This window comes from Bos javanicus, chromosome 25 (assembly GCF_032452875.1).
Source record: "Bos javanicus breed banteng chromosome 25, ARS-OSU_banteng_1.0, whole genome shotgun sequence".
Lineage (NCBI taxonomy): Eukaryota > Metazoa > Chordata > Mammalia > Artiodactyla > Bovidae > Bos > Bos javanicus.
Genome location: NC_083892.1, coordinates 15,439,974 through 16,016,689, shown reverse-complemented (window position 1 = coordinate 16,016,689; position 576,716 = coordinate 15,439,974). Strand labels below are relative to the sequence as shown.

The window sequence follows — 576,716 nt, the reverse complement described above, 5'->3', positions numbered from 1 at the left end:
TGATAATTTTAGAAATTGCCAAATAGGATAAGTGGGTGGCTTCCTTCTTTTCCATAACAGTTTTCCTTTCATCATCAGCTTAAGTCTAAACTCTGGCATAAACTCTGCATGACACAGGCTGAAAGAAACAGGTTAAAAGAAATAGAAACAAACAGATAATTCAAAGGAAACAGAGAGGATTTTGCTGATTCCTACAAGTTAAATTTCTATCCAAAGATCATTTGCTTGTACCATACTCATAACTTTCCAGATTTTTGTTTACTTATGTATGAGAGAGAGGGGGGAAAAAAGGAACAACCAGCTCAGCTAGGCTGAATCTAGCGATTAGTTAAATTACTCAGACATCCATTATTGAGAAACCTCGATTCCACTTGGGTTTGTTTAGTGCTGCCTGGTAATAACTTTCTGCTTGACTGATGGCTACTAATTCTGATAGCAGTACACGAATGTCAATCACAAGTGGAAATAGACATGCAAACTCTGGTATCCATTAAGTCAGTCGCCATGATTGCATTCCCAAACGTGTGTTGATTCAAAATCTAGGCTAAAGAGATTTAGCTGCATTCTGGATGGGAAACATTTATGCTTTGAGCTTGCTGTTTGAGGCATGCAAAAGATAGGGGAGGAGGAAGGGAAGTGGAGGGGCCTCGGGAGATCAGGAGAGCTTCATGCCCTGCTGACAGGTGCAGAGAACAGACCCAACATCTGTGGAAGGAAAGCTGAGGACTTAGAAACAAAGTGGTAGGAAATTAAAGCACCAGAGATGGTTAAGATGCTCAGGGAAATAGGCTGGGAAACTGATTGTATTGGTCTCAGTCGGGAGCTGGCTGCATCTCAAAATAAAGAGAGGAGCCCACCAGTCTTCACTCTCTCCCTCTTCTCTGAGTCCATTGGTGCTGGTTTGGTCTTAAAGCATGGAAGGAGTCCTCATAGAGCCCAGCTACATGTCGTGTGGTGAAAATGAGCACTTAAAATGTAAACAGTTCTCCCAACCGCATGTGCTTCAGGCAAATGGGCTTGAAAGAATTACACGCACTGTTCTCATGGAGTGCCTGCTCTGTAGGGTACCTCTGGGACCGACTAGGCTGGGGTTTTCACTTTCTGTTTTTCCAGAGAAGCAAACTGAGATTTAGAGAGGACAAAGAATTTGGGTGACAGTCTAGTGTTATCAAGCAAATGGGTTCAAAACCTGGACCTGCCACTTGGCATATCACTGGGTGATTTGAGCATCTCTGTAAGCCCCTGCTTGTTTTTCTGTACATTAGGGATGAAGACAGGAATATTGATGCGATAGCATGTACTATTAGGACTTACTGGGAGAATTCATGTTGAATGCATTCTATTTATTTCATGTAGATTTACTGAGCATCTTCTATGTCCCAGATACTGTTCTAGGTGCAATATAACCTTGCTTTTTGCCCTTGGGTAGCGAACATAGCTAATAGGCTAGAGGGTGACTTTTCTCCAAAATCTACTGGGTGCCAAGGTCCCATGCTTATCTCTTAAACACGTTTCATTTGATCGGACAGCAACCCTGAGAGGCAGGTACTATTTTTATCTCCATTTTGTAGATGAGGAAACTGAGGTTTAATGAAAGGAATCATATAACATGCCCAAGGTCACATATATAGTGGGGGGAGGGGCTGAATTGGGATTCATTCAACCGACCCTTTCAATAAATATTTGTTGAGCACCTACCATTGTGTTAGAGGCAGGGAACGCAACAATGAACAAACAGAACAAGTCCTAATGGTGCTTATATTCTAGTTGAGGGCAACTAATTGCTCAATGATTTAGTTCTGACTGATGGCTTTTAGGAAGGAGATGTGTGAGGGCAAAGAGTGGGATCTGACCTGGTTTTAGGGGGTGACATTTAAGCTGAGATCTGAAGGGCAAGAAGATCCCTGAGCAAAATGGGGAAATGTAAAGAACATTGCAAGCTGGAGGCCATTTTCATGGTATAGTTGCTTCTCATGCTCAACCTCAGTCTATTAAAAAAACAGTACTGTATGTAAAGTATTAGATAACCAACAAGAACCTACTGTAGAGCCCAGGAAACTATACTCAGTATCTTGTAATAATCTATAATGGAAGAGACTGTAAAAAAGAATATATGTATAACTGAATCATTCTGCTGTATACCTGAAAGTAACACAACATTGTAAGTCAACTATATTTCAGTAAAATTAAAAAAAAAAATGGTGTTAGCTCCAACTGCAGTTGTGGGAGACTCCCGTTGCGTGTTTTCCCAGCTCGGTTGACAGCCCTGAGTCCTGGCAGATGAGTTGTCTCTGTAAGAGGGGTTGACATCATTCCCATAATGAATCTTTTCCCTGAGTGAAGGTTTGCGATTGGCCCTTGGCAAATTGCAAGACGAAAGCCAGTGTATGCGTGTGTGTCTTGTAGCTATAAAATGCCGTCTTCAATTGTATCTCTTAACCATCCCAATTCTAGCCCCTTTTCAGTGGGCAAGAAGTAAAGATGGCTGTTTTGAGTGACAGAGAATTTGAATAGCTCTTGGCAGTGAAACCTGAATGACCCCTCTACCTTCTTGACCACAAACGGAGGAACCCACAATGGAGGCATCAGGGCTGAGGAGCACCGAGTTGTCAAACCTGCCTGGGAGAGTGACAGGCTGCTTTGATGATTTCCCTTTGAGGAGGAGGAGAGGACAGGCAGTAAACTCAGACCCAGAGGACTTTGAATTAAAAACGAGAAGGATGTGAGAATTCTTCTCACATTTTTTCCCCATTTAATTCTACTTAAACATTTTGTGACTCTTGGCTCAGAACTAGAGACTCAGTAATTTAAAAGATCTCTCCTCCCCATCCTCCCAGCCCTCTAGGAGCTCTTAATCTAATGCAGGAATCAGCTGTGTTTAAACAAGCAACTTTAATATGAAGTAAACTGCTCAGTGTCCGCCACAGTGCCCACAATGGTACCTAAAAAGGTTTTGTTGAATGCTTGAGTGTCTGCCTCCATGAATGAATGAATGAATGAATGTGAAAAAGTACAGTGTGCAAAAGCAAAGTACGTTGTTGAAATCTGCACTGAGAATGGGGGTTGATGTCTATAGGATTTGACTGGATGAAGAAGAAGAGGAAAAGGAAAGATATATGGAGTCGTGGGAAAACCTTGATGTTCAGGTTCAGGGACCTGATGTTAAGTTTGACTGTGTCTCTACTTGCCTTAGAATATTGTGGTGGTCATATTGTATTCTGCAGTGCTGCTCAAACTTGAGTGTGGATTGGACCTGCCTGGAAAGTTTGTTGAAGCCCAGATTTGGGGACCCAGCCACAGTTTCTGACATAGTAGGTCTGGGGTGGAGCCTGTTTACTGTAAAAAAATACCCCTCTATCTAAACATCATGTTTTATTTGGGGAACTTAGTGAGGACTTAGAGCCTGGGAGGCACCCTCTCAGAAAGCTCTGAGGAGCTGTTCCAAAGAGGTGAGGGAGAAGCCAAGACATATAGGGGTTTTTGCGGAAAAAAAAATATATGTTAAACAGCACTGCTAATCACAAAAAATAGACATCTCAAGTTAATGATTTTAGCATTTTTCTATGTGTGGGAAGATGCAAGAATCTTAGCTCATTGAAATTATTCCTTAGATATGCATTTTATCTAGAGCCAGTATCCAAAGTATGTGTGTGCATGTGTGCAAGCTCAGTCATGTCCAACTTTTTGTGACTCCTTGGACAGTAGCCCACCAGGCTCATTTGTCCATGAGATTATCCAGCCAAGAATACTGGAGTGGGTTGCCATTTTCTCCTCCAGGGAATTTTCTCAACCCAAGGATCAAACCATGCCTCCTGCATCTCCTGCATTGGCAAGCAGATTCTTTACCACTGAGCCACCTAGGAAGCCACCATCCTAAGCATATGTTCCTGTTTTTCTACATTTTGGAATGGGGGGTTGGGAGGATGGAAGGGGGACAGCTGCAGTGGCTGATGGCTTGATGGCATTCCTTGTTTACTGGAATGGCAGGAGACATATTTTGTTTACGGGAGTAGCAGGCATTTTTTTGTCCACAGCACCTCCTCTTTGCCATAAATATGACCAAGACTTGGGAGGCATCTCTTGTCCAATTTGTCCTACAGCACTATGAATTCTCTTTCTTAGGTAAAGCCAAGAACTTGCCATTTCTAGGCATTTCCCATGTGATAATGATGATGCTGGTCCTGGGACCACACTTTAATAACCACAGGCAGAAGCCTTAGAATAAGAGCTCTGGATTCAAACCAGCCAAGTTTAGGATTGCCAGATGAGAAACAAGATGCTCAGTTAAATTTGAATTTCACATAAACAACAAATGGTTTTTGAATATACGCGTGTCTCATGTAAGAGACATTCTGTATTTTTATAGGCTACATCTGCAACCCTATTGGGTTTAACTCCCAGCATTTCGGCTCTGGAGCCTTGTTATTTAGGGAAAGTCGTTACGGGATTTGTGCTTCAGTATCTCCTTCTACAAAATGGGGAGGGTAAGGATGCCACCTGTCTCCTAGAACGCGTGGGATGATGAAATGATCATGTAAGGACTTACTGCAGAGCCATGCCTGTAGCAAGCCGTCAGTAAATGTCAGCTGTTATTATTCACCATTAACCTCAGGTGAGTAACTTTTTAAGGGAAAAAAAAATTGTGTAGAGAGTGCTTTGCGAAAGGATTCTATGATTCAGCCTTTTACATTTTAAATGAGAAAATATTTCTGTTCTTAGAAAAGGTCCTTTTAGCTGCCCCCGCCCAGTTCTGTGATAGTAGATTATAAAAAATGGATTGGCTGATTACATCTAGAAGCTCTCCTTCCAACAACTCCTACTCTGGCTCAGGGCAGGATTTGGCTGTTCTTTCTGTTGTGCATGAGTGGTAAATGTCTCAGGAGCTGGCAGAAGAGGGCTTCAGGGGCTCTGTGTCTATCCTGCCTCTGGGGGATAGACACAGTGCCTGGCAATGTGCTGCTTACTAGGGAGAGAGGGAAAGAGAGAGAGAGGAGAAATAGGAAGATGTGTTAAATGTAGATTAAATTTGAATGTGACTCAATCCCCTGGAATTAAACTTTTCCCCTCAGTTATTCCAAATTTATATCTATCTGGTTAAGAACAATGGTCTTAGCATCACCAAAAAGCAAAATTGGAAGTGGTCTTAGCTGTTACCCTCTCCTATGGCTTCCATGAAAAAGTGTGTATATGTATTATCCATATACATGTTAATCAAAAGCTATGAAAAGCCTGAGACACTGATTGCTCCTGTGCTGCATGGAATCCTGGTCCATTCTAGAAGCAGGAAAGCTGGTGAGCCTGAAAAGCCTGAAATGCTCATGGGTACAGTGAGTGATGCAGGGGGTGCAGTGTGGGACTAAAATGTCTGGAGATTTCATTGGTCTTTGGTAAAATAAAGTCAACTAGCTCAGCAGTAGTATTTTCCAACCTTCGGGTTGTAACCTGTAAGTTTGTTAGCTACTCAGTTATGTCTTAGAGAAGGAAATGGCAACCCACTCCAGTACTCTTGCCTGGAAAATTCCATGAACTGAGGAGCCTGGTAGGCTACAGTCCATGGGGTTGCAAAGAGTCGGACATGACTGAGCACTTTCTTTCTTTTCAGTTATGTCTGACTCTTTGTGACCCCATGGACTTTAGCCTTCCAGGCTCCTCTGTCCATGGGATTCTCCAGGCAAGAATACAGGAGTGGGTTGCCATGCTCTCCTCCAAGGGATTTTCCTGATCCAGGGATCAAACCCACATCTCTAATGTCTCCTGCATTGGCAGGCAAGGTTCTTTACCACTAGCACCCCCTGGGAAGCCCCTTGTTATATATACTTGCTAGCATTTCAGTTCAGTTCAGTTCAGTTGCTCAGTCGTGTCTGACTCTTTGCGGCCCCATGAATTGCAGCACGCCAGGCCTCTCTGTCCATCACCAACTCCCGGAGTTCACCCAGACTCACGTCCATCGAGTCAGTGATGCCATCCAGGAATCTCATCCTCTGTTGTCCCCTTCTCCTCCTGCCCCCAATCCCTCCCAGCATCAGAATCTTTTCCAGTGAGTCAACTCTTTGCATGAGGTGGCCAAAGTACTGGAGTTTCAGCTTTAGCATCATTCCTTCCAAAGAAATCCCAGGGCTGATCTCCTTCAGAATGGACTGGTTGGATCTTCTTGCAGACCAAGGGACTCTCATGAGTCTTCTCCAACACCACAGTTCAAAAGTATCAATTCTTCGATGCTCAGCCCTTCAGCGATCAGCTTTCTTCACAGTCCAACTCTCGCATCCATACATGACCACTGGAAAAACCATAGCCTTGACTAGATGGACCTTTGCTGGCAAAGTAATGTCTCTGCTATGCAATATGCTATCTAGGTTGGTCATGACTTTCCTTCCAAGGAGTAAGCATCTTTTAATTTCATGGCTGCAGTCACCATCTGCAGTGATTTTGGAGCCCGCAAAAATAAAGCCTGACACTGTTTCCACTGTTTCCCCATCTATTTCCCATGAAGTGATGGGACCAGATGCCATGATCTTCGTTTTTTGAATGTTGAGCTTTAAGCCAACTTTTTCACTCTCCACTTTCACTTTCATCAAGAGGCTTTTGAGTTCCTCTTCACTTTCTGCTATAAGGGTGGTGTCATCTACATATCTGAGGTTATTAATATTTCCCCTGGCAATCTTGATTCCAGCTTGTGCTTCTTCCAGCCCAGCATTTCTCATGATGTACTCTGCATATGAGTTAAATAAGCAGGGTGACAGTATACAATATCCTAGGGGCTGTGGCCAAGAGGAGTTACCCCACGTCCGAGGCCAGGGGCGGTGGCCAGGAGGAGCTACCCAATGCCTGAGGCCAAGGGCGGTGGCTGAGAGGTGCAACCCCACTTCCAAGGACCGGAGGCTGCGCGGGCACAGGAGGGCCTAGAGGAGCTATTCCACGTTCCAGGTCAGGAGGGGTGGCGGTGAGGAGATACCCCTCATCCAAGGTAAGGAGCAGCGGCTGCACTTTGCTGGAGCAGCCATGAAGAGATACTCCATGTCCAAGGTAAGAGAAACCCAAGTAAGATGGTAGGTGTTGCAAGAGGGCATCAGAAGGCAGACACACTGAAACCATAATCAAAGAAAACTAGTCAATCTAATCACACTAGGACCACAGCCTTGTCTAACTCAATGCAACTAAGCCATGCCCGTGGGGCAACCCAAGATGGGTGGGTCATGGTGGAGAGGTCTGATGGAATATGGTTCACTGGAGAAGGGAATGGCAAACCACATCAGTATTCTTGCCTTGAGAACTCCATGAACAGTATGAAAAGGCAAAATGATAGGATACTGAAAGAGGAACTCCCCAGGTCAGTAGGGGCCCAATATGCTACTGGAGATCAGCATAGAAATAACTCCAGAAAGAATGAAGGGATGGAGCCAAAGCAAGAACAATACCCAGTTGTGGATGTGACTGGTGATGGAAGCAAGGTCCGATGCTAGCATTTACTGAGCATTTCATATAGGCAGGCATGCTTCAAAGTACTTCCATTAATGAGCTCTTTTAACTCCTACAACATGTGGGAGATAAAATTATGTTCTCATCCCCATTTTCAGATAAGGAAATGGAACAGAACAATGTGAAGGGCTTCTCAAGTTTACACGGCTTGCAGAATTAGGATTCAAATCCAGAAATTCTGGTTCCAGATTCCTTGAGTCAGGACGTCACAGTTTCCAAAGTCTGTTTTTGATGGTAAAGTATACACAACATAAAACTTGCGCTTTCAACCACTGGTAAGTGTAAAACTCGGTGGCATCAGAGACATTCACGTACGCACCGGTGTCACCACTATAACTGTCCACAGGTTTGACTCCATCTTTCCGCCTCTCCTCCACCCGCCATGAACCTTTCATTCCTTTCCTGTCTCTATGAATTTACCTCTTGTATATAGATATTTCATATAAATGCAGTGATATAATGTGTGGTCTTTTGTGTCTGGCTTCTTTCACTTGCATGCCTGCTCAGTCGCTTCAGTTGTGTCTGACTCTGTGTGACCCAGTGGACTGTAGCCCACCAGGTTCCTCTGTCCAGGGATTCTCCAGGCAAGAAAACTGGAGAGGGTTGCCGTGCCCTCCTCCAGGGGATCTTCCTGACCCAGAGACTGAAACCGCATCTCTTACATCTCCTGCATTGGCAGGCAGGTTCTTTACCACTAGTGTCACCTGGTAAGAAGTCCCTTCTTTTACCTAGAGTATCTTTGTGCTTGTCTATGTTGCAGCATGTACTAGTATTTCATTCATTTCATGGCTGATTAAATTTCAGTGTATGATTGGACCACATTCTGTTTATCCATTTCTGTTGATGGACACTGAGGATGTTTCCACATTTGGACTCTTGTGAACTACGTGACTCAGGATCCCAAGTTTCTTCACACAGATGGTGGAGAAGGTCACTGAGAACAGAAAACTAAGACTGTTTTTGATTCAGATATTGAGCCCTGCCATCTCATGGATTATTATCTCATGTTGATCTTCATGACAACCTATGATGCTCGCCCACTTTTATACATATGAAGAAGAGATAAAGTGAGTCATCTGCACAGGGTCATACAGCCAATCAAAGCACATCCTCTGTCCCAGAGGAGAAAGTTGTGTTTATCTGATGCAGCAGAACTCTGAACACTGGCTGCTTGCTGGAGTGGGAGCTGAACTTCATTCCCATTTACACAAAATTTGTACTAAATTATGGTGGGGAAAATTCCCTCACTACTCATATTGCACTGATTCCAGGTGCTATATTTAAGGATTTGTGAAGAAGAATATTCTGACAGAATGTGGTCCACTGGAAAAGGGAATGGCAAACCACTTCAGTATTCTTGCCTTGAGAACCCCATGAACAGTATGAAAAGGCAAAATGATAGGATACTGAAAGAGGAACTCCCCAGGTCAGTAGGTGCCCAATATGCTACTGGAGATCGGTGGAGAAATAACTCCAGAAAGAATGAAGGGATGGAGCCAAAGCAAAAACAATACCCAGCTGTGGATGTGACTGGTAGAAGCAAGGTCCGATGCTGTAAAGAGCAATATTGCATAGGAACGTGAAATGTCAGGTCCATGAATCAAGGCAAATTGGAAGTGGTCGAACAAGAGATGGCAAGAGTGAATGTCGACATTCTAGGAATCAGCAAACTAAAATGGACTGGAATGGGTGAATTTAACTCAGATGACCATTATATCTACTACTGTGGGCAGGAACCCCTCAGAAGAAATGGAGTAGCCATCATGGTCATCAAAAGAGTTTGAAATGCAGTACTTGAATGCAATCTCAAAAATGACAGAATGATCTCTGTTCATTTCCAAGGCAAACCATTCAATATCACAGTAATCCAAGTCTATGCCTCAACCTGCAACGCTGAAGAAGCTGAAGTTGAACGGTTCCATGAAGACCTACAAGATCTTTTAGAACTAACACCAAAAAAAGATGTCCTTTTCATTATAGGGGACTGGAATGCAAAAGTGGGAAGTCAAGAAACACGTGGAGTAACAGGCAAATTTGGCCTTGGAATATGGAATGAAGCAGGGCAAAGAATAATAGAGTTTTGCCAAGAAAATGCACTGGTCATAACAAACACCCTCTTCCAACAACACAAGAGAAGACTCTACACATGGACATCACCAGATGGTCAACACTGAAATCAGATTGATTATATTCTTTGCAGCCAAAGATGGAGAAGCTCTATACAGTCAACAAAAACAAGACCAGGAGCTGACTGTGGCTCAGATCATGAACTCCTTATTGCCAAATTCAGACTTGAATTGAAGAAAGTAGGGAAAACCACTAGACCATTCAGGTATGACCTAAATCACACCCCTTATGATTATACAGTAGAAGTGAGAAATAGATTTAAGGGCCTAGATCTGATAGAGTGCCTGATGAACTATGGAATGAGGTTCGTGACATTGTACAGGAGACAGGGATCAAGATCACCCCCATGGAAAAGAAATGCAAAAAAGCAAAATGGCTGTCTGGGGAGGCCTTACAAATAGCTGTGAAAAGAAGAGAAGCAAAAAGCAAAGGAGAAAAGGAAAGAAATAAGCATCTGAATGCAGAGTTCCAAAGAATAGCAAGAAGAGACAAGAAAGCCTTCCTCAGCGATCTATGCAAAGAAATAGAGGAAAACAACAGAATGGGAAAGACTAGAGATCTCTTCAAGAAAATTAGAGATACCAAGGGAACATTTCATGCAAAGATGGGCTCGATAAAGGACAGAAATGGTATGGACCTAACAGAAGCAGAAGATATTAAGAAGAGGTGGCAAGAATACACAGAAGAACTGTACAAAAAAGATCTTCACGACCCAGATAATCACGATGGTGTGATCACTGACCTTGAGCCAGACATCCTGGAATGTGAAGTCAAGTGGGCCTTAGAAAGCATCACTACGAACAAAGCTAGTGGAGGTGATGGAATTCCAGTGGAGCTATTCCAAATCCTGAAAGATGATGCTGTGAAAGTGCTGCACTCAATATGCTAGCAAATTTGGAAAACTCAGCAGTGGCCACAGGACTGGAAAAGGTCAGTTTTCATTCCAATCCCAAAGAAAGGCAATGTCAAAGAATGCTCAAACTACCACACAATTGCACTCATCTCACATGCTAGTAAAGTAATGCTCAAAATTCTCCAAGCCAGGCTTTAGCAATACTTGAACCGTGAACTTCCAGTTGTTCAAGCTGGTTTTAGAAAAGGCAGAGGAACCAGAGACCAAATTTCCAACATCCGCTGGATCATGGAAAAAGCAAGAGAGTTCCAGAAAAACATCTATTTCTGCTTTATTGACTATGCCAAAGCCTCTGACTGTGTGGATCACAATAAACTGTGGGAAGTTCTGAAAGAGATGGGAATACCAAACCACCTGATCTGCCTCTTGAGAAATCTGTATGCAGGTCAGGAAGCAACAGTTAGAACTGGACATGAAACAACAGACTGGTTCCAAATAGGAAAAGGAGTACATCAAGGCTGTATATTGTCACCCTGCTTATTTAACTTCTATGCAGAGTACATCATGAGAAATGCTGGGCTGGAAGAAGCACAAGCTGGAATCAAGATTGCTGGGAGAAACATCAATAACCTCAGCTATGCAGATGACACCACCCTTATGGCAGAAAGTGAAGAGGAACTCAAAAGCCTCTTGATGAAAGTGAAAGAGGAGAGTGAAAAAGTTGGCTTAAAACTCAACATTCAGAAAACGAAGATCATGGCATCTGGTCCCGTCACTTCATGGGAAATAGATGGGGAAACAGTGGAAACAGTGTCAGGCTTTATTTTTTTGGGGCTCCAAAATCACTGCAGATGGTGACTGCAGCCATGAAATTAAAAGACGCTTACTCCTTGGAAGGAAAGTTATGACCAACCTAGATAGCATATTCAAAAGCAGAGACATTACTTTGCCAACAAAGGTCCATCTAGTCAAGGCTATGGTTTTTCCAGTGGTCATGTATGGATGCGAGAGTTGGACTGTGTAGAAAGCTGAGCACCGAAGAATTGATGCTTTTGAACTGTGGTGTTGGATAAGACTCTTGAGAGTCCCTTGGACTGCAAGGAGATCCAACCAGTCCATTCTGAAGGTGATCAGCCCCGGGATTTCTTTGGAAGGAATGATGCTAAAGCTGAAACTCCAGTACTTTGGCCACCTCATGTGAAGAGTTGACTCATTGGAAAAGATTCTGATGCTGGGAGGGATTGGGGACAGGAGGAGAAGGGGACAACAGAGGATGAGATTCCTGGATGGCATCACTGACTCGACGGATATGAGTCTTAGTGAACTCTGGGAGTTGGTGATGGACAGGGAGGCCTGGCATGCTGCAATTCATAGGGTAGCAAAGAGTCAGACACGAATGACTGAACTGAACTGAAGAAGAATATGGGAATAAAGAGTTTTCATTGTGCAAGAAGAAAGCTACTTTTTATCCCTAAACCTCAGTGTCATAATTCCCATTCCTTCTCTATTTGGTGAGGCTTCCTTCAATTTATTCATTCCTTCAGTGTGGCTGGAGGCCTACTATGTGCCAAACACTGCTCCAGGCATGGGATATGGCAATGTATAGGACAGATGGAGTCACTACCCCCAGGAACCACTGGGAGAGTCCAGGTAATGAACAAATGAGTCAACACAGGAGCATATCAGACACTGATAAGAGCAGACAGTTACACTTTGCTCTTTATTTATTTTGATTTTATTGTACTTTTAAAATTGAAGTATAGTTACTGTGTAACATTATATATTATAGATATAAAATGGAGTGATTCACAATTTTTAAAGGTTATCCTCCATTTATAGTTATTATTTGGCTTCTTTGGTGGCTCAGATGGTGAAGAATCTGCCAGTAATTCAGGAGACCTGGGTTTGATCCCTGGGTTGGGGAGATCCCCGGGAGAAAGGAATGGCAACCCACTGTCCATGGAAGAGCCTGGCAGGTACAGTCCATGGGGTTGCAAAGAGTTGGACAAAACTGAGGGACTAACTTATTGACTATGCCAAAGCCTTTGACTGTGTGGATCACAATAAATTGTGGAAAATTCTGAAAGAGATGGGAATACCAGACCACCTGACCTGCCTCTTGAGAAATCTGTATGCAGGTCAGGAAGCAACAGTTAGAACTGGACATGAAACAACAGACTGGTTCCAAATAGGGAAAGGAGTATGTCAAGGCTGTATGTTGTCACCCTGCTTATTTAACTTCTATGCAGAGTACATAATGAGAAATGCTGGGCTGGATGAAGCACAAGCTGGAATCAAGATTGCCGGGAGAAATATCAATAATCTCAGATATGCAGATGACACCACCCTTATGGCAGAAAATGAAGAAGAAATAAAGAACCTCTTGATGAAAGTGAAAGAGGAGAGTGAAAAAGTTGGCTTAAAGCTCAACATTCAGAAAACTAAGATCATGGCATCCAGTCCCATCACTTCGTGGCAAATAGACGGAGAAACAGTGTGAAACTTTATTTTTTGGGCTCCAAAATCACTGCAGATGGTGACTGAAGCCATGAAATTAAAAGACGCTTACTCTTTGGAAGAAGAGTTATGACCAACCTAGACAGCATATTAAAAAGCAGAGACATTACTGGGCAACAAAGGTCCATCTAGTCAAAACTATGGTGTTTTCAGTAGTCATGTATGGATGTGAGAGTTGGACTATAAAGAAAGCTGAGCAGTGAAGGATTGATGCTTTTGAACTGTGGTGTTGGATAAGACTCTTGAGAGTCCCTTGGACTGCAAGGAGATCCAACCAGTCCATCCTAAAGGAGATCAGTCCTGGGTGTTCATTGGAAGGACTGATGTTGAAGCTGAAACTTCAATACTTTGGCCACATGATGCGAAGAGCTGATTCATTTGAAAAGACCCTGATGTTGGGTATGATTGAAGGCAGGAGGAGAAGGGGGCGACAGAGGATGAGATGTTAGATGGCATCACCGACTAAATGGACATGAGTGTGGGTAAACTCTGGAAGTTGGTGATGGACAGGGAGGCCTGGCGTGTTGTGGTTCATGGGGTTGCAAAGAGTCAGACACGACTGAGCGACTGAACTGAACTGAACTGAGGGACTAACACTTTCACTTTTCATAGTTATTATAAAATATTGGCCATATTACCTGCTATACATTGTAGTTTATTTTATACCTAACCCTTTGTACCTCTTAATCCTCTACCCTGCTATTACCCCCACTTCCCTCTCCCCCCCTGTAACCACTAGTTCGTTCTCTATTTCTGTGTCTGTTCTTTATGTTACTGTCACTGGTTTGTTGTATTTTTTAGATTCCACATGTAAGTAATATCATGGAGCATTTGTCTTTCTGTGACTTATTTCACTTAGCATAATGTCCTTCAAGTCCAACCATGTTGCTGCAAATGGCAAAATTTTATTTTTTTTAATGGCTGAGAAGTGTCCCATGGTATATATACGACATCTTCTTTATCCACTCATCTTCTGATGCACACTTAGGCTGCTTCCATATCCTGATAGTTGTAAATAATGCTGTGAACATTGGGGTTCATGTATCTTTTTGAATTAGTGTTTTTGTTTTTCTCAAAATACGAGTGGAGTTGCTAGGTCACATGTACACCTTGCTTTTTAAACGTCTCTATAGAATTTAATGATAAAAATCTATCTGTAAAAGAGAGTACTGAGCTCTAAGGTTGGTGAGAAAGCCTAACTCCCTTAGCTTTCAAACTCACCATGTTTCCAGAAATGACAACGAACTTACTGAAAGGAATTGAAAATAGCATCTTCCTTGATCCTTGGGGTCCCTTTGGTGGGAGGAACAGAGCCTAAAGTGGACCTGTTCAAGCCCTGCTTTTCCCACTCACTTTTCTGGAGTGCTGCTGGTTTAGGAAAACACTTTCAGGGTTCGAGGTTATCTTCTAAATCAAGAATTAGCAGACTTTCTTTCTAAAGTGTCAGATAGTAAGTAGATTAGTCTTTGCAGGTCATACAGTCCCCGCTGCCATTATAATATGAAAGCAGCCAGTGGCCATACACAAATGCATGGACATGGCTGTGTTGTAATGAAATTTTATTTATAGGCCTTAAAATTAAATTTCACATAATTTTCATGTGTCAGAAAAATTGTTAAAAAAGCTTTTCCAATCATGTAAAAATGTAAAAACCATTCTTAGCTGGTGGGTGGAGAGCTGGCTTTGGCCCAGGGGCCATAGACCATTGATCCTGCTCTGTAGCATCCCTCTAAAGGATCCGCTAGCCTCTGAACATCCCTTGTTCTACTCGTCAACTGACTACATCTTAAGACTTAAGACTCCATCTTAAGTCCATTTTCAGAGAGGTGTTGTTTTTAGAAAATATTAGTCTTGTATTGAGTAGAAACATGCCTTCTTGTATCATTCATTCAACAAAAATTAAAAAAAAAAAAAGGAGGGAATTCCCTGGCGGTCCAGTAGTTAGGACTCCAGGCTTTCACTGCCAAGGGCTCATGTTTGATCCCTGATAGGGAAGTATGTTCCCACAAGCTGCACAGCATGGCCAAAAAAAAAAAAAATTGACTCAGTCTGATGGAAGTTTTAGAATATACATGAAGCTAGAGAGAATAGTAGAATGGATTTCCTCACGCCCATTCCCCATCTCCCAGCTGTGCAGTTATTAACATGTGTCCAACCTTGTTGCGTCTTCCAGCCTCACTTGCTCCACTGTCTTCTATGATCCTTCTAAAAAGATCCCAGAAATCACACCGCTTCATCAGCTAATCATTCAGTATACACCTCTGAGAGAAAAGGACTAAAAAATCTTACCAAGGTGCCATGATAAGAATTGAAAAATTAACCCATATTTCTTAATATCATTTATATCTGATAAGTGCCCAAGTTTCTCCTACTTGTTTTCCTTCTGGTTGATTTGTTTAAATCCAGATCAAAATAAAGCCCATGTCTTGCATTTGGTAAATCTCTTAAGTCTCCTTTTCAAAAAGCAGGCTTATTGAAGCATGCTGCTGCTGCTGCTAAGTCGCTTCGGTCGTGTCTGACTCTGTGGGACCCCAAAGACGGCAGCCCACCAGGCTCCCCCATCCCTGGGATTCTCCAGGCAAGAACACTGGAGCCGGTTACCATTTCCTTCTCCAATGCATGCAAGTGAAAAGTGAAAGTGAAGTCGCTCAGTCGTGTCCGACTTTTCATGACCCCATGGACTGCAGCCTACCAGGGTTCTCCGTCCATGGGATTTTCCAGGCAAGAGTACTGGAGAGGGGTGCCATTGCCTTCTCCGTATTGAAGCATGATTGGTACACAGTATACTACACATACTTAAAGTGTACAGTTTGATGAGCTTTGACGTATGTATGTAACCATGAAACCATCACCACAGTCTAGACTGTGAATGCTCCTCTCACCTTCTAAATTCTTTTGTTCCTCTTTCTAATCTCCCCTTGGCTTCTCCCCACCCCAGCCACCACCCTCCATTGAAGTGCAACTGCTAATTTGCTGTCTGTCGTCATAGATTAGTTTATATTATCTAGAGATTTATATAAATGGAACCATAGAGCATGTACACTTTTTTGTGCAGTTTCTCTCACACTCATGATTAGCTTGAGATTAATCCATGTTGTCGGGAGTATCAATAGTTTATTCCTCTGTTTTTGTTGACTAGCATTCTATTGGTTGAGGAGCACCATGATTTACTTACCCACTCACCTACTGATGAACATTTGAATTGTTTCCAGTATTTGTCTATTTCAAGTAAAGTTGTGAAAAGAATGAAAGACGAGCCACAGAGAGGGTGAGAAAATATTTGCAGAGTGTGTATTCAGCAAAGGACTTTACCACAGAAGTGAAAGTGAAAGTATTAGCCACTTAGTCGTGTCCCACTCTTTGCAACCCCATGAACTATAGCCCACCAGGCTTCTCTGACCATGGAATTCTCCAGGCCAGAATACTGGAGTGGAATGCCATTCCTTTCTCCAGGGGATCTTCCTGTCCCAGAGACTGAACGCAGATCTCTTGCATTACAGGCAGATTCTTTACCACCTGAGCCACGAGGGAAGTCCAAGATTGGCACTTTCTGGGCCCACAGAAAAGACCCTCACATTTGAATAATAAGAAAACAACCGAAGTAAAATAAATTTACACAGCCATTTCATCAAAGAAGATATACAAATGACAAACAAGCGCATGAAAAGATATTCAGTATTGTTATTTGGAGAAAATGCAAATTAAAACCAGAAATGAGGCATCTCTGCATATATATTAGAATGGCTAAAGTAAAAAGGTCTGACCTACCAAGTATGGGCAAGGATGGGGAAGAATTAGAACTCTCATATACTATCTGTGGGGATGTCAAATGGTATAGCTACATTTGAAAACATTGGGCTTTTTCTTAAAAAGTTAAATATATGCTGTTGTAGGCAGCATAGTTCCCTCCCCACATTCCACCAGACGACCTCATGCTAATTCCTGGAACCTGTCAGTTACCTTAGGTAGGAAAAGGAACTTTGCAGATATGCTTAAGAATCTTGAGATGGGGAGAATTATCCTGGATTATCTGGGAAGCCCAAAGGTCCTTATAAGAGAGAGGACGGTGGGTCAGAGAGAGAAATGTAAAGATGCTACAGTGTTGGCTTTGAAGAGGAGACAGGAATACAAGTAGCTTCTAGAAGCTGGAAAAAGCAAGAGAGTGGACTCTTTCCTAGGACCTACAAACTCAGATCTGCTGACACTTCAATGTTACTCCAGGAAAATTCATTCCATACTTCTGATCTCCAGAACTGTAAGATAATAACTTTGGATTGTTTTAAGCCACTAAGTGTGTGGTAATTTGTTACAACAGCCATGGCAAACTAATTCATACAAACTAACATATAATCTGGCCATTCCATTTCAGGTTATTTACCCAAGAGAAAAGAAAACATATGTACATTTGCATACACATGCTCTTAAGTTTTTTAAATCTGTGAGAGTTGCCTCTCCCGCTTTGGCTTCTGCCACTTATAACAAACATTTAGGGCCTACTGCTTCCCTGGTCCTACTCTTTAGGAATAAATGGTTAATAACACTTTTATCTTTCTTTATAGGGTACCTGATAGGTGTTTCCAGGCCTTGGAGTTCTCTCACTGGCTTCTGGTTTAAACAAATTCTGTTCTCTCTATCTCTTTTTCTCTCCCACTTTTTAAAAATTATAGTTGATTTACTATATTATATTAATTTCAGGTGCACAGCATAGCAGTTTAGTAATTTTATAGATTATACTCTATTAAAAGTTACTACTAAATAGTGCCTATGTTTGCCTGTGTGTGCTAAGTTGCTTCCGTCATGTCTGACTTTTTGCGACACTATGGACTGTAGCCCACCAGGCTCCTCTGTCCATGGGATTTCCCAGGCAAGAATACTGGAGTGGGTTGCCATGCCCTCCTGCAGGGGATCTTCCTGACCCAGGGATTGAACCCATGCCTCTTTCGTCTCCTGCATTGGCAGGCAGGTTCTTTACCACAAGCGCCATCTGGGAAGCCCACGCTTTAAAATAGATGAGCAGGGTTTCCCTGTTGCTTATCTGTTTTATACACAGTAGTTTGTAACTCGTGATCCCGTACACCTACTCCTCCCGCCACCTCCTCCTCCCCACTGGTAACCACTAGTTTGTTTTCTATATCTGTGGGTCTGTTTCTGTTTTGCTATATACATTTGTTTGTTTTATTTTATAGCTTCCATATGTAAGTGACATCATATGGTATTTGTCTTTCTCTGACTTATTTCACTAAGAGTAATAATCTCTAGGTCCACCCATGTTACTGCAGATAGCATTCTTTTTATGGCTGAGTAATATACCATTGTACCTACATCACATCTTCTTTATCCATTCATCAGTTGATGGGCACTTGGGTTGCTTCCACCCTTGACTCTTGTAATCAGTGCTGCTGTGGACATTGGCGTTTATTATCTTTAGATCCATTTTTCCACACAGTCTTCATCTGATTGTGTGGAAGCCTCTCATGAAGTGCTGTGACTCTGAGACTCGTACTCAGAACCCTGGGGTGGTTTCTTGGGGTGCTCAGGGTAATTCAGGATAGGATGTGTCGTGAACATCTGTTGTTTTCCTTTCTCAGGATCCCTCAGCTTCTTTGGTTAAAGATACCTCAGTTTTCATTTGGGGCACCATCCCCTCTCTCTTTCTAGATCATGTGGCTTTGTTGTGACTTGACTGACCTTACTCTTTGGTAACAGGGAAGCATGTGTCCCGGGCTTGTCCCTCACCTGGACAGAGGGACTGTTCAGGAATGGGCATTTGGCCTAAGCTGGTCCTAAGCTGGGTCACCATGGAAACACTTGAGCTGTCAAATCATTCGTCTACGGGTTTCTGGTAAACATGAAATCAAGGAAAAGGGAATCAGGTTATCTTCAAGGATGTTAACTCATGCCGGGAGGATGAGATGGCAGGGAATCAGTCTCGAGACACCGATGATGTGTTTCACACTTGAGGACATTTTTGAAGACATCTGGGAAGAGCCTGGCAATGTCAGTGGCTTCGTCCATGTATTTGATCAGTGCATAGAGGCACGTTGACCTCAGTGTATCACTTAGGTGGGCTACTGGTGATGGTTGGAATTGGCTTTCAGCTCTTCTTAGATTTCCAAGCTGTTTGATCATGATCCTACTTCTATCTTTTTTCTCCCTTGAAAGGAGGTCTTCCTGCCTAATTCAGACCACCGTCCAAGCCCTGCTCAACTTCTGTTTTTTCGCTGAGAGTCCTCTGACTCTTCCACCTTCTGTGGCTTCCTCAGTCTTCTAGCCAAACTACAGCTAAAGACAAAATTATGGCAAATGCTTATTTCTGACTATTCCTGATCTTTCTAACCACATTTCAGGAACTTTAAGGTCAGAAGTACCTCTTGTTTGTGTAGAGATCCTGGCAGTCCTTTCATAAATATTTACCATGTACTGAAGTTTACAGATAGACAAGGTCCCTGTCTTCACAGAGGTTGTGATACAGTGGCTGGAAAAAAATAATCAATAGGCAAATAAATAAGAATATATCATATAATGATGAAAATCAAACAAGGTAGTGGAATAACGAGTGATGCGAGGAGGGACCACACTATATATTGTGAAGATGGCTGCTTTGAAAAGGTGGCATTTGAATGGACACTTAACCAATAGATTTACTTCTCTCCTTTTTTTTTTTTTTTTGGTTTTAGCTTGGTGGTTTGTGGCAAAAACAGTGGCTAGTAGAATCTCTAACTTCCTTTCTTCCTGTGCTTTTGCCAAATTCCTTCTAAATATCCTGAGATGATCCAACAGAGTTTGGCAGACAGCCTGGAAGGGGGCCCCTCAAGACCACCGCATCTTGGTGTTTATGCCCTGGTGTAGTTCGCACCCCTTGAGTGTTGGCTGGACATACTGATTTTCTTCTGACAAACCAAGTGGCAGAAATGGTAGGCTGTCATTTCCAAGTTTGGTTTATACAATGACTGTAGCTTCCATCTTGGTCTCTCTCTCTCTCATCACTCACTCCAGGTGAAGCCAACTTCCCTCTTAGGGATCAGCTCTACGTTTGAGATCCACACAGCAAGGACTGTGGGCTGTGATCTGCTAAAATCCACCTGAATGACCTTGGACATGGATCCCCCAGAAGCTGACTCTTCAAGTGAAACTGCTGCCCTGGCAGACAGCTTGAGTCAGAAGTGCTCAGCCAGGATACTATTCAGGTTTCTGAGAAACAGAAACCATGAGGTGATAAATATCTGTTGTTTTAAGTCGTTAAGTTTTAGGTAGTTTGTGATGCGGTGATAGATAATAAATAGTCAAACAGGTGTGATCATCTATGGGTCAGTCTGAATTTGCCTCTCTCTACTGATGAGTGGGGCAGATACCATTGTATCCAGGCAAATATTCATTAGACTAAGTAGCCATTCTAAGGAACCCCTACAATGGCCTTTCAATCCTTTTCACACTGCATTTATAATTGTTTACTTAGGGTATTATTTATATTACTAGAATATAAGCTTCACAATAAACTTGAATGTTTTATTTCTTTTCTTATTCCCAGTACTTCATTATCATAGTTAACATGCTGAGAATTGAGAATGCTAACTTTTTTTACTTTTATGACAACCCTATGAGAAAAAGTATTATATCATCATTTTGTAGATGCAAAACCAAGACAGAAAATAGTTAAGTTGTCTAAATTGACAGCTACATGTAATTGGAGGAGGCAGGATTTGAACCCAGGCAGTGGGACAGAGGATGAGATGGCTGGATGGCATCACTGACTCGATGGACGTGAGTCTTAGTGAACTCTGGGAGTTGGTGATGGACAGGAATGCCTGGCGTGCTGCGATTCATGGGGTCGCAAAGAGTCGGACACGACTGAGCGACTGATCTGATCTGATCTGAGTGGGCTTCAGTGCGTGCGTGCTCAGGAGCTTCAGTCGTGTCCGACTCTTTGAGATGCTATGGATTGTAGCCCGCCAGGCTCCAATCTTCATGGGGATTCTCCAGGGATGAATACTGGAGTGAGTTGCCATGCCCTCCTTCAGGGGATCTTCTTGGCCCAGGGATCTAACTCGAGTCTCTTACATCTCCTGCATTGACTGGAGGGTTCTTTATCACTAGCACCACCTGGGAAGCCCCCATGGCTTCGGAATTCTTAACAAGCATTTGTGTTTACGTAAGGAAAGGAAACTGACCTGTGACTTCTGAGTACTGTCCCTGGGAGCTAGATACCTTTATTTATTTTTTTGTTGGTGTCCATAGCATTATTTATTGTCCATGTGCATGCATGCTAAGTCACTTCAGTTGTGTCCAACTCTGTGAACCTATGGACTATAACCTACCAGGCTTCTCTCTCCATAGGATTCTCCAGGGAAGAGTACTGGAGTGGGTTGCCATTTCCTCCTACAGGGGATCTTTCTGACCCAGGGATCAAACCCATGTCTCTTACGTCTCCAGCATTGAAAGGCAGGTTCTTTACTACCAGCTCTGTTGTCAACATCGTACTGTCCAATTTTGTTGGTTCATTAGTACTTATTCTAGAAGCATCCTATGCCCCTTTTCATCTTTCTGTTCATTTTGCTCAGCTCTTCACAGAAGTCTAGGCTTTCCTCTATCTTTCAGAGTTGTTTATATTTTAAAATACTCTCTTCACCAGGCATGTCAATATGTGAATTGCAAGCAAAGCCTCTCAGAGGCAAATTTTTGAACAATTATCACTTTAGGGTATCAGGTAACAGCAAACTTTTCTGTAAACAAGTCAGAAGTTCTCATAGCAAAAATCTTTAAGCTCATCGTTTTATTGAAGACTCTCAAGGGGCGTCTCTGGCTCTGGGTTGCCACACTGAGATATTTCAAACGCAGACTCTCACCACTTTGGTTGCGGAGGCCCAGACTTCAGAACAGATAATGTGGCTTCATGCCAGTTCTGTAGGAATGTGCCTGGAAAAGGATGATCACATTAAAAAAAAAAAAAAAAAAGAAATGGCATCCCCCACCCCCTACTGTGGCTTAATTTGGGTTGTGATGTAAAAGAGAAGCATAGAAGAAAACTTTCAATAAAAAAATTTGACTCACTCTCTATTATGTCATCTGGGCTGGGTTTGGCCTTGATGAATTCAGCACTCTAAAGGGTATGTCAACACAGTAAATTTTATGCCCTCAATAAAACTTGTGAGTGAGCTCAGTGAGAAATTCCAAGGTCTGGGAAGGCAATTAACGTTTGAAATATATATTGAGTTGTTTACAGGAACATTTTATGTGGCCACAGAGCTGTACCCCGGGATATCATGAGGGAAGAATTTCCCCAGGAAATGCAAGGTTGGCTTTTCGAATAACATTGACATGTCAGATTGCTCCCTGAATATAGAGGAATGTAACCACATCATGCCATTCTCCTTGTTTTTCATCCCAACTGGCCATAATCTCCTGGAGGGTGCTTGTTGTTAATGTCTTAGCAACTGAATTTGATGGGACCTTTTGTATCACTGCTGTAGTTCTGTATGTGTGGGGAGTGTTTTCTTAACTGACTTGAGTTCAAGCCATAGCCCTATCTCTTAGTCAGTGTGTGACCTTATATGAGTCATATTACCTCTCAGCTTCACTTTCTGCTGTGAGAATTAAATAAAACAGTATAATATACTCAGTTAATTATAAGATGCCCTGTTAATTATAACATGATTTATGATTTAGGAGATTACTATTCTTTGTGTAGGATCAACAAGCTCTTTCTGAGGATGGCATGCGGAATGAGGGAAGTTCTAAAAATAAAAGTTGTATGGATTAGTTGTGTCAATGCTGTGTGACAAACACCCTCAGAATCTCATTGGTTTACAAGAGTATTTTTAAATTATATATTATTTTATTTTATACATTTATGTATTTTTATATATTCATTTGGCCCATTGGTCTGTGGCTTGGCTGAGACAGCTCTGCTTTAGGATGCAAACTGAGTTTAGGTCTACTCTACATGGATGATGATGATGATAGCCGTGCAAGTGTTGTAGGAAGGCGGACCCCTTCCAGGGCCGGAAACTGGGCTCTTGTCTGACACTCGGAAATGAATTGTCCGAGGAGACACATGTGCTGACAAAGCAGGAGATTTTATTGGGAAAGGGCACCCGGGTGGAGAGCAGTAGGGCAAGGGAACCCAGGAGAACTGCTCTGCCATGTGGCTCGCAGTCTCAGGTTTTATGGTGATGGGATTAGTTTCTAGGTGGTCTTTGGCCAATCACTCTAATTCAGAGTCTTTCCTGGTGGTTCACTCATCGCTCAGCCAAGATAGATGTTAGCAAGAGGGATTCTGGGAAGTGGACGGACAAGCAGTGTCTCCTTTCAACCTTTCCCAAACTCTTCCTGTTGGTGGTGGCTTATTAGTTCTGTATTCCTTATCAGGATCTCCTGTCATAAAACAACTCATGCAAATGGTTACTATGGTGCCTGGCCAGGGTGGGCAGTTTCAATCAGTGTGCTTCCCCTAACACAAGAAGGGTGATCAGAAACACCAGATGCTTCTAAGTCCCAGGTCCTAAACTTGTACATATTTGCTTGCATTCCACTGGCCAAAGCTAGTCATATTACCAATCTACCTTCAATGCAACTGGGAAATATACTTCTTTGACAGTGACCCATTTCAAGAGAGAAGGGAGACTTGGGCAAATATAATATCATCTACCAATGGAGAAGTGGAAACAGTGAAAGATTTTTATTTTCTTGGGCTCCAAAATCACTGCTGATGGTGATTGCAGCCATGAAATTAAAAGACACTTGCTCCTTGGAAGAAAAGCTATGACAAACCTAGACAGCATTTTAAAAAGCAGAGATATCACTTTGCTGACCAATGTCCCATAGTCAAAGCTATGGTGTTTCCAGTAGTCATGTATGGATGTGAGAGTTGGACCATAAAGAAGGCTGAGCACTGAAGAATTGATGCTTTTGAATTGTGGTGCTGGAGAAGAATCTTGAGAGTCCCTTGCACAGCAAGGAGATCAAACCAGTCTGTCTTAAAGGAAATCAACACTGAATATTCACTGGCAGGACTGATGCTGAAGCTGAAGCGCCAATACTTTGGCCAGCTGAAGTAAAGAGCCAAGTCATTGGAAAAGACCCTGATGCTGGGAAATATTGAGGACAGGAGGAGAAAAGGGTGACAGAGGATGAGATGGTTGGATGGCATCACCGACTCAATGGACATGAGTTTGAGCAATCTCCAGGGGATAGCCTGGTGGGCTATCCATGGGGTTGCAATGAGTCAGACAGGACTTAGTGACTGCACAACAGCAACGAAGAAGAAAGAATCTGAGGTCATTAATATAAACAAAAGACACCTAAGAAACATTTTGGTTTCTCTCTTTTATGTTAAAGCCTCAAATAATTTGAATTGACCTTCTATTCTACAATCCAAATAAGGATTGGGTTCCTCCCTTTCCTTGTATTTGATGAAATTATAAATTCTGTTTCCATCAATGACTTATTTTTTCTTTCAGGAAATCATGTGCGTATTATTTAAGTTCTCTGAAAACTCTTTGGCTAACTGTGTGTGAAACGTCGATTTCATCAGTTGTCTTTAAATGTCATGACCAGTCAAGAGAGTGAAAGAGTTAAATGTTCACTCAGTTATTCGAATCAAGTGACACTACACTGTGCATGAGACTGGGCATCAGGACAAAATCCAAGGTTCAGGTTCCAGCTCTGCCACGGAATCTGGACAAGCCTGTGATGTTCTCTCAGGATAAGCTAGGAGAAAAGAAGTGGGGAAGCTCCAGGGCAGATCATTTTATGATGCTGACTGTTCTCAGTAATCTCTCCATGTAGAAGTCATTGTCTAAATAAGCATTCCTTTCCAACTGCAATCTAACCAACATTTTGCCTAAAAGTTGGCAGATGTGACTTGCCCCAGGGTGTGAACATCTTAAGGAGGATCTTCTAAATGTAGTGTTTAAAAAACCTATAACAATTATGCAGGGGTTTTTTAAAGTTCATATAACAATTTTGCTGCTTTTTGCTCATTAAATATTTCTGTATTTCTCATTGTTGATCCAGGAATTTCACTTCTGAGGAAATAATCAGAGATAAGGAAAGAGATTTATGTACCAAAATGTTCACTGGGATGCTTAAAAAAAAATTAAAGTGAAAAATTGGGCAGAACCTAAATGTGTAATACTAAGGGACTGATGGGGTAAATTATTGTAAATCTACTTAATGGACTATAATGCAGATGTTAAAGTAATGTTTTAAACAATTTTAATGACTTGAGAACATTCTCATGATATAATATTAGATGAAATATGTAAAATAAGAAAACCATAATATTGTATAACCATCAATTCTTCAAAAATGCACACAATAAGATTATAAGGAAAGTCAGAAAAATGTGAATAGTGGTTTCTCAAGATTGTGAGATTGTTAGCATTCTTCATTTGCTTCATTATATTTTCCCATGTTTTCTGGTTTGGGCAACACACATTACATCTTAATTTTTTTCCATTTTTATCAAAGTAATACATATACATGGTTAAAAAGCAAAAAAATCTTAAAAGGCCAAGAATGTAATAGATCAAGTCTAGCTTCTCGGAAATTACTGTTAAATCTTTTTCAGCTACTTCTTTGGATATTTCCTTCCATATGTTTATTTAATATGCTTCTCTTTCTATTACTGAAATAATGAGTTTTAGAAATTCCCTATTGGCTTCTGATTATGTTGGTTGAAGGTTTAGCTCTTTTCAGTAAACTTCACCACTTTCTCTTCCCACACTTCATTGTCTCAATTTACTATGTTTCAATTTAATTATATCAAAATACTTGGTTAAATCAATAATAATATTTTTGTCATCATATTGTTCTCGTTCAGTTGCTCAGTCACGTCCAACTCTTTGTGATTCCATGGACTGCAGCATGTCAAGTCTCCCTGTCCTTCACTGTCTCCCTGAGTTTGCCCTAACTCATGTCCACTGAGTCAATGATGCTGTCCAACCATCTCATCCTCTTTCCCCTCTCCTCCAGCCTTCAGTCTTTCCCAGCATCAGGGTCTTTTCCAATGACCACCTTTTACATCATGTGGTCAAAGTATTGGAACTTCAGCTTCAGCACCAGTCCTTTCAATGAATATTTAGGATTGGTTTTCTTTAGGATTGACTCATTTGATCTTCTTACCATCCAAGGGACTCTCAAGAGTCTTCTCCAGCACCATAATTCAAAAGCATCAATTCTTGGGTTCTCAACCTTCTTTATGGTCCAACTCTCACATCTGTACATGACTACTGGAAAAACCATGGCTTTGATTATAGGACATTTGTCAGCAAAGTGATGTCTCTGCTTTTTAATACGCTGTCTAGGTTTGTAATAGGTTTTCTTTCAAGGAACAAGTGTCTTTTAATTTCATGGCTACAGTCACCATCCACAGTGACTTTGGAGCCCGAGAAAATTAAGTCTGTCAGTGTTTCCATTTTCCCCCCATCTATTTGCAGGAAGCAATGGGACCAGATGCCATGATTTTGTTTTTTGAATGTTGAGTTTTAAGCCAGCTTTTTCCCTCTCCTCTTTTACCTTCATCAAGAGGCTCTTTAGTTCCTCTTCACTTTCTGCCATTAAGGAGGTGTCATCTGTGTATCTGAGGTTATTGATATATCTCCCAGAAACCTTGATTCCAGCTTGAGCTTCATCCAGCCCATTTGTCATGACTATGTAAATTTTGTTTATGACATATAAATTTAGTTTCCTCTGTATGTATTTCTCTTTAATTCTGAATTTCCCCACTACTCAGTTAATAGCAGTCAATGATTTTCCAAATATACAGACACAGTTGTCCACATTCTAAAGGTTCTGTCTTTTTTCCATGATGATCAGCATGTTGCTGATCACTCTCATTGGATGACTCACTCCTTAAGTCCATAGCTCAAGGTTTTGTGACTTACTATCCCTGGTCTGCCACGTTGGATTCCTCAGATCCTGTTTCTTCCTCTTCCTTTTTTTACTCTCTCCTTTTGGTGGAGTACATCCATCCAGTAGCTTCCCAAGAAAGAGTGCATTTTGGATCCATCTATGTCTAAAAACGTCTCTTGCAGAATTTTCTCTCAGACATTTGAAAAACTTTCCATCTTCTAGTACTCATTGTTGTTGTTTGGAAGTGATGAGTTTATAGGTCCCGAGTCATCAGGATGCAGGCTCAGTGGGACAGAGAGGAACAGAAGGACCCTGGGGCAAGAGTCTAGCTGGAAGGAAGATGATGACCTCACACAGAAGAACCATAGAAAGTCAGTGAATCGCAGAGGTCAGACTCCAGTGTCAAGGATGAAAGAAACAGGCAGAGACTGCTATGAAGCAGGAAAGGAATGTAGCTCAGAGAAGCCAGCTCAGGGATGCTCCACAGTTCCTGCAGCCTGGGTTCAGAGTTCAAACTGTCACAGAAGCAGAAACTTCTAGGTGGCCGGACAGCTGAGGTGAACTCTGATCTGAAGAGCAGCTCTGGGCTCAGGTTTTTGCTCTTTGCTGGACACGGGCCTGTCTTCTGCTGGTTGCTCCCAGAGGGAATTCAGAAGACTTTGGTGAAACTACTTCTGATGCAGACAGAGATAGGTAGAGCTCCTGGGAGCTAGGCAGAGGCTTGGAACTTGATCTTGATATTACAAAAGTACTCTACATCCCTCACTCTTTCCAGCAACCTTTCCCTGAATTCCATTTGGAGAAAAAAAAAAAAAAAAAATACCACTGGCTTTAAACACAAGGCTTCCAGCAACTTTCAGATCAGAGCCATCAGTGTCTGTAGGGAATAGTCAGCTCTGCAGGGTTGCTGATGGCAAGGGTTATACACACCCAGAAATCACCATTGTGATCTCCATTTAAACAGCACTGCCCTCAGAACCTGTCCGTCTGGCCTAATTCTCACAGTGACATACGGGGGAGACAAACTTATAAATAGGTTTGGGTCTGAGGTCACATGTGGTTTTCATGCTGAAAGTGATTTTGGTGGAAAGGAAACAGCTTAAAACCTCCTGATGTTCTTTATTGTCTTCAAACAGCCTAAACCAGACATGCAGGAAATACAAGCCCCCTTTTTAAAGCACTGACCTTCTTTCAAATTAGCTTCCCCAGAAGTTTAAACAAGGAATCAATGGGAAAAGAAAATGATTTGGGATCACCATTGAATGGTGGGCAGTTTTTCAAAGCGTTTTATTGTCTTGCAAGAGTGGATACGCTTGACTGGAGCTGGCAGCTGTCTGCCAGGGAGGATTTCAAGCTTGAGAACTAAGCACTTCTCTCTTTCTAGGGTTTTATCCACACTAATGTGTTGTTGTTGTTGTTGTTGTTTTCTTTTGCCACAGTCATTGCCACACTTTATAAGATGATGTGATGATATAGTTTTAAAAGCAGACTTGCAAATATGTTATTGGCCTACAGAAGAGACTTTTCATTAACTAGTTCCAGCTTCTTTTTAGGATAAACCCAGATACCAAGATAAATGAAGCAGCATTTCTTTGTTTCCTTAACGTGCTGCTCAGGTTTAATGAGAGACTTTACGAATACATTTTAATTTTATTGAGTCCTTGTTATGTGCTAAATTATTGAGAAGATTATCAAGGATTCCGAAGATGGTCTTAGATGCTAGAAACTTACGAGAGAGAGAATATAGCTAAAAGAAGAGTCTAGAAAATATTGCCATTAGTACTACTGCCACTGTCATTAATACTACTACTTTACTACTATGAGTACCAGTACCAGCATGACTGAGTTATTACTGCTGCTATTACTATTTTACTACTCTTACTACTGTTGCTGCTGCTATTGCTGTTACTACTATTGATACTATTATCACTACTACTTTACTATTATCACCACCACCACCATGATTACTATATTACTATTATTATTACTATTTTACCACTCTTACTACTGCTGCTGTTACTATTGCTACTACCACTACTATTCATACCACTATTACTACTGCTAGTATTACTACTTTACTACTACGAGTACTAGAAGCACCACCACCCTCATGACTACTATTATTGCTGCTATTACTATTGTATTACTTACTCCTGCAGCTATTATTGCTATTACTACCACTACTACTGATACTATCACTACTGTTATTCCTCCTCCTTCTCCTACTGTTGCAGGAAGGCAGACCCCTTCCAGGGCCCGAAACTGGGCTCTTGTCTAACACTTGGAAATGAATTGTCCGAGGAGACACATGTGTTGACAAAGCAAGAGATTTTATTGGGAAAGGGCACCCGGGTGGAGAGCAGTAGGGTAAGGGAACCCAGGAGAACTACTCTGCCGCGTGGCTCGCAGTCTCGGGTTTTATGGTGATAGGATTAGTTTCTGGGTGGTCTTTGGCCAATCATTCTAATTCAGAGTCTTTCCTGGTGGCGCATGCATTGCTCAGCCAAGATGGATGCTAGTGAGAGGGATTCTGGGAAGTGGACGGACACGCGGTGTTTCCTTTCAACCTTTCCCAAACTCTTCCGGTTGATGGTGGCTTATTAGTTCTGTATTCCTTATCAGGATCTCCTGTCATAAAACAACTCATGCAAATGGTTACTATGGTGCCTGGCCAGGGTGGGTGGTTTCAATCAGTGTGCTTCCCCTAACACTACTACTACTACAGCTACTGCTGCTACTACTACTACGACTACTAGCAACCGCCTTTTTATCTTCAGGACCTTCTATGTGCATACCACTGGATATATCCGATGAAACTTAATACTCACAAAAACCTACCAAGGTAAGGAATGTTGATTCCACCTTACATAGGAAGATCCTGAGGCTCAAAGAGATTAAGGTGAATTGTTCAAGATCACCCAGAGTGAGTGGCAAAACTGGGGTTTGAAGCCAGATCTCTTTGACTCTATTATTAGAGTCAAAGAGATCTGGCTTTATTAACCACGATGCTCTGCTGAAAACACACACACAATCAGTAACAGAAGAGTCTTCTGCTTGTTATTTGTATTCTCATGAAAGAAGACAGGAACAGTGTGAAATCCCACAAGGAGGTTCTTGGTTTAAGGTCCTGGCACAGGGAAACCTTGTTGGTTCAGAGCTCCCTAGCTGAGTCTCTCTCTTTCTTTCTCTCACACACACTCACACTCAGAAACGTGCATAGAGCATCTTTGATTGAGAACACAATTTCACTTAGTCGACCTATTTTATTTTAAAAAGAAAATGAGCTAATGCCTCAGATTTTGGAGAAGACTGACAAGTCTCCGTTTATCTTTCCACTCACTGTTCTCATGCTAAACCTCAAACTCAAGTGGACAATTTTTCTTCTTAATAGGCTTGGGGGAAGGAAACCTGGGGGCTCCCATCTGCTGTTCCCTTCCTCCTTCCCCATCCTGCTCTCAACATTTACACACACTACATTTACTGCCAAGCAGAGTCCATAAAGGGAGGTCTGTTAATTCCATTTGATAAACATGCTGATTGAGCACCTAGTAACAATGGCTAATACCTACTGTGCTCTTACTGTGACCCCTTTACACACCTAACCTATCCTTACCATAGTCTTAGAAGATCAGGACTCTGACAAAGGGAAGACAGTGAAAGCTCAGATGAACTTCTCCAAGGTCACTCAGCTCTAAGCAGTAGAATGATGACTTCACCATAGTGTGTGTGTGTGTGAGATTGTGTGCCCGCATCCATTCAGTCATGTGTGACTCTTTGTGACCCCATGGACGGTAGCCTGCCAGGTTCCTCTGTCCATGGAATTTTCCAGGCAAGATACTGGAGCAGATGGCCATTTCCTTCTTCAGGGGATCTTCCAGACCCAGGGATCAAACTCATGTCCCTTTTGTCTACTATATTGGCAGGTGGGTTCTTTATCAGCTGAGTCATCAGGGAACCCTTCACCATATTATGCAAAATAATTATATTTTGGTGGGAATAGTTTTGTGAATGTATGGGAAAGGATATACAGATAAATGAGGTTCAACTCCTCACTTTAAAGTTTCTTAAAACCTGATTATGATAGAAGATGGGGACCTAGGTAAATAAAAGCTTGATCAGAGGACAAGAGTGGGTGAGAAGTGGGGGAGGAATATGAAACTAGGCCACTGAGTCTGGGCTGAATATGAAAGTAACCAACTTCTAGGCCCCAACACATGGGTCTAAGACCCAACAGTGGGTCATAGTGTTGAGAGACCTCTGGGTTGAATCTGACCTGGGAGGTAGAGGCGGCAGGCTAGAGGGTTAACCGACTGATTGCATGGAAGCTGCTGCAGACAGAGTCTCAGGAGTCCATCTCCACACCGCACCCTAGGAGCTGTTTCTCTTCTGTGTGAAAGAAGTGTTTCCCATGCTCCACTAGTAAAGGAGAAGTTGCAGGCGACACTCTTTGTCCCAGTGCCAAGGCCTTGGGGTCTCAGCCCTGGGAAGAGGCAGTCCTTGGGAAGAAGGCATTCACAGGGGCCCAATGTGACACCTGTTCTGTGCTTGCCTTTTTCTAAAAACAAAACAAAACACTTAAAAGATGGTTTGGCAGATTTACTGTACAATGTAAGGCTGACACATAACATTCTTTTTTAAAGTAAATTATTATTATTATTTTACTCATGTATAGTTGATTTGCTGGGGCTTCCCAGGTATATATATATGTATATGTATATATATATATATGTATATGTATATATATGTATATGTATATATATGTATATGTCCTATACAGTAGGTCCTTGTTGGTTAACTATTTCTATATGATAATGTGTATGTGTTAATCCCAAACTCCTAACTTATCCCTACTCCTTTCCCCTTTCCCCTTTGGTAACTGTAAGTTTGTTTTCTATGTCTGTGGGCCTATTTCTGTTTTGTATAAAAGTTCATTTTTAAGACTTGACAATCTTGTTGCTGTTTTTCAGTCACTAAGTCATGTCCAACTCTTTGCGACTCCACGGACTGCAGCCTGATAGGCTTTTCTGTCCTTCATTATCTCCCAGAGTTTGCTCAAATTCATGTCCATTGAGTCAATGATGTTGTACTGTTCACTTAAAAATTTGCTAAGAAGGTAGATCTTATGTTCTATGGTTGTACTACCAAAGAAAAAAATGTTTAATTGAATAGATATCTAGAAATAAGAGATAGGAGGAAACTTTTGGAGGTGATAGATGTCTGTGCTCTTTTGAGGTTTGAGAAAGAGTTAATCCAGTCAAAAGGGAGAGTTGCATCTGGCCAAAGGAACAGAAAGGATAACTCTTGTCTCCCATTATTTCCCCTATTTAGGGAATGGCACCTTCCCCTTCCTCTCGTTTTTTCGCCTATCTCCAGTCCCCCACAACCACCTGCCCTGCCTTGTCTCTGCTTCAGGGCTCTTTGTGGGCATGGAATGCTGATTGCATCCATCAGAGTAGAAGATCCTATTTACTCAGGGGTGGGGACACTGTCTTTGAAACTCACACCTAAACTAAGTCAAATCAAGCTCTTTCTTGCAGCCTGATCACAAAAGGGCTGAGAGTTTAGGTCACTGAGTGTGAGGACATCTTACAGCCATGGAGAAGGGCTGAAAATCTGTGTGCTAGCTTCAGGCTTAGCTGGGAGGTGGGGGCTCCCAGCATATGCATCATCAGACTCAGCCTCATGGGAGCCCTGTGTGCAGGTCACCTGGCTGAGCCATTGATAACATGGGGCTGATGCTTTGACATTTATCTGCAAAGCTTCCATCTCTGGCTCCTCCGGGAACATTCTGGGGGTGGTGAAGCTCGTTGCTCGGCTGGCAGGGATTACTGTCCAGAGCACGTTAAAGTCTCACCTTGATTTTTAGTCGTCCGCCTGTTCTCAGCCTTATACCTTCACTTACTGTTTCTTCCTCTGAATGGTCATTATCTGCCACCTGTGAGTCTAAATTCAATGTAAACTTCAAGGTTTAGCTCCTCTACTACCTCCTATTTTTCTGACTAAAAACAAGTTAACAAGTACTACCCTCTTTAATGGCACCTCTTTTGTAACTTCCTACATTCTTTCCAGCTCCTTGACGGGTCTGTGGGTTTTTTGAGAATAGATTGTATGCATCTGATTGATCTATTTGTGTCCAGTGCCAGGTAGTAATTAATTAAGTAAGTAAATAAAGATTTCAGAGTGCCTCCTGTGTATCAGAGGCTGTGTTAGATTCTGGGACTACATTGCCATAATCCCTGTCATAAGAAATGTGTAGTCTAGTGGGAAAGACAGAATCAGACCAAGTGAAACTAACACTGGAAGTACTCAAGCCTTTGAAGCCGTTAATTAAGGGAGAGGGATAATGTTGGTGTAATGGAACAGGACCCTTCCTAGAACAGACCCCCCTCACGTCCTCTGCCTGCTTTTTGTCTGTACAAAAGCTTCAGTCAAAGCATAAATTTAATGAGGAAATGAGAAGATGTGAAAAGAAAGGAAAACAGTCAAGCAAGACAAAATAATAATAGTTTAACTATTAAACAAAGTCAAGGGCACTTTAGTTCCCTCTCAAGGGCTATAGATAATATTTTAAGCCATATCCCTGAACTGTTTTGCAGATACTGAAACCCACACCAGATGGAAAAAGTTAATTGCATGCTTCCCACAAGCACATAGACCTCAAACCAGTTACAGCCAGAAGGTTGATGATGCTGACTCCTGGTTACCTCACCACCAACCAATCAGAAGAACATCCATGAGCTGACCATGCCCTGCTCCTTGAACACTGTAAGACTCCTCACTCCTCCCTCCAGGGTAGATGCACAGTCTTAAGGGTATTATATTAGCCCACAGTGGCACCCTTTGCCTGGCAAAGCAATAAAGTTACTTATTTCTATTTCACCCAAACTCTCTTTTTGAGGTTTAATCTGGCTCTGGTTTACAGGGGCTGAATTTCAGCAACATTGGGAGGGTTGGTGAATGCTGAGGATGACGTGATGTTAGGGCTGAGGTCTTCGGGCAGAGTAGCCCTGCCCAGGTGGCCACAGAAGGTAGAGGAGAGAGTGTGCAAAGGTTCAGAGCAGCGGGATGTTAGTACAACATGTTGAAGGAAATGAAAATAGATAAAGACCAGTGTGGCCAGAATAGAGTGTGTTAGAGCCAGAGAGAGAAAGGGGAGGCTGGAGTAGACAGGGACTGGAATTTACGGGCTAGGTTAAGAGGTTGGTCTATATCCCGTGTGTTGGGAAAGACATTAGGAGCTCCTCCATTCAGGCAGGATGGATAATTTGGTCCTCCGCACAGGAAACCTGGCCCTTGTCATCTGACAAGAGTGTGTGCTGATAAAGTGGGTATCCTTCACAAGTAAGGGATCCCTCTGTAATATGAGGAGGATATGAGATAAACAGAAAATTCAATGATGATATCTTTCATCTATAGACTGCCTTGAGGGAGGGAAAGGACATGGAGTCTAGAATTGGAATATCTTCATTTCCATAAGCAAATGTAGAGGAACTTCAGCGGGTCAGGACATCTTCAGTGTTGTGCTCATTTTTATGATAATGAAGACAGTCTCAGCTGACTGGATCCTTAATGAGCACAGGGTGTTCTGTCTGGCAGAGAAGGGAACTCACTTGAGGGACCCTCTTATGGACTAATATCTCCAGACCAGCCATCCAGACATTTTATGAAGAATTTCTTGGTCTCACTTCTGATCTCAGATCAATGGGGCAAGAAGAGGCTGAGAGACAGAGTGGAACTGAGGGTGACCTTCCTGATTGCTGTTAGGTGACTATTAGTGTCACAGACACAGGAAAAGGAGATGTGGAGACTAAATGGGTTAATTCAATGTCTGACTTATTTGGTTTGTCTGAAGGACACTTGGTTGGACACCAGAAGGTAGTTGGAAATATGGCCCTGAACTTAAGAAAGCAGAAGATCAAGAAATGTGGAAGCAATGTCTTCTACTAGGCCTTCTTGTGTAAACTGTGCCCTTTCCCCTCTCGTCCACATTCTCCCAGCTCCACCCCTCAGACAGCTCCAAGCGACACTTGCAGGCATTGTCTTCCTATGATCCTGAAGAGAAAGTCAAGCAATCTAAACAAGGGTAATCCTAGCTGCTTCCACATGATGCTTTCCCCCTTCCCTGACTATGTCATCAAGTGAAGCAGTGAATGATTTTTTCACCAATAGGGTTCTGGTCTTCAATTCCAGTGTGTGTGTGTATGCGCGTGCGCGTGCCTCACATTAATAAGCAATTCTCAGACACCAGCTGGGTGTCTTACAATTTAAATCAATTCTGACACTATCTGTATCAGATCCTATAAAACTACTTCCCCCTCCCAGCCTGTGTCCCTCCTTCAGATGGCAGGCAGAAGCCCCAGATTTTCACCTGTGCTTCTGATCAACTGGTTCGAGATTGGGGCTTCCAATGACTCCCTTGTTGGGTTTGTTTAATTTTCTAAAGTGACTCACAGAACTCAGGAAAATATTTTACTTATTAGACCACCAACTAATTATGAAAGGTTATAACTCGGAAACAGCCAGATGGAAGAGATGCACGGGGCAAGGCGTGGAGAGAGGGCACAGACTCTCCCTGCCCTCTTCAGGAGTATCACCCTCCGTGTTCACCAGCCTGGAAGCTCTTTGAACCTGGTCCTTTTCACTTCTCATGGAGGCTTAATTACTTAGGCTCTGCTGAGTCACTGAAAACCTGGCTCCACAGGAAACCAGCCTCCATCTTCAGGTAGTTTCCACAAATGACCTAGTTAACATAATAAAAGACATCTTGATTACTCTATGTATTTATGTATGTGAAAGTCACCCAGTCGTGTCTGACTCTTTGTGACCCCATGGACTATACAGTCCACAGAATTCTCTAGGCTAGAATACTGGAGTGGGTAGCCTTTCCCTTCTCCAGGGAATCTTCCCAACCCAGGGATTGAACCCAGGGGTCTCCCACACTGCAGGTGTATTCTTCGCCAGCTGAGCCACAAGGGAAGCCCTTGATTACTCTGCTCTACCACATTTAGGATTTCAGGAGCTCTATGCTTAAAACCGGTTTCCCAGGTGGTGCTAGGGGTAAAGAACTTTCCTGCCAATGCAGGAGATGTAAAAGGTGCAGGTTCGATCCCCTGGAAAAGGGCCTGGCAACCCACTCCAGTATTCTTGTCTAGGGAATCTCACGGACAGAAGAGTCTGGCGGGCTATACAGTTCATGGGGTCACTAAGAGTTGGACACAACTGAAGTGATTTAGTGCTCATGTACCTGTCTGAAACAGAGATGAAGACCAAACACATGTGTTTCTTAGAAGAAATCACAATATCATGCTCCTTGATTCATTGTTGATTTCAGTTTTCATAACTTCTTAAAAGTTTCTGGTTGTTAACAGTTCATGAGACCTCCAACTGTTTCATGCATTCAATATTGTGTGCAAGTCACTGATGACCAAGACACAAAACCTTAACTTAGATCTTAAGGAGAGGGAGACACACAATTAAACTAATAGTAATAGACAAATAATCATTCACATTTGGATTTTTCATAAATATTATAACAAAGAAGTATGTCTCCCAGTCTGGAGGATATAGCCATCTGTTATGGACCTCCAGTGGCCTTGGCCTGCAGTGGCTTGAAGCACGGTTTCAGTTCCCAGCCAGCCATTGAAGTCTAGTTTACAGCGAGAAGGCTGAATCCTAGCCACTAGATCACCAGGGACTCATGATCAGTGACAAGGCCCTGGCCTGTCAGCTGTGTAGAAATGAATTTCCACATTGAGATGGAAAGTGAAGCGTTTAGGAGGAAAAGGAGTACATGTAGATTGACACATGGGTTCACTGAGAGAGAGGAGCACCCTTGTGGCAGTTTCAATCATATATATATATATATATATATATATATATATATATATATATGGCGTTTCTTCCAGGTTTCCTCTGACCAATCGATTTACTTTGCCTGGTTCTGAGTCCATGTTTGGTTTATCTGGGGCTCCTCCCTGGTGCGTGTGTGCATCTCTTAGCCAGGTGAATTCTAGCAGAGAGGCCTATGGGTAGTTGACATCACTTACTATGGGGTGGCACTCCTCCTGTTTTGACCTCCAAGGAGCTCGTCTGTGCATGTGTAGGTGGGGACATCTCCTTCACTTAAAGAAGGAGGAATACGTGGTCTTTTACCTCCTATCTGGGCAGAGCCCAGCCTCCTCCATTGTCCTGCTATTTTGGAGTTTCTGTCCACAGAGCAGAAACTGTTCAGCCTGGGGTCCATTTTTCTCCTGCCTCAGTCTCAGTGTCTGGGTGGGGAGTGATGCCATTTTCTGAGAAGGGAAACTCAGGAGGAAGATCAAGTTTGGGTAGGGCTTTGGGGAGGCGAATAAAACTCAAAGGCATATGAAGCTCACCTTGGACTGAGCACCGTTCTAAGCAGATTACAAACATTCACTTCCAGCAACCTCTGAAGGAAGGGCCATCATACCCCTACTTTACAGATGGAAGCCCAAGGCAAGGAGGATTGAGTGACTTTTCTAAGGCCACACAACTTGTGAATGGCAGAGCCAGGATTTCAAACCCAGACTGGCTGGCTCCAGAATCCACACTCTACCATTTCAGACAATTCGGACTCTCATCAAACTATTTAGACATGTTCAGCTGAAGATTCTGGTAGGGCAAGTGAGTAGCAATTTGTTAAATAATTTCTTTAACATGTAAACCAGTCTGAGTTGGAATCTCTGCTACTGTTGGCGAAAGCATCCTAACACATAGAGACGTGAATGATGATCTGAAATTGTAAAATTCAGGAGAGAGGCTGGATGTTCAGTCTGGTGATACCTTTAAGTTCTACTTCTGGCAGTGCATTGTTGGCTCTCCCCTCCTCTCTAGCATACATGCTCAGTCACCAGTCATGTCCGACTCTGCAACCCCATGGACTGTAGCCCACCTGGCTCTTCTGTCCATGGGATTTTCCCAGGCAAGAATATTGGAGTGGGTTGCCGTGCCCTCCACCAGGGGATCTTCCCAACCCAGAGATCGAACACACATCTGCGTCTCCTGCATTACAGGTGGATTCTTTACCACTGAGCCACCAGGTAAGCCCCCTCTGCTTTCTCAGGGGTCTCTAATCCTTATAGGATTTGCATGGACTATAATAATGTTCATGCAAATTATAATGTAATGTCTTCTGGGAGATAAGGACACATAATGGATATTTTTTCTTTTTAAAATTAAATCTGGAAAGAGTGTCTGCCTGCCATGAGGATAATAGTATCCACTCACAGGTTCTGCCTTCATGTTCCTACCTGTACAGATACACATAAGCCCTAAGACCCTCAAAAATGACCTTGTTGCATGTAAGCCAAGTTGGACATGGTGATGGCTGTGAAAACTGGCAAGTCTGAAGGGCTGAAAAAGCAAGTAGAGCAGAAACAGCTCTCTGAGAATCGAAGGCAGGGTGCTCAGGCTGCCTGCCTTGGGCATCTCACATCCCACTTGTCTTGTTGCAAACATTGCACCTCTACCTTGTTTGAGAATGACAAGCCTGATTAAAACCCTTTAAATGGCTCTTGTTGACAAGATTTGCTAAAGAACATTTTAATGACTAAACAAAATTATGGTGCAATTTCACTTGATTAAAGACAAAACCCAAACCTGTGCAATTTCCAGGGCATGATGTTAAGGCAGAAACTGAAAAACATCTTTAAAGAATTCAGAGCCTGGATTCCACAGGAGAGAAGCATGACAGGGGTGCGGATTTGCTTCTCTTTATCATGGCCTCCTGGGTGGCTTTTGTTTCCTTTGTCCTACTGGCTTTGCGTGTTCACAATTGTCTAGATAGCTTGAAGGTGACCAAGAAAACCAGATTCTATTTGCAAGTAGCATGCTATTTTGAGATGCTTTCTGAACTTCACTCAATGCCAGACTTGTGACATGTGTTTGTCACTTTCTCGTTGAAATTCCTGCCATGGTTCCAGTCTGAAACCTCATATTGTTACCAAATCAGGTCTAGCTGCTCTTCACTCAAAAATTAGTACTTGAGTGAGACAGATGTTGGTAAAAAGGAAAATTGCTTTTAATCAGAATGCCGACAATCTGGGGAGATGGTGGATTCAGTGTCACCCCAAAACCATCTCTGAAGATTCTGCTTAGCCAGAAAAGTTTTGTGTGTGTGTGTGTGTGTGTAATAAAGTTTTATTAAAGTATAAAGGAGATAGAGAAAGCTTCTGACATAGGCATCAGAAGGGGGCAGAAAGAGTACCCGTTTGCTAGTGTTAATAATGAGGTTATATAATCCAAAGAATGTCTGGAGGTTGTAAAGACCTCCTCCAACCTACTCCCATAATTTACATTTTAAGATAACACTGTCCTCAGGCAAGATACATCCTTGTAAAGACCAGGTATACTCCCATAATTAACATTTTAAAATAACAGAAGGTTGAATCCAAAGACTGTCCTTAGGCAGGATACATTATTGGTATATAATCCTAAGGAATGTGGAGAAAGAAAAAAAGTTTGTCCTTTTTTCCTCCTTGAGAATTCCAGACCCCTCTCTCCTTGGGGAAAAAGGGAAAAAATCAGTGTTAATCATTGAGATGGAAGGGGTCGGAGTCATCACATTTGTTGACATCTCCCACTGTGTGCAGGCTTGTGGAAAGGCTTGTCGACTTCTGTCATTTTTCTTTAGATGCTATGTTTTATTTTTGACTTTTTATTTTGTATTGGGGTATAGCTTATTAACACTGTTGTGATAGTTTCAAGTGAACAGGAAAGGGGCTCAGCCATACATATACATATACCCATTCTCTCCCAAACTCCACTTCCCTCCAGGCTGCCACATAACACTCAGCAGAGTCGCCTGTGCTATACTGTAGGTCCTTGTTGGTCACCCACTTTAAATATAGCAGTGTGTACATGTCCATTCCAAACTCCCTAATTATCTGTTCCCCCAAACCTCCCCCTCACTCCACAACCATAAGTTTGTTCTCTAAGTTACTGAGTCTCTTTCTGTTTTATAGTTTCATTTGTATAATTTCTTTTCAGATTCCCCATATAAGAGATGTCATATAATATTTTTCCTTCTCTATCTGACTTTGTTTTCTCAGTGTGACAATCTCTAGGTCCATACATGGTGCAAATGGCATTATTTCATTCTTTTTAGTGGCTGAGTAATATTCCATTGTATATATGTATCACATTTAGATGCTATTTTGTTCACAGTTTGGGACCTTTCTGAAGGGGAAGCTAAGGAAGAGATCTGGTCATCTGTTCATTAAATGATTCTCCATTTCTCCTTCTTTTATTTGTGGAAAGAACCAACAGATTAAGCAAGGTATTGTGAGGTTGATATTTCTCCTGGCAATCTTGATCCAGTTTGTGATTCATCCAGCCCAGCATTTCACAAATAAGCAGGGTGACAATACACAGCCTTGACATACTCCTTTCCCAGTTTGGAAGCAGTCCATTGTTTCGTGTCCAGTTCTAACTGTTGCTTCGTGTCCTACATACATATTTCTCAGGAGGCAGGTAATGTGGTCTGGTAATATTCTTAATCTCACTAAGAATATTCTGCAGTTTGTTGTGATCCACACGAAGTCTTTAGCATAGTCAACGAAGCAGAAGTAGATTTTTTTTGGGATTCCCTTGCTTTTTCTATGATCCAGCATATATTGGCAATTTGACCTCTGGTTCCTCTGCCTTTTCTAAATCCAGCTTATACAACTGGAAGTTATTGGTTAGCATATTGCAAAAGCCTAACTTGAAGGATTTTGAGCATAATCTTTCTGGCATGTGGAATGAGTGCAATTGTATGGTAATTTGAACATTCTTTGGCATTGTCTTTCTTTGGGGTTGGAATGAAAACTGACATTTTCCAGTCTTGTGGCCACTAAGTTTTCCACGTTTGCTGGCATAATGAGTGCAGCATTTTTATAGCCTCATCTTTTAGGATTTGAAATAGCTCATCTGGAATTCCATCACTTTCACTAGCTTAGTTCGTAGTGATACTTCCTAAGGCCCACTTGATTCTAGGATGTCTGGCTCTAGGTGACTGATCACATCATCAGGGTTATCTGGGCCATTAAGAACTTTTTTGTACATTTCTTCTGTGTATTCTTGCCACCTTTTCTTAATCTCTTCTTTTTCTGTTAGGTCCTTGCTGTTTTTGTTCTTTACTGTGCCTATCTTTGCATGAAATGTTCCCTTGATATATTCAATTTTCTTTAAGTGATCTCTAGTATTTTCCATTCTATTGTTTTCCTCTTATTTCTTTGCACTGTTCACTAAAGAAGTCTTTCTTATCTCTCCTTGCTATTCTCTGGAACTCTGCTTTCAGTTGGGTATCTCTTTCCCTTTATCCTTTGCCTTTTGCTTCTTTTCTCAGCTATTTGTAAGGCCTCCTCAGACAACCACTTTGCCTTTTGCATTTCTTTTTCCTGGGGATGGTTCTGGTCACCTCCTCCTATACAGTGTTACAAGCCCCCACCCAGTTCTTCAGGCACTCTGTTTACCAGATTTAGTTCCTTGAATCTATTTGTCACCTCCACTGTATAACCATAAGGGATTTGATTTAGGTCATATCTGAATGGCCTAGTGGTTTTTCCTACTGTCATCAATTTGAGCCTGAATTTTTTAGCAAAGTGCTGATGATCTGAGGAGAGTCAGCTCCTAGTCTTGTTTTTGATGACTGTATAGAGCTTCTCCCTTTGGATGCAAAGAATATAATTAATCTGATTTTGGTACTAACCATCTGGTGATGTCAATGTATAGAGTCGTCTCTTGTGTTGTTGAAAGAAAGTGTTTGCTATGACCAGTGCATTCTCTTGGCAAAACTCTGTTAGCCTTTGTACTGCTTCATTTTGTGCTCCAAGGCCAAACTTGACTGTTATTCTATGTATCTCTTGACTTCCTACTTACGCATTCTAGTCACCTATGATGAAACTATTCAATATTGGAAAAGGCGTACATCAAGGCTGTATATTGTCATTCCTGCTTATTTAACTTATATGCAGAGTACATCATGTTAAATGCCGGGCTGGATGAATCACAAGCTGGAATCAAGATTGCCAGGATAAATATCAGCAACCTTAGATATGCAGATGATAATATTTTAATGGCAGAAAGTGAAGAGTTACTAAAGAGCCTCTTCATGAAGGTGAAAAAGAAGGGTGAAAAAGCTGGCTTAAATCTCAACATTCAAAAAATGAAGATCATGGCATCCAGTCCTATCACTTCATGGCAAATAGATGAGGAAAAAGTGGAAACAGTGTCAGATTTCATTTTCTTGGGCTCCAAAATTCCTGTGGATGGTGACTCCAGCCATGAAATTAAAAGACACTTTCTCCTTGGAAAAATAGCTATGAAAAACCTAGACAAAGTGTTAAAAAGCAGACATCATTTTGCCAACAAAGGTCTGTCTAATTAAAGTTATAGTTTAAAAAAATAAAAAAGCTATAGTTTTTCTAGTAGTCATGTATGGATGTGAAAGTTGAACCATAAGGAAGGCTTAGCACCGAAGAATTGATACTTTCAAACTGTGGTGCTAGAGAAGATTCTTGAGAGTTCCTTGGACAGCAAGGAGATCAAACAAGTCAATCCTAAAGGAAATCAGTCCTGAATATTCATTGGAAGGACTGATGCTGAAGCTGAAGCTCCAAAACTTTGGCCACTTGATGAGAAGAACTGACTCATTGGAAAAGACCCAGATGCTAGGAAAGATTGAAGGCAGGAGAAGGGGGCAGCAGAGGATGAGATGGTTGGATGGCCTCACTGACTCGATGGACATGAGTTTGATCAAGCTCCAGGAGACAGTGAAGGTCAGAGAAGCCTGGCGGGCTGCAGTCTGTGGGGTTAGAAAGGGTTGGACAAAACTTAGCAACTGAACAACTCTGAGGTCAAAAGATTTGAAAGGTTTGTTAGGGCCAGAAATGAGTAGAACATGGGGCTGTCTAGTTTAAGGTTAATGACAAGACAACGAGGCCTCCTGCAGAGAGCTTTTTCCTTCCAAAAGCTGCTTATAATATCACCAATAGAACCAGTTGAGAAGATAAAGTGAGTTTATTGCTTATGGCTCTAATGAAGAACACCACCTTGCAAAGTGATAGCAATGTGCCTTCAGGGAAGGGAAAGTCACAATTTAATGGGAACTGGAGGTTTGATTTAAGACGGAATCTTTCAAAGAGGTGGCTTCGTTAGGATTGGTAAGGATCATGATGCAACACTTCAGGGTTGGTGAATATACAAAGGTGTGGATTTTGAGGAAAAGGATTAAAAATCTCTAGAGTCCATGTTTTCCACTGAAGAGCTGATGAATCTTTTTCTCAAGTTCTTGTAATGAATGTCAGATCATTTGCCTGGGCGGGAAACTCCCAGAAACAAAGAAAGTCATGCTAATGAACTCAGAAGAAAAAGCCAAAATCATGTTCATGTAGATAGGAAGTAGTTTTGGTTCCCAGAGTTTCAATCTGTGGGTAGATGATGTCCCTTCTCACTTTCCAAGGTTGAAATTCAGGATACTTAACCTGTTCTCAGGGTCCAATGTGATCCACCCTTTTCTAACCTTTTCAATCTCCATCACATCTGACGCTCGGCTTACACTATGCAGTTCAGCTCTACTGGCCTGCCACTAGTTCCTTGCTCTTCCTCACCTCAGGGCCTTTGCACATATTATATTCTCTGCCTGCAATACCCCTTTGCCTTGCATGTTTGGTCAGCTTCACCTTGTGGGGCTAAAATGTCACCTCTTCAGGGGAGCTCTGTCAATTCTGAGCCCAAGTTATGCTCCTTCTGTCCCCCATTTCCAACTTTTTTGACATTCCTTACAATTTGGAAATTGAAAATACATTTAATACACCTAACCTACCGAACATAATAGCTGAGCCTAGACTACCTGAAATGTATTCAGAACACTTACTACATTAGCCTACAGTTGGGCAAACTCATCTAACACAAAGGTTATTTTAAAACAAAGTGCTGAATATCTCATATAATTTTTTGAATACTGTTGTTTAGTTGTTAAGTTGCATCTGACCCTTTTGCAACTCTAGGGACTGTAGCCTGCCAGGATCCTCTGTCCATGGGATTCTCCAGGAAAGACTACTGGAGTGGGTTGCCATATCTTCCTCCAGGGGATTTCCCCAACCAGGGATCAAACCTGTGTCTCCTTCATTGGCAGATGGGTTCTTTACCCTCTGAGCCACCTGGAAAGTCCACTGAACACTGTTCAAAAGCAACATACCAGAATCTCTCTCTGGGTGCAGAATGGTTTTAGGTATGGATTGTTCACCCTTGGGATCTTGCAACTGACAGGAGCATATCCACAACTCATCTTCATAAGAGAGGATTGCATCATATATTGGTGGCCTGGGAAAAGATTAGAATTAAAAATTTGAAGTAGTTTTTACTGAAGGTGAACCATCACTTTTACACCATTGTAATACTGAAAAGTTCTAAGTTGAAGCATCACAACTTGGGGACCATCTGTACAGAGCAGGAGTTGATGAGGTCAGGAGTACAGGAGGTGGATTAGAGGGGTACCAAGGCCAAGACAGGGCTTCCCAGGTGGCTCAGTGGTAAAGAATCCACCTGGCAGTGTAGGAGATGCCAGAGACTTCGGCTCTATCCCTGGGTCAGGAAGATCCCCTGGAGAAGGAAATGGCAACCCACTCTACTATGCTTGCCTGGAAAATTCCACGGACAGAAGAGCCTGGCAGGCTGCAGTCCATGGGGTCACAAAGAGACACGGCTGAGTGAACGTGAGCATGAGAGGCAAAGAGAGAGAGAATAGGCACAGAGAGACCAAAAATCAGGATTTAAAGTGAGATTCCTTGATTTTTAAAGATAACCTAGTAATTTAAAGAAATATTAATAAATACTGCACAACCAAAAGCAGTGGTTCACTACTGGCAGTGATTTTGCCTCCCAGGGGATGATGGCAATGTCTCGAGACATTTGCGCTTTCACATCTGGGGAGAGGAGTATTAGGGGCATCTAGTAGATAGAAACCAAGGATGTGGCTAAAATCCTTCAGTGTGTGGGACAGCCCCCTAAAGAGAGCATCATCCAGTCCCCAATGCCAGTGATGCCCAATTTGGGAAACCCTGAACCAAGGAAAAGGAGACTTATGTCCACGGATGGGGTCTGTTGACATGGTCAGCAAATTTCTAAAAAGGAACAGGTGAGCCAGAAGCTCAAGGATGACCCTCTTCCCTTCAGGTCTTTCCATATGCCTTCCTGTTTCCTTTATGCTTCAGCAGAGGTGATTTTCCACCACTTGGTTAACACTCCTCATTAAGCAATTACCACCCACAGGCCCTCATTTTCACGTCTGTAATCACCCCAAGTACAAAAGATGCCCTGTTCACCAGAGGCAGATGGAGATCAGTCATTACAAGGCTATTAGACTAAACTCAGGTGTCTTCCTTAACTCATCTCCATGGGCCGTATACTTCAGCTTGGTAGGCACTGAAGCTGTCTCTTCAGCCCTTCAGTCCAATGACTTCCCAGCCTGGTTCTCTAATTACTGCTGGAAGAGCATAATTTCCAATTCTAACCCTTAATGTTTCCACTGATATTTTTTAGGCAGCAGCAAAATCCACTCTTTTGCATGCTGTATTCATAGCTGATTATATGAATCGCATTGCAATAAAATGAGAGGCAAGATAAATAATTTTGGATAGACCTTTGTTGTTAGGCAAGAGTATGTTTAGAGCAACTGCTTTTGGTTAGATAAATCAGACGTTGCAAACTCAAAGATGCCCAGGCAGGTCATGAGAAGGCAGGAAGCAAGTCATGAAAACAGAGACTGGTGGAACCAGAGGGGGTCACCCAGGTTAGAAGGAACACTTGTCCCTCATGTCCAGCCGATGCTGCAGAATGGCAGTTGGGTCCAGTGTGGCAAGATCTTTTGATGCTTCAACAGAACTAGAAATCAGAGTTTTTCTTTTTTTTTTTCTTTTTTCTTTTTTTTTTTTGAAATCAGAGTTTTTAAATGACTTTGTCTTAAGAGACTCTGTAGGATTTCTCTGAAACCATGTTGCCTAGATGTGGCTTGTGAGTTATCAGACGGTGATTGCTATTGAGATTCTTAGGAGCCATTTGCTTTCTGCATATAAGAGCAAATCAGAAAGTTATAAACGGGCCAGGTTAAGAAGGAGGGGCTGGTGGATTCTAGACTTGGAGGAAGAAATAGTTTTCCTACCCCTAAAGCAAAGCCTCATCAACCTCATCAGCATCATAATGGTCACTTGTGTGCTGGGCGTCCTACTAAGATAGGACCTTATCAGGGTGACCTCATTTATTTTTTAGCCCTTAATTTTATATTGAAGTATAGGCAGTTAACAATGTCGTGATGGTCTCAGGTAGGCAACAAAGGGACTCAGGCATACATGTACATGCGTCCATTCTCCCCCAAACTCACCTCATATCCAGGCTGCCGTATAACATCGAGACGAGTTGCATGTGTATGTAGTAGGTCCCTGTTGGTTATCCACTTTAAATATAGCAGTATGTACATGTCAATCCTCTCATTTGTTTTACTGCAGCCTAGGAAATATTACCTCCGATTTGAAGGTGAGAAGCCCAGGTCTCAAGAGAAGTAACTGCTCATGATCACGCGATAATAATGACTGCTCACGTGACAGTATTTGAGCCTGGGTCTATGTGAGCTTTTTATTCATTACTGTCTATTCGACCATAGATGTTTGGAATTGAGAATGAGGGTTTTTTAACTTCAGAAGGCATTTTTGTAGTTTTTGACCATATCCACTGCAGTCTATGGGGTCACAAAGAGTCAGACAAGACTGAGCGACTTCCACGCCCGTTCATTTCTGCAGGTAGGATGGAACAAAGTTAACTGGATGATCAAGTGAGAATTCTAGGTTCCTGGAACACAAGATGGCAACAAAGACAATGTTGACCAATTCCTCATTTTCCTGTGGTGGTGTGTTACTCGTTCAGTCGTGTCCAACTCTTGCGACCCCAAGACTGCAGCCTACCGGCTCCTCTGTTCATGGAATTCTCCAGGTAAGAATACTGGGGTGGGTAGCCATTCCCTTCTCGAGGGGATTGTCCTAACCCAGGGTCTCCTGCACTGTAGGCAGATTTTTATCAATCTGAGCCACCAGGGAAACCTTATCATTTTCCTGAGCAGCACTCTATATATGCCTGAAGGCAATTGGTGTATAAATACCTCAGTTCCCTCACCATTTTTAGGTACCTGTTTCTACACCATCACCCAGGCGTCCCTAGCAGGACTGGGCTTTGGGTGTCAGTAGGACTAACTTGTTTTTTGTGATGGCTTATTTCCCTTTCCAATCTCACTATTTCCTTGCTTTTATCTCTCAAACCAGCTATGCATATATGAATCTTGGTCTTGAGATCTGCTTCTGGGAGCACCCAAACTAAGACTCAGGAGCACCTCAAGTTCCTTTGTTTTTGCAAAACTCAGATTATATTTCCTTCTGTTGGAACTAGGCATGTCACCAAGCATTAGCTATTTGTATTTATTATATGAAGTCTTATGTGATCATAGGCTGGAAGATAACAGAATTTAGCATTAGTTTTAACTCAAACTTACTAGTAAAACAATCAAAAAAAATGGGAGGGGAGGGAAGATATAAATCAAAAGGATTTGGCCACAAAGAAGATTTTTGATTGCTGTGATCTCTGCCATGTTCCCATGGTTTTAAATGTGATTGATTGTCTACAGTGCATCATTTCCAGTGATAAGAGGCCCTTTTCTTTATTTTTCTGTTTAATTTTCTTTCTAGTGACTTTAAAGGAAGAACTCTTTGGCACTGAAAATTACTTTGGATTGTAACAAGAAAGATGCAGAACTTTTTTTCTATTTCTTTTAATGGTCATTCAGGGACACAGTGTAATTGAATTAAGACACTTCCAGGAGGTGAATTATAGGATAATAATTCAGGCCTTTCCATTTAATAGGAGCTGGCCTGTGGCCTTGAGTCCACTAGATCTGAAGGGGTGAATTACTGCTCCATAACTCACAAGGTCCCATTTAAAGAGACCCTGGTTAAAGAGAATTAACATCAAGAATCAAATCTGGCAAAGGCAACACAAGATCTAAGAGTAAGGAATGTGAGGAACATAGAAATGAATTTGCAAACTTGGCTTCTCACTTCAAAGAAGTCAGACATCAGAGAATAACATCAGGCCCTTGATAAAAATGAATGGCCTCTCAGCCCAGCAGAGTTCTGGATATTTTTTGCCAAAGCCCTGACACACACGTGTGAAAGTTTTGAGCACCCCGACTTTTCAGAACTGATAAAGTAACTAGCTTTATAATGGGCTTCCCAGGAGGCACTAGTGGTAAAGAATCTGCCTGCCAGTGCAGGAGACATAGGAGATGTGGATTTGATCTCTGGGTGAAGGACCCGTGGAGTAGGAAATGGCAACCCACTCTAGTATGCTAGCCTGGTAAATTCCATGGACAGAGTAGCCTGGCAGGCTCCATGGGGTCTCAAAGAGTCAGACCTGACTGAGTGACTAAGCACACACATTCAGTCTACAGGAGCATGAAGAGAAAGCAACTAACTGAGCTTTAAACCTAGCTAGGGCACAGGCCAGGTGTCCAGCAGGTATGTGCATCCTGAAGGCAGAATGGACAGCTACCTCCTAGGGTACCCGAGGCATCTCTTCCGGGAGTCACCATAAGCTCTCACTGATGCCTGAGATTTCTTCATTCACAATTCATTTGGGCTCAACATTTATACCTTTCTGTTTTCTCTTTTTTAAAAGCACTTGGCATTGTTCATAAATAAATGTGTGGCACTTAACTCACAGACAGATGTGAGCTCATATCTAAACTCCACAACTTACAGTCTGTCAAATCTTGGGGAAACTGCTTGCCCTCTCTCTCTTTCAAGCTTCTCATCTATAAAATGAGGCTTGTAACAATACCACCTTCTTAGGGCTGTCAGGAAGATTAGATAAAAGAACGAACATAATAATGCTTAGCAAAATGTCTGACATAGACATTCTGATACAGAATAAACATTATTGAAAAATATCCTTCAGAGAGCAATGTGCATGCCAAGAATCACTTAACTGTGTTCTCCTTTTAAAGTCTAGAATGTGAATATTGTTTCATATAAGAAAAAAAAAGGATCACTAATTCAGTAAAGTTCATAAATATTTTTTTCTGATATGATACTAATTGGAAGTTAGCCACCTCTAAGGTAAATCTAAGTTTTGGAAATTTCTAGAAACCTGGAGAAAAACCATCTCAACTCCAAAATTTCCATCCAGTTTAGGAGGTCAGTACCAGATGACAGAACCTGCGCCATCTTCACTCCCTCCAAGACCTCTTGCCTATCATTGGCCAACCGTCTGCTATCTGTCCCAAACTTTTACCTACAGATAAGAAGAAAAAGCTTATAATTCACTACAGTTCATTAAAATGAAAATAAAAATTTATTTTGCATCAAAATGAAAAATGACTCATTTATTATTAGCATATAAATAGCATTTTTAAATGTCACTCTGCCTCAAAATCACTTACATTTTCAGTGATCATAGCACACAAAATTAATTTTTGATAGCCTTTTGTGATTTGGCTGAAAATTCTTATTTCTTTTTGTGCTTTAAACAGCAAACTGTATCCACTGCTATTCATAGCAAATTTTAGATAATGAAGCAATTAAAAATACATGGATTTAAGATCTTATCTCATTTTTCCTTTGGCCTATTTCTGCTTCATTATTCATGAAGGGATATGTTTAATTCAGAGTTAGTAATTGCAGATATATCTGGTATAAATTGTGCCTCATATTCTTTACCCATTTCAATTTATTTTAGCAAATAGATCTCTATTTGAAAAAAAGTAGTTGAGAGCAGGGAGAGTATGATAAAAAGCAGAAAGCTATACATGTATGTGTGTGTGTGTTGATTGGCATGTCCAAACAAGATTTCAGAAATGTTAATAATCACATTACCTGAGGATTTACCAAGAGCCAAGAACTGTGCTGAACAATTACGTATGGCATTTCATTCAGTCCTAAGAGTAATCTTATCAGGGAGGTACCCTTAGTGATTCCATTTCTTAGATATGGAAACTGAGGCTCAGAGAGGCTATAGAACTGAGTAGGAGGTCATTAAAAATGACAGAGAAGCAAGATTAGGACCTAGTTTATCTGCCTCTACAGCTGGTGTGTCCAACCATCCATCACACAGTTTCCTGTGTCCTCGGGCTGCACAGTTCTGAACCACAGATAATTTGTTAGAAGCTTGAAATCATCTTGCTGCTCCATGTAGGAGCATTCTTACTCCATAAAGTTGCTGGTCTGAGGAGCTTGTCACTTATTTTGTTTTCATGAACCCTAAATATGTTTCAGGAATTTATCCTAGGGAAGTAATAGAAATGGTACATGTAGTTCTTGCAATGTAACTTGTTCCAGGGTTTTATGTACTAATAAAAAAAAGAAGAAAGAAAGAAAAGAAATGAAAAAAGGAGAGCAGAGGAGAAAATGAAACAAAATAAGAAAATAGTCTTAAAATGTTCAATTACAGTTTAAATAAACTCCAATGCATTTACTCAGTATTTTTTATTATTACTCTGGAGCCATTGACAATGACGATGAAAGTTTTAGGTTACTTAAATCCAAAAATGTTCATGGTATAAAAATAATAGGTTTATAAAATAATATGTATAATGCACTCCTTTTTAATGAAAACATTACATATGTATATATAAATGTGTGTGGGAGTAAGAGGAGAGAATCTAGACAGTACTGTCCAGTAGAAATATAATGTGTCACAGATGTAATTAAAAATTTTCTAATAGGCATATTAAAAACTAAAGCAAAAGGGTAGCATTAATTTTAATAATACTTTATTTATCCCCCAATACTCAAAATATTATTATTTCATTCTGTAACCAATCTAAAATTATTAATGTGATATTTTACATTTTTTTGTTAAGTGTTGTAATCAGGTATGCCTCTCATACTTACGTGTGTGTGTGCTGAGTCGCTTCACTTGTGTCCAGCCCTTTGCGACCCTATGGACTGTAGCCCACCAGACTCCTCTGTCCATGGGAGTCTCCGGGCAAGAGTACAGGAGTGGGTTGCCATGCCCTCCTCCAGGGGATCTTCTTGACCCAGGGATCAAACCTGCGTCTCCTGTGTCTCCTGAATTGCAGGCAGATTCTTTATGCACTGAGTCACTTGGGAAGCCCAAAGGAAAACTCACGTTGGCCAGGAATTGAACCCAAGTCAATTGCTTGGAAGGCAGCTATCCTCACCACCATACCACTAACGCAAAAAGTCAAAGCTGTGTCATTCAGTTGTGTCCAACTCTTTGTGACCCCATGGACTGTAGCCTGCTAGGCTTCTCTGTCTAGGCATAATGCTGGAGTGGGTTGCTATTCTCTTCTCCAGGGGAACCTTCCCAACCCAGGGATCGAATCCAGGTGTCCTGCATGGCAGGCAGATTCTTTAACATCTGAGCCACCAGCAAAACCCAATTGTAATGTGCTTCCTGGCTGTAGCCTTTCTTGCTGATTCAGGTCCCTCACGCTTTCACACCACATCGTCTGCTCTAACTGCTGAATCACAGCATCCTGGTCCCTCCCTCCACAGGACTGATCTCAGTTCCTTCTCAATCCACTGCAGATTCTTGCCCGAATCCTGAGTTCTCCTCTGCTGTAATGTGGCCCATGCCTTGCCTTCTCTGTAATGGCAAAATATCATCCTAAGTACTTAATTACTTTGTAAAGTGGCCATGTTGCCATTGCTTCTGGAAAGAAAACTTGAATTAAATGGAAAGTGTCTTCAAGGATTTTTTTTTTTTTTTACTCTAACACATTGCATTGATCCCTGCTATGTATTCCTCCATTCCAGACTCTAGGGATACATGAGAGAACAATTAGGCAAGAACATCACCAACTTTATGGAGCTTGAGTTTCCAGCATGAGAGACAGTAAAAAAAAAAAAAAACAAAAAAACATGCAAGCAAGTAATTATGCAATATGGCAGGTATTGTTGAGAGCTATGGAGGCAAATAAAGGAGGAAAGGGGAGACTGAGGTGTCGTTATGTTGGATGATTGGGAAGTTGCGTTTGACAAGGTAACACTAAGCAGTGACTTGACAGAAGTGACTGAGGGATTCATGAAGCTATGGGAGAGAAAACCATCCAGCAAGTGCAAAGGCCCTGAGGTAGGAGCAAACTTGGCCTGACTGAGGAAACACGAGCGGCCACAGTGGCTGGCATTGAAGCTTATTTTGCCAGGTTCAAGGTATGAAGTAGAGGTTGAGAGCCAGAAGTCCAATATACTTGAGCTATTTAACATACAATTTTAAGATGTTGGTGTTACGGTGCTAGAAACCCTCTTAATCACCCCAAAATGAGGACAAGGACAAATAAATTGGACAGCTTGAGAAACATCAGCAAAAGAGGCTGTTACTCTCTGGGTCCATGCTGTACAGACAGAATAGCCTTAAGAGAGAAAATGTGAACCATGGGAGAGAAGGAGAGGAGCAAGGACTTGGAGGCACAAGTAATCAAGAGGAACATAGACGCTGGAGAATTCACAAAAGTCTTGGGAGAATGTTAGGCTCACAGAACTTGGGATTGGAGCTCAGGTCAAATATATTCAAAACTCAAGGAAGGGGTCATGACCCTGTTTACATCTTGGTTGAATATATTTAGGACACAAAATACTTGGAGAATCATATAATCTTAATTTGGTTTGTTCTTAGGGATACACCCAATGATTTAAACCTGATTTTCAAATTGTTTTAAAAATTTTATTTATTTATGACTGCTCTGGGTCTTTATTGCTGTGCATGGACTTTCTCTAGTTGTGGTGAGTGGGGGATACTCTCTTGTTAGGGTGCACAGGCTTCTCATTGGGGTGGTCTCTCTTGTTGCAGAGCATGGGCTCTAGGTACATGGACTACAGTAGTTGTGGCGTGAGAGTTTAGTTGCCCCTAAGCATGTGAAACCTTCCAGATCCAGGGGTCAAACCCATGTCCCCTACACTGGCAGGCAGCATCTTAACCACTGAGCCACCAGGGAAGTCCTCAACAAAATTTTTAACATCTACATTTAATACTAAATAGATTAACAGGTGAAACACAAAAGGATTTCTCACGAGTGGGCTTTTTCAAAGAGTATGTTTCCTTGGCACACAGAAAATGTTATGTGGGGTGGAAAAAAGTCCCATTTATGAAAATCTTGTTTATGCCACAGTGATGCAGAATGAAGGGCTGTTGGCACTGCCATCCTGGCATGCAAATGACCATTTCTAGTAATTCTTTAGAGTGCATGTTTCCAGGCTGCAGAGAGCATTGTGTCCAAAAAATAGGTAGGATTCACTCTGCATGCCAACTGTTACCCTGCCAGAAAGCCATGCCATCTGGATGTCATCCTAATATACTCCCTCCTTCACCCAGAGTAAATCTCTGTCATGATGAGTAAGCACTATATCATAATCTCTGGGCTCCAGTCTTGTCTGATCACTGACTAGCTTGGGATGGTGGCCATAAATCCTGAGTCTCAGTTTCCCTGAATGGAAAGGGAAAATAATTATTAAAGTGAGGATACATTTGGTTGAGGATGAAGAAAGAGAAGGCTTAGCAGCGAACCTGACCAATGACAAACTCTGAATAAGGTTAGTATGAAATAAGTGAAAACATCTAGATGATCAACAGAGAGCTACCTGTATTTTGTTCTTTTTTCTTTCCACCCCTTTTGGAGAAAAATGACAAGGACTCACTTTCAAGAAATTACACTATGTTCAATGCCTTCCCATCAAGAGCAGGCAATGTTCCGTATCTGGCCATTGGTAAGTATCAAATGGGCTCGTGTCAGACAAGACATGGCTTTTAATCTCCCTTGATTTGCCATGTCACCTGTCAGCGACCTTGACTGTTGCAGAATTGCAGTTTACTGATAACTGTGTTTACCGCTTTTGAAGTCATGTCTGCCGAAAACCACATCTGGTTCACCGCCGCCTCAACAGACACAGGATGATGTAGAAAGGCTAATTCTGCGGTGTACACAATCCATGTCTGTTTTCCCAGAGGATTCCTGATGGAGTGAACTCATCAGAGGCAGTTCCTTGAAGGCTGGCAATCCCGCGGAGAGGCGAGGACAGGGTGGGACTTGAAATCCTCAGTGAACTACCAGGGGATTGTGACCTCAGACACAGGGATGAGAGAGGGTGCTGTTGCCCCAAGGAGGGTTGCAGTGCTTTTCAGAGTCCTTTCCCTTGGTCTAGCAGCCACCTTTGGTGTAGACCACGTTGAGATATCTCAAATGAAGGAACATTTCCCAGCCTAGTTGTCTCACTTGGAAAACATTAACACGAATACTGATGTTGGGAGAAAGCCTAGTGCCATAAGCGGGAGAGATGTTTTATACTTTATTAGGGGACTTTCCTGGTGGCTCAGACCGTAAAGAATCTGCCTGCAAAGCAGGACACCGGGGTTCAGTCCCTGGTTCAGGAACATTCCCTGGAGAAGGAAATGGCAACCCACTCCAGTACTTTTGCCTGGGAAATCCTATGGCCAAAGGAGCCTGGTGGGCTACAGTCCATATGGTCACAAAGAGTCACACATGTCTGAATGACTAATACTTTCATTCAGGGTATAAAAGCTATGGTTTTTCCTGTAGTCATGTACAGATGTGAGTAAGTAAGTAAGTAAGTGAAGTCGCTCAGTTGTCCAACTCTTTGTGACCCCGTGGACTGTAGCCTACCAGGCTTCTCCATCCATGGGATTCTCCAGGCAAGAATACAGGAGTGGGTTACCATTTCCTTCTCCAGGGGATCTTCCTGACCTAGGGATCGAACCCGGGTCTCCTGCATTGGAGGCAGACACTTTAACCTCTGAGCCACCAGGGAAGATGAGAGTTGGACCATAAAGAAGGCTTAGCACCAAAGAATTGATGCTTTCAAACCTTGGTGCTGGAGAAGACTCTGGAGAGTCCCTTGGACAGCTAGAAGATCAAACTAGTCAGTCCGAAAGAAAATCAACCCTGAGTACTCATTGGAAGGACTGACACTGAAGCAGAGGCCACCTGATGTGAAGAGCCAACTCAATAGAAAAGACCCTGATGCTGGGAAAGATTGAGGGCAGGAGGAGAAGGGGACGACACAGGACAAGATGGTTGGATAGCATTGCCGACTCAATAGACGTGAGTTTGAACACACTCCAGGATATAGTGAAGGACAGAGAAGCCTGGCATGCTGCAGTCCATGGGGTCCCAAAGAGTTGGACATGACTTAGCGACCGAACAACAACAAGGGAATGAATGATGGCATCTTTATTTAAAAGCCTAGTAAAAATATCAGCTACTGTTCACTGAATGTCTGCGATATGCCAGATGCTAGTCTTAGGTACTTTTCTTGCCTGGACACAGTTCTGTGAAGTAGCTATATGTGTTTTGATGTCCATTTTAAAGATGTGGAAATTAAAATTCAAAGAGGTATCGTAATTGACTCAACGATGGTCCGTCCTTTAGCACTTGAGTTGTTTTGTGTTTTTGATCACTTGCCTGTATCTCACTGATGTCAAGTATATGCCTAGTAGTTTAATTCCTGTCACAGGCTACGCATATGTTCACTTCTAGACCATTTTACAAAGTCATTATATCAATCCAAGGAGCAGAGCCCAATCTGAAAGTGAGCCTAGCTGATTTCTGCTCTAATACTTTTAGATACAGTGGTCTAGCCTAAAAAGTGCCAGGTGTAAATAATAGAAACTTTCTTATATATATATATTTTTTTATTAAATTCATTTATTTTAATTGGAGGCTAATTACTTTACAATATTGTATTGGTTTTGCCATACATCAACATGAATCTGCCACAAGTGTACACGTGTTACCAATCCTGAACCCTCATCCCACCTCCCTCCCCTTACCATCCCTCTGGGTCATCCCAGTGCACCAGCCCCAAGCATCCTGTATCCTGCATCGAACCTGGACTGGCGATTCATTTCTAATATGATATTATACATGTTTCAATGCCATTCTCCCAAATCATCCAACCCTCCTCCTCTCCCACAGAGTCCAAAAGACTGTTCTATACATCTGTGTCTCTTTTGCTGTCTCACATCCAGGGTTATCGTTACCATCTTTCTAAATTCCATAGACATGTGTTAGTATACTGTATTGGTGTTTTTCTTTCTGGCTTACTTCACTCGATATAATAGGCTCCAGTTTCATCCACCTCATTAGAACTGATTCAAATGTATTCTTTTTAATGGCTGAGTAATACTCCACTGTGTATACGTACCACAGCTTTCTTATCCATTCGTCTGCTGATGGACATCTAGGTTGCTTCCATGTCCTGGCTATTAGAAACAGTGCTGTGATGAACATTGTGGTACACGTGTCTCTTTCAATTCTGGTTTCCTCAGTGTGTATGCCCAGCAGTGGGATTGCTGTGTCATAAGGCAGTTCTATTTCCAGTTTTTTAAGAAATCTCCATACTGTTCTCCACAGTGGCTGTACTAGTTTGCATTCCCACCAACAGTGTAAGAGGGTTCCCTTTTCTCCACATCCTCTCCAGCATTTATTATTTGTAGACTTTTGGATCGCAGCCATTCTGACTGGCATGAAACGGTACCTCATTGTGGTTTTGATTTGCATTTCTCTGATAATGAGTGATGTTGAGTAACTTTTTATGTGTTTGTTAGCCATCTGTATGTCTTCTTTGGAGAAATGTCTATTTAGTTCTTTGGCCCATTTTTTGATTGGGTCGTTTATTTTTCTGGAATTGAGCTGCAGGGGTTGCTTGTACATTTTTGAGATTAGTTGTTTGTCAGTTGCTTCATTTGCTATTATTTTCGCCCATTCTGAAGGCTGTCTTTTCACCTTGCTTATAGTTTCCTTTGTTATGCAGAAGCTTTTAATTTTAATTAGGTCCCATTTGTTTATTTTTGCTTTTATTTCCAATATTCTGGGAGCTTTCCATGAACCTTTGCTCCTGGCAAGTAGAGAGTTTTATTTTATTTTATTTTATTTTTAAGTAGAGAGGTTTTAGTGTGGTGGTGCTTTGCTTTGTAAACATTTTAATTAACCTGTAACCATAACATACAAACGATGTGGATAAGTCTCAAGCGAAGAGCATGTTGAATTTTTTAAAATTTTATTTATTATTTATTGGAGGATAATTGCTTCACAATGTTGTGTTAGTTTCTCCTATATAACGAAGTGAAAAAGCTGTACAGTTCAGCCATTCAGTCGTGTCCGTCTCTTTGCCACCCTATTGACTGCAGCACGCCAGGCTTCCCTGTCCTTCACTATCTCCTGGAGCTTGCTCAAACTCGTGAGTCAGCTGTATGTATATGTGTATCTACTCCCTCTGGAGCCTCCTCCCCTACCTTCATCCCACCCTTCTAGGTCATCACAGAGCACCAGGCTGGGCTCCCTGTGTTATATAGCAGCTTCTTCAGTTCAGTTCAGTTCAGTTGCTCAGTCGTGTCCGACTCTTTGTGACCCCATGAATCCCAGCACGCCAGGCCTCCCTGTCCATCACCAACTCCCGGAGTTCACTCAGACTCATGTCCATCGAGTCAGTGATGCCATCCAGCCATCTCATCCTCTGTCGTCCCCTTTTCCTCCTGTCCCCCAATCCCTCCCAGCATCAGAGTCTTTTCCAATGAGTCAACTCTTCGCATGAGGTGGCCGAAGTACTGGAGTTTCAGCTTTAGCATCATTCCTTCCAAAGAAATCCCAGGGCTGATCTCCTTCAGAATGGACTGGTTGGATCTCCTTGCAGTCCAAGGGACTCTCAAGAGTCTTCTCCAACACCACAGCTCAAAAGCAGAGCAGCTTCTTACCAACTGTCTATTTTACACATGATAGTGTAATGAACGGACTTGTGGTTCATTGAATTTTTGCAAAGTGATGACGCCTATGAGACGACCTCCTGAACAAGGTACAGGATATACTAACCATCCTGTCAGCTTACCTCCAGCTTTATTCTTGTTCAGTATGGTCTTTATTGCCCCTTTGCATTTCCATATACACTTTGGAGTCATTGTCCACAACAAAAACTCCAGCTGGAATTTTGAATGAGATTGTATTAAATTGAAACATTAATTGAAAAATTTTTAGATTGGTGTTTTTTCTATCCTTAATACTCAGAAGAATTCACTGGTAAAGTTATTTGAGCCAGGAGTTGGGCTGTGTGTGTGGGGTGGGGGGCAGGAGAGATGGATTGTAATTGCAAATGCAATTTATTTATTAGCTGTGGAAGTATTCAGATTTTCTGATGTTTCTTATGTCCATTTTGCTAAACTGTTTTTAAAGAAAAATTCCCATTTCATCTAAATTTTCAAATCTGTTGGCTTATTACCTTTCTACAGTATATGAAGGGATTATTTTGTGTGATAGAAATGTTATATGTCTTGATTATGACATGTCAAATATTTACTTGGGGTTATATGCTTGTCAAGATTTATTTAACTGTACACCTAAGGTGAATACATTTTATTATTTCACTTACAATTTTGGAAAATTTTAAAAGTCCATTAAAGTCCATTAAAATTGTTGGTGGTAAAACAAGATACACTACAGGAAAACATGTACATTGATACAACTACTTGAGAAAACAATTGGAAATATTTAAAAAAATTGACAATGTAGGGACTTCTCTGGCATTCTAGTGGTTAAGACTCCATGCTCCCAATGCCGGGAGTCAGGGTCAGGGCGTGGGTTCAATCCCTAGTCAGGGAACTAATATGCCATATGACAGGCAGCCAAAAAAATAAATGAATAAAATAAAATTTAAAAATGAAAATGTGTATATGCTCTCACTTAGAAATTTCACATGCTTTAGCGAAATACTCCCATATACATTAGAAGAGATAGTGCAACATTTATTGCAGCTCTGTAAGACAAAAAGTGAAAAAAATGTTATTATCACTCAGAAGGTAAATGGTGATGAATATGCATAGTAGACTAGTATATCACTCTTAAATATAGTGATTTATAACTACATGGTTCAACCTAGATACATACCTTAAAGAAATGAGTGGGGAAAAAAAAGTTACAAAGGAACACGATAGTTAATGCCATTTATGTACATTTTAAAGACTGCTGTTCTTCCACTTTTTTCCCCACTGTGATAAAAACCTGAGCTGGGGACAGGGAAATCCAGAATAAAGATTTCCTTACAGGGAGGTGAGCCCGTGCCTCACTGTGTTCCATGGAATGTGAGCACTGTTATTCGGCAGCTTCCAGGAAACTTCCTGAAGTGTAGCTGCAAAGAGCCTTTAAACTTTTCTCCTCTCCAGTTTCTTCCTCTTCTACCCCTTGGCTCTCTGTGTTGCCTTCCTACCACTGTTATAACAAAGCAACCTAACCTAAGTAACTCTAAATGCTGCTAAGCCACTTCAGTCGTGTCCGACTCTGCGTGACCCCATAGACAGCAGCCCAACAGGCTCCGCTGTCCCTGGGATTCTCCAGGCAAGAATAGTGGAGTGGGTTGCCATTTCCTTCTCCAATGCAGGAAAGTGAAAAGTGAAAGTGAAGTCGCTCAGTCGTGTCTGACTCTTAGCAACCCCATGGACTGCATCCCACCAGGCTCCTCCATCCATGGAATTTTCCAGGCAAGAGTACTGGAGTGGGGTGCCATTGCATGACAGAGGTCTATTCTCTCCTGACTCTGGAGACTGGCATTCCTACCAGCATGTCTGTGCTCTCTTAGTGGTTCTGTGGGAGAATCTGTTCTGTGTCTTCTTCTAGCATCTAGTGATGCTGGAAATCCCTGGCATCCCTTGGCCTGCAGACACATCATTCCAATATCTGCCTCTGTCTTCACATGTGTATTTGTGTCTGAGTCTCCCCTTTTTCTTCAACAGGGACACTAGTCAGATTAGGGCCCATACTAATTCAGTATGAACCTCATCTTGACTTGATTGCATTTGCAAAACTCCATTTCCAAATAATCTCACATTTGCAGATACTGAGGCTTAGGACCTCACCATATCTTCTGGAGGACACAATTCAAACCATGGCATCTCCTCTTCTTCCTTCTCATTAGAATGTGGATATGATGGCAGGGGCTTGAACACCCATCTTGGACCAAGAAGTAAGTTTTAGAATTGAATTCGTGCATGGAGGCGCTATAAGATTAAAAAAAAAAAAAAAACTGAGTTCTTGAAATCTAAAGAAGCCACATCAGATCTCTTGCACTTTTACATGCAAGAGAAATAAATATTTATCTCTTAAAACTGCTCTTCCATTTACCTGGGGAGTTTCTTTTATTTGTAGCCAAAGCTAATCTTATACACATTCATAGGATAATTTATTGGAACAAAAGTGGAAACATACGAAGCACATGAACACAGACAAGCAAGAGGAATGGGGAATGCTGATCAGAGGGAACCTTGTCTTCCTTCATATGTCTTATTTCTTTTATTAAAAGATGATAAAGCAAATATAGCAAAAGTTTAATAGTTATAATAGAAGGTGGGCACTTTGTCACAAGTCAGGATGATGCTCATCTTTGAATTCTGAGGTTTTTAAATGTATCCCTCCCTCAAATCCCCTCAGAATTTGAAAGGAATCTCTCAAATTCCTTGTCCTCCTGTTGCTTGGGCTAACCTGGAATTCCCTGAACACACTGGCTGTGCTCTAGCCTCTTTGAAAGAGTGCTTCCCCTCACTGAAAACATGCTTCTCACCTTCCTTGCCTGGTTAACTCCTTCTGGGCATCTGTGGAACCTTTTAGAAAGCCAACAAAAATTATATTTCTATATATCAGATTTCAAAAGAAAAGCCCAGTGGTGACACATTTTTCATAATTGGAAGAGTCTTTTTTTTTTTGGCTGTACCACGTGACTTGTGGAGTTTTAGTTCCCCAACCAGGGATCGAACCAGAGCCCTCAGCAGTGAGAGCTTGGAGTCCTAACCATTGGACCGCCAGGGAATTCCTTCATTTTTATAATTTCTTAAACTATGAAAGTGATCCTTGCCCATTGTTAAAAAAAAAAAAAATCCTGAGACCAGTATGACTAAAGTACACAAAAGTAAAAAATTGAAACCTGACCTTCATCCATCTCTATGGTATCCCAGAGGCAAATCACCTGAGTCAAGATTTAAACGCTTTAAAACCATGTATACCTGTGGCGGATTCATTTTGATATATGGAAAAACCAGTACAATATTGTAAAGTTAAAAAATAAAAATAAATAAATAAAAAAATAAAACCAAGCTAGTAAGCGTTGCTGCTAAGTCGCTTCAGTCGTGTCCAACTCTGTGCGACCCCATAGATGGCAGCCCACCAGGCTCCCCCGTCCCTGGGATTCTCCAGGCAAGAACACTGGAGTGGGTTGCCATTTCCTTCTCCAATGCATGAAAGTGAAAAGTGAAAGTGAAGTCGCTCAGTCGTGTCCGACTCCTAGCGACCCCATGGACTGCAGCCCACCAAGCCCCTCCGTCCCTGGGATTTTCCAGGCAAGAGTACTGGAGTGGGTTGCCATTGCCTTCTCCGTATTAAGCATTAGGATAAACAATTTGAGACTATTTTAAGAATCTTATGGTAAGGAAGGAATTTCTTATGTGGAACAGAAGATGGAAACTTTAAATAACCAGACTAATTTTTCTGTGAGGAAAATAGCTTAAAAACATCTTACATGAATGAAAACCTGGAAAGATATTCGTAACATAATAGACCAGAATGTCAATGTCCTTAATATATAAAGAGATTTTTCAAATTAATGTGAAAGGAAAACACAAATAGGCAGTTTTGAAAGGCCAAAGTCAGTATAACTGATACATAAAGTTAAATAATAATACCCGCTGATGGAGAGAATGTGAGAGAAATTGGCACATTCATGCAGTTCTGGTGATATTAAAAATTAACAAAATCTTCTGAGAGAAACTCTGGCTGCATGTATCCAAAGCCTTCAAAAGATACGTGGTTTTGACTCAATAATTTCATGGAGAGGAATTCATTCTGAGAAAATAAAGGAAGATATGTGCAAAAAATTAGCTGCAAACACATTCATCACAAAGTTGCTTATAGTAGCAGAGAAAATTGTAAATAACCTAAGTTTCCAAATTTAGAGTCTTCATTAAACAAATTATGTTACAATCACTTAATAGGATAATATGAAATTATTAAAATGAATTCAGGTTTTATGAAGATGTTCAAAATATATTAAGTGAAAAATGAGCTAACTTTTAAAAATAGCATCTATTGCATGATTCAGCCTTTTAAAAAGGAGTTTGCATGTACGTATATCACACAGACAAGACTGGATCAGTGTGGGCATGTGTGGTTGTGTGTTTGTTTGAGGGGGTTACTTCAGAGTAGTGGGATTAGAGGTGAGGTTTCTTTTCTTTTCACTGACCTATATGTTCACAAGGAGGAAAAGTTAAAGCAGGTCTCAGCTGAAGCGTCCTGTCCTTAGGAAGTTCCCCTGCCCCCAGTCTTTGTAAGTCCCTGTCTGCCCCTTGCCTGCTGTCATGCTTTCTCATCTCACCAGATGAGTGGGCTGAACTGAGACCAGAATGTAGTCTGCGGTTCCACCCTAGGCTCTAATTTCCTTGAGGGAAAAAGGCAAGTCTTTCTCCATCATTGTAAACTCAACTTTTAGTTCTAAAACTGTTTAGTGAGTGGTGAATTAAGAATATCCTCTAATTTTGTCTTCTAAGTAACTTCCATATGCCAGGTTTTCACTGCTTCATTAATAGTTTCTAAAATTGAAAATAACAAAATTAAAATTATCTGATTAATTCCTTTACATTTTGATTATAGAGATGGAGAAACTGGTGTCAAGAGCCTTGAAGTGACTTAATAGCATCACATGGCAGGAAAGGGGCAGACCAGGACAGGACCCAGACCCACGCCTTCCTCCTCTCCCTTTCTACCGTAGCACCTTACTCAGTATGCCTCTTGGTTCTCTTTTGTTATCTGAAGAAGTCTAACCCACAGGGATTTTCAGAAGAGCATGAATGTCTCTGGGTTGGGCTGGACTGGGGCAATGAGAAAGGAAGAGATTTGGGTGGCAATGAGAAACAAGGTTCAAACTACATTTTATGATGTCCCATTCTGTCTCTGAGCCCTGAATCCAGTGTGTGTGTGTGTGTGTGTGTGTGTGTGTGTGTGTGTGTGTGCATGTGCATTTACTTTGTGGGGAAGAAGATGTAAGAAAACATTGTTTCAGACAGCATGACGAATTCAGCCTCCAAGGCCACCATCCTCCGAAATCAGCCCCAGCCTGTTGATTTCTCTTCTCTTACATGCCTTGATGCTCACCTTTCCAGCTCTAGAATTTCCTGGGTCATCACACCTCTATTTCCACACCACTTCATCTGAATAGCCACCATTGTCAATGAGTGATTCAGGCTCCCGGCTGGGGACCCCGGCGAGTCCATTTCTGGTAAAGAAACTGTCTTCACATAGAATGTCTCCTCCACACAGCCTCTGAGCAAAAAGCTGGCAAGGGAGTTGACTCAACCAAGTGGCTGATGCGTAGGGGCTTCCTATATGACACATATTTTCTCATTTCATCATCACAGCTCCAAGGGAGGAGGAGGAGCTGCCATCCCCATTTTATAGATGTGAACACTGAATTTCAGACAGGAGCACTGACAAGCCCAGGGTTATACTGCAGCAAGTAGCTGAAACTGATTTAGAGTTGAGTGTTCTGGTTCCGAGGAAGTGACATTTGGTTCCCCTTTCTGGCAGGTGCCATTCATTGCAAATTTCAGGGTGGCTGACTTTGAAAAATGTGACTCTAGTGTTTCCATGACACTTAAGAATGAGTAACTAGGGTTGACTCTGGCTCTCAGCCTTAGTCCACAAGTTTTGATGAGAAATTTGATAGTCATTCTTAGGGGACTCCTGCCCCCTCTTGGGGTTATACAAGTATCTTGGGACTTGTGAGGTGTTGGAAAAGTGAAATAAGGCTTGGTTTTGAGTTTCCTGGGGATGTAATTGTCAGTGGTGCTTCTTCAGCTGTGCCACGATGCCTTGGAGAGTTAGCCCTGGGCCATTTGTTCTTAGTGATGCAGAGATGCTCCTGAGAACATGTGTCTGTGGACCGCAGACTCAGCCACATATGTTCACTCTACAGTCTTGAGTCATTCATTACATTCATGAGCAGTCACCACCAGGCCTTCCATCCCTTATAGAATCCCCATTCCTAGTCTCACACTTAGGCCATCCCAGCGGTGGTTCACTCCTGCTCTGTTCAAATTCCACAGCCATTCTCTGGTGCTAGCGAGGGTGCCCAGGCCTCTAGGACCCAAAAGCCATGCTTTCCCTTTTAAGAGGCAGATACAATTTTTATCATCCTCTCTTAAGTTTTATTATTTTATGTTGAGGCATGGCATACATACAGTATACAGCTCAGTGGATTTATGCACGTGTGTATGCCTTCTGCAAACACCATCTGGATCTGGTTGTAGAACATTTTCATCATCTCAGTAAAATCCCTCATGACCTTTTCCAGCCAGTGCCCCCACCTTGGATGTAACTACCATCTGACCTTAATCATTATAGATTAGATTTCCTTGTTTTTGCTATTCATAAATTGGATCATTCAGTAGATACTTTTGTACCTAACTTCTTTTGGTCAACTTAATGTTTTTGAAAATCATCCATGTTATTATGTTTTTCTATATTCATACTTTGTAATTGATGATTAGTGTTATATGAACATGGGCTTCCCAGGTGGTATGGTGGTAAAGAATCCTCCTGCCAATGCAGGAGACACAAGAGACTTGGGTTCGATCCCTCGGTCATGAAGATCCCCTACAGTAGGAAATGACAACCTACTCCAGTATCCTTACCTGGAGAATCTCATGGACAGAGGAGCCTGGTGGGCTATAGTCCATGGGGTTGCAAAGAGTCTGACATGACTGAGTACTGCACAAATGCACATTATACGAATATACCTCAATTACTGATTTCCTTCTCAAAGATCCTTGCATTTTTCCAGTTTGGAACTACTATGAATTAAACTTCTATGAACATTCTTGTGCAAATTATTTTGTGGACATATGTACTAATTTATATTGAGTATAATTCCAGAATTTAAACTGCAAGGTCATTGGGTAGAAGTGTATTTAATTTTGTTAGAAACAGCCAAATTGTTTTCCAGAGTAACTGAAGTATTCTACATTCCCACCAGCAACATGTGAGGGTTCTGGCTGTTCCCCATCTTTGCCAATATTTCTATCATTCTTTTTTATTCTCTTCTAGCCTACAGGAAAACAGGACAGTTCATTTTTCCACCAGAGTTTTCTGCCACATTATAGTGACTGCTCCTACTGGTGACATATACCCCAAATGTTACAGTAACACATTTCATTTCTACTTGGGATTTCTCTAAATTGTCATCTATCACCCCTTGTACCCAATCCCAAACATTACTTACTTTAGGACTGCTTGGAGAAGTGGAAAGGAATACAAATCAAATAGCTATCTCACCAAAATTCGAAGTAAAATGCATAGTTGAAAAGTAGCTACAAAAAGGGGTTAATTTGGGGACAGTCTGATATAATGGAAAATCCCAGGATTCTGGACTCAGATGGTCCTGTCCTTTACTAACTGTATGGTCTTAGACAAATCAGTTAATATAATTGACTTGTATATTCATTGACTGTAAACTGCAGATAGTAAAAATTAAATTCATAAAAGAAGTAAAAGGGCATGTCACAGAATAGGTACTTTCTCTTGAATACATTTCACATTTTAGTTTGTATCAGGATGAGCTGAGTTGTGCTGTGGTAACAAGCAACCCCCAAACTCAGCAGCTCAGCACAGCAGAAGTTTAATTCTCACTCACACTCTAGGCCTAACACTGGCTGATGAGTTCTGTCATCAGTCACTCAGGAAACTACACAGTGAAGGTGCTACCTGGACACAGGGTTTTACAAATGATAGCATTGAGTGCTCATTAGGGTAAATTCAAGTTTTGAGTCATTTAATCAACCAATGTGTACTGAAGAAATTCTGTAATGACCCTTGCAAACACAGAAGCAGAAGATGCTATGCTTGCTTCCAGGAGCTCACAGTATAACAACAGTAACATTAATAGTAACAGTAGTCACAACAGCCAAGAGTTATTAAGCCTGACACTGTATTAGGAGCTTATTTTATGCAGCAGGTATTTTCCTAGTAACAAAACTCAGATTGGTAAAAGTGGAACTTTATTTTCCTCCAACTGAATTTAGTTTCACTCTCAAGCACTCATTTCCACTATGCACTGGAAAATTGAATTAGAGGAAATGAAATCCCTTGTGGCTTATAAGTCAGTCTGTTTTGGATACCACTCAGTTGACCCAAGTTTCTCTCTCAAATTCCCTTCTGTCCTTCTCACCGGGAATGCTTGTAGATCCTGGCGTGAAGTGAAGACTTGGTTTTGGGGTGTGCGGAATCATGGGGAGAAGTATCAACCTTTGCTCTCTCCACCTCATGCCCTTTGCTTGTACTGCTGCTGACCATGGTTCGACGTTATCCTCTAGTGTTGAAGTCAAAGCTTCCACAACCCACAACCGCCAACCGTGAGGATGTTGTTTGGTCTCTGGGTTCTCGCAGCCATTTCTGTGCCTTTCTCAGGAGATCGAGAGCTCTCAACTGCTTTCCCCACACCACACCGATGTGGTCAGGGTTTACAGGACTTCTGTCACCCCTAACCACCCAGACAGTCCCCTCAGCCTCTCCTACTCTATGGCTTGGGCGCCATGTTGGATAAGGATCTTCCATATAATCTTACAGACTCCTGGAGAATGAGATAGTGGCTACTCTGCTCTAGGAGTCCTCCAAACTCATCTATGGTTCCATTCATCATCCTAGATCATATTTATTCTGTTTATCAGCATATACAATCCTAGAAGTTTCAAATGACTTTCAAAAAAGTCTCCTCAAAAGATTCGTGCTTCAGCTGAAGATGGTAAACAATCAATACTGCTTTGTAATATGGATAATAACCATGTAAGTACAGGACTGAAATAAGAGCAAAGGCCTGAAGCTAGAATCAATATGAATTAGGATTCTGTGTCCATTCATCTTTAAGGCTAATCAGTTGTTGTGTTTGAACAGAAGACTTAGACCTTGATTAGAGCTGTCAGTGGTAAGGAGTCAATTAAAATATGTTTGGCTCCACTAGTGTGTTTGAATTTCAAATCATCTGAAATTCTGGTGTGGCCAAAATGGCAAGTTTTCTCATGTGCAAAAGGAGGGAGTTGGAAAAGATAGCCAGTCTCAAAGTTCCCTTCCAGCTATGACGGATTCTCTTTGATAAAAGGAAGATAAACAAAATCTTAACGCATTCCTTTTTGGCTTGTTATTTATTTTGTATCTGGGAGGAAAAACAGCCTGCATTTGATACTTAAGGAAAACATACATTGATAATTTACCTATCTGCAGTCATATACATTATAACTGTGAGGCCAAAAGACACGTCCCTTAACAAGCAAGTGAGAATTTATAAGCCTGCTCTCACTCACCTTACTACCATTATTTATCTTATATTAATGGCCTCTCTACCCAGTAGGCTGCTCTAAGTCTATTAACTTTTGGTTTTAATGGTCTTTTTGAATTTGGGGCAAGTTATTGGGCTCTCAGCTCATTTACAAGAGGTGTGGTGGTTTATTTTGAGCCTAATTTTTGCTTTTGCCTGGATTCAAGTTATCTAAGGAAGTCTTATGGGCCCATCAAGCATCTATGTGAATGAGCTAATTTTATGGTGGTGATAGAAATATAAGGGGCAATTGAGAAGGTGGTTTGTACACAGGATACTTCAGGAGAACAAAGTCATGATGACTGTGGCTTTGGGGACAGGCATTCTTGGTCCCAGTTCTTATACCTATGATACTGGTCCAGTTGCTTAAACTTTTGGGCTTTGGTTGCATATCCACAAAATGTGGACAATTACTACGAGCCATCATTTTGAAGGTTTGGCATTGCGTGCTTTCTGAAGTATGGCAGTGCGTGCTTGGGACTCAGCCTGCTGTCTTGCATAGAGATACGTGTTCAGTAAACCTTAGCTTCTATTTTTATGTCTGCCCCTTACCTAGGAGAAGGCAATGGCAACCCACTCCAGTACTCTTGCCTGGAAAATCCCATGGATGGAGCAGCCTGGTAGGCTACAGTCCATGGGGTCGTAAAGAGTCAGACACGACTGAGAGACTTCACTTTCTTTTTTCACTTTCACGCGTTGGAGAAAGAAATGGCAACCCACTCCAGTATTCTTGTCTGGAGAATCCAAGGGACAGAGGAGCTTGGTGGGCTGCTGTCTATGGGGTCGCACAGAGTCAGACACGACTGACGTGACTTAGCAGCAGCAGCAGCAGCAGCCCCTTACCTGGCCCCATTAACTTATTTCTGCATCTTCCATCATGGTTGGGCTGGGGATGGTGCTGTAGGGAGAAGCCAAAAGAGCCATTTTCACAAGGGACTGTGTGAAATGTGAATGTGGGTCCAGAAGTCCTGGATTTTACATTTGAAGTCAAAAATCATGGAAATATGGATTGTTATTCATGACCTCATTTGTCCCTCAAGTTGTTGAGGCAAAGGGAACTCTGAGTACATTTATATTTGTTTTCCTCTACCCATATGGGCTTCCCAGATGACTCAGTAATAAAGTATCTGCCTAGTGATGCAGGAGACATGAGTTTCATCCCTGGGCTGGGAAGATCTCCTGGAGGAGGAAATGGCAACTTACTCCAGTATTCTTGCCTGGAAAATCCCATGGACAGAGGAGTCTGGCGGGCTACAGTCCAAGGGGGTCACAAAGAGTTGGACGTGACTGAGCACAGCACCCACACACCCATACATTTGTCTTGGTGCTTTTCATATCAACAGAGCCACAAACTGCCTGGAAGTCACCGTTAAGAAAATAATTTCTCTATCACAGGACATCTGTGTATCAGGATTTTCCCCACACCCACCAACTCTCCAATTTTCCAGACACCAGCAGGGTCTCATCACTCATTTCTGACATGAGCTCCCCAGAGTTAGTGTGGATCCTACAGACTGGATCAGTACCACAGGACCGCCCACCTCCATCCCCCAATTTAGATGCCAATTGCAAGGCCCAGGTTGTCAACTATACTTCTGACCAACTGGCCATAAATTGGAGGTTCTCACACCCCACTCACAAAGCTCAGAGAAACACTTCATTTATGTTGACTGGTTTATTATAAAGAATATTACAGAGGATATAAAATGTATAGCCAGATGAAAAGGTACAGGGTGGGGATCTAGAAAGGTGCGGAGCACGGGAGCTTGTTCCTATGGAGTTGGGGTGTGCCACCCTCCGAACACGTGGCTGTGTTCACCAACTTGGAAGCTCTTCAAAACCCATTGTTTACGGATTTTCACAGAGGCTTCCTCACCTGACCATGACCTATCATTAACTCATCCTCCCTGGAGGATGGGGGAATGGGACACAGACCTTGTTCTTTCTGGTGACCCACCTCCATTCTGAAAGTATCCAGGAGCCCATCGAGAGTCACCTCATTAGAACAAAAGATGTTTTCTTCACCCAGGAAGTTCTGAGGGATTCAGGAGCTCCATATCAGGCTCTGGGGGAAGAGACCAAATATACATTTCTCACAGTATCACTCTCCTCTACACCTTCCTCCATGAGGACAGCAGTTAACGTTTGTGAGCAAGCTCTGTACGTGGGGCATAGAGCCATGTACTTTGACATGAAAATCTCACTGAACCCTCACAATAATCTTTCGAGAGTCCGTGTGCATGCTCAGTTGTGTCTGACTCTTTGCGACCCCATGGACTGTAGCCCACCAGTCTCCTCGGTCTGTTGGATTTTTCACGCAAGAATACTGGAGTGGGTTGCTATTTCCATCTGCAGAGGATCTTCCTGACCAGGGATCGAGCCTGCATCTCTTGTGTCTCTTGTGTCTCCTGCACTGACAGGCAGATTCTTTATCACTGTGCCACCTGGAAAGCCAATCTTTTGAGAGAGGCTATCACTTTATAGATGAAGGAATGGGAGGTTCAGGGAGGTGATGTCATTTACCCAAAGTCATGGAGCCAATACATGAGGGATCAGGGATTCTAATCTTGCCTGCCTAGGGCACCCAAACTTAACCTCCCCTTTGTCAACATAGTCCCACAGCCCTCAGAGCCTTCAGTCAGCAACCAGTCCTGTTCGATGAGTTGAACCCCTACGTGGGTGACTCTGCAATGTCAGTGCTCCACATGTTGTCTTTCCAAAGACTGGAGCTGCTTACATCACCCACACAAATGCATCCAGCCAAAACACCAGCGAAGTGCTGCCCTTTGGCTCCAAGTCCGTTCATTTCTCCCATTCTGCACAAAGTCTTCATGTGAGAGAGGATTTGCAAATGATGTCCATATACACCTGCTAACACTTGTCATTTTTAATCAAGACATCTTCTCCTGCTACCCAGCTTTGACACTCTGCTTACGCAGTCCTGTCTGGTATCCAGATAACAGCCATTTTCTCTGTTAGCCAATTATCCTTCACTGAATATTCCAGTGTGCTCGTGCCTGCAGAAAAAGTTTCTGGGGAAGGAGGCACTTTTCCTGGAGCCCAGACAGTAATGAATGGCCAGCATGATGCTGTGTGTTCACCTACACTGGGTAGAGTTTCCTCTCCTGCTGAAAGAAGGGATCTCATTCTGTGAATGCACTAATGATGTGTAATTATCATCACCGCAAGCCTTCTACACATCTGGGCCAATGACTCCAGCTTCCATGATGATTCTCATTTTTTTCCCCCAATTCTGTACTTGAATAGTTCTGTTGCTGCTTCTGGTAGTGGGAACAGTTGGCTTGCAGGTAAATTTAAATATCCTGGCTTGGTACACCTGGTTTATAACATGTGATGATAATAGCATCACCACACAAGTTTCAATCATATCTTTACTCACAGGAGGGAGATCCTCTTGGTTGAATATTTAATTCAGTTTTGTTAAGACTCAAAGTCATCTTAAAGCAGCCTTGCCTGACAGAAATACTAACGTCAGGAATTCATAAGCAATTGGACCCCAAGGTCAAGAGAAAGGAATGTGCAGTCAGATCCAGGCTTGCTTGTCACAGCAGAGTGGGGCTTGGGGAATTATTAAGCAGCTGCCAGAAAAAGCTAAGGAGATAACCTTCTTTCCATGCAAGTGATTTTTTTTCCTCAATGAGAAATGCTCTTTAGAGTCTACATGGAGTAGTTATCACTCATTTCATATGGAGGAGATATGCATCTAAGTCTTTAGACTGAAGTGTAAAAGAATACCACTCCTTATATTCCTTATTTTAATTCAGTTTCACCCCAAACCCTCAAACTTTAAGGTTGGTAAAAAAAAAAAATAATTTCAGTCAGTACTGAGCTTCCTCATCCTTAGAGTTCATTTAGTATTTGTTGAGTTGAATACTTATTTGTGGGCTTCCCAGGTGGCGCTAGTGGTAAAGAACCCAACTGCCAATGTAAGAGACAAAAGAGATGCAGGTTCCATCCCTGGGTTGGGAAGATCCCCTGCAGGAGGACATGGCAACTCACTCCAGTATTCTTGCCTGGAGAATCCCACGGACAGAGAAGCCTGGTAGGCTATAGTCCATAGGGTCGCACATAATTGGACATGACTGAAGTGACTTAGCATATTCGCACTCACTTATTTGTAGGAGACCAACTGCCTGAGAAGCATGTGGTCTGTGGACCTTCCACTTTATTTTAAGCCTGAAACCCAAGCTTCTACAGGGGCTTCTTATAGCCTGCCCTGATTTTCCAGGCACTGCTCCTACACAGGCCAAAACTTCTGCTCTTCAAGTGACCCTTTTTCTCCATCTTCACCCTCTTCCTATCCCTGACACCCTCTGGCCATTTGCTACTCCACTGAATCTGGTAAAGCTACCTCATCCCTTTCTTCACGTGAAACTTTAACAGAATATAGTAAATTTTACTGACTGTAAAGACTTTGCAGTCTGCTCAGCAAAGATCCCTGAGTTCAACTTGGGATGGAAAACCAAACACATACGCAGTGAAAAAGCTGCAGATTAATAATTCAAAAAATGTATCTGCCACAGGTAGATACAAACTCAAAACATCAGTATCCTCCTACACTTTCTCTTGCAGCAGTGAACATACAGGGCCCAGATTCTATGGTAATTGGAACAAGGATCACAGAACTGCATTCCGTTTTTTAATTGGGTCATTAGCACTTCTTCAACCATCTTATCTCATGGGTATCCACCCTGCCTTTTATGGTTGGGGTGTTTTTTTTTCCCTCCTCCTCTTAGATCTTAATTTTGCAAATAAGGGCTGAGAAGTGGCATTAAGATCAGTCTCATTATCACGTTTCAGTTTGGCCCTGTGTTCCTCTCTCCATCTTTATTAGCAGAGTCTGATTCTTTAAGTTCATTTGCATAATGCCTAACATCCTGGGTTTATTCAGGAGGCCCTTTGATGAAGGAATGAAGAAGATCCTCTCTACACCAAAGGGCTCTTCATTAAAATGCAGTGGAATGTAGCATCTAGGAACTGCAGACTCTGTAGGTAGCTGAACCCCCTGAATTGAGTTCTGATGAGCCACATCCTGGCTGTGTGACCCTCAGCAAGTTGCTTAACCACTTTGGGCCTCAGTTTCTCCATTTACAAAAATGACAGGTGTGTAGCCATAACTGCCCCCTAATAGCACACAGTTCATGACTTGCGAATTTGAAGAAACAAGAACTTTTCCAGAAATCCATGGAAAATAGTGCCTGGTATGTACTCTAAGGCATTTTTATCATCCTTAAAAAAATAATAATGTAAACATTTTGTTGAAGAGTGACATACATACAGAAAAGTGCCCAGTCATTAAGGTAAAACTCAATGAGTTTCCAAAAAGGATACACCTAAGGAAGCACCACCCAGATCACTAAACAAAGCATTGGGAGAATGCTTTACCTACAAGGGGTAACCACTATCCTTCTAAAAATTGCAAATTTGTTTTTTATGTCTTTGAATTCAATATAAATGTACTCATAGAAGATGCACTACTTTGATTTATTCGGCTAAATATTTTTATGAGTTAATTTCTCCTAGTTGTTAGAAATAATTCGTTTTGCATTGCTGTGTAGGTTCCATTTAGGGGATATGCAATGCTGTGTTTATCTGTGTAGTGTGCATTTGAGTTTTTTCTATTTTTTGGCAACAAAGAAAAGCCAAGCTATAGTTTATTCTTATGCATATTTTTTGCAGAATTTGCTTATAAGTGGATTTAAAAATACTTATTTATTTTATTTGGCTGTGCTGGGTCTTTGTTGTTGAGCAGACTTTAAAAATCATTTTGTATTGGGATATAGCCAATTAATAAATAATGTTGTGATAGTTTAAGGTGAATAGCCAAGGGACTCAGCCATACGTATACATGTATCCATTCTCCTTCAAACTCCCCTCCCATCCAAGCTGCCATACAACACTGAGCAGAGTTCCATGTGCTATACAATAGGCTCTTGTTGGTTATCCATTTTAAATATAGCCATGGGTACATGTCTATCCCAAACTCCCTAACTATCCCTTCCCCCAGTCCTTCCTCTGGCAACCATAAATTCATTCTCTAAATTTGTGAGTATGTTTCAGATTTGTAAGTTCACTTGTATCATTTCTTTTTAGATTCAACATATAAAGGATATCACACAATATTTCTTCTTCTCTGTCTGACTTTACTTCACTCAGTATGGCACTCTCTAGGTCCATCCATGTTGCTGCATATGGCATGATTTCATTCTTTTTAGTGGCTGAGTAAGAAAACTTATGACCAACCTAGATAGCATATTCAAAAGCAGAGACATTTCTTTGCCAACAAAGGTCCATCTAGTCAAGGCTATGGTTTTTCCAGTGGTCATGTATGGATGTGAGAGTTGGACTGTGAAGAAGGCTGAGCACCGAAGAATTGATGCTTTTGAACTGTGGTGTTGGAGAAGACTCTTGAGAGTCCCTTGGACTGCAAGGAGATCCAACCAGTCCATTCTGAAGGAGATCAGCCCTGGGATTTCTTTAGAAGGAATGATGCTAAAGCTGAAACTCCAGTACTTTGGCCACCTCATGCAAAGAGTTGAGTCATTGGAAAAGACTCTGATGCTGGGAGGGATTGGGGGCAGGAGGAGAAGGGGATGACAGAAGATGAGATGGCTGGGTGGCATCACTGACTCAATGGACCTGGGTTTGAGTGAACTTCGGGAGTTGGTGATGGACAGGGAGGCCTGGCCTGCTGTGATTTATGGGGTCACAAAGAGTCGGACACAATTGAGCAACTGAACTGAACTGAATAATTAGTGATGTTGAATATCTTTTTATGTGCCTATTAGCCATTTGTATGTTTTCTTTGGAAAAATGTCTATTTATGTCTTCTGAGCAGGCTCTTCTTTAGTTGCAGTGAGCAAGGGACTACTCTCTAGTTACAGTACATGGGCTTCTCATTGTGGTGGCTTCTCTTATTGCAGAGCACAGGCTCTAGAACATTCAGGTTTCAGCAGTTGTGACATGTGGACTCAGTAGTTGCGGCTCCCACGCTCTAGAGCCCAGGCTCAGTAGTTGTGGCACTCAGGCTTAGTTGCCCTGCAGCATATGGTATCTTCACAGACCAGGGATCAAACCTCTGCCTCCTGTGTTGGCAAGTGGATTCTTTACCACTGAGACTCCAGGGAAGTCCTATGTGCATTTTTATAGACCTATATTTCAGCATGAAATTGTTGAGACATATATGGCTATTTTAAATTTCAGCTGCTGCTACTGCTGCTGCTAAGTCGCTTCAGTCGTGTCTGACTCTGTGCAACCCCATAGACGGCAGCCCACCAGGCTCCCCCATCCCTGGGATTCTCTAGGCAAGAATACTGGAGTGGGTTGCCATTGCCAATCAAATAGTTTTCTGAAGTGGTTGTAACAATTTGCATTCCATTTCAATAACATAAGCAAGTTGCAGTAGCTCAATATCCTTCAGTTCAGTTCATTTCAGTTGCTCAATTGTGTCTGACTCTTTGCGACCCCATGGACTGCAGTGCACCAGGCCTCCCTGTCCATCATCAATTCCTGGAGTTCACTCAAACTCATGTCCATCGAGTCGCTGATGCCATCTAGCCATCTTATCCTCTGTTGTCCCCTTCTCCTCCTGCCCCCAATCCCTCCCAGCATCAAGGTCTTTTCCAATGAGTCAACTCTTCGCATGAGGTGGCCAAAGTACTGGAGTTTCAGCTTTAGCATCATTCCTTCCAAAGAAATCTGATCTCCTTCAGAATGGACTGGTTGGATCTCCTTGCAGTCCAAGGGACTCTCAAGAGTCTTCTCCAACACCACAGTTCAAAAGCATCAATTCTTCGGCGCTCAGCCTTCTTCACAGTCCAACTCTCACATCCATACATGACCACAGGAAAAACCATAGCCTTGACTAGATGGACCTTTGTTGGCAAAGAAATGTCTCTGCTTTTCAATATGCTATCTAGGTTGGTCATAGCTTTCCTTCCAAGGAGTAAGCATCTTTTAATTTCATGGCTGCAATCACCATTTGCAGTGATTTTGGAGGCCCCCCAAATAAAGTCTGACACTATTTCCCCATCTATTTCCCATGAACTGATGGGACCAGATGCCATGATCTTCGTTTTCTGAATGTTGAGTTTTAAGTCAACTTTTTCACTCTCCACTTTCAGTTTCATCAAGAGGGTTTTTGGTGGCTCAGATGGTAAAGCGTCTGCCTGCAATGCAGGAGACCCGGCTTTGATCCCTGGGTCAGGAAGATCTCCTGAAGAAGGAAATGGCAACCCACTCCAGTACTCTTGCCTGGAAAACTCCATGGATGGAGGAGCCTGGTAGGCTGTAGTCCATGGGGTTGCAAAGAGTCAGACACAACTGAGCAACTTCACTTCACTTTCTGCCATAAGGGTGGTGTCATCTGCATATCTGAGGTTATTGATATTTCTCCTGGCAATTTTGATTCCTGCTTGTGCTTCTTGCAGCCCAGCGTTTCTCATGTTGTACTCTGCATATAAGTTAAATGAACAGGGTGACAATATACAGCCTTGACGTACTCTTTATCCTATTTGGAACCAGTCTGTTGTTCCATGTCCAGTTCTAACTGTTGCTTCCTGACCTGCATATAGGTTTCTCAAGAGACAGGTCAGGTGGTCTGGTATTCCCATCTCTTTCAGAATTTCCCACAGTTTATTGTGATCCATGCAGTCAAAGGCTTTGGCATAGTCAATAAAGCAGAAATAGATGTTTTTCTGGAACTCTCTTGCTTTTTCCATGATCCAGTGGATGTTAGCAATTTGATCTCTGGTTCCTCTGCCTTTTCTAAATCCAGCTTGAACATATGGAAGTTCACGGTTCACGTATTGCTAAAGCCTGGCTTGGAGAATTTTGAGCATTACTTTACTAGTGTGTGAGATGAGTGCAATTGTGTGGTAGTTTGAGCATTCTTTGGCATTGCCGTTCTTTGGGATTGGAATGAAAACTGATCTTTTCCAGTCCTGTGGCCACTGCTGAGTTTTCCAAATTTGCTGGCATATTGAGTGCAGCACTTTCACAGCATCATCTTTCAGGATTTGAAGTAGCTCCACTGTAATTCCATCACCTCCACTAGCTTTGTTCGTAGTGATGCTTTCTAAGGCCCACTTGACTTCACATTCCAGGATGTCTGGCTCTAGGTCAGTGATCACACCATTGTGATTATCTGGGTTGTGAAGATCTTTTTTGTACAGTTTTTCTGTGTATTCTTGCCACCTCTTCTTAATATCTTCTGCTTCTGTTAGGTCCATACCGTTTCTGTCCTTTATCGAGCCCATCTTTGCATGAAATGTTCCCTTGGTATCTCTAATTTTCTTCAGGAGATCTCTAGTCTTTCCCATTCTGTTGTTTTCCTCTATTTCTTTGCATTGATCACTGAGGAAGGCTTTCTTATCTCTCCTTCCTATTCTTTGGAACTCTGCATTCAAATGGGAATATCTTTCCTTTTCTCCTTTGCTCTTCGCTTCTCTTCTTTTCACAGCTATTTGTAAGGCCTCCTCAGACAGCCATTTTGCTTTTTTGCATTTCTTTTCCATGGGGGTGATCTTGATCCCTGTCTCCTGTACAATGTCATGAACCTCCATCCATAGTTCATCACGTACTCTGTCTATCAGATCTAGGCCCTTAAATCTATTTCTCACTTCTACTGTATAATCATAAGGGGTTTGATTTAGGTCATACCTGAATGGTCTAGTGGTTTTCCCTACTTTCTTCAATTTCAGTCTGAATTTGGCAATAAGGAGTTCGTGATCTGAGCCACAGTCAGCCCCCAGTCTTGTTTTTGCTGACTGTATAGAGCTTCTCCATCTTTGGCTGCAAAGAATATAATCAATCTGATTTCGGTGTTGACCATCTGGTGATGTCCATGTGTAGAGTCTTCTCTTGTGTTGTTGGAAGAGGGTGTTTGCTATGGCCAGTGCGTTCTCTTGGCAAAACTCTATTAGCCTTTGCCCTTTCATTCTGTATTCCAAGGCCAAATTTGCCTGTTATTCCAGGTGTTTCTTGACTTCCTACTTTTGCATTCCAGTCCCCTATAATGAAAAGGACATTTTTTTGGGTGTTAGTTCTGAAAGGTCTTGTAGGTCTTCATAGAACTGTTCAACTTCAGCTTCTTCAGTGTTACTGGTTTGGGGCATAGGCTTGGATCACCGTGATATTGAATGGTTTGCCTTGGAAACAAACAGAGATCATTCTGTCATTTTTGAGATTGCATCCAAGTACTGCATTTCAAATTCTTTTGCTGACCATGATGGCTACTCCATTTCTTCTAAGAGATTTCTGCCCACAGTAGTAGATATAATGGTCATCTGAGTTAAATTCTCCCATTCCAGTCCATTTTAGTTCTCTGATTCCTAGAAAGTCAACATTCACTCTTGCCATCTCCTGTTTGACCACTTCCAATTTGCCTTGATTCGTGGGCCTGACATTCCAGGTTCTTATGCAATATTGCTCTTTACAGCATCGGACCTTGGTTCTATCACCAGTCGCATCCACAACTGGGTATTGTTCTTGCTTTGGCTCCATCCCTTCATTCTTTCTGGAGTTACTTCTCCACTGATCTTCAGTAGCACATTGGGCACCTACTGACCTGGGGAGTTCCTCTTTCAGTATCCTATCATTTTGCCTTTTCATACTGTTCATAGGGTTCTCAAGGCAAGAATACTGAAGTGGTTTGCCATTCCCTTCTCCAGTGGACCACATTCTGTCAGACCTCTCCACCATGACCCGTCTGTCTTGGGTGGCCCCACATGACATGGATTAGTTTCATTGAGTTAGACAAGGCTGCAGTCCTTGTGATCAGATTGGCTAGTTTTCTGTGATTATGGTTTCAGTGTGTCTGCCCTTTGATGCCCTCTCGAAGCACCTACCGTCTTACTTGGGTTTCTCTTACCTCCTCCTTACCAACTCTTAATATTGTCCATCTTTTTCATTGTAGCCAATTTGGTGGCTGTGTAGCTGTATGATATTGTATTTTATCTACCAAATATCTGATATTATATTTTATTTTTCAAATGCTTCTGTTTGAAATAATTTTAAACTTATAGGTAAGTTACAAAACTAGTACAAACTATGTATACTCTTCACTTGTTTTTATCAACTGTTAATTTTCCACATTTGCTTTATTGTTTTCTCTCTACATGTGCATATATACATATATATATATATATATATATATATATATGGTGTTTTTAAAACATTTTGTTTAATATATCATGCCCCATTTACCATGAAATGCTTTTTTGTTTTTGTCAAAAACCATCTTTTAAGTCACAGTACAGTAATCAAAATAAGGAAAAATTCAGTATTTACACAATATAATTATCTAATCTGTAGACTTTATTACACTTTCACCAAATGTTCCTAAGGTGCCCTTTAGAGCATATTTCTTCAGGCTCAGGATTCAATCCAGGATCATGCATTGCAGTTAGTTTTCATGACTCTGTCTTTACTCTGGAATGTTGCCTCAGTCTTTCTTTGTCTTTAGAATATTAGTATGTTTTGAAAAGTGTTAAGAATGTCCATAAAGTTTGGTCTATCAGCTGTCTCCTGATTAGATTCAGGTTATACATTTTTGCCAGATTATTACACAAGGGATATTGTGTCCTTCTCAGTAATCGTTCAGTAAGTGTATGGCATTGGTTTGTTCCATCACAGTTGGTATTAACTTTGATCACTTGATTAAAGGTTTCTCCATTATAGAATTACTTTTATGCCTTTGTAATTAATAAAGAATTTTAGGGTATATACTCTGAGGCTATGCAAGTATCCCTTACCTTATAAAACTTATACCCACTGCTTTTAGCATCTGTTGGTGATTTGTGCCTGAATCAGTTATTACAGTGACGGTTGCCAATGATAATTTTCAATTCGTTTATTCCTTCCTCATCAATTAGTTTACATTCTACAGAAAACACTTTCCCTTCTCCCAATTAATTAATGATCTTGTGAAAAAATAAGGTCATTAGTCTAACAAGAACAACACTGTGATACATGTTGGACTTGTGGACACAGCAAAAGAAGGCTAACCTAAAGAAACAACATTTGAGGCCTAAATTGGGGCTGAAAAAGGACTAGAAATAGTGAAGCAGTGGGAAGAGCAGGTCCAAAGGCTGGGAGTTGAAAGATAGCCTGAGGGGTAGTCAGCCTGCTTGGAGAGTCACAGATGGGAAGCTGTGGGTTGAGAAGCTGAAATGTAAGCCTGGATCAGTCATTGCTATGTGCTGGGCTTAGTTGCTCAGTTGTGTTCAACTCTCTGCCATGAACTGTAGCTCACCGGGCTCCTCTGTCCATGAAATTTCCCAGGCAAGAATACTGGAGAAGGTTGCCATTTTCTACTCCAGGGGCTCTTTCTGACTCAGGGATCGAACCCACTCCTCTCGCATTCCCTGCCTTGGCAGATAGATTCTCTACCACTAATGCCACCAGGGAAGCCTGGAGTAGTCATTAGATTGATCCAAATATTACACTGAATTTCCCTATTTAGAAGGCCTTTCTCACTATGTCTGCCCCTTCATGTCAGGCCTATGTACATTCAAATTCCCACCTCTTTCTTTTATCTATTGCTTTCCAACAAAGAGTCCCTAAATTTAGTGGTTTAAATCAATAATAGCTTATTATTTTTCGTGCCTCTATGAATTTGGAATTGAGACAAGGGTCAGCAGGGTGGTTCTTATACTCCATTGGTGTTGGTTGATGTCTTTCACTCAGATACCCTTTTGGCTGCCTAGGCCAGGATCAAAGGTTCAAGAAACTTCCCTCACATTTCTGGGTACTTCAGTTCTCCTTCACACGAATCTCTCTCTGTGTTATTTCTCATAATTCAGTAGTCCTGGTCAAGAACCTTGTATAATGGTGGCTGATTCCAAGACAAAAGTGGAAGCTGCCAGGCCTCATCGGAGAAGGCAATGGCACCCCACTCCATTACTCTTGCCTGGAAAATCCCATGGACGGAGGAGCCTGGTAGGCTGTAGTCCATGGGTTCGCTAAGAGTCAGGCATGACTGAGTGACTTCACTTCCACTTTTCACTTTCATGCATTGGAGAAGGAAATGGCAACCCACTCCAGTGTTCTTGCCTGGAGAATCCCAGGGATGGGGGAGCCTGGTGAGCTGTCGTCTCTGGGATCACACAGAGTCAGACACGACTGAAGCAACTTAGCAGCAGCAGCAGCAGCCAGGCCTCATAAGACTTAGTTCCATTTTCATTCTGTTGATAAGTCACTAAGGAATCTAGATTTCACTGGGAGTAGAAATGGGTTCCTGTCTTGGTGCTTAGAGCAGCGTGTAAAAACAAGCAGGGCAAGAATTGGTGGTGGCCATCTTTGAAGGCTATTTATCATGCCACCTCTTCCAGGAAGTATTTCCTGACTTTTCCAGACCAGCTTCCTATCACTATGTAACAACTATTGTTTTGGGCCTTAATGAGGCTTATATTATGCAATTTCCATACTTTTGCAGAAAGTACAAAATTTATACTCTTTAAAAGTATAAAATTTATGCTATTTCCAAGTTGTTTCAAGTATCAATATTTTAGCCTCCTTAATTCCCTGGAATATTAGTATACTCTAATTTACTTGAATATAGTAATTAGCAAATAAATTTGGGTAGGAATAATATCATACCATTATTGAATGATAACCATGTGTAGGCCTATGCTAGATATTTTATGTTAATTATCTACTATATCCTCTAAGGAATATTTAACAATCTCTATTTCTTAAGAGAGAGAGAGAAAAAAAAAAACAGGGTTCAGAAAGTAATCATAAATTCCTTAAGATTATCCAGCAAATTTGGGGCAGTGTTAGCATTGATTCCCAGGTCTGTGTGATTCTAGAATTGTGTTGCTATCTTCCTACATGTAAAGTATTGAGTAATCACTATGTGCTTGGGCCATTACTTAGTGCTGCTACTGCTGCTGCTAAGTCACTTCAGTCGTGTCTGACTCTGTGCGACCCCATAGACGGCAACCCACCAGGCTCCCCCATCCCTGGGATTCTCCAGGCAAGAACACTGGAGTGGGTTGCCATTTCCTTCTCCTATTTACTTAGTGCTAAGCATCCAGAATCTAAGTTTATGCCCCAACCAGTAACGCTGAAGAAGCTGAAGTTGAACGGTTCTATGAAGACCTACAAGACCTTTTAGAACTAACACCCAAAAAAGATGTCCTTTTCATTATAGGGGACTGGAATGCAAAAGTAGGAAGTCAAGAAAAACCTGGAGTAACAGGCAAATTTGGCCTTGGAATACGGAATGAAGCAGGGCAAAGACTAAGAGTTTTGCCAAGAGAACACACTGGCCATAGCAAACACCCTCTTGCAACAACACAAGAGAAGACTCTACACATGGACATCACCAGATGGTCAACACAGAAATCAGATTGATTATGTTCTTTGCAGCCAAAGATGGAAAAGCTCTATACAGTCAACAAAAACAAGACCAGGAGCTGACTGTGGCTCAGATCATGAACTCCTTATTACCAAATTCAGACTTGAATTGAAGAAAGTAGGGAAAACCACTAGACCATTCAGGTATGACCTAAATGATTATACAGTGGAAGTGAGAAATAGATTTAAGGGACTAGATCTGATAGATAGAGTGCCTGATGAACTATGGACTGAGGTTCGTGACATTGTACAGGACACAGGGATCAAGACCATCCCCATGGAAAAGAAATGCAAACATGCAAAATGGCTGTCTGGAGAGGCCTTACAAATAGCTGTGAAAGGAAGAGAAGTGAAAAGCAAAGGAGAAAAGGAAAGATATTCCCATTTGAATGCAGAGTTCCAAAGAATAGGAAGGAGAGATAACAAAGCCTTCCTCAGTGGTCAATGCAAAGAAATAGAGGAAAACAACAGAATGGGAAAGACTAGAGATCTCCTGAAGAAAATTAGAGATACCAAGGGAACATTTCATGCAAAGATGGGCTCAATAAAGGACAGAAATGGTATGGACCTAACAGAAGCAGAAGATATTAAGAAGAGGTGGCAAGAATACACAGAAGAACTGTACAAAAAAGATCTTCATGACCCAGATAATCACGATGGTGTGATCACTGACCTAGAGCCAGACATCCTGGAATGTGAAGTCAAGTGGGCCTTAGAAAGCATCACTACGAACAAAGCTAGTGGAGGTGATGGAATTCCAGTGGAGCTATTTCAAATCCTGAAAGATGATGCTGTGAAAGTGCTGCACTCAATATGCCAGCAAATTTGGAAAACTCAGCAGTGGCCACAGGACTGGAAAAGGTCAGTTTTCATTCCAATCCCAAAGAAAAGCAATGCCAAAGAATGCTCAAACTACCACACAATTGCACTCATCTCACACACTAGTAAAGTAATGCTCAAAATTCTCCAAGCCAGGCTTTAGCAATACGTGAACCGTGAACTTCCAGATGTTCAAGCTGGTTTTAGAAAAGGCAGAGGAACCAGAGATCAAATTGCCAACATCTGCTGAGTCATGGAAAAAGCAAGAGAGTTCCAGAAAAACATCTATTTCTGCTTTATTGACTATGCCAAAGCCTTTGACTGCATGGATCACAGTAAACTGTGGGAAATTCTGAAAGAGATGGGAATACCAGACCACCTGACCTGCCTCTTGAGAAATCTGTATGCAGGTCAGGAAGCAACAGTTAGAACTGGACATGGAACAACAGACTGGTTCCAAATAGGAAAAGGAGTACGTCAAGGCTGTATATTGTCACCCTGTTTATTTAACTTATATGCAGAGTACATCATGAGAAACGCTAGACTGGAAGAAACACAAGCTGGAATCAAGATTGCCGGGAGAAATATCAATAACCTCAGATATGCAGATGACACCACCCTTATAGCAGAAAGTGAAGAGGAACTAAAAAGCCTCTTGATGAAAGTGAAAGAGGAGAGTGAAAAAGTTGGCTTAAAGCTCAACATTCAGAAAATGAAGATCATGGCATCTGGTCCCATCACTTCATGGGAAATAGATGGGGAAACAGTGGAAACAGTGTCAGACTTTATTTTTTGGGGCTCCAAAATCACTGCAGATGGTGACTGCAGCCATGAAATTAAAAGATGCTTACTCCTTGGAAGGAAAGTTATGACCAACCTAGATAGCATATTGAAAAGCAGAGACATTATTTTGCCAACAAAGGTCCATCTAGTCAAGGCTGTGGTTTTCCTGTGGTCATGTATGGATGTGAGAGTTGGACTGTGAAGAAAGCTGAGCACTGAAGAATTGATGCTTTTGAACTGTGGTGTTGGAGAAGACTCTTGAGAGTACCTTGGACTGCAAGGAGATCCAATCTGTCCATTCTGAAGGAGGTCAGCCCTGGGATTTCTTTGGAAGGAATGATGCTAAAGCTGAAACTCCAATACTTTGGCCACCTCATGCAAAGAGTTGAGTCATTGGAAAAGACTCTGATGCTGGGAGGGATTGGGGGCAGGAGGAGAAGGGGACAACAGAGGATGAGATGGCTGGATGGCAATCACTGACTCGATGGACGTGAGTCTGAGTGAACTCCGGGAGTTGGTGATGGACAGGGAGGCCTGGAGTGCCTTGATTGATGGGGTCGTAAAGATTCAGACACGACTGAGTGACTGAACTGACTGAACTGAACTGAAGCATCCAGAAATGCAGATTCCTGCCCTTGGTCTAATAGAGAAGGACGATATGTAGACAAATAATGATCACTCCGTGTTTAAAGGACACCATGTCAAATGCTAGAGTCTAAGAATCTAAGACTCCAGACCTGGTATCATCAACTCTGCCAGAGACAGTGGGGGAGATGTGACTATGTCAGAGACATTTGAACTGTGAAAGGAAGTGAAATTCTTTCAGTCATGTCTTACTCTTTGCGACTCCATGGACTATAGAGTCCATGGAATTCTTTAGGCCAGCATACTGGAGCGGGTAGCCATTCCCTTATCCAGGGGTTCTTCCCAACCCAGGAATCGAACCAGGGTCTCCTGTATTGCAGGCAGATTCTTTACCAACTGAGCTATTAGGGAAGCCCACTTTGAACCATGAGTTTTTTGAATTGTGAACTTTTGAACAAGTTTTTTGAGCTGTGAGTTGAAGGACAAATAGGGACTCACAAGGAAGAGGAGAATAAGTGGGGAGACTGACTGGAGATGAAGCTGAAGAAGTAGATTGGGTTCAGATTACATCTGAATAATGAAGAAAGGAAAGGAAATCAACATTATTGAGTATCCATTATAAATGATCTGGAGAAGGAAATAGCAACCCACTCCAGTATTCTTGCCTGGAGAATCCCATGGACGGAGGAGCCTGGGGGCTACAGTCCACGGGGTCGCAAAGAGTTGGACACGACTAAGCGACTTCACTTTGACTATAAGTGATCACCTGTCTTGTCCCACTGAATCTTAAAATATTTCTGAAAAGGTTATTTTCTTTTCCCCATTCTTATAGATGGGAAATTGAAGTTCTGAGGGATCAATAAATTACCCAAGGTGACATTAAATAGTTTGGACTTTGTCTTCTAGGTACTAGGGAGTCAACACACATTTTCAAAGCCAGAGCATGACCTGAGCTGATGGAGATGTGAACGCTGGTGCCATATAGAAGTGATAAAGAGTGGGTAGAGGCTGGCAGTGTAGAGGCCAGATTTAGGAGGCTCTTCCCAGTACCAGCTGTGAATTGATGAGGCTCCTATTGAATTTGATGGCAACAGGAAGGAGAGGAGGGGCTGAGTATAAGCAGCATTATGACGTCTAATTAATGGGATCGAAGGGTTGATAGGACCCAGAAAGGAAGGAAGAATCAAGAATGATTATTCAAAACTTCCAGTTTCAATGCCATTCTCCCAAATCAAAAGACTGTTCTACACATCAGTGTCTCTTTTGCTGCCTTGTATACTGGGGTATAAATGAAACGAGTCGCCAGTCCAGGTTGGATGCACGATACTGGATGCTTGGGGCTGCTGCACTGGGACGATCCAGAGGGATGGTACAGGGAGGGAGGAGGGAGGAGGGTTCAGGATGGGGAACACGTGTATACCTGTGGCGGATTCATGTTGATATATGGCAAGACCAATACAATATTGTAAAGTTAAAAAAAAAACACAAAAGACTTCCAGTTTGAGAAATAGAGTCACAGATGTAGATAACAAAGTTATGGTTACCCGTGGGGAAAAGGTAGGGGGAGGAATAAATTGGGAGATTGGGACTGACATATACAGACTACTATATATAAAATAGATACCCACTAAGGACTTACTGTATAGCATAGAGGACTGTTCTCAATACTCTGTAATGACCTATATGGGAATAGAATCTACAAAAGAGTGGGCATATGTATATGTGTAACTGATTCACTTTGCTCTACAGCAGAAATTAACACAGCATTGTGAATCAATTACATTCCACTAAAAATTAAAAAAACAAAACAAAAATCTTCAGTTCGGAAGACTGTATGGTTGCTATTTTCATCAATGGAGACAGGAAGGCAATAGAGCCCAGCATTTAAGCAAACTCAGGGATTTGTATTCTGGTTCTGATCCTTATTTGCTTCATGACTTGATCTCTCTGAATCCCTCTTTTCCACACCCGAAAGTGGGAATAACAGTATTACCGATCTCATTAGCTGCATTAAAATAAGCTCACACACGAGCAGCACTTAGCACAGAGCTCAGCTCACAGTAGGCATTTAAAGAACATCAACTGTTCTTTGTTCATTCAGGGGAGATCTGTCACACAGTTTCCACTTTTCTAGGTTCTGGGAGTTCAGACTATAAATAAAATAGTCAAAGTTCTTTCATTCTTGGAGATGACATTCTTGAGAGCAACATGAGAACATATAAAAATACAAAAGCTAACTGCAGTGAATGTGAAATATATGGGGGGAAAAAAAAGCCAAAAGGGCTAAGAGATAAAACACAGCTGTCAGGGAAACTCTAGGTGGGAAATGGTTCTTAACAGTAGATGACTTGTTTCATCCCCTCCCCAGGGTACATTTGACAATAACTAGAGATATTTTTGGTAGTCATGACTTGGAGGGAGGTGCTAAGGGCATCTGGAGGGTCGAAGCCAGGAATATTGCTAAGCCTCCCACCACACACGAGACAGTCCCAACAGACAGAGACCCGGCCCCAGATGACAACAGAACTGAGACTGAGAAAGTCTGAGAAAGGGTCACGAGAGAAGATCTTTCCGAGGAGAGTGTGTTTGATCTGGGAGCTGAAGGATAAGCAGGAGGAACCAGTCTTGAAAATAGCTGACCCTAGAGTGCCCTGGTGGCTCAAATGGTAAAGAATCCACCTGCAATGCGGGAGACCTGGGTTGGATTCCTGGGTTGGGAAGATCCCCTGGAGAAGGGAACAGCTACCCACTCCAGTGTTCTGGACTGGAGAAATTCCGTGGACAGAGGAGATTGGCAGGCTACGGTCTATGGGGTCGCAAAGAGTTGAGTGACTTTCACTTTTAGAGCATTTTAGGCAGAGGAAACAACATCTGCATAGTCCATAGGAAGGAAAGGACTTCGTGCATTAGAGGATCAGAAAAGAGGCCAGGTGGCTGGTAAACTGTGATAAATGGGACATAATCTCTGTATTAGCAGAGATTAAAGAATAAGTTAGCTGCCAGATCACACAAGATCTTAAAGAGTTTGCCTTTTATTCTAAGAATAATGGGAAGCCACTGCACACGCTGCAAAACCTGTTCAGGTTTACATTTATGTTGTAAAAAGCTAACGCTGGCTCCGTGTGGATTGGAGGGGGGCAGGGCTAGGAGGCTGTGGCTGAAACTCATGCTCAAGATGGCGACACCAAGAATATTATCAGTGGGGTGGACAGAATGGAAGAGTAGAGACATATTCTGCAAGCGGAACAGCAAGCGCTTAAGAGACATTGGATCTTAGAGGTGAGGAGGAGGAGACAGAGAAGTCAAGGACTCCTGCTCAGTTTTTGCTTGAGGCACTGAGTGGGTGGGGGTGTGCTAACTGATTTGGAAAGATCAGAAAGCTCAGGCGGGGTGGTGGGAACTGGGGGCTCGTTTGGGGCTTACAGGTTTGAAATGCTGATTTTCTATCCAAGTGGAAAGGCAGGTCCACAGCTCAATACACAAGTTTAGAGCTACGGGGGGAGGTCAGGGCTGGAGCAGTACATTTCACCACCTTTATACATAATAACACGTTGGATGGTACTGTTCTGTCTTGCTGAAGTCTCCCTCCATATCATCCTGTGTGCAGATGTCTGAAGTCTCGGGGAGGCATTTCTCAGAATCACTGCCAAGCCCAACACTGTGATATTTTTAAAGTGTCACATCCTCCGTGCCCCTCTGAATCAAGTCACACTTTTAATTACGTTTCCACTTACAACCTCAAGTAAAGGAGAAAAATACCCTAAGGAATTGATCCCTGCAGGCAAAGCACTGGAATTTTCAGTGGCTACCCTTCTCTGCTTCTCTCTCTCTTTCTTTTTTTTGTTTTTGAATCTGCCAAGAACATTGTTAATTCTCAATTCCTGATTGGCTCTAGAAGTGAGGGCCTGGTGGTGGGGAACATTTAGGAAGCACTATTTTCAAGAAGTGGAGTCTTTACAGACAACACAATTTATTGACTGAAATGCAGCAGGAGAATTACTGGATTGGGGAAAATACTCTAAAGAATTGACTTGAGACCTGTGTCCTCGATTTGGTCTGACCATGTTTCAGGTATGTGATCTTGGTCAGGTGCTCAGCTTCTTGTTCTTTGTAAAAATGGGCAGTGATCATCACTAACTCATTCAAATTTTGTGAAAATTGGATGAGATGGTGTGTCTAAGGTCTGGAAAGTGTTATGCGTATTTTACAAAATCTACCACTTCTCACCACCTGCATAGACATCACCCTAGCCCACGCCCCATCATAGATCACCCCCATCACTTCAGTGGCGTCCTGACTCTCTCCCTGTTTCTCCCCCTGACCCCTCAGCCTATTCTTAACACACAACCAGAGTTCAGTTCAGTCAGTTCAGTCACTCAGGCATGGCCAACTCTGCGACACCACGGACTGCAGCATGCCAGGCTTCCCTGTCCATCATCAACTCCCAGGGCTTGCTCAAAATCATATCCATCGAGTCGGTGATGCCATCCAACCATCTCATCCTCTGTCATCCCCTTCTCCTCCTGTCTTTAATCTTTCCCAGCATCAGGGTCTTTTCCAATGAGTCAGTTGTTTGCATCAGGTGGCCAGAGTACTGGAGCTTCAACTTCAGCATCAGTCCTTCCAATGAATATTCAGGACTGATTTTCTTTAGGATTGACTAGTTTGACCTCCTTGCAATCTAAGGGACTCTCAAGAGTCTTCTCCAACACCACAGTTCAAAAGCATTACTTCTTCAGCGCTCAGCTTTCTTTACGGTCCAACTCTCACATCCATACCTGGCTACTGGAAAAACCATAGCTTTGACTAGACGGACCTTTGATGGCAAAGCAGTGTCTCTGCTTTTTAATATGCTGTCTAGGTTTATTATAGCTTTTCTTCCAAGGAACAAGCGTCTTTTAATTTAAAGGCTGCAGTCACCATCTGCAGTGATTTTGGAGCCCAAGAAAATAAAGTCTCTCACTGTTTCCATTGTTTCCCCATCTATTTGCCATGAAGTGATGGGACTGGATGCCATGATCTTTGTTTTTTGAAAATTGAATTTCAAGCCAGCTTTTTCACTCTCCTCTTTCACTTTCATCAAGAGGTTCTTCAGTTACTCTTCACTTTCTGCCATAAGGGTGGTGTTATCTGCATCTGAGGTGTCATCTGAGGTTGTTAATATTTCACATAGCCAGAGTGATGGTACAAAAATATGTCATACCACATCACTTCTCTGCTCCCAACTTTCCTATGGCTTCACATCCCACTCAAAGTGAAATCCCAAGTCCTCAGGGTTCCACTCCCCACTTTTCCTGCCTGATTCCATCACCTATTCACATGCCCCCCTCCCACTCAACCCACTTCATCACACAGCCCTCCTGATATTCCTGGACACACTGGCAGGATTCCACCCTGGGGCCTTTGCACTTGCTGTCTCCTCTGGCTGGAAAGCCCTTCTGTCAGGTAGCCACATGCTTCCTTCTCCATCCCTGTCAGATCTTGATGCAAACGCCTCCTTCTCAGGAAGGCTCTAACTGATAATCATCCCGATGCTGAATGCCCCTCCTCACTCCCCTCACCCCACATTTCTATATCTCCCTTTCATCCTTTAATCCACAGTCTCTTACACTGTCTTCATTTCTTATGTGTATTGTCTGTCTTCACCCTGTGGCAAGTAAGGTGAGTGAGAGTGGAGATTTTGGGGTGGATGGGTTCTGTTTTGTTAACTACAGTATTCCTCATACCTAGAATGAGGCCTGACACATAGAGATAGATCATTATTGCACAGTAGATATGTCTTGTTGGAAGAATGGACATATGAGGAAATGGAAATGTAGAATGTTAAAATAATTTCCCCAAAGTTATAGAGCAAGTGTGTGGCAGCAGAATTAGGAGCCTGGTAGTTTAACATGAGAGAAGATGTGTTTTCACTTGTGTGTGTGCTTAGTTGCTCAGTTGTGTCCAGCTCTTTGCAATCCCGTGGACTGTAGCCTGCCAGGCTCCTGTGTCTGCGGGGATTCTCCAGGCAAGGATACTGGAGTGGGTTGCCATGCCCTCTTCCAGGGGATCTTCCCAACCCAGGGATTGTACCCAGATCTCCCACATTGCAGATGGATTCTTTACCAACTGAGCCACCAGGGAAGCCCACATATTCATCTAGATTCCTTTATTTTGGCAGCTGAAAAGTTTAGGTGATAACATCTTGCTTGTCTTCCTCCCAGGTCAAGTGAGAAGCAAGAGAAATGTGTGTACCCATCTTAGTCCTTTTGAGTGAGTGAGTGAAAGTCGCTCAGTCATGTCTGGCTCTTTTTGACCCCATGGATTATGTAGTCCATGGAATTCTCCAGGCCAGAGTACTGGAATGGGTAGCCTTTCCCTTCTCCAGGGAATCTTCCCAACCCAGGGATTGAACCAGGTCTCCCACATTGCAGGCAGATTCTTTACCAGCTGAGCCACAAGGGAAGTCCAAGAATACTGGAGTGGGTAGCCTATACCTTCTCCAGGGTATCTTCCTGACCCAAGAATCAAACCGGGGTCTCCTGCATTGCAGGTGGATTCTTTACCAACTGAGCTATAAGGAAGTCATTTTGGGTCCTTTTGGGTCAGTGTAACAGGACTACAGACTGGGGGGCTTAAAAATGACAGGGATTCATATTTCACTGTTCTGGAGACTGGAAAGTGAAAACTGAACTCAGTATCAATGCACCTGGGCTTCCCAGGGGGCGCTAGTGGTAAAGAAGCCGCCTGCCAATGCAGGAGACATAAGAGACCTGAGTTCAGTCCCTGGGTCAGGAAGATCCTCTGGAGAAGGAAATGGCAATCCACTCCAGTATTCTTGCCTGGAGAATCCCATGGACAGAGGAGCCTGGTGGGCTACAGCCCATGGGGTCACACAGAGTCGTACCAACTAAAACGACTTAGTATGCATGCATCAAGGCACCTGGCAGATTCACTGTCTGCTGAGAGCTCACTTTCTGGTTCAAGGACAGCTGTTTTCTCTCTGTGTCCTCACATGGCAAGGGAGTTCTCTGGGGTCCCTTTTATAAGGGCACTAATCCCATTCATGAGGGCTCCACCCTCATGACCTCATCACCGCCCATAGGGCCCCATCTCCTAATATGACACTGGAAATTAGGCTTCAACATATGAATTTTGAGTGTATACATTCAACCTATAGTAGCCCCTTCCCCTCAAAAAGTGCAAACTCCCATCCAGACATATCCAGGAATCTAATGAGGCTGTGTGAGGTAGTACTGTTTAAGGACACCTTTGGTGCCTGGAGAGGCACCCCTTTGGCTCACCTGATTTCACATGTGGCCAGCTGTGTGCATACTCCAGGTTTCTCACCTCAGGTACAAACTGCAAGTTGTCTCTTCCCTCTCCCAGCCTCTGGCTTTTTATGACCAGGGAGCTCAGTGCATATGCAGAAGTTACCTGGCTGCATGCGGCAGGCAGTGTCCCTGGACACCTGCCCTCAACCAACGGGCATGGGGGGAGAAATGCCCCAGGTCCACACTTGCTGGAGTGAGGCTGAGCAACAGTCTCCATGTGTTCTCGGAAGGTCCTTGCAGGATTGTGTGCTGCTTGCTCACCGTGGTAGCAGCTCCACTGACACTCTGCTGCCCCTCCCTCCTTCTCCATCACACTCTCTCCTCTCTCTTCTCCTGGCCCCTAAGTCACCTCCCAGGCATATTTCCTGCGTCTGTGCCCATGTCTTAGGCTCTGCTTTCAGAGGGTGACTGCTAAGGGGAGCTCAGGAGCTGAAATCAGACAGAAAGTGTGTTGGTCGCTCAGTCGTGTCTGACTCTTTGCAATCCCATGGACTGTAGAACCGCGTTCAAATTCCAGCTCCACCCCTGTGCCCCTGTGTATCATTCTTAACTTCCTTGTGCTTCTCCAGTGAGTGGAGATACTAATGTGCACCCTGCCTGCTTGTTAGGAGGAGGAAGGCATCCATGTAATTGCCTATCTGAATGCTTGGCACAGCATAGGCTATTAAAAAATGGAAACTGTTATTATGATGTGACTGACATACTTTTATTACCCATCTTTGTCATTCAAGGCAAGAGATGAGAACAAGGAAAGGGCAGGAAGGGGGGCATGTCCTGAGTGGGGAGGATGAAGCACCCTTGAGTCCTCCCATTCTGAAGCTGCTGTGGTAGAGGGGAGTGTCCTGTTGCTTCCCCTGGAGACATAAGGTCTCATCAATCCTTCAATATCTACACGTCAGACATATTCCTCCAACCTGATGTGTTAATGTGCCTCATATTTATAGCTAACATTCACATGGCAGAAACTAGTGTAAGTTCTCAACATTGTAGTAAGTTCTTCATCCGTATATTACAGATGAGGAACATGAAGCCAAGAGAGGTTGATCAACCTTCCAAGGTTACACAGCTAGGAGGAAAGAGCAAAGCTGGATTTGGATCTAGCTGGTCTGTTATTAATATATTGTCTCTTTGCACAAGATCAGCAGAGCCTAAGAAGCAATTGGCTGCCATCCCAGCATACCAGGTAAAAAGAGACATCATCATTTCCTTATTTGGTGACCTAATAAAGGATGCGTTTAGAATGAAGCGGTGGTCCAGAAGCTCCAACCTCCTCTGTCTGCAAATTCTCACCCAAGATTTCTGCCTCTGCTCAAGACACTTCAACCTCCAATTTCTTCCCCTGGCCAGCTGAATCTCCCTGCAAATAATAAAGCTGTGATATTTCAGTTGAGGAGAAGATGGTAGTTTTGCAGAAACTGGATGGCAGGAACCATGGAGCTGAAACGATCAGGCTGTGATGGCTCCTGCTGTCAGGCAGGTGGAGAAAGAGCGTCAGATGGAAGAGACCCGCTTTCAGGAGCTCCTGTGCTCGCTTTTTGTCAACATTGACTTACATGATAGATTTGAAGTGGAAAACGGAAATCTGAAAATTATAGACAAAGAATGGCAGTTAGTTTAACGAAAGCAAAAAGATGGGATTAAAAAAAAAAACCCTAATGTTTTGCTAAGTAAGTCAGCACTGGGAACAATTTTACTAGGAAGTAAAAATAAACTCTAGTTTATAGGCATCATGGAATTTGTTATGTCTTTTTTATCCTGCGTGTTTATAGCTGTGTTAGGGCAAGAGCTGTACTGAGACCTGTTGGAGGCTCTGTGTGGGGATGAGGGATGTAGGATGTGGAGTCAGATGGCCTGAGTTCAAATCCTGACTCTTACCAGCTGTGCAGTCTTAAGCACATTTGGAATCCTCTCTAAACCTCAGTTTCTGCATCTTATAATTAGCCTTTTGCAGAGGATTATACTGAGGGGTGGGCTTCCCTGGTGGCTCAGATAGTAAATAATCTGCCTGCAAGGAGGGAGACCAGGATTTGATCCCTGGGTCGGGAAGATCCTCCGGAGAAGGAAATGGCAACCCACTCCAGTATTCTTGCCTGGGAAATGACACAGACAGAGGAGCCTGGTGGGCTATCGTCCATAGGATTGCAGAGAGTCAGACATGACTGAAGCAACTTAGCACGCACACATGAATACTGAGGGACAGACGAGGGGATTGTCTAATTAGCATTGTACCAGGCACATGGCTAATTCTCAGTAAGTCGTAACTATTATGATAACAGATTTATAAAATGGGTGAAATCTTATACCTGGTTTTAAAGATGTAGACACACAGAAGGAATGACTAGATCTGGTTCTCCGATGCAACCTTTAAAAATTGATGGCAAAATGAAGAAATGATTAACAACAATGATGAGAACCATCTCAGAAATAATTTGAACAGGAGATCATTGAATTTACTAATTGTTTTTCCTACTGAAGACTTCCATCCACTGTAGCATAATTGTTCACTGCATTTATCTTGACTTCAGACAAGACTTTAATTTCCACTTTATTTACTAACCTGGACAGCTACCTAATCATGAAATTTAGTTTTCTTGTCTGTAAATTGCGGGTAATTGTAGTACCAAACTCATGAGTTTTTTCTTTTTAATTAATTAATTTATTTTCATTGGAGGATAATTACTTTACAATACTGTGATGATTTTTGCCATACATCAAAACGAATCAGCCATGGGTGCACATGTGTGCCCCCATCTTAAAACCCCCCAAACTCATGAGGTTTTTCTGAGAATTAACTGAGAAAATGTATGAAAAGCACTTTGCACAACAACCAATAACTTTTATCAGTAATTATTTTAAACATGTATATTGCATATGTTCATAAATGCTTACTGCATACAAAACATTTTTTTTTAACCCAACAGAACCAGTTTTGCTAGTTCTTTTGAATATGTGGGTGATAGCAATCAAGAAGCTAACTCCAGTCAATTGTCAGTGTCTGTTTGGGTTACAATTATGTTGGGAAAGATTCTGAGGTCACATCTGGGCTCAGTGGGAGAGTGCCTTGATTGATTAGATATGTCTGCCACTGGCATGGAGATGGAGAGTGGTAATGCTTATTTAAATCACATATTGGTCTCATGGCATCTAGATTGTGGCCTCATACTCATTTGCACTGAGGAAAATTCTACTCTTTGAGGCTGTGATATTATTTTCTTTCAATATCTCTCAGAAAGAATAAAATTATTCCACCAACACTTTTTTGTTGTTGTTCAGTCACTCAGCCGTGTCCAACTCTCTGTGACCCCATGGACTGCTGCACACCAGGCTTCCCTGTCCTTCACCATCTCCCAGAGTCTGCTCAGACTCATGTCCATTGAGTAGGTGACGTCATCCAACCATCTCATCCTCTGTCGTCCCCTTCTCCTCCTGCCTTCAGTCTTTCCCGGCATCAGCGTCTTTTCTAATGAGTCAGGTTTTCGCATCAGGTGGCCAAAGTATTGGAGCTTCAGCTTCAGCATCAGTCCTTCCAATGAATATTCAAGATTGATCTCCAACACTTATTGAGTACCAATTCTGACAAAGCATATGGTAATTCAAAGCATATGGTAGACAGGGTTATAGAAGTGAATAAGACATCGTCCCTTGTACTTGAGGAGCTCAAGGTCTGCTTGAGGAGACACACGTGCAGATAAGAACCTTTGCTGGGGAGAAATGTGGTCCCATAAAGGAACTAATGAGTGGAGTCACTGTGATGAGTAAAGGATGGAACAGTTCATTCTGTGTGAAGCCAGTTGGGCCAGGAACAGGTGCTGGAATTGGGACTGAAATTAGGTCTTGAAGAGCACTTGAGAGTTGCCCTGGGATAAAGCAGGAGTGCATGGGAGTGTGCGTGCACAAAGCATATCTGGGAAAGATGCCTGCTGGTTGGGGCGGTGGCTGCGGCTGGAAAGGGGGTGAAGACCTCTTGGAAAGGGAGTTAGGGCCCCTTACAGAGCACCCCAGGCTCTGGCCAAGGGCAGCTTCTCCCTGTGTCATTACTTGATTGACTCCAGCAAGTAGAGCGGGTCCAATAAGTTCTTTTGGTGATTTTCTTCTTCCTCTCCACCTCTGATTTCCAATTTCACTTGAACCCTCTCTATCTTCTCATTTTTCCCTCCTCTTTCTCCAGCCTAACATCTCCATCTTTCTTTCTTCCTCTCTCCTTTCTCCTCTCTCACTTCTTTCTCTTTCCCGCTTTCATCTCCTCCAGATCACGTCTCTCTCTCAAGCACATCCAACTCTTCTCCATCTTCCTCCTCCCACCCTCCTCTCTCCCCCATCTCTGCTTCTTAACTCTCTCTACCCCCTCAGCTCTCTCCATCCATTTCTTCCCCAACACTCTTTTTCCATCCTGCTCCCCAGGCTTTCTCTCTCCCTCCATCACCTCCTCCTGTCCCATTTCTCTCCCTCTCATTCCTCCTTCCCAGTAGCTGTTTCTCACCACAACTCATGCTGTCTCTCTTGCTCTCTCTTTGTCTTGAGACGTGCGTTTGGATCTCTTTCTCCCTCTGACAAGTTCTTCTTTGGCTCTGTGTTGTATCATTTTCCTTAGCAGGTGGGATTCTCTGGCATTTCTAACTCTATTTTAAACACTTTGTAAAGCTTGATTTAAAGGAAAATCTGATTTCCACAGTCTGTGCACTGGTGCCTCAGGGGACTCTCAGTTTGATTATGTCCTGGAAAGTTTGTGACACAGCTCAGGCTCTGGGAACCCAGAGAAGGGTGGGTGTGTGGGCTGTCAGCTGCTTCCTGCCAGACCATGGAGGGCTTTAGGGGCCCAAGAGTCTCCAGGCTCCTCACAATAGAGTGCCAACCTTGTGTTTTCCCCAACTTTAATGTGCATATGAATCCCCCAGGATCTTGTTAAAACACAGTCTTTCTTTAAAAAAAATTATTTTTAATTGGAGGATAATTGCTTTACAATATTGTGTTGGTTTCTGCTATTTGCCAACATGAGTTGGCCATAGGTATACATATGTTCCCTCCCTCTTGAACCTCCTTCCCACCTCCCACCCCATCCCACCCTTCTACATTGTCACAGAGCGCTGAATGCAGATTCTGAATTGGCAGGACTGGGGCAGGACCTGGGATCTGCATTTCTCCCTAGCTCCCAGTGAATGCTGATGGTGGCCCACACTTGAAGTAACCAGGATGCAGTGCATGTGCCATTAGGAATGTTCCTTCTGCCACAAAATGCTTGAATTTTCACTTGGCAGCAACAGTTTCCCCTCTTCTCTGCTCCCACAGAGCCCACAGAGCTTTCTGTCATATTTCAAATGGGCAACTTCCCATGTTAGAGTCTAACAATCTTTGTCCTTGTGACCCTTTCATTAGACCAAATGCCACTCCAGGGCTTGCTGTGGAGAAATGAGTAAACAAAAAGAACATTCCAGGATATCAAGCACAGTAAGAGGATTGCAGGACATGCACACACAAATGCTCCCTTCCCCAGCTGGGCATTGCCTGCTGCTGTGAAAAGCAGTGGCTTTGCATCAATGGCTCATGATTCTGGCCTGGCCCATCAGGTGCTGCTCTGAGATCCCCAGAGACCCTGGACCAGCCTTGCATGCAGGAGATTTAACATTTTCTCTCTAGACTTCAGATGACCGAGGGATCTGTGTAGAGTCTTCCTTTTTTTTTTTTTTTAAATTGATCTCATCGTGCTCAATATTTCCACCCCTGGGATGCCTGGGACAGGAGTTCAAGAGATCCTGGTTTTACAGCCCTTTCCCAGTTAACTCAGTCTTGACCAACAGTCACAGTCAAAGCCCTCAGGGGGTGGTTTTCTCCTCTCTCCAGGGCTCTTTCTCCTCCACTTCTTGAAGGTGGTGTCTGACCTCATGGAGAGGTCAGGTGTTTCAAAGCCAAGGAGAAGTGGTCTCCATCCATGTGCTGTCCACTGTACTTTCTGGCCACACGGTGGGCTTCTGGTTCTTGTCTTGGCTCTGCATGTCCTGTGCTGGTGTCCACTGCAGGGTGACCATTGTGGTCATTAACTTGGTGTGTCAACTTGACTGAGCTAAATGACGCTCAGATAGCTAGTCAAAGATTATGTCTGGGTGTGTCTGTGAAGGTCTTCCTAGAAGTTAGCATTAAAAAAAAAATTATTGAAAAAAAATTTATTGAAGTATCAGTTCAGTTCAGTTCAGTCGCTCAGTCGTGTCTGACTCTTTGCCACCCCATGAACTGTAGCACACCAGGCTTCCCTGTCCATCAGCAGCTCCCGGAGTCCACCAAAACCCATGTCCATTGAGTCGGTGATGCCATCCAACTATCTCATCCTCTGTCATCCCCTTCTCCTCCTGCCCTCAATCCTTCCCAGCATCAGAGTCTTTTCAAATGAGTCAGCTCTTTGTATCAGGTGGCCAAAGTATTGGAGCTTCAACTTCAGCATCAGTCCTTCCAATGAATATTCAGGACTAATTTCCTTTAGGATGGACAGGTTGGATCTCCTTGCAGTCCAAGGGACTCTCAAGAGTCTTCTCCAACACCACAGTTCAAAAGCGTCAATTCTTCTGTGCTCAGCTTTCTTCTTCTTCTTTTTTTTTGACTTTTGCTTCACTTTATTTATTTATTTTTTTAATATAAATTTATTTATTTTAATTGGAGGCTAATTACTTTACAATATTGTATTGGTTTTGCCATACATCAACATGAAACCACCACGGGTGTACATGTTTTCCCCATCCTGAACCTCCCTCCCACCTCCCTCCTCATACCATCCCTCCGGGTCATGCTAGTGCACCAGCCCCAAGCATCCTGTATCCTGCATTGAACCTGGACTGGCGATTCATTTCATATATGATATTATACATGTTTCAATGCCATTATCCCAAATCATCACCCCCCTCCCTCTCTCACAGAGTCCAAAAGACTGTTTTATACATCTGTGTCTCTTTTGCTGTCTTGCACACAGGGTTATCATTACTATCTTTCTAAATTCCATATATATGCATTAGTATACTGTACTGGTGTTTTTCTTTCTGGCTTACTTCACTGTGTACAACAGGCTCCAGTTTCATCCACCTCATTAGAACTGATTCAAATGTATTCTTTTTAATGGCTGAGTAATACTCCATTGTGTATATGTACCACAACTTTCTTATCCATTCATCTGCTGATGGACATCTAGGTTGCTTCCATGTCCTGGCTATTATAAACAGTGCTGTGATGAACATTGGGGAACACCTGTCTCTTTCAATTCTGATTTCCTCAGTGTGTATGCCCAGCAGTGGGATTGCTGGGTCATAAGGCAGTTCTATTTCCAGCTTTTTAAGGAATCTCCATACTGTTCTCCATAGTGGCTGTACTAGTTTGCATTCCCACCAACAGTGTAAGAGGGTTCCCTTTTCTCCACATCCTCTCCAGCATTTATTGCTTGTAGACTTTTGGATAGCAGCCATTCTGACTGGCATGAAATGGTACCTCATTGTGGTTTTGATTTGCATTTCTCTGATAATAAGTGATGTTGAGCATCTTTTCATGTGTTTGTTAGCCATCTGTATGTCTTCTTTGGAGAAATGTCTATTTAGTTCTTTGGCCCATTTTTTGATTGGGTCGTTTATTTTTCTGGAATGGAGCTGCAGGAGTTGCTTGTATATTTTTGAGATTAGTTCTTTGTCACTTGCTAAACTTCAGCTTTCTTTATAGTCCAACTCTCACATCCATACAGTGGCTGACTTTATTTTGGGGGACTCCAAAATCACTGCAGATGGTGATTGCAGCCATGGAAGTAAAAGACGCTTACTCCTTGGAAGGAAAGTTATGACCAACCTAGACAGCATATTGAAAAGCAGAGACATTACTTTGTCAACAAAGGTCCATCTAGTCAAGGCTATGGTTTTTCCAGTGGTCATGTATGGATGTGAGATTTGGACTATAAAGAAAGCTGAGTGCAGAAGAATTGATGCTTTTGAACTGTGGTGTTGAAGTATACTTGATTTAAAATGTATTAATTTTCTTTTGTGGCCCATGGACTATGGTCAGCCAGGCTCCTCTGTGCATTGGATTAATTTCCCAGACAAGAATATTGAGTAGGTTGCCATTTCATTCTCCATGGGCTCTTCTCGACCCAGGAATCAAACCCACATCTCCTGCATTGGCAGGCAGATTCTTAACCACTGAGCCACCAGGGAAGCCCATATATATATATTCATATATATATATATACACATGTATGTATATTTTCATATCTTTTCCATTATGAAAAGAATATAAATATAAAAATATGTTTATATATTTTCATATTCTTTACCATTATGGTTGTCACAGGATATTGAATATAGCTCCTTGTGCTATAACAATTGTATATCCATCCCATATATAAGAGTTTGCTTCTGTTAATCCCAGACTCCTGATCCTTTCCTCCCCTTTCCTCCCCTCCTAACCCCTTGGCAATGACAAGCCTATTCTTCATATCTGTGAGTCTGTTTTTGCTTTGTAGATACGTTGATTTGTATTATATTTTAGATTCCACATATAAATGATATGGTATTTGTCTCTTTCTGATTTCACTTAGTATGATCATCTCTAGGTCTCTCCATGTTCCTGTAAGAAGCTAGCATTTGAATTGGTACACTGAATAAGGAGATCTATGCTCACCAGTACAAATGAGCATCACTCAATCTATTGAGAGCCTGAATAGAAAAAAAAAAAAAAAAAAGGCAGAGGAAGGAGAGAGATGCACTCTCTGTCCAAGCTGGGATGTCCAATTTCTTCTACGCTTGGACCTTGTTGCTCCTGGTTCTTGAGCCTTCAGACTTAGACCAAGACTTTCACCATCAACATTCCTGTTTCTCAGGCCTTTGGACTCAGATTGAAGTACACTACCAGCTTTCTTGGGCTTCAGCTTGCAAATAGCAGACTATGGGAGTTCTTAGCCTCCGTCATCACATGGGCCAATTCCTTTAATAAATCAATCTGTCGGTCTTTCTCCATATTGGAAAGAGAGACTATTGGCTCATGATGGGCAATGAGAGCCTCTTTAGTGAGTCAAATGCTGGACATTGCTCCTTACTTTTTGTGTTTCTGACATAACTATCCCAAGGCTTCCTTTCCAGGGCAGTGGGTGCTCTGATGGAAGAAAGAGGACACTGATATACACAATTTCAAAAATGATTGTAGTTTTATCTGGGGCTGTGCCTAGAACAGAGTAACTGATCCATAAACATGATCCCTTCTGATCAAGCTGGAGGATATGAGAGAAAGCTTCAGCATAAAGAAATTTTGATCGGATAAGATATCCATAGAAATGGCAGGAGGTGTTCTGAAGAACTGCCTCTTCTGTGGCAGGAAATGAGCTCTGTCTTAGAGACTGAAGCCTAGATCTTGAGAAAAGGACCTGAAACCATGACATCATGCAGATGTGGCCAAGCTGCTACGGGACTCCCGGGCAGCTGTTTCTCACCAGTGCATCCCCCCATCTCGCCTTTGTTTGACATTCAGCTGCTTATTTGGGAAAAGCCTCCTTTTTCTCATCATGGCTATAGCCAGCAGACAGCATTTGTCTGTCGTTGATAATCGGTCTTTAGACTCCTGTTTCTAATTTCTGCTTCCTAGGGGCAGAGCCAGCAGGCATCCCTCGTGGTTTCTCGACTCTCCAGCTGGCATTTCTGAAGGACACTCTGAGCCCACTTCCACTTCTGCTGCCTTCTGACCCTCCGCTAAGTTCATGGCTCATGAATGAATGAGCAGCAGTGTTTTCCTGACCATGTGGACTCCCCACTGTCACCGGGCACTCACCATCACCAGAGAGCAGGTGTTTCGAGAAGCCTGAACGAGCTGTGGGTGGTGAGACAGACGCTGGGCTTGGCTCTGGAAGCTTCAGCTCAGAACATTGAGCTGAACCATCTGAGGCTCCTCCAGGAAACAGGTTGTGCAAATCTCACAGCCCCCTCTCTGGGCTCATGCATATTCATTAGTAGAACAACTCCAGGCCAAAGATAATGATTCATGCAGGCAGCACCATTCTGAGCACTATTATCTGGGAGTGACAACTGAATTTCTAATTCAACATGTGTATTGGACAAATAGATCACAAGAACTTTAAAGTCAGAAGCATCCTTTGGAGTCATGCAACTTCTGTTGTAATGTGGCATAAAATGATAGAGGAAGAGATTGCCTCTCCGGTGGGCTGTGCATAGCTGTTCCCTTCAAAGCAGAGGAGAAATGAAAGGGGCTGAGATTTCAGACACTGCTTGAATCTCCAACAGAAGCTAATGATAATGGCTGATAAGGAGACAACTATGGCGACAGCAGAGAGCCAGCCACTGGCACGAGCTCACCATTGTTTTGAGTTATTCCGTGGGCATGAACAGAATCCTCCTTCTCTGGCTGGCAATAAGAATGGAGCAGAGACTGGTGGGGCTCATTGGCTGCTCAATAAGAATCAGAGGGCAATAAATGCAAAGCAAGACTGAAGAGGGAGTGGTAGAATCGATTTGAGCAGCATTTCAACAGCCAGCATGACACCATGAGAGCTACACTATCTGCCCGTCTGCAGAGATCGGCCACTTCCCGCTTGTCACAGCTGACAGTCAAGCATAAAATGGCTCCTGTCAAGGAGTGGCAGCTCTTTGAAGACTAAGTCTTAAACCATTCCTTAAAATTTTATATTCCAGTCCTCATGGCCACTCCACCCCCAAAGTCTTTTCTTTCTAAGTGATCGAATAAACTGACTGCCTATTCCCCTACCTACTGGGGGAGACCATGGAAAATTCAAAGTCTTCTAGAGCCTAGATAGCTACTCTTGTTTTTCTTCCCTTTTGAGCTAATAGTGATGCTTTAGAATATTTACTAAAAACCAGGTACTGTGATAAAGTACACACCTCTATGCCTTCCTTAAATTCTCACAACAATCAATGACAGAAGTGCTAATATCCCTAATTTACTGATGAGGAAACTGAGGCTTTGAGAGGCCAAGTGACTTGGCCCTTGATTCATGCAGCCCATGATTGGTGGGAGCAGGAGTGGAGACCACTCCCTTTACTATTAAATGATGTTGATCTAACGATGGGGAGGGGTGTCTTTTTAAGGATAAGCACACAAATCTTGAGCAAGTGGAACCCTGGTGAAGGATGTACTTGAGACCTGGACACTCTGGTCCCCTGGCCGCTTCCAGCTGCCTCTCACCTGTGGGATGAGGTGCATATGGAGGCCAAGAAGGTGTGCTGGTCTGAGACCTATATTCCCTGTATATCACGCTCTGGAGACAATCAGGCTTGCAGTCCCACAGCTCAAGATCAGTAGAAAAACTTTTGCTTCTCCAAGCTCTGATTAGGCCACCTGCTTCCAATAAACCAATCACCAAGGATCGAGGATGTGGTGGGCTCTGATTGGCCAGCCTGAGTCACATACTTCTGGTTGGAGTCAAGAATGAAGTCACCATCCCCTGAGTGATGTGGTCTGAGAGCAGGAGGAAGGTGTGACCTCTCTCAGGACAATGGGTGTATTGTACCCAGAAGAAGGAGAAAGAAACGATGATCAGACAAAACCAAAAAATGCCCACCATACTTGTCAAGCCTCATTGCCTCCTGTCTTCTCTGGGTTCTGAAGGTTATGGGGGAGGTGGATATTTGAGGAGAGACAGGGGGAATGAAGATAAGAGGGAAAGACAGAATGAGCTTACAGAGAGGTTTGCTCAGAAATGGAAACAGAACTAGAGAAGAACCAGAAAGATTTCCCTCAACTCCTCAAGAGAGAACACATAGGAAAAAAATGCTTTAAAAGTCCAGCCCTGATTCCCATATGCATCCTACATAGGTCAGTGCTCTTCCATTTTTGTGCTAAAAGTTCCTAGAGCTCTGGGAGGATTCCTTATGATCCTTTAGAATGAATTGGGGAGTAAGATTCAAGAGGAAGTTTAGTGGGTTGAGCTCAGACCCCTCCGGGCTTCACTTTTATTTCTCTTTTCAGTGCCTTTTGCATAAGATCTTATTTGGGAAAAAAATGGGCATTCCTCTCTGCTAAACACTGCTCTGCACTGAGATATTCTCAATAAGAACGACCTTTGGTTTACATCTCTCTCTCATGTGATCAGTGCAGTGCCAGGCATACAGTAGGCACTCAGTCATTACTAAGCTGTCAAATGGATGGTTGAATGGCCACAAGGGAAATTATGAGTGGAAAACCTTAAATTGTGGAAAGGAAACTCAGGGTTCTGGGAGCACCCATAGACTGATGATCTCTTCATGAGGGTGTAACCACAGACAGAGCCTTGCGTGGAAAGACAGGCGACTGCTCCCCTTTGACTTAGACACCGCTCTAACCACACAGATGAAATGTTTATGATGGGCCACTGCTTACAATAACATCACACTTTGTGATGTTACTTCTTAACTTGTTACTATTTGTCAGTTACTTCTTACTTCTCAAACTCAGGACCAAACTCCAGTTCCCTGGATGCCAGAAAAGTCTTATCTCCAAGAAGCCAGACATTACCCAATCTGGCTTAATTATTAGTTTGAGATCACAGTGGCTCTGTAGGTTATGGTGTCAGATAATCCCAGATGTGATCTGGATGAGAACTGGGGTCTGTTTCAAAGATTCCTTGGACCAGCTTCATTCTACTTTGAACCCCCAGTCCGCTATATCCAACACATGTATACTCACATGCACACACACACATACACAGAGATTTTTTATTAAAGACTATCTGTCACACACATTCACAAAAGCTCTAGAGAACCTGGCTTAGAAGTCATGGATTCAGAAGCGTAGCTGAAACTGCCCTACAGCCTTGGGCAAGGGGCTTACCCATCCAGACATTCTGGTCCAACTGCTGGCACCCAGCAAGTGATGCTGTTGCCAGAATCTCTGTCTTTCTTGCCTCTGGAAGCTAAGCATTCCTGCTGCCCTTCTTCCCAGAGTAGATCTCTGGGGGCAACCAGCTTCCCCTCAAAGTCTTGCACCGATTTGGCTGATTAGAGGAGTTTATTCCACATGCCTATGTCCTTGCTGCAAGAGCTCCTGGGAAAGAAAGTTTTAAGCTTCTACCACAAAGTGGAGAAGTCTCCCAACAAAGAGAAAGGGTATGCAAAGGAGCAGTGTGGTCAGAGTCACAAAGAGGTGGACACGACTGAGACTGAACAGCAACAAGATCTCCTGAGACAGCTGTTGGGCATTAGGTTCACTGCACTAGGGGTTCAATCCAAGGTTTCTTCTACTTCTCCCCTCTTCCCAGATTAACTTCACTTTCCACCCATATCCTCTACATTATTTAGCCCTCAAAGCATGTGTTATATTATTAGCTCTAAGCACCTAGCCCCTCAGGAAGTGCTTACTTCTCCTAAGAATGGAACCTGTGTTCTTAGCAGTGCAACATTTGTTTTCCCCTTTCCTGAAGAGCAGAGTGTTTCCGTTTTTGAAAAACACATGGCAGCAAGCAGGAAAAAAACCAAGAGAGAGAGTATGAGTTAAGCAATTCACATTATAACAGGTCAAGTCCAGCTCGTCGAAGAATCTAAATTGAAAGCAAATTGGTTTAAATTGAGACACGACAGTTTTCTGATGTTCAGACTTCTGGCAACATGGAATTCCTTTCCTGGAGGTCTCTGGGGAATTGACCAGCTCCACTAAGTTGGCTAGCATAATTGGGACATAGTTGGGTGTGGAGATAGAGAAATAGATCGAACAGCTTTCACATGTCCCTGCTAGTCTTGCTTGCATGCTGTTACTGTGCGGTACCAACCTATATGGGATGATGGTGCAAAGCTAGGCATTCTAGCGAGGCCAGGCATATGAATGTATGAGTGCCTGGTGGGGCAGGCAAGGTGCAGGGAGTGGGGGCCAAGTCAGTTGTAGCCAGGAACAAAAGTCTGATTCTTTATGTGGGTTAACCGCTGCAATTATCCCCTCTCCAACCCAAATAAGTTTTGTGGCTCCTAGAGAAATTGAAATTGCCAAAGAGTGAAGTTGGAGGTGCTTGAATATTTTCTCTGACTCTTACTTAAACATTGGCAACTTTCCTGAGACTATAAATATGATTGGGACTCAGCCATTTCTCTCTTTGTAGTCTATGAAAATTAACTTGGTCCGCAGGGGCTGCAATCACTGCCAAACCCCCCCAAGTGTGGGCTCTTCCTCCACACTGACAAAAATAACAGTTAATTAGGCTGCAACACCCATAGGAAAGTGAACTTGCACCACCAATCATGGGGGGGCATGCAAAATGTTGCCATGACAACAGGCATTTACTGGCTCTTCATTTTAATGTATCAAAGGCTAGGGATAATTTCCCAGTGAGAATACATGAGGGTAGATTTTTTTTTCCCTCCTCCTCATTCTTTCTGCCAGTCTTTTGCCAGTATGGGAGCAGTATTCCTGTGGCAACGGGTTTAAAAGGTAGAGAGGCCTTGTGAGAGCATTAAACACCAGGCAAGCTACTCCTGGAGATGCTGTCTGTCTTGGGAGGCCCAGGGAGGATGGTGCAGCATCCTTCTCAGTATCTAGGCTGGATGGAAAGAATTTGGAGGCAGGTGAAATGTGAACTGTGAATCTTTGCCCTCATTTCCAGGTGAACTTTCTGTTTTCATGAACTTTCCTTCCTTATTCCTCTCTCTTTCCCTCTCCCTTCCTTCACTCCCTCCCTTCCTTCCCTCTCTTTCTTCTTGTTTTGTTGTGTGCTTACTCTGTACCAGGCACTTACTAGGCATCATCTGATTTATTCTTCATGACTACACAGTAGTCATGTACATGAGGACACTGAGATTAAGAGGGGTTGAAGGCTCTAATTACATAATAATTTGCAGAACCTGGATTTGAATCAGGTCAGCTCTCACCACCAAGGCCTTCATCCACTCTATAAATAGAAGCAAATTTGTTTATTAGTTTTAATTTATTTGTTAACTGGAGAAAAATTCCTTTGAATTTGTTTATTATTATAATCATTGCCCTCACCACCATGTATTAGCTGGCTATTGCTGCATAACAAACATCTACAAAATCTTAATGGCACATGATTATAAATATTTCACTTCAGCATAGGGTGGCTCTGACCCTCATGTGTTTTTCCTGGGGTTTGGGCTGAAAGGGAGGCAGCTACCCAGGGAAAGCTCTTCTCATGGTGATGGTAGAGTCATAAAGAGTCTGCTCAACCACACAAGTTTATTTTAGATCCCTCCTGTGTCATGTCTGCTAATATCCCATTTACCAAAGCAAGGCATGTGGTTGAGCCGTAAGTCAGAGTAGGAAATACACCCCCTCTCTTTTGTGAAAGGAATTGCAAAGTTTTATGGCAAGGATGTGGATACAAAGAGGGATTAAGAACTGGGGCCCAAAAGGTTGTACAGTTATCATTATCATCATCCTCGTCATCATCACTTCTATGGACCAGGACTCTCTTTGATCTGGCTCAACGGTCAAGAGTTTGCCTGCAATGCGGGAGATCCGAGTTAGATCCCCGGGTTGGGAAGATGCCCTGGAGAAGGAAATAGCAACCCACTCCAGTATTCTTGCCTGAAGAATCCCATGGATGGGGTTGCCTGGCAGGCTGTAGTCTATGGGGTCTGAAAGAGTTGAACATGATTGAGCAACTAACGCTTTCATGTGTAAGTAATAAATGATTTCTTTACAAAGCTCTTTAAGAGCACCAGTCATTACTGGAGCAGCTAGTCATTTAAATGGATTAAGTTTTCCATTAAATATTTTTAGGTAGTCACAAACCTGGCATTTTGTGACTACTTGGAATCATGGGATGGAGTAGCAGGTGGGAGGGAGGCTCAATAGGGAGGTGACATTTTTATACCTATGGCTGATTCATGTTGATGTATGCCAGATAAAATATTTGAAGCAATTATCCTCCAATTAAAAATAAATGTTTAAAATTTAAAAAATAACCTCATATATTGGTTTATCACAATTTAAAAAAATATTGTGATTATAGCTCAATATAATGTTTCTTTTGAATTACTATGTAATTTACTTTATATATCTAAAAACCTAAATTTTCGGAGATGGAGTTCATAGACCTCACCTGGCAGCTAAAGATTTCTTCTGAAAAAGAGTATTTTTAAAATACTTAAATTAAGAGTATTTCTAAATACTCCTAACTCTTGGTCTTCATCATGTTTTCCCCTAGCACAACACATCAACTTGATTTGTAATCATAGCTCTACACATTGGTAGCAAGTTTTACAGTTGGTAAAGTCTCTTCCCCCATATTTACATTTCATCTGCATAGCCTCTGGCACCTGCAGATGACATACCCATGTCAGGGTTCTAATAGCCATTCCTCTGGTAAATGAGCCATTTACCAGAAATTGCAAGAATTTCAGTATCTGGACCTGATGAGTGAGGTGTGGTCAATTTTTCTTTGAGAAAAACTGAAAATATAAGAAAGTAGATTCATTTTTTAGAGAAATAAAATGGTATGGGGAGGGAGGAGGGAGGAGGGTTCAGTATGGGGAACACAGGTATACCTGTGGCAGATTCATTTTGATATATGGCAAAACCAATACAATATTGTAAAGTTAAATAAAATAAAATTTTAAAAAACCTATTTAAATTTTGTGTGTATGCTCCAAATATCTACATTTGTAAAGCTCAGAATGCTCAAAACACCTTACTTTTTCAGAAACAAATCAAGACAATGTTGAACTATGAACTATAAGGAAAATACAGGATTATTTCTAATAGGCTCAGCCAGGCACAAGATGCTCTTTAAAAGTCTGCTTAAATATATCCTTGCCATTTGTTTCTATATTACTGTAACCTGAGGAAAATATTTGGTTGTCTTTTGTCCAAAGAGTCTTACTAGCCATTCCATCTCCAGTATTTAGCATAATACCTGGTACACGTATAAGCTCAATAAATATTAACTGAACGCATGAACGATTGGGTGGGAATTTTTGGAAGTGCAAATCCCAATTCTGAAACAGCTCACGTGGCTCACAGAATCTACATTTGTGAGCTTTCTCTGTTTGTAGGTAATTCTACAGAGAGGTGGGGCAGATCTGCAGTAAACAGCAGATGAACAAGGCCATTCTTGTTGCAGTGACGCGTTGGTACCGAGCGATTATTTGTTTTCTCTAACACAATGTAAAAAGTGCTAATGGGATTAGCCTTTTGTGATGAATACTAATATGATATGAAAACAAATGCTAATATGCAATGTGAAATTGCTAACAAAGGAGAAAATTGCTAATAAAATTCAATGGACCTCAGTGACAAATGCTTCACATATCCCTCTGGTCGGGCCAAGACTGTCCTCTTAGCATGGGAATGGCGTAGACTGGGGGAAATCTTGGCATATGGGCTGCTTGCTGATGGCTGGGTTTCAGTTGGTTCCTCTGTGTGGGTGGGGCTGTGAGAGAAGGCACACTTCGAGCCTCACAAACATACCCACTTGGGGCACCAAGTATCCAGCAGGGAGGCCCCCAAAGGAAGCTAGAACATGGCCCTTTCCACTTCAGTGTCAGACCTTTAAACTTTCCCAGCATTCTCTCTCATCTGTGGTGCTGGCTGGCCTTTCTGCAACCTTGTGCAATTACAAGGCAGACCTGCAAATGGAAAAGCAGACACAGAGAGAAGTGACTGGCCTGTGGTCATACAGATAGCAGAGCTCGATGCTACTTCAGGGTCTTCCACTAGCTCCTCCATCTTCCCACCCCCACCTCTTCACTCTCCAACTCTTCCTCCTCCCTGGCTACTCCCCTCCCCTCCAGCTCCTCTCCTCTGCATCTCCTCTTTCCCCATCTCCTTCCCTTCCTACCAGAATCTGATCTTCTCTTTCTTCGCTTATGGCTTAAATAAACAACTTGGATTGGGGTAAATAAATCAGTCTGTGCCAACACAGGAAGTGACCAGGTTCTGAGACCAGTGATGGTAGCACAGGGTATTCACTCAAATGGGTGATGCAAAGTTCTCTTGGAAAGTGAAAACTTTAGATGAAAGCCTTCAGGCAAAGGTACCATGGAAAGAACCAGAGGAGAAGGCAGAGATAAAATCCTTAAACAAATTCTGATGACTTGGGTGCAAAATGTGATTCCCTTGAGGAGGGGAAGCTGAGGGACCACTCGTGGCCCGAGAGATCAGAGAAGGGAAGGATACTTTGGAAGAGAGGATCCTGTGGAAGATAGAAGAGAAGATCATGATTGTTTGGCTCTCAAATCCCCTGAGAATATTTTGGAAAGAAAGCTCATCATAGGAAAGACAAAAAGAGAAAGGTAGGCATCACAGCCATTCAGCAGAAGGTGAGATGCTTGCCGGGGTAAAAGAAATCTGAGAACAAGATAAAGTCCGCTGAGAAAGACAAAGCAGGAGGGAGATGGCAAGAGAACACTTCAGGAGAGAAGGGGCCACCTTGAGCAGTTAGAAAGGAGCAGCAGGAGGAGGCAGAGCACAGGGAGCATGAGGCTGGAGGGAAGTTGCACATCAGCTACTGGACCTTGAGACAGGAGCGTGGCATTAAGTGAGGTTGCCACTGGACACAGCTGCACACTCGGGGATCCTGTGGGAAGCCAGTAAATGAAGAGAAAGTGAAAGAGAGAGACCTGCTGTCTGACTCACAGGAAATCAGGGACATTGAAAGGAAAACCAGCTGAATCGTTGTCAGTGAACTCCAGCCCAAGTTCATCAAAGTAAGACAAGGGGGTGGGGTAGGAAAAGGGAAGGAGGGGAGGAGGGGAGACTGAGCAGGGGGGCCACCAAGAGGTGGGGAGCAGCTCCAAGAACCCTCTGGTTGGTTGGCTGAAGCAATGAATGAAGAGCGGCAGAGCGAAGTCATACGACAGTTGTTCCAGAGTATGATTTGACTAAATTCTGGGGACAGTGAAGAAGGGGAGGGAGGCATTTGGTGGGCAAGGGCTCCCTTCAGAGCAGTGCTGGGTCTAAGGAGATCTGTGAAGCCCAACCTGGGAGCCCGCTGAGCTCAAACAGGAGCCGCCCAGCAGCCATGTGCCTCCAAGGCTGTCAGAAGGCAGAGGATGGAAGGAGGTGCCGAGGGGCGGAGCAGAGAGCAGGGACAGGAAACAGATGGATCGTGGCTATGAAGGGGCTGCAAGCAGAGAAGAGGGCTTCTGATCACGCTCCTGGGGGAGAGTCACCCTCACCCTCAAGGCCCAGCACCCCAACATCATCACCATCAGAGGAACAGTTGTAGGGGGAACAAGGACAGATCTACAGTATAAAGATCTGCATGGACCTGCACAGATGATCTCAAGAGCCTGATGGAGACTGTGAAGCAGTCTTTTTAGTTGAGGAGGTGAAGACCCTGATGCTCCTTCCAGCTGCTGCATTGTGTGAAGCTTCTGCAGGAAAAACTGGATCCAGAACAGCTGGCCAAACTGCTACTGAGCCAGGTGGTCATCCTCCAAGAGGGAGTCAGGCCACATCCTTACTGAAGGTCACACCGTGGTTGGTGTGACCCCATGGTCCTCTACCCCAGAGCAGCTGCTTTGTGTCTAGGAACAGGATATCTGTGGACATGTGGTTGGTGGGTTGCATCTTGCGGGGGGTGATGCTGACTCAGAAGCCACTGTTCCCTGGGAAGGTGGAAATTGATCAGATCAATTAGATATTTATGGAACTGAAGACCCCCCAGTGAGAAAATCAAGGCTGGCTGCAAAAAGACCTCCTTGCAGTCCAGAAGGTGACCTCCACCAAGCACCCCTGTGACATCCTCCACTCTGACCCGGGCTTCCACCTGTGACCTGCTTCCCAGGGTGCAGGGTCAACTCAGAAGATTGCTTCAAGCCTAGTATTTCCATGAGATGCTCCCACCCCATCCCATTGGCTCCCTGATGTTCCCATATGGCCCCCCAATAGCAAGCAACAGAGTGAAGGTTGGCACCAGCCTGAAGTCCCCCTGAGAAAGGCTGGGGCTGCACATGGCTGGGTGACAGTCACCACAAACCAGGGGGCCTCAGCTGCAGGTCTCAGCTTCACCCTCAAGTTCTGAGGTTCAGCGTGGACCCCAGGCAGACCCTTGGGAGTACCAGCTGGCGAGGCCCAGACAAGACCAGAGGCTGATGCTGAAAACAGACCCAGATCCTGTCCTGAGTGAACACACCCGATGCCTGTCAGTGCTGCCGTGGGGTGGGATTATAGACTCTTGGGCTGCTGGCCTTGTTTGATTTCCCACCTTTCATTTTTATTTTATCTTGGCTTGTAAATCTGTCAATTAAATCTTGTTTTCCTTCTTGTGGATAAAACAACTCACTAGATGAATACTTCTATATCCTCCTTTTGCTCTCTCTCTTCCCTTCGTCCATACCATTTCTATCCGCCTTATCCATCAGCCTCCCCACCGCCTTTTCTTCCTCCACTTTCTAACCCTCTATTGTCTCTTTCTTTTCCATCTCCTTCCAGTCTTCTTCTCCTGCATCCTTGGTCTCTACTACTACTTGTATCCAAGAATCATTTGCACCAGCAAAATTGAAAGTGTAAATTGCTCAGTAGTGTCTGACTCTTTGCGACCCCATGGACTGTAGCCTACCAGGCTCCTCTGTCCCTGGGATTCTCCAGGCAAGAATACTGGCGTGGGTTGCTATTCCCCTCCTCCAGGGAATCTTCCCAACCCAGGGATCGAGCCCAGTTCTCCTGCATTGCAGGCAGATTCTTTACCATCTGAGCCACAAATAGCACCAGCAAAAATGAACATTTATCATGAAAACAGACTTTGGTTTGGGAGCAGCCCATTCTGAAGTCAAAGTTGGAGTGAAAACTTGGCTCAGGTGCTCATAAATGTTGTGAATATGCAGAAATTCTCTGAGCCTCAGATTTCAGATCCATCATGTGGATTTCCTCAAAGGGTGGCTGCGAATAGCCAAATTTTAATTTCAAGTATAACTGCAACTTGGACTGTATAGTTATGTGAACTGTAATTGCAACTCTTCAAAAGGGGACAAGTGTGAGGAAGAGGACTGGGAAGGAATGGCTAAGAATCACCGACCAGGGTGATTTTCTTTGTCTTCAAAATTTTCTTTAATAACATTATTTCATTGTGTTTCTATGGTTCTCTACCCTGTCAGATCCAATGCCCTTTTTTTATAGCTAATATTTTGTGACATCCCCTTAACTATCCTGAAATGAAATTCATAGGTTATATAACTCACACATAATTTCATAAAATTTAGTAGAATGTCCTACCTATATTATACAGGAGAGTAAGAGAAAGTAGTTTGTATAAAATAATTTGTATTTTAATATGTAACTGCTTGGTTGTGACGATAGAAGAGATGATGAAGACAGATTCTTGCATCTCTATCTAAAATCATCATGAATGGCATGCTGACAGAAGCCAACTGATACAGATGTATTTTACTGGGGACTCTCCTACTTTGAATGGCTTTGCCACCAGTAATGGGGGTTCCTGAAATAGTGAACAAATTTCTGGTAAAGTTCTGAATAAAACTAAGTAAGATTTACAATTTGGTCCACAGACATTTCAGTGTAAATTAAGACTGTGAAAAAATAACTTTGTGTTTCTAGGGAAAGCAGACCTTATAAATAAGTTTTTCAGTGATTGAGTGTCCAGAGGGACATTAGAAAGTCACTTGGGATGTGGGGCAATTCTGCAGGGCCTGAAGTGCTCCTCTCTGCAGCATAGACTCCACCCTGTCAATACCCATGGTGTCCCACCCCCACAATCAGGGCAGCTCAAAGCTTCCACTGGTAGCTCATCTGGTAAAGAATCCACCTACAATACAGGAGTCCCCAGTTTGAATCCTGGGCTGGGAAGATCCACTGGAGAAGGGATAGACTACCCACTCCAGTATTCTTGGGCTTCCCTGGTGGCTCAGCTGGTAAAGAATCTTCCTGCAATGAAGAAGACCTGGGTACAATCCCTGGGTTGGGAAGATCCCCTGGAGAAGGGAATAGCTACCCACTCCAGTATTCTGGCCTGGAGAATTCCATGGACTGTATAGTCCATGGGGTCACAAAGAGTCGGACACGAGTAAGTGACTTTCACTTCAAAGCTTCCACACACATTTCCAAAATGCGTCCTGGGAGGTAGAGTCTCCCATTCTGAGGCCACAGCTATGTTTTCATTAAAATAAACCGAAAATCAAATAATCCTGCTCTGCGAGGGCTTTGAGAGCCCCTGGGCTGGCATCACTCTCTCACTGAAGCTAAAAGCAACAAAAATAGTGGCCCAGATCCTGCATCTAGAAAATTGAAAATGAACTGACTTTTTATCATTTAACCTGACAAGTTCAGCACATTTATACTGTCACATTCCTGTCTGTCCTCAGAGTTGTTGAACAGAATCTTTCCATGGATCCATGTTATGGCTAATAGGATTTGTCTGAAACTAAGTGTTCAACCTCCTCTTGTTTCCTGAGACCATGGTGGATTCTCTCCTCTCCTCCCTGAGCCCAGCCTTCATTGTATTTCAGCGAAATAATTCCCTGCCAGATGGTGGGGGAAATGTAGCCCTTGGGAGGAATGATGATACTGTCACCAAAGGCTAGACTGGTGAGGACCAGTTTGGATTAAAGCCAGACCCTCCCAAGGTGAGACTAACAGTGGGATTTGCAACAGACAGTCCCATCTGGACAAAGCAGACTTCCAGGATGCTGGGACTCACAGACATGCATTGGTCTGTGCAATGGGCCTCTGGAAATCTCCTCTGACATCAGTGCTCTGTCTGCTTCAGAGTTGGGGGAATCTTACTAGGGCTTGGGATTTCAGAAGGAATAACTTTGGCTCATGTCAAGAATTGAAGATTCCTGGAAAAAAACTCTCTATTTATCCTGGCGGCTGAATCCTTCATTCTAAGACTTTTTATTTTTAAAAACAAAACACAAACCCCAAATGTAGTTGCTTATGCTAAGCCCCACATCACCAAACTGAGACTCAATTTAACCACTGTTTCAGCCCCCTCAGAAATGGAATCTTGACAGTCAGGAAGCACCTGCTCACACCGCTGAGGTCATCTGCTGACAGACCCCCACCAGCCCCTGAAGGAAAGTGGCCTTGCCATGAGCAACCCTAAGTCGTCTGGCATAAGTTCCTTGTTCTGTTTCCTTCTGCCTTTAAAAGTCTTTCATTCTGTATAGCTTCTCAGAGCTCGTTTCTAGGTGTTAGATGCTGCATAACTCAGGAATCATTGAATAAAGCCAAGAAAATGTTTAAAGCTTACTCTATGGGATTTTTTAAAAAACTTGTCTTGGGAGATTCTTTCAATTGCTTGTTTAAGACTTTTGACTATGTTCCTTATTTTTTAGAGTCTGAAAAGAAGCTACAGCCCTGCCCTGGACACTTCCCCTTCCTCACCTCCCTCCAAAGTATTGCCTTGTAACATTTCCCTAGGATAAGTTCCAACCAATTCAATCCAATCTTCATTATCTAAAGATTACTTCAAAGTAAAAATCCTAGATCTGGCAAAATGGGGATCGGTCTCTGTGTGTGTGTGTGAAATTCTGCCGGATTTCCTGTACTGTGTGATGTTACACGAATTCAAGTGCACATCTTTGAACCACAGCTTAGTTACTTGTGCAAATCATGTATCCTCTCTGAGGATGTTTTCTTTCATCTATGTTGTAGGGGTGGAAAAGTCATTTTCTTTATACCCTTCTAGGCTCTTGGCTGAGACCCCCTCAGTCAGAGATGTCCAACTCTTTACGACCCCATAGACTGTAGCCTGCCAGGCTCCTCTGTCCATGGGATTTTCCAGGCGAGAATACTGGAGTGGGTTATCATTGCCTTCTCCAACCCCATAATTAAAGACAGATTAGTAGAAGAAAAACAGACAGAAGTTTAATAAAATGAATAGCTTCCAGTGGCTCAGCTGGTGAAGAATCCACCTGCAATGCAGGAGACCTAGGTTTAATCTCTGGGTCGGGAAGACTCCCTGGAGAAGGGAATGGCTACCCACTCCAGTTTTCTTGCCTGGAGAATTCCATGGACAGAGGATCCTGGCAGGGTACGGTCCATAGGGTCGCAGCGTCAGACACGACTGAGTGACTAAGTGCACGCACATACCTTCTGCATACACGCGAGATACCCAGGAAAACTGAGTAACGCCCCAGATGGCTGAAGCCATTACCTTTAGTTCCACATCCAGCTAAAGACAAAAGGAAGATATTGGGATGTCAGTTACAGGAGGTTATCAGGCAGAGCATAGTAAACAAGGGTGTGGTTGATACACAGATTTAAGTCAAGCCTTCTCCACAGATAAGAGTTTCCTGTGATTTAGAACCATCCTGCTCTTCCTGGTACTAAGAGAAAGACACCCTTGCAGATGAATATTTCCCTCATAAATATAAATGTCTCTTACAAAAGGATGATTTCTACTCTGTTTTCAGAACTTTTCCTGCATCTGCTGTTTCTTAAAAATAATCAGCCTAACGTAATCTTTATGCTAAAGAGACATATTTTGGGGCAGTGAATCCTGTTCCCATTCATAATCTTACCCTTATGGGGCTGTTGTGAGGCTTGGCAAGTTTCAGATGTGCAGCAATCATTATAGTGCCTGGACCACGGGGGTCCCTCCTTAGATCACCCCACTAGCTTAGTGCTCAGTCTGTCTGTGGAGTCTCATCTCCACTCAACTCTTGGGCCCCACTGCAGCCTAGTCCCAAAGTCACTCCCATCAAAACTAAGGATTCTTCCCCTTCTCTGATGCACTGTGCATTTTAACCCATTGGTAAGTCCAGCGAGGTCTTCCCCAAAAACACACCTGAGTTCATTCCTCTTTCTTCATCTCTACCACCTGTATCTTCTTATAGGCTTCCAACTTCCATCACCTTGGCTGTGGCAGTGCCATCCTAAGTAATCCTTCTATTTGACCCGTGGTCTTTTATTTGTTTATTTTTAATTACTTTATTTTTATTTTTACAATATTGTATTGGTTTCTGCTGTACAACAAGGTAAATTAGCCATACCTATCCCCTCCCTCTTATGTCTCCCTCCCACCCCACAGTGGGGGAAAGAGAGGGTGAGAAAAACTGAACAAGTACCACTGACATATTATACCCCACCATGTGTAAAGCAGGTAGCTGGTGGGAAGCTGCTATGTAACACAGGGAACCCAGCCTGGCACTCTGTGATGACCCACGGTCTTTTAAAATCCATTCTCCTTGGGGCAGTTAGAATCGTCTTTTAAAATCCCGACTCACATCACCCCTTTGCTTAAAACTACCAACGGGCCCCCATACTACTTAGAATTAAAGATCTGGATGCAGCTGTTCGTGGCTCCCCATGATCAGACCCCTGCCCATCTCTCCAGTCTCATCTTCTTGCACCTTCCCTTCTGCTCATCATGGTTCTGCTGCGCTGTCCTCTCTGTTTCTCCAGAAAGTCAGACTCATTCCACCCTTCAGACTTCATAGTTCTGGTTCTTTCAGCCCAGGATGCCCTTTTCAGGATGCCTTATTTTCATTCTTCAGGTCGCAGCAGAATTGTCACCTCCTCAGAGAGGCTTTCCCTGACTACCTTGTCTAATGTAGCTTATCACTGTAGGATCACTAATAAGGTGATCATATAATTTATGGTCAAATCTAGAGGACTTATTTGCCTAGTGAAAGGGGCTCTATAACAATTAAACCAGGACAATAGTCCTGGTTTAGTCAAGTTGTGTGGTTACCCTTTTCCTTATTTACGCCTTCTCTATTGCATCACTGTGCTTTAAAATCTTCACTGTTGTTGTTCAGTCACTAAGTCGTGTCTGACTCTTAGCAACCCCATGGATGGCAGCATGCCAGGCTCCCTTGTCCTTCACTATCTCCTGGAATTGACTGAAATTCATGTCCAGTGAGTCTGTGATGCTATCTAACCACCTCATCCTCTGCTGCCCCCTTCTCCTTTTGCCTTCAGTCTTTCCCAGCGTCAGGGTCTTTTCCAATGAGTTGATTCTTCACATGAGGTAGCCAAAGTACTAGAGCTTCAGCTTTTGCATCAGTCCTTCCAATAAGCATTCAGGGTTGATTCACTTTAGGATTGACTGGTTTGATCTCCTTGCTGTCCATAGTACTTGTCAATGACTGATACTCTGTATTTACATATGTATTACCTCTCTGCCCTATTACAGTGTAAACTCCAAGACGATGGGGCTGCTGTCTCTCTGGTTCACTGTGGTACCCTCATCCTCTTGAAAACTAAACTATGTGTTTAGAACATAGGACATGAGTTTAAGTGAGCTCTGGGAGTTAGTAATGGACAGGGAGGCCTGGCATGCTGCGATTCATGCAGTCGCAAAGAGTCGGACACAACTGAGCAACTGAACTGAACTGAGATGCTCTGTGAATATGTGTGGAATAAAGTGTATTGAATGTAAGGCACTGTAATTGCTATGGGTTAGGTGGGTGGATGAGTTATCCTGGCTACACGTTTCTTGTTATTTAAAACAATGAATAACAAAACCTGCCTTCCTATGCTGACCAGGAATCATATTCATCACCATATCAGGAGATCCCAAGTAAAGCTAACTTAGGGTACACAGGCGCACCCAGAGATTACCTGGTTATTCTTTGTTACCCCTTGTTTGAATTAGATTTGATAAGTATGGATCAGGAAACAGTTTCAAGAGTGAGAAGTACTTATACTTGATGAGAAAAATGTCATTTTTGCAACACTTGGGGTCATAAAATGACTTTCCCTGCTTGTTGATTGGAAATCCCAGAAAAGCAATGCTAGAAATAACACAATGGGATCATTGAATTAATTAATGTGGATACCGATTGTATAAATTCTGGTTATTGTGGAGTGGGGATTGGATCTCATGTTAATTAATATTTAAGTCCTTTTGGAAGTGACACCCCTCCCGGATCCTTTGGTTCCTCCACAGCCCATCCCCCTTGAGAGGGGGTTTCTTTGGGGCCCCAAACAGAAATCCCCTTATCACAGGCAGTACAGATTGCAGGCTGGTCTTGGACTTGTATTATTTGCATTTCTATGAAGGAAGGGCCTGGTATTATGTAACTGTGTGTGGGTTCTGAGGGCCTCTAATGGGCCTCCCTTTGTACAGTCTCTTAGCAACCAATTGAAGTTTGTAAGCTGAAACAAAGAGACTTGAGTCCAGCGCTCCCTGAGCACATTCCTCTGAGTCTGGCCTGCCTCTAGGAGTGCTAGGTTGGGGGATATGCCCCCTGTCTTGTCAGCCAGAGCCCTGCAATCCTCATTCAATCATTGTTCCACCTGGGAAGGAGAAAGATTGCTTAGGGACCAGCTGTGTTCCGTTATCAGAAATTCAACTGAAGCCAGGAAAGTCTTTAGAAGAGTTGACCTGCAGTCATTCATTCTAAAATGCGGTAATACTGCCTGATAGTGTTAAAGAAAAATTCAACCAAGTAAATCCTGAAGGTCTAATTGGCTTTATTGAACAATTCATGAACTGGGCAGCATCCCATCCAGCAAGCAGAAAGGCGCTCTGAGGAGGTGTACAGAATGGAAGGCTTTTATGGGCAGAAGCGGGAAGGGACAAGGAACTGGCTGATTAACCTCATCTTTCTCTGGGGGATGGGAAGGGTCTGTGTGGCAGATTACCTCTTTGAAGCTATCCAGAAAGTTCCAAATTGACTGGCTAAGACTACATTCCTGGGAGAGGTTGAAAGAGTAATTAGGTTAGGTATGAAGCCCTGGTTTGGTGATGTGAGCTTAGTACAAGTGATTTCATTTGGGTCTGTTGTTCCTTTTTGACAAAAGTCAAGAGTGCTCTTTAGGTTTAGTAGGAATCTGTGCTCTGTCACTAATTAGCTGTATGTCCTTGGGCAAATTACATTTTTGGGCTTCAGTGTTTTCATTAGTCATACAAGAACAAAAATTATACCTTCCTCATTGGTTGGCTGAGAGCATCAAGGTACACTGTACCTTTCAGTTCAGTTCAGTCAATCAGTCGTGTCCGACTCTTTGCGACCCCATGAATCGAAGCACGCCAGGCCTCTCTGTCCATCATCAACTCCCGGAGTTCACTCAGACTCATGTCCATCGAGTCAGTGATGCCATCCAGCCATCATATCCTCTGACGTCCCCTTCTCCTCCTGCCCCCAATCCCTCCCAGCATCAGAGTCTTTTCCAATGACTCAACTCTTCCCATGAGGTGGCCAAAGTACTGGAGTTTCAGCCTTAGCATCATTCCTTCCAAAGAAATCCCAGGACTGAACTCCTTCAGAATGGACTGGTTGGATCTCCTTGCAGTCCAAGGGACTCTCAAGAGTCTTCTCCAACACCACAGTTCAAAAGCATCAATTCTTCTGTGCTCAGCTTTCTTCACAGTCCAACTCTCACATCCATACATGACCACTGGAAAAACCATAGCCTTGACTAGATGGACCTTTGTTGGCTAAGTAATGTCTCTACTTTTCAATATGCTATCTAGGTTGGTCATAACTTTTCTTCCAAGGAGTAAGCGTCTTTTAATTTCATGGCTGCAGTCACCATCATACCTTTAACAAATATTTATCCAGGGTTGCGTGCATGTGTGCTAAGTCACTTCAGTCACGTCTGACTCTTCGTGACCTCATGGACTATAGCCCACCAGGCTCCTCTGTCCATGGGATTCTCCAGGCAAGAATCCTGGAGTGGATTGCTGTGTCCTTCTCCAAATCCAGGGTTAGGTTTTTCTATTTGTTAGACACTATGCTTGGTGCTGAAGGCACCAAAGTAAATAAAATAGACAAAAATCCCTGCCTTCTTGAAGATTACATTCTAGTAGGAGGAGACAGGCAATAAAAATATAAAAGTCACATGTATATATATATATACATATATATATATATATGACATAAAAATATCACGGAAAATACTGGGAATGTGACAATTGAGCAGACCTGAAATAAAATCCAAGTAGGGGCCTTTATATGGTACACAGAGATTGTATATTCATTAATTCCTTAGTTTTGTTAGCCACTCATCCATTTGCCTCCCCATTCGTTCAGTAATTCAATGACTGATTCTCAATCATCCATCCATCTATTCACCCTTCAGAAAATGTCAGATGAAGGTTTGTATGCATCATGGATTTAATGCCCATCTTATTATCTGAGCTGAGGTTCATTCAGGAGGAATTAGGGAAGTGAAGGCTTGGGATGATTATTGATCAGAACATGGTATATTGAAGTTTTTCACAAAACGTAGGATAGAAAGAGCCTGCATGGTTTCTTTTTAAGCTAACATTTATTGAGAATATACTTTTTGCTGGGCTCTGTGATAAATGTTTATACGTGTTATCTTATTTAGCACTGGGAAGTCAATTTGTAGTTGCTACTTAATTTGTAGATGAGAGAACTGAGGCTTAGAGATCAATAGACGGCCTAAGGTCAGAGAGAGATTGGCAAAGTTAGTACTCAAACTTGGGGATGACTTCAAAATTCATGGGCTTAGCTATTTTACTGCAAGGACTCCTTTACTGATTCTGGGTCCATAAACGAGTCATAAGCTGATCTCCTTTGCCTTCATGTTCTCACTCATCAGATGGAAGATTCCATTCTTCCTCAAATCTCAAGGTTGGATGAAAGGACATATACGTACAGACAGGCACCAGGAATTACCAGCCAGAAAGGGTCCTGTGATTGATTCACTATGCTCCAGTTCCAACGAGACTGAAAGGGCTTCTATTACAAGACCTTTCATTTCTCAAGCCTCTGATGATGGTAAGGCAGCAATCTGCATGCAAGGTGACCTTGAACTGTACCTGCTTTCCAATTCCCACTGGAAGGGCCCTTTACATCTTAGCAGGCTACTAAGCCAGAAGAGGTATTTCACTCTGGTTTCCAGTAATTTGTTCTGCAGTGTGAACTTCTGGGTCTGCTTGTCCAATTTCATGAAAATTAGATTAATGAGTGTTAATTGGTGCTGACTTAGCTGGTTTAAAATGGATAGTGTCAAATGGAAGAGGACCATCCTGGTGTGATGGTTGGATCTGGGGCCTTCTGGGAATCAGGGTTCTGCATGATGCCAATGGCACAGGTTATTTGGGAAACCTCCTCCAGTTACTCTTATGGAAGACAGTGTCACCCCAGAGACCTTTGAAAGGAGGAAGGACACTTATTCCATTAGAACAAGGAGAAGATTTGCTTCAGAGACTGGTAGGCTTGGTCAAGATGTTCATTCATTCATTCATCAAATCTTTTCCAAGCATCTGCTGTGTGTCAGGCTCTGTTTAGGACTCTGGAGAACTACTGGTGAATAAAACAAAGTTTCTGTCCTCATGAAACTTATGTTCTGAGGTCAGTAAACAATTATCAAATGAATACATGATTTAACATCAAGCAGCATTTCCATCTGATGCTTCTATATTCTCCATTGTTGTTGTTGCTTAGTCATGAAGTTGTGTCCAACTCTTTTGTGACCCCATGGACTGCAGCCTGCCAGGCTCCTCTGTCCATGGAATTTCCTAGGCAATAGTATTGGTGTGGATTGCCATTTCCTTCTCCAGGAATTTCCTGACTCACGGATCAAATCTGTGTCTCCTGCACTGCAGATTCTTTACTGCTGAGCCACCTGGGAAGCCCAAGCCACCTGGGAAGCACTGCCCTGCATTCTCTACTAATATGAAAAAAGTTCATCTTTAAAAAAAGAAACAGCATGAGATATAAGTGATAGTGAAAGCTGCTCAATCGTGTCTAACTCTTCGCGATCCCATGGACTATACAGTCCATGGAATTCTCCAGGCCAGAATACTGGAGTGGGTAACCATTCCCTTCTCTAGGGGATCTTCCCGACCCATGGATCAAACCCAGGTCTTCCACATTGCAGGCAGATTCTTTACCAGCTGAGCTAGATATAAGTCACACACTATAGAACTCAACCATTCAGTGGGTTTAGTGTATTCACTCATGTGTAAAAATCCTCACCACAGTCCATTTTAGAACACTTCCATCACCTCAAAAAGAAATGGTAACCTTTAGGTATCACCATCTTCTAACCCAGCCCATACGTCCTAGGCAGCCCTGGGCAGCAACTAATATATTTCCTGTCTCCCTAGATTTGAATATTCTGGTCAGAAGAAAAAGTCATCTTTTGAGAGTGAGGGGGACATGGAAAGGTCTCTTATTATCTCCACCTCCTAAAGTGAGGCTTCTTGGACCTCTTCCTCTTAAAAAGTTTGCCTTGCAACTTTCTCCAGGATCCAAATTTCCATTGCTTTCATTCTGGGGGATGGTATGGGGTGCTGGCCTGACAGAGGAATGCCTCAGAGATATTGCAGGTTCAGCTCCAAGCTACTGCAATAAAGTGAATATTATAATAAATGAGTCATATAAACTTTTGGTTTCTCAGTGCATAAAAAGTTATGTTTATATTATCATGTAGTCTATTGGAGAAGGCAATGGCATCCTACTCTTGCCTGGCAAATCCCATGGACAGAGGAGCATGGTAGGCTGCAGTCCATGGGGTTGCTAGGAGTCGGACACGACTGAACGAATTCACTTTCGCTTTTCACTTTCATGCGTTGGAGAAGGAAATGGCAACCCACTCCAATGTTCTTGCCTGGAGAATCCCAGGGACAGGGGAGCCTGGTGGGCTGCCATCTATGGGGTCACAGAGCTGGACATGACTGAAGCGACTTAGCAGCAGAAGCAGCAGTAGTAGTCTATTAAGTGAGCAATAATAGCACTATGCTTAAAAAATAATGTGCATATCCTAATTAAAATATATTTTATTGCTAAAAATACCTAATATTATCTGAGCCTTCAGTGAGTTGTACTAGTAACATCAAAGATCACTGATCACAGGTCATCATCACAAATATAATAATAATGAAAAAGCTTGAAATATCATGAGAATTACCAAGATGTGACACAAAGACACGAAGTGAGCAAATGCTGTGGGAAAAATGGTTTGGTGGCCTTATTTGATGGACGGTTGCTTCAAACTTTCAATTTTAAAACTATTCAGTATCTGTGAAGTGCAATAAAGCGAAGCAGAATAAAATAAGGTATCAGTTCAGTTCAGTTGCTCAGTCGTGTGCGACTCTTTGCGACCCCATGAACTGCAGCCCGCCAGGCCTCCCTGTCCATCACCAACTCCCGGAGTTTACGCAAATTCATGTCTATTGAGTCCGTGATGCCATCTAACCATCTCACCCTCTGTCGTCCCCTTCTCCTCCTGCCTTCAATCTTTCCCAACATCAGGGTCTTTTCAAATGAGTCAGCTCTTTGCATCAGGTGGCCAAAATATTGGAGTTTCAGCTTCAACATCAGTCCTTCCAATGAACAACCAGGACTGATTTCCTTTAGGATTGCTTCTCGGCCTTTTGGTTAAGATCAAATGTAGTTAATACCTTAAACCTCACTTTTATCCTTATGTCTCTGATTTGAACAACGTGGGGCACTGGTATATACGTGTAAAGTCTCAAAATGGGAGATTTCTTCTTACTACATGAAGGGCTGACATAAGCATAGGGTGATAATGATAATTCCCAACATTTGGGGAAAAGTTTCACAGATTTAATCTAGAGGTTCTCAACCTTGACTGCACATTAGAATCACCAGGGAGCTTTACTGATTACTGATGCTTAGGTCCCATCTTCTGATTTAATTGGTCTAGAATGTGACCCGAGCAGCATTAAAAAACCCTCCCCAGGTAATTCCATTGTGTGGCCATTGTTGAGAGGCACTGAACTAACCTTATGTAAAAGCCTAACTAGTAGGTGAGGCAGATAAGATTATTCTCTTCTCCTTTTCTCTCTCCCACTTTCCATCTCTCTCTCTTTCTCCCTACCTCTGTTTTCTTTTCTTTCTCCCCTTCTTTTCCTTCCTTTCTTCCTTTCTTTGGGTTGGGAAGATCCCCTAGAAAAGGGAAAGGCTACCCACTCCTGTATTCTGGCCTGGAGAATTCCATGGACTCTATAACCCATAGGGCTGCAAAGAGTCGGATACGACTGAGCGACTTTCACTTCACTTTTCCTTTCTTTCTTGAAATTAAAAAGCTCTGTCACAAAGTCAAGTGACTAACTCAAAGTCACGCAACCGATTATCAGGAGGGTCAGAACTCAAACCCATGTTAGCCGTTTGTGCTTTTTCAATTTGCATCAGTGTTGCCTCCAGATGGCCAGTATTATGCCCATTACAAAGAAAGAGAAGCTGAGTGTGATGGTTGATTTTATTTCCACTTGACAGGGCCAAAGGGTCTTGGTTACACGATTAAACATTGTTCTGAGTGCATCTTGAATAAGATCAATATTTCAATTGAGTGAATAAAGCACTCACCCTAATGTGGGTGGACCTCATTCAATCAGTTGAAGGTCTGAGTAGAATAAAAAGACAGACCCTCCTGCCCGTATGGGGGAAAGCCTCCTGCTTGAATCCTTTGAGCTGGGATATTGGTCTTTTCCTTTCTTCAGTCCAGTACTGAGACATTAGCTCTTCTCGGGTTTCGAGTTACCAGCCTGTGGACCTGCAGCTGCACCATCGACTCTCCTGCTTCTCAGGCCTTTGGACATGGACTGCAACTTACATTATTAGTTCTCCTGGGTTTTCGGCTGGCTGACTGCTGATCTGCAGACTTAGCCTCTATAATCATGGGAACCAATTCCTTATAATAATAAATCTTATTTATAATAGTAAATCTTATATGCTAATAATAACTCCTATTGGAGAACACTGACACTGAGGGACAGAACAATTAGGTTTTTGGATAAAGATCTGACTTTGAGTTAGGGGGCAGTTAGTGAGGGTTCCATGTCCCTTACACCCCTGATGTTCCTTCCTCTTCTGTTGCCAGTCTTTGAAGCTAAGTTTGGGTCAATACCCATATTAGATGAACAAACCCTAGAGTCCTTGATGACAAGCTCAATGTCAGAATCTGTGGATGCAGGCCATGAATAGTCTAGGTCAGAAAATAAAAGTTGGTAGGAAGGACTATACTTTACTGGAACCAAACCAAGAACATCAGTGTTCTTACTTTGGACTGATTCTTGATCCTGGAGTTCATCCAAGTTCTCCTTTGGCCCCTTGCATTTTACCTGCCCACCATCCAGTCCCAGTGAAATCAGCAGATGGTCACGATGTGATCTAGGCATGCTGAAAAGATTACCGTGATGGTGAGGGAGATCCCAAAGGTTTTACAAAAAGAAAAAGAAAAAGCATTAGCTAAAGAATGGAGCCAAAGTGCTCAGATACCACTTGGCAGCCAGGGAGTGTGTTAAATCAGAACAACCAAGAGAGAAAAGTGCTTTGGAGTAATTGTTGTTGAAGCTGCTTCCAGAGCTCATTCCTCTTAGGAGAAAACTGTCTGTCTAGAATCGAGGAGAGTCTTACCTTTAGAGTTTTCTGTAGATGTGGAGTGTGAGGGCCTGAAAGACTGGTCTGCAAAGAGGCAGCGGGACAAGAGATAATAGAGCATTTATGGGAGGGTTGCCTGAAGGCAGTCAGAGGAAGAGAAGGAGGCCCCCACATGCCTGGATGCTGGTGGTTGTGTGGGAAGGTGGCTGATCAGGGATTTGGGGCTTTTGTGAATGGGAGCATCTGATATTAAATTCTAAATCATTTGAAATACTCTCAGGCAATTTCTTACCTGAAAGCTTTGGCAAATTCTTCTGTTTACATAGCCTGGCAGTAGTATTTTGGGGTAGTGATGGCTTGGGGTGTTTATTAGGGGGTGATATAGTGCATAGACAAGAAAATGTATGTCTGGTATTTTTGCTGTAAGCTTTTTAGCCACAAACACTTTTGCTGTGTAACTAATTGACCATAAGGCAATTTTGTTGTAAAAGAGAAAATAAGGAAATATAAAAGAAGGGCATTAAAAAGGACATAATGAAACATGAAAAATGAGTAAAAAAATTAAAAAGGCTTTATTGAAATGTATTTGAATCCATTTGAAATGTGTTTAGATTCATGGCAATACTGTGCAAATAACTGATTTATTTTGCCTCTTATATCTAAGCACTTGTCTTCCAAGTTTTTCATTCATAGAATTTTATACTTTTTTTTGGCTCGTTGATGTGTCTCCTCACTTGGCATCACACTTTTCTATTTTGATAAAATTCTTCATTAACAGGGGCATCAGCTTCCAAATTCTAGGATGCATATTTGCATCCAAGCTTTGAATCCTGTTGAGAAAGCTCTTTGTTCTTGGCAGATTGTCACATGTCCACTGATAGACGTTCCAAAGTTCTATGGAAGGTGTGGATTCAACTCTGCACCTTTAAATCACTGGAGGATTTGCAAAGGACATTATCATTTTCTAGCACAGCCTGTGCCCTGACTTTACATTCTCTCATTCACATGTCCAGTAAGTTTTATCATAGTATTTTCTATCAAGTCCATATACATAATTACGGTCCACTATTTTAAGAGCGCCACATCTACTCATCACTGCACAGACTCTTATGAGGGCTAAGATTGATGAAATGCAAAAATGGAAGTCCTATGTCAATGGAGAAATGAAACCAAAACTGTCAACCACTTAGAACCAAACTGTCAACTGGTTACCTTTCACAGCACGATTGCCTTATGGCCGATTAGGTGTGAGGCAAAAATGTTTTGCAGCAAAGATGTTTATGGCAAAGATGCTTACAGAAGAAGTACCTAGAACTGAAATAAAAAATCCACAGAATAGAGAAATGATTTGTCAAATGAACCAATTTAGTGGAATTAGAACCTAGGTGGTAGCTGAACTTGAGGGTCCCCAAGAATCTCCAAAGAGATTGGGGGCAATGCTGTGTTTCCCTTGTTCAGGACGTTTGAAAAATATCACTTGAATCTTTGAAGTCAAGGTGATACCATCTTATGAATAGAAGATGTCAAGTCTCAAATAGAGAACGATTGTTGTGACAGACAAAATGAAATGCCCCTAAAGAGATTATGGAAGTAGTAGCAGTCCTGATCATTTATTCTTTCATCACACACTGGGACATCATTTTGTGTGTCAAGCCCCTCAATGCATGCTGAAAATATAGACATCATCCCTTGCCCTCAAGGAGCTTTACCTTTTGGTTGTGAAGGCAAGAGGAGCTGACATTTTTTAAGCTCCTCCTATGCATAGACAGTGGGCTTTGTATTTCACATGCACTGTCTTTCTAAAATTCTCCCAACAGCTTTATGAGTAAGTAACTATTATCCCCATATAGATAGGTAAACTGAAGCTCAGAGATGTTAGGGACCTTGACCCAAATCTGACTCAACTAATCCATAATGAAACCTGTGTTTGGACACAGGATTACCTGACTCCAAATTGGGAGGAAGGGTCCTTATTTTGGTCAGGGGCACGGGAAAATTGGTAGGCATTCAGGCTCGATAGTGTGATTTGAAAAGTACTCCCCATATTTGTCCTGAGTCCTATCCAGTCTGCCATAATGCCCGTCAGTCTATCTGCTTTCAGTGCTTTTCACGGGGAACAATTGCTGTCCACCTCATCCCCATTTTTAGAATATTGACACCAATTCAGCAAGGCTCCATCACCTCATTAGGGATGAGTTTGCTAGCATGGGGGATCTGGGTCCCTGCTGCGGGGGCAGAGGAGAGACTGGGATCCCAGCAGGTCGATGTTACACAAACTTGGAGAAAATGTAGTTCTTCTTTGCCGGCACACAGACTCTGCTTTTTGATACAAGTAAGAATCATCCACCATAATTAGCAAAGGGCAGTTACTTGGGTCTTTTAAATGAGTCCTGTGCCCAGGCTCCAAGGAGAAAAGGAGAGATTCATCATATTGTCTCATGACTAATTAAGTGAGGATGAAATCTGAACCATCTATGTGATATTTATTTAAAATGATTTGCTCAAGACCTACCCAGAATCCTTCTCCTTGGGGAGATAGCTAGGAGCTGGGTGGAGACAATTTGGGCATTTGAAGAGCAGGAATGAACTGGACTGGCAAGCTGAGAATCCACCTGAGCCTGGAGTTTCTGTGGCCAGTGGATGGACATCTGATGTTTTTGTCCATTCAGCACATCCTTGGGGAAAATGCTCCTCTTCCATTCTGACCATGTGATTGGGATGGGGCTGCCAATCACGGTTTCTTGCCCAATCACCTGGCCACGGGGGTAGATACATGATCCAGACTCAGCCAATGATAGTGCCTTGTTTGCCTGGCCCCAGGGATTTGTTGGAACCACTTCCTTTGGCAATGAGAACAAAGGACATAGATGTTTTCTGCTGTGCTGCTTGAAGGCTAGGGAGTGACTTCTAAGGCCTCCTGTCTCTATCACATGGTGTGGCTGTCTGTAGAGGGGAACAGAATCAAACTGGGAGCAGCAGAAATGGAGCAAAAGGGGACAAAGAGTGTCAAGGTTCTAGTTCCCAGTCTTGAGTCTCCTGGAGAATCTCTCATCCTTGCCCTTTGCATTTTAACTGTTTCCTTCTGCAATTTCAGGAGCCAACAGTTTCCTCATCTGATTAACCTTGAGTTAGGCTACTGTTGGTTCCAAGTGAAAGAATTCTAACACAGATAGGAACATCAAAAATCATATTTTGAGAGCATTTTCTTGTAAGAAGCTGGGCAGCAGGCAGTTTCCCAGCAGACCAAATCAACTAAATATGGAGGCACGGGCTCAAGAGTCTTCAACACTTGACCTACCTCCTTTGGGTACCAATTCTAATTTTCCACTCTTTCGATTCCACCTTAGGTAAGGGGTGAATGATTCTGTCTGGTCTCATTCTCAGAGACTCAGCCTAGAACACAACTCTCAGCACCTGGCAGCCAGGCCTCCAGTCAGTTTTACCAAAGGCCCAGCTGCTTCCGTGAGAGGTGAGAGTTTTAAGGCCTGTTGGCTACATACCCCCTTGGAGCCATCAAAGGGACTGATGGAGTGGGAGAGAGGGAGACACTAAAAAGACTACTTCTGCTCCCACTTCAACTGGAGCAGCCCTCCAAGCACCCAGTTACTTTCACTTTATTCTATTGTTTTAAACTGAAATATTGAGTTGATGTATGTTAGTTTCAGGTGTACTACAGAGTGATTTGACATTTGCATACATTATGAAGTGACCACCATGCTAATTCTACTAACCATCTGTCCCTATCAAAAGTGGGTACATTACTGACCGCATTCCTAATGATCCAGGGCTTCCCTGGTGGCTGAGATGGTAAAGAATCTGCCTGCAATGTGGGAGACCTGGCTTCGATCCTTGGGTCAGAAAGATCGCCTGGAGAAGGGAAGGGCTACCCACTCCAGTATTCTTGCCTGGAAAATTCCATGGATAGAGGAGCCTGGTGGGCTATAGTCCATGGGATCACAGAGTCAGACACAACTGAGCAACCACTTTCACTTTCTTAAGTTGTATATTACATCCCTGTGACTTATTTACTATATAACTGGAGGGTTATATCTCTTAGTCCCCTCCACCTATTTCACCCACCCCCTACCCTCTTCCTTCCGGCAACCAGTGTTCTCCTCTGCCGGCCCCAATGTTCCCCCTTTTTTGGGGCACAGGGCACACAGGATTCTTGTTCCTGACCAGGGATGGAAGCTGTGTCCCCTGCAGTGGAAGCATGGAGTCCTAACTGCTGGACCCCAAGTCTTTGTATATAATGGATTTAATGCACAATTTTGGGGGGAAATGTAGTCTAGCTGTGTAGAGAAGAGGAAAGGAAAACAGGTTTGCTACACAACCGGCCAGTTGGCTATAGAAAACATTTGCCCCTTTAGATGGCAGTCTTCCTCACTGTCATCTATGTTGAGAGATGACAGCGGGCTTGATCAGGGAGTGTGTGCACACGTCAGGATTTCCCAGGAGAGGTGGTCTCAGCATGAGGGCGGTGCAGAGGAGAGGGGAGAACACAGCATGGCATGGAGATAGATGCAAGGTATCATTGAAAAGTCACACACCTACTGTTCCATAAAGACAGTATTTTTTTTTTAATTTTAAAATTCTTCATCTGAAAACACAGTATGACAGAAAGCATCTATATACACCTGCAGTGTTTTTGGTATGATACAGTATTCAATACATCCACTGTTTTCTGCAAAAGATTTTGCTTTGTCAGACAGAAACAAACTCCCCTAGACAAAAAAATACAGCTAAGGCACAATTTTGTTGTTATTTTTCTGCTAAATGAAAAGACAGAAAAGGTGCAAAAATGGGCGGGTAGTGCAATTGTTTCCGAGAATCACATTCTACCGTGAGGAAAAGCATTCGGATGATTGGAATTTGATTACTGGTCAATTTCAGATAGTTCAATATCTCTTAAAATACTCCTTTAAATAAATAGCAAAATATCTACATCTTTCAGTGTGTGCCATTTGAATTCACTCTTTTTTTTAAAACTTTATTTACAGAGTCTCTCTTTTTTTTAAAATCAATACATTACAAAATATTTCTGTACAGTTTTATGCATATTATGATCTATAACAAAATAGTTATTTTTAAAAACTATATCACCACATGTCTTTGAAAAACAATGAAAGGGACGGTAATAACTTATTGTGAGGCCTCTAAAAAAATACCCAAATGCTATTGACAATATAGTAATACCAAAAAAAGAGACAAAGGACGACAAAGACGATTGAGCTCAATTCCAGTGAATTTCCTATGAAAACCCTGGGGTTGTCTTTGGCCTCCATCAGCCCTGGAGCAACGGCAGGGAAAAAGAAGGGGCTCTGAAAGTAGGGAGAGTGTGATCCCTTTGAGAACATGACCATCCACTGGGAATATTAAATTCTATCACTTTCCAGGCAGGAAGGACGAAGAGATAAATTGAGAACCTCTGCTGATTTACCCTTGAATGAAGTACATAAAGTCACCAAGTCTTCGGGGGAGGGGGAGGATTGGAAAGCCCGTGTTGGCATCCTGCCGGTAATTAAACCAGCCTATTGACAGCGGCGTTATGCTCCAAGAGAGTGCTTCGGGAGTCGGCTGAGGTTTAGACGAGCACCCAAGCCTTCATTTTACCCATAGGAAAAATAGAAGGATATTTTTCTTCAAGACGACACATAGAAGCCATTTCTACCACATCTGCAAGCTACAGATTGGCAGCCCCTGGCTTAGGAGGTTGCTCCGAAAGCTTCAAGATGCTCTTTTCTCTTGGATGTTGGTAGAAATGGGAGAGACAGGGTGGTCAGCTTTCCAAAAATAATTTTAAGGCCACATTTAAAAACGGAGAAACCTAAGGCTTTTGAGGGCGGGGAGGTGGCGTGGAGAGAGGAGAGAAGGGAGCAAATGAGGAATGGAGAGGATGGAGTTAGGAACGGAGGTGGCAAGACGCAGAACCTGCTTTCCCGTGGGGCCTGTAGGCAGAGGTGGATGGAGTATTCCCAGCCAAGGGAAGGGGAAGAGAGAGGGCTTCCATCTCCCTGCCTGGGGCTTGGCAAGGACAGAACCAACGACAACGTGAGGGGTAGACACAGGTGGCATGCGGAAGCCCTCCTCAGTCTTAAGAGGGGTCTGTACAGTATCTTGTTTGCCAGATTAAAAAAAATACTACTACTTCTGAGAGAGAGACACAGACAGAGAGAGGGAGAGACGCAGAGAGAGAATTTGCATAGATTATACATTCAAGCTCCAGCAGATTTTGGACACCTTTATTCCTCTCCCTCCTCCCCCAAGGTAAACTTCTCAGCAGACACATGAGGTAGCGCCTGTGGTTGATCCATGGGCAAAGTAAGGTAGGTGAGGCGAAAAGCAGAGAGGACCTCCCGTGAGCACGGCTCCCAAAGATGCTTCTGGACACATGGCAAGGCGGCCGCTACAACCCAGGATCTGGAGCGAGCCGGGCTATTTGACACGCCAACTTCTCCCCACGAACAATCTCCTGGACATCTCCACTTGGTGTGATGGAATTCTGGAAGGTGGGGACTGGGCCAGTGTGGACCTCCTTGATGTCCAAGGGGCAGCTCTCGAGGTCAGCAAATCCTGTTTCATCTCTCCTTCAGTATAAACTGTCTTGAGATCAGGAGAGCTGAACAAGCCAGTTCTCATGGGACACTTCTCTGAGGGACCATTTCTTCGGGATGGGAACGACTAGTAAGAGGCCCTTGTTCCCTTCAGAGTTCCACATATGCTGTTATTTTTGCCCCTTCCCAATGCTGGCTTTTCCCCCTCCACCAGGACACCACCTAACCTCCTTTTAAACACCTCTCCATAGAGCGGGCAGCGCACAGGCTGAACTTGGACTGAACCCTTTGCCTACACTCTGGTAAAAACAAAACTTGCCAATGTTTGAAAATCAGATTTCCTATAAAAATATGGATTTTTGGCTTCTCTTACCAAATTAGATGATTTTGCTGCACCGTGCCTGTATTCTCACTCGCAACTTCAGACTGGAGCTGAGACGCAGCTGTATTTTTTGTCTGTGTCAGGCGCCCACTTGCTGACCACAGTCCTCGCCATTCCCTCTTGTCTGACACCAGCCGCTTCATTCGTCTGTGCTAGTGTCCTGGACTGCATAGCCGCGGGCGACCCCTGCCAGAGGGTGTGGCTTTGACCTGGCAGGCCTTTGCCAACAGCTGTTTCTAGTATATCCCCCTTGGGTGCTGCGGAGGGAGCTTGGGTCCTGCAACCCCAGTGAACTGGACTATGAAAGGGGTCTTTGCTCAGGCCCCCACACCCAGCTGCTACCGCTCTCCTCTCTTCGGGACTCTCTTGGCAAAGAGATCAAGGTTCCAGCCAGGATTCTCCTTGCACCTGCAAACTGGAGAACCAGAAGGAAGCACAGTCCCCCCAGTCCTGGCCTGTGCCCAAAGCAGCTGTCATTTCCTTTTTTCGGGGAATTGACTGAAACCTCAGCTCCACTGGCATTTTGAAAGTTCAACAATGGCAAATGAAGGCAGAGTGACTCCTGGTCAGATCAGAAGGGCCTTTTTCCAAAGGGAGGAGCACACACACTTCTTAGGATGTGAGGATCCTAGCAACTGCTCTGCCCTCCTTGGAGACAGACCGTTTTGCGCTGGGCCTGGGAAGCAGGGCTCAGAGTTGTCTGCCTCCTGGGTGTGGCTTCTGCCTGACCAATACATGGGTGAGTAGGAAACTGGACAAAGTATCACAGCTTATTGGATGCATCCTTCTCCCCCAAACCCACATCCCACCTCTCAAGCCCCCTAAAGTCCAGGGACCCGGTCAGAGACTCAGTCACGCTCTTCTAAATTCTAAAACAATTTCCAGGGGACCACATTCTCAGGTTTTGAAACCCTCAGGCAGCCGCAGCTCAAGGCTGCCTGACCAATGGCCTTGAACTAATAAATCATTCTCAGGTAGACAATAAAAATGAGTTAAACTATCTCCCCTGGGAAAACATCACCTTGGCTCAAATCATCCTGGGCTTTGCTTGAAATTCTCTCTTTTTCCCTTGAAGCAAAATGTAACATCTTCAAAGTGATTCTCTGGTTCAAGAACAGAAGATGTTGAGGAACATCCTGTGTGACTGCTCAGCTTCCCAATTTCCTGGTAGTCAGCAGGGAGTGAGGGGACAGGAGGGGACCATCGCCAGGGTAATAAGCCAGCTCTGCCGTTTCTCCATATCTTCCCAATAGAACAGGAGTCAGCAATGTCAGGGTGCAGGAGGGGCCTCGTTGAGGAGTCTGCAGGCTCATGCTGCGTGCAGGGATGTACCAGGGCAGGGCTCCCATAGCCACCACAAGTGACCATAAGCCACCATAAGTGACATACACAGTCCTAGAGGCCTGGCCAAGAGGAGCAAGGCTGGCTTCCTGGTCAGCTTCCACAGGCTCAAAGAGTCCTTGGACAGAAGCAGAGGCTTAGGGCAGAGAGAGGATGTGCCATGGGCCTCTGGGCTCCCAGTGAGCTTGTAGAATCACGTGGCAATCATGTGGGCTTTCTGAGAAAGCCATGCCAGGCCCCTGCCCTTGGGTTCTCCTGGCCTGTCTGGCCACCCCCACCACCCTTTTCCTAAAATAGATCTCTTCTGCTCCTGGGCATGCAAGGAGCTTGCTTTCCCTCTGTCCTCTGGTCACAGGGAGGCCCATGGTTAAACTGGCTGTGGGAGGGTGGTGATGGAGACGCATGGACGGCCCAAGCTCTGCAGCTGGATGATCTACCTCCACAAGTGGTAAGTCTGTTGCATCCCCGTGCTGGGGGCTGCTGGCGGGGACGGCTCAGGAATTCCAACACCCCCAGAGCTGGAGGGCTAACCGGGCAGTCCTCCACCCTGTGTGAAGAAAAGTGAGGCACCGATGTTCCCAAGGGCACCCCACTTTCAGCCCATGGACATTGCTGGTTGAAACATTTCCCTCATGGTGTCCAACTCCCTTGCTTTCCACTGAGGACATGGAGGATGGAAGGCAGACACAGAGAGGCAGACATAGGTAGATAGATAGATGGATACATAGAGAAAGCAGGAGGGAGGCAGACAGGAGGGGCTGGGGGAACTAGAAGGGCAGGAGGAGGGGGCCTTTTGTGAATAAAGGCAGCTTCAGTTAGTAAGATAACATAATTGACAAGCTGCAAAAACAGCACCTACTAATTAGTCATTGACTAAAACATATAAATAATAAATATCTAAAGTGTCCCTTCTCTGTATCCTCCATGGCCCACAGGACATCCTGCCTTGCAGGGGTGGGGTGGGGCGAGTAGGGGGGCGACAGCTGACAGTTCACTGGGAGCAATTGGCAGTACCTTCAAAGCCACACTGGAGAGAAACCCAACGAGCACCGGCTCTCCTGGGAAAGGACAGTGCACCCAGGGCTGGGACTTTTCCGAGGGAACCTTTAGGGGCGGGATCAGTGGAGGAGGGGGTTCTCAGGGAGGGATCGCTGGATGAGAGGGGCGACCCTCCAATGGGCACATGACAAGGAAACCCTTTGGGTTTCTAGTAACTCAAGCAATTTGAATAATCCTACTCTTTAGGTTTTAAACAACCAGATACTCAGAGCTTCCCACTTTCATATTGCATGTCAGGCGGGGCCAGGTGGCACCTCGGACAAGAAAGGCCATGAATTTAAAAACCGAATCTGAAATGCTTTTTCCTCGCCGTAAAGTCTGTTCCATGTGGTTTGGTTGCTCCCAGCAGCACCAAAGACACATTTCACAAAGTTCTGAGCGCCCGACTTCAGAAAGAAGGGCTCAGGCAGGTGAGGGGTATTGCTGTGCTGACCAGCTCAGGAGTTTTGCTCCCAGCGATCTCTATGAGGTTCATGGCCATGGTCCCTCAAAGTTCTCACTGTCAAAGACCATGGTCTTGGTCTCCTGGCCAATGAATGGCTGGGGGGCTTGATGCTAGCCTCAGACTCATGAGCATCACCCCGTTTCTGCCTCAAGAGTGGGTGGCCTGGAGCCCAGGATGTCTGGCAGTGACACTTTGGTTGGACTTTGGCCAAGTCACGTCACAAGGCTCTCCTGCTCATCTAGTTACCAAGGAGGATGGCTGAACCCAAGAAGGGTTGGTGGGAGGCTCAAAGCTGCCCCCTCAACCCCCTGCCAAGACTACTACCTCCCTGGGAATGAGCCCACGAATGTGACTTTCATGTTCTGTCACTTCAAGGCTGGCACAAGGGTTTCCTGGCCCAGAGGAGCAGGAAGATGAGCTGAAGGGCAGGGCTGGAGATCAAACCCACCCTCTGGGCATTGCTTTCCAAACTAGCTTCTGCAGAGCCCCTGGGTTCTGAAGAGGTACCTTAGGAGATGCCCTTGGCAAAGGGACTGCCCAGTGGGCTGAGCTTTGACATAGAACCTCACACTCTCAGCTTCCACCCAAGCAGCTTGGATTTCATCCGTAGCTTGAACCTCCACCTACGACTCGGTAAAACAAATACTTTGCTGCTCAAAAGAAAAGTTTGGGAATCACTTGTCTGGGTGGGTTGGGAGGGTCATGTCATTGAGGGGGAATACAAGGAACCTGTAGGACTCGAGGATCAACCAGAAGAGGTAAGACCACCACGGTGCTGGGACCAAGCCATTGCTGTCCCCAGTAGCCAGCATGCAGGGTGCATGTGGTTGGCAGAACCTGCTTTGGCGTCCAAACCTTCCTTCTTCAACATCCTATGGCCAGGAGAGCCCCTCTCACAAAAGGCAGCCCCAGGGGTGGGAGGTCAGGGTCTGGGTCCCACTGGCCATCTGGCTGCTTTCCCTTTGAGATCCGCTGGGGTCCCCACGTGCCCAGTGCTACCTGAGCCGGCCGTCGGGTTTGACTGCCCCCAGCTCCGACTTGGGGTCGGGGCTGAAGGAGCTCCAGGCTGTCTGGCTGCAGGTCTGCATGACTGGGCAGGCGCTGGGGCCTGTGGCACAGATGTCCATGGCAGTCCACATCCCGCCCACCAGCGAGTCCAGCCAGCGCTCCAGCGTGGCGCCGGCGGAGGCCGCGTTCCTCCGAGCCTGCTCCACCTGGGCGGGGTTGATGGGCAGGCTGAGGACAGGGTTCAGGCTCTGGAAGCTCTGCTCCATGTAGGCGCTGCGGAGGGGCCCGTTGTGCAGCCTCAACGCCTCTTCTGAAAGCCAAAGGGAAGAATGACATCAGTAGACTAGCCACGGAGCAGTCACCTACTACTGCGTGCCTGGCACCATGCTGGGCACTGCATAGCACTGTCCAGTTCATGGGACAATCTCATGAGGAAGTCCTTTTAGAAATCCCATTGCACAGGCAAAGAAATTGAGCCCACGAGGACATTCCTTCAAGAGGCGTGAACCCACTTTGTGTAGAGCATGGTCCATTCATTTATCCATTCAGCATGTATTTATGGAGCCCCTATTATAGTCCCTGATGGCTCAGATGGTAAAGTGCCTGCCTGCAATGCAGGAGGCCCGGGTTCAATTCCTGGGTCAGGATGATCCCCTGGAGAAGGAAATGGCAAACCACTCCAGTACTTATGCCTGGAAAATCCCATGGGAGGAGGAACCTGGTAGGCTACAGTCCATGGGGTCACAAAGAGTCAGACACAACTGAGCAATTTCGCTTTCCTTCTACTATAGTCCAGACAGTAATTCATTCAACACATATTTACTAAACATCTGCTACCTGCAAGGCATTCATTTATTCATTTATTTGATGCAGATACATTAAGTGCCAGGCTCTATTCTGTGGTAGAGCAAACCAGACAATGAAGGAAGAATGATGTCGATAAAGAAACAAACAAATAAATAAGGTCATTCCCCAAACTGATAAGTGTCATGAAAGGAATTAATGGGGTGTGTGGAGTCAGAGCAGGGGCTTGATAAACTAAGGCCCCTGGGCCAAATTTGGCCACCACCTGTTGTTGCAAATAAATTTTACTGGAACATGGCTATGCCCATTTGGACACATATTGTCTATGGCTGTTACCACAGCACAGCTGAGTAGTTGTGATAGAAATTGTACACGGCCCACAAAGCTGAAAAATTTACTATCTAGCCCTTTACAGTAAAAACTTGCTGATTCCTGGGTTAGAGAGTGACCAAGTGTTTATTTTAGATGGGATGGGCAGGGAAGACCTCTCCGAGGTGGTGACATCTGATCTGAGTGCTGATTCACAAGAAGGAAGAAGCTACACACAGATCCTAGAGAAGAGAACTCCACGTTTTGGGAACAGAAAGTATTCAGCCTCACGGAGCACCTTTCCCGAAATCATACAGGTAATGAGAGTTGGAGCCAGGGTTTGAACCAGGGTCTGTGGATTTCAAAGCCTTGACAGGAGTCCTACACTTGGCTGCTGAATGCCCACTGTGAGCTTTCTATAAGACAGGGATTTGTCTTTTGGTCCAAGGTGTAGTGCATGAATAGACCACAGCAGGGAGTCCTGGGGAGCCCAAAACTTGGACCAGAGTTGGGTAGGTGGGAGGTCCAACTGGCTTCTGAAACAGCTCTGCCTTGCTGAGCACAAGGGTCTTAGGCCAGAGCACGGGGACCACAGTAAGGCTGCCTGGTTTGAATCTCCACGTCCCACACACTAGGCATCTGACTTCTTCCTCATCAGTAAAAATGGGTAGAGAACTATTACCTGCCTCTATTACCTGCCTCGTAGCTTTGTTTGTGATGATTAAGTACGCTGACTCATGTGAGGTGCTTAAAATGCCGCCCAGCATATTCGAAGTATTCAGGAAAGTTTAGCTAGGACTATTATTATTGGCATTATTAGTACACAACAGACACACACACACACAACTACAGGGCTGGTTTTTATCATCCCCATTTTACGGATGAGGAAACAGAAGCAGCTATAGTTTAGATCTGGAGTTAAATCCAGGGCTGGCTGACTCCAGAGCCAAAGCATGTCATTCATACACTGTGTTAGTAAACACGGTAAACAAGCCCATACACCCACAGGACGTTAAAACAGCGCTTTTCATTTTTATTTTATTTTTCCATCTGGGGGCTAGTCTTTTGCAGAGTCGGTTCCCCGACTGCAAAATGGGGATACTTACCGTTCCAGCAATTAGACTCACAAGACTGGCACGAGGCTCGGGGAAAAGCCCATGTGCTTTGTAAAGTAACATATGAACAAGAGAGACACTGACTGTTTCCCAGGGCTTAAAGATGGGGAAGCAGAAAATATAGATATTTGGGCTGACAAAAAGAAGCTAGACATCTCTGTTTTGAGGAAGCTCCCACTCATGGCTTATTTCATTGCTAATTACAAGAATATATTTTAAAGAAAGACTAGATCACGATTCTGGTAGGTCATGTTTTACCAAATCAGGTTTTGCTATAGCCGAGCTCACTGAGATTAGAAGAAACCTCTTTCTAAGACAATGCAGCATTAAGATGACAATGCCTCCTCTTTACTTGAAAGTGGCTGTCACTCTTGGAGACAATCAGGACAACCTGGATAATCCGAAGGTTATTTTCTAATATGTGCGGTCCTGAGTGAGGAAGAAAGACAGTGTATATATGCCTGCACTTCAAAAACAATGAGAAACCTAGTTGAATTAAAAATATGCCTTACCCTGAGGAAACCATAATTGACAAAGACTCATGGACCCCAATGTTCATTGCAGCACAATTAACAATAAATGGCAACCCACTCCAGTACTCTTGCCTGGAGAATCCCATGGATGGAGGAGCCTGGTAGGCCACAGTCCACGGGGTTGCAAAGAATCGGACACGACTGAGCGACTTCACTTTCACTTGACTCACTTAAGACATGGAAGCAACCTAGACGTTCATCGACAGATGAATGGATAAAGAAGCTGTGGTATATATACACAATGGAATATTAGCCATAAAAAGGAACACATTTGAGTTAGTTCTAATGAGGTGGATGAACCTTGGAGCCAATCATACAGAGTGAAGTAAGTCAAAAGAGAAGAACAAATATCGTATATTAACACAAATATACGGAATCTAAAAACATGATCCTGATGAGCTTGTTTGCAGGGCAGCAGTAGAGGTGCAGACAGAGAACAGACTTCTGGGCACAGAGGGTGGGACGAATGGAGAGAGTAGCATGCACACACGCTACCATTTGTAAAACACAGAGCCAGTGGGGATCTGCCGTATGACTCCGGGAGCTCCAGCCAGGGCTCTGTGACAACCCAAAGGGGTGGGACAGCGTGGGAGGCGGGAGGGAGGCTCCAGAGGGAGGGGTCGCATGCATACTTATGGCTGATTCATGTTGCTGTATGGCAGAAACCCACACAGTATTGTAAAGCAGTTATCCTTCAATTCAAAGTACATTTTGAAAAAAGAAAGGCAAAAAAAAAAAAAAAATGCCTTGACATATCCCCTGAGAAAACCATAATTCGAAAGGATGCATGTGCCCAGTGTTTATTGCAGCAGTATTCACAATAGCCAGGACGTGGGAACAACCTAAATGTCTAATGACAGATGAACGGATAAAGAAGATGTGGTGTGTATATATATAGAGAGAGAACTCAGCTACAAAAAGAAAAAAAAGGGGGTCATTTGTAAAGATGTAGATGGACCTAGAGTCTGTTATACAGAGCGAAGGAAGTCAGAAAGAGAAAAACAAATACTGTATATTAATGCATATATGTGGAATCTAGAAAAAGGGTACAGATGAACCTATCTCCAGGACAGAAATAGAGATGCAGGCATAGAGAATGGACACGCAGACACCAGGAGGGTGGGAAAGATAAAGTGAAAGTGAAGTCGCTCAGTCCTGTCCGACTCCTCGACCCCAAGGACTATAGCCTACCATGCTCTTCCGTCCGTGGCATTTAAAGGTGGGACTAACTGGGAGATGATGATTGACATATATACATTACCATATGTAAAATAGATAGCTAGTGGGAACCTACTCTAAAGCACAGGGAGTTCAGGTTGGTCCTTTGTGATGACCTAGAGAGGTGGGATGTGGCGGTGGTGGGTGGGAGGGAGGTCCAAGAAGGAGGGGATACAGGTATACTTATAGCTGATTCACTTCACTGTACAGCAGAAACTAACACAACATTGAAAGCAATTATACTCTAGTAAAAAAAAAAAAAAAACACAACTATACAAGAAAGTCATTCCTTCAGTTCCCAATGCCCCAGGAAGCTGGGGGGCTGGACTCTGTGGTTAGGAGGCAGACAGGTGGGAGAAAGCAGGAAAGCAAGCATGTCCTGTCTTGCTGTATTTAGCAGAGGCTCTCTTTTTCAAGTTCATTAATAAGTCTGGCTCTCTCCCATTTCTCCCTGATACCCACCACAGGGTGGGCAGCTCCTGCCCCCATCTCAGCAGAGATTGCAAAGATGAGAAGCTGGAGATCGGGGAGACACCTGAACTGAGAAAAGGCAGGACTTGCAAAGTGGAAAGAGCAATTAACAAACATTTGAATACTGGGAATCAAATATTGTGGTTGGTGCAGAAAACCCTTATGAAAAATGAGGTTAATGTGGGAAATGCTATTACAGCATCAGCCCACGATGCTCGCCTCTCTAATTAAATTTCCCTCAATTCCACCTCATCAGATTTCTTGAGATTACCAGGGACGCATCAATAGCAAATTACTCTTGATGAATCATTTTACAAATTGCATTGCTCCCACCTTCTTGTTCCCTGTCACTGGAACATCATTAACAAATACAATTACCGACAACAGGGGGGCTGCTCCCAGTGGGATAAAATGACCCCTGGCTCACCCTGGGCATGGGTGGGAAGAGCTTGTTGTCTTTAGAAACTCCAGGAGAAAAAGAGGAAAAATCGGGACCCTGTGCGTGGCTTTGGGCCATTTTACTGAGGTAGGATGGATTCAGGGCCATTCTTGTTCTAGATGTATTGAAAGCTGAGAGGAGATGGTCACTTCCATGCCTCTCCTCTACATCTGGCTTTGGGAACCCTTAGTAGTGCTAAAAATGTGAGCCTCTTCAGGGTGACACTCGAGGACCCTAAGTGGGTGGGCTCTGGCCCAGCTAGTTCTGGAGGGACTGTCTTTTGCCTGTTTCATGGGGCAGAGGAGAAGCAGACGTCCCTCTCCTGAAAACATGAGGTCCAAATCTTTCCGCTTGTTAGCACAGAAACCTGGCAGAAATTGACAGACTTCACATTAATACTCCCTTTTTAGGACTCCAAGTGCCCTTCCCCATGTCTATGTCCCTCTCTCCTTGTGTCAGTAGCTAAATGACACCCAGCCCAGAACTCTCTTTAGCTAACAGAGACTATGAAGCGTTCGTTGCTTCTGGGTTTCTGATCTGTTAGATGGAGATGGACAATTTCAAACACCCAGAGACCTAGAAATCCTGTTTCTAGGAATCTGTGTTATGGAAGAATTTTCATGGGCATATACTGTTTTAGGTTCAAGAATCTTCTTTGTGGTGTTATCTGTAACAACAACAATAAAAGAAGGTATGTGTCCACTAAGGTGGGGGACAGACTGTGGATCCTAAACTCAAAGGAATACTAGGCAGCTGGTAGTTTTACATATATTGACTTGAAAGTGAAAAAAAGCAAGTTTCACTACAAAGTGGATCATTCCACTTTTCAAAAAATGATAATATCTTTGTGATTTATTTTGTATTTGAAAGTGAAAGCCACTCAGTCATGTCTGACTTTTTGTGACCCCATGGACTACACAGTCCATGGAATTCTCTAGGCCAGAATACTGGAGTGGGTAGTATTTCCCTTCTACAGGGGATCTTTCTGACTCAGGAACTGAACCAGGGTCTCCTGCATTGCAGGTGGATTCTTTCCTAGCTGAGCTACCAACACTGAGAAACGTCTAGAAGGATGCACACTGGACTCTTGGCAGTGGCCACTCCAGGGGGTGGAACTGAGCAGGGAGGAAGATGTTGTGAGGGCCTCCGTGCATGCTAAGTAGCTTCAGTTGTGTCCGACTCTGTGTGACCCCGTGGACTGTAGCCCACCAAGCTCCTCTGTCCATGGGATTCTCCAAGCAAGAATACTCGAGTGGGTTGCCATGCCCTCCTCCAGGGGATCTTCCCGACCCAGGGGTTGAACTCATGTCTCCTACACTACAGGTGAATTCTTTACTGCTGGGTCACTGGGGGATTAAGGAAGATGGTCTCCATGATAAAAGAAAGAGGAAAGGAGGGGAAATAGGAAAATAAAAGAAATATTTTTGGGAAAAAAAGAAAAAAGGCAGACACACTAGGAGTCTGATATCCCTCTCCCAGACCTACTCATCCTGAATTTCCTGTTAATAATTCCCATCATTTCTTCATAGCTTTCTACTGATACATGAGTATTGAAATAACATATTGTTGGCTTGGCCAGTTTTTGAACTTTAAATACATGCACTGTAATTATTATATTTACCACCCCCCAAAGTTATGTTCTAGACACTTGTCCAGATCAGCATGTGGAGTGTTCCTGCACTGGGTTCCCTGCTGCGTAGACTTTCGCTGTCAGAACAGACCACACTGATGGCCCATCAGATGTCAGACATCTGGATTGGTTCTGGTTTGCTGCTATTATGAACAACTCTGCTGTATTTCTGCACAAGCCTCTACCTCGGGTGGAATGTCTGTGTGGTATGTATCTATGTTCAACTTTACCAGCAAATGCTAAAGCATTTTCCAAACTCATTATGTGGCTCTCCCACCAGGACATACATCATTCTTCATTGTGTGTGAGCTCAGTTGTGCCTGACGCTTTGTGAGCCCCTCTGTCCTTGGAATTTTCCAGGCAAGAATATTGGAGTGGGTTGCCATTTACTCCTCCAGGGGATCTTCCTGACCCAAGGATCGAACCCGCATCTCTTGTGTCTCCTGCCTTGGCAGGTGGGTTCTTTACCAACTGCATCACCTGGGAAGCTGGTGGCTTTCAGGACATGCATAGATGGTTATCATTCTCCAACTTGACCATCAAATAATGTTGTCTCAACTTTAAACATGTCCTAACATAGTGGTTGTGAAGTGGAATCTCTTTTTGATTTGAATTTGCATTTCTCTCATTACTCATGAGGCTGAACACCTTTTTATATGTGTGCATATATATTTTCTCTCTCTTTTTTATTTCTTTTATATCCGAGATTGGTCCTTTCTCTAAAGGGCCAGATAGCAAATACTTTTGGCTCTGTGGGCAACCACTCAATAATGGCATTGTGGCCCCAAAGCAATCATAGTCAGCATGTAAATGAGTGTGACTGTGTTCCAATAAAACTTTATTTACAAAAACAGGGAGTGGGCTGGATTTGGCCTGTGGCTTATAGTTCACTCTGACTCAGGGAATTTCTGAATTTGAGTACTTTTTGTATATTCAGATGTGAGTACTTTTTTAAATGTGTGGCAAATATTTTCCTCTAGTATGTGATATGTCTCTTCACCCTGTGTATCATGTTTTTGATGAACAGAAACTCCTCTTTTAATTATTTTTATTTTAAACCGTGAACAAGATTTGCTGAAACTCAATATCAGCCTGGGTTTATTTCCCATCTGTTTCAAATATGATTAGGGCCTTCTGTAAGTCCAGCGGGACAACATCTAATAAATAGGTGTCTAATACAGACAGACGACATCACCTCTGTGTGCAGAGACAGGCAGAAAATTAGAAGGTTTGGTATGACAAATGAGCAGGAAAAATCCTGAGAGGCGAGTACTGCTCTCAAAGGCAGCCCACGTGCCCCACGTCTGAGCAGCATCGCCTGCCCAGGTGGAGGACCTGGGAGGTCCTTTGTATTGGAATACTTACCCCACAGACATACTGGAGGTACTCACCTGGTTTGATGGGCTGCCTGTTTGAGAAGGTCAGAGGTGCAACGAGGAATTTGGTTTCTGCAACTGGCACCCAGTGGTGGAGAATTTTCACCGTCCAGACCCCAGGCCTCAGGGGCAAGTTCAAAGGGGGCTTGTAGTGGGTGAACTCAGCAGTGGACTCAATCAGGATGTCATAGGTAGCTGCAATGATGTTGACGGGATCCACCCAGATGACAGTTACGGTCACGTTGGGGCCCTTCCCCCATTTCTGCATGCCTACCGGCTCGTCCATGGGCCCCAGGAGACCCCCAAAGTTGCGGAAGAGCCGCTCCTTGGCATCCCAGTCAGTGCCAACCTGAAACACAGGAGCGAATTTTGAAATCATTGGGCCTGAATGTGAGTGCTCCATCCCAGAAAGGCCTAGCATCCTGCTTTGGTTGTTGTTTAGGCACTAAGTTGAGTCCAGCTCTTTTGTGAACCTATGGACCATAGCCCATTAGGCTCCTCTGTCCATGGAATTTCCCAGGCAAGAATACTGGAGTGGGTTGCCATTTCCTCCTCCAGGGATCTTCCTGAACTAGGGATCAAACCCATGTTTCCTGCATTGGCATGTGGATTCTCTACCAGAGGGCCATGAGGGAAGCCCAGGATTCTGCTTACTGGGCTTCATTTACCCATTTTACAGATGAGGAAACTGAGGCTACAATTAAGTTACTTGCTCAGTAATTTAAGGCTGGACAGGCAGTTGGCAGGAGATCTGGGATTTGGATCTGGTCTGAAGGATTATGGGGCTATGGTCCATTTCCTTTGGGCCTCCTGTGTCTGGTTCATGGTGTGCATGAGGAATGAATGAATGCCCACTTGCAGGCCATCCCAAGGAAACATAACTCCTGCCACTCAACAAGTGCAGCTGATTTCCACTTTGGTCGTTGGCTTTCCAGATCACGTGCCTCTTTTTAGAGCAATCACTTTGAACAAGAGTGGAGCTCAGGATTTGGAGCTGCCCTGTCATAAGATAGGGAAAAGGAGGGTCCCTCAGCATCACCTATAATATGCAGGATTTCAGATGGCTTTCCAAGGAAGAGACAGTTTTGGCTTCCCCAAAGCATCCTGAGCTGGACCCTATGGGGAGTGATGGTTGTATGATCCATCCTTCCTGCCAGTCAGTGGGGTGTGTGTGTATGGCTCTGACCCCAGAAATCTGCTCTTGGCTTCCATCTTTCCCCTTTTGGGGACTCCAATTTATTCTCCACCCAGTATCCAGAACAACCTAGTGAAACGGCCTCTCACTGCTCAAATCCCTGTGACTGCGCCCCTGCTGAATTCTGGTGTCCAGCACTGCTTGGGACACAGTCAATGCTCCATCAATCACCTAGTGAATGCATGCATGAATAACTTGGCAAAAAAATGAACTAATGACATAGATCCCCGATACTGGGCTCTGTTACTATTTCAAGTCAGATGAAATCGGGGGTCTTTTCTCCCCCAGGAGGTTTAGTATAAGGTTCTGAAGACGCAGTGTGCGAGCACATGCAAGCAGGCGATGAGCACACTACAAGGCCTGTACTGCTTCTGTGGTCCTTCCACGAGCAGCATCTCTGGTGTGTTTGTTGGGGTTGGGGTGAGGAGGTGGTGCAGGTGTGAGTAAACATGTCTACACCTTGAGCAAACTTCACACGTGCAGTGCAAACACGAGCTGGTTTATGTTTTCATTGTTTCTGCCATGAGTTACTATACCCATCCCTAAGACACAGGGCTCCATGGCTAATATTTATCCAGAGTTTCTGGTGTTCCAGGCCTACTGCTAAGGGCATAGGTGCATTGATTCAGCTAACATTCCCACCTCCATCGAGAGAGCACCCTTGATCTTATTGTCACTTCACACAGGAGGAAATGCTCTGAGGTTCAGAGCAGTCAGATGACTTGCTCTGGTCAGTAAGAGGGACCCAGGAAGTCTGGACCCAGGGGCTGGGTTCTTATTTACTCTTCTGTGTATCGCCTCCTATTCACTCACCCACTCATTCATTCATTCATTCATTTATCCAACACAAATGTGTCGGGCAACTACCGCCTACCAGGGGTGGTTGTAATACACAATCACGGGCCCACAGCCTGCCTCAAGTTTCCACCTTTGAGCCAAGACTGACCTTGAGGAGCTGTCCTCAGGGCATCAGAGGGAGTCATGGATAGTAGCAGCTGATCTCTCAGAGGACGAGCAGGGACTGCTCCTCCTGAGGACCCTGGAGCCAGCACAGTGGCTGGAACACAGGAGGAGTGAGAACAACACTGTATATTGAGGGAATAAATGAACGAGCGAGCAAGATGCAAGCCAGGCCCCAACGTCACAGAAATTTTTCTAGAGATGTCCCATTCTGCGACTTCCCTCCATACAATCCTTTCCAGTTCCTTCTTGTTGTTCATTAGTCCAGTCTCTCCTCCTGTCCTGACCTGCAAAGTCTGGTCCTTTTTCACCCAACTCCAGCCTCATCTACATCCCTCTCTCCTCCTCCACTCCACCCTGTCCAGGCCACCCTGGAACACTCTCAGCACCTCTGCCAGAAGGGCTCTCTCACCCCCTGATCTTGTGTCTGTGCCTGGCTCTCACTCGGGCTGGGTCTTCTCTCCTTCCTCACTCTCCTCCTGGCCAGCTCATTATCCAGCTCTCAGCCCAGGTGTCACCACTTCTGGGAAGCCTGCCTTGCTTACAGGCATCCCTGACATTCTTGTCTAAGCTTATCTTTTTATTTATGTAGTTATTTAGTGCAGTATCACATTCTAATTGACATGCCTCTCTCCATGGCTCAAAACTCTCAACTGCATGAAGGTAGGGACCACATCTGGCTTGTTCACCAAAATATCACTAGTGTCTAAAACAATGCTCAGCACACGGTACTCACTCAAGCACACTCAATCTCTCTCTGTCAAACCATCCATCATCTATCTACGTCATGAATGATTAGGGGCTGAGCATATGGGCAAATAGATTAATGATCACAAAATTCCTTTGGGGTCCTACTTAACAGAGGGATTTATAACCAATTAGGGGACTATCCCCCAAAGAAATGGGGGTGAATAATTCTCTAAGTTTGAGTTTTATAACCAAGTAACCCAGGTGGAAGAGTTGTAGAGCAGCTGACAGTGGGAAACTTGAATTTGTCCTAGATCTAGGGACAGGAGAAGGAGGAAGGCAGCTGCCGTCTTCAGCACAAGGAGAGGTGGGGCTGCCCAAGAGGGGTCCCATTGCAATCACGTCTGTGGCTCAAGATCTCACCTGACCTCACTGTGGAAGTTCACTGCCATTCACCATCAAGTGATCAATTACTCAAATTTAAGTATGTATTGAGGATCAAGCTCAATATATTGCTCCCCAGCTTCAAGCCCACCATGACTTCTTTCCCACTGCACCTAAAATGCAATTCAAACTTCTTTCCAGGGCCTGTGAAACCCCTCATGATCTGTTCCCTGTCCTCCCGAGTCCTTCCTCCTGCTCATTGGCCATGCCAAGCTCCTTCCTGGGGCCTCAGGACCTTTGCACATGCTCTTCTTTTGGAAGATCCCAGAGTGTTCTAGGTCTCCCCACTGCTGACTCCTTTACAGGTTTCAACTCTGAAGTTATCTCATTAGAAATGCCTTCCTGAATGACTTGCTCCATCAACGTGTAACCCAGCAAGACCCTATGGGGCCTCCTCAGGACAGATCCCCCAGGTCCTTCACCTGCCTCTTGTCTGTAATAAAAACTTTACCCTCCAAGGCCTTCTTCAAATTCTAAACAATGAATTTAATCAGAGGTGTGAGAAAATGCAGAAAGAAAGGAAAACAAGTCAAGTGAGACAAAATAATAATAATTTAGCCATTAAATGAAGTCGAGGATCTTTTAGTTCCTCCTCAAGGACAATAGATAATATTCTGAGCCATAACCTTGAGCCTTTTTGCAGATACTGAAATCCCCAGCAGGTGGAAGAAGTTAACTGTATGCTGCCCACAAGCACAGAGAGCCTGGAACCATTGGAACCATAAGGTTGATGATGTTGACTCCCGATTACCTCACCACCAACCAATCAGAAGAACATCCACGAGCCGGTCATGCACCCCACAAGTGCCCTCCCTCACCCTGTTTGGACCTTTTGAACACTAGCTGCCTGGTCTCCTTGCTTGGCACCTGCAATAAACATAAACACCACACTTCTCCTTCACCACAACCCTATGTCAATAGACTAAGCTTTACTGAGTGCGGGCGAGTGGACCCAAGTTTGTTTTGGTAACAGAAAGCTGTCCCACCAGCCTGTCAAACCCTCAGAAAACATGGATGAAGTCTTATTTTCTTTATAATCCTTATCATTAACTGGAATACTTTGGTTCACTTATTTGCTCAATCACTGGCTGGCTGCCCTAGTAAACAGCAATCCCAAGACAACAAGGATCTGGTCTGTTCAGTTCACCACGGCCCCTCCCACCCTCACACATCACAGGCACTCGGGGACTGCCTGCTGACGGAAGGAGCATCCTTCCTCTATGCTATCAGCATGGGACTCCCAGGGATGGAGTGTGTGAACCAGGCCCTATGCAAAGCCCCAGGACTGTGTGACCCGATGGAGATTCTCAACAGCCCACAAAGTGGCCCTGTACTTCATTCCCTCCTTCTAGTCCAATTTTACACCATTTACCTTAAAACCAAGAAAAAAAATTCATGACACAAGTTTCAGGGCTCCCTGCACCCCACGCTGTTCATCTGCCAGAGATCTGGGTGGTTCCCACACCCAGGGTACCAGAGCTATATAGCACAAGCCCTAACTAATCACTAGTCATGGATTGGCCAACATCTGTCACTGCCAGAAGTGCCCAGTTACCCACCAGCAGGCTGATAAACAGGGAGAGCCCAGTGACCAGGCATCCATCTCCTTAATGGGACATTAATGTCTTCAATCGGCTGCTTGGGCCCCCAGCACAGAATCCAACTGGGGCAGCATCTAATTGCTCCTTGACACCAGTAATTTACAAAGTGGGCTCCCACGGAGCTCGGATCCAGCCAATCCATTTGGAGCCTTCATTGAAAATGGTGGCCTGGGGTTTCCCTGGTGGCCCAGTGGTTAAGAAGCTGCCTTGCAATGCAAGGGGCACCTGTTTGATACCTCGCCCTGGAAGATCCCACATTGCAATGGAGCAACGAAGCCCGTGAGCCTCCACTACTGAGCTGGTGCTCTAGAGCCCCTGTGCCTCAACTACTGAAGCCCATGTGCTCTAGAGCCCCTGCTCTGCAACAAGACAAGCCACCGCAATGAGAAGCCTGAACACTGCAACAAAAAGACCCGCTACCACTAAATAAATACATGAATCTTTTAAAAGAAAGGAAACCGTGACTTAATAAGAAATTTCTACCCCTGCCTGTGTGGTGCCCATCCAGTCAGGCCTAGGTTGCCCAGGCAGGGCCACAGGGGCTGGAAAATGTAAGCAGGTCAGATGCTTCCTCCCACCCCACTCCTGGCCCCCAAGATTCTCCATATTCTATGGTCAGACTCTTTACCCCTAACCCAGCAGCCAGATTCACTGGGAATGCTGAAGTCCGGGGATGGACCACCTCTTTAGGTACTTGCTGACATGCAGAAAGCAGAGATAAGGTGCTGGAGTTTCATGTGGGTAACACTCACTAAGCTTGGTCATGCCTCCCCTTCCCACCAGCATCACTACCCAAGCACAGACACTCACTCATTCAGAAATCCTATTTGCATCTACAAAGGCTGTGTCCTCTTCTGTGTGCTGAGGATACAGCAATGAGCAAGTGCTTTAGTCTCTGCTCTCTTGCAGACAATCACCAAGTGATCAGAGAAATCAACAAGGTCATTTGAGATGATAAACGCTAAGAAACATAAAATAGGGGTGTCCTGGATGAAAAATTGTGACAAAAGTGGGTTGGCATGGAAGGCTTCTCTGAAGGTGCACCATTTGATTTAAGATCAGAATGACCACAGGAAAAAGGTGAAAACCTGGAGGAAAGTATTCTGGGCAGGAGGATGTGGTGTGACAAGCTTGAGGCAGGAAAGAACTTGGAATATGGATAAAGATGCAAGAAGTGTGAGTGGGAAAAAGAGTGGGTCCTGGGTGAGACCAGAGAAGCAGACAGAGGCCAGATTATGTAGTGCCTTTCAGGTCTGAAGACGGTGTTGATGTTACAAGAGAGGTGCTAGATGAATCCATCTCCCAAGGCAGAAAAATAACTCAAAGCCGATGCAGTCCTGGGAGGTAGAAACTGCGTTCCACGGATCCATGCATCCATGCATCAGACCATCTGTCCATCTATTGACACCTCTGTCCAATCCTCTACGCATGCATACATCCAACACTCATCCATTCAATGACTGATCTGGTGATGACTCTGAGTTAAACCCTATTCTAAGAACTGGGGAGGCAAAAGCACAATTAAGCATAGGATTTGTGGCCTAAGTGACCTGGATTCAGTGTTGGGCTCTTCTGCTTCCTAGCTATGATCCAGAAAATGATTGACTCTCCATAGGCCTCAGTTCTCCAATCTGTAAGATGGGACTAATGCCACAACTTTATTAGGAAACTGGCTTGTTATTGGTTTATTACTAACACAGGATTAGAAGGAATCACTAATTAGGGTAAAAAATGAAAAGGAATAGAAGTTCTACTATAAAGAAATACCAAGGCTCCAGGTTGGTTGGTGCACTGATATGCACCACCCTGGACCTTCTCCAGGCACAGGGCGAGCTTATCTTTGGGGTCCTTCAAGGCACCTTCTCCTCCATTTCCAACTAAAAGTGTCAGAGCAGGAATAGAACCCAGCAATGGTGCGGCCAGAGGCAATGTTGTGAGAGAGTCTTTGGCCTCCTACCTCAGAAAACTGAAGTCTCCCAAAGTCGCTGGGTGGGCTGGCGATCTTGAAGACTTTCTTCGGCATCACCCATGTCTCCAGGGTCTCGAGTTTGCTCACGGCCAGGTTTGTAGCATGATGCTTAATCAGAAAGCCCTGGAAACGGTCAGCAAGGAAGTAGAGGTGGACAGAGGCTGGGTGGCCCATTGGATAGTACCTGAAAAACACGCACAGGCTCACGCGAGCTCACGGGTCAGGACTGGGTGTGAGTCGGTCACGATGGGGCTCCTCACCCATCATGCCGATTTTGTTCCTAAGATAACCCCCACTTCATACAAAGCTCACTGCATTCCTGAAGGCTGTTCCCGTGTTTCTAGGATCTCAATAACTATTAACAATAACTTTTCTGCTGATCATACATGTAAAACATACTGACTGTATGAAAGCACAATTATGAAAATAAAATGTCTACTTTGGATGCTTCTTCCATGTTGCTGTCCTTCAGTTGCTAACAACAGCTAACTAACAAGTTGTGTCCAACTCTGCGCGACCCCAGGGACTGCAGCATGCCAGGCTTCCCTGTCCTCCTCTACCTCCCAGAGTTTGCTCAAGTTCACGTCCATTGGGTCCATTGATGTTATCTAACTGTCTCATCCTCTGCTGCCCCATTGTCCTTTTGCCTTCAATCTTTCCCAGCATCAGGGATAGATGATGTCAATTCACAGATATATTCAGTGATCCTCCAGTGCTGGGTACTGAGAAGCGACAATGGTGTGCCAACAATGTCATCATGACATATTTCCTTTCAGTCTTATTTTCTATGCACATATTTACATAAATTCTCTATAGCTGGGATCATAATATACACACTGGCTCTATCCTGGTTTTGCTTCATTGTATTTCCTGATCATTATCATGTCTTTGAATAGTCTCTGAAAGCACGATTTTTTTGTGTGTGTATACATTATTCCAGTGTATGTAATACCGTGACATGGAACTATAATACCAAAATATGGTTTTATAAACAGGGAAAGTTCCCCATCATTGAGTGTTCAACTTGTTTCTAATTTTTTTTTGCTATTCTAAACAATGCTGCGGTAAGCATCCTTGAGCAAAAATGTTTTGGGAAACATCTTTCTCCCTCTCTAATCTCCAAGAGGCTCTTGATGTCTGCTGTGTAAGTTTATCAGAAAGGTTGTTCCGATTTACACTCTCACCGTCCTTTTCACCAATGCACTGGGTATGATGCTTAAAAAGTATTGCCAATCTGAGATAAATACATACATAGACAAATAGCATGTTTTAAGATGCAGGTCTTTGATCCACAAAGGGGCTGAAAGGGGCAGGGAAGCTAAACAGATGCCCAGAGGAGGAGGGGGGAGAACAGACAGAGAAGGAAGGACGAGCGTGGACAAGCCTAGGTCTCTGTCCTTCCCAGCTGTAAAATGAAAAGCTGCCGGCTTCTGCACTGTGTGAGGTGCAGGGCACTTACAGGATGCTTCTGGTTCCAGCATTCCACAAATCACTGTCCCGCTCACTGCCTTCCCTCTGGTCCTGCCCTGGAGTTTAAGTCTTTACCTCTGATTATAACAGGGAAGCTGCCTTCCTGTGTTATGCATCTCCTGAAATCACTGCCTTGTTATCAGGTGCCTCCGGGGCTCTGAGCAAAAAGACCTGCCCCGTCTTCAGACTGCTCACCGCACATTCCCGGCCCTCGCAGGTCCACTTGGGTCTGGACTTTGGAAGCAGAAAACCCTCCCTGTGCTGCAGAACTTGCTGCCATGATGGAATGTTCTACATCTGCACCATTCAGCCCAGTAACCCTAACCACTGCTGATGACAGAGCTCTTGACGTATGGCTGGTATGGTTGAGGGACCGCACTTTAAATTTGAGTTCATTTAAACTTAAATGTCTCCTTGTGGAGACAGCATAGATGGTGCTGTGAAAGTGTCCTGGGGTTGCCTGCATTGATGTCCCCAAATTGTCACTTCTTCTGTCTCTTTCCCACGTGACTTGGTGGGTTTCCTTGCACCAGTGAGGTGAGTCTATTTCCCCCTTCTCAAACCTGCTTGGCCAGCAGGAGATGAGGTATGGTGCCAGTTCTGAGTCCGGATCCCAGGTAGGCTTTCACATTTTCCATCCCCTCTCTTGCTCCTCTGTGATCACTGTGAGAGCACAGGTGGGCTAACACGTGGGAAGGTGAGATGTTTGGAGCAGAGCTGAGCCACCCCAGGTATCCCAGCCGAAGCCTTCCTAGACCCACCAACAACTCCCAGCCAAGGGCAACAGAGCCTCCCTTCTGACCTGCCCCTGGCTACAGAAGCGGAAGAGATGCCAGCAGAGCCTAGGAATACTGCTCAGCTCATGTGCAAGCTTGAAGGCTCTGTAAATGCTTATTGTTTCAAAACACCGACTTGGGGCTAGTTTGTTATGTGACATTATTACAATGGATAAATAATACACTGTCAGGGCTCGTTCTGGAAGGTGGGTGGACTAGTGAAAGTTGAAGAAAAGCAGGAGAAATTATTACCATGGAAGTCAAAAGAAGCAAGTGTTTCCAGAAGGGGGCAGTCGGTTGTATGGGATGCTGCTAAGGGGTCAGGTAAATAAGTGATGGTCAAGAAATCCAGGAGTTAACCTTGCATTGCCCCTGTTCCTTCTTCCAAGAAATCCTGTTTTCTCCACCTGAATCCATTCTCTACTGTCGTATGCATGGCCAGCATCCTGGTCCAAGCCACCATCATGTCTTATCTGGACTTTTGCTGGAGCTGCCTTACTTAACTTCCTCCTTCTTTTGTCTGCTGTAATGGATTCTCAGAGTAGCCATATCTGTCATCCCTTCCTTAAATACCACAAGGGGCTCTGCTTATGCTTGGATAAAACCCAACCTCCTTAGCTGGTCTACAAGGTCCTGCCTCTTTCTCTAGCCTCATTTTGTTTACCTTTGTCCCAATTCACCACCTTCTAGCCACGTGGACCTTATTTTGAAGTCTTGAACACCCTAAGCTCACTTCTAGCCCAGGGCCTTTGCACGGGACATTCTCTCTGCTGGGGATACTCTTTTCCTCTACTGATTGCATGGTGGGCTCTGTCTTATCTTTTTGGCTAAATGTTACCATCTCAGAGAGATCTTCCTTGACTGCTGACTCTTAAGTCACCAACTCACTGCTGTTACTTGAGCTTATCCTCACTGCAGAGCATTTATCTTTAGAGACTTTTGTTCTTGTTGCTGTGAGCTGGGGTACTGCTTGTCTTCACACTAGAATGGGAGGACCTTGAGCTTGGGGCCTGGTCTGTCTGGGTCATGGCTGAGTGCCCAGTGCCTAACACACAGCCTGCCACATGGTAGATGCTCAATCGATACTTAAGGTTTGAGTGAAGATTCTAGAAGGATATTCTCTTGAACCCTTTGCTTCTAAGATACATCTAGGGAACTGGAAACCAGAACTGAACACAAAGTCCCTTGGTACGGACTCTAGACTGTATATGGTAATTAAGTAACTAAAACTGAGAGGAGAGTTGTAACTAGATGCAATAGAAGATGCCAGATGCAACACAATAGAACCTAAACCATGCCTCTGGTGCATTTGCTTGGCCCAAAGGTGTTTTTATTTCTTATTTAAATGAGGTGGGCATTAAAAAATTTGGGAAGCTCACACAAAAATGTGGATTTCTAATTTGTCTGAAAAAATCAGGAGATGTGATTGGCAGCTCCAAGTGTACATTCCCACAGGGCAAGGATGTGCTGCAATTCAGCACCGGGACCCTGGGGGCCCCTGGTCCATAGGATCAGTCCATCCTTAGCTAAGGACACATGCTTCCCTCCTGGCCCTAGATCACATTTGAATTTGAGGACCTGTAATAAAACACTGACATCCTTATCTCTGAAAGGGACTCTCAAGCAAACTTTCATTTTCTTGTTCCCTCCATCTGCCATTTTGAAATTTTCTGCAATGAATAAATGTTATCTTCTAATGACAAAAAAAATCAATAAACATTTTTTTTTATAAAAGTGTATACTATAGACTAGAAAGCCACAATCTGCATGAAATGTCCAGAGAAAATGAGATTTTTGAAATAAAGTTTCTACTTTTTTCCCCAGATAGCTCTGGGGTAGGAATTTACTGTCTTTTGCCTTTTGGGATAAGGGTCCTTTGTCCTGATTTATTTTTAGGCTTGTATTAATAAATATATTGGCTTTGCCCACAGCAAGGCACAGGGGTTCCATTATAATAAAAAATGAAGTAGAAGCCAAAGGATTCCAGGCCTGAGGCAATGTGATGGCTTGCTTAATCCCAAAACAAATAGCAGAAGAAAACTTCAGCAATCATAAATCACTTGGAGGTGTCTTTCAAAATTTCATCTAAGATTATTTACCTTACAAATGCTATGAAACCTGGGATTAAAACTACTCTTGAAACGATATTTGCCTTCCAAGCATGAGGCCGTGTGTCATCTCCTGGGGCCATATACTGTGGCTCCTGGGACAGGGATTCTGCCCCTGGACTAGCAGGGAGGAAAAGACATTCACTGATGACCTTGATCCTCACTGATGACCTTGACCTGAGGCACTGCTGTTACTAGCAATGGGGGTGTTAAAGGAAAATCTGCTTTCAAATGAGGAAAGGTGAGGGGTGGGCTACTGGGGAAGCTCTTAGCCAGCTTCACAGAGGAAATGGCACCTGAGATGACCCTGGAAGCCTCAGAAAAGGTGGATTGAGTGGGGACAGTCAACAAAGGACAGCACAGAGGAACTGACAGACAGTTCATATGACCAGTGATGGAGCAAGTAGCTCACACAGCTGCATCTTAAGAATACTGGAAACTAAATATCAACAATGGCATAAGCATTTACTAAAGCACTTCAGATATAAAATACTGTTAAAATGGGGATAATGATAATAATAATACATGACTAATAAAGTAGTTTTAGAGGATTATCCCCTTTAAACCTAACAACACCTTATGCTGTAAGGCTTATTATTATTCCCATTTTACAGATGAGGAAACTGAGGCTTAGGGAGGTTCAAGACTTGTCCAAGGCCAATAGCTAGTAAGAGTGGAGTTCAAATGGCAGGTTCTGGGTTTCTAACCCATTCTGGTCTTCTTTTAAACTAAATCAGGACTTGCAGGTAGAGGAGAGAGAAGGCTGAGGAGAAAATTGTTGCAGGCATGTGGAAACCCAGCTGATCTGCATGGGGTCCCAGTCAGGAAAACCTTCCATGTTTTCAGAGTTTTGTAGAACAAAATAGTTCCTTTCCTGTCCCCCTTCCGTTCTTGAGAGGAAGGAAGAGCAGGGCAAGGAGGGACACGTAGAAGGCTCAGAGGAGAAAGACTGATGCTAATAATTTTTTCTTTGTTGGTTAAAGAGGAAGGTGAGAGGAGGAGGCAGAGGCAGAACAAGAAAGAGAAGGAGAGTTGATTGGAGGCACTTCTGGGAGTCCATCCTCAGAAAATAATCAGAAAGGAGAATGGAAAAAAAAAAGGCTTTCTGCAAAAAGATATTCATCAGAACAATGGCAACAGGAAAGGGCTGGATTAAGCAAACTCTGGAATTTCTACTCAATGGAATACCAGCGGCATTAAAAAGGGTCATTATCATTATGGAAAGCTGCAGAGGAGCAAGGAGAGGAGGGGCTAATATTACAATGCTGAGCGAAAGAAACAGGACACGTAATCCTTGCAATTATGAAATATCTGCAATGCATATTGCTGAAGAGGAAGAGAAGCAGCCCCAAATTAAAAGGGTTTGGTAGGCTTAGGGAAACGCAGGGGAAGTAGGGGTGATGTTGAATCCTTTCCCCACCTTCCCTCTTCTTTCCAAATATTCTAGAACATTCTTTCCTGAAGTATCAACTAGTACCCACCAGTGGTAGATGAGATGATTCTAAAGGTTGCTGCTACTGCTGCTGCTAAGTCGCTTCAGTCGTGTCCGACTCTGTGCGACCCCATAGACGGCAGCCCACTAGGCTCCCGTCCCTGGGATTCTCCAGGCAAGAACACTGGAGTGGCTTGCCATTTCCTTCTCCAATGCATGAAAGTGAAAAGTGAAAGTGAAGTCGCTCAGTCGTGTCCGACTCTTAGCGACCCCATGGACCGCAGCCTACCAGGCTCCTCCGTCCATGGGATTTTCCAGGCAAGAGTACTGGAGTGGGGTGCCATTGCCTTCTCCGTCTAAAGGTTACATGAACGTTTTAAATAATGGTTCTGCCTTCCATGATGTTACTGGTTATGTTCTCAGGTCTGACAAAGATAGTATGGTTGTGTTTTAGGAAGGAGTCAATTTTCAGAGACACATGAAATGTTTATGGGATTTGCTTCAATCAAACTGATCTGGGAGGAGGGGGAAGGTGGGTGAAGGCAGAGATGAAACTGCACTGGCTGGGAGTCGGTAATCACTAGAGCTGACGATGGGAGATGGGATTTCATTTTTCTCTCCATTTGGTATATATCTGACATTTTCTAAAACAAAAAATAAAACAAAAATGTTCGGTATTTTCATGATTACTTTCCATTTAAAACAAACAGAACTATCTAATATGGTGCATAAAGCTTTCTTCTAAAATATGTATATTTAGCCTAAAGAATGAGTCCACAGAAAGGTAGGACTTCCCTGGTGGTCCAGTGGTTAAGAGTCCATGCTCCCAATGCAGGGGGCTTGGGTTTGATTCCTGGTGGAACTAGATCCTGCGTGTGTGTGTGTGTGTGCGTGTGTGTGAGTTGCTCAGTTGTGTCCAACTCTTTGTGACCCCATGTACTGTACACCACCAGGCTCCTCTATCCATGGAATTCTCCAGGCAAGAATACTGGAGTGGGTAGCCATTCCCTTCTCCAGGGGATCTTCCCGACCCAGGGATGGAGTCTGCACTGAAGGCAGATTCTTTACTGTCTGAGCCACCAGGGAAGCCCAGATCCCACATGCCACAATTGAAAGATAATGCATGCCTGCAACTAACACCCGGTATAGCCAAATAATTTTTTTTTTTAAAGAATGAGTCCACAGAAAGGAAATAAGTAGGTAAATATTAGATCTGCTATTCTGAGAAGGTAAAAGGGTTATGAGGGCTTAGACAGGAAATGCTCTGAACGCTGGGAAGTCCGCGTGGCTGACTGTTCGGGAGAAGCGTGGGGTGCAGCCGCAGCCCCCGCAGAGGAGGGCTGTCCCTCGTCCCTGGTCACCCCGCCCCTCCCGGCTCACCTGCAGCTGCTCTCCCCGGGGGCGCGCAGCGACGCCTCGGCCCGACGGAGGCCCAGGCGGGAGAAGGAGTGGTACAAAGTCAGCGTGACGTCACTCAGGCTGTGGATCCCGTCGGGCTCGTCGTAGACGTTCTCCCAGTAGGAGCGGAGGCCTGGGGTGCCCGCGGGGTAGTTCCCATACAGGTAATAGTCCAGCTGCCCGATGATTTCCTGATTCACCACAGCTTCAAACTTGCGGGCAAAGAAGGTGGGCCGGGCTGTCTGCTGTGCTCGTGGGATAAAGAGAGCTGAGTCAACCAGTGGGATGGGGGAGGTGGGGATGGAGGAGGCGAGCTCTGCGGTCCCAGCCTGTCTGGATCCACATCACCATTCAGACACCTACTGCCCTCTCTGTTCTCAGTTTCCTCATCTGTCAAAAGGGTTTTAGGATTGAACGAGTTAATATTTGTAAAGCATTGAAAGCAATGAGGGACACAGAAGTCAGCTTCATTTAAATATCTGTGAAATAATTACATCTTAGATGGTTATAGTTGGGAGGGATCTCAGAAATCATTTAGCTGGAGGTCTAGGGCAAATACCGCCTACAGAAGTATTTTAGTTGTCCGGAAGAATGTTTTAAAATTGAATTAACTGGCAACATTTTATAAGTGGAAGAGTTCATGGAAACTTTTGGCTTCTCTTGAAAAAGAAATGATCTGGCAACGGTAGGACTACGTTCCTGCATCGTAACACATAGTTAAAACTGAATAGCGGCTGTCCCTTTAGATGGGAATGGGCCTTGTGGCTCACCACAACCCCTACCACTCCCTACTGTCTCCTGGGCATTATAATTGACTTACAGACTCAGAGGGAACACCCTGGATTTACTGATCAGAATCCCTGGAAGTTAGGCTTAGAAATCTGTACTCTTAACAGGCTTCAAAGGTGATTCGTTTGCTCACTAGGGTGTGAGGACAAGGCAAATGACATCTGAGCTGGCTGCAGATCAGTCACCTAAACAGCCTTAAAATATTCAGATTCTGGAGTCCTTCTCCAGACCGACTGAGTCAATCTCTCTGAAGATGAGGTTTAGGAATCTGTATAGAAAAAAAAAAAAGGCTCCCAGGTGATTATGCTACATGTTTGAGGGCTACTTATGTAAACAAAATTTTCAAAGGGGCTGAATGCGTAAGAGGGAAAGGGACTGATCTAAGGTCACACAGTAAGGTAATGCGAGAGCCAGGATTCAGATCCAGGGTCATGGGTTAGAGAAGTGAAGTACTGAGCATTTGTTATCTACCAGGTTTTAAACCATGGTCTGGGGCAAGATCAATAAACCTTTTCAGCAAAATGGCAGATAATAAATATTTCCAGCTTTGCAACTACTCAGCTCTGCTGTCAGAGTGTGAAAGCAGCCATAGACAAACTGGAAAATGAATGGGTCTGTGGCTGTGCTCCAGAAACAAGTCATTTACAAAAACAGGGAGCGGGCTGGAGCAGCCCAGGGGCTGTAGCTTGCTGACCTCTAGTCTAGGGCTATGGAAACAACTAAACCACAGACCCTTCCTTTGAGGGGCCTGTGATCTTGTGCAAATTTTGACCTTCATTTAAGTCTAGCATTGTTCTCACTTCAATGCATTAAGAGCAACAATAATGACAATAAAAACTGAGCATATACGATACGTAGAGCATTGCATTTTGTCATTATCTCTAATCCTCCCAATAACTCTGCAAAGCGGGTGCTATGATTCCTATTTTACAGATGAGGAAACTCAACTTAGAGAAGGGAAGGGATAATGTACAAACACACAGTCATAAGATTCAAACCCAGATGACTCTAAAACCCAAATTCTATTGACTATATCATCTTAGGATCACACTGCTAGTCAAGTGAATCTGAAGCCCCAATAACAAAAACTCTTGTTAATGTTTTGGAATATCCCATCTGCTCTCTGCTTCACAGACACCTGGGACACCCACCCCTACCCTTTCTCTGCAGTCGAGGGGTTAGCTCAGTTCCCTTATAGGAGCATTAAAAAGAGCCAGAACATGTGGGTTCAAATTCTCACTCTATGTCTCTCTAGCTATATATGTCTTTGGGGAAGTTATCCAGGGCCTCAGTTTTTCCAGTCCTTAAAATGGGTATAATAATAATATAGGTACTTAGCATAGAATCTGACACACAGTGTTAGCAGCTATTATGAGACTTATCACTATGCCTTTAAGTCTACTACAGGGACTTCTAAGTCTTCACTTTCTGGAGGCAGAGCACCAGAGTAAGTGGCAGGGCAGCCTCCTTTTTCCTCCTAAGAGTCTCTGATCATACCTGGAGCTCCTAAAAAGCACGTTTCTATGTTTATAGTTCTCATCCTTGGAGTTATTTCCGTAAGAACTCAGAGTTCCTTACAGGCAGCAGTTTCTTGAGTCTGGGCGTTGAGAAATATTCTTGATCTTTGTTTGCTGTGAATTGAAGAGCTGTGAGCATGTGACTCGGTCTCTATGTTAGCTCATCTTTATCAGGGGCCACAATGTCCCCAGGATGCTGGGGCTGGAATACAACTGCTGCTGCTCTGGAGTGGCCCAGGAGGGGCAGTGCACTCAAGAATTGCCCTATCTCCTTGCTCTAAATGATGAAGGTCCTTTGCAATGAGGGTGAAAGCTGATCCTCTACAAAAGAGGGAATTGTTCTGTTTCTTTTGTCCCGCTTTGAACAGGTCAAATATTCCCCTTGCCACCCCTTTCTGCTCAGCAGACCCTTTATGCACAGACAATGGAGCTAAAATGTCACCCAAGTTCACCCAACCTTAATTAACATGGGTTTGAGGAGGCCCCTGGGTAGCTTTCAGTCTTCCACCAAAAACAGGCCTAAAGAATACTCATTGCAGTAACTGCTTACATGGGTGAAAGGCGTTAGGTGGGAACCTTGAGGGAATATGAATGATGGAACAAAACCCGCTGTGTATTCTACATTCCACCAGGCATGGAATCAGGTTGGCAGCAGGGTCTGGTGGAAAAAGCTCAGGCCTGGACCTGGAAACACCCGTGTGGGACCTCGCACCCTACCACTCCACTACTGCATGTCCATGGACAAGTAAGTCCCCTCTTGTGCCTTGGTTTCCCCACCTGCACAATGGAGATGATTTCTACCCAGTGAAGACAACGCCTGCAGAGAACCTGGCACATAGCCTGGGACACAGAAGACCCCAACCCCATGCTTCTCAAACAGAACAGCCTCCCTGTTGCCTGGGGATCTTGTTAAAATGCAGATTCTGACTCAGCAGGCCTGGAGCAGCAGAGATTCTGCATCTCTAACAAGCTCCCTGGTGATGCTGATGCTGCTGTTCTACAGACCACACTCCGAGGAGCTGGGCTAAGAGGCTGGAAGCTCCATGGGGGCAGTTTCGGTCCTCTCGTGGTTCAGTTATGTGCCAGAGTGAGGCAGTAGGGACACTTTGGATTGGGTAATCAGCCTGGCATTCTTGTCCCTGCCCCCAACACCCTCCATCACTCCAAGTTAGCGGTTTGGGGAGCAGCATATCATCTCCACGTGGTAGCTCTAGTGACCTCAGAGTGGCCTGTGAATGTATGCTCTGGGCAGCTGAGGCTGGGCATGGGGAGGAGGAGAAGAGGAAGAATTCAGGGTGCTGGCCTGGAGGGAGCAGGAGGTGTGCTCACGTGGGATGGAAAGAGGTTGCCATCCTGAATAGGTCTGGGTCCAAGGCACCCTTGGGGCTCATGGGAAGCAGATGGACACTGGCCACCCTTCTGCCTCTCCTCTCCCCAGAGCATGAACTGCTGGGCCCTGCAGAGATACCTGCGATGGCAAGCAATTTTCTTCTTGTTACTCCTTTAAGTTCACAGAGCACGGTGGTTTGTAAACCTGGCTGCTCATCAGAACTTCCCTAAGTCTGCTACATTAAAAATAAAAATTCCTGAGCCTCACTGGAGATCAGAAGCTCTCGACTGGGGATGTGTTTGCCCCCGGTGGATATCTGGTGATATCTGAAGACATTCCTGGCTGTCATGTCTGCAGGGTGCTACTGGATCCCCATGGGGACATTAAATAGTGACATCCTGGTTGTCACAGTGGAGGGTGGGGTGCTTCTGGAATCTAGCGGGCGGAGGCCAGGGATGCTGCTTAAACATCCTACATCCCTCCACCCTAACACAGAATTATTCAGCCACGATGTTAAGAGTGCTGAGGTTGAGAAACTCTGCACTCTAACCAAGTTTGTACCCAGAAATGTATTTTAAACAAATATTTGGGGAGATTCTGATCAAAAGGCAGCATAGAGAAATGGATGCAAGTACGGCCTTTGAAAACAGATATGTTGGGCTGTGTGACCTTGCATAAAGTTTTTGATCTCTCTCTACCTCAGTTTCCCTATCTCTAAAATAATCTATCTCTGTGTCTATCTGTCTTCTGAGGCTGTTGTGGAGTAAATGAGTCGACACAGGCCAAGCGGTTAGATGGTCCCTTGCGTGGTGTTAGTGATCAGTAAGTGTTGGCTATTGTGGATGTTGTTATGGTTATCATCAACAGCTGGGGTGGGAGTGTGTGGGATGTGATGAGCTGCAGGGCTGTCTTGGACACCTGCAGATGCTGGCTGGAAGGCACAGGCAGGTGGGCTGGGTGGGCAGCTCACCTGGAAGCGGTGGAAATCCTGCGGCTTGAAGTCATTGGGGGAGCAGCCGCACCAGTCCACGATGTGCTTGTACTGGCACTTACAGCCCAGCTTGCGGTTCCAGTTGGTGATGCGCAGATTGTTGTCCACCATGGTGTCGCAGTGCGGGCTGTTCTCCAGGACCGTGTGGAAGAAGGACTGAGGGGGAGAGAAGGGCCTGGCTTGAGACCTCGCCCAGTCTTCTTCGACTGGGCTGGGGTGGGGGTCCTTCCCAGGGACCACCTGACCCTGAAGAGACTCTCTTGCAGACTCAGCTGTTCTCTCTGCAAATGGAATTAGTCCCATGCAGGCCTAGCCAGAGCACCCTGGAAGTTTTGCCCAGAGTGGCATTCTGCTTAGCAGTTACTGCTCTGTTTCTCTAAGATGTCTCTTCTCAGCAGCCTAGAAACTGATTTCAAGACATCTCTTATGACCCAGTACATCCGTTCAGCAGAGAGAAAAAGTCCCTTCAGGGCTTCCCTGGAAGCTCAGCTGGTATAGAATCCACCTGCAATGCAGGAGACCTGGTTCAATTTCTGGGTTGGGAAGATCCACTGGAGAAGGGATAGGCTACCTACTCCAGTATTCTTGGGCTTCCCTGGTGGCTCAGATGGTAATCTGCCTGCAATGCAGGAGACCTGGGTTCGATCCCTGGGTTGGGAAGATCCCCTGGAGGACGGCATGGCAACCAACTCTAGTATTCTTGCCTGGAGAATCCCCATGGACAGAGGGGCCTTGCGTCTACAGTCCGCAGGGTCGCAAAGAGTCAGACACAACTGAGTGACTAAGCACAGCACAAGGTATGTCAACACATGAGGACCAGAGGAAAACATTGGGACAATTTTCTAAAAAACCCTGGACCAAAGGACTCTTGATTTTACAAACAGCTAGACCTGAAACCAAAGGGATGCAGTCTGAGATATTTTGGAACAAAGACTGAAGCCCTGGAATTTCACTCCTGGGAGAGGGACGCCAGAATCATGGACGCCCTCCTGCCCCAGTCACAGGAGGAGGGACTACAACACAGGGAGGAAAGGTGGGGTGTGCTGGGGCTTCCCGCTGTCCATGGTGCTGAAACAGACACCATCATTTCCCCCTATTCCTGAGACTGTTGGCCAACCTCTCCTAGGAATCTGAGAAAAAGGCAATGTTGAGAGTGAAAAGAGAGACCAGAGCAGAGACATATGGTTGGAGCTGCTGAAAGAGAGAGATGGGGAGAGAAAGACACACACACACTGACTTCTATTTGGACACTGTTTTATAACAACCTCAGATACCAGGGTGATATGCTTTCCCCTGCTCTCTGCTTCCTAGGGGAAGCTATTGGGGAATACGTGTCCACCTGTTGCAAACTCATGGCACAGCCTTCAGATTTCTTCTAAGTTCATCCCTTAGAGGTGGTTTGGGAAAAGGGCAGGGCAGAAATGCTGGGATGGAGGAGGTGGGATCTAATAGAGACACTGGAATGTAAAGTGCCTGGGTGCTCTGTGGGGTAGAGGGTGGGGTGGGTGGGACAGAGAGAGCCAGCATTGGGATGCACACCTTGATTAAATCAAACAAAGTCCCAAACAGTCTCTTCTCAATGGCTGAGTGGATAAAATGAGGCTCTATCCACATCACTCAGCTGACCCTCTTGTGATGCTAAATGACATGTCTGTGAACCTGCATTTTAAGCTTGAATTGTCTAAAAGCCCAAACAGGCACATATTCTCCATCAAGCAGTGGGGTAGGTACCCGATTATCAATTGTCTTGTGTCCTTTTGTAATGATGCAGAAAAGATAATGGATGAGGAGGTTATTGGAATTGAGAGAGAAAGTGGGTTTTGCTGAAACATGATTAAAAGCTGATGACTTAACATGTATACAGAATAGCAAAACCTGACCCAGTGATGACAAGCCCATCATCCCTTAGGAGTTATGTCAGCAGTCAGCCCTACTCAGAGCTTGGCCCTGCCCCAGATGTTGGTGAGGGATGTGGAAACCATCAAATGAGATGCATTGTCTTGTTTGGCCTGGAAACACAGAACCTGAGTGGCCCTGAGATGTGGCACAGCCAGGAATGGTGGGCCATTCATGGGAGGTGTCACAGGCTTAATAGAAACAGCCAGCACTGGAGTTTTCTGGAGTTAGAGATTAGGGTGAAAGTGAACTAGAGGTCAGGGAACTAATCTAGAATCTGTCTGCCCAGGTCTGATAAGAAGGCTGCTGGCTGTTGTCAGGAGCAACACTGTAGCACTGAGTCCATACCCATTTCCAGATGGGGCTGGGGCTGTTTCAGAATAGCCTGCAATCTTACACACAGGACTTTCTGAAATGGACTGAATGTTTGCATCCCCGCAAAATTTATAGGTTGAAACCCTAACCCTCAAGTGATGGTGTCAGGAGGTAGGGCCTTTGGAAAGTGATTGTAATGAGGGTGGGATCCACACAAATGGGATTAGTGTCCTTCCCTCACCCCTTAGGCCATGTGAGAACACAATGAGAACTGTCAGTAGGCAGTCTGCAACCAAAAAGAGAGAAAGCACCTGACCACACTGGCACCTTGACCTACAACTTCTAGCCTCCAAAACTGTAAGAAGTACCTTCATTCCATTGTATCCTGTTTTGGCACTCTGAACTAAGATAGTTTCCCATCCTGAGGTCTGAAAAGTGGTGGCAGACTTCTGAGACCTTTTCAAATAGCTGCAAAAGCTAACAAGAAATAGTGGGTCCTAAGCATTTGGCCATAATGGCTGTCAATGCAGGAGGCAGAGCAAACCCAACAATAGCCCTGGTTTGGTGATCGCCAGAACTTCTGATGTGACTGATGGGGCCAAAACTACTGGAAAAGAGGAGCTGTCAAAAGTTGATATGGGTGTCTCTAAAGAAGCCAGCATATACAATTGTGCAGGTTATGCTCTGCACAACCCTGTGGGTACCATTGACATTGTAGGTATGAGAACTTTGTATTTTTTTCAATAGCAATTTTCTAAAAAATGGCAATAAAGTTGTTCTAACAAAATTAGTATATTGTGATGATTTTATGACTGATGGGAGCCAAGCATCTTGAGGAAGAACTACCTTTTTTTACTTTACACTTTTAAAGACACTGTATAGATTGCTGGTGGCAGCCTTGTGCATCTCCTCCATACAATGACCTCCCTCCGGACTGGACGGGACCAGGGGTCCTACGGTAAGAGTAAGGTTCCTGGTAGCTGGCACAGTTCCCCATCTTCCTCTGGATGTTTGGAGGACAATGCCATGTAGCTTCACCAAAAATTCAGCATCCACTTTGCTCCAAGGGCTAGAGCCAGCCCCTACCTTTCTCAGGGACTTTTCCCCAGATACTCACCTCGGCAGGAAGCAGAGTATAGGAGTAGAATTGCTTCATTTTGGTCACCAGATCGTCAGTGGAGAACGTCACATACTCTACAAACTTCCGGTTTAGCAGGAACCAGTCTGAGCCGCCATCTACAGCAATGCCCTCTGGGATCCGCCGGTCCCCCAGGCGCCACATGTGGGCATCACACTCCAGGAAGAGCCTGTCCAGGCCCTGTTTCCGGATGAACCTGGACAAGACAAAGTCATGCTTAGCCATGAAAGAGCTCAACCCAGAGTCCAAAAGAAATGGTCAAAACTACTGTCTCTCAGGGAAGGTCTTGGCCATAAAGCCATTTTTTGAGCACTACTACACGCTCAGTGCTGAGCTAGGGGGTCTGTGTGTAGTTTCTCATTTGACCTTCACAAGTGAGGCTGGTCTCTGTAACCCTATGAGGCAGGTACTATTATTATGCCCATTTTACAGATGAAGACACTGAGGCTTAGAGCGCTTAGGACATTTGCCTGCCCAGCACAGTTAGATGGCAACGATCATCTGCTACATCTGCTTCCACTTTAGAGGACTTCTGAAATCACCTTTTCATGCCACAGATGCATTGGAATTTGGTGAATACAGCTCTAGACCCTCATCTCAGAACAGTGCTTTTATTTTTAAAAATTAATTAATCAGTAAACTATATTTATTTACAATACAGTGTTAGTTTCAGGCATATAGCAAAGTGATTTAGTTTTATACACACACACACACACACACACATATATTTCAGATTCTTTTGATTTACAGGCTACTGAAAGATATTGAATATAGTTTCCTGTGCTATACAGTAAATCTTTGGTTTGTTGATCATCTGTTTTACTTATAACTATCTGTTAATCCTATACTCCTAAATTTATCCCATTGCAGAATAATGCTTTTAAATACAACAAAAATACACAGTTACAAAATATTTCCATAAATACCAAAGTGATGGCATAGTAATTCACATGATTCTTGATTCATACACTATATAGAGGATTGCAAAATATTTTTAAAAACACCAAATTTATGATAATTACATGTGTTTTCTTTTTAACACATTTAATAATAAGATCTTGTAGTAGGTCTAAACACTATTGTAATTTTGAAGAAGAGGTGAGCATAAATGATATTTAGACATGGATGCATCAACTATAATGTTATTTGGAACTTATCTGCAGTCCAGTGGTTAAGACTCTGAACTTACAATGCAAGGGTCACGAGTTCAATCACTTGTTGGGGACACGACAGGAAGAATGGACAAAAAAAGGAAATATATGATTCCAACAGCAACTGCTAATACTATAATGGTTTGTTATCCTATATTTAGCTGGATCTCAATTAGCATTTAGTGAAAATTAAGATCCTTTTCTTCCTGGGCTTCCCTGATGGTCCAGTGGTAAAGAATCTGCCTGCCAATAGAGGAAACACGGGTTCAATCCCTGATCTGGGAAGATCCCACATGTCATGGAGCAACTAAGACTCTGCACCACAACTACTGAGCTTGTGCTCTAGAGCCTGGGAGCCACAGCTACTGAGCCCACGAGCTGCAACTACTGACTCCTGGGCACTGCAAATTAGAGAGTAGCCCCCACTCACTGAAACTAGAGAAAAGCCCACGGAGCAACAAGGACCCAGCACAGTAAAAAAAAAAAAAAATAATAATTTTCTTCCTATTCAAAGTCACAGACCCCTAAATTCTATCCATGAACCTCAGATTAATAACTCCTCCTCTAGGACACACACACACACACACACAGACACGTGTGCACACACACAGGATTCTTCGAGGCAGACAAGGCAAATTCACCATTCCCTAATTTACAGACACAGAAATCAAAGGTCAAAGAGCTTGTAAGGTGCATAGGGCTGTTGGGAGGGTGGACAGAGCTAGGGCCAAGACTTCTGGCCCAAACTCTCAGTTCATTTTCACTTAGCATTAATTTCACACCTACTATGTGCCAGGCACGGGCTGGCCCTGGTGGAAGGCAAGGAGAAGCAAAGATGATCCCTGCTCCTCAGGAGCTGGTTGTCTCCTTGGGAGTTTATAATTTACAACTTTTCTGATCTTGTTGCTCTTTCAGATCATACAACATAAAATCAACCATTTAAAAGCATATAATTCAACAGCATTAGTTCATCTGCAATCGTCATCTTTACCTGGTTTCAAAATAGTTCATCACCCTTAAAGGAAACCCCCATCCTCATCAGCAGTTACTTCCTACTCTGCTTCCCTCCAGATCCTGGCCATCCATCTATGGATTTACCTAGTCTGGATATTTCATAGAGATGGAATCACACAAGGTGTGCCCTCTTCCAGCTATCATCGTGTTTTCAAGGTTCCTCCACATTGCAGCACATATTGGTACTTCATCTCCTTCTGTCTGTCTGCCTGGCATCCATTCCTTGCTTTTGTGGGAACCGCACCTTGATTTTATTTTGGACATTCACCCTCAACTCTCAGTTCACTTGGTTTGCCTCAGCCCCAGCACCAGGGGTGGGGACACGACTCGGCTTGATCAACCAGAGTATACCACGTGCTTGGCTGCCATAATTGCTTCAGGGATGGGAGAACAAGTCAAGCTGAGTCTGAGACTGGGTTCTGGATTTTTGCTGAAAAAAACTAGGAAGGAAGGCTTTTCTTGGGGATTTTTGTCTGGAAGAATGTAAGCTGAGGGTTGCAGGCAGCCATCTTGTCACCATGTGGATAGAGGTTGTCTGACCATGAAGGTATCACAAAAACAAAGAGAGAAAAGAGAGAGGGAGGAGGTGCTTCTGTGGCTGCTGCTGCTAAGTCACTTCAGTCATGTCCGACTCTGTGTGACCCCATAGACGGCAGCCCACCAGGCTCCCCGTCCCTGGGATTCTCCAGGCAAGAACACTGGAGTGGGTTGCCATTTCCTTCTCCAATGCATGAAAGTGAAAAGTGAAAGGGAAGTCGCTCAGCTGTGTCCGACTCTTCATGACCCCATGGACTGCAGCCCACCAGGCTCCTCCATCCATGGGATTTTCCAGGCAAGAGTACTGGAGTGGGGTGCCACTGCCTTCTCCAAGAGAGGAGATAGACACAGACAAAGCTTCAATGACTTTGCTTGAGACCCTGGATCTTGCTGTCCCTGACTCACCGCCAGACTTGTCAGTAATGTGCTTAAGGCATTTTGGAATAGGGTTCTATCATTTGCAATGGAAGAAGTCTGGACTAATACATTCCTTAACGATTTCACCTTTATCACTACTGTGATGGATGCAAATGTTCTTAGCCTCCAGGTAGAGTAGGTAGCCATGGCTGTGGCACATTAGGGCCACTTTTCCACTAGGCCGGGCTGCATCCCCCATTGCGTGTCTACAGGTTTTTGTGTCTCCATGACAGATCTCACCTCTGTCTTCACATTAGAGTTGCCTGTCTCCTCCAAGACAGATGCTGCACTAGAACTGACCCAAACTTCCTCATTTCTGCCTACCTTACAGGTACTGGAACACTGCAAGGCAGCTGTACAGTATAGTAGCTGGAGATGGTCCCACCCTCCTGGCCACTCTCAGTTCTAGAAAGAATCTCTCCCACTGAGCCTCCCACAAATCTGCCAGAGGGAACTGCCTGAAACCTCACTAATAAACCCACACCCATAGCACTTTCTTCTGCACAAATAGAGGACCTGCCCCCAGACACTTGTCACTCATTGAGCACAATGGTGTAATAGATTTAATTCTTAGGAAAACTTGATGCTAGTGTGATAAAAATGGTGATTACAATGATGCTGGTGGTGAAGAGACTTAATTCTGTTAAAATGTGCTTTGCATCTCATCACAACGTGACTCTACCAGTAACCAGCTGGGTGAGTTTGTAAAATAATGACCTTGACTAATGTCCCCCATGGGAAGCTGACAAAGTTGGGCTAGGTCTAGGTTGTAAAATTAAATGCCTACGGGGATCAGACAAATAATGTAAGTGTGTGAGGTAGGCTGAGTATTCAACAACAGTGTAGGTAGAATCAGCAAAGATGTAGAGAATGCATTTTCTAAAAGAATTTCAAATCCCTTAAAAAAAATTCTGATAAATAAGACATACCCCTAGGCTGAATCCAGCCCACAGACCACCAGTTGTAATAATGATGAGTTAGGTAGTCTCTAAGGTACTGTTTAGGCTGGATGATTCACAAGCTAGAATCAAGATTTCCAGGAGAAATATGAACAACCTCAGTTATGCAGATGATACCACCCTAATGGCATAAAATGAAGAGGAACTAAAGGGCTTCTTGTTGAAGGTGAAAGAAGAGAGTGAAAAAGCTGGCTTAAAATTCAACTTTCAATAAACCAAGATCATGGTATCTAGTCCCATCACTTTATGGCAAACAGATTGGGAAAAAGTGGAAACAGTGACAGATTTTCTTTTCTTGAGCTCCAAAATCATTGCTGACTCTTGCTCCTTGGACGGAAAGCTATAACAAACCTAGATAACATGTTGAAAAACAGAGACATCACTTGCTGACAAAGTTCCCTACAGTCAAAGCTATGGTTTTTCCAGTAGTCATCTACAGATGAGAGAGTTGTACCATAAGGAAAGCTGAGTGCTGAAGAATTAAAATAAAATAAAATAAAATAAAATAAAAATGCTTTCAAAATGTGGCACTGGAGAAGACTCTTGAGAGTCCCTTGGATAGCAAGGAGATCAATCCTAAAGGAAAAACAATCAATCCTAAAGGAAATCAACCCTGAATATTCATTGGAATGACTGATGCTGAAGCTCCAATACTTTGGCCACCTGATGCTGGAAAAGATCGAGGGCAATAGAAGAAGGGGGTGACAGAGGATAAGATGGTTTGATGGCATAACCGACTTGATGGACATGAGTTTGAGCAAGCCCCGGGAGTCGGTGATGGACAGGCAAGCCTGGCATGCTGCAGTTCACGGGATTGCAAAGAGTTGGACACAACTTAGCGACTCAACAACAACAAGGGACTTAGCTGTGACATTCTTAAGTCACTGTTATACCAAGGAAGAGGGTGTGGGGCAAGCACTAGATGGATGCATGGGATCCCAGAGGAGGCTGAGAACTTTTCTGAAGACACACAGGGCAGAAGCCAACCAGAAGACCCAGGTTTCCAATGTCCCTGGTCCTGACCTTTCCCTAACATTTTCTTTCCAAGTGTAAAATTCACTATCCTTAGCAAAGCCATGTTCTCTCTGGGGAGCGACCTGGTAAAAGGTTTTCAGTATACCCACAATGGCACTTACTGACACCAAACTTGGCTATAACTGATTCACTGAAGGAAGACACTGAGGGAGGGAAAAGAAAATCCTATCTCGACTCTGGCTGGTGCCAATTAGATGATAATGTCCGGTGGGTACACTTAACTGTGCTTAAACCTTTAAATTTTAGATACTTTATCAAAACTTTCATGGTAATCAAGACAACTGAGGGAGAGAGAGAGAAGAAATACAGGTGGGATGACATGCAAAATTTTTCTTTCCATGGACCAGCTTTTTAATTTCATGTTCCATTAGATTGGATAACAGCATCATCTTGCAATTTTAATGTGATGTCCCAGACTGCAATATCCAAATACAATATTTATGCAGTAATCTCCAAAATAAAATATTTACGGGGTTTGGGAGATTGACTGCTGTACTTACTGCCTTCAAAACCGATAAGCTGCAAAAGCATGTTCAGTTAATTATGAGTAAATAGAGATCACAGATTTCCCAGGTCTCAGAAAAGTTCCTGGGTTGAAAGGGGCTACCAGGAACTTAGGTCTGGACTGAGAGAAGATGGAAGAGGCCCAGAGTGTGGGAATCTATCAGGCAAAAACAATCAAGCTGTTTAGGCAGTGATTTTGCTGTTTACCCCCCCATGTGGATTTACCATAATTTGAAAAGATAAAGGCTGGAAACCAAAGTAAGTTTGTGAACATCTGGGTGAATCTTTCATCAATGTTGGCTCACCAGGAAAAGGCGCATGGCTCTCCCACCTGAGGGATGGAGGGAAGCTGTGCAGCAACAGGCCCATTACACAGAAGATGGCCAGTGATGCTGTCCCCTCTTTAGTTTTGCTTATGACCTAGTTACCTGGGAAACCTAGGGTCAACAGGAGATATCCTAGAAGAACAGACACGAAGAGGGTCTGGTACCAATGCTGTCTCTGCACTCACTGAGGTGTGGGGCTGATTTACCCTCTCTGAATGCCAGTTGCCTCACCTGTAGGATGAGCCCATGACACCTGTTCTGACAAGCTCCCAAAGCAGCTGCAAAAGTGTGATGCGTGATATTTACAAAATTCCTTGCAAAGTGTTTAGTAAGACTCAACCCAAACAATGGGCCGACCCAATCATCAGTTCCTTTTTTCATAGACATGACACCCCTCCCCAATCCTCCTTTGGTGTTTTATTTTTCTCCATAACACTTCACTTTCTAATACAATGCACAAGGTTTCTATTTCATTTATTGCCTTTTCTACTACTGGACATAAGGCCCAAGAGGGCAGAAATATTTGTCTTTTTTTTTCTGAACTTTTTATTTTCTTTGGGGGTATAGCTTATTAACCATGTTGTGAAGTTTCAGGTGAACAGTGAAGAGGTTCAGCCACACACATGCATGTGCTGGACATGTAACACTAAGCAGTGTGTACATTCTCCCCACGCCCTCATAGGACACGTAACACTAAGCAGTGTGTACATTCTCCCCAAGCTCCCCTCCCATAGGACACGTAACACTAAGCAGTGTGTACATGTCCATCCCACACGCCCTCACTATCCTTTCCACCCATTCTCCCCAAGCTCCCCCATAGGACACGTAACACTAAGCAGTGTGTACATGTCCATCCCACACGCCCTCACTATCCTTTCCACCCATTCCCATAGGACACGTAACACTAAGCAGTGTGTACATGTCCATCCCACACGCCCTCACTATCCTTTCCACCCATTCTCCCCCAAGCTCCCCTCCCATAGGACACGTAACACTAAGCAGTGTGTACATGTCCATCCCACACGCCCTCACTATCCTTTCCACCCATTCTCCCCCAAGCTCCCCTCCCATAGGACACGTAACACTAAGCAGTGTGTACATGTCCATCCCACACGCCCTCACTATCCTTTCCACCCATTCTCCCCCAAGCTCCCCTCCCATAGGGACACGTAACACTAAGCAGTGTGTACATGTCCATCCCCGCCCTCACTATCCTTTCCACCCATTCTCCCAAGCTCCTCCCATAGGACACGTAACACCAGTGTGTACATGTCCATCCCATTAGGACACGTAACACTAAGCAGTGTGTACATGTCCATCCCACACGCCCTCACTATCCTTTCCACCCATTCTCCCCAAGCTCCCCTCCCATAGGACACGTAACACTAAGCAGTGTGTACATGTCCATCCCACACGCCCTCACTATCCTTTCCACCCATTCTCCCCCAAGCTCCCCTCCCATAGGACACGTAACACTAAGCAGTGTGTCCATCTCATCTCCATAGGACACGTAACACTAAGCAGTGTGTACATGTCCATCCCACACGCCCTCACTATCCTTTCCCCATTTTTGTCTCTTTTTGATCACTGTGGTATCCCTAGTGCCTAGAACAGTGTCTAGCACAGTGCCTAGCATACAGCGTGTGCCCAATAAATATGTTGAGTGAATGAAAAAAGGGAAGAGTAACATCCATATCTGTCAGGCAGTCAGGACGTAGCTGCTGTTGGTTAATCAGGTATCAACATTTTCGAACACACATTTGACAGGTGAAGGAACTGAATCACAGGAAAGTTAAGTAATTTCTCCAAAGTCACATAGCGATCAGGTTAGGACTTGAATTCGGGTCTGAATGAATCCAGTGCCAATGCTTTACTACTTTCCCATTCTTCATCCCAAGTCGCTGGGGTCCCTCCAAAAGGACTCAAATGAAGGATCTGAGAACTTGTTCTTCCTCAAAGAGACAGAGCCCAGAAATTAGTGAACCAAGAGAAAATGGCTCATTGCTGGTTGGAAGAGGCTTCTTTCCAGACCTTACAAGGAACTTCTGTCTTCAGGCTACTTGAGGGCAAACATGGGATAGTTTGCATTTGATTTTATCTCCTGGGCTCTCAGGAATGGTTTGTCTTCCTGAGATTTGTCTATACTGCCACAATATGGGACAAAGTCATAGCTAAATGTGATTCTGCTGGGACGTCACAAGGACCAGGTGAGTATCAGAGTTAATCAGATGGAGGGTAGCGAGGGGTTCTGAATCTCCCCCAGGGGAGAAAAAGTTAGCTAAGAAAGTAATCTGTAGCCTTTGAAAATGGCCCCAGAAAGACAGACGCTAAAGAAATCTCTCAATTCAGTTAATTCCCTGGCTACAATCTCGGCATATTCATGAAGTGTGGAATTATTCCAGAACTGTCTTGTCGTATAATGAATTCTGAAAGGAAGAACTCTGCCCCTCAGATTTTACAGCATGTTTGAGCAAGAAGAAATCTCAGCAATTAGTTAATATAACTATCTATAGATAAAAATCCCCAACACACTGAGGCCCAGAGAGGATGTATGAGCCAAGGTCATCCAAAGTCACACAGCCTATAAAAATACTTCTTTTCTTTTCTTGTCCAGTGATATGTCACTGAACCCAGATTACTCTTTAGTATAAGTACAACCTAAGCATTTCAGTTTAAACACAAAATCATGAAGCAAAGCATGAAAACACAGTGTATGAAGTCAGCCAGCTAGTGAAGGGCCCACACAAAACAGCCATGGGACACAGGGGCCGAACTTGGGGCTCTGGAGCCAGAATATTTGGTACAAGTCCTGGATCTGCCATTAACCTTGGGCAACCTGAATACAAGACACCTCAGCTTCTTATGGGAAACAGTGATCATCATAATACCTGTATCACAGAGTTTAAATGCGATTATATTTTATATGGAGAGGGCTTAGTGTAGTACTCAGCATTTAGCAAGTGCTTGGTCCATCTAGTCAAAGCTATGGCTTTTCCAGCAGTCATGTATGGATGTGAGAGTTGGACTATAAAGAAAATTGAGCACTAAAGAATTGATGCTTCTGAACTGTGGTGTTGAAGAAGACTCTTGAGAGTCCCTTGGACTGCAAGAAGTTCAAACCAGTCAATCCTAAAGGAAATCAGTCCTGAATATTCATTGGAAGGACTGATGCTGAAGCTGAAGCTCCAATAATTTGGCCACCTGATGCAAAGAACCGACTCATTGGAAAAGACCCTGATGCTGGAAAAGCTTGAAGGAAGGTGGAGAAGGGGACGGGAGAGGATCAAATGGTTGGATGGCATCCCCAACTCAATGGGCATGAGCCTGAGTAAGCTCCAGTAGTTGGTGATGGACAAGGAAGCCTGGCATGCTGCAGTCCATGGGGTCGCAAAGAATTGGACACAACTGAATGAAGATACTTAACATTTTCCATCATCAAGCTGTAAAATTAAAACTTCAATCGCTCCTCTTCTGTATTCTAGGACTTTGTAGACAGGCATGTGTAGGGCACGTCAGGGCTAAGGAGAAACCCTTTATGTTCTGAAAAGCAATTTCATTTCAGCACCAAGGACAGAAACCCAGTGCCTCCACAGTGAGTCTCCTGTGATGCCCTTGGTTGTGGTGGCAGATGTGACAAGTTTCACATGCACCCTGATTCTGTCTGAGAACCACAAATATGAAACCCTCCCATCTTTCCAAGGCACAAGTCAGTGAGGATTCAGGTCATTAAGTTCCTAAATTTGCAGCTCCATAAGGGGTCCACTGGCCATTTCTCACATGCCAGTATGGGTTATGCCCTTTCCTGACCTGGGCTGGAGTCATCTGTCAGTCCCTACTCTGCAGTAGTTGGAAGACCAAAAGAGTCATTTGCTCATTCAGCAGCTCTCCAAGTCTATGTGCTGAGAATATGGTTGTAAAGGAGATGGACACGAGCCCTGTCCTTCTGTCTCTTCTAGAATGAGAGGTAAATCAGTAATATTTATCATTTATTGAGCACTTACTACTTTCTAAGTCCTATTCCTTGCACTTAAAGTATATTCTCTCATTTAGTCTTCATCACAATCCTATGAGAGCTCGTTTTACAAGAACAAAGATACAGAGAGGTTAAGTAATTTTCCCAAGGCTACACACCTGGTCAGTGGTAAGGGAGGGATTCAAACCTAGCAGTCAGGCTCTGGATTCCACACTCTTTACCACAAGGCTGTAAAACTGTTCTAATAAATAAGTAAGTAGTCATAAAGAGCTACAAAATACATGAACATATAATTAGACATTTGTGATAAGTGTTATACAGGAAAACAGAGTGCAGTGTCAGAAAATAAAGAGACAGGGACTTAATTAGTGAAGATTGTTGGGGAAGATTTTGCTGAGGAGGCGACCCTGACAAGAAGGATGAGAAGGAATCAGTCATCTGAAGAGTTGTGGGGAAGAGCTTTATAGGAGACAGAAATAGTGTGTGCAGGAGCCCGAATAAGTGAAGAGAAGCTAAAGTGGTGGGAGTGAGGGCTACAGGGAGAAGCTCAGCTTCACCACCTCACGTAAGAGGAGACCAGCCACAGGAGAGGCAGGTCTGACCTGACTGGTGGAAGGAGCATGTCCTCCATAAGAACATGTGGTTTGAACGTGGCAGGAAACTCCACGATGAACATACTCAGGGAATCAGTGTAGCACAGTGGCCCGGAGTCTAGACCCCAGAACCAGACCACCTGCGTTCAAGTCTGTTTCCCCATTCCCAAACTGTATGTTGTTTAATCTCTCTAGCCTCGATGTTCCCATGTAGAAAATGGGCATGATACTAACTGTACTTATATCATGGGATTGTTGTGAGAATTGAAAGAATTAATATCTATAAGGCATTTAGGACAGTATCTGCACACAGTAAACCCTATATTACATACACTCTGGGTGAAGAAAGTTGACTTGAGTTTCACATTCAGGAATGAAAGAAAAACCATTCTAAGCAGAAATGCAGACTCAGGGCCCAAGTCCTGGAACCAAGAACCCCAGGTTGGGTGACCCATGCTCTTTATAGTACTCAGGGCCTGAATCAGCTTGTGCCTCTGAGAGTCTAAAGGCCCACTGAGGACTAATTGATTTTCCCTATTTTAAATTTCACACAAATTTAAAAACAATATCTACTGCATTACATTCTAATTATGAAAGTAATGTAGGCCTCCCTAGGCATGGAACACAAAGATAAGGCAAAAAAGGAAATGAAAAAACATACTCTATCTCAGAGATGACAGTGCACAAACTTTTCTTCTAGTCTTTGGTCTAACTTCAACATGTATTGTTTCGAAAACAGAAAAGTTCTAAAGTTGACTTCAAAACTCATGAGGAGGCCCACAGAGCTGTGTACACAGCTTTGCGCGGGTGCCTGTGTGATGCTAAGCTTTATTTTGACATGGCTGCCATAACTGGATTAAACAAAGTGAACATGCAAACAGCGATAAACTCACCAGTTGGGTTTAAGGAAAGAGAGAGGGGAATGCAATCTGCTTTCCCCATTGGAGATGAGATATTAATTATCTCCTCCCATCAATCATGGTGCTACAAGACAGATGGGGAGAGAGTTCTCCTGATAAGCAAGCTGGCACCAACGGGCCTCCTGAAAGCAGATTTGCTTGGAGGAGGTTCCTGGCCAGGCTCTCGATGGATTTGCCAATTTTTGGTTAAACAGTTGCCTGTTTATACATCAAGGGAGCTTTGGGCCCGAAGATTAGTTCAATGTCAGAGAGAAGAGCTGGCGAATCTGCCTAGCTGCCATTCTGATGCCAGCGGGGCACCACCACGTCTAGCAGGTGGATCCCAGACCTGGGAACAGGAAGAAACTTGTTTATGCCACTTGTGACCTGAGAGCTGGGACCCTTCCTAGCTTCCTTCTGGTCTAGGCTTTTTACATTTGAAATACTAGATCTTTCTCTAAGAACTGTAAAAAGTGTTTCTAAAATGTTAATCATGTGGACACACACCATCTTCAAGGTTTTTCAGCCCTGTCCCCATCGCCACCACCATCATCACCACCGTCATCAACTTAATATGCACAACCTAACTATTCCAAGAGCTTATCCACATATCCCCTGCTTTAATTCTTGCAGCAGTTCTAGGAGGGTGGCATTATTATCATTCTTCCCATTTTGCAGATAAAGAATCTGAAGCACAAGTGATTGATTTAACTTACCCAGGGCCACACACCTGATGAGTGCTTAGCATGTGAACCCTGGCAGTCTGGTTCCAGAACCTGGATTCTTAACAGCTATGCTATAGGCTTTACGAACTCTGTATGGGACTGCCCTCAATATTTTTTTTTCTAAACCAACTTTAGATAGCTTCAACTGTTCTTTTTTTTTTTTTTTTTAACTTAATCTTATTCTAAGCATAATATCTGTGAAGTACTGGGTTAATTATATAAATTTTTGTTGATGCACATAAACTCAATACAAATTCTCCCATGACACTCCTTCATGAACTCCCCCAAATAATCTCACGTGTGGATCATGAACACAATTTAGGAGAGGCTGACTCTAGAAAGTAGGGGATGGGCTGATTTTCCTCCCTTGTTCATTTAAAAAATAATTCTGCTTAAAATCAGTAGAATTTTGCTCTTTCAGCTGCACACCCTAAGAACTCAAAGTAACAGGTCCTCTCAGATGTAGTCACTAAAATGCGGTGATAACAGTCAGACCAAACCAGGCTCCAATACCAGCTGTGTGGAACCTGGAGCAAGTTAAAGCAACTTTGCAAGCCTCAGTTGTACTCATCTCTGAAATGGGATAACACACTGAAAAGCACCTGGCTAGATGCTTCCTGTGGTCTGTGAGGCTACTCAGTCCTCCACAATCCCTACATCACTGGATCTTATGTGATCCAGACAATCCCCCCATGTCTGGATCTTATAAAGAGGAGGACATGAAGGCATGGAGAATCGAAGCCATTTGTCAGAGTGCCCTGGCTATCACAAGCTGAGCTGGCATTTTGACACAGGTGTCTGGACTCCAGGGCCCATGCTGTTACCAATACTCCACACTATGCCCCAAGACTGAGCCCTGGGATCCTGGTGACCTTAAATTATTTGGGCACTGACACCAACCAACGCCAGAAAGTCTCAGAAACTCTATTCTGGCTAAGGGAAATAAGTTTTTCTTTCCATCTCCCTGTAAGAGGTCCCATACTCTGAGATTTGATCAGTCTACCGAGATCTGGGGGAACTTCTCTGATGCTCTCTGAGCAGAAACCAGGAGTTCTGGGGATGTTTGCCAAGACCTGCTTATTCAGGGCACCTGCTTCTGCTAGCCCTGCAGAGATTATCTGGGAAAATGATAACTGCGCTGCATGTCTTTCAATATGTCTAGCCACTTGATTTTTGGAGGAATACAAGGAAATAGAGTGAACACTACACTCTCCTTCATTTAATTATAGGAACAGTCAGGACCAATTGGGCAGCTATTAAAATACTAGTTTGCCTTTATGCCATCTCTTAGCAGCGGGAGCTGGAAGTCCAAATTGACTGCTAAAGACGAGTTAGGGACAGAAGGTCAAAACTGCTATTAGAAACCACGTGGGATTAAAAACGGAGGCACCCTGTGGCCTATTTTGTATCTCACTGCTTGCTTCTGTCTCTCTCCATCTTCCCATCTTTTATACTCTCTGCCTCTGTCACATTGTCTTTGCAAGGGCTGGTCCTGAAGCATGGAACATCAGAATGCAAGGGCATTTGGAGATCATCTCATTCAACCACTGCATTTGTCCAACACAGTGAAGCCCAGAGAAGCAGAGTGGCTGCTCCGAAGCCACCCAGCATATTGGAAGAAAGCAGGACCCAAGCACAGATGGGCTGCATCATGCAGGCTTCTGAGTCTGGGCTCTGGGGACACATTCCTCTAGGCCTGAGTCCTAGCCCTGCCCTTGCTGTGTGAGCGTAAGCAAGTCACTTCACTTCTCTGAGTCTCAGTGTCCTCATCAGTAAAATGAGGCTAATATGTTGAGAAGGGTCACCATCTGAAGCCAGAAAATTAAACCCACACAAAGGGAAAGAGAACTAATGGAAGTTAAGTTAAAGGGTAAGGGTGGTCGAAAGGAACAAACTTCCAGTTATAAAATAAATACGGTCGAGGGCTGTAATGTATAACATGGTGACCACAGTTAATAATACCATATTGCATATTTGAAAGTTGCTATGATCTTAAAATTTCTTATCATGAGAAAAAACTAACTATACGTGGTGATGGATATTAACTAGACATATTGTGGTGGTGATTTTATAATATATGCATATATTGAATGCTATGGCTCAGACAATAAAGAATCTGCCTGCAATGCAGGAGACCCAGTTTTAATCCCTGGGTTGGGAAGCTCCCCTGGAGAAGGAAATGGCAACCCAGTTCAGTATTCTTGCCTGGAGAATTCCATGGACAGAGGAGCCTGGTGGGCTACAGTCCATGGGATCAGAAAGAGTTGGACACAACCGAGCAACGAACACATTCACTTTCATACCTGACACTAATATGTCAGTTATACCTCAATTAAAAAAAAATATTTCTGCTAGTGAACTACCTGACTACTTGATGTGCTATGTTTACTTTATTTTAACCCTCTCCAGACCAATAAGAAATAATTTTCAAAAGAACTAGCAGAGTCTGGGCTTGATGATATCATTTGAAATTCAGCAATGTCCAAAGTCAGATACTAGTGTTTTAGTTGAATCATCCAATAACTTCCTTTACCCTTTAATCAAGTTTAAGCTGAGTTTCTGTCATTTCCCACCAAAAAAAAAAAAAAGAGTTTTTCCTAACATACAATCAGTGCAGAACCAGAGCCAAACCTCGCCCAGGGTGCCCCTGTGGGTGACACAAGGGAAGATGTGCATGGCTAGGCTTGTTCCCACAGCAGGGAGCCCTCAGCTGCCAAAGAGGAGACAGTGGCGGCTGATGGCTCATTTTACTATTAAACCCTCAATTCATCTAAGTGAGTGAATCCTGGCTGAGGACTCATGCATGAGTGTTGGAACTTGTGAGCTCTTCCGTCCAGAGAGCCTTGGGTTTTAGGGTTTTAGAGGGAGGTGCAAGCGATATCTCCTGAGCCTGAGTCTTTACCCTGCTCTGTATCCTGCTGTGCCATTTGGGTAACACCTGTCAACTCCGGAGGCACATCAACTGGACAAGACGTACTCACAAAACCCAAAGGCACAACCCTGGCCTGTACATCGACTATTTATTTCTCCCGCCTGCAGTATTTCAGTCTGATGTTTATCATCAATGACACCACCACCACCATCACCATCATCACCACCACCATCACCACCACCACCATCACAGGGATTTATGATGTGCCAAATGCTTTATACACAGCATCTCATTCAATCCTTCCAATGATCTCATGAGTATAAGTCCATTAATATTTCCATTGTACAGATAAGGGAAGAGGCTCAGAGAGGTTAAGTCTCCAGTCCAATGCAACACAGCCAGGACACGGTAGATCAGGGCTTCAACCCAGGAGGTATGACTCCCAAAATTCACAATCTTAACCTCTGTGCCATACCTAGTTCTTAGCACAGTGCCTAGAAATAGCAGACAGAGAATAAATACTGAGTAGGCTAGAACAACAATACTAGGGTGGATGTGATTTAGACACAAGTTTATCAACTTAGAGTGGATTTTTTGTTCTCATGATGTAACTTTGCACAAACCATGTATTATAAATAATAAGGGTCTTCATTCTCTATCTAAGGGTGGGGAACCAAAATCTGGGCTAGTTCTGGTAACTTACCACCTCCATGGAATCTGAGTGACTATAAAAATAAAGCTGGATCCTGTGTGAAAAGGGGCCAGTGGAGTGATAGGCACTTAGCAGGAACACAATACACTATATGGCTATAGTGTATTACAGTGTATATCTTCTTTATCCACCCAGGTTTGTCCAGCCTAGTGGCCAAAACATGCTATACTAATCTGTGCTAATTTACAGAGCATCCTCAAGTCTGGGGGTTGCTATTAAATGTAAAGAATGCAGACTGTCAGTTGGACAAGATGGATCCGACAGACAGTTGGATGAAGTCAAAATCAAAATTAAGGAAAGTGATGCAACCCAAGGATTTGGGGATTACTTCTTAAAAACTTGGGAAATGGAGCCCACTGCTTGCCTCTGTCTCTCCCTGCTGTGGATATCTGGGCAAAGTGGATCACAGAGCCAGCCAGAATGACACCTCCAGCCTCAGCGGTGGAGAACACCAACAGCAGAGATGGGCAAACTGAAGGGCCAGTGGGACCAGGTAGGGGAGAAGGCAGCAAGAACTGCAGGGTCCTGTAGAACACAGGCTTTGTCTAAGACAATACAACCTTCATGAGAAAATTCAGGCACAGAGTAAGTGGACATTTAAGTGGATCTTTTAAGATGAGCTGGAAACATTGCTATTTTTTTTAAATGGGGCTATTAATCTTCAGATGAAGCACCTGAATTAAACAGAACAAAACCAGAACCAAGGCCAAACAGAACACATTAACATGCTAAAATTATCCTGTGAACTGTCAGATTAAGTTCTGAGTTCAACGCTAGAAAAATGTTCTAAGATGGCAGAGCTCTATGGTTGATTCATGTTGATGTATGTCAGAAACAAACATAACATTGTAATGCAATTATCCTCCAATTAAAAATAAATAAGCCTTTTAAAAAAGCTGGCAGAGTGATCCTGAGTGGGTTTGTAATGGTTTTTTCTTTCTAGATGGTGAAGTGGATCATATGATCTCTCCTACAGAGGGCGCTCAAGACTGTAGCCTTTCTAGCAGATCTTTGGCCACAGAGATTTAGACTCAACTCAAAGGGAAATCAACCCTGAATGTTCATTGGAAGGACTGGTGCTGAAGCTGACCCTCCAATACTTCTGCCACCTGATGCGAAGAACTGACTCATTGGAAAAGACCCTGATGCTGGAAGGACTGAAGGCAGGAGGAGAAGGGGACAACAAAGGATGAGATGGTTGGATGGCATCACCGACTCAATGGACATGAGTTTGAGTAAGCTCTGGGAGTTGGTGATGGACAGGGAGGCCTGGCGTGCTGCAGTCGATGGGGTCGCAAAGAGTAGGACATGCCTGAGCGACTGAACAACAACAACAACGAGGGGGTCTGTAGTGATGCTGTTTGCTTCCCTCAGTTTAAGTAAGAGAGGCACAAAGGATTCTGCTGCCTCAAATCCCTGCCCACAACTTAGACAGCAAGAGTGAGGCAATGGTGAAGGCACAGGGCGGGAAGTTGGTTTCCTTGACTCCAACTCCCTTCTGGTGTGAGACTTTCAATTTCCTGCTTGAAAGTAAATTCCATGAGAGTGAGGATTTTGTCTCATTCACCTCTAGAAGGGTGCCTGGCACACGTTTGGCCCCATGTGAATATTTGCTGAATGACTGGCAAACCGAATGTATGTTCATGGGACATCATGAACTTGAACTATGGGCCTCGGTCTTCCTCCCAATAAAATGAGTATAAAATGATTACCCTACTTTCCTCAGAGGACTGCCATGAGAACACAGGCTCATGGAAATGCTTATATGACATGATGAGACACATTTGCTGTTCTCTCTGTTTCTGGCTGGCAGGAGAGACCACTTCAGATTCTGCACAGGAAGGGCCAAGGCCCAGCCGTGCCATGCCTCTCTCCCGTCCTCAACTTATTTCTGGTTGCATCAAACCAGTCTAGAAGGAAGCCCCCAAATGATGACTCAGATTTCATTTCTCTTTTGCACAAGGGTAGAGGGAAGATATACTACCTTGCATTGTCCCGGCCATGCGACTTCAAGAAATTCATGTCTCGGTATCGGGAGAGAAATGCCACCAGCTGGTCATTTGTCCTGTGGAAGCAAACCAAGAGGAAAGTCAGAGCCTCCAGAGACCATGGACACTTGTGACTGGCTCCCTTCTTTGTCACAGCAACCACATCCCCTCCTTCATTTATACCTTGCAAGGTGCATGAGGCATCTTCTTTCATGTACCTCCATCACCAAGTTTACCAAAGTATGCTAAAATGGACTGTTTGTATGTTTGTGTCCTACACACTCCCATATGCTGTGAACTCCTTGAGAATTAGTGTAGTGTCTTACTTGTTTTGGAATCCCCAGGACCCAGCACTGGGATTGGCAAACAATAGGACATCAGTGAATATCTCGGTGGCAGATACAAAGTAACCTCAGGGCCTTTGCTCTCACTGTGCCTGGCTGTGGTTTTTCCAGTAGTCACGTATGGATGTGAGAGTTGGACTATAAAGAAAGCCGAGCACTGAAGAATTGATGCTTTTGAACTGTGGTGTTGGAGAAGACTCTTGAGAGTCCCTTGGACTGCAAGGAGATCCAACCAGTCCATCCTAAAGGAGATCAACCTTGATTATTCATTGGAAGGACTGATGCTGAAGCTGAAACTCCAATATTTTGGCCACCTGATTGGAAGAGCTGACTCACTGGAAAAGACTCTGATGCTGGGAAAGATTGAAGGCAGGAGGAGAAGGGGATGACAGAGGATGAGATGGTTGGATGGCATCACTGACCCAGTGGACATGTGTTTGAGTAAACACCAGGAGTTTACTGGTGATGGACAGGGAGGCCTGGCATGCTGCAGTCCATGCGGTTGCAAAGAGTCAGACACGACTGAGCGACTGAACTGAACTGAACTGAACTGTGCCTGGGAAATTCTGCCCCATATCTTTCTATGTCTGCTCTTGTCATCCAGATTTCTTTTCAAATGTCACCTCATGAAAAAGGCTGTTTTTAGGTCCCCAACCTAAAGCAGCACCCGCTCCCCTTCACTTAACATATCACTCTATTTACATATGATCTCATCACCATCTGAAAGGGCTAAATTTGCTTACATTAGGATGTAAGCTCCATGAGGACAGAACCTAATCAAACTCGCTCATCACTGGCACATAGTAGGAGGTACAGTAATCATAGTAGGAGGTACAGCAATGCTTGCTGGATGAGTGGATGACTAACGGTGAGATGAGTTTAAAGTGACGCCTTCAAATGCACTTTGAGAAACGAATGCATCGATGAATGAATGAATGCTAAATCCTCCCTAGCCCCTGGGCTACTGATTGAGAGAGCTTTAAGAGATATGAAGTGCAATACAAACAGGTGACATCGTTCCCAGCATTGTTATCCCAAATTTATCGCCATCAATCTCAGCACTAGCAGTGTAGTCACAGCTAATCAGCTTGTGCATACAGCTGTGACAGTATTTTAAAAGGCAGTCACACGGGTCTCCATCTGCCAGAAACGCAGTCGCCTCTTATGCTGAATAAACCCAAACAGGTAAATGGTGCTGAAGTGACAGCTCCTTTATCATCAGCTTCTCTGCTGGGGGTAGGGGGGGTTTACTTAGAAGGAAAGGGTTAACCATCCTTTCAAATTGGGAGAACAGGTGAAGGTGCATCTCTGGGAAGAGAAAGGAGGCTAGAACTTTGTGGGGAGTGGGGGGGGGGGGCAGATGGGTGCCTCAGAAAGCGATGCCTGCACTCTGGAAGCAGAAGGGGCTGGAGATAGATCTCAGCTCCATTCCCGACCCTGTTGTGTGTCCTAGGGTAAGTCATTCAACCTCTGAGTGACAGCCTTCACCTGGCTGCCCTGCACAAAGTAGATATACACGCTGATGGATAACTGGGTACATGAGGGCATACAGTAGGTGCACAATAAATGTAAGGTGCTCTGCTCTTGGCCTCTCACCAGCCTATAGGGGCCGCTCCCAGCCATCCCTCCCTCTCTTTTCCCTGCATCACCCGAAGTCGTGCCACGCCAAGCCCCTGCTCTCTGATTGGCCAACTCTTGTTGACCAACTCATAATTCCAGCGGAGCGGGGACAGAGCAGTTAGGAGATGCTGCAGCAGAACCCAGCACTGCCGACAGCCGGTCCTAGTGTGGAAATCAACCACTTCAAAACTGGCCGTTCTAGTGGCTGGCAAATGCCAGAAAAACCCCGCATGTCTGCAACAAGGTAAATCCACACGGGCACAAACGCAGACAGCTTATCCCTGCGGATATGCGTAAGGGTGCAGCCTGGGGACGCAGACAGAAAGCCAAGCCCACGTGTCCGCGCCCACGTGGAGCATCTCCGCAGGCGGGCAGGGTGAAGCCCAGGCGTGCCTCACGCCCAGTGATGGAGAGCGGTGGGCAAAGGGCTTCTTGAAGGTCCTGGAGAGGTGGAAACTAAACCAGCCTGGAAAGGAAATTAAGCAACCTCTCTTTCCAAATCACAGAGGCCTGTTCCAGCTCCATGGCTTAGAGGTGCCTCTTTACCAACCCCTTCGCCACTCTCTGCGACAGTTCATTATTGTCCTCCCGATGAATACAGGGACAAGTTAACCTCTGAATGGGTCCCTGGCAGCAGGAATAATAAACAGGGGCCTCTCAGCGGCCTCAGTGGGAGGATTGGAGGGGCCGGGCCGGGGCTCCCGCACCCCCTCTCGCGAAGCCTCAGGCCTCCCAGGGTCATCAGCTGCGGCTTCATTTGGCAGCCCCAGAAAGTGCCTTTCAGGGCCCCGAGCTGGGGCCATTTTCACATTTACCGCTTCACCGCGTCCCCATCTGACAGGGATGAATAGGCATTTAGCGAATTTACTTAGCAATGCTTCCACATGAAATCATCTCAAAAGATGACATCTTCGGGGAGGGAGGGCCGGTGGGGAGGGGGCTGCGGCTTCCAGGTCCAGAGCTTGTGGGTAAAGCCGATTTTCAAAGCACAGCGCTGGGTCCTGGCTTGGCTGGACATGAAGGTGACCCAGCCACCGCCCCCTCCTTGGGTGAAGAGCCTGCCCTGCATGCTAAATAAAACCCGTGGCCTGAGCCCTTCTGCAGGGACTAGGCTGGGGACCAGGTTTCCCTATTGTGGCTTTCAGAAGCCTGTTGATAATTGCCTACGTAATATTTAGTTCCCTCTGGATAATTAACAGCTTGGGATTGGCTGTCATTTTACCCAGTCTTTGGCTCTCTCCCCTTCACAAGCATTTCTCACTCCTCCTTTCTGGTGGAGTCATTTGCCAAGTGGTGTGTGCAGCTCATCAATGTGTGGCTGTCTCCTCCTCAATTTCTTTCCACCTTTTGGAAGACACGTCTCGCATTCATGGTGGGGACCCTGGGGCCCATCACTATAGCTTTTGGAGCTACTGGGACATCTTTATGGAAATATGTAAGTAAATATATATGACAAATAATTTTAATAAATACATTTGTTTTTAATGTAAACAAATCTATTGGAACCATCTAGAAACCTCACTTGAAAGGGTTAAATAAACACATGAATAGTAAAATAAGCTCCTGAAGCACCACCATTTATGGAATGTCCACCATGACCTGGGCCCCCAAGGCAGACTTTTGCTACAATTTATTACGTTTAATGGTCACAGAAGAATCTCTAAAATGTGTTCCATTCCCATTTATAGATGGGCAATTGAGGCTCAAAGAAAACACTCATTTACTGAACAGAGCAGAACTGGGATTAGAACCTGGTTCCAAATGCAAAGTTCCAGTTCTTTGCTACTAGATGGCATCTACACATGGATGGATGGATGAATGAATGAATTAGTGCATGAATGAGGGAATGAATCTCATCTCAGGCATAAGAGAAAACTCAAGTGTTCCAAAGCTTCCTCATTCAGAGCCTGGTCTTGGGACCAGCAGCGTCAGCCCACTGCTGTTAGACATGCCCTACCTCAGCTCCACCCAAGACCTACTGAGTTAAAACGTGCCTTTTAACAAGACTCCCAGGTGATGTGTGTGCCCTTTAAAGTTTAGGAAGCACTGCTTTTAAGCCGAGCATGAATATTGGTAGTTAATTCTCTTCCTCTTTCCTTCATCTTCTCCCCATGGCCTCTTCTTGAGAGCCCAGATTTCAGGCAAGTTACTTTCATCTCCATAAGCCTCAGGTGTTGGGAGTATTAAATAAAATAAAGTGTGTTAAGATGCATGCGGTAGCATCCAGCCCATATAAGCCTTTTGATAAAGGTTAACTGCTGTTTAATAGTATTATTACTGCCATCGTGAGCATCAGAAGCTTAAGACATTTTGAACTGGGGATAGCAGTAGAAGACCCAACCTGAATTGAACCTGGAAGGCTTTCTGAGCATCACACCCATGAATGTTCTGCAGAGCATGGTTTGGGAAATGCCCCCCAGGAGGGAACTTGTCTACAGTCTCCCAGCTGGTGGCAGAGTTAGAACTGGCTCCCAGAGGTCACCGCACTGGCCCCTGTGTCTGATGTGCATATGGTTCTGGGCGTGAGGACACACAGGAGGGAGGGGTATAGCTCTCAGGTCCACGGGCACCCAGCCCAGGCCCAGGCCAGCCTGTCTGCTGGCAGCGTGTGGCAGGGTGAAGAGGGTGGGCCTGCCCCGCCTCACTTAGAAGGAGCCCAACACCAAGCTAACTGCCCTCCTCCGGGTCCCTCCTACCCACCGCGCTGTGCCCGACACCACTCTCCTGATAACAGACGCTAAGGCCCTATCACCAGGTACTCATGGCTGCTGGTGAGGTTGACGGTGCTAAGGCCAAGCTCAGCGCAGAGCATCGTGAATGTCAGGACTCAGGATTTCAAACCACTGATGCTGCCAGGCATCCCCAGACCCCAGAAGGCACTGGATTTAGCCCTCCTGTTTGCAATGGGTGGGCCATTTGTGGAGCAGAAATGTGGTTGGGGGCAGCAGATGGGGGCCTGTGGAACAGCACAAGCTGAGGACTGAGGTGCCTTCAGTCTGAGCTCAGAATATATTACATTATTTCCCCAACTTCTTCCACGAGGGTATCATCTGTGCCGTTATTTGCTATGGCTGTTCAATTTAAATACCACCTTAGCATTACTGTATGCAACCGTATTCGTGGTAGTGGATGTACCTTTTTATTTTACTATTTAAAATATTTAACATGTATTTTATATTTTAAATTTATTTTAAATTTTAAATTGTGGCAAAACACATGTAACATAAGATTTGCCGTCTTAACCATTTTCAGTTTGTACAGCTTGGTTGTCTTAAGAACTTTCAAGCTGCTGTGCACACATCGCCACCATCCATCTCCAGAACTCTTTTCATCTTGCAGAACTGAAACTGAATCCATTAAACAACTCCCCACTTCCCCCTCTGCCCCTGGCCACCATCCTTCTTTCCGTCTCTGTGAATATTCAGAGTAGTCAGACTCTAAGACCTCACGTAAATGGGATCATACAGTGTTTATCTTTTTGTGACTGACTTCTTTCACACAGCACAGTGTCCTCAAGGTTCATCCATGTGGTTACATGGGTCAGAATCTCCATCCTTTATAAGGCTAAATAATATTCCATTCGGATGTATTATTTTTATGTTTTCTCCTAATATATGAAAAGCAATAATGATGCCTTGTCTGTATTCTTCCTAAAGCAACTGGGCCACCAAAGGCATATGGAGAGTGGTCATCTGTCCTGGGGTGCCCAGAACTGAGGGGGTGCCCAGGACACAGAATTTTTCATTTTAAAATCAGACAGTTCTGGGCAAATCAAGACAAGTTTGTGACCCCAGCCACATGGATCTGCCGAGGGCTGTGTGACCCTAGGAGAAATGTCATCTTCCATCCTTCTATGAGGAGCCCAAGAGTACAGAAAACCACGGTAGTGGGAAGGTTAATTGTAACCATTTCCTGTGCTTTTAAAATTATAACTATGAAACTTAGGCTACAGCAAGATAGAGAATGAAATAAGAGCAGAGGTAAAAATAGTATCTAACACTTGTGCTTAGTCACTCAGTCGTGTCCGACCCTTTTGCAATCCCATGGACTGTAGCCCGCCAGGCTCCTCTGTCCATGGGATTCTCTAAGGCAAGAATACTGCAGTGGGTTGCCATGCCCTCCTCCAGGATCTAACACTTGAGTGCTTACTGTGTGGATCAGATGCTGTTCTAAGCACTTTGCACCTATTAACCCACTTATGGCTCATGATGACCCTATGAAGTAGATGCTGTAGTGTTTACATGTATTTTTAATTACAGAGATGGGAACATGCACACACGTGACTTTTGATGTAATGATGTATCATTTTCTGTCTGATCAGGACACACAGGAAGACTTCATTCTCTCAGTGGCTGCACAGACGCCTATGGAACGGGCATGGCCAATCCCCTAGTGATGGACACTTAGGTTGCTTTCTCACCCACCTCCCCCCATACGGGTATTGCTCCTATGAACATCATCACACATTTATCTTTCCACTTGTGGGTAAGATTCTGTAGGATTAAATTCCCAGATGTGGAACTGTTCATGAGGGCATGGCTGGCGCTCACATCATTACATAGGACCCGAGCCAGCTGCCACCAGGATGTGGAGGAAGAAGGAAACTGTGAATGAGATAGAGCAGGGGAGGCTGGCCGGCTTCTTCAGCAGGCCGGCTGGGTTTCCCCAAGGTACCAACAACCAGTGCGACCCAAATGAACCTTTTGTCAAGTAGCAAGGGGTGGGGGTGGGGGTGGTGAGGGTGCAGAAAATCCCATGCCTGCTATTTTCAACTGGGCACCTTGAACAGTGCTTTTCAGGAGTCTGGCTAGAGTCATGAGGACAGCAGGCACTGGGTCTAATTCTGTTCTCTTCCTCCAGGACCTGACACACAGTAAGTACTCAACAGTTATTCACTAGCACGTTTAACAAGCACCCGAGGGGAGCACCAGCCATCGTGGCTCACAGATGCAGCTGCCGAGCCCAGCAGAGTGCCCGCCCCCCAGACAGGGCTTTGCCCACAGAGGCAGACAGCACGACGTCCACTTTGTGCCTTTGCCTGTTCTGTTCCCTCTGCCAGGAATGCTGTTCCCTATGTCTCTGATCTGCGGGAGATGCTGGGCAGTGAGAAAACACTTCATAACAATGCAGAAAACGTGCCTTTTGTTGTCTGCAATGTGCTAAGTGCTCCTCTTCCTCCTCCTTTCCACAGTAACCCTATCAAGTGGGTACTAGCTTATATGTGAAAGAAGTGGGACACACAGATTTAACAGTTTGGCCAAAGTCTTAAAAGAGGTGAAGCAGAGGTTCAGATCTCATCACCCAAGTTCAGAGGGCAGACTGTTTTCAATCCCATTTTCCTGTGGTAAATAGGCTGCAGAAACGTGCCCCATTTCTTTATAAAGAGCCAGGAAACCACAGCCACCTTCTGAAGCCCCCTACTTCATTCCAAGGGGACCTCTGTCATGCATACGTTGCACATCAGGAATTGGCACAGATAAAGCCTTCTGTCCAGGGTGTGGGCCTTTCTGAGGCTCTTATCTACAAGCTGAGCCCAGCCACTTTGATCCTTCTCACTGCACCCTATCTCAGGAATGGATATAGACCATTTTATCCATAAGGTTTTTGACCTGTGGTATTGGAGAAGACTCTTAAGAGTCCCTAGGACTGCCAGGAGATCCAACCAGTCCATCCTAAAGGAGATCAGTCCTGGGTGTTCATTGGAAGGACTGATGTTGAAGCTGGAACTCCAAGACTGGCCACCTGATGCAAAGAGCTGACTCATTTGAAAAGACCCTGATGCTGGGAGGGATTGAGGGCAGGAGAAGGGGATGACAGAGGATAAGATGGCTGGATGGCATCACCGACTCCATGCACATGAGTTTGGGTGGGCTCCGGGAGTTGGTGATGGACAGGGAGGCCTGGCGATTCATGGCGTCGCAGAGTCGGACATGACTGAGCGACTGAACTGAACTGATCCATAAGGCTTATTTCTTTGAGGATGGAGGAGAGATACTGCCATCACTTTCCTCGACTTTCCAGATGGTGCACGCTTGAACCTTCCTGAAGTCTTCTTGCCTGCTAGGAAATCTCTCAGGAAGGCTAGAACTCCAGAACAACTAGAGGAAAGGCCAAGTTCAGGGTTCTCTGAAGAGGCAAGAGAAAAGGCAGCTGGAGATAAGAGAAGGCAACCCCTGATTTGATTGCAGTGGATTTCCACTGCAAAAACATGAGTACTGGACTTCCCTGGGGGTACAGTGGATAAGAATCCTCTTGCCCCTGTAAGGGACATAGGTTCGATCCTTGGTCCGGGAAGATCCCACGTGCTGCAGAGCAACTAAGCCTGTGTGTTACAACTACTGAGCCCGTGCTTTAGAGCCCACAATCCAACGCTATGAAGCCAACACTGCTGTACCCAGACCCTGTGCCCCGCAACAAGAGAAGCCACCACAACAAGTAGCCCACACACCACAACTACAGAGGAGCCCCTGCTCTCGTAACTAGAGAAAGCCCGAGTGTAGTGACAAAGACCCAGTGCAAACAAAAATAAATAAATTTTAAAAATTAAAGAAAAAAATTTTAAAAAGACCCAAGGATACAGGGAAAGCTAGATGCTGGACTCTTTCTAGATCCCATGGGCATAATTATAGCCACAGTTGGGCACCTGAGGACAAGTGAACTGGATGAAATGCCGCCCCAGCTTCCAAACTCCTCTCTAATCCATCCTCGGGGAAGGAGTCGTAAGATGTAAAACATAAGCCTATTGCACCCCTTCTTCGACTTAATATCCTCCGTGGTGCTCCATCTCCTGCAGGACAGTGTCCCAGCTCCTCAGCGAGGCTGCAAAGTGGGTCATGGGCTGGCCCTGTCCTTTCAGTCTTCGGGATGACTTGAAGTTCTAGAATCGTTCAGTGCTCTTTCGTGACTCCAAGACTTTGCAAGTTCTGTTTGCTCTCCTGGGAAACACAATGCCCCACTTTGGCAGGTCAGATGCCAGACCCCTGGAACTGCAATGGGTCAGATGGCCACGGTCCCTGTCGTCTAGTAGGGACAGCAGGGGATGTCGACAAACGGAGATTCTTGGGATGGGGGAAGATACTAGGTGGACTAAATCACAAAGGCACCAGGGGACAACTCTTCTGTACACAGGCAGACGGCAAACTAGATAACCACCTGGACAATAAAACCCAATTGCCTTTAATTGGCTTTATCTTTGTTACTGGCGAAAACCATGCAGAATTAAAACATGCTCATTGCATTTGCAGGAACTGGCAAGCCATTTCTTAAACACTTTCACAGAACATTTCTAAGACACACATTTTTCATTTTAAGCACACATCAGCCATTCTAACAGGCAGTTTATCTGACATTCTATCAGTGGGAACTCTTAACACGTCAACTCTTTCTCCAGATGGCTGTAATGGAAAGGTAACTGACAAGAATCAGCACCTAGAGGCCAAGCCTGATCCAAGAACGCTGCTGGAATCACAAAGAAGTGAATAGCCATTCAGCCCTGTGTGTGTGTGAAGTCTATTTGATTGTATCTCAACTCTCTGAAATCTGGTTTTCCTCATATGCCACGAGACATCTCAAATGAGCAGAACATTTGCTTAACTAAATTCTGCATCCCTTTATAACGACTGATTGCAGCCAGTTATTTGATTTGGTTTTGAGGGGGACAAGACAAGGCCTCCTTGGGAGGACATCAAAAGATTGAATCTTAAAAATAAAGGTCATGTAAGTGGGAAAGCCAAAACTTGGCTTCAGTGAAATCTGTTTTTGGAAAAGCACTGGTAGAAATTTCTCTCTGATGGTTGGCACTTTCTTGCCATTGGATTTTAAGTAGGTTCCCTGAGTCTTAGTTTTCTAATCTGCAAAATGGGCATGACAATGGTCTCTGAGTTGCCTTTGTGTTGGGGGTATGATGCCCCTAGTGCCTGGCCCACCGGACTGTTCAATGAATGCAAGTTTTCAGAAGGAAGTCCCTATATCCTTGGCTTAGAAATGCTGGAGGAAAGATATTCCCACTCCTTATCAATCTTCCACCAAAATGTGACCTTTTAAATCTTACCTGCTTTTATTCCTATCAGTAATATAAGTGATGTATGTTCTGGTTCCTTGATAGTATGCTAGCTGAGGACATGAACCTCGTCTGATTCATCTCTATTTCATCAGTGTCTTGCACAGACCTGAAACAGGGCAGGTTCTAGCAGCCACATGCCTCTTTCTCTTTGGGTCCTCATGCCTGTTGCAGACTGGCCGATAAACCTGCTCCACACACGTGCTGCATTCCAGAATGAGGGCCCATCCACACTGTGCCTATGCTAGGGACACCCTTCTTACATCTTTGCCTGGTCAACTCATGCCTACTTTTGGAAGAATCAGCTCAGTGTCAGTTCAAGCGGCAAGGACTAGAGTATAAATTGAAGGGTTTGGTGGCGCAGTGGTAAAGAATCTGCCTGCCAATGCAGGAGATGCAGGTTGGATCCCTGGGTCAGGAAGATCCCTAGGAGTTGGAAATGGCAACCTACTCCAGTGTTCTTGCCAGGAGAATCCAATGGACAGAGGAGCCTGGTGGGCTACAGTCCATGGGGTTGCAAAGAGTCGGACATGACTGAACATGCAAGTATAAGATAAAGATAAGAGAGCATTAATTAGTATTAAACCAAATTAAGCTCAATTTGGACTTAGATCCCTGTGTATTGGTTGCTCAGTCGCGTCCAACATTTTGCAACCCCACGGACTATAGCCCACCAGGCTCCTCTGTCTGTGGGATTTTCCGGGCAAGAATACTACAGTGGATCGCCATTCCCTCTAGCTAGAGGATCTTCCCGACCCAGGGATCAAACCCTGGTCTCCTGCATTGTCGGCAGATTCTTTATCGTTTGAGCTCCAGGGAAGTCTAATTAAACTCTATTGGTAAGTTCAACTTTCCCTCTGTGTGTATGGCTAAGAACAGGTATTTTATACCATTTCACATTCTCCTGGGTGCAAATGATGGTCAATGACCTATGGTAGTAATTGATCCATTTCAGTTCAGTGGACAGGTGTCCCCAGAGCACCAACATGAACACATCAGGATTTGAAGTGGTTAAAATAATGCAGACAGACGTAGGGTTAAGCTCTGGTTACACCAGTTACAAGCTGTGTGGCCTTTGGCAGGTCATTTCATCTATTTCAAGCTCAGTTTCCTCATCTTTAAAACTGAGGATGACAACAATGGCTACATTGTACAGTGTATGTAAGTATATGTACAATGTATGTAATTATATACACAATGTATGTAATTATATACGTAATTATATACACAATGTATGTGATTGTACAACGCATGTCCATTGTTATACATAGGGTGGCCATGAAGAGTAAATGAAACCAGAGAGCATACACTGTTGCTTGCCACTGAACAATCCTGGATGATACAGAAACTGGTTTCAGAAGTGGGGTGATGACTGGTGGACAGGGGAAAGCAACAGGGATCCCTCGAGGCTGGGTAGCTTAGTCCCCAGAAGGCTAAAATGTTAGCTATCATTATTGTTGTTGTTGTTATTATTACTTCTCTAGGACTAAAGTCTGTTCTGCTGGGGGTGGAATACAAAAAGCATCTCCACCTCTCAGAATTTCAGGGCTCGGTCAGTTCAGATTTCAGCCCTGGGGTGAGACTTAGCTCAGAGAACAGACGACTGTCCCTGAGCACGTTGGCAGCCTGCCAGGCTCACTAGACTGTCTGTATTGGAACAAAGTCAGGATGCAACACAGAAGAGAAGCCACGTACTCCTCCATGGAAAGACAAATGCTGTGGTCACTCCTGCAAATTTTAAGCATAGATTCTTGGCTCATGAAAGATTCTGAAGGATCAGGAAATGCTGCACCCAGTGTATTCATTTTTTTTCTCTGCTCAAAGCAAAGTTTAATTTAAATAAGAAATATAATGCTAAGTAAAATCACAAAATATACTTAAATATCCTTACTGAATTTTACCAAAATATGCATTTCAAAGTTTATATCTGATGATTCTCCCATCTAAAAAAACCAACTCATTTCTGAGAAACTACTCTAATTTGTTTTCATTTAATCTTTTAAAAGGCTGGTTATGCGGAGCCTGTTATGTGCCACCTACCCAAGCAAATGGGTGACTTGTTCTGGTCAATGAACTACGCACGCATGCATTAATCATATCCTATCATATCACGCTCCTATAGGCCCACATTGAAAGACCATTGTTTAAGCAGTGAGCAGATGTGAATTCCACGCCCAGCACTATCTGTTCTGCTTCCATCCTTGAAGTTGATTTAAATAAACCTCTAATCCTCTAATGACTCTGCACCCACATCTTCAGACTCACGAACATGACCTGGCCCAAGAGTCATACACATCACTCCTACCCAGTGTATTCTTTACCCACAGACTTCCAAGGCTGTCTGCGTTATTTCAGGGGGCTGATGAGAATGTAAGAAAGAAATCAGGCTGTCTGAACAGAGGAGATAGGCTCTGTGTAGACATTTGGCAATTCTTGGAGACAGAAAACTTCGGAAATGTTTTAAAAGAGATGTCATCGTGTAGATCAGTGGTTCTCAAGCTGCATCTGGCTCAGCCCTGGGCTCTGCTGGGCCGGTGGGGCCTCACTCGAGGTTCTTCAGAGAGCTGTGTTGGGGTTTTGAGTGAAGTTTAGTTGAGAAAAGAAGATGTAGTAGCTTAAAAAGAAATGTTCAAACATCATTAAGGAACATAGCCAGTTCAGATTGCATTTGTCTTTTTGGTGGGAAGGAGGTGGGCGGATTAGAGGATCTGACTAAATCTCAGTAGTAGGACTGACTGGGCTCTGCCCTCACTGACCGTCAGACCTCGTGCAGATACAGTGCTCTGAGCTGCTCTCTTGTCTTCTGAACAACGGACTCACCATAGGACGTGTTTCCTAGAGTTGCTCTGAGAATAAACGGGCCGATGCATTTAGGCTAAGTGCTTAGCCTGGGTGCGCGGTACACAGGAGACACTTCATAAGCATTAGCTGAGTTATTACTGGGAATGTAATCACATTTCCTCTTTTCTTCCCTTGTTCTGTCTCTCCCTCCGTCCTTTCTTTCCTTTCTCCTTTTCCTTCAACATGTGCTGAACATTTCCTCTGTGCTCAGAACTGTGTTGAGTTCTAACTTTAGCCAGGAATTCAGCTTTTTCAAACCACTGGTATCACTTTGAGTTGTATGGTTCCATTTCAATGGGGATGACGTAAGCCCTGGTTTTATTTAACTATTTGTGAACTCATGCGTTCCACTTGTTGGATAAAACTTATTCATTTACAGCTACCCCTGACATGTTTACTAGGGGTTAATGCCTTAGTCCCACTTCCCTTTGGTTCTTATAGTGACCGATACAGTGTGACTTAAAAAAGTAATAGATCTGGGGCTGTTCCAAAGATCTGTTCACACATGGCTATGCTGGAAATGTCTAGCACAAGTTCATTGATCATTGATGAACTATTTTCAGTGCTAGGTTCTTGAATATTGAAATGGTTTGGATTATGGAAAAGGACCAAATTGTAAAACAGGAATGTGTGCTCCGTGAGAGGAGGTCTCGCGTCTATTTTGTTCACATCACTATATCCCCACTCATCCATTCAGCAGATATTGATGTTAGACCTGCTGTGTGTTGGGTACTGTTCTAGATGCTGGAGACACACAGCGATGGTTTGAGACCACATCCCTGTACAAACTGATCCCTGGTACCCAGGGTATCCACTGTATGTCCTGGATTAGCTTCCCTCTGTGCACCAGGAATGGTTCTAGTTATGTTCCAGCCTTGTAAGAATCAAGAACATAGTCACTCTGATCAACTTCTCTGTTCTGAGGTTCAGATCAGGAATCCCAGCTGAGAAAGGTTGGGCTGGCACAATGTCTAGCACATAAAAGTCACTTACTATACACGGGGTCAAAGGATGAATGAAATCCCTGAGGCTGTGCCAGGTCTCTGAAATGGAATTGCCAAGCTCATGAAGGCAGACACCTGGGCAGGTTTCCAGCTGAGATGAGTCCAGCTGAGTGGCAGCCTGATGCACCACGGTCCTGCAGGGACATCACTCTGTCGGGTGACTGGTTTAAAGCTTGCCTCTTTGCCTCCTTGCTGTGTGACCTTGTAAGTTACTTTACCTCTCTGCACCTCAGTTTCCTTGAATGACTTGGGCAAAGACTTCATGAGATCATCTGTGTGAAAGGCTCAGCCCAGTGCCTGGCACACAGTAGGTGTTTGGTTGTCTCAGAGCTCCTGTTGCTTATTCCCTCTGAAAGAGGGGAAGGATGGCTGGCTGGCTTTCCCAGGCACACCAGTTACAATCATCAGGGCTTTCCCCAGGGGGACCCATGGCCCTTGGGCTATTTACAAGACCCAAGAGTTCAAGAACAAAGTGGCAACAAAACTCTTTGTGGTTGGTTCCCAAAGAACTGAGGTTAGTTGAAAAAGGAAACCCAGATGCAGAAGCTGAAATCTGTCTTTTCTTACTTTATCTTCTTGCTGTTTCTTCCTTTTCTGTCTTAGTAATTGAACCACATATGTTAAAAGTCACAATAATACCCAGAAGAATTGAGAACAGGTGTTCAAACAAAACCTGTAGATGAATATTCATAGCATCACTAGTCACAGTAGGTAAAAAGAGAAAATAACTCAAATGTCCACTGATAGAAGAACGGGTAAAGCAAATGTGGTCTATCCACAAATGGAATATTACTCAGCCACAAAATAGAACAAGACATTGACACGCGCTCTGACATGGATGGACATTGTAATCATGAAGGTCAGTGAAAGAAACCAAACAAAAAAGATCATACACTGTACAAGTCCATTCACGTGAAATGTACAGACTAGGTAAATCTATAGACCGAGCAGACTGGCAACTGCCAGGACTGAGGAGAAGGGGAAATGGAGAGTGACTGCTTAGTGGGACACAGTCTTCTTTTGGGATGATTAAAATGTTTGCAACTGGGCAGTGATGGTGGCGGCAAGACACTGTGAATGTGCTAAACTCCACTATGGGTAAATCTTACGATAGATGCATTTTATGACAATAAAGAAGGACCAGTGAAAGCGCCAAACTTCACACTAAAAACCAAGTTGTTACAGCTACAATAAGAATTGTGCTTGGTATGTTATATTATAAATATTTAATATATACTACTCACTCGATCCTTGAACCACTCCAGAAGGTAGGCAGCAAGAGCTGTATTTTACAATGGAGCAAACTGAGCTTCAGAGAAGGCAATGGCACCCCACTCCAGTACTCTTGCCTGGAAAATCCCATGGACGGAGGAGCCTGGTAGGCTGCAGTCCATGGGGTCTCGAAGAGTCGGACACGACTGAGCAACTTCACTTTCACTTTTCACTTTCATGCATTGAAGAAGGAAATGGCAACCCACTCCAGTGTTCTTGTCTGGAGAATCCCAGGGACGGGAAGCCTGGTGGGCTGCCATCTATGGGGTCTAACAGAGTCGGACACAACTGAAGCGACTTAGCAGCAGCAGCAGCAAACTGAGCTTCTCAAAGCTTGAGTGTGTGTGTGTGTGTGTGTGTGTGTGTGTGTTCAGTCGTTCAGTTGTGTCCAACTCTTTTTTACCGCTTATACTGTAGCCTACCTTGCTCCTCTGTCCATGGGATTTTCCCGACAAGAATACTGAAATGGGCTGCCATTTTCTTCTCCAGGGGATCTTCCCAACCTGGGGATTGAACCTGTGACTCCTGCATTGCAGGCGACTTCTTTACTGCTGAGCTACCAGGTCTTCCCCAAACCTTGGGTAAACTTATCTAATAACAGTGATGATAATGATAATGAAGATGACAACTCTTGAGGATATAAATCCTGTGTTCTAGGTGACTGATATAGATTGACTCTTATTTTGTCCTCCCAACAACTGCATACAGTGGGTGCTGTTACCATCACATATGTTACAGATGAAGTACAGAGAGGTTAAATTATTCATGCAGGTTACACTGTCTTCATTTAACAGGAGAAGGAACTTGTAACTGGCCACCTGACCTCAGTCTCCAAGGGCTTCACCAAAGGAGGATACAGGGCTTGGTCACGGAAACTGGAGGGAAAGTGGCCAGCTGCAGTGTCTGCCTCCCAGCCCCCTCTCGTGGACGTGGGGACAGCTTAGATACCCGCCTTACGACATCAGGGGATCACACATGACATTCAGTCCTCTCCTGGCTGCAAGGGAGCTGGCATGTGGCTGGACGGGTGTGACATGCTGGCCTGCTGAGCCCCCAGGTGGGACTCCTCTGTACCCGTGCTGGCCACCCCCACCCCTAGTTAAGGGGAGAAGTGGCTAAGCCAACTTCAGGACTTACAAGAACCCACCACAGCTCATTCTTCTGACACTGACTCTCTGACACTGGGATGTTTTCTATTTTCAAGGTGGAGCGATCTGAAAATGCCCTTAGCCAAAATAAATAAGTAAAGATACAAACCTTCCCACTGGTCCTCAATCCAGGAAAAAAACCCAGAGATGCTTGTAATAATCATGGAAGTGAAAAACAAGCAATAAAGAATCAGTGATTCTTTCACCACTTGGGAATAAACGGCATCAGGCGCTGTGTCCAGTGGTGTTACATGTTACCACCCATTTGCTCCCTGATCTCTTACTTCAGCAAAGGACTTGCTGAGCTCCTGCTATGTGCCAGGCAATGCACCTGGACCTGAAGACACAACCTAGTTGAAACAGATGTTGTTTCTGCACTTCACAAAACTGTCAAACTAGTGGATTTACACTACTGTCATCCTATCATCACATTTACAGGCTGAGCACTTTCTCTGTGCCAGACAAGGCACTCCACGGTTCACAGCTTCATCTTCATGGCAGAGGCTGTGACTGTGATGTGAGGTAGGTGACCATGATGGTTCCCACTTGACAGATGAGGACAGGAAGGATAGGCAACTTGTCACAACCAGTAAATGGGACAGACTGGATTCAGAGTCAGCTGACTTCCCCAATGCACCCTCTAATCCTTCCATGGCCTCAGTCCCAGAACATTTCTGCCAAATAGAGACAAGGAAGAGGATTTTTGGGTCCAACTCCAGGTTACAGTGTCTCTCTAGGAAACCCAGTGGCTTGGAGACTAAGAAAACCATTGTGTGGTGGAAAAGCACAGCAGAGAGAAAAAATAACTGTAATGAAGCAACAGGGGGGACCAGCCTGATAGAAAGTAATTACTTGAGTTGTAATGTACATATCCACTAGCAGAAAAGTTAGCTACTGTATTTCCCCTCCTCCAGCAGTTTGGTATAGCTCTTGACTTTTATTATTCTTTCTTTTTTCCCCCACTGCCAAGCAATTGATTAGGAGCTAAAGCAATCTCAAACTACCGCACAATTGCACTCATCTCACATGCTAGTGAAGTAATGCTCAAAATTCTCCAAGCCAGGCTTCAGCAATATGTGAACCGTGAACTTCCTGATGTTCAAGCTGGTTTTAGAAAAGGCAGAGGAACCAGAGATCAAATTGCCAACATCCGCTGGATCATGGAAAAAGCAAGAGAGTTCCAGAAAAACATCGATTTCTGTTTTATTGACTATGCCAAAGCCTTTGACTGTGTGGATCACAATCAACTGTGGAAAATTCTGAAAGACATGGGAATACCAGACCACCTGATCTGCCTCTTGAGAAATTTGTATGGAGGTCAGGAAGCAACAATTAGAACTGGACATGGAACAACAGACTGTTTCCAAATAGGAAAAGGAGTGCATCAAGGCTGTATATTGTCACCCTGCTTATTTAACTTATATGCAGAGTACATCATGAGAAACGCTGGACTGGAAGAAACACAAGCTGGAATCAAGATTGCCGGGAGAAATATCAATAACCTCAGATATGCAGATGACACCACCCTTATGGCAGAAAGTGAAGAGGAACTAAAAAGCCTCTTGATGAAAGTGAAAGTGGAGAGTGAAAAAGTTGGCTTAAAGCTCAACATTCAGAAAATGAAGATCATGGCATCCGGTCCCATCACTTCGTGGGAAATAGATGGGGAAACAGTGGAAACAGAGTCAGACTTTATTTTTCTGGGCTCCAAAATCACTGCAGATGGTGACTGCAGCCATGAAGTTAAAAGACTTGGAAGGAAAGTTATGACCAACCTAGACAGCATATTCAAAAGCAGAGACACTGCTTTGCCAACAAAGGTGCGTCTAGTCAAGGCTATGGTTTTTCCTGTGGTCATGTATGGATGTGAGAGTTGGACTGTGAAGGAGGCTGAGCGCCGAAGAATTGATGCTTTTGAACTGTGGTGTTGGAGAAGACTCTTGAGAGTCCCTTGGACTGCAAGGAGATCCAACCAGTCCATTGTGAAGGAGATCAGCCCTGGGATTTCTTTGGAGGGAATGATGCTAAAGCTGAAACTCCAGTACTTTGGCCACCTCATGCGAAAAGTTGACTCATTGGAAAAGACTCTGATGCTGGGAGGGATTGGGGGCAGGAGAAGGGGACGACAGAGGATAAGATGGCTGGATGGCATCACTGACTTGATGGACGTGAGTCTGAGTGAACTCCGGGAGTTGGTGATGGACAGGGAGGCCTGGCATGCTGCGATTCATGGGGTCACAAAGAGTCGGACACAACTGAGCGACTGAACTGAACTGAACTGAAAGCAATCTCATCATGGCACTTTCCAATAAAAAACTTTTCACAGGTAACCTGTTGCTTTTAGTATAAACTAGGGGCTTCCCTAGTAGCTCGGGTGGTAAAGGATCTGCCTGCAATGAAGGAGACCCCAGTTCAATTCCTGGGCCAGGAAGAGCTGCTGGAGAAAGCATAAGCTACCCACTCCAGTATTCTTGGACTTCCCTGGCTCAGCTGGTAAAGAATCTGCCTGTAATGTGGGAGACCTGGGTTCGATCCCTGGGTTGGTAAGATCCCCTGGAGAAGGGAAAAGCTACCTACTCCAGTATTCTAGTCTGGAGAATTCCATGTATTGTATAGTTCGTGGGGTCACAAAGAGTCAGACAGAACTGAGCAACTTTCCCTTTCCCTTTCAGGGCTTCTTAATATGCCTTTTATGGTCCCAGAGCATCTAGGCCAGCCTGCTTCTCCAACCTTATTCTGTTGCTTTATCCCCTTACCACACCCTTTCCACCTAACACTCTCTTGACTTACTGCATGAACCACATTCCCTCATGCCTCAGGGCTTTTGTACATGCAGCCCTCTCTGCCTAAAACACTTGTCCCTTATTTTTTTTTTCACCCAGTTGGTTCCTTCTCTTCTTCTAACTCTCAGTCCAAGGACACTTCTCCAGGGGAGCTTTCCCTGAGTTCCTTGAAGAAAAAAGGCTGCATGTTGGTTTTCTGTATTACATACGTATGATCTTCTGGCCTAACAATGTCATAAGGATGTAATTATTAGATGGCTTAATCTATGAGGATAGGAATGTTAACTAACTTATTGGTGGCTGTAACTGCATATCCTTGCAAATTTCTGGCACATTCTACGTGACCACTAAGCATGTGCTGACTAGTCAGTCAACAGATTGACTATATGAATGGATCAATCATGAGGGATCCATATATGTGTGTGTATGTGTGTGTGTGTATGTATATATATGTGTGTGTGTGTGTATAACTGAAATAATTTTATTGTATACTTGAAACTAATACAATGTTGTAAATCAACTATACTTCAATAAAGAGTAAGGAACTAAAACTGATATTTCATTAGAAAGGATTTTGTGGTCATTGTATTGGTTGAAAATTTCTCTCTCTCTTCCCAAATCAACAATGCAACGTGTGGCAGTCTCATGGGACAAATTATAGACAGGGAGCCCAGCTACATCTAGGCAGAAGGATGATGGGTAACCAGACACACAAGATTAACCAGATTTACAGAAGGTATAACAGAACACGTGTCCAGACACTCTGGGAAATCTTCAAGAATTAGCTGGCATTAGGGCATTAGTCAGCAGTTTGCCTGATCAGCCAAGGAAAGATAAACGAGTCTTGTGCTTTGAGAGGGAGAAGGAAGCTGGGGTAAGTACTGAAATCAGAGAGTCTCAGGGCTCAACGACATTAACCTTTTTGATTCAGATTGAAGAAGGTGGCACAGGGTGAATTACAGTGCTAAGGGGCACCAGGCATTTCTGATGGGTTTATGCAGAGAAGGCTGAGTGATAAGAACATGCAGTCTGCTCTGGTTGATACATACTAGGGGGCCAGATAGACCTACAGTAATGCAAGCCTCTGTGAACAAACTGCCATGTCTCTGGCTGAGATGCATTTTACGGGTGAGATGCATTTTACATGTTGCTTCCTAGCTCAAGTAAAGCCAGGCAGGTTGAAGAAAAATAAAGTAAAAGGAGACTGTTGTTTTATGTCAAATTCAGCTACCCATGGCTGAGTTGGAGTCCAGGCCAGGCTGGAGGTTGACCAGAAGGCCTTGGGAATCTCACCCACACTTTCTCTATCCAGGGTCCTGAAAGCTGAAGCAAAAAGTCCATCAAAGCTGGCGCCTGGGTGACAGACGCCTCTGAGACAATGCAGGAAAGGTTGTGCCTGGGAAGATGTGTAGGTGCATGGGGAACTAAATTTGCAAAGGCTGAGACAGATCTGGTCAGGGCCATTATCTGAAATGTGGGAGATTCAGCAGAATGGTCTAGTGCAGGGATCTGTGAACTATGGCTCAACACATGTTTTTATAAATAAAGTTTTATTGGAATACCACCATGCTCATTTGTTTACATACTGCCTATGCCTGCCTTATTGCTATAGTGGCAGAACTGTGCTACTGTGATAGAGACCATCTGGCTTGCAAAACCTAACCTGAAATTAACAAATTTTTTATTTGCTATTTGGCCTTTTATAAAAAGGTTTTGTCAACTCCTACCATTATGCAGTTCTTCTTTTTTGGTCATACATACATTTTCCTGTCTACTGTTTTCCATATCTACCTTATCAAAGTATCTTTCTGGCCCACGCTTCTCCTTCCAATGCTGTAGTTTTCCTCAGACACATTTCCAACTCACACATTACCCATTTACTTATCTATTGTTTCTTTCTCTCATCAGCATGGGGGTGGGGCACACCAGCAATATTCTTTACTTACTGCTATATCCCAGAATCCAGAAAAGTGCCTGATGTGTGTAGCAGACGTACATGTGTGTGTGCTCAGTCACGAAGTTGTGTCTGACTCTTTGTGACCTCCACGGGAGGAAATGCCATTCCTTCCCAACCCAGAGGCTGAACCCGCATCTCTTGCATTGGCAGGTGGGTTCTTTACCACTGAGCCACCTGGGAAGCCCTGTAGAGTAGACACTCAATAAATATTTTTGAATGATTGAAGAGCCATTCACTCCTTGTATTCTGTTTTGCTAACATTTTCTTATTTAGATCAACTTTTTAAAAAAAGAAAACATCAACTTTGGAGATCTGGGGTACGTTACTTTTTCCTTATATGTACTATTACAGATAAATATTGCCATTTCAAAACCTTGTCTGCATAATACTCTAAACCATCTGTCTCACTGTGGCTCAGACTTAGGAAGCCCTGGCTTGTGGTCAAGGACAGGAAGGTCTACGTCTGAGCTCCATTTCTCAGTAGATGAGTGAGCTTGGAAGAGTCCTCATGACCCTTGTCTCTCAAATGGGGAGGATGAGGTCCTACCTCACCAGATGGCTGGTGAGACTGCAGGAGACCATCGAAGCACTTAGCACAGCACCCTGTGCATGCTCGGGGCAGGATGAATAGAGGCAGGGACACCTGGGGGGAGTGGGCATCACCCGGCAGGTCGATTCATGACAAGCAGCCATGGCTTGGTTTTGCAGTCATCCCTCTCAATGAAGCCAGTCTCGGACACTGCCCTGTTGCTGAATGGCTGCACCGAATCCAGCAAAGCAATTTGGATTAATGGGACCATTTAGCTGTAGGTGTCCAGAGAATGCATTGTTTAAAGTAACTTGTTAGAAACTTCCCCAGAGCGGCAAACTTTTAAACAAAGATTGACTCTGTAATCAAAAACTGCTTGGCCTTAAACCACATTCCCGCATCTCAAAGAGCACAATTACACTCAGAAAGGGGTGGCAATGTTTGTGCCCCTGGCTGGGCTTGCCAAGTAATGTTGACTGATGAACACAATTAAATTGCACCAAGGAGACACTTTCTCTGGAGGACACAGGAGACAGCCGGAGGCTCTTGGGGACACAATTTCCCATTCCTCCTCTACAAGGGAACAGGACACTGATGTGGGATCCCACTGAGGCCCTGTCCCAGGAAGGCTGGCTGGCACCACCCAATGGACGCTTCTTTCCCACTCTTCCCTTTCTAACTAAGCAGCATTACGGGCACTGGTTTAAGGCCAGAATGTGGGCTCCAGATGCTCAGCCTGGACCCGCTAGGGCTGCTTCACTTCAGATGGACAGGAGTAAGCAGAAGGCAGGGGACTTTGCTCTCGGCCTTGGCTTCTACTCTGTGACAATCCCCCAGGCTGTGAACCCATCTAGATGCCATAGCTGGCATCTGACAGCTTTTGACCCTGTCTGGGAGGCTTGTCGTGGCCACCAGGTTGGTCAGGGCATACTATTTGAGCCTGGGGATGGGATGGGAGAGGTGAGGTTGAAGAGGCGATCCATAGGTAGAACTTTGGAGGAAGTTCCCACCTTGAACCTTCAGGAGATTGCAGCCACAGTGACTCAAGAGTGTTACTTCAGCCCACTGCGGTTGAGAAGGCTGATCAACACCAAGACTCTTTTCAAAGAGCCGTGCAGCAGGGAGGGATGATGGGGCCCAGGGCCGCTCACCTTCCCGTGCATCCAGACATGGCTCAGCACCAGTGAAGAGCTCTCAGCTCTTGACTCTATAGAGAGCAGTTTGCCTCAAAGGTGTGTGGGTGCCTGCTCTCTTGTGAGTCACATTTCTATTTAGTACAATGGTACAGAAGCCACCAGGGTCTTCCCGGGTGGCTCAAACAGTAAAGAATCTACCTACAGTGCTGGAGACCTGGATTTGCTCTTTGGGCCAGGAAGATCCCCTAGAGAAGGAAATGGCAACCCACTCCAGTATTCTTGCCTGGAGAATTCCATGGACAGAGGAGCCTGGCGGGCTGTAGTCCATAGGGTCATAACAGAGTCAGACATGACTAAGTGACTAACACTGTGGAGTCATAAGTTATAGGAGAGAAGGAAGTGACCATGTTTTTGGTCCAGAATTAATAACTGCCCAGGAATTTTTGTTATATAATAATAACGAGACCCATTTTCTGGTCATGTGTAACAAATGCTCAGCTCTGCACCGGGCCCTGTGTTTTATTATCCCTGATTATAATGATCCTGGAGGAAAGTTCTGTGGGGAGAGGGCTCCGGCCTTGTTTCCATATCAGGCCCCCTTCTGCCCATCTCCTTCGGTTCACCCAAAGGGAAGAAGGATTGAAAGTGTGATTACTCAGTGCTGGGGCATGATTATTAGTGGGCTGGCTTACTGTCTGGTGAAAACGCCCAGCTGGATTCCACTATACATATATGTGTGTGTGTATATATATATAATTTTATTGATTGATTGGTTGATGGCTCTGCTGGGTCTTTGTTGTTGTGCTGGCTTTTCTCCAGTTGTGGTGAGTGGCGGCCACTCTCTAGTTGCAGTGCGAGGCTTCTCATCGCGGTGGCAACTCGTGTTGTGGCGTACGGGCTCTAGGGCGCTTGAACTTCAGTAGTTGCGGCATGTGGGCTCAGTACTTTCACTTCCCAAGCCTCTAGAGCACAGGTTCAGTGGTTGTGGCACACAGGCTTAGTTGCTCTGCAGCCTGTGGGATCTTCCTCAGTCAGGGATTGAACCCATGTCTCCTGCATTGGCAGGCGGATGCTTTACCACTCAGCCACCGGGGAAGCCCTCTACTACTTTTTTCTCATGTTTCTTGCTTCAAATCCAGGCTGCACCTGACCACTTGGGGCAAGAATCCATCATATTTTTTCTTGTCTCTTCCGTTCATGCAACTAGGCGGATGCAGGAAGCTAAGGGCTCCCTGGCTCCCTGACCACCTCTCTCTTCTCAATGCCATCACCACGGCTGAGCATCTTGGGCCCAACGTTTAGATGGTGGGAGGGATGGATGTGAGGATGCACGTGGATGCCAGGCCTGAGCCTCTGTGTCCACATGCAGCTGGGTATCAGCCTGCAGAGCTGGACCTCAGGCAGAGCTTGGATTCTCACCCGGCTGCTAGTAACATATCGTCTCCCTCTTACACGTGAGAAAATCGAGATTCAGGATGGTTGGATCCACCTGTCCTGGGATCGTGCAGCTAGTGGAAGATGCAGAAAAGATTCAAACCCAGGGCAGGATGACGTGGCATGATTGCTCATGTGCCCTTATGGAGAGAGCAATGGCTCAGAACACGCAGGCATCATTTCCATTCTGCAGTGGAACAACTGTGCACATTTGGAGGGACGGCAGCCATTCGGTCTTAATTACGCTGCTTGAGGCTAAGGTTTAAATGAGTGAGAATTCCATTAGCACCACAGTTTGGCAGTTTGGGGGAGGGGTTTGGAGAGTCTGAGATCCAAAGGGACAGGAGTATAAAGGAATTTGAAAGCAAGGCGTTCCCAGCTAAGGAAGGACAGCTGGTTCCTCCCTCCATGCTCAGAGCAAACACAACTGGTAAAGCCCAATCTTCCATCAGCCAGAGGGGAAAGCCCATCTGGAAATGGGACCACACTTACTGTCATGGTCGCATGGTAGGGTTGTGCTCTTGTGATTGGCTTTTTCCCTGGGTGGGGCGGGCCCAATGCCAGCCAGCCTCTGAGTGAGGCAGTTGGGCAGAGTAGAAAGACATTGCACTTGGGAGTCAGCTGCACCTGCCTTCAAACACAGGTTTGGCCCCTGCCAAGCTGTGTGACTTTGGTTGGGCAAGTCACTCACACCCACTCAGCCTCAGGGCCCTTCTCAGCCTCAGGGCCCTTCTCAATGCCAACCCTCTGAGGATGCTTTGAGAACCAAAGCAGAAAGTGATGACCTCTCAGCAGCTGGTAAATGCCGGTGGCTCTGGAGTCAGGTACTGATGTGCACCACGCCTCTCTTGGTTATTGGGCACTTCTGCCTCCTGGCTTCTCTTGCAGATGAAGAGGAAGAGGATTTAGAAGGGGGAGAATGAGGGGAACAGCTTCGGTCTAGACCTGCCAATGGGTGCAATACAATCTGCAGGTGAAGAACTCAGGTTTCTTCTTCCTCTAATGATGAAAGAAGCATGGATGTCAATCCCAGTTGTGAGACACAGAGTCAATTCCTTAACTTCTCTCAGCCTCAGTTTCCACATCTGTAAAATGGGATGCAGCCACAGCATCTACATTCTGGGGTTTCTGTGACTTTAGATAACATATGGAACTCATTTGGCCCAGGATCCTGAATACAGTAAATACAGCCGCCCCTCGGGATCTGCACCCCTGCAGATCTAGAACCCACTGCACGTGTACCAAAATCCCAGGATGCCCAAGTATCTTACAATCAGCCCTCCACATCTGTGGGTTCCAGATCCAACCGACCTGGATGTGAACTAAAGACCGACCGGACTCACGAAATTCTAGCTGATATCATCTACGGGAGTCTGGAGAATCTTGAAGGGCTTCCCCAAGCATCTCCTTTGAGAGTCCACTACTGACCATTTTCTGGGCTGGTCAGTGACTCAGATGGCAGCAAGTGGAAGGAAGGACATGAATGATGATGATGAATAATGAAGATAACAAAACACACAGAGTTTTCACCTAGCCACCCCAAGATTGGACCTTAACCCTGTCTGTTGGGCCCATGCTCATCCAAATCCCTGCTGTCATCAATAAAAGGGGTAGAAATTCCCCTCCTTTATCCCATTTGACTTATAAGACATGCTGTTTCACTAGAAAGCCCTTGAGAATAATCTCTACCTGTAGTTACGTGTGAGAGGGAAGCAGGGGAAGATAAGAGGCTCTGCAGGGCTTATCACCCACACTGTGGGCCACTTGGGCTCACATTCAAATTCCCAGGATACACTTGGATGTGCTCTAGCATCCCAGAGTGCACAGCATCCCTGCTCTTGGCCTCTGGTGGACAAAGCACATCAATGATGCTTTCCTGAGAAGCAAACATGCTCAATGCACTGTATAGGAAGATGCCCATGGCTGGAAATATCCTGTCTATGGACATGTAGACAGTTTCTGCCAAGAGGAAGAACTATGAGATCTGAGGAGCGAGGTATTAGGAAGAAAACACCTTACCAAATTCAATGCATGGTCAACGTGGGATGCATCAGACAATTAAACTGGCAGAGGCTGGAGATCATATTTGTCTCTGAACTGGCAGCATCCACTCTCTTATTTTGCTCAGAGAGCAGTGTAATTCTCCCAGTGGAAGCATTCCTGCCCCACGACAAGGTCCACCAGGACAGGAGTTTTCTTTTCATCATTGTGTTCACTACTCCAAGCTGAGCAACAAGGATCGTGCTGCTTAATACACTACTTGATTACATTTAAATTAAAATCAAACCAAATTTACAACTTGGTTCCTTGGTTCCATAAAGCACATTTCAAGCTCTCAATAGCCACATGTGTCTGGTGTCTGCTGAGCTAGACATCAGCACAGTGAGTTCTACTGGACAGTGTGGGCCTACAGCACTGCCTGGAATCCAGTAGGATCTCAGTAAGTATGTGACGGATGAAGGAAGGACTGAAGGGCTGGCCAAAGCCAGGGCACATGACTCAAGATAAAACCATCCACTTCCTTTCCCCAGCACTCAGCATTTTTCAGTAATGAAAGGAGAGAAAACAGCCAGCCAGCAAACAGACATTATGACTGAAAAGTATTTAAGCCACAGGGCATCCTCTGAGTGAGAAAAGTCATGTCATTCTTGCCTTGAGTTCTGCCACCTTCTGCACTGATTATGTGAACTCCCTACATTCTCCCAGGGATGTCCTTCCTTATCCACTTGAGCCAACACAGTGTTCCACCCCAACTTTCTGAGGAGTCGGTGCTTCTCATCTGTGCCCCATCAGAACTCCAGCCTCGCTCTGTCCAGGGGATGCTCTGGGTTGGTCCTCGCCTCCAGAAAGCTTGTAGAGCTGTCCAGCCAAAAATACAGCTCAGGAAACCCAGGACAGCCAGCAAGGGGAAAGCAAACTGTGTTTCTGGAGGCAGGAGTGAGCTCTGTCGGGCTAAAAAAATAACAGGGCCGAGGAAATGATTATTTTGCTATTAGATGAAAACACAACGGTTAACGGCATAATTACAGGCATGTTTTTCCAGCTGCCTTGTGACCAACAGATACACTCTTTCCAACTTGCACATTATCTGGGTGGAGCTTTCCCTGGATGGTGTCCACCGGGGCTTTGGGGTCTCAGGAAAGAGGGTGTGCATTTCTGAACATCCAAAGAATAAAAGCGGCTGGATGTTGAGAACGTGGTCAGTGGGAGAGATGGTTGAACCCAAAGATCTGGTGCTGGGCTCCCAAATATGACCTCCTATGAAGTACTGAGGCTAACATATTTTCCACCCAACACTCACCTTGCTATTGATTACTGTAATTAGGGGATGAATATCTGTGTCTCCCCCAAATCAATGATCTGCTATTCCCCTCTGCCATACCTCCACCCCCTCTTTTGCACAGTGGGCCTCACTTCAGGACTTGGTTTTAAACCTCACTGTTTAAAAGCACCTCATCTAGGTTGATAGAAGAGCCCCTGTTTGAGTTTCCTGAGCCATACAGCAAATTCCTGTTGGCTATCTGTTTTATATATGGTAATGTAAGTTTCCATGTTACTCTTTCGATACATCTTACCCTCTCCTCCCCTCTCTCCATGTCCATAGTCTGTTCTCTATGTCTAGAGGGGTGGGATGGGGTAGGAGATGGGAGGGAGGCTCCAAAGGGAGGGGATATATGTATACCTATGGCTGATTCATGTTGAGGTTTGATAGAAGACAACAAAATTCTGTAAAGCAATTATCCCTCAAAAAAAAAAATAATAAAGCACCTCATCTCCCTGACCATGCTCCTTAAAGTGGGGCCTCCTCCTTGTCTCCCATCATGGCACCCTGACATTATTTGATCAACATGCTCTCCATTTCTCTCATAGACTGTAAATGCCCTCAGTGAACGAGCAGATCCGTTCCTCTGCCGCATCTCCCACTCCCTAGCATTCAGCCTGGCTCAGCACCCAGCCAGGAAGTGAACTGCACACCTGTTTTAATCGATGATTATATTTTGTAAGCTGCTCCCAGAGAGGGTGGTGGCTTCTGGCCTTTCCCTATGGCCCTGGAGAGGCTGTAGCTCATTTCCAGAGTCTGGCTCAGACTATGTCTTCTTGGGGGACTCTGAAGATCCAGGTGTAAAGCAATGATGGTCTGACTTGGGCTGAGATGGAGGAATCACAGGTGAGAATGGACATGGGAACAGTGTCAGGGTGAGAATGAGAATATGCAGGCCCCCTTGGAACAGTGAGACGGAGGCCACACAGGTTTCCAGCTGCTGGTGAACAGGTGGTCCTATTCAGAGGATGGGGAATTGGAAGGGGGAGCTGATGTGGATTGGGAAGCAGTTCTAGAACAATCATTTGAGGGCCATGATCCTATAGGGAGACAATTTCCTGGAGCTAACCTCATGGGTCTACTGAGAGCTATGTCTGCTACTCAAAACTTCCAAGGGTTCCAGGGCCCTTGTTTTTGGGAATTTATGCTCCTTAAAAAGAATAAGAAACACCTTGCACTACTATCAAAAAGAAATATACGTGAGCAAGGAGATAGGGAAATCAGAACCCTGAGCACTGCTGGTGGTGTAAATTGGTAGTCGCTATGAAAAACAGTATGGAGGTTCCTCAAAAACTAAAAATAGAATTACCATATGATCAGTAATTCTACTTCTGGGCATAACTAAAAGAACGGAAAACAGGGAGATGATGAGATGTTCATTCACCCATGTTCTCAGCAGCATTATTTACCACAGCTATAAGGTAGAAGCCACCCAAGTGTCCATCAGTGATGGATGAGTGGACAAGCAAAACGTAGTCTCTCCAGACAAGGGAGATTTATTCTCTCCCAGAAACGAAGGGAATTGTGACACCTGCTATGACGTCAATGAACCTTGAGGGCATTCTGCTAAGTGAAATAAACCAGTCACAAAAAGAAAAATACTGTCTAATTCCACTTCCAGGAGGTCCCTAAAGTGGTGAAATTCATAGAAACAGAAAATAGAATGCTGGTTGCCAGGGCCTGGGGAAGGGGAGATGGGGAGTTGTTTAACGGGTATGGAGTTTCAGTTTTGAAAATGAAAAGAGTTCTGGAGCTTGGTGGTCTAATAGTGTGAATGTGCTTAACCACTTAAAAACGGTTAAGATGGTAGGTTTTAAGTTATGCACATTTTATCACAGTTAAAGCCAAAAGAACAAAGAGGAGTCTCTAGCACTTTCTTTCACAGTCCTTAGCTGTCCCCTCCTATCTCAAGGTCAGTCCTCTTCTAAAACTCTGGCCTCAGGCCCCGTTCTGGATCCTTTGTGCCAGATATGCTCCGCAGGTCTCCTGAGAACTAGGCTGTCTTGTGCAGATGGGGGGCCTGGGCCCTATACATGAACAGCTGCCTAGCTCTGTGCCTAAAAGGCTAAGACACTGCTTGGATTCAGGAAGCTCACGATGGCTTCTGAGACCCCTGCCTCTGGCTGAGGTTTGGGAGGAGGGTTCCCTGAATGTGGTTCTACACCAGCAACGGCAGCAGCAGCAATCACCTCCTTCCTCACAGGCCTCCCCCACCGGCCCAGTCCCCTCACCACTGTTATCTCACAGCAGCCAAAGTGATCTCTCCACATTGCAAATAACGCTGAAGCTTTGAAGTGTTAGTCGCTCAGTTGTGTCTGACTCTGCGAGCCCATGAACTGTAGCCTGTCAGGCTCCTCTGTCCATGGAATTCTCCAGGCAAGGATACTGGAATAGGTTGCCATTCCCTTCTCCAGGGGCTTCTCATTAAAACTGCATAGCTCCTGGGCTAAGGATTCAACCACCGGACAAGGGATCAGAAATCCCTACAGGACCTGGCTGGACCATCGTCCCTGGTGGTAAGGCATTCTGGCTGGTTGTGTTTCAGCCACATCAGCCTTCTTTTAACTCCTCAAGCCTGTCAGGGGTCCTCTGACACCTGGGCCTTTGCTTATGCCATCCCCTTACCTGGAACACACTGCTAGCTAAGCCCTACCCATCTCACACACCTCAGTTCACGTGCTGCCTCCTCAGAGAGGTCACCCCAACGTGCAGATGAGCTTCACTTGCTAAATGCTCTTTCATCTGCCCTTCCTTTCAGAATGCTTGCCTCACTTTGTGATCACATGTTCACTCGTGTGATCTTTCTGGTTAGTTTCCCACTCCCTCTATCAATAACGAGGGCTGTTGCACAGACAATGCCCGCTGGGTGCTAAGCATGGTCCGTACATTAATTCATTTCTCTCTCTAAGCAACCATATGCAGCGGTGTTGTTGTTGTACCCATTCTACAGATGAGGCAGCTGAGGCCCGGAGACATTAAGCGATATTCTCAAGTCCATGTTCACATAGCTAGTAAACAGAAGAGCTGGGATTCAAACCCAGGTGATTCAAACCACTAGGATGAGGGCAGAGACTGACCATATTTCTCTTTCCCTTTGAATAGCCAGTAGCCAGCATAGTGTCTGGCACATAGTAGGTGGTCAGTAAGTATCTGCTGCATGAATGAGTGAAGTCAGAGAAGCCCCATCTTCTGATCTTACCTGTGGGACCATTTTCAGCTGGCCTCTCAGGCAAGCCTGAGCTCTTTCCTCCCCAAGACACCCTTGGGTTGCTTTCAGAGGGGCTTGGATGGTGAAAGAAGGAAGGAGGGAAAAAGGGAAACTGAGACCTCTGTCCCTAAGCCTTCATCTTTCCATCTTCAACCCCAAATCTGTCTCAACCAGCCAGAATCACTGGAAACTTCTCTAATGGAACCAGGCGGAGGACTGCCAGGCTGAACGGGGAAGATCACCAGGCTTCTGTGGACGAGGGTGCACAGATCAGCACCCCTACCCTGACCCTGGCATCATCAGAGCTCAGGCAGTAAAAGCCCTAGTATCAATGCTGTGCAGAGGCCCACGTGATGGAGTTGCATCTTCTTAAACCAGATGAGGTCCTCACCTTAGGTTGTACAGCACAAGCCAAGCTGGCCAAGAGATGGAGCTTTCAAGGAGCTCTTAAGAATCCTGTTTCTTCCACCTGATGAGTGGGTAAACAAATTATGGCACAGCCACACAATGGAATAGTAGACAGCCATAAAAAGGATGAAGCACTGGCATAGGCTACAGTGTGGGTAAAGCATGAACATGTCATCCTAAGTGAAAGAAGCCAACCACAAAACATCACACACTGTATGATTCCATACATACGAAACATCCAAAGTAGGCAAATCCATAGAGACAGATTAGTGATTGACAGGGGCTCATGATGGGATGTGAATGGGGAGGGGCAGGGTTTCCTCTTGGGGTAATGAACGTGTTTTGCAACTAGAGAAAGGTTCTGGTTGCACAACACTGTGTGTGTGTGCTCAGTCATGTCCAGCTCTTTGTACCTCCATGGACTGTAGCCCTCCAGACTCCCCCCTCCATGGGATTTTCCAGGCAAGAACACTGAAATGGGTTGCCATTTCCTTCCCTAGGGGATCTTCCTGACCCAGGGATTGAACCTGCATCTCCCACATTGGCAAGAGGATTCTTTGTCATTAGCACCACGGGGAAAGCCCATGACATTGGGCATGTACTAAATGCCACTGGATAGAACCCTTCAAAATGGTTCATTTAGTGTTAAGGGAATTTAACCTCAATTTTTAAAAAAAGAAAAAAGAGACCACTGGCTGTATCCTTGTGGTCAAGTTCCTCAACATCTCTGTGCCTCAGTTTTTTCATCTGAAAAATGGCCTCCCCAAAGTGTGTGTGGAGGACCATGTCAGGACCATGGACAGCACTTAAAAAAAAAAAAAACCATGCCAGGGATGTCCTAGGTGCTATAAGTGCATTTTGCTGTGGTTATGATTTGCTATTCACAACAGGAATTCCTTGACCCACTCGAGAATCAGTGGCCTGACTAGAGGAATGAAAAGTAGGGGACTGACTACACACAGATGCACAGTCCTTTGGCAGATCCCAGGGTGACTAGACTCTGTGCCTGGGTATTATCAAGGGGTTAACTTCCCTGCAAAATTCACCAGAAGTTCTAATACTAACCTCTTTAAACATTCTTACACACCAGAAGCTATGGTTTAAGGGATGAGGATAAAACAGCACACACGTTAAAGGCCCTGGTAGAGGGCCTGACACACAGTAGGCACACAGGAAACATCTGCTGGATCTGGGCATTCGTCCTGCTTGATCAGTGCCATGGAGACACTGATCTTGGGGATGTTGCAGAGAAGCCCAGACACCTGCTTCCTGTCTGTTTGAGCTGGTCTTTCTGGCTGAGGAGCTGCAGAAAAGCTCTTGTGCTCCTGCCCTGAGTCCCTGGTGGTATCTCAAGAGAGAGGTTTGGGTCAATGGTTAAGGGTGGCTTAAATGTCCACATGGTGGGCCCCACTGGGTTAGACCTTGTTGCTGTGAATCCCTAAGAGGCAGAATTAGTAGATTCTGGGTTTTGCTTGATGCTTGCACACACACAATATGCATGCACACACACACACCACGGACAGAATGTGAGCCCTGGAGGGGCCATGGACACTTTCAGCCTTTGCGTCTGGTTTGCTCCAGGACACAGGGCCCAGTAACAGACGGTGTGGGGTCTGTTACCACTGGCCCAAACCTCGCAAACCAACTGCACAATGCTTTTGTGCACCATTCATCCCTGTCTGTGGTCCATCTGACTGAAGAATGCCAGTGCAGTTTCCAGCCTCACTCAGTAAACAGAGTATATTGAATAAAAGCATCATGTTCTTTGATGATTCCAAACCTAGCAGGGTTTCGATGGTTGGAAATATCCATTTTCATTCACACACTGGATGCATAAAAAGCTCCAACCAGAGCTTACGTGGGCCAGGCGGTCATGTCAGCAGTGAAGTGGGAAGGCCTAGATTCTTTAAACATAACTTCGGTTGCATATTCCAAACACAAGAACGTCTTTCTGTTCACAGACGAGTTGGTTCTGGCCTGATTCTCTTGAAACATTCAGTCTTTGAGTCTCACTTTGCATTTCCCACTTTTGAAAGGGATGTGAGTTCAAGAACTATTTTTCTCCTCTTTTCATGAGTGAAGGGAAAAAGGAAAGCAACTCAGTTGATGATGAAGTCCAGCCTGTGGGGCCAGCACTGTTATACAACTATGATAACTACTGCCTGCTTTTTGGGAGCACTTTCTGTGTCAGGCGCTGTGTTAAGGCCTTGACTTGCAATGTTTCCTCTAATCCTCCTAACTGCCCTATGAAATAGGTCCCAATACTGGGTCCCTTTTAGGTGCATACACTCAGATGCAGAAAGCTGAGGCAACATGTGCCAATTCAAATGGGCCATCGGTGGTGGCAGAATCTGCAGCCAGGCTGTCTGCATCCAGGGTCTCATGGAGGCTACTGGCCAGTAGAGACTAGTGAATCTGGCTGGCGGTTAGAGCCAGACAGCTCACCTGGACAGGCGATGTCAAATCACAGACAGCTCAGAGCAGCCAGGATGGGTGAACACTGCCTTTGGATATCCACCCAGGTTTTCAGAGTCTCATAGAAGCTTCTGACTTGGGCACTCCCGCCCCTTCGAGAAGGCTCCTAAGTTTGCTCATCCTTCCTGGGAGGGGAAAAGTCGTGGTTTTGGAAGCTACAGATGGAGTGGCAGATGGGAAGTGAAAGCCTATCAGAGTTGCCCAGGATAAAACCATTCATCTGCAAAATTCATATGTTTTTGTGTGGGGCGACTTCACGAAAACAACAGCAAGAGGAACCAGCAGTGCCTGACGCGTGAAGTGCCTCCAGCCATGATGCTGGCAACGCGAGTGGGTGGAAGAACTGGCAGCAGGGTGGACACGGAAATGAGGGCCGTGGGAGGTGGAGGAGAGACAGGTCGACAGGCACGGCTAGACAGCCGGAGCATCAAAACTAAAAACAGGATGACTCCCTTCTCCGAACCCCCAAATGGGTGGGGCACATGGTCTGAGAAAGGATTTCTGGACCTTTCTCAGAGATCAGGAGGCTCAGCCTTGGATCCAGCTTGAGGATTCAGAGCTGATAGGTACTGAGCTAAGTGCCCAAACTCTCTAGGTTCCATGACTACAATCTGATTTCACAGAAGTTGTGTTTACTTGCCAAGGGTCACCTGCGAGTGAGGTGGCAGAACTCAGAGTCTAGCCTTAAGCCATCATATGGGAGTCTGAGCACTCATCTTCTTGGATACTGAAATGCTAGGAATGCTGATCTCCTGGCCCAGCTGACCTGGCTAAGTGACTGCTGTTACAACTGCAACTTGCAAATCAACACAGGGCCTATAGGGGGCAGCGTTGAGGCTTGATACAATTCTGGGAAAGGTCATAGGCTGGCCCCCCTGCCTTTGAGAGGTCCTGGTCAAGTGTCACCTCCTGAATGAGGCTGACATGACTTCTGAGGCCTCCATGGGAGGTCTGGAGCCGGGGGAGTGGGAATCTTGACCTTTGAAGGGAGTGTCTGCCACGCCAGCAGCTGTACTCGGCATTCTGGGGTATTTCTGAACACACTGCTTCTTTGGAAGGGAGAGGGAGAAGGCTCCAGCTCACCCTCGCCTTGTACTTCCCTATACTCATCTCTCCTCCTCGTTTTGTTTATTAGGTTCCAGGCATGTTTAAATTTCTCAAAGGCAAGTAGTTCATCTCTGACCCAAGTCCAGGCTGTTCTCTCTCTCAGGAACTGGAGAGTTCTCAGCTGGAGGCAGTTTTGCTCCTCCAGAAACACAGCACCTGGAGATATTTGTGGTTGCCACAAGTGGTTGGAAACAGGAACCACTACTGGCATCTAATGGGTAGAGGCCAGGGGTGCTTCCAAATACCAGGAGTGAGCAGGGAAGCCTCATGGCAGAGAATGATCTAGCCCCAGGTCATATAGATGGGCTTCCCAGGTGGCACGAGTGGTAAAGAACCCACTTGCCAATGCAGGAGACAGAACAGATGTGGGATCGATCCCTGGGTTGGGAAGATCCCCTGGAGGAGGACATGGCAACCCACTGCAGTATTCTTGCCTGAAGAATCCCCATGGACCACAGAGGAGCTGGTGGGCTATAGTCCATAGTGTTACAGAACTGGACACCACTGAAGTGACTTAGCACTCATGCAATCATATTGACATTAAATTCCAAGACAGACTTTATCTTTTAGATATGTTTACTGAAATATTTGGGGCTTCCCAGGTGGCTCAGTGGTAAAGAACCCACCTGCCGATGCAGGAGTTGCAGGAGACGTGGGTTCGATCCCTGAGTTGGGAAGATTCCCTGGAGAAGGAAATGGCAACCCACTCCAGTATTCTTCCCTGAAGGGTCCAAAGGACAGAGGAGCCTGGCAGGCTATAGTCCATAGGGTCGCAAAGAGCTGGGCATCACTGACCAACTGAGCACACATGCACACACTGAAATATTTACAGATACAATTATATGACCTCTTAGAAATGCTTCACCAGGGCTGGTGGAAGAGGGTCAAGGTCTTTATTGGTATGGATACAGATGAATTGATTATAGTTGAAACTGGGTGATGCAGGCGTCATTTACTAGTCTTGTATTCTTGTGCATGTTTGAGAATTGCCTTGATAAAACACCTTTTATAAGACTCCTTCAGAGAAAGGAAGGCCCTTTCCTTCACCCCGTCCACTTCTCCTTTTTGGCCTTTCAATAAGCGAGATGGAAGACACAGTCAAGCAGAGAGCTGCTTTCTTGATAGGAAATATGGTTCACTTTGTTGCCTTTTTTCCTCCGTTTAAAGAGATCTCCAGGGGTTTTCTTTGCTTACACCTCTTTTAAAGAGTAGATCAATGTTTGTGCAAAGGGACAGAGTGGCATCTGAATTTCTCACCGCCCAGGGCTGCTGGTTGCTCCACCACCCACTCATAATTGTGGCTGAGTAGCCTACAGGCCCTGGGGAGACCTCAGGAGAAACTAGAGATCTGCAGTTTCAGTTGAAATCTACCAGCCGTAGAATGTGGGCAATCAATTCATGTGTTAAAATTGGATAGGAGCCAAACAAACCCACCCATGGGATTCCAACAGCCCAGAGACGCCTGTCTGATTCTGCCCAGGCTGTCACACCCCGCTCCCTTCTTCCACTTTGTCCTTTTCAGTTTAACACCTAAGTCAGACCTTGACCTTCCTCTGCTCCAAACACGGCGTGCGGTTCTCATCTTCCTTTGACTAATGGACAAATTCTAGACCCTCCGTGATCTCACCTCAGTTTTCTCTCTGGCTTCAGTTTCTTAGGACTTCACCCTCTCTTCCAGCCACACTGAGCCCTGCTGTTGCTGGAACACATCAGGCATCCTCAGGGCTCAGCACCTGCGCTGCTCTCTGCTGGACCATTTTCCCTGCCTGGGCAGCTCACTCCATCACCATCTTCCATTCTTCTCCGGAAGGATGTTCCTGGCCACTCTCATTACAATTCCACCTCCAACCTGCTCCTGCTGCTCTCTGCCTTATTTTTCTGATGTACCATTTTAAATACTTAGTTTGCATGTTGTCTGTTTCCCCCATTTGAATGGAAGTACCTCATGGCCAGGGGTTTCAGCCTTTGAAGTATGTTCTCAAAAAGAGCTGGGAAAACCATGTACTCAAGAAATCTCTGTTGAATGAATGAATGAGTGAATGCTCACATGATTCTCAAGCACAACGTGGCCCTCATGTAGAGAGACCTTACAGAGACAGTGAGTAAGCATCTCTGAGGCAGGAAGGCTTCTCCAGACAGGAGGCAGGCTGCTTCTGCCTCTGGCTTCCCAGATATGACAGGCGAAGCAGGACCTCAAAGCAGGCTGGCCAGGGCCGCCTTACCTGATGGGGTAGTCAGCTGCGCTGAGGTTGATGAAGAAGTCCCAGGGCCAGTCGGTCATCTCCAGGAGGTCCCGCATGCTCTGCAGGTATGTGGACAGGAGGCTGGCTCCCCCCCAGATGGTGGCCATCCTCCAGGGCGTGACACGGACGTTGCTGTACTGCCTGGCGAACTGAAGCACTTGGCGATGCAGGTAATTGGAGCGCTTTCACAGGAGAGGAAGGGTGACATTCAGCAGCGTGGAAAACACCCCAGCCCTGCCCCTTACCCCCTCTCTGTCCCTTCCCTTCTAGGTGACAGGGCTTCTGAACTTTGCCAAGTAACTGATTCAGACCTGGGGTGTCTTTCTGCATCGTTACACAAACTTCATTATTTTTTAAGTATTACTTTAGCAATTTGAGATGCAGATTCCCTGGTCCTGCCTCTGTATTACTGGTTTCCCAGGTATAGGCTGGTGCCTGGGAGTCTGCATTTTTCTCTAAGACTGATACATATGGTCTGAGGATAACAAGCTAAGTAATATGGTTTCATCTAATATGATTGCATCCCTGGTTCAGGAAGATCCCCTGGAGAAGAGAATGGCAACCCACTCCAGCATTCTTGCCTGGAGAATTCCATGGACAGAGAGGAGTCTGGCAGGCTAAAGTCCATGGGGTCACAAAGAGTTGGATATGACAGAGTGACTAACACTTGCATTTAAACCTGATGAGTATTTTGAAAGGTAGACTTTCTCCACTACCCTCAGCAGGCCTGCTAGAATCAGACTTCTGAATAGGCATCCCCTTTGTCTTCTTGACCAAAGACACAATCATGTCACATCAGCAGACCAACAGAAACCTCTGGAACAAGATGCTCAGGGGTCAACAAGCTGGCTCCATGATTTTTTTTTTTTGGTAAATAAAGTTTTATTGAAACAGTCACACACATTCATTTGTGTATGTTTTTATGGCTGCTTTCAGGCTACAATGCCAGAGCTGATTAGCTGTGACAGAGTGTATAGCCCGCCAAGCCTGAAATACTTGCCCTCTGGCCCTTGATGGGAAAAGTGGGCCCACCCCTGGGTTAGCTATCCTTATAGCGTGGCAGGCATTGCATTGGGCAGGACCGTGAGCAAAAGAGGTATGACTGACAATGTTCATTGTCATTGAAGGGAGTCTAAGGTCACAGTTTGGAGCTTTGAAACTGACACCCATGCATGTGCACACACACACACACACACAACACACACACACAGCACTTCAAGGCCAGATGGTCTGGGGGAGGCAGCTGCTCAGCCTGCAAGGCTCCCCTGGACGGGAGGGGCAGACACACCCCCAGAGAAGTGCCAGCAGGGGGCAATCAGAGGGCGGGCCTCACCTTGTCCACGTGGATGTAGTAAAAGTGGTCCTTGTGGTAGATGGCCTTGAACATGCGCTGCAGCTGCCGGGAGGCGCGGCCGTGGACCACCAGGACAAAGGCGATTCTGACCGGGTTGGCCAGCATGTACTCCACTGAATCCTCGTCCCACTGAACGTTCTTGTTGGCTTTGCCTGGGAAAACCAGGGAGATCACAGAGGTGGGGTGAGTTTGGCTGTCCTCAGGGGGTGTTTCTCTGATGCTTCTTCCCGGGACTATTTGAGGGGCACAGTGTTCATTTTGGTCCCTGAAACTGGTTTCAACGTAACCAAGCAAGTCCTGGACCCTTACTCTGTCCTGGTAAACAGGAGTGGGGGCCCCAGAGGAGCTAAAGACATGGTTTCCATCCCCAGGGAGCCAAACAGCACTGATGGAGACACGTGTACACATATTAAAGCCAGAGGAGATGAGCCACGTAAGAGGTACATTTCTGAACCACAGAGGAAGGAGCAGTTAATTTCAATTTGGAAAATGTTAAGATATACGTGCTGTCTTTGTTTGTCCAGAATCCACTCTTATTTCTCCTCCGAACAGCATCTATTTTGTTTTGTTTTTAAATTGTGGAAAGAACAGATAACCTGAGAGCTACCCCCTTAACATATTTTTAAGTGTTCAGGATGGCAGTGTGGATGATAAGTAATAGCTTATGGTGAACAGTGCCAGATTTGTGATCTCCAAAGAAAATTTAGCTTCAGGACCAGGGACCAGGCTTGATCACTCAAGAGCTTTTGTGCAGCAGAGTTTTATTAAAGCGAACAAAGGACAGAGAAAGCTTCTGACATAGACATCAGAAGGGGGACGGAGAGTGCCCCTCTCACTAGTCTTAGCAAGGCCTTATATAGTTTCATCAGACCCACTCCCACAACATACATCTGAAATTAACAAGATTAGAACTAACAATAGAAGGGTCTTACCAGACCCACTCCCACAGTATACAAGTTTTAAGAGAACAAGATTAGTCAGAAGGTTGAGAAACGTGTCCTCAAGCAAGAAACACTGTTATATTGACTAAGACAAAGCAATGTAGAAAAAAAAAAAAAAATTGTCCTTTTTCTCTTCCTTGAGAGCCTCAGACACTTCTCTCTCCTTGAGAGCCCAGACTCCTTTCTCCTCCTCGGGGACCCCAGATTTCTTATCAACCTACTAGGGAATTGACTCTCATAAGCACAATGTTGCATGGCAGATCTCTGGAACTTACCCATCGTGCCTAATGAGAAATTTATCACCCAATATTTTGAAGGGCGTCAACCTCCCCCATTCTCTGTGTGGAAGGAGAGGGTCTCTATCTAGTATCAGTTTCAGGGGTGGTCACAGGACTTAGGCTTGGCCAGTCAGGACACAATAGGTAAGGTTCAGAGTTAACTAAGCTATTTAGCCAAGAAGACAGAATTCCAGACTGTTGTTGGAACTAGATAAGAGCCTCAAAGTCCATGAAACTTGAAGATCCTAAGAGCCATTTTATCCCCCCATGGAGAGGAAAGGGAAAACACTGCTGAGTGAGGGGGAGGAATAGACCCTCGTGACCCCGCTTGAGCTCCCAGATCAGCCTGGGAGGAGATCAGCCACCGTCATTGCTTATCTTTCTTTAAAAGCCCAGATCCTACACCAGATGCTCCTAGATAAGTGGTTCCAGACGTCTTTTATCCTGGTGTGTGTGTGCTCAGTCACTTCAGTCGTGTCCAACTCTTTGCTATCCAATGGACTGCAGCCCACCGGGCTCCTCTGTCCATAGGTTTCTCCAGACAAGAATACTGGAGTGGGTTGCCATGCCCTTCTCCAAGGGATCTTTGCCACTCAGGGATGGAACCTGTGTCTCTTGCATTGCAGGCAAATTCTTTACTACTGAGCCATTGGGGAAGCCCCCTTTATCCTGGAAGCAGCCTCAAAGATGCCTTTTATCCTTCTTTCCCTTGTAAATGCCCCAGGGGCAAGGTTTCAGGGAGGAACATGGCTTACTGGTTCAGTTCATTATAATCCCAACCAGAAATCTCCTGGCTTTCCTGAGCCGAATTTCCTTTGGATCTAACCTGATTTCTTACAGGTTTTAGGTTTATGGGACTCAGCACACAGCAGCTGCAGGTGTCTCTGAATACCAACTGGGAAAGCTGAGAACTCGGACTGTTCAGCCTGGAGGTCAGGAGACGGGGAGCCTGTCGGCTGTCACTGGGAAGCTGAATGGCCACCACATAAGTGCGGCTCCTTCTGTGTTGTCCCAGAGGACGGGATGGGGATGAGATGAGCGTGGGCTGTGTCCTCATCACCTGGTACAGACTCCACAGCCCATAGCCCTGCCTCCCGCAGTTAGGACTGCAGATCCCTGCACCCTGACTCCCCCACCATTGACCTTGACCCCTGACCTTTTGTCTTTTCCTTGAGCAAGCCTGTCTTTGCCTCAGAACCTTTCCATGGCCATTCCTGCCCCCGGGGACACCCTCTCCCTAGATCTTTGTGTACTTCTTCTTGCCACTAGTTCACAGGTCACAATCAGGCCACCAACCACAACACTGTCTTTTATCTCGACCTATTTCAATTTTCTGCATTGCATTTAACACTGTCTGGAATTACATATATATTTTTTATTGTCTGGATCCCCAACTAGAACTAAACTCCAAAAGATGAGGGACTATTTAAGAATATTTGTCACTGAATACACATTATTAACAATATCTGGCACATAGCTGGTTTTTGGTGAAAACAAAAGTTACAGGAGGATACATTTTAGTACTGTAACAATTACCTCTTCTTGAGCATTGAGCAGTCCTTACCATTAATTATTTCATTTAATCCTCATAACAACCCTGCAAGGTAGGGCCATTATCTCTGATTTGCAAATGAGGAAACCATAGCTTAGAGAGGCCAAGGGATTTATTTGTTCAAGGTCCCACTGCTTTAATTAAGCTGAGATTCAAACCCAGGTCTGTTTCCAAAGCTTATGCCCTTAACCAGTAATATATACTACATTACCATGCCCAGAATTTATAAATATTAAGAACAATTCTGCTTAATGAAATAGCCTGTAAATTAGTTATTGCAGGTAGATAGGCATGCACTTGAAGACTGTCAGAAGTATTGCAGAGAGGATTCTTGTGTCATGTGGGAGGTGGACTCTAGGTAGCCAATAAGGTGACATCTTTTAATTCAACCATCCATCCATCCATTCATTCATCCATCCATTCAAATTCAACCACTCATCCAACAAACCAGTTAACTATCCACCTAGCAAAACATTCAATGCCTATCATCCCCTCAAAAAACCATCCATCCATCCATCCATCCATGCATGCATCAACTCACCCATCATCCAAGCAAACCATCCCTGCATGCACTCTTCCAACCATCTAATGATCAACTTTCTGATCCACGCAATATTAACTTAGCCTATACTGCATTAATATTGCATGGATCAGAGAGTTGATCATTAGATGGTTGGAAGAGTGCAAGCATGGATAATTTGCTTGGAGGATGATGGGTGAGTGGATGGATGGATAGATGAGAAGATGTATCCTTATTGGCCACTTAAAGTAAGCCTCCCACATGATACAGGCATCTTCTCTGCAATGTCTCTGACAGTCCTCCAGTGCACGCCTATCTACCTACAACAACTAATTCACAAGGTATCTCATTAACTAAGCAGAATTGTTATAAACATTCCAAAGTGGAAGAGAGAACGGCAACCCACTCCAGTATTCTTGCCTGGAGAATCCCATGGACAGAGGAGTTTGGTAGGCGGCAGTCCATAGGGTCACACAGAGTTGGACATGACTGAAGCGACTAAGTACACACACATTCACATACTATGCTAGGTACTAGAAAAATAAAATTGGAGGAAAAACTCTTCCCTTGAGGAGCTCTCAGCCAACTAGGAGACAAGGAAGACAATGCTCAATTGCTTTATGAAAGATGTGTGCCCTTTGAGGGTGGGGAAATAATGAATAGTTTGCCCACAGAGACTGAGGAGATCTCAGAGAGTTTAGCTTCTGAACCCATTTCCCCATGCTCTCCTGATGTCCTACCCTCTTTGGTTCCTGACTGTTCAATCAGGAAATTCGATCCTGGGGATAATTACTATCTTGGCTCTGGTTGAAGACAAGCTAGGCAGCAAGCACAAGGTTATCCTAACCTCCCTCTAATTTTCTTTCTAAACCACTTGCAAATACACTTAGGTTTTCCTCATGGTTGTACAGGAGAAGTGTGCCTGGAAGAATCACGTCCCTTTAAACACTCACACAATAACCTATGCATTCATTCATCCATCCACCCATCCATTCATTCACCCATCCATCCATCCATCCAACCACCCAGAACCCTTCAACCCTCCCACTTGCCAGTCTAGGACAAAACTTTGAGCACAAAAACATATGGGACATGAGCCTGTCTTCACACATAGATTATGAATGGATTAATGAATGTGAGAATCCAAAGTAAAAAGATAATAACATAAGAGAAAAGCTTATATTTGCTTTCCTGCAACTGCAGCCCATAGGCAGTGCACAGGTCATGGCAGGGCCGGCTGTAACCTCTCTTCACCCCCCTCAGAGACTCTTTATCAAACAAAGGGAGGGAGGTTAAAAACAATGGCTACTCATGTCACTTTTTTCTACCTGGATTTCTTTGAATGATGTTTCAAAGGTTTAAATGTGGTCTGACACTATGTTTCATAGGAATTCCACTCTGTAGGGGTTCCTGCTGGCACTCAGATAATACTGCTCATCTCTGCCCCAAGGTTTCTGGGTAACAATGACCTGGAGCTCCTAGCAAGGGAGGCTCCTGGGGCCTTTGTGAACAGCCATGCTCTCCAGCCAGGGATATCTCTTGCCCTGATGTTGAATGAGTAAGCGAGTGAATCCATTCTGGAGGCAGGCTGCTCTGGGCCAGAGGAGCTGATGTCTCCTGCGTGCTGGTGCCAGGGGCTATGTGTGGGTCATTACTTGGCTCTCGGAGGAAAACACTGTCATACTCGAGACTCAGAGAGGTCAGCGCGTTTCTCAGGTCACACGGTAAGGGAGGACAGAGGCGGGAGTGTGAACCCAACTCCAGCCCTGCTCCTTCCACCCACCCTCTGCTGTACTGATGAGCAGGTTATGGGAGGAAGAGTGTGCAGACCCCTGGTCTCTAAAGGGACATGAGTGTTGATGTTGAGAAAAGCCTTTTGTAATTTTTCTTTGGGGGTTTTTAGAAAGCAGAGCGGATTCACAGACAGACACAATCAAGTATGCTTCCTTTCTGGAGACGGGGAAGAAGACCTGGGGACTCAAACACTGGCTGCAGAGCCTCCTGGGTGTAAACAGTCTAAAGTCATCCTTGGGTCAGACAGTCGGTCTGCGGAGGAGCGAAGAGAAGGGGGAACAAAACCCCAAAGCTCTGCATGCATGCATGCTAAGTCACTTCATTTATGTTCAACTCCTTGATACCCCATGGGCTGTAGCCTGCCAGGCTCCTCTGTCCATGGAGTTCTCCAGCAAGAATACTGGAATGGGTTGCCGTGCCCTCCTCCAGGGGATCTTCCTGAAGCAGGAACCAGGGTCTCCCACAGTGCAGGCAGATTCTTTATCATTTGAGGCACCAGGAAAGCCAGCTATTCTGGGCCTTAAGGGTGGGTGGGAAAGACAAAAATATCCACAGAAAAGAGACAGAGAGATGGCAATGGGGATGAGAGGTGGAGGCAGGCACACACAAATCCAGGGAAAAGCAGAGAGAGACGGGAGGACCTCCTCCCCCCACATATATGGGAAAGAAATATACAGAGAGACACATGAAGAATCACGGGCACAGACAGAGACACACAGACAAAAACAGAGACAAACATACCCAACCAGACATACACACGGAGGCAGGGGGAAGGGGGGAGCTTCTCCACTGGAAAAGCTGGATCCACTTGGCCCCAGAGTGATGCAGCTAGCCTTAAAAGCAAAGGCCAACGAAAGTTCCAGAATTTCAGAATCAAAAAATGCTCCCAGGCTGGAGACATTGCCTGGTCCCTTCCCTCCAGACTACTTCCATTCTTTCCACACTTTCCCTCGTCTGTCCCCTGACCAGCCCTGTACTCTCGTGAGCCCAGAGATGAAGGAAGAGCGTGAGGCCCAGGGACCCACTGAAAGTGGTGCGACGTTCACAGGCTTGCTCCACGACCACAATGGCAATGATCCCCACGTTGGTACAGGGGAGGACCCTGATGCATTTTGTCGAATAAACAAGAGAGCGTGAATGGGCGAGTTTTCTGCCCTGTGTTGCAGCGGGGGGCAAGGGAGGGCATTCAAAGGGGCTGAGGTTCATGGCACTCTGGGACAGTTGCCAGTCACCAGCTTCTTATTTTTGCTCCACAGCCCTGGCTCCTGCATCGACCTTTCCAGCAAGCTGCTCGGACACAGGGTTGCTGAGGAGACAGGAAACCACCCCAGAGACCAGGCAGAGTGGGCCTCCTCAACTCTGGTCACTGTTTCCGGAACTGCGGTCCTGGAAAGCTGCCGGCCTCCACCACCAGGAGTGGGATCATCAGTGGGCTGTGGTGAGCTTCCCAGAAGGGCAGGAACGGGGGAGGGGCTCTCTCCCACCCACTGGAGGGAGTAGGAGCTGGCAGAGTCTGGCCAGAGGTGATGTGGCAACAAGTATTATAGTGTTACACATGCAGGTCCCTCGCCCCAGTAATTTCGCTCCTAAGAATCTATCCTGGGGGAAGAAGGCAAATATGCGTGTCTCCATGTATATGGCAACCCACTCCAGTACTCTTGCCTGGAAAATCCCATGGACAGAGGATCCTGGTAGGTTACAGTCCGTGGGGTCGCAAAGAGTCAGACATGACTGAGCAACTTCACTTTCTTTCTTTCCATGTATAGAGGGTTTCCCAGGTGGCGCTAGTGGTAAAGAATCTGCCTGCCAATCCAGGAGATGCAGGAGACTCAGGTTCCATTCCTGGACTGGGAAACTCTTGGAGAACGAAATAGTAACCCACCCCAGTATTCCTGCTTGGGGGCTACAGATCATGGGGTCACAAAGAGTCAGGCATGGCTGAGCACGCACACACGTCCATGTATAGGGTGCTCTTTGTTCATTTAGTCACCCATTCAGCACCTCCTCTGTGCTCACTGGACACAACAGAGTCCTTTCCTGAATGCTGATTAGGTGAGTGGAGTAGAAAGCCAATACAAAAGGAAGCAAATATACAGAGTGAAGTAAGTCAGAAAGAGAAAAACAAATATCACATATTAACGCATATATGTGGCATCTAGAAAAATGGTACAGGTGAACCTAGCTGCAGCCTGGGAATAGAGACACAGACAGAGAATGGGCGTGTAGACACAGCAGGGAGAAGGACGGTGGGATGAACTGAGAGAGTGGCACTGATGTGTATACACCACCACGTGTGAAACAGACAGCCAGCCGGAACATGCAGCACAGTGTAGGGAGCTCAGCTCTGTGCTGACCCGCATGGCGGATGCGGGAGATCCAAGAGGGAGGGGTTATATGTATACTTATAGCTGGTTTACTTTATTGTACAGCAGAAGCCAACACAACATTGTAAAGCAACTATGTGAGTGTGTGCTAAGGCACTTAAGCCATGTCCCGCTCTGTGCGACCCTACGGACTGCAGCCCGCCAGGCTCCTCTGTCCAAGGGATTCTCCAGACAAGAATACTGGAGTGGGTTGCCTTACCCTCCTCCAGGGGATCTTCCCAACCCAGGGATGGGTTTCTTACATCTCCTGCATGAGCAGGTGGGTTCTTTACCACTAGTACCACCCAGGAAACCTGTAAAGCAACAAAACCCTAATTTTTAAAAAAGCAAGCAAACAGAGAATACAATTGCAAACATAGTGATATAGACTATGAAGAAAACAATGTAAGCATGTTAAAGGGGGGCGGATTATTTGGCTATGGTGGCCAAATGTAGGCTGATGTGAAGTGGATACACTTGAACAAACTCAGAGTGAACTGAGGGGGTGAGTCATTTAATTATCACGGATGGAGGAGGATTCTGGGCAGCTGGCATAGCAAATGCAAAGGTCCCGAGGCCTCCATCTCCATGGTGTTTATAATGGTCCAAAACAGGAATCGACCCAAAGGTCATAGTAATACTCGTTGATACAGAACATTATCTATAATATATTAGGCAAAACAGAAGTCCTTCAATGCAATCCATAACAATGAAAAGACCTGCCCCCAAATATTAACAGAAGATCAGATGGTGGCATGACAGTTTTCATTTCTTCCTTGTACTTTTCTGTGTTAACTACATTTTGTAAGATGAATAACTTTTATCAGCCAAACTAACAATAAAGGCGATGCTTGCTGATGCTGTTGCTAAGTCGTTTCAGTTGTGTCCGACTCTGTGTGACCCCATAGACAGCAGCCCACCAGGCTCCCCTGTCCCTGAGATTCTCCAGGCAAGAACACTGGAGTGGGTTGCCATCTCCTTCTGCAATGCATGAAAGTGAAGTCACTCAGTCGTGTCCAACTCTTCATGACCCCATGGACTGCAGCCTACCAGGCTCCTCCACCCATGGGTTTTCCAGGCAAGAGTACTGGAGGGGGTTGCCATTGCCTTCTCCTAAAAGGCGATGCTTACTGATACTTCTAATATTAACTGTTTACTGAACATGCCAGCTATGTATTAAGCCATTTCTGTGCGCAATTTTTTTTTACTTCCATCCAAACTTCTATGAGAAAAGGGTTATTATCTTCCTCTGATATGGTGAAGGAAGCTGAAGTTCAGAGACGTCCCGGTTAGGAGTTATTTGAGCTAGAAATGGAGCCGGTCTGTTTTACCGAAGCCCTATTATTGCCACTATGCTCCGTCAAATTGTCCTCATTTCCAAAAGATGAAAATCTCTTCCTAGAAGCCTATCAGTTGGCTTTTTTCAGCCGCAGGACAGATAACAATCACATGTGGTCAAAGCTACGTGTGTCTTTACAGACTGAAACCCAAACGTTGCCCAGTTCCTAAAAAAAGCTATGAATTTAACAATGTAATCAGATTCCTGTGGCATAAAACAGAAAATAAGTGGAAGAATCAGAGTGATTAGAGGCAGCGGGAGAAGCTGACTTCAGACAAATGTTAAAAAGCCAGAGTTGTGGGGAGGCATATCAAGTATATTTTTGCCATGCAGGTGGGGAGGTCAAGGACAAACATTCACGGAGGGCTCTGCCCAGTAGCTAGCTGTGCCAGCTTCGGCCTGTTACCCAAGCTCTGTTTTTATTGCCATGGGTCAAATAAGGGCTATGCAACCCTTGGGCTTTAAAGAGCTGGTGAAGACTAAGGTACTCTGCAAGGACCGATGTGTTGTGCAAATGTCGACATGTTGGCAATGATTATGCTTGTGGTTCCCTTTAGGGATACGATCTGGGAGGAGACAGTGAGCTACAGTGGTTAAGAGCGTGGCCTCTGGTCAGGCAGATCTGTGTGACCTTGGAGCAGTTAAACCACCTCTCTAGGCCTCAGTTCTCTCATCTGTAAAACGGGTACATTATCATCACAGAGTCTGTCTCATGTGGATGTCTGCGTCCGTTAGAATAGCTATCAACACTGCCAGGGTTACTGTCACCATTTCAATTTGGCTGTTCGGGATCAGGTTTGTTGTAACCACTGGACTCAGCTCTAGCGCTCTACCTCAAGGCCACATGGCCTCTCGGGGCTGTGTATACCTGGGAGCTCACTGCTGCAAATAAACACCCACACCTAGAGTCTCCCTCTGCAGCGTCTGCCTCTGATCGCAACTAATAACAAATGCAAAACGAAGGAGCCTCTTGACTGGAATAGTCACTCCACCAACAAAGCCTGCAATTCTATTCATGCTCTGAAGGGGCCTCTTTGAGCTGCTGCAAGGGGAGCTTTCTGACTTGGTTCCAAATTATAGGGGTGGCTGGATCTTGGGGAGAAGTGGAGACAAGACTGTGTTACAAATAGGATTTGGGTCAGGAGCGCACCCAGGCCCCTGCCCTGGGGAGGGGGCGGGCTCCGCGGCTCAGAACCACTTCCAGCTCTGTCTCTTCAGGGCAAGGACTACGAAAAGACACCTCTCTGATCATCAGTTCTTCCTCTGTAAAGTGGGTTAGTCACAGGGAGCTCTATTTTTAATTTTTTGAGAAGCATCCATACTGCTTTCCGTTGCGGCTACAGCATTTTGCACTCCCACCAGGATGAAGGTTGAGGACACGCACTGAGCTGAATAAACCGGTCCCAGAAAGACAAATCCGGCGTGATTCCACTTGTATGAGTGACCTCACATGTCTAACTCATACAATCAAAGAGGGGAAATGCGGTGGCCAGGGGCTGAGGGTTCGGGAAGCAGGGAATTAGCACCCATGGGCACAGAGTTTCAGATGAACCCAATGAACAAGTGCTAAAGATCTGAGTACAATGCTGCATCTATAGCCAACAATCCTGGATTGTGCGCTTAAACTGTGTAGAGAGGGTAGATCTCACGTTAAGTGTTCTTACCAAAACACAATACATTTTTTAAAAGCAGAGAGGATGACCAATCTGCCCCTGACCCCACTGGGTGGTGCTCGTGGGCGGGGCACATTTGCACACCAGGCTGCTGTACTGAGCAGGAGTCAGGGCTTCAGAGGAGAAAGCCTGGCAGGTTCTAGGTGCTTTCTCAGACTTGGGCCAAGGGGCTTTTCTTTCTTCTCACTGGGAAGTTTCAATGCCAAGTTCTGGTGATTAGACCTTGAGAGAAGCCCTCTGCTCTCAAGGGATTTTGAAAAGGCCACGGGGCCACATGTCTGGATCCAAATCTTGCTACTGCTGTGAACCAGCCGTGGAGCCGTGGGCCAGTCATTTCCCTTCCTTGGTCCCCAAGACTCTTCCAGAACAATAATGACATCTGAGGCATACTGAGCCCTAAGCACTATGCACACATGATCTCATTACTTAATTTCCCTGAGGTCCAGGAGACAGAAACCATGATTATTACCCCCATCTCACCATGGGGGGTGGTTCTGAGGCTGCAAGGCACTGAATAACTGATGACGAGTTACCCTCTCTGCAGAGGGCTGGATCGGAGACAAATCCATGCTTTATTCTAGCAGATGAGGGGGTAACATTCCCATAGTCTGGAACTCTAGCCTGAGCACAGAATTAGCATCACTGAATAGAAAACAAAGTGACAGACTTTATTTTCTTGGCCTCCAAAATCACTGCACACAGTGGCTACAGCCATGAAATTAAAAGACGCTTGCTCTTTGGAAGCAAAGCTATGACAAACTTAGAGAGAGTATTAAAAAGCAGAGATGACACTTTGCCAACAACGGTCCATCTAGTCAAAACTATGGTTTTTCCGTTAGTAATGTATGGATGTGAGAGTTGGACCATAAAGAAGGCTGAATGCTGAAGTATTGATGATTTTGAACTGTGGTGCTGGAGAAAACTCTTGAGAGTCCCTTGGACAGCAAGGAGATCAAACCAATCCTACCGGCAATCAACCCTGAATATTCATTGGAAGGACTGATGTTGAAGCTGAAGCTCTAGTACTTTGGCCACCTGATGTGAACATGCAACTCATTGGAAAAGACCCTGGTGCTGGGAAAGATTGAGAGCAGGAGGAGAAGGGAGAGACAGAGGATGAGATGGTTGGATGGCATCACCATGTCCATGACTCAATGGACATGAATTTGAGCAAACTCTGGGAGATAGTGAGGGACAGGGAAGGTTGGTGTGCTGCAGTCTACGAGGTCACAAAGAGTTGGACATGACAGAGTGACTAAACAACCATAACTCTCTTGAGACAGGGCTGGTTGTTGGTCCTTTCTCCCAATCTTCCTTCATTGTTCAGCTTTATTGAAGCATAATTGACATATAAAATTGTAAGATATTTAAAGTGTACACTGGGGTGATTCGATATACATATACACTGTGAAATGATTCCCCCCTCTAGTTAATTAGCATATCATCACCTCACTTATTTAGAGGGTGAAAACATTTACATTCTACTCTCTCAGTGACTTTCCCTTGTAAAATACAGTGTTGCCAGCTGTAGTCTCAGATCTTACTCATTTTATTGCTGCAAGTGTGTATTTTTTGACAATCTGTTCTCTTCCCTCTACCCACCCAGTCCCCCATGACCACTTTCCTACTCTCTGTTTCCAAAAGTTTAACTTTCATGAAAGGATTCCATGTATAAGTGGTATCATGTAATGTGCCTGGCTGGTTTGTATCACTCAGCACAAGGTCCTCAAGTTCCAACCATGCCGTCACAATGGTTTCCTTCTCTCGAGGCTGAATCATCTCCCTTGTATACGCCACATCAAGTTGGCTTTCTTGATAGCTGGCAGTTCCCCAAGAGCTAAGGTCAAGGTTATCTCCTAGCCTCCTTGTCCTGGCACAGAGCTAAGCTCAGGGGAGAAGCCCTCTGTGAATGAATGATTTAGACTGATGGATTAAGCCGGACAGCTCCGTCCGTTCAGGGCCTGGGGGGAGCTGAAGTGGAAGACTCATGCTTGAGCTGTTGCACATGAGGGTCTCCACTCAAGTGAACTGGCTGGGGGCTGGGCTCCACTTCTCCTTGCTCAGGAGCCCCAAGCGTCCCTGGGAGGAGCTGGGCAAGTGCCTGACCATCCCTCCAACACTGGGGCTGCCTGACCTGATGGGAAGTGAGGGAGGAGATACTGAGCAAGGATCGCAGAGTTGGGAAGCTGAAAGCACAAGTCCAAGCATAAAGCTGGCCAGGCCACGCCCTTTGGAGATCAGGAGAAGCCATCCCTGACCCCTCCCCCATCCCGTCTTCACACGCCCTTCCCTCAGGCCCACCAAGCACCTTGCATTTCTTTTTATTAAAAAAAATAATAATAAAATTCACCACTTTAATCATTTTTGCGCATACAGTCCAATAGTGTTAAGTACCTTCACATTATTGGGCAACCATCACCGCCCCCTTTTCCATCCTGCAACACTGAAACTTATACCCGCTGAACACTAACTTCCCATCCCCTCTCTTAGCCTCTAGTAGGGCTTACCAGATGCCGCTAGTGGTAAAAACCCTGTCTGCCAGTACAGGAGGCATAAGAAATGTGGGTTCAATCACTGGGTTGGGAGGATCCCCTGGAGGAGGGCATGGCAACCCACTTCTGTATTCATGCCTGGAGACTCCCATGAACAGGGAAGCCTGGTGTGCTGCAATCCATGGGGTCACAAAAAGTCAGACAGGACTGGAGCGACTGCACAGAGCACAACCTCCAGTACCCACCATTGTACTTTCTGTCTCTATGAATCTGACACCTCAAGGTGCCTCATCTCAGTGGAATCATATATTTGTTCTTTTTACAATTGGCTTCTTTCATGTAGCAAAATGTTGCAGCGTGTAGCAGAATTTCCTTCCTCTTTAAGGCTGAATGATACTCCACCCTGTATGTGTTTCACATTTTGTTCATTCGTTCATCTGTCAGTAGACAGCTGGGTTGCTTCCAATTTTCGGCTCTTGTGAATAAAGCTGCTATGAACACAAGTGTTTAGTTACCTTTCTGAGACCATGTTTTCAATTCTTTTGGGTACAGACCAAGAAGTGGAATTGCTGGATCATATCGTAACTTAATTTTTCAAAGTTTATTTTTTGGCCACACCATGTGGCATGTAGGCTCTTTAGTCCCCCAACCAGGGTTTGAACCTGTACAGTCTTGAATTGGGAGAGCATAGTCTTAACCACGGGACTGCCAGGGAAGTCCCATGGTAGCTTTCTTTTTCTTTTTTTCAGTTTAATTTTGTTCAAATTCCCATGACCCCATGGTTTAATAAAAGTGTTTTCTGGTTGGGCTCAGATGGTAAATAATCTGCCTGCAATGAGGGAGACTTGAGTTCCATCCCTGGGTTGGGAAAATCCCCTGGAGGAGGGCATGGCAACCCACTCCAGTACTTCGCCTAGAGAATCCCCATGGACAGAGGAGCCTGGCGGCCTGTTGCAGTCCATGGGCTGCAAAGAGCAGTGCAGAACTGAGCGACGACGCACACCTAGTCAGCAAATGAGCTGCCGGGCGTTTTGGACACATGGTCACCGAACGTAACTTGGCGGGTAGCTTTGTTTCTCAAGTCCTGCTACTCCTGAAGACCCACCTTTTGAGCCCGGGCTTTTCTCTTTGCTTGCTTCCTCCTCATTCCTATTTCTTTGCCTTAATATTAAAGAACTGATTACACACTCAGCTTGGGCTGGCTTGATTTCTCTCCCAAGTAGTTGGGCTAGCTCCTTTTCCCACTGGCCACTGCGAACTCCCAGTCAGTTGCACTCTAATGATAACCTTATTTTTAAGAACTTATTTTTCGAGTAACTCATCCTGCAGGACTGAACCCAGTCATTCCATGCAAGGGCTCTCAGCCTGAACCCACCACTTACTCACAGGTTATTTGACTGCTCCCTGCCTCTGTTTCCTCATCTATCAATGAGTGCTCACCTCCGAGGGATGCTGAAAGGACTAAAAACTCCAACTCAGGCAAAAGATGGTCATGCAGCTTGACAGTGGAGAAGCCAGCTGCACGTGTGTGGGGTGACTCTGGAGCCCTGCCCAATGCACTGAAGCCTGTAATTGTTCACCTGACGGGGGTGCGGGTGGAGGGAATCTGTGGAGGAGGGGCAGGACCTGACCTTGACCTGACACTGAGGACTTCAGAGCTGGAGTTCCTCCCAAGGGAAGGCTGACATGGTCCCCACACAGGACACCAAACGACACTAAGTCAGAGTGGGTAAGGGATTCCCTTTTCAATTTTCATCCAGCCCTTCTGATTATAGCCAGCCCACCGAGGGAGTCTCAGATCAATGCAAACATTTCCTTAACACTAAGGGGAGTGATGCAAGTTAAAAGATGCTTGCTCCTTGGAAGAAAAGCTATGACCAACCTAGGCAGCATATTAAGAAGCAGAGACATTACTTTGCCAACAAAGGTCCATCTAGTCAAAGCTATGGTTTTTCCAGTAGTCATGTATGGATGTGAGAGTTGGACCATAAAGAAAGCTGAGCACTGAAGAATTGCTGCTTTTGAACTGTGGTGTTGGAGAAGACTCCTGAGAGTCCCTTGGAATGCAAGGAGATTCAACTAGTCAATCCTGAAGGAAATCAGTCCTGAATATTCATTGGAAGGACTGATGCTAAAGCTGAAGCTCCAATACTTTGGCCACCTGATGCGAAGAACTGACTCACTGGAAAAGACCCTGATGCTGGGAAAGACTGAAGGCGGGAGGAGAAGGGGATGACAGAGGATGAGATGGTTGGATGGCATCACCGACTCGATGGACATGAGTTTGAGTAAACTCTGGGAGTTGGTGATGGACAGGGAAGCCTGGGGTGCTGCAGTCCATGGGGTCGCAAAGAGTCGGACACGACTGAGCTACTGAACAGAACTGAAGGGGAGTGAGCTTCCTCTCTCAACAAAGAGAGATCTGCCCGTAGGGCTGGCGTCTCTGGCAGGAAAGAGAAGCAACCACTGGCACTGAAGACCACTGTTGTGATTTTGGGGGCTTCCCAGGTGGCACTAGTGGTAAAAAAAAAACCCACCTGCCAATGCAGGAGACACAAGAGACCCAGATTCAATCCCTGCATGAGGAAGATCCCCTGAAGGAGGGCATGGCAACCCATTCCAGTATTCTTGCCTGGAGAATCCAATGGACAGAGGAGCCTGGCAGGCTAAGTCCATGGGGTTGCAAAGAGTCGGACACAACTGAAGCAACTGAGCACGCTGTCATTTCACTGATTCCTCTGCATGGCTGCTGTCTCTACAGAAAGGAGAGCAAGATTTCCACTTCTGGCAGCGATGCAAAATGACTTTCAAAATAAAATTGACTTAAGTAAAACTGAAAGCGAGTCTATTGCAGTGAAAAACCTATGTGAGTAATAGGACAGGTGGAAGGTGGATGTGGCAAAATCATAAAAGAAGGGAGTTCGAAGGAAGCTTAGAGAATATCAATTAGACTCCACGAGCTCGCTGCCTGACTCGGAGGTGCTGAGCTTGTTAAACAAATGAGGGTGAAGGCCAGGTACAGACTAATGTCCAAGCAGCTTCATATTTCATGGAAGGACTTGTAGGTCCAGAGCATATTTACTTTCCAGGCTTCAGGGGCCCAGGAGGATTTTGTTGGGAGTTTTCTGGTGTAGCCTCTGGGAGACCACACAGAGAGAGACAGACAGAGACACAGGGGTCTATTGAGAAACACTGGATTTGCACTCCAATTTGTTGAGTATTTAACATTTATAAAGTTTTTTTTTTTGCACATACTTCTTACCTCTCACAGCAATGCTGTATATGGAAATTATCCTCATTTATAGATAATTGGCCCAGGCTCAGAGAGGGTAGGGAACTGGTCACAGAGCCAGAAGGTAGACCAGAGATTAAGAAAGAGAAACAAACTGACCTGACTTCAGACACCATGCACCATGCGTGCTCTTAGCAAGATCTGGGCATCTCTGTCTCCACCCAGGCTCCCAATGCCAAGTTCTTCTGGGCCCAAAGCATCATATTCCCAGTCGCTTCAGTTGTGTCCAACTCTTTGTGACCTATAGATTGTAGCCCACCAGGCTCTTCTGTCCATGGAATTCTCCAGGCGGGAAGACTGGAGTGGGTTGCTATTTCCTTCTCCAGCGGATCTTCACGACCCAGGGATTGAACCCTGGTCTCTTACGTCTCCTGCATTGGCAGGTGGGGGCTTTACCATTAGCACCACCTGCCCAAATGAGTGAGTGGCTTCTAAATCACTGTCTAATTTAGACTGGGGCTCTGCAGCTTGGGCATGATTGCTATTTGGTGCCAGATAATTCTTTGCTGTGGGAGAGGAGTGCCATGCTATGCGTTGTAAGATGTCTAAGTCACATCACTGGCATTTACCCACTAGATACCAGCAGTATCCTCCCATTTGTGCAAAAGCAAAAAAGTCTCCATTCATTGACTACAGTTCCCAGGGAGGAGGGGCAAACTCACTCTTGGTTAAACGTACTACTCTAGAACAGAAGTTCTCAGAACGCGGTCTCTGACCAGCAGCATCAGCAGCATCTGGGATCTTGTTAGAAATGCAGAATCTCAGGCCCACCCTACTCCCTGTGAATCAGGAACTCTCGGGGTGGGGACCAGCAACCTGTTTTAACAAGCCCCCCAGGCTACACTGATGCAAGCTGATGTTTGAAACCACCGGCCCAGGCTAGTGATGTTCACCTCTGGTTGCATGTTAGAATTACCTGAACATCCTTACGAAACAAAACAGAAAACAAAACCCATGCCTTGGCCCCACCCTAAGAAATAATCATTTAATTACTTCGGTGGGTACCAGTATTGGCAGGGTTTTGGAGCTCCCCAGATGATCCCACATGCTGTTAGGGTTGGGGGTCACATTTTGTACCTTCTTTCCCTTTCACACTCCTTATTTATTCATATTTGGCTGTGCTGGGTCTTTGTTTGTGTGGGCTTTTCTCTAGTTGCAGCAAGTGGGGGCTACTCTCTAGCTGCAGTGCGCAGGCTGCTCACTGCGGTGGCTTCTCTTATTGTGGAGCTCGGGTCCTAAGGCGCATGGGCTCAGGAGCTGTGTGCCCAGCGGTAGAGGACAGGCTCAATAGTTGTGGCTCATGGGCTTAGATGCTCCGACGCATGTGGGAATCTTCCCAGGCCAGGAATGAAACCCCTGTCTCCTGCAGTGGCAGGTGGATTCTTTACCACTGAGTTACCAGGGAAGCCCTCAACCTCCTTTTACAAATTACATCTCTTGGATTTCCCTGATGATCCAGTGGCTAAGACTCTGAGTTCCCAATAAAGGGGGTCTGGGATCAATCCCTGGTGGGGAAGCTAGATCCTACACGCTGCTACTAAGAGTTCACATGCCACAGCTAAGACCTGGCACAGCCAAATACAGAAATAAATATTAAAACCTGCATCTCTCAAGGTGGAAAGAGTTTTTACCCACATACATCTCTGGGTGCCACCTCACATGCTCACGGCCTCCTGCTCTGCTGGAGACCCAAGGCTGGCTCACTTGTTATTTCTCTCCTGCTCTGAGAAATGTTTCCCTCCACCCCTGATCAAGCATTCAGGAAATTTTCCTGCTCACTGATTTTTTTTTTTTCTCCTCTCATTCAAGTCTGGAGTTATTAAACCACAGCCCATGGCTGAACCGTCTTATTGATTTTATTGTCGCAAGCCCTGAGATATTCTAATGATGGACTGCTCAATAAATGGAAACTGGTGGGATGGATATTGATGGTGGATGATGCATTCAGCTGCAATTCACTGGGCCTCAGTCGCTCTGCCTGTTCCCCAGCACCTGTGAAAGTGCTCTGCTGAGCCCCGCAAGCTCCTGTCCATTCTGCTCATGTTACTTTCCCCACACAACAAAGACGAGGGGGCTATTATGATAAACAGCCTGCATGCCAAGCCCAGGTGTGGTGTTTTTAAACAGACAATATCTCATTTACTTCTCACAGCAGACTTATGAAGGCAGTTACTCCCATTTTACAGATAAGAAAGTTAAGGCTCAGAGTGGTTACCTGAGCTGGGGCCAGCTAATACACTGTGGAACTGGGATTCAAATCTCCATTTGTCGGCCACTAAAATGAGATCTTTCAACTCCTGTGATGGTGTGAATGTTAGTGTGTCCCCCAGAATCATATGCTGAAAACCTAATCCCCAAGGTGATGGTAATTAGAAGGTGGGACCTTTGAAAGGTGATCAGGTCCTGAGGGCGCAGCTCTTATGGATGAAGTTTAGTGACCTTATAACAGAGACCCCAGAGAGCTCCTGTATGTGTCTGCCAAGTGAGGACACAGGGAGAAGACAGCTGTCTATGAACCAGAAATAGTCCTCACCAGACACCAGATCTGCTGGCACTTGGACTTCCCAGCCTCCAGAAGCATAAGAAACAAACTTCTGTTGATCATGAGCCATTCAGTCTGCAGTACATTGTTACAGAAGCCCCTAAGGGACGAAGGTTATTTCCAGGTGGCGCAGTGGTAAAGAATCCGCCTGTCAATGCAGGAGACGCAAGAGATGCGTGTTCGATCTCCGGTCTGGGAAGATGCCCAGGAGGAGGAAACGGCAACCTACTCCAGTATTCTAACCTGGAATATGCCACAGATGGGGTTGCAAAGAGTCGGACATGACTTAACGACTAAGGGACTTCGTGCACAAGGTACAAAGACAGCTCCTAAACTAAACCATGCAAGGAAACAACAGCCTCTGCTGCAAACAACATTTCAGATGGTTTTGATACAGATTAATTTCTCATACGTCCCCCTGCCTCCTGCACCTTCTCAGTGTTTCTCTACTGAGACCAATGGCGTTTGGGGAGAGACAATTCTTTGTTGGGTTGGGCTTGTCCCATGTATTACAGGACACTTAATATCCCATCTCCAAACAGCCTCTTCCCCTTTATACCTCCCAAAGCCCCCCAGGGGTCAATATGGTTGTTGCTTGAGAACTGCTCATCTTATGGGAGGTAGAAGGTTCCCTGCCAAGATGGCCTACTGCATTATCAGCAACATGGGCAGTCTCTCTGGAAAGGCAGTGTGGCAGGTGAAAAGAATTTTGGCTTTGCAATCAGAAAGATCTGGATTCAAACCACAGCTCTTTACTCACTGGCTCTGTGAGGTTGGGCAAGTTATATCACCTCTAAGATCCCAGGCCATCCTCAGTACAAAAAGGGTAAATACCGACTCCTGCCTCATAGCAGGGACCCACAGAGTCATGAGCTCAGAAAACTGTCTCCTGTAGAGTGGTGGTTCTTAAGCTGGGCAATTTTGTCCATGCCACCACCCATCTCCTGGGTACTCTTTCCAAATTCCAGATTCACAGAATGTATGGGCAGTGTTCTATCCCACTAAGTCTGGGGTGGTTATTCACTCAGAAAAAGTAAGTGGAACAGGCACCAATGACATGCCAGGCAGCCAGCATTCTAGGAGGGGAACAGAGCAAAGCACATGCCACAGAGAGCCTGGCCTTCCAAGGAGCAGCCCTTTCTGAAGGGAAGACAGAATAAATACATCAACATTTCCCAGATAATTTCCAAGGCATGAAGAAAATTAAGCAGCAGCTGTCATGACTATTACTTTGAATAGTGACATGCAAGTGACCGCATTCTATTTCCCTTCTCCCTGTTCCAGCTCATGTTCAGCTGCACTCACCCAGGTTCCCTTTCGGGGAAGTTGCGATGCAGTTGAACATTATCAGACCAGCTTCTGTTCCTAATTGTTCTGAGCCTTTTTCAAAGAAACGACTTGCTATGAACTGAATTGTGTCTTGCACCAAAATTCCTGTGTTGAAGGCTCAGCCTCGTGATTGTGTTGGAGATGGGCCTTTTGGGAGGTAATGAAAGTTAAATGAGGTCAGGAGGGGAGAGCCCTGATCTGATGGGATTAGTACCCTTAGAAGAAGAGACACCAGAGAGCTTGCTGTCTCTGTGCTACTCCAGGGCACAGGGAGAAGACAGCCTGCCAGCCAGGAAGACAGCTCTCATCAGAACCCAAGCAGTTGGCACCCTGACCTTGGACATCTAGGCTCTAAAATTGTGAAAAGTAGGATTCTGTTGCTGTAGGCATCCAGTCTGTGGTATTTGGTTATGGCAGCCCAGCCCATGCAGACTAATATGTTACTTTAAGGAGGTCAAGGGATGCATTCCTTGGACTAAGATCTACAGGTTGAATAAGAAGTTATTAGGTAAAAGAGGGGAGGGGAGATTGTCCCCAGGCGTAGGGAACAGCACATGCAAAGGCCCTGGGGTGAGAGAGCGTGGTGAACGAGCGACACGCAGGAGGGCCGGTGTGGCTGGTGCACAGAGGCCGCAAAGAGCACAGGGTAAGGTGGGGCTGGGAAGACAGCAGGGGCCCCATGCAGGGCTCCATTGTAAGGGCTGCAGTGGAGGACAGTGAGAAAGCATCACAACCGGCTTGCTATGCTCACCTATGGAGTGCATGGTAGGTGGAAGCGCAGGGGGGCTTCAGGGTGCAGCGTGGAGCCCCGGGCCCTCCCGCAGGCTTGGGCTGTTGAGACGACCTGCTCCCTCCACGCTCCCTGCCTTTGGAGCCTGAGCTGCCTTTTGCAGGTTCTCCCAAGAGCCTTCCTGTCACCCGACACTTTCATCTCTGTCCTCCTTTCTCCTCTCCTGAAGGTACTCGCAGGCTCCATAAATCCTGCCCCGGAAAAGCACAGGGACTTATCTGTTTTTATTACAAATGGAGCTGCTGGAGGAGGGAACAACTCTTATTTACTTCTCAGGAAAGGGTTTGAGAATATAACAGGTTTATTTTCTCCAACTCTCCAAAGACCAGAAGAGTAACACTCCAAAGTAACAGTACATTAATTAACGCCGAATTGGTTGGAATTTTCCTAATAAAAACCCTTATAGTAATCACATTAAGGGCCATTAACGCTGCCTCCTGATCATAAAGCATAAATATGTTCTGCAGGTGCCTTCTGTTTAAAAAGGGACATTTCCTCCAATTGTTACCCATCTGTCACGTTAATGCTGTCATGTCACGGAGAGCAGACGGGAGTAATTACCTGGTTCACGTTTGTGCACCATTTACTCCTTGCTGGTCTTTGGGTCAAGGCTTGTCCCTGAATTATCTCATTTAGTCATTGAGGCAAACTTTGAGGTGAATGCCACTCTCATCCCCACTTCCCAGATGACGAAACTGAGCCACAGAGGGGACGTGAAAAAGTGAAAGTTAGTTGCACAGTCGTGCAACTTTGTGACCCTGTGGACTGCAGCCTGCCAAGCTCCTCTGTCCATGGAATTCTTCAGGCAAGAGTACTGGAGTGGGTTGCCATCTACTTTTCCAGGGGATCTTCTTGACCCAAGGATTGAACCTGAGTCTCCTGTATTGAAGGCAGATTCTTTACCAACTGAGCCATCAGGGAAGCCTAGAGGGGATATGCCCAGGGTCAAACAGCTAGGAAATAATGGAGCCGATTCCAGAATCCTCTGCCATCCTGCTTCCTGAGAAATAAGCACCAGGGGTATCCTCTTAGCCACCCCCAGGGCTAATGGGCTTTCTAGTCAATCTCAGTAGCAGCAAACTCACAGTCAGGCCAATACAACATTAGGTGTTGCTCCTACAGGGCAGGGGTTATGTAATTTTCTGCCTCCCTGGGACCCAGTCAAATGTCCAGTGACAATTCTAGGAGCAGCTGGGACACCTGAATGCATTCCTGGGGAAGGAAGAAATAGATACCAAAACACACATGCAAGAGAGCGTGTGGTGGTGGGGAACAGAGCATCCCAGGTGAACTTGGGACCATGACAGATTTATCTTCCTGCACCTCTGAGACCCAGGCATAGGGACAGATGCTCAGGCCAGAGAGCATGGCACTTGGGAGCTGCAGATCCAGGATTAAACCAACAAGGAGTCTGTCTGCACTCCTTCATCAGTTCTGGATGGTTTCTTTGGTTTCTCTATGCAGAAAATATGTATTCATTGTAGGAAATTCAAGCATACAGAACATATAAAGAAAGGGGGGAAAAAGAAAAAAACTCGAATAGTAGAGCATCTGGATATCAGTATTGGTAACATTTCAGTGAACATTTTTCAAATATTTTTATGCATACACATTATATATCATCACGTACATTCTGCTGTGTCATATGCATTCTCTTTTCAGCAATATGCCCTTGGCATATTCAATAGAGAAGCCCAGATCTGAAACATGAGGAAGAGGGAGCTGGGAAAGGAGGTGTCATTTCAGGCAAAAGAAAGGCCTTGTGTCAAGGTCTCAAAGAGGTAGAAATTGTAATTTGAAGAATTTTTTAAAAGGACGGGGGCTTTGTTTGCTTTTTTGTCTTTACAATCTTTTTCTGTGTCTTTGAATTTTCTGTAGTGTAATGACAAAGGAAATCAACCCTAAATACTCATTGGAAGGACTGATGCTGAAGCTGAAGCTCCAGTAATTTGGCTACGTGATGCAAAGAACTGACTCATTGGTAAAGACCCTGATGCTGGGAAAGATTGAGGGCAAGAAGAGAAGGGGGTAGCAGAGGATGAGATGGTTGGATGGCATCACCGACTCAATGGGTTTGAGAAAACTTGGGGAGGTGGTGAAGGACAGGGAAGCCTGGCATGCTGGAATTCATGGGTTCTCAATGATTTGGACACAACTTAGGGACTGAACAACAATAACAAAAACACTGTGAAAACATAATTAAAGGCCAATCAGTTCTTTCTTGAATGCTTCCAAAGATGGGAACATCATTGCCTTACACAGCAGCCAGCCGCACTTGTGGACAGTGCTCATAAGCTGTTATTTTCTTTTTTCCAGAATACACATGCCAGAAGGTTTGAGCCATTGGTCCTGATTTTACCTTCAAAGATAGCACGGCGGCTCCTGCTGTAGACCAGCCTCTCTAGCACTTGAAAATTATTATGCAGTTCCCCCGCCCCCTCCCCCGCCCTTCACCTCCAGGCCAAGTGTGCACCCGAGCTGACTTCCGTTTGCGCCAGGTGCGCACTCCTACGTGCTTGTCCCCTTTGTCATGATCCTTTCCGAGAGTGAATAGATGCCATCAGCCTATGGCTGACATCTCAGCATGAGCACAGCCTAAGATTCACTGTAAAAAAAAAAATCTTTTCAAAGTCCCCTAAGCTTGTGACAACAATTCATTCATTCACCTGATACATGATTATAAATGCCTGTGAGAGCTACGGCCTGGGGTGGGGGGCAGCGCACAGCAGGGCAGGTACAGACACAACTTGTTTTATCCCTCTTTGCTTTACCATGCTTTGCAGACCTTGTGTTCTTACAAACTGAAGGCTGCTGGTAACCCTGCCTTAGGCAAGTCTGTTGGTGCCATTTCCCCAACAGCATTTGTTCACTTTATGTCTCTGTGTCATATATTAGTAATTCCCTCAATATTTCAAACTGTTTCATTATTATTATACTTTTTATGGAGATGTGTTATCAGTGATCCTTGATATCACTGCTATGACTCACTAAAGGCTGAGATGCTGGTTAGCAATTTTTTAGCAGTAAAGAATTTTTAAATTAAGGCATGTGCATTGTTTTTTTCAGACATAACGCTATTGCACACTTAATAGACAACAGTATAGTGTAAACATAAATTTAACATGCATTGGGAAGCCAAAAAAATTTGTGTGACTTGCTTTATTTCAGTGGTCTGGAATCAAACCCAGAATACCTCCAAGGTATGACTGCAGATCACTTATTTGAGAAATAATCATCAGATACTTGGGGCTTCTTTGGTGGCTCAGTCGGTAAAGAATCCGCTCCCAATGCAGGAGAGGCAGGACCCTCAGATTCTATCCCTGAGTCGGGAAGATCCCCTGGAGGAGGGCATGACCTCCCAGTCCAGTATTCTTGCCTGGAGAATCCCATGGGCAGAGCAGCCTGGCAAGGGCTACAGTCCATAGGGTCGCAGAGAGTCAGATATGACTCAAACATCTGAGCACACACACGTGCATCAGATACTTGCTACAGGTGACACGCTGAGGGGTCTGGCATAGAGCAGATGGGCACAGTCCCATTCCTAGGGAGTCTCTAGATGAATGTGGAATGAACAAACACTACATCTTGTTTTTTACCATTAGAGGATCATGGTGGGATAACCATTGCCTGCCACCATTGTATTTGTATTAATCAAGTCCCTTAACATTTTGGTTTGGGACTTCTTATCTCAGTTGACTTTCCATCCTTCCTTGATGAGCTTTAGTTCAGTTCAGTCGTGTAAGACTCTTTGCGACCCCATGGACTGCAGCACCCCAGGCTTCCCTGTCCATTACCAACTCCCGGAGCTTACTCAAACTCATGTCCACTGAGTCGGTGATGCCATCCAACCATCTCATCCTCTGTCATCCCCTTCTCCTGCCTGCAATCTTTCCCAGAATCAGGGTCTTTTCCAGTGAGTCAGTTCTTCGCATCAGGTGGCCAAAGTATTGGAGCTTCAGCTTTAGCATCAGTCCTTCCAATGAATATTCAGGTCTGATTTCTTTTAGGATTGACTGGTTTGATCTCCTTGCAGTCCAAGGGACTTTTAAGAGTCTTCTCCAACACCACAGTTCAAAAGCATCAATTCTTCGGTGCTCAGTTTTCTTTATGGTCCAACTCTCACATCCATACATGACTACAGGAAAAATCATAGATTTGACTATATACAGCTTTGTTGGCAAAGTAAAGTCTCTGCTTTTTAATATGCTGTTTAAGTTTGTCATAGCTTTTCTTACAAGGAGCAAGTATCTTTTAATTTCATGGCTGCAGTCACCATCTGCACTGATTTTGGAGCCCAAGAAGATAAAGTCTCTCACTGTTTCCATTGTTTCCCCATCTATTTGCCACGAAGTGATGCCATAATCTTAGTTTTTTGAATGTTGAGTTTTAAGCCAGCTTTTTCACTGTCCTCTGAAGAGCTTTTTAGTTCCTCTTCACTTTTTGCCATAAGGGTGGTGTCATCTGCATGCTGCTGCTAAGTCACCTCAGTCATGTCCGACTCTGTGTGACCCCCTAGATGGCAGCCCACCAGGCTCCCCCATCCCTGGAATTCTCCAGGCAAGAACATTGCATATCTGAGGTTATTGATATTTCTCCCGGCAATCTTGATTCCAACTTGTGCTTCATCCAGCCTGGCATTTCACATGATGTACTCTGCATATAAGTTAAATAATCAGGGTGACAATATATAGCCTTCACGTATTCCTTTCCCAATTTGGAAGCAGTCCATTGTTCCATGTCTGGTTCTAACTGTTGCTTCTTTACCTGCATACAGGATTCACAGGAAGCAGGAAAGGATGTCTGGTATTCCTCTCTCTTTAGGAGTTTTCCACTGTTTGTTGTGATCCACACAGTCAAGGGCTTTAGCGTAGTCAACGAAGTGAAGTAGATGTTTTTCTGGAATTCTCTTGCTTTTTCTATGATCCAACAGATGTTGGCAGTTTGATCTCTGGTTTGTTTCCCTTTTCTAAATCCAGCTTGAATTTCTGGAAGTTCTTGGTTCATGTACTGTTGAAGCTTGGCTTGGAGAATTTTGAGCATTACTTTGCTAGAGTGTAGGATGAGTACAATTGCGCAGTAGATTGAACATTCTTTGGCATTGCATTTCTTTGGAATTGGAATGAAAACTGACCTTTTCCAGTCCTGTGCCCACTGCTGCATTTTCCAAATTTGCTGGCATATTGAGTGCAGCACTTTCACAGCATCATCTTTTAGGATTTGAAATAGCTTGGCTGAAATTCCATCACCTCCACTAGCTTTTTTTATAGTGATGCTTCCTAAGGCCCACTTGACTTTGCACTCCAGGATGTCTGGCTAGCTTAGAAGACCCAAAAGATCCTGATTTCTCAACCTCAGTTTGGAAGCTTTGTTTAAGCCATGGGGTTTCTGAGGATATCTTTTTGTAAATAAGAACCCTTATAAATGAACTGGTAGACAAAGGTCATCTTATGTGTAGACTTGCATTAGACCAGAGAGCTCCAGGGGAAAGCATGGTTGTAGTTCTTGAGACAGGCTGGGGTTAAGATAAGCCTTTGAGGGGGCAGGACCCACACTACAGCAATTTTGGAAGGCCATTGACAGTGACAACAATTTAAATTAAATTAAATGCAGTCAGCTCCAAAAGGAAACACGTGTAATGTTAATTTCATGGGTGTACCAATGTGTAAACCTAACAGATGATGCTTAAATGAGAATGGCAGAGAAATGACAGTTGGTTAAATAATGCATCAGTGGGCAGAATTTGTTGAAACTGTCATTAAAAAAAATATATGAGCAACTGAAAGTTGAGCAAGCTGTCACCCAAGCCAGGGCACCTAAGCTTTCTTAGTACAATGTGCTCAAGAGAAGCAGAGGCAGTTCACACTGGACAAATTAAGAGTATTCCAGCCAATGTGCCTGTTAACTCTTTTCATTTTTTAAAAATTGAAGTAGTTGATCTGTTATGTTGTATTAGTTGCAGATGTAGAGCAAATTGAATTAATTATATATATGTATGTGTGTGTGTGTGTATATATATATATATATATATATAATTTTTCAGATTTTTTCCCCATATAGGTTATTACAAAATACTGAGCATAGTTTCCTATGCTTACATACAGTGGGTCCTTGTTCTTTATCTATTTTGCTTTACTAAAATTTTTTTGTTGAAGTATACTTGGTTTATAGAATTGTGTTAATATCTGCTGTATAGCAAAGTGAATCAGTTATACACAATTCGTTTTCATATTCAATTATGGTTTATACCAGGATACTAATTATAATTTCCTGTGCTGTACTGTAGGACCTTGATGTTTATCCATTCTAGACATACTAGTTTGCATCTGCTAATCCCAAACTTCCAGTCCACCCCTCTTCACCCCCTCCCTGTTTGCGACCACCCGTCTGTTCTCTACGTCTGTGATTCTGTTTGTTTTAAAGACAGGTTCATTCCTGCCATAGTTTAGATTTCACATGTAAAAATGATTTTGTTGTTGTTCAGTCACTAAGTCATGTCTGATTCTTCGCGACCCCATGGACTGAAGCATGCCAGGCTTCCCTGTCCTTCACTGTCTCCTGGAGTTTGCTCAAATTCATGTCCATCGAGTTGGTAATGCCATCCAACCATCTCATCCTCTGCGCCCCCTTCTCTTTTTGCCTTTCATCTTTCCCAGCAACAGGGTCTTTTCTAATGAGTCAGTTCTTTGCATCAGGTGGCCAAAGTATTGGAGTTTCAGCTCCAGCAACAATCCTTCCAGTGAATGGTCAGGGTTGATTTCCTTTAGGGTTTGATCTGCTTTCAGTTCAAGGGATTCTCAAGAGTTTTCTCCAGCACTGTATGGTATTTGTCTTTTTCTGACTTACTTCACTTCATATGATAATTTCTAGTTGCACCTGTTGACTTTTGATGCCCTCCTGTTTGCTTCTGGGCAGACACAATCTTCTGCTTCTCTTTTTGGCTATGACTGGAATCTCACCCAGGGCAGAAAATATGCCTTTGCTTGTTGACTACCTTTCCTTTCTTTAAAGTCGAAGATGACACAAGATTTAAGGCATGTGAAAAGGTGGGCTTTCCTTTATATCTCTGTCTCCTGGCACATAGTAGGCAATCAGGCAATAAACATGGGCTACATGAATCATACAAACATTCCTCTGCCTGACTCCCACCATGACAGCTTTGCACTGGGTGTCATCATTGATCCATTGGCAATAATCACCTCCAATCCCACTATTCTTCTGACGTATACTGGTTTGGGGGACATTGTTCTCATCCACTTGCCATCACTCCTTTTTGATAGTCACAGAGACTCTTTCTTTGGTTGGAGAAGGAAATGGCAACTCATTCTTGTATTCTTGCCTGGAGAATTCTATGGACACAGGAGCTTCATGGGGTCCCAAGGAGTTGGACATGACTGAAGGACTAACAATACTTCCTTTGGTTAATAAATCTATGGGGAACTGATCAACTGGAAAGACACAGGACCCTGCCAAAGAGGCTGACCCAAGAAACAGCTCACATTTTATTGAGCACTCACGAGATGCCAGGCAGAGTGTCAAGTGTGTTTCTGATTCTCTGTTCTGTTGAACTTTTCTCCAATTGAATCCTCACGAAACACTGTGAAGCAGATACCGTCATTATCCTAACTTTACAGAGGAGGGAAACACCGAGACTGAGAGAAGCCAGGGTCACAGGGCTCGTGGCAGAGCTGGGACCTGAACCAAGGCTAATCTGATTTTAGAGCTCCTGCCTTGCTTTTGCTTTAAATGTGTTGCAAACCCATTTCAGGTGGCAGGGGAGGGAAAGAAGGGGACAGGTCGTCACTTGGAAGCCTCTGAGCACTGGGAACCTGTGTTAGGCAGGGCTACACAAGGCTCTGCTGCAGTAACCTGTCTGCCCTCACATCTCAGCCACTGGACACAACCAACGTTTATTTCTCACTCACGTGCGGCTCTGGCAGTTCCCCCAATGTCCGTCGTCCAAGAGGTGACTTGAGGACCCACTCTGTTTCCACTTCAACTCCACCATCTCACTCCAGAGTCCTCTTGTTGCATACAGAGGGGTCAAGGGTCAGGGTGGGGTTCACATCCACTCTTAACTGCCGTGGCCAGGAAGTGAGCCATCACTTCCACTCACGTCCCTATTAGGGAGACCCAGCCCTGGGACCCCAGCCAGAAGCATGGGAGTGGGCAGCAGAGAGGAGAACATGGGTCCCTGGGGGAACATTCACAGTTTATGGCACAGGCACATGGTGAGTCGTGCTCTAAGCCAACCAGGGGCAATTCTGCACTCCCCCATCCCTGGCAACAATTAGCAGTTTTTCAGAAGACATTTTTAGTTATCACTCTTGGGGGAGAGGGTGCTGCTTGGATCAAGAGGGTAGAGGCCAGGGATGCTGCTAAACATCCTACCATGAACAAGAGGTCCATTGGATTCAAAGTATCAAGTGCTGAGCTTGAGAAACTGCATGAAACCACTGATCTGCAAAAGATCCATCGGGCCACTTATTAAAAATGCAGATTCCTGGGTTCCTCCCTGGAGCTCACTTTCCGGGCAGTTTTCACAGGGCCCTCTGGTGATTGCGATGACCTGTACGTGTGGACCCCAGGCAGGGGAAACTTGCTGGGAAAACGAGACAACATCACCAAGATTGAGGCGAGGAGGCGCTGATTGAACAATGCCGAGACACTCCCTCCCTGAGCGTGTCAGGGTCAGTGTGAGACAGCCGTGGTGCCAGGGGAAAAAAGCTGACATTTGTTAAGTGCCTCTCGCCATCTCTCTCTCTCGCAAGCCTTGAATTTCAGGGAACATATTCTAAGACTAACCTGTCAGCAGATGACAACTAAATTACTAACCTTGCCTCCCCCCGTGCCCCGTATCCCTGTCAGACGCGCAGCCACATTAACGCGAAAATGTTTCCTGGAGATGCGTCTCCAGCATCAGGGAAGGTGACCCCCGTGCCGGAAAAGGGCCACGTGGTCAGAGACCTCAGAGGGGCCAGGGGACCTGGCCTTGGCTAGAAATAACCCAAAGCGGAGGGAAGCAAGACCAGAGCAGTGGAGTAAGCAGAGGGGTGGAGGCTCTTCAGCAAACCTGTGTCTGCCTTTTCCTTACCCCTCATTAGTCCTGACTTCCTGCCATCCTCTGCAGTTACGTCTGCCCAAATGGCTGCACTCTAGCTGATAAAATGCCAGTGCAAGTGACGAGCACACGTTTCTGGCTTGACCCACAAGAATGTCCCCGCACCCTCCTCCACACTTTCCCCTCTGCACTTCTGGACAGAGAAGAGTGCGGTGATCTGGACATGAAGGCTGGTGGAGCCACAGGACTGAAGGGGCCTGGGTCTCTGGATCACCACTTGGAGGGGAGCCGATTCAGGAACATCCATTTTGGACGGCACAGGGTGGAGAGCTGAGCCTCCTTCATGTTTGAGGCATCGCATGTTACAGGGCGGGCTTCCCTGGTGGCTCAGTCAGTAAAGAATTCGCCAGCAATGAGGGAGACCGCCTGCAATGCAGGAGACGCAGGTTCGATCCCTGGGTCAGGACGATCCCCTGGAGAAGGAAACGGCAATCCACTCCAGTATCCTTGCCTGAGAAATCCCATGGACAGAGGAGCCTGCAGTCCCTGGGGCCGCAAGAGTCTGACACAACTTAGTGACTCAACCACCACCGCCACGTTACTGGGTGTGTCTCCTACAGCAGCAAATGTTGCCCTAAGAAATATACCAACTGCACATTGGGCTCTGAAAGTAGAAAAGTCTAGAGCCAGAACCTACTAGCAGTGTGATTTGGAGAAGCTACAAGAACCTCTCTGAGCCTAATTTCCTCAGATGTAATGGAAATAATATACTTGGGAGGATTAACCTATGTGTTTTAATTAAAGGGTGTGACACAGAGTAACCATCTGGTAACTGGAAGCTCTTACATACATACACTCTCAGTGTCAGTCTGTGGGTAACCCGTCAGGGGCATGAGGGGAGGGCAGGAGCTAGGCATGGGTGTAGGCATTTAGTTAGCCTAAACTTTCTGTACATTGCTTGAATGAACAAATACCTTTAGCAACATCACCTTCTATGTGATGATCAAGTGTGTTCATGCTTCATCTTGCTTCCAGGACAAGATCCACTGTGACTCAGCTAGTTTTCTTTCTCTCCCTCTCTCTTTTTAAAAAACATATATTTAATTTGTTTCAATATTGCTCCTGTTTTGTATTTTGGTTCTTTGGCCCATAGTCATGAGGGATCTTAGCTCTCCAATCAGGGAGTGGAAGTCTTAGAAGTCCACATTCCCTGCATTAGAAGATGAAGTCTTAACCACTAGACCACTAGGGAAGTCCCTCAGCTACTTTCCTTTCCCAGTCTGAGCGGGGTGCCCTATTCATGTCTGCTTGTGACCTGAGACAGGTAAGTTACTACAATTTAGAAAACACGGACCTTTAGTACTGATGCCTAGACAACTTATTCAATATTGTGTCCCAAGGACTTAGCCCACGGCCTGGCATATAGTACCCTGGTTCAGTATTTATAGAATAAATTTGTGTAACTTTTTGACACAAGCAGACTTCATTTCTTATTCTACATCCCTCAAAAACCACGGTGTCAGCTCCTGGAATAAGACTGACAAAAGAGAAACTATGCATATTTGTTTACTGAAGAGAGGAAAAAACAAGGATGTTGGAGAAATGGGGAAGCAACAGGTACATGTCTTTATATCAGCTTAAAAAAAAAATACAACACGCACTTTAATATTTTCAAGTCAGGCAGGCCTCTCTCTGCAAGCAAACAGCTCGATCTCTTGAAGTCACCTCTGCTTCCCAATCTGTAAAGTAGGTTGTGTGGCAGAGACAGCTAAACACTCAGCAAAATCCATCCTCCCCTCTCTTCTACAGACGGGAATGTGGCTGCCTGACCATGACCTCTGAGTCCCCCATGCAGCCAGGTGGATGAAGCTCCCCCTATGGTTTAGACAGAAGGCAATGGCACCCCACTCCAGTACTCTTGCCTGGAAAATCCCATGGACGGAGGAGCCTGGTAGGCTGCAGTCCATGGGGTCACTAAGAGTCGGACACGACTGAGGGACTTCACTTTCACTTTTCACTTTCATGCACTGGAGGAGGAAATGGCAACCCACTCCAGTGTTCTTGCCTGGAGAATCCCAGGGACGGGGAGCCTGGTGGGCTGCCGTCTATGGGGTAACACAGAGTCGGACACGACTGAAGCGACTTAGCAGCAGCAGCAGCAGTAAACTTCTTTTGTAGGGGGCCAGAGAGGGCTTCCCTGATGGCTCAGATGGTAAAGAATCTGCCTGTAATGTGGGAGACCTGGGTTTGATCCCTGGGTTGGGAAGATCCCTTGGAGGGGGACATGACAACTCACTCCAGTATTCCTGCCTGGAGAATCCCATGGACAGAGGAGCCTGAAGGGCTACAGCCCATGGGGTTGCAAAGAGTTGGACACAACTGAGCGACTAACACTTGGAATTTCAGAGAGTAAACATGTTGGGCTTTGTGGGTTATATGGGCTCTACCGCAATTGCTCAACTCTGTCCTGGTATGAGAAAGCAGCCTCAGACAATGCCTAACAGAATACATGTGGCTGCATCCCAGAAAAACCTGACTTAACAGGAGTGGGCTGTGTGCTATATCTGACCAAGCCTGGGTTTCGGAGAAGCTCAACCACCCAAATATAGTCACCTGCCTTCCAGAAAGAGCCATCTGATCAGTCTGCCCTGCCTGACCTCACAAGCCACCAATTCTTATAAAACATAAACACACGCATACAGATACACATGTATTTTCCAGTTGATAGCTGGTCTGTGCCCCAGAAATTCTCACCATTTCCTTTCACATCAACTCTCATCTCACTTTGACCACACCTCCATGGGTCATGTCACTGCCCCGTTCCTTCACCTTTTGCAGATTGGGTTCCATCATTTTCACAGCCCAGCAAAAATGAAAAATGTGGGTCCTCGTTCAAAAATGATAAAAAGTTTCAAGAGAGTGAAAGCAGAGCTTTAAGTCAAATGTGCTCATCTGCCCAGCTGGCACGTCTTTCCACGAAACCAGCCCAGCTCATCTGTATCACGATCACCCAGCCCTGAAAGTTTTCTTTCTTGACAAGTAAAGAAAGCTTCTACCTGCCTGCTGCCTGAAGGGTCTTGGTAATGGTTTTACACATCACAGGAAGAAGAGGGGAAAAAAAAGAAAGAAACCCAATTTTCTTTTAGTATATTACTTGTCAGACAGCGAAATGGGATATAATTATGGTGTGACATTTCCAACAGCAAATATGTTCCAGTGTAAGCAATTAACACCGGTTCTTTTGGCAGGCTTAAAAAGATTACTCAGAGACTGTGGTAAGTTACAATGCCCCATGAATAATAAATAATGTAGCATTTGCAGCTAAGTTGCATACTGGGACCAAAGTTCAAATTTCTTGATGAAAATGGATTGGGTTCCGTTAACCCTCTGCTGACTTCACAGGGCATAAGCAGATTTGGATCATGGGTTCTCTGGATTTATCTAAATTACTTATTTACCTTGCTCTTAAGAGCATCTGCTCCCTCCCCACCAAATCTGCAAGTATTTATTTCAGCTGCTGGAAATCTGCATAAGGCGGTGGGTTTGGAGGTGACCCAACGGAGACGGTTTATGCTGAGACTTCTCATCCTTGGGGGTTGTCACAGTTTAAGGTCTCTTCTGAAGTCCCAAGATTTAGACCGCACACCTGGATGTGTGCCCCACCCAATCTTGATGTAACCAAAGAGAGGGCAGCTCCTTCTAAATATATTTATGTAATTTGTGAGCCCTAGCAACCAAAACCAATAAAAACGCTAAGTCAAACACACACTAGAGGGAGGCTATGATTATGTGCAAAGAGTTATGGGCAGGGTTTCCCACCCTTGGCATATTGACACTGGGGATGAACAATCCTCTGTTACTGGGGGCCTGTCCTGCGCATTGTGGGGTGTTCAGCAGCATCTCTGGACTCTACCCACTAGGTGCCAGAAGCACCCTCCACTCAGCTGCAACAACCAACTATGTGTCCAGATATAGCCAAACCCTGGGCGCACAGTAATTTGCACAGAACTGGGTCCTTCACAGTGTGGCCTTGAGCCCATAAGTGCCTTCATCTCTCTGAGCCTGTTTTTTTCTCATGCAAAATGGAAAAAAGAACAAAAACCACTAACTACCTCACAGAAGAATGGAGAAGGAGGATGCATGTGGAGTGCTTAACTTAGAGTCTGACATGAAGCGTTCAATAAAAGATGCTACTTAAGCAATTACTTCCTGTGGTCAGCTACTGACCACAGTGAAGCCATGATCGGTGCTGGGGATGCAGTGATGCATAAGCCATTGTCCCTGTCCCCTCTGTAACAGTGGAGAAAATCTAGTGGGTGGCTGGACATGAAACCAACCACTTCCGTGCAATGGGACACTTGCTGAAAAGGAGACACAGGCAATGGGGGCTTAAAGAAAAATGCCCACATCTTGGGGATTCGTTGAGATGACACCTGAGTGAAGGCGGAGTTTTCCAGGCAGACATTTGAGGCAGAAGAAACTGCACATGCAAAGGCCTATTAGTGTAACTACCCAGAGCTCAGGATTGTTGGGAGGCTAATCCCACAGCAAAGGTGGGGAGAGAGAGGGAATAGCAAAAGACAAACAAGGCAGGAAGGCAGAAGGCAGATGATGAAGAACTCTGAAATTTCAGCGCCAATAAGCTCATCAGTTCAGTTGCGTTCAGTCGCTCAGTCGTGCCCGACTCTTTGCGACCCCATGGACTGCGGCACGCCAGGCCTCCCTGTCCATCACCAACTCCTGGAGTTTACTCAAACTCATGTCCACTGAGTTGGTGATGCCATCCAGCCATCTCATGCTCTGTCATCCCCTTCTCCTTTTGCCTTCAATCTTTCCCTACATCAGGGTCTTTTCCAATGAGTCAGCTCTTCGCATCAGGTGGCCAAAGTATTGGAGTTTCAGCTTCAACATTAGTCCTTCCAACGAATATTCAGGACTGATTTCCTTTAGGATGGACTGGCTGGATCTCCTTGCATTCCAAGGGAATCTCAAGAGTTTTCTCCAACATCACAGTTCAAAAGCATCAATTCTTCAGTGCTCAGCCTTCTTTATAGTCCAACTCTCACATCCATTCATGACTACTGGAAAAACCATAGCCTTGACTAGATGGACCTTTGTTGGCATAATAATAATTATAACAATAAGCTCATAGCAAAGCTCCATTCAATTCCTGCTAAGCAGGAAACAGTGACTGATTAGTAATGTCTGCCTGGGCCCTGGGGGGAAGAGGAAACCCAAATATGCAATGTATTTACTGGTTTTGTGATGGAAAGATGTTCACCAGGGGAGTGAATATGAACAGGAAGACATTTTTATTTATTATTAATATTTTTTAACCACACTGCACAGCATGTGGGATATTAGTTCCCTGAACAGGAATGGAACCCATGCCCCCTGCATTAGAAGGTAGAATCTTAACCACTGGACTGCCAGAGAAGTTCCACAAAAGGACATTTTAAAAGCTCAATCTGGAAGCCATGCTTTTTGTTCTTTTTGTTGTTGTTGCTCTTTTAATTGAAGAGGCACAGAGGCAAGAGAAAGTCGGGAAGTCACAGGAATACCATGAGAGAGAGCTCATACAGGCCTAATGAGAAGAACATGGCTGCAGAGGAAGATATGGACACAAGAAATGTTTAGGACTTTACATCGAGAGTGACCTCACCGATTTAAGGGAATAAAAGTAAACACAGACTCTCCTGGGTTTCTGGGGAGACCCCAGAGTAGAAACACCCATTGACTGTTGAGTGGTTGGTCAGGAATCCAGATGAGTGATAAGGACCGGGGTCGGGGGCTTACACACGGCAGCCGTCATCACTGGGCAATCAACTACCTACAATCACTCTGCTCCCTTCACGTCCAGGGATGCACAAATGTAAATGAGGAAAACAGCTCTTTTTCCACTGGGATTCTGACCTAATCTAAAGCTATTCCCGATTGACAGGATTAGTGAAGGACGACAGAAGAAAGTCATTACTGAATAATCCCCTGCACATTTCATAGTCAACACGACATTCCCATGATCCTTGTAATCCAATTAGGCATTGCAGGAAGCTATATCTTAATTCCTGTCTTCACTGTGACTTGCTGGGTCACAGGCAGACCTTGTTTAATAAGGTGTCACCTTAACACTGGATGGAGCATATGAAATGAGCACAGAACGCAGGTGGAGGTAGGGGAGAAGAGATGCATGGCTGCTGCTTATAAGACTTCGTGTTTCAAACAGCCAATGGGTGACGTAGAATCCTGCCATCCTCCTTACTGAAGCTTGTGACTGGGGGAGGCTTTGTCTTCCTTCCTCTCCATCCACTTTGCTCTCACTGACCTGTGAATGCAACGTGCCTGCCATCTGTCTGGTGACTTGGAACTCATCCAACAATAAGACTTGTAATAACTTTTCATGGTTGCATTTATTGAGTGACCAATTCAAACCTGGGACCATCTGAGTCACTTTATATACATTATTTCCTATTCTCACAAAATCCTCAGGCTGAGCAGATGGTATGCTTGTTCTAAAGCCATAGAGCTACTTGGACCTGAAGCTAGAACCTGGCAGCTCAGCTGGTAAAGAATCCACCTGCAATGCAGGAGACCCCAGTTCGATTCCTGAGTTGGGAAGATCCGCTTGAGAAGGGATAGACTACCCACTCCAGTATTCTTAGACTTCCCTGGTGACTCAGCTGGTAAAGAGTCTGCCTGCAATGTGGAAGACCTGGGTTGGATCCCTGGGTTGGGAAGATCCCCTGAAGAAAGGAATGGCTACCCACTCCAGTATTCTGGCCTGGAGAATTCCATGGACTGCATAGTCCACGGAGTTGCAAAGAGTTGAACACAGCTGAGCGACTTTCACTTTCATAACTATCTGGAACAGAAGCTAGAACTCAAAGGCAGAACTGTTTGATTTCTAAAGAAGGCACCATGCCTTTCAAAAGTGGGAGTCCAGAAGCACCATCATGGACAATGGGCTTCCTGAACTTTAACCAGAGAAACACTAGCAGACCTAGCTAGTGCCAGTCCAACACCCCAGGAGGGCCGAGTGGGGGGTTCTGCCTGTGTAATCCCAGCTGTGTGCTTTAAGCTGGATGGGTGAACATGACTGTGGTTAAACCCAGGATCAGAAAGCACATCAGGGAAAGTGACAGCTGATCTCCTCCATCAGACCATCAGGAGCTTAGAAAGTGGGGCGTCTGCTCCCAGCACTGAGCTAGGCCTAGGGAGCAAGGGCTTTTGCCAGGCAGCTCAAACTCCAGCCCATCCAGGTCTACCCAGGTCAGGTCAATGAGGAAGGCCTCTGGGTGCAGGTTGTTGCAGATTGGAATGAGCCTGCTTGCCCTGTCCTGGGCGAGTACTTGTCAACACCAACTGTTCTTACCATCAGGGGTACTGGCTAGTGTTGTTAAAGCCTCTGGCTTTTCAGAAGATTCCAGAAGTGCTGATCCTTATGCTCCATATCCCAATTTTTAAAAAATGGTTATGAAGTCAAATTTGTTAAAAAAAAAAAAAAAATCTGTATGTCAGTGAAAAACAGTGCTAAGTGCATCCATCTCTTTGTGACCCCATGGACTGCAGCCTGCCAGGCTCCCCTGTCCATGGAATTCTCCAGGCAAGAATACTGGAGTGGGTAGCCATTCCCTTCTCCAGGGGATCTTCCTGATCCACCAGGTGGAACAGCTGTCTCCTCCAAATTCACATCCACTTTGACTGTATTTGGGGCCAGGGTCTTTGTGGATGCCATTAGCTAGATTAAAGTGAGGTCAGCTGGGGACCCCTCTGCTAAACTCTAGCCCTGCTTCCCTAAGTAAGTCAGATGTTCGGCCTCTGGGTCTGGGAAGATGAAACTCTGCCATGGCGAGAAAGTTCAAGCCCTGGAGTTGAGTACTGGCTCTGTTAGCCAGCTTTTGTGGGAACTGTCTTTGATTGAACCACTAAAGGAACAAAGGGGCATGAGCTCCCAGCTACCCAAGACAGACCAGCAGACCAGATGTCCCTCAAAAACAGCTACTGACCATAGGGAGGGGAATCAAACCTTTTCCCGCAGTGGTTATTCTTTTTAAATTTGCTTTTAAGAGCTATAAACTCTGGCTATTGTATTCTGTGTTCTCAGGGACCCTGGGTAGACAGACAAAGCTTAATGATTTCAGAGCAGACACAAGCCAAGAAACCATGGCATTGAGTGTGCCTAGTCTAGACAAATGATATTTATACACACACCCAAATTTGAAGAGAAAATGTATTTCTTTGGGTTTCAAACACTGTAATAGAAATAAAGCAAAAATAAAAGCCTGTTACAAAGGGAAAAAAAAATGAGGTCAGCTGGATTAGTTGTTCTTGTTCAGCCGCTGTGCTGTGTCCGACTCTTTGTGACCCTGTGAACTGTAGCCCACCAGGCTTCTCTGTCGTGGGATTACATACATACAAACTCTGCTAACCTCAAATTCCTAATTTATCTCCCCCGCTTCCCTTTTGCTAACTATAAGTTCATTTTCTATGCCTGTGAGTCCATTTCTGTTTTGTTAATAAGTTCATTTTATCATATTTCAGATTCCACATATAAGTGATACTATATATTTGTTTTTCCTCTGTCTGGTTTACTTCATTTAGGATGATAATTTCTTGTTGCTGTTCAGTCACTCATTCATGTCTGACTCTTTGCAACCCCATGGACTGCAGCACGCCAGGCTTCCCTGTCTTTCACTATCTCCTGGAGTTTGCTCAAACTCATGTCTATTGAGCCGGTGATCCCATCCAACCATCTCATCCTCTGTCATCCCCTTCTCCTCCTGCCTTCAATCTTTCCCAGCATCAGGATCTTTTCCAATGAGTCAATTTTTCACATCAGGTGGCTAAAGTGTTGGAGCTTCAGCTTCAGCATCAGTCCTTCCAATGAATAATCAGGGTTGATTTCCTTTAGGATTGACTGGTTTGATTTCCTTGCTTTCCAAGGGACTCTCAAGAGTCTTCTCTAACACCACAGTTTCAAAGCATCAGTTCTTTGGCACTTAGTCTTCTTTATGGTCTCTAGGTAATCTAGGTTCATCCATGTTGTGCAAATGGCATTATTTCATTCTATCTTTACGACTGAGCAGTATTCCAGAGATATAGTTATATGCTGAGATATACGTATATCGCATCTATATCCATTCATCTGTTAGGGACATTTAGATTGTTTACATGTCCTGACTTTTGTAATTAGTGCTGCTGTGAACAATAGAGTTCATGTATCTTTTCAAACCAGAGTTTTCTCTGAGTATATGCCCAGGAGTGGGATTGCTGAGTCATTGCAGTGACTCATTGGAAAAGACCCTGATGCTGGGAAAGACGGAAGGCAAAAGGGAAAGGGGGCTGGCAGAGGATGAGATTGTTGGATAGTATCACTGACTCAATGGACATGAATTTGAGCAAACTCTGGGAGACAATGGAAGACAGAGGAGCTTGGTGTCCTACAGTCCATGGGGTCACAAAGCGTTGGACACGATTAAGCAACTGAACAACAACAGTTCTAGTTTTAATTTTTTAAGGAACCACTGTACTGTTTTCCATAGTGGTTGCATCAATTTACATTCCCACCAACAGTGTAGGAGGGAAGGAAACCTCATCTTGAATATACTCTCAGGAGGGAAAGTTTCCTGTGTTGAAGACTGTCAATGTGTGTTCACACTTGGAAGGCTCTGATGAGTCTGCTGCTGCTGCTGCTAAGTCGCTTCAGTCGTGTCTTACTCTGTGCGACCCCGTAGACGGCAGCCCACCAGGCTCCGCCATCCCTGGGATTCTCCAGGCAAGAACACTGGAGTGGGTAGCCATTGCTTTCTCCGTCTGATGAGTCTAGCAGCCAAATAAAAAGTTGCTTCACTTTGATCTACTACTTCCTAAATCTATATGACTATAGAAGCCCTTTGATTAGACAATTAGCCACGAACGTTCTTCTGCAAGAATGTATAGTATCTATCACTTATTGAGGGCAAGAGGAGAAGGGGGCAACAGAGGATGAGATGGTTGGATGGCATCACTAACTCAATGGACATGAATTTGAGCAAACTCCAGGAGATAGTGAAGGACAGGGAAGTCTGGCGTGCTGCAGTTCTTGGGGTCACAAAGAGTTGGACATGACTTAACAACTGAACAACACTTACTGAGTACTTACTATGCACCAGCAGCATCCTAAGCCCTTTGCATGCACTCTGAAGCCTTTGTCCCCTTTAGACACTGGCATATGACTGGCAGTGAGGTAAGGGGGTTGAGTGCAGGGTCTGGAGTCAAGTTGTTGGCTTGAATCTGGAGTCACACTAATGAGCTGTGGGGAGGCAAATCCCCTCATTTCTCTAAGCCTCAATTTCTTCATCTTTAAATGAGAATATGTTTAGTACTCATGTCACAGGGCTGTGAGGCTCAAATTAGGTAAAACACATAAACAGCTTTATTGCAGCTCTCAGTAATGTTGACTATTGATTCAACTACTGATTCTGATGATGGTGAAAATGGTGGTGGTGGTGGTGATGATGAATGTATGGTGGTGATATTTAATGGTTGATGATGGTGTTGAATGATGGTGGTGCTCGTGAGGGTGGTAGTGTTCTCTCTGGCTGAATTGTCCTTCCTCTTCTCTCCTGAACTGCTGAATTATATCCACACTTACAGTGTAGCTCAAAGACTATAACGCTTTTCACTGATTGCCTCCTTTGGGCATAATTCTTCCTCATGGGAGTTCTGTAGCATTTTTGTTAAGACTTTGACCATACCCGCCATATGCAACTGGGATTCTAACACAACATGTCTCTCCTGCTGTGCAGGGTACCCCTCCCCTCAACTGGCCCTTGCAAAGAATGGCTATTTAATAAACATGGGCTAACACTGAACCGGGTGGATTACTAAGGTACCCCAGCTTTCCAATTTGTCTCTCCCAACCCAAGGAAACAATGAGAACAGAAACAACTCAAGAGAATCTTGCACCCCTGCCCCCAAGGCAGGCCTCTCCCCAGCTTCATTCAAATCACTCACAGTGGGGGCAGCCCCAGGAGACAAGCTTCCGTACAGGATGGACCCTGACGGTCCTTCTTAAGAACAGTGAATCATGGGTGCTGGGGCTGAGCCCAGCAGAAAAAAGGGCTGGAAAAGAAGCAGTTGGGCACCCTGCTGCCAGCCTGTGCCAGAGATTTCTCACTGCCCAGAGCCCAGCCAGGGTCCTCCAAGCAGAGACTGACGTAGGGAGGAGAGTGCAGGAGGCTTTTAGGGCACGAAGTGGCCTGCAGAGAGGTCTTCCTTCAAAGCAGAGCTTGCAGGCTGGCAGCCCCCAGGCCTGCCCAGCCCACACACAGGTTGTGTTGGGCTCTTACTCTGCTTAAAAATTAAAATAATTGTCAGTTAAATCAAGAGATTTTGGACAAAAATTCAGGTTTTTTATTTTCAGAAAACATTAGAAGAGTGAGCAAGTCTGCGCCTGTAACCCACAAGGCAAGAATGATCTGGGGCTTTAGATGAACCCGTGATATTATTCAGTCCGTCACATCCCTGCCTGCCTGCTCCAGGCATTCACATCCTGCCTGGCCCCTCGGGGTATTCTGTGACCCTGCAATAAACAACATGGATATATGAAAATGCTCACTTCATACTGGTTAGGAGCATGTGTTTGGGAGGATAGGAGATTTGCCTTCCTATCCTGGTTCGGCCTCTGGCTGGCTTAGTGAACTCGGGCAAGGTGCTTACTTTCTCTAAATGCTAAGTTTCTTCATGGGTAAATCAAGAATGCCATGGCCGTGGTTCCTCCACACTGAAGTATTCACAAGATGATACACAGGGAATGCAAAGTGTTCCTTCATAGACTGAAACAATGGTGTGGGGAGTCCTGTTATCACCCATATCTTGCAGAGGAGAAACTCAGGATTGGAGGAGTAAGAGATTGGCCCAGGAACTCCTAGCATGTGAGGGATGGAGTCTGGGTTCAAATGCAGACCACCTACATGGCTCTTGCATCCAAGTTCATCATCATGGCTACTCTAGGGGCTACGCTTCTGAGGCTGCCTGCATGCAGTGGCAAAGTCATCTTTCTGGTTTTGCTGTGAGTAATCTCTGTGCATAGGGCTTCCCAGGTGACTCAGGGATAAAGAATCTACCTGCCAATGCAGGAGACGTGGGTTTGATCCCTGGGTTGGGAAGATTCCCTGGAGAAGGAAATGGAAACCCACTCCAGTATTCTTGTCTATGGAAATTCAAAGGACAGGGGAGCCTGGTGGGCTACAGTTCATGGGGGTCACAAAAGAGTTGGACATGACTTAGCAACTAAACAGCAACAACAGTCTCTGTGCCTGCCTCTATCCCTCCCTCTCTGTTCAGCTGTACCCCTGCCTCTCCCGCTAGGCTGTGAGCAACTGGAAGTCTTGTGATACTGATCTCTGCATGGCCAAGATGGGCACTCAGCCATGCCCTATCATGTAGTTGCCTAATGAATAATGAATCAATGCTTAATGAGTAAATAAGCTTAATGAATAAATAAGCACATGAGAAATCAGTCACATCCACTACGGGGTACAGAGTAGATAAAAACAACGAAAAAGTACTAAAATCAGTTCATTCACCACCTTTTTCTGAAATTTCTGAAATCTCTCTTGGATCATTACAGATTTCACAGCAATACTCCAAGTGCCCTCCACCTGGGAAACCAGCAAACTGAGCTATGTGATAGATACAAGGAAAATAAGCCATCTTCTCCCAGATGAAACTTGAAGGCTCCCTTCCCAACTTGAAGGCTCCATTCCACCATGAGCAAAATGAACCCAGTGTTCTTTGGTGCAGATTCATTGTAAATGATGACTGAGCCCACAGAGAAATGTCTGTCTGCAAGACTATGTTAGTTATTATCCTATCATAATAAAATAGATTACACTCTGGTAATGAAAACGACCATAATGGTTTGCTGGCAGCTTAATCAATGCATTCCTCAACTGCAATTGAGCAAAAATAGGTAACAGAGGATCATTTGATCTACATTTTTATTAATTTTGTGCCATTTGTCTTCCAGTTATTTGAATGATCTCTCATTATGAGAAAATAGGGAAACTCCCTGAAAGAAAAAGTAGAGTCGTATCACTTCATTTGTTCATCACTTTGTTTTAGTGTGGAAATAGAGCTCACTCCAATTCAGTTTGAAAATAAAGGTTCCTGATGCTTAATTAAATGAAGTTCTGGATTTCAGAAAGAAAAACTTCCTGATTCTAGAAGTATCAAGACAAAGCCATTCAAATTGCACATAAGATTGTGTGTTGAAAGTGGCCTGGAGTTGAGAGGCAAGTTTCCATCCTTAATATCATGTGGTTTTGTTTTGTTTTGAGGACTAACTATGTGCTGAGGGCTTCCCTGGTGGGTCAGACAATAAGGAATCTGCCTGCATTGTGGGAGACCCAGGTTTGATCCCTGGATCAGGAAGATTCCCTGGAGAAGGGCATGGCAAACCACTCCAGTATCCTGGCCTGGAGAATTCCACAGACAGAGGAGCCTGGTGGACTACAGTCCATGGAGTTGCAAAGACTGGGACACGACTGAGCGACTAACACTTTCACTTTGACTACTAAGTGCTAAGCACAGTCAGAGTGATCTGTAGACCTTCTTCCTGGTCCTCCCACAGAATCTGCAAAGGAAGGTATCAGTATCCTCATTTACAAAGGGCTCAGAGAGGTCAGTGGCCTATTGAAAGTCATACAGCTAGAAGTGGCAGCAGTAGGCTCGGGATCCTTAATGTCCTCATACACATGAGAGGAACTGTTTACTTCTCACTCCCCAGAGATGCACTGAGTCAGGGTAGGAATTACGTATTTGAGATAGAGTGCTTTCAGAGCGTTCCTTTAAGGACTGTGTCTCTCTTGATCATGGAGCTTTCAGGCTGGAAACACATTTGCCTGGTGCCTACAGCTATTTACAGAAAACCTGAGGTGTTGGTAAATGCACCTTGAGCATCCTCCGAGAAACAGCTTCTGTCCAAAGCCAGTTCCTAGGTGTCATCATCCCTATATTTTTAACCACATACTTCATACTCCATTAGAGGCTTCCCAGGTGGCTCAGTGGGAAAGAATCCATCTGCCAATGTAGGAGATGCAGGTTCGATCCCTGGGTTGGCAGATCACTTGAAGTGGGAAATGGCAACCCACTCCAGTATTCTTGCCTGGAAAATTCCATGGACAGAAGAGCCTGGCGGGCTATAGTCCATGGGATTGCAAAAAGTTGGACCTGACTGAGCACACACATGCATGCACATCATTTTATCTGAGGCTAAACTGATGGGGAGAATGAAGGAACAAAATCACTAAGTGGTGGGAGAGATTCCGCAGAAACTGGGATCTCATTGACTGATGGTATGGTTTAATTTCTCCTCCACTGGAAATTCTGGAAGCTTATCCTCTCTTACCCTCTCTTGTGCTGGAATTGGTCCCTGTCATCCTGTCAACTGCTGTAGCCAGGGGCCAAGCAGGTAACCTGATGAGAGAGGGGGGCCGAGCAGGGAGACCAGACTGAGTATCGGGGACTGCGAAGGAGAGAATCTGTGTTTCACCAAAAGATGTTACTTCTCAGAAACAGACAAATGTTGCGAATGGGGCACTGCAGGCTTAGGGCTGCCAGAACTTCCCATTAATTTCAATGCATATCTGGAAATTTAAATGAGGATTTTCAATTTCAATTATTAGCAATTGATTCATAAAATTTAACATCTAGCCCAGAACTGCCAGCTGACCAGCCCTAGCACCAAGGCTGAGCAACAGTCAGAGGGTGTGGGGTCTAAATGTCTCTGTTTTGAGCTTAAACAGCTATTAGGAAGCAAAGGAAATATCTGGGTTGTTTGCTAGAGTGACTGATTGAAACAGAGAATACAAGAAGGTTAGATGTGGTGGAGGGGGCAGGGTTGAGCAACTGATGTGAGTTTGAGACGCCAGCGGGACCTCTGTGTGGTGACGTCTACTCTGTTACTTTCCTGGGGTTGCCCAACCTGAGTACCATGGATGGGGCCCTTAAACAACAGACGGACTGTCTCAGTTTTGGAGGCTGGAAGTGGAGATCTGAGGGCTGTGAGGGAGATACTGTTTCATCCCTCTCTCCAGGCTTCTGATGGTTTATTGGCAACTCTGGCATTCCCTGGTGGTGCAGATGGTAAAGAATCTGCCTGGAATGCAGGAGACCTGGGTTCGATCCCTGGGTTGGGAAGGAGAGCACGGCAACCCACTCCAGTATTCTTGCCTGCAGAATCCCCATGGACAGAGAAGGCTGGAGGGCCACAGTCCATGGCGTCACAAAGAGTCAGACACGACTGAGCGACTAAGCCCTTGGTATTCCTTGGCTTCACCAAGGCATAACCAAAAGCTCCGCTTTTACATTTCACATCACTTCCAATTTGTGTCCATCTCTATGTCCAAATTCCTCCTCTTATAGGGACCCCAATCATATTAATATTAGATTAGGGGCCCACCCCAATGGCCTCATCCTAACTCAATCATCTGCAAAGATCCTATTTCCAAATAAGGTCACATGACAGGTACTAGGGGTTAGGACCTCAACATCTTTTTGGGGGAAACAATGCAACCATTAATATCTGCTTAGCAATTGAGTGTAGGATTCTGTAACTGAAAAGAGGCCTGATTTGGGACTCACCAAGATAGAATGCTCACTGTTCAATAAGTAAGCAAGTAAGATGTTCAGTAAGCAAGTAAGATAAAGAACAACCTTCAGGTGAATCTCATTCAGGGATTTAAAAAATTAAAGGTGTAAGCATGTTATAACTGCTTAGTAGTAAAGCTTTGGTACTTCTCAGACTTCAATGTCTAGAAGTAGAAATAATGGTAATCAATAAACAATATTATTATTATCATCATCACCATCATTGTTACTACTACTGCCATTTAAAAGGTCTCCAGAGTCAGATCTGTGTTTATCAGTATTTTTGCCCCATTCTCAGTTTGGAAAGAAGCTCAATGAAATATCAGAGAGATTATTCACTGTTTTTTTCCAAATGGAATTTTCTCCCCCGCAAGCTGGGGTGCCTCAGAGTAGCTCCTGCCCTCACCTTCCCTGCTGGGCACAGCACCATGTCTTGACTGAAGATGCTGGTGATGTTTAAGATTTAAGATCAGTGGCCTTTGTCCTGGCGGGCAGTGAATTCATTTGTCAGGACCTTTCTCATGGTTTCAGGAAGCACATGTGTAATTAACCAGAGCCTGCGATGGGTTTCAGACGAGCTGCAAGTGTGCCTGTGGCAAAAGGTCTCTTCCTTCCTGAGAGATGCAGCGGTGTAATTAGAATCCGGAGACGGTAATCATCAGCATTTCTCACCAGCATTCAAAAATGATGATCCCATTATTCATCTGGGCCCAGTTCTGCTCCTGGTGAGGCCACTGCGGTATCCACGCTCTCTGCTGGCAACATCCAGGGGCTCCTCTGTTACCACTGGGGTGAACACGGTATTTAGCCTGTTCTGGAAAGCTAGCTGGTAACCCAGGTACAGGCAGCCGTGGGCTGGTAAGTCTTGGACCTATTTCCAAGTCAGTATTAAAGCACTCCAGGTGAGAGGCCAGCTCCAAACCCCTCTGAAAGTCATTATTCATCCATTAGTCATTCAACAAACATCTGCTGAGCATCTGTTGTGTGTCAGGCACCCAATCTTCCTGCAGCATCTCTCCAGTGACTGTAGGTGTATCTGGGACACAGGATGGAAGTTTTTTTTTTTTTTTTTTAATAATGAACTGGAATCAAAGCATTTTTCCTTTGACTTTTCCATCCGTCCAGCCCCCAAAACCAACTGAAACCCTGCTGAAAAGTTGTAGTCATTGCGTGTTACATTTGTAATTTATTCCCATTAATCAGTTTTGAAGGTAACAGCAAGTCTGTAAAATGTTGAAATAGACACAGGACATAGCAAGAGGGAGCTTTTATCTCAGAACAGGGGCCAGCAAACCTTTTCTGTAAAGGAGAAACTGTGAAGAGTTTAGGCTCCGGGAGCCATTTAGTCTCTGATGCAACTACTTCGTTCTGTGCTTGAGTCTGGGAACCAGCTACAGACAATATGTGTATGAATGGGTGCGCTCAGGATTTTACAGAAGCAGGCTGCCAGCCCATGCCAGGACTGACTCCTGTCTTTAAGAAATCAGGTGTGTTTTTTCTGATGTCATTGGATCTCACTAAAGAAAAATTCCAAATCCCTTGTCATGGCCTACAAGACCCTGCCTGACCAGACCCCTGCTTTCTTCTTTATCTTCATGACCCACTGGACACCCTGTCCCTTACTACCCACCCCCCCCACCTGCCCCAGCCTATTCTCAATCCTGCCAAATGCTTGGCTGTTTTAAGATTTTGCACACCTGTTCTTATTTCAAAAGTTTCTCCTGAACTAGACTCCAGTTTAGTCCAGAAACCTGGAAAGTTTTCCCACTTCCATCAGCTTTTGCAAAATAGCCAAGGAGTTCATGTTACCTTATTTACTTTCACAACAGTGACGAGTATGCTATCATCAGCTTCCTTTTCCAGACACAGTGAATGTACATTCTCCATCTCAGCTGGTTTTCCCAACACCAGCCGGTCACTCTATGAACAACCCAGGTGCTCCTTTGACTCCTCTGCATCTTTTATCTCTATAGCCAACCAACGGACAAGTTCTAACAAATTTGCCTTCTGAATTGTTCTCAAATACAACCTCTCCTCTTTCTTAATGGGACTTATGGTCATTTCTCACCTGGACTATCCCCAAAGCATGCCTATTGGACTCTGCCAGCAGAGTTTGACTCCTCTAACCCACCCACCCACCTATTCATTCATCTATCTGTCCATTCATCCATTTAATCCACTCATCCTTTCAGCCATCCATTCACACACCCACTCATCTTTTGATCTATCAACATATCCATCCATCCACTCATCCATCCTTCCTGAGTACTTATTTTGTACCAGGTGGGGTAAGTAGTGAATAAAAATGTAGAACCAACCTTCCTGGATATTTGAGTCTAATTAAAACAAATCACCACAAAAATACATGTATGTGACAAACCAAAATAAGTGCTATAAAAGAGAAGGTTCCCTTGAGAAAGCATAACTTGATTTAAGCTCAGATCCAAGGCCTGATCATATCGGGAGAGACACGCGAACAGGGTCTGGACAGGGGGACCGGCATGTAGGAAAGGCTGAGGCTGAAGTCTGCTTTTTCTGGGAAATACAGGATTCTAATAGGCCATGGAATTAAGAGCTGGGGGGAAAGAGGGGTGAGAATGATGGGAGATGAAGCTGGAGAGAGAGATGCAGTGATCACATGGGGTTCCAAAGACCACCCTGAGGAGATCTGCCCTAGGTGCCATAGGCAGCCTTTGGCAGGTTTTTGGCAGATAAGCAACAACGTCCACCTTAAGAATACTCTGGATGCAAACTGGAGAGTCATTTGGCATGGGGCTGGGAGGGTGGGGGCGCAGCAGTGTAGACATAAAAAGATGAGTTCAGAAAGGATTGGCACAAGTCACACATTGGCGACTTCTCCAGAGAGGATGCAGAGGAAACAGAGAAACATGGACCACTGAGTAACATTCAAGAGGCAGAAATGAACACTCTCAGTGCTGAGTGATATGTGAAAATAAAAACTGACTTTGTAAATCTTGTCGGAAACAAGCCTGAGCCAGCCTCAGTACCTGAGCTCCTCAGAAGGGAATACTAATCCAAATGAGAGTGGTGGAAATAAGAAAGTTCTTACTGAGAGAGCACCTGCTCTGAATGTGCCATGTACCGTGTTCTGTGCTTTACACCCATCATCTCATTTAACGGAAGCTACAAGTTAGATACCTTCTTTAGTCCCATTTTACAGATGGGAAAAATGAGGCACAGAGATGTTTAAACAACCCACGCAAGGTTCTATAGCTAGCCCTGTCTCTCCAGGGTTCACTTCCAGAATCCCAAGTATCGAACCCCAAGTCCTTGTCCACCATTTCGGGGGTTCCGTTCTTGCAATTCTTACTCCTGCAAGGGTCTGGCCCAGCGTAATGTGAGCCAGGAAACCCCAGTGTAGACAACTCCCAGGAGAGGATGCTCATAGGATCCCAGCTGCATAAATGAAGTCTGGAGGCTGAGCTCCACTGATCTGCTGGAGTTTTTATTGCTCGGCAAATGTATTATTAATCAGCCACTGGGGTCCTCCCCACGGAACCTTTTAAATTATAGTTAAATTCCTTGATAGCGTTTCATGCACCTTTACAGTGCATTTCCTGTATTCACAGCAATAAACAAGGGGAGGAAGGAGGCCTGGATTACCAGGTTAATTGCCCCTTAAGGTCTAGGCTGAGAAAGCGATGGCAACAGCACCTCTAAATTCTCTGGGTCCCCGGCTGCAATGCTAATAAAGTCTTGAAAAAAAAAACACTGTCAAGCCAGCTTCTGGGGTGCAGACTGCAGGGCCTTCATGCCTGTCCTGGCTGCTGTGGCTTCACAGGGCCTCTATGTCATCTTCTCAGGGTCCTCCCTCGCAGGGGCTTTCAACAGAATTAGGGGGAGTGGAGGCTGCATCTAGGCTGGGACCTATGGGCCACCAGCGGGGGCTTACTGCTTCCTTGGGAGGCTCCTAAACAAGTTCCATGTCATGACGTGGGGGACTCTCTTGGGAGTATGGTTGGAAAGAGGCATGAAGAATCATGCCTCCTACAACTCTCTTCCCAACCCAACACAGCTGAGAGGGTAGAGGGGTCAGTTCATAATGAAGCAGGGGTCTGTAATCTGGCCTTCCTTGGGTCAGATCCAGCCTGTATTGATTTCCATACTGTTTGCATACTGAGTGGAGAAGTTAAGACAGAGACTTTTCTATGTCCTGCAAAGACCTTGTTTATGCCCTACATGGCTATCTGGCCTTTGATGGAAAGTTTGCCAATTCATGCTATAAAGCATAAGTCAGATCATGCCACTGTTCCTGTGAAAACTGATCAATGGCTCCTCACTACCCGAGGTGAAAGGCCTCGTCCAGAACTCAGCAGCCTTCTAACTGGGGCCCAGTCTAATATCCTGTCCTCTCTCTGTGACTTGGCTCTGTGTGTAGACAAATCACCCAGCCTCGCTTAGTCTCAGGATCCTTGTCTGTAAAGTGAAGAGGATGAAGCTTGCCTTGGTGAGTCCAAATGAGGCTGATGTGAGGCAATGTCTGAAGAAGAACTAACTTTATTTTTAATTGTGGCAGAATACACAGGGGCTTCCCGGGTGGCGCAGTGGTAAAGAACCCACCTGCCAATGCAAGAGATGCAAGAAACGTGGGTTCAATCCCTGGGTCAGGAAGGTCCTTGACAGGAGGAGATGGCAACCCGCTCCAGTATCCTTGCCTGGAAAATCCCATGGACAGAGGAGCCTGGTGGGCTACAGTCTATGGGGATGCAAAGAGTCGGACATGACCAAGCAACTGAGCATACACAGAACATAAAATTCACCATCTTAACCATTTGTATGTTTTGAGTTTAAGTACAGTTTGGTAGCATTACATGCATTCACACTGTTGCACAACCAATCTCTAGAACTCTCTGGATCTTAAAATGGAAGCTACCTATTAAGAAACAACTCTCCACTTTCCCCTCCCCCAGCCCCTGGCAACCAACCACCAGGCTATTTTCTATTTCTATGAATCTGACTACTCTAGGGACCTCATATAAGTGAAATTACACGGTATTTGCCTTTTTTATGCCTATCTGACTTCACTCAGCATAATGTCTGCCAGGTTGACCATGTTATAGCATGTGCCAGAACTTCCTTCTTTTTTAAGGCTGAATAACACTTCATTGTAGGGACAGACCACATTTTGTTTATCATTCATCTGTTGATGGACACTTGGGCTGTTTCCATCTTTAGGCTCTTGTAACTAAGGCATCTATGAACACGGGTGTTCAGATCTCTCATTGAGACCCTGCTTTCAGTTCTTTTGCGTACAGACCCAGAAGAGAAGAGCTGACTCTTATCAAGCAATTTCTAGCACACCCTCTGCATGAACACTCCACTAGATCACCTCACTCAGCCTCACAATAGCCTTGCAGGGTGAGACTCTTACTATCATGAGAGGGACCGCAGAATTCATTGCCCACACTGGAAAACTCTTGAGAGGAGGAAGAGGCACTAGTAACAATTATCCTGGGACAACAGGCACAAATCAAGACTGTGTGGGAGTAAATTAGAAAGTCAGTCATCATCCCCATTTTACAGGTGAAAGAATGAGGCACAGAGAGGTGACGGTCATGGTCACACAGCCAGTGAGTGGCATAGTCAGAATTCAAACCCAGGCTGAGCGACTAAAGCTCTCACTGTTAACCACAATTTCACATACACAGCACACAGCCTGGCAAAAGTCAGCCATCAATCCATGGTGTCTAATTGTTAGTGGTTCTTCAGACTGGGAAGGGAGGGGGGTCTTTGGGGGAAAGGAGCAGCAAGGGCTGAGAAGGAGAAAGAGGGTGGGATGCAACACATCCATGCCGAATATGAACTAGTCATCGGAGGAGATGAAGGCCCCCGGAGGGAGGCAGATGTTCCTGTCTCAGACACACCATCCCAACAGGACCACAGCCGGGCTCCTCAACCAAGGCACTATTGACATTTTGGAACAGAAATTTATTGTGGGGCTGTTCTGTGTACAGGAGGAGGTTTATTGGCACCCCTGGTAGCCACCTAGCAGCTGCAAGTAGCACCATGAGCCCCCCATCAGGTTGTGACACCAAAAATATTTCCAGATATAGCCAGATGTCCCTTGGGGGCCCAACTGCCCCATCCGGAACCAGGAACTGGGAGGAAGGGCAGAACTGGAGGGGACGAATCACTTGCTTCTCCAAGTGTGTAGCAGCTGCAGCGTCTATTAGAAATGTAATTTCTTAGGTCCATTCTAGATCTGGAACAGCATCTCTGGGGTGGGGGTGGTGGGTACAGGAGCCCATGTGTTAAGGAGCTCAATGTACAAACCACTATCTGTGGGGCATACAAGAGACTTGCTGGGATCTCAGAAGGTTGGGATGTAGGGTCTTTAGTAATCTGAAACCTGACTAGGGCTCCTGGGAAGAAAGCAGATCCCTTTAGGAGGATGAGGATGTTTTAGAAGTTTCCAACATCCTGTACATGACTAACACCAGATCGAATGGGCTGCCACAACTAGTATAGCATGTAGTCTGATGGCATATATTGAAATTGAAAACAGAGAAGCCTTTGGACCTGCCAATTCTATTTCTCAGATGTTCTGAGCAGTCAGTCCCCAAGAGAATTAAGCTCTGGTGTCTTAAGACTTTCATCATAAGCAGCTGCTGCTGCTGCTGCTAAGTTGCTTCAGTCGTGTCCGACTCTGTGCGACCCCATAGAGGGCAGCCCACCAGGCTCTGCCGTCCCTGGGATTCTCCAGGCAAGAACACTGGAGTGGGGTGCCATCGCCTTCTCCTAATAAGCAGCAAGTTAGCTTTACTCCCCTGTACCTAGAATGGTACAGATTATGTACTACCTTTGGCAGAGTTGAGAAAAGACCCACCCAGTAAAGCAAAAACCTGGCAACAACCTAAATGCCCATCAGTAGGGGAATGGTTAAACTGCAGTGAAGCCATACTCCAGAGTCATAGTCAGCCATGACAAAGAATTAAACAGACAATAAAAGAGATTGCGTAAATAAACATTATGCTGGGAAAAGATGGGGGCAAGAGGAGAAGGGGGTGACAGAGGATAAGATGGTTGGATGGTATCACTGACTCAATGGACCTGAGTTTGAGCAAACTCAGGGAGATAGTGGAGGACAGGGAAGTCTGGCGTGCTGCAGTTCGTGGGGTCACAAAGAGTCGGACATGACTTACCGACTGAACAACAACCATCTCCTAAGAGGGATTCAGGTCTCAGACCCAGATACGTGTTCAAATGAAAAAAGCAAAAAGCAAGTTCCAGAACCAGATATCAACTGCATATGATTTTTGAATTTTCCCATGTCCCAAACCAGGTTCTATATTCTTGTAGGCTCCAGATTCTTATCATTTATGAACCCTCCATTCCAAAACCAACATTTTTGCAAGTATTGATTTTAAAGATCTAAACAAAACTGAAAATGTATTTGCTGTGGTTCCCTGTCCCATGTTTATAAAGATTTTCCAAGTATTTGCTGTGTTTTCCAGGTTTTTGAAATAATGAGGATGCATATGGTCCCACTTGAAAAAACATATTATAACAAGCTTGTTTTCTGTAGTATTTGAGCAAGCTTTAAAAATTAAAAAAAATATATACATATTTTCTGCTTCCCTTCTTGCTACCCTGTATTCTCTCCATCCTTTCACTCTGGCCGCTGGAAACACCACCAGGGCCGGGCTCCTGGCAGCCTCCCTGTTAACTCAGCCGGGGCTTCCTGGTCGAACCGTGCCACGCTCCGAGGTAAGCTATTTTTTTTTTTTTTTTCCGAAGTAAGCTATTAACTTGCACTTTGTGCCTCATCCTCCATTCTGATTTAGGGCAACATAAACCCTCCTCGAAATTCCGAGGAATAAATTAATTTACTAATTTCGCCATTAGGAGTTTATCAAAGCGAGCCCTATTTCAACTGTCCTTTAATCAATCACCATTTTCCATGTTTATCTCCTATTCAATTTTTACCACGGGGTTCTCTATACATCAATTTGCCTGATGCTCTTCCTACATATGTTTTAAATTACTTTATCATTGTATAAATTTCACAGCCATTAAAAGGCTCTAATACCGGAATGGCTGACATGGTGTTAAAAATTGGATTCAATTCCATGGGGTAATAAATTGTGACCTAAATCCAATCTCTCATGGGTGACTAAAGGATACAATGAAAAATTATTGCTTTGTCATTTTTACACTAACACAAATATACCATGGCAACTAGAAACCGGCAGAAAAAAATGGAAAGCCACTGCTGCTGGCTATTTTTCACTCACACAGCTTTGCAGGTGAGTCCTGAAGGTCTCAGGTGGGATGAGCTCCCCTGCAGCCCCAGGTGAGTTATCTGACTGCATGGCTCTCTTTGCAACAGACGGATAGAGCTCCAGGAGGAAGTTAAACTGCAGCTTCAAGGCAGCCACTGCTGCAGGCAGAGAAGCAGAGAGGAGAAGCAACATTTCGCCTCTGGCACCAAAGCCTCTGAGCTCAGAGCCTGGCTCTGCCACTGAGCAAATGTGTGATTTCCGGTAAGTTTCCTCCCTCTCTGTATGTCAGTTTCCTGGAATACAGAGTCGTTAGAAGAATAAATGATCTATTAAATCATACAGCTAAAACACTTAGGACATGGTCCCCAGCATTCAGCAATTCCCAGGTCAAGACATAGTCCCTGGCATTTAGCAATTCCCAGGTCGAGAGAGTCCCTGGCATGCAGCAATTCCCAGGTCAAAGTTAAGCATTATTATTTAAGCATGGGTTCGCACAGAGACCTCAGCGCCCTGCTCTTTTTAACTGCAGGGAAGGAGAGTAATGAACAGCTAGGTGTTAACATTGCCTCTGCGTTTCCCTTTTGTCTTTGGAGAAACTGGATTAGTCATTCAACACATTTCGAAGGTGGGTTTACTAAAGGCACCGCTGAGCAGAGAGGCTGAAAACTTGGGTTTTGAAGTCAGGCGGACAGAACTGAATCTAAAGCTGTAAAGTTCTCCCCACATGGAGTCACGCAAGGGTGACTCCAGGCAAGCTACTCGACCTCACCAAGCCTCAGTTTCCCCATGTGTAACATGGGTTAGTGAACACACTTTGCTTAGTAGGGTCTGGTGATACAACCTGGAACACAGACAGGTGAGACTTGGCCTCATGGCTATGTGGGGGCTGCAGATGACTCTGGCCCCTCCAGGATAATGTGATGTGTGTTCCAGCGGGGAGCAGGTATGCTGATGTGGGGGGTACACAGTCTGGGTTCCTCATGAAGATGTAGGGAGAGAGTCCCAGAAGACTTCCAGAAGGAAGTGATGTTAAAATGAACTGCTAAGCTCTAACTGACAAATGAGAGGAGAAAAAGCAAGCTGGTTTTGTTGCTTTGTCAGGGGGCTCAAAGGTTAAAAAAAAATCTACCTCTTGATGCAGGAGATGCAGGTTCCATCCCTGGGTCAGGAAGATCCCTTGGAGAAGGAAATGGCAACCCACTCCAGTATTCTTGCCTGGAGAATCCCATGGACAGAGGAGCCTGGCGGGCTACACTCCATGGGGTCACCAAGAGTCAGACATGATTTAGTGACTGAGCACATGTTCGTTGGTTTGTGCAAAGAGGAAGGACAAGCTTGGACCGACTGTCGTCCACAGGCCACTACGAGGGCCATGCCTGGGCTCTTTTTCTGTATGAGGTCTCTGATTTCCCAGCCCTAAATGGCTAACACATCACCAGCTTCTCCCAAAGGAAGGAATGGCTCAGAGCAAAAGAAACTGTCCTGGTGGCTTGCCATTTTCTGCCTGGTCCTAGAGCAGGTTCTGGGTGAGACACATGGAAGCTGAGAAAAGCATCATAAACTGCCCGGCTGGAGAAGCAGGCCCACATGCCCCTGTGGAGGCTGGCTTCCAAACCATAATAATCTACTGCTGACTTTTAACAGGTGCTTGTAAATATTCACCAGCTGAGTAGAGGGAAAAAGTTAAATATTCTCAAACACAGTAATTCAGGCAGCAAGCTGAGGAGGCAGGAGGGGCATTAGACATTTCATAGGTAAGAAGTGAGGCTCAGAGAAAACAAGTGCCTTGTCTGAGGGTCTGGCAGCTTGCTCAGTGGCAGAGGGGACCTCTAGGCTTCCCAGGAGAACCTGGTTCAGACCTTCCCCTAAGCCTGCCTGAGCTCAGCGATAGCCAGACTGACTGCCCAGGGCCTAGTGCCTGCATGAGTCTGCTTCATCACTGGAGGCGTTGAGGGTTTCCCTCTGCTGCTTGAAGGTCCTGGGAAACAAAGATGCCGCAGGAGGTGAGGCCCCCAGGAGTGGGCAACTCGAGCCCAGGCTGGGGTGGGGGTTCAAAGGTATCAGGGCCCAAAGGTACACGGAGCATGGTTCACTGGAGGGGAGCTGTTCCCAGGTCCAGTGTGTCAGAACCTTGCCCATCTTTGAGGTTGATCTTCCCTTGACTCTCTGGAGACTTCAATTTGGTCCTACCAAACTGATGCTACCAGATGCCTACCAGATGCCTCTGCTCCATTCTTCTCACTCAAGACAAAGACATAGATCATCTAAATCCACTGGAATTAAAATCTGGCTGGGAAGATGATGGATTGACCCCCCTGCTGAGGTGATGAGGGATTGACCCCTCATACTCAGAGGTCCCCTAGTGGTCTTGTTAATTCTTCAACTTCCCTACACAGTCCTACCGCCCCAGGGCCTTTGCACATGATGTAGCCTTGTCTGAGAATATCACCCCCGCCACCTGCCCTTTTCCTGGTTAACTCCTCCCACTCTTCATCTCAGTCCCACTAAACCTCAACCGCGTGTCTCCGCAGAATTGGTGGTGCTGTGGCAATCTTGCACTTATGTTTGTGCTCCCTGGACTCCTGTGTCTCTCCTCTCATGTTTAACAGGCTGCAAACTCCACAAGGATGGGGATTCTGTCTGTTTTCCTCCCAAACAAAGCCCCCAAATCTGGGGCCCAGCATACAGGGCAGATGCTCACTGGATAACTTCTGAATGAGCAGATGCTAAAGGGAGCTGAGGACATTCTCAGTCCCCAGTTGGTGGCTGTGCCATTCACGGACTTCTAACCATTCCATTCACATCACTTCGTCCTGTGCACACAGGTCTCTGCAGAGCTCCTGGGAGGGGCAGGTTGAGCCATGGAAACTCGAAACAACTGTATTGTGTTCTTACCCAGTGAGGATAAGACTGCAGCCTGTGATGTGCCAAGCAGTGGCTATTCACAGACGAGTAAGACAGAGTCTCTGACATGTGGAGGGCGGGTCTGAGGCAGAGACAGGTAGACAGTAGGGGGCGCTTTCTAAGAGCAAATGCTGTTGGCTCTGCAGACATCAGATCTACCTGCTCACTTCTGCCTTTGTTAGCAGCCTGAAATATACCAGCCAACTCCCAACAGCTCTCCCAGCTTCCCCTACAGTCTACTGTCAACACACAGCCAGGGGATTGTGTTAAACATATCGGGTCAGCACCCCCACTCCCCAGTCCTGCTCAGATCCCTCTAGCAGTTCCCCCAAGTTGCTCAGATAAGGACAAAATTCCTACTGGCCTGCAAAGCCCCAGATTAGCTGGGGTCTCTGCCAAGCTGCTGTAAGTAGCAGTCCACAAACACAGGGTAATCAATGAGCTCCCAGTCCCCTAGACTCTAGGTGTCATTGTGAGCACATGAGAAGGGGGAAAAAGAAATCCATCTAACCATGATCCCCTTGTCTCAAATGCACTATGAAAGGCTTGGGAAATGTATGCCTGAAGTTTCTGAATGAGTGTGCCCGGATGAGGCCAGGAAGGGCATCAATCCCACTCTTTCAGGAGCTGCTGTTTTGATCTTCTTTCCTTGCCTAAACCTTTCAGCTTTGCCTTTCAGGCATGGCAGTTAGGGAACAAACACACCCTAAAGACAAGTTTCAGAGTGAAGGACAGAGCCACACAGCTGGAAGACCATTCCTGGAGGAGGAAGGGGAGGTGCAGGGGCGCATTTATGATATTTCCCATAACTGCATATTTAGCTTTCTCAAAAGCCTCATGGCTGGCAGCTGAATTTCACTATTCCAAGACGGGAAGTGGGGAAAACACCACGGTGTTTCTCTGTCCATGGGATTTTCCAGGCAAGAATACCGGAGTGGGTTGTCATTCCCTTCTCCAGGGGATCTTCCTGAACCAGGGGTCGAACCTGGGTCTCCTGCACTGCAGGCAGAGTCTTTACCATCTGAGCCACCAGGGAAGCCCCATTTAGAAGGCGAAGGCAATCTGAATTGGTTTACAGGGAACCCCCTTCCAATGAGGGGCCTTGGAGGACTGTTTGCCTCATGACCTGGCACACAGCAGAGCTCAATAAACGTTTGCCCAAGGTTAGGCTTAAGTGGTCTTTGTGCCCCAAAGAAACCCCTGGAGCCCAGACCACCAACTGTGGTCAACCATCCAGTCCATCAGACAATTCCAACAGTATTTTCCTCTCTACCATATCCTCTCACAGGGGCTGCCGCAAGGACCTTCCCACGACTTCCCTGTTTCCACTCCTTCTTTAAAACTAAATCAGGTCCGCAGTGGGATTGGTGGATCATATGGTAGTTCTATTTTTAATTTTTTTCAGGAACCGCCAAGCTATTTTCCACAGCGCCTGCACCATTCTACGTTCCCACCAACAGTGAACAAAAATGAAAATTTGTTATCCTCACCAACACTTATTGTGCTTTTTTGATAACAGTCATTCTAACATGTATGAGGTGATATCTCATTGGGTATTTATCCAAAAGAATTAAAATCAGCATCTCAAAGAGATACGAGCATGCCCACGTTCACGGCAGCACTTTTTTTTGTTTTTAATGAAAGCCAAGATGTGGAAACAACATAAATGACCACTGACAAATAAAAAGATTAAAAAATTTGGTATACACTCACAATGGAATATTACTCAGCTTTAGAAAAGGACTCCTGCAATTTGTAACAGCATGGATGAGTCTGGAGGACATTATGCTGAGTGAAATAAGTCAGACACAGAAGGATAACTGCTGAATGATTCTTCTTATATGAGGAATATATAACAGTCAGACTTAGAAGCAAAGAGCAGAATGGTGACTGCCAGAAGTGGGGGAAGGGGAATGAGGTTCAGTGGGTACAAGGTTTCAGCTGAGTAAGACGGGTAAGTTCGAGCGATTACAGTATTGTGCCTATAAGTGAAAAGATACTACTCGGCACTTAAAATCGGTTCAGAGAGCAGATCTGATGTCAAGTGTTCTTATCAAAATAAAATAAGACGAAAAATTTAAAAGCAGCATAAAGTTTTTAAAATATCAAAATCAGATCACGTTTAAACTGTTCAGTTCCTCCAGCTCACATTTCATTGATACCAATTCACCTGGCCGCAGCCTGGCCATACCGCTTCCTCCTCCGACTTCCCACACTGCTCCCTTAACTTCAGCCATACTCACCTTGTGGATGCTTCCAGAACATGCCAGGCCATTTGCTAGGACGGTCTCCTCTTCCCAGTGACACTGACATCAAGGATCCTCGGAGAGGCCTTCTGTGGCCACCTAACCTACAGTGTCCACCCCACCCCCGTCTTCTCACCTGCCGTGCTGGTCTACGAGTTTTCATCACACAGGTGGGAGATCGTAGGTCTACTGGTTCACCAGTCACCTCTGGCCTCTCCTATTAGGGCAGAAGCTCCACAAAGGTGGGGCCATCGGGTTGCACGCCTCCCAGAACCACCTTCCAGCTCATGTCAGCAGACCCTGTGCCCCGAGCAGATGCCCTGCAGAGACAAGGCATCCTGTGCTTTTGTTCACTGTTCTGTCTCCGGATCCTAGAGCAAGGGTCAGCAAAGTGCAGCCTGCTGCTGCCTGTTTGGGTGTGGCCTGCAAGCTAAGAGCAGTTTTCACATTTTTAAATAATCGGAAAAAAGTCTCAAATGGACAACCTTTCATAACACATGAAAATTATGTGAAGTTCACATTCTGCTGACTGTAAATAAAGCTTTATTGGAACACAAACACAGCCACGCTGGTCGTTTATTTATGTACTTCTTGCGGCTGCTTTCTTGTCAGTGGAGTAGTTGCGACAGAGACCACGCAGGCTGCAAGGCCCATACTTACTATCTAGCCTTTCACAGAACACATTTGGGGAGCACTGGGCTGGGACGTCACCTGGCACTTACCAGGTGTCCAGTGAATGGGGTTCGATGATTTTTTTCTAGACTCATCATGGTCAGAGTCCCACCCTTTCCTTAAAAGCCCAAGGAAGACCTTTGGGATTTTCTTTCAACCACAATGAACTGTGACTGGAACCCTCCTTGTTACTGGGTTTGCACCCTCCTCAGCAGAAGATGAAAATGGGTCCTCTATAAGCCTTGCCTTTTGGCAAGTTGGCCTCATCCAGTTGGCCGGGCTGCAGGAGGGTTATCTGACTTCATCATGCCACTGCTGTCCATGAGCTGTCTGTGGCTGTTCCCTCCTTGTCTCATCTGAGCAATGCAGCCAAGATCCTTAGGAGAAAGCAATGGCAACCCACTCCAGTACTCTTGCCTGGAAAACCCCATGGATGGAGGAGACTGGTGGGCTGCAGTCCATGGGGTCGCTGAGAGTTGGACACAACTGAGTGACTGAGCGATTTCACTTTTCACTTTCATGCATTGGAGAAGGAAATGGCAACCCACTCCGGTGTTCTTGCCTGGAGAATCCCAGGGATGGGGAAGCCTGGTGGGCTGCCATCTCTGGGGTCGCACAGAGTCGGACACGACTGAAGCGACGCAGCAGCAGCAGCAGCAGCACTATCCCTGCCTGACTGATGGGGGCACTGAGGCAGGAGTCCCACCCAAGTCCCTGGTGCAGTGGAGCTGACATCCATGTCTGCCTTTTCCTCCCTGCCAGGCTGCCAGCCATCCTTCCACACTATTCACACTGTGTAGTCGCCCCACTGCCCTCAGGGTGTGGAGATGTCCAGGAGCCAGCCCTACTGCAGCTGGCGGTGCCATCTGCCAGTCTCTTTCTGTCACAGACAACAGCCTCCCCACACCCCCACCCCTGGCCACCTCTGGCCAGAAGCACATTTGTCAGGAATCTTTGGTGTCCTGCAAAGCCTGATGGGTAGGTGGGTTGCTGCATCCAGGGACAGTTGCCTTGTCATCAGAAACCTCCTTCCTGTCCATCCTCACCCCAATACTGGAGCTGCTGCCCCAGCCACGTACACATGCTTGTAACTTTGCAGCTGGTCGGCTGACTCAAAAGAGAGAGTCCTCACTCATCACTCATCAGAGAACCATCAGCCACTTGGGTCCAGAGTCCCCGTAAAGCCCAAGCCGCTCCCAGTGACTGCTTTCCCTGGAACTTCTGTTTTTATTTCTCATTCTTCACCTGGACACTGGCTTTACCTGGTAGAGCAAAGGGTGAGGAGGTGCCAGAGGAACTGGGGTAACGGGTGGGGCCTCTCTTGAAATGTTTTCTTTTTTTCTCTTTGAGGCATTTTAACTCAAGGTAGAAGGAGGCTGGTGGCCCATGAGAGCTATTGGAGACAGCATCTCAACATTTGAAAGTGAAAAGTGAATGTCATTCAGTCGTGTCTGACTCTGTGACCCTGTAGACTATACAGTCCATAGAATTCTCCAGGCCAGAGTACTGGAGTGGGTAGCCTTTCCCTTCTCTAGGGGATATTCCCAACCCAGGGATCAAACCCAGGTCTCCTGAATTGCAGGCAGCTTCTTTATCAGCTGAGCCACCAGGGAAGCCCAAGAATACTGGAGTGGGTAGCCTATCCCTCCTCAGGGGAACTTCCCAACCCAGGAATTGAACTGGGGCCTCCTGCTTTGCAGGCAGATTTTTTTTTACCAGCTGAGCTATGAAATTAAAAGATGCTTATTCCTTGGAAGAAAAGTTATGACCAACCTAGACAGCATATTCAAAAGCAGAGACATTACTTTGCCAACAAAGGTCCGTCTAGTTAAGGCTATGGTTTTTCTGGTGGTCATGTATGGATGTGAGAGTTGGACTATAAAGAAAGCTGAGCACTGAAGATTTGATGCTTTTGAACTGTGGTGTTGAGAAGACTCTTGAGAGTCCCTTGGACTGTAAGGAGATCCAACCAGTCCATACTAAAGGAGATCAGTCCTGGGTGTTCATTGCAAGGACTGATGCTAAAGCTGAAACTCCAATACTTTGGCTACCTGCTGCAAAGAGCTGACTCATTTGAAAAGACCCTGATGCTGGGAAAGATTGAGGGCAGGAGGTGAAGGGGATGACAAGAGGATGAGCTGGTTGGATGACATCACCGACTCGATGGACATGGGTTTGGTGGACTCCAGGAGTTGGTGATGGACAGAGAGGCCTGGCGTGCTGTGGTTCATGGGGTCGCAAAGAGTAGGACACGACTGAGCGACTGAACTGAGCTACCAGGTAAGCCGACATTTAATTGTTCCGAATATAATGAGGCATTGCCTGCCTAAAATACCTCTTTCAGGTCAAATGGTCTTCACTGGGAAAGGCATGTCTGCCCCTCACCAGGGTTGGTATGTCCCTTGTAGCCAGGGTTCTCCAGGGAAGGTGTGGTCCAGGAAGGCTTCCCTGAGAAGGTGGCATTTAGGCTGAGATCTGGAGAGGGAAGAGGTGAGAGCCACACCAGATGGGGGGTAGTGGGCAGTAGAGGCAACAATGGAGGTGGCGTGGATGAGCATGAGAGAATAACCGAAGCACATGGGGCCTTGTCTGAAGATCAGAACGAGAGAACTGCAGCTGGGCAAGCGGCAGTCACCACGGAGCAGGCCGTCCACTCTTCAATACCCTCTTCACTTATTCCACCACCACTGCCTCGCTGCAGCTGACAGTCAAACCCATTCTCTGTACCTATGCACCAGGCATTTCACACGCATGATCCCATTTCAGCCAACAACCCTATGAGGACACGGCACAACGATCTGTGTCCATTTTACAGATGAGAAAGCTGAGGCACAGGAAGTCAGAGTCACACAGCTAGTAAGGACAGAACCAGGATGCAAAACCCAATGTCTGCAGATCTTTGGATGGAAAACCGTTTTTCCAGTCCACGCCACCCTGGGCCCTCCATACAACATGGTTCAATTTCCATGAAACTTGAGGAAATCCTCCTGGGAGTGCCTGGAGGCCCTGGAGATTCTGGAGCCCAAGGAAGGAATCGGAGGCCTAGGCAACTGCAGGGGTGAGATGAGGGCAGTGGGGTCAGGGCCACTGGGACCAGGAATATGGGAGGGGTAGGGACTGCTGACATGGAGCACGGGGCCTCTGGGAGCAATAAGGGGCCGCTGCGGGATTAGAAATAAGTCTCTCTGAGGCCAGGCTTGGGGTCTGATGGGACACAGCGCATCTCACTCCTCATGGCTCTGAGTGGATGGTCTACAGATTGGTCATTTCCTCATGAAAACGTGTCAGCATCCCAGCTGCTTCCTCCAGGAGGCAGAGAGTGGAGCTGTTGGGTCACAAAGGCAAGGAAGGTGTCCGCACAGAGCACAGCACTCTGGGGTTCTAGACGCTTCTTTTCCCCTGAACGCTGCTGGGGTGCGGGGACTGGAGGCATGGGGGTGGTAGCAACGGCAGCCCTTAACACCAGCTGACATTTAATACCTATTCCCTGTCTCGGAATTTTTCAGACTTCCAGCCACGAGGAATTGTTTCCTTAATTATATTCAACTTCCGGCATCCTGTTGGATGGTGCTGAGCTTGGCAAGTTGACAAACAGTGCCCACGTCTGTGTGTGGACGTGTATGTCTGCGTATGTTTACACACATGCTGACTTCCCTCTCCTCCGCACTGGCTTCCTCACTGAACAGGGCAGAAAAGGACCACGGAGCCAGAGCTCAAATCCCTCCTGAGCGGAGGGAAATCCGGGTGCCATGGTTTCCAAAAAGGGAACACCATCTCCGTATGGGGTGTAATTACATCTTAGCTTTCTGCAGAAGAATAGTTTATGGCTTAAATGCTATTAATTGTAAGTCGTTTTGTTCCACGGGAAGTTGTTCATTGATAACTACCCAATTAGGGTTATTTTGCAATTAGTCTATTCACAGTAAATTTATTGCAAAAGGGGGAGGCTGCGGTGCAGTGAATGAAGTCCCTGTTGGGGCTGGGTGTGCCAAGGCCCTTACACGCCAATCTTATCAACCAGCTCCCAGGCCCCCAAAGGGTGTGACACCTTGGCCGATGCAGCTGAGACCACGGGGGATGCCCTGTGCTGCACAGCCTCACTGGGGGTGTCTCAGAGGGACCCCGATAGGTGTGGGGACCCCTTCCTCCACTGGCCACAACAGCCCTCTTGCTCCCTACAAACGTGCTGGGAGGAGGTCCTTCTCCTCCAACTACAGACGGCGGAGAGACACAGCCAGCAGGTTCAGACATCCCCGAGGTCTGAGAATGTAGACTACGGTCAAACTGCCTGCCTCCTGAGGAGGGGAAGGATCTGGGGTGCTTGTGGGCTCTGGCGCCTGGGAACTAACACCAGCCCCACCGCCTGTTAGTTGTGCCCCTCTGCCCACGGACTAAACCTCTTTGAGCCTCCATTTCCTCACCCATCAAATGGGTTGATAAAGAGACTGACCTCACAGGGCTGGTATGAGGATTCAATGGGGCGGAAGGCAAGTGTTGGAGGTACTACCACACGGACTTGGTACCTAGCAGGGATCAGCAAACCATGGCCCCATGGGCCACATCTTACCCACCACCTGCTTTTGTAAATCGAGTTTTTTCGGAATAACCAAGTGCACTTGTGTATGTATTGTCCCAGCTGCTTTTGTGATACAACAACAGAGTTGAGATGTTGTGATGGAGACTGCAAGGCTCACGAAGCTTCAAATATTTACTCTCTGGCCCTTTATAGAAAAAGTGTGACAACCCTTGGTACCCAGCGAGTGCCCCCTGCTATTCCCAAGGAAAGACAGGCAGCTCAGGCCTCTGCCAGGCCACGTGCTAGGTAAGGAAAAGATTTTGGAAACATCTCTGCTTATTAATTTAAACATCTGTACCACTATCTGCCAAGTCAACAACATAATGGGAACCCTGGGACTGCTTAGACAAGAGTCCCTGTGCAAGGGAGACATGAACCTTTTCTTTTTAAACCTTTCTATTGGAGAGTATAGTGGAGATACACATTTCCATCTGAACACTTTAAAATACAGATGAATTTGAGGTAAGGGTTGAAGCTGTCCCCACTGCACCCCGCCCAGAGGGGGTCCCATAAAGGGTTTGCCATGGACCCTTCCAGGCCTCTCTACCCACTCACCCACATGGCCACCCCTGACCTGATCCATACCCTCCATCCTGTGACCAGGGGTCAACAGAGAAGCACGTGTGAGGGATGAGGAGCTGAATTTCAGCTCAATTTCAGCCTCTGTTTGGGTGACCTTGACTGTAAGCCTCCTCCTCTCTGGGCCTTGTTTCTTATCTGTCCAGTGGAGAGATGGAATCAGGATTTCTCTAGAGGTGACCCAGTCCCCTTTTCCCTGGGAGCCGTTCTCACCTCGCACCTCCTGCATCAAGAGGGATACGGGATTGATGAGACATTGGGCATCTACTTGCCTGGCCTCCAAATTCTCTGACGCTTGGGGAACTGAGAGCCCTCTTCTCCCACCCTGCCACCCAGCCCAGCTCTGCAGTCGGCTTTCTTGAGGCTCTGATCTTCTGTCTGGACACCAAGATAGACCTAGCACCTCGTGGGCCAGCTTCTCTTCCACTCATGGACCCCTGCCCCACCCAGGTCTCCCCATGTATCCTCCACACAATGAGCATTCGTTGGTATTTGAATTTAGAAGCAACAAGGAGGTATTAATATTTGGAAACCTTGGTTGCTTAGTGAGGGACAGCGGAGTACCCCTGGCATTGACTGTGGCCAATGAGAACAAGGGATGACCAAGAGCAAATAGTAAGTGGACCCCCAGGGAGGGCTGAGTGGGAAGACCCTTCGAGTACTTAATACAGGGTGCTCCCTGAACAGATAAGGAAGCTGGAACCAGAGAGCCAAAGGCACTTTCCCTGTGAGTTCCTGGGGAAACTTGAACTAGAACACACATCACTCCATTTCCAATGCATTGCTCTCTGTTTGCTCCCAGTGATATCGGCGCTCTCTTCTTTTTAGAGAAGCCTTTTGGACGCCGTCTGCATGGAAAAGCCATGGGGCGGACTAATTCACAAACTATTTGGGATGTAAGGTCTTCTATAAGAAAAAGAATATCTGCTGACCTGCAGTGAGCTTGTGTGTGTGGCCACGGGAGGTGGGACGGACATGTGGATGTGGGTGAAAGAGCACTGACCCCCACGTGTTACCTGTAGCTGGATGGTGGGAACATGAAGGGTCTCCCTTGTCCAAGGTGGGTTTGAAATTTTCTGCCATAATGTGTATTTATTTATTTATTTATTTTTGATCTTGAGAAAATACAACCTCACCCAGGACGGTGGATCTCTGTCTCAGGATGTCTCCACCTGTAGGCTTGTGAGGCCTCCTACAAGCCGTAAGACCTGGGGAAGTTATTTTATGTCACTCAAATGAAAAATGATATGCTCCTGATAACAGTGCCAACCTCACTGGGCCACAGATGAGACGAGCTGATTGAATGCAAATTGCCTGTGCTGTGCCCAGGACACAGCGAGCGCTCAGTACCTGTTATTACTCCCCTTCTGCAGGCACCGGAAAAGGTGAAATGAACCAGCAAGGAACACGTGTCAGTGGTGAGAGGCGAGATGCAGAGATACACACACTGTAATACTTCACCTATGCAGAGCCATCCCCCCAGTCCCATTTCTGAGGACCCTCACCTGCACTTATGAATGTCACTCTTACAGCTCTGACCTCGTACCGCATGGCAGCAAGAGGTCTGATTTATCATCAGCATGGAGAAGGGGGCCCAGTGTGGGGCAGGAGGGAGGCTGGTGGGGAGTGGGGGGCAGAAGAGGGAAGGAAATAAGGAAGGAAGAAATTGTAGATGGAGGAAAATGAGAAAGATGTTTTTTCAGAGCCCCCAATGTCAATGCAACCAATAGATCCTTTCAGATCCTATTCAATTACAGTAATATTCATGTCAATTTTAATCCCCATATTCTGCTGAGAGAGAAAACAATCCGTATCAATACCATCGCCACCTACACCTTCCACATTAGCCCTGACTGCACTGCATTTTATCCTTTGTCCCAAAGGCACCTGGTTAACGCTGCAACAAAAGGTAATTTGATGTGGGGAAACTTCCCACCCAAGATTTTGGAATTCACAGGAAAGTCCAAAACAAATGACCTCGTGTCTTGATTTGGGGTTTGAAAAATAGGGCAGTCGCTCGGAGAAGGTCTGCAGACGTGAGCAGAGCGGGGCTGGGGCTTACCTTCGAGGGGGCAGAGCCGAGTCACCTTCTCGGGCATCAGCAGCCCCAGCTTGTGGCGGCAGTAGGTCTCCCCGATCTCCTGGCGGCAGTGCTTGGACTTGGAGCGGGACAGTGCGGAGATGGCCTCCTTGCCCGAGATATCACACCTGAGGGGCTGGTCAGGCTTGGCCTCGGGGGAGTTGCCCCCGCTCTTGCGAGCGTGGGGCGGTCGGGGGGCGTCCTTGCCGCGGCTGCCGTTCACCGCGACCCTCTCGCCGGGAGGCAGCACCTCGTTGGGACCTTTTCCCAGGGACGGACGCCCCCTCCCTTTCTCCTCCTGCTCCCGCTTCCTCTTCAGAAGCTCCTTCTGTCCTCTAGGGGGCTTCTTCGTCAGCTCGGGCTGGTGCTTCTGCTTTTGAGTTCTGGGTGCAAAGTTGCTGTTGTCCACGTTTTCAAAATCCTTGGGCACTGAGTTCTCATTGTTGCTGTCTGTCCGCACTTTCTCTTTCGGCCGGTGAGAGAAGTAGCCGTCCTAAAGAAGACAGGGACAAAACACAGAAGAGAATCTTGACTGAGCCATCAAGCTAAGCAGGTGGGCTCTGGAGGATGGGGCAGGTAGGTTTGGAGGTTTGAGCCCTGGTGTCACACGCCCTGCCTTTGCTATGAGCTTCACCTTAGACTTCATGTTAGATCTTTCTCTTTGAACTCAGTTTCTCAACCTGGAAATACAAGACATTTCAACTAGAAAATAAAACTTTTGCAACCTCTAACATGCTTGGACTATGATCCTCAATGCTTGTTATTAACCACACTCCCTTTTCATGTAAGTCTCCTTGAGTGTTTCTGCTACTGGAATTGAGACAGTTTGTTTTGAGTTTCCTGTTTAAATTCCAGCAGAGAGCGCTGTGATGGTTAATGGTTAGCAAAGCCATAATAAAGCTATAAGGGGAGAAAATATTGGTAGGATAGTATTTACTTTCCATTGCCTTTAAGACATGCTCCTAGATCTATGCCCATAAGAGGAATGAGACCATGCCACAGTTAATTCTGGAGGGGAGACATCACCAGCTATCTCGGCAGGAATGTGTCCTTTACAGGACAATCCTTACAATGAATCCAAGACTTGGTGACAGTTTTGTGTTTGAGCTTTGACTCTTGATGCTTGTATCTGGAGCAGAACTGATTAAGTCATCCAGGATGGGTTGGGTCAAGAGAAAAGGCAAGAGTCATTTTTGAGACAATGAGTCTTTCCAGGAAGAGGGGCACCTGGAACTCAGCTTCTCCACGGTATGTGGGCCCTGGCCATTTTGAGCTTGGATCAAATGCACTGGTCAACTAATGTCCTTCATCACTTCCAAAACACAGTGCTTCTGTTTAGAGCCCATTACGAAGGCCTTAACCTCAAAGAGAATCCATGGGCCAAAGCCAGTCAGTCAGAGGGGACACAGAGGCCATGGAGAATTGAGGCTAATTGACTCTTTAAATCCATTGCTATAGTAACGCACTGGCAATGAGTAGCAATCCTGAGGGCAGGCATCCTCATTCATTTTCCTAAATGGGACCATTGAAGGTTCTCAAGGAGGGCGCTGGAGGAACAGAGCTGTGGAAGCGGTGCTGGTGCCCAGGAGCGGCTGCCGTTCAGCTGACACTAAGTGCATCTCCTCCTTTAGCAGTCCTGCAAGCTATTGCCTGCCCTGAGCCAAATCCTCCATGCCATTTGTTTTTGTAAATAAAGTTTTATTGAAACACAGCTGTGCCTATTCATTTATGGATTGTCTATGGTCACTTTCCTGCTACAACAGCAGAGGTGAGTGGTTGCCATAGAGACTATCTGGCCTGCAAAGCTTAAAATACTTCTCTCTGGCCCTTTAAAAAACACTATGCAGACCCCAGTTCTCCAGGATTGTGAGTTTAGAAGGTTCCCCTTCTTTGGGCTTGGTTTGCTTGCCCTTGTCTCCAATGTCCCCGTTTGGTCCAGCAATGTGTCTACTCACTTCTTACCTTTGTTTCATCTCCCCTAGCATCAAGTACCAATTTCAGAGTCCATAGGAATGAAAGCAACACTAAGATACCTCGTGGCCATTCTGTAAGTTGATTTTACTTTTATTCTCATTTTGCAGGTACTGGCATCAGTGACTCATCAAGGTGACCCAGGTGGTTGGTCGTGAAGCTGGGATTCAAACCAGATAGGTCGATGACTTCTGCCCTGGGCCATCAGATCCACCAGCCACTTCCAGGGAGCTGCAGAGCCCTTCTGATCCCCCTCACTCTGTCCCCTTAAGCACAGCAGCCTGACTCCCCTCCCATCCACTCTCACCCAGCTAAATGGATCTGGGACAGGCATGTCATCTCCAAAGAGCCGTCTCTAGGCTGGCCAGTGGCCATCAGGTGTCAGGAAGTCACAGAAGAGGGAGAGGACAGTAAGGAGGGGCCGTAGAGCACCCGGGTGGCAGCGGCTGGAGGCAATGGATAGAAAGACTGAAATAAGGAGACGCCGAGAGACAGTGCAGCCTGTGTTCTGTCACAGAGAAGCTGCTGGTCATCCATGGGAGCCGACCTTACATGCTGGTCTGTAAAGGGGAAATTCCGGTTCTAACACCTATTTCCGGCTTTTCTTACCTCCCGCATGCATCTTGTAAGAAATCCCCCTCAAGTGAGGGCCATGCCTCTGTTGTTGAAACCTAAACAAACTTCACTGCTATTCCTCTTTTCCTTCTTTCTGTCCAGAGACCCTTGAAAAATCCCAAGCAGCCTCTCAGATGAATTCTCTGAGCTGTCCCTGTGAGCCAGTCACCATATGCTGCTGATTCACAGGTATTACTTACTGCATGCTGAAAATCGCCCCCTAAGGGGTATCCCCTCACTATTTTACAGAAAGAGGAGCCAAGGCTTGCTTGTTGCTTCCACCCATTTGGGCATGTTATCAGGTGCCAGGCAGTGTGCTAAGCCTATCCATGTGATAAATCATTTAACCTTCAGAAGTAAATTCTGAAGTAACAGAGGCAGATACTACCATTCCCTCATCTTACAAAAGAGGGGAAAAAAGCTTGGGGATATTCAATGATTTGTCTGACGTCATTTAGGGAAGGCTGTGACTTTGCACTTGTCTAATTCTAAAACTTGTGGTAGTTTTGTGCCTCTTCTGTTCAGCTGACAGGTCAAGGGCAGAGCATTTAGTGTCCCCTTCTCTGTGACAGAGTGGATGGGCTCTTTGCATACATTAGCCTAGGTTGGAATGGACTGGATGGGGGGATGGTATTCAATAAAGCTCTTGACAAATATTCCAGTTCTCTTCCTTCTAGGCACACGATACAATTGCACTTCCCATCCCCTGCAAATGAGACACAGCCAAGCAACTTGCGGTGGCCAAGACAAGTGACTGGGGCCAGGCACATTTTGCCTTGTCCCTTCTTCCCTGGTAGCATCCAGCCACACTCCTGATGGTAAAGGCCCTGCAACTCCACCAACCCTCCATGGGCAGAGTAAACCTCTGCGGATTTCTGTCCCTGAGGTTTGGGGATCTTCGTTACTGCAGCACAGTCTAACTCATCCTGATTAATACAGAAGACAACTATCTGCTTTCTTCCTCTTAGCTGACCTCAGATACAAGACCCAATTTCATATTGCTTTTTGCCTCTAACAGCCAAAAAATCAGTTTGATGACACTTGCTGTCCAAGAACATGAGTTTAAATTCTGTCCCTAAGCCCATTTTCTAGAAGTTAACAAGAAGGTAGAGAGTGAGCAGAAACCCCCACAGCCACATGTATCCACTCTCATCAAAAAAGTCCTAAGTACAGTTCCTGGGTTGGTCTCTTTCCTCATTAACTGACAATCACCAGTTTATCCCCTGAGCAGAAAACCTCCATCAAAATTTCAAAAGCTCACATTCTCGACCACTTTCTGGCAGAACTTCTCTAAGTAACACCAGACACAGGAAACGCTGCAATCAATGAAGCTAATCTGACCATCAGAAAACGGCTGGTTCCTCTGGTTAATTTGTGACATCAGGACCAGGGGCCAGCAGCAGTTCTAATAGGACTCGAGATTAATAAGGGTTGTCCACTCAGAGACACCCACACAACAGGGACTGTCAGCTCTGCGTGACCCCATGGCCTTCCCCCTGGCCCCAGGTGCTACTCAGCTGTCAAGGGAAACCAAAAGATTTGAGTGTAAGAGGAAAGGGAAATATTTTCTCTTCTGGCACGAAGAGCTCACAGGTAGGTATTCGATAGCTTCCAGAAAAGTCACTGAGGCATAGTCAGTGAGAATCAGGCATCGCTCAGGAGCCTAAGATCTCGGTCACTCTGAGTCAGAGCTGTTTTCTACAGCAGTTGATGAGTTCTCCAACACCTTCCCCCAGCAGTTTTCTTTCTTCTTTTTTGTACACTTTATTTTACTGTGGTGAGAACACGTAACAGGAGATCTACCCTCTTGGCAAACGTTTTAAATGCCCCATACAGTCTTGCTACCTACAGACACAAGGCTGTACAGCAGATCTCTTGAATGTATTCACCCTACACCACCAAGACTTTATGCCCGTTGATTAGAGATTTCTCATTTTCCCCTCCCCCAGCCACTGGCCACCACCATCCTAGTCTCTGATTCTCTGAGTTTGATTGTTTTATTTATTTATTTAAAATCGAAGGCAAACTCTTTTGGGGCAGGGGAGGGGGCATGCCACATAGCATATGAGATCTTACTTAGTTCCCCAACCAGGGATTGAATCTTCACCCTCTGATCTGGAAGCACAGAGTCTTAACCACTGGACCACCAGGAAAGTCTTGAATTTGGCTATTTTAGGTTCTCATGTAAGTGGATCAAGCAGCATTTGTCTTTCTGTGTCCAGCTTATTGCACTCAGTATTAACATCCTCTGGGCTTCCCTGGTAGCTCAGATGATAAATAATCCCCCTGCAATGCAGAAGACCCGAGTTCGATCCCTAGGTCAGAAAGTTCCCCTGGAGAAGTGAATGGCTACCCACTCCAGAATTCTTGCCTGGAGAATTCCATGGACAGAGGAGCCTGCTGGGCTATATAGTCCATAGGGACATGACTGAGTGACTTTCACTTTCATCCCTCTTTCATACCAGCATCCTTGAGGTTCATCCATGTTGTCACATATGGCAGGATTTCCTTCTTTTTCTCGACTGAATAATATCCCATTGTATGAATACACTACATTTGCTCTATCCATTTATCCCTCAACCCTTCTATACCTTGGAGAAATATCACTCACTTTCCCCTTAACTCTTCACCTGCTCGCCAAGAGGCTAATGGCCTCAGTTTTTCTCTCCTTCCCTTGGAGAATCAAGATCCAGACATCCAAGCCCAGGTTCCCTTCCCTGTACAAACCAACTGTGGGAGGTTTCCAGGAAAACACATGTGAGATAATCATCATACCTTTAGCACCCATGTCCCCTTAAACTCTGGCCCTTCATGCACTTTGTGTCCCTAATCCCCTCGAGCACCCAGGGAAGCCGCAGCATGAGTCCTAATGAAGGGGAGGAGACTACAGCACAGGGAAGTGAAGTAACCTCACCAAGAAATGAAAGTGATGCTGGAAATGATGTGATCCAAGCTCTGCATGCCTCAGTTTCCTCATATGGAAAATAGGGATTCGAAAATAAGGCCTCATGGGGGTTTGGTGATGATGAATGTATATAAAACTTCTGGAATGTGTCTGCCACACCCAAAGCAGGAAGAAGAAAAAGCAAAGACGCTTCCCCACCAATTAACACTGGACCTCCACTGTCTCACCCATTATGGTCTCCACCTGGATGACAGATCGATTATTATTTCTTTATGATGATCTCCTAGCTGTGTCCCTTTTATTCTTAAGCAATCCAACACTCTCACCTTGGGTTATTTATGTAAATGCAACCCTTTGACTTATTTTATTTTAATGTACTTATTACAATGATTGCACATTCAAATGTTCACATGCGAGCTCCAAAACTCTTAATTGCTCTGCTGTTGCCTTACTTCTAAGCTGCTGCTAGAATCCATTTTTATTCTGGAGAAATAATTAAATGCAATAATGTCCTCCACTCCCATTCAACCTTGGGCATGTTTAGAGCCAATTTCAATCAGGTAGAAATATGCCAAGCACAAGATGGCTTCGAGAGGTGGGTTACGTGACCCAGGCTGCTGTGCTGGAGACACCTGGATCTGCTTCTGTCCTTCCTAGTTCTCTATGGTTCAGACTTCAGGATGGATTTTTCCTTGCTTGATCAATTGAATCCCCCCCACCACACCCCAGTCCTGTTTCGGAGTGGAGGTGGGTTCTAAATACTCCACTCATTGATAAACCTTTGCTCTTATTTTTGTGTAGAAAGGACACCAAACAGGAAAGGAGGAGACCCAGGGATCTGTCTTGCTTTAGCGATTGTCAGATTTTTTCATCTATAAGATAAAAGGTCCTGTGCGATGCTGCTGAACATTCTCTGAGTCGACCATTAAGCAATACCATTGACTAACAAAGTTCTGCAATTTCAAATCGTTGAGGAATAGCAGATGGATTTTAAGAGACCAGGGATGGAGGGGTAGATGGGTGCTCCTAAGTGTGTGGTCTCCTCCCTGCATCATCCTGTGATCGTCTTCTCCAGTAGCTCTTTGACCTGGGATAGACGATTTCATCTCCAAATTCCTCATCCATCCCAGGCTGGCACCTCCCTCCCCATAGCTGAGAACCGATGAAGCACAGTGACTGACACACGCAAGGTGCTAACGAAACATGCTCCCGTTAGAAAATACGTGCACAGTGCTGACTCTGCCCCAGGCTTTGTTTCCAACCCTTCTGTACCGACTCACTCATCTGATTCTCATGAGGATCCTATGAAAGAAATGCTGTTATTCTTCCCATGTTTTGGATGGGAGTACGGAGGTTCAGAGAAGTTAAGGGACTAAATCCAGCTCTAGGAAGTGGAGGAGCCAGGATTGGAACCCAGGCAGTTGAGGTCTAGAGGCCACACCCACCGATGCTGCCCGCCTCTCGGCAGGTCTGAGGACCAGGGAGGGTGCCAGAGGGGAGCCCCGGCCAGGTGCACCGTGCAGGCGTGAGGGCGCCCATCCCACCTGCTCACTCATCACCACCCGCTTATGGCTTCCTTTCATGGTGTGTGGACGCACGGCCAGCTGAGTAGTTGTTCGCTGGTGAACTCAGTGTCTGAGGCTTCATTCCCATCACCAAGGTGACCAGGGCCATTGAGAGGGACACTTGGGGGAGAAGCCTGCACCTGCTTCCAAAAGGACGGCTGTGCCAGGGCAGTCGCAGTGTGCATAGCTGCACCCAATTAGGACATGCAATTACCCCAGCTGCCAATGCAAACAGACCTCACAGAGGCCCCTCACAGGCTCATTTGTATGCACAAAGAGTGGCAGGGCTGGCCAGCACTTAGAAACTCGGGGGCCTCGCTGGGCACAGGCAGGCCAGGCTTTAATAAAACCCTCAATAATAAGCCTGGTGTAATTTAGCAGATTTAGTCATGTTAACGGGATGCGCAGCTTTGGGTGAGGAGGGAGGGAGCTGCATGGGTAGCACTGGCTTGACTTGGAATCCAGCCTCTGCCCCTTAACTCTGAGATACGGGGAAAGGAGCTTAGCCTCTCAGGGCCTCAATTTTCTCATCTACCAAAACAGAAGGGGTCGGAAGACCTACTTTGCAAAGGTGAGGGAGAGATTAAATAGGGCACACCTATATTTAATTCTAGTGAACAACAGAACACTTAGCATGAGGCTTATACATACTCAGCACCCAGGTGACATTTTTAGCCGGTGCCCCATCACCCAGTGAGTAGACTTAAGCCATTTGGAAGGGCAGGGTGGGGAGGTGAAGTGCAATCAAGTCCATCAGGCCTCTGCCACTTGCTCACTGTGTGACCCAGGGCACAATATCTAACACTGAGAGCCTCAGTCTTCCTCTCTGTAAATGGGCATAATAACTAGTCCCTGCCTAATGGCACTTTTACGAGAGTTCAGAGAGTTAACATGTGTACAGCACTCAGGATAAAGCCTAGACCTGAATAAATGTTAGCTACAATGGATTAAATTGGAATTAATGCTTATAGTGATGATCTAATGAAGCGGTTCTCAAAGTGTGCTCTGGGAACCCCTGGGGGAACCCTTTCAGGTGATCTTTAAGGTCACTACTTTCATCATAATTTGAAGACGTTATTTTCCGTTATTCACTCATCTTTCACAAAAGCACACAGTGGAGTTTTGCAGAGGATCCATGATGTGTGAAATCGCAACAGATTGAAAGCAGAAACAAATGTGAGAATCCAGCTGTCTTCTATTAAGCCAGATATTACAAAGATTTGCAAAAATGCAGAACAATCTCTTCTCATGAAATTTGTTTTGGTTGTGTAAAACACACGTATTTTTCATAAAAGGTTTTACTTATACAGACACGTAATGAGTTATGATTATGTTAAGTAAATCAATAAATAACCAATGTTGAGAATGCCCTAGTTTAAATTTCAACATATAACAAATAATTGATAGATATAACCTACATAAAGAAAAGCTCCTTGGGGGTCCGAAACAATATTTGAAAATAGAAGGAGGTCCATGGAGACCAACAAGTTTGAGAATTGCTGACATAATACAGACTTATCATCCGAAATACCTACTCATGGAGGAAATAAAAGTTGAGGACCTTTTTATGTTGGGTTTTTCTCTATACAGCAGGCCTGTGGGTTTTTATTTTACTTGCATACACGATAAATACACACACGGGTGGAAATCTAGGTCAACTGGAAATGGAGTGATGATAAATAGTTTTATAGAAAGAGGCAGAACCCTAAAGCCCCAGGACACCCTCTGGGAGGAAGACTGACCTGCTGGCAAAGCTGCTCCCTTTGACCAAACTCTAGCCAAGCCCCTCTGAGCCCCTTCTCAACATGGCCTCAACCTTGGCCTGTAAAGACTGGAGAAAACACTAACATCATTTCTGACAGCTCAAGGACACAGCCCTTGGATGATTCTAGTCCCCTTCTAGCGCCTGCCTGAGAAAACAGAAGGCTGCCAACAGAATCGAGTTTGCTCCAGCTAACCCCCTAAGACGGGGCCCCAGCGTCCCTTCCAGCCCCTATGCAAAGGAGAGGACTAGCTTGGAGAAGCGCCAGCTGGCAAACCCAGATGAGTTTCATGGGGACAGGGCCCCCCACCCCCTTCCTGCTTTCTGTCCTTTCTCACTGCCCTGACTCTGCTCAAGCCCTGCTCACCCCCTCACTATGCCCTCACGCTCCCTTTAAGAGACCAGTCTCTCTGTACAAGTCTCAGTGGCGTTCGGTTCACACTGGACCCGTTCCCCTAGTGCAACAAGATCTCACCCGTTGATATCTGTCCTTACGGCCTGTTTATCCCTGACACTGCCCAAGGCCATGTGGCCTGGACCTCAACTCCATATTGCTGTGTCCTTGGGGCCAGCACAGGAGTCCAGACTGGACCCAGAATGTCCTTCTAGCCCCACCAGGAGGGTGTGACAATCACAATGAACAACCCAGTCTAGCTTCAGTAACAAAGCCTTCTGGATTTCTCCAAGACGGACTTTCTCAACTGTGACGTTAGGGACATCTGGGGGCAGGTCATGTCTCTGTGGAGGCTGTCCCGTGCATTCTAGAGTGTTTAGCAGCACCCGTGATCTCTCCCTATTAGATGACGGTAACACTCGTGTGAAAACCAAAAATGTCTCTAGATATTGCCAGACATACCCTAGGGGCCAAAAATCACCCCTGGTGGAGAAGCCCGGCTCCACGGGCATGTGCTCCAGAGACCCCTGTTGGCAGCCTCAGTGGCTCAAGCCCTGCTCCCGTGTGACAACAACAGCCCCAAGTGACCAGTCCAAGTGGACAGAACAGGAGAGCTAGGCCAGGGAGAAAGAGATGGCCGCAGAAAGGGCCCAAGTTAACTAAGGAAAGGCGTGCTGGAGGGAGCAGGGAGGATCTGGAGGAGATGGGGAGAAACTGTGCCTGCAAAGGGGGGACGTGGGAGGAGGGTTAGACTCCCCCACTGGAAACAGGGTCACTCTGAGGAGGGGGCATTCATTCAAGCAAGTGGCTAGTCCCCAAGATGCTGGCACTTGGGGACTAGGGATCCCCAAGATCCCTAATTTAAGTTGTTGTTGTTTAGTTGCTAAGTCGTGTTCATCTCTTTGCAACCCCATGGACTATATAGCCTGCCAGGCTCCTCTGTTCATGGGATTTTTCAGGCAAGAATACTGGAGTGGGTGGCCATTTCCTTCTCCAGGGGATCTTCCTGACTCAGGGATGGAACCTGTGTCTCCTATAATGGCAGGTGGATTCTTTACCATTGAGCCACCAGGGAAGCCCCCCAAATTTAAACCAGAGGTCCTAACTGGGACTTCATGGTTGTATCAAGGGGTTGGTTTGCTTTGTATGGGGTACTCATGTCTTGGTTTATAGTCCCAGGCAACATTTCAAGGTCTAGAGATTCCATCTTAAAATTTGGATTTCCACCCTCTCCTGAAGCACCAGCAGGCCTGACAGCAGTGGGCTGGGATTCTGCGTGTAATGACCGTGTGGGACTGAGCACTGGCTGGCAGTATTGAGAAGGGGCGACTGCTCTACAGATCATCACAGCTCTTGTCCAACGTGGCGCAGGTCCCCTCACCCACTGCACGTTGTGAGCCTGCTCGAAACCAAGGACCCAGGATTCTCAAGGAACTCAACTTCAGAGCCTTGCCTCAAAGATCTCAAGAGTCCTTAAGGAATCCTTTTATTCCAGGGTTTTCCATAGAAGTGGGACTGCCCCTCGAGGGGTGTTCTGAAAACATGTTTGCCATTTCGGTTGCCACAAAGACTGTGGGATGTTCCTGGCAGAGAGCGACGGGGGACACCAGATCCCTAACAATGCATATTTCCAAAGCAATGAAGAACAATCCCACATCCTGCAGGACTTCTGAATGTCTCTACCTGTCATGTGGGCGAACAACTGGTTTTTAATTATGCAGGTCAGGAACCTCATACAAATTTACATATGACAGAGTACTTTTGAGTGCTTTTAATAGAACTGAATTTTCCAGGAAAGTAACTATCTTTAACTCAAGGGGAGATCTTACATCATTCAGAATTTTAGCATGATTTTTTTAAAATCCTGTCATAAGCTATGCCTGTAAGTTACCAACAAACACACCTGTTCTCCACCTGTATTTGTAATTGTAATTCTTGGTGAGTCAACATCCGGCACCTGATCTTTTCATGTGTCTTCTAGCCCCTTGACACAAAGGGAGGCCTGACAGCTGGCAACATCAGCATCCTTGGGAGTCTGTTAGAAATGGAGGTTCTCAGGCTCCCACCTGGACCACTGAATCTGCATTTGAACAAGATGCCATGGGGGTTTGTCCGCACTTTACAGTTTGGGAAGCGCTTGTCTGGAGGTGTTATGCCTGATCATTTACAGAACAAAATACACATTATTTTTATTTCAAATTACTTTGAACACATTTGTTATATTATTATCAAGGCAGTGTATTGATCTGTTTCAGAGCTGTGAGTATAAGTAGGTTGTAACAAGTATGGATTTCATTTCACAACAGATAAAAGGAATTATTTTAAAAGATTTATTGCATGAAGAGGGGCTGGTCCGACAGGGTTGAGAATGACTGGTTTATTCACCCTACATACTTTAACTGGGTGCCTACTCCCTGCCAGGCGTGGAGGAGGCAGAGGAGAGGAAGGGGACTTAAGACACGCTTCCTGTTGTTGTTGGGGTTCTGACACACGAGAGGGAAGTGGGAGTGGACATACAGTGTTTCAGGATGAGAGCAAAGGGAGGCAGAGTGGCGATGAATGTGTGCCAAGGGTTTCATCAAGAATCCAAGTCCAAGGAGAGCAGAGGAGGTTTTCACAAAGAAAGCAGCTTTCCTGCCCAAACTTCAGAGGAAAGAGCATGTTTAACAGGCAGACAGGGAATCATGGGCAAGCAAGCCCAGCAAAACTCAAACTCAGTAATAACAACGATAGTAGCTAACACTTATAGAACATTAATTCTAAGCACTGCACTCACACTTGACACTTGATTATCCTTAAAAATTCCAGAACAATGTGTTAATGAACTCAGTGGGGGGAAATGTATCTCTATATCAAATCTGCACACTGAACACTTTAAATATCTTACAATTTTGTCAATTAGACCTCAATATACATACCTAATTAAAAGATGCTTTTTAATTATACCTAATTAAAAGACACATGCTCCTTGAAGAAAAGCAGTGACAAACCTAGACGGCATATTAAAAAGCAGAGACATTACTTTGCTGACGAAGGTCTGTCTAGTCGAAGCTACGGTTTTTCCAGTAGTCATGTATGAGTGTGAGAGTTGGACTATAAAGAAAGCTGAGCACAAAAGAACTGATGCTTCTGAACTGTGGTGTTGGAGAAGACTCTTAAGAGTTCCTTGGACTGCAAGGAGATCCAACCAGTCCATCCTAAAGGAAATCAGTCCTGAATATTCATTGGAAGGACTGATGCTGAAGCTGAAGCTCCAATACTTTGGCCACCTGATGTGAAGAACTGACTCATTGGAAAAGACCCTGATGCAGGGAAAGATTGAAGGCGGGAGGAGAAGGGGACGACAGAAGATGAGATGGTTGGATGGCATCATCGACTCAATGGACAGGAGTTTGAGCAAACTCTGGGAGATAGTGAAGGATAGGAACTCCTGGCATGCTGCAATTCATGGGGTTGCAAAGAGTCGGACACGACTTGGCAACTGAACAACAATACAGCTGACAAAAAGTCCCAGAACAACTTTTTGGGGTAGGTACTGTTAGCATCCTTGTCATGGGGAAGGGGCTTGCTCTGAAGCTTGCAATGAAGCTATGAGCCACCGTGCAGAGCCACCCAAGATGAACAGGTCATAATGAAGATGTCTGACAAAAGGTGGTTAGATAGCATCACAGAAGAAACGGACATGAATTTGAGCAAACTGTTGGAGACAGTGGAGGACAGAGGAGCCTGGCGTGCTGTAGTCCATGGGGTCACAAGGAGTCAGAGACAACTTAGCGGCTGAACAACAACAACTAACATTTGACAAGTGAAAGTATGGAGGCACAGATAGGTAAAGTAATACACTCCAAATCACACAACATGGGTATAAAACCTACACTCTACTCCCTAGGGCTGTTAACAACCAGCCTTGGTGGAGTGTCCCATGGATACCCAAAACAACCCCTAGGGGGTGACACCACCTCCAGCAAAGACCCTAAAAGAAAGCAATCACTAAGTGGGCTGAAATCTTTAAAGAAGAGAGGGGGTCAGCAGGCAGAGGGTTACTTGAATAACTTGAGTCCTTGGTGTAAAGTCCTCTTGCCTTTCTGCTTTGTCTCCCTTGTTGTTTGGTCACTTAGTTTTTGCGACCCCATGGACTGCAGCACACCAGGCTTTCCAGTCCTTAACCATCTCCGGGAGCTTGCCTAAATTCATGTCCATTGAGTTGGTGGTGCCATCTAATCATCTCATCCTGTCATCCCCTTCTCCTGCCTTCAATCTTTGCCAACATCGGGGTTTTTTCCAATGAGTCAACTCTTTGCATCAGGTGGCCAAAGTACTGGAGTTTCAGCTTCAGCATCAGTCCTTCTAATGAATATTCAGGACTGATCTCCTTTAGGATTGACTGGTTTGATCTCCTTGTAGTCCAAGGGACTCTCAAGAGTCTTCTCCAGCATCACAGTCCAAAAGCATCAATTCTTTGTCTCCATAACTTGAAGCTAACTCAGTTCTGTACTCCCCCAACCCCAACATGCTATTTGTCATGGTTTTATTTCCCTACACACCTTCCCTGAGTCTCTTGTCCCAGCTCCTGGGAAGCACTCCTTGTTTCGGCATCTCCTGTTTGTGCTCTTCTCCCATCCTGGTCCTCTGGGGAAGGGGCCCTTGAGGAGACAAATGGGCCTCCTGCTGATGAATCAAACTCATCCTTTGCATCTGCCAGGTCTCCCATGCCCTCCCCCCGCCTCCTGCCACAAGTGGGTAATGAATGACCCACTTGTAAGCTCATTACTGCAGAGTCTCTGAAGAAATGTAAATGCTCACGGAGCCAGTGAGATAAATAAGGAAAGATGCTTGTAAATAAATAAATATATATGCACTTATACACACACACAAACCCAATTAATTTACACCATCTGAAAGTCAGAGCCATTTGGGGTGGGGAGAGGGAGCAAGGGAAAGGCACCTAATATTCCCATCCATGTGATTTCAGGGCTGAGCGTCCCAGCAGCCGCCAATAAATTATCTTTACTATGCAGAGGCACAAATGAATATGCTGCTGTCGTCTCCTTAAATCTCCTTTATAAGCCTGTGCTTGCCTTGGCCCACCCTCCCAGGGACGGGGCCTCCACGCAGTTTTATGGGCTAAGTTCCTGAAGAAGGTTGCCTGTTTACAGGCCTAACTGTCGGCAAAGTGGAGAAGCCCCACTGACACTTCCTGTTCATGTGAGGGTTTGGCATCCTGTGCAGAATGGTCCAGGTGGCTCAGCTGTAAAGAATCCACCTGCAATGCAGGAGACATGGGTTCGATCCCTGGGTCAGGAAGATCCCCTGGATGGAGGCATGGCAATCCACTTCAGTGTTCTTGGCTGGAGAATCCCATGAAGAGAGGAGCCTGGCGGGCTATAGTCCTTGGGGTCACAAAGAGTCAGACACGACTGAGCACACAGGCAGACAAAGAATGGCCACCTCCGCTGGGGGCCGTGGATGGAGGTGAGCCCTCTTTAACACCTTTGGAGAATGACCTCTGCCTCCTGGCCTGAGGGGGCTGACCTTCATGGGTGGCATGTGCTGTTCGTAAGCATGCTTCTCACAAGCCCCTGACATTCTCTGTCGGGCTTCAGGGCAGAAAACCTCCTCACAACCAACTTTTGAGTGTCCTACTCTCCCCTGAAAGGAGAGTTCTGGTCCCTCCCTTCAGAGGGGATGTGTCTGCTGTTCATCTCTCACACTGTGCTGAGCCAAAAGGGGGCAATGGGCAATCATGGCCCCTGGGACATGCTAACGGGTTACAGGAGCATGCTCTGAGGTCACTCTTCTGAATCTGAAACTTGGCCCTGCCACTTGCTAGCTGTGCGACCTTGGGAAAGTTAGCAAACCTCTCTGAGCCTTGGTCCTTCCTACGTAAAACAGGTATAATAATATCCAAACCTCATAAAGTCAATGAGAAGATATATCAGCTTAGTGCAAAGGCACAGGTCAAAGCACAGAGAATGGAAGGTAAACATTACCAGCATCATTTCATCCCAACTTCTATAGTAACCTTCTGTGGTGTATCCATTCATGTGTATTTACTGAGTGCCAAGTATGTGCCAGCCACTGTCCCTGGCAGAAGTGCTGTGTCTATCACTAAGATCTGGAGACACCTGCTTTTACGAAACACACATTCTAAGAGAACGAAATAGATAAGCAACTGACCAACGACTCAATAAAAAGAGAAAAACAGATAGGATGTGTTACGGATACAATGTCAAGTATTGATTATGCTTTATCCACCCATTTTATTTAATTTTTGATTGGACATTTTATTATTTTTAAATTTTTAAATTTTATAATGCAGTATAGTTGATTTACAATGCTGTGTTAGTTTCAGGTGTACAGCAGAGTGATTCAGTTATACATATTCACCCATTTCAAAGATGAGGGAACTGAAGCTGGAAGAGGTTCTCTAAGTAGGCTGAAGGGCCGGGCCAGTCCAGCCCCAGAGAGCTGGGAAAGTGAGAAGGGGAACTGGAGCAGGGCTGGGTGCCCGGTTGACAGGGGAGAGGGCTGTTTCTGCCTCCCCTTGCCCCTCCTGTTTTAGAGATGACACGCCTCCCCAGAACACGTGCCATCCAGGTGGGAAAGACAGTCTGCTACTGGACAAGTTCCTTATTCAAGGGGCTGCTCAGTGGACCTTCCCTGGCAGATGTGTCCTGACTTCTAGACAAAGGAGCTCCCCTTTATCCTCAAACGATCCATGAAACAGACCCAGCAGAAGGTGGTTCTGGGAGACCCGATGGACCACAGTCATTCAGGCCACTAGATGGCTCTTTCCGTGAACTTTACAGAGTGCAAGCTACTAGCTGCACCAAGGTTCTGAAGACAGGCTGCCTTCTCTCTGGATGGGTCTCTAAGAAGTTTTTCTCAGTCTTCAGCTTCTGGGGGGCCCTCCAGGGTCTCCTCCAGTCTCCTGGGTCCTTATTGCCCCAGAGCAGGTCACTTTCCTTTCCCTCAGGCATTATACCCATTAGGATTTTTTTCACCCAAGAAGAGTTTGAGGCAGCAAGACAGGGACTTCCATGCTGACTACTAAATCCTGGCCAGATGCCCGATCATTGCAACTCCCCCAATAAAGCAGGCCCTGCTCAACTCCCAGTGTCCTGCTCCATCCTACCACCTGCTTCGTCCCCTCCCAGCTGTCACTCGCTACCTGGGAGATCGCTTACACCTTGCTGCTGCTGCTAAGTCGCTTCGGTCGTGTCCGACTCTGTGAAACCCCATAGACGGCAGCCCACCAGGCTCCCGCGTCCCTGGGATTCTCTAGGCAAGAACACTGGAGTGGGTTGCCATTTCCTTCTCCAATGCATGAAAGTGAAAAGTGAGAGTGAAGTCGCTCAGTCGTGTCCGACTCTTAGCAATCCCATGGACTGCCGCCTACACCTTACCCCTCAGTTAATCTTCACGCTGATTTTTTTTGTTTTTTTTTTCTTTTTTGGTTGCAACTCGTGGCATGGGGGATTAAGATCCCCGACCAGGGGTTAAATCCATGCCCCCTGTAGTGGAAGCTAACCACCAGACCCCCAGGGCAGTCCCTACATTGGTCTCTGAGACCTTAGCATCCACACGTGACCTAAGAGCAAACTGAGGCCCAGAGAGGAGGTCACGTGACTCACCCAGTGTCACAGGGGCAGGAAGGGATCAAACCCAGATTGGTCTGATTCCAATGCTTGTGCTCTTAACCTCCCAGCCTTATCTCTCAAGCACCCTAAGTGCCCGAACTTGGACCAGGCCAACCGTGAACTTTCCCCTCCTGGCTGGATCTCAGGAAGAGAACAGAATATTGCCTGTTGAACCCACACTCCCACAGTTGAGAGTGGGAGAATCCAAGCTGACATGGGGTGTTCAGGCTTTTATGATGCAGCCCCTTCCCCCGCAATGCACCTTTCATCACTGCTGCTTGGGCAGCATTTTTTATGCCGTCTCCTATTGAATGTTCCCAACAGTTTTACATGGAGAAAGGAATGGCAACCCACTCCAGTATTCTTGCCTGGAGAATCCCATATAGAGGAGCCTGGGGCTTTAGTCTATGGGGTCACAAAGTGTTGGACACGACTGAGCAACTAAACAACAACAACAACAACAGCCTCACAGCAGGCAGTGCTGCCCCGCTGTACTCGAGGCCAGGGCCTCAAGCACTCAAGCAGACTACTTGGGTCTCTGCACCATTTCAAAATGCTGCGATTTGGGGCAGGCTTCCCAGCTGTAACCACTCACAGAATTGGTATGAGGATGAAACAAGTCATTGCTGGGAAAGTCCATAGGACACAGCTGAAAACACAGATCATCACTAGAAATAACACTCCTGTTAGTCGGAGGATATCCTTTTTGACAAATGAGTAAACAGAGGCTCAGAGAGGTATAAACACTTGTTCATGGCCACACAGACTGAGGAGTTAAACCACAGTGCCTGCCACTGGGTGGCTTCCTGGATGAACCTACCTGCCAATGCGGGTTCGATTCCTGGGTCAGGAAGATCCCCTGGAGGAGGGCATGGCAACCCACTCCAGTATTCTTGCCTGGAGAATCCCGTGGACAGAGGAGCCTGGCGGGCTACAGTCCATGGGGTCACGGAAAGTCGGACACAACTGAGCAACTAAGCAGAGACAGAAAAAGAGCCGGCAGTTTCTCCAAGGGCTGCCACGCCTGCAATTTCAGATCCACCCAGGCTCACTCTCCATGCAGAAAACGGCTCAAGGGGTCACTTCCTGCCAGTGTCCAGTTTCATCCACCAGGGAGATACTGACTGAGTTGGTATGAGCTGAAGCCAGAGGACCAGAACTTTTCAAAGCTTCCAGGTGATCCCGATGTGTAGCCAGAGGTGCTAACGCCCAACTCAGTCCCCTCCAGCCTCAGGTCGTGTTGTGAATCAGGCGACCTGGCCCTCTCTGGATCCTGTTCACCATCATTCTGCAAACTGGGGGTGTTGGCTAGGACAGTATGTTCTAACACCTTCCCCATTTACTTATTGATTTTAATTGGCTACCATTTAAATGTCTACACATATACTGTGAAAAGTTGATCACCAGAAAAAGTGAAAGTGAACGCTCCGTTGTGTTCATCTCTTTGGGACCCTATGGACTATACAGTCCATGAAATTCTCCAGGCTAGAGTACTGGAGTGGGTAGCCTTTCCCTTCTCCAGGGGTTCTTCCCAACCCAGGGGTCAAACCCAGGTCTCCCACATTGCAGGCAGATTCTTTACCAGCTGAGCCACAGGGAAGCCCAAGAATACTGGAGGGGGTATCCTATCCTTCCTCCAGCCGATCTTCCCGACCCAGGAATTGAACCGGGGTTTCTTGCATTGCAGGCGGATTCTTTACCAACTGAGCTATGAGGGAGTTCCTAAAAATCTGAACACAAGGAAAAGGAAACAATGGTATCCCACCCCAGGCTAGATCAAGTTGACTGCTTAAGGCTAGGAGCCGAAGGCTCACTCTGTTGTAAAGGGAGGTGTGTAAGGGTTAGGTGCTAAAATCATGCTATCACCAAGCTGAGACATTCTCCTTGGTGTCATCAAACAGACTTAAGGACTGTGGAAAAGGCATTCACTTTCTCCCTGGATGAATCAAGGTTGTTTAAGCCCATGGAGTTTCCCAAATCATCCTGAAAGGACACACCTCTTTTGGAAAAACATGGGACCAGTCAGTTCCTTAGGGTTTCCTAGGTGGCGCTAGTGGTAAAGAACCCACCTGCCAATGCAGGAGATGTAAGAGATGTGGATTAGATTCCTGGGTCGAGAAGACCCCTCTGGAGAAAGGTACGGCAACCCACTGCAGTATTCTTGCCTGGAGAATCCCCATGGACAGAGGAGCCTACAGCCCATAGGGTTGCAAAGAGTTGGACATGACTGAAACCATTTATCCCGTAGTCAGTTCCTTATCACACGGATGCTCTAGGATTCTACAGGTCTATGGGTCCTACCAGAGATCTTAGGAAAGGGAGAGAAGTTCCCCCCACTGCCCCCTGCCAAGTGTAGGGATGGATCAGGAGACCTAGGACTGGCTGCAATAACTCCTCCTCCCTAATCAGGCTGTCCCCCTGCGCACAGCTGTTTGAGGTCACTTTCTATTTCCCAGGAACAACAGCGGCAATGAGCAGCGCTTACCACCTGCCAGGAGTCCTTGTAAGCACCTTGCATGGACTAACTCACAGCAGCCCTTGGAGGCCAGCATAGTCAGCATTCCCATTTTCTAGGCCACAAAACGGAGGCACAGGGAGGTGAAGTGGCTTGCTGAAGACTCACCCCAGCCTGTAAGTAGCAACTGATCACCACACTGCAGCCCCTCCCCTAAGGGCCAGGGGGTCCCCGCTGTCCTGTCTTAATCCCTCTACAGCTGTGGCTGCTTCAAGGGAGCCAGGGGAGAGAAAGAGGAAAAACGTTTTTAGAAATTATTTCCGACAGGCGACCAGATACTAAAATAACAACATTTGGTTTGTCTTGCTAGCTGGAGGCAAAAATCAGCTCAGGTGGGAGGAGGCAGCTGCAGGCCAAGCACAGAAGAGACTGCCTGGCTCTGAGTGGGCCCAGCTCTGCGAGGGGCACGAGCACCTCTCATTCCCCCCGCGGAACGATGCTGTGCGAGCCTCCAGCTTGGAGCTCTCCAAGGCAGATGGCGGGGGAGAAGGCACTGCATCCTTAAGGGTGTCCGTGTCACAGTGGAAACTCCCAGGGGGCTGAAAGACCATGCTGTAGGCGACCCTTTTAAAGTCAAGTTGTAAAATTGTAGAAAAAGGGATGAGTAACACAGGTGGGGGTGGGCATAACATTCCTATTGAAAGCAAGAATTAGGATTTACAGCACACTTTACTGTGGGGCTTCCCAGGTGGCTCAGTGGTGAAGAATCCACCTGTCAGTGCAGGAGACTTGGGTTTGATCCCTGGGTCAGGAAGATCCCCTAGAGAAGGAAATGGAATCCCACTCCAGTATTCCTGCCTGGAAAGTTTCATGGACAGAGAAGACTGGCAGGCTGCAGTCCGTGGGGTTGCAAAGTTGGACACGACTGAGTGCCTGGGCATGCACCCACTTACTCTATGCCCCTACCCTCTGCCCCATTGCAAGAGATTTAGGTCATTATGTCATTTCACCCTCACAATGATCCTCACAGGTAGCTACCACTATTGCTAAGCCCATCTGACTGACAAGGAAACAGGTATAGACATGGCATGTCACCTGCCCAGGGCCACGCAGCTAACAAGCAGCTGATCTACAGTATGAACTCCAGAGCCCATTGTCTCCCAACTTCTTGCCTTTCATGCATTTCTCCACATTTCCAAAACACCCAGGATGTGCCTGGTCCTGTGTGAGTGAATCGAAGTGAACGGGCACGATCTCCCGTCCTGACCTGGAAGGAAAAAGGAGCGGCCGCAGAGAACTAACAGGCTGGCACGTCTGGAGGCGAAGCCAAGCCAACGGGAGCAGATGGAACCCGGGCGGCAGATGTTAATGCAGTTTGCTTTTTCCATATGCTTTTCTGTTTAGCTGTAATAAGTGAATTGTTCTTTAATATCTGTCAGGAGCTTAAACTCTGAAGGCCAGTGGCAGTCACAGTCACTCAAGACACAAAGGAAGCTGCAGGGCCGTCCCCTCACATCAGAGAAGAAGGACGCAGAGCATCAAGGAAGAGGCCACATACTGTGTGGTCCAGGCTGTGTATTCCCACACGCACACACACACACACAAGCACGCTGCTGGCTTTCCCTGACAGCCAGGTTCTCAGTGGACTTTCTAGAATCTTTGAAAGTCCATGTCAATGTCCTTCATACTCAGCAGTGAGATTCAAGTTCAGTTTCAGATTTTCCCTTTGGAAAAAAAAAAATGTTCCAGTTTGAAAAGATGTAAATGGCTCAAGCCACGTATCCACTTGGGACTTTTAAAGCAACCACAGCTCATCTTCTGAATTTAGTAAAGCAAGGAAAGTCTGTCTTCTGGCCTTTCTCAGGGTCAGACACACAGCCCCATCTCCACCATCCCAAGGCGGGTGCGGTTCGATGGTGGCGCCTCTGGCTGGCATTTTTCCACTGATGTTACCATTTGACAGTCACTTTGACTTTCAGACAGAGTCTCACCAACTCCACTGTCTTTGAAGGAGCCAGCTGTGATTCTGTCAACAGCAAGAAGACTCCCTGCACTCTTCAGCCAAAGAAGGAGTACAGAGGGAATGGCCTCCTGTCTTTGCAATTCCAGATCAACACAGAGTGTGGGTTAAGACCTGATCTGAATCTCAGCATCACCCCTTACAGGATGGCGATCTTAGGTGGGTTACTCCTAACATCTCCAAGTCTCAGTTTCCTCATCTGTAAAATGGGAGGAAATAGCACTGACCTCAACAGGCTTGTTGTGAAGATCTGATGAGAAAACAAAGGTGAAGCAGTTAACCTGGCGACAGGAACATGGCATGCACTCAAAGAGTAGAGGGTATTTATTGTTCCTATTATTATTGTTTGTGTTCTATCCATTGTTACTGCTACTTCTTATTCATTCATTCATCCCTCCAATACAGGAGCACCTTCAGGCAAAACCTATTGTCGTGGGTGCTGGGTAATGAATGAAATAGATCCATGGAACTTACATTCTACAGTCAGAGAGGCAACAGAGCAACAAATGGTTGTGAAATATGACATAATATGGGAGCCGAGTCATTTAAAGGAAGACAGAGCAGGAGAGAGGTGGGGGGTGATGTTTCAGATGAGCGTCAGAGAAGACGTTTCTGAAGAGGTGGCATTTGGGCCTCATGGCGAGAAGGAGACAACATAGGAAGATTCCGGGTGAGAGCAGCAGGCAGCAGGAACAGAAGAGCAAAGTTTCTGGGGCAGAAAGGAGTTTGGCCTACATGGGCAGCAGAAAGGAGGAGGTGGGACCGTGATGTGGACACGGGGTCCAAGGCATGACAACAGAGGAAGGCAGGGGTCCGGTGGGGCTGGGCCTTACTGTCCACCCAGATCTCATTCTAAGGCCTTGGAAACACACTAGGGGAGGTTTTGAAGCAGGAGAGTGTGCTGTGATCAGACCTCCTGTTTCACAAAGATTCCTCTGGCTGGTGTGTGTGGAGGGGCCCTTTCTCTCACCACCCACAGATGCAGGCAGAGAATGGGGGAAGGAGGACAGAGGTACCCCTCACCAAGTCCACGATGATGAGAACACATTTCTCCAGGATGTTGTCAGGAATGGCTGGGGATAGGTACAAGTAAAACCGGAAGTGATGGGAATTTATTTAATAGTCTTCAGCTGCAAGCTTGGGTGACCATAATCACCCAGCACCCCAGTGTGATCTCCTGCCAGTAAATGGGTCTAAATATCAATTTTAGTGAGCCTCAAGTACCAGGGTAGAGCTGATTAACTTGAAGCCCTCCAGAAGCCCTGACTACCTGTCCTGGAGCGAGTGCATCTGATCTGCTCTCAGGAGGTCCCTGGGGACATCCTTCTGGTGACTCAGCAGCAGAATTAATACCTTAGGTGTTTCCCCCCAGTTCTGGGGCTCTGATCCCTGGTGACCTTGGGCAGCCCCTGCCCCACAGTGGTCTCAGAGTAGGAGGTGCCCACCTGTTGGAATGCAGTAGGCACTCTGTGTTCATGTCCAGAAGTAAGAGTCAGCATTCAAGTCCAGCTGCACGTTTCCCCACTGCCTGGAAGGGTGGCTCTCTGCAGCTGCCTGAGCTGAGAATGCGGTTCACCCACAAGCTACCATTCGAAGGACTCCTGCTTTCTGTCTCCCTTCTGTTTTATGGCCTTGAGCGCAGTAGACGTGCTCCTCTCCCTCTGCACCTACAGAACTCTGTTCTTACCTCCACACTGCACTTGGGTTACTGTTTAGCAAGGATGTGCGTGCGTGCTCAGTTGCTTCAGTCCTGTCCGCCTCTTTGTGACCCCATGGACTGTAGCTTGCCAGGCTCCTCGGTCCGTAGACCCCATGGACTGTAGCTTGCCAGGCTCCTCGGTCCGTAGTAGGCTCCAGGCAAGAATACTGGAGTGGGTTGTCATGCCCTCCTCCAGGGGATCTTCCTGACCCAGGGATCGAACCTGCATCTCTAACATCTCCTGTACTGGCAGGTGGATTCTTTACCATCAAGCCACCTAGGAAGCCCAGCATGGATATAACCTCTATCCAAATACATCCTTCTGAGGAGCAGAACTCACTCACCTTTATAACTCCCAAGAGTCTAGCTGCAAATCTGGTGTGTATGTGTGTGTGTGTGTGTGTGTGTGTACCTGCACACATGTATACCAGTTATGCCAAGAATAACACCAGCAGCAGCTAATGTTTGAAGCTGTAGCATGCCTCTTCATGCACGCTAGACACTTGACTTGCCCTAACAGTAAACCTGCAACTTATTATTCCCATTTTATAGACAAAGAAACTGAGGCTTAAGATGGCTAAGAAACTTGCCTAAGGTCACACAGCTAGTATTTGGTAGGACTGGGGAAATGAGCCAGGTTCACTGAAGCCTGTAAATTGAGCCCCTTCAGCACCACCCTTACTTGAAAGGGTGAACAGAGAGCGGGTTATAAGTGGGAAGTAGTGGGTGGTACTGGCTAGATCACCAGGAAAGAGGATGGCAGGTGGAAAGACAGAACTACTATTTCAAAGAATCTCTTCCTAGTCTTGGCAGAACAGTGGAAATGCGTGTCGGCTTGCCATCATACAGACCACTCACCCTCGATATCCACAGCTCCTTATTCAAGGCAAATTCACTAGTTCAGACTGATCTGTCATCTACGTGGACATAACAGCATTAAAACTGGCTTATCAGGCTGATATGTATGTGTGTACTAAACCAGCACTTTAAATATATTAACTCATTTAATCCTCAGCATGACCCACGGGAAGGTATTATTATTATCACCTCATTTTAAAAGATGAATAAACTGAGACTGTTTAAATAACTTGCCCAAGGTTGTACAGTTAGCAAGTGACAGAACAGAATTTGAACTCGGGTCATCTGTCCTTTTAGCCACTATGCTATGCTGTGCTAAGTCACTTCAGTCATGTCCGACTCTGTGTGACCCCATAGACGGCAGCCCACCAGGCTCCCCCATCCCTGGGATTCTCCAGGCAAGAACACCGGAGTGGGTTTCCATTTCCTTCTCCAATGCATGAAAGTGAAAATTGAAAGTGAAGTTGCTCAGTCGTGCCTGACTCTTAGCGACCCCATGGACTGCAGCCTACCAGGCTCCTCCATCCATGGGATTTTCCAGGCAGGAGTACTGAAGTGGGGTGCCATTGCCTTCTCCGTTTAGCCACTAGGGGTAACCATTATTGATTGGGCCTTTCTACTATTCTAAGTATTTTACAAACATTTGATGTAAAAAACAAACTAATAATTCTGGTACTATTTTCACCTCTGTTTTATAGATGAGGGAACTGAGATTCAGAGAGGTTGAACTCTTCCAGTGTTACCCAGCCCACGTCACTGCTTGCTCAAACTGACGCTTTGTGAAAATTACGAACTGGACTTGTCTCTTATTCGGGGCAATTGGAGTGCTGAGTTTATGTGCATGCCTTGCTGACCGAAGAGAAATCTGAGTTTTGGCTCCGACTCGCTCCCTTGTGCAGTGTACATCCTGGACAACTATACAGAGAAGCACTAACCCAGCAGGTACAAGGAAGACCTGAGATTCCAACCCAGGTCCAACTTGCATTTGGCTTTTAACCACTATAGATGCTCCATCTCCCACCTCAGACATCACACCCTTCTTTTCTAACCCAGTTCTAGATTCAATTTCATCTAAGGCTGCTCAGAAAATGCCCAGTCCATACCCCTAAATGGGCAAAAGCTCAGTCAAGGTGTAGTGGTCGGGACAGGTCCTTCCAGAACAGACCCCTTTTACCCTCAACGGTTGTGATCCTTCATCACAGCCTCAGAGAGACTCTGGGCTCACAAATGGTGATGTTCCACTGTGGGACAACTGTTGAGAATCCTGGCAGCACCGTGGTGGCACTCTCTCCCCATCCCAATCAGCCAGCCACTCTGCACAGTGACCCTTCCTGATCCACACTGTCAGGCTGCAATTTAGCCATTCCCAGAACTCCGCTATGCTCAAGGCTCCTGCAGCCAAAGGCGCTTGCTGCTGGGGAGCACTTCCAGGGCCCTCGACTCCGAGCAGATGTCACTTTGCATTAAAGGCTCACTGGGCTGGGCTGTCTGCTAAATGTCTCCAAGAGAGAAGCCAAATGAGGAAGAGGGAGAGGTTAAGAGAGAGAAAAAGAGGAATAAGAGGGGGAGGGGGGAACGGGGTGGGGAGAGAGACACTGGGCATCTGAAGAAGAAAAACAGACAGCAACTCTGTCTGGAAGGGAGAGGCTCATGGTAGACACAATAATAAGAGCTCGTGTTTATCAACCAGAGTAGCAAAGATGAACACGGAGTGAGACTTTAACAGGTGCTGAGCGCTGTACCCAGAACACTTGTTCAGTGGTGGTCCTGCAGTAGTTACCTGCCCCTCCCCAAGATAAGCTGATGCTCTGCCCAAGCAGAGGGGCCATGAGATACACTGATCCCAACTACATTCCTCGGAGTACAACCCTAGGGGTGCAGCCTCACTTCTGTAGCAGTTGGGATTTCCTACCTGCCTCCCACATGCCAGTCATGGTCATGATTCTTTTGTTCCCAATGGGGCTTGTCTGATTAGGTGTAGAGTAGACCCACTGAACCGACGGCCATGAGCCATGGTCTGCCATATCCCCGCCCTGGGCAATGTGCTTTTGCATCTCTTCTGTCACAGGCGGACTCAGCTTCCCCACATTTTGAATATGGGCTGCCTGGTAATGTGATGTGCTTTGGCCAAATGAATGTGGTGGAAGTGACTGCAATGCGATTGTAAGTCTGGCTTCAGGAAGCCCTGCATACTTCCACTCTCTCTCTTGGAACCCTGTAGCTGCCACGTGGACAGGCTCCTCTGCTGTGGGATGAGAGACCACGTGGAATAGAGTCCACATGTGGCTGCTGAGTCAGTCATAAAGCAGTCCGTGGCCAGCCGATCCCTAGACGTGAGAGCCCACCAAGATCAGAGGAGCCACAGCTGAGACCAGAAGAACCATCCCACTGACCCAAAGACCTGGAAGCAAAACTAATAACAAAAACACTGCTTTACAGTACTGAGTTTGGGTTGCTTTATTAAATCACCCCAATGATATAATAAGTGTTATACAAAGAAACAGACTTGGAGACATGATGTTACTTTCTAAAGTCACACAGCTAATAAGTGAGTGAAGTGAAGTGAAGTCTCTCAGTCGTGTTCAACTCTTTGTGACCCCATGGACCGTAACTTACCAGGCTCCTCTGTCCAAGGGATTTTCCAGACAAGAGTACTGGAGTGGGTTGCCATTTCCTTCTCCAGGGGGTCTTCCCGACCCAGGAATTGAACCCGGGTCTCCTGCGTTGCAGGCAGATGCTTTACCATCTGAGCCACCAGGGAAGACTTAATAAGTGAGGAGCAGGGATTCTGCCTGATTGCTGGCATTTTCATCCATGATGATCTAAACAAGGAGTCAACAAACTATTTCTGTGAAGGGCCAGCTAATAACTATTTTAGGCTTTGTAGCCATATAGCTTCTGTGGCAACTATTCAACTCTGCCACTGTAGAGCCAAAGCAATCACAGTCTATACATAAACAGCTGGGCATGACCGTGTTCCAATAGAACTTTATTCACAAAAAAAGAGGGAAGATTTGGCCCATGACCTGTAGATCACTTTCCTACACCATCACTGTCTGTACCAGCCTTTCTCCCCTTCCCTTTCTCTATGGTCTCACTTTTTTCTTTCTCTAGGATTTCCATGTAAAACCTCTCACTACATTCCGCCATTTTGATATTCTGCTCCACGGCATGTGACAACTAACTCTACACTCAGTGGCTCTGTTTTCCCAGCATGAGTGTAACTCCACTCCCTAATTTTGCAAATCTCTGTCATTGCCAAAAATCAGTTTGACTGATATGTTTTCCTAATGTTAGGTTGATAGCTCTCTGGATTCCCCAGGTATGGGAACTTTAAAAAGTTATGATTATATTCTAAATCCAAGACCCAACATCATCGCTGTGACAGTTGGGAATGCAAATTACTCCTGTTCAGAACATTTAAAGAAAAAGTTTCAGTTCTGTAGCTGTGGAAATTTGACTCACTCTCAAAAAAAAAAAAAAAAAGGCCTTCTCCCACTCCCCGCAAAAAAAATCCAGAGTGATACAGAAGTAATTCTGAGAGCTTTTTCATCACTCCACATACCCGGTCTCTGGGGCAATCTCTCTCTAAGAAGTAGGCAAGGCATATAATGGTGACTTCTTACAGAGAATGAAAACTGGGGTTGGAACACATGAAACCCCAGTGATTTTCAGTTTTATGAATGTACATCTCATCCAGAAAATAAAATGTGATAATAGATTTCAGCTTTTCCACTTCTTTCTTGCCCTTTTCCCTTCTTACTTGCCCTACTTAGAATACAGAATCTTGTTGGCAATTAAACTGAACTCCAAGCTTGGCTTTTCCCCCACATTGGAAAAAAAAAAAAGTAGACTTGAGAGTTTAACAAAGGAGCTCATCCAATTTAGAAGCTGAGAGCCACGTCTTGAAAATTTCATCCAAGGTTAGTCAGGGTTAGTGTCAAACTTTCCATAATTTTTAACAACCTTCTAAGTAAAAATAAAGATGTCTATCTGGACTGACTTCAGTTTTAAAGTCTTAAAGCTAGGAAGGCAGAGGAAAACCCATCTCACTTTTCATTATGGTTAAATTCAGTTTTCAAGAACAGCCGGCCTTAGTCCCAGGACCTGGCAATGAGTGAGCTGTTTCTGCAGCCACCATTACAACGATGGCCAAGATCGAAGAGGAAAGCGGTGCCTCACAGGACAGAGTCCTTGACTGCGTGGAGCTGTGCATGCACTCCATGTCCAGAGCCCCCTTCTGTAATTGGAACACCGCAATTAGCCTGATCCACCTAATGAAGAGCCCAAATCTGGCCACAAGCATGCGCTTGTCAATGGCTCCTCACGACATATGCTTGATCTCTGAGAGAAGCTGTGTTAACCACTTCTAACATAATTATCTCCATTATACAGATGGAGAAATGAAGACCAGTGCCCAAGGTCGACTGCTGGCAAGAGACAGGGCTGAGATTCACGGCCATATTGTTTCAGTTCAGAGTCTTCTCTTAATCAAGAGGAAGTAACTGACCTAGCGAATGGTCATATTTGTGTGGGTGGTGACGATGTCCATGTGTTTGTCAGCACCTCTGGATCTGTCACTAAATCCCAGCCATCCTTGGGCCACCTGCCAACTGCCTTGTTTTAAAAAGGAGTTTCATTTGATGTATGGCATGTAAGACATGCGGCCTATGAGGTCAGCAGGTAGGGGTAATTGTTTCCCATTATATTATTGAGACGTGGAAACTGAGGCTCAGGGAAGGGAAAAGCCCTGCCCACAGTCACCAGTCCCTTAGTGACACGGTCAAGCAAGGACCACACATCCAGGACTTTCTGCCCAGAGTCGATAAATGGGTGTGGATTGGGCTCAGGGTTGGGGGTTCGGTGCCAACCTTGTACAGACTCTACACATTTCAAGGCCAGGAATCCCGTGAGACCTCTGAGCTGTCATTTCCTAGATTCTGAAGACCACAATAAGCTTGTGAGTGCTCACATTTGGAGTACACTGCGAAGAGGCGCAGGGGACAAAACATGCTTAAATAGAAGGCAAGTACACACAAAAGGCACAGCCGCAAACTGTATTTTAATCTCAATAGCTAATTATCCCTGCTCTTTCATGGTACAAAAAGCTTAAGCAAAACATACTGCTCCACTGACCAAAAATTACACAGACAAAACAGAGGGGGCATAGGTAAGTAAGGAAGGGAATCAAGAAATAGGAAATTTAACTTGCCAATAGGAACTTGGTAAGCAACCAGAAAATTACAAGTCCTGGACACTTGTGAGAGGTATGAATTCTGTCTTTGAGCTTCCTAGCAGACACTGCAAAGAGGGAAACAAAGCTAGTTATTTGCTTCCGTGTCAAAGACAGGGTTCCTCATTTTTGCAAAAAAGAAAGATTGTCACCCCTCATTTTTTAGTGTTATTGACTCTGATTGTGTTGTGTTTTCCGTGTGTTGCTGCTGCTGCTGCTAAGTCGTTTCAGTCGTGTCCGACTCTGTGTGACCCCATAGACGGCAGCCAGGCTCCCCCGTCCCTGGGATTCTCTAGGCAAGAACACTGGAGTGGGTTGCCACTTCCTTCTCCAATGCATGAAAAGTGAAAAGTGAAAGTGAAGTTGCTCAGTCATGTCTGACTCTTAGCGGCCCCATGGACTGCAGCCTACCAGGCTCCTCCATCCATGGGATTTTCCAGGCAAGAGTACTGGAGTGGGGTGCCATTGCCTTCTCCTTCCGTGTGTTAGTTTTGTCTTAACATCTGCTGAGCTGATTTGGAATGACCTGCTGCAGGGCTCTGCAGAAAAGCTTCTGAAATCAGACGAGTTGGCTGGTTTGCATGCCTGCATCCCTGGTACAGTCAAGTGTTTATTTACTGAGCATCACATGAGCAGACTGGAGATGAAGGAGAAGTCTAAAATCTCTCCGGGAGGAGACTGTGCCACCAGAATAGCAATCAGAAGTGAAGCAGAGAAATCGCTGACTTTAAAGTAGAAGCGAATGAGAAAACGCGTGTCTGGGCTGATATCATCTCCACTGGGCCACACAAATTTTCTGAAACCCTTTTCTGTACAAAGTGAGGCAGCTGGAGATAACGTAACCCACTCTCCACTTCTCTCCATGCCCTATCTCGTCTCTCCATGCCCTATCTCATCCCTCTGGGGAAAGGATGTAAGGTGTGTCCAACTGACCTTAGCCCTAAGCACAGAGAGGGCCACGCGGGGCACTGTGTGTGAGAGGCAGGGACCAGCCTCTGGTGCTCACTGCTCCGCTGGCTCAATGCGATGGAGCTGTAAATTGAATCGGGCTCCCAGACCACAGGGGAGCATTCCAGGGCCAAGGTTCAGATCTGCAGCTGTGTGCAAAGGGGAGCAGAGAATGCATGTCTGCCCCAAGCCCTTAGTGGCAGAGCAGCCCTTTTAGGAGAACGCTGCCCTAGGACATGGGGAAGCGGGTTCCCTGTCTGCTCTCTAGCTCATGTCCGGAGATCCTGGGAAAACAGGAGCAAGGAGGGGTGGGCAGAACAGGGATCTGCCATCCTGACTTAAATGCCTTCAGACAGCTCCAGAAACCTCTGTTTAATACCCAAAAACTGCTCTTTAATCTCTCGTTCCCCTGACCTTTGAGCATCCCCCTAATGTAACCAGCACTTAGTGAAGCCACCGTGGTTCCCTTAGGATAGTTGTACCAATTAAGTAATGTGACACTTGATAGGTGGAAAGCTATGTATTTACTCCCAAACCAGAAGCTGGAGGGTTCTTAAAGATTTTAAGTGCAAAAAGAATCTCTCCGTTAAGAGTCAACATTAGTGACCATTGTTTGCTATTCAGAAAGGCCATCATAAGGCAGCTGCAGGCAAGACACCCTGGAGACCTCAGCGTGGGTGGGGGGAGATGGCAGGATGGGCCAGGATGGGGCCCTGCTCCCAGCACAGCTCCGACAGGAGGGGCTTGGGACCCTGGCTCCACCTCCTACTGCTCAAGCCGGGGGTGATCTTGAGCTGGTCACTTCATCTCTCTGCTCCTCACTCTACTCATTTGCAATATGGGGACAAAGATAGCCATCAACTGATGGAGAAAATTAGCAGAAAGAAAATGTTCCAGCCAATGTCATTAGGAGTCCCCAGAGGAATCTTGCGGCTGGATGCAAGAGCCTCTACCAGGGTCAGGGTGGTCCCTGAGCATGGGTTCTTCTGCCCAACACAGCCTCTACACTTGCTTCTGTCCCATTCTTTATGCGTTGCTGACAAAGATAGGAGACAGAAGGGGAGGTTTCTGGAAAGGGGAGGTGGCTGGGCTGGGCCAGCCTGGCTGGTGTCCCTGACAGTTGAAGGTGCTGGTCGGATGACAGACACCTCAGAGGAGGCTGTCTCAAGGCCATGCTATGCTGGGTAGAAATGATGAGCTTGCTGGTCGACCTGACATGTCAGAAGATGTGTTACTGCTGGAAAGTACAAAATAAGCAGAGTGTGGGTAACTAAACACTATTTTTATCGCCTTTCCGACACTCTCAGGCCACAGACAAAAGCTGCTGCCTAAGGGAGGATGGCAGGGAAATGTTTATTCAGAGCGAGGGGCAGCCTGAATATCAATGAGGCCCACAGGAGGTTGGCTGCGGGGGCTTCCAGGGGACACGGCCTGGCCACGGCCACAGTCACATGGGGAGGCCTGGGGAAGGGGCAGGGAGAAAAGCCCCAAACTCAGCCCTGTCTCCTGCTGCCCTGGGGGAGGGCCCTGACTTCTATCTGCCCAGCCCACGTTCCTTATTTCTGTGGCACGGGGAACATGATCCTCTAGCTCTGGGCAAGTCCAATCTTCATGATGACAGTTCTGAACTCTTTTAGGGCAGGATCCTGATCTATGCATTCACCCTTCTCTTCCTGGTGTCCACATAATGGTGTGTGTATACAGCAGGCACTGGAGAACTACATCACAAAAGAAGGACTTATCCAAGGGCTTGCGAGGCATCTGTGAACAAAGCAGACAAAACTCTTGCCTTCATGGAACTTTGTTCGAACATCAAGAGAACAGTAAATAATAACAATAATAGTAATACACACAAATAATGAGTGGGGGAGACAGCAGGAGAACAAGAGAGAGAGGAACTTCTTGGAAAGCTGGCTACAGTGACATGGAGGTGGCCAGGATCTTCCCAAGTGAAAAAAGCAAAAATCAACCATAAAAGAACATGCTTAAAGAGGCATTAGGAGGCTGGGAGGGGGGCAACTTTTGAAAGAATGTTCAAGGCAGACTTTCAACAGAGAGGGTAGGATTTATGCAGAGGCTTAAACGAGGTGAGGGAGCAGGCTGTGTGGATATTTAGGGGAAAAACATTTCAGGAAGATGGAGCTGCAGTGCAAAGGCCCTGCGGTGACGGTGTGCCTGGGGTGGCTCACCTTGCCAGTGGGGACCAACAAGGAGACCAGCGTGGACGGAATGGAGGAAGTAAAAGAAGGAAAAGCAGAAGACTCTCTCGGAAAAGGGGATGGGGGTTAGACCCCAAAACGCCTTCAAGAACCCTGGTTCTCAATGGGGCAGTGTCACCCCTCAAGGGACATCCTGCACGTCTGGCGATATCTTCAGTTGACACAGCTGGGGGTGGCGGGTCCTGGCATCTAGTGGGTAGAGGTCAGGGAAGTTGCTAACCTCCTACAGACTGCCCAGAAAAAATAGGTGGAAGTGTTAGTCATTCAGCAACTCTGCGATCCCATGGGCTGTAGCCCACCAGGCTCCTCTGTCCATGGGGTTCTTCAAGCAAGAATACCAAAGTGGGCAGCCATTCCTTCCTCCAGGGGGTCTTCCCAACCCAGAGATCAAACTCTGGGTCGCCCTCATTGAAGGCAGAGTTTTCCTTGGAGCCACAGGGAAAGACCCCCCAACTCTGCACAGGATGGCCCAGCAGATACTATCCAACCCAGTACGTCACTGAGTGCAAATCTAGATCATTGGAAGGACTTTGTTTTTAGTCCTGAGTGACTTGAGATTATTTGTTAAATGAATGAGCAACCCTACGCCTGCACCGATGATAACACAAATCCTAAGTCGGAAGGTGTTTCGTCTCCTTTAGAACCCTTTATCTTATAAATAGAGTCAGAATGAAAGAAAGGGGAACTTTCTTCCTGCCAAAAGCACACAGTGGAACTCCTGGCTAGGAAATGTCCTGCTTTATGTGCAACCTAAAAGGAGGCCAGCTGTCTCTGGCCTGGTGACAACAGAAGGAACTTCTTGGAAAGCTGGCTGCAGTGACATGGAGGTGGCCAGGATCTTCCCAAGTGAAACAAAGCAAAAATCAACAATTAAAAACATGCTTGCCAGGACCTGGGGGTGTGATGGGGGGGGGGGGCCGGAGGAGACCAGCTCAGCATTTGCTTTTCCCCACGAGAAGACTGAGGGCAGGGGCCTCACTAGTGATTTCTTGAATGTTTTCATCTCTGATCTTCAAATCCTGGCCAAACCAGTTCCAAAAACTGACAGTCTTGCCTTGGTTTCATGTGAGTGATTAAAGCATGGAGGACTCGAGGCCCCATTCCTGCCTCTGTGTTTGTGAATAATCAAAGGCTAATTAGCCACAGCCCCATGGGATGAGGAATTAGACGTGCAAGACATCTAAGAGGCTCTGAAAATAAAACTGTGCAGTGGATCTGACATGAATGTCAGCGGGGATCACTGGGGATGAGGTCAGCTGGGGCCAGGAGCCCAGAGCCTGGAGCCAAATGGGGGTGGATTTTTCCAGGGCTGGGCTGACCCTTTAGCTCACACCAAAGACGGAAAAGGACAGATGAGTGGCCGAGGTCCGGCCTTCCTCGGTCAGCTCATGGATCAATCACATCAAGGCAGTAAAAATCCAGAGGGGGCTTTGAGATGGGGAAGGGCAGAGGAAGGCTCCCCAGGCTGGAGTCAAACCACCAGGGTTCAAACCCTGGCTCCTTCACTTCCTGACTGTGTTAAATAGTCTAACCTCTTCGAGACTCATTTTCCTCATCTGTGAAATGGAACCAAACAGCAATAACTGGGAATTACTCTTGGAAATCACTTTGACTGGGAAGGGAAGGAATGGAGAAGACAGAATCATACTGATTCCAGGGTGCTGGACGCTGGACTAAATGTTTAGACTTATTATCTTGTTGAATTCTCATAACAACCCAATGTGGTATAGGGTGTCCCATTAAAAATATGTATTTGGCTGTGCCAGGTCTTTTTTTTTATTTTAATTGGAGGATAATTACAATATTGTGATGGTTTTTGCCATACATCAACATGAATCGGCCATAGGTATGCCGGTCTTAGTTGAGGCATGCGGGATCTTTTTAGTTGTGCCATGCAAACTCTTACATGTGGCATGTGGGATCTAGTTCCCTGACCAGGAATCAAACCTGGGCCCCTGCACTGGGAGCTCAGAGTCTTAGTCATTGGACCACCAGGGAAGTCTCGGGTGTCTCATTTTAATAAGAGAATGCTGCAATTTAGAGGGATGAAACCACCTCTTAGCCAGGGAGTGGAATCCTCTTTTCTCCATGTTCTGTTAGTGACACCACCACATACAGAGAACATGGAACTTCCCACGTGTGCTACCAGGCCAGGTCCTCATAACACACCTGAGAGCCAGCTATGAGCCTTGCTGCTCTGTTTCACAGAGGAGGAAACAGAAGCATATCCATCACTGCCAAAAATCTCCATCAGGAAAACAGAGCCCCCGAAGAAAAATTCAAACAAATGCAAAATGTGTTTTGGGTCACATGACAGCCTCCTAAGGAAAGATGGTGTCTTATCTGGGGGTGAGGGAGTGGGCGGGGGTACATTGTGTCCAGGTCAGTACCAAGAAGTTTGGGGCCCTGAGGTTCACTACAGACTAAGCCATTGCACATCACACATTGAGTCCGTGTGTTACTTAACCCTCACAACGAGTCTGAAAGTAAGTGAGCTAATTATTCCCATTTCATAGATGAGGCAGCTGAGGTTCAGGGAGGTAAAGTAATTTAAGCCATACAGCTGGTAAATGGAGATGTTAGAAGTTGAACCAGCTTGACTGACATGACCCTGGAGGCCCCTCAAAATGTGAAGACAGGAGTCAGTTGTCCTGAAAAATTATTCTGTTAGCAACTGTCTGATTTGGGGAGTCAGCCCCACCTGCTCTGGCCTCAGTCTTCATCCTATAGAGTAGAGGCTTGACAGAATATCCCTCAGCTCTGACCCCCTGTGATGCCCTTTGCAGACCTTAAAGTGGTGCTTCTCAAGGTAAATGCTGTAACTGACCTCAGGGCCTTTGCACTTGCTGCTCTCAACACCTGGAAACAATCTCCCCCTAGATATCCTCATGGTTTACTCTTCAGGAAACTGCTCAGAAGACATCTCCAAGAACCTCCCCTCAGTCAACAATAGGCATTTCCTATCCCTATTATTATGTTCCTTCCTGTGCCATTTATATCCCGGATGCTGTATATTTGCTTAGTAGCTGTGTCCTCCAACTAGAATGCAGGCTACTTTATTGCTTGTGTTCTATAAACACTCCCTAGTACCTAACAGGAATCGGGTAAACATTTGTTGCCTATGCACCTCATGTGCTCCAGAGTGAGAAAGCATGGTTAACCCCACCACCACAGTGGAATCCAGCTACATGCAATTGGCAGCCTGGCCGCCATGTTTAATGAGCCCAAGTGAGTTGGAGAAGACAGTAGACAGAGTGGGAGTGGGGCCACAGTAAAGCGACAGCCAGACTGCACAACCGAAATAGGCTAGAGGATTCTATGTGCACCAAATACCATTCATGCCTCTCCACCCTGTGAACCAGCTCTTCCTCAAGGAACATACAGAACAAACCACTGCCAAACACCATTGGGTTTAATTACTCAGGTGATTTTAACAGTGCAGCAGACTTTAACCACAGGCCACACCGCTGCAGAGAGAGGCTGAAGGCAACTTCCACGAGCTTCCAGTCCCCTTCCCATGGTTTTCTAACTTGAGATCATGGTATCTAAGTTTGATTTAGTCTTGACTCAGCCACGGCAACTCTACCACTAAGGTCTAGGGGAAGTGGCTGTAATTTTCCCCCTGCAGACATGGAAGCAGGACCATTCTTGCTGGATCTCCCTGACTGCCAAAGCACAGCCCTATCCCTTATAAAAAGGGAAGTCTGCAGACAGAGATGCAGCTCTTAGAGAAAGCTTCAAAAGGACCAGCAGCACGGCAAGGATGTTGCTCTCCCCACAACCCGTGAGGCACCAAGACCCGGGAGAAGCCATGTGTCGCCTCTTTCCAAGCCTTCTTCAAAGCACGTACCTAGGCAGCAGGAATGAAAGCTGGCTGCCCAGGCTTTCTTTTAATGAGATGAGAGGTGAAGTTCAAAAATAACTGTGCAAAGCCTCATAGGGAAATACCAGATGACACAAGGACAATCCGGTGACCAAATGCATAGAAGGGGTGGGGAGCCCACGTCTAAATCAATAACCAGGTCAGGCAGGATGTGGGGGTCAAAACAGTAGCTTAGAAGCTAAGAAAGTGGTCCAATTGACCTTGGATGGCTCGGTAAGAATTTCAGTGGAGCTGTTTCCACTCTCCCAACCAAAATGCTATCTTTGCGCAAGTGTGCAGTGATTCCATGTCTAGGAATTTAACCTTCAGGGTTGCTTGCACTTAAGTAAAATGTCACACACGCGGGGAGGATTGTTACAGCCGAGTTTGTAATTGCAAGAGGCTGGAAATAACCCCAGCCCTCATCAGCTGTGGCCTGGATAAGTATCTTGGGCTATGCTGATGCAACTGGAACACCATGTGGCAATAGAAAGAATGAGGTGACTCTACAGGAACTGAAACAGGAGAGTGACGAGGTACACAGATCAGTGAAAAAAGCAAGACACAGAACAGAGCTGCAGTTACTTGGTGCTTGGCTCAAGGCACTCTAGCCATGGCTCGAGCCTGACTGACTCTCTAAGATTGAATTCCAGTTCTCTCTCTCCAGCTGTGGGACTTGGGGCAGGTTACTGTACCTCTCTGGGCCTCAGTTTCTTCCTTCATCACCTGGACTATTGATAAGTAGCAATATATCTAAAACACGCATGCTCAAGGGGTGATATTATTCCCCCCACCCTGCCAATGGGCAAACGCTAACTCAGAGGATGAGGTAGTGAAAAAAATCTTAGCTATGACAACAGTGTGTGGTCCTCCAAGGCTCAGCCCTACCTGATCAATCTTATCCCTTATTATTTAATTGCTCTCACTAGGGAGAATTTAAATTAAATTAAATTTTTCTTCCTGGGAGGGTGCTAATGAAAAAAAAGGTTGAGGAGCCCTGATCTAAAGTACTCAGCAGCATGAGGCAAATGGGAATGACATTTACCTTGCAACGTTGCTGTGAGGCTTGAACGAAGTGTGAGCTGCAGAGGCCATACCGGGCTGTCTTTTCATCCAGATGCTGAATACTAATATCAATGCCCATTTCTCAGATGACAAGTGTGAGGTCCAAAGAAGTGACGGGAGTAGGCCAAAGGTCAAGAGCAGAGCCAGGGGTGTTTACCTGGTCTCCCTGACTCAGAGCTCCCACTCAGTGCCCTAGTGGGGCTCAGAGACCACGGGGTTCAGGTGTTCATGAAGCTGCCCTGAAATCTCAGTCTGGGGTTGCCTGGTCCACCCATGCCTGGACACCCAGATGTGTTCCATCGAGCATCAGTGCAAGATGGCGAGTCCAGTCCAGGGATCGGGGTAGCAGATGGCCAGGAACTCCCAGCATGTCCACCATGAGGAAGGCTTAGAGCTGCTGTTCCTTTGCCCACACACTGGCCTCTTGTGAGTCCCAGCAGACATTTCCTACTGACCTGAGCACTGAGAACAGCTCCGCCTGCCATGAGCCATGATCTGCACCAGTTGTTTGGACAAGAGTGGTAGAAGGGAGTACGTTTGCTTTTCCTGCCAGCTGCTAGAAAGCCTGGAGCCAAATCTCCGGTTCCCCTACAAGCGAGGTCTTCATGGCCTGAGTTTCACCGTCAGTTCTGACTCCAAGTTAAGGCCCCAGCTTCGTATTTCCTTCCTTTGGCCTCATTTTAATCCACACAATCTTCCTTTGTTTTATCAACTGCTACACCCTCCCTAGAACAGGCAGGGGTGTGAAGAGATCAGTCAGCACACATAGAACTCCAAGAGGCTTCAGAAAAAGCCACCGCTGGCAGAAGAACTCGTGGGACCATGTCGCCCAACTCCCTGGAGCCTTCTGAGGGAGGTTGGGAAGACGGGGGGCTGGCCCTTGGCCTTGGAGTGGTCAGGAGGAGAGGCAGGGTGCAGAGAAGGTCAAGGGAAGAGTAGGGAAGTGTATGTATGGAGAGGAAAAGGGAGCATTAGCCACAGGGTCTCAATAGACTGATAGCCCACAGCACCCTGATTTCTTCATTCATTCATTCAAGACCTACCATCGCAAAGCACTGTGTCCCCTGCACAAGATACAATGATGAACTAAAAAATGACGGGGTCCTTTGCCCTCATGAAGATTATACTTCATTCAGAAATCAGCAACTCTACCTGCTGGGCCCAGTCTGGCCTGCCAGCTGCTTTGTGTGAAGTTTCATTGGAACCCAGGCGCACCTGTTCATTTACATGTCATCCACAACTGCTGGAGAGCGACATAGCAGCACTGAGGAGTTGTGGCCGAGGTCATCTGGCCCACAAAGCCCCAAATATTGACTATCTGGCTCCTTACAGAAAGTCTGCCCAGCCCACATTTTATTTGTGAGTACTTAAAAATGCTTAAACCAATGAAAATGAAATTCTGATGCCCTCTTGAGACCCCAGTATTCTCTTCTATTAAATTGGCACAATAAGCATGCCATTGCAGGGATTCAATGGGAGAATGCATAGAAGCTCTCAGAAATAAGCCTAGAACACAGGCACCCACCATACTTGTTTATTCTCCTTATTACTGATAACTACAAAGGCTGGGAGTAAGAAGAGGAACAATTTCACTCCAACACGTCTTTAAAATACGTTCAGCCTCTTCATTCTGATTCCAGGAATCAGTATGACTAGTTGATCTACGTAATAGAGGCATTTTTCCAGGATATTTCACTCTGTTCTTGATTTTAAGATGAACATATTTTTTTCTCATTATTTTAACATTTCTGAAATTGAGGTTTATCTTAAAGTCACTGTGTACATATGATTTGTTAATTCATATTTGTTGAGGATCAGTGATGTAGCAGACATTCAGGATATAAGAACAAACCATCTATGTGAACTATACATATATATAAATATATGTGTAAAAATGCTTTGGCCACCTGATGCAAAAAGCCCACTCATTGGAAAAGACCCTGATGCTCGGAAAGATTGAGGGCAGGAGGGGATGCGGGTGACAGAGAATGAGATGGTTGGATGGCATCACTGATTCAATGGACATGAGTTTGAACAAACTCTGGGAGATAGTGAAAGACAGGGAAGCCTGGCATGCCGCAGTCCATGGGGTCACAAAGAGTTGGACTCGGCTTAGCAACCGAACAATAAGAACGTGTACAAATATGTATTGTGCTTAGTTGCTCAGTTTTGTCCGACTCTTTGCAACCCTATGGACTGTACGCATCAGGCTCCTCTGTTCATGGGATTCTCCAGGCAAGAATACTGAAGTGGGTAGCCATGCCCTCCTCCAGGGGATGTCCCCAATCCTGGGATCGAACCCAGGTCTCCTGCATTGCGGGGTATGCCTATATATACAGTCCAAAAGACATAATGTCAGGTTTGCATGGAGTTTACATGGGAATGGGGGAGGCAGACAGCGCCAGCACACAGTAGGTCAGTTGCTAATAACAGCCACACAGAAGAACAAAGCAGAGAGGAGGGACAGAGAACAGTGGAAGTTTGTAGTTTACAAGTGGTGCTGTGGGGATGGGTTCCCCCAGGAGGTCATCTGAACCAGGGGAGGGAGTGAGCCTCCCGGAACTTGGCGCGCAGGGCTCCAGGCAGAGGAAATGGCAGATGTAGGCTCAGATGCAGAGATGCACATCCTTAGCTGTATGTCTTTTTCCCCTCTCCCCTCACTAAAGCCGTTACTAAGGGCTTGTTCTCCGCGGATGGGTTACAGAAGCCCCGTGTGGGTAGCACAGGTGTGGTGTGAAATAATGGACCCCGGATTTGGACCGGGAAGGGGAAAGTGCTCAGTGACTGTAACACGTTTCATTTCAGCTGACTCCTGCTCTCAGCTCCTTTGAAACTAGCTGACATGTGCTCTTGGCCCTAAACCTGCTGTAAACCTACGTCCAAATGCATCATCTGCCAAAACCTAGTAAATCCGCAGGTTAAGGTTTTTTTTTTTTTCTCTCCCAAAAGTCCTGGGAACTGGATGGGTTGTCATTGAAGTTGTAGGACCAGTTAAGCAAGTCCCAGTTCCTTCTCTGCACCTGGCCAGTAAAACTGAGTGAGGAAGTGTCTGTTTCCACCGAGTGTTCACAGAGCACTCAGAGAAAAGTAAACCGAAGTGTGTACATGTCCCCCAGCTTTGCAGAGGAGAGGAGAGGACAGGGTCATGAGGTCGTGGCTCTGATCTTCTTCCACAGGGATTCCTGGCAAACTCACCCAGAACAGAGCCACAAATCCAGAAAAGGCAGGGTCACGGCGTCTGGGTGGCTACGAGGTCTTGATCCCAAGCCCACATGCACTTTCAGTCACACTTTTCAGTGTCATCGGCAGGTACACCCAGTCACCCTGTGTGCTCCCCCATCGTACATGACTGACTCCGAAGCTCATCCATTTCCTGGCATCAGGACCATCTGGGACAGGGGTGCAGCTCATTTCTCAGACTGGGGTTCAAGCTCACATGTCCAATGTGAGTATAAATCTGTGGTCGCTAATCTATTCACTTCCTCTGATTCCCGAAAACAACGTCCTTCTGGATTATTGATGACGGCAGATGAGAATGTGTATGTGTGTGTATGTGTGTGTGTGTGTCTGTATCTTACAGGGGTCAGCTTTTGTTCCCTGGGACATTTATTTATAAAACAGAATACCTTTTTTGCTGAACAGGTGAAGTGTTGCTCTACTAAAGCATTCATAACTAACATGATAGGCTCTGGCTTCCTGAGAACTTTTATTTCCAGATGAAAATAGCCAGATTTGGAAACCACACATGTGAGAAACAGTCAGTCCTGTGTGCCAACCCTCTTCCTACAGATACTCAGGCAGCCATGGGGAGCCAGGTAGGGGTGCTTACTCATTGCTTCGAACCTGGCTATGCTCACCCGTCACTCCTCGGGCCTTGGATAAGGCTAGCTGTGGTGGTGGAGGGTGGGGAGGGGGTGCCCTCTCTGGCCAGGGAAAATTGCTGTGTTAAGCCCCTTCCCCGACACACAAAGATGGAAGTACACCTGAGACAGGGGACAATTATAAAGTCAGTCCAGAGGGGTTTTGAGAGCCAAAGGGCAAATGAAAGCTCTTCCCTCTCCCTTCCATGTAGGTGTCTCTCCAGAGAACTTACCAAGTGCATCCTCCTGTTAGGAGAAAACATGTGGTGGTTTTAGGGGCTGAACATTTGTTTCCCACCGAAATTCATGTTACAATCCTAATCCCCACAATGGGAGGGCTTTGGGAGGTGATTAGGTCATGAGGGTGGGGCCCCCATGAATAGCATTAGTGCCTTTTATACAAGGGACCCCATGGGAGCTCCTGCCTTCTTCCTGGCATGTGAGGACACAATGCAAAGTCTGAGGCCAAAGATAAGGAAACTGTGTTGCCTCCTGAACTCGGACTTCCAGACTTCACAACCGTGAGAGATAAAATGTCTGCTGTTCATAAGCCACTCAGTCTCTGTTGGAACAGCCCAAGCTCAGACAGGTGGGGGTAGATCATAGGTGCATGTGAATGAAGAGAATTCAAATGGAGGTCATTGAGGAGGGGAAAAGAGTGAAAGAATGGGGGGAAAACGTGAGAAGTGGAGAGGAAGAATGACGGAGGAGAGAGAACACTTGAGAGAACAAACATCCAGACCACACAGGATTTTTACTGACTTTTAAAACTAAACTCCAAGTAGAATACAATGCCTCCAGACGTGTGTGTTTCACTTTATGCAGTACAGGCACTTCTGAAACACACTGAAACACTGAACAGAATTTTTTAAAAGTCCCTTTTGTATACACCTTTGAAAGCTCACAACTTGCAGGTATCCCTCTGCCTTGGTCCATTTGTGCTGCTGCAAGAAAAAACCACAGACTGGGTGTCTTTAACAACAGACACTTATTTCCCAGTTGTGGAGGTGGGTGAGTCTGAGATCAGGGTGCCAGCATGGCAGTGCTGGTGAGAGCCACTTCCTGGCTTGCAGACGGCTGCCTTCTTGCTATGTCCTCACTCCGTGGACAGAGAGCTTCCTTTACTTATAAGGACAGTAATCCCAACACAAGGAATCCACTCTCACGACTTTGCTGAACCATAATCACCTCCCCAATACTCCATTTCCAAATACGATCCCATTGCATATTAGGGCTTCAACATATGAATTTGCAAGGAGGCAGGGGTTACAGATGTTTAGTCTACAACAATATCTCCAAACCATTCACAAGGACAACGATCCTTTGGGGAAATGGAACATCAGTCCCCAGTCTTTAAAATGTATTCTCTTAGCCCCTGAGTTTCCAACTCATAAATGTTCTTACTTTCATGAAGCCAAAGGATATTAGAGGCATGTACTCCAGCCTCCTCATTATACAGAGGAAGAGTCTAAGGCCCAGAGAGGCAGGGATTGACCAAGGTCACACGGATGAAGTGAGTCACAGCTGAGTCTTGAAGCTGAGAGTCTGATCTCTTTGGTGCTACATGTCCGGATGGTTACTCACTTGTGCTGCCTGAAATAAGTGAGCCAGTGCCTGGGGCCTGGGAATCCGTTAGTTATATGAGCCTGTAGTTTTAACGTCCTATTTTCTGGATGTCAAAACTACATCACTGGGGTGTTTCTCTTTTTCATTACAGCAGTCATCCCTATTTTATTTATATTTTGCAGCAAAATGATTTAAATCAAATGTGCTTGGGCACAGAGGAAAATTTGACCTGAAAGAGGGTTTCTGTGGCAGAATGAGAGCCAGAAGACACTTATTTCCTGCCTTTCTGAGACCAGCAACATCCTGGTACAACGGGATCCATCAATACATCTTTCAGAAGAGTTGCTCTGCACAGTGAGGTGGAAAATCTTTCCAGTGACTGTGGCCCATTTGTAATTCTGCCCTGAATAAAAGAAGGGATTGATCGGGGCTTGGATGGCTTCCATGCCCAGGGGCCTTCCTGCACCCTAGGAGGTTGAGTCTATAAGTGGGATTCAACTGGGCAGTTGCTCCTGGAGGGAGTGCCCAGCAGGGGTGAGGATGGCCTCTGAAGAGTGAGCAGTGATGGGCAGATCATGCTCAGCCTTCATCTGCCGGGTCTGCAGAGGGGTTGATGCCTGGAAGTCTCTAAAATAAAGAGGCTCACAAGGGATGACAGGGAAGGTTTGCCATTGGGCATTAGACACGGCAGATGCACTGCCCCTCTGGGTGATATCCAAGGCAGGGTCGGTGTAATGGAGCCTCAGCACGTCCATCAGCCAGTCTGTTGGCATCACTTAAGAGTCCACAGCGGGCTGTGAGGAGTGGGAGAGCACAAAGGCTCTGTAACAGGGCAAAGGGGTGTTGGGGGTTGAGAAGGGTGGCCCATTCCTCCAGACATGTCCACGACTCCAACCTCCCAAAATGGCTGCCTACATCCTGGGCGCTCCATTGGCTGGGAGACCAGGAGGCCAGAGATCAGTCTTAGACACCTCTACTCACTATCATCCTTTGAGTCATCAACTTCTCCCTCTGGGCCGTGCTCTGGTTTCCTACAAAACTGGGGCTGCTTATTTTAGGGGAGTGGTCTTTGACTTGGGGGAGCAGGGCAATTTTGCCTCCCAGGGGACATTGGAAATACCAGGCGACATTTTTGATTTCCGCAACTCAGGGAGGAAGGGTCGGGTGGTGCTGCCTTCTAGCAGGAAGAGGCCATGTTGCTAAACATCCTAAAATGCACACAGCCCTCTTGCCCCACACAACAAAGACCCAGATCAGTATGTCAGCAGTGTGTCAGAGTTGACAAAACATGCCTCAAAAGCTGCTATGTGCCATCCCTGGACTATGAAAAGTGGGGCACAGCCCAGAAGGGGCAGGCCCTTCTCCCTACAGAGCTCCTGCCCTTGACCTGCTCCCCACCCACCGCCTACGGGGTGGGGGAGGGCTCCACTATACCCACCACTGCTCCCCCCGGCTCCTCTAAGGTGGCTGGGGTGCAGAGAAGAATGAAACTCCATCCGCCTCCTCACAGGCTGCTTTAGTCTTAAGACACCTGCCCATGTTCCCGCAAACCAACCCAAAGACACCCTCAATCCCTAGCTTCCTTCCCACTTCCCAGGCACGTGGATTTGACGGAGAGCCTTCTCTCATCCAAGCACCAACTTTGTGATAAATGGAATTATAGAACCTAATTCAAGCCTGAGGTGCTGTGAGTTGTAGAAATCAGCATCCCTCCCAGTGCCTGGAACACAGGAGAGGCTCAGTAAATGGAATTCATTATTTTCTGCAGGGAAAATAATGCCTATTTCCTCTAACAGCCGTGAGGATTACAGGTAAAACAGGAAACGTAGTCAGCATGGTGCCTCCTGCCACGGCTGGTGCCAAGTGAATCTGGGTGGATGGGGACAGAGGGATGCAAACATGAAGAACAACAAGAAATGAAGGTTCATGGAAAAGCAAAGGTCCACTCAGAGCCCAGCATGAAGGAGAGCTCTAAAGGTATTTTCCCAGTGGAGGCTCAGGGAAGCACAAGGGGTCTACACCAGGGTTTCTCAGCCTCAGTATTACTGGCGTTTGGGGGCAGATGGTTGGGGAGCAGTCTACACACTGTAGGATGTTGAACAGCATCCCTGGCCTCCACCCACCAGATGTCAGGAGCATCTCTCACTCTGCATCCCAGCTATGACAGCCAAAACTGTCTCTGGACTCTGCCAAGCATCCTCTGGGGGCACCATGACCCCCGGTTGAGAAGTGCCTGACACACAGCCGGCCCTCACTCAATAACTACCTGCTGGCAAGGGCTGAGGCTCGAGGGCACGGGACTGAGCCACCCCCGCCTGCCTTCGCTGCTGCAGCCCGGCTCTCACTCATGATGAATGAGTGGAGAGAGGTTGTCCAGGGCAGACACCAGCTCAGTTTCTCTGAAACCGTTGGACAGTGCATCATTTGTGCTCTGCCTTGTGAAGACGGCAGCTTTTCTGAGAAACTATTTTTCCAGCCCTGAAGATTTCATGTGGAGACCGCAGTAAATACCCTCCCACTCAACCTGCCTCTTGTCCCTCTCCTTCCAAAGGGATCCTTCTCATTCCAAATGGTTTAATCTCCCTATTTTGTGGATGAGCCACTGCAGTCGAGAAGATGAAGAGGTATGGAGTTAAGCTGTGGGTTTGTGGTTTGGGCTTAGAGTTGGCAAAACCCATGCTTCTCTTTAGCATCGGAACATAACCCTTAGAGGATGCTTAGGGAGGTTACGGAGAGAGAAAGCAAAATGCATAGGTTCACAGGTATATATATGGGTGGAGGGACCCCAGGGAAAAAGGAGTAGCAGGGAGAAATGTGATGTGAGCTCAAAGGCAGCTGGGTTGGAGGCTGGTGGCAGGAACTTATCACCTCTATGATGATAGGATTAGATGAGCTGCAACTGAACTGAATTACTGGATACTTCGTCTTCCTCTTGTCCCAATTCCAATCCCCCACCCAGCTCTAGATCTCCCTTGGCTCCATCCACTTCTCTCCAGCTCCTCCATTACTTGCAACCGGAGGAGAACTGCAGATGTCTGACTGAGCCTCGTCACAAACTTTACCTGCCCATCCATCCCTTCTCCCACTGGCAGCCAAAGAGATCCTTTGAAAAGACAAATCAGATGCTACTCCTTCACTTAAAATCATTCCAATTCTCCATATTTTTCTGAAGATAAAGACAGAATTCTGACTGCAGCCTGCAGAGCCTTGTAAGACACAGCCCCTGCCCTCCTCCTCGGCCCCTCTCCACTCTCTCCTGCTTCTTGGCTTTCTCTCCAGTCATTATGAGTGGCAATGAATTCCTACTGAGCCCAGGACCTTTGCACGTGCTGCTTCCAGTCTCCACATCCTTGCTTCAGCTTAAATGTCACTTTCCCAGGGACACTCTGCCACCCCTCCCTGGTCAGGCTTCATAGTGGAAACCCTCAGGACGCTCAGCCTCACTTCACCACACTTATCAGTGCCTCGCTCAAGGATTGACATCTGTCTCCAAAACAGACGGTGACACTGTCTGAGGCAGAGAGGGAATCTGTTTTGCCCACTAACGTGACTTTGCTCTACACAGTTTCAGTGCACGTTTACAGAATAAATAAATGTTTAAACGGGGGAGGAAGAGACAGGCTTGCTCCAAGTGTGGGCAAAGTGTCCCTTCCAGGGGTCACATCCCACGGCTCCATTCCCAGACACCGTTAGGGTAGAAATGGGGCCAGGCAGAGCATGGTATCTGCCTGCCTGCACAGACTATAGCTGACCCTTCCCTCCCCACCTTACAAGCTACCCTTCTTCCAGCCGTGGTCACATGAAGACGGATCCTGGCTCCTGGCCCCCAGCCCTCCATGAGAAGAACCACCCCTCAGTCCAGGATAACCAGCCCCTGCAAATCCACCCACTGTGTCATCAACAACAACAAATTGTCAGGTCCCTGCTGCCTGGGCAATGGAAAGGCGATGTGGACTGTGACCTCCAGGAATCCAGCAGCATCTGCATCACCTGGGGGCTGGCTGGAAATGCAGACTCCCAGGCCCCACCCTGGACCTGCTGAATCAAAATCTGCACCTGAACAAGAGCCTGGGGGGATGGGGTGGGGTGGGGATTGGTGTTAAAGTCTGAGAAGGCCTGGGCTCCTGGGAAATCCCATGGACAGAGGAGCCCAGTGGGCTACAGTCTATGGGGTCACAAAGAGTCAGACACGACAGAGCGACTGAGCAACAACAGAGTGGGCTCCTCAAAGCCACAGGGGGTGGGGGCTGTTAGACTGTGGCTCTCCCTCCCGCACCCCCACTTTCTGATGCAGGAGGCCAGGGGCGTGGCAGGAAAACCTGCATTTGTCTCAGGTACCCACGTGGTACTGATGCTGCCTGTCCACGCAGGACCATGTTTTGAGAACAACAGCTTTGCAGCCTTGTAGGGGTCCAGGAAGAGGTCAGGGGGGATCCCAGGAAGACAAGTGTGAGCTGAAGCTCACCTGACAAGAAGGGTTTGAGGGGCAATCCAGACAGAGGGCGCCGCAGGGGCAAGACTCAGTAGCATGAAAAAGCAAGGTGTGCTCAGGGAATGTCCTTCATCAGCTGGGTGGGGGGAGATGGGGGAGGCAAGGGGACGGGAGAGAAGCAGAGGGGACCTGGAGGCCACAGAAACTCTGCTTCCCCTCGGTCTGCAGGATCTGTCGTGGTCCAGCCCCGTGGAGGATGGACTGAAGCATCCTCAGTGATCACCGTGTCACCATCAGCTCACCCAACACTCACGGGGTTCTAGCCACGCCCCAAGCCTTGTCCTGAGGCCTTACATGCCTTAACACATTTTTCTTTCTTTTTCAACTTTTAAAAGTAAATAATTATTTATTTTTAAAGAAACAAAGATTTATGTAAGCCTTCCCTGGTGACTCAGTGGTAAAGAATCTGCCAGTCAATGCAGGAGACACAGGTTTGATTTCTGATTTGGGAAGATCCCACATGCCATGGAGCAACTAAGCTGTGGGACACAACTACTGAGCCTGTGATCTAGACCCCGAGAGCCACAGCTGCTGGGCCTGTGATCTAGACCCCGAGAGCCACAGCTACTCCTGTGATCTAGACCCCGAGAGCCACAATGACTGAAGCCCATGTGCCCCAGAGTCCACGTTCCGTAAAAGAAGCCGCCACACTGAGAAGCTCGTGCCCAGCAACTAGAGAGTAGCCTCTGCTTGCCACAACTAGAGGAAAGCCTGCACAGCAACAAAGACCCAGCCCAGCCAAAAATAAAGAAAAATTAAAACAAGTTACAAACTCACAGAAACTCACCAAGATATTCCAGGCAGGGCCATGATCCTTGGCCCAGCATCCCGCATATTGACATCATATGTAAGTGCAGTGCTGTGTCAGAGTCCGACAATGAACATCAGCCCAGTACTGCTAATCAGACCACAGGCCTTAGTTAGGTTTCAGATTTTCCTTGCACTCATTTGTGTGTGTGTGTGTGTGTGCGTGCGTGTGTTGTTTAGTATTGATTCCTCACCACAACCCTATCAGATCTCATTTTGCAGATGAGGAAACAGAGGTACAGAGAGACTAAAACTTGCACAAGGAGGGCAGGACGCAGAAATAAATTCCTGAAGTCTAAAGTTGATGCTCCTTATTGCTTCTCTGGCAAGTTCTGGTATTTATGCAAGTTCTCATGGATCAGGGATGTTCCCAGGGGTATTCATATCTGAGAAGGACTGCTGGGTGCCACATGGAAACTCCAGGCCTGTCCTAAGGGACCAGGTTTTTTGGGAAAGGGCCCAGTGGCCGAAGTCGAGCGGAGAAGCTGGAGGAGAGGGCCATGGCCACAGATGCCCTGCCCCGGTGGGTCTGAAGCGGTCTCACTCTGGCTCAAAGGTGTTCCTGTCTGCCAGGTCTGCCCCCGGTACCTGGTCTGGTGATGTTCGCAAGGCTGCCCTGGGCTGTCTGCCAGCATCAGGACCAGACAGAAATCTGCTGTTCCACATCTCAGCCCCTTCCCTGGCGCCTGGCAACCCCACAGAGGCCTGCTTGTGAGGGCAGGAAGCAGGAGCCTGGTCTGCTTGGCCAAAATCTTGGCCTCTGGCTGCTGGGGCTAGGGTGGGGGTGGGCAGGGGCGGGGAGAGGGGGCACACAGTGAGGCCTTACAGCACGGAACAAGGCCTCCCTCTCCAGCAGGGCCTCCAGACGCCGCCTCGTGGGCAGCCACCCACCAGACAAGGCTCCTCTTTGCCGCTACTTTTATGGCATGTGGGGCTTCTTGGAAGGGAACGTTCCTTGTGCTTATAACTCTGTAAGGATGATCTGTGTGTGCAGACAGGGACTACCCAGACCCACAGACGTTGCTTGATTTCTAGCCAGAGAGGTGGGGCTGTGGGTAAATTCTTTCCTTCTTCAACGTGGCACTCTGTTCATACTGCTATAATGCTGCTGGTATAGTTAGGTAAAAAAGGTTTCCTTTCATTAAGGGAAAAACAACTCAAACCATAGGGGGAAAAATGTTTTAAAAAATCCGCTATGGTATTGGGAACAATTCTGCCCCCATGTGGAGCAACTATTGTCAGAGATCCATCAGTAAGCTCGTCTCTTAACCTCTCCAAGCCTCAGTTTCCCCAACTGGAAAGTGAAAATTAGGCTAGAAGGATCTACCCCAGATGGCTAACCCACAGAGCTCTGTATGGGAAAGGGTGAGATTGAGGGGTTAAGGGGGGGGGTCTCTTCTATTCTGTCCAGAGATTCCAAACGCTGCCCCAGCAGGGCGAGTCACTGAGTCACAGTCGTTGATCTGGGAGCACTGGACAGGGCTTGTCCAGCCCAGAGAAGATGAAAACCCAATTGTCTAAAAATGTTCTACAGGCCAGAGCAAACTGCTTGATTTACTACTTGCTAGTTTTGACTTCTAAGCAGACTTTGTCCAGGAGTCATTTCAGGAGCTCTCTGTAATCCTTGGATCAGGAGACAGAACGCTCTGTAGCGACAGGCCCCGAGGTAATGAACCATGGTCCCCGAGTGTCCACCAGCTCCCCACTCCCTGGCAAGGAGCCTGATGGGGCTCTGACTGAGCCTCCCATCCATCGCTCACACACCAGCACCTTGGGCGCTACAGAGGAGGGAGTGTGCAGTCAGCCCACCCCAGTTGCACACTGGCTGAGTCAAAGTCACTTTTACAGCCCCCTAGAAACTACTAGATTCTATATCCCAGAATATGTATTGCAGGTTTCCCTCAGAGCACCAGAGGTTCCTCTCTCAACACCACCCCCAACCCCCACCACTATGAATTGTTTCTCCACGAATGGCATTAATGTGTCTGCTCTTACTTTAGGGGAGAGGAGACAGACACACAATTAGTTTAGAGCAGCATGTGAAACCAAACTGCAGTTTATACCACCCCCCCACCCATAAATGGTAAGCCTGCCACGAAAGACAGAAAAGCCAGAAAACCACTGAACTAGAGCTAGAGGATCAATACTTACTGTGAGGGAGGGGAAATTTTATCAACCAAAGCTTACAGAATGATCACAACTGATATTAGACAAGGCTCTGAGTTTCCTGGTGGCCTAAGCAAAAAGGGATGCCTTCAGTTACATGACTCACAATCCGATACCCAGAAGCTCAAAGAAACAAGAAAAACTCAGTCCTGGGGCGATGTGCCTGAAAGGGGTGAGGGAGGGAGGAGCCAGTGGGCAATCAAGTCCAGAGGTCAGTGGGAGCTTTGCCAAGGAAGGGCTTTTGGCTCACACTTCAAGTGGCATGAAAGCCAGTGGAAGGCTGAGTGCAGAGACATGACCTCATCCAACTCGTGATTTAAAAGAACAGCTCTCCGGAAGCTGAGCTGAGAATATCTGCTGAGGGGTGGGAGTCAGAGAAGGGGAGGGAGAAGAAGCAAGCAGATGTGGAGGCTAAAGCAAAGTGCCAGGCCAGAGATGGTGCACAGCCTTAGAATAACACCAGAGTACTACCTACCAGGCTTGGCACACTCTGAACTCATCCCTCCATTCAGTCCCAGCTCAGGCCTCTTTCCTTCCATCTTCTCCCTTCAGCTACATTGGTCTCCATCCATTTCTCGCTCTGTGTGCCCTGTGTGTTTGTCACTCTGGGCATCTGCACCCCTCATCCTTTAAGCGTTCTCTCCTTCCCAGTACCCAGTCACAGCGGGTCATTGTTGCAGTGTTGGTGCACGTTTTAGTGGGTTGATTCTGGCCCATCTCTCCACCATCTTGGTCATCTCATGAAGACCGAGACATGCCTTCCACTGCATCTCCTCCAGCACCACAGCCCAGGATCTGACACATAACAGGCGCTTAATAAATTCTGAACCCTCTGAGGCAGACACAGAACGATTCCTAGGTTAGGAGATGGAAGCTCACAAGGTCACCAACCTGTTGGGTGGATCCCTGGTCTGCCTCTGAGGCCAGTGCCCTTGACTTTTATATCCAATTGCTCTAAACTCAAATCAGAATATCTAGCCTGGATCTTTCTCTGCAAGATTTTTCTTTTAATTTTAAACTTTTTAGTTTGTATTGTGGCATATCTGATTAAAAATATTGTGATAGCTTCAGGTGAACGGTGAAGAGGGACTCAGCCATACATAGACATGGATCCCTTCTCCTCGAAGCTCCCATCCAGGCTTCCACATAACGTTGAGGAGAGTTCCACGTACCATACAGTCCTTGCTGGCTATTCATTTTAATTTTTTTTAACATCAAAAACATTTTATATTGGGGTATGGCTGATTAACAATGTTGTGGTAGTTTCAGATGAAGAGCGAAGGGACTCAACCAAACTTATGCATGATGTTATTCATTTTAAATACAGCAGATTACTCTGCAAGCTTCTTACCACTGAATTAAATCAAGGTCTCTGGGCTTTGATATGGGGCCAACAAGAATGTGATGACAACCTGCAAAACTCAGAGAAGAAGGTTAGGAAGCTGCAGCCGGAGGTGAGTCAGGCCCCAGCAGAGAGCGAGAGCAAAGCGAGATTAAGCAGGATCCCACCTGGCTGGCTGGCCTTACTGCTGCCATCTTCCACGACTCACAACACAAACTGTCCTCCCTTCAGTACACAGCCTTTATCTTATCAATTTTCTAGGTGGTAGCAACCAACAGTGGAATCCACAGGAAATTAAGCGTATTGACTCCGTCTTTGGATACGACATGGAGAAGAGATATTTACACACATCATCTGGGCCTAGGGGACTGGAGATTTTTGGCAGCCAGTATTTACTGAGTTTCGGAGAAGGCAATGGCACCCCAGTCCAGTACTCTTGCCTGGAAAATCCCATGGATGGAGGAGCCTGGTAGGCTGCAGTCCATGGGGTCGCTAAGAGTCTGACACGACTGAGCGACTTCACTTTCACTTTTCACTTTCATGCATTGGAGGAGGAAATGGCAACCCACTCCAGTGTTCTTGCCTGGAGAATCCCAGGGACGGTGGGGCCTGGTGGGCTGCCGTCTATGGGGTCGCACAGAGTCGGACATGACTGAAGCGACTCAGCAGCAGCAGCAGCAGCAGCAGCAGCATTTACTGAGTTTTGAATGACAGTTGAGGTTGGGGGAGGCAGCACAGTTGCCTTGCTTCCTTCCCAACTCCATGCAGATTTCCGAGTCAGGGGGCCCCTTCTCCTGAGGCCCTCTTTTACCTCTATTTGGCTGATTTGGAGAGTGGAAGGATTTGGGATTAAAGCTAATTTTTCACAGAACCTGGTATCTGAAGCTGGTATTTTAAGCTGCAGCCAGATTTAAGGGGCCTCTCGTCATCGGCAGCGATGAATTGCGATGTGAATCCATTTCTAGCGGTTTGCCTCGTGCCATCTCTTCATGGTTCCTTGAGCTGTAACTTCTCCTCAGGTCATTTACGAGTGGAGAAAAAAGGCAACCTTTGCGATTCATGGCAGATACACCAGAGGTCTGGGGAATGAATGTCCAAATACAAAGTAACCATAAATACATAACACCAACAGCTAACATTTAAGGGACTAGCACACCGTGCCAAGCACTGTACAGATATTTACATGCAGTATCCCATGACCCTCACGTGTTCTTTTGTAATTGAAATGAAATTCAGGGACTTTCCTGGCAGCCCAGTAGTTAACACTTCACACTTTTGATGCAGGGTGATGCAGGTTTGATCTCTGGTTGGAGAAATGAGATCCCACATACTGTCAAAAATTAAGAAGTGGGGAAAAAAAAAAAAAAAAACAATAAACTATGATATGATGCATGGTCACTTAGGTTCTTTTAAACTAAATAAATAAAATAATAAAAACCCAAGCTCCTTCTCATGGCCTGTGAGACGATCTGGTGACTGCCCACCTCCATCAGCTCCTTCCTCCTCCCCTCACTCATTACTATGTTTCAAGCACCAAGCCAGGCTCATTCCTGCCTCAGGAATTTACACACCCCACTCTTGTGCCTGGAGTACTCCCCTGCAGCCCTGAATATCTGTCTGACTGGCTCTCATCATTCAAAGTTGGGCTCCAATACCACCTACCCCCACACAAACCATGAATCCATCTCATCACCCTGTTTAATTTTTCTATAGCAGCTTTCCACGTCCTTGAAGCTTCTTATTTATGCATTTGCTTAGGTGTTCATAGTCTGTTTCTGCTTACGGAGCTCCATGAAATCAGGGACCCTGGACTCCTAGCACACTCAATGTCTGGAGTGGTACCGGCACACAGTAGGTCCTGCATAAATACTCGAAGAAGAAATGAGAGGGAAACTGGAACCAGGGTTTGCCTCTGACATCAGTCCAAAGCCTGGGTTCTTAACCGCTAATCCGCACTGCCTCAGCACAGGACATCTCTAAGGTACAGGGTCAGGTGTCCCGGCCTGCTTCTCTCACTAGCTAGAAGTCTGTTTCCTGCATGCTAGAATCAAGTTGGAGCCCCAGCAAAATCCAGCATTAGGCATCAATGATGCAGATTCCCAACAGCAACTGTAGCTCAGAACCTGGCCCTTGAATTCAACAACTGATGCTGCCAATGTATATAACGAACTCCCAGGTGTCACAGACAATGCAGAGACGAGTCAGAAAAGCACAGGGGAGGAAAGCGCGGCTTCTGTCAAGTAGGCTGGGCTAAGAGCTGCCTCCACTTTCTAGGCCTTGGTTTTCACATAAATAAAATGGGAACAATGGCTGTCCATCTATCGTAAAGGGCCTACTTTCAATGCCGTGTCCAGAAATACATGGAAAATATCTATTACAGAGCCTGGCACTTCACAAGCAGCTAATAAGTGGTCACAAAAGATGTGTTAAATGCCTGCCGTATTCAAGTCAACTGGGAACCTGTCGGACTTCCTCTCTGCCTCTTAGATCCTAGAAGAACAACAGGAAGAGTGCTGTCTCCATTGCTTTTCCCAAACCCCATCTCAGAACACACAGGGTGACCGAGGGGCAGAGCAGGAAACAAGAGCCGTTCTGGGCCATGTCGTGTCCAGGTCGCATAGCCTGGGTTTGGAATCGGCTCTGACAGCAGCTCTGTGACCTTGGTGAAAGGATGCAGCTCCACGCCCTTTCCTCAGTCATCGGGTGGGATAACGGCTGTGTCACTGGCTGCTGCCCACCTCTCTAACCTCATGTCCTAACCCCCTGCCAAGCCCACTCATCACACCCTCTCCCCATTGGACTTCCTCATATCTTCAGTCTGAGTCTTTGGGAGTCTGTGTCTGCTCTTCCCTCTGCCTGGAAGAGCCTTCCTTCTGGCTCTGTCTTGGCTCAAGTGGCCCCTTTATAAGATCTGGCACTTCCCAGGTGGCGTTAGCGGTAAAGAACCTGCCTGCCAATGCAGGAGATGTAAGAGACATGGGTTCGATTCCTGAGTAGGAAAGATCCTCTGGAGAAGGAAATGGCAACCCACTGTAGTATTCTTGCCTAGAGAACCCCATGGACAGAGGAACCAGGCGGGCAAACCATGGGGCTGCAAAGAGTCGGACACAACTAACGTGACTTAGCACATTGTAAGCTCTGCCTTAGAGTCCCTACCATTAAAACAGGGGGGCTTCCCTGGTGGCTCAGCTGGTAAAGAATCTGCCTACAATGCAGAAGACCTGGGTTCAAGCCGTGGGTCAGGAAGATCCCGTGGAGAAGGGAATGACAACCGACTCCAGTATTCTTGCCTGGAGAATCCCACCAAAAGAGGAGCCTGGTGGGCTCTAGTCCATGAGTCACAAAGAGTCAGACACAACTGAGCAACTAACATTTTCACTTTTTTTCACTGATAACAGTACCTACCTTACAGACTTGTTTTCAGCATTAAATGAGTTAACATATGTAATGCGCTGAGAATTAGGTCTGGTATGTGAATAAACATACCAGATGAGACGGTTCGATGGCATCATCGACTCAGTGGACATGAGTTTGAGCCAAACTCCAGGAGATGGTGAAAGGGAAGTCTGGCATGCTGCAGTCCATAAGTTCATAAGACATGACTGAATTACTGAACAACCATGTGAATAAGCAGCGTCCAGTAGTAGCAGCAGCAGCAGTAATAATACTCCTGTCACTACTCTTCTGTGGCACAGAAACCCAAGGTCCACCCAGGTATCTTCCCTTTCACAGTATGTCTGCTCTGCAACCAGACAGTGGTTCTCAACCCAGGCAGCCCATCAGAATCACTTGGGAAGCTCAACGTTATCCTCATGCCTGGGCGACATTCAGCTCAATTAGAGTTGACTCTCAAGTAACATGGGTTTGAATTTCAAGGATCCACATAAATGTAGATTTTTTTCAATAGTAAATGCTGTCATACTACACTCCAAAGACGGTTGAATCTGAGGATAAGGACCATTGCATACCAGGAATTGTGGATACCAGGCAGCACAGATACCTAGGGTCGACTCTAAATTGTATGCAGATTTTCAATTGTAAGCAGGGAGGCACATCTAAGCCTCTAGTTGTTCAAGGGTCACCTGAACATCAGCCGCTATAGTAGGGAACACAGGCATCTGTTTTATCCTCCCTAGGTAATTCCAGGGCAGCACTGAAATCGAGACCCACTGTAAATTCCTCAGGCTCAAAGGGCCTCAAAGCTCTCTGCTGTACTCTCCCCTTGCCAGTAGATTTTTACGTTTTCATCCTACTATCCTATGATCATTCCTAATGAAACAGCTGGCCTATTTCTCCCTAGAACAGTGGTCCTCAACAGGGGGCAATTTTGTCCCACATGGGTATTTGGCAATGTCTGGAGACACTCTGGATATCACCACGTGGGGGAGAGAATACTACTGGCCTCTCGTGGGTAGGCACAGGGATGCTCAACCCCTTACAGTCACAGGACTACAGAAAAGACTTATCCAGCCTCAGATAGCAACAGCACCGAGGTTGGAAAACTTGCCATAGAGACATCTTTTCTGTGGGTGTGGGGAGGACAACAGAAAATGAGAAGAAAGAAGAAAAAATCAGGGGAATTTGTCATTACTGAATATCAACCTCTAGCCATGTGCCAAGCAGATTCTCATGAATAATGACAATAGCTGCTAGTCTCTGAGTATCTTCAAAGGACTACAAGAAGACTAACTCCCTGATGTATCTTACTTAAGCACCAGGCAATGTCCCCACTTCACCCATAAGAAAGCAGGGACAACAAGGGTAGGTAACCAAGCTAAGGTCACAAAGTTTGCACATACCAGATCTAGATTTTAGCTCCTTTTTTTGATCCCAAAGTCAAGGCTGCCCCAGCTCACATTTCCTGACTCTCGCCATATGCCAGGCAATGTTCTGAATGCTTACCATGTAGGAACTTCATCTTCACAACAACTCTGTGAACTAGATACCACTATGGTTATCATCATCATCCCCATTTTGCAGCCTGAAAACACTGAGGCAGAGTAGGGCAAAGCCACTTGAAGAATTTCACACAGCTCATGAATAGCAGAGGGGGAATTTGCACCCAGGGAGACTGTATCCAGAAATCAGATCATGCCCATCACACTCTACTGCCTCTAAGAAAATGATGAAAAGGAAGGATTGAACTTCTCCCTGCCATAGGATATTTGCACAAGCGGTTCCCTCTGGCTAAAACTCTCTTCGTCTGGCTTCTCTGTCCAGCCAACTTTTTTCCCCACTGGCTCTCAGCTTATATACTTCACTTCTCTGGGACACCCACCCTGACCTTCAGATCAGGCGAGTTACCTCTGTTAAACCCAGTCTCCTTCACAGCATTTCACGGTTTACAATGAACTCATGCAAGTGTTCCGTTAATGTCAGTTTCCTTCTCTAAATGACAGACTTTGTGCAGACAGGGACTGTGCCTGCCTTGATCCAAGCTAAAGCCCGGACGCCTGGCATGATGCCTGGCACAAAAGAGATGTTTAAGAAAAGCTTGTGGTTGAATGCATGAAGCAAAGGACCAGAAGCCAAAACAAGAGCTGGTGCCTGACCAGTCCATTTCCCCAGCCCCAGAGAGGAACAGAGCCATCCAGTGGGGCCTGTCCAAATGCCTCCAGGACAGGGCAGGGCAGCAGAACACACCAGGCCAGTTGGCAGTGGGGACCATAAACCCACGTCCCAGAGCCATTTCTTCTTCATGGTGGCTGCTCTTTGTCATTTTCCAATCAACGCTGGTTGAGTTCTAATTGATTCTCTCTGATATCCCTCTCCAGAAGGGAGAAAGGCTCTGTTTACTGGGGCAGTGCATAGAGGACAGGCCTTTTCTTCCTGCTGTATTTAATGCTGCTGCTAATCACGGAGATTAGACTAAAACAATTACAACAGCTAATTAAAGAACAATGCAGTTTTTGGCATCTTCACGCAGACGGCACCATCGGGAATTCCTAACTCGGGCAAAGCAGGGATAATTAAAACCCCGGCTCAACTCTCCCCACTCCAGCAGCTGGATCACGCTGATTAAACTGCAAATAAAACACATGAAACCAACACTTTGTAGTCTATCCAATTTCACTTAAAAGGGTTTTTAACTGATTCATAAACAGAGAAGCCGTAAACAGCAAATTATTTAACTAAAGCCAGTTACTTCGTCATTGCGGTTTTCTTTATCGCCAGCACTGGACTTGTGCATGCCGCACACGGGACATCAGGCTGATGGACTCTGAGGACCCACACTCCAAAGCATGATGCCACTCGCTCCTGCTTGCTGGCAACAAGACACCACCAACCATATGATGCAGCTGTATTCTCTGGGCTTTGGATCCCAGATCCAAAGATCAGGTACTGCCCGTGTCCCCTAAAATACCAAGTTAGCTCTCAACTCTCCATCAAGGAAGGCAGAGAGAGAGAGAAGGTGACAAAGTGTGGCTAACGTGGAAAAATGTTTAACTGCAGAACATATCGAAGTTATTCAAAGGCGGCCAACTTTGGACCTAAAACGGAACCAGTACTGTTGCGAGTAAGGGAAAGCCTTATTCTCCGGCTGCAGGAAGACATTTAACAACATCTGGATGCGAAAGCATGTTTAATTTAGATGGAGCCACTCTGAGACCCCAGTTCAGACACACTTCCCAACTCATCCTATATCTGGGGCTTGCTAGCTTTCTCCTGCCTGTTACCAGGAGATAAGAGGGAGAAGAAATGAGAAGAAAAAGGGAAAAGAAGAGGAAAAGGCAGGAACAGAGAAAGTGAAAGATGCTCATTGCAAGTAGCAAAAGAAGACAGAAAAAGACTAAACAGACAGCAAGAGAGCTGCCCCAGGAATTTTAAAAGCCCCGCAGCGCACGTGTGGGTAGATCAGAGAGGGGCGCCCACCCTCCCGGCATGGGAGCCCAGGCATTAGCTGGGATCTGTAGCAATGCCTTTCCATCCCGCTGGGATGAAAGGTCTTTTTCCTCCTCTCTCTCTCAGACTGATAGATTTGTAAAATGAAACAAAAAATTGAAGTATCAAAAGAAAAAAAAGAAAAAACTTGAGATGCTTGTCCATGCTTGGGTGCCGAGCAATGCCCAATTACTATAAAAGTTTCTAAAAGCTTGCTCTCAATTTCTGAAGCTGTCTCAGTGCAGATGGTGACAAACAAATGCTTTGTGACTGGCCCCGATCCATGGACCTCACTTTGAGGAGTTCCTTTCCCACAGTCACTGGGAATGCACTTAATCAGATTCATAATATCCCATGTAATGTGCACCACATGTTGTTCGGTGACAAAAAAATGCAGGCTTTCAAATGCGTATAAATGTAGGAAACCAAGACCAGAAAGAAGTGCCCCAAAGATTATATTTCAGGATGATGATTTTACTTCTCATTTTATTTCCACCTTTCTCAAAGTTTTTAAATAAAATACCACTTTTTAGCATAAAAAAGAAATCAAAGTGATTTTTAAAAGACTATTCCATCTATGAAAGCAAAGGAGCAAGGTGCTTTATCATAAGAAGACATGCAGTTATTTGTATATAATTATTTACATATGATGCTATAATTAGTATGCTAATTATTATACATTCAATAAAGTTCTATTCAATAAAGTTATATAACTGTATGCAGACACATGATGGAATTTTATACAGCCAATAAATATGACATTTACAAAGAATACTCTATGATTTAAGGAAATGCTTTTGCAATTTGGTTGAACATCAAATTGTCAATATTCAACATTTTTTGATCTACAAAAACAGCAATTTCACATGTATGACTTGTAAAATGGAAAGAAAATGACATTCAAATTTTTAATTCAGGGAAATTGCTAACATTTTTTAGTTTTGTCCTAATTTTTATAATATCAATAAGAATTCTGTTATAGTAAATACCACTTTCAAACGTTACCGACAAAGCAGGTTACTTACTCTTTGTGCATGTGTGTTGGGAAAAGGGGGATAAATGGTAAATTTAAATTCATCAGTATTAACTGCTAGATTATTGTTAAATTCGTTCATCATTCCATTCAAAATCATGATCATGAACCGGGCAGGAAGCACCGTCTCTGTGTAGGAGGAAGAGGCTGTAATCACGAGGGACCTGAAGATCGGGGGTCCCATGGGTCTGAAGCTGCCATCCTTTGTCCTGTTTCTTTGGGCAAGTCACTTCCATTTTTGCTTTGACCTCAGTTTCTCCCTTTTTTAAGATGAGGGGTTTTATATGGTATCACTTATACGTGGAATCTAAAATACAACATAAATGAACCTATCCAGGAAACAGAAACAGACTCAGATAGAAAACAGACTTGTGATTGACAAGGGGGAGCGGGGTAAGGGAGGGATGGACTGAGAGTCTGGGGTTAGTAGATGTGACCTAGTATATACAGGATGGATAAACAAGGTCCTACTGTGTAGCATGGGGAACTATACTCAATGGCCTGTGATAAATCAGAATGGAAAAGAATAGTATATATATATACTATATAATATATATATGTATAATGGAATCACTTGCTGTATAAAAGGAACAAAACACTGTAAATCAACTATGCTTCAATAAAAATTAATTTAAAAATTAATAAAATGAGGGGTTTTAAAAGTCTGATCTTGAAGTTCCTTCCAGCTGTGATATTCCATGATCCTACTCACAATGGCCAGAACCCACGACATAGATTGTGGGACCAAGTGTAAAAGAAAAATTCAGGGCCTCTCGTTAAAAACTTCCTAAGAATTTCAAGGTAGTGACAACAGAGCATTCAACCAAGTGCGTGGTCCCACTGAACACAGGACACGCGCCCCGTCTAACCCTGCCCTCATCTCTAGCTGTTTGTTTACCAACAACCAGCCACCAAAACAAAAGCAGATTTATTAATAAGTGTTTGGCAGACCAAGCATGTCCATTCCAATAAGAACGAATTACATTTCTTATTTTCAATAAGCATTACTCACATCTGTCAACAAAAATAAGTAACCACACTTGGGGTTGGGTGATTAAAAATGAACAATTGCCTTTTCATACTTGATTACAGTTTCTATTTTAAAGACACATCTCTAACTATGAAATTGTGCTTGGATTTCAAAGGCAACTGAGTTTTCCCAAGTCTTAAATTCCACTGCATTGAGCCTTATTCCTGCTAACATCTGTGATGAAGATGAAAGTAACTCTCGGTCAGCCCTGGTCATTGAAGCTCAAAGCTGAGGATAAGATTTGGTATTTTGTGAAGTGTGTGGCACCAGACACACTCACATCTGTTTCCGGGGCTTGCTGTTTCCTTGGCTACTGTCAATCTGAACCCGGGGACACCAGGGCCATCGTAGAGAGGCAACTCAGACCACTTCCTGCCTTTGGATGCCAGGAGGAAACCAACACATATGGCATGGCCTTGCTTCCACGGAGCTCAGCCACACAGAGCAGCCAAGGACAGGACAGATACACAGGTGCCTGGTTCTCAAATGCAACCAATTCACTCTTTGTACATTTCTAATGAGTGTGGTGATTTCTGGAGCTGAGAAGCACAGCCGGTCTAGGGTTACAATCAGCCACATTGAAAGCAGTGAGAAATACCGGTGGACAAGAAATGTAAGAGCAGGAAAAATGACTGAAAAGCAGACAGAAAGATTTTTTTAAAAAGGACTCTGGAACCATTGAGTGAAGAGCTACATCCTTCTCCATGCCATTCGGAGTCATTAGTGCTTTCAGGAGAATCTGAAACCTAGTGCTCGAAATGATGCTGAGATTTCTTCAAAGAAGTTTAACCCAGGTCCAGCATCCTCCGCCTCAGAAAGTAGGAGATTGGGAGATATAATTCAGAAATATTCCTTTCGGTAAAACGTAACTCTTGAGAAAATCAGGACTGTCTTTATGTCCCGAAGGCTTCAGACTGCTGGAGTTTTTTCTGAACATGTGCAGCATATACAGTATATATGCATTTTCACATTGCTTAGCATTTCTTTTAACCTAGTTAAAAAAAAAAAATCATCTGTACCACGGGTCTTATATTAGAGTCTAGAACAGGAGTTTGCAAACTTTTTCAGTAAAAGCTCACAGAGCAAAGACTTCCAGCTCCGCAGGCCATATGGTCTCTGTCACAATGGCTCAGCTCTGCCATTGTAGCTCAAAGCAGCCATGGACAGTATCTATGGAACGGGCGTGGCTGTGTTCCTAATAAAACTCCACTGACTGAAATAGACAGCTGGCCGTATTGAGCCCATGAGCCATAGTTTACCAACCACTGGTCTAGAGCAAAGAACACGGGCTACAGACAAGGCCAGACGTGGACTTGAATTCTGTCTCCATCATTTCATTACCCCAGACTGCATATTCCACTTTCATAATATGGGGGATAATAATAGCCTCTCTGCTGAGCATCAGATGGAAAACTGGCACAGAACTGATAAAAATTAATTTTCTTCACCTAATAGCCATTCTTTCCGTGAGATACTTTTCTTAGTTCTTTATCCATACCATTATTTTCAGACAAATGGCCTTTCTTGAACATTATCTCACCCTCCTCCTGCTCATATTCTGCAAGGCTGATAGAGAGACACCATCCACTGATTCCTTGATAAGGAAACAGGGCTCATGGCCAGAAGGATAAAGCATACTTTAGCCAGAGGGATAAAGTATACTGTCAAACCCAGTAACCCCTGGCTTTGGATCTGCTGGTCATACAAACATGGAAACACATGAATCTGTAGACACACCCACTGAGAAATCTATCCATGGATAGAGAAGAAACGTGATGGTTAGGAGCATGACATATGAGATCCAGCTTGCCCACTTACTGGATGTATAACACCTGGGGTTGTGTGAAAGTGAAGTGAAAGTGAAAGTTGCTCAGTTGTGTCCAGCTCTTTGCAACCCCATGGACTGTAGCCTCCCAGGGTCCTCTGTCCCTGGAATTCTCCAGGGAAGAATACTGGAGTGGGTAGCCTATCCCTTCTCCAGGGGATCTTTCCAATCCAGGGAGTGAATCCAGGTCTCCCGCATTCCAGGCAGATTTTTACCATCTGAGCCATCAGGGAAGCCCAAGAATACTGGAGTGGGTAGCCTATCCCTTCTCTAGGGGATCTTCCTGACCCAGGAATTGAACTGGGGTCTCCTACATTGCAGGTGGATTCTTTACCAGGTAAGGCACTTGACTATTCAGCTTGGGTCTCTTTATTTGTGAAACAGGGCTAATAATAGGGTAGGTTGTAGAAGGTTCTACCTTGAAATGCTAAGCTTAGTGTAATGCCTCACACATAGTAAACATTTAACCTCTGTTGAATGAGGTTGTGAGGATTAAATGAAAACAGTATTCTCAGCCCCAGTTCCTGACATTCAAGGAACACGCTATCAATGATCATTGCTTTACTGGTGACAGGTCTATACACACTTACACACCTAGGAAAGCAAACGCACACATGGCTGTGAGCTCCACCAGGACAAGAACTATATCTGACACAAAGCACAGGTTTGTTGAAGAACTGTCTGTTTGCTTGCTTATGAACAAACACTCATGAATGTAGACAATTGTAAACAGCTGATGGCTGGGTTAGGCTACCCAAGGTCCATCCATATCCATTCATCCCCTGGAAGGAGCTGAGGAATGGGCTGGCCCAGGCATGTGATTATGAAATTTTGCTGGCCGTGTGCAGGTCCCCAAAAGACCACCACCCACACTGCTCAAAGAACCAGACCAGCGCAGTCCCCTGAGCTGCTCAGCCCAGATGTGACTCCAGGATCCCAGGCGGTGGCCGACGAGAAGGTGAGGGATGAACAAGGAGCAGGAAAATCCCCTACACGCAAGTCAGCTGGAGCAGGAACAGCTAAGGAGGCTCGCGAGGGTGGTCCCTTGAACTGCTGGGATGAGGTTCTGTCTTTGAAAAAAGACAGTGTGTGTATCTGGAGGGAAGAAGCCAACAGACACCTCACTGTTCTGCATGCAGGGAGTGTTTCTGCTCAACCAGGTCTCAGCCAGTCCCCTGGGTGCCTGTGGAGCTAAGGCTGCCTCTAAGCCAGGAAGACGATGGCTCACCTCTGGAGGGGCTGCATCGCACAGGGTGGTCGTGCCGCGGGGCGCCTGGCTCCCAGGCAGGTGCCTTCACTACGCCAAGGAAAGCCCATGGAACTTGGACTTCCTTGTCTCCACTAGGGTGGAGGCTCTGTCCTCTTAGCATTACATAAACGAACAGCCTGGCTCCTTGGCCGGGAATCAGAATGAGCCAATGTCTGCCTCTGGCCATGACAAAACCAAAGCCTCAGTAAGTCAGTGGAAACAGTACATGGAGGGCCAGACGCAGCCTTTGGATGGAAGAGCTCGGTTTGCTCAACGGACACATCTGCTTTTCATTAAACGATGTTTTTTGATTTGGCTACGGTTATGCTGTTGGTGTTTAAAGGTGGTGGTAAAGAGAAAACCACCCTTCTGTTACGTAGAAGTGTGTGTGTGCGTGTATATATGTACTGATAGATGAATAGTAGCTGTCTAGATGAGCAGATGCACACCCACGGAAAATGCTAACGTCCCCATTCTACAAATGGGCACACGGAGGACCATGAGCTGAAATGCTAACAAGTAACATAGCCAAGATTCAAACCCAGAAATGAGAATTCCACCATCCATTTTCCACCCCCCTCCACCATGCTGTGGCACAAGGGCTACAATTAATATTATGTGTTGCCATGACATCTGGGGAAAACCAGGAGGGCCTGGAATGGCCTGACTGTAATTCCCCTGCCCTCTCTGCTCCCCAGGATAAGGTCCCTGAGCCAAACAACCCTCCTTATTACAGGAACCAGGCATAGTTCCTGCTCACCTTTGCTTCAGTTCCCTGTGAGTTCTCACAGTTACTCAAAACAAGACAATCACATCCTCATGTGGGAACCAGAGGTCACCTCACCCTCTTGGGGCACCAAGTACAAAGTCTGCCTCCCACGGGCCCTGGATGGTCACTCTGTCCTTGAGTACAAGTTCCAGTGTGGCCCTTCACGACATGCGGCATTCTCCTCTCTGGGGCTGTGAGTATCTGGGATTAATAAACTGCTGCCCATCTCACCTGTGGGAACTGGGGGTCGTGTGTTCAGCCATCCCCAGGACCCTGGAAAGGAATCTCTGCTGGACACACCAAACAGCTTCCTGAAAAGGGAGGCCTGTTAGGACACGGATAAAATATATTGTTGCTCAGCTCCCTCAAGAGGTCACCTTGCCAAGTGCCTCCTGGCAGATGTCAGCAGAGAGGGGGCCGAGGGCTCTGGCATTCAGATAACTGGAACTTGATTCATCCTCAGACTGAGCAGCGGCAGAGCCCAGAAGTCCCTCTTCTTTCAACATTCCACCGTCACCCTACTGCGTGTCTGCGGGCAGGACCCTGACTTTTGCAACCCGCACCTTTCCACGTGGAGCCCAGGCAGGAGCCAGGAGAACTCGGGAGCAATTGATAACGAGTGGTGTGCCCTATACCCGGGGAGACACGACAGTAAACGTAATTAGAGGCAAAGCCCTGATTGAGTGAACTCAACTAACCAGAACCATCAATTAGCTGAAATCTTTTTGCCTCCTCTCAGGAGACCCTGAGCTTAGGAACATCACAATTTAAAAAGTGGGGAATTTCCTGGAAGTCCCATGTTTAGGACTTGGCATTCTCACTTCTGGGGCTCTGGGTTTGATCCCTGATCAGGGAACTAAGATCCCACAAGCCGCGTGGTCAAAAAAAAAATTCTTTTTTAATTTAGAAAAATAAAAATTGTTTTCTAAGGTTCGGCTCTGATCCAGCCCAATTCCCTTCATCATTGTGTGTACCACAAATGTAACTTGAAATTGTCCACAGGTTTTAAAAAGAAAAAGAAATGGGAGAGATTGATTTGAACCATCTATTTTACTTATTATATCCAAAATATTATCATTTCACTGTGCAATCAAGATGAAAAAGTATGGATGTGATACCCTGATACTGGTTCAGTTAGAGCACAGCTCACCTTGAACCAGGCTTATGGCAAGTGCTTGGCAGCCCCCACACTGGTGGCCAGCATCCTGGACAGGGCAGCTCTGGAGTTGACGTCTGAAGTGACAGCTGATAATGCTGGTTCAGGATGTTTACAACTAATTGAGCATCAGTCAACAATCGCCTTTAAGTATCTCCTCCCAATGGTGTGTCATAATAAGACAAAGTAGTATTTGAGCTCTAGTGGGTCTCCTAGGGGACTTCCCAGGAGGCGCTAGTGGTAAAGAACCTGCCTGTCAATGCAGGAGACATAAGAGATGCATGTTCAATCCCGGGGTTGGGAAGATCCCCTGGAGGAGGGCATGGCAACCCACTCCAGTATTCTTGCCTGGAGAATCCCATGGACTGAGGAGCCTGGTGGGCTACAGTCATGGGGCCGCAAAGAGTTGGACACGAATGAAGCGACTGAGCATGCACACACGGGTCTCCTAGGACCTGTAGGAGGGGCTGCCAAGGACTTTCTCTACAGCCAGGGCCCTTCCCAGCAGAATGGTGGCTTTGGGAGACGCTGCTGACGATGGCCTCCACTGAACCATCTGCCTCTTTCTCAGACTCGGACTACGAGAGTATTTGCCCCGTCTTTCACTTTAAACGAACTTCACACTTCAGAGCCAAAAAAAGTAAATGCTTCTCTAAAGAGGCCTTTATCCTACTGACCACCCAGGAATGTGCAGAGTTTGATGGTGCTTACAAAACTTTCCCCAAAGGAGCCTGCAGTCTAGCAGGGCAGTGACAAATCACACATGAGAAAAAAATCACTTAATCATGGGTTCAATAAAAACTGGCTGCTGGCTGCCTGAAATGAGGGCTGGCCAACATACAAAACAGGTACCATGATGACAAAACAGAGATCAGAAAAATGAAAGAATTACCCACTGTCTCCACTGGGAATCCCAGGAGGAAGAGGACAGCAAGAAACAGTCGTCTCCTCCCAAATTTTAATCATTCATCTGCTAACATTTTGGATTTTGACTGATCCATGTAGCATCTTTTGTTTTCTTTATTTACCAGTGCTCTTTAAACCAGCTCATCTATCTTCTTCTTTAATGAACTAATTTACAAAGGAAATGTTACCCACAAACCAAAGAAAAAACGCTATAATTTTTGCCATAAATAGAATGTAACTAGAAATATCAACAGACAGCAATTAATTTCTTTAAAGTTTGTTCATGCACTGCTGGGAATGATCTTGTGCTCCGCCTGTTTACACGACACTTTGGAAAAGGCTGCTATCAGAAGTTGAAACCTGGCATTGCCTGGCTGGCTGGGAAGGCTTTGTGTAGGAGGAGGGGGAGGAAAGCCACCCCAGCCACCCACACGGCCTACAGAAAGGTGCAGAGGTGGATGCGCATGGAGCGTGGGGGCATGCAATGCAGAGAAGAAACTGACACCTGTGTGATTAAATCACTACAAACACGTTCAGTTAGCTGTAACAGACTTACCGCCCTGGGAATACGGACTGACACACTCTGGGAATACCTCAAAAGTAAGGGTTGAAACAAGTGTTCTTACAACCCCCAGTTAACCAGAAAACAATTAACCCAAGGCCCCTCTGCTGCCCCTCTGCGCTTCTAGAAACTGCTGTCTGATCGCACCTCTCTGGCAGGGAAAAATCCTGTCTTCTGGAGGATGGCGATTTCTGAATGCAGATGCCCAAGGCCAGGGTGAGGGGGATGGGAACAGAGAAAGAGGAGGGCAGTCAAAGGTCAATGAGATGATGTTGACACTGGAACCCCATTCCCCACCAATGTGTGTGTGTGTGTCTGTGTGTGTGTGTCTGTTTATGTCTGTCTCTGTGTATGTCTGTGTGTGTCTCGGTGTGTGTCTGTGTGTATGTCTGTCTGTGTCTGTGTGTGTCTCTGTGTGTGTCTGTGTATGTGTCTGTCTGTGTGTGTCTGTGTGTATGTCTGTCTGTGTGTGTCTCTGTGTGTGTCTGTGTATGTGTCTGTCTGTGTGTGTCTCTGTGTGTGTCTGTGTATGTCTGGTGTGTGTCTGTTTATGTCTGTGTGTGTGTGTGTGTCTGTGTGTCTCTCTGTGTGTGTCTGTGTCTGTGTGTGTCTGTGTGTCTGTGTGTGTCTCTCTGTGTGTCTGTGTGTATGTTTGTCTGTGTGTGTCTGTGTGTCTCTCTGTGTGTCTGTATATGTCTGTCTGTGTGTGTCTGTGTGTGTGTCTCAGTGTGTGTCTGTGTGTGTGTCTCTGTGTGCGTCTGTGTATGTCTGGTGTGTGTCTGTTTATGTCGATCTGTGTGTATGTCTGTGTGTGTTTATGTCTGTCTGTGTGTCTGTGTGTCTGTGTGTGTCTGTTTATGTCTGTCTGTGTGTGTGTGTCTGTATGTATGTCTGTGTGTGTGTATATGTCTCTGTGTGTGTCTGTGTGTGTGTGTCTGTGTGTGTCTGTTTATGTCTATCTGTGTGTGTGTCTGTGTATATGTCTGTCTGTGTGTGTCTCTGTGTGTGTCTGTGTATATGTCTGTCTGTGTGTGTCTCTCTGTTTGTCTGTGTATATGTCTGTCTGTGTGTGTCTGTGTGTGTGTCTCAGTGAGTCTCTGTGTGTGTCTGTGTGTGTCTGTGTGCATCTCTGTGTGTGTCTGTGTATGTGTCTGTCTGTGTGTGTCTCTCTGTGTGTCTGTCTGTGTGTGTCTGTGTGTGTGTCTCAGTGTGTGTCTCTGTGTGTGTCTGTGTATGTCTGGTGTGTGTCTATTTATGTCTATCTGTGTGTGTGTCTGTGTGTGTCTGTGTGTATGTCTGTGTGTGTGTCTGTGTATGTGTGTCTGTGTGTATGTCTATGTGTGTGTATGTCTGTATGTATGTCTGTGTGTGTGTATATGTCTGTGTGTGTATGTCTGTGTGTGTGTGTCTGTGTATGTCTGTGTGTGTCTGTTTATGTCTATCTGTGTGTGTGTCTGTGTGTATGTCTGTCTGTGTGTGTCTCTGTGTGTGTCTGTGTATATGTCTGTCTGTGTGTGTCTCTCTGTGTGTCTGTGTATATGTCTGTCTGTGTGTGTCTGTGTGTGTGTCTCAGTGCGTCTCTGTGTGTGTCTGTGTGTGTCTGTGTATGTGTCTGTCTGTGTGCATCTCTGTGTGTGTCTGTGTATGTGTCTGTCTGTGTGTGTCTCTCTGTGTGTCTGTCTGTGTGTGTCTGTGTGTGTGTCTCTGTGTGTGTCTCTCTGTGTGTCTGTGTATGTCTGGTGTGTGTCTATTTATGCCTATCTGTGTGTGTGTCTGTGTGTGTCTGTGTGTATGTCTGTGTGTGTCTGTTTATGTCTGTCTGTGTGTGTATCTGTGTATGTGTGTCTGTGTGTATGTCTGTGTGTGTGTATGTCTGTATGTATGTCTGTGTGTGTGTATATGTCTGTGTGTGTGTGTATGTGTATGTCTGTGTGTGTCTCTGTGTGTGTCTGTGTATGTGTCTGTGTGTGTCTGTTTATGTCTGTCTGTGTGAGTGTCTGTGTGTGTGTGTGTGTGTGTGAATTCTCCCAGGGCCACTCCAGACCATCAAAAAGACACTCATACCTCGCGAAAGGTCAACTTCTAAATTGGTCAGAGCAAGTCTAGCCAGACTGAATGCCCCGGGGAAGAGCCAGTCTGACCTTTGATCCAGTTGAGCTGACATCCCCCAAACATGGGGCCTCTGCACTTGCGTCAGATCAGCCCCCCCCCCCCCGCCAGTGGCTGTCTCCTCGGGGCCTGGAAACCTTGACAGTGGCAAGCAGTCCAGGCAAGATGCTCGCTGCCCTCTCAGATGAAGTGCACTGTGGTTTTTCTGCCTGCCCAAGCCAGAGACGGTGCTCTAAAAAGCCCTTGGAAAAGAAAGTCGTATCTTCTGCAATACAATATTCGTTAGATGTTATCATGGCATTTTATAAGGTCATATATAATGCCAGCTGTAGCTATAAAAAATTTTATTATTCAGCCCCAGAAAGGCATATAAATCCCTGCAAAGTACAGGTTTTTCTTTTAAAACGTGGTTTAGTTCTTCCTACCCTTTGCCCCGCTTCATTCCTGGGAGACAGTGGCCTGCGTTAAACTTGCAACACTCCAATTCCACCCAAGTTTCCATATTTCTAAGTCTTGGGAAGGCCCCCTGCCAAGGGCTGGCCTTCTGGACAAACGGGGATAGGAGGCTCCTTAAGATCTTTTCCATTCCATTTGCTCCTTGACGACCTCACACAATTTTGCACAAACTCGTGTCCATAGATTTCTTCTCCCCTCCAACTGGTCCTTTATTCACACATTCTTACCTGAATTATTTTCTGCGCCCTTCCCTACACTCCCTCTACTTGCCAAAATCCTGCCCCGTCTATTATACATATTAATGACCCTGAAATCTGACCCCTCCACTCTTTCCCTGCCCACTTCATGCATTCCTCATAGCTCTTCTGGACTGAATGCCCCTTTTCTGGCCCCCCTGCCTCCAGGCCCCCCTTTCCAATCTATTCCCCAAGCAGCAGCCAGAATGATCTTCTCACGCGGGCCTTAGAACATGTTACTCTCTTGCTCAAACACTTTTGATAGCTCCCCGTTGCCCACCTGATAAATCGCATGCTCCCTGAATTATCATTTGGGCCTGCGCCCACCTCACCAGGCCCATCTCCCGCCATTCTCTGCTTCTCTTGCTGATCACCATTAATATCATATGTCTTGTGATTTCCTGATAGAAGCCATCACTTCATCTCTGTTCTCTATGTTGGGAATGGCCTGTATGCCCCTGATCCCTGACTCTCCTGGCCACCCTCACTTACCTTAGGGCAATGGTGTGGGCAACAGCTCCTCCAGGGAGCCTTCTAGGAGTGCTCTGGGTTGTACTGGGTGCTCCCAGATTATCACAGACCCGACAGCACTCCAACACTTTGGCCACCTGGGTGAAGAACTGACTCACTGGAAAAGACCCTGATGCTGGGAAAGGCTGAAGGCAGCAGGAGAAGGGGACGTCAGAGGATGAGATGGCTGGATGGCATCACCAACTCAAAGGACATGAGTTTGAATAAACTCTGGGAGTTGGTGATGGACAGGGAAGCCTGGCGTGCTGCAGTCCATGGGGTCACAAAGAGTCGAACACGATTGAGTCACTGAACTGAACTGACTGCACTCCAAGAGGGAGAAATATCAAAAGTTCATTTATCCCACAACAATTTCAATTATAAATGATTGGGGAAAACACAAAAGGACAGAGAGAAAGAGACAGCAAGACAACTTATTTAAATAATACACGTGACCCTGACCACCACTGCACTTGTAAAATGAATATATACCGTCTCCTGTTGACTCACCTCTTCATCTAGCCCAGGGGTCCTTGTCCACGGACATGGGGTTCTGTGGAGAGAATTCTGGGGGTCTTGAATGTATACATTTTTATTTACTGTCACTAACTCTAACTGAAATTTAGCATGCCCTTCAGTTATGAATGTAGGCATCAGACAGCAGAGGTATTAGCAAGACCTGAGACTGACTCCAACAGAAATTACAGTTTTTCACATCACACTGCTTTAGTAGCAGATGTCTCAAAATATTATTCACACTTGTCACTACTTCATAATTACGGTAGTTATTAGACCTGCCGCCAAATCTAGTTACTTAATGTGTTAATAAAGATGCAAATGTGTTATAACTCCATGTATTTGTTATTTTTATATATATTTTGATAGTTGTGTTTCAATATAACTGCTTTCCTTTGTAATCCTATGCAGTCTCTTTTTTTTGCATTTAAGAAGATTCAGAGAAGGAGGACATATGTTTGGCAGATGCCAAAGAAGTCCATGACACGAAAGGTTTAAATGCCGTGCTGTGGATGTGAGCTCCCTGGGCGCAGCGCACTGGGTCTGTAATCTTCCAATCCCTGGTTCAGGAAGCAGTGGTCGGTGTACAGCTGTTGTTGTAGTTGTTACTGTTTAGGGGCTAAGTCGTGTCTGACTCTTTTGTGACCCCATGGACTGTAGCCCATCAGGCTCCTCTGTCCATGGGATTTCCCAGGCAAGAATACTGGAGTGGGTTGCCATTTCCTTCTCCAGGGGATCTTACCGACCCAGGGTCTGAACTTGTGTCTCCTACATTGGAGATGCAATGAACCACCAGGGAAGCCTCTGAACCACTAGGGAACCCCCAGGGTACAGTAGGAATTTTTTAATATGAACCAAGATTTTATTTCTATTAATCTATCCTTCCCTCTTCCCTTTCTCCTCCTTCCCCTCCTTCCATCCTTCCTTCTTTCCATCAGTCCATCATCTTCTCTCCATCTTTCCATCTATCTGATCTGAGCCACGGTTCTAACTACAGACACTTCTGCAGTCAGCCCCCAGATCCAGTTCCAGGAGGAGATGTGTTCAGTGGGGGAAAGGTGACCCGGACTCTGGTGTGGCCTTGGGCAAAGTGCGCCTGGCTCAGAGCTGTGTCTCCAGCTCTCACACCACAGGCTGGGCCCCAGGTCTACGTGTAGCCACATGCCAGGTCTGGTCCATTTACTCCCTAAAGCCCGGACATGCTCTGGCTTGTTTTCCAAATATCAGGTCAAGTCTTAAAGGAGGTGGGAGTTGAGGGATCATGGCCATTACCAAATCCAAGAACCTGTCTGGCACAGTAGGTAAGAATTCTGCCAAGTTCCAATGCAGACACCCCTCGGAGATGTTGTGGGCTTGATTCTAGACCATACAGTAAAGCAACTATTACAATAAAACATGTCACATGATTTTTTTGTTTTCCAAGCGCATGTAAAACTTGTTCGCATCATCCTGTTGCCTCTTAAGTGTGCAAAAACACGTCTAAGAAAACGAGGTACGAAAAAAAAAAAAAAAGAAAACGAGATACGTATCTTAATTTAAAAATTTTATTGCTAAAATATACCCAATTACAATAGTAATATCAAAGATCACTGGTTGAAGATTACCATAACAAATGAAAATTTTGAAATATGGTTAAGAATTACCAAAATATGACACAGACAAAAAGTGAGCCAATGTTATTGGGAAAACGATGCCAACAGATTTGCTCAAAGCATGGTTGCCCCAAGACTTCAACTTGCAAAAAAAAAAAAATAGTACAGTAAGTCCCCATATATAAACCTTCCAGTTGTGAGCTTGCAGAGATATGAATGTGTGTGCCAGGCCATGAATGCCAGCTGTCATACTGTACCACTGTACTTTTCAAGACACTAGTGTAAGATTAAAAATGTCTTCTTCATTTTTTGTGTTTGTTTTTTATGTATTTTTTGTATGAAAAGTATTATAAACCTATTGCAGTACAGTATTATATAGCCAATTGTGTTAATTGGGTACCTAGGCTAACTTTGTTGGACTTACAAACAAACTGGACTTAGGAATGCGCTCTCAGAATGGAACTTGCTCGTATGTAGAGGACTTAACTATATCTGCAAAGTGCAATAAAACAAAGTCTGCAAGCTCCCCACGTACACTTCACATGACAGGTGACCTCTGCTGCTACTGCTGCTAAGTCACTTCAGTCGTGTCCGACTCTGTGTGACCCCATAGACGGCAGCCCACCAGGCTCCCTGTCCCTGGGATTCTCCAGGCAAGAACACTGGAGTGGGTTGCCATTTCCTTCTCCAATGCATGGAAGTGAAAAGTGAAAGTGAAGTCGCTCAGTCGTGTCTGACCCTCAACGACCGCATGGACTGCAGCCCACCAGGCTCCTCCATCCACAGGATTTTCCAGGCAGGAGTACTGGAGTGGGGTGCCATTGCCTTCTCTGGGTGACCTCTGAAGACTTACTTAACTCGTTCCTGAGCCTCAGTTTCATTATCTAAAAGTGAGGACTCTGACCACACCTCTTCACAGCGTTCATGGATGGCGCATCAGCACGTGAGTTAGCACACATGTAGCACTGAGCACCGTGCTGGCACAGTAAGTGCCTGGCAAGTCTTGGGTTATCACCCAGTGCATCTCAAGGAGGCCAAGGATGAGAGCTCTGCCATCCGGTACCCAGGAAAATGGAGCTAACAGATTCACCAACAGATACGACTTTTTAAAAATGCTCCAACCCACTCATATCTAAAATGCAAATCAAAACAGTAAGTACTGTTTTTACTCTTTGTTTTGACACAGATTATACAGATTGATAATCACCAGTGCTTTTGAGGGAAGAAACAGGAAATCGCTTTGATAGGTGTTTTGAAGGAACCTCTGCAAAAGACAGTTCCACTAGGCCTGCCAAAACCTAAAGGGTACATACCCTTTGAACCAGCCACCCCAGATATAGGCATTCACCCCTACAGATGTACACATTTAATTGTGGAGAGTGTGTGTACAAGAACGTCAACATGAAGACAGGAAAAAGAGAGAGAGAGAGAAACAATCTAAATGTCCACCAACAAGAAATCAGTTAAATAGATGATGGGATGTTTCATTCATTCAACTAATATTTACTGAACAGTTTCTACATACCAGACACCATGCTGGGTGCTGGGGATAACTGCAGAAAATATCAGGCAGCTAAAAACAATGAAGAGTGATGGATGCTATTATAAACTGACATCTAACATATAGAGAGAAAAACAGACAGTTATTATAAAATATCTTTCTTTAGATTCTGTCTCAAGGAAATAAAAATTCCTGCCTATGCAACCCCCTCACCACACCCACATTAATATGCAAAGGAAATACCTGGAAGGAGAAATAAGAAAATAATAGCAGTTACCTCTGAAGACCAGAAAAAAGGGGGTATAAGGATTCACTTTTCACTTCACACTCTTTTGTATTGTTTGATTGTATTTATTCATTAGTGTGTGATTGTACTGCTTTATATGTGTTGAACGCACAGAAGGTCCAGTGTCCAGAATGAAACCACTTCTCATGGCCTCCACTGGGAGCCGGTCCACACGACCACTGCACGGCTCTGGATATTTAACAGCCTCCTCCCTCACCAGTCTCCCTGGGCCTGCTCTTGGCTGACGACCACGCATTTTCAGCAGGGCGTAACCAACCCCATTTTTAAAAGTCAGGCCATGTCACTCCTCTGCTCAAATTCCTCCTGGGGCTCCCCGGGGTGGAGCATAAGCAAAGTCCTTTCTAAGTTCAACACGATTTTAAAGACCTGGCCCCACCTCCTCCCCTCTTTCCCTTGCTCATTCTTGCTTTAGCCACGCTGGCTTCTGCGGTGCAACAAGAATGCCAAGCACCACCCTCCTCAGGGCCTTTGCACTGGCTGCTCTCTGTTCCTCACCCACTGTGCTCTTCAGGTCTCTGTTCAAACACTGCCTCATTTCCATGCTGCCCACCCCAGTTCCACCAAAGTCAAAGTCTCAACTGATTTGGCCTGGTCCGTCCCTCCTCTACGCATTTCCTCCTTAGCAACTGTAACCATCTGACGTAACATCAAAACACACACCATCCGTCTAGAATGAGAGCATGTGAGAGCACAGACTTCTGTCTTGTTTGCTTGTCTCTCCAGCCCCTAAAGCAGTGTCTGGCACAAAGCAGGCACTTAATAAATATTCTATGAATGAACTAATTGAAAATATAATATGAAAGGAGGATATAATACATTATTGATCGTGTGTGCCAAGTCCCTTCAGTCATGTCTGACTCCTTGCAACGCTATGGACTATAACCCACCAGGCTCCTCTGTCCACGGGATCCTCCAGGCAAGAATACTAGAGTGGGTTGCCGTGCGCTCCTCTAGGGATCTTCCCAACTGAGGGATTGAACCCACATCTCATGTCTCCTGCATTGGCAGGCAGGTTCTTTACCACTAGCATCACCTGGGAAGTCCATTAATTAAAATTAAATTAAAAAAGCAAAACCAGAAAAAGATCTCAAGTCCCAAAAGGAAAATTTAAAAATAAATAAATGAATAAAGATTAAAAGCAAACCCATTTCTAGCCACAGAGAACAGGGTGGAGAAACGCTCAAGGACAAACTGACACATAAACAAGTAACCTCTGGCACGGCACACAGTGGTCTGGTTGTTCTGAGTTGATGCTCTGCACATAGGACCCTTTCACAGAGTCCAGGGCGTAAAGACCTGCTGGTATGAATACAGCACAGTGAGAGCCTAGTAACCAGGGACTAAAACCAACCAGTTTGAACACATTACAGAGTCAATCCCAAAGCCACAGACTATTTCCGGGTGTCAGGCAAGCCCACACCCTCCTGCGAGAACCAAACCACAGCAAATCTGCCAACCCTGACGCCTGCAGGTTTCAGGAGCCCCGCCTGGAACTCAGCCCTCACCTCTCCAGGCACTCGGCCTAAAAGCGACTAGATTGGGGTTCAGAGCTGGGTTAGGGTCTCCAGACCCCAGGAGCACACCAGGGCCCTTTTATCTTTGGCTGGAACATTTGCGTTTTCCTTTGTATCTCATCTCACCAGCCCCGAAAGGCTGGGCATGTGCTGATTTGTTTAAACTCTACCCTCTCGCTCCACCCCTACAAAGTCACTTTAGAGCAAAGACTTAAAATCCAATGACATTTATACGGGGGTGTCCAACCCCGTGGATTTCACCTAACCCTTCCCAGCACTGTTTTATGACATAGTCACTGCAAAAACCATACTCAGGCCAGTGGTTCTCAGCTGGGGTCCACTTGGCCCCTAGGGGACATTTGGCCATGTCTGGAGCTATTGTGGGTTGCAGCAACTGAGAAGGGGGTGCCACCGGCACCTAGTGGGTAGGTCCCAGCTCTGCTGCCCAGGACAGTGCCCACGATGAAGAGCCATCCAGTCCAAAAGTCCAGGACTGCCTCGGCTGAGCAAGCTTGGTGTATGAGCAGGGGGAACAGTGAGGCAGCCCTGGGGAAGGGGGACCCTTAAGTGATGGGCAGGTCGGAGGCAAAAGAGTTGATCAGACTCTTCCCATCCTCTGTCTGGGGGTTACTGAGATGGTCGACAGCCAGCTGGCTAAGGAAGCTGTGGGGCTCTTGACCAGGGGCAGCTCCACTGCCCGGGCTAGGGGGAACCTCTCACCTCACCTCAAGAAGATGCTCTTTCATTAGAAGAACTGTGCCTGCCTGTGTTGTTCGGTGGACCGCTCGGAGTCCAGGCAGACCCGGGCTTTTCTTACACTGTGACAACACAGCCTTCTCCTGCCCTGTGCGTAGGCAAACGTCCCACCCCATTCATAGGACACAAGTACCTGGCTCAGCGATCAGAAACATCCTAGTATTTTAATGAATGTTAGTCCCCTCTCTGCAAAGACGGAACCAGCCATCCAAATAAAGAAGGAAGAAAAAAAAAATCCCGGCAAGGAGAGAGTACCAGTGTCCTCATCCTGGCCAGGGCACAGGCTGGGAAGACAATGTAAGGAGGCTGAAGAGCCTTCACTCTAGGTGCCTGCTCCTTACACAGGAGAGAAAGCGGGGTGGGGTCAGTGTTTATAAGTGATAACAGGGCACACTCACCCCATCCTCTAAAGAGCCCAGGGAGGTAGGTGTCATGGCTGCTTTAACCAGTAGGGAAACTGAGACTCAGGAAGTTGAAAACCTTCTCGAAGGTGATGCATTCAGTAAGAGAAGAGGCCGGGATTTGAAGCCAGGACTGTAAGAGGGATCCTAAATGTGTACTCCCTGCCAGGCATGGTTCTCATTGTAGTTGATTAGTTGCTAAGTCATGTCCAACTCTTCGAGACCCCATACACTTCAGCACACCAGGCTTCCCTATCCTTCACTCTCTCCCCAAGCTTGCTCAAATTCATGTCCATTGAGTCAGTGATGCCATCCAGCCATCTCACCCTCTGTCAACCCCTTCTCCTTTTGCCTTCAATCCTTCCCAGAATCGTGGTTTCCTTTCCAGTCAATCAGCTCTTGGCATCAGGTGGTCAAAGTATTGGAGCTTCAGCTTCAACATCACTCCTTCCAATGAATATTCAGGGTGGATTTCCTTTAGGATTGACAGGGTGGATTTCCTTTAGGATTGACTGGGTTGATTTCCTTGCTGCTGTTCAAGGGACTCTTAAGAGTCTTCTTCATCACCACAGTTTGAAAGCATCAATTCTTTGGCGCTCACCTTTCTGTATGGTCCAACTCTCACATCCACACGTGACTACTGGAAAAACCATAGCTTTGATTATATGGACTTTTGTTGGCAAAGTGATGTCTCTGCTTTTCAATACACTGTCTAGGTTTGTCATAGCTTTTCTTCCAAGGAGCAAGCTTCTGTTAATTTCGTGGCTGCAGTCACTGTCTGCATTTGAAGCCCGAGAAAATGAAATCTGACACTGGTTCCACTTTTTCCCCCTCTACTTGCCATGAAGTGATGGGACTGGATACCATGATCTTCATTTTTTTGAATGTTGAATTTTAAGCCAGCTTTTTCATTCTCCTCTTTCACCTTCTGCTTCATGCATATCAGCCCATGTGACCATCCCAACTGCCTGGGATATAGCTACTGCTGGTACCGTCATATTTTCTAAAGAAATTGAGGTACAACATCAGCTGGCATATGGAAGGTCTCACGGCAGGTCAGCAGTGAGCCAGGCAGTCTGCTGCAAAGTCTACAAGGCCCTTTCCTGCCCCATCAAGGGGCTGTGTGCTATGGCTGGGCTGCCCTGAACTACTCTGCACCTGAACCCCAGTGGGATGCAGAATCCTGTCTGCACAGAGGGTACCACACACACAGTGCTCCAGGGGCCTGCCAGCGAGGAGAGTGAGTGGAACAGATCACGAGGGTGACCCTGGGTCCCGTCCAATGGGGGCAGCTGGTCCTTGCCACTAGCTGATGTCTCAAGGCTCAATGTGGTTTTACCTTCCAATTTACCACAAATCCTCCAAACCTCCTCTCCACACCAAACAAACAAATAAAAACCCTGTGTGTCAGCTGGAGATGCCCCCTGGAAGCCTGTGTATGACTCTGGGTCTAGGATGTCCTGAGAAAGTTAGCTCCGGCCCCCTACATCTGTACCAGCTATAATTGGGGCAGGCGAGCCACTGGCAAAGAAGTCTCTTGAGCCCCTTGTGTAGCCGGAGTTTCTTTCTTCTAAGCATTGAGCTGGCTGGGCTTTTCCTTCTCAGGACAATAAAGCTGCCCCACAGTCCTCAGCCCCACCCATCTGGCGGCTGCACCACGGCTAACTTGAGTTTTTCCATTCAGTCCCTTCCCTTTCTATGGAAAAATAAGAGCTGCAGTTCCCAGAAGAAAATTAGAAGGGGTTATTAACAAGACGTTCCTTTTCAGAAAGGCACTGGAACCCAGCAAGGAGGTTGGAGCCGGGGCCCCACCTCTCCATCCTGCTGAGAGAAGACCTCCCAGCCCCCCAGCCAGGACCACTGGGGCTGGAGTACTGGCCACGTGCTAGACCTCCCAGGGGTGCTCAGAGGCAGAGGAGACAGGGTGGCACTTCTGAGAAATCAGATTCAAATGCTAAGACGGTTATATTTCCTAGAGGTGTGACAGAATGAGAAAAGGAGAGTTTGCAAAGGCCTTGCTAGCAGAAATACCCTGACATCTCTCTCTGCCTGTCTGCTCTGGGCTAACAGGGAGGAGCCGAAGCCCTGCCTTTACCTTCTTGTCAGCCTAGATCTTAGTCCCTTCCAGGTGAAGGCGCCCTTCACTGCCTTGGAGCCAAGACGGGCACAAGGGTGTGAGTGACAAAGACACACCCTGAGTGACAAGATTCAGAGCAGCCTGGTCCCTGCCTGGGGCATCTTTCCCACACACGTGGGCTCCTCTCATGCTTTATTTAGCACAGCGATGCTGAGACTGTTTGCTCCTCAGTTTGGTTGGGGGTGGGGAGGGGGTGGAGGCTGTCACAAATAGAATTAACAGCTCTGATCTTCTGCCCAGAAAAATGCTCAGACACCCACAAGAGTCACTGTTCCCTCCCACCCATCCTTGGGCCTTCCTCTGGTTTGAGGACCCCCTCCTCTACCACACAGCAGGACCAAAAAGATAGTGATTCACCCCGGGAAGCCCCGCTGGGAGTGCTATGTTCGGAAGGGGCAAGAGGCCGGCTCAATGTCCAGGCCCCGAGGAGATGCCACTCTCCTGGGGGACAGCTGAGGACAATTTACGAAGGGACATTTTCTATAAGGGAAATTGACAGAGCGGTGCTGGCCACAGGGGGAAGCTGTCACTTCCGGGAGTCCGTGCCATCAGGTTCTGGGGCGAGCCGCTGTAGCTACGGGACAGGTCAGCCCTACGGGAGCTGAGCCCCACTCAGGCGACTCAGCCAACCCATAGGAAATGACCCCATCCATGGCCCCCCTCCCCTCCTGTCTCCTGCCAGTGCCTCCCCTTGGCCAAAGCAGCGAGAAGTCCACACTGATGAAACCCATCAAGGTCAACCTCTGGGACCCAGAAAAGCATGGATGGATGGGGAATGGACCTAATGGGGCTGGGGACGGGAGACGCCCAACACATTTCAGGGTGTTGAGACCTAGTGCCCGTGGTGGGGTCAGCAAGAGGGTGCGTGAGGGAGGCGTGGGGCTGTTGACTGTCCGAGATGAGTGTGAACTTCCCGTGGCCAGGAGCTGTGCGTGGCTTACCTGACTGGCAACAGCAAAGTGTCACCTGAATGCAAGTCTACCACTAACATGCTGGGTGACCGCAAAAGCTGAGAGGCCACTCCAGGTTTTCCCACGTGTAACACACAAAGATGGACCCTGGTGAGCCCCGAGGGGCAGGGGGCACAGCCAATGCTGCAGGAAACGGAGGCCTGGCCCTGGTCCTTCCTCTGCCACTTACGAGGCAGTGGTCTTGGACCAAGGACTTAACCTGTCAGTGTCTCAGTGTCTTCACTTGCAAGGGAGAGGAACACGTCCCTTCCCCAGGTCACGATTACATAAGGTGACACATAAAGAGCACTTAGCAATGTCCTAGCATGGAGAAAACATGCCAGCGATGTTGCAGAAACAGCATTCAGATGCTCTGCATTCCTAAATCCTCCAAGTCTGGGCCCTGGGAGTTGAATGTCCATGCTCCACCGGGACCCACGTCATGCTGCTGTTTTATGCGAAAGCAATTTTCTTGGCCAAATTACCCCGATAACTAGAATCTTCAAACCCAGCCTGAACATTCTAGCCCTGGAACCTTTTCTTTTCAAGCTCCCGGGATCACATTGCCTTACCCAAAGACTCCATGGAGAAGACAGACTAAGTCTCAAAACTCATGAGGCTTCCCAGGTGATGCTGGTGGTAAAAAAACCTGCCTGCTAGTGCAGGAGCCACAGAAGATACGGGTTTGATCCTTGGGTCTGGAAGATCCCCTGGAGGAGGGCATGGCAACCCACTCCAGTATTCTGGCCTGGAGAATCCCATGGACAGAGGAGCCGGGAGGGCTACAGTCCATGGGGTTGCAAAGGGTGGGACATGACTGAAGTGACTGAGCGTGCACATGTGTGCTCTGTGTGCCAATCGGCAGCAGTCCCTCCTCATCAAACCTCCAGTGTGTAATTCAAAGCAAATCTGGCGGTGCTCCTTGCTGCTCAGCTGGGCGCACTGTGGGCTTCCCCTCTGAGCTGGAAGTAGGGGGCTCTTTGAGATGATGTATCTGCTGGACAGGAAATGTGTCTCCTCCTCACGGTGTGACCACTCTGCTCATTCTCTGCAGGGGGACCTCCCACTGCACGGAGCCTCAGCTGCACACCTGGAATTCACTCTGTATAGCCAGATATTTCCAAACCTGACTGCTGGGGACTGCCAAGGGAGAGATCACTACCACTTTCTCCATCTCTACTTACAACTGTATCTATAACTATACCTAGAACCCAGGTCTCCTGCATTGCAGACAGATTCGTTACCATCTGAGCCACCAGGGAAGCCCCTTCTATAACTCTATCTGTAGTTATAGCTATGTCTATTCTAGGTCTCTATCTACATTTATAGCTATTCCATGCTGTGCTGTGCTTAGTCGCTCGGTCATGTCTTTTACTTTTACTTACTGTCAACCTTACCCTATACTGTCCGTAAAGTTGAGGTATTAATGAGGCCTGTTTACTTACAGACTGTGCTGTGTACTCAGTCACTCAGTCACGTCCAACTCTTTGCTGCCCCATGGACTATAGCCCGCCAGGCTCCTCTGTCCATGGGGATTCTCGAGGCAAGAATAATGGAGTAGGTTACCATGCCCTCCTCCAGGGGATCTTCCCAACTCAGGGACTGAACTCAGATCTCCCACATTGCAGGTGGATTCTTTACCATCTGAGCCACTAGGTAAGTCCGAGAATGCTGCAGTGGGTAGCCTATCCATTCTCCAGGGGATCTTCCTGACCCAGGAATTGAACCGGGGTCTTCTGCATTGGAGGCAGATTCTTTACCAGCTGAGCTACCAAAGGAAGCCCACAGCTATACCATATTTGTTAATACATGTATTCTATATCTAATCTGTATCTCCCTGCCTGATACAGGGAGGGAGATAGCTATCTCATCTATCCATCTATCTATAGCTATCTAATCTACATGGAACATATGTATGTTATATTGTACACACTACACACATGCACATGATAATGTATGCAATATAATGCACATACACATTAGATATAGATACATGTGAGATAATGATTAGATAGGTACATGAATTAGATAGATATAAATTAAATACAGAAACAGAATTCTATTTTTTAATACATAACATATGACATCTAATGTAATAACATATTATTACTATAATGTAACCCACGGACAGAGGAGCCTGGTGGGCTATGGTCGCAAAGAGTCAGACACGACTGAACTGACTTAACATGCACACACACTTATATGTATTCTGTGTATACAATCTTCCCTCAGTATCTCTGGGGGAACTGGTCCCAGGCCTCCCCACAGAGACCAAAATCCATAGCGTCTCAAGTCCCTTAAATAAAATGGCACAGTGTTTGCATATAACTTAGACACACCTTCCCTCTCATATGCCTTAAATCACCTTTGCTGCTGCTGCTTCTAAGTCACTTCAGTCGTGTCCGACTCTGTGCGACCCCATAGACGGCAGCCCACCAGGCTCCCCCGTCCCTGGGATTCTCCAGGCAAAAAATACTGGAGAGGGTTGCCATGCCCCCTTCCAGGGGATCTTCCCGATCCAGGGATTGAACCCTCATCTCTTATGTCTCCTGCACTGCAGGTGGGTTCTTTACCACAAGCGCCACCTATTTCCGGATAAATGAAAGTCAGACTGCCAGGTCCAAATCCCGGCTGCTCCACGCGTTAGCTATTGGACAAGCAGCCTGACTGGTTATGCCTCAGTTTCTCGTCTGTAAAATGGGGATGACAGTAGTATCTCCCCAGGAGACAGCTGTGAATCCACGTAAAGAGCTTACTTAGAAAACTGCCCAGCCATGTTCACAGTGCTTAGAGAATGCTGGCTAAAAGTACTAAATACACAATTATATGGGTCGTTCTCAGCTCAGAGTGAACATACAGTTGCTGTGTCAATACACTGGTCATTATTGACAAGAGCTACAGTTTGAAGTGTTCTCAGTCAAGGGCTAAAATTCAAACTTTCAATGTCTTGGAAGAAGTCATCTCCCACCAAGAACAGAAGAATAATGACCTCAACACAATCTATTTTTCAAAACTGTGCATGTAGCTACCCTTTGGGGAACTTGCTGGCTATTTGTGGAATGTTGCATCAATTCATGTGCCCTGAGTCATGCAGTCTAGGGCAGCACCATGGCCATAGGACCGCAAACCCTCTCTGAGAATGTTTCTCCTGCCCAGTCCAGCCTCCCTGCCTGGTGAGCCAAGTCCCAGCCTGGGCAGGGGCCCAACTGGTCACCTCCCTGTCCCACCCCTCCCACCAAGGCTAATTAAAGACCCGGCAAATCAGAACCAGAGGAAAAGACTGTGGTGGAAGGATTTGTCTGGTCCCAAAACCAGCCCTGTCTGCTCCAGAGAGGTCCTGCTCCCCCAAGGAGGCTGGCAGGAGGAAAGCAGATGGGCTGCAAAGCAATTTGCTCTCACTGTCTTCTCAACAGATGCCGGGTACCATAAGAATTAATGGGCTGGAGATTCAGGTAAGAGCCATTCAGAGGCTCCTGATTACTCCCCAAACCACTCTCCACGGAGGGAAAGGTTAATCGAAGCCCAGAGCTGGAAGCCAGGCGAGAAGACAGCAATTGCTTTAATCCTGGGAATCGGGGAACAGCTTTGGGAGAAAGAAGTTTGCACAGAGGAGGCTGTGGTCTGCCTCTGAAAGAGGAACTGGGCCTTAAAGCTGAGTTTTTCACAAGTCTTGCTCCATTGGTCCAAAAGCCTTGGCCCAACCCTCTCCAAATCCAGCCAAATAGCTAGGCATTTTAACTCAAAAAAAAAAAAAAAAAAAAATGCTGTATATTTTCTGCACTGCTGGGCCCTCGGATCTCTCAGGAAACCATCTCTGAGAGGTGTTTTCCCTTTTCCACTCATGGTGCACACGCTCATAAGCACCGTGAGTCATTACCATGTGTGCAGTCACTCTCTGGCAACTCAGACCTAGAGGCTTTGTGGCGTGGATGTGTCATGGCCAAGAGCTGGAGGCGGAGGTCTTATATTAACCAGAGAGGGTGATGTTTAAACACAAACAAAGACAACACCAAGGAAGGAACAAATTATGCCCTCTACATGGTCACAGTTACGTGGCCGGGGCTGTCTTTGTAAACTAAGCTGTCCACATAGCAACTGAGGTTACACCAGCCCTTCTCACGCTTGGCACTACTGACATTTGCAACTACATACATGGTGGAGTGTTTACCACCATCCCTGGCCTCTACCCACAAGATGCCAGTAACTCTCCCCAGTCCCCAAGTTATAACAATCAAGCATGTCTCCAGACGTCAACAAATGTCCCCAGGCGTGAAGGTAGTGAAACTGCCCCTAAGTTGTGAACCACTAGTTTAGACTCAGACTTCAATTCAGCTGAACTCAAGCCAGCTGATTAGCTGATGATGACGATTAGCTGATTTTTCATGGAAGTCCCATGATCAGCACTGCTCGGATCAGGAGTTCCCTGTCAAAATGCTCGTTCCAGACATTAGTCTGACCTGACAGCCCCCAATTTAAGCCCCTCTCCCTGGGTCCCACCTCAGCTCTTGCCCTTCACCCTTGCCTGAGAAAGGTAATTCCTTATTCATCCTGACGTTCTAATGCCACAAAGGCATTGAAAGAGCTCCAAGGAGCTAACACTTGATTCTAAGGAAAACTGGCACCATTTTTACAGGAACCCAGATGTGATGGGAAAGAATCCGCCTGCAATGTGGGAGACCTGGGTTCGATCCCTGGGTTGGGAAGATCCCCTGGGGAAGGGAAAGGCTACCCACTCCAGTATTGTGGCGTGGAGAATTGCATGGACTGTATAGTCCATGGGGGTCACAAAGAGTTGAGCACGACTGAGCAACTTCCACTTCACTTCAGATGTAATGTGAAAAAGTCTCCAAACAGGATTAGGGCCACCTCTTTGCCTGGTTAACTCTGACCACTGTAAGCTCTCAGCTCAGCAGTCACCTCCTGAGCTTGAAACTCACCTCTAGAAAGTGACTTCCGTGAGCACCTTCCCCCTTGCGGTGTCCGGTCACTCCCGCTTACAGACACACTGGTGGTGTTTTTGTTTACTCAATACTCCTTGAAAGTATGGGCGTATATACTTGTTCCTAAACTCACTAACTCCCCCAGGCAGAACGGGGGTTCATGGGCAAGGCTCCTTCTGTCCTGTTCACTGCTGTGTCTTTAGCATCAAGGCCGAGCCTCCTCTTGGACCCTGAACTATTTGCTGGGTAACCACCTGGATGCTGCTGCTGCTGCTGCTAAGTCGCTTCAGTCGTGTCCGACTCTGCAGTCCCATAGATGGCAGCCCACCAGGCTCCCCAGTCCCTGGGATTCTCCAGGCAAGAACATTGGAGTGGGTTTGCCATCTCCTTCTCCAATGCATGAAAGTGAAAAGTGAAAGTGAAGTCGCTTAGTCGTGTCAGACTCTTAGCGACCCCATGGACTGCAGTCTACCAGGCTCCTCCATCCATGGGATTTTCCAGGCAAGAGTACTGGAGTGGGGTGCCATTGCCTTCTCTTAACCACCTGGATAAATGGATGAATTTCTCCTGGACGGATTTCCTTCCACCCACTGCTCGTTTTCTTCGGGAGCTTTGTTCACATCCGCAGTGACCCCGGCACTATCTTTAAATACTGTGACTGTAACTCCCTGCCCTTGTACCTTCTGTTGGCTGACCAAAGAAATTCAAGGACCAGGTAGGTTGTTGAAGGCTGAGCAGTCAGGAGCTTTCCTCCTGATGCCCTTGATCTTCAGACCCGGAGAGGAATCTCAGAGTAAAGGAAGGTTTGCTCCCCTCCAAGGAGAGCCAATCTCACAGAGACGCAGATTGATATATCTTCACTCTACGGAAGAGTTCCTGTATTACCACGCCCAGGGGATCTCAGTGTTGGCGCTGAGGCCACGAACTAATTGACAGTGATGATGCTGGGGAAGGGGGATGACAGGAAGGGAAGCAGAGACGCTAAAATTAAATGACGAGAGACCTTGCCAACAGGAGTGGGCTCAGAAATGATGAACTATCTAGGGGATCAATGAGAAAGAGAGAATCAATGAGCATTCATTTCCTACTCCATGGGATCTTCCCAACCCAGGGATCAAACCCATGTCTCCTTCATTGTCAGGCAGATTCTTCACCACTGCGCTGCCTGGGAAAAGTTAATAATAAGCACTCAAATTCACCAAAACACTATTGCTGCACAGGAAGATGTTTAATTTTTGTTGTTTTTAAAATAAATTTTCTGTTGGGTCCATTGTTTAAACCCTTTTACTCACAAGCCTAGTGGCAACCTATCAAAGAAGTAGGCATCACAGGAAGCATTATGTCTATTTATTTATACATCTACCCACCTACCATCTATCCGTCATTCCTGTACCTACTTACCTAAGTACATCTGCAGAAAATTGTACAAAGCACAATCTATCTATACCAACCTTGGGGCGCATACATCAAGCTTATCCCTCCAGCTTTTCTGAGCATTAGCAAGTCTCTCTACTGGTTCAGTTCAGTTCAATCGCTCAGTCGTGCCCAACTCTTTGTGATCCCATGGACTGCAGCATGCCAGACTTCCCTGTCCATCACCAACTCCCTAAGCTTGCTCAAACTCATGTCCATTGAGTCAGCGATGGCATCCAACCATCTCATCCTCTGTCTATGCCAAAGCAATTTTTTTTAAATTTTTTTGTGGAAAAATAGGAGAGAGGTTGAGAAGATAGATTCCAATGTCATATGGCCCCAAGTCTGATACTCACCAGTGCTAGGTCCTACGTGTCTTTGGGCGAGTTACTTAACCTCTCTGACCCTTAGGGTCCTTATCTGGAAGCTGGATATCATGAAAAGACCCATGGAATAATGGCATTTGAGGATTCAGTGGCGGAAATCAGTTCTTGGCAAATGGCAAAGGTCAGTAAGAGTGGACGTCACACCAGCGCTGCTAACCAAATCCACACTCCTATCAGACATTCTTTTTGCATCTCTAGATCACTTGGTTCCTGGGTAACCACCATCTGGAGACCAGAAATGCGTTCACAACTGCAAGTCAGGGAGTCCTCCGTACCCCCAGGGACAGCCTGCCGAGAGAAAACTGACCCAAGGGATTATTCGACTTCCTCATTCATTAATCTGGCTGTTAAGCAGAGAAAGTCCTGCTGATGCCAACAGATGCGAAGTTTGGCTGTGCTGACTGCAGAGAGCAGAAGAGGCCTCGGCAGCCAATCAAATCATCTCCCCCAACTGGGTACAGCTTCCTGGGAACACTGGGTGAAAGCCGAGGCAGTGAGTACCAGGGAGACAGAGGATGCGTGGAGGGACGGGCCCCCAGCTGGCCCAACGTCCCAATGCAGGCTGAGCCCTGGGCAAACCATGCCACTGTGGCCTGAACGGACAGAGCTCACAATGAAATCTCGAAGTCAGGCCCACCTGTGGCACCTGGGTTCCAGGACGGAGCAGGTGATGCCTTTCTTGGGAGCAAAGGGGACTGGGGTGGGGAGAGGTGGGGTGGGCAGGGGGCGCTGACCCAGGGCTTAGAGGATATCCTCCATTCACCTCTGCCTGGCTGGCTCTTCCACACTCGGCCACATCTGCCATCTTGCTCAGGCCATATGGGAGATATTTGGGGCACCACGTTCTGCCAGAAAACCTCTCCTCTGCCCCTCTCATCTGCCCTGCCTGCAGGCAGCTGAAGAAGATCCCCTCGTGAGTCCCACAATGGGCTGAGGCCCAGCACAGAGTCAAAGTGGAGCACGGGCTTATGCCAACAGTTACAAAGAACACATTTGCCCTTTGGTTGGGTTCCAACATCTCTTTAACATCAGAGATCAGAACTCAGGGAAAGACAACAGTATCCTATGGCTCCCCAAAGACCGAGCGCCAGATGAGACTGATGGACTGTTGTCTGGAGACAAATTGAGTCATTTCCCTAGCAGCATGGCACCAGTGCAGAAAGCCAGCCGCATGCCACAGCTGGCTTACCTGGCAAACCAGGGCTCAGGTACCTGGGGCCCATGGATGTAACTGTGGGAGAGGTCACTGTGTAGGTGGGGGAACTGTTACGCACAACATACTCGCCAGAGCCAGGGCACGCAGACTGTTCTTGCCCATGGAGGTTTTGCAGAACTGGTGGGGCAATTTCCATAGTAAAAGATGCAGCTGGGGCAAGGACAGAATCATCCAGAACCATCTAGAACCATCTAGGCTACTGCATCCCAGATTGGCTTCCAGAATTCTGGGTGCAGACTATGTGCCCAGGGGTTTTCTGAGTCATAAATTTTCTCTCTGGGGAAGGACTGATAGAGAAGGGCCAGCATCTCATAATCCATGGGGTAGGCCGGGGAGAGACACATTTCCCAAAGCGCAATGCACATAAATCTGAGAGGATGCTGTGATGAGTTTAAAGGGCACCCAAAGGAGCTTTTTAATTTTATTAATTCAAAATTAAAAGTTTTGCAAAAAAAAAAAAAAACATAACTGGCTCCTCAAACTTGTAATTTCACCAATATTATTCCCTGAGATAGCATTTCTCAATCTCAGCCCTACCGACATTTCAGGCAAGATAATTTTTCCTGTGGGGGTGTCTTGCGCCTCGTAGAATATTTAGCAGCCTCTCTGGTCGCTACCCACTAGATGCCAGTAGTGAACCCCCTCCAAGGTGAGATAACCAAAAATGTCTTCAGACATTGCCAAACATCCTCTGAAGGTCAAAGACACTCTTGATTGGGAATCATCAGTTTAGGGTAAGTCTACTTCTGAAAGTAAAATAAGTTAATGTCAGGGAAAATGTACTGTAGGTGACTTAGGATAAACAAACTACACAATTCACATATGGCAAATGTGGCTGAGCTGACAGCCACATCACCTCCTGACTGGCAGGAGTTTGGGAAAAAGCAGATGAGAAGATGGTCAAAGAGGAGCTAAAACTGGGTATTTATCCCCTTAAAATCCCACCACTGCTCCTTCATGCTTGCTCTGTTTTCTGGCTATCCCTGAAGTCGACTGGGCTTCCCTGGCAGCTCAGATGGTGAAGAATCTGCCTGCAATGAGGGAGACCTAGGTTCGATCCCTGGGTTGGGAAGATCCCCTGGAGAAAGGAATGGCAACCCACTCCAGTATTCTTTCCTGGAGAATTCCATGGACAGAGGAGCCTGGTGGGCTACAGTCCATGGGGTCATAGAGTTGGACACAACCGAGCAACTAAAACTTCTGAAGCCAACTAAGTAAATGGATGTGGGGAGAGGACAAAAGAGCCCAAAGGAACCCCGAGAATCTACTTTCCTCACAACTTCTGGCCTTCCATGAAGGAAGAAGGAGTAGGGTGGGCTTGCTTCTCACCCCCCTGGGGAAGACAGTGCAGAGATGCTCGTGATGAGGGTAAAGAGTAGGAGGCAGGCGGTCCCTGGAGCTGCAGGAGTCACTGAAGAGCCTTGAGAAGTTCAGCTACGTTTGTTCGCCTATCTCACACTCTGTTAGCTGTGGAGTGCTGGCTGGGAGGCACCCTGTCTTCTCTCTTTAGTATCTGACCAATCCACAGGGCTAAGGAAATGATCAATCCAAAGATACACCTCCTTAGATTCACAGACTTAGAAAACGAACTTGCGGTTGCCAGTGGGAAGGGACAGTTAGGGAGTTTGGGATGGACATATCACACTGCTGTATTTAAAATGGATAACCAGCAGGGACCTACTGTAGAGCACATGGAACTCTGCTCAATGTTATGTGGCAGCCTGGATGGGAGGGGAGTCTGGGGGAGAATGGATACATGGATCTGTATGGCCGAGTCCCTTCACTATTCACCTGAAACTATCACATTTTTGGATAACCAGCTACCCCCCAATGTAAGATAAGAAGTTTAAAAGAAAAACAAAAACAAAGATATACCTCCTGCAAGTCCCATCAGAAAGGGAAGCACTCCACTGGTTTAAAAAGCTAACACTCACAAGCACTTAGCGTGTACTGATGACTTTACAGACACCGTGCCCTGCCATCTTCATCACAGCCCTGCGGGGCTATTCCTGTGGTAACTACATTGCAGATGGGGAGACGGAGGCTGAGTGGGTCAGAGCCCCTTAAGGCCAGAAGACACAGCTCCAGGACTCCACCTGAGTCTTCTGGACTCACAGCTGCCCAGGAAAGCAGAAGAAGACAGTAAGGGCCCTCCTTACAAGATCCACTGGTCACCCGCCCCACACAGGAACACCACTGTGATTCAGAGGCCTCAGAATGGCCCAATGCACAAGCAGATACAAGGATGCAACTAACTGCCCAAGGGAGAGAGTTCTCCAAACCCAAGGCGTGAATGAGCAGCCACCCCTCCCCGCATGACCCCTCCCTGCCTCTGCTCTCTGCGTTCACCTCCTGGTGACCACTGGGTGGAGGAAAACTCAGAAAAACAGGTCTGATTCTTCCCATGGTGCTTTCAGAACCCGGGTGCACACACAGCGTCTCAACAGGGCAGCAAGACAGCCGTTATGTGTCTGTCCCATTTTTCTGAGTCCTGGAGCCAAGAGGGTGCTGATAAACGCTCCCTGGAGAGGTGGTTCTGAGCATCAGGGCAGAGAAGGTGACAGAGACCATGGGGAGGTACTCACCTGGGTCTCCAGGGTGATCACTGGGCTTGGTTGTGGCTCCTGTGGGAAAAAAGGAGAATGCCTGTGAATGGGGGGGAAATGTAACCTACTACCCTGGCACCACTTTAAAACAAAGCTGTACTTCTGCAGTGCTCAAGCAACCACACGGGGAGGGTGTCCCCATTCTGTCGCCCCCATTCCATGAGACATTCTCCACCTCCTCCCACACCCACATGAGGAAGGAGGATAAAACTTTTCACTAGGAGGTTTCAGGGACACCCGCAGGAGATCACGCAAGAAGATGAAGTGCAAGTGTAAAGAAAGAACAAACAAAGCCCCCTCGCAGAGCATCTCAAAGTGTGCTCAAAGCATCGACGGGAGGGAGAAGATGGGTCCGCAAGAGGATTAGAAATAAACCTGAAAGAATATAAAGTCCCGATGAGGGGCAAGGCCACCACTTTGTGTCTGATCTGGGAAAGAATGAGGGAAGGAACGAGACAGAGGGACAAGAAGGAGCTTAATTCCCGGTCTGTGGGGCACATTCCAATGGGCTGGGGAAGATTCCTTTCAGGAGGGAGAAGGCCAGAGAAAGTCCCATTCATTCACTTTCGACAAAAGCCAATTGACTGGAAATGCTCGGTGGTAAATTCTCTCGGGTCATTAAACGTGAACTCCGGGGTAGGGGCAGGGTGGGTACAGAGGAGGAAGGGACGCCTGGAGAGGAGGTAGCGGTTTTCAGCGAGTGGATTCCAAAGAAAACAGGAAACTCAGCACATAAAGGCTATTTTTGTCTCGACTACGTTGGCCCTGCACTTAATCATCTTGGATTCATGATTCTGGGAAAGTAACCTCAAGCTGCCTCTGCCTGAGAATGGGCATGATTTTAGAGCCCCAAAGGGCAAACTCAATTGGAAGCTTCATCTAAGCAGATTTTCCAACACAGGCTTCCAGAAAGCATGCAAATTCGCCCCAGCCCCCTGCCCTCTGCTGTGAACAAGAAGGAAATGTAGATATCACGCCTTATTCATCTTTCTGTGATGGGCTTATTTTACTTAGCACAATGTCCTCAAGGTTCACCCGTGTTGTTACAAATGGCAGGATTTCCTTCTTGTTTGAAGGCTGAATGATATTCTACTGTGTGTATATATGGGGCTTCCCAGGTGACTCAGTGGTAAAGAATCTGCCTGCTATTGCAGGAGCCGCAGGAGACTTAGGTTTGATCCATCCCTGGGTCGGAAGATCCCCTGGAGGGGGAAATGGCAACCCATTCCAGTATTCTTGCCTGGAAAATCCCATGGACAGAGGAGACTGGCAGGCTACAGTCCACGGGAGTGACCTTTGAGTGACCACAAAGAGTCGGTCACTCAGTCAGACACGACTGCGCACGCAGGCAGCACATATATATACACCATATTTTCTTTATTCACCTGTCAATGGACATACCGGTTGTTTCCATGTTTTGGCTATTAAGAATTTGGCTTCCAGGATCATGGGGGTGCAGATCTCATAGTTCCACTTTTATGAGGCAACTAAAATAAACTCTCAGAGAAGCAGAGAGTAGAAGGGTGGTTGGCAGAGGCTGGAAGGAGCGGGAAAGTGGGGAGATGCTATGTATCGAGTATGAAGTTTCAGTCCCACTAGCCAAATAAGCTCCAGAGATCTGCTGTATGGCATAGAGCCTAGAGTTAGCAACATGGCACTGTACACTGAAAATTTCGGTCAGAGGACAGATCTCATGTTAGGTGTTCTTTCCATAATTAAAAAAGAAAGAAAGTGTAGAGAGCCTGGAACATCTAAACCCCTCACCATCCTAAGTAACTGTCACTCACTTTCTTGATCACTGCTCCCCTGTGGCATCTTGATAACGATGCCTCATTCTGATGAGGGTCAGATACCTAACCCCAGGAATGCTTTGCTTTCTGGTCTGGTCTGACCTTTCCTTCAAGACAAGGGACTCTTCTCTCCCAATTTCAGTTCTAATTCCCAGCATCTCTTCAATGGTGCAGCTCAGAGGTTGATGCCAAGAGGACATCTCACTCTCATTTTCACACTCCACCCTGGCCCTGAACATTCCTCATCCCCAAGAAGATACTGAGGGGCATTTTTCCCCCTCTTCCCACACTGCAGCCTTGGCCCACAAAGAAACTTGGAGAAAGACTTCCCTGATGGTCCAGCGGTTAAGAATCCACCTTGCAACGCAGGGGGATGAGGGTTCGATCCCTGCTGGGGGAACCAAGATCAACACCAGAGAGTCCATGTGCTAAAGAGCCTACAAGATACAAGGAAGATCCCACGTGCCCCAACTAAGACCCAACACAGCCACACAAACAAATATTAAAACAACAACAACAACAACCTAAGAAGTCTTGTAAGAAATACTGCAACCCTCTGTCTTCAAACCCTTACCAGCTCCTTGTCAAGGGGGAAGAGGTAGCCACTACAGCGGGGGAGAACCTTCGCTGAACCACTCTTTATTCAAGTGAGGCTCATTATTTTAGCATCCTTCATGGAGCACCCCCAGCCAGCTCCTGTATCACTTGTCTGCAGAGAGAGTGAACCCTGTGCTCCCAGGCTCCCAGGGTCAGGCCAAGTACACTGTGCAGGGCCCATTCTAGTCCGGGAGGCAAGGCCATGGTCCATGTTGGGCAGCATGGGTCAGACTCACACTGTTTAATGGGAGACAGCACGCAAGTCTGTGCTTCAGCTCAAGTCAGCCTCTGTGTGTCTGTCTGTCCCTCTCTTTATTCCGATCCCAGCATCCAGATTTTGACTGGAAGATAAGAAGCTGCTTCTCAGACATTAGCTTCATTTTTTAAGGCCAGGTCCTTGCAAAGCATTGGATGGGGTGTTGGGTGCATGCCCAGATTAATTAAGCTGTACTTCACAGCGCATTTGGCTGTTGTTTGGGGCTTACGCTTCACTGCTCAGAATCCCATGGGGGAGGCGGGGGAGAGGGGAGAATGCCATCCTGAACCCCATGAACAACTTCACTGAAAAAGACTTTCCCAGGAAGCCACAGGAAACCTCTGACATCCGTGTTGACAAAACCCAGAGCCTGATCCATGGGTATAATGCTGCACCAACTATCTGGTGTTCCATGATCAGAGATCCTCTGGGTGCAGGGTCAGAGGATTAATATTCATTAAAAAGCTTCTGGAAAAACAAAAGCAAAAATGCTATCTATTTAGCATGTTAATTATTTAGCCAAGAAGACAGACAAAGTAACTCACAAACGGCCATGTCATTAACACTTAAGATTCACTGGCCAACAAACTCACTCCCCTCCCTCTGTGCACATTTGAGATATAAGACTCTGCCTACAGAGGCTCAGACCAGAGGATTCAAGGTATGACAGTATCTCTGTGAGGTTTCACTTTCAGTAACATCCTCCTTAATTGGAAAGGCTAACGAAGTGGAACTGGGTCAATGATGCTGTCTGCCTAATCCATCGCGTCTGTCTAAACTGGGACTCTTTGGTTTACAGTAGAGTAAATTCCTGTCTGTCAGAGGAAAGGCTCTCGGAGACCAATGGGGAATTCGCAACGTGCTCGGATGCTACAGTGGAGAGCTTTTAGAATCTTAATGTGGGGACTGAGAACCAGGGAACCACCTAAAGCAAGGAAAGCCCTTTCATATCATCTACTGCAATGACAAAGTGGGGAAGCCAAGTGGGGAACTGGGTAGATGGAATCAGTGGCCCTCATTTTCACCACTCCCTCGATCCACACCCTCTGGTCATGTGATCGTGAATTGCTTTGCAGAGCAAGCTTCCTCCTCCCTGAACTTGGGCTTGCCCATTAGCAGTTAAGACATTGTGGAAGCTTGAAATGTGCGTGCATGATTGAGCATGACCTCTTGTGCTTTTGCCGGTCAGCTCAGGAGAATACACCCCAGGTAGCCTGCTGGTCCAAGGGGGATTAGAGGCACTCGGGGCAGACCCGATCCAATCTGCAGCTTGAAGCTAAGTCCAGCCTCGATTAGCCAAACCCGAGCCCACCTCACTCACAGACAGAATATGTGCCTGTTGTCTCAAGCCATTTCAGGTTGACTTGTTACACAGCACCATTGTGGTGAATATACTCTCCAAGGTAGACCTTGATAGAACTAAAATGTATTGTATACAGTCCAGCCTTGGAAACGAAAAGATACATATTCTCCCTAAGTCTGCAAATACATCCAGGAACCTGCAATAACTACAGCTAATAGCTATCATTTACTGAGACTCTACTATGTACCAGGCTCCATTTGAGATGGACCTTACACCAAGCAAAGAAACATTCACCATCAGTATTTGGTACCACCTCTGAGTCAGCCTTCAGCCCTCTTCACTAAATATACCAGTTCTTCTGAATTTGTTTCGGCGCCATTACAACATTTTGGGGCTTCCCTGGTGGCTCAGATGGTAAAGAGTCCACTTGCAATGAAGGAGACCCAGGTTGGATCCCTGGGTCAGGAAGATCCCCTGGAGAAGGGAGTGGCTACCCACTCCAGTATTCTTGCCTGGAGAATTCCACGGACAGCGGAGCCTGGCAGGCTACACCCAAGGGGTCACAAAGAGTCAGACACGACTAAGCGACCAACACTTTCAGCTGCACGATAACATTAAAGGGGGTCATCACTCAAAACCTCCTTGCTCTGAGAAAGACATTTCCCATTCCTTTGGTTTATTCTAAACTTTATTCCATGGGCATATTATTTGACCAAGATTCAGAATAGTCATGAATACTAGTAGTAACTTACTAAGTTACTTGTTAAGTAACAGCTAATAATTTGTTAACGTCATACCATGTTTCAGGCCGTGGCTTAACCTCTATACACACATCATTCCATTTACCCCTTGTAACACCTTTATGGTAGGCACTACTATTATTCCCATTATAGAGATGGGGAAACTGATGACCACAGAGATTGAATAACTTGTCCAAGTTTACACAGATATTGTTGAAGCCTGGATTCAGTCCCAATGCCCTGTATTCAAGAAACCTGGGGTATTTTAGAGTAGCTCTATCAGACAATACAGTCCTACCTTAGACAAAGTAATCCTGCAACCTAGATAATGTTTATCAAAAGGAAGAATACAGGAAGTAAAAGGTTAAGTACCCACCTTAACGACTGGCATCGTTTTTGAGCATCTGTATTTTTAAAAAAGGTAGTGGACACGGTTGATAGAAATTAGCACACATGTCAAAACTAAAAACCAAATGCAGTCACTGTGCCACAGCATGAACCATGCAGAGTTAGCCAAACTCGTTCACACACGTTTACTATGCTCCAACTCAGCAGCCAGCACTCTGCCTGGCGGGCACCATGAGGGAGACAGAACTGAGTTTAAAGGGACCCTGTGCGCCCTTCTATCCCAAAGCTAACTGTATAAATGAGGCGGGAGCCTGATTACAGGTCCTGGAGAAATCAAACTTGTTTGCTCCTCAACAGTCTTGCTTGTATGACCAGGGAAACCAGGCTCAGATACTTCTGAGCCCATCAGGGCCACGGGCCTAATCTTAACAAGCAATTAAGCTTTTATAAAGAATGCAGAGAGAAGAGGAGGAATTTGTTCATTTTCATTTCAGGCTTGCATCAAACGTTTCTGGCTTTCCTGGTCATGCTGAGCCCCGGGTAAGCCTCGTTCACACACGTTTACTATGCTCCAACTCAGCAGCTAGCACTCTGCCTGGCAGGCACCATGAGGGAGACAGAACTGAGTTTAAAGGGATCCTGTGTGCCCTTCTATCCCAAAGCTAACTGTTTAAATGAGGCGGGAGCCTGATTACAAGTTGGAAGGGGCTTTCTCCTCCCTGTCTTTGATAAGACATCATATCTATATCTCATATGATATGAGATATCATAAGATAGCGCTTGTTCTTGGGCATTAAGCAAAGTCTTTGGGAAATAGGTGACAAACATGTGACTCAGGCTTCCTGAGTCAGGTCCCCCCTGAGGCCCATCAAGTCAGCAGATAGACAATGGGTCCCCAGTAAGACTCAGCACAGACACACCCAGGACGAAGCTGCAGAAGGCTGATGGCACTCGCCCAGGGAGTCCTCTGATTTGCCATAGGAGGGAGCTTCCACCATCCGGAGACTGGATCTAATCTCATCACTGTTCAATAGCAGGCACCTTGGGAAATGCAACGAGCTCTTCATGGGATCAAAAACTCAGCACCGCTGCCTGCTGGAGAAACACTCCCTGGTGAGAGCACCCAGAGGAAGCTGAGCGTGGATGCCAGGCCAGAGGCCTAACTGGATGCGGTCACTTGTACTGCAGGCTGGGCACAGGGTTAAGAAGGATCATTTGTGGGAAAAGAATACAGGTTAGGGGTCAGCCCTGGGTTCAGATCATGCACAAGCCCAGTTCTAGTCTTGCTCAGGCTGCCATAACAAAGTACCACAGGCTGAGTGGCTTACACAAGAGAAACTTATTTTCTCACAATTCTGGGAGCTAGAAGTCCAAGGTCAATGCACCAGCAGGGTTTTTTTTCTTTGAAGGCCTCTCTGCTTAGATGGCTGCCTTCTCACTGTGTACTCACATAATCTTTTTACTCCATACAGGAGCCTCTGGGTGTCTCTGTGTGCCCAAAGTTCCTCTTCTCATAAAGATACCAGTCAGACTGGACTGTTGTTTTTGTTTAAGTCACTCAGTCGTGTCCAACTCTTTTTGTGACCCCATGAACTGTAGCCCATCAGCCTCCTGTGTCCATGAGATTTTCCAGGCAAGACTATTGGAGTGGGTTGCCATTTCCTTCTCCAGGGTATCTTCCTGGCCCAGGGATCGAACACACATCTCTGGCATTGGCAGGCAGATTCTCTACCCCTGAGCCATCTGGGAAACCCTCAGACTAGATTAGAAATCCCTTCTAAAAGCCACATTTTAACTGAATCACTTCTTTAAAGGCTTTGCTCCCAAGAAATGTGTGAGTCAGCAGATGACAACCACTTAGACCAGTGACCTCAGCCAAACCTCATAGCATCTGTGAGCTTTACTTTCTCATTTACATGATGTTAACAGGAGGGTCTATATTTCTCCTACAGAGCTACTGCAAGACAGCAAAGCATAGACTGTATGGTCTGGCAAACTCTGTAAGTGAAAACGAGCATTGGTAACAATCACACCAGCTTAACAGGTGTGAACCTGGACCGTCTCACACCAACTCAGATGCACAGTCACCTCCTGTCTTGAAAACAGGATATCATATCACAGGCTGTTGTGAACATTAACTAAAACCAGATATTTCAAATGTTTGGTCTCTGGCTAGAAACTCAAAGATAATCGTCCCTTTGTTTTCTTCTTCCAGGCTTGTGAAGGCTAAGACATAACCCTCCACACCCAACCCTATTCGATCATAATTCTTCTGGACTGAGAATTATTGTACATAACTGGGTGCATGCATGCTTAGTTGCTCAGTCTTATCCGAATCTTGTGGCCCCATGGACTGTAGCCTGCCAGGCTCCTCTGTCCTTGAGGTTTTTCAGGCAAGAATACCGAAGTGGGTTGCCATTTCTTCCTCCAGAGGATCTTCCCAACCCAGAGATCGAACCCACGTCCCCTGTATCTCTTGCCTTGCAGGCAGATTCTTTCCCACTGAGCCATCAAAGAAGACTATTGTACCTAAGTGGACAGCAGTGAGTGGGTAAAGTTACCTACTTCATTTTGAAAGCTTACTTGTGTCAAGCACGTGAACTCCTTGTAACCCTGGCAAGGGAAGTCTCAAACTGCCCATTTTACAGATCAGATAACTAACGCTCCAGCAAGACAATTTGCTCGAGAACATAGATTTGATAAGGGATGGGGCCAGGTCTGGTGCTCAGGTCTGTACACTGCCAGAAACTGGTCCTTTAACCAATATCCTGGTGTTTCCAATAGTGTGAACTTACTGAATCAGGCTCTCTGGGCAAGGATCCAAAGAATCTGCATTTTTATTAGACACTCTTGGGCAAGTCAGGCAGACTGAAGCCTGAGAACTCTTGTATTATATTCTGAATAGTATAAGACTAAAGGCATCCGAGGTGAGAAAGACAGCCAGTGAAAAACCAAAAATCTTGCTTAGGACTCCAACCTCTGACACCAGCTAGCCACCAAGTGTCTGATGCATGCTTGGGACTCTGGTGCTCAGGCTTTGTGCCTCCAAGAAATTTCATGATGGGTGTGTCCTGGCCTCCCCTGGGTACTCTAAGAGAATAGCACAGACTGAGTGGGTTATAAACAGCAGAAATTTATTTCTCACAGTTCTGGAGTCTATGAGTCCAAGGTCAAGGTGCTGGCGACTTGGTGTCTGGCGAGAGCTTCCTGATTCATAGATAGCTGTCTTTTTGCTGTGACCTCACGTGGCAGAAGATTCAGGGGAGTTTTTCAGGGTCTCTTTTATAAGGGCACTAATCTCATTCATGGGGGCTCCTCCCTCATGACCTAATCACCTCCCGAAGACCCCACCTCTTAACGCCATCCCACGGGATATTAGAATTTCAACATATGAATTTTTAGAGGGACACATATATTCCATCTGGGTTTCCCTGGTGGCTCAGTAGTATAGAATCTGCCTGCAATGCAGGAGACTTGGGTTCAATCCCTGGGTTGGGAAGATCCCCTGGAGGAGGGCAAGGCAACCCACCCCAGTATTCTTGCCTAGAGAATTCCATGGACAGAGGAGCCTGGCGGGCATCAGTCCATGGGGTCATAAAGAGTCAGACAGGACTTAGTGACTAAAACCACCACCATACATTCAGTCCACAGCAAGGTGCAGGGTGGTTTTGGCCCCTTCTTTTCTCCCCACGTAAATAGTGAAGGTATCCCTCTTGCCCCAGAAACCCGGTCACCACTCCCCTCCCTTCAGCACCCCCCCACCGGGGCGTGTGACCCCGTCTTAATTCTTTCTCTAGGCCTGGTCACAGCCATCAAGGTGCTCACACAATAGCGCTTTCTGTGGGATTCCACGGCGCGCTTATCTTACACGGCAGGGGCTCCTGAGATGAAGGCGGGACACGTGCCGGCCAGGCGGCTCCGGGCGATGAGGGAGGCACATGATGGACACAGAACGCCCTTGTTCTCTGAGAAAGGCTGCTCTTGGAACGTGAGCACAGGCCGGCACCACACAGACTCACCTTGTTGGAAAATGCAAAGTCACCTTCAAAGAGGACTCAGGGGAGAAAGCAGAAACCCCGTGGAGAGGGCAAGGGGCCTCTCCCTGCATCAGAGAGATGGTGACAGATGTGACTGGGCCCTGAAAACGGGGTGGAATTCCCTTGCTCTGTCTGTCTCTTTTTGGTCTTGAAAGTTCAAAAAGTTCAGAGACCTTTTAGATCTTCTTCTGCATTCCCTCCACATATTTAAGTCCAGACCTCAGGAAGGACCAACAGAACCTCAAAGAACTGCTAAATGAAGCCTGAAGCCCTTGGATCAGTAGTTGACCATCCCCATCCTGGAAAGAGAGGAGAAACCACAGATGCACGGAAACTCGGCAATGGCTTTAGTGTTTCTCAGCTCCGCGTGTGTATCTCTGAGTGCAAACAGTCACTAAAAATCTAAACCATTATACAGAACACTTTGTGCTGCGTGGGCCTCCGGAGGTTTTGTAATCCTTTACAAAGTGCACAGAACTACAATTCTTGGAACTACGCTTTGAATACACCTGCCTGAGGCCCTGGATGCGCTTTTCTGCCAGAAAGTATGGCTTCTAGCTGTATGGCTGCTGCCTGGCTACTGCGCACAACTGTCACCTCCCCCTTATTCATGCAGTGATCCTGGGTCACGTGGCTGATCAATACTGACGATAATCAGAAAAGCAGCCCAACACTGGGCTCACAGTGAAGCAAGACATTATAATAAGTGGGCTGTAAGAACTCTCATTAAAAACTCACAACAGCTCAGATTATTCATAGGTATTATTAGTACTAACAGCTCCATTCTACAGGACGGTATAACCGAGGCTCAAAGGCACTCATTAGTAAATCGCAGAGACAAGGTTTGGATCAGGACAGCCCAACTCCTGAGGGCTTCCCTGGTGAGTCAGATGTAAAGAATCTGCCTGCAATGCAGGAGACCCAGGTTCAATCCCTGGGTCAGGAAGATCCCTTGGAGGAAGGCAAGGCAACTACTCCAGTATTCTTGCAGGGAGAACTACATGGACAGAGGAGCCCAGAAGCTACAGGCCACAGCATCACAAAGAGTCGACCACAACTGAGCGACTAACACACACACACACACACACATACAGCCCACGCCCTGAGGCTGCACTTTTGACCACTAGACTATGCTGTTTCCCAGGGGTACGACCACACTGTAAATCAGAATCACTTAACCATGGTTCATGGTTCTGTCAGTTGTTGGCACTAGGAAGCCTTATGGAGCAGGGAACTGGATCACATCGTATTAGGAAATACCAGATTGTCCCATTTGGTTGCTCTGGATCTTTGGCTAATTACGTAACCTTTAAGAATACTAATCACAACAAGAACAAGAGTAATAACTATCTCAGTGGTTACTGTAAAGACTGACAGAGATGGAGTATCAGAACCTCGCTCAGCCCTGGTGGCAAGTAGGCAAGCCACAAATGTTAGTTCCTCTTGGAGGACAATTACTGTCACTTTATGGGATGTGTTTTTCACAGCTCGAAGGCATTTCAGACCAGAAACGAGACATGCCTGCAGCATGCCAAGAAAAAACGGAGCAACGCAACCTCCACCCAACACAGCCAGACAAGATGCGCTGGTAGACCGTCCGGGCTTGCAGTCCTTCTGAAGCTGGCCACCGGACTCTGCTGGGACGCAAGTCTTCCTAAGCTCAGAATACAAGCCACATCTCCAGCCTAGCCCAATAATTAGCTTTTCCCAGGCACAGGCCAGGCGACACCTACCAATTTGACACCCATCTGCTGTGGTCACCAAGATGGCAGGTGGCCCAAATGGAAACAATGTGTCCTGGAGACACTGTCCAGAGACACAACGCTCTGTTCTATAGCTTCTGGGACTGCGAGGTAGGTTTTCTGTTCCACAAAGATCTAGTTTAAAGATTTGAGCCCAAGAATCCAAAACTGTGAATACCAGAAAGACACTGAAGAGATACGGGGTAGGTGAGCAGCAGCTTCCCTATGGGATGTCCAAGGTGGATATTACCAGGCAATTACTTGGCCTCAAATTCTTAGCACGGCTTGTGAACAGACACTATTGGTACATTCCTATTTTCCAGTGAGATGAAATGCATTTCCTGCCCTGACCTAGATCAAACCCATCATTTTCTGTTATGGCATATGAGACCCGGGGCTTCCCAGGTGGCTCAGTGGTAAAGAATCCATATGCCAAGCAGGAGACGCAGGTTCGATCCCTGGGTCGGGAAGATAGCCTGGAGAAGGAAATGGGAACTCACTCCAGGCATTCTTGCCTGGAGAATTCTATGGACAGAGGAGGCTGGCAGGCTACAGTCCATGGGGTTGCAAAGAGTTGGACACGACTTAGTGATTAAAGAGCAACAGCAGCATATGCAATCCAGAATGGGAAGTAGTTTCCTAAGGGCACACACCATTTAGAGCAAAAGCCAGCCTAGAATCCAAGTTTCTTGACACAAAATCCTGGGTTCATCCTTTTTTTGCCAAAATCAGTGTTTATGTGAGTCCTTCCCACACTCCTTTTCTTCATTTCCTCTTCTTCAGATCCTCACCAGAGCCTCTAGCCAGGACAACTTTTGTCCAAAAGACAGCATATCCCAGCTCTGGAGAAACTATGATTCAGCAGTGCTGCAAGTCTGAAATGTCTCCAAGAGGCCACACACAGAACTGCTGATTCAAGCCACGGGGGGATTGGATCCCAGGATGCGGGCACACGGCAACGGAGTGGAGAGCTTCACAGCGGATGCAGGGGGCGTATCCCCAGCTCTTGGCTGTGCCTGGGAGCTGGGGAGCCTCCTTCCTAGGCTAGAAGAGAGATGGTCGGCAAGTGGATCTGCAGGAGACACGTGGGCAGAGGCCTGGTACAAAGAGAGTCAGAGTCATGGTCTTGAGGTTTCAAAGGGCTGGGTCCTGGGGAGACTCAGTGCTCCTTCCTGCCTCCCTGGCTTTCTCCTGCATGTCTTAATGCTGATGAGGGTGCTGAGGATGAAGGTGACTGAGCCAACAGACAATGGCCATTACGACAGCTTTCATTTAAGTCCTTATGAAACACTCTGTTCATTTCTATGCATTTCAGTAAATGCTCATTCCATCCTCCTGGGGCAGCTACTACAAGATGGCCATAAAGTCTGGAAACATAGATGATTTTATTTTTTTCTTGTCTCACTGGGCAGTGCTCTTGATGACATTATTTGTATATTCGCCTGTTTCTAGACTATGGATCTCCTATAGTAGTCTTAATTTATAGAGGAGGAAACAGAATCTCAGAAAGACTTGCCCAAAAAGCAGGGCCAGGCTCATTTAACCTTCATATCTCTTAAGAAGTTAACCAAAGTGTGCAGAGGTGGTATGGTTTGACATGCATAGTGCACAATACTTTTTTTTTTTTTAAGCCAGTTGCCAACATTTAAAAAGTGGGTGATTTCACCATACCCAGATTTCTGGCTTTTCTTAAATGTCAGAAGATCTGGCCAAATGGGGATGTGGGCTGGCATGGCTACAGCTGGAGCTGAGTAGCTGCCACCTACTTAAGATGGGCACACATCCTCCTCTTGGCCACAGCCCCCACCCCACCTGCAGGGCTGGGGAGTTTGTGACCTCCCATCTCTTTTTAAAAATATCTATTTATTTACTAGGCTACATCATTGCTGTATGGGGGAATCGTCATTGCGTCATGCGTGATCTCTTGTTGAGACATTCAGATTCTCCAGTTGTGGCTCAGCAGTTGAGGTGCACAGGCTTAGTTGCCTCATGGCATGTGGGATCTTAGTTCCCTGACTAGAGATTGAACCCGCATCTCCTGCATTGTAAGGCAGATTTTTAACCACTGGACCACCAGGGAAGTCCCCCTGATCTCCCATCTCTCAATGACCATATTTTACTGCTCTTCACAAGGGATAGTACCATTCTACCCGCCAGATGATTTGTTTAATCAACATGATTCCACGGTCAGCCCTAGTCCCAAGGAAGAAAAGTTCAGGATGCTGGGACTTGAGGGAAGAAAGAAACGCTCTAATAAAGCACAGGGAAACGGAGCACTGCAGTTCACTCAATGACAAGCCTCTACCTGGGGCCCAATGGTCCTGACTTTCAGGGGGCGGGGCAGGCGGCAGCACTGGGCATCAGGCTGGGGGTTGCCCAGTGGGAAGGCTTCGGTGAAGAGCGTGGCACAGGAAGAGGTTGTTAGCGCCCACTGTTCTCTTGCTTCCTGCACTTCCACCGAGTGCAGCTGCCTGTGAACTGGCTGTTTGTTCCCAGCTCTCCCGGAAGGAAGCGCTCTCATCACCCACGACGACAGAGTTGGCCCAAGGAGCCGAGAACGTGTGCGGGGGCTGCGAGCCCGACTCTCCTCCTGTACAAGGCAGTCCCAAAGCTGCTGAGACAGGAAAAGGGGGAAGAAAGCGCAGCCCGGGAGAAAGCATCGTGAAGGGCTCACGGACAAAGCCCCAGCTGGGGAAAAGGGAGGAGGGGGAGGCCAGAGGAAGGGGGTCCTGCCGGGCCCACCGAGTCTGTACAATGAGCTCCTTTCACCAGTGAATAGAGTTCTCTCCTCCACTCGGTCTCAATGGCTTTGTTTCTGAAACAACCCATTCTCCACCCAGAAAGCCAAACTCGCCAGACCCTGTGCCAAGGTCAGGCAAGAGCCTGAGATCCTCAAGCAAGCTGATAATCAGCCCCCAGGAGACGACCACGGTGCCCAGGGCGGCTCGGCTGACCCACGTCTACAATGATCCCCTTTGATTTCTAGGCTTTCCTGCCCAGGAGGGCGGGGGCAGGGGACCCAGACTCACACGCGTGACGTTTGGCATAACTGTAGGATCTATTCAGGATAGTAAGTGTTCTTTTCCCACGAACTTCATTGAGACATCTGTGCAAACAGAGGGGGCAGGAGGGGGCAGGATGAGAAAGGATGAGCCCAGAGAAGCAGGATGCAAGTTCAAGTCTTCCGTCTCAAATTGACCAAATCCATAAGGCGGTGGGGCTCATCGCTGACCACCCAGCAGCAGTGTCTGTTTTACAGGCTCCTTGAGAACAGCATCTTGGAGAGTTTCCTGCCCACAGAGCAAACAGCAAAGTGGGGCCTACAGGCAGTAATCGCCTCAGATGGGTTTTGTTCAGCCCGTGCCACGTTTCCAAAAGAAAAATGCTACATGTGAGGGCAACACTTACAGTTCAGGAGGTTTCATGCAAAACTACAAAGCTCTGTCATTTCTTGGAAAATGAGGAGACCTGGAAACAGGAATCCATCAATTTCATAAGGCCCTGGCTGCTGATCTGGGAAAAGGCTGTCTCTCTTAGATGGGGCATGTGCCCGCCCTCCAGCTAAGGACACATGCCTGACCCCCTCACTAGGGCCCCATGTAGCTACTGTGGGCACTGGGGTTTGTAGCCTCTTGTATATCAAGTCCCAGAGCTCTCAGCAGAGGCCCTGGGATGGGAGAGAAGGCTGGGATATGGACTTGTCGTAGAGCAAACTTGGCTATAAAATTCAATTGGCTACAAAATCCAAAACTGGACTCAAGAAATGTATACAAACATACAACCAGGAACACGTGGTCGGGAGCAGAGTCCACAAGTTTTGGGGGTGGTTCTCTGCTCTCCTTCTTCCCTGCTATTTGAACAACTCTTTTAGCTGCTGCTGCTGCTGCTAAGTCACTTCAGTCGTGTCTGACTCTGAGTGACCCCATAGATGGCAGCCCACCACGCTCCTCCGTCCCTGGGATTCTCCAGGCAAGAACACTGGAGTGGGTTGCCATTTCCTTCTCCAATGCATGAAGGTGAAAAGTGAAAGCGAAGTACCTCAGTCCTGTCCAACTCTGAGCGACCCCGTGGACTGCAGCCTACCAGGCTCCTCCATCCATGGGATTTTCCAGGCAAGAGTACTGGAGTGGGGTGCCATCGCCTTCTCTGTCTTTTAGCTACTGGTCCCATTTTCCAAGATGATCTTCTTTGTGCTTATATTTACCAAAATTCTGGGCCTGCCACACAGAGAGCACTGGGCAAATTCTTGTTGAACCAAAATCAACCGAAGCTCAAGCAATGTTGGGATGGACCCTAAGAGAACCATGCTCAGAATGCAGCTCACTTAACAGTTGCAGGATGTTTTCCCAACTGCAAGTCAAGACAAGTCCCTTGGGAATGGAAGACTGAACAGAAGTAGATGCGCTCAACCTACTGGTTGGCTGATGTCTGAGAAGAGGAAGCAGAGAGGGTCAACTTTATAGGCAACGCCCAATTTTATAGGCGACACAGCATATTTGAGATTCATGCTATGTAGCATGAGGTCTGTTGGGAAGACATGACGTGCTGACATGGTAAAATGAAAGTAAGTTGCCAATGTATCCAAGGACCAAAAGTTCATGAGAGTAGCTTCCAGAGTCCAGGCAGGTGCAGTATAGTCTCTTGCAGCTCTTCTAGGTCTAAAAAGGCAGACTGAGGTTTACTGCCTCGGCTTCTGTTGTATGTAGCTGAGACTATTTTCCAGCTTTGCATATGAGTGTGTGTGTGTGTGTGCGAGTGTATGTGTGTGTGCATATATGTGTGTGCACATAGGCAACCATTTGAGAACATTCACATGCACACATATGTGGTATTTCCTACCCAAAGCCTTGCTAAAAAGCTGCAGTGGGATCTCTGGATTTCGTTTGCTTAGCATCCCTCATTTTGGGGGATTTCCCTGAGTTACCCCACTCCTGGTTCTAATTTCAAGTGGACGCTGAGGGCAGGGAAGCAGCAACAGGAGAGATTCCACTGAGCAGACTTTTATTTCAGGACTGTGACATGAACGAGAAAGAATAAAAGCATGCAGAATTTCCCTTCTGCACTTTGCATTTAGTTATAATTATTCATGCAAGAGCATCTTTAAACACCAAATGGGGGAAATATTACAGTTGTTCTGATTTCACACACTAACTGTGTTTACATGCTAACAGCATTTCTCAGGGACAATTATCTTATTACTAGTGCACTAATCTTTTCAATCTTTTCAACACAGTTTACAGCTGCCGACTTCAAAAATTAAGGCTAATTAAGACCCTGCTTTCAGCAGGTAGGGTAAACTACTCACACATTTTAACTGATTCAAAGAAAAACAGCTTCAGGAGAGGGCATGAAGGAAGGGCGGGCAGAGTGTCAAAGGTACAGAGAAGAAATTATACAGCTTCCACTGATTTGAGCACCAACGTTCTCCCAACGCTAATATTCCAGAATCCACTAGACAAGTTCCATCAATGGAAAGGCCTGGATATCAGGACCAAGGACAGCTGGTCTGTCCCACGCAAGGAGAAAGTGGGTATTTTGCATTCAATTATCTACTTCCAATCATCATACCCTTCCACATGCTTCAGCAGAGCACACAGACTCTTACGTCAGATGACCTCTGCCCAGATGCTGGGTCCGTCAATTGCTCTGTTCCACCTTGAACAAGTTACTCACTTTCTTGGTTCCTCAGTTTCCTCATATGTGAAATAGGGATATTAATAATGCCTACCTGCCAGGCCCGTTGTCAGGAGTAGTTGAATCAACACCTGTAAAGCACTCAATTTTAAATGGATAACCAACAAGGATCTACTGTAGAGAGCAAGGAACTCTGCTCAATGTTATGTAGCGACTTGGATGGGGGGCTGTTGTTTGGGGGAAAATGGATACATGTATCTGTATGGCTGAGTCCCTTTGCTGTTCATCTGAAACTATCACAACATTGTTAATTGGCTATACCCAAAACAAAATAAACAGTTTTTTAAAAATGTCTAAAGCACATTGATAATGTCTGGTTCATAATAATCATCCAATAACTATTTCTTTTACAAAGCGTGAGTTCTATCATAAAGCTGTAACACACTTAAACATCTGTTTTCTAACACCTTCTTGACCTCATGCATACTCACCGCATTACGAGCCATTTGAGAACTGCTAATATGTAATCGCAGCTATATTTATTGTGTCTGTTAGCAATACCTTCTCCAATTACTTGCTCTGCTATCTCGTTAGCTGCCATATAAAACCAGCACCTTGGATCATCCATCATTATTTTTTGTTTTGTTTTGTTTTAAATCACAGAGAAGGCCTGTTGCGTGGAGCCTGGATTTATGGTCCGGCTCCTGGAGCCCAAGCGCATTTCAGGCATCCCCAGCTGTGGCCTCTGCGGAGCCGTTAATGAGTTTCTCACGGTGCCTGGACCACTAAGTGTCACCCAGCACCTGCCGTGGGCCCACTTGTCCGATGAATCTTTCTGAACTCACACTAACCCTGTGAGTAGGTGATGCTGAGTAGGTTGCACCGATCCCATTTACAGATGAGGAGACTGAGGCTTTAAACAACTCTTCTATGATGACACAGCTTGCCAATAAAACAAAATCATCATGTGGTGCAAACAACTAACATTCTCTCCTTTCAACATTTTCCTAAGTTACATTTTTCAAGACAGTTACTGCTACTAGCAGTAGAACTAACGGTGGCATCAACCACCAGCCAACACATGCAAGGTGCCAGGCATTCTCCTAAGCCACTGCATGCATTAACTCACTCAATCCTCACAACTGCTCCATAAGGGTGGGGCTGGCACTAGCCCCCATTTTACAGATGAGGGGACTGGGTTCAGAGAAGCTATGCAACATGCCCAAAGTCACACAGCGGCAAAGTGTTGGAGTCAGAATTAGACCAAATCCGGGAGTTCTGGCTCCAGACCCCTTGTTCCTGGGCACTCTGATCTATAGTTTCTCAGGCGTACATGCGTGCTGTCGTGTCAGTCGTGTCTGACTATGTGCAACTCTATGGACTATAGCCCACCAGGCTCCCCTGTCCATGGGATTCTCCAAGCGAGAATACTGGAGTGGGTTGCCATGCCCTTCTCCAGGGGATCTTCTCAAAGCAAGGATAGAATCCATGCCTCTTACATCTCCTGCATCGGCAGGCAGGTTCTTTACCACTAGAGCCACCTAGGGAGCCCCCATAGCTTCTCATTATGGTTGTAAAATTCAACAACTGTCACCTTGTCGATAAATACATAAAGAAACAGAGTAGGGATTGATTGAGTCAATTATCATTTATCAAACAACTGATGACCACATCGGTGGTTTAGTTAAGTTTGTGATAAGCGCTGCCAAAGAAGATGATGTAGGAAGGCCACAAAACGGAGGAACTTCAACCAGGGTGGGGGACAGGAAGATTCTTTTAGGAAGTGAAACTTAAACTGGGCTTCAGAGAAAGAGCAGCTGGTCTGAGATGGGAGAAAGGATAAGCATTTTAGGCAGAGGGAACAGCATTAACAAAGGCTCTGCGGTAGGAAAGAACACATATCCTTTTTTTTGGCCTTTTGAACTTTTTATTTTGTATTGGGGTATAGCTGATTAACAATGTTGTGATAGTTTCAGATGATCAGCAAAGAGACTCAGCCATAAATATACATGTTTCCATTCTCCCCCAAACTCCCCTCCCATCCAGGCTGCCACATAACATTGAGCAGAGTCCTGTTTGCTGTACAATACATCCTTGTTGGCTATTCATTTTAAATATAGCAGTGTGTATGTGCCCATCCCAAAGTCCCTACCTATCCCTCCCCACTGGCAACCTAAGTTTGTTCTATAACTCTGAGAACCCATAACTTTTAAGAAACGAAGAAAGGAGGTCTGAGCTTAGAATGGGTGGGGTGGGGGGAGGGTGGCAGGCAACAAGGGGGGGAAGCCTGGTGTAGCGCCCGGGTGGCGGGGTCTCCCAGGAAGGCGTCTGGGTCTCAGGAGTCACTGACAAGGTTAGTGTGGAGTGACGTGTGTCTTCGTTAGAAACCTGCTTCAGTGCTACCCTCCAGATCATATCTACTTGGCTTTCCATATTGGATCCACAGGTGCTTCTGAAAACCAACTCAGTGAACTGATATGCTGAAGATTCAAGATGAGTTTCAAGTCATTTCTATTTCCCATTTTTAGCGATCATAACACAGCCCACAGTTTAAGCCACAGGTGGCTAAGACCTACTAACTTTGCAAGTTAATCAATTCTCATTATTGCTATAGACAATGAAGAAAGTGGTGTCACTTTGTCACAGTATACAGAATATCTTTCTTCTGTCTACAACAAAGAAAGACAAAAGAAATCGATCTAGGTTATACAAATGTCAGTTTGCAACTTGGAGTTCTGTGGCTTAGGAAAATGCCAGAGGCATTTACAGGCTAAAAGAAATGAATAGCAAAAACATCCCCCCAACATATACACAAATCCAAGCTGTACATACTAATTCCTGGGGCTTCCCTGGTGGCTCAGACAGTAAAGAATCCACCTGCCAGGCGGGAGACCTGGGTTTGATCCCTGGGTTGCAAAGACCCTCTGGAGAAGGGAATGGCTACCCGCTCCAGTATGCTGGCCTGGAGAATTCGATGGGCAGAGGAGCCTGGTGGGCTACAGTCCATGGGGTCGCAAAGAGTCAGACACGACTGAACAACTTTCACTTTTCTATTTCCTAACATCCTCTATGTGCCCTGTGCTCTGGCTTATTTCAACCTTGTAACTAACATGGTCACCATCCCAGTTTACCTGGGTATTCAATACTCAAATCATGAAAGTCTCAAACTAGGATAAATTGGTTGCTCAATCCACAATAACCACAGGTATTAATATAAGGAAAACACAGGCTCAGAGAGGTAAAGACAGTTACTAACATCACACAGCAGGTAATGAGTGGGGCCAAGGCTTAAATCCGGTGTGCAAGACAGCCAGCATGCTCTATCTCCTGAGGAAGGACTTTGAAAACCATTCAGTTGGCTCATTGTTCCCTCACCACATCCTTTAAGATCCCACTGACACACACATCCTAATCAAGAAAGCTGAACAACCATGCCTTCTGTGGCATGGAAGCTAAGATTACAGCAATCAATCCACTCTCCATACCTCCCTTTCGAAAGATAACCAGAATGATCAGGAAGTCCTCAAAACCCAGACATGACTTACTTTCTACTTTTGGCTTGGCCATGTGATGACTGAAAGCTTTGAGCATTTGAACACTCATGCTGGAACCGCCTCACCTAGAAAAGGGAGGCTGAACCTGCAGTTCTGAATCAGCCTGCTGGGGTGCAGATCAAGGAAAAGAAATTCCTGACCTTGACCAAGTTCTAGAAGCAAAGAGCTACAAAGAATCCAGAGATGGTTATCTCCAGCTGTGGTCATTGTACAGACAGAAATACTGAGGCTTAGAAGAACAAAGATGACGGTCAGACGTCTTGCATTGTTCTTGTTCTCCTTTGTCTTCTTCTCCACAGTTGAATTAGGGCAGGTCAAACACATCTACTCAACTGTTCGGAGTTTTCACCCCTCTAGGTATGGCATACAACTGGTATTCTATAAATGTTCAGTGAATGCTCAGCATTTAGTAGACACACTATTCTGGGACAATATGTCTGAGTGTGTGTGTGTGTGTGTGTGTGTGTGTGTGTTTGTGTATGAAAGAGACAGACAGAGACACTGCAGTCCCCATACCAAATGGGTGTTCACTTGCTCCAAGACGTTATTATTATTTTTACTAAAAATTCATTTTATTATAACCACCTTGTAAACAATATGTGATTTTGATTATGTCTACTAGATTTGTTCAAAGAGGCCAGGCCCTTGCAGGAAATTCTGATGGAAATATCCGTCTGCCAGATAACTGGTAATGGCCATTTTCCAAAAGATGACCCTCTAAATACCTGCCTGTGTAATTTAACCTAAAATCTTCATTAATATTCTATCGAAGATGTCACCTTCTAATTGAAGTATTTTTTCAGAAGATAACGCTAAAACCTTGCTTTCCTTTTGATAAAAGTAATAACGACTGCTCTTTATTAAGCATCTATTAGGTGCCAGGTACATGATGGGCCTTCACTCCTTTGGATTCTCACTTTCATGATGACACTCTAAGGAGATATCCCCAGTTCACAGCTGAGAAAACTGAGGCTAAAAGACAACAAAATAATCGCTCCAGTGTCGCAGAGCTAGGAAGAGGCTGACTGAACCAGAGTTTTACTCTGAAGTCCCAGCTCTTTATACAAGTTCCTATCAACCTCAGATTAAAGCCCATTCCACCCTCTACTTTCTCCTCAGTATTCTTCCATGCAAAGAACACCCCAAGGAACTTACTTTTTATCAAAAGGATATGATACAAGGAACTGGAAAACCTCTGTCCTATCTCAGCTCTATTACAACCACTTTGCAATCGTTGGCACATGACAAAGTCACTGAGTCTCAACTGCTTCACCTGTTAAGTGGCTGCAGTTCTCAACCGCCCCTCAGGACTGTTGCCAGCCACCAAAGTGAGTACAGCTAAAAGCGCATCTTCTTCTCTCCCCGAACTGTCAGAGGCCACATCCTCCATGTCAGTCTTCACGATCTTTCAAACGCTCCCCGGGCGAGCAGCCCAATCCACCATGCCTGCTCCAAGGAGTTACCTCCTAAAATAAACTGTGCTCACTTCAGTCAGCTCACCATAAAGGCTAAATATAGAAGGAAACACTCCAGAGTTCCCATCTGGCAGCCTCTTCTCCAAAATTCAGCCCAAACAGCTTATTTCTACCATAATCTCAGCATCTGACAGGCAGCTTTAAATCAGAAACGCTGGCTGAGAGACGGAAACCCCCTGTGGGTTAGCACAGTCTGTCCCGGCAGTGATGCCCCAGGGCTTCTGAGCAAACTATTACCGCAAGAAAATGAGACCTTATCCCATGGAGAGCGCTGGAGTGAAATCAGACTGGGTACGGTGGGTGAGGGCTGGAGGGGGCCACACCAGGGCTGTGGGTGTGCAGGTCTTCGGGTGACCGGCTGGGGGTAGGGGAGGCAGAGGACACGTAATCCGTGCGCCAGGAGCTGCAGTGATCTCCAAGCCTTCTCTGCAGCTCATGTCATCCTCAGGACTGGCGAGAAGCCAAGTGAGGCCTCTCGGTTTCCCCATCCTTGAAATAAGGGATATGACTCAGTTACACATACACACACACACACTCTCTCTCTCTCAAGACACACTTGAAAATGTTGGTATTTCCCCCAGGAGGATGCACAATAATTTGTTAGCAATGATGTCTTTTAAGAGAGACTGGAAGAAATGGGGGAGAGAGAATTCTACTTTATTTGCCTCTTTCTCTCATGGGTGTCATTTATTTATTTATTTATTGTCACATGCTTGTAACTCCTTTTATTTAAAAAGCATATGCCACTTAAAGCTGAAAGGATAATATGGTGGTTCCTCAAAAAAAAAATTAAACACAGAATTACCATAGAGCCTAACAATTCCACTTCTGGGTATGTATCCAAAAGAATTAAAAGCAGAGACTCAAACAGATGCATGCCCTTGTCTAAATGGCATTATTTACAATAGCCAAATCTGGAAACAACCGAAGTATCCACAGAGGGATGAATGGATAAACAAAACGTGGTATATACAAAACGGACTCTTACTCCGACTTAAGAAGGAAGGAAATTCTCACACATGCTGCAACACGGATGAGCCTTGAAGACATTTCGCTAAGAGAAATGTCAGGCACAAAAGGACAAATACTGTATGATTCCACTGCTACGAGGTTTTGAGTGCAGTCAAATTCATAGAGACAGAAAGTGGAAAAGTAGATGCCAGGGGCTGGAGAGGGTGGAATGCAGAATCGTTGCTTAGTGCTTATGGAGTTTCAGTTGGGTTTGCAGAAGATGAAAAACGTTCTGGAGATGGATGGTGGTGACGGTTTGCAACAATGGGAATATATGGACGAACATAATAAACATAACATATGAACATAATGTCACTGAACTGTACACTTGAAATGGTTAAGCTGAAAAAAAATGGTTAAGCTGGCAAGGTTTATATTATACATATTATACCCGTAAAAATACATGAAAGAAAAAAATTAAAGGATAAAATAAAAACTAGTAAAAATTGGTACTTAGTGGTAAAAAGAAGGACTTCTCCAAATATTTCTTGTTTTGCAGATTTGAACTTTAGAATCAGGTAGAGGTTTTATCCTGGAGGAGGGCATGGCAACCCACTCCAGTATTCTTGTCTGGAGAATCCCACGGACAGAGAGGCCTGGCAGGCTACAGTCCATGGGGTTGCAAAGAGTCAAATATAACTGAAGTGACTTAGCACGCATGCAGAGGTTTTATCCAGATACAAAACAAAAATTGTTAAAAAGCAAATGCATTAGGGATTATTCATACTGAGGAATTATAAATAACTTTTTCTTTCTCCTGTAAACTTTCTATGTTAAGTAACCACCCAAATTTCCAAATATGAAAGAATAAGCAAATTGCAGTAACATCTACAGAGTGGAATCCTACTTGGCAATAAAAAGAAATGAACTATTGATATGAATGAATCTCAAAATAACCATGTTGAGTAAAAGAAGGCAGACAAAAAAAAGAGTTCATATTCTATCGTTCCATTTATACAAAACTCTAGAAAAGGAAACTAATCTATAGTGACAGAAAGCAGACCAGTGGTCACCTTGGAATGGGTTAAGGGTGGGGGATGGGCATTCCAAAGAGTCATAAGGAAATTTCAGACCATGATGTTCATCATCCAGTTGCAGGGAGAGCATCACAGGTGAGCACATGCATCCAAGCTCATCAAACGGTACCCTTTAAACATGTACCAAGCAGGAGGCACAGGTTTGCTCCCTGGGTCGGGAAGATCCCCTGGAGCAGGAAATGGCAATCTACTCCAGAGTAGTCTTGCCTGGGCAACCCCATGGACAGAGGAGCCTGGAGGGTTACAGTCCATGGAGTCACAAAGAGTTGGATAGAACAGAGTACGCATGCATCCATGCAATCTCCCAGAGCCAAAGAGGGTGCCTGAAATATGGTCCCTGTACAGCAAATGTTGACTCCGAATGGCAATGATTAGATGAATGGCTTTAACAAAAGGAAGATTTACATTGTAAGAGTTGAATTAAGAAGTGGCTATGTCAAAGACAGAGTTGTGTGTTTCAACATCTCAGGCCCTGGAGACGGACCAAGGTGAGTTTTCCAGCTCAGCTGCATTCTAGCCATGTGATCCTAAGCAAAGGGTCTTAGTTTCCAGAAGCCCCACACTTTCCATTCATAAGTGGGATGCCATGAGGACCCACCTGCAGGGGATAATGTGAGCTGACACTGTATGGAAAGCACTTGGCATGGAGCCTCAGCTCAGACAAGGGGCTCCCTAAATGTCCTGGATCACTGGCAAGTCACCTTAAAAATGGCTGAGGCATTGAAGCTCATTCAGGGGAACCCCAAAAGCCAGCCAGCCCTGGGCCCAACATCTCAGAATGAAAGCAGATGAGACAGAAGGGACTAGACTAGACAGTCAGTCCCAGGAAAACAGGTGATTTGCCAATGTCTTCCTCTTTACTTCTTACCAAGTCTTGGAATACTACACCCAGCTGGCTTTCTCAGCTGCTTTTTGAGGGTTCCTCAGACAAAAGGCACCAAGTAGCCAGATATATTTTCAGTCTCAGATTGATTTTGGTTTTGGTCTATGAAGCCTTTAAAAAAATTTTTCAGTTGGCTGCCCATATCCAAATTTCAGGAAGACCATGCATTTAAATTCTGGGTGTCTGAACTTGCTTGAAAAATGAGAAAACCTGGTCCTGTTTGGTCCCCATTCCCAACCAGCTGGAGCTAAGAATTAACCTCCGATGGCATGTGGGCACTTTCAGCCCCCTTGTGACCACCACCCTGGTTCTTACCACCTGCGCTGCTCAGAAGGCATCCCACTTAGTCCTGCCAAGAGAAGAGACTGGGCTAGAAATAGGCCTCCCGCTGCTGATAGAGCTGGAGGCAGGGAGCAGCTCTGAGTCTGAGTACAACTCTGTATTCCAAACCCACCTGACTTCTCTTTGACATCACCAATATGTAAAGACACAGATGAATAAATGGTTCTGTTTAATAATAAACTAACCATGCCTTCACTGCCTCTCTCACAGAGGAAGCTAAAAATAAATCACCCGTGGCACAGCGTATCAATCTCCACCTGATGGAGGGGTGTCGGGTGGTGGCGTCCTTTTCCAACCTCAGGCCTGGAAGGACTCCTGGTTGCAGATGACTGCAGAGTCCTTGAGGGCCGCAGGAGCGGCCAAGAGACCCGGGCCTGAAAGTTCTCTGCATTTATTCCCAGTTCAGAGAGGCAATGATGGGACAGGAGATACAAGCAGGTGAAGAGACAAACGTGTTCATGTCACTTTCCTGTCCTCTGAAGTGTCACCTCTTCCTAGAGGTGACAGACAGATGATCCTGGTAAAGGTAGGCCCCTGCTTTCTGCCCCTGTCCGCGTAACACACACACACACACACACACACACACACACCTCTGTCTGTTTTCCCGCAACACTGCAATACTATTAGGGAAAGCACACTGACTGAAACCGCCCGCCCTGGCCAGGCACCGTAGTAACCATTTGCATGAGTTGGTTTATGACTGGAGGTCCTGGTAAGGAACACGGAACTAATAAGCCTCCACCAACCGGAAGAGTTCGGGAAAGGTCAAAATGAGACACCACATGTCCGACAATCTCCCAGAATCCTTCTCTCTGGCATCCATCTTGGCTGAACAAGGCATGCACCACCAGGAAGGACTCTGAATCAGAATGATTGGCTGAAGACCACCCGGAAACTAATCCCATCCCCATAAAACCCAAGACTGCGAGCCACGCGGCAGAGCTGTTCTCCTGGGTTCCCTTACCCTGCTGCTCTCGGCCTGGGTGCCCTTTCCCAATAAAATCTCTTGCTTTGTCAGCACATGTGTCTCCTCGGACAATTCATTTCCGAGTGTCAGACAAGAGCCCAGTTTTGGGCCCCGGAAGGGGTCCTCCTTCCTACAACAAAACTACCCCCTCCAAGCTTCCAAGCTGAACACACACACACACACACACGCACACACACACACACCCCTCTGTCTGATTTCCCCCAGCACTGTAATCTGTAATACTACTCCCTCCAAGCTGCACTATCTTGCTTGTCTTGCGCACTGTCTCTGGTCCACTGGATTTTATGCTCCATGACGGCAGGAAACAGACTTGGTCCGTTTCCAAGCAGCTGTGTTTCTGGAGCCTCCTGCTCTACTTGGCACCAAACACAAGTCCCTACTGAAAACCTGCTAAGGGCCTGTCTGACACCATGGATGGTGCCTGTAAACAAGTCCACACTTCCAAAGCTGACACAACTGCTTCACGATTCTCTAGCCTCTCGTACGTCTGAATATTTTCTTCCACCAAGTCTCATTTCTTATTGAAGTACATCTATTTTAGAAATAAAACTTTCTGGCAGTATAGTTGGGTAACCAAGAGGCACCTGTGATTGATGAGCTTGATCGGAAGCTGACCATCGCTTTGTTAGCTGTGTGACCTTGGAAAAGGGAGTGAACCTCTTTCCTCAACTTGCCCATCTGTAAAACAGATGTTAGGAGTAAATGAACTAAAACATGTAATGTTAATTCTCAGCAAGTGCTTAGAAAATTGCTTGGCACACAGTAAGCACATTGATTACTATTTGTATTAGCATCTTTATAGGAAAAAAAAACCAGTATCATTTGCCATATTAAAATAATTAATGAAAATTGAAAGAAAAAAAATGTCACTGATGTAGCAATTAAAAAATACTTATGGAGACACAGGCTGAGCCTCTGCTTTGCCAATATCCAGATGGGTAGAGCCCTCATTCCCCAGGCCCCCACCCTCCCATACTTTAAATGAGAATTCTGGGTTAGCCACTCTTAAAATTCCATCCACCCTCCAGCTCAGAATTTCAAACTCTCAATCCATGAAAGATCCTACCTTAAAGAAATAAAATTGGAAAACCTGACTCTACACAATGAGAGCCAAAGGGAGGAGCTGGGGGGCGGGGAAAAGAAGGTTATTCACATTCCAAAAGGATTTGCTCTTACAAAAGGATTAACAGCAGAGTTGCTTTAAATAGCAGCTTAAGCCTTGTTTATGGATTACTAAATACTTGATGGAGAGGTAGAGGGGGCCCAGGAACTTGAAGCAAAAGCGTGATTAGTTAGGCCCAACCAGAAATTAAAAAGTGTGCATGCTTTCTTTAAAATCATGATGGATTTCAACAACAGAAAACTATTCCATTTCAAAGGATCCTATTCCTACCCAATATTTTGGTGGCACATCAATTGCATTAAAGAAGATGCACTTGTATCCATGAGCCAGTTCAGAGCAGTGATCCAGCATGTTTATTTTAAGCCCCTACCATAAGAATATGGATAACTGACTGAATGTCATAAGCACTTGTAATGTACCAGGTGCTGTGGACCACATAACATGCATTATTTCATCTAACTAGCAAAGCGATCCAGTGCAGACGATGTTACCTTCATTGTGTGATCGAGGAAAAGGAGGCTAAGAGAGGGGACACAGTTCTTCCAGAGCCAGTGGACAGGCTGAGTGGATACCCAAGACAAAGTCCAGGAACCAAGCATTGAGGTTAGATTATCAAAGGTAGGATCCTTGCCTCCAGGAGGACACAGAAGATCAGCCAAGGAGGTCAGCAGATACACAGAAAGATGATAAACGCCCTATAAGAGACTTTTGTGGGAAGAGAGGAAGGAGACGCCAGGGTCCAGGGTGTGCCCAAAGCCACGTGTGACCCCCCCGATTACCCACACTCCAGCACCCCTAAACACTCAATGCCCAGACCCCTCTCCTCCATCCTTAATGCCAGGGATTCTGTCATTAGAACCTCTCTGAGCACAGATCAGTCTCTCGTAGGGGCCTCGACTCCCCCAAGGTGGGCAGGAGTCCTGTGGGGCGTGGTGAAGGGAGCATGAGGAACTTGTGGCAGGGGCTCCCCCAGGGCTGGCACCACCTTATGAGGCTACCTGAGGGCTGCTCATGTCTCATCTTCCTCCCTTGAAAAATGGGGACATGAGCTCCCCACAACCTCCCCTGGCAGGGATGTGCTGGTGATTAATTAGATAACATCTGTGAAGCACGCCCCACTTGGTGGAGAAGGGCACCTTGGGAGAGCAGCTATAAAAACTCAGAGGAACAGGCTATCATCAGCACGATCATCGTGACTGTCATTTTCATCACAACACTCACCTGCTTAAAGGCCTGCCGTGGCTCCCCACTGCCCCGAGAAGGTGCGGTTGGCAGCCTGGCAGGCAAGGCCACCCGTCCTGCTGCTGCCTTGCTCCTCATCCTCCTTCTCAACCTCACACATTCATGTCCAATAATCCGGGAGAGCCTGGACACCCACATCACCACGTCCTACCCATCCTCCAGGGCCACGTATCTCCCCAGCACCCATGCTCCACAACCAGAGTGCCTGTGTCTGTTGCTGATCCCACTATTTCCCTTCGCTGGTATCAGTACAGGTATATGAGATGTACAGATATATGGGATGGGAGACGCATAAAGTCAGGATCATGCATGAGCTTCTTTCTTCCCAGAGCTATAAAATAAAGTTGCTACATGAACTCACTGTGTTCATTTTCCAACTATAATAATAATTTTCACATTGAGGACCAGATGGAGTTCAGATAAAGTCCAAAATCCATCAAACAGAGACTCAATATGGCAACCCACTCCAGTATTCTTGCCTGGAGAATCCCATGACCCTGGCGGGCTATATAGTCCACAGGATCGCAAAGAGTCAGACACAAGACTAAATGACAACGAAGGCATTAATGGCAGAGGCAATGAATCTGGGTTCAGAGAGACCAGAGCTCCCATTCTGCTTCTTACCACCTTCCTGAACCCCAATGTCCTCCTCTGCAAAATGGGGATCTTCAAAATAGATGCTGTCTAAAAGAAAACAAATCTGGACTTGGTAAGGACAGACTTTATTTGAAAGGTTAATTGTAATGCTTAGAGCTTCTGGAAAAAGGGGACGGGGATGCTTGCATAAGGAGGCTGCTTTGACTATAAGATCTGCAAGCATCTCAGAGGTTGGGGGTTTTCCTTTACAGACGGGAGTAAAAGAGACCAGAAAGAACTGGGTGTGGGAAAGTCAGATGAAAGAGTACAGGGATCCCACAGATCAGACAATGCTTTACCCTGAAGCCAGCCTGTTCTCAGGAGGGGCCATCTGCTGGCTCAGGCTGAGGTTGGTGGAAGGACAGAAGCTTAAGCAAAGTTTGGTTAACAAGCATTTTGTTCTAGGTGATCAGAGGTGGCGAGCATTTCAGTTTAATCATTTATGAGGGAAAAAATGGGAATGCAGAGGGTATGCCTGACTTTCTCATCGGTGAACAAGGGGGCATTTGTGCATTGTATACAGCAAACAGAGAAGAGTGGCTCTTGCAGTCAGTAATTTTCCAAAACACAAGAAGCTAGGCAGATGACTCTGCTCTTTTCCAGGAGCACAGGGCTCAGGTAAAATTCAACCCTGTCAACACTCAGGAGGACTGTTGTGTGGATTCAATGTGACAACACACAGAAAGTGTTTAAAACAAATCCCATCAGCACTAGCTGCTTTCATACTGGTTCAGTTCGGTTCAGTTCAGTCCCTCAGTCATGTCCGACTCTTGCATATTGGTTAATGATAATCTAGAAGGATGGCTACTAGACCTAGAAGATAGAAAATGAGGTGGAGACATTCTAGAGCTATCTTGCAGATAAGTATGTAGCCTGAGAGCATTTACCCAGCAAGCCACCCGTGACTGATTTATACTGAACTTGCCCTGGACTCAGCCCCAGGACATTTGCATCTCATCATCTCTTAAGCAAGTTGGAACTTAAGCCTAAAATACATTTGGTGGAGTCCCTGGCCATCAACAAGTGAAAAGGAAAAAAAAAAAAAAGTTAATACATGCAACCTGCCATCCCAAATCCCCAGTGAATCAGAATGGATCAGACACAAGACAGGATGGAGAAGCAGGAGTTAAAATGTGCAGCCGACAATCTCTCCTAACTTTTTATGTTCCGCTAAAATCAGTGGCATGTCAACCTGTTTTAAATTTACCAACAGCTTTTTAAGCTGCCACCTAGCTCTTGAGGTATTTTTAGTCAAGTAGAAATTCATTTAGACCCTAAAGTCAGGAAATGGGATTGTGTCAGGTTGCTCTTACAGAATTCCTGCCGTGCCCTTTGTCTGCCTTCCTCACCGCTTCTCATTTGCACACAATTAAATAATCACTTCACCCCCCACTTCTTTGGCATCTTTAGCATCTCCCCACAGAGGGAGAAACACCGGGAACATCAACGCCAGGTTTAAGAGGTCTCTTCTTAGTACCAACGTCATTTCCATCAGCAGGAACAGACTTAGAAAGGGGTGGGGGGATGCAGAGCCCTGAACCAAGCCAAGTCCAGCTTTCTCCATTCACAAGAGATGTATCCCCAAAAGTTGAGGCTATATATATACATTGATCAGTTGCCAGAAAGACCTCAGCATATAGAGCAGGAAGGAAATCAAAACAATACTGTGGGCTGGAAGCAACATGAAGGACCCTCAGTGGATGGGTGAACCACCAACCCTGGCATTCAGGCCAAATAGTCACCTTGATTCCTCTTTCCTTCACGCCCCCATTGCCAACCCATCTCTAATCCACTGGCAAGTCCACAGAACCTACCACCGAAATGTGTCCAGAGCTGTCCACAGCTGGTCTCAGCTAGCACCATGCTAGTCCGAGTCCAGGTCATTGCAGATCAACACTTGTTCCCGGCCGGGGGTCCCATCTCCACCCAGCCGCTGGATGGACCTTTGTAAAATTATAAACTAAATGACGTACAAAATAGCGACTCATCCATCCAACGTTCCCATCTCCCTGGGAATAAAATCCAGCCCCCTCACTCTGGCCTGCAGAGCCCTGCAGGAGCTTCGTCCTGCCTGTTTCTCAGGCTTGTCTCACCCCACTCACCCTCGGCCTGTGCCCCAGTGCTGACGGTCTGCTGTCTGCTCCCAAAACATTCCATTTTCTCTGACACCCAAAGGTCTCTTCCCTCTGCCCTGAATGCTTTTCCTCCAGGTTTTCACATGGCTTCTCTGGCCATTCAGATGTCAGGTCAAACGTCACCTCCTCAAAGGGCCCTCTGGTGACCAGCCTCTCCCTCATATCATCACACTTTAAGTCCATGTACAACACTTATCGCTTGATTTTTTTCTTCTTCTTTTTTGATCCCTCATTTTGTTCACTGCTGCATCCTCTGCATGCCCAGAAAATGTGTCCATAGCTGATGCTCAAAAAATAGCTGTCTGATGACTCAACATCCACTGGAAGAAAACATGGCTGAACCACATCAGGAGAGGAAATTGGTGAATTCGGAGGGCGTGGTGTGTTTCACATTATAGTATATCTCAACCGAGATGCTAAATTTTCACTTTTGGTTCATAAAAGTGTCAAAGGGAAAAATTAAATTCTCAGGCTCAAGTTGTTCCAGACATTTAGAAGGTTTCCAATAACTGTATTCAGTTCAGTTCAGTCGCTCAGTCGTGTCCGACTCTTTGCGACCCCATGAATCGCGCAGCACTCCAAGCCTCCCTGTCCATCACCAACTCCCGGAATTCACTCAGACTCACGTCCATCGAGTCAGTGATGCCATCCAGCCATCTCATCCTCTGTCGTCCCCTTCTCCTCCTGCCCCCAATCCCTCCCAGCATCAGAGTCTTTTCCAATGAGTCAACTCTTCACATGAGGTGGCCAAAGTACTGGAGTTAGGTTTTTAATTTAAATTAATTAAAATCAACTAAAATTAAAATTCTCATCACACTACCTGTACCTCAAGGGCTCACAGCCACACAGTGCTGCGTGACACAGGTGGTGACAACCCCAGGAGTAACCATCGCTCCATCAGGGAGGCAGGTGTTGGGGAGACCAGCTCTGGAGGCAGGAGGCGACAGCTCCACCTCACCGACTTCTGCCAGGACCTTGGCCTGCGCGTGTCAGGCCTGAGCCTCCATGTCTGACCACGGAGAAGGGCATCATTTCTGGAAGTAAACGAGGCCATGCACAGGGAATAGTACAGTAGGCGGTAGAGCCCAGGCCCTGCAGCTGGTCTGTTTGGGCTGTTTACCAATTGCATGTGTCCTTGGGCACGTTATTGAACCCCCGTGCCTCAGTTTACCCACATGTAAAAGGCCAGCCCATAACCTAGAGAGGAGTTGAGAGGGTCAAATGAACAGTTGGCATGGTGCCTGACCAGTAGGTCTCCATAAAAATCATCGTAATCATTATCATTACTCCTTAGGACACTCTGAGCTCTGCTAACAGGAATACAGGACAATAGAGGTGCCCCAGTTAAACCAAAGCCAAACTCCTAAAGCAGGGAAATTACCAGGAGAGCATTCATAGCCCAGAGGATTCCCATAGAAGACTTATTTGAATATAGTGACATATCTGAAGAGCTTTTCAAATAGAATCAATTTGCCACATTGACATGGAATTCTTCAGGGACCCACCCAGACCTCGTATGTCTTCTCTGTCACGCCCATCTGCCGATAGGTTAGCGGAGATTCCACTCACGAGTCCCTCTAATCAGCTGTGAGAGGCTGTGAAAGTTCTGAAGGCAATGAAGCAGAGAGATCAATGTTGTCATTGGTCTGCCTGATTTTAGGGCCGTTCAGAGAACCAGATGTTCACGATCAGGCCCATGCAAGCCCAAACCAGTTTCCACCCCCAGCAGTCGCTACCACATTCCTGGTGCCAGGGAGGCAAAGAGGCCTGCTTGGAAAAGTCTGGGGGCAGGTTCCTGCTGCAGTCTATCTGGAAACGACTGCAAAGTAGCATTTTTATTCCCCTCCTGGACTGGCCTGCAAAACTGGAAACAATGCCTGCCATTCCCTCGTGAGTGACATCCTTGGAGCTGGTCCCTGTGCTAGGCACCAAGGAGACCCAAAGAAGAAGGGAAACAGTCTTCTGGGTGAGCCAGAGAAGCAGAGTTCACTTTAATACACTGTGAAAGCTCTTTCTGAGCTGGGTGACTCTGGGCGATTTGCTAAACCTCTTGGAAACTCAGTCTCCTCATCTGTAAAATGGACATAGCAGTCAAGCCTTCCACAAAGACTTGTGAGAATTGAGTCATTGCAAATGACAGCCTGAGAACAGCTCCTGGCACACAGTAAGTGCTCAATTAAATTTTTTATTCCTAATTGTAATAGTAGACTGCTTGTAAGGGGCTAAGTTCACAGTGTTAGGACAACGTATAAAAGAAGCATCAAACTCAAGGGTCAGCAAGCTACTACAGTCCACGAGTCAAATCCAGTCAGTGGCTTGTTTTTATAAATAAAGTTTTATTGGAACAAAGCCATGCCCATTCATTTATGTATGGCTGCTTTCACATTGCAGAGTCAGAGTTGACTAGTCACCAAGAAGACTGAATGGTCCTCAGTGTCTTATAACATTTATTATCTGGTCCTTTCTCATCCAATTCAAATTGGTAGGAATGAGATCAGGGAAGGCTTCCTGGAGGAGGTGACAGCCTATCTTTTCCTTGGCCAGTATTAAGTTTTGTTTTTCGCAGAGTTTAGGTAAAAGAAAGGAAGCAAGCCCTGCCACCAACTCCTATGTATATTAAATTCTACAGTTCATGGGACCAGAACCTGTTTCATATGACTTTAAAAGACTTGAGATGGTGCTGGAAGCCTGGACTGTATCATGATAATATGGCTTTCTGGCTTCTATTGTGAAATTCTGAGTATCTATCACACTGGGCCTGCCCTCCCACAGCCCTCTCCAGCACTCCATGGTCCCCACCAGACCAACTTCCTGTCCCCATTTGATACTGATCTGTGTCTATGGCCTCCTCTCCACTGCTGTCAAAGGACTTCCATACAGACTCTTTAGTTCCCTGCTAATCCAGGAGGTAAGCAAGCCAATAATTACCACTTTACAGATGGGAAAATGGAGCTTCAGAGAGGTTAAGTGCCTTCCTTAAGGACACCCAACTGGGAAATGCTAAAGTGGGAGAGAAGCCAGGACCTCTGACTCAGGCTCGCTACCCCTCTTCAGGCATTCCAACAAAAGAATCGGTCACTGCTGTGATTTTTCTAGGGCACTTTACAGTCTGGGCTTCCCTGGTGGATCAGATGGTGAAGAATCTGCCAGCAATGCGGAAGCCCTGGGTTCAATCCCTGGGTCAGGAAGATCCCCTGGAGAAGGGAATGGCTACCCACTTCAGTATTCTGGCCTGGGAAATACCATGAACAGAGAAGCCTGGTGGGCTACAGTCCATGGGGTTGCAAAGAGTCAGACACGACTGAACAACTAACACTTAAGTTTAGAGTGCTCTTTCACATAGTCAAGGCCTTGAAGATAACAGAGTGTCTTGAATTCACATAGTTTGCATGAAGATTCAGGAGCATATGATCACCAAGGGATTAATGAGGCAAGAGGTTAAAACTATAGAAAAATAAGGACAAGTGTACAGGTCTCAGAGGTTAGAGTCAACAATCTAATGAATCTGACCAGCACTGATTAGGCACCTGCTGGAAGCAGGTCAGAGAGAGACTGGTTGGCTTCTGGGGCTCACAATCCCACAGGGAGGCCAGGACCTGCACAGGAACAATACAAGGCGGACTGTTTCTGGAAAGGGCAAAGGGCATCCCGGGCTGAAATCTAGGTAGACAAGCAGTAGTTAAGGGCCTCCCCCCAGGGAACAGGGCGGAGACATAGAACTGAGTGGATATGAGTGGTTTTTAGGTGGTGGGTGATGGGTCAGCAGAGCCTGGATGTTATCTTCACTTCTCTGGAAACCATCACAGACAGCCGCAGACGGGCAGCTTAAACAATGGGAATGTACTGTTGCACAGTTCTGGAGGCTGGAGGTCTGTGGTCACAGTGTCAGCAGCGTAGGTTTCTTCTGCCTGCAATGAGGAAAATCTGTTCCCTGCCTCTCTCTGAGCTCAGGGTTCCGTGGCTTATAAAAGCATCATCCCAATATCTGCCTTCACACTCATCTAAGTCGCCTGGTGTGCTTGTCCGTGTCATGATTTCCTCTTTCGATAAGGGCACCAATCACATTGGATTAGGGCACCAATCACATTGGATTAGCGGCCCACCCTACTCCAGAATGATCTCATCTTTACTAACTACATCTGCAATGGCCCTCTTTGCAATAAGGCCACATTCCAAGGTACCTCGGGTTAGGATTTCAACATGCATTTTGGGGAGGGACTCAATTCAACCCATGAGAGGTGATTCCCTCACGGTGGCAGGAAAGCATGGGGTCAGGAGCTGAGAGTTTCAGAACCCTTTCTGAATCCCCTCCTTGTGAAGAACAAGGACCTGGGTTCCCTCGGGTCTTTCTGGGCAGAACCAGGGTTGCCTGAGGTTCCGATGCTGCTGGAAGGACCCTCAGAGTTGAGGGAGGGGATGGACAACTCTGGCCCTGGCACGGAAAGCAGCCAGGCGAGCCCTTCTCTCCCTTCACTACAGGGTGGAAAAACGAAAACTCCATTTATTTGAGAACAGATAGGCTTTAACCTGAAGTTCAATCTCCTGCTTCGCGACTTCTCAGCATCTACATGCAGGAGCAGCATCAGCAGCCCGACCTGCCACACGCTCCCAGGGCCCTAGATTGGGAAAATAATGGCATTTTCTCAACAAATTATCTCACAGCTAAAGTAATAACTTCTTTATAGATATGCCAATTCAGATTTTCATCCCTTTAACCTACCTTTAAAAGAAAAGCACCGTGTCCCCACAGCAAAATGGCAGCACTTTAATCAACACCTCCCTGCCCCCCCTTTTGTCCCCACCACCCACTGCTGAGCCTTTATTAATTTTAAGCCATTGACAGAGTCTCTTTGGAAGCTATGTTTTCATGTTGCAGGTCGACATCCTCCTGCTCTATTCCAATAAAATACACACTGTCAGAGATAAAGCAAATATTTCTCTGGGAAGGAAAAAAAAAACCCAGAACCACTGTATTCTAAATATAAGCACCAAGGACCTAGCCGACAAATTTCCCCAGTGGCTGCCATCGAATTAACTGGTCCTCTCTGGGGTTCATATTCATTATGCAACAAGGAAATCAAACTCTCTCCTAATGCTCACAGTCTTAGTCTACGGCCACGTGGATGGTAAGGACAGGAGTTATATCAAGCATTCAGTCAACTAACTGGGTACATCTCACTGTGTTAGGTACCTCGGAGAATAACACAGCTCTGGTGCCTACTGCGCTCTTCAAGTCTACAGTCTAGGAGGGGAGACAACCAACCAACCAACCAATCTATCCATCTCAGACGAACAGCCAGGAAGGCTGCTCACAGCCGGAGGATGCGAGAGGCCCCTCTCCTGGAGGCCCAGCCCAGAATAGCTCAGCCTTGTCTCTATTTCAGACACAAGGTCTTGATTGAGAGCTGCCCTCCCAGACCTCAAGCTCTGGGGGCAGACGGGCTGCCCGAAACACCAGGGCTGCCCTTAGGAGCCAGAGTCTGCGTAAGACAAGTCCGCCCTATGCATCAGGACAAAGACATTGTCTCTGCAGCGCAGACCACAGCCATGAAGAATTATTTAAGGGCCCCTAGAAACCGCAGTGACATCAAAAAGATCCTGTGTGTGTGTGTGTGTGTGTGTGTGTGTGTGTGTAGAGGGGCTCGCAGGGAGGGTGACAAGCATGAGTGAGCTGAGCGGGACACAGGGCACTGAAGGACAGACACCTTTCCCCCACCCAGTGAGGCAGAACAGACTGGGCAGGTCCAGTGAGACCCAAAGTCTCTGAGGCTGGCACCTCCCCTTCAGAACTCAAAGTGCTGTATCTTTAGCTCAGACAGCAAGAGACAAAGCTGACACAATTCCTATCAAAGCTGATGATGTGAAATGAGCCCCACACACACACACACACACATACATACACACATGGTCAAGACACAGGAAGAACAGCAGGAAGTAACATTAATTTATCACTCCCGCGGGGCTGCCTCATCTACCCTCCGCGACCATCCTGAGAGGTGAGAACAATCACCACCTTCTTTGTAAAGATGAGAAAAGCCAGGGTCACTGGCTTTTAAGTTGCTCTGTCAAGGCCCTGTGTCGTGATTTGAATCCAGGCAGCCACACTCGTGCACACAGCACTGTGCACACATACAAGATCCAGACTTGTGTCCACACACAAGAAACAGGCATAAACACGGGCTTCCTCAGCAACACTTCAGGTTCAGCTCCAGACCATCACGATGACAGCAAAATCACAATAAAGCGAGTCACATGAATTTGTTTGGCTTTCCAGTGTGTATTAAAAGTTGTATTTACCCTATACTTTCGTCTAGTAAGTGTGTAATAGCATTATGTCCAAAAAGCTATGCACGTGCCTAAATTTAAAAAGACTTCAGGGAGCTCAAAACTGGTGCTGGTGACAACCTAGAGGGGTGGAATGGGATGGGAGGTGGGAGGGAGACTCAACAGGGAGTGTGCATATGCACACCTATGGCTGATTCGCGATGATATATGGCAGAGACCAACACAATATTGTATAGCGATTATTCTCCAATTAAAAATAAATAAATGTAAATTAAAAAATAAAAAGACTCTATTGTTAAAACTGGTAACCATCACCTGAGCCTCCAGTGAGTCAGAGCAGTAACATCACAGATCACTGACCACAGACCACATTAACAAACGTAATAATCATGAAAAATGTGAAATATTGCGAGCATTACCAAAATGTGACACAGAGACAAAAAGTGAGCAAACGCTGTCGGGAAAGTGATACGAACAGACTTGCCTGCATCAAAAAGGTTGCCACAAACCTTCAGTTAATAACAAAAAAAATTACACAATGCCTGCGAAGGGCAATAAGGGAGACTGCCATAAAGTTAGGTGCGCCTGTATGAACATCTGCACCCCCATCTCCACACCAGGGCCACCCCTCTGCACACCTCCAGGGGGTGCCATTCACACAGAGCACAAACTAAATATAATCACAGAGTTTTCTGGAGGGTGACTCAGATGAGAATCCAGGATCGAGGGCTCCTGGCAGCCCCGTCACCTTTTCGCATGGTGACACTGCTGTCCCCACGGTGACGGTGCAGGGGGACAGCACCCAGGGAGGGCCTCCTGTCCAGGAATGAATGTGCTGCTTGTCGCTTCTGCCTCAGGCGGCGGCACGACGGTACCCTGTTTCCCCTGGAATCTGAGCCCCGCGTCTGTTCCAGCCTGCATTTTCACATCTTCTTCACAACAGATACAAGGCCCGCTCAGTTCTGCAGAGTCGGCGTGGCTGCCAAGGCCCGGTGGAAGGACACGGCCTTGAAAAGTCACTTTATGAGGCATCCCTGCTTGCAGAGGCCAAGCCACGCGGCCCGAGCGGCTGACTTTCCATTCAGCGCGCGCCCCACCCAAAGACGGGGAGCTCCGGCACAGCAGGCCCTTGTTCTCACCCGCTGGGAGCCCCAGGGAGTCGGAATTCCCGGGGATGGCATCAGAGAGCGCTTTGGCAGTAGACCCTGCTTCTGGCATCTTCCTCGGGGGCCACAGCTTGCTGTGGTCACAGCCAAGACAGGCTGATAAAAAGACTGAAAACCCATTCATTCACCCTGAGGCGCTGGGGAGCCTGGAGACACTCCAGCAGGGACTAAGCGGAGCAGGCCATGCATTACCTGTGGGGCTGAGACAGACTCAAGGCAGAGAGAGAACCTGGGGCCAGGAGCCAGCAGAAGCCAGCGGCAGGGCCTCCTGTGATGAAAGGAGGCAGCAGAGGGGCTAGAAGGGGCCCGACTGAATCTCCTCCCTGATCTCAGTTACCCCTGCCTCCTACCCACCATGGGGAGGTATGAAGTATACTCAGTCGTGTCCGACTCTGCAAACCCCACGGACTGTAGCCCACCAGGCTCCTCTGTCCATGGGATTTTCCAGGCAAGAATACAGGAGTGGATTGCCATTTCCTCTTCCAGGGATCTTCCCGACCCAGGGATTGAACTTGAATCTCTTGCCATTTCCTGCATTGGCAGGCGGATTCTCTACCACTGAGTCATCTAGGAAGGTATACCATGGGAAGGAGGGCAGTTCTAAGACTAAGACTTCATCTATTCATTCACTCTTTCATCCCATCTACAGTACTTACTGAGCAGTACTCTGCTGGGTGTTACTGTTCTAAGCACACACAGAGGTGAATAAAACAGTCTCCACCCTCATGCAGGTTATTCTCAAAATCCTCAAGCTCTCCTCAGGCTTCCCTCTAGTTAATAGCTGTGTGACCTGGAGCACACCACTGCCCCTCTCTGTGCTTCGGTGAAGTCTCTCTTAGGATTCTGTGAACCACCATCTGGGAGATCCCATGGGGTCTGAACAACACTGAGCTGGTTTCCATCACTTGCGGCCAAAAGAGTTGTGCTCAGGAGACTAGGAAAGAGAGGGGAGAAGACAAAAAGCAGGTCTGGGAAGGCTGCAGGGAGCTGATGAGTCATTTGCTCATCTGGAAAGCAGATGGGGAGAAGGAGGCCCTGGGGAAGAGAAGCTGTGTTCATGCCAACCTTGTCCAACAGCCCTTAGAAAGTGGGGGTCAAAAGGGACCCCAAGGCCCTTTAGGATAAGGAGGAAGATGCTGAACAGCTAAATCATTAATTCAAGGGAAAAGAAAAAAAAATGGCCTTTTCTATTCCTTTGTGAATTCAGCGTTCATTTAATGAATTATATGGTGTGTTTAGAATATGCTAGACACTAGGCTGGGTGTGGGAACGCAAAAGGAAAAGAAAAGAAAAGAACAGAGAGTGTCTCTTCTTGCAAGTGTCACACAGTCTTTCTTTTTTTTTTTTTTTCACACAGTCTTTCAAAGTCACCCTCTTCATTTGAACTCCTCTGCCACATTCATTCATCCATTCATTCGTCTGCTCACCACCCATATGTGGGGCTCCTGCTATGGAAGGTCAATTCCCACGGCCCTGGGAATCAGGCATATCTGCATTCTAATCCCGTCATTACAGGCTGTGTGACCCTGAGCAAGTTACTTAGCCTCTCAGAGCCTCAGTTACCACTCCTGCAAAACAAAATCATACAGATTTCTTTTTAAGGAAAAAAGGGGATCTTGCTTTTAAAAGGTTTTACTGGGTCCAGTGGCATGTGCCTGGTAAGCACTTACTAAATGGTGTGTTGTGCTTAGTTGCTCAGTCATGTCTGACTCTTTGCAACCCCATGGACAGAGGAGCCTGGCGGGCTACAGTCCATGGGGATTCTCCAGGCAAGAATACTGGAGTGGATTGCCACGCCCTCCTCCAGGGGATCTTCCCAACCCAGGAATCGAACCAGGGTCTCCTGCATTGCAGGCAGACTCTTTAATCTCTAAGCTACCAGGGAAGCCCGGCTAAAAGGTATACACAAATATATCACAAATTCTCGTGAAGTCTTCAGAACCAAAGCCTCAGGAAGGTCACAGCACTGCTCTTGTGGAGTCAGTCTCAGCTGTAGTTCCCACTCACTCCTGTTTCACATCTGAGTGATTATAACAGGTCACCCAGAAATTTCTTGACCAGGTACCCAATTGCTAGCCTCAAAAAGAAACACTCCTCCAGCTTATTCAAAACTCAGTAGATGGGACCATAATAGCCTTACTTGATATGTTTCTAGCTGCTGAAAGAATAACGTGTCAGATGTTTTGGGGGAGGGACACTGGATACCCTCCAGCGACATCCCCCAGCCTGTTCTGGGTTCAGATGCCAGATTTAGACAGTACTCAGGACCCAAATTGGGCTCTAGAAACTGGGCCAAAGGATCTGCCCATAATAACACATATTAAAACCGGAGGAAGCCTTAGTCTAGGGGAAAAAAGATGAAAATTACAAAGACCTTCTTCCGAACCACCTACTAAAAGTGAATGGAAAGAGCAGGAAGCTGCCAAAGTGAACCCGGATCTCCTCCTTCAGAGCTAGAAAGAGTAACAGGTCAAGTTCCAACTTGCAATTTAATTCTATTTTGAAGTTTACTGGAAAGCAGAAAATAAGAATGGGATTTGCAAGAGGCTGTAGTTTGAAGACAAGGAAGAAACTGAAACACACATATTAGGACTGAAGAATTAAAAAATCCCAACAGCTTGTGTTCCCCATATCACAGCAGCCCCTCAAAGCCCTCCTCGTGCACAGCCTTTGAACAACGATGCGCATGCCCTTCACTCTGAATCACACTTATGGTCCTGGCTCCTCTAGCAAGCAGATGAGATGGGTTGTCAGGGATTAAGAATGCTTGCTAACGTTACGCAACTGTTTTTGCAGTATTGATATCTGAAGGGTGTGTGTAAGATGAAGTTTGAGTTGCAAACAACAAACTCAAAAGGAATTCACTAAATGATATCAGGTGACCTGCAAGGCCTTTGGGATAACAGGAGTCAAGCTTGGAGGTTCTGCCGGGGCAGATGATGACCCAACCACATTGGGACTGACTCGCATGTACCCTGTCATGGTTACTTCCAAGTTTACACTGCCTGTGACGGGTGCAGAACCCAATCCTCGACACACTGGCTGCCCCAGAGCCAACACCTGAATTGCTGCCCTTCACACCAGAGAGCTAGCCTAGCTTCCTCATTCCATCGGCTTCCACGTGAAATCCAGAAATGCTGATACAAAATGTGCACTACAGCCCTAAGTGCGTAGGGAGAAAACCTGAACATTCCCAGGCCACTGGATCCACTCCACTTTGGGTCTCTGTTGCTGACCATCATCACCTTGCACAAGGCTTCTTGCATATTCCAGACACTGATGTAAATATTCAAATAAAGATGGCAGGTTATCTGCTCGGCAGTAAAGTACCTGTGGGCTGGAACCGATCTGTCTGGGTCTGAACCTTGCAATCCAGCCCTTATGACCTAAAGGACTTCGGGCAATGATTCAACCTCCAGTGGAGAATGTAAATCACAACAGCACGTCTGTCACAGGCTAGCTGTAAGGCTTAGTAGAAGTGTTAGTTGCTCAGTCATGTCTAGCTGTTTGCAACGCTATGGACTGTAGCCCACCAGGTCCCTCTGTCCATGGAATTCTCCAGACAAGAATACGAGAGTGGGTAGCCATTCCCTTCTCCAGGGGATCTTCCCAACCCAGGGATCAAACCCGGGTCTCCTGCATTACAGGTGGATTCTTTAACATCTGAGTGACCAGATCCAAGCTAATTTAAGCCAAGCACTCAACATGGTGCCTGAACATAAATTTGTGCAAAAGTATTAGTTGGAGTTGCTATTATTGATACTGATAATAAAAATTAAAATAATAACATTACAACCCCCTTCGCAGTGCTAGTTTCTTGAGTACCATTAAAGCCAAGAGCTATCTACTTAATGCAATTAATTAATTATAATATATCCAAATTGAATTATATTGTCTCACTCTCAGAGGAATGCTAGCAGTATCACCTCGGGCTGTTAAAAATGCCCTGCCACCATGAAACTGCTTAGAAGGCATCCCTGTCATTTCACTTGATGAAAGGAAAGTTTATTGATTTTTGAAGAAGTCTTTTGACCACAAGGCCTCATGACAGTGAATTGAGAAAAACTGCAAATGAAAACACTGACTAGTTGGCTCTGGGTTGGATGGTCACTGCTCAAGGGGGTGACTTTTCCAAGACCCCCCTATCTCTAACAGCTCTGGGTCAGTGTAACTATAGTACATCCTGCTTCAGCTTTGTCCTGTGAGAACGACCAACGGCTTATTTCAGTTAAGTTCAGTTCAGTCGCTCAGTCGTGTCTGACTCTTTGTGACCCCACGAATTGCAGCACACCAGGCCTCCCTGTCCATCACCATCTCTCGGAGTTCACTCAAAATCACGTCCATTGAGTCAGTGATGCCATTCAGCCATCTCATCCTCTGTCGTCCCATTTTCCTCCTGCCCCCAATCCCTCCCACCATCAGAGTCTTTTCCATTGAGTCAACTCTTCACATAAGGTGGCCAAAGTATTGGAGTTTCAGCTTTAGCATCATTCCTTGCCAAATTCAGACTTAAATTGAAGAAAGTAGAGAAAACCACTAGGCCATTCAGGTATGACCTAAATCAAATCCTTTATGATTATACAGTGGAAGTGAGAAATAGATTTAAGGGACTAGATCTGATAGATAGAGTGCCTGATGAACTATGGACTGAGGTTTGTGACCAACTGCTTACCTGGCTGTAAAACATAGGCAGGGACTCCATAGACCGTCCAAGAAGAGAGCCCTGTTGCCTAAAGGCCTGTCTCTGGTTTGTGCTGTGCTGTGCTTAGTCGCTCAGTCGTGTCCAACTCTTTGCGACCCCATGGACTGTAGCCCACCAGGCTCCTCTGTCCATGGGGATTCTCCAGGCAAGAATACTGGAGTGGGTTGCCATGCCCTCCTCCAGGGGATCTTCCCAACCCAGGGACTGAACCCAGGTCTCCAGCATCGCAGGCTTAGATGGACACAATTGATCCAGCTGTTTAAATCATGGAATCTACTCTGACACTCAGCCTGGCTCTCAACAGTAGGTGGCAAGGAGGCTTTCAGGAAAAGGATGCTTTCTTTCTACTGGTGAATGATTTTTAGAAAATCCTTCCAACTTCTTGGTGGAGGGGAATCCAGAAGGGGAATAAAAGTTGCCCCCACTGTAATATAATCACATTTTTTTTTCTTTTTTTTTCTCTAATTTTATTTTATTTTTAAACTTTACATAATTGTATTAGTTTTGCCAAATATCAAAATGAATCCGCCACAGGTATACATGTGCTCCCCATCCCGAACCCTCCTCCCTCCTCCCTCCCCATACCATCCCTCTGGGCCGTCCCAGTGCACCAGCCCCAAGCATCCAGCATCATGCATCGAACCTGGACTGGCAACTCGTTTCCTACATGATATTTTACATGTTTCATTGCCATTCTCCCAAATCTTCCCACCCTCTCCCTCTCCCACAGAGTCCATAAGACTGTTCTATACATCAGTGTCTCTTTTGCTGTCTCGTACACCGGGTTATTGTTACCATCTTTCTAAATTCCATATATATGCGTTAGTATACTGTATTTATGTTTTTCCTTCTGGCTTACTTCACTCTGTATAATAGGCTCCAGTTTCATCCACCTCATTAGAACTGATTCAAATGTATTCTTTTTAATGGCTGAGTAATACTCCATTGTGTATATGTACCACAGCTTTCTTATCCATTCATCTGCTGATGGACATCTAGGTTGCTTCCATGTCTTGGCTATTATAAACAGTGCTGCGATGAACATTGGGTACCATTTCACACCAGTCAGAATGGCTGCGATCCAAAAGTCTACAAATAATAAATGCTGGAGAGGGTGTGGAGAAAAGGGAACACTTTTACACTGTTGGTGGGAATGCAAACTAGTACAGCCACTATGGAGAACAGTGTGGAGATTCCTTAAAAAACTGGAAATAGAACTGCCTTATGATCCAGCAACCCCACTGCTGGGCATACACACTGAGGAAACCAGAAGGGAAAGAGACACGTGTAATATAATCACATTTTTAATGCACAGCAACCAGAGTGTCTTAGCTCACAACAACTTGGCTTGAAGGGCATGTGTGAGAAATACATGCAAGATTGCTTCTCTGTGTCCCCAAACCGCCCCCCCCAAATGCTGTGCACAGATCCTGGAGGTGAGGGTCCATATGCTGATGAGGTAGGATTTGCGTTCTCATGACTACAGTTTGACCTGAGTCTAAGGGAATCACTCACATGAGAAACTGTGTGAATAGCACCTGACGTGGAGGGCATGACTGTCACGCCCATGTGAGGTGCTCCTAGCACACATGCGTGAGCACTCACGCACATACACCCCCTTCCCAAGGATTCCAGAACCCCAGGCTTAACCCTGCTTGGACTCAACCACACTACCCACAGTGTACTTAGCGGGCAGAATAAAACCTATGTAAACAGATTAAATGCCATGACAACCAAATTCCAACTTCACGAATACCAAGGATTGGGGGAGAAAAAGACTCACGTGGAGATTAGCAATTCTCAGGGGAATAGGGAAGGGACAAGGCAGAAAGGTTCTCAGGAATCTAAATAATCAAAGTCTCTCTCTGACCCTCATGGAAATGGGGTGGTCTCAAACTTTGGATCTCCCAGTCAAGTACCATCCACCATTTTGGAAGCTGACCCAAGTGATGGAGCTCCAAGGAGATCTAATCATATTTGGTTTCCCAGACAAGAAACACCTGGACGGGGTGTGTCTACAGATGTAATGTGGCTTTTCCTGATGCTTCCACTGCCAGGAGAAGCAAGGAGGGGTATGTGCGTGTGCCATGTGTGCGTGTGTGCTAAGTCACTTCAGTGGTGTCCGATTCTTTGTGACCCTATAGACTGTAGTCACCAGGCTCCTCTGTCCAAGGGATTCTCTAGGCAAGAATACTGGAGTGGGTTGCCATGCCCTCCTCCAGGGAATCTTCCCAACCCAGGGATCAAACATGCATCCCTTATATCTCCTGCATCGTCAGATGGGTTCTTTACCACTAGCACCACCTGGGAAACCCAAGGAGGGCTATGTGCGTGATAAATCACTTCTGTCTGCCCAACTCTTTGTGACCCTATGATCTGCAGCCTGCCAGGCTTCTCTGTCCATGGGATTCTCCAGGCAAGAATACTGGAGTGGATTGCCATGCCCTCCTCCAGCAGAGCTTCCCGACCCAGGGATGGAACCTGTGTGTCCTGCATTGCAGGTGGATTCTTTATCACTGAGCCATGAGGAAAACCCCCAAGGAGGGGTATATAACTTGTCAAATCCTACCCCGGATCTGCAATCCAGCCCATATTTAATATTAATATCTGTTCAGTCACTTACTCCAGGAACTATACAGGCTGAGTGTGGCCAGAAGGTGAATGCATCGAGTGACACCTCCCCTCTTCCCTGCAACTCATTACTTCACAAGCCATGAGGCAAAGCACCTCACAAAGCAACCCCACCTTCACAAAGGATCAGATTTGAACCCCTAAAGGAGGTACTGGGCCTGGTTTTGGCACAGATGTTCACAGTTCCTTCAACGCTGGAAGAAAAGTGTATTTTGGGCTTACTACATCCCATTTTCTCATTCTTCCAGCTCCCACCAAACATTCTCAAAACACCTTTCCAAACTCAGCTACAATGTCACTTCCTCCAAGAAGACTTCCATGATCTCCAGGACTGACCTCCCTACTGCCCCGTTTCACTAACCTCAGTCTCTTCCACTAGACTGGAAGTGTCGGGAGGTCAGGGAATGAGCCTAACTGCTCACCATTGTACCGCAGTGCCTTGCCCCGAGCCTGACACTCAGATACTCAATGCATGCAGCCTGCAGATGCAAGGCAACAGGTGGCCTACCTGTGCCTCTGGGAGTGGATACTTTATTCAGAAAAGAGGCGGCATTTCTGATGACAAGATGAATCAACACTGCACTTCGGGGGGCTCAGGCTGGACTCCACAGCAGTCACTCCTGGTGTCCACACTTTAGCAAGGAAGGAGGATGCTCTGTGTTTCCTTTGTCTAGTTCTATCCCGATCACAGAGCCAGTTACATTAACTGTATTTTCCTGCTTTCTGGATTCTTGATGCTCTGGCATGTGAGGACCATATAGACCCAAGGGGAAATAGACCCCTGTCCCCCACCCCAGGGTGAGCCAGCTCTGGGAGACAGCACTGGGTCCATATACAAGCCAACCGATCCCTAGTTGGCAACCCCCTAAGGACCACCGTGATGAGCCAACAGTCCTGCTAGGGCTACGTTTCAGGCAACCAGAGGCTACTACTAGAGCCCAGAGCCCCTCAGAATGATCCGACCAGCCAACCCTAAGCTGTTCACTCTGCCTTACCTTGCTTGCCTGCCCTCAGAAACCCCAATAAGGGCTCTGGCCCAGACAGTCCCCTCCCTCCCGTCTTCCACTTCCTGCATCTCATTTCCAGGGAAACCGTAAGTCACATTAATTTTTTCTCTCCATGGCCCTGGCCTCTCCAGGTCATCATTCAGGCACCTTAATGAACTAAGACCAGGGCACAGAATGGGGTGGCTCATGGGTTGGTCTCCTTGTGAGCATCCTGTCCTCCCCACCTCCAGCCTCAACTCCACTACACTAATCAGTGTGTCTCGACTGCAACCACAGGAAGCCTTGACACATACAATGAGAAATGAGAAAAAGAACATTTCTGCAAAGGGAGGTGAAAAACAAATCCTAGATGGGTTGCTCAGAGTCCTGGTTAAGACTCTGGAGCCAGACAGCCTGGGTGTGTGTGAATCCTTCCTCTGCCACCTACTCACCTGGCTCAGCTGTTCCCACCCTGAACTGCCCTTCTTCAGTGGGACCTGTGACACCCAGAAATGAGGTGAGGATGAAAGCGCATTAATAAGGGAAAGTGCTCGGCATAGAGGGTGCCGTCTGGGGGTTAACTGCTACCATTTCAAATCAGGCACCAAGGGCATCAGAGCAGCCAGCCCTGTGGGAGGAAAGATCATCCCAGTGATCTTGGTTCAGCACTTAACACACATACGGTACAAACACTGAAAACCATCTTCACACTGCAAGCCAACCGGGTGGGGATGATTATCATCCCCATTATACAGATGAGAAAACTGAGGCTCAGGAGGTTGGTAAGTAGTCCCCAAAGCACCAAGCTAGGAATTGGTGCATGCAACCAGGATTTCTGATTCTAAAAGCTCTCCTCTCCTCTCTGCACTTTCAACCTCCCTCATTTCTTGTCCCCCAGCTTCAATGAATATATGCTGAGCTCGGTGCCAGGCTCCAGGCTGGGAGCTGAGAGCACCAAGTCTTTATGACTCTTACAGGATCGTTTGGGGGAAGGTCATAGAGGCTGGTGGCAGCAGTAAGTGGAGCCATGCAGACGGAGATCAGAGCTGTGAAGGGGAAGCAGAGGTTGCTGCGGGGTTGAAAGAAACCTAGAGACTGGGGAAGGCCTCTTTGGTGAAGAACGTTCTAGGCAGAAGAAAGGCAGGCATGAGGGCCCTGAAATAAGATGGGGTTTGAAATGTTTATGGAACTATCTGGAATCCAGAGTGATGGCAACTTAATAACAGAAGGAAAGCCATATATGATGGGAGTAGAAGGAGTCTCTCAGACTCAGCACACCTCACATTTTGAACCAGAACATTCTTTTTCGTCAGGGCCCGTCCCATGTGCTATAAGTGAATTCATGTGTTAACATCAGCTGGTCAGGTGGGGTGGGGGTGATGATGGTTGGGGGAAAAGTCATGCAAATCAGCACTGAGGGCAGGCAAAGAAATGTAACCCTTGTGCAACAGCCACCTGTGCTACAGTTCGGGGTTGGTGTCGCTTCAAAACAATAGCCAGGCAGTGATTTAAGTTCCCTGGGACTGTTCACAAGTCCCAGGAGAGCACTTCACAGTTTAGGTAAGACTTTATGGAGAGCTTGCAACTCTAAAGCCATGTGCTGCAAGCTCACTTCTACCCTGGAGAGTGGATCTGATGAGTGAGAAGGGGACGCAGAAGAGGGCCAGGTGGATGCTTTTTTCATTTGCTAACAACCATTTCTAAGAAAAAAGAAAATTTCAGTGGGCAAGGCTTTACTGACTCATTCTTAATTTATCCTCACAACAGCCTCATGTGGTAAATATTACCCTACTTTCAAAGCTTAGAGAGAGAAGGAACTGACAGTCATCACCAAGCCAGTAAACTTAACTCTTACACAATCCCCTCACACTCTCAGCTCTAGCTACACCGGCCTTCTCGCAGTCCTGCCCCAGGACATTTGCACAGGTCGCTTTCTGTCCTCCCTTCTTCATTCTGGTTAACTCCACTTGACCTTCACATCTCAGTTTATCTATCTCCCAAGAAGCCTTCTCTGGCTTTTTTCCAGACAAAACCACCCTATTAAAAGCTCTCTTATCAACAGGGCTTCGTTTTCTGCATCAGAACTTGTTAATGTTGCAATTTAACAAAAGGGCCATTGTGTGCAGGCTCCCCACTGCAGGTCTATGTGTCAGATTCAAGAGGCCACAAACTCTCTGATGTTTCCCTGAAGGAAAGGTGGGATTGTATTCCCTTTGAAACTGGGTTAGACTTAGTGACTTGTCTGACCAATAATGTGGTGGAAGTAATGTTCTGGGAGCTCTGAGCTTAGGCTATTAAGCAGCTCCTGCTGGGACTCCTGGAACATTCACTCTTGAGAAGCATCTTCCTGGCACCCAGCCACTCTGCTTGAAGAAGCCCAAGCCACATGTGCTCCAGTCGACAGCTCCAGCTGAGCTCCCGGCCAACAGCCAGTCCTGTGAACGAGATGTGCTGGGCTCCATCCTGGCCAAACCTGTAAAGGCAGCACCAGCCCATATCTGACTGTAAAAGTGAAAGTTGCTCAGTTGTGTCTGACTCTTTGCAACCCCATGGACTATACAGTCCATGGGATTCTCCAGGCCAGAATACTGGAGCGGGTAGCCATTTCCTTCTTCAGAGGATCTTCCTAACCCAGAGATCAAACCCAAATCTCCCACATAGCAGGCGGATTTTTTACCAGCTGAGCCATCAGGGAAGCCCGAGAATACTGGAGCGGGTAGCTTATCCCTTTTCCATAGGATCTTCCCAACCCAGGAATCAAACCGGGGTCTCCTGCACTGCAGGTGGATTCTTTACCAGCTGGGCTACCAGGGAGGCCCTACATTGGACTGTAACACATTGGAAAACCCAAAGGAGAAACATCCTGCTCAAAGCCCAGTTAACCCACAAAACTTGGAGAGATAATAATAAATCACTGTCTAAGCCACTAAGTTTGGCACAGTTTGTTACACAGCAGTAGATAGCCAGGTACCCACAGGATCCAGGATCACGTACATTCTCGAGGCAGCAACTGTGTCTAGGTGCCTAGTAAGCATGTTGTTTAAGTGTTAGTAGCTCAGTCCTGGCCGACTCTCTGCGACCCCACGGACTGTAGCTGGTCAGTCTATCTGTGAAATTCTCCAGGCAAGAATACTGGAGTGGTTTGCCATTTCCTTCTCCAACATATTATCTGTGGATTAAATGAAGAATTTAATATGTGAATTAATTAATGGTGAAGGCTGGATTTGAACCAGTTTGCAAGCATGCATGATAACTCCCTTCAGTCGTGTCCAACTCTTTGCAACCTTATGGACTGTAGCCCGTCAGGCTTCTCTGTCCAGGGATTCTTCAGGCAAGAATACTGGCGTGGGTTGCCATGCCCTCCTCCAGGGGATCTTCCTGACCCAGGGATCGAACCCAGGTCTCCTGCATTGCAAGCAGATTCTTTACTGCTGAGCCACTGGGGAACCCCCGAAATCAGTTTATAGCTCTCCAAATTCTTCTTCCTTTTCTTTTTAACCATAATAACCACATGTTCCGTTAAAAGGAAAACATCTTTTTTTTTTTTTCCTGCCTATTATATTTGCTACATGCTTGGGAGGAAGTCGAGTCTTGTCACAACACAATGGTAGCCTCAGCAGCTGTCTATTCCAGGGGAAGTTCAGGGTTAAAGACAGCTTGTTCTTGTGTTCTTAGTCCTCACCATGGTACTGCGTAGTAGCTGACACACTTTTTCTGCAAAATGCCACACAGTAAATATTTTCAGCTTTGCAGACCATAAGGCAACTATTCAATTCTACCCTAGGGTAAAAGCTGCCATGATGACACATAATGAATGACTGCAGCTGTGTTCCAATAAAACTTTATTTATAAAACTGACAGCAGGCCAGATCTGCCCATCCCTGATACAGAGTGTCATCCAATCATCTTCAAACTGGGGAGAGGCCATGTTTGGAGAACCCATGAAACAGACAATGCCTCTGATGGAAATGATTTCAGTACTCAATACTTCATTGTAGATGACAACTTTTACTATATTTGAGCATGGACAAGTAGGTTCAGGTGCCAAAGATGTAAGAAAAAGATACAGTAAAAGAAATTAATGTAAAAAAATTTAATATGAAGCAAAATATCATCCACTGACCTCTTTGTCTATAAATTGGGGCGAGGGGCTTCCCAGGTGGTTCAGTGGTAAATAATCCACCCACCAAGCAGGAGATGTAAGTTTGATCCCTGGGTCAGAAAGATCCCTTGGAGAAGTAAATGGCAACCCACTCTGGTATTCTTGCCTAGAGAATCCCATGGACAGACGGGTTACAGCCCATGAAATCTCAGAGTCAGACATGCCTAACATTTGGGGGGCTCACGAGAGCAACATTCCACGAGAGGGATATTTGGAAAATACCGAGGCAGCTCACAGCAAAGAGAACTTCCCCTCATAAGCCCTCAATAAATTATTTTTTGACAAATAACTGAATCTGTGTCTATTAGAATGAGAGTAATCCACTTATTACTATTAGCCCATTCAACAATAAAGCTCTACTATGTGAAGTTTATTCAAAGCAGCAAAACATTGTCAAATGGCTTCCTTACTCTTTTGTCATTACGGAAGCCTTCACTTTCAGAAAGTATGATCTAGGTTAGCCAAAACTGGCAAAATAACTGAACTTATGTATATATAAGGCATTGTGCATAAATTATGAGTTGCACCCAAACTCTAGATGTCAGAATTATACGGTTAATTTCTTAATCTGTGTATTTTAAAATAATTATCAGATCAGATCAGTCGCTCAGTCATGTCCGACTCTTTGCGACCCCATGAATCACAGCACGCCAGGCCTCCCTGTCCATCACCAACTCCCGGAGTTCACCCAGACTCACGTCCATCGAGTCAGTGATGCCATCCAGCCATCTCATCCTCTGGCGTCCCCTTCTCCTCCTGCCCCCAATCCCTCCAAGCATCAGAGTCTTTTCCAATGAGTCAACTCTTAGCATCAGGTGGCCAAAGTACTGGAGTTTCAGCTTTAGCATCATTCCTTCCAAAGAAATCCCAGGGCTGATCTCCTTCAGAATGGACTGGTTGGATCTCCTTGCAGTCCAAGGGACTCTCAAGAGTCTTCTCCAACACCACAGTTCAAAAGCATCAATTCTTCGGCGCTCAGCCTTCTTCACAGTCCAACTCTCACATCCATACATGACCACTGGGAAAACCATAGCCTTGACTAGACGGACCTTTGTTGGCAAAGTAACATCTCTGCTTTTGAATATGCTATCTAGGTTGGTCATAACTTTCCTTCCAAGGAGTAAGCGCCTTTTAATTATAGGCTCGATATATTAATGTTTAAATGAGTCACAAAGGCATGTTTGTGTTCATTCTCAGGCAACAGAAACTTGCTATGCTAATTGTTATCAGCAATAATGGCTCAATATACAAAGGATTTCTAAACTCACAAAGCAGTTAAAAAAAAAAAAAAGTATAGCATCATTTTATTCTTAGTCAGACCCAGGAGTGGATGGAGTAGGTATAACTGTTTTCATTTTATAGGTAGAGAGAGTGAAGTTCATGACAAATGCCCATGACAGTCCTGAGGTCACAATTCATAAGTGGCAGAGAAGTGGCTGCAAACCACCCCTTTCAGCCCCAGCCCCTTGCACATGAAACAGCCCGAGAGAACAGGATAACTCCTCTCCAGTTATAATTAATATGCAATATCTCTTTCCATTGTTCTCTGCAAAGTTTAGCAACATCCAAAAATGTTCCTAATTATCAGATTTTTTTTTTTTTTTTTTTTTTAGCCAAGGGTCCAAATGTTCAATTGAATGGGCGTGCATATTATGTGTCACATCATATCTTTAAAGGGAGGCAAATGGCCAATAGTGACCCAAGGGCTTGGCTTGTAAGCAAGTTTCAACTGAAAACATCAATTTACTGTCTGAATTTGCCTCCATCTCAACAACTGAATCTTTCTTAATTGACTCAATAAATAAAATGCACTTTGAATTTAAACACCAGGGCAGATGGTGAGTTGGTCCAAGCCAGATGGCCCCACCTTTGGGACCTCACCAAACCTAAGCAAGCGGCTTTTGCCGCGGGGCTCTTGAACCACCAGAGGCAAGCACTGGTGTCTCTTTCCTACAGCTATGCTCATGCTGGGATTCTTTTTGCTTTGCAAGTTGGTTCACCTTATTAGCATCACCTTTCAGATCAAACTGGACTCTGTTAACAAAATTAATAGTTAGACATATACTTTGATCTTAAAAGAATACGCCAGGGCTTTGCTCATTGTTCTTTTTATGGGAGGCTGAGGTGAGTCCAAGATAGAAGAATCATTGTGAAGTCCCTGAGAAATCTGTGCCAATTAAGGAGTGGCGGACTGTATTTCCAAAAATGGCTGCAATTATGTCGCCCATCCCATACACTTTTCTGCAAGGTGACCTTGCCACGCATACTCCCTCTCCGCATCCCAACATGAGGTGGGTCTATTTTCCTAGCCCTAGAATCCAGGCGGGCCCTTGGACTGCTCTGAGCAACAGAACTGGCCAGGGTGATGCTGTGCTTTCTGGCAACCTCCACTTCCTGCCTCCTGGAGGCCAGCGGCCACAGAAGCAGCCTCACTCCTCTGAGACCATCACACTGTGAGCAAATCAAGTTACACCAGAGGCGCTGGCAGACAAGATGCCACATGGACAGAGAGGGAGCTGAGGAGGAACAAGACACCAGACATATGAATGAAAAGGTCATCCTAGAACTGGGTCCTCCAGCCCCCACTGCAGAAACACACCGCCCGACAGAGCCCTTCCTGCATCCCTCACCCACAAAACCATGAAGAAGAAAAGATGGTTGTTTCAATTCACTAGGTTTACAAAGAGCTTGTTATATACTAGAGAGCTAGTACATGTAGTATTTTTAATATTTAGTGTTTTTTATAGTTATTTACAATGTTGAGTTAGTTTCAAGTACACAGCAAAATGATTCCACTATAGATTATATATATATATATTCTTTTTCAGGTTCTTTTCCATTATAGGTTATTATAAGATATTGAGTGGGCTTCCTAGGTGGTACTAATGGCAAAGAACCCACCTCTCAATTCAGGAGAAGTAAGAGATGCAGGTTCAATCCCTGGGTCAGGAAGATCCCCTGAAGGAGGGTGTGGCAACCCACTCCAGTATTCTTGCCTGGAGAATCCCATGGACAGAGGAGCCTGGCAAGCTACGGTCTATGGGGTTGCAAAGAGTCGGACACAAGTGAAGCACCTTAGCATGCATGCATGCAAGATACTGAATATATAGCCCCCTGTGCTATGCAGTAGGACAGGGAACTATATATTAATCCCAGACTCCTAATTTATCTCCCCCCATCCCCCGCTATCCCCTTTGGTAACCATAAGTTTGTTTTCTATGTCTGTGAGTCTATTTCTGTTTTGTAAATAAGTTCATTCGAGGCCACTGTGAATGGCCATCTAGTGTGCAGACTGCAAACGCGGGGCTGAAACCCAGCCAATGCCCCTCACCAAGCTGCGCCCAGGGAGGATGGCCCTCACCCAGCTGGACACTCTCCCCAGTCCTCCATCAAAAAAGTGCCTTTATCTTCCCAGCAAAGGCCCCGTATAGACCAGCACTGCCCCCAAGCCCAGATGTCCAGATTGGAGACCTTGACCCCTGGACACTTACGAGTTTTAAGGAACAATGTGATGACCGTGGCTGACTACGGTTACTCTTCCTGCTGCCCTCCTGGCCACCTCGCTGGGCTTGCCAGTGGAATCCAGGCCTGCTTTCTTCTATCCCTAAGCTGCAAACTCCATATGTGGCTGAAGCCCTCCCTGCCCAGCGGGTCTGCTCGCTTAGCGCTGGTACCTGCTCACTGATGCCATGTGAAATGGCAGTCACTGCCTGGCCTCAAGGACAAGGGTGGCCAGGTCTGCTCCCTGTGGCCACCAAGGAACAGCTGCCAGTTGGACTTGTTCAGAGCCCATCAAGATGATTTTTTTCCCTGCAAGGTCCCTCAGTGAGGACTGAATACTAATGAGCCTCTGGTACAAAGAAGGTCTCCTGCCACCCTGGGGGCCGGGCAGTGGAGTTGTGAGGGCCATCCTATGAACCATTCCTCCCCCACCTCACCCTCCTGTGCAGAAGTCAATACTAATCACTGTTATTTGAGGAGATGCTTAAAGACTCACCATGCCATGGTGGCAATGCCCCAAGAACAAGTCTTAGTCTAAGTATGTCCTGTAGCCAAAACCCATGGGAACAGAGATGTCAGAGGCCAAAGATGTCTTTGCCTCCTAAGAAAGAGCAGGAAGTCTGATCAGCCCTCAGTCTTACCCTCTGTGCCTGTCCTGAGAGCTTTGTCCGTCCAACGGCGGGTATGGACATCCTTTCCCAATTTCTCCCTCTGAGAAGATGGTGCATATTACCTGAACTTTAGAACCAGAAAGATCTGTGTTCAAATCCAGACACTTCCTAGCTCTGTGAGTTTGGGCTGCACTGCTAAATCTCTCTGGATCTCTATTTCCTCAGCTATAAAATGGAAGCACCAGAGTTATCATAATACTAGAAACAGTGGCAGACAAGTTATCCTATGTGGTTTGTGAACAAACCTTTCTGAAAAATTTCAGTAGTTTTGTATTTACACTGATGTATCCTATAAGGGTTTCCCTGGTAGCTCAGCTGGTAAAGAATCTGCCTGCAATACAGACAGTTCGATTCCTGGGTCAGGAAATCCCCTGGAGAAGGGATAGGCTACCCACTCCAGTATTCTTGGGCTTCCCTGGTGGCTCAGATGGTAAAGAATCTGCCTGCAATGTGGGAGACCTGGGTTCAATCCCTGGGTAGGGAAGATCCCCTGGAAGAGGGCATGGCAACCCACTCCAGTATTCTTGCCTGGAAAATCCCCATCGACAGAGGAGCCTGGCGGGCTACCGTCCAGGGAGTAGTGAAGAGTAGGACATGACTGAGCCATAGCACATTCTATAATTAAATAGGCCTTGTTAATACCATAACTTTATGGACAGTATAGGGTAAGTTTGACAATAAGTAAAAAGTGAGTAGATTATATATATATACATGAAAGTGTTAATCGCTCAGTGGTGTCCAACTCTTTGTGACCCTATGGACTTATAGTCTGCCAGGCTCCTCTGTCCATGGAATACTCCAGGCAAGAATATTGGAGTGGGTTGCTATGCCCTTCTCTCTCTCTCTCTCTCTCTGTCTCCATATATATATATATATATGTATGTATGTATGTGTGTATGTGTGTGTGTATATATATATATATATATATATAATTACTATTGCTGGGGAAAGTGTCATGGAGACAATGTTGAACATGGACACCCTCCCCCTCCCCACACATGCACAGTAGGTACGGTATAGACACCGCCTAGCGCATAGTAGGTGCTGGATCACTGTCTGCCTCCCTTTCCCATGGTCCTCCTGTCAGTGCAGCCTCAAGGCCTGTGACAGCATCAGCCTCCACCCCTGCCCTTGGCTCCAGGCTCATAGGGCTTGGCTAAGGCTTAGAAAGTTGGAGGCAGAATCTTGGGGATTTTTCCAGGCCGCCAGGGGGACGAGCAGGAACAGCCCTCAGCTTTGCAGGTCATGATTTCCCTTTAAGCGCCTCGTAAACAGCAGGGCTGGCCCACCTCCATAAAATTTTATTTGGGGCTTGCGATTCTCCACTCTTTCACACCATATGCTGCCCTTTTTCTGTGTGTTTAACTCCCTGCTGACAACTGATGAGACTTAGATGCGTGGATAGGGCAGGGTGAGAGCCAGGGAAGGCAGCTCATTAGCACTGTCTATAGATTTTAAAAGCCAAAAACCTATTTTTTTTGGACCTACCAATTATATAGGATGTCGAGTAGCTCCCCTCCCAATGGCCACCTTTAGATAGCTGTTGCTGCTGCTGCTAAGTCACTTCAGTCGTGTCCGACACTGTGCGACCCCATAGACGGCAGCCCACCAGGCTCCCCCATCCCTGGGATTCTCCAGGCAAGAACACTGGAGTGGGTTGCCATTTCCTTCTCCAATGCATGAAAGTGAAAAGTGAAAGTGAAGTCACTCAGTAGTGTCCGACTCTCAGCGACCCGATGGACTGCAGCCTTCCAGGCTCCTCTGTCCATGGGATTTTCCAGGCAAGAGTCCTGGAGTGGGGTGCCATCGCCTTCTCCACTAGATAGCTGAGGCCAAATCAACTGAAAAGGTGTATCAGCATTAATCAGGTCCATGGACTAAGAATTCTTAAATGTCTATGGAGCGATACAACCTTTCAATTTGCAGAAATCCCACATTAAATGTGCAGGATCCAAGTCCACATTTCAGGAAAGGCGCTTTGTTAACTGTTCCCAAGAACTCACCCAACTTTCATCGGCTGCTGTTCATGGCACCTGTGGCTACCCGTGCCCTGTACTAACGCCATTCACCTGAGCTGCTTTTCCTTCCTATGATATAGCTGGTCCCTGCGGCCATGTCCCTGCTTCAGGCTGTTCCTTGAGTGTGGATGTCCTTCTAGTATCTGCCCAGGGAGCTCAAAGACACCCTTCAGACTCAGCTAAGATGCCACTCCCTCCAAGAAGCCACCTCTGACTTCCTCAGAGTCAATGCCCTGCTGTGCTGAGCTACTTCTGAATCTCCCTGGTTGAGCTTTGTATTGTACAGTAGCCGCTTCCAAACCTGTGCATGTACTGGACCGTGAGCTCTGCCTCGAATGTTCCTTATGAGGCAAGCAGCAAAGGAAGTGAGCCATGTATGCTTAGGGAATGAATGAATACAAATCTGATGAGGGACACTGTCCATTCATCTAACAAATCTTCATTGAGCACACACCACATGTAGGGAGCTAAGCATCAGGATATCTCACTAAACTAGGAAGGGCACACTCCTGCCAGCATGGGGTTCACATCTAGATACAAGGAGACAAAGCTAAAAACAAACAAGAGTATTTCAGATAGTGATAAACATTATGACAACAATAAAATAAGAGCAGGGATGGGCCAACTACAGGCAATGGTTTCCCCAGCCCTGCTCTAGGCTATTATTTTATAAATCCAGCCTGCTACTGTTTCTATAAGTAAAGTGACTGAAACACAGCAATATCCATTTATCTACATCTTGTTTCTGACTTCTTTCTCACAACAATGGCAGAGTTGAATCGGTACACCATGGACCACATGGCCCACAAGCCCAAAACATCCCTATCTGGTCTTTTACAGAAGAGATCCCTGACATAGAGAGTGATTGCAGGAAAAGGGGGACTTAAAGTGGGTGGACAGTGGAGTCCTAAGACCAGGAGGATAAGAAGGAATCTGCCATGCAAATGTCTAGGGGAAAGGGTTCCAGGCAGAAAAAACAGCAAGTGAAAAGGCCCTGGGGTAGGTTTAAGTTCAGTTCAGTTCAGTTGCTCAGTCGTGTCTGACTCTTGAATTGCGACCCCATGAATTGCAGCACCCTGGGCCTCCCTGTCCATCACCAACTCCCGGAGTTCACCCAAACTCATGTCCATCGAGTCAGTGATGCCATCCAGCCATCTCATCCTCTGGCGTCTCCTTATCCTCCTGCCCCCAATCCCTCCCAGCATCAGAGTCTTTTCCAATTAGCCAATTCTTTGCATGAGGTGGCCAAAGTATTGGAGTTTCAGCTTTAGCATCATTCCTTCCAAAGAACACCCAGTGCTGATCTCCTTTAGGATGGACTGGTTGGATCTCCTTGCAGTCCAAGGGACTCTCAAGAGTCTTCTCCAACACCACAGTTCAAAAGCATCAATTCTTCAGCACTCAGCCTTCTTCACAGTCCAACTCTCACAACCATACATGACCACTGGAAAAACCATAGCCTTGACTAGACGGACCTTTGTTGGCAAAGTAATGTCTCTGCTTTTGAAATGCTATCTACGTTGGTCATAACTTTCCTTCCAAGGAGTAAGCATCTTTTAATTTCATGGCTGCAGTCACCATCTGCAGTGATTTTGGAGCCCCCAAAATAAAGCCTGACACTGTTTCCACTATTTCCCCATCTATTTCCCATGAAGTGACGGGACTAGATGCCATGATCTTAGTTTTCTGAATGTTGAGCTTTAAGCCAACTTTTTCACTCTCCTCTTTCACCTTCATCAAGAGGCTTTTGAGTTCCTCTTCACTTTCTGCCATAAGGGTGGTGTCATCTGCGTATCTGAGGTTATTGATATTTCTCCCGGCAATCTTGATTCCAGCCTGTGCTTCTTCCAGCCCAGCATTTCTCATGATGTACTCTGCATATAAGTTAAATAAGCAGGGTGACAATATACAGACTTGACGTACTCCTTTTCCTATTTGGAATCAGTCTGTTGTTCCATGTCCAGTTCTAACTGTTGCTTCCTGACCTGCATATAGGTTTCTCAAGAGGCAGGTGAGGGGGTCTGGTATTCCCATCTCTTGAAGAATTTTCCACAGTAGGTTTAGGCTTGTCTTATCCTAGAGACAGAAAGGAAGCCGGTGTGGCATACTGTAGTGGAGAACGGCACAAGACCAGACCATGGCAGGTAAAACACAGGGGATGCAGACCCTCCCAGGCCATGAAGGGCTCGTGTTAATATTCGTGAATAATTTCAAAAGACAGCGCAGTCAGTTCTCTTGTTTCTGACCAACAAGTGTTGAGACTGTCACCATAGAAGAGGAGGTGATGGCCATCAGCATGAATAAAAAAGACTAAAATGATGACAACCTTGCTCAAGACGTCTTTCCCACCAAGAACAAAGTCTCCCTGTCTAGGCACCCAGCTCTGCCTGACCACACTCCCACCCCTCACCATTGACACTGCCTCCAAGGTTGTCCAACTGCTCAGGTAAGATGCTTCTAGAACGGCTGAACCAGCGGGCTGTACATGTATCTCACGGACACTAATTTTATTTAAAAGGCTGTTTCTTTACTTACATTCATGTTTTCAAAGGAACTGTTCACTCTAAAAATCACAGGTTTAATATACCAGTAAAAATATACTTTTTCCTTAAAATATAATAAATACATTGTATTTTAAGGAAAAATATTCACCTGTCTACCCTAAATTCACCTGAGCTACACTTTGGGAAAAAAATAGCTGACATTTAGATGTGCCAGAACCCCATTTAGTGCAACCCATGACCAACCAGCTCCTGACATGATTTTGTGGAGGGAGGGCTGTAGTAGTATCAGAAGGAGTGGTGAGGTCAGAGGGCAGCTTAGGGAAAGTGGCCCATGCTCTGGAGTCAGACAGAGCTTAAATCTGATCCTATCAGTGAGCAGCTGTGTGCTCTGGGCCAAGTCAAACCTTGAGAGCCTCAGAATTCTCATCTGTAAGAGACAGCTGGGCTGTACACAGGGCAAGAATTAAGAGATATGCAAGAGTTGGCCCAGGCCGTGACAGACAGTAGATGCTCCATAAATGACCAAGCTGGGATGACTAATACATAATCTCCTAGATTTATCATTATGATCATCAAATGTCCTTTAGTCTCTCAAAAACTGTTAACAGCATCTTGTCACCAGCATGTCTAAGCTTCTGCAACATCCCTAGTGCCTGGCTCACTCACCGCCCTTTGGGGACCTCTTGGTAGAACAGTAATTTTCCATCGGGTTCACCAAACTAGGCCTCCTGTTTCTTGCTTCCCTTTCTTTTTTGTTTCCACAAGACTCCTGATGAACAATCGTTCAGAGGGGAGGAGGAAAGCGATTACAGCAATGTTCCTTGCTCTGGTCCCTGCTGGGTTGGGAAGCTGCTATTTCAGCCTCAATCAGCTACCTGCAGGGTCACTGGAAGCAATTCCTCCCCACAGGGACCAGGAGGAAGTGGCTCCCTTGGGAGTCTTCCACCAGTGACCTGTGGCCTGAGGTTCCGACTGTTAAGATGTCCCCAAAGACCTCAACCTAAGCCAGGTGGGAGCCCAATTTCTTTAAGGAGCACCCTTGTCAGAAAAGCGGCATCCCTCACTGACGCCGCAGGGGAAAGTGCAACATACAAGCCCTGAAAGCAATCACATCAGAGTTGTGAGGCTCAAATACTGACCTTGACTGGGGATAATCCGAACTTCACTTGGAGATGCCTCTGCAAGAGCAGATTCACCTCTCTAACCGCTTAATTTAAGAAATCATTCAAAGTGTTGTTTCTTCTCATGGCACACAGTAAGGCAGAGGAAGTCAGCCAGACACACGAAGGGTGGGTGGTGACACACGGCTGTGATACCATCACTGGCCCAGGATAACATAGCCGCTGGCTAATGGGATGTCACACACAACAGTTCTCAGCTCCCCCAGGAACGGGCACCGGATGGGTCTTCAGATCCCATCACTGGCTTCGAGTATTGGCTACCTACGTTGTAGGGCCTGATGCAAAAAAAAAAAGTGAGGGCATCTGTTTTTAAAGTTATTAAGAATTCCAAGGTGGTGACAACTGAGCATGAAACGAGCAGGGTGTGTCCTCCTGAGCAGGGAACCCAGGGCATCGGGCACACCCAGGAAGCCAATTCTGCTTGCTTCCCCCTCTGGGTGCCTCCTGTGGTTACTCTCATGAGATTTTCTCACTCTCACCCCACCCTGTGATTTGACAAGGAATTCTTTTCTGCTTTCTTCTACTTGTGAATGTCTCCATTTTAAGCCTTTACAAATAATAACAAATATGGCCTTCCAGTTTCACAAATAATGAATATCCTCTCTTGCAAAGAATAAAATGACATAAAACAACGCTCACCCAGAGCACTCTTCAAGTAGAGCTGGGTGGCATCTAAGAAATCAGAGCTCCTCTGAGTTTTTCAGTTTGTGGCTAAGAAACCCAAACCCTAAACTTCATCAAAGTTCAGTCACTTTATCCTAAGAGGCAGGCTCCCAAGAGAATCTGGGGATGGACGGCACTCATAACACAGAGGTGGGATGGGGGCAATGGGAGGGAGGGGGTATATGTATACATGGGGCTGATTCATGTTGATGTATGGCAGAAACCAACAGAATTATCCTCCGATTTTAAAGAAATCAAAAAAGAAAAAGAAGCGTCATGACCCAAAGCTTATAATAAATGGAAGATGCAAAAAGTCAAATAAGAAAAGCTAATACATTTTATTGGAGAAGGCAATGGCACCCCACTCCAGTCCTCTTGCCTGGAAAATCCCATGGGCGGAGGAGCCTGGAAGGCTGCAGTCCATGGGGTCGGGAAGAGTCGAACACGACTGAGCAACTTCCCTTTCCCTTTTCACTTTCATGCATTGGAGAAGGCCGTGGCAACCCACTCCAGTGTTCTTGCCTGGAGAACCCCAGGGACGCGGGAGCCTGGTGGGCTGCCGTCTCGGGTCGCACAAAGTCGGACATGACTGAATCGACTTAGCAGCAGCAGCAGCAGCAACACATTTTATTAAGTAACTAAAAATAAGTAAATTACAACTAATTAATGTTATATAATAAAAACCAAGTAAGAATAAAACCATCTCCAGATCAAATGTCAGCAACTTTTTCTGCACAGGTCTGGAAAGTAAACATTTTCAGTTCTGCCAGCCATAAGGCAGCTCTTAATTCTGCAGTTTGAGTCCCAAGGAGCCACAGATAATACAGAACGAATGGGTGTGGCTATGTTCTAATAAAAAAAAAATTTTTTTTTAATGAAAACAAGCATCTGGCCAGATTTACTCCAAGGGCCTATTTTGCTGATTCCAGATTTAGAGCAGCACTTTGCAAGCTTCAAAGTGCATGAACAGGACCTGGGGATCGAGTTAAAAAGAGATTCTGATTCTGGAAATTGCAGGTGGGGTCGGAGACTCTGCATTTCCAAAAGGATCCCAGAGGATGCCAATGCTGGTAGTCCAAGACTGCACTTTGAGTAGCAAAGGGAGTACACCACCCCCCCTCAAAAAAAAAGAGAAACACCTACCAAAGAACCCAAATTTATGAAATGCTTAGCAGAACACAGCATCAAAAAGTAATTTATTTTCTTATCATCGAGGAATAGAGCTATGCAATTTAAGTCCATCTCCAAGAGAGGACTACCATGTCATTGGCGATCAAGGACGGAGTTAACTACCATTATCAGAAGCAAAATGCTACACAGTTTTTAAGGACTGCTGTGATTTTCTGGTGACAGTTAACAGTGGCATATACCAATCAATGCAGGTAAATGAATCCATTCAAAGGCGGCCATGGATGGTAAATCACATTGTCCAATAAAGTCACTAAATTAGCGTCAGTGCGATGCAGAACTTTTTATAAGAGTGAATCCTCTTTGGAATGAGAAGGGTTACAGGGGAGCTGGAGCCAGCAAAGCTGGAGTGGGGGAGGGGAGTGGGAGTGAAGGACAGGGGCCCCTCTGGGCTGGAAGCTCTGACATCTGCTGGTGACGCGTATGTGGAAATTGGGGTCGAGACCCTTCTGGTGTGTTGTCGAGATCCCACTGAGGGCCTGCTCTCCACACGCAGGGGGCAATTTTTGTATTTCACCTACAATGGTCTCTAGTAAACAACTCCACTGTACAGCTCACAGTAAGAGCAGAAATGAATGGTTTTGATCATGCATTGTCGGTGAGAATGTAGAATGATGCAGCTTGGGAAACCTTTGGAAAACAGTCTGGCAATTCCTGAAAAAGTTAAATATAAATTTATCATATGACCCAGAATTCCACTCCTGGGAGTCTACCCAAGAGAAATGAAAAAGCATGTTCACATGCAGACTTGGGCAGAAATGTTCACAGCAGCCCCATTCACAGCAGCCCAAGTAGCCATCAACTGATGAATGGATAAAGAAAATGGCCATGATCCAGTGGAACACCACTCAGCAGCATGCCACAAGTTTAGACCTCAATGACATTATGCAAAGTGAGAAAAGCCAGATACAAAAGACCACATATGGTCTTAGCCCCTTTCTGTGAAAGGCCCAGAATGAGCAAATCTATAGAGGCATAAAGTACAAGAGCAGATGCCTGGGGAGTGACTACAGACTGGCCTGAAGAATTTAATATTGGCACAATGGAAATGTTTAAAAACTAGACTATGGTGATGGTTGGGCTTCCCGGGTGGCGATAGTGGTAAAGAACCTGCCTGGCAATGCAGGAGACAACAGAAACGTGGGTTCGATCCTTGGGTCGGGAAGATCCCCTGGAGGAGCGTATGGCAACCCACTCCAGTATTCTTGCCTGGATAATTCCATGGACAGAGAAACCTGGAGGAGTACAGTCCATAGGGCTGCTCAGAGTCAGACATGACTGAAGTGACTTAGCACACATGCATGCATGGTGATGGTTACACAGCTTGGTGAATTTACTAAAAAATCACTGGAGAGACATTACATTAAAATCACTGGGTACACATTAAAATGTGTAAATTTTATGGTACATAAATTGTACCTCAATAAAGTTGTTTTAAAAATTAAATGCTCCCTTTCCTGTGTCACTCTCTAGGTCTTAAAATACTTAGGAATCCCATACACTGCAACAAACCCAGAAGACCCTTTGTTTATTCCAGCTGAGGCTGAAGTGTCAGTCGCTCGGTCATGTCCGACTCTTTGTGACCTCAAGGACTATAGCCCACCAGGTTCCTCTGTCCACAGAATTTTCCAGGCAAGAATACTGGAGTGGGTAGCCATTCCCTTCTCCTGGGAATCGTCCCTACCCAGGCACTGAACCTGGGTCTCCCACATTGCAGGCAGATTCTACCATTTGAGCCACTAGGGAAGCCAGAACTTTGACTCAGGCAAACACCCTAAAGCTGTTGACTCGCCAAAGGAGGGAAATAAACAGGCATGGAAGAGTCCTTGATGTGCCAGCAAGCACGGAATTCACCTGTGGTTGGAGCATCGTCACCTAGCCCATCAGGATGGTGCCTCTCGAGATGGCTCCTCCACCCACAGCTTCGAGCCTCCAACCCAACCCGAGCCCACCAGGCTCACAAAGACCTCAGCCCAAGGGGAGTCAGAAGTGATGGCAGCTATGGTGAAGACCTAGACCATCAGCTGGAAACGGAAGAGAAAAAAGGAAACTTGGTATGCTGAGAGCCAATTCACCAACCCTCCAAATGCACCCACAAACTCACTCACCTACCAAGACAGCATGTTCTTTGATGCACGATATCACTGAAAGCGACTGAAAGTGACTCTCTGGGGTCACGTTCCAATGCCAGAAGCAACTTCTATGCTTGGAAGAAAGTAAAAACGTCTCCCTGGCAGTATAGCTTTGGCTTGCCCTCAAATGGTACCAAAAACGTCTTTTGAAATTCCAAGCTATTATGCTATCTCCTGGGCTTCTGGGTGGCTCAGCGGTAAAGAATCCGCCTGCAATGCAGGAGCTGCAGGAGACTTGGGTTCAATCCGTGGGTTGAGATGATCCCCTGGAGAAGGAATGACAACCCACTCCAGTATTCTCGCCTGGAGAACCCCATGGACAGAGGAGCCTGGCGGGCTATAGTCTATAGGTCACAGAGTCGGACACAACTGAAATGATTGAGCAAGCACACATGCGTGCTATCTCCTTCTCCGGGGAGAAGAAAAAACAAAAACAAAACAGAACAATCCAAATCACTTGCAGGAGATGATATAGTCCTAGCTGATGGAAAATCACGAAACATAAGAGGGAGGAAGCCGGAGGAAGCGTGTAGGGTGATCCCTAGTGTCTACATACAGCTTTCCTCTCCTAACTCACTTCATCACTCACAAACATACTGGACGGCAGCAGCCAAAGTCAAAGGCGGAACTTGGGGATGGGCACTGGGACTCGAGCTGACACACACGCCAGCCATGACCTCAGTCACCTGGGGGCCGGACCCAGGTAGCTGAGCCAACCAGGTACAGGAGGAGTCCTGTACAGGATGCTTTGGGGCTGGGAGAATGGAACTGGGGCTCCAGTTCGTGAATTAATAGCTCTCTCTCTGTAGCCCAGAAGGTGTTTGGATCAGGAACACTGGTTTCACAGCCAGAGGTCTGATAATCTCTTTCTCCCTTCCCATTGAAAAAGAAAGTATCTAAGATACTGGAGAATACAGTAAAATCCGTAACTCCATTTCCTCTCTTTCTCTCTCTCTCTTTTTCTTTCCCAGTGGCAAGGCTGGATAAGCTTATCAAGTGCAGGCAAACTACATCTTAGCTCTGATCCTTTCAAGAAATCCATTTGGCGCCTTTAACATTTCATTTAGCAGATTGAATTTCGGACATGTATTTATGGGGCTGGGTTTGCCCTTAACAGAGTATTGCATAAATCCCATTACAGTATCCACTTTAGCATGTTTGGGGTTTTCTAAGCCAGGGCTTTATTTAAGTGGACAGCCCCGGAATGAGCCACTCTGGCTCAGAAACTCTCCTCTCCCTCTGGATCCAATCTTTGCAGATTATCTCCATCATCATCAATGTCAAGCGATGTTTTAGGAGCAGTCCTTCTGGCACAGCCCGGAACGAGCCACGTCTCAGCCTCGCTGACCGAGCATCCTCACCCTCCAGTGACTTACATACGGGGTTCTGGTCCAGGAATCACTTCACCCCACATCCCTCTTTCTTCTGGCCATAGCCAGTGAAGGTTTGTTAACAATACAGTGTTTATTCTGTACGTCTTCAGTTTCCAACAAGAAAAGTGCATTACCTGTAATTTCTGGGGGAAAAATTATTAGGAAAAGTGAGCTATAGGAAAAAAACTGGGGAAGCAAAAGATCTGGGTTAGGAAGCCTTAGCAAGCCAGCTCCTCTCTTTAACCCTGAGATTAGCCATGGAAATAAATGGATTAGTAGCCCCAACCACAAGTGTGCCTGTAGCTGTAGAGATGAAAGGAGGGATGTGTGAGAAGGTAATGAGAGCACAGATAACCTGGCTGCCTGGTCCCTGCATTCGCCACACTCATCTTAGTTTTCCATTTCTCACTCATTCTCTCGCAGCAGGGATGGATGGGCCATTTACATTGCAGGCGGCCAGGCAGGAATGCGGCTAAAGATGCCCTTGGGGTAAGTAGCTCAGGGGTCCACCGTGGTGAGTGCCACACTGGAGAGGCAGGGAGTCACCAGGCTGGAAGTTTCCATCCTACTGGGACCTGTGCTGGAAGGTCACACAGAGCTCTCCAATCACCCAACTTTTCACATCGCTGACTCAAGAGCAGAAAGACAAGCAGTCAGCAGCGGTCCACCTCAGAAAGCCAGGTGAAACCGGAGGGCTGCCACCAAGCCCTCTGGGACCCTGTCTGGCAAAGAGAGGCAATCCAGCATCTAGCCACTTTGTCCTAGCGCACAAGCGAGCTTTTTTAAAAAAGCCCCAGCAGCTGCAGTAGTGAAGAAATACACATGACGAGGGGCTCCAGGGCTATTTCAGGCTCTGTCTCTGGCGGATGGCAGCTGCAGCTTTGGTTACATCTAAGTTTGGCCTCAGAGCTTGTGGGGGTACACGGTGCCTGACGAGAAAAAGCATGTCTGGTGATGTCATCGACTCCTTCAGCCAAGGTTTACAGAGCTCCTGCCACGTGCCAGGCTCCAGGCAAGGGGCTGGCATCCAGTGGGGCCTGCCCACAGGAGATGACAGTCCAGGAAGGGACATGCAGGGAGCAGCAGATATGGGGCCAGTGACACGGTTGAGACAGCATGGCTCCTCCCAACAAGACCAACAGGTGGCCAAAGAGGATCGTGAGAACTGAAAACCCAGTACACTCTCTCCAAGGCTTAGTCTTCTTTTCTTAAATATTTATTCTGATTTGCTTATTTGGCTGCACTGGGTCTTGTGGCATGCAGGATCTAGTCCAGGGATTGAGCCCGGGCCGCCTGCATTGGAAGTGTGGAGTCTCAGCCACCAGGGAAGTCCCCTTAATCTTCTAAAGAGTCTCATCTGCTTTATTTTCTTCCTGTCCCACTTGCCTGAGTGTGGCTGGGGACAGATGCTGTGCACAATGCTTGGGTACTACAGGAGGCATGAAACATATGACTTCATTTCAGTTCAGTTCAGTTCAGTCATGTCCGACTCTTTGTGACCCCATGAATCGCAGCATGACAAGCCTCCCTGTCCATCACCAACTCCCAGAGTTCACTCAGACTCACATCCATCGAGTCAGTGATGCCATCCAGCCATCTCATCCTCTGTCGTCCCCTTCTCCTCCTGTCATCAATCTTCCCCAGTATCAGGGTCTTTTCAAGTGACTCAGCTCTTCACATCAGGTGGCCAAAGTATTGGAGTTTTAGCTTCAACATCAGTCCTTCCAATGAACACTCAGGACTGATCTCCTTTAGGATGGACTGATTGGATCTCCTTGCAGTCTCAGGGACTCTCTAGAGTCTTCTCCAACACCACACTTCAGAAGCATCAATTTTTCGGCCCTCAGCTTTCTTTATAGTCCAACTCTCACATCCATACGTGACTACTGGTTCATTTATGTCCAACTAAATTAGATGCCCAGGTACTATTATGTCTCCATCTTAGAGCTGAGGAAATCGAGGCTCAGAGAGATGAAGTGATTTCCCTAAAGTCACACAGACAGGAGGAGGTGGAGCGATGTGACTGAAGGCTGCCTGGCTTGAATCCCTGCTTGTAAGCATGATGCCCCCTCATTTTTCAAGGAAGTTTGCTGTGGCTCCAGATATGGTGGGTGGCACATAGTAGGGCTCAGCCAATGTCTGCTAAATTAAATTTGATCATCTTATTTAAAGCAACTGCAGTCACTCTCAGCTTTGAAGCTATGGGCCAGGAACAAGGTCATTTTATAAAAATGGAAAGCAGAAGTTTACCCTAAGGAATTTCTTGGAGTTAAAGGTAGGAATCCAGAAAGGAATCTATTCAAATGACCACAGAGCTAAGACATGGCCTCAATATAGGATGATTAAATGAGATGTGCTGAAGAATTACATAACAGCTCAGAAAAACAATTTAAGTCTCCACTGGCACTTTCCTTTTTGTAAAATTAGCATTTCTGTTAAGCTCATAATATAGGAGCAGAGGGTTTTATATAACTGCTTGGGTCACACAGGGAAATAAAGACTTATTCCACTCACTTTTCAACACTTGTGCTTCCCAGAGAGAACAGTGCAGAAGGCCATCCAAATGAGGTGGCCGATCATGGTAATAACAACAGTAATAATAACTGACCCTCCTTGTGTACTTCCTGGTTGCTAGACCCATGCTAAATGACCTAAATGCACCATTCCATTTAATCCTCGTGAAGACCCTTCTACAACAGGCAAACATCATGGCTCCCCTTTTACAGAAAGGTAAACTGACTAAAGCCAGGCTCAGAACACAGGTCACGGGACTGAGAATCATGTGACTCAGTCTTTAACTCACATTTGCAACACTGCTGCAAATAACACTGAAGATTATGTCAAAGGAAAAAAAAAAAAAAGCTTGCCAAAATCCCAACATCTCAGACAGGAAGGCAAGAAGGCCAGGGCCATCTGGGCCTGTGTCGGATACAAGCTGCCTGCTTCCCACTTTACTGGCATTTCCCTGGACTAAACTCCCACACGTGGCCACAGAAGAGCACTTTTCAAGCCCAGCATCCTCTGCCTCCACTCATATTTGGCTCCACCGCAACCAAGAAGGCATCTGGGGACAAGTGATCTTTATCTCTACCAAATGTTTATTGGGCTCACTCCAGGAAATGGTCCCATGTTAAGCCAATGTGCACAATGTCACCCACATCTGCTTGGCATGCACTCGTGTCCACATTGTAGCACTTGGAATGATGTCTCTCTTGGAGTGTCGCCCTGGAAAAGTGTCACCAGACCCAACAAGATCAACAGCCTACTTTTTATGGAGCAGTTCTCTAGATAAAGAGAGCAGAGGGAAAGTGGGATCAGAGCACTCCTTTGAAATACCTCTCTCTATGCACCAGTTTACAGAAAATTGTTCTTGGGGGCGGGGGACCTTTCAGAAGTATGAAGAAACATAAATCTGGCTAGTTTTTAAAAGAGAGTGAGATTCACCTTCCTGGATTCCAGTACCATTTCCCCAGAGCCAAATCGTGTTTCACAATACTTGTAGCAGAGAGGCTTAATCCTGGATGCCACTTGGTGTACACAGCCATTCTGGGCGGACCATTCACTCTCTTCTGTAAATCCCTCCCCTAGAGGGAGAGCTGAGGTTTAGTGCCTCATGTTTCAGGAACAGAATATGGCAGAAGCGATAGTATGTCATGTCCAACGTTCAGTTATATAAGAACTGCAGCTCTCTTCCCTATGGTTCTCTTCTTGGATCACTGGCTCTAGGGGAATCCACCTGCTCTGCTGTGAGCTGCCCTATGATGAAGAACTGAAAAAGACATCCAGATAACCACCAGCAATGAACCGAAGGCCCCAGTCCACCAAGAGGCTATGAGAAGCCACCGCCTGCTGACAGCCGTGTGAGTGAGCTGGGAAGCAGATCTCCCCGCCTCCCCAGTTGAGCCTTCAGATGAGACCACAGCTATAGCCACCAGTTCAAATGCAGAATGAATGAATAACTTTAGTTATCTTTTCTAATAAATAATATATGTTCATTGAGAAAAATTAAGAAAATGAGATTCAGATTCAAGAGAGATTATGAACAAAAACACTCAGCTAAGCTGTTTATATAACAGATCCCTGACCCACAGAGACTGAGATGATAAATGTCTGCTGTTTAAAACCACTAAGCTTTAGGTATAATTTGTGCACAATAGGTAATTAATACAGTGCCACATAGGATCAATTTGAATATCACTGATGAAACACATTTCATGCTATGGGACATAAGGGGCTAAAAGTATAAATGGTAAATTTCTTTGTACTATAAAGACAAAGGTGAGTGCCAGAACCTTTGGAGATTCTACAGCAAAAACTAGGGCACCAATCAGAAGGCTTTAGATGAATCTGCACTTATTTTGTGAAGACAGAAATGAACAGACACCATCACTGGACCAACGAAAAGGCAAAGGACAAAAACTTTCCTGAGAACCATTTTCAACATGGAAACACAAATGGATGTCAAACCTTTACCATTTTAACAATTTATGGAGATGTGCTCACTCACACAGGTAAGCAAAAAGAATAAATCAGAATGACTGTCTGAACAAGGATCCATATCCATACTCATATCTAGCTATAGTCAGTGCAACTATATTCTTGGTCAGTGACTTGTACCAGCTCTTTTTCAATTCTTTGACCTTGATTATACAGGGGAGTAGCAAGACCATGGGCCTTAGGGTTGCAATGATCTGAGTTCCAAGGCCCACCTCTGCCCTCACTAGCTATGTGACCTCGGGAAGACAGAAACAGAGTTTTATTATCTCATCTGCAATAAGGGGAAAAAATCCACATCACTGCAGCAACGCAAAGGTTTGTTGTGTCTATATTTGAAAGTGCTTAGTGTGGTCTATGGCACAGTTGCCCAATAAAATACAAGCTTCCTTGTGTAAGCTCTTCCCGGGCTCTCTGCTGTGGTCTGTGAAAACCCAGGCTGAAAATCTCCAGTGGATGTGGGAGTCATCATCATCCAGGAATTTAAAGCAAAGGCAGCTGATCTAGAAACATCAAATTCCAACACTTACTAACGGTGTGTCTATGAGCACCTCACTTTGCCTTGTCTGTAAAATGAGCATAACACCAGCACCCACCTCTGTTCTGATGACTGAGGGAAACAAGGTAATTAAGGACTTGGAGTAGTGCCAGGCATGCAACGGACGTTAAATAAACGGTAGCTATCTTGTTAAAATCATTTATTATTCTTATTCTCACTCTGATTATTTAAGTCATAATTTAATTCAATTGGTTACACAGAGGTCTATGGGACAAATCCAGTCCATGAAATGTTTTGTTTGCTTCACACAAGATGTTACTAAAATAGATAAATGAAAAAATCTGAATTAGTTGCCAATATATATGAGATCACAGTGAAAAATCTAAATTTCTGGTTACTCATAAAACTCGAAAGAGCAGATAACCTTGGGCCTGATTCTCTCAAAGTTATAGGCAACTACAGCCAAGAAGCCACCATCCATGGAAGGCGGTACTTGCTCTTCTGTTCACCACTGTCCCCATCACTCCCTATCGCCCCACATACGTCCCACAGAACTGCATAGCCTTAAGGACATTTGGGTTTTTGACCCTTGCTTTAATTCCTTAAAGATTTGCCTCCACTAAGACTTTATTTTTAATATCAAGTACTCTAAGTAGCAATGGCAAGAATAGATAATGAATAAGATTAAGTCTTCCCTAAGGAAATCCTCAGCAACAGTAAGTGCCAGATAATGGCTGAGGATAAAGATAGAGTCAGATCAGAAGGATAAAGATCCAGCTCTCTGCAACAACCCTCTGCGCATGACCCAAAAACGAGCTGCCGGAGCTTAAGTATCAAAATTCCACCCATCCCCCACTGCCAATCCAGTGATGGTTAATTTTATGTCCATTTGACAGGGTCACCAGCTGCCCAGATCTTTAGTCAAACATTATTCTGGGTGTGTCTGTGAGGGTGCTTCTGGAGGGGATTCATGTTTGAATTGGTAGGCTGTTTAAAGCACATCTGTCCTCCTTGACACGGGTAGTAGTTTTGTAATGTAGTTGCTAAGTCATGTCCGACTCTTTCGACCCCCATGGACAGTAGCCTGCCAGGCTCCTCTGTCCATGGGACTCTCCAGGCAGGGATACTAGAGTGGGTTGCCCTTTCCTTCTCCAGGGTAACATGGGTAGGCCTCACCCAATCAGTCAAAAGTCTGAAGAGAAGAGAAAGGCTGAGCCTCTTCCAAGTAAGGAGAACCCCTCCTGACTGACAGCCTTCAAACTGGGAGGAGGTTTTTTGTTTCCTGCCTTTAGATACAATCTGAAACAGCCTGCCTGGCCTTCAAGCTGAAACTTGTATCGGTCTTCTCGGGCTTTTAGGCCTTCGGACTTAGACTGAAATCACACTCTCAGCTCTCTTAGATCTGCAGATTGCAGACTTCCCTGCCTCCACCAGAGTGTGAGCCAATTCCTTATAATAAGTCTATTTCTCTCCTCATATACATCCTGTTGGTTCTGTTACTCTGGAGAAACCTAATACAACCCCCTTTTCAATAAGAAAAAAAAAAAAAAAAACGTTATCAAACCAATGGTACAAAGCTTACAACTGATGGAGAATCAGAAGCAAAGAATCATGGGAAACTCTGCCTCTTCCCTTGAAGAGGGAAGCTGAGGAGGCTCAACTACCTAGAGGATTATCAGCTGCTACGGGTTGACTGGAGTATCTTTTTAGCTTCAGAAAGTCCCTCGACTCTGGGTCTCAGTGAGCTTGATGGATTCTCTTGCCGAGGAACGGGGCAGGGACAACCCCAGGGAATGCAGGGAAGATGTGCAAAGCATGCTCCCATAAGTCTTTGCAGCTCTCTTCCCGCTTCCCCCATTTCCTCCTGAGCCCAACTCTCCACATCCTTTGTCGCTCTCGGGAGAAAAGAAAACACAACCACTTATTCCCATCCTGCCGGAGTAAACCGAGAGTGGTGGTGTGGGAAATTCGGATTTTCTTCTTCACACATTCGTCTTGGTTTCCTAAATTTTCCTCAAAGAATTATGTGTCTCTTTAATCAGCAAAGATAATAAAAGTTACCAATTCATTCTTCATTCATTCTACAGCAGGCATGGAGCTCAATGCTTAGAGACTGGGGGCACTGGAACCAGACTGCCTGGATGCAAATCCTGGCTCTGCTCTGTGACCGTGAGCAACAATCTGAAACCCTTTTGTAAAATAAGCACAGAAATAGTCATTACCTCATAGGGCTGCATGGATTAAAATTCAAGTGAAGGGCTTAACATGTGCTTGGCAAACAGCAAATGCTAATTAATTGCTACTGTCACTGTTGTTTTATAATATTTACATATTCACTCTATGTACATATAGTAACATATTTATATAATTATAGTATTTATTGAGTGCTTGCTATATACCAGTAATAACATTAACCCCCACTCCATGTGTCTTAGCCTGTGTCAGGCATTACACACACATACACACACAATCTCATTCTCAGTGTCTGTCTCTCTATCACTGTTAATCTCTTTCTCTTTCTCACTAACTTCAAATCACTACCAAAGGTGATCTGGTAATTTGCAACAAGAGAATGAGGCAGGTAGAAATAAGAGGCCATACTGACCAGAAGTGGAGTGAGTATCCACTTACTCCATTAACTCTGATCCCCAGCATGGCACTCAGCACCTAGAACATTCTCAAAAAAGCACTAGCTGAATTGGAGTTAGAACCTGCCTGTCAATGCAGGAGACATAAGAGACGCATGTTCGATCCCTGGATTGGGAAGATCTCCTGGAGGAGGGCATGGCAACCTACTTTTGCGTGGAGAATCCCCAGGGATAGAGGAGCCTGGTAGGTTACAGTCCATGGGGTCACAAAGGGTCAGACACAACAGAAGTGACAGCACACACACACGCATGCACGGGCTGACTTAGATCAGTGACAGAAAGCTCTTCAGACCCACCACTCAACTAAGAAGGCTGACTCTCCTAGTTCGGAATCCCCACTGTGATTTTCCTGCCATGATCCCCCATCTGGCTGACCTCAAAAGCCCTCTAGCTGTTCTCCCTGCCTCCTCCCTCACCTTTTTTCAGTGTTTCCCCTAATACCTGTTACCCAGAGGGATCTTTAACGTCATGCTTTTATTCTCAGATAACTTTAGATTTGTAGAGATGAAAATTGCAAAGACACTGCAGAGGGTTGCTGTGTACCCTTCTCCCAGCTTCCCCTAATAATCTTGCCCTGCCCATGGTTCATTCATCAAAACCAAGAAATCTACATTGGTGCAACACTATTCATTACAACACGAAATTGCCGACTTCATACAGATTGCACCGATTTTTCCACTAATGACCTTTTCTTTTTCTGTTCCAGGATCCAATACAGAAAACCACACTGCATTTTGTCATCACGTCTAGACCAGAAGGATTTCTTTTAAAAGCTCAACGCAGATCGTTTTCCTGCTTTAAACTCAATGAGTTCCCGCACGGTTTGAATAAAACTGGAGCTCCTGGCTCTAGTCTCCAAGACCCACATACTTTAGCCCTGCAGACACCCCTCCTGTCTCACCCACACGACCCTCACTCACAGTGGTGCCTGCACCCAGGAGCCTCTGGTCACTTCTTTGAATCCCAAACTCAGTCCAGGCTCTGCCTTTGCTGAGCCTCCTGCCTGGAAAGCTGTATGTCCTTTTTGTGACTGTCACCTGCTAAGTGGCCTCCCCTTGCCACCCCAGCTAAGCCAGCCTCACCCTGTCACAACCACCCTCTCTCCCCTTCATGAGCACACTCGTTGTCACCTGGACTGATCCTATTTATATATTTGAGGTTGATGGTCTATTCCCCAGTTGGAAGGTAGGTGCAATGCCTATCTTGTTCATCAATTCATAGTAAGTACCTAGAACAGTACCTGGCACAGCGTAGGTACTCAGTAAATATCTGTTGACATGCGGTTGAAGGAATGAATAGACGAAGAGGGAGTATCTGTTTTCAAACGTTCACACACGTCCCAAGAAATTAGTACAACACCTGTGTATAGTAGGTGCTGAATAAATACTTCTTGAACTAAATATTTGTCACTGATTTATCCCAAGAAGCTAGCATGGTACCTGGTATGCAGCAGGGGCTCAATATTTGTTGGATGACTGGTATTTGAGTGAATGCCATCTATTTTCAAAGAAAGAGGTGACCAGGGGGAGTAAGTCATCTGGGGCCACTTTTCTAACCAAGGCTCTCTCTCAAGAGGCTGCCAGTGAGGAACATTGGGAGCCTCGCACCAGCTTCCAGAACATCTGTTTGGGACGAGCAGCAGGCCCTGCAGCTGCACGGAGGTGGCGACCGTCACCGGGCCTGCATGCGATGACGGCCCCCTGCCCATTCAGGAAGTCCCAGACACCGCCACCCCAGCATGGAGGCTCCTCGCGGCCCGCGATGCAAAGTTGCCACAGAAAAGGCCTCTGATTAACACCCTCAGACGGTCTATTGTCTGAATCCTGTCACCAGAGAAGAAACAGCTGTTTACAGTTTATTTGTCTTCCTTTAGGAGCCTTTTTGAAGAAACACAAACTCTTGTTCTCCAGGGCACAACTCAGCAGCTGAAGGGAGCGAAGAAAACGGTGTTTATTTTTAACAGGATAAAGAGTGGGGAGGGCCCTCAGGAAGTCTGGACACAAGCGGAAGACACCTTGCTGGGAGGCCGCAAGCCTTAGGGCAACATCTTAGACAACGTCAGCCTCTTGAGGGAAAGCTGAGAGTCCAACTCCCAGTGGAAAATTTAGGCACGGGCCATGGGGGTCTGCCTAACAGTGGACTTGGGTGAGCACCAGCAGGTACGAAGCCTGGAATAGCTCTTCAGGCTTGGAATTGAGAAAATAAGGTACCCAGGGAAAATAACCACCCACTACTAATCACAGTGGCATTCCACACAGAGCCGCCGTGCACAGCTGTGCAGGTTGGGCACTGCACACAGGGCCTGGTGAGGGGGGAAATCTAGCCCCATTCCACTGTCCAAGACTGCAGTGCTCACAGGAAGGGGCATCTTTTCTCTGCACAAGCATTGCTTTCTGGCCAAGCCATGTCCCCTCCCCAGCGTGGGCACTTTTCTCTAACTCCATAATGGCATCAGGCACCAGCCTATAAGCACCCAGTGTTCACCAGCTCCGGTCTGAAACCCAGAGGAAGAAAGAATGAAGGCCCCCGTTTCTTCCCCACCCAGGGCTCCCCCTGGCCCGGAACCTCTTTTCTCCTTTCATCAGGTTCGTCCCCTATCACCTACCTGACAGGAAGGCTAAAAAGCACCAACTTCCTCCGCATTCAAGCTTTCCCACAGGTTCAGCTACAATGTAGAGTTAAGCAAAGCCCTCTCACAAGGCAGAGAAGGAAGAGAAGTGTCAGAAACTTTCTATGGGGTCTTAGATCATCTGACTGTGGGCTATGAGCCCCTGATTCCCTCAACAATGGAACACAAGGAAGAAGTTCATATACGGACAAGACACATGGGGTCAGGGACCCAGAGGGACCACAGGCAGGCTGAGGTAAGGAAGTGGGAGAAAGAAGAAAAGGTCTATGGAGGTAGAAGGGTAAAAAAGATCTGGTCCAAGGTTGGCACTAAGTGCACAAGTTCAAACACACTCCAGAAAGTAGCTTTCACCTCTGGGCTCTGGAGTTGCAAGAAAAACATCTCCCTGTTCCAGACAGAGGCCACAGTGGCTAGGGAGGTTCCTGGTGAGACATGTCGATGGCCACCATGCTTGCTAGACCGGCAAGCAGAGACCACTTCTGAGCATCTCTCACGATGCTAACGACCACCAGTCACTAATCTCACCCTGGCGGGGGTGGGGTGGGTGGTCCTGGGTCCCATCAGCCTCCCTTCTGTGCCCAGCAGGGTGTCAGAGGGAAAGGATGGGCCCTGAGACACAGCTCCATCTACGCTGTGTCACCAAGCTCGCTCCACTCCCTGCTGAGAGAGCGCCTTGTACCCGGCCCTGAACCCTCCAGTCCTGAGAAGCCTCACTAGGCTACACGAATATCTGCATGTGTTCAAAATCCAACACACACTATCCCTGACACCTGCGTATCTGACTCACCCTGGAGTAGGCCTTTTTTTTTTCTTTCTTAGACCACTTATGACCTTCTGATTCTCTTTTCTAGAACAGGGGTTGGCAAATGATAACCTGTGGGTTGAATCCAGCCCACTGCCTAAGTTGGTAAATAAAGTTTTATTGCAACACAGCCACACCCATTCATTCATACTGTCTAGGGTTGCCTTAACTGTTTTTTTTTTTTTTCCCTTAATTTAAACTTTTTATTTTCTGTTGGGGTATTAACAATATTGTGATAGTTTCAGGTGAACAGCAAAGGGACTCAGCCATACATATGTGTGTATCCATTCCCTCCCAAATTCCCAGGCTGAGTTGAGTAGTCATAACAGGGATCTCAGGGCTTCCCCGGTGGCTCAGATGGTAAAGAATCTGCCTGCAATGAAGGAGACCCAGATTCAATCCCTAGGTCAGGAAGATCCCCTGGAGAAGGAAATGGCAACCCACTCCAGTATTCTTGCCTGGAAAATTCCATGGACAGAGAAGCTTGGAGGGCTGTACAGTCTAAGGGGTTGCAAAGAGTTGGACACGACTGAGCCAATTACACTAACAGGGACCTTATGGCCCATGAAGCCGAAAATATTTACTATCTGGTCCTTTACAATGTTAGCCAATCCTTTCTCTAAAATGCTTATTGTATTTATTAAATAGCATTGATATTTATACACTACCATGTGCAAAACAGATAGCTGGTGAGGAGCTGCTGTATAACACAGGGACCAGCCTGGGGCTCTGCGATGACCTAGAGGGGTGGGATGGGGAGGGGAGGGAGGCTCAAAAGGGAGGGGATATATGTATAATTATGGCTGATTTGTGTTGATATACAGCAGAAACCAATACCACATTGTAAAGCAATTTTCCTCCAATTATAAAAATGTTTATTATTTATTATCTGGCTTCCCCTCTAATGTTTCCCTGGTGGCTAAGATGGTAAAGAATCTGCCTGCAATGCAGGAGACCTGGGTTTGATCCCTGGGTCAGGAAGATCCCCTGGAGAAGGGAACGGCTACCCACTCTAGTATTCTCGACTGTAGAATCCCATGGACAGAGGAGCCTGGCAGGCTACAGTCCAGGGGGTCACAAAGAGTCAGACACGACTGAGTGACTAACATGAACTGCCTTCCTCCTCTAGAATGGTAACTCCATGAGGCAGGGGCCACTCCTTTGTTCAGAAATATAGTTCAGACTCTTTGGATGTGCCCGGCAGGTACTAAGCACTCAGTAAGTGTTTACTGGGGGGATGAATGAGCGGCCATCTGTGTGCACATCACCCCACAAGTGAAAGTGAAAGTCACCCTGTTGTGTCCAACTCTTTGCAACCCCATGGACCATAGCCTGCCAGGCTCCTCTGTCCATGGAATTCTCCAGGCAAGAATATTGGAGTGTGTAGCCATTCCCTTCTCTAGGGGATCCTCCCAACCCAGGTCTCCCTCATTGCAGGTGGATTCTTTACCATCTGAGCCACCAAGGGAAGCCCAAGAATACTGGAATGGGTAGCCCATCCCTTCTCCAGCGGGATCTTCCCAACCCAGGAATCGAACCAGGGTCTTCTGCATTGCAGACGGATTCTTTACCAGCTGAGCTACCAGGGAAGCCCACACCCCACAGGGGAGGTGATATTATCACCCCATTTGGCACGTGATCAAGTGAGGTTCTGAAGGGCCCAGCAACACCAAGCGGGGTTTCACAGCTGGTCCTTGGTGCCTCTCGGCTTTGAATCCAGACTGGAAATTCCAAGGATTTTCACAACTCAGTTAACAGCAGTCAGTTATTCACAACCTCGTTTCCGACAAACCCAGAGGCTGTCTGCCCTCCTTAAACCAGCTGTACGGCTTTCACACGGGATCTCTTCTGCCTCCTCTGCTCCCCGTGTCGTCTCCTCTGCCCATCCTTTCCCACCCTGCCTTCCTCACGGGCCGTTAAGAGGACCAAATGACGTAACCACTGCAGCTTTATTCTACGTGCACTTGTATTTATCTATCCTTGTGTTTAAATACCAGCTTAACTGCCACAACAATCTTTTAAAGTAGGGAGCCCTGTCAGCCCCATTGCACAGGTGGAACACTGAGGCAGAGAAGAGTAACGTGACTGGTCTGAACTCGGACCAATAGTTAGGGGTGGCTCCAGTATCCGAGCCCAGGCCCTCAGCTCCTGACAACGAGGAGATGCTTCTCTTCTACAAACAAAGTGGGCTGAACGAGTCCCAAAGTGTCCTGGGGCCTGCACTGCAGTGTCCCCCTTCTGTGGATGTGGGGAGCCGCTCTGCATTTGAGACAACCTGGGCCCCCCCTCAGGGGGGAGGCCCAGCCCACCCTCAGGGGAGAGAGAAGAGCCCACCCAGCAGAGCCACGGCCACCCCTCCTTCCGACCTGAAGCTGGTCTCCTCAGAGGGCATGGGGCAACCAGAACCACCTCCAAGTCCAGGGCCCATGGCCAAGCTCGCTGGGTAGACAAGAGGGAGCCTCAGAAGGTCCCCTGGGCTCGAGGGAGAAGGAAGCCCTCATCCTGTCTACCCCCTCATCAGCCTGTTGATTGGAATCTCTGAAAATGGTTTTCACAATTCAGTTAGCAGCAATCAGTTATTCAGGACCCCACTTCGCACAGACTCAGACTGTCACTGTTAGCAAGATAATTTCTGGACTTTGCCCAAAAGCCTTGCTCCAGGCTGCCAGGCAGCCCCCTGTTTGTCTTCTCCCTTCCCCAAAGACCCCCAAAGCCCAGCAAACACTACCCACCCTGATGCTGGGCACACAGACAAGTGGGGAAGGCCCCTCACTGCCCAGAGCCTGGGAGGGGCTCAGATAGCCAGGGGCTGCTCCCAGCCTGCGTGACTCACTTCAGGCTTTGGGGCAGAAAGTCTGACCTCAGTTTAATCCAACTGGAAAACAGGGCTCAGGAATTCCAGACCCTCTGCCAGGCTCTGGGATAGATCCCACGTTAATTTTCTAAAATGCTTCAGGCTCAGAAAACCCTGTGTTCTACAGAAGGCACGGCCCGTGGGGGTCTCACAGGCATGCTATTACCCTTTCAAGCTCACGGTCAAGAACTTTTGGTGTTTGGCGGGGGCGTATGAGCCATTAAGACCACCATTAACACTGTTCCTCTAAAAACGTGAGGCTCTCTTCAGGAGCAAGTTTTCACATCCCTGAGCAGCCAGAAGGAGAGAGAAGTTACCAGACACCCCTGGGAAAGACTTGCAGGTTCTGGCATCAGACTCATCAGTGCTTGAGCACTAGATCAGCTGCTTAAACAGGCATGACCTTGCCTGCAAGCTACTTTTCCTCTGAGCCTCAGTTCCCACATCTGTTAAATGGGAGAGTAATGACACTCCCCCCCGCCACCCCGCCCAGGGCTGTAGTTTGTAGTAAATAAAACAGCTCATGTGAAAGCACTCAGGTACCATCTTGTTTGGTACCACACAGACACCATGGCCTCTTAATTCTAAGACCCTGTTGCTTCTGAGATGCACTGTTGATTTGTTCCAGGGCAACAGGCTGCGTGAGGAAGCATAAAAGAAAGACACACATCAATTGTAAAACCCATGCCAGATGTCAGAAATGCTATTTGTTCAATGTAAAAATATGCATCTTAAAATGAATTCAACTATTACCATCATTACAATCACTGTATTAATTTTAGGTGAGAAAGCAGGTACAGAGAGGACACGTGACCGACTGAAGGGCACACAGTTATTCACGGCTGAGCTGGGAACAGGATCCAGAGGAAGGAGAGGAGGAGCCGAGTTATCCAGGCAACCCCTCCCTGCTTCCAATTCTTCCTCCTCCTCCTCTTCTCCCCGCTTTGCTATTCTCCTCCCCTCTCCTCCTCTTCCTGCAGAGATGAACAGTAACAGAACAGTTCCTCCGAACCTGGAGAGCCCTTCCCTCTTTCCCCCTTGGGAAAGACCTGGCCAAGTCTGCGCCTCTCCTCCCTGCTCTGCGGCTGCATCTGCATGGGGCCAGCCGAGCACAGAAATGGAGAGAGGACCATGTGTGCCGCCCCATCCCCGCTGAAGATGCCACAGCGACCAGCCTCTTACTCGCCCTGCCTGTAGTCCTGGAAAGCGGGGGTCCCCGAAGAGGGGAGAAGCAGCAGAGGTCTGCCAGGCCCGCGGGCAGGAAGGAAGGGGCGGAGCCAGGGCTGGCAGAAGGGACCTCCCCTGGTCCAACCAGGTTCAGCCAATTCTCAGTCACACGAAGAGGACTTAGCATTAGGTGCCACGGTGGTTAAGAACGTGGGCTCCACACCAGCCTGCCTGGGTGAGAAAGCAGATCCGTCTCCTATCAGCTGTGCGACCCTGGGGGAGTCACTTCCCCTCTCTTGCCCTACTTCCTCAGTCCACAAAACAGTGACTTCCACAATGCTCACATCCCAGGGCTCTGGAAGCATTAAGAGTAAACTGCTTGGCATGTGTAGTGCTTAATAAATAGCACCTGCTATTATTATTATTTAATTATTATAATCCAGTAACATTATGAATGTCTTCATCCACAGGCCCCCGCACCAGGTACTAAAACCACACAGTAAACCCTAGGGTGTTGTCAGTAGGGTTGGGGAGCCAACGAGAAACCAACGAAACTACACACGATTCAAGTTCTAGCAACACTTAGCCTCCGGATGGTAAAATGTCATTTGGAAACAGGGCCCTCTAGCTCTTTATTTTAGAGAATCTGATCTTTCACACAATGACTGAAGGAAACAAACAAATAAACAAAAACACCTACTGAGCATCTACTGTGTGCCATTCACTGTTCTAGCCCTTGGGGAGGCTCTGATGGGCACAGGGGTGGGGGAAGAGATCAGCTGTGCTGGTGATGGAGACTCCCAATACGGTCTCTCATGACACTGGAGTTTATCATTAAGCAGAGGGGTAGACCTGGGAGGTGGAGGGGCGGGGAGGAATAAGATGCATTTCTGCACAGGAGCTGCTTCCCAGGTGGTGCTAGTGGTAAAGAATCTGCCTGCCAATGTAGGAGACATGGGTTCGATCCCTGGGTCAGGAAGATCCCCCGGAGGAGGGCATGGCAACCCACTCTAGTATTCTTGCCTGGAGAATCCCATGGACAGAGGATCTGTTCTTCGGGGAGTCAGACACCAGATCCGCTTTGTGAAATATAGAAGTGACCCCAGCACAGCACAGCGCCCACCACAGCCATAGCCAGACACAGCTGCCAGGCCCCTAGCTGCCACTTCTCTGGGCCAATGCTACTAAGCGAGAGTTGGTGTGGGATGCCAGTACCAAACAAGCCCCTTGAGAACAGGACCATGGATGGGTGGGTGAGTTTTGATATGAGATGAAGGCAGAGAAATCTGCTGAGTTGGGGACATCATTCCGGAGGGGCAGGTGGGAATATGAGAGGGCCCTGAGAAGGCAGGAACGTCTCCTCTTGGAGACAGAGTGGCTAGAAAGGCAGAGAAGTGCTGAAAAGACCATCAGAGACAGCATGGTTTTGGACAACCAACAGTAAACCTTTCGATCTGTTCGAGTTGTTGTTATTCAATGGCTAAGTTGTGTCCACCTCTTCACGACCCCATGGACTGCAGCATGCCAGGCTTCCTTGTCCTTCACCCTCTCCCAGAGCTTGCTCAAACTCATGTCCACTGGGTCAGTGATGCCATCCAACCATCTCATCTTCTGTCGCCCCCTTCTCTTCCTGCCCTCAATCTTTCCCAGCATCAGGGTCCTTTCCAATGAGTTGGCTCTTCGCATCAGGTGGCCAAAGTACTGGAGCTTCAGCTTCAGCCTCAGTCCTTCCAGTGAATACTCAGGATCGATTTCCATAAGGATAGCCTAGTCTGATCTCCTTGCAGCCCAAGGGACTCACAAGAGTCTTCTCCAGCACCACAACTTGAAAGCATCAATTCTTCGGGACTCAGCCTTCTTCTGTTCAAGGACCACTTCCAAATCACATGTCTAAACCAGTCAACAATTTTGAGGTTTCAGGAAAATGGGGCTGATGGATACACTGACAAGGCTAAGAGGAACCTTACATCAGAGAGTGCAGCACAGTGGCCCCGAAGCCCCTGCAGGCCCTGGCTCCTGTCTCTTCCTGCTGTTTATGCCCTTGCTCATGAAGGTCACTCTGTCCCCATGTTCCCCCAATCCTTGCCTGACCACCTTCTATTTATTTCGCTCTAAATGTCATCTTGCCAGAAAAGCCTGCCCTGATGACTCTTCCATTACTCACTGTTCCTGCTACCAGGATGTGAGCTCCAGGCGGGCTGGACCCTGTTTTGTCCACTGCTCCCAGCATGTGTCAGCATGTGCCTGGTAATACGGCTAATGAATGAAGGATTAAGGGTCTGTGAATACCCTGGGGAAATCTAGATACATGATAATTATATGCGAGATAAGGCACATAAAATGTCCAGCACATGATACACGATAGATCATCAATGGATGCTGCTTGGAAGACATCAAAACCGAAGCCCAGCCCACAAGGTTGGTCTCCCATTCCTCCCAGAAAGTAGCCAGACAGAAGCCTCTTGCCTGGCTCCCCCGGTTCCATTCCCCAGGCCCCACCCAACCTCAACAGCAACTGCAGGACAAGAAGAATGCTGGCTTTACAAGACCAGGAAGGCATCGGACCTGGGGCAAAGCTCTCTGGGAACCTGCAAGAGTGTCAGTGTATTCTACAAAACAACACAACGCCTTGCCAGCCTTCTTACTCTTAAAGGCACGAGGAAGTTGGTCAACAGGAACACAGTGCAGAAGGCTGGCTCTGCCTTGATGTGGGCAGGCAAAGCGATGACTTCCCCTAACCCACCCCGCCCAAATAACATGAAACTTCAGAGACTTCTCCTGCTCCCCACCACTTCCTTTACTCAACAGCCAGAACAGAAGCACAGAGCAAACAATGTGAGTAAGGAACACTCAGCCATTCACAGGTTCGAACCCTAAGAGGGACTAGATCAATACTTCGTGCTTAATAGTTAGAAGATCTTCAAGACCACTACCATGTTTGTGTCCTGTTTCATGAATGCCTGCTTTTATTTCTATTTAGCCCCCTTCCTATACTCTTTCAGGTTCTCAACGATGATTTTTAAATAAAAATTGGAAACCATCATTTTCATCTCTTGCATTTAACGTCGAAATCCAATGCAATACTTAATACTGTAAACTAACTAGCCTCCAATTAAAATAAATAAATTTATATTAAAAATAAATAAAGTGCTTTTATAATAGGCTATTAATTTTCCTCTGGGCACAGTTTTAGCCTCATCCCATGGGTTTTGATATGATGTATTCTCATTTTCATCCATCACCCTAGAATCCGAAATTCCAAGTTTGATTTCTCCTTAAAGAGTTATATAGAAGAGTCTTGTTGTTTTGTTTAAATTTTCTAAGTGATACCCTTTTAGAAGGCTAATTTTTAATATGTCTTATTGTTTTATAAGTCAAGCCTTGATTATCTCTACTTTTGAAATCGATTACCTTTCTTTTGAGACAAATTATCCATTTTAATTGGGAGAAGGCAATGGCACCCCACTCCAGTACTGTTGCCTGGAAAATCCCATGGATGGAGGAGCCTGGTAAGCTGCAGTCCATGGGGTCGCACAGAGTCAGACATGACTGAAGCGACTTAGCAGCAGCAGCAGCATCCATTTTAATTAAGGCATCATAGAACATCTAGAAAAGAATCTTTAGTAAGAAAAGGCTTCTCCTAGAACACAAACACACATATACCTTTGTAAACAGTTTCATAGAATACTTACCAAAAAGGGTTTATCTTTTCAAAAGTAATCCAAAGAAAGAAAGTAAACAAACTATTAAGGAGGGGGAAGATCTACCCGAATCTAAAGATTAAAGTTCTCCTATCGAGAAATTCAACACCTAGGAACTTTACCTGTAATGGCACTGCTCTACAAACCCATTTTAAAGACTAAAATACTGAGGCTGAAACCGAGCCAGCTGTACCATTACATTTTCGCTGAGACTGCATTTCAGTTCCACTAACTCCTTCACCACAGAATCGAGCTGTCTTTCCAGAGAAATACCAAAACATCCTCTGAGCATCTTCTCTGATGACATTCCTGAATTCTGTTAATTGCACAAGGCACAAACAGAAGGCAAGATTAAAACAAGCAAGACTTTACCCCTGTAAAGTGGGCTGGTCTGAAAAAGGAAGCTGATATGACTTTTTGAGGAGCCCCAGAAAGAGTATTCGGAGAGGGCAATGGCACCCCACTCCAGTACTCTTGCCTGGAAAATCCCATGGATGGAGGAGCCTGGTACGCTGCAGTCCATGGGGTCGCTAAGAGTCGGACACTACTGAGCGACTTCACCATCACTTTTCACTTTCATGCATTGGAGAAGGAAATAGCAACCCACTCCAGTGTTCTTGCCTGGAGAATCCCAGGGACGGAGGAGCCTGGTGGGCTGCCGTCTATGGGGTCGCGCAGAGTTGGACACGACTGAAGGGACTTAGCAGCTGCAGCAGAAAGAGTATTAAGCCATTTGTCAGCCAGAGCCAAGCAAACCTGAAAGACAAGTGGATCCCAGGGAATCCTGACATTCTTCTCTCAACTCTGTCAGTGCCTCTGCCTACAAAAGTAGGACAGCAAATGGAACAGGACCAGCGTTGCAAGTACTGACGCAAGACTGACGCTGCTAAACGATACTGACAATGCACAGCAAGGCAGCTCCTTAGGGAGAATCTCTGAGCTCCACTGCTGTGGCCACATACAACGTCTGCAGTCCCTGAAGGGACATTTCAGCTCGCTGTTTCAATGCAAAATGACATATGCTACTGAAGGCTAGAGATCTTATTGGGGACGCAGAGCTATATTCATCTACTGTCCAGCAAGAAAACCAGAATAGTCAGAGATAAACAGAAGTCAATCAAAGCAGAAAGTGACATCAGAAAAACTCTCCTAATTCTGGCAGACCTGTTTTGCTGCATAAAGATAAGCAGCCTTTGGACAATACAGCTTCAGTATAAGAAATTCAATGATGGTACCATTCCCAGAACCAACTAAAGCAGTTAACATCAGGCATGTTCCCAATATCCTTGAAGGTACCGAGGTGGAAGAACAGTAATCCACTAATGAATTGCGGCTCTATGGATGCTCAATTTTGCAAGACTAATTACCTTTTTTAAAGTAAGCCTGGTTTCAGAGCTTCCATACATGAAAATATCACCGAGCCTTACTCCCTAGTAGGGAAAGTAAGACTTCCAATTTTAAATATACTTGTCAAGTCAACCCATTAAAAAAAAACAAACAACGAAGAGCAGTTAAATCAATTCCTCTCCTACATAAATACCCAATAGAAATGCTTATGAAACATTTTTTTTTAACCTAAAAACCTGCACAAGAATGTACATAGCAGTGCTCTTTGTAATGACCAAAAACTGGGATCTTCCCAATAAACAGATCAGATATGTAAATTATGGTATGTTCCACAATGAGATATTATAGAGCCATGTAAACAGACAATTACAAATACATAAAACAATGCTGTGGAGAAGGCAATGCACCCCACTCCAGTACTCTGGGAAATCCCATGGACAGAGGAGCCTGGTAGGCTGCAGTCCATGGGGTCGCTAAGAGTTGGACACGACTGAGTATCTTCACTTTCACTTTTCACTTTCATGCATTGGAGAAGGAAATGGCAACCCACTCCAGTGTTCTTTCCTGGAGAATCCCAGGGATGGGGGAGCCTGGTGGGCTGCCGTCTATGGGGCCACACAGAGTTAGTTGGACACGACTGAAGCGACTTAGCAGCAGACGCATCAAAACAGTGCAGATAGAGGGTCAGAAACTTTTTTGTAAAATGCCAGATAGTAAATCTTCCAGCCTTTGTTTAGTCTATTCAACTTTGCCATTTTAGGGGGCAAAAGCAGCCACAGTTGGTATGTAATAAATGGACACGACCAGGTTCCAATAAAGCTTTATTGATATACACTGACATTTAAATTTCAGTGCTTTTCTCATATCACAAAATACCTTTCTTTTGATTTTTTCCCCCATGTATTTCAAAATGTGAAATCCATTCTTAGCTCATAAGCCTATGAAAACAGACAACAAACGGGCTGCATTTGGCCTATGGGCTATAGTCTGCCAACCACTGATGTGATCTCATCAAATGTAATCACAAGTGATGTTCAGCAAAACAAACCAGGCAAAAGGGAGTGCAAACCACGTGATTCTATTTCTAAAAAGAAGCAAAAATAATTTATGGTGTCAGAAGTCATGACAAAGGTTACCCTTGGAGACGTAGGGATTAGAAGTGGAAATAAGAAGGACCCTGGGGAGGAGGGAGCCGTAATGCTCTGGGCTCTGATCCGAGTCCTTGTTACTCAAATGTGGCCACTTGATTGAGCTATACATTCACAATTTCTGCCCTTTTCTGTACGTATGTTCTGTTTCAAGCGAAATTTAGCAAGTTGTTAAAATCAAGGCAGGACCATTCAACCAGCTTCAAAAACAGACATTTAAAGAGAACCACAGCCATCCAGTTAAATTAGCTACACATCTATCACCATGGTTAGATAGTGGCCAATGCTAGAGTATTTAAAAACATTTATTAAAAGCAGATTTAGATCACTTTCCTTCTAGCTGTGTCTGCATTTGCTTCCAGGGTGAGGTGCATTTCATGAGTTAAAGGATGGTGCGCCCATGGATCCCCGTCAGGTCACCTTTGTCTGTATTTATGGGAAGCTATGATGTTAGCCCAATGACCAGCTCCTCCTCGTGCGGAGATCTGCCATCCATACTGTGAATGTAAACAGCATCTGGCAAAACATGTGGCCTTCAACCTGCAAAAGACCCTGCACTGGACCCACACAAAGGAAAAAGGCCAGGCCTGGCTTCCATGTGATTCTGAGAGAATACACAATTAATTATTTTTCCTCGCGGTCAGCAGCTGAGTCTCACCAAAATCCATGCTTGTAATTATTGCTGTAATTATTATTTTACTACAGATCAGCAACTTATCAAAATGTTACCCTGTAGGTGCTACCTTGCTGCTGCAAGGATGCAGGGTAGAGGCCACTACCCCATCCTGCTCTGCGTGAGAGGATGGGGGGGACCCTGGTTGGGGTCCTTCTACCACGGCCAGACTGCCAGCTTCACCAGTGCTCAAGTCCTCGGTCATTTTAATGCCCTCTTTAGAGACGGTGAGTCATGATCTGCATTTTACATCATGGTTTGAACTTGATGGGTCTCAGTGGTTCCATTCACGCAATGGGCAAACAGTACCACCTTTTCACAGAGGTATAGTGAAGAATTCATCACCAGAATTGCTTTATTAAAACATTTTGTGCAGCTCAATCATGTGATCTGATACACAGGCTTCCCAGCTACAGTGCCTGAGTTTAGATTCCAAGTCTACTGTCTGTGACTCTGAGCAGCTCTGTGCCTCAGTTTCCTCATCTGTGAGTGGGGATAATATCGTAAGGCTGTTGTAACGATCAGATGAGATAATTCATGATATGCTGCTTAGCAGGGTGCCTTGCACATAGTATTTAATAGATAATAGTAGTAGTAGTAGTATTTTGAGAGTAATAAACAAATCCTAACAGCATCCTGCAAGAAACACACATAAGTCAAGTAGACTGGTGGGAGCCACGGCCAACTGGAAAGCAGGGTAACCACACTCCCCTGCTCCCTAAAATCACCTCTTTGGGAAGAAAGGCCAGAATTTCAAAAAATTTAACAGCAACTTCAAATCAGATGTCTGTTTGAAATCACTGATTTTAAAATGTTGGAGAGTAATTTAACTTTAAAAAAGAGAAAGCAAAAAGAAGGAAGCCAGCTCTATGCTGCGGCTGTTATTCCACCTGTAACTCAGATCCAACGCATAGGCCCTGGCCCCCTTCACCTGTATTTTCCAGCATCCGCTTTTGTTGGGGTTTCTACCACCTGCTCACTCTAATAAAGCATTTGTTTGTGCCCCATGATCTTTTTTTTTCACTCTAAAAGAAAGTCAAACAGCAGTCACCACTTGTCCTAAGAGGAGTTAATAATCATCCATGCCCATTTGCAAACAGGCCAGCTTTTATTTCATAAGAGCCACCCTGAGGTCATCTCCACCCTGTCCTCTGTCATCACCTCTTCTTCTAAACAAGAGGGAATCAGATACAGCAATTTGAAAACTATTCTTCAGCAGGACAACGAGAAAAAGCAGGTAAGGGGAGTATTTTACATGGGGGAATGGAATCCTCCGTAATGCCTGATGACAAGCAAACAGGGCTCTCTGTTTGTGGATTTCATAACAGCTGCCCCTTCTGAGCTGGGGATAAAAGAGAGAGAGGAAGAGAGACAATGAATAGGCTTTTATTTCAAAGAGAACATCTGCAAAGCATGGTCCTACATTAAAAAATAAATAGAAAACAGCCACCAGTCTTGGAAGAAAAGAAAAAAGATGTCCCATTACATTTCTAATTAATAAAGCACCATTTCACAAGGAAAGAAGGAAAAAAGAGAGACAAGTTTTCCAGATCCCCAAAGAAAAGAGGCTTAATGAGGTAACCACTGTATGACTTGATCTATCTAATCTGGTTTTAATACTCCCCTTAAATAATGTATACATTAGCTCTCCATTACCAAAAACATTTGTTTATTTTATTAACGTGAGTCTGGTTGAGTGCTAAGACTTTGGGAAATTACCATGCTGTCCTTGGGCTCTCTCTTTATTGCTTCTTCTCTTGCTCATTATAAAATGATTAGTTGTCTCCACTGCCCTTTTGAATTGCTGTTCTAGTGCTGCGGTTCTGTTATCCTGGTTCTGAAGACAGAGTCTTGGTTCAGGGTTAAGTTAATGTACTCATTACAGGCCCGATTGGGGACCCATTCATCATGCCTAATTCATGTCCAACACACGGGGGACCAGAGTGCAAAGAGTCAGTATGAAGCAGAGGCCCAGCGCGAAGCCAAGAGACGCCAGGAAGGGTCCAGACTCGAGTCCAGAAGACAGGCTTGGGATGTTCCGTAACTACAGGAGTGACGCAGTGACCAGAACATCAGAGAGGGCCCATGACAGGGACGCCCCCCTAAACAGACCCAGAGCACAGTTCTTCCTAACGTCTAGCTTAAATCCTTTCCACTTGGACTTGAGAACAAAACAACGCAGCTGTTTACCAGAAGTGCGGGGAATCTTCAAACTGGTTAAGTCAATGTTTACCAAACCTTGGTCATTCCATTGCCCCCGTCAATCATACATCTAAATTGGGGTCAGGATTAGCATTAGCACAATATGTTTAGATACAATAATTTAGGTGTTTTCAGCATGTCAACCAACATTTTTACTTAAATGTCACTTAACCTGCATGCTAGGCAGTAAGAGCCCTGACATGATCATTTTGCTTGACTGGCTATAGTTCCCTATTTTCCCTAATATACATTTAAAGAGATATACAGCCATGACAAGTGTCAAAAACTGTTCACCAAGAAGCAAGGGCTGAGTGCATTTGGGAGGTCACAGATGCCCTGTTTCTTGGTCTGGGTGGGGGTTGTTGTTGTTATTGTTGTTCTATCGCTCAGTCGTGTCTGAATCTGTGTCATCCCATGGACTGTAGCACTCCAGGCTTCCCTGTCCATCACAACCTCCCAGAGCCTGCTCAAACTCATGTCCATTGAGTTGGTGATGGTTGCCATCCAACCGTCTCATCCTCTGTTGTACCCTTCTCCTGCCTTCTATCTTTCCCAGCATCAGGGTCTTTTCCAATGAGTTGGCTCTTTGCATTAGATGGCCAAGGGATTGGAGCTTCAGCTTCAGCTTTGGTCCTTCCAGTGAATATTCAGGTTTGATTTCCTTTAGGACTGACTGGTTGGATCTCCCTGTTGTCCAAGGGACTGTAAAGAGTCTTTCCCAGCACCACAGTTCAAAAGCATCAGTTCTTTGGCGCTCAGCCTTCTTTACGGTCCAACTCTCACATCCATACATGACTACTGGAAAAACCAGTTTTGACTAGATGAACCTTTGTCGGCAAAGTGATATCTCTGCTTTTACTGGTGGAGGTTACTGAGTGTATTCAGTACATGAAAATTCATCAAGCTGTACATTTAGAATAATGTGCACTTTTGTGTATTTATATTTTGGTTAAAAAAGCATTTTAAAATATAGGCAAAAGTTAGGAAATAAATTTTGCACACCTACGAATACAAACTCTTTATTAAAAGCTACTATACTAGAGACTGTGTGCCCACAAAGCACCTTCAATCATACATAAATCAGAATCCACGTGCATACTACACTTGGGATTCCTGGGGTCAGTCTAGAGCCATTCTAGCAAAAGACATCCATCCAAAATAAGTCCTCAAGCAAAACTAAGTAAAATGCATACACTGCATCGTGAATAAATCTTCACACGTGGCCTCTTATCTTCTCTCAGCACTCAAACTGTAAGTCACTGCATTTGGAACAATTTGATATTTTTAAAAATGTGTGTGTTTGGGGGTCATTCTGCCTCTAGACCATAAACCCCATGAGAGCAGGCACAGCTGACTCTCCCCTCATACTTTGCAGAGTACACACAGCAGGCGCTCGAGCACTACCTGTTGAATTAACGGACAGATGGAGGACTGAATGGGAAACCTCTGATGGATTTTACTCATTCTCTCTTGCTCCGCCAGGGATTACAAACTGATAGCCAACTAGTCTGACTGCTCACACGTTCTGTTCAAGGCTGAAGACGGGAGCACCGCCTTACACTCATGCAGGGTTTCTGAGCCTCAATACACTTTCTCATCTATTTATCAAATCGCATCCTCAAAACCCAGTCTAGCGAAGGGCAGGGTTTATTAGCATCATCTGGCAGAAATGCCAAAAAAGACACAAAGAGGTGAAAGTCAGGGTTTGCCCCTTCATAGAGTCGGCACTTGAGCCAAGACGCTCCAGAATATTACACTCTTCTACCCCCTCGTCCAGCGCCCAGGCCAGCTCTCTGACAACTCACAACATCCCAACACGTGTTGTTGGGGGAGGAGGGCACAAGGTGGTGAGGAGCACAGAGAAGGGAAAGCAAGTGATTCAAAACCGTGCATGACCTACACCCCCAGCAAAAGGGAAGCCGGCTGACCAAACTGTAGAATGCATGGTTCTGTTCCTGTGGAGGACGCTTCTTTTACCACATCCTGATGCTTAAAGCTCATTAAGAATTTGCATATTCTGGGAGTACACTAACTAACGGCAGGGAGAGAAGGAAGGAAACCTCCATCACACAGGGGAAGGTAAACGCAGTCGAGATGAAGAAGTGCTGTGAATAAACCACATGGGGATCACTGAAAAGAACCACAGACACTTATTTTTAGCTCAGCACAGTGAACACAGACATCTTCCAGGCAGAGGCTGCAAACTTCTCAGCCCTAAGGGCCGAGTCAGGTGTCACAGGTGAAGGAAGAGATCTTGGGTGGGGGGTGTCTCAGGAACCTGGAGGACCCCAGGAAGCCCCTCCTGACTTGGCCAGTGAACAACAGGGAAGAATGTGGCCCCGGGCTGTCAGGTCTCCTGACTTTTTAAGGCATTCCAAACGACCACATCGTCTTCTATCCTAACCCTTACACTTTGATGCATTTTTTATTTTAAGACAGTAAGGGTTAAATAAAACCTACCCACGGGCCAAAAGCACGAGGGCCCGTCTTGCAAATATCCCTCGTGGTGAGGCTGCATCGGGGACGGTGAGAGCAGGGACCATGAGCCGGGAGGCGGTGCCCTATCACCAGGCCCTTCCAGGTAGGAAGGTCCCTGCATTACAGACAAGGAAACCCTGCCCCAGAGAGGCAAAGGGACGTGTGCGTGACATACTGATCCTCTGTCCTAATACTGCGTGACACGCCTCCCAGACCCTGCAACTTCCAGCAATCTGCACTCCCCACAAACCTTACCTCTGGGCTCCCTATTCGACTAGAAGAAAATGAGCTTGAACTCCACAGATGGGGCAGGCCAGCCTCAAGTCTGGCAGTTTGGGGGTGGGTATTAGGAGACTTGAGGGCTTTCAGGCTCCTGAAACACACTATTCCTGGCTCCCATCTAATGGAGGACACCTTTCTCTGTGTCCAAAAGAAGCCACTGTAGAGTGAACTGGGCTAGGACCAGAGAGGAACCTCTCTGTTGACAGGCCGTGGTCCCAACCCTCGCCAGCTGGACTGGCCCTCCGGGAGGGCAGGGGCACAACTGCCCTATTTCACAAAGGCAGTCCCCGTGCTGGGTATTGTTGGAGTGGAGGGTGGGCGGAAGGGTGGGCATGTCGATGAATGCATGCATGCATGCAAACATGGATAGGAGAGAAGTGAGAGAGCGCAGGTGTGAAGAACAAGGGACTTACTGACTCTGAACTGGGTAGAGACCAGGAACCTTTGGAGTCACCACCAACCTTAAATTCCTAGTCTGGCTGCCTCTCAGCTCTTTAACTTTCATACAACTCATTGCTTTGCTTTCCTTATTTGTAATCAGTGAAACAGATGAGACTGCTGCTGCTAAGTCACTTCAGTTGTGTCCGACTCTGTGCGACCCCATAGACAGCAGCCCACCAGGCTCCCCTGTCCCTGGGATTCTCCAGGCAAGAACACTGGAGTGGGTTGCCATTTCCTTCTCCAAGAGATGAGACTAGTAGTCCTTAACTTGCAGGACAGGGATTCAGTAAGATCATGTCTTCTCAGTATCTCCACAGCCGTCGAGAGCAAGGCAAACATTCAATAAACAGAAGTCCTCCTTGTCATCAGGATCACAGTTACGATGTCTGTACCCCTTGGGTAGGGGACGTCTGCATCAATTTTTCTGCCCCATGAGGTCAACTCCTTTGGGCGTAAACCACGTGACTTGTGGCCAAGGATTACAGCAAAGGATCCCCTGGGAGGAGAAACGCTTGTCATTAACATCCCTGGACACATCAGCCTGGATTAGATGCTCAGATAAGCCAGCAGTCACCTGCCTGGGACAAACCAGGGCTGAGACAGAACAAATCCATTTTGCTGCCCTCAGAGGCCCCTGGACGGGGAGATCTCCCCCTTCCCCAAAGGCTGGAGATGCCCGTGGGGTCCTGCTCCTTGCCCGTCAGGCCGGGTGTCTGGACTCCCGGACTCTGATACTAATCACACCAGCTCCCTGCTCACGACAGCACTGACGGGGTTATGGGACACACACACACAGACACACACACACCTGCCCTCTCCCTGCCACCTTCTTTGTTAAGGCTCTGGCTTTTGATGGGGGAAGGGGCAACCCTAACCTCAGGGATCAGAAGGACAGAACTCGATCGGTATCTGCGGGCAAACGGACAGTTTCTGTTGCAGGCAGAAGGAAGGAAGTGCCCGAAAGACAGTCGGACTGCGTGTTCCTAGTGACACCTCCGGCTTCATCCAGGGTCCTGGGGGCAAGTCATGGGTGAGCTGAGTGGCAGGAGGCCCGCTGACCACGAACAAAAGGCTGTCCCTCTGGCCAAGGAAGCCTGTGTAGCACCCTCTTCCCCTCTTCCTCTGGCAGGGGGAGCTGAATTCAAAACACCTTCTTCCACCAACTCCACTTCCAGCAGTTCAGGTTCAATTATTCCCTAGGGTGCACGATGCATATTTCACTAATGGGTGATACCTTCTTTTTCTGGACCATAAAATCCTGTCCTTGGGACTGGGCAAATTGTGACCGAATCAATTACCTATGTGCCTCCTTAAATGAAGTCTGCGGTTCCAAGGCTGGGGACCTTCTCAAGATGCTTAGAAGAGGGAGGCTATGGAATAGAATGATTCAGAGTACAGACTGCCGGGGTTCAAATCCCAGCTCTGCCATTGGTACTATGACCCTTGGGAAAACTGTTTTAAGCTCCCCACATCTCAGTTTCCTCACTGTAGTGTGAGGTTTAAATGAGCTAATATTTGTGAAACGCCTCAAACAGGGCCTGGTTCTATTAAGCATCATGATTGTTGGCTGTTGAAACATAATAGTACATTCTTTGAAGAAATAAAATACATAAGGAGGACTAAAACAATTCCTGGTAAGCCATAACTGTTACAGAAGCATCACTGCTATTATTATGATTACCCTCCTGAAAGTGAAAAGTGGCAGTCACCCAGCTGTGCCCCATTCTTTGCCACCCCATGGACTGTAGGTCGCCACACTCCTCTGGCCATGGGATTTCCCAGGCAAGAATACTGGAGTGAGCTGCCATTCCCTTCTCCAGGGGATCTTCCTGACCCAGGTATCGAACCTGAGCCTCCTGCACTGCAGGCAGATTCTTTACTGTCTGAGCCACCAGGGAAGCCCTTCTACCTCATCTCATTATTCAGGGGTCTGATTCAAGAAAAGCTGCACATCTGCTCGTTTTCTAGGGCTGGCATATTTTTATGAATCTGCAACAAGGAAAGTGACATGAAGATTTTCAGCAAAGACCCAGCTGCATATAGGGTTTTTCAAAGACCTCTACAGACAAGGCACTCTGAAATCTGGACATTGAGTGGAATGGGGCAGTCCTAGGTCTGGATTCCAGTTCTGCTGCTCCTCAGCACAATCTTAGCGATCAAGCTGCTTTTCCACTCTGAGCCCCATTTTCCCCATCAAGTAGGGACAGTAACAGTGCTATCCCACAGAGTTGAGAGGATTCATTGAGACAGTGAGGTAACATCTGCAGAGCCCTCATTATCCCCACCATGTAACTGGTACCCAGTTCAGTTCAGGAGCTCAGTTGTGTCCGACTCTTTGCAACCCCCTGGACTGCAGTACGCCAGGCTTCCCTGTTTATCACCAACTCCCGGAGCTTGCTCAAACTCATGTCCAGCGTGTTGGTGATGCCATCCAACCATCTCATCCTCTGTCGTCCCCTTCTCCTCCTGCTTTCAATCTTTCCCTGCATCAGGGTCTCTTCTAATGAGTCAGTTCTTCACATCAGGTGGCCGAAGTATTGGAGTTTCAGCTTCAGCATCAGTCCTTCCAATGAATATTCAGGACTGATTTCCTTTAGGATTGACTGGTTGGCTCTCCTTGCAGTCCAAGGGCCTCTCAAGAGTCTTCTCCAACACCACAGTTCAAAAGCATCAATTATTTGGCACTCAGCTTTCCTTCAGAGAAGGCAATGGCATCCCACTCCAGTACTTTTGCCTAGAAAATCCCATGGATGGAGGAGCCTGGTAGGCTGCAGTCCATGGGGTCGCTAGAGTCGGACACAACTGAGCGACTTCACTTTCACTTTTCACTTTCCTGCATTGGAGAAGGAAATGGCGACCCACTCCAGTGTTCTTGCCTGGAGAATCCCAGGGACGGGGAAGCTTGGTGGGCTGCCGTCTATGGGGTCGCACAGAGTCAGACACGACTGAAGCGACTTAGCAGCAGCAGCTTTCCTTTTAGTCCAACTCTCACATCCAAATGTGACTACTGAGAAACCATAGCTTCGACCAGACAGACCTTTGTTGGCAAAGTAATGTCTCTGCTTCTTAATATGCTGCCTAGGTTGGTCATAGCTTTTCTTCCAAGGAGCAAGTGTCTTTTAATTTCATGGCTGCAGTCACTATCTGCAGTGATTTTGGAGCCCAAGAAAATAAAGTCTCTCACTGTTTCCATTGTTTCCCTATCTATTTGTCATGAAGTGATAGAATCATATGCCATGATCTTAGTTTTCTGAATGTTGAGTTTCAAGCCAACTTTTTTACTCTCCTCTTTCCCTTTCATCAAGAGGCTCTTCAGTTCTTCTTCACTTTCTGCCATAAAGGTGGTGCCATCTGCATATCTGAGGTTACTGGTATTTCTCCCGGCAATCTTGATTCCAGTTAGTGCTTCATCCATCCTGGCATTTTGCATGATGTACTCTGCATATAAGTTAAATAAGCAGGGTGACAGTATACAGCCTTGACGTCCTCCTTTCCCAATTTGGAACCAGTCTGTTGTTCCATGTCTGGTTCTAACTATTGCTTCTTGACCTGCATACAGGTTTCTCAAGAGGCAGGTCAGGTGGTCTGGTATTCCCATCTCTTTAAGCATTTTCCACAGTTTGTTGTGATCCACACTATCAAAGGCTTTGGTGTAGTCAATAAAGCAGAAGTAGATGTTCTGGAACTCTCTTGCTTTTTCTAAGATCCAACGGATGTTGGCCATTTGACCTCTGGTTCCTCTGCTTTTTCTAAATCCAGCTTGAACATCTGGAAGTTCTCAGTTCACATACTGTTGAAGACTGTACCCAGAAAACTGGTGATTTCTAGCCAGGAGACCGTAGTCTCAATTTTGTATGCAACCCTTTCTTTCATCCTGAATTACTGTGTGTGTCTGAGCAATGAACAACATCATGCATGTAAAGCACCTAAAGGATGCCTGGCATACAGTCGTCACTCCATAAATGTTAGTACTCCCCTCTCCCCCACATTCCATCCTGCTCCAAGGCTGACACACAGAGGAGTTGGACGCATTCTACTGCCTTGGATTACAGTCAAACCCTACTTGGCTTGGAAAAATGAGTAATTGCAAAAATTTGCTTATTTTCAAACATACGAAGAGTTTCTTTTTAAGAATAATGGCTCACATCTGAGCATTTATTATGTGCCAGGCACAAACTAGCTCACACGTCTTTCTACATTTCATCCTCACATAACCCCATGAGGTGGCCCTGATTTTCAGAGGAATGAAGTTAGAATAACTTGCCAAAGATCCCAGGGACAGCCCAGAACAGAGCCAGGATCTGAACCTGGCAGGAACAGACCCAAGGGTAGTTAACAGAGGCCTTTGTCCCCTGAGTATCCCTCCCTGTGGTTCAAATGGTAAAGAATCTGCCTGAGATGTTGGAGACCTGGGTTCAGTCCCTGCGTTGGGAAGATCCCCTGGAGAAGGGAATGGCAACCCACTCCAGTACTCTTGCCTGGAGAATCACAAGGACAGAGAAGTCTGGCAGGATACAGTCCATGGGGTCACAAAGAGTCAGACATGATTTAGCAACCAACGCCTTTCTGTCCCTTGTACTAGGGCCTGGCACAGGTTTCCTGTGACTTTTCACCTGCTCCCACAGCCCTTCCTTTGAGCTTGGGTTTTATGAGGTTGAGTTTGTATTTACTTTTGCATTTTCCTCAAATGGTTTCCTCAAACCATTCTCTTTGGTTCTGGTAGATAGGGATTGCAAGCAATAGAAGTGGGAGATGCAAATGAAAAAAATGAGGATTTATCTTAAGTGACAAGTCTTAGGGTGGAGTTGACCAAGCTAGAGACCAGGACAACCCTGACCCTGGGCAGTCCAGTTATAACGGCACCGTGCATTTTCCTCTTTCTGCATGTAGATTTAATGCCCCGTTGATCATAAATAGCTCTGGGTGGGAGGACAGACACTTGCTTAAGGATATGTTGTTTTCTGGGGAAATACACACACACACACACACACACACACACAATGATGTCAGATATCTGGTCGAGATCAAAATAATTTCCTTTTCTATTAAGAGGATGGATCAAAGTTGGACAATCCCCAGCAAACAGGAACTTACAGTTTGGCCTCCTATTTGCAAAACAGCAAGCATCTGTCACTCAACCTTCTGGAAGGTTAAAATAAAAAGAACTAATGAACTAGAGAGAACGTCTAAAGTGTAAGAAGACTGGAAGGAAAGTGAATGTAAATATTACATATACGTATATGCATATAATAATTTCTACTTTTATTTATCTATTTTATTTAACATTTTTTCAGGATATGATTAAGCAGATGGCAGCATTTGCATCAAGATAAATATTGTTCAATGATGCATATTTCTGTATACAAAGTGTAATGCACTGCTCAAGCAAAATAAAACTCCATTGAGAGTGTGAGAAAAACGAACCATCAATAAACTACCCTCTGTTCTCTCTGGTCTCAAAACATTTGGATAGAAAGAAAAGCTACGCCTCTGAGGCTGTTAGAACCAGAGGCGATCTGGATACAGTGAACCAATTTTTCAAAGTCACTGCCAATGTCTGAAAAAGTCCTGAGTTATCTGAGTAATGTGAAGTATGAGGAATTTCTGCCGAAAAATCAACATTTCAAAGGGGTCAGACAACACAGAAAGACCATTCTACTTTAAGTGTGTGTATGTGTGTGTGCCTGTGCCTGTGTCTGTGTGTGTCAGGACAATAAAAAATTAGGTTTCTTAAATGAAACTTACTGAGTAATAGTCTATCTAAGGATTCAAGCAATAATGTGAGGACTTCAGAGGATCACTGGAGGCAAGGGGAAAGAAAATAAACATTCATTACATTAACACACAGCTCCTTTCATTCTCCCGCAAACTGATTCAGAACCTGTAGTGTGATCTTTCTGACACTCTCCTCGACGTTTTCCCTCCCTTTATAAGTGAGCCCATCTGTTTCCTACATTCTGAGATGACAGTAAAACCCAGAGCGTACTGAAGACCCCATGAAGGAATGAGTGCCACAGCCACGGAACTCAGCTGCCATCCGCCCAACAATTCTAATCTGTAAGAGCTTTGGGAGAGGCTGAGAGGCAAAGCCTGCAAATCTTTCAGGGAAATGCCCGTCTCGCCACCACCCGCAAGCTCTCTGGCTCTGTCTGCTTGAGAAACTGGGTGTTTCTTCTTGGCTTCTCAAAACGCACCAAAACGACAATCAGGCCCTTCCACTGGGATGCAGCTCCCCAAACAGAAAAAGTACAAATGCAGAAGCTCTGGAAAGGTGAGCACAAGGAAGCAGCTAAGTCTAGTTTAGAAAATAACCTGAACACAGTGTCGGCCTGACACTCTTTGAGACATACCCACCACCACCACCACCACCAGTGCTGAGTCTCTCTGCACCCAAAACCACAACTGCCCACCCCACCCTCTTCAGAGCACAGAGATGAAGCATCATCTCCCGAGCATGCGCCTAACTAGCTCTGGAAAATCACAGGGATTTTTTTTTTTAAGTCCCACTCCCCAATCTCCCTCCGAAGCATCACGCACCAGCAGCCAGTGCGGGGTCTGCAAACAGACCGCATGTTCTGAGGGCCTCAGTGGCCTGCCCAAAGGGTCTGGTCCTCTCCTCCTAGGCTGCAATCTAAGCTCAGGCAAAGCCAGACTTTGGGAACAGCCTGCCCCCTTCTGGTCTCCTTGAGCTCCGTGGAAGGGCAGGGGCTGGGTGGGCACAGCTACAGGAGGATGGGCCCCTGGCTCCACCCTGCAGGTCTGCGCTGTGATTTCAGGATCTGACAGGGCACGGGGGTAGACATCATCGGGGAAGGGAAGAGCAAGGACACGGACAAACAGATTAAATATCCAGTACAAATCCAGGTGAGACGGCAGTGAACAACTGCATGGTAGACAGCCACAAAGAAGGGGGGAGGACAGAAAAAAGGGGACAAAAAATACAGGTGTGTCTATATCGGAAGAAACTGAGAGCCTGGGAGGTGTGTGTAGGGGGACAGTCACTGAACTTGCAGACGAGAGCAGAGTTTCAGAAAAGCAAAGCACCTCAGCTGCTGGAAGCGGCATTCCAACAGGAATAGAAAAGGAAAAGAGGCACGCTCTCTCCCACCTTCCCAACTGCTAACCTCAGCGCAGCCCAGCTGGAGGATGAGAGAAGAAGACGCAGAACTGAACACCGAGAGAGCAGGTGTGGATGTAGGCTCCAAAATGTCAGAGACCCAGGAAGGAATCAGCCAACCAGGCTTGCTTCCCTCCCTCCACTTGTTTCAACAGGTGGTATGTGCATGGGGAAAAGCACCTCCTGACGCCCATCTGGACCCCAGATGCAAAGGATACAGTTAGCCCCACGCTTCCATGGCCATCCTACATGTTCCCACACTGGGCTAGCAGTGCATGTCCTGAACCTCCTCCCACCCCACCTCCCTGAAGGGCTCCGACTCCAGAAAGAACTTCTAATTGCATTTCTGCCCAAACACATCACTATCCACTCCTGGAGTTCAAAGGCAGTGTCTGAGAGTACCCTTTGCTACAAATAAGAGGCATTCGGAACATTCTGGTTCCCCACCGGGACTCTCACTCCATCCTCCTCCCTGGGAACGGGGAAAAGACTTCTCCCTGCTACCCACACAGACCAGCCAGCAACGTGAAATGCCATCGCATCACGCCTTGGGCTGGCTCAGCCCACAGACACAAAGAACTGCACTCTGGCAAAGAGGGTCACCTCTCTGCCTCCAAAGAAGTTTGGCAGATCAAAGGGCATCACGCTGTGTCTGAAGGCAGCTTTCAGTGAAGGCTCCCAAAGTGACAGGTGACAGAGACATGCATTCAGTGCCTAAGAGCCTGAAATTACCCCCTGGTGTCTAATGTCCCCAAGGGTTGGGAGAAGCTCTGTGGGCAAGCAGCAGGGATGAAGATACAGACACATCAGGAAGATACAGACACATCCCTAAGCTTGAAGACAGACACGCCCACAGGTGCTGAGACCCTGGCTCAAAGGTGGGGACTCTGACCTCTCCTGTGTGCTCTGAGTTCAGTGGGCTAAGCAAGGCGGGCCAAATAAGGTGTGAAGGGCCTCCCGGGAGAGGTCGTGGGCAGGGTAGAAGACACCCAGATGGCCCCAGAAGATCTGCGGAGGGAACAGTTTCAGAGCTTGGATTGTTCACACCCAAGGAGGTGCAAAGTAAACCCACAGAAGCCTAAGTTGAGGTGCTGTGATCTGATACACAGCTGGTGACAGGAACGAGCCACACACTACGACAGAGAGCTGGACAGAAACGCCTAGGAGAAGGGGCCATGCCCTGATACTGGAGACAGGGAACCAGGAGAGAGCAAGGTTAGACATGGACAAGGTAGAGACAGGAGTCTCAGGCATCCAGGGATGCAAAACAGGAGACTCAAAGTAAGACCGGGCACTGGAGACAGAGTCTTGACTCCGGGGCACGGGTGAGGACTTGGGATCAGACCCCTCTCAAGCCAGGCAAAGACAACGAGGCAGCAGACGGAGGACTGAGTGGTGTGCACCCAGCTAGGCAAAAACCAGAGATGCGCTGAGCACCACCGCCGGAACAGCGGCTGCGGATCCCGGCACGGTCCAGGGTCTCAGACCCGGAGTGAGGCAGCAACACCCACAAGCACAGAGCAAGTCCGGGCGCCCAGCTAGAGTGACGGGGATAGGCACCCAGCCAGGCTCCGGTAACCCCTAAAAGCGCCTCCTTGGAGATAACTTCCCCCAGACCCCCAGGGGGCAGTCCTCAGACTCGGGATGGGGCAGGGACCCAGCCCCTGCTTCCAGGGGAAAGAGATGTGGGGCCAGCAGGCTTGGGGAGTCCCGATCTGATGAGTGGGGTTCAAGGGCTGGGGGTGGTGGGGGTGCGTGGGGTCCGGCCGCCTGCCCTCCGGTTTCCCTCCCTCCATTGCTCCCTCCAGGACGCGAGCCGAAAGGGCATCTTACCAGCGCCCGCGCGGCCAGTGCCCCTCGGCTGGCCGGCTGCTGCGCGCGGGGTGCTCCGGGGCCGCCTCCCGGAGCCCGCGCCGGGGGCCCCCGTCCTCCTCCTCCTCCTCCTCCTCCGCCGCCGCCGCCTCCTCCTCGGGCTGCAGCCGGCTCGGCGGGCAGGTCCCGGCGTTCGCGGCGCGGGGCCGGGGCCGGGGGCGGCTGCTCCGCACCGCCGGCCGCTGCGCCCCCGCGGCGCTCCCCTGCCCCGGAGTCGAGGCTGCTGAAATTCCACACGACCAGCGTCTGCAGCAGCAGCACGGTGAGCGCCGCGAGCAGCGCCGAGTGCGAGCGCCGGGCCAGCCTCCGGGCGCACGGCGCCGCCACCATCTTCGGAGCACGGCGGGCGAGCGGGGCGCGGGGACCCGGGGCGCTCCGGGCCGCCCCCGCGCTCCCCGCGGCTCCCGCGGCCGCCGCCGCCGCCGCCTGGGCTCCCGCTCGGGCCGCCGCCGCCGCCGCCTCGGCTCGCCGCTGCTCCTCCTCCGCCGCCGCTGCCGCCGCCGCCGCCTCCACCGCCGCGGCGCGGAGTTTTCAGACGGGCAGGGACCCGGACGTCACCAGGAGGAGGGGAAGGCGGGGAGGCGGGGAGCCGGAGGCCGCGGAGGGGGGCGGCGGGTGCGCGCGCTCGGGCGGGGCGCGCGGGGAGGGCAGGGGCCTCGCCCGCGGGGCTCCCCCGCCCCGCAGCCCCTGCCCCGGGCCCGGGGGCGCGGGGGCTGGGGGCACGGGGCGCCGGGGGACGGGGGCCGGGGCGGAGAGGGGCGGGCCTGGGGGCGGGGCGAGGGAGGGAAAAGAAGGAGGGAAAGGAAGGGGGCGGTGGCGAGCAGAGAGGGCCCCGGGTCCCCCGGACCCCGGCGGGAGTGGGTGGGGGGAAGGGGGACAGTCCCCGCCCGCGGCCGAGGAGACGAGGCCGGAGGCATAAAAGGAAGAGGGAGCTTGGGGTGAGGGCGGGCCCGCTCAGAATCTAGGGGAGGTCGGGAGGCACGGGGGTCCTGAGATCCAGCCTTCCATGTGGGAAGCAAGCCCGAAACAGCTGAGTGGAGCGAGCTCCCCGCCCGGAGTTTGCGGTCCAGGCGTCTTCTCTGGGCAGAGACTGCTTGGCAGGTGGAGACGCGAGAAACGTGTCAGGAGTGTCTGAGCCAGGGAAGGGGTTCACGCGGCCGATCCCTGGATCCCTAGCTTGAAGGGGAGGGGAGGAGGCTAAACCGGAATGTGCGTGACTCCTGAATCACACCCGGTCCCCTAGTGCCAAAGATGTACTGAGTGCTTCATTGAGTCACTTCTCTGATCCCTAAGGACCAACAAGCCAGGAGACTTCCAAACCCAGTTGGCAAGCAAGTGCTTTCCTGGGGGAGAGAGAGAGACTCCGTGGAGTTCCTCAAGCCTCAGGCTGCAAGCCCCAAAGGCTGGTCCCTGCCTTCCACCAGGTCCTTCTCATCCACCCTGAAGCTCGCCTTCCTGACTGCCTGAGAGAACAAGTGGGTCTTACCTCGCAAAGTCAAGTTCTTTCCCATCAAGGCTGGACTGTCCTGGTGACCTTGAGCCAGGAACTCCTCCCTGGGCCTGAGCGTCCTCCTCTGTGAATGAGGGTTTAGGCTCACAGATCCCAGTGGACTCAAGTTTCATCGTCAGCCATCTCTGACTCAGTCTTAACAGTCTTTCCCTCCGGTATCCTCTTGCCCAGCAGCCCTGAGCACATGGTGAGTGCATAGTAGAAGTGGGTGTCCCAGATAAGACTCAGCACTATCCAAACACCGTAGCAGATCAAACCCCCAGCTTGTGAATTGGGGACTCAGGGTGAAGGCTTTGCATCTTATCCACTGTGTTCTTCTACCTGATCCTAGCTTTAAAGGGAAGAAAGTGAAAGAATAATGAGAAGGAGGCAGGGAAGAGATTGTTTCACTTGTTCAACAACAGTCTGTGAACATCAAGGTAGAGTGCAGGAATCCAAAGGTAAGTGAGGCTTAACCTCCCCTTCAGCAAGCCTGGAGTCTCGAAGAGCCAGATGTGCATGTTGGTCACTAACACTGAGGTCAGTGTTGCTTTGGAGACGTGCAAGAAGTGCTCTGGGTTCATGAGGGTGCAGTGGGGGTGGCCACTAAGAAGGTGTTTTCTGGATCCACATAATAAGCCAACCCATTTCCCTGAACTGGCTGTGTAAAATGCCAATTAGGGAGATCTAAACTCCAGAAAAGGCTCAGCTTTCAGACTATCCAGGCCTGGCTGGGCATGTAGCCAAGCATAGAGGCTGCCCGCCTTGGGCTCAGCCCATCTAACCAGGAGTGAGATAGAACTGAGGCAAGCTCCTATGGTCACACAAATCTTTGGCCATCTATTTATCACCTGGGACTATTTTGGTTACAAGTAATAAAACATTTATTATGTCTTTAAAATTAGAGTTTACTTCATCATATAACCAAATGTTCCAGAGAAAAGACATCAGGTGAGGTTTGATCCAGCAACTCAGAACTATGTCCTGGGACTGCTTTTCTTTCCATTTCTCCTCTCTGCCTTTCATGAGGCCAGCTTCATCCTGAGTTTCTCTTTTCATGTCACAGCCTGGCATCAGTTGCTCAGACTAATTGTATCTTTTGTTCATTTCTAGCCCAAGAGAAGGAAGGTCAGGATTTCCCAGCATTCTCAAAGGTCCATATATTCTTTCTGATTGAGCCAGCTTCGGGTCACAGGTCACCCCTAAACCAAGCACTGTGGCCAGAAAGATAGAATGTGCTCATCAGCTTGGCCAAGGTCCCATACACCTCCTCTGGCACTGGGGCAAAGCCAGATTCCCTCCAACCACCCTATAGAATCTATAGGGATTAAGGTCTTACAGGAAAGTGGGAATAAGTACAGGGAAGGTTGCTTGTACTCTATGAAGTCACTGTGATGCTTACCTGACTTGGACAGGCCACTCCTTTCCCAGGACTTCAGTTTCTTTAAAGCCAAATGAAGAATTCAATGAGATGGTCCCCAAGATCATCATGTCATGTCCCTAGAACTCTTGCTTAGTATCTAAAGAGACCTTCCCAACCCAGCTGGGACTGCCCTGGAGACACTTGACATCCCTGCCCTCTAGCGCATCTTTGCTTCAGTGATTCTGCTGCATTTCTCCTCTAGGCAGCAGTGATGTTATCTGCTTCCTCCACGTGGCACAGTTTAACCAAAAGACTGTTTAACCACAGTCCTTTGGGGCCCACACTCTTGTTCAGCTCCCTTGAGAGCCACAGGCTGGAGTGAGGTTAAGGATCCAGCCCCCTGGGTCCCTGGAGAAAGAGAGAGTTGTTTGTTTATCTCGACTCATAAAATGCCGCCCCGAAAAGAGGTTTAAAAGCTCCGGCAGGTTATGGATACCATAAACAGCTTATGTGAGGTTTTGGGGATGAAAAATCACCTGAGATAGAGGAATGGGAAAGCGGGATCCTAGGGACCATCTTCCTGCCCCGAGACAGATCAAGACAGCAGTACCTCAAGCATCTTTGTGGGGCCCAGGTAATGCCTAAGCGCCTGGCAGCGGCAGACTTTCACAACAACAGCAAGTTTCTTGAGAATTTTAAAAGCTCATTCAGTCATTCAACACAGATGTCCTGGACCCTGTTATGTGCTAGGCATCATGCTGGGCAAGTGTGATATAGAAATGCGGCAGATTCCCTAAGGAATTTTTCTTTTTAAGTGTGCTTCCTACGCTTGCATTAACTGAGAGCCAGAGCTCTGAAGAAGTTCTAGCTGATTTGTGGGATACCTTCCCCTATCCCATCCCTGAATCTTGTTTTATCACCACTTTTCAGTGAGGGAAGAGTAAATCAGTGCATCAGTAGTTCTGAGATCCTGGTTTGCCCAGCACGAGGCTAGGGGACGAGACAGAAACCAGGGGGCAGGGTGGGGGGAGTCTTTACCCTCAAGGAACTGTCAAACAGATTGCCAGCTCTGCCGCTTTTCAACTGAGACGTTCAGCATCGGTTGTTTTGCTTCTTTATGCCTCAGTTTTTCATCTGTAAAATGGGTGCATCTGTGTTCACTCAGTCCTGTCCAACTCTTTGTGATCACATGGACTGTAGTGTACCAGGTTCCTCTGTCCATTGAATTTTCCAGGCAAGAATGCTGGAGTGGGTTGCCATTTCCTACTCCAGGGGATCTTCCCAACCCAGGGATCAAATGTGAGTCTCCTGCGTTGGCAGGTGGATTCTTTGCCACTACACTACCTGGGAAGCTCTGTGAAATGGATGGGGTGGGATGAAAATAGGGCTTTGCTGATAGATTTCTTATAAGGATTAAATGAGATAACGCATATAAAGATTTTTTTCTATAGAGATTGGCACACAGTGAGTGCTCGTTAAACATAAGATATTATTCATTTCATTTGTAACAGTAGGGCAGTGTCTAAAGATATCAGAGGGAAAAAAGAATAGTCAGGGAAAGCAGCCTGGAAGAAGTGGCACTCAACCTAGTCCTTGATTTGGGTGGAGGATTGCCAAGCACCCCAAGGTTAGGGAACTGGTCTCATTCATCTCTGCTGTCTCTGGCACTTTCCATAGTGCAGGGTAGAGTCAACTTTGGTTGAACAAGGAACAGCAATAACAGTCATGCTGCTGGAATGAGCCTGGGATGTTCCTCCAGCAGCAAGACAGCTGCTGAGTGGAGCCTGGTACCTGAAGTTCACAGAGCCCATCACAGCAACTTTTTAGTTGTATGAGTTTAAACAAGTTGTTTAGCGTTACCAAGCCTCAGCATTTCCATCTGTAAAAGGTGAAGAAGACTGATAATACCCATGTCTTAAGGTTACTGGGTGGCACAGTGGTAAAGAATCTGCCTGGATTGCAGGAGACACAAGAGACTCGGGTTTGATCCCTGGGTCAGGAAGATCCCCTGGAGAAGGAAATGGAAACCCACTACAGTATTGTTGCCTGGGAAACCCTATGGACAGAGGAGCCTGGCACCCTATAGTCCAAGTGGTTGCAAAGAATCGGACATGACTAAGCACACACACACGCAAAGGCTACTAGAGGGCAGAGGCAGCGGAGTGGCATAATATCTTATAGGCATTCCCTATAAGATATTGGTACTGACCACTGGCAGAATTGAAGGAATGTTAGCAGGCTGGTCTATAAAGAAGATGCCCTCCCTTTCTCTCCAGTAGTTCTGACGGGAGGTACCTGAGACTAGGGATTGACATGCCTTCTTCTAAATTTAAATAAACTTCAGCTGAATAATAAATTAAGTCAAATACACAATTTTTATTTTTTGAAATCTTAATCATGTCCCTGTTTCTTTTTGGTTTATTGCAGAGTTTATTTTGTTTACCCAAACTCTACAAATTGACTCTGACTTTGCTCTTAAAAAATTTAAAACCTCCCCTTAGGTTTCACTTCTGCTTCAGACAGAAATCATAAACATGGGTCACCTGTTCCTGAATGTCAGTGAGAGAGTTATGCATGAAACATCCATCCATCGTCCCGCCCCCAGGAATTCCTGACTCTCTCCAACAAGCAAGTGCAAGAACCAGAGTTCCTGGGGCGCTTGGAGGTCAGAAGAGCCAGGATGCTGAAAGCCCCTCCCCAGGGCTCCCCAAAACACATAAGGACATAGACACGCATCACCCTCAACTCCACCCAAGAGAAGGAAACGGCCTCTGATCAGACCACAGGCTGACGCAGGTGACATGCCCCGCCAGACGCCCAGCTGTGCTTCTGAAACCTGCGGCTTTTCCGGAGAACTGTCTGCCAGCTGTATCAGCAGAGGGAGCTCTAGGTAGCAAATAACTTTCCTCTGACAGCGTGTAGTACTTGCCTGCAGATAAGATTTGCAGGAGACAACTAGAATAAGTTAAGTGGGGGTCCTAACTGGGTCTGTGTAGGAGAAAACCCCGCCGATTTGCCAGGGTAGCGTGGGGGTAGGGGTGGCGGGGTTGGTCAGGATTGGAGAGTGATCTGAGAGAAGAGGAGACACCAGCTGAGGAAAGGATGTGTGACAATCAGCCACCACCACCACCACTGCTTAGGGGATTATCTGACCTTGTTCTGTACCACCTCTTTTATCCACTCCCAGTCTTCTCACAGCCTTTGTTCAATACTAGCCTCTCATTTATGTGATGATTGAAAAGGGTCCAAGTCTCAAACTAGCTTGGCAGACTTCTCTTCAAAATAAGTGTTTCCTATGTGTATTGCATGCGTGCTAAGTTGCTTCAGTTACATCTGGTTCTTTGCAACCCCCCCAGACTGTAACCCTCCAGGCTCCTCTGTCCGTGGACTCTCCAGACAAGAATGCTGAAGTGGATTTCCTTTTCCTTCTCCATCATTGTGTGTATTAGTGGTGCACGATCTGGTTGCTGGGGCTATAGGCTTAGAACTGTGGGAGGACACAGCCGTGATGATGGTGGGTGATGATCCTGATGACTGTGATGGTGAGAGTTAGAAGTGTACGGAGCACTTACTATGTGCCAAGCCCTGTGTGGAGAGTGTTAACAGTAGTAATCACCAAATATTTATCAAGAACCTATGATACCCAGGATGGTGCTCATGAAGGGGGCGTTCAGGGATGAATAAAGCTTGGAAGGTCCCTGCCCTCCTGGAGACTGCATTCTAAATTCTAGATCCTTGATTATATGTGCAACCAAAATGAGCAAATAAATATGTGAACAAGTATTAGCAGGGAGTAAAGAGTGAAAAAAAGTATAAGGGGCCGTCTGCTAGAATGACCAGGATAGGGCAAGTTTAAACAGGCTGGTCAAGAGGACCTCACTGACAGGGTTCCACTGGAGTGATTCAAGAACTGTCTCATGAAATCCAGCTTTTAGGAAGTCCGATTTCTTTAAAGCCCCATCATCTGTCGACTGAATAAATAAAGGTTAGATCTGTTTTTATCAAATGTGTATATATGCTCTTGTACTATGTAAGTGAAAAATGCTACCTAATTCATGGAAGTTCTTTTGTTATTTTGGATTTTTTTCAAACAATGATTAGTGAAAACGTGACAGTTTTCTTGGGTATGATGAGAAGATAGAATGAGTTAGCAAAAAGTCCATTAATAAAAAGTCAAAGGGATACCATCTTACCAAAAAAAAAGATTTGAAGACAACTCATTTGAAAAGACCCTGATGCTGGGAAAGATTGAAGGCTGGAGGAGAAGGGGATGATTGAGGGTGAGATAGTTGGATGGCATCACCGACTCAAGGGACATGAGTTTGAATAAGCTCTGGGAGTTGGTGATGGACAGGGAGGCCTGGTGTGCTGCAGTACACGCAGTCGCAAAGAGTCAGACACGACTGAGCGACTGAACTGAACTGAACTGGTGTATTTTATCTCAACATTTTCTTGTCCAAATTCTCTTTTGTTTTATTAACTTTACCCTCACCCCTCTCAGAAGTTCAGTGTGTTGCCAGTGTTTCTGTCTAGTCCATGTGTCTTTAAGTTGTAGCTTCAGCCTTCTACCCCAAACTCGTTTCCGTCCTGTTTGCAGCCTCTGTTTTGCACCCTCATCTCAATTCACCTTGTACCTGTTGTTATTCCTCAGTGTAGCTCAAGTCCCTTTTGCTTGTATACCTCAAGAATCCATTTCAAAAAGACTCAAGGGAAAAGTGGATATGCTTGAGTCTGAAAGCTGCCTGCCAGATACCTGTTCTTCTCTTCTTGCTTGATAAAAAAAATCCTGATTTATTTAGGATGATGATATGCCCAAGCAGAAAACAATGGTCCCCAACTTTCCTTGTAGTTTGAGGTGATCAAAGAAAGAGCAATAGATGTTTTTGTGGAGCTTCCAAGATAGCCTTTGGTGCTAAACCAGTTAGTGAGTGCCCTCTCGTCCCTTGCTATTTCTGTTCTTTCTAGAATGTAGAAAGGATAGCTGGAACTCCAGCAGCCATCTTATGACCATGAGGATAGAAGTCATTACTCAGAAGTAATGAGCCAGAAGGAGAGAAGCAGCCTAGGTCCCTGATGCCTTTGTGATCTACTGTATATGGCCCACCCTTGCTCCTTGTTTCAGACATGAGGTGGTTGAAGCCACTCAAACTGGGCTTCTGTTTCTACAGTTGGTACACTGAGATATGGGATGGAATTGAGCAACCTAACTGAAAGAAGGTTACGGATAAAGCTATGCCTCGGGAAGAGCTGGAACCAGAGATGGGAACACATAAGTCTGTCCGAACATCTTCTGTTTCTGCTGCTCTTCGAAAGCTTGGTTAGTTCTCTCTCATGGCGAAGCAATGCCCTCCATGTTTAAGAAACACAGCTGCCCAGCTCTTGGGTGTCACGTCCCATGGCCGTCATAAAGGGACAGGTTGTCCCTCTACAACCGTGCGCCTCAGGTGGGCCCTTGAGGCTGCTCTGTCCCTCCACGTATTGCTAGTCCACTTACTCTCCCATGCCCTTCAGTCTCTAACACCCCTCTCTCTCCCTCACCTGCCTGAGGACCTGCTTCGTACGTCACTGAGGAAGGAGAAAGCAAGCAGAAAGGGGTTCCCACAAGCTCCCTCTGCCTCATTGCCACACTCCCTTGCACGTGCATCGACTAAGGTATTTTTTGTTGGGGTGTAATTGCCTTATAATATTGTGTTAGTTTCTGTTATACAATTAAATAAATCAACTATATGTATACATATAACCCTCCCTCTTGGGTCTCCGTTCCACCCCCCTCATCACCCCGATCTGGGTCATCAGAGCACTGAGCTGAGCTCCTGCAGTTCCCCACTAGCTATCTGTTTCACACGTGGCAATGCCTGTATGTCAATCCTAACTTCCCAATTCATCCCACCTTCCCCTCCCCTCCATGTCCACATGCTATTCTCTACGTCTTCATTCCTATTCCTGCTCCGCAAATAGGTTCATCTGTACCTTTTTTTTTAAACACCTCACATATATGCATAAATATGCAATATTTGTTTTTCTCTTTCTGACTCACTGCACTCTGTATGACAGACTCTAGGTCCCTCCACATGTCTACAAATGACCCAATTTCATTGCTTTTTATGGCTGAGTAATATCCCTTTGTATATATGTACTGCATCTTCTCTATCCATTCATCTGTCAGTGGACATCTAGGTTGCTTCCACATCCTGGCTATTGTAAATAGTGCTGCAGTGCACACTGGGGTACATAATTCAAAAAGACACATACTGCAGTGTTCATTGCATCGACTGTGTTTTGGTGGACATGCTAGCCAGGCTCCTGCATGAAGCCCACTCTCATTTGCCCATGAGACCCCACTGTTTCTCTTGGTTTTTGGACATCACTCCACCACGACCCTCTCTTGCCTCCCCACTCTCTACAGTAGCATGGTTTCCAGGATTCAAACTTACTGCTACTTCTCTGATCAAAAACAAAGTCCTCTCTTGGTCCTGCTTCCTCGTATTTCACTTCCCTTTGCAGCAAAAGTCCTCAGAAGAGTTACCTAACTCCCTGTCTCCAGTACGCACTTCCTTGCTGCTGCTACTGCTGCTAAGTCACTTCAGTCGTGTCCGACTCTGTGCGACCCCATAGATGGCAGCCCACTAGGCTCCCCTGTCCCTGGGATTCTCCAGGCAAGAACACTGGAGTGGGTTGCCATTTCCTTCTCCAATGCATGAAAGTGAAAAGTGAAAGTGAAGTTGCTCAGTCATGCCCGACTCTTAGTGACCCCACGGACTGCAGCATACCAGGCTCCTCCGTCCATGGGATTTTCCAGGCAAGAGTACTGGAGTGGGGTGCCATTGCCTTCTCCGACGCACTTCCCTATTTTCTCCTAAACAAGGTTCTTGCTCCCTGTCCTCCCCCTGGGCTTTACACACACAACGAAACTGCTCTCAAGCCCATCGTCTCTCACCTTGAGCAGCAGCTCCCCTCCCTGTGGCTCATGCTTCTCCATTACCCTGGCTTCCTTGCTGTCTCTGAAACATACCAGTCAGGCCTTTCTCAGGACACTGCCCTGGTTATTCATTCTGTATAGAATATTCTTCACCAGTTACAACCCTGCCCAGGATCTCTGCACGCCTCCCTCCTTCACCCTGTTCAAGCTTGTGCACCAATGCCAGCTCATTTATGCCTTTCTTGACTATCCTAGTGAAACTGCAGTCAACACTCCTGATCACCTTTACTGTAGCACTGATTTCCTTTTGTATAAAAATCATCTATGGAACTTCCCTAGTGGTCCAATGGCTAAGACTCCAGGCTCCCAACGCAGGGGCCCAAGTTCAATCCCTGGTCAGGGAACTAGATCCCACACGCTACAACTAAGAGTTCACATACCGCAACCAAATAAATAACTATTATTTTATAAAAAAATAAAAAATCATTTATTATAGTTTGTGCTTTATGACCATCTCACCCCATAGATTATAAGCCCCATGAGGGCAGGTATTATCAGTTTTGTTCACTACTGCCAGTACTAAGTCCTTGGCACATAGTGATCAGTGAATTAATCACTTTTTTAGACATAATCCAAAAACATCTCAACAAGGGTGCTGAGTCCTGGCTTGAGCCTGGCACTACCTGGGACCCACTGGATTTAGTTACAAGAGTAGGGTCCCCTAAGAAGATGGAGAACTTGCATTAGTGTAATGAGGGGACCATTTGCAGGAGTGGAAAGTCAACCATGCCACAGATGTCAGATGCAGGGTATTGTTTGAGGACAAGACTGTATCCAAACCATCCCCGTTTGGACCCTGAATCTGCTCCATTTATCTTACCTCTGAAGCTGTGCAAAGTTGTTTCACATCCTTCTTAGCATCCTCCGAGGGTTGCCTGGAGTTTAAATGAATGAGTTACTGTTAAAACGCACTTGAACCCCTGCCAAACACAAAGTAACACCAAGTTCAAAAACTGAAAACTATTAGAAAAATAATGAGAACTTGATAAAATAAACACATATGTTTTTGAAGAAATCAATGCTCTTATTTTCCATATAAAGAAAACAATAGAAATAAAAATATATAAGGACAAGAGAAATTGCATTGTGCAACCTAAAAACTCAATAGATATGTACAGAAACAGGCTTATATTAACGAAAGTAAGTATTGTTTTCTAGTACCCATGATATCTGAATACAAAGTCTGAACAAATGAAATAAAGAGATTTTATTCAAGCCAAATTCTCTCTGATAATAATTCAATAATATTAGAAATTCATTTCTTAGAACTTAAAAATTGAGAAACACGATCTTAGACAACAAAATTCAATCTTTTTTAAAGCAATAAATAAAGCAACCGTTTATAACAGTCTATGAAATACAATAAAAGCTGTAGTCAGAGAAAAATTAATAAACTTCAATGCCTTTACTGTAAAGAATAACTAATAAAACAATAAGAGAACTTGTTATAAACCCCAAGATGCCAGAATAAGAACAAAATACAATAAAACATTCCAAACAGCAAATTAATAATTATAGAATCTGATGTAATAGAACAGAAGGCACGAACAGCAGAAAAGAAAACAAGCTCAAAAGCTCATTTTTGAAATACCATATTGGGTGAAAGGAATCAAAAGGTACAAATTTCCAGTTATAAAATAGATAAGTCTGGGGAATGTATTGTGAAGCATGGTGACTATAATTAATAATACTGTATTATACATCAGTGTCTCTTTTGCTGTCTCGTACACAGGGTTATTGTTACCATCTTTCTAAATTCCATATATATGCGTTAGTATACTGTATTGGTGTTTTTCTTTCTGGCTTACTTCACTCTGTATAATAGGCTCCAGTTTCATCCACCTCATTAGAACTGATTCAAATGTATTCTTTTTAATGGCTGAGTAATACTCCATTGTGTATATGTACCACAGCTTTCTTATCCATTCATCTGCTGATGGACATCTAGGTTGCTTCCATGTCCTGGCTATTATAAACAGTGCTGCGATGAACATTGGGGTACACGTGTCTCTTTCCCTTCTGGTTTCCTCAGTGTATATGCCCAGCAGTGGGATTGCTGGATCATAAGGCAGTTCTATTTCCAGTTTTTTAAGGAATCTCCACACTGTTCTCCATAGTGGCTGTACTAGTTTGCATTCCCACCAACAGTGTAAGAGAGTTCCCTTTTCTCCACACCCTTTCCACCACTTATTGCTTGTAGACTTTTGGATCGCAGCCATTCTGACTGGCATGAAATGGTACCTCATAGTGGTTTTGATTTGCTCATAATCACTCATAATCAGAGAAAATGAGTGATGTTGAGCATCTTTTCATGTGTTTGTTAGCCATCTGTATGTCTTCTTTGGAGAAATGTCTATTTAGTTCTTTGGCCCATTTTTTGATTGGGTCATTTATTTTATATGGACTCTGTGGGAGAGGGAGAGGGTGGGGAGATTTGGGAGAATGGCATTGAAACATGTATAATATCATGTATGAAACGAGTTGCCAGTCCAGGTTCGATGCACGATACTGGATGCTTGGGGCTGGTGCACTGGGATGACCCAGAGGGAGGGTATGGGGAAGGAGGAGGGAGGAGGGTTCAGGATGGGGAACACAGGTATACCTGTGGTGGATTCATTTCAATATTTGGCAAAACTAATACAATATTGTAAAGTTTAAAAATAAAATAAAATTTTTTAAAAAAGTAAAAAAAATAATACTGTATTATATATTTGAAAGCTGTTAAAAAATTCAGATCTTAAAAATCTTCATTCAGAAGAAAAAACGATTATGACTATGTATGGTGATGGATCCCATGGACAGAGGAGCCTGGTAAGCTGCAGTCCATGGGGTCGCTAAGAGTCAGACTTGACTGAGTGACTTCACTTTCACTTTTCACTTTCATGCATTGGAGAAGGAAATGGCAACCCACTCCAGTGTTCTTGCCTGGAGAATCCCAGGGATGGGGGAGCCTGGTGGGCGGTCATCTATGGGGTCGCACAGAGTCAGACACACTGAAGTGACTTAGCAGCAGCATGGTGATGGATGGATGTGAGAGTTGGACTTTAAAGAAAGCTGAGCACCGAAGAATCTATGCTTTTGAACTGTAGTGTTAGAGAAGACTCTTGAGAGTCCCTTGGACTGCAAGGAGATCCAACCAGTCCATCCTAAAGGAAATCAGTTCTGAATATTCATTGAAAGGACAGATGCTAACGATGAAGCTCCAAAACTTTGGCCACCTGATGCAAAGAACTGCCTCATTGGAAAAGACCTTGATGCTGGGAAAGATTGAAGGCAGGAGGAGAAGGGGATAACAGAGGATGAGATGGTTGGATGGCATCACCAAAACACTGGACGTGAGTTTGAGCAAACACTGGGAGTTAGTGATTGACAGGGAAGCCTGGTGTGCTGCAGTCCATGGGGTTGCAATGAGTCAGGCAGGACTGAGCGACTGAATTGAACTGGCTGATGGTGATGGATGATAACTAGCCTCATAGTGATCATTTTGCAATATACAAATATCAAATCTTATGTTGTACACCTGAAACTAATATAATGCTATACATCAATTATATATCAATTTAAAAATTTAAATTGGAAAAATGAAAATATCAGATTAAACCCCCACATAAGTCTGACTCAGGAAGAAAGTGTGGTCATATGAAATGGCTACGTTTTTGAAAACAAAAAAAAATGACTCTGGAAAAGGTACAACATTTGAAGGAATCAATTACTTAAAAGAGATGAAAGGTTTAGCATTTTAAAAGAGCTGCAGAACAGAGAGGTTCTTAGCTGAGTTCTATATAATGTCATATGAAAAGCAAACTGCTCCAATTTCCTTTTGTTGAAGTATAACTGACTTATAATATTATATTAGTTTCAGGTGTACGAGATAGTGACTTGATGTTTTATGCATTACAGAGTGATCATCATGGTAAGTCCAGTTAATATCAGTCACCATACATATTGACTACATTTTTGTGCTGTACATTCTATCCTGTGACTTATTTATTTGCATGTTTGTTTTCAGTTTATTTTATTTTTTTAACTGAAGTATAGTTGATTTACAATGTTGTGTTAATTTCAGGTATACAGTAAAATGATTCAGTTATGCATACATATATATTTATTTTTTTCAGATTCCTTTTTCCCAAATATTGAGTATCGCTCCCTGTGCTATTTAGCAGGTCTTTGTTGGTTATGCATCTTTAAATTTTATATGTAGTAGTGTGTGTATGTTAATACCAAACTCCTAATTTATCTCTCCCCATTCCCTTTTTCCCTTTGGTAATGTCAAATTTGTTTTCTATGTCTGTGAGTCTATTTCTGGTTTGTATATAAGTTCATTTGTATCATTTTTTTTTAGATTCCACATATAAATAATATCCTATGATATTCATCTTTCTGTATCTGACTTACTTAGTATGATAATCTCTAGAGTGAGTAATATTCCATTGTACCAATATATTCATTCATCTGTCAATAGACATTTAAGTTGCTTCCATGTCTTGGCTATTGTAAATCGTGCTGCAGTAAACACTGGCGTGCACGTATCTTTTCAAATTATGATTTTCTCCAGATGCATGCTCAGGAGTTGGGATTGCAGGGTCATAGGGTACCTCTATTTTTAGTTTTTAAAGGAACCCCCAGACTGCTCTCCATAATGGCTATACCAATTTACATTCCCACCAAGAGTGTAGGCATGTTCCTTTTTCTTCAAACCCTTTCCAGCATTTATTATTTGTAAACTTTTGGTTAAGGCCATTCTGACTGGCGTGAAGTGATATCTTGTTGCAGTTTTGATTTGCCTTTCTCTAATAATTACAGATGTGGATCTTTGTCTTTTGACCATCTGTATGTCTTATTTGGAGAAATATCTATTTAGCTCTTCTACCCATTAAAAAAAATTTTTTTTAATATTGAGCTGTATGATCTGTTTATATGTTTTGGAGATTAATCCCCTGTCGGTTACATCATTTGCAAGTATTTTCTCCCATTTTGTAGGCTGTCTTTTCATTTTGTTTATGGTTTCCTTGGCTGTGTAGAAGTTTTTAAGTTTAATTAGGTTCCATTTATTTATTTTTGCTTATATTTTATATTTCCATTACTCTAGGAGACAGATCAAAAAGATATTGCTGTGATTTATGTCAGACTGTTCTGCTTATGTTTTCCTCTAGGAGTTTCATAGTATCTGGTCTTCCAGTTAGGCCTTTAATCTATTTTGAATTTACTTTCGTGTATGGTGTTAGAGAATGTTCTAATTTCATTATTTTACATGTAGCTTATTTATTTTTTAACTGGAAGTTTGTGACTCTTTATCTTCCTCCTCTGTTTTGCTCATCCCCCCTGCCCCTCGCACCAGCAGCCAACAGTTTGTTCTCCATATCTGTGAATCTGTTTGTGCTTTGTTCTGCTTGTTCATTTGCTTTGTTTTCAAAATTCCACATGTAAGTGAAGTCATACAATGTTCGCCTTTTTCTGTTTGATTTATTTAACTTGGCAGTTTACCCTCTAGACCTATTCGGGATGTTGCAATTGGCAAGAATTTGTTCTTTGCTATGTTAGAATGTTATTCCATTGTGTGTGTGTATGTGTGTCTGTGTGTCTACACACACATACATGTGCAATTTTCCTTCTTTGTCTATCAGTGGACACTTCTGTTGCTTCCCTGTCTTAGATATTCTAAATAAGGCTGTGATAAACATTGGTGTGCACATTTCTTTCTGAATCAGTGTTTTTGTTTTCTTCAGGTAAATACCCAGACAGGTATTAGCTCTTCTTTTGCTGCTGCTGCTACTGCTGCTAAGTCACTTCAGTCGTGTCCAACTCTATGTGATCCCATAGACAGCCGCCCACCAGGCTCCCCGTCCCTGGGATTCTCCAGGCAAGAACACTGGAGTGGGTTGCCATTTCCTTCTCCAATGCATGAAAGTGAAAAGTGAAAGTGAAGTCGCTCAGTCGTGTCCGACTCTTCGTGACCCCGTGGACTGCACCCTACCAGGCTCCTCTACCCATGGATTTTCCAGGCAAGAGTACTGGAGTGGGGTGCCATTGCCTTCTCTAGCTCTTCTTTTACTGTTTGGTAAAGTTTACTTGTGAAGACATCTGGTCCTGGCTTTTGTTTTTTGGGAGATTTTTTTTAAATTACTGATTTGATTCCATTCTGAGTAATTGATCTGTTTATATTTTCTATTTCTTCCTGATTCAGTCTAGGGAGATTATATGTTTCTAGGAATTCATCCATTTGTTTTAGGTTGTCCATTTTACTGGTATATAATTGTTCACAATAATCTCTTGTGATCCTTTGAATTTCTGTGGCATTGGTTATAACTTTTTCTCTTTTATTTCTGATTTTATTTAATTGGGTCTTCTATTTTTTACTTGATGAATCTGGCTAAAAATTTATCCATTAAAAAAAAAATCTTCAAAGAACCACTTCTTAGTTTCATTGTTTTTTTTTTTTTTTCTATTGTATTCTTTTAGCCTCTGTTTCTTTGATTTCTGCTCTTATCTTTATTATACATTTCCTTCAGTTAACTTTGGGTTTCGTCTGTTCTTTTTTTCTAGTTCCTTTAGGTGTAAGGTTATATTGTTTATTTGATATTTTTCCTGTTTCCTGAGCTGTTTTATAGATTTTGGAGTGTTCTGTTTCTATTAACATTTGCCTCCATATATTTTCTGATTTCTTGTTTGATTTCTTCAGTGACCCATTTGTTGTTTAGCAGTATATAGTTTAGCCTCCACATGTTTGCATATTTTTCTGGAGGTTTTTTTCTTGTAGTTGATTTCATCTCATAACTGTTGTGCTTGAATAAGATGCTTGATATGATATCAGTATTTTTAAATTTATTGAAACTTGTTTTGTGGCTTAGCATATGTTCTTTTCTGGAGAATGTTCCATGTGTACTTGAAAAGAGTGTGTATTCTGCTGTTTTGGGTTGGAATGTTTTGTATGTAGCTACTAAATTCATCAGGTATAATATGTCATTTGAGGCCAGTGTTTTTTCATTGATTTCTTATCTGGATGATCTGTGCATTAGTGTAAATGGGGTATTAAAGTGTCCTAGTATTATTGTATTACTGTCAGTTTTTCCTGTTATGTTTTTTGATATTGATATTTTTGATATTTATTTAGATGTACTTGTGTTGGAGGCATATATATTTGTAACTGTTACATCTTTTTGATGGATTTTCTGTATCATTATGTAATGCCTTTAATTGTCTCTGTTACAGTCTTTGTTTTAAAGTTTATTTTGCATAATGTAAGTATTATTTGCTACCCCAGCTTTCTTGTTTCTCCCATTTACATGGAATATCTTTTTCTATCTCCTCACTTTCAGTTTGTGCCTTTATATCTGAAGTGAGTCTCTTGTAGACATCATAAATATCTATATATCTATATGATATATATGCACATTTCTTTATAAACCCACTCAGCCAATCTTTGTCTTTTGATTGAAGCATTTAGTTCATCTATATTTAAGGAGATTATTGGTACTGGACACATCTCCTAATTGAATGAGTGCATTATTCTACTTAATAAATGTTATAGTTATGTAATTTTTAAAAAAATGTAATTATTGGTCAGTATGACTGAAGCGACTTAGCAGCAGCAGCAGCATGAACTTATTGCCATTTTGTTCACTGTTTTCAGGATGCTTTGTAGCATAATTTTGTTCCTTTCTTCTTTTGTCTCTTCCCTCATGGTTCAGTGATTGCCTCTATATGTTATGTTTTGGATTTATTTTTCAGATTTTTGGCTTGTGGTTACCATGAGGTTTATATGTAACTGTATGCTGTTTGAAGTTGATGATCTCTTAAGTTTCAGCGTCTTCTAACAACTCTGACTTCTTGTTCCCCCACTCAGTGCTTAATGTTTTTGACATTCTACTTTACATCTTTTTGTTTCGTGTATCCCTTAACTACTTATTGTAAATATAAATGACTTTACTACTCTTCTCTTTTAACCTTCCTACTAGCTTTATAAGTAGTTGGTCCACTAGCTTTACTCTAGGCTTGCCATCGTGACTGAGATTTGTCCTTTTGTAATTTTCATATTTCTAGTCATGGTCCCTTCTTTTCCTTTTAGAGAAGTCCCTTTAACAATTCTTTAAAGCCAGGTTGGTGGTGCTGAACTGAAAGCTTTTGCTTGTCTGTAACACTCTTTATCTCTCCTTCAAATCTGAATGATAGCCTTGCTGGGTAGAGTATTCTTGGTTTTAGGTTTTTTTCCTTTTCATCACTTTGAATATCTTGTACCTCTCCCTTTCACCCTGCAAGATTTCTATTAAAAAGTCAACTCATAGTCTTATGGGAATTCCCTTGTATCTAACTAGTTGTTTTTCTCTTGCTGCCTTTGAGATTCTCCTTTCATTTTTTAATTTTTCCTAAGTATAATGTATCTTGGCATAGACCTCTTTGGATTTGTCTTGTATGGAATTTTCTGTGCTTCCTGCACTTGAATGCTTGTTTTTTCCCCCAGGTTAGGGAGATTTTTCAGCTTTTATTTCTTCAAATAAATCTCCCGCCTCTCTATTTTTCTTCTCCTTTTGGTCCCCTATAATTCAAATGTCAATATGCTTGATGTTATCACAGAAGTCTCTCAATCTGTCCTCAATTTTTATAAAATTTTTTTCTTTTTTTCTGTTCAGCTTGGGTTTCAGATTTCCACTACTCTGTCTTCCAATTCACTGATCTGTTCTTCTGTATCATCTACTTTATTGTTGATTTTGTCTAGTGTTGTCTTTTTAAAAAAATCATTTTAGTTATTGTATTCCTTAGCTCTGTTTGGGTGTCCTCTATATTTTCTAACTCTTTTAAACTTCTTATTATGTTCATCAGTTCTTTTCCTAAGTTCATTGAGCATCTTTTTAATCATCACCTTGAACTCTTTGTCAGTCTGTTTATTTATACTTCCCTTAGTTCTTCTTCTGGGGTTCTGTCTTTTTTTCTTTGTTTGAAACATATTCTTCTGTCTCCTAGTTTTGCCTAATTTATTGTATTTATGTCTGCATAGTAGGTAGGGCTTCCCAGATAGCTCGGTGGTAAAGAACCCACTGCCAATGCAGGAAACATAAGAGATGCCGGTTTGATTCCTGGGTTGGGAAGATCCCCTGGAGGAGGGCATAGCAACCCACTCCAGTATTCTTGCCTGGAGAATGCCATGGACAGAAGAGCCTGGCAGGTGATAGTCCATAGGGTTGCAAAGAGTCGGATACAATTGAAGAAATTTAACATGCCACACGTAGGTTAGTTAAATTTCCAGGTTTTGGAGAAGTGGCCTTATGTAAGATTAATCCTGAGTCCCAACAGCATACACCCCTCTGGACACAAAAGCTATATATTCTAGGGTTGCCCATTATACAGGTGAAATGTTCCCTTTCATTGTGTGAGTGCTGACTGCTGCTGGCACACTGGTGGGTGGGGCTGGCCCCTGGCCCAGTTGGTAGTCAGATCCTGCCTCATACAGAGGATGCTGACCTGCTGTTGTGTTGCACTGGGCCCTAGGGTAGCTGCCTTTGGGGTCAACAGCAGCTGGTGCTGGTGCCAGAATTCTCGTGAACAGGGCTGTGTCCAATGGCAGATGGCTACAGGGCTGGGAGGGTCTGGGGCTGGTGTTGACCCCCTGGTTTGCAAGGCCAGATTCCCAGAGCAGCTAGCTGGGGGGACTAGGAGGGCCTGGGGCTGGTGCCCAGTTGCTGGTGCTCCAATGTTATTCAAATAATTGCAAATCACAGACAGTGATTTTGAGACTTGACCAAATGACAGAATCACCTGGAGTATTTATTAAAACTCAGTTCAGTTGGGTTCAGTTCAGTCACTCAGTCAGGTCCAACTCTTTGTGACCCCATGGACTGCAGCACGCCAGGCTTCCCTGTCCATCACCAACTCCCAAAGATTGCTCAAACTCATGTCCATCGAGTCAATGATGCCATACAATCATCTCATCTTCTGTCATCCCCTTCTCCTCCTGCCTTCAATCTTTCCAAGCATCAGGGTCTTTTCTAATAAGTCAGTTCTTTGTATCAGGTGGCCAAAGTATCAGAGCTTCATCTTCAGTATCAGTACTTCCAATGAATATTCAGGACTGATTTCCTTTAGGATGGACTGGTTTGATCTCCTTGTAGTCCAAAGGACTCTCAAGAGTCTTCTCCAACACCACAGTTCAAAAGCACCAGTTCTTAGGCACTCAGCTTTCTTTATGGTCCAACTCTTACATCTGTACATGAGTCCTGAAAAAAAATCATAGCTCTGACTATACAGACCTTTGTCAGCAAAGTAATGTCTCTGACTTTTAATATGCTATCTAGGTTGGTCATAGTTTTCCTTTAAAGGAGCAAGTGTCTTTTAATTTCATGGCTGTAGTTATTATCTGCAGTGATTCTGGAGCCCAGGAAAATAAAGTCTCTCACTGTTTCCATTGTTTCTCCATCTATTTGCCAGGAAGTGATGGGACTGGATGCCATGACCTTAGTTTTTTGCATGTTGAGTTTTAAGCCAGCTTTTACACTCTCCTCTTTTACTTTCATCAAGACTCTTTAGTTCCTCTTCACTTTCTGCCATAAGGGTGGTGTCATCTGCATATCTGAGGTTACTGACATTTCTTTCCTGCAATATTGATTCCAGCTTGTGCTTCATCCAGTCCAGCATTTTGTATGATGTATGCTGCATATAAGTTAAATAAGCAAGGTGACAATATACAGCCTTGACAAACTCCTTTCCCAATTTGGAACCAGTCCAATGTTCCAGATCTGGTTTTAACTGTTGCTTACTACTGATGTTCAAATCCCATCCCCAGAGTTTCCTAGTCAATACTTCTGGGCTGTACCAGGCATGAGCATATAACAGTAGCTCTCCAGATGATTCTAATGTTCAGCCAGGGTTGATAACCTTGTCCACAGAAAGTAATTAGAAGTGTTTCAATTCCTTCAAAACCCAGTTCTAATGGGTAGCACCAAAAAATAAAACTATAAAAAAGTTTACTTTTTTTTACGAATAAAGGCAAGTATTTTCACTAAACTACTGGCACCAACGGAATACTGGCCAAGGAGGATTTATTCCAGGAATTCAAGGTTGGTTTGGATCAGGGAAGGTATCAGCATAATCTTTTCATTACATCAATATTAGAGGTGAAGCTGAAAAGCCATTTGAAAAGGTGGCCATTCCTAATAAATCAACAAATAAACCACTAATAGAAGGAAATTGCCTAAATATAAGTTAATGAATAAAAAACCATATTCCAAATGGTGAATTACTTAAATAGTTACAAAATTCTTGCAAATGATTTAAAATAAGAAAATAAAATAATCAGTGTAATCATTGGAAAGAAAATTTTAAACTCTTTATTTTTACTGATGGTTTGCTTGTGTATTAAGGAAACTAGTAACAATTTGTTGTTGTTCAGTCACTGAGTCATGTCTGACTCTTTGCCACCCCTGGACTGCAGCACACCAGGCTCCCCTGTCCTTCACTAACTCCTGGTGTTTGCTCAGATTCATGTACATTGAGTCAGTGATGCCCTCTAACAATCTCATCCTCTGCCACCTCCTTTCTCCTTTTGCCTAAAATTAAATCTCTGTAAAAATTAAGACAATAATCATACTAGCATCAGTATTTGCAAGGTGACTAGAAACAATAGAATTATTTAAACATTAATAGCTTTTTTCTGTATGAACAATAATGACTTTGAAATGGATATGGGGAGAATGTAGATGGGAAATAATCCCAATCACAGTAGCACCAACTATAAAATAACCTGGTGTATAGTTAAGAAGAGAAGCTCAGGAATTATATGAAGAAAACTATTTTAGAAAATTATTTTCATAATCTCATTGAATGTCATAAAATAAGATCCACGCAAATGGAAATAAATGCCATATTTTTTGAATGGGGAAGTGCGATGTAAAATTTAATGAAATTAATTTAAAATTCCAGAATCAATTATAATATTAACAATTTGGTTTTAGTAGTGAGGAGAGGGAATATAGGAAACTGGATTAAATAAATGGAAAAGGAGATGCCCTAAAATAGCCAATAAATAGATGGCAAGGATAGATTTGCTTCAACTTACGTCAGAATATAAGTCAAATGTAGCAAATAAATATGTTATTGCTGCTTTCAAAATAGAAAAATGTAGGTAGATCATTTAGATCTCCTACAGAAAACACTTTATATGACAAAGATGATTTTTTTTAATTTTATTTTATTTTATTTAACTTTACAATATTGTATTGGTTTTGCCATATATCAAAATGAATCTGCCACAGGTATACATGTGTTCCCCATCCTGAACCCTCCTCCTTCCTCCCTCCCCATACCATCCCTCTGGGTCATCCCAGTGCACCAGCCCCAAGCATCCAGTATCGTGCATTGAACCTGGACTGGCGACTCGTTTCATATATGATATTATACATATTTCAATGCCATTCTCCCATATGACCTTTGAAAAGTAAGTTCCTGGCCCAACAGATTTTCCTCTGGGAAAAAGTAATGTTGAGCAATGATATATACAAGAAAATTCCAGATGTATTAAAGTCTTGAATATAAGTAAATCAAACTAAAACAACAGAAATTCAGAAGAGACAAAGAAAGAAAGAAAGAAAGAAAAGGAGAAAGCAACTCTTTAAGAATAAGATGTGGAGGTCAGGCAGAGCTTGATCTGAGAGAGAAAAATACAGTTTTGAACAAATTGAATCTTATAAACTGGGAAAGAATGAGAAAGATGTTTAGTGTGGTGAAATATTGATGGCACACTGGACAACTGCTGGATAACGTAAAGGGAAGAAGTGCAGATGCATGCCGCCACATGGACGGGAAGGAAGCCAGACACTGAAGTCCACATGCTGTGTGACTTCAACTTTATGAAACGTCCAGAAGAGGCAAATCCATTGAGACAGGAAACAGCTTAGTGGTTGGCAGAGGCTGGGGAAAGGGGGACATGGAAAGCAACTTACAATGTGTTCATGATTTCTTTGGGGGATGATCGATATGTTCTAAAATTAGATTATGGTAGTGACTGCCTAACTGTAAATATGCCAAAACAGGTGAATTTTACAGTATATAAATTAAGCCACAATAAAGCTCATTTCCACGTTGGTTTACAACATGTGTAGAACATAGGGAACCTATTTTATCAAGGATACAAAGTGCAGGCTTCCTTATTTTAGAATTGGCATGTTGTTGTTTCCTTGCTAAACTGTGTCTGACTGTTTTTGACCCCATGGGCTGTAGCTGGACAGGCTCCTTTGTCCATGGGATTTCCCAGGCAAGAATATCAGAGTGGGTTGCTGTTTCTTTCTCCAGGGGAACTTCTCAACCCATGGATCGAATTCACATCTCCTGTTTGGCAGGAGGATTCTTTACAACTGAACCACCTAGGAAGCCCAGAATTGGCATATACCATTGCAAATAGGTCAGTTGTCAGAAATCTAGACAGTAGCTCAGTGAATCACCGTCACCTACAACTTCATGTGTGCGTTACCTCAGCAGAGGTATGGCTTGGTGACTAAATGTGCTAGTCTCAGAGGCAACCACACGGGGTTCAAATGCCAATCTCGATACTTACTTCCTGTGTGGCATATGGCCTCACTTTCCTTATCCATAAAATGAGAATTAAATGAATTAAATGTATATAAATAATTTAGGTAATGTCTGGTGCACAGTAGGTATTCAATAAACATGATGGTGATGATGATAATGGGGTGGTGGTGATTTAGAATTAGATCAAGGAAAGAATTAGAGAAATATATTTGTTTATTTTTCTTCATTCTAATTTTTACTCATTTATTTGTATACATAGATATTTTATTTTGGCATTCATACAATTATCCCTGGTGAGTTATCATCTCACAAATTAATTTTATCAAGTTCCACAACTGCTAGAGAGAAAATCACTGGCTTCTCCCAAAGCCATTTATTAAATTGGAGAGAAAATAAGTAGTATTTTAAACTTTCTAAACAACATGCCAAAGACAGATGGAAGGAGGACTAAATGCCATTTGTAGAGTTTGACTAGCATGCCTCTGAGTTCCTTTAAGGATGGTGGAAGCAACCTCTGAGCAGCTTTGAGAGGGACCTAGCATACACCGAGGTTCCAGAGTGATGGGAAAGGAAGACATCACTATAATCGAACACAGTGACAGTGATTCTGACTTTTCTGGGTCAGAAAAGAAACTGTTAATTTTGTAGGACAAAGAAGGAGACATGTTTCTTTGTAGGGTGCTATGCACAAATTTTTATTGAAAAATAATGCTATGGAAGGGACTCATGGGTACTTTTTGGTGTGCTGGAAAAATACTACACCTTGACCTGGACAGTGGTGCCTGGGTTCATATGTAAAGAGTAGTTGAGCTCTACACTTAAAATGTGCATACTTTATCATTTTATGTATTCTATACCTCTGAGAGAGAGAGAGAGAAGGACAAAGAGCGAGTTGGAATCTAAGTGTTCCAAGGAAACACTCATACATTCATATATACAGAAAAAACCTTATATGCAAATAAGTCATCAGAGCGTTTTGACAATAGGAATAACATCAGCAACAACCTAATGTTGGACAATATCATCTAAAGGTTAAGTAAATTAGGGCATATTCACTTATTGGAACGTTTATACAACAACTAAAATATGTGTGGAGAGTTTGCAAAAACATGGAGAAATGTTAAGTTAAATTGGAAAAAAAAAAGTAGAATGTAAAGTCTTTACATGTAATACTGCTGCTGCTAAGTCGCTTCAGTCGTGTAATACACAAACATGCTAAAATATGCATAGAAAAATGACGATGGGGAAATACTCCATATTTTAATACTATCTATTTTTTTAAATTAATGATGCAAGTCAGATTTCACAGTTAATTTTTAAATTATGTATTTATTTTATTTTTGGCTGGGCTAGGTTTTCGTTGCTGTGTGCTTCTCTAGTTTCCGTGAGGGGGGCCACTCCCTAGTCGTGGAACACAGATGTTTCGCTGTGATGGCTTCTTTTGTTACAGAGCATTGGCTCTAGAGCAGGGACTCAGCAGTTGTGGCACATGGGCTTAGTTGTCTCACTGGCATTTGGAATCCTCCCAGACCAGGGATCGAACCCACGTTCCCTGCATTAGCTGGTGGATTCCTATCTACTGCTCTGCCAGGGAAGTCCAGTACTGACTATCTTTGAGTAGTGGATCTGTGGATAATTTTGTTTTCTTCTTTCAATTTTTTTTTGCATTTATAATGAATATGTTTAAATTTCATAATGGTATAAATATAATTAATACCTTTAAATTTATAATAGGAAAAAAAGCAAACATTGGACCAAGAATCAACCTTGCTGTGACTAATAGCATGGGATGTTTGGAATTACAGACTTGATGTCAGATGCTGGTCTTTTTGTTTTAAAAGGGCAGTCGTTCCTATGGCTAAAACCAATTTCCTAAGGAGATCACCATCAGCTTCAGCATTTCAGCTCAGTAGTATCCTCCTGACACGCAGTTTTGAGATGTGCCTCCTGGTCAGAAAATAGTTGGCTATGTTTTACCAATTAAGGATTTCTCCTTTGTTGCCAGAATAAGCGCTGCTTCAGAAACTTACACATCTCAGAAGTTTTTGTGCAGCCAGCGCTAGATAAAAATGCTGTAACTCAAAGGAGCTTTAATCTCCCAAGATGAGATAATACTAATATATGTGTTTTCATAGGAGGCTCCTTTGAACCTATAGTTATGAGCATTCCAAGTTTCCTCCAAAACCTTCAACCGCAAGGAAAGATTCACATTATGGGAGGAGGACGTTGGAGGAATTTGGACTCGATCATTGAATGAGATTGCTAATGAAGACATAGGTGATGGCAGTATTAACTAATCTCACTGTATTTATCCATTAGTCATCTATTTATTAAGTGTTTATTGAGTACCAGACCTTGTGGTAAATGTCACTATTTTTAAGCTTATGCTAGAGGTTGGCAAATAACTTTCATCTTGCATGCCAAATTTGATCAGTTGGTAGTGGTGGCCTTGAGTGCTCCGCTGGAAAAGATTCTGGAACTGTATCCAAACTCAAATAAAAAGAGCAATGATTGATTAGTAATGTCTGCTGTTATCATGGACAGGGGAATTGTGGTGGGGGGAGGTACCACACATTTGCTGGACCTGCTGGATTATTTCTGCCAATTTAATGATCATCACCTCTGCTTTGACACATGCCCTATTTCCTACAGGTTGAAGAGCCCAACTTCTCTCCAAGTTAACATCACTGGAGAAGCATTACCAGAGAGGACAAGAGGGTAGATGTTGGCTATCTGCTCCATGCTAGACCTTATACACAAGTCTCTTTACACACAATGAGTCATAACATCTCAGGGTATCCCTTTAAGTTGAGTATTTTTATTGCCTTTTGACAGATGACAACTGAGGCTAAGAGAAAGGAAACAACTTTTCAAAGTAACACAGTCACAGCAGGATTGCTCGTTGATCCAATGAACAATCTGGGCTTAACATGGAACCAAATAAAACATGACCCAACAAACAATGTGGGCTCAACATGGAACGAAATAAAATATGATGGTGTCCTCTGCTTTTCAGAAGGTCATAAAGCTAATCCTATTAATTTTTGATAATTACTCTTAGGAAAATGGATCCCTTTGGAGGAATAGGTAATCCAGTTTAGTCATCAAGACAAAATAAAGCCCTGTCTGTCCCATTTTCTGCCCACCCCCAGAGTGGCTGGTGTCGTTTAGTGAGGGTGGCACTCAGGTCATCCAAGCAACCAGCTCAAAGCTTTACAATCTTGGCTACAAATGTACCCTCTATGGCTGAGCCTCAGAAAAACCCACCCCTACCCTCTTTTTCGGTCTGGTTCCAATGTCTGTTATTATTTGGTAGACCAGTCATTGCCTCATAAAATCACATATAATTACATCTTATTAAACATTTACTATGTGCCAGTCCCTCTTCTAAGAGCTCCAGCTGTATCACTGCATCCTCACAGCATCCCTGTGACCGAGAAGGTATAGTTATCCTGTTTAGACACAGAGGTGATATGAGATTTTAGGGCAGAGAAACTCAAAGTCACATGAGTAGTAAAGCAGGGCTGAGGCTCCAACCTAGGCAATCTGACTCCAAAGTCTAGGGATCAACTCCAGTCTAAATGATTTAACTGACTTTTACTTCTTTCCAATTTCCAACACATCTTCTTTAGTGGGTTACCCTAAAACCAGCCTCTGAGACTAAGATTTAAATGGAAGTAATTTGGTATGAAATGCCAGAACAGGAGTGGGAAATTGAGGCAGGGGAAGGAAGGAAGCCTGTAAAATGTATCTCCTGGAGCAAGTCATTACTGCGGGAGACTGGAATTTCAGGTCCACTTGGAGAACTCTGGGAAGTACCATGCAAAATGTGCCTCTAGGGTAGAGAGCTTTTTACGTTTATATTGGTAAGGTATTTATACACCAATTCTTAGCAGTTATTGGTTGAAGGCTGCTCTCAAAGGACATGAATTCCTTGGCACTTCAGTCTGCCACACAGGTAGGCAGAGTGAGTATTGGTGGCCAGAAAAAGCCTTGAGGCCAAGAGATCTTAGCTGGAGGTGGAAGCCAGAGAGACTGTATGGAAACCAAGAGGCCTAGAGAATGGGAGCAAACATCAGCAACTCCCTGAGTCCCCTTCCTTCCTCATTTTATTTACAAGCAACTTTACTGAGGTATAAGTTATAGACTAATATTTATCCATTTTAACTGTATAATCATTTTTAGCAAACTTAATGAGTTGCATGACCATCACCATAATCTATCTTTAGAGCATTTTCATCACCCCAAGAAGAACCCACATGCGCATTTACAGTTAATCTCTGTTCCCATTCTCAGCTCCTGTCAAGCACTAATCTACTTTCTGTCTCCAGGGATTTACCTTTTGTGACTATTTTACCTAAGTGGGATCATACAATACATGACTTTCTGTGTAAACGAGAAAGTCTCTCTCCAAATGGTTCAGGGTATAGATAGGAAGTAAAAAAAAAAAACAAAAAAACAAAACAATGGGCAAGAGCTTAGCAAGTAACTTTTTGGTGTGGGAGAGGGAGATATTCCAGATGAAGTGACCAATGATTGCAATACACTACAATGATTACAATAGGTGATTAAGAGACACCCTATGCTTGGCCTAGAGTTCCATCTTCCCCAGGATACATTTGCTCCTATGAGCTTTTGAGTCTATGTATTTTCAAGGTATCTTTTCAACACAAAAGACTAGCAGCCAGACAGCTGCTGGCTGAGACCTTGATGCCCATGAGCCCAGTAACCTCAGCATTGAAATAAATGGGACTGACTCAGGGAATCCTATGTTGTTAAATAGATCAAATGACTTCTGCTGGTCTTGGGAGCCGAAGAATTCAGTCTTTGGAAGCGATGTATGGAGAGATCTTGTTTCCCTACTGGCCTGCCAATTCCCTCATAGTTTCCTCCCTGTCTTTATAGAAATTAATTACCTAGAAACAAAACTAAACTAAACTTGATGAAGGGAAAAATGAGCAGAACGACTGGCTAACTGATCAACCGCAGTATGCATTCTGCAGACCTCCTGGCATCCCCTGTGTCTGTTGGGTAAACTGGTGGCAATTCCCCATGCAGAGGGGCAGAATTAGCCTACAACTAAATGGCAACCCACTCTGGTATTCTTGCCTGGAGAATCCCATTGGAGGAGCCTAGTGGGCTACAGTCCATGGGGTCGCAAAGAGTCGGACACGACTGAGCAACTTAACTAACTAGCTAACTAACTGTCTGATAAGCTCAATGGGTTAGGATGTGGGACGTGGTCCACACCATCTCACCCAAAGCAGACTCTGACTTCGCTGCTGAAGGTCATTTTCTCTGAGCTGCTCCTACTTGTTAATTCTTGACTAACCCACAAAGTAGAAGTTTGGCTGTTGTCCCCTGTCACATGCAAGTTGTAAACATCACTTGTTCACCTTTGTATTATGAACCGATTGAGAAATAGGCACGGGAACAAATAGCTGTTAAAGTATCCACTTTGTTGTTGGTAACACAGGGCTAGAAGTTATGTCTTGGGCCTGTGACCCCAGTGTGACTCCCCGGTATCTGTCCCTGCACCTGGATCCCGGGATCCACTAGAGGGGAATGACAGGTGAGTAGAACAAGTGTCACCAGCAGCTTCAGGGGAACTGTTCTGGGGCCCAGAGTGGAAACAGAGAGAGAGGGACATCCTCTCCTGTCTCCACAAGTGTGAAAGTGAACGGGTTAGTTGCTCAGTCATGTTTGACTCTTTGTGACCCCATGGACTGTAGCCCACCAGGCTCCTCTGTCCCTGGAATTCTCCAGGCAAGAATACTGGAGTGGGTAACCATTCCCTTCTCCAGGGGATCTTCCCGACTCAGAGATTGAAACAGGGTCTCCCACATTGCAGGCAGAGTCTTTAGCATCTAAGCCACCTGGGAAATCTTGTCTCTACAAGGCCAACCCCAAGCCCTGACCCAGGCATGCTGACTTCATGTGGGACACCCTCAGTCTTTTTGCCTCCTGTGTTAATGCTTCTCCAGAGATGTTAACTTGGATAGAAATTTGGTTCCTTCAAGCAGCAGGATACAGAGCATGTGCCAAGGCTTAAGTGACCATCATTGAGCTGGCAGAAATAGTCCAGAGACATGGCGAATGTATGGCACAATTGCCTCAGTAATGTGGATGGGCCTCATCCAATCAGTTGAAGGCCTGGATAGAACAGAAAGATGGGGCTCCCCTGAGCAAAAGGGAATTCTCCAGCAGACTGCCTTCACATTGGTATTGTCACATTGACTCATGGGTCTCTAGCCAGCCAACCCCAGTCTAGGTTTGGGCTTACCAGTTTCCATGACTCCATAATTTTGTAAGCCAATTCCTTACAACAACCTCTTTCCATATATATACACACATCCTGTTGATTCTGTTTCTCTGGCAAACACTGACTGATATGGCAGGCAGATCTTAGCTACCTAGTTGAGAATGTGAACTTGGGTGGTAGTGGGGAAAGATTTGGAAGTACCCAGAATAGGAAGCTGGGTGAAGGCAGAGAAGGTAGAAGATCCCATGTATCCTGTCCCTGGCTTTGCTGAGGTCTGGCTCAGGTCACTATGGCCATGGAAGAGAACTCCTGGACTGATGCAGGCCCAGGACAACGTTAGATGTCTGGGTTCTGACGAACCACCCAGGGTGACATCCTGACCCTGGCTGGTGGGATGGCTTCAGTAAATTCAGAAAAGCTCTGTTGACGCGGACCCACTCTTAGTCCTGTCCAGGACGGAGAAATGGGAGAAGAGGTGGGATTCAGAGGCTGAAGGCTGAAAAGGAAAGGATTCCCAAGTGAAGGGACCCACTCCTCTGGTGTGAAATGGTCAATCAGCTTTGTAGCATCAACTTAAGACCCCAGAATCTTAGCCTGAGACCCTACAGAATTGCCCCACCATCCCTAGCTGTGGCATCCCTTTAGGAATTTTTTTTCTTCTCAGCCTTTGATTTATGGATTCTTTCTGTTTCTGTCATTCCCGTGGCTACAATACAGACAAAAGTCTCCTAAACTTAGTCATTGCAGAAATCCTCCATGGACTGTCATTTCTGTGAACCATTCTGACTCTGATTTCCTCACTAGTGTTGTTTCTTTAGATGGACTCATTCTTTTTTTAAAAGGTACATTTATTTGAAAAGGAAATGTCATATCAGTTCTTTAAAAGGAAAGGCTGTTTTTCCTGGCCTTGATGAGGAAGTCACTGGAAAAACAAATCTATGGAAAATTAGCCAGGCTTCATATTCTAGTTAGTTCGCTTGATAGCTGTCTTTGTTAAAAGAACAGACCTGTAAGGTTTGGAGAAGTGTTAAAGTCATCACCTAGCTGAGACAGTCTCCCTAGCTGATTAGAGTGATTGGAAGAGATCTGAAAAGAGAGTTGCTTCAGTGGTGTTACACCAGCCCAAGTCATATCTGAAACCATGCTACTTTATCAATGGCATGCGTTTCAAACTGTGAGGAAACACACGTTTGGTGGGGTGGTGGTGTTTCTCTGGGCTTTACTGTGTTCCCTGAAATGTCACATCTGGGAATCCTGCTGCTGAGTCGCTTCAGTCGTGCCCGACTCTGTGTGACCCCATAGACGGCAGCCCACGAGGCTCCCCCGTCCCTGGGATTCTCCAGGCAAAAACACTGGAGTGGGTTGCCATTTCCTTCTCCAATGCATGAAAGTGAGACGTGAAAGGGAAGTCGCTCAGTCATGTCCGACTCCTAGCGACCTTATGGACTGCAGCCTACCAGACTCCTCCATCCATGGGACTCTCCAGGCAAGAGTACTGGAGTGGGGTGCCATTGCCTTCTCTCCTGGGAATCCTAACCCCCAAAATCTCAGGATGCGATATGGAGATACGGTCTTTAAGAGGTAATTGAGTTAAAATGGAGTTGCCTTCATCCAATCTGGTGGATTTCCTTATGAGAAGAGGAAGTTTGGACACAGACACGGACAGAGGGAACACCGTATAAACACACAGGGAGAAGACGGCCATCTGCCAACTGGCGAGAGGGCACTAGGAAGAAACCAACACCCTGGACCTTGAACTTCCAGCCTCCAGAACTGTGAGAAAATAAGTGCCCGTAATGTAAGCATCCAGTCTACATACTTTGTTATGGCAGCCCTAGCAGAAGTTCTCTGGGCCCCATCTGGGTTCCAACTGCCAAGGTTCAGACTTTTGAATAGTAACATCTGAAATTTGTCATTTTTCTATTACCCATAGAATCTGATCTTTTGATACTTTCTGGGAAGATGGGGAGAAAAATGCTAAATAGGAGATTCCTTTTGTTATCAGCACTACATACGTCTTATCAAATAGTTTTAATATCTTAAAATTCATCTATCAAAAAGCTCTGTTTCCACATGTTCCTTATTAGACAGAAGGTTTTAAGTGTGATTTGTGTTTCCTTCTGTTAAGAAATGTATACTGTGAAATATTAACCCAGGAAATAGCATTTTTACAGTAAAACCTGTATTTTACTGTGGAGTTTTTCAAATTTTTTGTTTATCAAATGTCAATAAAAGTCTCATTTTATTGAAAAAAAAACGATAACTGACAAGGATGTATAGGATAGCACAGGGAATTCTGCTCAATATTATATAACAATCTAAATGAGAAAAGAATTTGAAAAAGAACAGAAACGTGTATATGTATAACTGAATCACTTTGCTTGAAACTAATACAACATTGTTAATCAATGTTGTATTAGTTTCAATATAAAATATTGAATATTGAAAATATTGAAACTCCAATATAAAATAAAAACTTAGGATAAAAGGTGTAAGGAGTTTGGTGTTCAGGACTAAGGGCTCTGCCTTCAATACTAACCAGCCAGAGCAGGGCATGGAGGGGTGTCAGAAACAAAATAATCATTCCTCTTGCCTCTTCCCCAGAGTTACCCAGATGTTTTAAAACCACCCAGTTACTATGTTCTCCACTCTCTTTTCCCTGTTCAACTCTTATTTCATCAGGATGGGTCTATCTACCCCCCCCCCCCACCACCGCAGCCTCTTTTCTGTGCCTTCAGGGCCCCCCTTCCGTATCTTTCTCTGCAAATGCCTTAAGCCCCTTACCTGGGTCTTGTCACTTGTAAATTATAGATCTAGGCTTTGAACTGAGGCTTGTGTGATTTATGACACATCCCAGGAATGACAGAGAGATTAGAAGAGTACTTTGATTTACCAATATTAATAATGATTCACCCATTAATTACAATTTCTTATCATTACTTACAGCGGATAAAGTATAATGTGAAGCTCTTGCTCACCCCAATAGTGATGGTTACGGTGTCCATCTGCTGATCACTTGCTATGTGCCTGTACTTTATTTGTATTGTCCTATGCATTCCCCTCTACAACATCTGCACACTGATTATCTTTTATGCCTATTTGATATGCAAGAGCCCTGAAATGCAGGAAGTCCCATGTTTTACACCAACACGCCTGAAAGAGACCAAGGGCAGTGGATGAAAAGGTAAAGAAGTCAAGAGAAGGGTAAAGGGAAATAGGAAATGATTTTCTCATATTCCATGGACAGCAGGACTCTCCGCTAAATCCCCCTGCTTTCTGAGACTCAGTGAGTCCTTCAGCATGGAGCTAGGACAGTTCATAAGGATCACCTAGCCTTAACCTGATCCCATCCGTCTGGGTTAGTTTGCTAAGGCTGCCTTAACAAATTTGCAGAAACTGAGGAGCTTAAACAAAGGTTTCACCCCTAAAAACCATCATATTGGGGATGGGGGTTTCAACCTAGAATTTTAGGGTGTGAGATAATAGAAAACATATAAATTGATGTCTGTTCTGGGTACCTGGCCCAGAGCTCCTAAAAGCCTTGGGAACATCTTTTGTTCTATTGAGGTGACTCTGGATGGGCACCTGAATGGTTCCTGGATGGAAAACTTGTCCCCAGAAAGACCAAGCCATGATTTAGAAGCTTGGAATTTTCAGCCCCATGCCTCCATTATCCAGAGAGGGAAGAGGGGCTGGAAATGGAGTTAATAATGGGCCATGGCCACATGAGAAAACCTCCATAAAATTCCAGTAGTATGGGGGTCAGAGAGCACCCAGATTGGCGAACACATCCACGTACCAGGAGGGTGGTTGCTGTGGTTCAGTTGCTCAGTTGTGTCTGACTCTTTGCAATTTCAGTTGTGTCTGGTGTGGATTGGAGCATACCAGGCTTCCCTGTCCTTCACTATCTCCCAGAGTTTGCTCAAACTCATGTCCATTGAGTTGGTGATGCCATCCAACCGTCTCATCCTCTGTCACCCCCTTCTCCTCATGCCCTCAATCTTTCCCAGTATCAGTGTCTTTACCAATGAGTCAGCTCTTCGCATCAGGTGACCAAAATATTGGAGCTTCAGCATCAGTCCTTCCAGTGAATACTCAGGATGGTGTGTGTGTGCACACTCAGTTGCTTCAGTTGTATTGGACTCTTTTCGACTCTACAGGCTCTAGACCCCCAGGCTCCTCTGTCCATGGGGATTCTCTAGGCAAGAATGCTGGAGTGGGTTGCCAGTTCCTCTTCTAGGGGATCTTCCCAACCCAGGGATAGAACCCAGGCCTCTAATGTCTTCTGCATTGGCAGGCAGGTTCTTTACCACTATCGCCACCCGGGAAGCCCATTCAGCAGGGTAATTCATCCCAGCTCCACAGGGACAGAAGATCCTGAGCTTGGAACCTTCACAGACCTCACTATATATTTATCTCTTCATCTGGCTGTACGTCTGTCTCCTTTGTCACAACCGTTAGTAAACAGATAAGTATGTTTCCCTGAGTTTTAGCAAATCATCCAGTCCAAGCAGGAGGAGGTTATGGGAATTTCTGACTTGTGGCCACGTTGGGCAGAAGTTGTGGCTCATCTAGAGACCTACAACTTGTGACTGGCATCTGAAGCAGGCTGAGGCAATCTTGTGAGACTGAGCTCTTCACCTATAGGATCTGATGCCGTCTCCAGGTAGAGAATGAAGTGAAATTGAGGAACATCCAGCTGGTGTTGCAGAAAGTGCTTGGTGGGGGAAATCCCACCCACATCAGGTGTTAGAAGTGCTGTAATTGCTGTATTCATGTAAGAGTAATGGAGAAACCCATGGTGGTGGGGTGGGGAGGTAGGGAGGGAGAAAGAGTCAAACAGTCATCTCAGAACAATGTCCCTCTCCTCCCCATGTTTCTTCACATTATCTTTCGTCTATATCTATGTCCAAATTTCCCCTTTTTAGAAAGATGCCAATCATTTTGGATTAGGGTCTACTCTAATGGTTGCACTTCAACCTCTGTAGTTATTTCCAAAAAAGTTCTCATTCTAAGGTATGGAGAGGGGGTTAGGACATTAACATGTGAATTTGGGGGCAACACAATTCAGTCCCAAACACCAGCCACACTGGTGTGAGGTCTAACGATTTCTCTTGGCAGCCCAACCGTTTTCAACATTCTTCTCCAGTAGGCAAATATTCCTAATATAATCCAAACCTTCTCTTGTCACAGTTTAAATTCATCTCCTTTCATTCTCTTAAGATATCAATATTCTCTACATTCTTTTTTGAGCCTTAAGCTTTTGACTCTCCTTGTAGCTGAAAAACCACCTCCCCTCCCCCCAGATTAAAGGACACAAAGAAAGGCAACTGAGAAGTAAGATTGGGGTGGGTGATATTCAAATCATCGTCTTTAGTTCACAATGTGAGCAAGATGCTAAGATGCTGTCAAGGACTAGAAAAGGAAGGTATGTTCATGGCTGTGGTTCAGAAGCCTGAGAGCTTTGGTTTAAAAATAGGTGAACTGAAATAAACACTGAGAGCTACTGAGATGGCACCGAAATAGAGTGGTAATTGATCTAATGCAACTTTTCCCTCAGATAACATCATTATTTGTGAAATTATGTCAGTGTTGCTGCTGCCAAGTCAGCAAGCACTTACAGGACGTGACTTCTAATTTAAGAATTGGACTATTTGCGGCTCATCTCTGAAGACAGTGGGAAGTCAGTGGTCTCCCAGTAGCCAGTCTTCTGGAAAGGCTGGTTTGCACTTTGAAGTTTGCAACATTGAAGTGTCGGGGAGGTGTCCTGACCAGGCGGTCCTTGGAAGAAGGACTCCCTGCCCAGCTCTAGGAACTGTAACTGGAAGATGATCTCCAGCTATCAGCTCTTTCTGGGTCAGCCCCAGCTCGAGATTCAGGCCCCCGGTCAGCCCACAGACTATGATTTAGTGAAGCAGGGGTAGGACCTAAGATCTCATTGGGGTCATTCTGATGTCACCCAGCACTTGCTCCATAGCTAAGACATGCCTGCATTGTGATTCCATGTTTTACCACCCCTGTCTCCAACCTGCTTCTTTCCCAGGTGTTGATTCCTAATAAACACCTTGTGGCCCAGGCTCCCGGAGAAGGCACTGGCCCTCACCCCAGTGCTCCTGCCTGGAGAATCCCAGGGGCGGAGGGGCCGGGAAGGCTACAGTCCATGGGGTCGCTAAGAGTCAGACATGACTGAGCGACTTCACTTTCACTTTTCACTTTCATGCATTGGAGAAGGAAATGGCAACCCACTTCAGTGTTCTTGCCTGGAGAGTCCCAGGGACGGTGGAGCCTGATGGGCTGCCATCTATGGGGTCGCACAGAGTTAGACACGACTGAAGTGACTTAGCAGCAGCAGCAGCAGCCCAGGCTCCAGGCCAACATCTGGTTCTAGAAGGTCTGACCTGCCACAGCTGCCTTGGCAGTTTGCAAGGTGGATTCATGTTTCCAACTGTGTCTGCTGTGTTCCTGAAAGAGAGAGGGGGAAATTGTCCCTTCAGGCCCTTGTGGAGCTGGCTGAAGGATGCTTTTGTGGAGAGGAACTAAAAAGCCTCTTGATGAAAGTGAAAATGGAGAGTGAAAAAGTTGGCTTAAAGCTCAACATTCAGAAAACGAAGATCATGGCATCCAGTCCCACCACTTCATGGGAAATAGATGGGGAAACAGTGGAAACAGTGTCAGACTTCATTTTTCTGGGCTCCAAAATCACTACAGATGGTGACTGCAGCCATGAAATTAAAAGACGCTTACTCCTTGGAAGGAAAGTTATGACCAACCTAGATAGCATATTCAAAAGCAGAGACATTACTTTGCCAACAAAGATTCATCTAGTCAAGGTTATGGTTTTTCCTGTGGTCATGTATGGATGTGAGAGTTGGGACTATGAAGAAGGCTGAGTGCCGAAGAATTGATGCTTTTGAACTGTGGTGTTGGAGAAGACTCTTGAGAATCCCTTGGACTGCAAGGAGATCCAACCAGTCCATTCTGAAGGAGATCAGCCCTGGGATTTCTTTGGAAGGAATGATACTAAAGCTGAAACTCCAGTACTTTGGCCACCTCATGTGAAGAGTTGACTCATTGGAAAAGACTCTGATGCTGGGAGGGATTGGGGGCAGGAGGAGAAGGGGACGACAGAGGATGAGATGGCTGGATGGCATCGCTGACTCAATGGACCTGAGTCTGAGTGAATTCCGGGAGTTGGTGATGGACAGGGAGGCCTGGCGTGCTGCGATTCATGGGGTTGCAAAGAGTCGGACACAACTGAGCGACTGATCTGATCTGATCTGATCTGAAGTGGAAGAATCTCCTTTTTAAATTTTTTTTATTGAACTACAGTTGATGTACAAGGTGTTAATTTCTGCTGCATAGCAAAGTGATTCAGTTATACATATATATTCTTTTTCATGATAGTTTATTACAGAATATTGAATATAGTCCCTTATGCTGTACAGTAGGACCTTGTTTGTCCAGTCTATTTATGCTAGCTTGCACCAGCTAAGATTAAATTTCCAATCCATCTCGCCCCTCAACACCCTAGCAACCACAAGTCTGTTCTCAGTGTCTATGAGTCTATTTCTTAGATAGTTTCATTTGTGTCATATTTTAGATTCCACATATAAGTGATATCATATGGTATTTGTTTTTCCCTCTCTGGCTTACTTCACTTAGTATGATTATCTCTAGGTTCTTCCAGGTTGCTGCAAATGACATTATTTCATTCTTTTTTTGATGACTGAGTAGTATTCCATTGTATTAGTAGTACAGTAGTATTCCATTCCATTCCACACACACACACACACACACACACACATATATATATATATATATATATATATATATATATATATGAAGTGAAGTGAAGTGAAAGTCACTCAGTCGTGTCCAACTCTTTGAAACCCCATGGGCTATACAGTCCATGGAATTCTCTAGGCCAGAATACTGGAGTGGGTAGCCTTTCCCTTCTCCAGGGGATCTTCCCAACCCAGGGATCAAACCCAGGTCTCCTACACTGCAGGTGGATTCTTTACCAGCTAAGCCACAAGGGAAGCCCATATATATATATATATATACATACACACACACACACATACATACATATATACATATCATACTTTCTTTATTAACTGGAAGAATCTTATAAATCATTTAAAAATATATTTGGCTTACACAAAGTAAAGTACACGTGGAAAAATTGTTGGAAAAGATAGCCATTTCTTTATTCAGAATTAATTTTTCAGCATTACAGGGTTCCAGGCATTATTCTCAGTACCAGCACCATGGTGAATAAGACAGACAAGGGTTCTCGGAATTAGGTTCTATGGGAGAGAGGCAATATGCAAATAAATATGTTAATGAGAAAGTATAGATATTAAATACACGAGGAAAATAAAATGGGGAATGGTAGCCGGTGACTGAGGTATGGGAAGAGTCTTCCAGTGAAGTGGCCTGGGAGGACGTCTGGAGCAGGTGGCAGTGATGTGGAGAAATGAAGGACAAAGAAGATCCAGGCTTCTGCAGATAAAACTCAACCTGTTGAAATGGAAAGGATTCACAAGTTCCTGCTGAAAGCTCAGATGAATCAATGGCATCATCTAATAGGTGGAGGGGACCACCTTGCTTATCTGAGATGATCAGCTGTACCTCTGACCATCCCTGACGGCCTCCATAGAGGCTGCATCTAGGGTTAGATGGACCATAGAAATTTAACTCAGAATGGAAATTGATCTTTGAAGTACTTCTTCATTCTCACATTCGATTTTTATCCAAAAACAGTGAGGAAAATGGCTCAGTTGCTCCCTTGGTTTATGTTGTAGGTCACAGATGGCATGGCACCCGATTAGCAGGCATTTAAACAATCCCTTATCATCTTTTCAGGGCTTTCATGCTTGATTTTTTAAAAACTTTGTCCAATTCTCAGCAACCCGATTTTAAAGGTCATTATATTAACTGCAAAGATGAATCAAGGGACAAGGTCATTTCTCATCCAGCGAGGCTTTTTCGTCTTGTGTGCTGTCATTTCCATGCCCTGTAGATTTGATGCTGATCTGGGTTTTAAAAAGACACTTCTATTTCAACATAGTATTCTTTGGGGAAAAAGACTGCCTTCTCTTCCAAAACTCAGCCTTGCCTTCTCATCAAAGGAAGCTTTTGTACTGCATTTGTCTCACTCATATCTGGAAGAACAGCTGCACACTCACAAGCTCTACTCCAGCTGAAGAGCTGAGGACTTCATTGTAATCACCTTGTTGAAATATTTGGAACTGTATAGCAAGAGACTGGTTCTGTGTTGCCATAATTTATGATAAAAGCCTGAATAAATCCCCAGACATGGATTTCCTATAAAACCCTTCCTTGTGAAACTTTGTTGCACTGCAAAATGAAAAGAAGATGAGGAAGAAGAGAGAGAAAGGGGTGGGGGTAGGGGGAAGCCTGCAAGATGTATATAAATCTCCAAGGATGCTGTTTCTATTCATTGCATTTACTGTAAAGACAGGGGTTTTATTTGGATGGAAAAAGAATGAACCATGATGGTTTTCAGAGTCTAATATAGAGCTTGCTTGAAGCATTTTCCTCTGATATTTCTGCTTCCTCAAGATCACCAGAATACGGAAGGAGGAAAGATACTTTCTGCTGCTAAGTCACTTCAGTCGTGTCCGACTCTATGTGACCCTATAGACGGCAGCCCACCAGGCTCCCCCTCCGTGGGATTCTCCAGGCAAGAATACTGGAGTAGGTTGCCATTTCCCTCTCCAATGCATGAAACTGAAAAGTGAAAGGGAAGTCGCTCAGTCGTGTCTGACTCCCCGCGACCCCATGGGCCGCAGCCCACCAGGCTCCTCTGTCCATGGGATTTTCCAGGCGAGAGTAGTGGAGTGGGGTGCCATCACCTTCTCTGATACTTTCTGTCAACCCTGAAAGGTTCTGTATTGGGATGGGCATCAGGGGACAGAGTGAAACCTCCTTTTTGTGCCTTTTGCTGGGGACATTCATTGATCGGTCTGTGAAAGTATAGTTGTACAATATAGCTGCATCAGAAGTGTATGTTCGTTATCCAAAATTATACTATATGGGGTTGGGTAGTGGGGAGGGCAAGAGTTGAGAGACAGAGGGGACAGAAATGAAGGGAGAGAGGGAGGGAGGGAGGGAGGGAAGGAGGAGAAGGAGACCAGGGAAGAGGAGAGAGAATCTTTTTTTCTTTTTTTAAAATATAAATTTATTTATTTTAATTGGAGGCTAATTACTTTACAATATTGTATTGGTTTTGCCATACATTGACATGAATCCGCCACGGGTGTACATGTGTTCCCCATCCTGAACCCCCTACCTCTTTTAAATCACATACATCACTTCAACCTCCAGCCCTCTCACAGTCCAAGAAAGCAGAAGATGGAAAATCTGATGCTACAGATTCCTCCTCTCATTCCTTTGCGTCTCATGGTACAAGTGTTTCCCCGTGCTGAGGGCCAGGCTGCTGTTTATAGTCAGCAGGGTTTGCTTAAACAGAACTCAGCCTTTTCATCACTTGCTCAGCCCAAGTCTGTTCAAGATGGACAAAAAATGGACTCAGTTGGACATACTGAGACATCTGCTTCTTTACAGCATGGGTAACTTAAGAGGAGTTTTAAGGGACATTTTTTACTCTCTGGAACTGTTTCTTTGGAATCTAACTGCCTCTTGTGAGCCTTATCTATCAGGGTCCTCCTAACTGAGTAGGTAGAGGATGAGAATTCTGGAGGAGACAAAATTTATTCATCAATTATTCACCAAATAATTACTGAGGATCTTCTCTGTGCTGGGCACTGTGCTGAGCTGGGAGGATTTTACATGATGTTGCTAAGAGAAGTTTCTCACTGCTCTTTTCATGTAACCTCAGGATTTTAAAGCTGAAAAGATCCTGAGAGGATATCATCTATCAAAAACAATGCTGGGCAACACTTTATACACAAGAACTGCTTCAGGGAAAATAAGCATGTTTACCATCTACATTCTTTTGGTTCATTCAAAGCAAACTCAAGATGGAATCGTTTTATTAAGTTCTTTGGCGTGAAGGGAGACATTCTCACAACTTGGAGTTGTGAGTTTACTTACTCAATTGAATGGATGGCCATCAGTAAAAGGTTTGGCCTTTCTCTTTGGCCAATGAAATGCAAATATTAGGACATCTGATATACTAAATATTAAATATCAGTATTTGAGAAGTAGCCCTGTGGAGTTGACTTTCAAACTGTTGACATTGAAGTTAGACTATGTATCCCAGAGTTTAGGCAGGGCATATGGCCCACAGGCTGTGGTTACTCATCCAAGAGGTAGTGAATGGAACTCCACGATCGGCATCCATCCTCCACCACTCAGTGTGCCATAGCTGGGGCCCTCTCCTGGGTTAGGTATCTGTTTCTTTCTTTAAAAAAAAAAACACAACTCTTTTCATTGCAAACAACCAAAAGAAAAACTTATGCCATAAAAGGTGGAGATATAAAATCTCACATGAGTTCAAAAGCCTAGATGTTAGTATCAGGCATGGCAGAAATCAGATGCTCAAGTCATTTAATCAGTATTCCACTTTTTACTTCCCACTCCACTGCTTTCTTCTCTTATGATTTTACTCCTAGGTAAGCTCTCTCTGTGCTCACCTACAGCCTACCAAGCAAGAGCCAAGCCTCCCAAATACAAGTCCAGTAGAAAAGAGTTGCCTCTCTAGATAACACCTGCCCTATTTCTGGAATTAGAGCTTTTTTGGGCTCTGCCTAGCCTTGAATCAGTCTCAGTGGCCTCATTGGTCAAAATAGGTCTTTTGGTCACAATTATGGCCAGATCCATGCAAAATATATGGGCAGAGACTGATGAAGAGTGATTCCCTAAGGAGAACTGGATTGCTATTATTGGATAAGAGGGCATACTCCTGAAAATGCAAATAAAGACTCTCTGCCATCCTTCCTATCTATCTTGCTGTTCATCTATCCATCTTTCATCCATTTATTCATCCATCCATCCATCCATTCATTCGACCATCCACCTACATATATATCCATCCACCTACCCACTTAGTCATTCAGATAACTAGCTATTTGGTGACTGTTCTTCCCTTTACTACAGAAAACAAACTTTCAGTTCATGACATATCTTGGGAGTTCAAAAACTGCTTTTTAAATGCATTTTATCTTATTCTCACTTTACACATAATGAAAAGGTGGACCACAATAGGTCACGTCAGAGCTGGGATCTGCACCCATACCCCCCAAACATATTTTTCCCAGAAAGATGTTGCCTCACCCACTGGGGAGTAAGAAAAACATATTTAAATTATTGACTAAACATAATGGCATAGTGATAAAAGTACACTTATCTGTGGTTTTATTAACCAGTGCTCATTTTCATTCCAGAATTGTATTCATCTCTTCAAAAGAAAAGTTTACCCTCATTATAATGCCATGTCGCAGCAAAAAAAAAAAAAAATGTAAATAACAATTTTAATGTCAAAAAGTAGGTACATTTTGTTATTGTGCTTAACTCTAATGCATGAAGCTATTATCCAAACTATTGAAATATGCCTCAAAATACATGTGTCTTAATAAGACTTTAGTGATTATCATGATACTGGTGGAGAGAATTAGAATACAGGGCATCTGGAACACTCTCCATGAGAAAAGTTTTACTAAAGACCCAACAAAATTAAGGCTATGGGGATGGAAGGCAGAGTGGTCAACCATATGTTCACCATCATCTTTATATATACATGGACACACACTATCTTCTTTGGCAAGTTTAAATGCCTTATAAGCCCAAGCTTATTTGATACTTGTTCTATTTGGATTATAAATGTGTTATGGTGTTTTGTGCTTAGGGGTTCCTGGATAGGAGTATAGCATGGAATTTATGATTGACTGTTGATTTCTTTACACTGTTTAAAGGAAAAAGAAGAAAAATGACTGGGAGTTGGGACTCTTGGGTTCATTCATTTGCTCAATAAATGTTAACTGAGTTCCTACAATGTGCCAAGCACTGTCCTAAGACACAACAGTGAGTGAATCAAACAGACTCAAATCCTTTCCCTCCTGGAACTTACACAATTCAATGCCAGATTCTGTCATTAAGGACTAATTTATACTTTGATGCATTACTTGCTTCTGTGGGCTTCTGTTTTTCTGCTTGAGCTATGAGAGGTGAATGAACTCAACACCAAGCAAAAGTAAGTAATAAGTAAGTGAAGTAGCTCAGTCGTGTCCGACTCTTTGCGACCCCATGGACTGTAGCCTACAGGCTCCTCTGTCCCTGGGATTTTCCAGGCAAGAGTACTGGAGTGGATTGCCATTTCCTTCTCCAGTGGATCTTCCTGACCCAGGGATCGAACCCGGGTCTCCCACATTGTAGACAGACGCTTTACCGTCTGAGCCACTAGGGAAGGAATGGCTTAAAAGACTAAGCTGGGGAAAAGGAAAACTCACAGAGGATAGAGTGCTTCTGCCCAAATACTGAGAAAGATGTCCTGCTTATGAGCAAGGATAATTGGTCTGTGTGGCTCCAAAGGATAGAATAAGGATTATTGGAGACAGAGCTGAATTACTTACAAGGAGCTCAGAAGGTGGTGAGACCTTTGTTACCAAAAGTGTATAAGAAGAGGAAAGGAACTTGGCTGGGATGTGGGAGAAGTATCAGCCTTCTAAAAACTCTCTCAAATATGGGGGGACACACATACACCTATAGCCAATTCATGCTGATGATGTAAGGCAAAAACCATCACAATATTGTAAAGTAATTATCCTCCAATTAAAATAGATAAATTAATTTTAAAAACATGAGTGTATAAGCATAATTAACAGCGCCCTCTGCAATCTTGGTACTGCACTATTTGGACCACATGGTATCCATGTTTGTTGCAATAGGAGAAGAGAAGGAAGGAGGAGGCCTCTTAACTACGCTGGCCCAGAGTGATGTGGATCACTCCTACTTACAGCCCAATAGCTATAAAAAGTTGTTGTTTTTTAGTCACTAACTTGTGTCCAACTCTTTGCAACTCCATGGACTGCAGCACGCCAGATTTCCCTGTCCTTCACTATCTCCCAGAGTTTGCTCAAACTAATGGCCAGTGAATCGGTGATGCCATCCAACCATCTCATTCTCTGTCACCCACTTCTCCTCCTGCCCTCAATGTTTCCCAGCATCAGGATCTTTTCCAATGAGTCCGCTTTTTGCATCAGGTTGCCAAAATATTGGAGCTTCATCTTCAGCCTCAGTCCTTCCAATGAATATTCAGGACTGATTTCCTTTAGGATTGACTGGTTTGATCTCCTTTCAGTCCAAGGGAATCTCAAGAGTCTTCTCCAACACCAGGATTTGAAAGCATCAGCTCTTTGGTGCTCAGTCTTCTTTATGTTTCAACTCTCACATCCATATATGACTTCTGGAAAAACCATAGCTTTGACTCTACAGACCTGTGTTGTAAAAATAATGTACTGCTTTTTAATATGCTGTCTAGGTTTATCATAGCTTTTCTTTCAAAGAGTGAGCATCTTTTAATTTTGTGGCTGCAGTCAACAACCACTGTGATTTTGGAGCCCAAGAAAATAAAATCTGCCACTGTTTCCATTGTTTCCTCATCTATGTGCCATGAAGTGATGAGACCGGATGCCATGATCTTCATTTTTTGAATGCTGAGTTTTAAGCCAGATTTTTCACTCTCTTCTTTCACCCTCCTCAAGAGGCTCTTTAGTTCCTCTTCTCTTTCTGCCATTAGAGTGATATCATCTGTGTATCTGAAGTTGTTGATAGTTCTCCTGACAATCTTGATTCCAGCTTGTGAATCATCTAGCCCTGCATTTCGCACGATGTACTCTGCATATAAGTTAAATAAGCAGAGGAACAACAAACAGCCTTGCTGTACTCATTCCCCAATTTTGAACCAGTACATTGATTCACGTCCAGTTCACATCAGGTTACACAAGGCTGTGATCCATGTGATCATTTTGGTTAGCTTTCCGTGATTATGGTTTTCATTCTGGAGGCTGTGGGGTTATAGTTCTTGCTGCTTTTGCCTGTCCTCTGATGGATGAGGATAAGAGGATTGTGCAAGCTTCCTGATGGGAAGGACTGGCTGTTGGGAAAATGGTCTTGCTCTGGTGGTTGGGGCCATGCTCAGTAAATGTTTAATCCAATTGTCTGCTAATGGGTGTGGCTGTGCTCCCTCCGTGTTAGTTGTTTGGCCTGAGGTGACCCAGTCCTGGAGTTGACAAGCTCTTTGGTAGGGCTACTGGTGACCTCCAAGAGGACTTGGGCCAACATGCGCCTCCTACGACTGTCCTCACAGCAGGCCACTGCCAGCCTCGCCTCCAATGGAGACCCTCAGATGCTCACAGGCAGGTCTGGCTCAGCCTCTTGTGGTGTCCCTGTTCCTTTCCCCTGGGTCCTGGTGTGCACAAGATTTTGTTTGTGTCCTCCAAGAATCTCCATCTCCCCCAGTCCCATGGAAATTCGCTAATCAAATCCCACTGTCCTTCAAAGTCAGATTCCCTGGAGATTCCCAATCCATTTGCTAGATCCCCAGTTTGGGGAGTTTGATGTGGGGCCTGGAAATTTCACCACAGTGTGAGAACTTCTTTGGTATTATAATAAGTTATGTGGTTCAAAACAAATACCAACAAAAGCAGGGAGATATAGTAGAGAACGTGAGTACACAGTGAGATTGTCTCTGTCAACTAAGATTTTGTAAAAATGGAGAAACTTGCAGCAATACCTATTTTAGAGAGTTAAGAATTAAATGAGCTAAAGTAAATTCGTTCATTTAATCTTGTACCATCCTATGACTGACATTTTAAAAAATGAGCCTTTCTTTCAACCTCTTTCTCTTTTTCTCATCTTCAAAGACTACGTGGTAGCTGGCAGGACCAGTTGGAAGGATGCTCTAGAGAAGCTCCGGGAGGAGCCACGAAAGGGCTGATCCTATATGGACATATTCCCACACTTTGACTTGTTGCCAAAAACTCCATCGTTAAAGCCATTCACTGCCACTTTTCACAGCTCTAGGCTAGGAGTAGCTAGGGCATGACAGATCAGGAGAGTGGATATGGGAAGTCCAGGTGGGACACTGTTTTAGTGACAATCTCAGGGCAACCCTGAGCAGGGGAGAGGCAGCATGTCTCAAAGACCCACCATCTGTGGCCTTACTGTTACTATATACGTAATCAGAAAGGCTATATCCCCTTGGTGGGACATCCTGGGTGCAGGCTGCCCATCTGAATTTGAAATGAATTCGATTTAGCCTTGTGTAATTGCTTATTTGATTCCTGATGATGACACGCAGTTAGGAGGGAAATTGACATTCTGTCGTCTCTTTTCCAATAAACCAAACTCTAGGTCCTTCGTGGCAGCCGGGCCACCTGCTCTTCTATAGAGAAATTAGTGAGCACAGGGAGCTTGGAAATAGAGAATCTCAAGCCCGGGGTGTTTTTAGGGAGTCTGAAATGGTTGGATAATATAGGCAGTCATGGGTATATGTCTGAACCTCCTTTTCCCTAGTGAATACAATAGACCTCTTTTTGGAAAGTATTTAGGATGGCTTCCTGCTTTAGAAATATGAATTCTCTCACTTGTTAGTGAAAACTCATTTATGTTCAAGGTCATTTTAAAAAAATTTCAAACAATGTAGGAGCCTGAAGACATCCCTAGTAAATCATAAAAAGCCTTGCAGTTTTACTAAGTATAGGAAAATATATTTGTTATCTCATGGCTACCCAATGCCTTCTTTGTCCAAGTCTGTATATGACCCCTGCATTCTGGATGAGGCCCACAGAACTGAGAAAGGGGAGCCCATTCAAGCTAAGAGGATACGAATCAGGTGAATGGGACGGGACTTGACAAAGGTTCCCAGAAGGTGGTTGAAGGATCAGTGAGCACCTTAAGTCTCATTGATGAAAGAATAAAACCCACAGGAGCTTAAACGGAGGGCTTAAATGTCAATATCCACAGAAACTGAGCCTTCCATGTATCTTGGGCAGAGGGCATTTAGGTGATAACCCCATGATGAGGCGAGAAAAGTGTAAGTGCTAAGCCATACAGCAGAGCTTCCTAATGGGGGGATTTTGTCCTTCCTCCCAAAGGACACTTGATAAGATGAAGGCATTTTTGGTTGGACCTGAAGGGTTACTACCAGCATCTGGTGAGGTGTGGCCAGGGATGCTGGCAGGCATCCTACCACACACAGCTGCCCACAGGATAGGATCACCTGGCCCATGGTGTTCACAGGGCTGAGAAACTGCCCCCCAGAGCAAGGGGCCAGACCCAAGACACTGCCTTGTTTTGAGATGTAAAGTTGGCAACTTGAAAAAGGTTATCTCTTCTGGCCTTGGGAAAACTTATATGCTGAGTCAAGAAAGATAAACTATTCTTACTTCAGATCACAAATCACATCACACTCCTCTGTTCAAAATCCTCCACTGGCTTCCTATTATTTTTAGGAAAAAATCCAAAATACATAATACAGCCTGCAGGGTCCTGTGTAAATATTTTTCTCATTTTCTACAGTAAGGACGAAAAAGCCAGAACTTAGGCAAGGGACACCGATCAGGGCAACCCCTCATCAATGTCAAGTTAATGAAAAATGTCGAGAAAGGATGGCTAAAAATAATCTGTCGTTGCCATACTTGCAGGCGAGGCTGGGAAGATGAAGTGATAGTAAGTGGATCTCACACGTGGAGACTGTCAGGGTCATTATTAGATTGATTCTCAAAAAGCAATAAATGTCCCACTTAAAAAAAAAAAAGACATACTCAGATGTAACTAACGCAAAGATGAGAGAGGAGAGTCACTTAGACACCCTTCCTCTTCTGTCCTTGATTAAGAGGCAGAACATCATTTTTGGTTTCACGTAAGAGTTCTTGGGGCCCTGGGAAAGATGGCTGATGGAGAATTTCAGGAGAGGGGGCTGATGGCTCCTATTCTTTAGGAAAGATACCTATCACTCTGCCCAGCTTCTCTTGGGGATTTAGGTTTGTCTTTCTTTTATGTTGCTGAGACTAAACTGAAGGCCACCTGGTCTCACCTGAGTTGCACACTGCTCCTCCCTTTGCCTGCTGGGCACCTGTTATGCTGGACTTCTGCAGGGCCTTGAGCATCAGGCTTCCTCTTCCTATAAGTTTTTCCTTTAGCTTGCGTTCCGGATTTTGCCCCTGTTTCTCTTACACACACGCACACTGCATCATTTACTCTTGTTCCTCTCTCTCATCTCAGATCAAATATTGTATCTGGAGAGATTTCCCTGGCTCCCCGTGATTTGGCTGTTTCCTTTTTCATGCATTCCTGTGCCTTTCCTGTCACTCTTGTATGAATGGTGTATTCAGTATGCTCATGTATTTTTTCCCCCACCTTTTGATGACTAGCTCCATGAAGATAAAGGTCAGAGCTGTACTTCCATGCACTGTACAAAGGCATTCAGCCAGGGCACAGCCAGGGGCTGAAGGCTATGAACGGTCTGCTGGCCTGGTTAGCCTTGGTGGTCACTCTCACTGTGCAACCCCAGCGCCCAGCACACTGCCTGGTGCAGAGCAGGCCCCCAGGAATTGTGGATTGATGGATGTGTCTTGCCAAAAGTTTTACTTTAGTTTCCAGGTTTGAAAGATTTGTTAACAAAAGAAACCACTCATTACACACAAATAAAAAAGTTTAATATTTAACTGAGGATCATTTAATTTAATTTCAATACAGTCATTAAAAGAAAAGAGAAAGAGAAACACCAGAGAACAGTAACAGCACATACACCACCAAATTGGACTGACCAACATCCAGACTTAAAACAGCGTTCTGGGAAGTTGCAAGTAAACACCATCTGGAGTTCCAGTTGGGAAAAGGTCCCTGGCAGTGCGTCCACTCCATGAGTGAGACTTCAAACTGGAGTTTCGGGGTTCCTGTCTATAATCCCAGGCTGCAAACTGGTATCATTATCAGTTTGTAAGAAAAATGCAGCTCTGGCTTTACTTTAACCTTTTAACAATGCTGTTTGTTTCACCTTGTGAGTCTTAGGATTTTGTTAGACCCCGGAGGAGATTGACCAGACCCTCAGGGGCTTTCTTATCCAAAGTGCTGCCTGACTTGCTGAGATTCCCTGCAGGCAGGCATGGAATCCAGGCAGTGTCCAGGCAGGTCAGAAGCAGGTCAGGGGCCTGCTCTCCTGCTTCTGAAGCCTCCATTTTACTTTCCCTACTAGTCAGGCTCAGGAGAGTTGAGGCTGAAGAGTATAGGAAGAAGGCAACATACCACAAGCTGTCCTCTTAATTCTGTAAGTCAAAGAACAATTTCAGATAGCCAATAGAAATAAAGTGATCAGAGAAACAAGGAAGGGGTTAAACTATGCAGCCAACAATTTTTGAGAAGTAAGGCATTTAGTAAAGAGAACGTCCCCACATGAATGAGAAGTGTATTTTTGTACATCAACTCCTACATCCATTAACTTATTGGCAAAAATAGTAGTAACAACAGAACGTTCTTTCAAGGTGCCATTAGTTTGCTATGAAATTTTGCAAATGGTTCCTTGCAAAATCTTAGGTAAGGATTCTGAGGGGAAGTTAATATTGGGAAAAGAAAGAGTAGGGAATAACATTTGAGTCTGCAGTACTTGAATTCTCATGGTGGTGGGGGGCTTCCCCAGTGGCTCAGCAGTAAAGAATCTGCCTGCAATACAGGAGATACAGGGTCAGTCCCTGGGTCAGGAAGATCCCCTGGAGGAGGGCATGGCAACCCACTTCAGTATTCTTGCCTGGAGAATCCCATGGGCAGAGAAACCTGGCAGCTATAGTCCATAGAGTTGCAGAGAGTTGGACATGACTGAAGCGACCGAATATGCATGCACACCTGGGGAGGAGGGAAGTAATAGGTGGTCCCATTCCAACATGTGTTAGGCTGCTGGAAAAAGGAGCTCCTAATTGATACACAGAAGTAGTATCTACATCTACTGGTTAAAATACATATAAATTGAGGGGCTATTTCAGAAAACATATTAAAGGATTTAGGGAAGACAGTCCATTCACAAGTTGGTGGAATTCTCCAATCAGCAGGATTCCCAAACATGAGACCTTGGTCCACATGAAAGTGAAAGTGAAATTCACTCAGTTGTGTCCGACTCTTTGCAACCCCATGGACCATAGTCCATGGAATTTCCAGGCCAGAATACTGGAGTGGGTGGCCCTTCCCTTGGTCCACATAGCAATCCCTCAGTAGCTTTGTCAGTCTATCAGTAAGTGGGTACAACTATTAAAGTAACACATGAAATTGGCACATAATACTTGTGTTCAAGGCTTGAGCTATATCTTTACCAGTGATGTGCAATCTAGCATATTGATAAATTTTGTCCCTAGAAAGTCAAAGTTAAGAAAGGACAGACCTTTTGTTGGACAGGTGAAGTTATCCTGAGTTGAGGTGCAGCCATGTTTCTCTAGCTGAAGATTACCCAAGAGCTTTCTTCATATTTTTCTTTAAAAAATTTTGTAAATTAATTGATCTATTTTAATTGGAGGATAATTACTTTACAATATTGTGATGGTTTTTGCCATACATCAACATGAATTGGCCACAGGTATACATGCATCCGTGACACACATATTTTTCTTTTAATTGTAGCATACCCTTGCGGTTGAGGCATGAATGACAATCCGCTTTATAGTTAGGCTTTCAAGAATAATCTATTTATGAGAATAACAGGGGATAATGGCACATATTTCCATGTTTCCTGTTGGATATTATCAGTAATACAGTATTATCCTTCCTCTGAGAAGTCACATCAGCAGATATGGGAAGATGGTTAGTTTCCTTCACACAGACTTCAGCTCCAATTGCATGTATTTCATTTGTGGATCCAAACCCTCCATCGCCTCTAATTGTAAATAAGGTGGGTTGCTGTTGTTCAGTCACTAAGTTGTGTCCAGCTCTTTGTGACCACATGGACTGCAGCATGCCAGGCTTCTCTGTCCTTCACTATCTCCCAGAGTTTGCTCAAACTCATGTCCGCTGAATTGCTGATGTACTCCAACTGTCTCATCCTCTGTCACCCGCTTCTCCTCTGCCCCCAACCCTTCCCAACATCAGGGTTTTTTCAGAGAGTCAGGTCTTCCCATCGGGGGCCCAAAGTATTGGAGCTTCAGCGTCAGTCCTTCCAATGAATATTCAGGGTTCATTTCCTTTAGGATTGACTGGTTGATTTCCTTGCAGTCTGAGGGTCTCGCAAGAGTCTTTTCAAGCACCACAGTTCAACAGATTCAATTCTTCAGCACTCAACATTCTTTAGGTCCAACTCTCACATCCATACATGACTACTGGAAAAACCATAGCTTTGACTATACAGATCTTTGTCAGAAAAAGTAATGTCTCTGCCCTTGAATACACTGTCTACTTTTGCTTTTCTTCCAAAGAGCAAGCATCTTTTAATTTTGCAGCTGTAGTCACCATCCACAGTGATTTTGGAGCCCAGAAAAGTAAAATCTGACAGTGTTTCCATTTTTCTCCCATCTGTGACTGGATGCTATGATTTGAGTTTTTTGGTTGTTGAGTTTTAAGCCAACTTTTTAACTCTCCTCCTTCACATTCATTAAGAGGCTCTTTAGTTCCTCTTTGCTTTCTGCCATTAGAGTGATATCATCTGTGTATCTGAGGTTGTTATTTCTCTGGGCAATCTTGATTCCAGCTTGTGATTCACTGAGTCCTGCACTTCGCATGATGTACTCTCATAGAAGTTAAATCAGAAGGATGACAATATACAGCCTTGTCATACTCCTTTCCCAGTTTTGAACTAGTCCATTGTTTCATGTATGGTTCCAACTGTTGCTTCTTGTCCCGCATACAGGTTTCTCAGAAGACAGGTAAGATGGTCTGGTATTCCCATTTCTTTAAGAATTTTCCAGTTTGTTGTGATCCACACAGTCAAAGGCTTTAGGGCAATCAATGATGCAGAAGTAGATTTTATTTTTATTTTTATTTTTTGGCATTCCCTTTTTCTATGATCCAACAGATATTGGTAATTTGATCTCTGGTTCCTCTGCCTTTCCTAAATCCAGCTTGTATTTTGGAAGCTCTTGGTTGACATAGTGTTGAAACCTAGCTTGAAGGATTTTGAGCATTATCTTGCTAGCATGTGAAATAAGCACAATTGCATGGTACTTTGAACATTCTTTGGCACTGTCTACAGTGTCAAAGAGAGTTGGACATGACTGGAGTCACTGAGTACACATAAGCACCCTAAGTATCCTGGTGGTTTTTCCTACTCTCTTCAATTTAATCCTGAGTTTTAGAGTAAGGAGTCCATCACCTGAGCCACAGTCAGCTCTTCTTTGGGATTGGAGTGAAAGGACTTGATTTAGTTCATACCTGTATGGCCTGAGCTTCCACTGTGGCTCAACAGTAAAGAATCTTCCTGCAATGCAGGAGCCATTGGAGGTGTGGGTTTGATCCCTGGGCTGGGAAGATCCCCTGGAGGAGAGCAACCCACTCCAGTATTCTAGCCTGGAGAATTCCATGGACAGAGGAGCTTGGAAAGCTACACTCTACAGTGTCAAAGAGAGTTGGACATGACTGGAGTCACTGAGTACACATAAGCACCCTAAGTATCCTGGTGGTTTTTCCTACTCTCTTCAATTTAATCCTGAGTTTTGGAGTAAGGAGTCCATGACCTGAGCTACAGTCAGCTCCAGGTCTTGTTTTGCTGACTGTATACAGCTTCTCCACCTTCAGCTGCAAGGAATACAATCAATCTGATTTCAGTGTTGACCATCTGATGATGTCCACATGTAGAGTCATCTCTTGTGTTGTTGGAAGAGGATGTTTTCTATGACCAGTATGTGGCAAAACTCTGTTAGCCTTTGTCCTGCTTCATTTTGTACTCCAAGGTCAAACTTGCTTTTTACTCCAGGTATCTCTTGATTTCCTGATTTTGCTTTCCAATCACCTATGATGAAAATCACATCATTTTTTTGGTGTTCTAGAAGGTTTTGGAGTTATTCATTGAATTGTTCAACTTCAGCTTCTTCAGTGTGAGTTGTTGGGGTATAGACTTGGATTACTGTGCTGTTGAAAGGTTTGCCTGGAAATGAACCAAGATCATTCTGCCATGTTTGAGATTGCACCCAAATACTGCATTTCATACTCTTCTTTTGACTATGAGGGCTACTCCCACCTTCCTAAGGGATTCTCCCCACAATAGTAGATATAATGGTCATCTGAATTAAATTTACCCATTCCCGTTCCTTTTGGACTTCCCTGGTGGCTCAGATGGTAAAGCATCTGCCTACAATGTGGGAGACCTGTGTTCGATCCCTGGTTTGGGAAGATCCCCTGGAAAAGGAAATGGCAACCCACTGCAGTACTCTTGCCTGGAAAATCCCATGGACAGAGGATCCTGGTAGGCCTCAGTTCATGGGGTCGCAAAGAGTCAGACACGACTGAGCGACTTCACTTTCACTTTCTATTCCTGTCCCTTTTAGTTCACTAATTCCTAAAATAGCGATGTTCACTCTTGCCATCTTCTGCTTCACTGTGTTCAATTTACCTTGATTCACGGACCTAACATTCCAGGTTCCTAGCAATATTGTTCTGTACAGCATCAGACTTTACTTTCACCACCAGACACATCTACAATTGAGTGTCATTTCCACTTTGGTCCAGCTTCTCCATTCTTTCTGGAGCTATTTTTCTGCTCTTCCTCAGTAGTATATTGGACACCTACCAACCTGGGGGGCTTATTTCTGGTGTCATATCTTTTTGCTTTTTCACACTGTTCACGGAATTCTCAAGGTAGGAATACTGGAGTGGAATAAGATGGGAGGTTCTTCTTTTTTGTACTTTGCCAATTACATATGGAAGAATCAGCAATTTGGCAAATTGATTATGTTTATTAACAAATAGATCATTCTTTCCTTCACTTTGCACTATTACTCAGATTTCTCCTTGGTAGTCTGGGTCTATAACTCCTTCATGAAGTTATAGTATTAGTCTGATTGGATTTCCCAAGGGAATGACCACTAAATATCCAGAATATGTGTTCACAGCCATGCACTTATATTGGCATCCTTTATCTTGAATTAATGAGCCAATATAACCAATTTTCCATATTTGCCAAGGCAGCTTGTAATGTGCCAGTTGTACCTTGATTAATTGTGGCAACCTTCTATGCTTAATATGTTGACAAATTGGATAGTGTAAAATAACAGATTTAATGAGATTCATAATTAAAGAAATGGGTCTCCCTGGTGCTTCAGGCAGTGAGAATCTGCCTGCAATGCGGGACACCCGGGTTGACCCCTGGGTCAGGAAGATCCCCTAGAGAAGGAAATGTCAACTCACACCACTATTCTTGCCTGAGAAATCCCATGGAGAGAGGAGCCTGATGGGCTGCAGTCCATGGGGTCACAAAAGAGTCAGACATGACTTAGTGACTAAACAACAGCAATAACAGTTATCTCAAATGCATTCCTTTTTATAGCTGAGTAATATTCCATTGTGGGATGATTTGATGGAATAGCATTGAAACATATGCATTACCATATGTAAAGTAGATGAACAGTGTAAGTTCGATGCATGAAGCAGAGCACCCAAAGCCAGTGCTTTGGGACAACCCAGAGGGATAGAGTGGGGAAGAAGAGGGGAGCAGGATTCAGCTTGGGGGAGACACATGTACACTGGAGGCTGATTCATGTTGATGTATGACAAAAACCATCACAATATGGTGAAGTGATTTTCCTCCAACTAAAATAAATTAATTTAAAAGAAAAAAAGACAGTTATCTCAGGTCTAATTACAGCCTCTTGCTCAAGGCTTTCTGTAGGAATTTAGGACATCGTTTCATGGAAGGCAGTGACTCCATGTGCTCAGGTTTGGCTCAGTCCTGAATATACCACTTCCATTTTATTATGCTGGACTCCTGGGCTTGCCCGATTCTGTGGGTTTTGGGTGAACTTTGTATTAGTAACCATTGCATGATTGGTACTTGAGGTCTTAATATTACAGGGTGATCTATAGTCAATTGCTTCATATCAATCAAAGCCCCAAAACAAGTCAAAGCTGTTTTTCAAAGGTACTGTAATTTCTACCAGGCTCTGGAAATTGCCCAACCCAGAAGCATAAAGGCACTCTTTTGCCTTGCTGTTTTTGCCATACGCTTCAATTAGCATATAGTTCATTGATAAACACATGTTATTTTATGTCCCTTCCTTGTACCTCACAGAATATATGATAACAGCAAGGAAATATCTGGGAAGTAAGTCTTAGTCAACATAGATTTCAAAGTAACAAAACTAGAATTTAATGTTCAGTGAAATACATAATTTTTGTGTGTGTGAGGGCATTAACCATGCAGTTGAGCTTTCCGGGTGGTGTTAGTGGTAAGGAACATGCCAGCAAATGCAGGAGATGTAAGAGATGTGAGTTCCATCCCTGGATCAGGAAGATTGCCTGGAGGAGGGCATGGCAACCCACTCCAGTATTCTTGCCTGGAGAATCCCATGGGCAGAGGAACCTGGTGGGCTACAGTCCGTAGGGTTGCAAAGAGTCGGATACAACTGAAGCAGCTTAGCGTGCATGCACAATCCTGTAGCCAGGGAAGGCTTTATCCCCTCAAAACCACTACAATATTGTAAAGTAATTAGCCTCCAATTAAAATAAATAAATTTTTTTTAAATGTGGATGGTCAGGGAACCAGGAAAAGCCACACAGCTGTCTTGGATTTCCCATAACCCTGACTGTTTGATTTACAGCTATGGTTTAACCCATTTTAAATTCCTTGATTTGGGAGTAGACTGTTGCCATGTCCTAAGGACATCAGGATAGCAAAATGAGGGGGTTAATTTTTTGAAAAAGCAAAAATGAGCTTTATCTATGTGTGCCACAATCTTCATAGATCATTGTTAAATAATATCTATTTACTTTACCAAAGTAGCAAAAGATTTAAAAAACAAATATAAATCACTTAAAGGCAAAAATTCACATAGTCTGTTATTGAAAGCCACATACCAAGAAAACTTTGTTCTCTTAGCAAAGAGAGAAAACCAAATTCCAGTCTGAGAACAGCTTACTGTTAATAACAGAATTTGTTTATCTGGTTAATTTTAATTTAATCTTAGTATGTCTTTCCTATAAATCTTGAAAAGGTGGTAGTATTTTTTTTGCCAAGGCATCAGAGTAAAATCATAGCTGTCCAGTCCATAATGACAAAAACAATTAAGACACATTTAAAATCTGTTTATTTTGCAACTGAAAAATAAACCTGGTCACAGCTGTGACATGTAACACTTTCATATGATAACTAGAATTATGAATTATAACAGCTTATCAGGATATATCATATCAGATCTTTATGAATTCTATATAATCTCTAGAATCTCTGCATTAGTAAGACTTATCATACAATATAACCTGATATTTGTAACTTTTTGACAATACATCCCATACCAAATGAACCTAATTAATTTCTCTCTTGAGAAATGCCTCAAGGCCCTCTGAAGTACCCCAAAGTTAGCTAAAGGTCAAAAGAACTTCATTCAGTTTGGTTCAGTTCAGTCCAGTCGTTCAGTCATGTCCGACCCTTTGTGACTCCGTGGACTGCAGCACGCCAGGCTTCCCTGTCCATCACCAGCTCCTGGAGTTTATTCAACCTCATGTGCATCGAGTTGGTGATACCATTCAACCATCTCATCCTCTGTCATCCCCTTCTCTTCCTGCCTTCAATCTTTCCCAGCTTCTGGGTCTTTTCAAATGAGTCAGTTCTTTGTATCAGGTGGCCAAAGTATTGGAGTTTCAGCTTCAGCATCAGTCCTTCCAATGAATATTCAGGACTTTCTTTTAGGATGGACTGGTTGGATCTCCTTGCAGTCCAAGGGACTCTCAAGAGTCTTCTCCAACACCACAGTTCAAAAGTAGCAGTTCTTCAGCACTCAACTTTCTTTATAGTCCAACTCTCACATCCATACATGACTACTAGAAAAATTATAGCTTTCACTAGATGGACTTTTGTTGGCAAAGTAATGTCTCTGCTTTTTAATATGCTCTCTCTGTTGGTCATAGCTTTCCTTCCAAGAGCAAGCGTCTTTTAATTTCATGGCTGCAGTCACCATTTGCAGTGATTTTGGAGCCCCCAAAAATAAAGTCTCTCACTGTTTCCATTGTTTCCCCATTTTTTGCCATGAACTGATGGGACCAGGTCTTAGTTTTCTGAATGTTGAGTTTTAAGCCAACTTTTTCACTCTCCTCTTTCACTTTCATCAAGAGGCTCTTTAGTTCTTTGCTTTCTGCCAGAAGGGTGGTGTCATCTGCATATGTGAGGTTATTGATATTTCTTCTGGCAATCTTGATTCCAGCTTGTGTTTCATCCAGTCCAGCATTTCTCATTATGAACTCTGCATATAAGTTAAATAAACAGGGTGACAATATACAGCCTTGATGTACTCTTTAACCAACTTGGAACCAGTCTGTTGTTTCATAGCCAATTCTGTTGCTTCCTAACCTGCATACAGATTTCTCAGGAGGTAGGTCAGGTGGTCTGGTATTCCCATCTCTTTAAGATTTTTCCACAGTTTGTTGTGATCCACACAGTCAAAAGCTTAGGCATAGTCAATGAAACAGAAGTAGATTTTTTACTGGAACTCTCTCACTTTTTTGATAATCCAACGGATGTTGGCAATTTGATCTCTGGTTCCTCTGCCTTTTCTAAATCCAGCTTGAACATATGGAAATTCACAGTAGATGTACTGTTTAAGCCTGGCTTGGAGATTTTGAGCATTACTTTGCTAGCGTGTGAGATGAGTGCAATTGTGCAGTAGTTTGAACATTCTATGGCATTGCCTGTCTTTGTGATTGGAATGAAAACTGACCTTTTCCAGTCCTGTGGCCACTGCTGAGTTTTCCAAATTTGCTGGCGTATTGAGTGCAGCACTTTCACAGCATCATCTTTCAGGATTTGAAATAGCTCCACTGAAATTTCATCACTTCTACTAGCTTTGTTCATAGTGATGCTTCCTAAGGCCCACTTGACTTCGCATTCCAGAATGTCTGGCTCTAGATGAGTGATCACACCATCGTGATCATCTGGGTCATGATCTTTTGCGTATAGTTCTTTTGTGTTTTCTTGCCACCTCTTCTTAATACCTTCTGTTTCTGTTAGGTCCATACCATTTCTGTCCTTTATTGTATCCATCTTTGCATGAAATGTTCCCTTGGTATCTCTGATTTTCTTGAAGATCTCTAGTCTTTCCCATTATATTGTTTTCCTCTATTTCTTTGCATTGATCACTGAGGAAGGCTTTCTTATCTCTCCTTGCTATTCTTTGAAACTCTGCATTCGAATGGGAATATATTCCCTTTTCTCCTTTGCCTTTCACCTCTCTTCTTTTCATAGCTATTTGTAAGGCCTCCTCAGACAACCATTTTAAGTCTGAATTTGGCAATAAGGATTTCGTGATCTGAGCTACAGTCAGCTCCTGGTCTTGTTTTTGATGACTGTATAGAGTTTCTCCATCTTTGGAGAAATATAATATAATCAGAATATATATAATCAGAATATAATCAATCTGATTTCAGTATTGACCATCTGGTGATGTCCATGTGTAGAATCTTCTCTTGTGTTGTTGGAAGAGGATGCTTTTTATGATCAGTGTGTTCTCTTGGCAATTAGAATTTGATTTTAGGAAGTTCTGCCAAAAATATCAAAGGGTTTTGAACACACATTCAGATCAGATCATAGGTCATTGTGAAGCAATATTCACTTAACCAAAGTAACAATAAAATATTTCAAAGGCAGATACAGAAGAGATTGCTTGAGAAGTAAAGAAACTTCAAATCTGTTACCAAGGCATTTCAACATCCCTAGGAAACTTGTAGCATGTATGAAACTCTTCTCTATGGGCCCACTTTCTACAAACCTTTCTCATCCATTTCTGTATCCATAACTTTATTTTCCCATTCAGAAACACACACTCAAAAGTCAGAACTATTTCATTTTCCCTTAACAAAACGCAATTTCATTCCTCATACCTCCTTTACTAAACTGCACATCCTACTTTCCTTAAGCAACCTTGAACTTTCCTTTATATTAGCATTCTGTAGATTGGTGAACGTAAATACCAGTGATAATTACTAACAAATGTTATAGAGAACATCTCAGGATGGTGCCAAACATGTTTGTAAATAGTTCTCAACCTTTTGTTTCTCTGTAAAAGGAAGACAGTGTTCAGTGCTGGTGGCTTAGTTGCTAAGTCTTGTCTGACTCTTGCAACCCCATACTGTAGCCCACCAGGCTCCTCTGTCCATGGGATTCTCCAGGCAAGAATACTGGAGTGGGTTGCCCTGCCCTCCTCCAGGGGATCTTCCTCACCTGTAAGATTTCACATCTCTTTTGTCTTCTGCAATTGCAGGCGGGTTCTTTACCAGTAGCACCACCTGGGAATATTATAATATTACATATTATTTTAAAACATAATATATACTATAAATATAATGTATATAATTATGTAATATATGCATAATATAAATATAATGTGTACATAAATATTAAGAAACCTCTTTTCATAATGGCCCTGTGCGTGCAGGCTAAGTTACTTCAGTCATGTCTGACTCTTTGCAACCCTACAGACTGTAGCCCACCAGGCTCCACTGTCTATGGGATTCTCTAGGCAAGAATAATGGAGTGGGTTGTCATGCCCTCCTCCAGGGGATATTTGAGGGAAAAGAGAATTCTTCTGTTAATGAATAAAAACATGCAAGTTGGGTGGATGCTTATTGCTCCTTACTAGAATTAGATACTATGTGTACAAAACCACATTGGCTGTCTGTATGTGAGAATAGAGCTATAGAAAGGCAGGTCTAATTATACCGGATGCCAGCTTAAAGCTGGGAAATAGCATTAGGAGAAATCTCCACTTGAGAATCTTGCTTGTATACACAAGTGTTTGGGTTTAACAAGAGTGTGAATGTGCTTGCCTACTCAATTATTCTTCTTGCAAATACTCCCTGGGGTCCTCTATGAGCTCAGCACTCTGCTAGGCTCCGAGGGGAATACCGAATAATATGATTGAATCATTTTGTAAAAATGGCTAAATCCTACTGGGGGAGAGAAAATATTTAAACTATTAGTGATAATATGATTTCTGCTTTCAACTAATATTACTGAGCACCACCTACATGCCAGGAATTATCCCTAGGCGGTGGGGACCCAGCAGTACACAAAACAAAAGATTCTTTTCCCGTGGAATTTATGGAGGGTAAGGTGCCATAAAAAAACAAGCAAATAAATGCAATTTACACTGGTTAGATGAGTGCTTTTACTAATAAAGCAGGGTGGAAAAATGGAGATTATGGGTAGGGGTTGCTATTTCAAACTGGGTGGTGAGGAAAGGTTTTCCAAAAGAGATGACACTTGGGCCAAGAACTGAAGCTGAACCAAGTGAGGTGGTGAATCATGTCAGTTTCAAGGAAAGTGCATTTCAGGCAGGAACATGTCAGATGGCCCCTGGCATTGTCAAGAAGTGTAGGAGGGACTTCCCTGGTGGCCCAGTGCTTAAGAATCCACCTTCCAATGTAGGGGATGTGGGTTTGATCTCTGTTTGGGGAACCAAGATCCCACATACTGCAGGGCAAATAAGCCCGTGAGCCACAACTTGAGAGAAGCCTGCATGCCACAGTGAAGATCTGGAGTGTCGCAACCAAGACCCAATGCAGCCAAATAAATAAAATAAATATTATAAAAAAGATTACATGGTGTCTTTAAAACAAAGAGGCAGAAGAAGAAGCAGTGGAGGGGTCAGTGTGGCTTGCAGCCAAGGGAGCAGCGAGGAGAGTGTTGGGGCCAGACCATGCAATGTGACCTGTAACCTCACAGCCTTCAATAGGAAGAAAACATCAACAACAAAGGGTATGTGAACACTGAAAAACAAAAGTGAAAACAAAACCCAGCTGCTGCAATGATGAAATTGGGGAAGCAAGCCTGACAGTTTCTTATGCTCGTGCTGTGTAGTTGCTAAGTCATGTCTGACTCTTTCGCAACCCCAAGGACTGTAGCCCACCAGGCTCCTCTGACCATGGGATTTCCCAGGCAAGAATACTGGAGTGGGTTACTATTTCCTTCTCCAGGGGATCATCCCTAACCAGGGATCGAACCTGCATCTCCTGCATTGGCAGGTTGTTTCTTTAGCACTGAGGCACCTGGGATGTGTTTCCAGTTTATTATACCCATGCCTTATTACACCTGAAGCACACTTCACTCAGTAAGATGGTTCTGGGGCTGCTAATACCTGGAGATGCTGAACGGGAGGAGTCAGGGAATAGGATGGGGGTTTGCTCGGTAAGTCACCTCTAGAGAATACTCTTCTCTCTTTTTGACTGCCCAGCACCTTCCTGTGTTTGGGGAATTTACCTGCTCTAAGTTCCCACCATTTACAACAGAAGCCAGATGCAGCCTTTCCCGTCTCCCTTGCAGCTAGAGTGAAAGCATATGACTGCTTCCACCAATCAGATCACTTGTTACAGACATTGCCTTGAAAGCTGGTTCACCCATAATGGCAGCAGCTTGCTTCCAGGGGCAGCAGGGGCCAATGGCTTGGTAGAGCATTCCAGGGGCTGGCATTGCAAGGTCCATGGAGCCCCCTGTGGGGGGTGGTGATGCCTCTGCTGCACCAGTTCTGCACTGTGAGTTTAAGGATTATCCTAAGCAGAGCCTCAAAACTTGATTCTCTTCATGGGCATTCGTTTCCTGTTGTAACAAATGACCACAATCTTGGTGGGTCTAAACTACAAAATTTACTCCCCCATATTTCTGGAGGTCAGGAGTTCAAAATCAAGGTACAGAGGGCCATGCTTGCTCTGGAGGCTGTAGGGAGAATTGGGTCTTTGCTTCTTCCAGCTTCTGGTGGCTGTTGGCAAGCCTTGACTTACAGCCCTATCACTTCAGTCTGCCTCGTTGGTCACGTGGTCTCCCCTTTGCTCTATGTCTTCACTTCCAATTATGTCAAATCTCTGCTTTGTAAGGATTTGTGGGTCTTCCAGGTGGCTCAGTGGTAGAGAACCCACCTGCAAAAACGTGGATTCCACCCCTGGGTCAGGAAGGTCCCTTGGAGAAGGAGCTGGCAACCCACTCTGGTATTCTTGCCTGGGAAATCCCATGAACAGAGGAGCCTGGTGGGCTACAGTCAATGAGGCCTCAAAGAGTTGGACACAATTCAGTGACTAAACAGCAAAAGAAGTCATTGGATTTAGGACCCAGCTGGATAATCCAGAATTATGTCTTCTTATCTCAAGATCCTTACTTTAATTACATCTTCAGAGACTTTCCCAAATAAGATCACATCCACAGATTTCCGGGATTAGAACATGGATATATTTTTTTGCAGGCCAGGATTCAATCCACTGTACCACCTCCTGAAGATCCTGTGAGTTCACAATTCACTTCTAATATATTTTTTTCAGCTCACACCATCCTGAACTGATTCCTTTGTTTGAAAATCAGAAACCTGACACTGACATTGTTCTACCTGCATTTCTATCCCATGTCTCCAGCTGGGAAGAGGAGCCTGGCACGCAGCCTTGCTTGGAGTCCCAAGCCTGAGACTCTGGTCTCTGCAAGCATGGACAATGCCTGGCCTTCCCATTTGCTCACATTGCCTCCTGCCTCCCCATGAAGGGAGGAAATGCTTATTTCAGCAGCTCTGTGTTAGAGACATTTTATTTTAGGCTAAAACATGTCTCTCAGCCTTACGAAGCTGGCAGACCCTACCACAGAAAGGATGGCTAGGTGGTCAGCCTCACCACATCAACTATTTATGGGCTTTGTTAAAAAGTAAAAGCCAGATCAAACTCACCTACAGAAACTTATGGAACAAGTACACACGCTTAGAATGCTTCTGGGGAGACAGCGGTGTCTCCTCGCCTCTCTGTGTTCTTCAAGCATCAACCTTTGTCATCTCATGGGGTGAGAGTGGAGTCTCTCCAAGGGAAAACTTCCATGAATGTCTGGAGCCCATTTTAAGGAAGAAAAACAACTAGACAAACATTAGCCAGATGTCAACACACTTGGGCTCAGGAGCCAAGTGAAACCTGAATCCTGGTACCACTGCTTACTGGATGTGAGGCTTTGAGAATATTGTTCACCTCTCTGAGCTTCAGTCTTCTCATCCTTGGAGAATATTAAGATCTACCTTGCTTTTTATTGTCTTTGTTTGTTTGTTTTTGCTTTTATGAGGATTGGAGTCAATGAAGTTCCTAGTATACATGTGAATGTGTGAAAACACCTTCGATCGTTTTGCCTATTGTCACCGCTCTTATCTGATAGCCTCACCTTGATTGGTTACCTGTGGATGGACTGCCTCTTCTGTCGTGAGTGCTGACCCCACAGTGTCCAGCACACGAGAGGTGTTCTGTGAATTTGGGGTGATAAAGCTGTGCTGTTTTGATGGGTGTTCAGTCTGTGTGTGATGGACCATAATGTGACAAGAATAGATTGATCATCTTGGACACATACCTTGGAACCTTATTTCTACTTCCAGTGGCGATAACCCCAGTCTCCACCTGAAGCTCCCAATATGTTGTTACCAGCAACCTCACCATTTCTTGGAGCCCCTGGGGGAATGTCTGGCCTATTCTCACAAGCACAGTTTGCTTGGCCATCCTATGAAGCCTGTTTTTTTCTTTCTGTTCTGCACTGTCCCCTCTGGGTGAGGGGTGAGAACACCATTAGCACCAAGGGTGATGAAATGGTGTTGGAAGCACAAAGTCAATTCAACCCAAAAGTCCCTGTTGAAACAAACACTGCTGAGCCTACTATTAACCTTAGGTGTAATCAATGTCCCCAGAAATTTCACCAAAACAACCCCCCCTTTTTTTAAGTCTTTACTGAATTTGTTACAATATTGCTTTTGTTTCTTATGTTTTGGCTTTTTGGCTGTGAGGCTTGCTGGATCTTAGCTTCTCAGTTCAGTTCAGTTTAGTCGCTCAGTTGTGTCCGACTCTTTGCGACCCCATGATGCCAGGCCATGCATGCCAGGCCTCCCTGTCTATCACCAGTTCCCAGAGTCCACCCAAATCCATGTCCATTGAGTCGGTGATGCCATCCAACCATCTCATCCTCTGTCGTCCCCTTCTCCGGCCCTCGATCTTTTCCAGCATCAGGGTCTTTTCCAATGAATCAGCTCTTTGGATCAGGTGGCTAAAATATTGGAGTTTCAGCTTCAGCATCAGTCCTTCCAATGAACACCCAGGACTGATCTCCTTTAGGATGGACTGGTTGGATCTCCTTGCAGTCCAAGGGACTCTCAAGAGTCTTCTCCAACACCACAGTTCAAAAGCATCAATTCTTCGGCACTCAGCTTTCTTCGCAGTCCAACTCTCACATCCATACATGATCACTGGAAAAATGATAGCCTTGACTAGATGGACCTTTGTTGGCAAAGTAATGTCTCTGCTTTTTAATATGCTGTTTAGGTTGGTCATAACTTTCCTTCCAAGGAGTAAGTGTCTTTTAATTTCATGGCTGCAGTCACCATCTGCAGTGACTTAGCTTCTCAACTAGGAATCAAACTGCACTCCCCCCACTGGAAGGTGGAATCTTAGCCCCTGGACTGCCTTTTGGTTGTGATCTCTTTTGCTGTAGCCTGTGCTTTTTAGCATTCAGGCATGAGTCTCTAGGGTTCAAGGGGGACTGGTCTGAATTACAAGGCTCGTGTTGGGTTCTATCTTGTCCTTCCTTCCAGTGCTGGGGCCACGGATCTTGGTAATTGGAGTGTGCACATGTGCGTCATATGACAGGAGTCTAAATATTGGCTCCATGATATACTAGCTCTGTGACCTTGGCCAAGTCACATTATCTTTTCAAGTCTGAGTTTTACTGCCTGCAAAGTGAGGGCGAGGAAATGATTTTCCTCACAAGGAAAATTAAGAATTAAATGAAATATTGATTGCAATGGGCAAAACCTGGCATACTCTAAGTACTAAATAAATGCTATCATTTTCATTTCCTTGGGGAAAAAAATAATTTACCTAGTGGCTGTACTGTTTCATCTGCAAATAATGCCTTGTGGTTATATCTACCAAACATTTGGGGATGAAGGGAGTGAGGTAGTGGCAGAAAAGATGGGAAAAATCCCTTCTAACACCTCAGAGATGTTAGAAATAAAATAGTAACACTCAGAAATATGATAATGCTATAGAATAATCTATAGAACCAGCTATATGGATATAAAATGGAGAACATGGAACGAAAGTAGTGTGATTTCTGAAAGCCTAGACTCTGGAACTCAACAACTGAGCTTTAACTCCAGTTTTGTCATTTATTAATAGATGCTCTTGGGCAAGTTTCTTCATCGTTTGTGCCTCCGTTTTCCCATCTTAAATGGGGATGTTTGTTCTTAGTCGCTCAGTCATGCCCAATTCTCTGCAACCCCATGGACTATACACCACCAGGCTCCTCTGTCCATGGAATTTCCCAGGCAAGAATACTAAAGTAAGTTGCCATTTCCTCCTCCAGGGGATCTTCCCAACCCAGGGATCCAATCTCCTGTGGTTCCTGCATTGGCAGGTGGATTCTTTACCACTAGTGCTGCCTGGGAAGCCCCCTTAAGTGAGGATGATAGCACTTATATCATAAGATTGCTATGGGAATGAAATAAGTTAATTCATGTCAAGCCCCCAAAGCAGTATCTGACATATAATAATTAATTGATAAATATTAACTATTAGTATTAATTCTACAACTAATTAATCAAGAAAAGAAAGTTTAAAAAATAAATCTATGTGTGCTACTCTGCAGATAGATCTCTTTGTACAATGTCCAAATGATCTATGCTCCTTCAAATATTTCAGTCAATGAAATGCCCAGATATGTAGAAATTCTAGGATAAACCACCTAAAACTATTGCTCTTGGTGTAACCCATGTACAAAGAGCTTACATGTTGAGCTGGATTTTTGTTGTTGTTGGAATGCATATGTATTAGTTATAGAGAATTTTCTACTTCAAAAGGCTCATGAAATAGACTCACAGACATGGAAAACAAGCTTATGGTTGCAAAGGAGAAAGGGGGCAGAGAGATAAATTAGGAGTTTGGATTAAAATATACCCACTACTATATATAAAATAGATAACCAACAAATACAGTGTAGCATGGGGAACTAAATGCAATATTTTATGATAACCTATAATGGAAAATGGTCTAAAAAAGAATAGATATATATTTATATGTATAACTGAATCACTCTTCTGTATACCTGAAACAAACATGACATTGTAAATAAGATTTCAATAAAAAAAGAAATCTTGGACTAGAACAAGAAAACAAATATAAAATAAGATACTCATGGAAGATTTTTCAGAGTGTCCATGAAACTTTATGGTGCCCATTCCCTAGACCTAGAAGTTCAACAATGTAATTGGCATTTTGTGGAATGGTCAAGGAGGTGCTCGGGGGTGCTGGGTTGTAAGTCAAAGAAGCTGACTCAAATCAGTCTAAGCTTGATCAGCACAAGGGTCCCTCTTACAGCTCATATGGACTCAAGATCCAGGAACTGAACATATCAGGGTCTGAGGCTCCTCTATTCTCTCTATTTTCTTGGAGCTGCATTCTCCCTCCTCTCTGCTGCTCTCAACCAATCTGCTTTTTTTTCCCCCCATTCTTTCTGTGCAGAGTAGCTTTTCTGCTTCTCCTGCCCATAGCCCAAAGGTGGCTACCATACTTTTTCTTCATTTTCTCTCTCCATAAAACAGGCTTGAGTTTCATCCACCTCACTAGAACTGACTCAAATGGATTCCTTTTTTATAGCTGAGTAATATTCCATTGTGTATATGTACCACAACTTCCTTATCAATTCATCTGCCAATGGACATCTAGGTTATTTCCGTGTCTGAGCTATTGTAAGTAGTGCTGCATCTCTCAGGTCTAGTCTCAGTAACTGGCAAGCAAAAATGATCAGGTACTACAACGCAAAATTCCCAGAGGAGAATCTGATTGGCCCATTTTTGCCTTCTCATCCAGTCATATATGCTCAGGGTCAAAATCTCACATCAGAAACAAGGCTACAAAGGGGTGGGGTAGATACTGGGTCGCTGGGGTGTGTGTTGGATATGGGTCTTCAAAGGCACCATTATTAGACAAAGCAGGAAAGGAGGACAAATACCTGCAGTAATTGACAGTGACTTGGGCTTTGGCAAGACCACGTGACAAGGATCCATGTCAAAATCTTCTGAGGCAATAAGCTTGCTATTGGCTACTTCAGTCAATCCCCCAACACCTGCCCTCCTGCTGGAGGAAATGACTGGGCGACTCTGCAGGTTCATGTGCCTTGTACCACCCTCTCCAGCCACCTGCAACGCCCCCGCCAAACCATCCTCTTCCCTGAACAAGAGTTTTGGTCCATCACCCTTCTCTCTGCTCAAACACTTTGCCCTGTGGCCCCTCCCCCCACGGTTTTGCAAAGGTACCTCCTCATTGTCCTTCAGGGCCTCCATGGAGAGACTGCCCTCCACACACTTTTTGATCTTCTCCACCTTTGTACATATGCTGCACAGTCCTTTCAAGGAATAATCATTGTTTTGTGCTTGTGCTCAGTCACATCTAACTCTGAGACATTTTGGACTGCACCCTGCCAGGTTCTTCCGTCCATGGGATTTTTCAGACAAGAATAAAGGAGTGGGTTGCCATTTTCTCCTTCAGGGGATCTTTCTGACTTAAGGATCAAACCCACATCTCCTGTATGTCCTCCATTGCAAGTGGATTACTTACCCACTCAGCCATTGGGAAGCCCAGAATAATTGTAACCTGAATTAAATGCTTATAATAATAGTGGCAAACATTGAGACAATGTTTCCTATGTGCTGGATATTTTCATAAGAGCTTTGTACATGTGAATTCAATCCATCAACAAATCTGGGAAGTAGGTAGTCTTATTATACCTCCTTTCACAAGGGAGGAAACTGAGGCACAGAGTGGCTAGGTCATTTTCCTGATATCTTCCAGCAAACAGCTATCTCCAAAGCCTGCATCCTTAGCCCTGCTTCCTCTTGACCACAGTGTTCCATTGTTTACGGGTTGGATTACTTATTCATTATCTGTCTCTCTACTCAATTATATGCTCTGTGCAGTCAAGGGCTGTATTGATTGTGCCCACTCTAACTTTACCACTTATCAGAATGCTTGGCACTAAAAAAAAATTATTTGCAAAATGAATAGATGAAGGGACATGGGAAACCAAGAATATGTTATTTCTTTAAAAAAGAAAGACCCAATATGCATGTCTGCTTGATAACAAGATACCAGGGAAGATCACTCTCTCAAGACTTTAAGAGGGTATATATAGGGTTAAAGGGGTGGGGGCTTCTAGAAATAACACCAGGAGAGGACTGAGACAGGAAATTCCTCTTGTATAAGGGCTGTCTTTCTTTCTGCTGCTGGCATCTTTATTTTGTGCTCCTCTCTCGCCCAGCCTCACATTGCCAATCTGGGCTTAATGGAACTGATTCCATGCAATCAGAGGTGGGAGCAGCTGCCATCAATAAATGGAGAGCTTTCCAGCAAAGCAGGGAATAGAGATGCACGCAATGTCCTGAGCTTAGAGCTTAGGCATGGGACGCTGATGGTGGCCTCCCCTCTCCTTGATTGTTTATGGAGGGAATAATAGAGGTTGGGGGTAGAGGAATAGGGGCCTGGGGAGGGAGCTCTAACCTCAAAATATACTCAGAATCCTATTCTTTTTCATCACCTTTACCACTACCAGCTGGGCCACAGCCACCAGCATCTCCCACCTGGATTCCTGCATCAGTTTCCTAATGGTCTTCCTGCTTCTAACCAACCACCTGTTCAACCAGCAGTTGGAGCCACCCTGTTAAAACCTACCTTGGATCATATCCGTCTTTTGCCCAGAGCCCTCTGGTGGCACCCTCAGCACTCAGAGCAAAAGCCCAGGTTTCTACAATGGCCCTGCATGATCTGGCTCCCATCACCCTTGTGACCTCATCCCCTGCTCCTCTCTGGCGTCACTGATGTACCCTGAATACACCACTGACAGCCCCGCCTCCAGGGCTTTGCTCCAGCTGTTCCCTCTGCCTGAAATGCTCTTCCCCAAGAAATCTTCTTCCCTGAAGTCCTCACCTCTCACCCATTCAACAGGACTTAACACCACAGCATGACACCACCTTGCTCTGTGCCTGAACCCCCTTCCTTACCTACTACACATAGCACCTGCCACTTTCCCAACACATCTCACCATTTACTTGTTTATTTGTTACAGTTATCTGTTTTGTTGTCTGGCTCTCACGTTCAAATCAAACTTCATGAGAGCATCTTTGTGTGCCGTGTGCACTGGTGATTCCCAAGCTTCCAGGGAAATGCCTAGCACGTATCAGCCTTGCATAAGTCTTTAGGCACTTATGATATGAAGAACTGCTGATATCCATTCATTTGTTGAAGGCTCACTACACACTTGGCATACTGCTAAGCACTTTTCCAGGGATTATCTCATTTCACCCTCATGGTTGATGAAACTGAAACCCCTTTCCATGGCCCATGGGATCATTCATGATGTGGTCCCGCTTTTCTGTCTCTACTAGAGTTCTCTTCCTTGCTTATTGGCTTCAGCCATTCCACGCTGGCCTCTTCTGCTCCCCACACACGGGGAACACAGCCTGGCCTCACGGGCTTTGTATCTGCTATTTTCTCCATTGGAAACGTGCTCTTTTAGAACCTCACATGACTGTATGTCATTTGCCTTATTTGGGTCTCTGCTGAAGTATCACTTCACCAGTAAGGTCTTTACTGACCACTCCATCTAAAATAGCACCCTCAAAAAAAAATAGCACCCTCATCACCAAACTCCTTTTTCTGCATTACTACTTTTTATAGAACTTATTATATTATCATTAAGTTATATATTGATTAATTTCTTTCTCCCCAACTAGACTCTCAGCCCCCATTAAGGGTGGAGGGAGAGCCACTCATTGCTGTGGAACTGATACCTAGAACTTTGTCTGGTATAGTGGAGGTGCTGTGTATATCCCATTGAATAAAGAGTAGGCTCCACATTCATCCTCAGTTCTAGATGAGGATCTGGAGGCTGAGAGAGGCTGAGTAACTCCCTGGGTCCTATAGCTAATAGAGCAATAGGAAGAACTAATGTCCTGGTGATAGTTCTCTTCTAAAGCATCCTAAGAACCCAGCTCAGTTCTTATATGTAGTGGGTGATTGAGTCTATAAATAAATTCTTGAAGAGCATGAAGTCTTGAGCAGTCTTCATATTCCAAGTCTGGGACACACCCTAGGATACCTGCAGACTAGACTCCTGGAGGAGAGGGATTGTATGCATGTGAGCAAGTGCCTTGACTTTTCTCAGCCCCAGCTTGCTCATCCCCAATAATAGCTGACTTAAGGATTAAAAATGAGTTAATTCATGCAACATGTTTAGCATAGTACTTGTTGTCATAAGGCATAACAATGTCTAGATTTTAACATTATGAGTTGTCTTCATATCCCCTCAAGTGGTACAGTAGTTAGCATATAGTAGGCACTCCAGGAATATTTGCCGTGGTTCAAGTCTTTGAAAATCATGCATGAGGGGATGCATTACTGTTGGAAAATATCTGCTGCCTCCCTCCCATCATATGTCCCTACCCCAGGAGGCTCACACTTTTCTGACCCTTTGGTATTGGCCTTGGCCACGTGACTTGAGTCATTGAAATATGAGCAGAAGTGACATGGGCCTCTTCTCTTCCGAGGAAGAAGTTTTAAGAACCATTGTGTGGTTCACCCTGATCTCATTCTGCCTTTAACAGGAAACCAGCAACGTCCTAGAGGATGTGCCAGAGGCTAAACTTTTACCCCAGAATTGAAGACAATTTGAAGCAGAGTCAGCTCTGATCTGTGACAAGATCTGACATGAAACCTGAGCAAGAAGTAAAGCTCTGCCATTCTGAAGCACTGAGATTTAGGGCTGCTTTGTTACTTCAGCATAACCATGCCTATCCTGACAAAAGCACCGTGGTCATTGTGGTAATAGTATTATCTCTTGATTCTACATGTTTTTGAACAAAATGCTTTTGTATGGGCACAGCCCTGTAGACAGAGCAGAAATGTGGAAAGTGATGGTATGGAGAGTATTCCAGCCTGGAAAGGAGAACTGCAGTGGCCAGTGTGGCCAGAGGTAGTTTTGGTGGTAGAGGGGCAGGGGATGTTAATGAGGCTGGAAGCAAATAAATTAACTTTTTCTGTTTCCCCAGATTGCTAACTTTCATTGTCATTTCTCATATGGTAAGTACAATGATATCATGTATATGATATAATATAGATATACAGATATTGCTTTTCCTTGAAAAAGAGCCCAATAGTAGAAAAATGTTTCTTTGTCTAAATCTAAATAGATAAAGAAATCATGGAAATCTCAATCCTACTATGCCCAATTCCTCCTAGGACATAGTCACTGGTATTGTTTGGTACAAATCCTTTACCTATGCACTTACATGCATAACTATTTTTTCCCTAGCATAAATAGATGGACTCATACTATATGTATTGTTCTGCAATTTGCTTTTCTATTTTAACTTAGTATTTCTTGGAGGCCTTTTTGTGGCACTCGGTGGAGGTCTAGCTCACTTTTACAATGGCTTCATATTATTCCATGATATGGATGAAGTGTAATTTATTTAACTTTGCCACTATTATTGAACATTTATATCCATTTGGATTTTTACCTCCTTCGGTGATTCATGGACTCCAGTAGCTCCACCGATGTCAAGCTTGAGAGCGTGGCAGTATAAACGACCACATTTTTCTCTCCCTGAATTTGTAAACGTCTTGTCAACAACAGTAGAGGGGGGATGTGTGTGCACTGGCTGCAGATGCCACGTGCCTGAGCCATGGCACTTCCTCCTGGAGACGGAGGCCTCTGGCCACCTCTGTCTTGGGAAAGAGGAAGATGCTCTGATCTTCTCTTTTTCTCTTCCCTCCCAGAAACAGGAACAGTCCATAATTCTTTAGAATATTTGAGATCAAAATGCTTCCTGCCCTCTGGCCCAAGAATCATACCCACTTACAAGGAAATCATGACTAATTTCACACTTATACTTGGGGCATCTCCTTAAAGTGTCTTGTAAATTGTAAGCCCAATCTTTATGTATTTATTTTTGGTTTCTTGTTCTCTTCTTTTATCTGTCTCTATCAACCCCATTTCTGTCTGTCTGTCTTCTTCTCTCCACCAAGACACAGAATTTTATCCTCAGTAGATAATGAATATAGCCTTATCAGCTATCATAACCAACCTTGCTAGGGGTTAGGAAGCAGAACATGGTAACTCTGGGAAAATGAGATGAGGATTTACTTATTTAATTCTCTGCGCCTCACCCCAAACCTCATGCTTACTTGATAACATCCTGTTGATTTTAAGATGCTATTCTTACCATGCTGACATTTCTAAAGCAAGCCTGTGTTTTCTGATAAAAGTCTACTTTTTATATTTTACTGATAAAAATAACCAATGGCATTTTATAATTGAAGCAAATTCCAATAAGAAAGAATGATTCAGTTGCCCCTGCTATTAGGAACTGTCAAAGATGATCGCAAGCAAAGTATTGAAAGGCACCCAGAAGATAGCCATGGTTCTTTTTCCTCTAGCCCCTCCCCACATGTCATCATGCCTGAAATATCAGCTATTCAAATTCTTTCTTATGATCCTTTAGGTACCTTGGGCTCCAGGGATGGCCCCCTGGCTTGGCAAACTAAAGCATTAATGTATCCTGGCTAGAGTGACTGGTTTAGGGACAGATGTGTCATCCAAGCTGGGCCGCTGGACTTCTCCTTGGAAAGGTCACAGAACCATTAGGAGAGATATTTGCCAAGCCAGGAAAATATTAGCTTGTAATATTGGCTGGTAACAAGCCAATGGGATATCTAGGTTTGGAGCTGCAGGAGGCCGTCAAACTCATTGGAGATGAGGCCAACTCAAGAAATCTGAGTCCAAATATGGAGAGGAGGAATTCCCCATGCCATGTAGAGCACCTGGATCCAACTGCTCCTGAAGCTAAACCATTCAGGTTTAAGCCTGTTGGAATTAGACTCCTGTCATCTGTAACTAGCCCTGACCTGATGATTATAGCCACAAATCAGTGCCGACATGGAGCAGGGCTGGAACAAGAAGGAGGAGAAGGAAGGGAAGGGAAACCCTTGGAGAAGGGGCAAGGAAGCAGGGGTATGGTGAGGCAGGAGAGGGAAACTTGTGCTGGGAGGAAATTGTGAAGAAAAGGATGCCAGGGATAATGATGTTCTTAGCATGGTCCCTGAGGCATTCCTGCTGGGGCCTCTTTCCATCCCCTTTGCGTCCTATACCCTCACATCTTTTCTTTTCGGACTGTTCATGTCCCATTGTTAGCTAATGTTTCCATGAGCCCTGTGCTCAAACATCCCTGAGCTCAAAGGTCTCCTGGGTGGGGGCCCAGCCTGACACCCACACTGGGCACTTCCCCCAGCTAGTTATTCTTAGAGCACTGTGTGCCTCTTCTATCTAACACCCTCTCCATTTGTAAGGACACATATGCATACTGTGTGTGTGTGCGTAATTATCTGGTTAATGTCCTTCTTTCCCACTAGACCTAGATCCCTGAGGTGAAATCTCTGTCTTCACTTACAGTCCTCCCCCCAGTGATTGGCACATTCCTGGCTCGGAAAATCTCTGCTGAGTGAAGGAATCAGGGTCTCACGTGGGTTGAGGCCCCTGTAGGGGCACACAATTGATAAGGTTCAGGCTCTGAAATCAAACTCTTGGGTTCCAAGCCTGACTGTGACCTTGGGAAATTCACCTACTTTGGTTAGGCTCTGTTTCCTCATCTGTGAAATGGGGATAATAGTGGCACCCACTTCCCAGGGATGCTGCAAGGGATACTTCATTACCAATAAAGCATTGAGAATTCCCTGGTAGCTCCCCTGGTAGAGAATCCACCTGCACTGCAGGAGATCCTGGTTCAATTCCTGGGTCAGGAAGATCCACTGGAGAAGGGATAGGCTACCCACTCCAGTATTCTTGAGCTTCCCTGGTGGCTCAGTTGGTAAAGAATCTGCCTGCAATGTGGGAGGCCTGGGTTCGATCCCTGGGTTGGGAAGATCCCCTGGAGAAGGGAACGGCTACCCAGTCCAGTATTCTGGCCTGGAGAATTCCATGGACTGTATAGTACATGGTGTTGCAAAGAGTTGGGCACGACTGAGTGACTAACTTTCAAAGCATTGAGAACAAGACCGGGCACAGTCAACATAGAGTAAATGTGCACTAGATTTATTCTTACCAGGGCCCCTTTGGCTGCAGCTGCCAACAGGGAAAGAACTAGTCTTGTGCTGCCAAAGGATGGTGTGCTTACTCACATCTCCATGCCTGATTAAAAAAAGAACAACTACAGAAACTCAGGAAGCATGAGGAGTTGGCTTTGGTTAGATTTGCAGCCTACTGTGGCCCCGGGGCTCCAGGGTCCAGCTGTGTTTAGAAAGATCACCCCGTTGTCTAGAGGGTCCTCAAATGCAGTAGTTCATGCCTTAATGGACTCCTGGCAGATTTTTTGAAACTGCAGGTTCTGATTCGGGGCAGGGCCTGAGAGTCTGCATTTCTTTTTGTGTGAGTGTGTGTGAGAGTCTGCATTTCTAACAAGCTCTCAGGTGACACTGCTGCTGCTGCTGGGCAGACCATGCTTTGAGCTGCCAGGCAGAGGCATTGCGAAGCTATCACCAGTGTTCCGGGGAAGAGGGAGCTGGCTGGCTCCAGTGCCTGGCGCTGTTGGAGAGTGTGGGTGATTGAGAAGGAAAGGAGACAACCTGAAATGGAAATAAAGGCTGTGCACCACAATCTCATTACTGTCTAAAATTAGATTAATATAATTAAAAATGTAAGAGCTGGATTAAAGCGTGTCAGTCTGCATTCTAGTGCTGAATGATGCTGTGGCTCTCTTTGCTTTTTCCTTAAGGGTTTGTGCTAATGGATTTCAAAGATTGCTGGGTTACACATTGTTCTTTGTGATTTCTAATTATCACCAAATGCCTCCAATTGGCCTTCTTTTTGAGATGACTTTCCCTGGACATGGCTGCCGTGACTCTGAAAAATGGCATCCTGAGCCCTGGGCCCCTTGCTTCGCCTGACATCTAGGCTCCTTGGGATGAAAAAGGAGGCTTACTCACCCTATAAACTGCAGGGGTGCACCTGATCCAGCCCCTGTGTCATCTTGTCATGGTGATTGGCCTAAGCATTACTGAGCTTCCTGTTTTACAAGAAAAGAAATAGTGGCTCAGAGAGGTGAAGTAAGCTGTTTGGGCTCACACAGCTGATTAGTGGAAAAGATGGGACGCTAACACAATTCTGTCTGACTTTATAGTGTTCTTTCTATGGCGTCTCTGCAGAGGAACGTGTCATGGGGTTCCAGTAAAGGAGCATGTATGTGTTTGTGTGAGGGTGTGTGTGTGTCTGTGCATCTGTGTGTACACACATGTACATACATATGTGTAGGCAGAGGAGGGAGGCACACAGAAAGAAAAAGAGACAGGACAATATCCAACTGTAAAATGTCTTCTCTCTCTTTTTTGCTAAAGTTGCCATATTGGAGCCATTACCAGCTGCTGTAATTTATTACATATTTTAATAGACTCGGACTAAGCGATCTGTTGCCTCACCAGAGTCATGAAGCACTTAATAGCTCAGGCTCTAATTCTGGGCCTGGAGTCGTTAAGTCTGCTCTCATCCACCCGGGGATTAAGATCCTGAGGGGGTGTATCATCTTGGCGACATCCTTGATTGCATGGCTTTGAGGCTGTGATGGAAAAAGCCTTCCTTTCTCTCTGCCCCGGGTAGGGGGATGGTGACACCAAGCGCTGCGGGGGCTCCGTGGAGCTGGGTGAGGGTCGATGTGGATCCCACTCCTTTGCAAGATGCATCCACCTTCTTTCCAAGCTTCTTTCCTGCTCCTTGGAAGCTCGCAGTTTTTCCAAAACATTTTCCTGCACACTGGATTTCCTTCAGTGAAGTGAGCTATTTTCAGAAAGTCCTGGGGGAGAATTTTGCCTAAGCTGGAGCCCAACTGAAGGGCCACTAATGTAGCAAAGGACACTGCTGCTTTGAACTGAAGACCACCCTTTTCTCCTTCCTATATGTCTGTCGACAGAGGAATGGATAAAGCAGATGTGGCACATATACACAATGGAATATTACTTGGCTATACAAGAAATGAAATAATACCATTTGCAGCAACATGGATGGGTCTAGAAACTGTCATACTGAGTGAAGAAAGTCAGACAGAGAAAGAGAAATATTGTATGATATCACTTATATGTGGAATCTAATAGAAAGTTACAAAAAACTTATCTACAAAATAGAAATTTATTTACAGATGTAGAAAACAAACTTACGGCTACCAGGAGGTAAGGAGGGGGAGGGATAAATAGGGAGATTGGAACTGACATATAAATACTAAAATAGATAACTATAAGGACCTACTGTGTACCACAGGGAACTCTATTCAATACTCAGTAATGCTGCTGCTGCTGGTAAGTCGCTTCAGTCGTGTCCGACTCTATGCGACCCCATAGACGGCAGCCCACCAATCTCCTCCGTCCCTGGGATTCTCCAGGCAAGAACACTGGAGTGGGTTGCCATTTCCTTCTCCAATGCATGAAAGTGAAAAGTGAAAGTGAAGTCGCTCAGTCATGTCCACTCTTAGCGACCCCATGGACTGCAGCACCCCAGGCTCCTCTGTCCATGGGATTCTCCAGGCAAGAGTACTGGAGTGGGGTGCTATTGCCTTCTCCAACTCTGAAATGGCCTATATGAGAAAAGAATCTAAAAAATAATGGATATCTATACGTGTATAACAGATTCACTTTACTGTACATCTGAAAACAACACAACATTGTAAATCAACTACACTCCAGTGTTTTTTTTTTTTAAAAAGGAATGAAGTTCTGATACTTGCTACAACACAGATGAACTTTGAAAATGCTATGTTCAGTGAAAGAAGGCGGACACAAAAGGCCACATATTGTATGATTCCATTTATATGAAATATCCAGAATAGGCAAATCCATAGAGACAGAGAATAGACTGTCAGAGGCATGGGCTAAAGAGGGGAGATGGGAGTGACTGTTTCACGGGTACGGGGTTTCCTTTTGGGGTGGTGAAAATATTGTGGAACTAGACAGAAGTGGTGGTTGTACAATACAGTGAAAATGCCTAATGCCAATGCTATACACGTCAAAGGGTTGATTTTATGTTATGTGTGCACGCATCTTAAGTTGCTTCAGTCGTGTCTGACTCTTTTTGAACCTATGGACTGTAGCCCGCCAGGTTCCTCTGTCCATGGGATTCTCCAGGCAAGAATTTTGGAATGGGTTGCCATGCCCTCCTCCAGGGGATCTTCCTGACCCAGGGGTCAAACGTGAGTCTCCTGAGTCTCCTGAGTCTCCTGCATTGCAGGCAGATTCTTACCCCTGAGACACCGGGGAAGCCCTATGTTATGTGTATTCACCTTAATTAAAAAATACATGTAAATACAATAATTTCAGATGAGAAGAGCTAATAGAAAAATAAAGCAGGATAATGAGGTCAACAGAGATGAAATGTAAGGCATTATTAGGAGAAATCATCAAAGAGGGTGTCCACAAAGGGACTATGTTTAAGGCAATTGCCTGGAGGGGGAACTTTGCAGATCAGGAAATAACTTTACAGGTGGGGGAAGAGTAAGAGCAAAGGCCCTGGGGAAAGAAGGAGCTGGGCCCGATGGGTGCCAGTGTGGCTGGAGGCTGTGGTTACAAGGGGGAAGACAAAAACTGGGAGTGTGAGGTAGGTAGGAACCAGATCCTGGAAACTAACCTGAAGAGAAGAAGCATGCGCTTGACTCAGATTCTCAGGCGAAGCCACTGGAGAGTTGTCATTTGGTGACATAGGCTGATATGCACTTTTTGTAAATACAGGTAAAATTTGCCTAACATAAAATTAACTAATTTTTAAAGTGCACAGTTGTGTGACATTTAGTACATTCACTATGTTGTGTAACTACCATCTCTAGTTACAAAACATTTGCATCACCCCAAAGAAAGCTGTAGACATTAAGTAATCACTCTCCCAGCCCTGCTCACTGCTAATCTGCTTTCTGTCTCTTATTCATTTACCTATTCTGGATGTTTCATAGAAATGGGATCCAACAATATGTGACCTATACTTTTCATGGCTGAATGATATTCATTATAGGATAGACCACATTTTGTTGGTGCAGTCACTAGTTGATGAATATTTGGATAGTTTCCAACTTTGTGAATAGTGCTACTATGAACATTTTGCAGAAGTTTTTGTCTGAATACCTGTTTTCAATTCTTGAAGATCTCTACCTAGGAATGGAATTGCTGAGTCATATGCATATTCTGGGCTTCCCAGATGGCACTAATGGTAAAGAACTCACTTGCCAATGCAGGAGACATCAGAAACGCAGATTCGATCCCTGGGTCAAGAAGATTCCCTGGAGGAGGGCATGCCAACCCACTCCAGTATTCTTGCCTGGAGAATCCCATGGACAGAGGAGCCTGGCGGGCTACCGTCCATCTCTCTGAAAAGAGCCAGACACGACTAAAGTGACTTAGCATGCAGAGAAGCATGGGCATTCTATGTCTAATGCACATAGAGCATAGTTCCTGTTTGGAGGAACAGACAAATTATTTTCCACAATGGCGGCTCAATTTATATTCTCATGTGCTAATTTTTATTTTAAAATATTTATATTTATTTACTTATTTTATTTTGGCTGCACAGGCCCCTTGTTGTGGTATGCCAGCTTTCACCAGTTGTGGTACCAAGGCTTAATTGCCCCTTGGCATGTGAGACTTTAGTTTCCCCACCAGGGTGTGTCCTCTGCATTAGAAGGCAGATTCTTAACCACTGGCCACCAGGGAAGTCCCCTGATTTGCATTGTTAAGTAAAAAAAGAATGAGTTGCCAGTTGTGTGGCAAAATATCTTCGAGGGGAAGTGGAAGAGGCATGGAGACCAATTTGGAGGTCATCCCCTTTGTCCAGGGAGGAGGTGACTCTGGCCAAGATTTCATCAGCAGAACATGAGGTGAGGGAAAGTGGATGGATTCTAGAGTGTCTGGGGACCTCTGACCTGCAATTGAAAACTTCAGGTGGAATTCTAGCTGTGAGAAAAAAATTGTATGAGGGAGCTATGATCTGACTTTGAAGTGAAATGTAGTAGGGACATTTGAATCCTGCAATGGAAAATTTCTTCAGACATTCTCTTTGCTCAGTGATTGGTAGGGATGTTGTTTTGTAGGGAAATTTCCATTATCTTGCTGGCTGGCTTGAAAATTCCTCTTGGGAATGAAACTTTTTTTTTTTTTTTTTAGAAAGACACCTTGACGGGCAGCTGGGAGGAAGAAATGAGACACTGTAGTCCTCAGTCAATAAAAGCAAAGTCCACTAAAGCAAAGTTTAATGGTTATCCAGAATTTTCCCTAGTGTGGGTTTGTGTTAGTCACTCAGTCATGTCTGACTGTTTGTGACTGCATGGACTTTAGCCTGCCAGATTGCTCTGTCCATGGAATTCTCCAGGTAAGAATACTGGAGTGGGTAGCCATTCCCTTTTCCAGGGGATCTTCCCAACCCAGGGATCAGACCTGGGTCTCCTGCATGAAAGGCAGATTCTTTACTGTCTGAGGCACCAGTGTGGGATTGGAGGAGAGAAAAAAGAGATGAGAGTAGATGAGGAAGGCATCATTAGGCAAACCCTGTGGATGCCCGGGGACCTGGCCAGAGAAACATCTCCAGAGAACTTTGTTGAACCATCTAACTTAATGCCCTGTGAAAAGACAAGACCATTGAGTCCCAGAGCGGCAAAATGCATGCAAAAAGAGGTGATAGTAAGTGGTAAAACTAAAAATCGAATGCCCTTTCTACTTTCCCCTCGCTATGGAATGTTTTCAAAGGGTTTCTTTGAAGAGAAATAAATACTCAAGTTGTACTTCCTGTAAGTTTATACTCCCTCCATCCCTCCATCCATCCATTCATCTATCCACCTACCTACCATCTATTTCATCATTCAGCAAATTTCATAGCACCTCTGCCATATAAGCTGAGGCTGGCATTGTCAGAAGGCAATCCTGTAGGGCCTTATTTTCCATGACAAGGAATTTGAATTTTATTCTAAGAGTAATGGGGACCCATGTAGGGTGGCCTAAACTGAAGTGAAAATGATATGTTTGGTTTGTGGATGGTGGGATGAAGGGGGCAAAGCAGGAGCAAGGAGATGCAGTCTCTAGATAACACAGTCCAACAGTCATATTGCCTTCAGCTGTCTGGGCTTCTACGCAGTTTAACAAGAATTTACTGAGCTACTACTAGGTACCAGGCCCAGTCACTCTGAGCACAGAGATGATCAGGGACTGTTTCCTGTCCTCCTGAAATTGAAGCTGCAGTGGGAGAAACAGAAGGAAGCCAGGATTACGACTAGAGATGGGGCATCAGGATATCCAGATGATGTGATGACACAGGGTAGGAACCCCAAGAAAACCTAAAGAGGCAGAGGCATCAAGGAGGGCTTCCTGGATAAACTAGTATTTAAGTCGAGGATCTAAGGATGACTGGAACTTAGCTGGAGAGGTCATACTTGCCAAAGAAAACAGGATGAGCAAAGGCACTAAGGTATGGCAGAGCATGGTTTTATGTTAGAAAAACTAAGATCATGGCGTCCAGTCCCATCACTTCATTGCAAATAGATGGGGAAGCAATGGAAACAGTGACAGGCTTTATTTTGGGGGACTCCAAAATCACTGCAGATGGCGACTGCAGCCATGAAATTAAAAGATGCTTGCTCCTTGGAAGAAAAGCTATGATAAACCTAGACAGCAGATTAAAAAGCACAGACATCACTTTGCCACCAAAGGCCCATATAGTCCAAGCTATGGTTTTTTTCAGTAGTCATGTATGGATGTGAGAATTGGCTCATAAAGAAGGCCAAGTGCTGAAGAATTGATGCATTCAAACTGTGGTGCTGGAGAAGACTCTGGAGAGTCCCTTGGACAGCAAGGAGATCAAACAAGTCAATCCTAAAGGAACTCAGTCATGAATATTCATTGAAAGGACTGATGCTGAACTGAAACTTCAATACTTTGGCCACCTGGTGTGAAGAGCCAACTCACTGAAAAAGACTCTGATGCTGGGAAAGATTGAAGGCAAAAGGAGAAGGGGAAGACAGAGGATGAGATGGTTGGATGGCATCACTGATTTGATGAACATGAGTTTGAGCAAACTCCTAGAGATAGTGAAGGACAGAGAAGCCTGGTGTGCTTCAGTCCACGGGGTCACAAAGAGTCAGATATGACTAAGTGAATGTACAACAACACACAAGATTCGTTAAGAAAGGAGGCTAAATATTACTACCCGGATAAGTACAAGTGATATGTGTGTGTGTGTTTGTGTGTGTGTGTTTTAAGCTGATCAGTATTGGAGTGTGGTTGTGAATAGGAAATGAGAGTGGAGATGCTGTCAGGAGTTGGGAATGATAGATATTGCTTGGCTTGTACTCTGATGGTACTGGGGAGCCACTGATTATAAGAGGAAGAGGGATAAACCCTCCTCCTTCTGCTCCTCTCTCAGCGAACAGTCATAGTCTGAGCATGTGTGGGCAAGAGAGGCTGAGACCTTAGGAAGCAAATTCAATATGCTGTTTGTTGGTATAAGGTGTATGTGTGAGGAGCATATTTCCAGGGGCAATTTATCTCTGTTGTAAAAAATAATCTTTTCTTCCTGTTATACTAATCATCTATTTGTTTTGAAAATTTTCAAAATATAGACTAGAAGAATAAATAAAAATTTAAACCTGCTATTCCATCCCCTAGTGATAAATCTGCTCGTATTTTATTGTATATCTTTCCTGTTGTTTAAAATTACATAACCATGATTTTTATATAAATGAGATCATAGTCTGTGCTCTGATTTATCAGTTGCTTTTTCACTTAGCAATATAGCATTAACAGCTCCCTGCGTTCATTTCCTAGGGCTGTCGAAACAAAGTACCACAACCTGGGTGGATTAAAGCAACAGAAATATATTGTCTCACAGTCTGGCGGCTAGAAGTCTGAGATCAAGGTGCCTGCCGGGCCATGATCCCTCTGAAACCTACAGGGAATTCTTCCTTGCCTTTTTCTAGCTTCTGGCGGAGGCTGCCCATTGTTAGTGTTCCTTGCTTGGCAGCTGCATCACTCTGCCTTTGTCATCGTGTGACATTCTCCTTGTGTGTCTGCGTCTTCACGTGGCCTGACTCTAATGTACCTCGTCTTGACTATGAGGTCTGAAACAACCCTGTGTCCAAACAAAGTCATGTTCTGAGGTCCTGGGAATTATGACTTCAATGTGGCTTTTGACGGGGGGAGGGAACATAATTCATAATAGCTTCTCTTGCCACTCAATATTGTTTTTTAAAATAATTTAATTAATTCATTTATTTGCTGTGCTGGGTCTTCATTGGTGCTCTCGGGCTCTCTCTAGTTGCAGAGAAAAGGGTGTGCTCTTTGCTGCGGTGACGGGCTTCTCACTGCGATGGCCTCTCGTGGAGAACAGACTCTAGGATGCACAGGCCTCAGTACTTGAGGTGGCGCAGGAGCTTAGTTGCCACGAGGCATGGGATCTTCTTGGACCAGGGAACGAACCCATGTCTCCTGCACTGGCAGGTGGATTCTTTACCACTGAGCCACCAAGGGAGCCCTCAATATAGTTTCATAATATAAGTTTTTAAAATTGAAGTATAGTTGACTTAAAATGTTGTATTTGTTTCAGGTGTACAGCAAAGTACAAAGACATATATATATATTTTTTTCAGATTCTTTTCCCTTATAAATTATCAGAAGATATTGACTGTAGTTCCCTGTACTATATGGTAGATCCTTGTTGTTTATCTATTTTATATATAGTAGTGTGTGTATATTATTGGAGAAGGAAATGGCAATCCACTCCAGTGTTCTTGCCTGGAGAATCCCAGGGACGGGGGAGCCTGGTGGGCTGCCGTCTATGGGGTCACACAGAGTCAGACACAACTGAAGCGACTTAGCAGCAGCAGCAGTGTGTGTATGTTGCTCCCAACCTCCTAATTTATCCCCCCTCTCCACCTTTCCGTTTTGGTAACCATAAGTTTATTTTCTATGTCTGTGAGTCTGTTTCTGTTTTGTAAATAAGTTCTTTTGCATCAGTTTTTTTCAATTCCACATATAAGTGATACATGATATTTGTCTTTGATTTACTTCACTTTGTATGGTAATCTCTAGGTTCATCTATGTTGTTATGAAAGGCATTATTTCATCCTTTTTTATGGCTGCGTAATACTGCATTGATATATATGTATATATATATAATAGACATCTTTTTTATCTGTTCATCTGTTGATGGATATTTAGCTTGTTTTCATGTCTGGCCTATCATAAATAGTGCTTCTATGAACATTGGGTTGAATGTATCTTTTTGAACTATGGTTTTCTCCAGGTATATACTCGGGAGTGGATTGCTGGATCATATGGCAGCTCTATTTTTAGTTTTCTCTAGGAAGCTCCATATTATTCTTTGGGGCTTCCCAGGTGGCTCAGTGGTAAAGAATCCACCTGTCAACACAGGAGACACTAGAGATGTGGGTTCGATCCCTTGAGTTGGGAAGATATCCTGAAGAAGGAAATGGCAACCCACTCCAGTTTTCTTGCCAGGAAAATCCCACAGACAGAGGAACCTGGAAGGCTACAGTCCATAGGGTCGCGAGGAGTTGGACGTGACTGAGCGACTGAGCGTGCACACATACTGTTTTCCATAGTGGCTACACTGAGAAAATATTCTATTTTCAGTTTAGTCAGTTCAGTCACTCAGTCATGTCCAACTCTTTGGACCCCATGGACTGCAGCATGCCAGGCTTCCCTGTCCATTACCAACTTCTGGGGCTTGTTCAAACACATGTCCATAGAGTTGGTGATGCCATCCAACCATCTCATCCTCTGTCGTCCACTTTTCCTCCTGTCTTCAATCTTTCCCAGCATCAGGGTCTTTTCAAGTGAATCAGTTCTTTGTATCAGGTGGCCAAAGTATTGGAGTTTCAGCTTCAGCATCTGTCCTTCCAATAAATATTCAGGACTGATTTCCTTTAAGATGAACTGGTTGGATCTCCTTGCAGTCCAAGGGACTCTCGAGAGTCTTCTCCAACACCACAATTCAAAAGCATCAATTCTTCAGCTCCCAGCTGTCTTTATAGTCCAACTCTCACATCCATACATGACTACTGGAAAAACCATAGCTTTGCCCAGATGGACCTTTGTTGGCAAACTAATGTCTCTGCTTTTCAGTATGCTGTCTAGGTTGGTTATAGCTGTTCTTCTAAGGAGCAAGCGTCCTTTAATTTCATGGCTGCAGTCACCATCTGCAGTGATTTTGGAGCCCCAAAACATAAAGTCAGCCACTGCTTCCATCCCCATCTATTTGCCATGAACTGATGGGACTGGATGCCATGATCTTAGTTTTCTGAATAATGAGTTTTAAGCCAACTTTTTCACTCTCCTCTTTCATTCTCATCAAGATGCTCTTTAGTTCTTCTTCACTTTCTGCCATAAGGATGGTGTCATCTGCATATCTGAGGTTATTGATATTTCTCCTGGCAATCTTGATTTCAGCTTGTACTTCCTCCAGCCCAGTGTTTCTCATGATGTACTGCACAGAAGTTAAAGAAGCAGAGTGACAATATACAGCCTTGATGTACTCCTTTCCCAATTTGGAACCAGTCTGCTGTTTCATGTCCAGTTCTAACTGTTGCTTCCTGACCTGCATACAGATTTCTCAGGAGGCAGGTAAAGTCATCTGGTATTTCCATCTCTTTAAGAATTTTCTATAGTTTGTTGTGATCCACACAGTCAAAGGCTTTGGCATAGTCAATAAAGCAGAAATAGATGTTTTTCTGGTATTCTCTTGCTTTTTCAATGATTCAACAGATGTTAGCAATTTGATCTCTGGTTCCTCTGGCTTTTCTAAATCCAACTTGAACATACAGAAGTTCATAGTTCATGTACTGTTGAAGCCTGGCTTGGAGAATTTTGAGTATTACCTTGCTAGCGTGTGGGATGAGTGCAATTGTGCAGTAGTTTGAACATTCTTTGGCATTGCCTTTCTTTGGGATTTGAATGAAAACTGACCTTTCCAGTCCTGTGGCCACTGCTGAGTTTTCCAAATTGGCTGGCATATTGAGTGCAGCACTTGCACAGTCAATCATCTTTCAGGATTTGAAATAGCTCAACTGGAATTCCATCACCTCCACTAGCTTTGTCTGTAGTGATGCTTCCTAAGGCCCAATGACTTTGCATTCCAGGATGTCTGGCTCTAGGTCAGTGATCACACCATTGTGATTATCTGGGTCATGAAGATCTTTTTTGTATAGTTCTTGTATTCTTGCCACCTCTTCTTAATATCTTCTGCTTCTGTTAGGTCCATACCATTTCTGTCCTTTATTGAGCCCATCTTTGCATGAAATGTTCCCTTGGTAGCTCTAATTTTCTTGAAGAGATCTCTGCTGCTGCTGCTGCTGCTGCTAAGTTGCTTCAGTTGTGTCCGACTCTGTGCGACCCCGTAGATGGCAGCCCACCAGGCTCCTCCATCCCTGGGATTCTCCAGGCAAGAACACTGGAGTGGGTTGCCATTTCCTCCTCCAATGCATGAAAGTGAAAAGTGAAAGTGAAGTCACTCAGTCCTCTTCACGACCCCATGGACTGCGGCCTACCAGGCTCCTCTGTCCATGGGATTCTGGAGTGGGTTGCCATTGCCTTCTCTGAAGAGATCGCTAGTCTTTCCCATTCTATTGTCTTCCTCTATTTCTTTACATTGATCCCTGAGGAAGGCTTTCTTATCTCTCTTTGCTATTCTTTGGAACTCTGCATTCAAATGGGTCTGTCTTTTCTTTTCTCCTTTGCCTTTAGCTTCTCCTTATGGGCATATACGGAGAAGGCAATGGCACTCCACTCCAGTACTCTTGCCTGGAAAATCCCATGGACGGAGGAGCCTGGTAGGCTGCAGTCCATGGGGTCACGAAGAGTCGGACACGACTGAGCAACTTCCCTATGGGCATATAAATGTTCAGAGATCAGTCCTGCTTTAGACTAAATATGTAACCTGTGACCTGTCCTTGTCCAGCCCCTGCAGTGACAGGGGCTGTCACCCTGACACCAGTGATGCCGGCATGGTCTGAACTCACCAAAGCTCTCACTGTCCCCTGCTCCCACTGACGACGAAGGACAGTAGACTCAAGTTCTTCCAGAAGCCTTTTAAACACAAAGGCAAGAATCAAAGGGGAAACCTCACATGACCAGACGTCTCCGGATCCGAGTCTCCCCCATGCAGATCCTGCTTATCCAGATGTGGCCACATATTGGAACATACCCAACAGCAAGCTGTGATTCATCAGCTCCTCAGCTGAATTCAACAATCGTTCTATTCAACCTGCTTTATGAGTGTAGGCGAAGAATTTCCAGCCCCAGTTGCTTAGGATGTCATCAATGATCTCAAAGGCAGTTGCAACAGACTAAAAGGAAAATTTGTTTATTTGCTTTAAATCATAGACCCTTCCTTTTATGAGCAGGGGAGCTTCAGAAGCCTGTCTTGATGATTCCTAGAGCAACAGCAGTGTAAATATTGTCTGTTAGGGATATAAAGGGGGTTTCTGTGTACATTCTCCTATTTGATTATCCAAAAACCCCAGCCCAGTAGGGGAGGTGTTACAGGATGCTCCGAGCTGTCTTGACTCGCCCAAATCTGCTCAGCTTATAATGACACCACCGTGGGAAGTTCACATTGTCAACATGATCTTATTTAATCTTCCCCCAAAACCTGGAAGGGAAGTGCTATGGTCGTCCCCCTTCCAGAGACAAATGAAACTTTAGAAGACATACTGCCTCACTCAAGCTCACGCAGCTTAGCAAGACCCAGAGCTGGTCTTGAGCCCGGCTGCCTGATGCTCAGGTGACACTTGTGATCACTAGTCTGTCCTGTGCGGCGCCAAGACAGACCCAACACCTTCTCTAGCTCTTGACTTTTTTTTGGTCCACATTTGGTTTCAACAGTGAGAGTTTATCTCCATTTTCAACTGGATGAGATAATATATACCCTTGAGGCATTGCCCTTGATTCTGTTACTTTAGGCAAGAACTTTTGGTGGCCAGGCCTGCTGACAATAGGGATATTACTTAAAGATTTGCCAGATTAAGGGGCTCAGTGTCCTGTCAACTGATAGGCAGGAATATTTACCAGGGGCTCACGGATCCCCAGAGTGTTCACAGATTGTCTTTAGAGAAATATCCATATGAAGATCTTATAAGCATATGTGCTTCTCTGGAAGGCAGTCCATATCACTTCTCATGAGAATTTGTGAGGTCTTTGTGACCCGGAAATAAATTAAAACCAAAAACAATTCATATTTTTTCCTACTTGTACGGCAGGCTTTCTGGAAACCACCATGATTTTCAAAAAAAAAAAAAAACAACAACAACCTCTTGCCTTTGAATATTGCAGTAAACAGAGCACTAAAAGGAGAATTTCAACCCACATGCTCAGCAGATGCTTAAGAAACACAGGGTGAGGGGCATGATGCTTTATAGAGAGGAAGTGCAGTGATGTGTCCAAGGACCTAGGATGCTCATCATCCAAACAAAATCACCAGCGCCTCTGGGCTCCACCTCCAGAACACGCCCGGGATTCCTGCCCTGCTCCCCATCTTCCACTTTGTTCTTACACTCACCCTGCCTTTCTGTTTCTTGACACTCCCCAGCAGTGTCCCACTGCCCTCAGAATATACCCAAGCTCCTGGTGATGGCTGCACAGCAGACACGACCTGCCTGGTTCCCTACATTCTCTGCTTTCAACCTGGTCCGCTTTCAACCTACTCCAGCCTTTGAACCTCGAGCTTGCTCCTTCCTCAGGCCTCTGCATTTGCTGGAATCTTCTGCTCCTTGATCTTAGCAGGACCACATCCTTTTCATCCATCAGGTCCCTGGGAAATGCTGTCTCTTGGGAGTCGCCTCCCTTCTAAGGAATCTATTCTATGGGAATGTGTGTTTGCCTTTCTTTCCAGGCTTTATCACCATTAAACAGTGATGTCCTTTACCTACTTACTTGGCTAGCCTGTAGGGTACAAGCTCCATTGGCTTGCCTGACTTAGAGACTCAATAAATACATGTTGAGAAGGAAGGGATGGGCAGGCAGACAGACGGGCAGATGGTCAGCGTTCTCCCTGAAGGTGAGGCTCGCTAGATCTTCCTTGAGGGAAACCTGCAGTAGCGAAGTGTTGGAATGTTATGGGGACTGACAGCTTCCTTCAAAGCACGGGAGGCTCATTTTCACCCCACTTAGTAGTGAATTATGTTACCTGCTGGTGAGGGCGATGCCACAAGGCCCGTAATTAGTTCCCTGATTATTCACAACTGGAGCGATCATGGCTAACGGATGGTGTTCGCCACAAAAACCTGTCGGAGAGCCAGACCATTTGGCAGCCACTGCGCATTCCCAAGAAGGCAGATCAATTTCCATTTGATTTGTTTAAAAATAACAAATAAACAATGCGGAGCTGTTTGCAAGGTTTGGGTGCCTCCTTCTCTGAAATCTGGGGGAAAAGAGGCAGCTTGAAATTGCCAGTTAGGAGAAGACAGGCAGAGCACGCTCATGGCCCCATCAGATTCCCCTATAATCAGAGCTAATAACTGTGTTTTTCTACTACTAAACAATTCTGTTATTTTAAAGCTTCTAGTTAGCGAGCGGGCTAAATGATACTTGGGGGCTGGCCACGGAGAAGACTCCTTCTGAAATGTAGCAATGAAGCCTGTTCCCCACTTTGTTCTGATCTTGTCACAGGCTGACAGGTGATCTACTGACACTCATGGGGAGAGATACTGCACGGATGAAACGTCTCAAGAAACCTGTAAATGCACATCTTTTCCTGGAATTCAAAGGGTGCCAGTATTTGCTCTAGGATCATGAATTTAAAAGCTTCCTCTGCCTCTGCTGCTGCTAAGTCGATTCAGTCGTGTCTGACTCTGTGCAACCCCATAGACCGCGGCCCACTAGGCTGCTCTGTCCCTGGGATTCTCCAGGCAAGAGTACTGGAGTGGGTTGCCATTGCCTTCTCCAATGCATGAAAGTGAAAAGTGAAAGTGAAGTCGCTCAGTTGTGCCCAACTCTTAGCCTCAGTTCACTCTTAATCTTGGTTCTTCCCTGACCAATGCTACTTCCTGAATATCTAAATACATCCCCTTTTCCAGCTAAACCCTTCAGTGACTTCCTGCTGCTGTTAGTTGGTGCCTTTGCCGCTCAGGTGTCTCACATGACCATGTCAGCCTGTCCCCTACATCCTGGCCCCACCTTCCCCTTACCTATCCATACCCCCAACCCCTTTACCTTCAAGCTCTCAAATAGTGAATCATCATCTCCATGTAGAAGAGTGATCAAAGTTATGTAGTCTTGGAACTAGGATGTCTGGTTCTAATTCTAGCTCTCATACATATCAGCTGTGTGACCTCGGGCAAGTCATTTGACCTTTCTGGGCCACAGGTGCCATGTCTTTAACAAGAGGATAATAGAAGTGTTTACTGTATAAGGTGATTTTTTTGTATATTTTTAAAATTTTATTTATTTTAATTAGAGGCTAATTACTTTAAATATTGTATTGGTTTTGCCATACATCAACATGAATCCGCCACAGGTGTACACGTGTTCCCAATCCTGAACCCCTCTCCCACCAGCGTTAAATGCATGATGACCGTACAGTGCTTCCAACAAAAGGGTTGATGGATGCTGTGTGCTCAGAAAAGGTAAGTGGGAGGTATTATTCCCCTACTATGCTTTGTTTTTCTTTGCACATGCCATTTGCTTTGTCTGAATCACTCTTTCTGCCCCAATCCCTTATTCTCTCAGTGGACTCATCTTTTTGTTTTCTGTTGAGATGTTTCCTCTCCCTGGAATCCTTCCAAATCCCAAAGCTGTGGGTTAAGTGTCTTTCTCTGGATCCAAGAGGACTCTCAACTTTTTCCATCACAGGTGTCATGCCCAGTGTATTATTTAATGTTTATTTCAAGATAATTTTATGTTCACACACTGCCGCAAAAAATAATACACAAAGGTCCCCTGTGTCCTTCGCCCAGGTTTCCCCAGTGTCAAACTGTCGTCCCTACAGACTAGAACACTGACTCGATATGGTTCAAGGTACACATTTCCATCATCACAATTATCCTTCCGGTTGCCTTGTTATAGCCATGATCGCTTACCTCCAGCTATCACCACCACCTAACATTTGGCAACCATTCAGCTGTCATCTGTCCTCCATTTCTATAAACGTGCCATTTCTGAAGTGTCACATGAGCGGAATGACCAAGTATGTAACACTCTCGGTTTGAAGTTTTTCACTCAGGGTAACTCTTCCTGAGATTCATCCACATTGTTTCCTGGATCAATGATTCCCGTGTTACTGAGTGGCAGATGACACCACCCTTATGGCAGAAAGTGAAGAAGAACTCAAAAGCCTCTTGATGAAAGTGAAAGTGGAGAGTGAAAAAGTTGGCTTAAAGCTCAACATTCAGAAAACGAAGATCATGACATCCGGTCCCACCACTTCATGGGAAATAGATGGGGAAACAGTGGAAACAGTGTCAGACTTTATTTTTCTGGGCTTCAAAATCACTGCAGATGGTGACTGCAGCCATGAAATTAAAAGACGCTTACTCCTTGGAAGGAAAGTTATGACCAACCTAGATAGCATATTCAAAAGCAGAGACATTACTTTGCCAACAAAGGTTCATCTAGTCAAGGCTATGGTTTTTCCTGTGGTCATGTATGGATGTGAGAGTTGGACTGTGAAGAAGGCTGAGTGCCAAAGAATTGATGCTTTTGAACTGTGGTGTTGGAGAAGACTCTTGAGAGTCCCTTGGACTGCAAGGAGATCCAACCAGTCCATTCTGAAGGAGATCAGCCCTGGGATTTCTTTGGAAGGAATGATGCTAAAGCTGAAACTCCAGTACTTTGGCCACCTCATGCGAAGAGTTGACTCATTGGAAAAGACTCTGATGCTGGGAGGGATTTGGGGCAGGAGGAGAAGGGGACGACAGAGGATGAGATGGCTGGATGGAATCACTGACTCGATGGACATGAGTCTGAGTGAACTCCGGGAGTTGGTGGTGGACAGGGAGGCCTGGCGTGCTGCAATTCATAGGGTTGCAAAGAGTCGGACACGACTGAGCGACTGATCTGATCTGATCTGATGTTGAAGTCTATCTATGTTGTTTGTGGCTAATGTGAAACTCATCAGCAGGAGAAGGAAACAAAAGCCAGAAAACCTTCAGTGAACGGATGAGTCTAACACGGTCTATGTCATCAGCTCTATCCCCAGTTCCACAGTCTCCTGACTGGGCACTGAGAACTAGGGGGCTTGGCAAAAGCCAGCATCCCAGGCTGGAGAGCAAACTCGTAAAGACTTTTTTCAGAGGATTTCCACTGCATAATGACCTGCCCATTGGCATACATAAAATTCAAAAATGACTTTACCATTAGCACAAATAATTATTGCATATATTAAGGTATTTCTAATGGCAAAAATGAGTACATATGCATAGAAAGTTTTTAAAGATTGTACCATATTACAGTTTGTATTAGAAACAGGAGAGAAAACATTGTGTGTGCCCGTCAGCTGGGAATGCTTCAAAAATTACAGCCATGTGTTACATAGAATATAATGTGACAATTAAAGTTAAATGGGACAGATACATATTTAATTACCTGAAAATACAATAAATTCCTCTGGAGAGAGATAATTCCAGCTGGCAAACATTCACATTTAAAAAAACATGTAGTTGACACACAGTGTAATGTTTCAGGTGTATTACATTGTGGTTTGACATTTGCATATGTTATGAAATGACAAAGTAACCCTTTGTTCCCATAACAAGTTATTACAACATTATTGACCATGTTTCTAATGCTGTATGTCACATCCCCATGGATGACTTATTTTATATCTAGAGGTTTATACTCTTTATCACCTTCACTGTTTCCCACCCCGATCCTCCTCTGGTCTGGAAACCACCCATTGTTCTCTGTATCTATAAGACTGTTGCTTTGTATTTTGTTTTGTTTGTAGACTCCATGTATAAGTGAGATTAGGCTTCCCCGGGTGGTGCTAGTGGTAAAGAACCCGCCTGCCAATACAAGAGACATAAGAGATACAGGTTTGATCCCTGGGTTGGGAAGACCCCCTAGAGGAGGACATAGCAACCCACTCCAGTATTCTTGCCTGGAGAATCCCCATGGGCAGAGGAGCCTGGAGGGCTGCAGTCTATGGGGTCACAAAGAGTTGGACATGCCTGAAGCAACTGAGCACACAAGCATAATTGAGATCACCCAGTATTTGTCTTTCTCTGTCTGACTTATTTCATGTAGTAAAATAATATAATACCCTCTGGATCCATCCATGTTGTCACAGTTGGCAATATTTCTTTCTTATGGCCAAGTAACATTCCATCGCATTATATATATATATATATATATATATATATATATATATATACACACACACACACACACACACACATATATACACACACACATCTTCTTTATCCACTCATCAGTCGATGGACAATTAAGGTGCTTCCATAGTGCAGCTATTGTAAACAGTGCTGCAATAAACATTGGTGTGCATATGTCTTTTTTCAGTGTTTTTGTTTTCTTCCAGTAAATACCCAGAATGAAGTTGCTGAACTGTATGGCAGCTCCATTTTTAATTTTGAGGGGAATCTTCTTTGGAAACAGTGGATACACCAATTTACATTTCCACCAACAGTGCACAAGGATCCCTTCTTCTTCACATCTTCGCCAATATTTGCTGTTTGCTGTTTTTTGATGATAGTCATTCTGATAGGTGTGAGGTAGTATCTCATTGTGCTCTTGGTTTGGAGTCTCTGATTATGAGTGATATCAAGCATCTTTTCATATGTTTGTTGGTCATCTTATGTCTTCTTTAGAAATGTCTATTTGAGTCCTCTGCCCATTTAAAAAAATTTTTTTTTATGTTGAGCTGTATTAGTTGTAAATTTTGGATATTAACCCCTTAGCAGATACATTTCTTGCAAAAGTCTCCTCCCATTCAGGAGGCTGCTTTTTCATTTTGTTGATAGTTTCTTGTGTTGTGCAAAAGTTTTGTAGTTTGATGCTGTTCTACTTGTTTATTTTTGGTTTTTTGCCTGAGACGCAAAAAAATATTGCTAAGATCAGTGTTAAAAAGTGTACTGCCTATGTTTTCTTCTAAGAGTTTTATGGTTTCAGGTATTAACATTTAAGTATTTAACCCATTTTGAGTTTATTTTCACATATTGTATGAGAAAGTAGTCCAATTTGATTCTTTTGCATGTTTTCCCAGTATCATTTATTGGAGAGGCAGTCTCTTCCACATTGTATATCCTTGCCTTCTTTGTCGTAGATTGTGTGTGTGTGTGCACGCGCGTGCTTAACTGTGCCTGACACTTTGAGACCCCATGGACTATGTAGGATCCCAGTCTATGGAATTTTCCAGGCAAGAACACTGGAGGGGATTGCTATTTCCTACGCCAGGGGATCTCCCCAACCCAAGGATTGAACCCTGATCTCTTGCATCTCCTGCATTGGCAGGTGGATTCTTTATCACTGAGGTACCTGGGGAGCCCCCTTTCATAGATTAATTGATCATGTAAGTGTGACTTTTTTTCTGGACTCTGTATTCTGTTCCACTGATTTGTGTGTCTGTTTTTATGCCAGTAATGTACTGTTTTGATGACTATAACTCTGTAGTATAGTTTGAAATTTGGGAGTGTGGTACTTCAAGCTTTGCTTCTTTTTCAAAATAGTTTTGACTATTCAGGGTCTTTATGTTTTCACACAAATTTTAGAATGACTTGTTTGTGTTCTGTGAAAAATGCTTTTTGTACTTTGATCTGTAGATTGTCTTGGGTAATACAGTCATTTTAACAATATTAATTCTTGCAAAACATGAGCATGGTATACTGTATCTTTCCACTTGTTTTAATCATTTTCATTGCTTTTGTCAACATCTTATAATTCTCAGAGTACAAATCTTTTACCTTCTTGGTCAAATTTATTCCTAGGTATTTTATTCTTTTTGATGTAATTGTAAGTGAGATTTTTTCCTTAGTTTCTCTTTCTGAGAATAAGTTACTAGTGTATTTCTATGCAACAGATTTCTGTGTATCATTTTAATATCCTGAGGCTTAACTGAAATCATTTATTAGTTCTAATAGCTTTTGGTAGTGTCTTCAGAATTTACTGTGTATAGTATCATGTCATCTGCAAATAGTGACATTTTCATTTCTTCCTTTCCAACTTGGATTTCTTTTATTTCTTTTTCTTGTCTAACTGCTGTGGCAAGGACTTCCAATACTAAAAGTGGTGAGAGTGGACATCCTTGTCTTGTCCCTGATCTTAGAGGAAAAGTTTTCAGCTTTTCACCATTGAGTGTGATATTAGCTGTGAGCTTGTTAGGTATGCCCTTTATTATGTTTATTATTAGAGAGTATGTTCCCTATATACCCATTTTGTTGACAATTTTCATCATAAATGGATGTTGAATTTTGTCAAAAGATTTGTCTATGCATATTGAGATGGTTATATGATTTTTATTTTTCAGTTTGTTAAGGTGGTATATTACATTGATTGATTTACAAAATTGAACCTCCTTGCATTCCTAGGATAAATCCCACGTGATCATGGTATATGATCCTTTTAATGTATTGTTGATTGCTTATCTACACTTTGTTTAGTTCTTTTTGGGTACATATGTCTTATTCCTTCATTTAAAGCACATTCCTCTGTCCCTCCACTTTGCCCAATTCTCTGTGTTTATTTTGTGTGCGAGGAAGGTTAGTTATGTTTCCCAATCTTGAAGAAGTAGCCGTACATAGGAGACATTCTATGGGGCCCCGCAGCACACTCGTCTCTGGTCTTCAGACCTGTGTGCTTTAGTGGTGCCTATGTGGGCTGCTTGTGTCCTTCTGTTGTGGTGGGGCTGATTTCTGAGGAGCAGGCCCCCCACCTGGGAAGCTATGAGGTTGTGCCCTGTTCAGGGACTGTGGGCTCACTGGAAGGCCAGATAGGCTTCTTGCATGGCTGGCTGTGTGGTCTGGGAGACGTGGGCCTGCTCTGGCTCACTGCTGGGCATGGTCAGGTCCCTGTATGGCTGTTAGTACAGCCTGGGGTACTCAGCACTGGGACTGGGTCCACTGGTGGGTAGGGCCGGGTCCCTGGTGCTAATTCACTAAAGGGAGTATTTTTAAATGATGTTTGCCAGTGCTGGCCTTATTGCAGTAGAAAAACTCCCCCAAATGGCTGCCTGCCATGTCTGTCTCCCCAAGGGGAGTCTCAGTGCCTGCTGTCTCTCCAGGCGGCTCTCCAAGATGGCCAAGTGTGTATGACCTAGGCTCCTTTCAAGCTCCTGTCTTGACACTGAGACTCAGAGCAGATGAGAATTTTGCGTGTGCCCTTTAAGAGTGGAGT

General features: G+C 45.5%; 1 protein-coding gene and 3 long non-coding RNA genes across 4 annotated transcripts; all 4 read right to left on the bottom strand.

The window, feature by feature from the left end:
• Positions 1 to 35,269: 35,269 nt before the first annotated feature.
• On the bottom strand, positions 35,270 to 53,912 carry LOC133238320 (uncharacterized). Its single transcript, XR_009733512.1, has 3 exons — positions 53,714 to 53,912; positions 44,025 to 44,149; positions 35,270 to 35,564 (listed from the first exon to the last, which is right to left on the bottom strand). It is a non-coding gene; the product is annotated as an uncharacterized LOC133238320 (long non-coding RNA).
• A 75,901-nt stretch (positions 53,913 to 129,813) lies between these two features.
• Positions 129,814 to 481,985, bottom strand: XYLT1 (xylosyltransferase 1). Its single transcript, XM_061401246.1, has 12 exons — positions 481,553 to 481,985; positions 379,181 to 379,219; positions 288,782 to 289,292; positions 221,886 to 222,058; positions 220,532 to 220,734; positions 183,659 to 183,739; positions 165,937 to 166,153; positions 162,588 to 162,764; positions 157,964 to 158,226; positions 150,786 to 150,981; positions 143,957 to 144,290; positions 129,814 to 136,356 (listed from the first exon to the last, which is right to left on the bottom strand). The coding sequence occupies exons 1-12, from the start codon at positions 481,919 to 481,921 to the stop codon at positions 136,034 to 136,036; spliced, it is 2,886 nt and encodes a 961-aa protein (XP_061257230.1). The 5' UTR covers positions 481,922 to 481,985; the 3' UTR covers positions 129,814 to 136,033.
• Positions 413,919 to 432,779, bottom strand: LOC133238318 (uncharacterized). The gene is made up of 2 exons (XR_009733510.1): positions 423,513 to 432,779; positions 413,919 to 422,651 (listed from the first exon to the last, which is right to left on the bottom strand). It is a non-coding gene; the product is annotated as an uncharacterized LOC133238318 (long non-coding RNA).
• On the bottom strand, positions 433,106 to 452,869 carry LOC133238319 (uncharacterized). The gene is made up of 2 exons (XR_009733511.1): positions 451,895 to 452,869; positions 433,106 to 450,548 (listed from the first exon to the last, which is right to left on the bottom strand). It is a non-coding gene; the product is annotated as an uncharacterized LOC133238319 (long non-coding RNA).
• Positions 481,986 to 576,716: the final 94,731 nt, after the last annotated feature.

What these genes read in the sequence shown, in the direction of transcription:
- XYLT1 (XM_061401246.1), bottom strand. Translation starts at nt 481,921, where the DNA reads ATGGTGGCGGCGCCGTGCGCCCGGAGGCTGGCCCGGCGCTCGCACTCG. An exon ending in TGATCACCCTGGAGACCCAG is followed by an intron (nt 289,293 to 379,180) that starts GTGAGTACCTCC and finishes TGTCTTCTTTAG; the next exon opens with GACGGCTACTTCTCTCACCG. An exon ending in CAGGCAGCCCATCAAACCAG is followed by an intron (nt 136,357 to 143,956) that starts GTGAGTACCTCC and finishes TTTGGCTTTCAG; the next exon opens with AAGAGGCGTTGAGGCTGCAC.